This window comes from Anabrus simplex, chromosome 3 (genome assembly GCF_040414725.1).
Source record: "Anabrus simplex isolate iqAnaSimp1 chromosome 3, ASM4041472v1, whole genome shotgun sequence".
Lineage (NCBI taxonomy): Eukaryota > Metazoa > Arthropoda > Insecta > Orthoptera > Tettigoniidae > Anabrus > Anabrus simplex.
Genome location: NC_090267.1, coordinates 360,343,422 through 360,905,111, shown reverse-complemented (window position 1 = coordinate 360,905,111; position 561,690 = coordinate 360,343,422). Strand labels below are relative to the sequence as shown.

The window sequence follows — 561,690 nt, the reverse complement described above, 5'->3', positions numbered from 1 at the left end:
TCATCATTTCATTTTCATTACGACACGCAGGTCGCCTACGAGCGTCAAATAGAAAGACCTGCACCTGGTGAGCCGAACCCGTCCTGGGATATCCCAGCATTAAAAGCCATACGACATTTCATGGACATGCAGGGTTCGCCATACACAGCAGACATCCGACGATGAATTTCGCGTACTCCCAACATCCTCAGCCACCAGAAATCGAACCACACTTCGCTGCTCTTCTTTGCTTGCCTCCATTTTTGCAGCTGGACGAACACACTAGACCACTCCGCGCACCAACAAACACATAACCCAACAACTGAGTGCACCTGTGAGTTGTCACTATGCAGTTCTTCTACCACAGCGATGGCAGTATTAATACGTAACAACAGCGTTACCTCCATTCGTGCGGAATATGTGTTATGGCAAGTGTTCGACTTTCATTTGACTGCCCCTCACATTTTTTTCTTGTACCTGCAAGGAATGTATTCTGATAGTTTGCCCGTACACCTAAGTGTTTGATAGTTAAGATAATTATGTTTGTTACTTCAGATAAAGAATATTCACTAATTACTCGAAATCTACACACATTTTAAACATAATGGCATAATACATAGACACTCTATTTTCGTCGTTTTACTGTATTCTGCACATATAAGATATCATTGTTATTGTTCTTCAGAGCTCAGAACGTGGATTCCTCACTCGTAACTCCAGCTGGCTGGTGTGGAGCCACGAACCTCCCACCCACTCCTTGTCTCTTCGCTTGGACACGGACCTCACGTGGGCCATGCCACATTCTGGGATAGTGTCTCTGTTCGACATGTACCAGATCATTCATTTCCTGCCCCTCAACATCAGCCATGTGGGCTTCTGGAGTCCTCAGACAGGACTCAAGTATCGCGTTGGTCGCAGGACGCTTCAGGGAATCGTCCTTAATGCGGGCGTTGTGGTAAGATTAATATTAACTAGAACTGTGTAGTTTTGAAGGAATATATCATAAGCTATAATTGTGGAATATGTTACAGGTGACCAAGATGCCTTTTGACCACATCCATGAACGGCTGAGGAGTAGCCAAGACCGTCACCTGGACACCATCTCCAAGCAGAACTACGGCATCATTCTACACATGAGAGATATCCTCCACTTTAAGTAAGCAGCTAATGGCCAGGGCCACTCTGGGTGCATGCACTGTGCACTGTGCACGGTGCAAAAAACGATTTCGCTTGGTTGACCAGAGTGCAGAACCCCACTCCTCGATTTGGAGCAACAGCGCTGTCTCTCTCTTTCCCCACGCCTGTCTTGCTCGCTCCCCCCTGTCTCCCTCTTCCTCACTTGCTCCGTAGCGCTCCAAATCCGAGCTGAGTTGAGCCGAGTTGAGCCTAGTTTAGCCGAGCTTAACCGAGTAGCCCAGAGACGAAGCGTTGGTCCGAGCCGAGCCGAGCCAAGTGGGACCGATGCACTGTGCACAGGAACTCTGCGCCGCAGTTTGCACGCGTGAGATTTTGGGCGTTTCAGAGGCCCTGAGCTAATCTAAGGTTACTGGGTCCGTGAACGGCGCACATTTTACACCTGTGAACTCATCATTTCAAAATTATATTGCACGTACTTCCGTTTGCCAGGGGATTATGACGAAATTACTCGAAATTTACACACATTTTAAACACAATGGCATAATACATAGACACTCTATTTTCGTCGTTTTACTGTATTCTGCACATATAAGATATCATTGTTATTGTTCTTCAGAGCTCAGAACATTGTATTTTTCTTCATGGTGTGCCGTCCTACAACGAAGCATGGATAACTCCGCTGGCTGGGACGTCTCTAGATTCGAATTCGGCTGTCGTCTGTTTCCAGACAGAACTTTCGGTGTTCTCACAATTTTATTCTTCCTATTTTACTCTCTCTCTCTCTCGTACTCTGGTGAACATTGCCGTGTGATAGTTGCTGTTGCAGCGCGAAGTTTACGCACAAGGTCAGCCCTGCTTGCAGACAGTGTTGGATAAATTTAATCGCGGAAATAACACCAGGGTGCGAAATCGCGGGGAGGGGGGGGGAAGGGAGGGATTTCCCCCCACCGACGATTTTATCTCAAAGGTTCCCCCCCCCCCCCCCGCAATAAAATTGTCCGGGTGATCCTTTCATTATAAAATAATGAGGAAAATGTAGAACACGTATAGCTTATTACTGAAATTAATGATTTTTACTGTGTAATAAATCAAATGACTGCCAGACCTTGAGCAAGAAAACAACGCAGCAATGGCAATCCGCACCTGCAGTCTATTGTTCGTGTTTCATTCTGGCAAGTCCATCTGAAACGCGGGCAAAAATGTAAATTACTCGAAGCTCTCCTCCCTTGTCATTGCTGTAAGTAGCACGAGCTTACACCACTCCTGTTCTTCTTGGAGAGGGCATGTTTCCGATAGGTAACAATAGAACAATATTCACTTAAGGTGTGTACAAACCAACAAATTTGTTCTGTCAGCACATAGATGAAGGTTACACTAATAAAGCAATAAGTCAGGACAAATCACGCCTCGTCTGGCCTTTCATAAGAAAGGGACAGTCTATCATAAACATCTCAGCTGGTTGGAATAACTTTCTAATGTTTATCATTCTTGTTATCAGAACAAAATTCAAAGAAAAAGATCTACAATTTATTTTTTCCGAGGTAGGGGGTATTTTATTTACAGCGGAATTTTATACCCCCTCCTACTCCTGATACTACCTGAAATAAACACCAGTATTTAAGCCCTATGTTCCTTCTCCTCACCACCACTTTTTTCTGATTTCGCATCCTGAATAGCACCACAAATAAAACTTAATTTGGATTAAATCAGGTAATCATTTAAGTAACAATGTAATTGATGCTCAGGCGAGGAATTCTCTCAGAAAGATTTGAGACGGGTTTGGTCGTCCTGATGCAGGCACTGAGTTCCGTGCCGTTCCAGTGTTGACTATATTTAAGCGCCAGAGTTGTTTGTACACTGAGCAATAAACAACGTAATGTTTCAGCAAATAGAGCTGATGTCAATCTACTACTCTTGGAACATTCGGTAACTTACCCTGCTCTACCTTGTAGTGCGTAGCTGTTTTATGCATCACAATGAAAGTTCCTACAGCAGACCAGTTAGACTACCCATTCTACTGCGGAATATGTATCTGCAGCATCCAGTACGTAATTTTCTCCTGATTCTTCACCTGGATGTATGCGGACCGACTACATTCAACCGAATTTCTTCGATTTCATGAGAAAACCAATTTTACTTTATTCTACAGGACAGATATTTATCACAGAAATCTTACTTTTTATGCACTATATAGTCGTAATTTGTTTAAAATAGTCAAAGAAAATTTACAGTGTAACTTGTAGACTACATAAAGTAGAGATAGGTAATCGAAATGTCAATAATATTTTCAGGGTAAGGCCAATTATGAGTATAATTACCAATGAAAGGAAATCACAGCAACATGAGAACCTCAGGTGAACAAGGCTTTCTTAAAAGAGTCAGACATTTTACTTTAGTAAAGGTCTGAATTCAGCACAAGTTTTGGAAAAATGAAGTTTGAAATGCGTCCTGTAACACAAGAAAACATGTGAATTCAGGAAAGTTTGGAGGTGGACGTTGACTTTTTGTTTGTTTGTTTGTTTGTTTGTTTGTTTGTTTGTTTGTTTGTTTGTTTGTTTGTTTGTTTGTTTGTTTGTTTGTTTGTTTGGAAGAGGGGGCGGGGATTATGGTTTCATCGACAAACTTCAGTAAGCAGTTGGATGATGAAGTCTGCGAAGGATCAACAACTAAAGATAATGTATGTTAACCCATACAATGTGTATGTAAGAGGTAAAAATCTGTCGCCTACATCCCCACAAATCTGACCAATAATCTGTCCAGTTTATTTTTAGGTTATATGCACTATATACATGGAAGTCAAGCCATATGCAAACCATGCCGTCACAGTGATCACGTGGCACCTCAGTATCTGCAAATCATCTGTCTTGGCAGCAGCTGTCTTGGCAGGCAAGACCTTAATGGACTGTTACGCCACGTTCTTGTGTGTTTGAACCGCAGGTGCATTGACTACCATGCTATTTCTCTTCTTCTTATATTTAAATTGCAGTTTTGGACATTCATGCCCGGTTTTCAGAATCGTCCCTGTACCGGTACACACCTGGGGCTACCTGAAGAACGGCACATACGACGGTTTAATCGGCATGATGCAGACAGGAGACGTACAGATAGCCGTAACTTCATTTATCTTCAAGACAAACAGGATGGATGTCATTGATTACACTGGACCCACCTATCGTTACAGGTAAGGCCACAATTGATAAATGATGTAATTCTGTGCTGATTGTTTTAATGAAATGAAATGGCGTATGGCTTTTAGTACCGGGAGTGTCCCAGGACCAGCTGCAAGTCTTCTGATTTGACGACCGTATGCGACCTACGCGTCGTGATGAGGTCGAAATGATGATAAAGGTGACACATTCACCCAGCCCCCGTGCCAGTGGAATTAACCAATCATGGTTAAAATTCCCAACCCTGCTGCGAATCGAACACGGGACCCCTGTGATCGAAGGCTAGCACACTAACCATGTAGTCATGGAGCCGGACATTGTTTTAATGAGTCTTTACATTTTTTTGCTAGTTGTTTTACGTCGCACCGACACAGATAGGTCTTACTGCAACGATGGGACAGGAAAGGGCTAGGAGTGGGAAGGAAGCGGCCGTGGCCTTAATTAAGGTACAGCCCCAGCATTTGCCTGGTGTGAAAATGGGAAACCACGGAAAACCATTTTCAGGGCTGCCGACAGTGGGTTCGAACCTACTATCTCCGGAATACTGGATACTGGCCGCACTTAAGCGACTGCAGCTATCGAGCTCGGTAGTCTTTACAATTAACGTTTACATAGATGTTATCAGCCAAATGACCAAATAAGAAAAAAGGTCACGATTCATCGATAACAAGTCACCGAGTTGGCTATGCGTCACGGGTTTTGAAGGAATAAGCGTTTCTTCGGGAGATATTGGGTTTGAATCTTACCATCAGCACTCTTTCTCTGGATTCTCGTCTTCACACGAGACACCGGGCTGAACCGCATACTTCAACTACATACAACTCGCTAAGTCTGGTGACCTAGAGTAACAGGAGCTTCGGACGAATAGACTTTCAGCCCAAACTCTCGATGTTCGGCAACTCCTCTGCTTTACCTGTGTAGCGGGATGATATACTCTAAAGGTAATAATGTCCTTTGCTTTACGTCCCACTAACTACTTTGACGGTTTTCGGAGCCGCTAAGGCACCGGAATTTAGTCCCGCAGGAGTTCTTTAACATGCCAATAAATCTACCGACACGAGGCTGACGTATTTGAGCACCTTCAAATACCACCAAACTAAGCCAGGATCGAACCTGCCAAGCTAGAGTCAGAAGGCCACTGCCTCAACCGTCTGAACCATTCATCCGGGCACTCTAAAGGTGAAAACCTCTAGTAATGGAATGAAGAGAAACATAATAAAGAGTGCAATCATGTTGTTATTGTGTAGAACGATTTTATTTACATAATATGTTCAAAATACCCACCCTCTTGTTCCGCACAACACTTTGTACGCCTCATAACGCTTTCTTTCACCCTCAGCAGCATGAGGGGTGTAACACTTTCACTTAATGACCTCATCCTTCCCACAAAATCACCCCTGTCATCAGGTATTGTGGCATGCATTATGTCACAAACAAGCAATTGGAATATTTACAAATTCTCTACTGTGATCGAAATCATAACGTCAACAAATAACTCTCCCCTCATGCATTATGCTTGAAACCCCATCTAGTGAGTCATAGAAAGACTCGTTTACTTCTAATACGAACCTGCAGCCTTCGCTGTCCTACAACATGGGGGTTTGCCGCTGCATCGGGAGTTTGGACGGAAAATCTTCTTCCCCGGAGCACCTGTCACTTTAGGCCATCCATCTTACTGAGCTGTATTATCTGAAGCACGCGTCACATTAACGCCACTATTGCTCTCTTCTCAGTTCTCATTTTGCCGATACCTCTGCAAGTTACTGCGAAGTTAAACCACTATCAACCAATCATCGATATTGAGAATGACGAGCAAAGTTCATAAAATGTTTCCTTTCAGACTTTCAATGCTGTCTGGTTTGATTTAACACAACAACCTGAACTTTTCAGTAGGTCCATAGTTGATCAAAACTTTATATATATATATATATATATATATATATATATATATATATATATATATATATATTTTGCTAGATGCTTTACGTCGCACCGACACAGATAGGTCTTATAGCGACGATGGGAGAGGAAAGGCCTAGGAGTTGGAAGGAAGCGGCCGTGGCCTTAATTAAGGTACAGCCCCAGCATTTGCCTGGTGTGAAAATGGGAAACCACGGAAAACCATCTTCAGGGCTGCCGACAGTGGGACTCGAACCCACGATCTCCCGGATGCAAGCTCACAGCCGCGCGCCTCTACGCGCACGGCCAACTCGCCCGGTACTTTCATTTTGAATGTACAATCTCACATTAGGTAGAAATCTATATTAGAATAGAATAGAACACTCCCATCACCTAATACTGGACAGAAAGCATTCAGTTAGTGCAAATATTTTTTGTACATGTATTTGATTTTTGATACAGTTTAAAATAATATCTATTACTACATTAAATTATATTTAAATCCAGTTGCGTTCATTGCCTCTATTACTCATTAACACTTTTTTTATCCTTTAGTCCTAGATGTTAAACAATGTTATATATTCTAGGACAAACATTTATCCTACCCTTCATTGTTTCAGTTAGCTTCTGCTGAACTTCCCTCCATGCCGTAGGCAGTTGAAAAACTATAGTTTCGCACTGACCAAAACCTTACCAAGGTTTTGAGCCTTGGAGAGCCTCAGGATGTTTTCTGACTGAGAGCAGGCATTTCCTCCCACTCTTAATACGTATTTTTTTCCCCGCCAATACTCTTCTGGCTGATTGCAGTGGTTACCCAATGGGCGATGGGGTCACCACATCCCTACGCCATCTATTATTATTCTCCTGTAATTTTTCCTCACACCTAATGGGGTATCAGATGCGAACTATGTCGGAAATATGGATTTGGACCTGTTTGAAGACCGGATGCCATTTTTCAATGCCTTTTCGTTTGTCAGTTTTTTTAGGTGATGAAACGCTTCTGTACGGTTGCGAAAGCTGGACATTAGGAAAGTTGGGAAAAATAGAGTCAATAGAAATATCGATCTGGACAAGAATGCAGAGGATAAGTTGGACTGAAATGAAGAGCAATACCGAAGTGCTTAGAGAGATAGGAAAAAAACGGAGTCTGGTAACTGAAATTGAAAAGCAGGAAATAAAATTTATTTCTTACATTATGCGGCATAAGGAGATTCTTCCTAACATCACTGAAAGAAGAATTGCCAGAAAAAGAGTAAGAGGACGACCCAGAGGGTCTTATTTCAAGAACCTGCTTCTGAGGAAGAACTGCAAGACGTACACTGAGCTGAAAAGATTGGCTCAAGGTAGACAACTATAGCTGCTAAGACAAAGTTTAGCGTTTGGAATATGATGAAGTGTTGAAATACCGGAAGTCAAACTGTCTATCTCCTTGGTAAAGTGGTCAGCACAGAAGCCTTGGTTGAAAGGGTCTCGGGTTCGTTTCCCGTCCTGGACGAGGATTTTAGCCATATCTGTTAATTCATTTGAGTCTGGAACTGGTTTGTCATAACTCGTAATGCACACACTTCATCTACAGAAACACGAAATATGTCATCCATACCGGGTGAGTTGGCCGTGCGGTTAGGAACGCACGGGTGTGAGTTTGCATACGGGAGATAGTGGGTTCGATCCCCACTGTCAGCAGTCCTGAAGATGGTCTTCCGTGGTTTCCCCATTTTCACACCAGGCAAATGCTGGGACTGTACCTTAATTAAGGCGACGGCCGCTTCCTTCCCACCTTTCCTGTCCCACCGTCGCCATAAGACCTACCTGTGTCGGTACGATGTAAATCAAATTGTAAAAAAAAGGAATGCATAGGCCATCCGGAAGTAAAACTGGGCCGATCCCATATGTGCGACACAAATCGCATCCATGTGACCTCAGTAGGGTGTGGAAGAAAGTGACACAGAAAGAAGTACACTGAGTTCTTTCATAAGATGTACATTTGATACAATATTGTGTGTTGTATTCAATGTATGATAACACTAGATAAGCCCTAAGAGTGAAATCACCGGACATCATTTATCTCTATAACACTAGGGTTGTTGCTGTTGTTGCTACAGATCGTACCTGATGTTCCGACACCCACCAGCTCAAGGAGTCCCGGACGCCATGCTGAAGCCCTTCAGCCCCGGGACGTGGGTGAGTGCCTCCCTGCTCATGACACTTGTGGTGGTGCTGATGCGGATTATCACTCGCTGCGAGGGAAAATACACAGGAAAAGGGGTGGACACTTCGTGGGGAGCAGCCGCCATGTTCGCCATCAGCATGGCCACACTACAAGGTACCACCTCTTCTCTAGTTTGATTTGTTTCAAAACATTTCGGAGTAAGAGGTAATTTAAAGCAATATTCATCTGTCTCTGCGATTAGTTCAAATATTGAGAGATTATTTAAGGAAAATGGATGCAGAGGTCCCGGAAATCACGTGACAGGGAAATTGAATGTGACGTGCCAAAGTAACGTGAATGACTGTTTCTCAAATGTTCCGGTTATTGTGGTTGTTATTATTATTTTTCAGGAAGTTGAAACATTTTCATGTACATAAAAAATAGTTCACTGATTTACCTCTTCAATGTGATTTATTGCCATCATTAATTTAATGATTTAAACGTATTAAGAAGATACGTGAATAACTTAATTGAGGAATGACTGCTCAAAAGGTGCTAATTCCACTTAAGAAAGTTGTGTGAAAAGCACAGGAAACGTAAAATAAAAGACACATGGAGCGTAGTCAAGATCGTGTTTGGCACAGATTTTAAGGAATTACATCTTCCAGATCTGGATTGCTCATGGCAATCGATAATATTCATCTGCTATAATGCGAGTGGACGAAATACTGATTTATTGTTTGGAAGTGGAAAAAGCACCTTTTGAACAGACACACCTCAAATATGAAAATATGTAGCTTTTATGTGAAGGGTAGTGGCCGAAGCGAGCATCGCATCTGACATGTTGTTCGAATAGAAGAAAAACATAACCAGGCAGAGACAGTGGTTGGTAAGTAATGGTGTTGAAGGGCTATGGAAAAGCCCCATAAGTGGAAAATAGCAACTGCCGACAAGTAAAACCAGGCACAGCGTACATACAGTAGCACATGCAAAATGTGGGCTGAATGTTCCAGAGGTAATGTTATTTAGGGATATATATCATGCACAGGAAATGTCCGTTTGCATAGCGATATTTTGTGAGTAAGGGGAGCAGGCAATCGTGGCACTGTGCGGTTACAATGGCGTCCAGGCTCAGGGGCTATAGCACAGTCTCCCGTCCAGCAGCCAGTGGTCACTGGCGTGTAGAAGGGAGAATATAGGGACAAATCTGCGGGTTGCAGGAACTATCTTCTACCTGTCGATGTCCCAATATTTAGGGCTGTGACACTCTCATATCACTGTAGATAACTAGATAATAAAAATTGACACATATACAGTAAACCTTGTTGAGTGTGGGCTGTGGGTTACACTTTCATGTACCGGGCGAGTTGGCCGTGCGCGTAGAGGCGCGCGGCTGTGAGCTTGCATCCGGGAGATAGTAGGTTCGAATCCCACTATCGGCAGCCCTGAAAATGGTTTTCCGTGGTTTCCCATTTTCACACCAGGCAAATGCTGGGGCTGTACCTTAATTACGGCCACGGCCGCTTCCTTCCAACTCCTAGGCCTTTCCTATCCCATCGTCGCCATAAGACCTATCTGTGTCGGTGCGACGTAAAGCCCCTAGCAAAAAAAAAACACTTTCATGTCGATAGAACAAGCAAGAAACAACGAAACGACATACTAATGACATTAACATACTATAATTGTCTAAGAAAAGGGAATAAAATTAAATATATCAGGCTAAATGGATGAATAAGTTAGTGTAACACCAAATACTAAAACATTTCTAACAAGAAATTGGCCAAGAATCCCTCTCATTCTCAAAATAAAAAGGACATGTGAAACTATAGTCTCCCTCTTCAGAACTCACTTGGTGACACCAAATTCTATATTTGAAGCCTGCCCTCAAGTTGTATATCACATTTGTCAACTTTATAGTTATATAGCGGGGGTCTGGGTATAATTTCTTCTGTAAATAGAACTATACTTTGTCATAGAAGGATTACAGTGAGAAAACAGCAAACACCCTGAATGAAAGCTGTATATCACCAGACAGTTAGAACGTTTTAAATCACATCATGAGTTCTGTTGTACTTTAGTGTTTTAAATACATGGTACATCGAAATATGCACTGTTTCGTAAAAAAATACAGTATCAAGAAAGGAACATTTGTACTGTCGTAACTGAAATGGCTTCAAAATACAGCCATAATACTCCTTTCAAAAGCAATCTTTGGAGTTGTACACCCGGGCCTAAAGGGAAACAAACATTTTATCAATAAAATAGTTTGTTAAATAGTCCGTTTTATGCAGCAACACCTCTAGATCTTCTGTAAACTCGCATATAAAAGACAATACTGTATACTCATGGAAAAATCTTAGGGTTTTGATTCCCTCTCCTTGTAGTGTGACCTTCCCCAAACTTCATTTCCTTTGTCGTTTGTTCTATGCCCAAATTAAAAAGAGGAAACAAACTGAAAACTTTCTTCGTTATCTTCTGGATTGTTCCTTGTGTCGATAGATGCTTGTCTCGTCGTGGATATCATCTGGTAGATGACCTTTCTTTGTCTGTACTTGATTCCAATCACCTTCAGAATTCCAAAGATATTGGACCACATATATTTAACAAATTACATGCCAGAACCGCAAATATCAGTTACAGGGTTTTCTCTTCTCGGTCTTTTATTGTCAGACGTCTGTATCTGCCAATAACTGGGGCTAGAATTTGAAAGGATGCGCCCGGGACCAATGTGTCAGAAATCATCCCGCAATCTCCTTGTAGATGACATGGGAAAACATGAAAATAAATATGTAGTATGTTCGAGGTTAGGATTTTGAATGTATTTATCCAAGACTGAGATGAACCGTTCGATATCATCGAGCTAGTTTTCAATTCGTGACCCGACTAGGAACCAAACTCACCCAATCGGGAGGCAGTAACTACACTGCTGCAGCACTTCATCGTCCACCAGTGATAACTATGATTGTCCGGAGTCTCTAATACCATTATTACTTTATTTCCGCACGGAAACTAGTCCCAGTACATTACAGTGCTTAGGAGTTTTATTTGAAGTTGAACACCATTCCCGAGTCAAGCAGAACCCTGGGAGGTATGCAGTTGAGCGGAAGAAGGACGGGATAAGGATTGCTCCCAAACTTCGATAGGTGGGATGGAATGAAAATGAAAGTACTGTACATTGGCTAAAAGGCAGGGAGATGGACAACACCAATGAAGAACTATCGAAGGAAACAGAGATCTAAGGTTCCTTTTTATTAGTCGTTCCATTCGACTTTGAATCCTCTACAATATTTTTATTTTTTCTACATGGCTTAACGTCGCACCTAAAGGGGTAGGTTTTATGGCGACGATGGGATAGTAAAGGAGAGTGGAAACGGCCGTAGCCTTAATGAAGGTACAGCCCCAGCATTAAATTGGGAAACCGCGGAAAACCATCTCCAGGGCTACCGGCAGTGGGGCTAGAACCCATTACCTCCCGAATGAAAACTCACAGCTGAGTGCCCCTAACTCGCTCGGTCTACAGATTTTCATATCTTCGCCAGAAATAGGGTTCCAGGCTGGTAGGTCCTCTAAACGAATTCTTTTTGAGACTATGTATGCCACTCACAATATATTGGATCTCCACCTACACAAGTTCCTTTACAGAAAGCCAAAATTTTGCTGCCGTTACCCCAAACTCCTTCTGTCTCCGTGTTCCATTTGAAGTATGATGTGATGCTAACTCCTAATAATATGAAAGATTTAGCTGAACGCTAAAACCTGTTGTTCACCATGTCCGTAAGAAGTCGTGTAGTACGCATGCTGATATTTCATTGAAGGTTCTAATACCGTGTTGCAGGAATGGACGTGAAGGTGCACTGGCTGTCTGGACGCATGCTGATATTATCGGCCGCCATTTTGGCCGTGTTCGTGGACGCTTACTACGCAGGTGCTATCGTCAGCTCGCTGTTACTGCCACCTCCCATCACCATCAGGACCCTTAAAGATCTCATAGAGAGCCCTTTATCTGTAGGACTGGAAAATCTAGGATACAACTGGGACTACCTTGAGGTAAAAGAATTTCTTCTTCGGACAAGTTTATACCGTATTCCAGACAACATTTCCAATAGAGTTGTACCAGGGACTTGAATTGGTCCCACGTGGTACGTATGGTCTAGTCAGTAGGCTTATGGGTCTGAAACACTTGCACACAACATTGGTTCCTGCGAACTCGGTGGAACTCTGCGCATCGCTAGGCTTCATCAAATAAGAGCCACCATCGCCAGGCCCTGAGAAGAACCGGATTCCCCGTCCATGAAGAGATCCATGGTTTGGCAGAGAATGGAACCACTCGAAAGATCAATATAATTGCCTACAAAGACAACAATCTAGGATATACACTACCGCTCATTAATTTCAATAGACCCTGGTATTTCAGATTTAAAACACAAATCAAACGTTATTTCTCACAAAAGATAATTATATTAACTTACACATATATAATACAATCACAAAAAATATATTTTACTTTCATCAAAGTCTCCTCCTTTGGATTTAATGACTGCCTCACAAATTCGAGGCATGCGGTCAATCAGTTTTTGTAGGTATCGTAAATCTATATGATTCCACACATCCTTAACAATATTCCAGAGATGTTCCTTGCTGGATATATTAGCTTTCCTGATACGTCTGTCCACTTCATCCCAGACAATTTCAATGGGATTGCAATCGGGCCTTTGGGACGGCCAGTACTTTATGTTTTTCCTTTGATGCAATGTAGTTCGTACTGTATTCTGACCGATGTTTTGGGTCATTATCCTGTTGTCAGGTGAACCCTTTCCCTATTAAGCGCAATCCACTTGGTACTGCTTCTGATCCATACATCCTTCTATTTTCATAATGTCGCCAACTCTATCTCCGGCAAAACATCCCCAAACCATAATAGAACCTCCGCCGTGTTTAACTGTAGGTAGAACACACTACTGGGATACCCTTTCCCCTACAAATCGGCGAACAAATATTCTCCTTCTGGTTCCAAAAATTTCGAACTTCGATTAATCGGTGAATAACACCTTCGTCCACTTTTCCGATGTCCAATTACGATGTTTTCTAGCCCATTCAAGTCTCTTCTATTTATGTATGGGCCTTAGAAGAGGTTTTCTTCCTATGACATATCCTTTCAAGCCGGCTTCAATCAGTCTCCTTTTTACTGTTGCAACATATATTTTTGTCGTATTCATTTCTACCAATTCTTCACGAATTTGGGGCACTGTTTGGAATCTACTTCTCTTACTGGTAATTCTGATGTATTTATCATCACGTTTAGTTGTTTTACGAGGTCTTCCTGGTCGTGGTATGTCCTTATTGCTACCTGTTGTCTTCTGGCGGTGAAGGGTGTGTAGGGTGTATTGCACTCTCCTATAGACGCACTACACTGTTTCGCAATTTAGCAAATAGATAAACCTGCTTGGCTAATTGCTACAATTGTAGCACGTTTTTCTATGGATATATCCACTCGTGGAGCCATACTAGCGATGTGCACACTTCAACTGTCACGAAGGAACTGACATGCAGGAACCACATGTTATGTATCGTAGCAATGTTTGCCGTTCGCTGCAGATATCACATCACTACAGGGAACAACACAGATGCACCAAATGAGGCGTCCGTCGGCAAATAGGTAAACAAACATATCCGATAGGTACACAACGCTTATGTACACAACATTGGTTGTTGGGTACTATTGTATCTCGATAACCACAAACAAAAATCATGTCATGTGTACAACTGTTGTACTATTCCTTTGCTTCCTCAACCGTACCCACGGTATTAGACCTTATCTACAGAGAACGAGATGTCAATTATTGGGTGTATTGAAATTAATGAGCGGTAGTGTATAATTGATCCAACCGTTCGCTTCGAATTCTCCGGGAGTCAGGCTGACGATGCTGATCGTGAGAGGAAGGAAATATAGGAGCCCACAGTTCCGTTCTACATAAACAAGATCGAAGTCATAGGCTTGCTAATCGGGAGTAGGGGCAAGATACCTAGAAAATTCGTTGAGTTCTGTAAGACCGTTACGCTACGGACGTTGACTACTTTGGTGGTAAAGGTTTTGCAATGGATCTCTGGTAGAAACATCATGAAACTTCAGTAATGCTGTTTACTGCGTTTATAAGACAGGCTTCTTTGGCATAAGTACTTTAGTCGGCAATATTTACTACTACTCTCAACTTGTATTATTTGCAAAGTTAATGGCATGGACTACTGTGGAATTATCCACACCGTACTGCGGAGTTACCCGAACTGTTTCGGATTTAGCTGAAATATTATAGTTACAGAGTCTCTGTGGCTCAGGTGGCAATCTGCTAGGTTTCGTGGTTCAAATAGCGGTCCCTCCATGTGAGACTTTTGCTGGACTAAGCGGAGGCGGGACAGATTTTTCTCCGGATACTCCGGTTTTCCCTGTCATCCTTCATTCCAGCAACACTCTCCAATACCATTTCATCTGTCAGTCATTAATCATTGCCTCAGAGGAGTGAGACAAGCTTCGGCAGCCGGCACAATTCCTATCCTCACCTCTAGATGCGGGCTTCATTCACTCTATTTCTGACCCAGCCGAATGACTGGAAATAGGCTGAGGATTTAGTTAAAATTCAATGAATTTATTGAAGTAAATTATAATATTGTTTTGAAGTACAGTACAATTTTTCTACTATTTTCTTTACGTCGCATCGGCAGAGAAAGTTCTTATGGCGACGATAGACTAGGAGTGGGAAGGAAGCTGCCGTGGTCTCCATTAAAGTACAGACCCGGCATTTGACTGGTTGTAAAAATGAGAAACCACGAAAATTAATCTTCAGTGGGATTCGATCACGTTATTAAATAAACATAGAGCAGTTATTCCAGTGTATAAATATTATTTTGATAAACACACTCAAAATGTGTCATACTTCCAATTTTGCCTGAATATTACAGATTTAGCCATGTCTACACTAATTCGGTTGTAGATAATATTGTATGTGAGTTGTATAGGCTATATATGTTCAGTACTCAGCCCGAAGGCTGGCTGGATCCTCAAGATCTCCACCATTAGCTGTTATAGATGGCCCAGGCATCACTGAAGAGGCGTACTAAGGAAATGATGAGTGATGTAGTTTCCCGTTACTTTCCTCAATGTGTCAGAAGTTGCCATTACATATTACACATGTCTGCCAAGCCCACTGAAATGCATGCACCAACCGACCCTAAGAGCAACATTTTCACATCATTCATAGCAGGGACTGGCTGCATAAGGAATACCATTACTATCATCGCTCATACCTGAGTCACTTTCATATTGTCAAAGCCAAGGATAAGACAGAGACAGATCAATGAAAGTAACAAAATTGCTGTAGCCCATACTAGAAGACATAGTGCACTGTAAACACTAGGTCTCGCCAGCAAAGGCATATAAGTGAGTTATAACATGTAAGTTATTACAAAGGTGGAATTCAAAGGGGAAGCAAGAGTAATTTTACCTTCCAAGCATTAAAATAGTTTCTAATGGGAGAATTGCTGCACAGGAGTGAAAGCTGGATGGACTCAGATTCATAAATTAGAAGTAACAGACATGAAAGCAGCGAGAATAATTGCTGGTACAAACAGATGGGAACCATGAGGGTACTCGAAATGAGGAGATAAAGGCTACGTCAGGAATAAACTCGGTGGATGACGCTGTACGTACAAATCGGCTTCGGTGGTAGGGGAATGTAAGGCGAATGAAGGAATATAGGAGAATAATAGACTCGGCTGTAGAGGGTAAGAGGAGTAAAGATAGATCAAGGCGGTAATGCAAACCAAGCCCCATGACGCAACGGCCCCGAAGAGCCATGGCCTACCAAGCGACCGCTGTCGAGATGTCGTATGGTCAGCACGACGAATCCTCTCGGTCGTTATTTTTGGCTTTCTAGACCGGGGCCGCTACCTCACGGTCAGATAACTCCTCAATTCTAATCAGTAGGCTTAGTGAACCTCAAACCAGTCCTCGGGTTCAGGTAAAAATGCCTGACCTGGCCGGGAATGGAATCCGGTGTCTACGGATAAGAGGCAGGCACGTTACCCGTACACCGCGGTGATGGTTAGAATTAATTAATTAATGACAAGAGATGTGGCACTAGGTAAGGCCACATAGCAAGTTGGAAATAGAGGATTGTGAAGGCGTTTAGCTAATTCACAGAGGCTTGCAGATTGAGCGCTGAAAGGCATAACGGTGTATAATGAATGTGTGTGTGTGTGTATGTATGTATGTATGTATGTATGCATGTATGTATGCATGTATGTATGTATGTATGTATGTATGTATGTATGTATGTATGTATGTAATGTATGTAAGTGCAATGATTTGAGTCCATGTCTGAATGGTCAGCGCAACGGCCTTCGGTTCAGACAGTTCCAGATTTGTTTCAGACTTTTTATTTCACCGTGTTCAAATTTCAAACACTTAGAACATGCGTATGATAAATCTTTTCTTTGTTATTTGTCATTAGGAACCACTTTTGACATTGCCCTCATTTCTTTCGTTTCGTCTGTACTGCGGGTGTCCGATGCTTGTTGTTCGTATTAGAAACATGCGTTTCATCCTTCTTGCCCTGTGTGTTGCAGAAATCGACCGATCCAATAGTCGCCCGGTTGAAGAAGAAGAAGCCACCCAAGTCTTACCCACTGCTGGCGGGAGTAGAGAAGGTGGCGAAGGAGCGGTTCGCCTTCCAGTCCGAGATTGTGAGCATGTACCCACTGCTGGAGAAGGCTCTGGATGAGTCCGGCAAGTGTGCCCTCACTGGAGTCATCTTTCAACCACACTCTATGACCTTCAATGCCGTACCGAAAGAGTCACCCCTACGGGAGTTGTTCTTCTTCGGGTGAGTCCCTCTCACCCCTTTCTAATAAAACATCATATTGATTCTAGACCCTAATTCTATGAACATCGGAGTGAAAAGTGATAGTTACCCTACTGAATGGTGGTGGGTCCTATCTTTAATAGCATATTTTTTGTATCTCGCTGTATGTCCCAAGATCTGAACCTGGTCCCTTTACATGCACGTGTCTAATGACAGCAAATTCTTAAGAAAAGATAAACTTACCTAAGATAATCAGTATCGGACAAAAATTCGCACACAATCGTGTATATGACCGTAATGAAAAAACCTAACTTTTACAAGCATCAAGTTTTACCTTTTATATAAATCCACGGCCCTTGGGTCTTGCACATAAAAAGGCAATTTAAAAATTTGGAAAAGTCTTATAACTGATTGTATGCCGCGATCTTGAAGACCAGCAGGGATACGGCCTAAAACACCTAGGGCAGTTACACGCATGTCAAAAATGTTTTTCGTCGCCATAAGACCTATCTGTGTCGGTGCGACGTAAAGCCCCTAGCAAAAAAAAAAAAGTTTTGCATCACCTCGGACCAAAGAGTTACGAACTCTTTACAAAAAAACGAAAGAAAGGCATACAGAGGTACCATATCAGCCATATTTAGAGTCCAACAGAACAAGAAATGAGAGCCTCTACAACAATACAGCTTTGCTTTTTCAATTTGAGTCACTTAATACAGCACATACCAGTACCTTTCATACCACATAAACCGGGCGAGTTGTCCGTGCGGTTAGGGACGCGCAGCTGTGAGCTTGCATCCAGGAGATAGTTAGTTCGAACCCCACTGTCGGCAGCCCTGAAGATGGTTTTCCGTGGTTTCCCATTTTCATACCAGGCAAACACTGGGCTTTACCTTAATTAACGCCACGGCCGCTTCCTTTCCATTCCTAAACCTTTCCTATCCCATCGTCGCCATAAGATCTATCTGTGTCGGTGCGACGTAAAGCAAAATAGCATACCACACAGCACGTTTCTTTGCATTGCTACATGCCTGAATTCGTCTTGGCACACTGTCCACGAGTTCGTCAAGGTAATGTTGGTCCAAATTTTTCCACTTCTCATTGGCGTAGATTTCACAGAGTGGTTGGAGAGTCGTGACGTCATAAGCAGATTTCTTTAATTTATCTCAGGCAAGTTCGATAGGGTTCATGACCGGGAAACACGGCGGCCACTCTGTTCGAGTCATATCGCGATCACGAAGGAAGTCATTAACGAGAACCGCACGGTGGATGCTGGAGTGCAGTATCACTATGAGTCGGAGGATATCGTCCTGTATCGTACAGGCGTGACACTGTCCTGCAAGGCTAGATGTGGCGCGCGGTGTTCCCACATAATGTCACCCCAAACCTCCTTGCTGCACGTACTGGACAGTATGTCTGAGACGCGAAGCCTGATCAGATTGGCTCCAGACACGTTGCCGACTATTGTCAGAAGCAAGGTTTATGCGTCATTCAACACTGAAAAGACCATTCAGCATAATGTTGGGCCCATCAATACCGCACCCCATGATGTCTAGGTTCGAGAGTTGGGCCACGCCATAGGCATCGAAAAGCGAAGTTGTGCCTCTTGCAACCTGTTTCTCACAGTTTGAGTTGAAACGCGGTGACCTGTGGCTGCCCGAAGATGCAAGGTGGCATTGCGTTCAGGATTCCTCCGAGCTGATATTCGAAGGTAACCGTCATCGACTTCAGTCGTAGCTCTTTTTGGATGGTTTGATACAGCTCTCCATGCCACCCTATCCTGTGCCAACCTCTTCATTTCTGCATAACTATGTACTACATCCTACATCTGCTCTAATCGGCTTGTCATATTCGTATCTTGGTCTAATCCTACCGTTCTTACCATCTACACTTCCATCGAAAACCAACTGTACAAGTCCTGGGTGTCTTAAGATGTGCCCTATCATTCTATTTCTTCTGGTCAAATTTAGCCACATCGATCTCTTGTCACCAATTCGCTGACCAATCATCATTTAATGAAAAGTTGCCATCAGGACGACCCCTCGCACTGAAGGGAAGCAAGAACACCTTTGGTGCAGTTGGATACATAGCGGTAACCACACACTCGTATATGATAATGCCGAGAATTATGATGGATGGTACGCTGCTGTCCCATTTGTATGTCCTGGTCATTTTTTCGTAAATATTGTTTTCTATAAAAACTACGAATACGACTAAGAGTGATTTAAAAGTCTTGCTAAAACAAGCAATGTATCCAGATATACAGGCACGTTGACTCCTCGGTAGCCAATAGAGATGATGAAATACACAACCCTAGAGTTCATGAAGGCACATAATTCATCAAGAAGCTAATTCCAGTAAAGTTCACAAGCACTGTACAGCCTCCAACATTTTCTTATTTCTCCCGTACAATAATATTGTGAAATTGATCACAGATACAATTAGATTATCTTCTGACAATGGTATTAATATATGGCACAGAGACCACTTCTTACATCTTCAATCGTTGGTGCATTTCTAGTTCTCGACAACAATATTCTCTACTTTAATGAAATTTGCTCTTTTTTAATGCGGATACACCAAAGACGTCCCTGGTATATTTCAAACACCTGCTCTGCTCTGAAAAGTATTAAAGGAAGAGTTTCCCCACGAGAATTTTTTTTTTTGTCTGTGTTTGTGCAGTCAGGTCAGAAAACTCGGTTGTCGAGTGTTTTATGTCATATTATTTACTAATTTTCCAAAATAATCCATTTGTTCAATAATAATAATGCATATGTCGTCTCTATAGCCACTGTGATGACTGATATATCCAGTTGTAATAGTCCATAGTATCTCAAATTTATATACTTCATATACTCTTTTTCACTATTAACTGCACTTAATTGGTGTGACAACGTATCGTGACCCTTCCTGATTAGACTTTTTCCACTTATTTTTTTTGGAAGATGTATATTTTCAGGCAGCTGCTTCTTGTATAAATGAATCCAAAATACCGAAATAAAGATTGTTCGAGTTCCTTGGACAGATAATTTTTAAATATTTAGTTAGTTTAAAATAGATACATTAGTTCGGCGCTCCGTCCACGATATTCTGTACTGCCGTCCAAACAGTCACATTTCGAAAACATCTTCCTTTCTATGATTCGATGTTCATGTATCAGGTTTCCGAAACGCACGTGGCTATGGTAAATTAGTGTTCTTATAAGATTTAATTTACTACTGAAGGATTGAGAAAGCCTGGTGGTTGCATTTTGAGTTAGATTTATTTATCTTTTTCTCCATTTGTCACGAACCACTCCTTTCTTTTTGTTAAGAAGGAAGCCATACTTTCCAGTGTCGACTTAGTCAAATGTAACATAAAAGTGTTTCAGTCTGTCAAGCACACAAGTTCAATATAAATATTACACAATAACATACCTGTACAAAACACCTATTAAACAATGCTCATTATGAAACCTTCCATGCATTTTAAAAATAATTGTAATACGAGAAATAATAACGAGAGCAACAACAATGGCGATACTAAGGGAACACTAGGGGTAAAGCTCCTGAAGGAGAAGTGCAGCGTGTCATTGACCTGACCAGGGTGGGCGCGTGACGTAATGGAGGATCAGAGAACTGGTAGCCAGTTGTATTCGAGCCAATGAAAGAATAACGGTTCTCCAGCATTGTCTGCTGGAGTGGAGACAAAGCAGGACTTCATTAAGATAAGTTCCAAATTTGAAATTCCTGGGTGTCTGTACAAAAATAAACATAAGTATTTTTTTTTATAGTTACTTTACATCGCACCGACACAGATAGGTCTTATGGCGACGTTGGGACAGGGAAGTGCTAGGAGTGGGAAGGAAGCGGCCGTGGCCTTAATTAAGGTACAGCCCCAGCATTTGCCTGGTGTGAAAATGGGAAACCACGGAAAACCATTTTCAGGGCTGCCGACAGTGGGGTTCGAACCTACTATCTCCCGAATACTGGACACTGGCCGCACTTAAGCGACTGCAGCTATCGAGCTCGTTTACATAAGTATTTCTAAATACTGAGTGTGACTTGATAGAATCTGATTGTGTTATTTTAAGAAAGAAACATGCCATTCTTTGTTTAATAGTATTTTTGTTTATAGGTATGTTATAGAGTAATATTCATTTTGCACTTGTGTGTTCGGCAGACTGAAAAGCTTTTAAATTACACATACCACTTTGTTCGTGATTATTGACCCAAAGTTACAAATATTTGTTGATCCCCTCAAAGCCTATCTTTGCAAATAACGAATCAATAGTTGTAGTGAAATCACTCAAGTGAACTATTTCTAACATTTCTTTCATTATTGACTCATATTATTGGACATTGTATAATAGGGTACGCAGCAATAAAACCATGTTTATATTATATTTCTGCTTTCAAAATCTCGCCAACTTTAATCCGGTATATTCGAGTATACTGGCCTGGTGTCTCATCCGATGTCTGAAATGGCAAACTGGTAAAGATCATATTACCCCTGACACATAATATTTGAAAGGATGCTTTTCATTATAACTGAAGGGTCCATGGGAAGAACATGCTAAGTCCATTTCCCCCCCTATATTAATGCCATCTTGCAGCTCTAAGAATGTAGTTTCAGTCCTCTGTTCAATAAACGGAAGGAACCTGTTAAGTTCCTAGATATGAGCGGTTTAAAAAAAACCATGCACAGGGGAAGAACATGGTGTTAGAAAGTTTTAAGAAATATCAATCACGTCAACCTCGTTATATATTCAATATGTCTTGCAGAGCGCAAGCTGGCAAAATATTAGAAATATTACATACTAAGATTACATGGTTAACCTCGTTTATGTAAAATCATATTATACAGAATTAAATATATGATATTCCTTACGACGTAAATTAAAACAGCATTTCCTAAGAAAATGAAACATTCTCGTCTTTAGTCTAATAAACTGTCCAAGTACTAAATCTCATTTCACGATGTCATAACAAAATATAGGCTAAATTAAAAAGCTACACGTCGCCCGTAACCATTGCACACTTGCTAAGAGAATCCAGGAAATCTCATATAGTCTCAAAGAAGATACAGGATATGACAATGTATATGTGGATATTATACCAAAATAATTTTATTGTGAGTAAATTTCCCTTTGGGAAAATAAAATGTCTTTCAATAAAATGGGTGACGCGATGTTAGGTATCTAGTAACCGTGCAGGCTGTGATGTGCAGTGCTGATGGATGGCTATGGCATACAAACCCATGGCCTGTGCAGCTCGCAAGAATGGCGCATGGCCTCCGGAGAGATCTGGTGCATGTCTTTCGAGTTGACGCCGTATAGGCGACCTGCGCGTCTGTGAGGATGGGGCCCTACCTAGGATGATATTTGAAACAAACGCACACACCCATACCCCGAGCCATTGGAATTAACCAATTAAAGTTAGAATACCCGAGTCTGCCAGGAATCGAACCCGCGACCCCGTGGACAAAAGGCCAGCATGCTAACCAGTTAGCTATGTAGCCGAACTGTTGCTAGGTAACATCGCGTTATACATTTTGTTGAATAACACTATTTCGTTACACAAATATTTGGATGGACCCCCACATCTAAAATATATTTATATTAAAATGATATTCCAAATTTTCCCATCGGTTAATGAAAACCCTATCTTAATATTTCAAACAAATATGGACATATTAATCTCTCATGCTCTTAATGTCACCCGTTGTTACTCATTTTTGCTCTTGCTCCAATTGAAAGACCAAGAAACCATTGTATTGTATATTGGCCCACAAAAGGATTATTCAGGTCTTATGTCTTTTGTAGATTTGTCTCGTGATGGAGACAGGTTAGTACAGATAAAACAGGAGCAGCTCAGCTAGGATTTTGAATCTTCCACTTCTATTACTTGTGGATGAATACTTCTTTACCACCTCCATATACTCATACACATCACACCTAGTTTATAGATCGGAAATGACTCTACCAAAGCAAAATACTCAATTATTTTTTCATGTTATCCTCCACTGACATGAAAACCCTATTCCTGACTCTGGCAGCTGTAAGTTAATAATGATCTTCAGAAAGATATATAATCCCTTCTAAATCCACACTAAAGTAAACAGCGCAACTCAGTAGTCTCTTGTTCAATTAATGTTCATTACGTTGCTTCTTTTAAATACGATGTTTAAAGCCCCTAGCTTAATCCTCAGCCTACCGAGCGAGTTTGTCACACAGTACAAGTCATGAAACTATGAGCTTGCATTCGTAAAATTGTGGATTGGCAGCTTCGTAGATGGATTTTCGTAGTTTAACACGATCACACCTTACAAATATCTGGGCCGGCCGTTCCTTAATTAAGGTCACGGCCACTGTCGGATTTTAGCCATTTTCCAACCCACTGTCACCTAAAACCAGTATATATTAAATCAATAGCAAGAAAGCAATCAATCCTGTCTAAATAATCTTCAGTAAACCCCGTAATAACAGAAATGTTTGGATGGGAATACTAATTGCCATTTCTCGATGCATGCAATATTTTTCCATCTCTTTCTTGACATAAATCAGAACAAAATGTAGTCTCCATTGAAGTCTTGGCATCATTCATGGCTGTGACATCATGGAAGCTGCTGAGGTTTGACTGGTGCTGGGCAATGACATTCGGTGCACCGATAGTGCGTCTTACTGTTATCAAAACTGTTACTCAAGAGGATATTTCGTGCTGCAAATAGCAATTTCTGTCCCATTGAGGAAACTAATGGCTAACTAACTAACTAACTAACTAACTAACTAACTAACTAACTAACTAACTAACTAACTAACTAAATAACTAACTAACTAACTAACTCTCTCTCTCTCTCTCTCACTCGCTCGCTCGCTCGCTCTCTCGCTCTCTCTCCTCTTGCTTAGTAAACTTCATTTTGGCACTGTCATCGGTCTTTGCAGTTCCTCTATAACCGCATAACCTTCGGTGGTATTATTTGAGGATCCATTATGATGACCTAACAGACAGACAGACAGACAGACAGACAGACAGACAGACAGACAGACAGACAGATAGACAGACAGACAGACAGAGATGCTAGAAAGAAGTACCATCTCAACAGAAATACAGCGCCTGGATCAACTTGTGTGTTGCAGGTTGCGTCAGGTGTGGGAGACGGGGCTACTGCAGTACGAACAGAAGATGTGGACACCACAGCGGCCTTCCTGTTCTCAACACGTGGAGGGTGTCAGCCTGGGGCTTGAACCCTTATCCCCCGCCTTTCTATTGCTTCTAATCAGCATTGTGGGCTCTCTGATACTAGTAGCAGTGGAGAGATTGTGCTACCAAAATCAAGAAAGAAAGCGTCCTTCCAAAACTAGCTGTTTAGCATTAAAAAAACACATTTAGAAGTAGATATTGATTTCAGTTGTGAATGTGAAGATAAACAGCAAAAATATCAACGAAAATGATGGATTTATTACAGTAGATAGAGTAACCTTAACATGTGAGAAGCACGTCAATGACATTTGAACAAAATAGTTTCTAACTTCATAAACACGGAACATCAAACCAAAATATGCTATGGTTACTATATTGTCATTTAGTGAATGGTACTGAACTAAGAGGAGATACAGAATATAATCACATGGATAGGTCATTGAAAATACAGAAAAGGATAGTTAGATTCATATTTGGACAGAGAGTATAATGTAGGCATGCATTTTAGCAAAACAATATCTTAATGTTTTATAGATTGTACAAATTTAAAATTATCTTACCGGTAAGCAATAGTACACATCAGTAGCCAACCGTCACATGCACAATTATGAAACTAGAGGTCAGAACAACTATTTCAGTACGTTGAAATAAGCAGTATGTTGAACAAGAAGATTTAGAAAGTGAGTAATATTTTAAAATGAACTCCCCAAAGAAATGAAATTGTTGTTAGGCCCTGTATTTAAGCAGAAAGTTTTGTATTCCTTGGGTGAATTTTGACGGATTTAAAGAATAATAATGTTATTGTATTTTAAGTCCCACTAACTACTTTTACGGTTTGCGGAGACGCCAAGATGCCGGAATTTTGTCCCGCAGCAGTTCTTTTACGTGCCAATAAATCTTCTGACACGACGTTGACGTCTTTGAGCCCCTTCAAATACCACCAGACTGAGCCAGGATCGAACCTGCCAAGTTGGGGTCAGAAGGCCAGCGGCTCAACCGCCTGAGTCACTCAGCCCGGCGAGAGATTTCAAGAAATTATGCAGTTTTATGTTAAGAAAATGTAACGTATGATGTACAGGTCTTTTCAAGAAACACCCAGTTCTGTATACTGTACACTAAAGGTACTGAAAATAATATTTTGAAATTCGATTAATTTCACTCGAGATTTTCAATGGAGGATGATCACTTTTATTTAATTCTGTGTCGAATCTCATTATTTTTGTTCTTCTTTCACCGCTTTTCCCACGCCCTGGTAGAGTCTCAGGTGTGAACTGTGTCACACAAGTAAATTTGGCTCTACTTTGTAGCCGGATACTCTTCCTGATACCTTTTTTTTTTTTTTTTTGCTAGGGGCTTTACGTCGCACCGACACAGATAGGTCTTATGGCGACGATGGGATAGGGAAGGCCTAGGAGTTGGAAGGAAGCGGCCGTGGCCTTAATTAAAGTACAGCCCTAGCATTTGCCTGGTGTGAAAATGGGAAACCACGGAAAACCATCTTCAGGGCTGCCGATAGTGGGATTCGAACCTACTATCTCCCGGATGCAAGCTCACAGCCGCGCGCCTCTACGCGCACGGCCAACTCGCCCGGTCTTCCTGATACCAACCGTGTGTGGAGTGTCAGTGCCACGGACTTGCGAAACATTCACTGCTTCATCATGCACAACACTGCACTGCTATGGGATAACATAATACCACATAAAGCCAAAATATCCATCTTCCTCTCTTATTTTGTTACAATCCTCATCAAAGGATAAGAAACAAGTACCTATACAAGTGCAAGGACATCAGCAAAATCTAAGCAGCAGAGATGAAATTCATTAGAACTATGAATCGAAGAACCAGAGGAGATAAGACCAGAAACTACGTAAATAAGAAGGAAGCTGGCACTAAACTGTATATTACTGGTATCATAAGGAGTTGCAGACTTCATTATCATGGAATTCTAATGAGAATGGATACCTCTAGGAAAGAGACCAATGAGAAGGCCAAGGAGATGATGGATGGAGACTGTGAGTTCAGAGGTCGAGAAACTGGGAGTGAAGTGGGAGGATATGGAGGAACAAAAAGTATATAATGACAGGACCAAAATATGGTGAGTGCTTATGAATCACACCTGGGAAAATGGAGTTGGTGAATGATGTTAATTATTAGTATTAATTAAACCATATTCCGTTTAGCGTATGAAAATAACATTACGTAACAGATCACCTTTTATTTTTAATTTTTTACAATTTGCTTTACGTCGCACCGACACAGATAGGTTTTGTGGCGACACTGGGATAGGAAAGGGCGATTGCGAAGGAAGCGATCGTGGTCTTAATTGAGGTAAAGCCCCAGAATTTTCCCGGTGTGAAATTGGGAAACCACAGAAAACCATCCTCCCGGCTGTCGACAGTGGGGTTCGAACCCACTATCTTCTGTAGGTAAGCTAACAGCTATGTGACCCAAACCGCGCAGGCAATCGCTGGATTATTTTGTTTCGTAAGTGTAATTATAACTAATTATAATAATAATAACAAACGAAAACCGCTTAATATGTTGTGCATTAAAAATAATAATACTGATCCCTTCTATGTTAATACTGTAATTACGAGGGCTTTTTTCAACCTCCGTTCGGTCGCGAAATTTAAACCACAGTGAGAAGCCGATGAAGCCTTATTACGCAGATGTGTTGCGCAGTGTCTCTCGTATGCCCGTAGTACGCGTCTCGTCGCACTTGTCAGTTCTGAGTGCGTAGTGAGCACGTAAGCACGCCTAGAGCAATAGAGTCTCCCGCCAAGTGTGAAGTGCGAGCTGCCATTCGATTTCATCAAGCTGAGGGGTGCAATGCAATTTTCTTTAATTGCCTGATCAACTCGTTGAACAAGATTATCGGTGGACAGTTGACCGCGTGAATTATGAACGCCTGTACTTACTGCTTCAAGGTTCCTGCACCATTGCCGCACTGTGCTGTTACTCATCAAAGTTTCACCGTACAAATTACTCAGCATGAAGAAATCGAATGACAGCACGCACTTCACACTTGGCGGGAGACTCTATTGCTGTTGGTGTATTTACGTGCTCGCTGAGCACTCAGAACTGACAAGTGCGACAAGACGCGGTCGACGGACATACTAGAGACACTGCGCAACACATTTGTGAAAGGCTTCATCGGTTTCTCACTGTGGTTTTAATTTCTTCACCGATCGGAGGTTAAAAAAATAGCCCTCGTATTATTTCAATATACGAAGGTCGATCAAATATAAACGGAATTTTTGTTCCTGAACATCAACAATTGTTAGAACTGGCCCCGCGCTTCTGCTATGCTTAGGCGGGACCGTTAGGAGTGGGGAGATCGTGATCTTAGATATTTCCCGCCGTTTCGTCCGTAACGCTCACGATGTCGGAGCAAAAGGTGCACCCCTTCACTGCGCAACGCATAATTATAAAATGTCTTGCTCGCAAAGGAGTTACAACGGCGGAGATTTCCCTCAGATTGACTGCCCAGTTCGGTGATCAAACATTGTCAAGGACGCGTGTGTTTGCCTGGCATAAAAAGTTTAAGGAAGGACGAGAACGTGTGCAAAATCAGCAATATGATCGCCGGCCTCGGTCCAGCAATACAGACGAAAATATTCGTGCGGTTAAAGACATTATTGACGGCGATCGACGGGCATGAGCGACGCACAATCAATGCTGTTTACTACTGCGAGCTGTTGAACAAGGCAAGGGATGCATATCACCGCAAAAGACGAGACCAACCGATTCGACAGGTCATCCTCCTCCACGACAAGGCACGACCCCATACTGCAGCTCTAACTGTCTCCAAGCTACATCCTCCTTACAGCCCGGACTTATCGACCTGCGATTTCCATTTGTTTGGAACACTCAAAGGAGCTCTAGGAAGGCAACGATTTGAAGATGACGAGACTTCGTGCGCAACTGACAGATGAAACGAGCCTGTTCTTTTTACGATGAGGGCATCAAAAAACTGCCCATACGCTGGGACAAATGCAGTTCCAAAAACTGGAAACTATGTGAAAAATAAATTGTAATTGCCTTATGTTTTCAATACATGAATTTAAATAAAAAATAAAATCACATTTATATTTGAACCCCCCTCGTAATAAGAAAGAAAACACGTTTTCTTTGGTGCGTGAAATCGAATCATATCCATAGATTGAGACGCTGCTATTATCCACACAGTGCCAATCTCCACTTACTGCCGTCTTACAGCTGACATGGTGAGAGGTCTGAGCTTCAAGTTCTGGCCATAGTTCGTCACGAAACGAGAATGAAAATCACCAGTGGCCCTTTTTGATAACGTTGACCCGTCGTAATGCACATGCACACAAACTGATGCCACGACTGAGACACTCACGAGAAAATCTTGTGCCGGAAGAACAATACCCCCGTATTAAGCAGATCCGAAGTTGCGTAATCTCGTAATGAGCACGAATTTGTTTCAACAAAGATAACAATTATTTTTCTCATTTTACCATGTCTCATCCTCTTTGGGATATCGAGTAGGTGATGCATTTGCCGTTTAAAATGTATAGTGACTGAGCGGCGGATTTTGGTTAAAGCACCTACGAAATTATTTTTAATCCCTAAAGCCCACTTCATCTTATCAATGGCCGGCTCGTTGGATTTAGGTTCAGAGAGCCCCGGCTTCTATTTTCGGCTGAACCAGTGCTTTTAATCTTAAATGGTTAGTTTCCTTAGCTTAGAGACTGATTGCTCTGTACCCAGTATCTCAGCACTTTATACAACACACACAACACTATCCTCCACCACACCAGCACGCAATTCCTCATACACGGCAGATACCACCCACCCACCTTACAACCCATCCTTGTCGGAGGATCTGCCTTACAACGGCTGCATCAGGCTAACAATAGCCACACAAAATTATTATCAACATCTTCTTCTGTATGGAAGACGTTATTGAGAAAACGAATTATCATCTATGCTTCTTGTAGTACTGATGATTTAACGTCCCATTTAGCAGATTTTGTGCAAACTTGATGTCAGCGGAATTCTCAACACTACAATATAATAAATGATTACTGCTACTACTACTGCTACTACTACTTATTCTTAGTACATGTCCCACATTGTAGAGTCTGCTCTTCTTGATTGCTGTCTCCACCTTTCCAGATCATACACCTGGTAAGGCTCCAGATTCACTGACTTCATGCCAGATTTTTCTGCGTTCATCCACCGTTGTCTCGGTGTTCCTCGAGATCTTTTCCCATCAACTTCAACGTTGAAAGCTACTGCTGCTACGCTGGAAGGTTGGACACTATTTGCATGCTCATGCCATTGCAGTCGACTTTTTATCGTTTTGTCAGTAATGCTGTCATCATTTCTCTGATTTTGTCCATTCAAGTGACCATCACACCATTTTTACTTCCTTCATAAGAAACCGTTTTTCTGCCGTCCTAGTGACCGACCAGAATTAACATGCCTACAATGCTACTGGTTTTACAACTGTACAGTAAACATTGGACTTGAGTTTAAGTGGAAATTCTCTTATCACAGAAAACTCCAGCTAGATCTTCCCATTTCCAGGTTGCACACTCTCGTCTCTTAGCTCTTCATTTAAGCCTCCGTCAACCTCAATCTGTGATCTGAGATATTTGAAAGCCGGAACATTATTAATCTAAATTGTTTTTACTTCCGCTTCTGGTGCAAGATATTCCGTCTTCTTCATGTATAAACGTAGACCAACGCGTCCCAGTACGGTAGTAGTAGTAGTAGTAGTAGTAGTAGTAGTAGTAGTAGTAGTAGTAGTAGTAGTAGTAGTAGTAGTACATTTCTTGTATAATATCGTTAGTTTAGAGATAAAGTTCACTAAATGACATTTTCATGGTCCTGAGATAAGTGGAATTTTTGCTGGCCATAACTGAACCTGAAATGGGACGGAGCCTTCCTATGCATTTGATGACCTCTTCATGAACAGAAAAGGAATATTTTGCTCTGAAACCACATATAAATCAACTTCAGCCAAAAGTGCAATTAGTGACTTTTACCCGTTGCCTACGCTATAATACAAGGCCTTGAAATGCACTCATGGAAACGGGTAGCATCCTAGTTCACCATTCAGCCGCTAGGATCGCGTACTTGCCCCCTTGTATTCGCATGGCCGTATATGTCAATAAGTAAATTATATCCTAAATAAAAAAAACTGAATGTTTTTGCGAGTATTGACAGTACTTTATTTATAGAGCGGTGCTGCATTGGCTTGGATATGTCATTGAAATTTCAAAACTTTCCTTTTGAGGGGCTTCTTATCCAGTTTCAAAACTTTCCCTCTTTACTTGAGTGGCTCGAAGCAATGTTGTCTAATAGAGGTCTCAGAAATGTTCATTGTAGAAAAACAGCTGGTTTGTCGTGTTTACACATTCTACACTTAATTTCACTGTTGAAAATGTCTTTCGAAAAAAACCGTACACTTTTTAGTAACTCTCTTCGGGGCAAGTACTGTGTAGCGGAGGTGACAAATTCCGTCATTCACTGCAGAAGTGCCACAGACGATGATTTTCGGTATCTGAGGACTCCTCGATCTTGAAAACGAATAAGACCCAATGATGGACTTTGAATAGCTGGAGAAGAGATATGTTCTAAACAGCCCTTACAGTCTGTTTGTTCTTTCGCCACACGAACCATAATGTCATTGTATTCCGCTTGGCGTCTTAGGTAGCTGAAGAAGAGCTCGATGTCATCGCTTGTTAGGTTCCTCGTCAATCCATAATGCAAATGTATACTTATGAGGTATTTTACGCAGGTCACAGTGGATTGGGTAGTCAAGATCTATGCCTGATACATTTCCCTCATGAATCTTTGAATTTTCTTAATATAATGACAAACCAAAAAATCCCATGGCACTACAGCCCTTGAAGGGCCTTGGCCTACCAAGCGACCGCTGCTCAGCCCGAAGGCCTGCAGATTACGAGGTGTCGCGTGGTCAACACGACGAATCTTCTCTGCCGTTATTCTGGGCTTTCTAGTCGGGAGCCGCCATCTCACCGTCATATAGCTCCTCAAATTCATATCACGCAGGATGCGTGGACCTCGAACCAGCCCTTAGGTCCAAGTAAAAATCCCTGACCTGGCCGGGAATCGAACCCGGGTCCTCCGGGTAAGAGGCAGGCACGCTACCCCTACACTACGGGGCCGGCTCCTTAATATATGACAGGAAATCATTAATTAACCAACTGAGGCGTTCATCTTCAGTACTAAAAGATGCTTGTTTGTTCTCATTCCTGGAATATGCCCCATGTGAGGTGTTGCAGATGTCATGCGCATCGAACAATTCCTTAAAATGCTCCATAAAACAAATGATTTATTTTAAACTGTATTTAATGCTCTCGGGACAAACCATCTCCATACTTTTCAAACCAGAGTTTGTTTCGGGGGGAAATAAAATACGGTATTTTTAGCTCTTGCTACTTTCATTTTCTTCAAATTTGTTGGGCAAATTATTTTTCTGATTGGTTTCCTACTTTAAAATTTCTGAGTTTGAAGAGGCCTCTCAAATGATCGCCGGTCATGGTAGCAATGTTTACAAAGAAGTACAGTGACAAATTTTGGGATCGCCCGATTCTTATGACGTAACTCGGATCAAAACTTAGGAACCTAATTTCATCAGGTGGAAATCGTATCTCATGCGTAATACTTCCTCTGTATAATGTTTCAAACATTGACTGGAAACTTGTGAAACGAAATTCCACTACCTTTAATTTCTCGTGAATAAACCATGACTGGAACTGCGTTGCTTAACATCAGACGAATGCATAGTACATTCACAACCAACTCAGTTAATAAACACGTTTAAAGGCGCGAACCTGGTAGACAGGGGGCAAGAAAGCGACCCTAGCGGCCCGGTACTGAATTTCAGTGTGACCACTTCGATAGCGTTTTATGGACTCTATTTCCAGGCCTTGTATTATAACGTAGGCAACGCTTTTACCTCTAGACCAACGATATATACTACACCAAACTATGTTTTAGAATACCACCATGCATGCTGTAATTTAAATTAAATTCTCTATCATAACTAGAAAAACCAGACAAAGTTCTAAAATTATTTTAATAAACCTAGACAATTTTGACTGTCATTTATAGCCTATGCAACATTGAAGTTAATAGTAAACTTACACCTGTATAGCCTATATCTATGATCATGACGATGATGATGATCGTTATAAACGTTATTTCAGGGAGTCTAATATCGAGACCAACCGCCGACACTTCTAATTTATGAACGCGTTTGTATTATTTTTACGATAAAGTTCTGTTACAAAGTGCAGTTGACCTTGAATCGCTTACATCGTTACTTTCAGATGGAGAATATTGAACTGCTGCAACATCGTTACTGTAAGCGATGCTGTGATTCCTTCACATTAGCATATTAATAATGATAGTGTCAGATGTAATTCTTGCTTATACTTAAGTCTTTTGAGCATTAAAATGCAATAAATTTGTTTGTATTGGGTCAATACGTTTTACTTCACTAAGCAAAATGAAATTGATGTATTGTAACCGTACAACAGGGTTACAGATTCCATTCAGTATTTATTATTATTATTATTATTATTATTATTATTATTATTATTATTATTATTATTAACCCGATTCATGAGATTTTATATTCTGTTTCTCATCATTTAGACTGTAATAATTAGGTATCACGCATATTATTGTATTTAATCATAGGTTAAGTGAATTTTGCTTGTAGTTATTCTGTATTGTAATAAGTGAGATTTGTTGCAATTCTTGTAACTCTGGCCAGATGAGCTGGCGGAGTATTTTGCAATAGAGGCTAAGTTTAACTGAGAATGTAATGTGCAAGTAGGTTTCCCGGTGACGCATGCAGCATAGTCATCTGTAGTCGCTTGGGCACGCTTATAAGCCACATGACTGATGGCATCAGTGCGTGGGCACGTGATTGCGACCAAGTGTCTGTATTCGCCAGCTACTGCATGTTGAGGTGGAAGGGGTGTCCCGGGAGTAGGGAGACGAGTGGTCATCACGAGGTTATATAAGTCGATGCAACGGTGGTGAGAGGTATCAGATCATATGAATCAAATGGAAGAAGTGACGGAAGAGTGATGGTCAGTGGTTTTAGAGTAGTGGTCAGAGCTAAGAGTTGTGTTTGAAGAGGTTTTGGAATCATCGAGGAGGTCTGCAAGTGGTAGTTGGATCCGAGTAGAGACTGGTACTATGCTGATAGTGAAACATCATTTACTTGTGAGGATGGACTTTACAAGGTGTTTCAATAATATTTTCCAATTGCTTACGATCTATTGAGTGGACGTAATTACATTGGAGCTTCCTACACGCGTACATGGTATGTAGGTCAACTCCTTGTTACATAAGAAGATAACAGCAGACGGCTCCCGACTTCAGCTCATAGGCTTTTTCAGGAATTTCAAGTTCAACAGCGGTATATGCAGACATCAGGTAATTAAAGCATCAGACATGTTATGCATTCATAACATGAAGAAGAATGTAATCAGCGGCGATATCACATTTCACTTCAAGTTCATGCCAATAGCTTTCTTTGTTTAGATTAAATTTTCTTTGTAAATGTTACCGCAAATCTCACTATTTTTTTGTTAAATTAAAATACGTCAATGCTTGTTCACTGTGACGTAAATTATAGTCATAAACTCAGTTTTATTTTAATTATAATAAGTGATTCTATTTCCAAGTACAATCCTCAATAGTGGAAATGCAACCGTAATCTAATATTGTCCTGATACATATCCCTGTATATTGCCAGATGTGTGAGTTTATTACCTCACGCCTTGAGATAATTGATATAAGAGGTATGCTCTACCAAATTTTGTTGTTTTTTCTTAAAAAGCAACTGGCGTTCAAAGAAATGTTATGTATATTGTGTGAAGGAGATGAAAGTATAAAAGTAATGGTTGGAGTAGCCACAGTATAGTAACTATTAACGTAGAAGCAAAAAGGTAAGAGGAGAATGATTTGGTGAACACTCACAGCTTTTTCAAATGGTTTTGGAGTGAAGTGTATGGGTAATAATAATAGTCGTATATACTCAGCTAATGTGTGCAGGTATCTTAATTTGACGCCATTTAGGCTACCTGCACATCAGTTTCGACGTTCTGGCTTTACCCTACCAGGTGGAAGAGTAAACTAGATCTCTGTTGGACGCTCTGTCGCTGACTTTTAATTAAATTTGTCGGGTAATCATCAAATGTGTCACCAGAGATCTTTTGCATGCCGACATCGTATGGCATGGAGTATCGAATGGACTTTTTCCCGCCCTTCAAAGGTCTGACTACAGTACCTCTGCCGGGTTTGAACCCGCAATCTTGGGATCCAGAGGCCAATACTCCACCACTGAACCACGGACGGAGTTAAAATGGTGCAACGAAGTCAAGATATGAATATGACAAACAAACTAGGGTAGATGTATGATGCGCAGGTAGAAGTAACGTACAGAGGAAATGTTTGCCTTACGATGTGATGGTATGAAGAGTTGCATCAAACAATTCTACGCACCGACGCCCCATCAAAACATCACTTTAAAGTAGACCATAAGTTCACCTTAGCCACGTGGATCGACCGAGCTACTTGCTTGCGCGATTCGGGTCACATAACTGTGAGCTTACTTTCAGGAGATGGTGGGTTCGAAGCCCACCGCCGGCAGCCCTCAGGATGGTTACCCATTATTTCCCATGTTAAACCAGGTGAATACCCGGGATTTACCTTAATTAAAGTCACGGCCACTTCCTCCCCAAATCCTAACCTTTCCCCAACCTTGTGTAGCCAGAGGCCTTCCAGAAATATTTTACGTCCCGACATCGCACGACATGGAATGTGGAATAGCCTTTCATTCTGCCCTTTAAATATTTTACAACTTCTTGCGAGTTTGAATCCGCGAACTTGAAATCCAAAGATCACCGGCGCACACTGGGAGAATCAAAGTGAAGTAAAAACTCTGTAATGGCTTCGAGGCTAGTAAAATATAGCACAGGTAATGTCTCTGAAGGAGGATTCTAACTTCACTTACCATATAGAAGTCCCGGCGTGATTGTAGCGAGTAGCAAAAGTGATTATTGTTGTTTTAAGGGGCCTAAATTCTAGATCATTGGTCCCATGAGTAGCAAAATTAACGCAGAGAACTACTAGTCATAGTTAATTTTATGCAGTGAGAAGGAAATGAGTTCATAAATGAAATTACTTCTATAACACTGTTTTCAGGCCTATATGACTGTAGGAGAGTAAAACCTAGATACACTCACGATGTCTTAAACAAGTTGCTTCACGTCGCACCGACACAGATAGGTCTTATGGTGACGATGGGATAGGAAAGGGCTAGAAGTGGGAGGAAAGCAGCCGTGGCTTTAAGGTACAACCCCAGCATTTGCCAGCTGTGAAAATGAGAAACCACGCAAAGCCATCATCAGGGATCACGACGATGGTGTTCGAACCCACGATCTCCCGAATACAAGCTCACAGTACGGCCAACTCGCTCGGTGATATCTTAAACATTAGCTGCAGATAGTAGATATCAAAGTAGACAGAGTTATTACTGGCGCAATGAATGTACATGAAAACAACAGTACAAGGTTATCTTAATGAAGAGACCCTTTAATGTTAGAACAAACATTTTAGATGAACCCGTGTGTACGAACCGACTTCGGTGGTCGCATTGTGTCAGGCGAGTAAAGTTACGCAGGGGAATAATGGACTCGACATTGGAGGGGAAGAAAAGCAGAGGCAGGGCTAGAAACAATGGATATGCTCGGTTTTCAATGCTCTCGGTGTTTGAGGGACAGAAGCTGAACAGTTCACAGTTGCAAATAGAGTATTAAAGAAGTGCTTACAATAGTTTTATCACAAAGGTTTGCAGGCAAGTTTAACTATCTACAAGAAAAATGTACGTATGTTTTCGTTACTTAACTTCTTTTCCTTCACACAATCACATGGTTTTCAGGTACACAATGGTAGGAAAGAGCTGGGTTGGGAAGGCAGCGGTCATGGCCTTGATAAAGGAACAGCCCCAGCCTTCTTCTTATTATTCTCCTTCTGCTTTTTCCCACACGTGTGGGGTAGCGGGTGCGAACTGCGTCTACACATTAATTTGTGCCTGTTTTATGGCCAGATGCTCTTCTTGACGCCAACACTATATGGAGGGATGTAATATCTATTGCGTGTTTCTGTGGTGGTTGGTAGTGTGGTGTGTCATCTGAATATAAGAGAAGAGTGTTGAGACATACACAAACACCCAGTCCCCGAGCCAGAAGAATTCATCAGAAGGATTACAATTTCCGATCCAGCCGGGAATCGAACCCGAGACGCTCTGAACCGAAGGGCAATATGCTGACCATTCAGCCAACGAGTCGTATGTATGTAATTATGGAAGTAAAAATTGTAGTTTAGAAGAAAACTGGTAATACTTGAATTATTACACGTAAATTTAATAATGACGCATTGAACTAGGTGCGCACCGGGCGAGTTGGCCGTGCGGTTAGGGACGCGTAGCTTGCATCCGGGAGATAGTGGGTTCGAACCCCACTATTGGCATCCCTGATGATGGTTTTTCTTGGTTTCCTATTTTCACACCAGGGAAATGCTGGGCTTGTACCTTAATTCCGGTCACGGCCGCTTCCTTTCCATTCCTAGATCTGTCCAAACTCATTGTCGTCATAAGACCTATCTGAGTCAGTGCGACATTAAAAAATTATAAAAAAACTACGTGCAAGCTTTAATCGCGTGTGAGAAATAGTCAGTATAGAATACGTCCGGCGCGGTGAAGCCCGACTAGGTAGGTAGGCGTGTCTGTACAGGCGTGAGCCCAGCACGTAAGAATGCTATTAAAGTCATGCATACAATAATCTTCCTTGTTGAGGTTATTCTTGAATTATTGTTTACACCGCCTCAAACGTTACAAAGAATTGGTAATACCTGTTAAACTATTTGTTCTCAATAAAAGCACTGCCGATGAAGAAGAATTTTGATTTTCAGTGTAAATATACTAATATTATGCACTAAATATCCCATTGTAGGCGTATATTAATTTTCTGTTCCTAAAGCTACCTTCTTGACTACCAGGAAATATGGACGAAATCCACTCTAAAGTATTGAGTAAATAAGTCGATCTCGGTCCCATTAAGGCATTTACCTTTCTCTTTTCGGTAACGGAGGAACGCTGTGATTATGTACTGAATACGCACAAATGTAACTTTCCTGTTTATTTTCTACTTGATAAATTCATGATATCGATGTAATCAACGGTATAGTACACACCGCGATGCAAATGAAATATTCAACACAGCGTGAAAGAGTAAGCTTCATCATTCGCCTGTCATTGAATGTTCTTGATCATGTGTAGTTATATCCACTTTATTTCACGGTTTTTATATTAACAAAGGAAATGAAAAAAAATTGAAGATTTATTTTACTTCTGATTGCGAAGCTCTATAAATTCTCATCGTCCTGATATCAGACTGAGTAGCGCTCTTAGCAACTGATCGTGATGTCGGCCTTACTGAACGTGATATTGGTCACCGCACTGCTGTTCGATTGTTTGCATGGCCTACTGGATCAAGACACTGTACAGTTAGTGGATGACTATTTCCGCTATGTGCATATCCGTGTGGTGATCGTTGTTACCTGTACTTACTACGGTGAGTAAGACTGTCACTTGTACATTCCAAGAGTGTTTATGTTTCTGTTCAGCACACCAGCAGATGAAGCATACAATATCGCTCGTGGTCTGCAATAGTGGCACAGCTCAAAAAATAAGAAATTGGAGTTATTACAGACTCTAGTACTGTCCATAAATTTATTTCATTATTATAAACCGCAAACTTTCAAGATAGTACAACATAACCTAAACATTGCAGCAATAGTGACACATCTCGAAACATCTAGGTCGGGGATGGCGAACCTATGACACAGCGTGCCACGACTTCTGGCATTAGGGAAAGGAAGAAAACCAGTTGCAAAACGTAGTCACCTCAAACCAATATGAAGGGGAGCTCGAGAGGGTACATCACTCTCTACCCCCGATTTACAGTTAAAGTTTTATGAAATTATTACAAAAGCCGGCAGAAGTTACATTTACAGAAAAGTAAGTTACATAGTTAAGGTTTAGGACCTCTCCCTTGGGTTAAACTGCAAAGCTAGCAAGAAATAAAGATGTTAATTGGCCATTACCTTGCTGAAGAACTGCTGCCTGATGAAAGAGGCGCCTCCCGCCTCCCGCTTGACACACACACTAAGTTAGATGACGATCAAATGGCCAAGAGACGTGAAAATCCGCAGTTTATAAACCCTCAGGGAAAGTTCGAGACCTTTCATGAATAAACCAACCACACCCTCTCACTTTATTGGTTAACATCAAAAGTAACACTCAGAATCGAGGAAGAAGCCTGTGATAGGCGGAAAATTAATTACAGAAATTCATGATTGGCTAAATTCAAAACAGGCGTAAAGAAAAGATCAATATTGCCAACCCAAAAATGAATGAACATAATTTAGTAAGAAAAAAGAACTAAGGAATTCAAAACTTCTTCAAATCAAAGTTCTTCCACTTCGCACCAGGGTGTATGATCATAGTTTTTTAGCAGTGACCCCTGATGAAGAAAGTCCCAACTTCTTGATAAATGGTAAACAAAACACGTAGAATTTCATACAGTACATGAAACTTCAAAATAACAAAATTTCATTAAATTTCCGTAGTGACATCTTCTGAGTAACGGTTTAAGTAGGTGTAGTTTATGGTTCAAGATTTCTCCAGGAGAGGAGTTCTTTTAGGCCCAAGATTTAAATGTGCGGCGTAGAGGTGTACCTCCCGGTACAGACCTCCCCCCCCCCAATGTCCTTCCTTGGGATGACACAGAATAATTTTAAAAATAAATTCACTTTGAAGAAAATATTTTTTTTGAAGTACATAGTCTAAAACTAGTTAAACTCCAGTTTTAGAGTGTCCTTGTTGCCGTAGAATGTGAAATACATGTTGATAATTTTGACGGCAAGTACTGCCGCCACTGCCGATATCCAGTTGAGGTCGCCCGGACCCTTCAAGTACCCTCAGATACACCTCTCCCGCTGCTATGAGAGGTGTAGTCGTGGTGAAGGACGCCGCATATCAGAAGTGTATCTACAGTCCCCAGATGAGTTGGCGGTAGCGACGCCGCACTTCAGCTCTTGCCGGGAGATGGACTCCGGCACGCCGTACATAGGTAGACATCACGGGAGTGGAGTGGGCCCGTACCTCACCTCAGTGGTGGTACGCCGACGAAGGGCTGCGAGGGCACTGAAACAGTAAGATCTCGGCGACAGAAAAGAGTTGTTGGTGACTTGAGAATAGAGGGTACGATCTTTATTGGTGATGCCGAGGGGCGTGCGGCGTGGAAGGCTTTTGCCAATGGTGTGGATATGCAGGAGGCGGGGGCTTGGTAATGGCCACTCAGGAATGGACAGCAGAAACACCAGAGGGGAAGATCGTACATAATGTTTATATGGATCACAAAATACAATAATTTGGGGCAGAAGGCCTCCTCCAAAAAATATATAACCTTCAAACTGCTGCTAAACGTTGATGACAAAGTTAACAATGACATTAAACAGGTTAAACCTGGGAGATGTGGACCCTAAAGATCCTCTCGGTGGCTGGATTGCTCACCAATAATGTAACAGGAGCCAGAAAAACTAAAATGATGCACGGCCCATAAAATCTGGGGGCAAGCTTGCCCGCGGGAGCAAAGTTTCTTACCATGACTTGATCTCCTACTTTTAAATTGGAGGGCCTCCGTCCACGATCATATCCTACCCTAACCTTTTCATGAGAAACTTTAAGATTGGTCTTAGCCTTCTTCCATGGATCTCTAATTTTATCGGGATCTATTGTCTCTGGTAGAATATCATTAAGTGTCCAAAGGTGGGGCACAAATTTAAACATCAGAGAAGCAGGAGTGAATTTATGAGACTCATGAACTGACGAATTCAATGCAAAGGCCAACCAATGTAGGGACGTATCCCACATGGAATGATCTTCATGATGAAATGCAATGAGCGCTGATCTCAAATTACGATTGACCCGTTCAGCCAGAGATGGTTGAGGATATTACGCCGAAGTAGTTACATGAGAGATGGACAGATCAAAACAGAATTTACGGAAGAGATTGGAGGTAAAGTCTTTAGCATTATCAGAAACCAAACATTGACACGGACCAAAAGAGGCAAAGATGGAATTTAAACAAGAAATGATGGACTGAGCGGTAGCCAGCTTAGTCGAAAATAACCAGGAAAACCTAGTGAAACCATCTAAACACACGAGAATGAATTTGTTGGCGTTCCCCTTTGATTGGGCGAAGGGTCATACGTAATCGATATAGAGGCGTTCCATGGAGCGCGACGCTTGATGAGAAGATAGTAGACCTAGCTTAGTGGACGAGGTAGGCTTACTAAGCCAACAAGATTTACAAGCTTTTACTAATTCTCGAATTTCGCCGTCCATACCTTTCCAGATAAACATCTCTCGGATCTTTCCTCGAGTTTTGAAGATGCCTACATGCCCCCCTAATGGGGTCTCATGGTAGTACTTGAAGATCATAGGTACAAGAAGAGCTGGAACCACAACTTTCATCTTTTGATCACGCCTCGACGGGCAACATAAAACCCCATTCCTCAATACATAAGGGACAACATGTTCCCCAGAAGAAAGGATTTCCATAATAGGGGCCAGCACAGGATCTTGACGTTGATATTTTTCATTATCCCTAAACAACATGGGGGCATCAGTTACAATGGCATTTACAACAGAAGATATGGGCGCGGGAAGAGAAGAACTATCTTCCAATTCGGAGGTCTCCACATCATTAGCAAACATACGGCTTAGTCATCCGCCACAACATTTTCGGATCCTCTGATATGCCTAACGTCAAATTGGAAGGCCGAAACCAAGGAGACTGCGCTCCCAATTCGTTACAGCCTACTCAAGGTAATTTTACATAAAACCCTACAATCTCTGACCTCTCTAGGCACAACCTACAATTTACCATCTAGTTAATACAGGGGTATATAGTACCCATACTACTGGGCCTTCGTGGAAAAGAAGAACAGGTTAATTTACTGGCCCAAACTCAAAATGTATGGAGGCTTGCGCTCCTTGAAAACCAAGTATAAAACCCTAATTGGGCTTGCGACCCGATGATACAGAGGCTAATCTGAAGCTACTGAGGTGACTAGAATGAAAGGTTAATTTAATGCATTATAGGAAAAGAAACAGTTACAAAATAATAATAATGTTATTTGCTTTACGTCCCACTAACTACTTTTTAAGGTCTTCGGAGACGCCGAGGTGCCGGAATTTAGTCCCGCAGGAGTTCTTTTACGTGCCAGTAAATCTACCGACACGGGGCTGTCGTATTTGAGCACCTTCAAATACCACCGGACTGAGCCAGGATCGAACCTGCCAAGTTGGGGTTAGAAGGCCAGCGCCTTAACCGTCTGAGCCACTCAGCCCGGCAGTTACAAAATCGTAGTCATCTCAAGATAAATTGAAGGGGAACTCGAGAGGGTAAAGCACTCTCTATTCCCGATTTACAGTTTAAGACTTTATGAAATTTTACATGAAAAGGAAGAAGTTTACATTTTAGAGATCAAACGGTTACATAGTTAAACCTTAGGACGTTCCCCTCGGGCAAGTTTGCGGAGATAGCTACAGAGATAGAAAACTGGTGGCCATTAACTGGGCTGATGTTCTGCCCGCCTCCTGTCTTAACACACACACACTCAGTACTTCGACGATCAATAAGACAAGGTAGCTTGAAAAATCCAAAGTTTATATACCCAAGGGGATAGTTCGAGAAGGCTCTGGACTAAATCCGGACACACCCTCTCATTTTATTGGATAGTTTAAAAGTTACAAGAAGCCTATTATTGGCTGAAAAATAATTACAGAAAATTCCCCATTGGCCAGAGTCAAAGAGGCGGTACGAGAAGGAAGTGTTGCAAACCTTGAAATATCAAAATAAATTAAAGTTACTTTATTTGAGAAAACATAAGAACACAAAACTTCCTTAAATCACTAGTTCTTCCACCGTGCACCAGAGTGCATGACCACAGTTTTTGTAAGGACATCTATGGAGAAAAGTTCAAACTTCTTGCTGTACACCAAAACAAAAGAAAGAAAGCCAGTCAGTTTAGGAAACATTAAAATAACACAATACTCTGTTATTTATGAGTGGCATCTTCCGATTTAATGTCCCAACTTCATGCACTAGCTGTTTCAAGATGTGTATGAGAGATAGCGTTCTTTAAGGTGCTTCTTTTAAATGCGCGGGGTTGAGGTGTACCTCCCGGTACAATTATTATTATTATTATTATTATTATTATTATTATTATTATTATTATTATTATTATTATTATTATTATTATTATTATTATTATTATCTCCTTCGCTCCCTCGGGAATACTTCACCTTGTTAATTACACCATGCAACTAACCAATGCATTGCCAGCACTGTACCAATACAATTCGTTTTCGTTCGTAGACATCAAGTCAGTCGTGTGATCGCGACGATGTAACTGTGACTATTATACATTTTTATTAAGTACCAATGTGGAAATAATTCTCTTTAATGCAGTCTCTTGCCAAGTAGACAGAAATATGATTGTGGCATTAATCGTATGAACATAAACATGAAGAGCCTTAAGGCCACCACACACAGAAAGCTAAGCTAAGCTACGCTACGCTATGTTATACTAAGCAATGCCAATCTGTGGTGTGCTATGACACAAATATAAAGCTAAGTTAAACTATGCTAGGCATCAGTTTTATTGTCCCGCTGTTGTAAATAACCAATTACTCTCTCTGCACTACTGCTCGGTGGCATGTTTTTTTTTATTTTATCGAAGGGGTTCGACTGGCTGAGATTGTGCAAGTTTGGGGGGGGGGGGGCGGAACAGATGATGAATCAGATATACTTGTATGTGACAAGGAGTGTAGGTCTTCACATTCCGGACTCTCAGTCATCTGAGTGGCTATTTCAGTTATCTCTTGACCTTGATATGTTTCTTGCCTGTCAATATTTGAATGTGTGCTGTAAGGAAAATTAAGCTAGTAATACACATCCAAACATATATTAAGAAATGACACATGGAGATCTAGTTATGGAGGATGAGTATATTGAACTTCCCCAGTCCTTGTGCTTCAAACACAATTATTCATGTTGTTCATTTTATTAGTGAAATGTTTATAATGTCTTAGCTGCAAAATATAACAAATCGAGACGTTCTTATTTTCTTATAACCTCGAATGAATTACATGCGTTTTAAATTATAATATATTTAACATATACATTCACATATAAACTTCATCAATTTTTAATATTTTAAAAGTATTTTAAATATTAGTCACACTGCGTTAAAATGACAGCGCACCTTCTTGTAGAAATATAAGGCAGAAGGAATTCCATTTGTTTGTGGAATCTCCACTCCTTCATTTTTTCCCTTCCTGTCCACTTGTACTCTCTTTTTGTCTCTTTAGTGCCTCCGTAAAAGAGTATGTGAGTCTTTTCCATAAGTTTTTAAAGTTATTTACCTAAAACAATTATGTTATTATTTTACCTTTCACATTCTTAGTTAGGGGCCGATGACCTTAGATGTTAGGCCCCTTTAAACAACAAACATCTCAATCAACGTTTTAGTAACTGTTGATATACGGTATTTAAGAATATGGCGTACAGTTACAGAACCGGCGCTTCAACTTGCACCTGATAAATTGTAAATAATGTGCGTAAAGCCATGTGAAAAATGTATTCTTCTCAAACAAATAGGACTGTCAAAATTGTGATTATATAGTTAATTTATAAATGGTAGCCTACTTACAATCAATTTGAAGTACTGTATTTATTTCCTGCCAACAGTTTTCCTTTCTTGTCAAGTCTCTGTAATAATCTGGTGACTTATCATAAAGGCAGGAATATATTTTCACCTCCTCAATTAGTCGTTCTTCTTTTGACCTGTTATCCATTGTATTAAAATAACGTAGTAAAAGAAGAGACTCACACGACACGATTAAACACACACACGACAGTCCACCAGACCAACTACTTATAAATGAAAAGCGCATGCGCCAAGCCAGCTACAGCTAAGAAAATCGTCTGCCTAGCGATCTGTCTAGTTTAGCCTAGCTTAGCTTGGCATAGTATAGCTTCGCATAGTGGTCTGTGTGTGTCATCGTACTTAAATTCATTGGGAGCGATATTTTTCATAACACCGCGTAGCTTAGCTTAGCCTAGCTTTCTATGTGTGGTGGCCTTCAGTAAAATTTTTAACTTCACGCTAGGTAAAAAACCGGAAAATGTCAATGATGAAATAATTTCAATGAGGGAAACGGGACAAAATAAATGGCAATGCGAGCCGCATGTGGCTCACGGGCCGTATGGTGTGCAGACCTACCTTAGAGCATACTTCAGAGATGTGCTGTATGAATGAGCATGAACACAAAATACTGTATTACACGTGTAGTATACATACATGCTTTGGGATATCGCATTTGTAAATCTGTAGTATCAAGGGCTTGTAAATCGCGAAAGTATTGAGAGGATCATACCGTGACAGCACGCGATGTGACGAGTTTTCTGCATGCCGAATGTCTGGGATGAATGAGTGTGAAGTTACGGACTGCCGTACACAAACCAGTGTAATCACAGAGAGTGGAAAGGCATACGTGTTGCTCTTTGCCTTGAGGTATTCTGCCTGTAAAGTGAATGGCGTATGTTGTTATATTAACACAGTCTAGATTCAAAACCTCTTAAAGGCCATTTCTTTTTCAAGAATTGAGATATGCATATCAGTGCATTTCCAAGGATGAGTTCTATTAGTTTGTGTAATTTTTGGGTTTCACAACAGAAATAGCTTCTTTAAAATCACTGTTATTCTCAGCCAGTGTATGTTTCCCCTACAGCTCCCTACTCCGCTACCAGCCACGCACTAGCGGTCGTGAGTACTAAGATCGCATGCAGAGTAGGATTCTTTTGCCAGTGATTTAACGTCGCACTAACACTTCGAATGTATTCGGCAACGCACGAATGGGAAAGGACTAGGTTGGGAAGGTAGCGGCCGTAGCCTTAATTAAGGTACAGCCCCAGTATTTGACTGGTGTGAAAATGGAAAACCACAGTAAACCATCTTCATGGCTGCCGACGGTGGGATTCAACCCCCCCCCCCCCCCACATCTCCCGGACGCAAGTTCACAGCTACTCGACTCTAACCCTACGCCAGCTTGCTCGGTGCTCGGTCATTCTCACGGCCTGTAGCAGAAGTTTCTTAACACTGTCACAACCAAGTATTTCTTCAAAACGCTTCCCAGATATGCCTCTTGCACATTATGTCTCCTATTCCTGTATGTCATTGCATGATCGACTGTACGTGACAACTAAAACAGCATAAATATTGTGATTGCTTTCTCATCTATTGCAGATGCTGCCCGCTTGATGAAATCGTTAGATGTCTGGACATCGGCTGTCGGCCCTGACAGAGCGCTGTCAGGAGAACAACTCCAGACAACTTCGCTTAGAGTGGGAGTATTTGTAGATGGGAACTGTCCTTCTGGTAAGAGAGTTCTGCAGGACTCTGCTATGCAAAACCGGTTGAATCTCAACGCTAGTTGGTTGGTACTAAGCAGTGAGCCACCGTCAGCCTCTCTAGCAGTTCGTTTAGACACCGACCTCACTTGGGCCACACCGCAACAACCAGGGATTGTGTCGCTGTCAGATGTGTACCGGATCACAATCGACCAACCATTGAACGTGATTCCTGCAGGCCACTGGAGCCAACAAGGACTGCAGTACACTTTAGAGAAGCAGCAGTTTAATGGTCGTAGGACCCTGCAGGGAGCTGAATTGTATGCTGCAGTAGTGGTAAGAATCTTTCTATGTGTATGCTGATGAGATTGAGTTCCAAACCCTCTCAAATCAAGCCAGTGCGCAGAATATCCTGGCGCTACAGTTCTTGTAGGACCCTGGTCTCTCCTAGGACTGTTGTCCATTCTCCTTGTTAGCAGCGCACCTCCACTAATTTCGGATCCCCAGCACCTGCACGTCTTCTCAAATGCCGATCAATTATTAAGTCTATGATGGTTACTTCATACAAAAGACAACAGTGCTATCACTTACGTAGTATGCATTACTGACACCCTCTCTTAACTTGTTTCTAGCAGGTCATTTCTGAACAGTACACACGTTTCTGGAACAGTTCGAAACAGTTGTTTGCCGTGGAGATACACATATAGACATCACGCTTTACACTGCGAGTTTTGACTCAACTTTTCAATCGACAAATGTTTGGTTTGGCACCTGTTGACCTATCACAGCAACAGAAACAATAGAAACGCACTCTGAGATATCCGCACAACCATTGCAGTCCAGGTTGACGCGCAAAAGCGACTCATTCGCACGCCAATTTTTTAAAAAGTAACCACACGATCCAGTGGAAAGGAATACGTAAGTAAATCAGCAAACATGATCAAGCGAGATTTGAAAGTGTTCCTTGAACAGGTATTACGGTCAGATTTGTTGGGCAGAAATCTCATCCGTCTCTTAGTTTACTCCTGAGCATCAAACAAGGATGATGATATTTACAACGGGACGACTTCAGTAAGTGTATAGTTCTTTAAGAAGATCATTCCTGCAAAATATACCGGACTGGTGCAACCATTTGTTGATTTTTCATTTTGCCCATTCAAGAACATGGTATAGTTCATAAGCGGCACATCCAACCTTAATGTGTGGCATCGAGAAAATTTTCTTTCCCTTCAGTAAATTGTACATTTCCAGTTTTCGGCCAATAGATTCATAAACAAGTTCCGATTCGTTTTTGCCTTTTCCTAACGTGAGCATCCAATGCCATTTTAAACTCCTTCATATTACTGAATCGAAAGTGGAGTTGCAGGAAATAATGTGGCCAGTTTGCCTTCATCCGATATGCTGGTTCCGAGAAATGTTTATGTGTTGACCACTATCATTACTAACATTCATGTCTTCCGCTCTTAATCCTACAACGGGTAAGTGGTATCTTTTCATTCTATAACCATTACTGTAGTCATTTCTGTGTTTTTATAGATCATTATCAATAGCCACATCAAAAATGTAGGCAGAATTCATCCTCGTCTTTATAGGGGTACATTGATTCCATATGAATAAAAAAAACATAGGACAACAGCCCCGCAGAGCCTTGGCCTACTAAGCGAACGCTATTCAGCCAGGGGGCCTGCAAGTTACGAGAGGTCTTGTGGTCAGCACGACGAATCCTAGATCGGGGTGCTCTTTCACCGTCAGCGTCATCATCATACACGAAAGGCTAAGGCTCTTCACTGCAACCATTCTCCTCTCAATCCCGCTGTTCTCTTCATTCCTTGTAGTTTTTACTTCCCACCAATTTTCTCACATACTCGAAGTATGTTTTCCTTGGTCTTTCTTTCCTAGTATTTTTACTAGGAAGTCATTATGTCTTAGGATATGACCGACAAATTTTATCTTCATTCTTTACCTATCCTTTATCTCTCTCCGTTGTTCATTGATTTTCTTTAGAACATCTCGATTCGTCTTTATTTTCAGTCCAGCATGTTCTCGTCATTTTCCTCCAAATCCACATTTCAGTTGCTTTCATTTTTCCAACAGTCCAGCTCTCACAACCATAAATTAGTACACTCCAGACAAAGGATTTTACAAAAGCCTTTCTTGTTTATAAACTGACATGGGTATTCGTTAAAAGACTTATTTTATTTCGAAAGTCCTGTTTAGCAAGAGCTATTTTTATTTTTATTTCCTTGGTGCATTTATTGTCTTCAGTTATAATGCTTCCTAAGTAACAGAAATGGTTGCACTTGTTCTATTTTGGAATTTCACATTATTATGTTTGTATGAACTTCTCTGCCATCTGTGCTCACAACTAAAATTTTGGCTTACTAACTGATGATTTTAAGTTTGCAATGTTTTAATGTATCACCCAAAGCAGTCAACATTCTATTTAATTCCTTCTCAGAGTCTGTTACTATGTAAATGTCATAAAAAGATCTAATGTTATGGACTCCTTTCCCATTTATCTTCAATCCTTTAGTCCTTTCCTTTAAAACACATATTGGTACTTCAATAAACAAATTGAAAAGGTATGATGAGAGAGGACAACCCTGCCTCACTCATTTTTTTTAATTCTTGCCATTATTGTATATCCATTCACCACTACATTAGTACACTGGCTCTTGTAAATTTCGAGGTCCACTCAGCCTACATGACTAGAACTGAGGAGCTATCTGACTGTGAGATGGCGGCCCCGGTCTAGAAAGCCAAGAATAACGGCCGAGAGGATTTGTCGTGCTGCCCACACGGCACCTCGTAATCTGCAGGCCTTCGGGCTGAGTAGCGGTCGCTTGGTAGGCCAAGGCCCTTCAAGGGCTGTAGTGCCATAGGGTTTGGTTGTTCTTGTAAATTTTCTAGATGAGCCTCCTATCTTTCCATTCAATTCCTACTTTCTTCATACACTTAAACAATAGTTCCCAGTTTATCATGTCAAAAGCTTTTTCCAAGTCAAAGAATGCTGTAAACACCTTTCTGTTCATTTCTAACTTTCTTTCCAGTATCATTCTTAATACAAGGATTGCTTCTCTCGTTTCTTTGCTTTGCCTTGTCTTAAACCAAACTGATCATCATCTATGTACTGCTGTATCTTAAATTTTATCCTGTTCTTTATTATATTTAGGAGTTCTTTTGAGACATGCAATATATACTACATTCCATAGTATTTCCTCTTTTTGGGACAGTCATATGTCTGCTTTTACTAAAGTCGTCCAGGATCTCTCCTGTTTCGTAACACAATACAATTATATTAAAAAGATACGGTAACCCTTCAAGTCCGAACCAGCATTTTTCAAAAGCTCTGCAGTTATATTTCAGTACCTGCTGCCTTTATCTCTTTGACAGACATTTCTCAAATTCCTGCCTGGTTATTGGAGGACCCATTTTATCACTGTCCTCATATGTTATCCCTTCCAGTACTTCATTTATATCTCTGATTTCTTTATCACTGTACAGTTCTTCTATATATTCTCTCCAATGTTCACATACTTCTTGTTATCCACTATTAGGTTTCCATCCTTGTCCTTCAGCAGGTAGATTTTGTTTTAGGTTTGTACAGCAGGAATTTAATTTGATGATAGCCTGATCCTGTCTTCCATTTCTCGTATCATTTTCAGTTTCTTCAGCTACTTCTTTTGCCAACTCTTCTTTCTCCTCTCTACATTTACTTGTGATCAGATTTTCAATTCTTACATTGTCTTCCAATTAATTTTCTTTCCTCAGTTTATTCCTCTCTTCTATAAGATTTAATACCTCATCTGTCATTCAGTGTTTTCTTGGCTCCAGTTTCCTCTGACCTAAAAACCTCACATGCCAGCTCTACTATTCCATCCTTTATCTTGATCCATCCTCTTAATTCTTCTCGATGTCTTGCTATCACTTCATTGGTTTCTCTCTGAAGAGTTTCTTAGTTTCCTCATTATTCAGACCATCCATTTTGTCTTTCTGGTTTTCTGTATTCTTCTTAGGCGGATATTGCATTAGCTAGGACAAGATTCTGGTCACTGTCAACATCTGGACCTGGGTAACAGTGACTAGACTTGACTTGATTCCGGTAACGTTGTTTCACTATCTTCTTTTGTTATGCACTTCAAAGAGTGTCTTTTTAATTACCATTTCGTGTTGTTCGCAAAATTCTAGGAGTCTCACACCCCTCTAGTTCGATTCTCCTAAACCAAATTTTCCTGTGGTTTTCTTGTCATTGTGAGAGCCAATCACTGTACTGAAGTCACACACTAATAAGACATTGTCTTTGTCATTGGTCAGCTTGAGTGGATCATCGGTTTGCTCATACAATAGTCCTACCTCTTCATCATCATGGCGGATGTGGGAAAGTAGGGCTGGATGATAACTAAGTCTGTAAGTCGACTACTCATCTTTAAAAACTGTCACTGATGTGATAAGTGTTTATTACATTACGTGAGAACTTTGCACTTATGATTAGTGCTACTCCGTTCAATCCAGATACTTTTCCTCCGCTGTGAATAATTCTGATTTTCTCAGAGTAGAAGTCTCCATTACCCTGCCATCTTGTTTTGCATATTCCTAGATTATTGATATCATTCCTTCTCATCACATTTTTAACTCCTCTAATTGCCCCGCTCTCAAAATTGTCCTCACATTCCAAGAACCTACATTCATCAAGTTGGTGTGGCTTTTGTAGCAAGGATTTCGCACGCTAACGACCTAAGAGACCTTGCTGCTTGTTGGAATTCCTGTCCTGCCGGATCTTGGGTTCTGAAGCCCATGATCAGTAAAAATATATCCATCTTGACTTCTATCATTAGTTGCTTATCTTGGGAAACATGTTTATGCAGTGGTTTCCCGTTGCCTTCGGCATTTTTGTTCAGCCGTCCCTAACGTGGATAACAGACGTTGCATGATGGGTTTCAGTGTCATTTCCTACACTGAGGGACCATCACCCTCCTAAAGGGACTCATCCGCCCGAAGCTGTTGGTCTCTTTAGGTGGTCGAGTTATTTACCGAGACTCGGCGTTGAGACGCTGGCTGTACGGTCTACTCTATTACCGTAGCAGGGTGAACCTGGCCAGACCCAATTCACCATCAGATAGCTCCTGAATTGTAATCACGTAGTCTGATTGGAACTAAAAAGCAGCTTTCAGATCCAGGCAAAATACCCTGACCTGGTCGAGAATCGAACATCGGGCTTCCGGGGAAACGGCAGGCACGCTACCCCTACATCACGGGGCAATATCAATGGCCTCATCAAAATGTAGGCACATTCTTTCTTGGCCATGATACACCCATGTTCATAAAAAACAGAATACCTTGAAAGACATAGGAAGTTCATATTCACAGGACATGTTCAGTAGTATGCTCTGCAGAAACGATTAGCATTTCAGTCACCTAGGTTCAGCATGTGTCCTGTTGCCTAGTAGGCACTGGGTCCTCCATGGGCACTAGATAACTTGTTCCATGCGTGATGCCATCGACACGTATAAGGCGCGAATGGCGTCCTGGGGTAAAGCCTTCCATGCTGCAATCACCTGGTTCCACAGTTCATCTTTGATGGTTGCCATTAGGTCACAGCGCCGGGCCCATCGTTTCACCATATCTCACACATTTTCGTTTGGCGACAAATCCGGTGATCGGGAGGGGCAGGGTAACAGTCTGACATCCTGTGTCAACAAGAAGGCACGTGTTCGTGCAGCAACACATGGTCGCACCGGGCGAGTTGGCCGTGCGGTTACGGGCGCGCGGCTGTGAGCTTGCATCCGGGAGATAGTGGGTTCGAATCCCACTGTCGGCAGCCTTGAAGACGGTTTTCCTTGGTTTCCCATTTTCACACCAGGCAAATGCTGGGGCTGTACCTTAATTAAGGCCACGGCCGCTTCCTTCCAACTCCTAGGCCTTTCCTATCCCATCGTTGCCATAAGACCTATCTGTGTCAGTGCGATGTAAAGCCACTAGCAAAAAATTAATGTGGTCGCGCAATGTCCTGCTGAAATATGGCATCTGGGGTGTCGTGCAGAAAGGGTATGGCTACGAGACGCAGGATGTCATTCACATAGGTCAAACTGGTCACAGTGCCCTGGACACGCACCAACTGTGATTTGTGGTTGTGCCCAATAGCACCCCACACCATAAGGCCATGAGATGGTGTTGTACAGTATGTCTTGTGCGAATGCAGTCAATATGATGCCTCTCCCCTGTCTGCGGCGAACCGAAATGCGGCCGAAAACACTATCTGCTGCCATTTCTGTCTCCAGTGACGTCGTTCCATACACCATTGCAGTCTAGTGCACATTAGTCGAAGGTAGGCGGAGAATTGGACGTCGCGCCGGTAACTAAGACCGTAATAAAACGGCGACGGAGGCTCACACCTGATAGTGTACGATGTGTTACACTGTTCCACTGTTGCGCCAGAGCCGAGAAGGACACAGATCTGTCCTGCAATGCCATTCGGATGAGGTGTCGATCTTCTCGTAGGGTGGTCTGGGTGGTGCGACCAGATCCAATCTCGTCGTGTTCTACAGCCTTCTGTGAACCATTCTGTACACACCCTTTGCACTGCCGACACAAATTAGTCCCACACGAGCAGCAATTTTCCGAATGGATGCATCACGTTCTCTCATGCCAATAATGCGCACTTCTTCAAACTCACTCAGTTGACGGTACGGTTCTCGAATACGTCTGCGAGGCATCCTGCCCGTCTGCTCAAGGCACACTGATCCACTACCTTCGGTTTATAGCGACAACGAGAACCACAGGCATAATTTACCAGTCGGTGGCAGTGCACCGAGATATCGATATGAACCTTGAACCTGAGGGCCGACATGGTTCTAATGCTAGTCATTTCTTCAGAACATTCTAATGCATATGTCTTGTGAATACGAACTTCCTATCTCTAGTCTTTCAAGGTGTTCAGGTTTTTATGAACATGAGTGTACACTGATTCCATATTTTAAGGCTCATAGCTCCTGTGCTTATTTAACACGGCGATCATGAATTTTATGGTATGTATTTTTTGATACAGTCTGTCCAGCACAGTACACTGAAATCAGAAACGTATAACAACTAACTGGACCCTTTCCCTCGAAGGATAATTTGTGGGCTGGTGAACTAAGTATTTTTTTTTTGCTAGGGGCTTTACGTCGCACCGACACAGATAGGTCTTATGGCGACGATGGGATAGGAAAGGCCTAGGAGTTGGAAGGAAGCGGCCGTGGCCTTAATTAAGGTACAGCCCCAGCATTTGCTTGGTGTGAAAATGGGAAACCACGGAAAACCATTTTCAGGGCTGCCGATAGTGGGATTCGAACCTACTATCTCCCGGATGCAAGCTCTCAGCCGCGCGCCTCTACGCGCACGGCCAACTCTCCCGGTAACTAAGTATTTCGCACTAATATATATTAGCTTTATAACAGTAATTTAATTAAGATGATCAATCATATTTCCAGCCCCAAATTCTGGACACTTTTAAAAACGAATTTTGCAAAGGAATTATTCATTTTTAAAGCATATTACATCTTAATATATTACCTAACTTAAGGCCACGGCCGCTTCCTTCCCTCTTCCTTGCGTATCCCTCCCACTCTTCCCATTTCCCAATAAGGAAGTACTGGTCTTCCTCCGCAGTTGTATCCCCGACCCAAAGTCTCACGCTCCAGGACACTGACCTTAAGGCGGTAGAGGTGGTTCCCTCGCTAAGTCTGAGGGAAAAACCAGCTCCGGAGGGTAAAGGGATTAAGAAAGAGAGAAATTAAAGATTAACACATGGGTACTCACAGTTATCCTCGAGGTTCTTCTACCTCATCAACACAGTACTTATTTTGAATTGAGATCATGAATTAAAGTCAGCTGTACTAAATCTGAATTAAGTACGGTAACTATGGGACACTAAATCTGGTCACCGGACTGGGCAGCAGTTGCTTGAAAGGCCAAAGCCCTTAATGAACTGTACGTGCCAAAGCTTTATTTTTATACCTGAAGTAACTAAACTCCTTGAAATTTGTTTGTGATGATGAATGATTTATATCTGATACGTCCATTGTATGCACCTTATGCTACTGGAATACCGACTGTACCTAAAAGTAGATCTTCTATGCGTAGTCAGTAATGATACCAACCAACGATTAAAGATATACTGAGTTTGTTAACTGAGATGTAGTTGGTATTCTGCACATTTAAGTGATTAATTTTTAGGTGAACTTTCGTAGTTTAATGATGTACAAGTACAAACATTTAGTCTAATTCATCTTGAAACCAGCCTGGAATGGCAAATGATCGATTATATCTTTAAGTAGTCTCCATCGCAAAATCTGGATTCTAAACATAAAAATATATATGTGAACACAGCTCTTATTTCAGTGGTTGCGACTTTGCGATAAGAAGTCATGTTCATTTCCCATCTGAAAATTATTTCAGTCACAGGCAAAAAAAAAAAAAAAATCTAGCTAATATATGTTATTCTCTGTAGCTATTATGAAGTCTAGATCTCACTGTCGAGTTTGCCCATGCCGTAAAACTGTGCAGTAACCAATGACCGTCTCCTTTACACAAGAAATATTCTTCACACTCTACATCTATATATAAGATGTTGCTTGTTTTAATTAATGGCCATACCTGCAAGTGAATTTATATAAATTGTTGTTTTATTCTAGATCAATAACCTTCCTTTAGATAACCTGGCTGAGCGACTCTTAAGCCTGGATCAGAAAAATATTGATGCAATTTCAAGGTTTGGTTATGCCATCTTCCTCAATTTGGGACAAATTTACAATTTCACGTAAGTACCAACTTCATCATAATCGTAGTTTCTTCTGATATAAAAATTAGATCTCTAGAAATATGCTAATTATTTTTGTAGAGTGTAGGCGATATAGAGGATTTACGTCAGCGTGAAGAGAAGGTCTGGCCGGCGGTTTATTGTGCAGTGAATCCAATTGGTGGCAGCATCAAGAAACGTTAGTACTTACCCTGTTTAGTGTGTTTGGAAGACCGGCTTCTTTGATGCGAGTACTTCTACAACATGTATTACAACTTTCAAGTAGCAATACTTAGACCTACACTGTTATTGGCAATGAATTCACGGACCACTGCGGAATTAGCCATACCACACTGGGAAATTACCCATAACGCTGCGGATTCAGCCGAAGGAATACAATTACATGAATTAATTGAAAAGGTGTCCGGCTCAGTGGCTAAATGGTTAGCATCCTGGCCCGTTCGAGTCCCGGCCGGGTCGGAGATTTTAACCTTAATTGGTTAATTCCAATGGCTCGGGAGCTGGGTGTGTGTGTGTGCCGTCTTCAGTATTAGAATTCATCGTAGGCAGGACCCCATCCTCACAGACGTACAGGTCACTACAAGGCGCCAACTCGAAATACCTTATGGAGTCTCGGTTGTAGGCGGCTCCATATCGTTTCCATAAATAAATCAGCCCTCATGGATAACACAAACACCACATACAGTTTTACACTTTTGCATATAAAATACATTGATTATACCGAGACACAAAGAGACGTGATGCTCATGCTCATACGCACTCGACGCCGAATGACGCTAGTTCAAGAAGCTACACCCTGATGCAATGTTGCATCGTGCACAAGGGTGCGTTCTGTATATGGGGCGAGTTCATTCTTGCCGATGCCGCCACCTCACCCCCCTCCCCGGAGAAGGAAAGTTCACAAATCGAATGGACGGGCAAAGCGAACTCTTCGTCCTGATCGTGTTGTGTACTTTCTGGGTGGTGATGAATGAGAAGTGCTAGGTTGACTGGATGAAATGGGGTTAACAGATGTGTCAGGTGTGTTCGTACGGGTAGTCTATATCTTAGGCCTTAATTAGCAAAAAGAGAAAGAAAAGAAAATTGCACAAAAGATTGCTGGATTACGTACATCAATTTAATACCAACAATGTAATTGTGGTTAGAAAACTAGGTAGCCTACTGCCCATTGTATAGATTTCTTTGTAATGTTTGTACAACTTCACAACGAATTTATGTTGTGCTTGATTTTGCAATATTTCGGAACAAGTACAACATAGGTTATATACAGTACATACGAGTTTTTAGATTAAACTAGCCGATGTACCCGTGCTTCGCTGCGGGATTCTCAGAAAGACTGACTTGCTGGTTTTCCTAACTGAATTCAACATAGGTCATTACAAAAACGTCAGTAGGAATGTAGCGATTGAAAGCAATGTTATATAAAATACTCGATCAAATGAAAAATTGCGCACTTTCTCACTTTCAACGAACTGTACTACGTTGCCGATCCAACAGTCCAAATTTCCAGGGCTGGAATAACCAGGTCGCAGACTGCCGGGAACACTCCTCTGTCATTATTCTGTTAAATATGCACACTACTCATTCCAATCAGTGCCTCAGAGTAGAGATGAACCAGAGGAATGGCATGCTAAAGAAGAAAGTTATCTGACTCCCCAGGTACTTCCCGCCAATATACAGGCAGGCTGTTACACTCGGTACGACCAGGCGAGTTGGCCGTGTGGTTAGAGGCGCGCAGCTGTGAGCTTGCATCCGGGAGATAGTGGATTCGAACCCCACTGTCGGCATCCCTGAAGATGGTATTCCGTGGTTTCCCATTTTCACACCAATCACACCAGACTGTACCTTAATTAAAGCCTAGGCCACTTCCTTCACATCCCTATTCCTTTCCTGTCCCATCCTCGCCATAAGACTTCCTGTGTCGGTGAGACGTAAAGCAAATTTAAAAAAAAAACTCGGTACGCTGCAGTAATCCTATCTATCGGGGATGAGTGGAAACAGAAGACAAAAGGCACATCACAACACACAATGGTCAATGTAATGTTATTGTAGATAAAGTTTATGAGCTTTCTATATTGCAGGCCTTCACATTAGTTTTCTTTCGACTCTGTGATATTAGGGCGTCTTACAAAATTATTTATATCATAGACTGTAGTAAGTTTTTCTCAGATTTTACATACCTATTTTCACTAAATTCTGTTTACCAATTTTCTCGTGACTCGGCGCTGATATGAACTTAGTAACAAAAATACAAATTCATGAATATCTCTGGGATTATATGCGGGACGGTAACAATGTATAAGACATAAGTGATCGGAAACTTAATAACTTCTTACATTACTACTACTAACATACGACATAACTAAAAGTTATGTTAGTTATGTAATATTTATCGATATGACCACTAATAACATAAATGACTTATTTGAGAATTACATTTCAGGCCTTCCCTTAAACTACCATTTCACTCAGCGTGAATAAAATAATTTACAGCCTAGACTGTAGTGATTCATCACCCGACTTTACATTCCGATTTTCATTAAATCCTCTTCAGCCGTTTCCTCGTGATGCGTACTATACAGACAGACAGACAGACAGACAGAAATTATGGAAAAGTAAAAAATGCATTTCCTTGTTACTGTGGACATGACCGACACAGAAATACCATTCTTTTCAAATTCTGAGCAATGTACAGACAAAACTCGTATTTTATATATAAAAATGTATGAACCAAAGGAATGGCATGCTAAAGAAGAAGGTTTTCTGACTCCCCGACTATTTCCCGCCAATATTCAGTCAGGCTATTATACTCGGCAGTAATCCCATCTATCGGAGTTGAGAGGCAGTATAAGAGACAAAGAACATCACAACAAACAATGGTCAATTTAATGTTATTGTTGATCAATGTTATGCCCTTTCGATATTGTAGGCCTTCACATTCAGTTTTCACCGACTCTGAAATACCAGTCTTATCATAGTCGGTACGTTAAAACTGAATAAAACATAAATGATCGGAAATTGTATTCTCTATAACTTTTGTTGTGTAGTACTTTTCGACAGGACCAATAACATAGGTATTTAAAAATTACATTTTAGGCGCCTTCCCCTAAACTGCAGTTTCATCCAGGGTGAATAAAATTGTTTATAGCTTAGACTGTAGTTTGTTATTCTCCGACTCTATATACCGATTTTCATCAAATTCTGTTAACCCATTTTCTCGTTACTCGGCGTTGATATGGTCTTAGCAACAAAAAGCTCAAATATTTATATTATTAGTGGTCGTATCGATAAATACTACATAACCAAAGTTATATAGAATTACATTTCCGACCATTTATGTCTTATACATTTTTATCGTACCGGCTGTGGTAACACAGATATTCAATTTTAGGCCCTCCACTAAAATACAATTTCACTCAGGGTAAATTAAATGATTTATAGTCTAGATTGTAGTGGCTCATTCTCCGACTTCGCATACCAATTTCCAATGAGATGGGACCACTAATAATGTAAATATTTAAGAATTAAATTTTTAGGTCTTCCCCTAGACTACCATTTCGCTCAGCGTGAATGAAATTATTTATAGCCTACATTGTAGCGACTTATTCCCCAACTTTGCGTACCAATTGTTATTAAGATAGGACCACTAATAACATAAATAACTGAAAATTAACTTTCCGGCCTCCCCCTAAACTACCATTTCCATCAGTGTGAATAAAATTATTTATGGCCTAGATTGTAGCGACTTATTCCCCGACTTTGCATACCAATTTTCATTAAGTTCTCTTTAGCCGTTTTCTAGTGATGCGTGTGTGTACATACACTGACTGACTGACAGAGCAAATGCAACACCAAGAAGGAGTGGTCAGAACTTTATGCCAATTGCAGGGTAGACTGACGTCACTGAGGTATGCTCATGATGTGAAATGCGCCACTGTGCTGCGCACGTAGCGAACGATAAATGGGACACGGCGTTGGCGAATGGCCCACTTCGTACCGTGATTTCTCAGCCGACAGTCATTGTAGAACGTGTTGTCGTGTGCCACAGGACACGTGTATAGCTAAGAATGCCAGGCCGCCGTCAACGGAGGCATTTCCAGCAGACAGACGACTTTACGAGGGGTATGGTGATCGGGCTGAGAAGGGCAGGTTGGTCGCTTCGTCAAATCGCAGCCGATACCCATAGGGATGTGTCCACGGTGCAGCGCCTGTGGCGAAGATGGTTGGCGCAGGGACATGTGGCACGTGCGAGGGGTCCAGGCGCAGCCCGAGTGACGTCAGCACGCGAGGATCGGCGCATCCGCCGCCAAGCGGTGGCAGCCCCGCACGCCACGTCAACCGCCATTCTTCAGCATGTGCAAGACACCCTGGCTGTTCCAATATCGACCAGAACAATTTCCCGTCGATTGGTTGAAGGAGGCCTGCACTCCCGGCGTCCGCTCAGAAGACTACCATTGACTCCACAGCATAGACGTGCACGCCTGGCATGGTGCCGGGCTAGAGCGACTTGGATGAGGGAATAGCGGAACGTCGTGTTCTCCGATGAGTCACGCTTCTGTTCTGTCAGTGATAGTCACCGCAGACGAGTGTGGCGTCGGCGTGGAGAAAGGTCAAATCCGGCAGTAACTGTGGAGCGCCCTACCGCTAGACAACGCGGCATCATGGTTTGGGGCGCTATTGCGTATGATTCCACGTCACCTCTAGTGCGTATTCAAGGAACGTTAAATGCCCACCGCTACGTGCAGCATGTGCTGCGGCCGGTGGCACTCCCGTACCTTCAGGGGCTGCCCAATGCTCTGTTTCAGCAGGATAATGCCCGCCCACACACTGCTCGCATCTCCCAACAGGCTCTACGAGGTGTACAGATGCTTCCGTGGCCAGCGTACTCTCCGGATCTCTCACCAATCGAACACGTGTGGGATCTCATTGGACGCCGTTTGCAAACTCTGCCCCAGCCTCGTACGGACGACCAACTGTGGCAAATGGTTGACAGAGAATGGAGAACCATCCCTCAGGACACCATCCGCACTCTTATTGACTCTGTACCTCGACGTGTTTCTGCGTGCATCGCCGCTCGCGGTGGTCCTACATCCTACTGAGTCGATGCCGTGCGCATTGTGAAACCTGCATATCGGTTTGAAATAAACATCAATTATTCGTCCGTGCCGTCTCTGTTTTTTTCCCCAACTTTCATCCCTTTCGAACCACTCCTTCTTGGTGTTGCATTTGCTCTGTCAGTCAGTGTACATACATACATACAGACAGACAGACAGAAATTATGGAAAAGTAAAAAGTGCATTTCCTTTTTACTGTGGACATGACCGATACAGAAATACCATTCTTTTCAAATTCTGAGCAATGTACAGACAAAACTCTTATTTTATATATATAGATACAACTTTCTTCTAGGGAGTTTGTAGTTTTCTTACTGTAATCCTTCTATGATACCATTTACATGCAAATATATTATTTAACTAAGAAGGAGAAAGTGTTTCATTTACAGAAATAATTTAACCCATACCTCCGTTATATAAAGAACTACCTGTTTTTTTTTTTTTTCATTCCTGTAAAGTTGCCAAATGTGATACACAAAATTTAGTACAAGAACGTATGGTAGTCCCGACGTTTCATCGAAAACTCCGCTCGGCATTTTCAAGGGTTCCGTTGTCTTCGACTGCTACGAAGCTCTCTGACCGTAAAATAAATAACAAGTAAATTATAAATGAAATGGGGAGATGGAATTAGGACCTCTCTTCATAAATATGTAATGTGGAGTTATATCTGTTATTATTTAATCAGCGTGAAGGATGTTTCATTCTATTCAGTTATAATGTCATCATCTGGCTATATATAGAGAGGTAGCTTATAAAGTTATTTTTATGATCATGTAAGCTCTGACCCAATTTTCTAAACTACCAATTTTGCTACCTTAATTACATGTTTGAACATTTCGTTTATAACATTACATTTCCTGAGGATCATATAAGTTTGCTATTATGCAGTTTCATAGTAGATTACTGATAAAATAGGTCATACAGGATTTATATGCCCTTTCCTTATGTTAATTCCTCATATACAGTATAAATACCAATTTTATATTAACCTGTGTGCTGTTTCAGAATGAAGTTGGTACCAACGAAGTCCTGGGGATATATTCAGAAGGATGGCTCCTATGATGGTACAACGGGCATGCTCGGACGATGGGAAACGAACGTCACTGTGTCACCGTGCTATATAAATCCCGGCCGTATGGATGTTACTGATTTCACCGGACCATCCTGGATGTTCCAGTATGTACTTATGCATGCACTTAGTGCTCCCCTAGGCACTTAACGCCCTTTGAAAGGGCCTTGGCCTGCCCAGCGACCGCTGCTCAGCCCGAAAGCCTGCAGATTACGAGGGGTCGTGAGATTAGCACGACGCATCCTCTCGGCCGTTATTCTGGGCTTTCGAGACCGGAGCCGCCATCTCACCGTCAGATAGCTCCACAATTCTAATCACGTAGGCTGAATGGACCTCGAACCAGCCCTCAGGTCGAGAGAAAAACCCTGACCTGGCCGGGAATCGAACTCGGAGCCTCCGGGCGAGAGGCAGGCACGCTACCCCTACATCACGGGGCCGGCGTTACATGCACTTAATATGGGTACGGAAATTGGGATCTCTCTATATTTTTATGGCAAGAGGTTACATTACTAACATGTAATTTTTTAAAGTACCAAATATACACACACACATATATTATTATGTATTATAAGTATATTGTATATCTATGTATTAAAAGAGTTTACTAAAAACAGCTTTGGCACATCCGTCTGTCTGTTTTACTGGACCGATTTGCTTCATTATTGTTTTATTCTCTCTGGAGTTACCTGCCGGTGAATCATGAGACATTGATAGGTCTCTAAGTTGAGCTAACTCTGAGTAATCATAAAATCAAATCATTAAATGATCATTCCAATGATTGCAGGGGAAGGCTTACCCTAACCCGCATTACATTCTGTACTTAACATGTTGCTAAGCGATTCACACAGTCATTAATAGGCCTATTCTGATATATGCTATTTTCATCCTTAGCAATGTCATTGCAAGCAGCTATGTATGATTACTACCTGTCAAGCCAGAGAGTACGCATTTCCTCTGATCACGGAAGAATACAGTACTATTCCCTGCTAGATACTCTTTGATTCTCTGAACATTTCCTAGCTTCCAAATATATTGAACTAGGTCTCACGAACAAGGAAAGAATTAGCTGATATGACAGAAAGGCTTGTACAAATAGTTTTTCTTACATAATTCCTAGTTCCAGCTGGCTAAAGTGGAATGAAAATGTAATATTTACTCCACAAAGTGGGGTGGGGCGACTCTCTCTCCTCGCCCCACCCCTTAATCGCCGCTACTGTTTGTAAACACGCCAAAGATGCAGAAAAGGAAATCACGTGTACACATTCCACTCAATAAAGGAGTTGTTTGTATGGAATAAAACTAATACTGTTCGGCGAAATACGTGTGTAGAAGGCAAACGTCTGTTTGGAGCTTCGGCTACATTTCGACCAGGTGGTTCAGATTAAAATGATGTCTGTGTATTCGTCGCTGCTGAACACACTAGCCATTGCCGATATGCATACAGGAAATATAGTGCTGCTGTACCATACACCAGCATAGAACTATGCGGTAGAAAAAGAGGTTTACTAATGCAAGGGATGCATTAGACCGGTAGTGCTGAGTAACATGCTGCGAGCGACCGTCCGGTTGTTATCTCTTCGTATTCTAACGTAACCTGCCTGCTGGCAGTAGTGCCCCTGTGAAAATCAGTTGGTAGATATCCCATTCATCATTTGTGCATGCAAGACATTCATGAGTAGGAAGTACAGCTCTCGCGAACCGTCTGGTATATCGTATCTGACGCTCAAATAACCTTATTTCCATTTACTCGCAGTATCGGACCAATATCCTACCAAATAACGTTAACATGTTTTCAATCAGCCATTATCTCCATATTTAACGCATATCCTGATTTATTACGTTAATATATAACCTCTACGCACCGTAATATCACTTGGCATTGCGTATCGAAGATCCTAAAATTATCCCTCTTAGTAACATTTTACATATGTTACAGTATAACGTGGCTAATTGGGATTCTTTGTTTTCATTAGAAAACTATTAACACTTTATTACACGTCCTCCGTATATCCTACAATCACAGTCCAAGGCAAAGTTCTGAAGAACATAGCACATTTCCCATACCTTGGCAGCCATCTCTCAGCAAATGCAAATCTTGATGATGAGATTCATAACCGCCTCAAATGTGCTAGTATGGCTTGGTCGTCTTCGGGTAAGAGTCTTTGATAATCATAATATCAGCACTCAAACCAAGCTTTATGTGTACGAAGCTACCGTTACACCATCTCTTACATATGGATGCGAAACGTGGACTACCTACAGAAGGTACATACGATGCCTGGAAAAATACCATCAACGTTGCCTGAGAAGGATCATGAGGGTGAAATGGCAAGATCGACGCACTAACATCAGTGTTCTGGAAGAAGCTAACTCCACTAGCATTGAGGCCATGATTATCAAGCACCAACTTCGCTGGAGAGGCCACATCGTTCGCACGCCTGAATTCCGTCTCCCAAAACAAATTATGTACTCCCAGATAAAAGATGGCCATATAAAACTTGGAAGACCACAAAAACGTTACAAAGATGCGCTAAAAACCAACATGAAAAAATGCCAAATCAAAACTAATAACTGGGAAGCTATTGCACGTAACCGCACAGTCTGGCGTCGTAATGTCTGGTCACTTAAGATCTCATAAAAACTAAGTTATTCAGGAAGACAATCATACTCGTCTACGAGGGATAGCCCATCACACTTCCTAATTTAGGTTTGTCTTATATTTGGTGACAACTACCTATTCCCTTATATCATTGGCATAAATAATCACTCGAGAGAATATAATGTAATTTTAGTCATTCTGAAGACTCTTTAACTACAGACATCCTAAATTTGTTATTATTTATCTATACACATGATTGAATTATATTATTGGCTAACCTCTTTTGGAAAAACTTGTCTTTTTCCGTCGCTTTCCGGAATTATATTTATCATTTGGCCATCCTCTACAGCTCGGGATTCTGGTCATTCTGCTTGGCCGGCATCGTTGGTGTCATCGTGGACCAGGGGTCATCTCAGCAATGTTGGTCCAGTTCGGAATCATCCAGATAGTCGACTCTCAATCTTTTTAGTAAGCCGTAGTTTCCTTCAAAAACTCGAGTGAGAATACAGAATACAATGATGAGATCAGCTGTGACATTATAACAGTTTCAAAGCCTTCTAACATGAATTATATAATTGGGTTCCGCTTAATATAACTTCGAATAATAGCAATGTTTCTAATAGATCTCCAAAATGTCTGCAGATACTTCAATTTGTGCGGTATAGTGAATATTATTTCTTGAAATCACGACCTTGTCGTTGCTTTTCTTGTTTGCCGCTGCGAATCAGTTTATGTAGCGTACTTTATTATTTTACGCGTACTTGTTAAATCTTATAATATCTTCTTGTGCTATAGGCTTATATATGTCCTATAAACATTCTTTCTTATTTCCTTCAGTGATCTGAGAATTTGACGCGATTTTACTTCTTCTTCAGAATACGTCCATGTACTTGAGTTAGGCTTTCATTTGTATTGTTGAACAGTGTCGTCCTGCACAATTCGAATATATATTTTGTCTTGGTCACTGCCATCGCGATTTTATTCATTCCGACTTTGCGTTACTCTCATTTCCTTGATATCTTATATAATTTATTCATTGTGTCTAACTTCATTACTAGTAATCGCGTCCGTCTTAATTCAATTGAGCTTAATTGCTGGAATAGTGGAATGGCACAGTACATACAGTTTAAAAATATATTACACTTATTACACGCACACTATAGGCATAATACTAAACTGTACAAATAGTTATAAAGCACATTAAAGGAAAGAAAAAGAAACGCATATAAAACAACCAAGAATAAATAAAGTTATCCTAATGCGTCTATAAAAACAAATTTACCACAAAAATTAGTGAAACACAGAATGAAATAACAAAACAGAAATACAATTGACGCTCAGAATCCGTCCAAATACCATTGTCAAAATTTCTTTTCAAATACCGGTTCAGATAGGCTGTCACTTAGATCATTGGGTAACGAATTCCATGTTCGAATTGTACTGACAACAAAATTATTGTAGAGGATGGATCTATGATTTTGTATTTTGAGTATTAGGTTATCTGCTGCAGCTCTGTTCGGGATGTTATGAACGATTGAGAACACCTGGAAAGAATCTGTTAGATAAGAAGATGTCTGCTTTTTAACTACTTAATTCTCACATACGCTACCGATACATGGACTATAAGTGAGAGTGACCAGTGAATAATTTCTTCGTCTGAGGTGTGGTGCTACAGAAGGATGCTAGATCAGTCTAACCTAGTCAGCGTTCGGTGACAGCCGTGCTGAGTGAGGTGCCGGTAGAGCCGGTGTGGAGTGTGACCGGTGAGTGGAAAAGTAAGACGGGAGGGAAGAGGAAGATGATTGGTGTGGATCAATATCGTGCAGCTATTGGAAGATGGCAGGGGAGATGGAAAAAGGAAACAGTTAGAAATAAAGGAGGTAAAGTGGAAACAAGAATGATGGCCGAGATGATACTGGTGGCAGCGGTGATTATGGTACTGTTAGCCATAGGAGGTGTGGAGGTGAACCCCGGCCCGACTTCCAGTGGCAACATGAACTGGGAAGACGTGGAGGTCATAAGAAGAGTGGTGAAAGATGTGGTGGAAGAAGTATGTCCGTTTGAGCAGATTAAAAATATGATGAAAGAACAAATGAAGGAATTTGAACATATGAGGCGTTGGATACAGGGAAAAACAGACGAGACAATGAACAAAGTGGAAAACAGCGAGAGAGAAATGATATCACTAAAGGCAAAAATAAAGGAGATGGAGGAAGAGGTGCTGAAGCTGAAAGCAGAAATTGAAGACAGCAACCGAGAACGCAGGAAGAAATGCTTATTTATATATGGAGTGCCGGAAGACAAAGGGGAAGACAAAGTGCTGACAACCTACAAAGTTGTGGAAGTTATTCAGAAAATGATGAAAATTAACTTTAGTGAAGTTGATATTGATGATGTGGAAAGGATAGGTAGAAAACGGGGTGATAGGCCGATAAAACTGAAGTTGTTTTCCACCCTGATGGCGGAAGTAGTGATAAGAGGCGCAGATAATATACGTAGCACAAAAATTTGGATTAAAAGAGACATGGGAAGACAAGGGGTAAAGAATATAAACACCCTGAAAAACATTTAGTCAGGGCTAAAATACAAGGGTTAAGAGCCTACATTAAGAGTCAACAACTAGTAGTATCCAATGGACTATGGACCAGAGTGCGGACAGCGAGGAAATTACAGGAAATGGAAGAGAATAGGAAGAACGAAGGGGTAGTGGGGAAGAGAGTGGAAGAAAGGCAAGTCAGAGACAGTAAAGTGGGTGAAGACGGGCCTGGAGATAAAGAAAGAACCAAAGAAAATAAGACACTGGACCCAAGCTCGCAGCAAGAAGTAATTAACTTGACAGAAGAAGACATGAATGCTATTTACAAATCGACCGAAGAAGGAGCCAGAGAGATAACAGCTGAGATGAGGAGGGAAATAAGGAAGGAAACCAACGAGACCAGGGCATTAATTAAGGAGCTGAGGACGAAGGCCTGTGGGAGAGAAGAAAGGAAGATACAGGAAGTGATTGTGGGGGCGGAAACACAAGATGTGACAAGAGCACACAAAGCAAGTGAAAATACGGCTGGGAGGTAGGAAGAAGAAGCAAGAGGTACCCTGGCGAAAGGGAGAAGTTTGAGCCTAAGGGAGATATGGGGTAGGAAGAACAAATTGGACGAAGGCATAGTGACAAGAAGCAAAAAAGGCAATTTGCAGTAGAAATTAAATTGGTGTGCATGTGAGAATAGCGGAGTTTGTGTGTTATTCGTAACTATGACGAGAGTGATTAAATAGTTAAATTCGTAGGCGGTAAAGTATGCAGTGAATGAGGAAGAGTGTGATTGTAAATTGGATAGGTGTTAAGGATAAAGCTAATATGTGGAGATGGTTGGCTGAGGGCCCAAGTTAATGGTGAGTGAATATGGTTTCAGTTAAGGTGGTGATTTGTCTGGATTCTAAAGATAATAAATATAGTGAGACAATAGAGTTCAAATAGTGGTCAACAGCAACGAAACGTAAGGCGAAAAATTGCACACCGGCAATACAGTGGAGGAAATACGAAGCCAGGTTTGCAACTTAAGTAGAAAACCAGAGAGGTCAGTGTTCAAGAAAGAATTTGCTGAGTGCGAACCCGGCCGGAAGTGATATACTCGTTGTTTAAAGTGCAGATGCAAATCTGACACAACATCGTACTCTACATAGCAATATGTTACCAGTTTAGCTTCTCATTGCCATACTGTCATACTGTCTTGTTTAAAGTGCAGATGCAAATCTGACACAACATCGTACTCTACATAGCAATATGTTACCAGTTAGTAAGACTGGTGAAACTGTTATTGGAAACTATGGGATAGACGAGAGAAATGAGAGAGGGGAGAGATTGGTCCAGTTTGCCGAGTACACCAACATGCGTATAATGAACACATTCTTTAAGAAACACCCAGGGCGTAAATGGAACATGGAGAAGTCCCAATTTTGAATTCACCAATGAGATCGATTTTGTTCTCTGTAACATCCCTCAAATTATTAAAGATGTATCAGTCCTCAACAGATTCAATACTGGTAGTGACCACCGACTAGTAAGGGCTAGAGCCGAGTTAAACATTAGGGAACATCGACTTAAACTAGTGCGGGAGAAAAAGAAACAAATAAATCTTAAACACCTAGAAGAAAGTAAAGAGAAATTCCATCAAGTCCTTCAACAAAGCCTACATGACACAACTGGTGAAAATCTGGCAAAAATGCTAATGGATACGGCTGAAGTAATTGGAGGGTTGAAAAAGAATAACACTCGTGATAAGAAACTCAGTGACGATACCAGGAACCTGCTAAAGAGGAGGAGAGAAATGAAAATTCAGTCTGACTGTGACAAAATACAGTACTCTGAGCTGTGCAAAACCATAAGAAAGAGAATTAAAGCCGACTTAACGAAATTCAACGAAGATACTCTGAGAACTTGCTTATCTGAAAAAAAAAGTTTGAAGTCTGCTAAAAGGAAGCTACAGATCGGGAAGAAGCAATTAATTGCATTAGATGGGGGCAACGGACGAATTACTGATAGGGAAGAACTTCATCAGGAACTATTATAGCAAGTTGTACGAGAAGGCTGATGATAACCTGTCCTTGCCTGACTTATCCAACATCTCCCAAGTCCCGGAAGTTCTCCCATCTGAGATCAGACATGCTATAAACAGTATGAAAAAAGAATCAGTCGCAGGTAGCGACAACCTTTTAGTTAGCGTTCTCAAACTTGCTGGTGATGAAACTTTAAGCCACTTGGCAAAAATATTCACGTCTTGTCTACACAATGCATTCATCCCTCCATCTTGGAACAGAGCAATGATAATTCTCCTGCACAAAAAAGGGAACATACATGACACCAGAAACTATCGTCCCATTAGCTTGCTTTCTGTCCTTTACAAGGTTTTCACCAAGGTACTGACAAATAGAATCAGTTCAACGCTTGATTTTGCCCAACCAATTGAACAAGCAGGTTTCCGCCGAGGTTTTGGAACAATCGACCATATACTCACCCTTCGTGAAGTTATCAGCAGAAGTAATGAATATCAAATGCCGCTCTGTCTAGCCTTTGTGGACTTTGAAAAGGCTTTTGACTTGGTGAGCCACGCTGCTGTTATGCAAGCCTTATCTGAACACGGCGTCGATGCTGCCTACATAAGAGTTCTCCAGCATATCTACGAAACCTCTTCAGCCTTCGTGAACATCAATGTGCCAACCACGGATTTTCCCATTCAAAGAGGTGTTAAGCAAGGCGACCCCATATCTCCCAAGCTGTTCTCAGCCGTATTAGAAATGTCCATGTCAAAAATCAACTGGCAAAGCACAGGAATCAAAATCAATGGGAAAAGGCTGAACAATTTAAGGTTTGCAGACGACATTACACTTTTGGCCAACGACATCGATGAACTACAAACTCTAATAAATGATCTTGTCTCAGCCTGTCAAAAAGTGGGACTATCCATGAACCTTTCTAAAACCAAAGTAATGCTTAACAAATGGGCCCCAGCAGGAAAGCTGCATGTGGGAAACACCACATTACAACAGGTCAATGAATTTGTCTATCTTGGGCAACTTGTAAACATGAAAGGGGACTTAAGACCGGAAATCTTCCGACGTATCAAACTAGGATGGCAAGCCTACGGAAGAAATTCTTCAGTCTTCAAATCCAACATGCCACCCCACCTAAAGAAGATAGTCTTTGACCAGAGTGTTCTCCCCGTACTGACTTACGGTTGTGAAACCTGGACATTGAGCGTGTTTGTTAAGCAAAAACTCAGAACAACCCAAAGAGCTATGGAACGGTTCATGCTAGGCTTGACGAAGAAAGACAGGAAGAGAGCAGATTACATCAGGTCAGTCACAGAGGTCAGTGACATTTTAGGAAGGGTATTTACCCTAAAATGGCAGTGGGCAGGCCATGTTGCTCGGAGAACTGATGGTAGGTGGACAAAGCTTGTGCTTGAGTGGTGTCCGAAAGATCATCTCAGACCAAGGGGAAGACCACCGGACAGATGGGATAAAGACATCCGGAAGATTACTGGGATTAATTGGCAGAACATCGCTCAAGACCGTCCCAGATGGAGAGACCTCATGAAAACCTACCTTGTTTCGGACTTAAAGAGGCCACATCGTAAAAACGATTGAATATGGCTGATAGTGATAGTTTTTCATTGCCATACTGCCATACTGTCTTATACTAGGGACAACAGACCATTCTGCCTCGTTGCCATTTGATTATTATTATTTATATCAATATGGCTTTTTTTTCCTTGCTTTGGTGTCAGATATGTTTATTTTACAGGAATAATTATATGTGTATATTAGATTAAGCTGCCTAGGTTGGTCATTATTATTTTTCTCCTTAATAGATCAATAAAGCTTCAATGCTGTAGATCGGAGGAAAATAAAGGCATTTACTTACTAGAAGGATGCTACGCATTTCATGGATACTAAAGACTCTATACTGAAAGAACTCAGAGTTTCCAGCCCGTCTGATCGCTAGCACCGAGATTCTTCGGCCACGTTACGTGAGCTACAAGTTACTGTGGACTCTTCGGAAGGCTCACACACAAGGGATCACCCTCCGATGCGATAGATTACGCAGATTAATGGATTAACAATTCACATGACCAACCCGTGCCACACTTGGAGAAGATTGACTCATGAACTCATAGGACAAAAGGAATGAGGAGAAGGGGGGGGGGGGGGAGGAACACAGAATGTAATTTATTAAATACAATATAAATGTATTACATGAGTGTTAAAAAGCATGCAATAGAACTTGGGAAAATCTAGTCCATTTAAAAACTAACTTCGGGATAAAGGCTTGTTCCTTGGTTTCTGCCCAACTTTGTCACAGTATCAACGAATTCAGATTTCTCTTGCATTCTCTTGATGTGAACACTGAACATTCATAGTCCACTTAGGCTCCTGTCTCCCACTCCCAGTCTTCATACGCCGTAATGTACTAAATGTGCGTTCAGTAGTACATGTCACTGGAAGAGTCTGGACGATCTTTATGGCCTCAGCTACAACTGGGTAGAACGGTGCCACTTGACAAATTGACATACACAATGGATTCATTTGGGGTTCCTTCATATTTCCAGACATTATACCATTTGGCAGACTCGGCCATACAATTTATCTTACCGTTCTATCGACACATTTTTATGTCAGATTAACAAAAAAGTAAATAAATAAGTAAAAAGTTATTAAAAAGTAAAAGTAAATAAAATTGCTGAATTTTTATAATTGAAGAAAACATATTTTAGGTTGTTACTCTGCCGTTCTTTAGCATTTTAGCGTTGAAAACATATCATTCCGACTTCATTTTATTTTTTATTTTTTCGGACCCCCACTCTCCACTCTCACGAGACCTTTCGGAAATGCAACCTCTGCAAGTACTTCTGCCAGCTCACATAACACTAATGTATATAATTTGTATTGTTTCATGCATGCCTTGGATCATGTTCCGACATCCTCCGACTGTTGGTAAACATAACACCCTGTTGCTTCCATTCTCGACGGGAGTGTGGCTCTTCAGTGGCCTCCTCTTCTTGATAGCCATGGGGACTCTGCGACTCCAGCATTGGGCTGGACATCACTACAACCTGGACACTAAAACTGAAGATTCTTGGAGTTCTATCCTTGTGTTCTCCGTTGGCTCTGTTAGCCAGCAGGGTAAGTAGGCATGCACTTGTTCCTACCAGACTTGATGATGATGATGATAATGATGATGATGATGGTGATTGTTGTTTTTAAGGGGAAGCAAAACTGAGCACACACCCCTTATTAGCATTAATGAGAAAGGAAGAGGTCAGACACTTAGAAGAATGAAGATACCGGTAAGTGACAGGGAAGGGCCACGAAGGGGTAAAAATGAAAGACTCCCCAGGCATCGCAAAACTATATTTCCGGGGTCAAAAGATAACAAGAATTGACCAAGGAGGGTCGAAAAGAAAACTGAAGGTGAGGAGCCTGACATAAGTGAGTGTAAACAATGTGAGGCTCAGCTAGGGACCCCTGAGGTTGATAACGCACGCTGCCGAGATGAGAGCCCCTGAGTGTTCCCCCTTATAGTTGCCTCTTATGACAGGCAGGGGGCATTGTGTATTTACTGCATTCTACCGTCCCCGCCCTCAGGAGGATAAAATAATAATAATAATAATAATAATAATAATATGGACTGATTTACCATATGCAGGCACTTTTATTTAACGCCCTTCAGCATGCTTGCGTGCCATTTTCAACATAGATTCCCTTCGTTATCTCTGCCGTTTGTTTGCTCTCTGGAATGTTCTTGAGCTGGTTTTGCTGTGTCGTCAGCAGTCTTCCATCCTTGCGTCTCACTGGCCTGTTCCTAACGAAGCCTTTCTTTTAGAGATGCTGTATAGTTCGTTGGTATCCCCTTTTTTTCTGCAGTAATCTCTGCACTCTGAGCCTGTTCATCCATTCACTTCATGTTGTCACTCTTACACTTCTCTTTATTAAACGGTCAGTGGCTTGTGCTAGGGCTAGGGCTTTCGGCTGCCCACTTTCACTCATGATTAGTTAGACTTATATGTCCCTTTTGTGATTTATTAAATCCCATGTCGTTTCGGTCATCCAGTCTTTCTTCAGATAATTTTTAAAGCCAAGCACACATTCAATAGTTTTATAATAGATGTTCTTGACCCGGGTAATTTAGCCTCAAAAAGCATTTGCTGGAATACCACAAAGCGATACCTAAGTTATATGTGGAATTCTTCTAGTTTTCAGTTTCCTCGCGTCAAATTGTTCGTTTTGTTGTTGAAATTGTCTGTTGACAACCATGATCTTCAATCGAAATTCTGCACCAACAAGGTGATGGTCACTACTGATCCTTCTTGCTCTTTACATCCAAGAATGACCTTCGAAACTTTTGGTTCATTGCTACAGGGTCAATTTGGTTTTCGATAAAGTGATTGGGTGATACCCATGTGAACTTATGACAGTTTTTCTGAGGAAACATGGTATCTCCAATCACCAGATCATGATTGGCACAGAAATTAGTGAACATGTCCCCGTTCTCATTCAGTTCACCAATACCATGAATTCCCATGAACTGCTGTATACATCCACTATTGGTCCCTACCTTCGCGTCCAGGATACCCATAACAGTCGAGATGTCATTTCTAATTAATTTTCCATAACCTCGTTCAGCAAAGGATAGAAATAATTTTTCTGATCGATATCTGAATTCTACCAGGAAACTTAACACTGGATTACGGTGGCATTGCAAATTTTGTTCCTAGAACGTGCTGCCAATAATTTCTCCGAAATGAGTCACCAAACAATGAGGCTGCTTTTCGTAGATTTGGTAAACAAAAGTCTAACTCCATCTCTGTGACTTCCGATACCTGCAGGAGGTTCGGAGTACAAAAATATAGAACCACCTTGCGTTTGCAGATCTCCAAAACATGGCCATCTTACCTCACTAGTCCGGCTCCATGGCTAAATTGTTAGCGTGCTGGCCTTTGGTCCAGAGGGTCCCGGTTTGATTCCCGGCCGAGTCGGGTATTTTAACCTTCACTGATTAATTTCGATGGCTCGGGTGCTGGGTGCCTATGCTGTCTTCATCATTAAAATTCATCACAGGTAGGGCCCCATCCTCATTGACGTGCAGGTTGCCTATATGACGTTAGCTCGAAAGACTTGCATCAGGCTTCTTCGGAGGCCATACGCCATTATTATTATTATTATTATTATTATTATTATTATTATTATTATTATTATTATTATTTCCTCACTAAGCCTAAGAATGTACCTCGTCATCTCTCTTGACACTTGTCTCAACTTACTAGTCTTTCTCAAGATTTAAACATTCCAGAAGTCCATTTTCGTTTCCCTTTCATGCCAAAAGTCATCAATAAAAGATCCGTCCGGCTTCTGTAATCATAAAATCCAGGAGCCAGGGATTAGCCCACGACCTCTAGCCTAGTAGTAGGTTTGTTGTTTTGAAGCTTTCTAAGCAGGCTGTTTTCTGTAAGGATTGTCTCCTTGAGCCTTTGAAGATCCATCTTCTCCACAAAAGAGTAGTTTCCTTTTCACTAACCCGGAAAGGACGGGTTTCCTCATCCGCCAATTTCGCCGTACCAAAGATCTCCTTCCCCGCCGGAAACTCCATTGAAGACTTCACCAGACCCGCGTTAGCCGTCTCTTCTCACGGTTTCTATAGGGCCATTACAGTTATCATAGCGATCCATGAGCACACGGAGAATTCACTGTATTTCACTCTTCCAGGCAATCCCCTACTTCATGCCGTTGCTCATCTCCCATGAGGTAGTCTAATGGGAAACAATGTGTTGCTATGTATAAGTAATAATCGATTATCTTTACGATTAAAATTAGAAATCGAACAAGTTGTCTGCACAGTTTTGGCTCACGTATCTGTTGATTAGCATTCGGGGGATAGTCGGCTTGAGCTCCACCGTCGACAGTCCTGAAGACGATTTTCCACAGTTTCCCATTTTCACACGAGGAAAATGATGGGGACATACCTTAATTAATGATATGGTCGCGTTATTCCTCATACTAGCCCTATCCAATCCTATCGCCACCATAAGACCTGTCTGTATCGATGTGACGTAAAAAAAATAGCAAATAATAATGATAATAATTATTATGTAATATTTCATGATATGTTGCTATTGTTTTGTTCTCCTTCACAACAGAAAGTTTGCAGGCTCGAAGTTTTTACTACATATTTGTGCGTTTTATAGTGCGTATTTGCATGCATACGTTGGAAATTTTAGTGCATATAATATTCAACTGTAATGACAAGTACATACCGTGTCATGATTACTTGAAAACATTCTTGTTAAGTAAATACACTGACTGACAGAGCAAATGCAACACCAAGAAGGAGTGGTCAGAACTTTATGCCAATTGCAGGGTAGACTGACGTCACTGAGGTATGCTCATGATGTGAAATGCGCCGCTGTGCTGCGCACGTAGCGAACGATAAATGGGACACGGCGTTGGCGAATGGCCCACTTCGTACCGTGATTTCTCAGCCGACAGTCGTTGTAGAACGTGTTGTCGTGTGCGACAGGACACGTGTATAGCTAAGAATGCCAGGCCGCCGTCAACGGAGGCATTTCCAGCAGACAGACGACTTTACGAGGGGTATGGTGATCGGGCTGAGAAGGGCAGGTTGGTCGCTTCGTCAAATCGCAGCCGATACCCATAGGGATGTGTCCACGGTGCAGCGCCTGTGGCGAAGATGGTTGGCGCAGGGACATGTGGCACGTGCGAGGGGTCCAGGCGCAGCCCGAGTGACGTCAGCACGCGAGGATCGGCGCATCCGCCGCCAAGCGGTGGCAGCCCCGCACGCCACGTCAATCGCCATTCTTCAGCATGTGCAAGACACCCTGGCTGTTCCAATATCGACCAGAACAATTTCCCGTCGATTGGTTGAAGGAGGCCTGCACTCCCGGCGTCCGCTCAGAAGACTACCATTGACTCCACAGCATAGACGTGCACGCCTGGCATGGTGCCGGGCTAGAGCGACTTGGATGAGGGAATGGCGGAACGTCGTGTTCTCCGATGAGTCACGCTTCTGTTCTGTCAGTGATAGTCACCGCAGACGAGTGTGGCGTCGGCATGGAGAAAGGTCAAATCCGGTAGTAACTGAGGAGCGCCCTACCGCTAGACAACGCGGCATCATGGTTTGGGGCGCTATTGCGTATGATTCCACGTCACCTCTAGTGCGTATTCAAGGCACGTTAAATGCCCACCGCTACGTGCAGCATGTGCTGCGGCGGGTGGCACTCCCGTACCTTCAGGGGCTGCCCAATGCTCTGTTTCAGCAGGATAATGCCCGCCCACACACTGCTCGCATCTCCCAACAGGCTCTACGAGGTGTACAGATGCTTCCGTGGCCAGCGTACTCTCCGGATCTCTCACCAATCGAACACGTGTGGGATCTCATTGGACGCCGTTTGCAAACTCTGCCCCAGCCTCGTACGGACGACCAACTGTGGCAAATGGTTGACAGAGAATGGAGAACCATCCCTCAGGACACCATCCGCACTCTTATTGACTCTGTACCTCGACGTGTTTCTGCGTGCATCGCCGCTCGCGGTGGTCCTACATCCTACTGAGTCGATGCCATGCGCATTGTGTAACCTGCATATCGGTTTGAAATAAACATCAATTATTCGTCCGTGCCGTCTCTGTTTTTTCTCCAACTTTCATCCCTTTCGAACCACTCCTTCTTGGTGTTGCATTTGCTCTGTCAGTCAGTGTATAACGAATATTTGAACTACTTCTTCTTCTTGACTTCTTTTTCTAATTTACTGAGGACGGGCGGCACTTCACGTGGATTTGCTCCGGAATTCATTTCGAGCCCACTAACTTCGGAATGCAAGTTCTACATGACGCGAACCGCGCAGCCAGCTCACTCGGTATGAAAGACGAAATTTTGGCTCAAGTAAGCGGCAGTATTGAAAATCTCAGTTGTTACCTGTTGTCACCACATATTATGAGACCCTCAGGGGTTCTGTGTTTCTCCACAGTCCTCCAGACACACCACCTTCGAATTACCCAGTGGGTCATCTAAAATTCGAAAATTGCCGGGCTGAGTGGCTCAGATGGTTGAGGCGCTGGCCTTCTGACCCCAACTTGGCAGGCTCGATCCTGGCTCAGTCCGGTGGTACTTGAAGGTGCTCACATACGACAGCCTCGTGTCGGTAGATTTACTGGCACGTAAAAGAACTCCTGCGGGACTAAATTCCGGCACCTCGGCGTCTCCGAAAACTGTAAAAGAGTAGTTAGTGGGACGTAAAGCAATTAACATTATTATTATTAAAATTCGAAAATTGGAAAACTAGGCGTGATTTATTCACTTTTTGTATGTATCTAGATTCCTTTAGCTATTCTACTATGCTGTTTACAGGAACAGAGTACGATTCAAACCAGGTCTCGTGGAGAGTGATCATTCTGTTCATGTCTTGGATGGCTTTCATGCTCGACACATTTTACTCTGGTGCAGTCACTTTTTCGCTGTTACTACCTGCTCCAAGGACTATTCGCACCAAACGTGATCTCGTCGACAGTCCTCTGGAAGTGGGTGCAGAGGATATCGCCTACACCAGAGACTACTTTGAGGTAAGTAAAGATTGAATTATCTTAGATGTGATTCTTCCATGGTCTGTTAAATTATTATTACTTTTCCGGGTTGGGCCGTATTGTTATGTACAGTTTGTCAATGTTTCGAATACATTGCAGTCAAGACGAATGGTGCATCCCTACTCGATATGAGGTAATCGGTCTCCCCAGGCAGTTAAAATCACCTACGAAGGCAATCACTGTCGTCTCTCCAACCCCAGGTTCCCGTGAACCCCGAGGACATCTTTGAAACTCGCTCGGCAGTCAGAAGGGTGATTTCCGCAGTTGTTCTCTAACTTTCGGGATCATCCTATCTGATCCGCATACTGATAAAGTTGTGTATAGTAGGCATCCAAGAAATTGCTGATTTCGTCGCCTTCCTCTTAGTTCATATTCTTCGGGTGTTTCTTTAAGTCTTGATGCAAGTGTAATGGACTAGTATAACTTGGAAACAATTCTCTAACCCATGGGTAAATGATGGAAATATCGAACTTTTTTTTTTTTTGCTAGGGGCTTTACGTCGCGCCGACACAGATAGGTCTTATGGCGACGATGGGATAGGAAAGGCCTAGGATTTGGAAGGAAGCGGCCGTGGCCTTAATTAAGGTACAGCCCCAGCATTTGCCTGGTGTGAAAATGGGAAACCACGGAAAACCATTTTCAGGGCTGCCGATAGTGGGATTCGAACCTACTATCTCCCGGATGCAAGCTCACAGCCGCGCGCCTCTACGCGCACGGCCAACTCGTCCGGTAATATCGAACTCGATGACGATTATTATTAATATGACTTGTGAGGTGTGGCTATGAAGTTGTTTACATCTATTATTGTTAGTATCATTATTATTTATGTAGTTATGTCCAGACTTTATTTGATTATAAATCGTCGTCTTATTGTGAGGTTAGGTCATGAAACAGCTGCGGTATGTATATTAATATGAGTTTATTTAATGTAAAACACGCAATTAATAGTATATCATTTATTATTACCGGTATATATGATATATAAATCCATGCAATGTTGTGCAACTCACTTTAATAGTCCAGGACAACGTATCTTCGGGAACTAGAGAGTTACAGAAAAATTCCTTACATTGTAAATGGGCTATTGGAGATTTTCGAAATTACGAGAAAAAACATGTTGTGTCATATTCTTCTAGAAACCTGGCCAGGCAACGTATATAAAGAGGCAGTCTTCGGAGTTGAGTAGAGTTGCTTAACCAGAATTGGGAGTGCAAGTTGTTAATCGAGCATGTGAATTCATGTTGTGATTGGTAGTACGTTGACATGCTATTGTGGCAGTATTCTTATTATTATTCTTCGTGACCATGTTTTGTTCAAGAGCACAGTAGTCAAGTTTTCAGATGGCAGTTTATTAGTGCGTGTGTAAACAAAATAGTGTACACAATTGAAAGCTTTTTGTGTATGCGTCTTGGTGGTAACAACAGTCTATAGACTCGGATTTTTCTTTCAAGATTCCAGGGCAATGATACTAAAATCTTAGTTTCCTACAAGATAGTTGGTTTTTTTCGGTCTCTAGCGCGGCTCAGGCTCTAAAAGTCTGCTATTATGCAAAACCACATAATCACCTAAATAAACTGAATATATTGTGCACTATAACTATTTACATTTAAAAGTAAATTTAATTTTAAATTAACATAAAATGCAATTGATCGAAATTAAAATTAACATAAAACTGACATTGAAATTATTCAATAAATATAGTTTTTATGATTAAAAAGCTAAATTGTGATGAATTTAAAGTCTGGTGTTACTAGCCTTTCATTTATATAAACCCCCTCCCCCCATGGCACTACAGCTCTTGAAGGGCCTTGGCCTACCAAGCGACCGCTGTTCAGCCCGAAGGCCTGCAGATTGCGAGGTGTCGTGTGGTCAGCACGACGAATCCTCTGGGGCGTTATTCTTGGCTTTCGAGACCGGGGCCGCTATCTCACCGTCAGATAGCTCCTCAATTCTAATCACGTAGGCTGAGTATACCTCGAACCAGCTCTCAGGTCCAGGTAAAAATCCCTCACCTGGCTGGGAATCGAGGCAGACACGCTACCCCTACACCACAGGGCCGGCTTCATTTATATAATATTTATATAATATTTATATAATAATCTAACTTTTGAGGATGCATCGTAGCTTCTGTAAGCCCAATGTAGCCAGCGCTTCCTTCTGAATAGTTTTAGGTTACTTATGTCTCTAATTTTAGCCGGGGTAGAATTCCAGAAACGTGAAGTCCCCGTAAAAAATACGTTATTGTATGTACTTTTGCAATGAGTACGGATGGGCAGTAAGGATTGTGTCGATGACCTTGAGGGGTGTTCTACCTGAGGGGTAGAGGAAGTTAAATCTATTCTGAGGTAATCTAGTTTGCCTGTTTTTAATAATTTATGAAAACAAGAAACAGTATAATACTTCCCCTTATCGACTAATCTTAGCCAGGATAACGGATGAAGGAGTGGCCTGATGTGGGAATGGAGTGGAATATTTAGAATGAATCGAATGCAGGCATTAGGCGTCCGAGGGTTTCTCACTAATTATTGCAGTCACTGCGATTGCCCTTCTTGGGGGATCTTCACAATAACATCGTTCCGCCAATCGTCAGGCACGCAGCTTGCTTGCTTGAAAAATAGTTGTTTCCAACCCATGAACTGTTCATGCCACAGTATAAGATCAGGCGTTCGCCATTGTCGTTCGTTTTCAGTGACACGCCATACGGCCTAATGCAATGTTCGAAGCCATGTCTGTAATCATTGATATGGGTGTTCAGGTCCCTGATAAATAATTTAATATAATGCATGGAGATTTCGTTCAAGGTTTCTTGAAGCTGATCATAGCAAAAATGTTTATCAGATTCTTCGGCGTCTTCTGTTGGCGCGTAGACCTGAACAATGGTGGTTCTTGCGAGGTATGATCGGAAGCGGGCAGTGATGAAACGATAATTAACAATCAATGCACTTGCCTCTTCCTTTTTTGAGGATCAATCCAACACCAGAAATATGTTACTCTCGTGGCTAAAGTGTATAATGTTTTTCTATCACCAATCAGCCGATCTCGGCCAGTCCATCTCATTTCGCTTATGCCTATAATATCCAGGTGGTAGTTGTCGAATTCACATACCACTTACTCCAACTTACCAACTTCAGCCAGGGTTCGAACGTTCCATGTTCCAACCCATGTGATGGTTTTGGCACTCAACGTCAGACTCACCACGGGGTCGAGCACTGCCGAAGGTGGAACAATATCAGTACGACGGTTATCTTGAGATCGACGAAATCTGTGGCTTCTTTTTGCTGTTTCCATAGCGGTATAAGTTTTTATGGGATAGGGGTGCTAATGCTACGCTAAACTTGGGAACAACAACTCCAAGAAGTAATATACCATAATATGTAAACGCACCACTCAAAAACGGCTCAAATGCATATTACCGTATGTTAAAAATTAAATAACTGTGTCAAATAAAGGAATTATGGGTACTAAACGTTTGGAATGTATATAAAAAAATATCTATTAGGTGGCTACACACTTGCCAACTACATAACGAAATCACACGAGCACACTGCAGTAGTATTGACATCAGCAATGGACTCCAGTTATTAATATACCCTGTATATATTGAACTTTGCTTGGCAACCTTAGGCAGGTAAGTAAACAACTAATGCGTGTAATAATAACGAGAGACTTCAGCTTTAAAACCCTATGAAACCAATATAATTCAGTACTAAACACACATACAATACTGAAAAATATCCCATAAATTACAGCAAACCAAAAATTACGAATAGCACAGTTCAAAATCAAGGTTGGGATCTTAAAATATGAGAGTTTAAAGATTTACGTGTTACTTGAATTACAGCATCTCGATTCTATTTACTTAATATCCCCTTAATCCTGTCTGTCGTGTTTCTCATGTACGAAAGTATCGCTGCTCTTCGAACAGATCGATTCCTCCTCCCCTGTGTTTTCTTCCATGGTGGGCTTTACATTGCTCTATTTTCCTAAAAACACAATGAATGTTATGTAATGAGTACCCGTTTCTCCAGAGTGTTCCGGTGAGGTATTTTCTCTTTTTTTCGAGGTGTTTTACGTCAAATATCATTATGGCTCTATTAATTACTGTGTTCAGAACAGTTTGCTTTTGTGATGGTCAGTGGTGCAAGTAAGGCTACGCTTATACTGCAGCTTCGCTGCTGGCACTGCCTGCTGTCATTTCTTGATGGATACAGTACTTTTGCATCCATCTCTTGGCACAGGCCAGAGTAAAGTGTAGCTTCCACCTAAGTGCCAGTCAACATCCATGGCTGTGACAATATGGAAGTTGCTGGGGTATGGGTAGTGCTGAGTAATGACGTTCAGAGCATGACTAGTGCATCTGAGTGTTATGACAGGTGCTGCTCATAAGGTCAGTCGTACTGCAATAGTACTTTCTGACCCAGTGAGGAAAGCAATGGCAAACTACCTCACTCCTCATCTTGCCTAGTACGCCTCATTTTGGCGCTGCCATTGGTTTTTGAGGTTTCCTTATAACCGCATAACCTTTAGTGGTGCTATTTGAGGATCCAACCAGCCTCTGGGCTGATGACCTAACAGACAGGCTGCTGGCACATCGCCAAGCCTCGCTGCTTGATGTTAGGGATGTTAGGCGGTGATGAAACAAACCAATGGATCTCAATCGGTGCTTTTACCCTGGAGCCCGGCTTATAGCTGCGCTGTTGGCTGCTATCCTCGCCACATCTATAGTCTCAAACACGTTTGATTTTCGAACCTGGCACATCGCCGGCTATCCTGTAACTCGGATTGTGATTGGTTCTTTCAATGTTACCCGCTCTCCCACCCTTCCTCTCTTCGCACTCTATATACATGTTCCGTGATCACTAGCTCACTTGCTATCCTGTCTTCGAACGCAATGCGATTTGGAACCAACGACATGCGGATCGTCATAAGAGGTTCATATGGGATAAAAGGAGTGACGAGATGACAAGCGGCCAGTAGACCTCGTTCTCCGTTTTATGAGGGAGAGTGGCCTGTTTCATCGTGTTTAAAAGTGAAGTTTCTATTTGTTTTTAATTTTTATTTTATTGTCAACTACCTACTATTTTATTCTATTGACTATGTGTTTATCTATCTGTGTGTATTTTTAATTTGAATTAAATATATGATTTTATTTCTATCTCAGTGCCTTATTCAATTTTATTAAATTCCACTTTTTTAATTTTAGAGGAAAATAAGGCATTGCGAATTTAATCCACTGCTTATTTTAAATTCATAATAATTTTCCTCATCATTATCATTTTTGTAATCCTAGTCAGTGGGTTAATTATAACTTTTAATCCGTTTCGTCTCAAATCGTGCCATCAGGGGCCGATGACCTTGATGTTAGCCCACTTTAAACAACAAGCATCATCATCATCATCACCATTATCAAACTATGGAATTAAGTGGCAAAAGAATGCGGAACTATAACGTCAACTTTGTTCTTTTATTCTTGTTATTTAGGAGACCTCTATCATTACAAGCAGGTGATTTATATGAAGTACTCCGTTTCTCATGGAAAGTTCGACAGTTATTTTTTCAAACTGTATATACATTTAATGGGCGAGTTGGCCGAGCGGTTAGGGTCGCGCAGCTGTGAGCTTACATCCGGGAGATAGTGGGTTCGTACCCCATTGTCGGCAGCCCTGAAGATGGTATTCCGCGGTTTCCCATTTTCACACCAGGCAAATGGTGGGGCTATAACTTAATTAAGGCCACAGCGATTCCTTCCGACTCCTAGCCCTTTCCTGTCCCATCGTCGCCATAAGACCTATCTGTGTCGATGCGACGTAAAATAAGTTGTAAAAAAATAAGTAAATATATTTTGTTTAGCAGACCTAACTAAAGATAAAATGAGATACTCCATAACCCCTTATTTTATATCATTCAAAAGTACACTATTAAATTACGAAATGAAGCATTTGTAACTTCATTCTTCAATCAACTCCCGCAGTAGAAATGCACTGAAACATCCAGGCGAGGCATTTCACACTTTTTATTACACAACCAGTACCGGTACACCAAATTATTGTAAGATACACTCGCCAACAGAACTGCGACTCACTCGTTAAAAAATATCTGAATTTATTCCGCACTTCAAAAGCTTCAGCTGGAGCTGCGTTGTTTCTCCTCGGCGGAGTAGCTCTTGGAAGTACGTCTTCGTAGTATAAGTGTTCAGCCCCTCTATATCTATAATCAAATTATGCAAGATACAAACAGCCTTAACTATCAGTTCCGCTGTTTTGAATTTTCGACTATACCTGTGCACTGCCAGCAGCGTGCGCACGGGAAGCAGGGTAAAAGCTCCATGGCGAGCAGCATGTCTACTGCCAGCAGCGAGGTGCGAGGGCGAACATCCATGTGCCAGCAGCGAAAATGCAACATAAACGTGCCCTAATTCTCGGGTAAGTGGGCTTCTTCTATACCGCGTGACTCGGTATCAAATGGGGTTCCGTTTGATCAGGACATTCAGAGGTAGCGTTCCCTCTATCTCGTTTTCCACGAGGAAATGAATATTCACATGTATGGAATTGAGATGGCCCAGTAATAACTGAAGATTGAGGCCAGATCACACCACAAGTTTTTCCCTAAGTACATTTTTTGAGGTTTCCTTATATTGAAACGTGGACAGAGTCGTCTTGATAAAGAATACTGCAATGAATTCGAAACGTCAGCAACCTCTATATAAGGTATATTAAACAACAACACGGCCCTGCATGGAAATAGCACTTTAGGACTGAGTTGCCTTCTCAAGACAATGCTTAGATTTTACGAGCATGTAGGAAATGTAGTACATCAATCACTTCTTTTCTTTTGCAGAGAACCACGGAAGCTGTGGGCAAGGAACTATACCACAAAAAAATATTCCCTCCTGGAAAGCCTGCTCCTAACTATTTCACTCTAGAGGAAGGAGTGGAACGAATGCGTACACGGCCTTTTGCATACCACGCCGAGGATGTATCGATAATGCCAATTATTAGACGAACATTTGATAATCGAGCAATCTGTTCCATATCTCGCATGCCGCTGTTTCCACATCACATGACTTACCATAACATCGGCAAAAATTCACCGCTGAGGGAGATGATCACTCTCGGGTAAGTAGCCCACTCTTTCCTCGTGTTCCGGATAGTAGATCATATTTTCCCTAAGTATTTATAAGGGCTTTTCTATTGAAACCTGGACAGAATTGGCAACACTGCAAATAATTGACCAGACAGCTTTGAGGTGGCAACAGCGCACGGTTTGGTATTTGTAGTAACAACTTGGAACGTAGTCAGTCTGACATACACGTCCACCAAGTAGATGAAAAGTCGACGCAGCATTCGTGATTAATGGTTTCATCCAAAAGAATCCGTGGCATGTTTTGTGCTGGTGGTGGTGGTGGTGGTGGTGATTTTTTAAAGAGGATTTACATCTGGGCAATTATGACGCTGCTGTCCTAGCAACGAAGTATTTATTTATTTTATATAATAGTATGACATGGAAAGCTATGTAAAAGGGATCAAAAGAAGTATTGTCCTAGGTCGTGCTGCAATGGTTAAACTCACAAAGATCTGGCAGAATCGGGCAATATCAAAATCTACGAAGATGCGCTTGGTGGAATCACTAGTGTTCTCAGTCTCTTTGTACGGGTGTGAGACCTGGACCGTGAATACCAGAGACAAAAATAAAATGTATACGTTTGAGATGTGGTGTTGGCGGAGAATTCTATGTGTACCCTGGACGAAAAGAAGAACTAATGTTTCCATTATGAATGAGCTGAGAATCAAGAAACGTATATCATCCCGTGTGAGTGTTACCTCCACATTCCTTGGTCACATTTTCAGAAGAAAACTGGAAAAGACCATTTTGCAAGGCAAAGATTAATGCAGTAGACCACGAGGAAGAACAGAAAGTAGATGGTTATATCAGGCGAAGAAGATCACTGGCCTACCTTTTCAGATCATGTTAAGCAAAGCTGAAAACCGTTCTGGATTGAGGGATCTCGTCAAGGCTGCAACACAGAAAGGATAGAGTTATGAGGTCATGACGAGCGACGCTCAGCAATGAGCAAAACGACAAATGATGATAATAGTTTAATATAAGCAAATGCGAATTCATTGTCATGTTGTTTCTGCCATTGTGGTTCTCACAACAGAGAAGAAGGTGTTTATCGTGGAACATTTTTTACGGTCATACGGAGTGGGGCGTCAGAATGGGGAGAGTTTGCTTCGCGTAAATAACAGTAAGAGGAGGGATTTAACAAATAACAGAACAATGAGAGCTGTCCTTGACAAATTTCGTCATACGGGATCACACTTTTCAAGGATTTTTTCGGAGGTGTTAGGATTTGAGGGGGACGGGTGATTCCGAAAACAAAAGCTATACTTAGTAACAAATAATTTTTACTTTCAAACAATTTTACAGGAAGAAAAGTTTGGGTTTTGGAGCAGTACCTTTTACAACTCAACGGGTGAGGTAGAAAGGTAAATTCATAGCGGTCTGACGGGCAGAATACGCTTTAACACGTGCGACACAAAGATTTTTTTTTAAAAAATGGAGGTAACAATATCTTTCACTGTAAGTATTAAAACATTGAGAGGTTTGATTATTTTTTTTTAGATCTTCTAGTGGTTCGATAACATGAAAAAAATTATTGAAATCGATTTTTATGGTGCAAAGTGTGTTAAGAACATTAAAAAACTGTATATCTCACCAAAATTTAAATTTCCATTTATTTTTCAGTAAATTTCTTAGCTATATTCAAACAAAAACATTTAAAGACGGCACAGATTTAATAGACTAAATTCACTATCGGTAGTTTATTTTGCAAATGCTTATTTTTATAATATTTCTAATTTATTGTAGGTTATTTCAAAACCTGTATATGCTGTTTAAATTTGTCAAGTTCACTTTTATTTCGGTAAGGGTTTGAAACCCCTTAACCTCCCCCCCCCCCCCGTCTGTACGGCCTTCAGTCTTATGTCAACGAAAGGGGACAGCAGAGCGCCCAAGAACCGTCACCACAAACCATGAACGACTTCACAAACAAGTGTTACATGTCCGGTCATGCAATATTGGCCCCTACTTCGTCGAAGATGCTGCACAGAATCTAAAAGCAGTGGACCAGGTAGACTACATAGATCTCATTATTACCCCATTCGTGCGAGATTTCCGCCGTTCTTGTCGCGCCAACAAAAAGGGATGAAGCAAAATGAAGCTACAGCCCGCACCGCGGGGGAGTCACTTACTCTCCTATTACGACACTTCAGAGAGCGCCTAATTTCTCGTGGAACTCTATTCCCGTACCCTTCCTGCTCCTCAGATCTCACGGCCCCAGATGCCTTCATATGGTGCATGTTGAAAGAATCAGTCAGCTTTCAAAACAGATCAATCAATCAATCAATCAATCAATCAATCAATCAATCAATCAATCAATCAATCAATCAATCAATCAATCAATCAATCAATACTGATCAACATTTAGGGCAGTCGCCCAGATGGCAGATTCCCTATCTGTTGTTTCCTAGCCCTTTCTTAAATGATTTCAAAGAAATTGGAAATTTATTGATCATCTCCCTTAGTAAGTTATTTCAATCCCTAACCCCCCCTTCCTATAAACGAATATTTGCCTCAATTTGTGCTCTTGATTTCCAACTTTATTTTCAATTGTGACCGTTTTCGCAGTCAAAGCACCTTCATTACTCAAGAATTGAATTATGCCACGTTACCCTTTGTGGTTCAACTTACGTTCAGTGTTTTAGATATACCAAGAATTCTTAACTGGGGCTGATACCTTCACACTAGTACGTGATGTGGTTTGCCATAACGGGATATATATACGATTTTTCGCGATTTTACGCGAAGTGTTTAACATTCAAAGACCGAACGTTACTGCCTACTGGCCATGGGTTCGTATTGCAATGCGCAAGTATATTTGCACGACCGTAGGACGGTAATGTCTTTGAGGTTGAGCCAGAGGTACTCCTGAAGCCTGTGGTAATGTGATGGGGCTGGGCCCACGGAAAATAAACGGTGGTTGGGACGCGTGGACATTGACGAGGTGGAAGGGGGACCTTTAGTTGTAAGGCTGCGAATGGTTATCCGCGGATATTGTCAATATTTAACTACAGTATGTTCTTATATCACACCCAATGTACTGAAACGGATAGATCTCTTAACATAATACAATAGACCTGACACCTGGCACCAGAACCTCTACAGTCACAGGTTTATGAGGGATTTTCTCTTGCGACAAATATCAACGTGTTGACCTTTGTTCCTTCCTTCCATTAATTGCGGGTAGGAGCCAATTAGGCCTAGATCAGATTTACGGTTTTATGGTCTCAAGGCTTTTTTTTTTTTCTTTTTTGCTAGCTGCTTTACGTCGCACCGACACAGATAGGTCTTATGGCGACGATGGGACAGGGAAGGGCTAGGAGTGGGAAGGAAGCGGCCGTGGCCTTAATTAAGGTACAGCCCCAGCATTTGCCTGGTGTGAAAATGGGAAACCACGGAAAACCATCTCCCGGATGCAAGCTCACAGCCGCGCGCCTCTACACGCACGGCCAACTCGCCCGGTTCAAGGCTCTTAATATGTCACCATTCTCCCATGCCACTGTCAAGGGTCGCCTAACCACAAGCAAATATAAGAGTATACTTGAGTGAAAATCAATAAACGTCAGCATTTAGAAATTATTTCCCGCACTGTCATGCAGTTTGTATCCGGCAAGACACTAACTTCGCGGATATCCGTATCCGTGCGCTAAATCGCTAGATTATATCATATTTTAAGTTCCATGCTATTCGTTTGTCCAGTATATCCGTTAAGAATTTTGGTATACTTATTATAGGAAATGCGCACATAAGTGCAGAGAACAAATGCATGGAGTTATATGATCAAATATTATCGTTAACACAGAGCTTTGCATATTCATTCATGATTTTGTTCGTTTATTACACAGTTTAATACGATACCTTTCACACGTTTCCTCGCAGATTTCACATACGCGTGTAGTCACTGGGGTGTGATATGTCTTAATTGTGCTTAAGTGATGGTGAAAGCCATATAAAGACATCCTTGAAATTACGTGAGAGTGTCGGTGTAGGAAATGGCATCTATATATATATATAAACCTCTACCCGTGTATCACATTTTATGACCAGTTTTGTGAAATCTTTGACGACATAATTACTTCTACGACTCGTACGACTCATTAATGGGATTGGAGTTAATTTTCCAGAAAATATAGCTATATTGTATCAAATACAGTAGAGACAATACGCGACACTGCGAGATATCGAGGGACAGTGATTGGAGCTCGATTTAGCAGAGTAACCTAGAGTTAATGATTCTGTCATAAGAACACGTGTATTTGTTTGTGAAGTTTTTGGTGATATTTATACGTTTGAAGTAAGTTGACATAAATAAATAGTGGCGTGTGTTATTCCTTTATATCTCCTCTCAACATGAGTGGAAAGATACTATGTGCTGTGTTTGGCTGCAATAACTATGAAGTGCAGAAGGATTCGCGGCATTTCCTCCGTTTCCCTCGTGACAAGAAAATGTAAGTATATATTGTGTTTGCATATATATTCAAGTGACACGAGATGTTTATAGTACTTGCTAAACTTCTGACCTGCACGACCCATATTTTAACTGGTTTAAAATATAATAAGCTTATTTTATTGTACAGCGCAGCAGTTAACCTTCAGTACCGATGTGGTATTGTAGGTGCGGTATGTGGGTTTTGGTTTAATTCAGGAAAATGCATACGGTATGCATATGTGTGTGGCTGCTTGTGTTCCAAGTTACCCCATTTGGAATGCCGTAATGCGCTGTCAAGCACTGAAGAAAAAATATGGGTGACTTAACAAATTGATAATGCAAATTTGCTTTACCCTAATGTAATGGCAAGTATTGCTTATAGGCAAATATTTCGAATGTTTCTGAGGCCAAATTCATAGATTTTCTTTCTGTTAGTACCGTAGGCTTCAAGTTAAGAGGAAAATTGCCCAGCTCTTAAATATTAATTCATTGACTCATGTGTGTACGGAACATGGCGATATTTTTATTGACGAGTGTCTTAATGTGATGATACAATGTCTTTTAAATGAGAAGGAAAAACACAATCTAGCCGTAAAAGTTCAGGCAGGAATGCTAACGCTAAAAAATGTAATGCATAAATGAAAGATCAAGCCCTTTGAGCAGTTCATTTCACATCTTGATTATCTGTCTAATTTCAGTCTTTAAATAATAACCTGTTAAATAATTCTTAATTCGTTTATCCAGAATTGTTTTACCACCTTTGAAGTCAATATCTTAATAACACTTTCTTTATAGACGTAATTTATTCATTTCTGTACATGCATTTCCACTGATATTTGAATTTAGCGCGAATTTCCACGTCATGTCACTAGGAGCGCCACTTGCAAATTGTCTCCCATTTTAACAAGGCTAAATCCGAAAGTGTCGCGTATTGTCTCTACTGTATTTGATTGTATCATAGAGCAGAATGCAGGAAAGCACCGACCAAACGTTTTATCCTGTACCACTATATGACCATTGACCATATTCCTTGCTATTCTAAGTTAAATGGTTTTCGCTTGTTCAGTACATTATTCCTTGTTCAATACGTCAGCCTCGTGTCGGTAGATTTACTGGCACATAAACACGAACTACTGTGGGACAAAGTTCCGGCACCTCGGCGTCTCCGAAAACAGTAAAAGTAGTGGGACACAAATTAAATAACATTAATACTATTCCTTGTTATTTGAAGTTCCATGATTTTCGTGTGTCCAGTCTATTTCCTTACAAACTTTGGTTTCAAAAATGGCGTCAACGCATAAAACCTTCCAACCATATATCACATATTATGGCCATGGCCAATTTTATTTTATTAAATCTTTGACGATATAACTACCTAAACGATCCATCTGAGTGTCTCATGAGCCTTGGTGCAAATTTTAGTACTGATCAGCGGAGAAGTGTAAATTTGTATGACGAACAACCTTACTTTTGATTTTATAGATATAAATAGATATCGGAAGTGTTCATTCAAAGATACTCTTGTCCACCTTAACGTGAATTAAAAGTGTATGTGAAGATTCGAAATAAACACCATATTTATGTGAGGATAAAGGTTATTCTCTCTCTCTCTCTCTCTTTTGCGGTGCTATGAAAGAGCCTATTCAAATATACTTGACTGATTTCCTGCGAATTAAAATTAATTAAATTTTGAAAGCAATATCATTTTGAAGTGTTTAAAACGTGTTATACAGAAGGCTTGTCTGAAATAGAACAACATTAATATCATTTTTTATCTTCTTCATGATCTTCATCATCTTTGTCTTCTTCTTTGCCTTCTTTCTGGCATTTTCCCAGTTACCTGGATCGGCACTTTATAGGCACTTAGCCTATTTTTACGGCCGGATGCCTTTTATGATGCCAACCCTACGCGGAGCGATGTATTCCATACTGAGTGTTTGTGTGGTGGTTTGTACTGTGATGCATATATAAGATGTGCATTAAGATAAGTATAAACACCCAGTCCCCGAATTAAAGGAATTAACCATACGCGACTGAAATCCCCAGCCTGGCCGGGAATTGAAACAGGGGCCCTCTGAACAGAAGGCGAGTAAGCTGGTCAATCAGAGAACTAATATTACCTTTGATCACGGACGTATTAGGATGGAGTCTTCAAGAATGATAAGAAGTCATATAATTAAATATTTAACATTCACTATTTAAGAGATCCAAAACCATGAAAGCCCGGAAGGGAGGCGCCAGTTCTGTATGGCCGAGTATGAAGACAAAATAATATTACATGAAAACAGTATCACGCCCGGCTACAAGGGCAAACTATCGTACATTTCTCTGAAGCAGTGTTATACACCGATTTTGAGTGATCCGGCCGAGTCTGTTTATGTTCTGTCATTTCTGGCTGTATCAAACGCGTCTTTTCCCTTGTTTGCCGTATAATCACTCCATCACCAACATAGTCGTATGGCATTTGTTTCTGCTTTATTTGATGTAGGGGAAAGTGTGGCAAGATGGGGTAGCGGGACAGAACGGGGTATAGCTCTTATCTCCACGGTAAGTGGTGCAATCTGTTGGAATCTTTCAGAACATTTACATTAGGTGGTTACCTGCTACCACATGGCAGTTCACCACTATTCCTTGCATGTGTCTGTGCTATTTTGGCCACTGTCTAGTTTTCTGCCATTGCTTTGCAACTGGTCAGCATTCTTTCATCTCGAGTAAGTAAAAACGATCTGCATTCAGATAACACGTTATATTATTATTATTATTATTATTATTATTATTATTATTTGGAAGCGAGCCTTATGAGCTTCTTCTTCCATTATATTACTTAAAATATTTAAATTACTTTTGCTGTCTAGATCTCATAACAGTAAAAATGTGCTTGTGGGGCAAAACTTCGTCTTTGATCACATTTTATTTATTCTGATGGATTCCTTTTTCGGTTCTATGTTTCGGAATGGTAAGAACATATAAAAGGAAGACGGAAAGGCAACAGTGGCGCAGTGTATCCATGGAAGAAGCCGTTCAGTCTGCTGTGAATGGCTCTATGCAAGAAATGGGCCCATAATTCATGTGCAGGTGTTGATACAGACGACGAGGATGCCACATACATTTGTGCATTATGTGAAAAGAACTATTGTATTCAATTTACATTTTCTTGTAAGGTGTATTTGATATTGAACTCATAAAAGATAAACGTACCCCATTTTGCCCCACATAAGGGGCAGAACGGGGCAAAAGACACTTTTTTGATAATGTATTTATTTTACGAGTTGAAAGGGCTAGATGTTCGTTCTAGACATATTTTGTACTTCATGACAGGGTAATAAATGCATATATGTAATAGAAATAATACGTTTAGATTATTTGATGACAAATAACCACGTCCAAACATTAAATACCCCGTTATGCCCCACTTTCCCCTATGTACGTTGGATATTCAGCTCGAAGGCTGGTTGGATCTTCAACAGGTTCACCATTCTGTCATAGATGGCCTAGATGTCACTGAAGAGGCGTAGTAGGGAAATGAGGTAGTTTCCCGTTGCTTTCCTCACCGAGCCAGAAGTTGCAAATTGCACATCAGTCTGTCAAGCCCACTGAAATGCGTGCACCAACGGACCCTATGAGCGACATTTTCACACCATTCATATCAGGGACTGGCTGCATAAGGAATGGCATTACTAGCGTCACTCATGCCTCAACCACTTTCACATTGTCAAAGCCAATTAGTATAAGACTGAGACAGGTCAATGAAAGTAACAATTTTATTCTAGCCCATACCAGAAGACATAGTGCACTCTAAACACTACATCTTGCCAGCAAAGGCATATACGTGAGAAAATAATTTTGTTCAAATATTACAACTAGTCATTTATTAACGTAGGTTCATTTCTGTTAACACGAGAAAAAAAAAATGAAAATGCAAACAGCGCAGTCCACTCGGTTATAACATTAATCTTACAGTTATGAGTTACAAATCGCAAATGCTTATGTACACAATCTATACACCTCAAAAACAGTTTGTAATATTGTGAGATTAGGCACGTAATGTGGTAGGGCGTCTGTAGTCCTGTGTTGTATAACACTGTATGGTAGCCTATATACACAGGTAATTTTTGCCTGTTTAAAATGCAGCACCGAGTGAGTTGACCGTGCGGTTAGGGTCGCACAGCTGTGAGCTTGCATTCGGTAGATAGTGGGTTAGAACCCCATTGTCGACAGCCCTAAAGATGGTTTTCCGTGGTTTCCCATTTTCACACCAGGCAAATGCTGGGGCTGTACCTTAATTAACGTCACGGTCGCTTCCTTCTCACTCATAGTCCTTTCCTATCCCATTGTCGCCCTTAAAGACCTATCTGTGTCGGTGCGACGTAAAACAAATAGTAACAAAAAAGACGATCGATCTGTAGCTGCTGATTTATTTGCATCAGCTATTTGCATTAATCATTCACTATGTCAAAACAAAATGGCGTCCTGGTGCTATGGCTTTATTTGGGTAACTTGTTTTTTGGAATGTGTAAGATACTCATTGATGTGAAGAATTTTGAATATAATAATTATTTCATTACTTTGTTAATTATTATTGTACATTAACTCAATATTCATATCGTACTATCTTTATTTCATCTCTGTCCCTTTGCACCTGTAGACTGGAAGGTCTACACTATCAACATTTTGATTTCCAGGTTACGTACAGTATGGCAACTTGGACACTTGAAACGTCACGAACATGTTTGGCGACCCAGAGATCTAGAGTGCACTTCGGCTGGCGAGATTGTCGTCATAGGAATGGATGCTCTTCTTCCTGCTTTCGTGTTAGTTGCAGCTGGTGGAGTAGCAGCCTTTGGAATATTGTTTTCCGAGCGTAGGCTTATGCCTACCGGTAAATAATCTTTCAATATTCAGAGCCTCATAAGGGCGTACTCAGAGGGGTTGTTCGTGGGGTTTAAACCCCTCCGAAATATAAAGTACCGTAACTAGGCAAACAGCAAATACGGGTTTTTGAAAATTAAATCAAAATACTGTCTTCATACTTGTATTTAAATATTTCTATATGAATATAGCTAACAAATTTACTTTTTAAAAAATACATGAAAACTATACTTTGATGAAATTTTGCTTGTTTTTTTAAAATAAATGTTTCACTATCATTCAGTTATTTACACTCCAGACCAAGTTATTATTTTCTAAAATGTTTTGCTTCGGCCTTTTGTTAATGTCGTATACATACAGAAAACTGAAAATATCAAGTACATTGTCTTAATATTATAGTATGGCTGTAAGCCTAGAAACGTATGAGAGTCTTCACATTTTGACACATTTGTTATCAGTTCATGCGGATCATCTTTCAAGTATACCGTATTTAAGAGATTCTTCTACTTTCCTGACATTTTTCCAGTTGTCTGGGATCGGCAACAATTTGGATCAAGCCCTGTTTTACGGCCAGTTGCCCTTCCTGACGCCAAGGTTATGTGGAGGGATGTATTCACTATTGCGTGTTTCTGAGCTAGTTGGTAGTGTGATATGTTGTGTATACTAAGAGGATCACAAACACCCAGTCTCCGAGCTATACGAATTACCCAAATGTGGTTAAAATCCCCGACTCGACCTTTAAACGAACCCACGGCCCTACACCACTACGTTGACCGTTCATCCTGGGAACCGGCCTTTCAGATATACTTAAGAGGCTTAAATGAATGTTCTTAAGAGAATTATATATATTTTAAAGCAAACAATTCAGATCCCGTTAACCGATTCGTTTTTGTAAACAAAATATTCATTTTTGTCCCAGGTAGTATTTTTCGGTCTCAATTTTTTCATTATCATACTAGACTTCGTCCCGAATAGCTGTCGCTCATTCATACTTATATACAACAATTATTTTTAAACAGTTTGTGGTGGTAACTAAAATAATTTTGAATTTTCCTTAGAATAACTGCATTTGTAAAGCCCTTACCTGAGTCAGCCAATTAACAAAAAGGCGTATCGTTTACTCAGAAATACGAACATAAATGCTCGCAAAGGGAAACCATAGCCTGAGGAAATCCCAATAGATGTTTTAGAGATTGAAAAAACACAGAAATTGGAGGAAAAACCCAACAGATGTGGGCCACTATTTTCCTAGCATATATATTTTGTTTATTGATGGTGATTCGTTCGTCGGATGGGGACATTAAGCCTTGAGCAGGCCTCTCTCTTCCTACTACACCGAGCTCGATAGCTGCAGTCGCTTAAGTGTGGCCAGTGTCCAGTATGAGGGAGATAGTAAGTTCGAACCCCACAGCGCTAAAGATGGTTTTCCGTGGTTTCCCATTTTCACACCAGGCAAACGCTGGGGCTGTACCTTAATTAAGGCCACGGCTGCTTCCTTCCCACTCCTAGCCATAAGACCTATATGTGTCGGTGCGACGTAAAGCAACTAGCATTTTTATATCTTCCTACTACACAGTTCAAAAAATTAGGGGAACATGTATTGTAACGTCTGGTATGTGAACGCTAATTTGGTAAATGGGGTTCCAATGATCGTACAGCATACCTGGAGACCTTAGCTACTTAGGGTACCGGTATGTCAAATCGAAGTTATAGGCCTACTCCATCTGTAGGCATAGCCATGTATTAAACTGCCAGGTGACCCCTCAAAACAAAGTGAATAGCGGTGCGTCTGTGTGTCGTGAGGTACACAGACTACTGCGGTCATTTGAGCACATTGTACGTAAACCAGCACATCCCACGAGACATCTTAACGAGGTTCAAGTCGCAACGGCCGTCACTTTGATCCAGGAAGGATGGACTTTTCGTCGTGTTGCTGTAGATCTCAATGTCTCTCCGTCAGTTATTCACCGCTTGTGGAATCGCTACAATGAGACAGGCCAGCTCACAAGGAGGGTTGGACAAGGTCGTGGACGCATGACAACCCCACAGGATGGCCGATATCTGACCATCTGTGCGTTGCGGCGTCGTTCAGCAACTGCCAGAGAACTGTAACAAGACCTCAGGAGGGTCACTGGAGTCACGGTGTCTGACCAAACAGTAAGGAGCAGGTTAAGAGAAGTGTCCTTACGACCCAGACGTCCTGTTCGAGTGCCCTGTTTAACGCAGCAACATCGCGCAGCTCGCCTTCTGTTTGCCCGTACCCACGTCAACTGGCAACTTCGCCAATGGAGACCTGTGTTGTTCACAGACGAGTTCAGATTTTCCCTGACAGCGTGATGGACGTCAACGTGTATGGAGACGCCGTGGTGAGCAGTACATGCCAAATGTTGTCCAGGAAGGTGACCATTTCGGACAAGGTTCTGTGATGGTGTGGGGTGGCATCAGTATTGATGGCCGTACGGATCTTGTCGTCGTCCGTAGTAATCTTACCGCTGCGGGGTACATCGAGCAAATACTGCTACAGCATGGGTTGGTTGCCACATACGGTGTTGGCCCTTAATTCGTACCCAAGCACAACAATGCCAGGGCTCATGTAGCGCACACCACCAGATCTGTCTTGCGAGAACTGGACATTCAAGAGATGGAATGGCCAGCAGTGAGTCCCGACCTTAATCCCATTGAGCACGTGTGGGATAGGTTTGACAGAAGTGTTCGTGGGCGTCCTGTTCCTCCACAGACTCTCTAAGACCTCAAATAGGCTCTTACTGAAGAATGGGATCTGATACCGCAACGTGACCTCTGTCGACTTATACGAAGCATGCCACGTAGGTGCCAAGCTGTGATCAATTCTTGTAGAGGACATACACCATACTGAAGCTCTCCAACTGTGATAAAAATCCATCCTGGAGGACTGTTATCACTTTGTTTTCACCCCTATCTGGACATTTCTGTTTGTGTTCTGAAAATGAACCCGAATCCATTGTTGTTCTTTTGTATACTTCAATGGTAAAGAATAAAGGTTTAGTTGGTAATGTACCTGGGTGTGAGGTATTGTTTTGTGGAACATGCCATACGTTCAAAAACATGTTCCCCTAATTTTTTTGAACTGTGTATTATATATCATGTCATTCATTTAATCTCATTAATTCCTCTGATGAGATTGACATCAGGTTAAAAACTTTGTACGAAAATTCATCTCACTTCATACCCGACCCCATAAAGAAACGAGACAAGAGTTACACATACATACATACATACATACATACATACATACATACATACCTATAGCGAAAATATTATTAGGTGCTTAAACATGCGTCATTCCTGCCATAGCCCCCTTTGGTATTTCCCGGAAGGGATTAAAGAGTTAGACCAGGGTCCTCCCAGCTGGCCTCACCCTCTATTGTTCTCTTCATCTAGATTCCCCATGCACCTTCTAGAACATGAAGCAAGAACCTTCCCTCTCTAGTCACACTGTGAAATTTCCAGTACTTCATCATCCAAGATATGAATACAAGGCCACCATGAACAAGTTGTTGTTTTGAAGTGTTGAGAGAGTAGTTCGACTGGGGCGGCAGTGCTGGCTGTCATCAGTGTCCTACTGGAGTCTGAGTATCGTTGTAGGATGTAGCAACTTAGTTGGTAGACGTGCTGTATATGTGTTATAGCATGTATTGGAGTGTGCACAGTCGCTTTTGGAATACACTAACAATATTAATGGGGAACAGTTATCGTAATTCCTTTATTTCGTTTCATTTTTCTATATAGCAGAATATACAATTTAGTTCATTAATAGCTTAGGTAAGATGGTAAGCATGAAAAGAAAACTATCATTATAATAGCCAATAAATACTTTCTTGGAGGATACAGAAGGTTTATACCATACATTTTTTAGAGAACAGAGATCAAGAAATTGCAGATGAGTTACTGCACAGCTTGGATAACTCCAGAAGGAAAAAATAATTGATAAAACTGAAGAACCTTTGTATTTGAAACAATCAAGCAGGGTCTCTCCTTTGAAAACTTGGAGGAACAAATCCAGTAGTCTATGATAGCCCTGCAATGACTCCAAACAATGAATGCTCCACACATACTTAATATCTTACGAGCACCTCAAGACAAGGAGCAAACTCAATATATCAAGAAAAATCTAAGCACACTGAAAACCTCTAGAAAGTCTGACTCAATCTATTCCCATCCCTTCTAAGTAGAAAAAATTGATGCAGCACTGAAGGATGTCAAAGGTGGAAAAGCTCCAGGCTTTGATGGAATCCACCCAAAATTCTTCATCAAATGTGGAAAAAATGCTAAGCTTTGGCTGTTCAGCTTTACCACAGATCTGCCAAAACCCAGCAGATTATCTTGATTTATTCAAACAAACAAAAATCATTGCCATCTTGAAATCTGATAAATCTAGTGTCCGACCAGAGAGCTTTAGACTGGTTGCTATATTGAGTGTGTTACAAACTTGTGGAGAGACTCATCTTAAACAGAATTTCCACAGAACTGTTGAAGCACATCCCTAGGGAGCAAAATGGATTCAGACCTGGACATAGTTGCACAGATTAAGTAAGAATCCATGTTGAGGCAGAATTCCAACATTGCCTAAAAATTTCTGTAGCTTTCATTGACCTCAAAGCTGCATATGACACTGTGTGAAAAGAAGGTGTAATTTACAAACTCCTCCAAATAATCCCATGTTTCTTGGCAGAACATATCGGTAACAACATGCTGAATGGAAGATTTTTCAGAATTATAATGGGTAATAACATAAGTGTGTACAAGAAGCTTAACAATGGACTACCCCTAGGATCAGTACTGTCTCATCTTCTGGTTAGTTTATACAACTCAGACATGCCTGAAACCATTTCCAGGAAATCTGGATATGCTCATGACTGGACAATAGCTGCTCAGCCTATAAGGATAAAGGCTACAGAGGATATACTCACAAAGCACTTAACAATACTTGGAAACTATTTGCAACAGTGGAGGCTCCAACCAAACATGAACAAAAGTATTGTAATACATTTCTATCTTAGTATTAGACCAGCGAACAGAAACCTTGAAATGTACTTTAATAACAAATGTCCAGCAAACAGCAGGTATCCCAAATACCCAAATACATGCAACAGAACACTGTATTTTACACAGCATATTGACAATACTGTTGCAAATCTCAATAATCAAAACAGCATCCTCCAGAAACTGTGTGGAACAACATAGGGTTCCAGTGCTACAAGTCTTCGCTTCTCGGCCCTTAGACTTGTGTATTCTGCAGCCGAGTACTGTGCACTTGTTTGGTTAAATAGCCCTTATATGAAGAAGACTGACATCCATTTGAACAACTAGTGCACCCTCCCATACTAAGTCACATCGCTCCACTACATCTTTGCAGATGCAGTGCTCCTAATCAAGACAACTGTAAGGTACTTCACAATCGATTCTTCAAAAAATAAATAAAAAAAACAATGGCCACGAAGGTCATGAAAATGAAAGACTCATTAGGCTTTGTAAACCTAATACCGTGGGGATCAGAAAAATAACAAGGGTTGATTGAGGGAAGTTGGATATCCGTTTATCCTTCACCTCTGTTCGCTGCAAGAAAAGCATATGAAGAAATTCCAGTACATGCTGCAAATGATGTTCATTTGTTGACAGTCAAGGCCAGCTCAATTCATTGTGTATTATCCAAGGGGCAAAGCGATTTCATACTTCATTTGTTGACAGTCACGGCCATATCAATCTCACCATGTAAGTGCTATCCAACGGACAAAGCTATTTCGTACTTCATTTGTTTTGCGGTGTTGCAATGTCCAATTTTCAGAATTCCGAATACATTTGATCTACATATGTGTAAACCAAATTCAGTTTTGTACAATGCGACAAAGTCGTAATCTCAGCTCATTTTCTGAACTAGGTTTTAAATTGATATCCGGTCAGATGTCTTTATGCAACCAGGCATTAATAAACTAAATAAACATTCTAAGACATAATTGTAGAACCAACAGATCTGTAATTCACTTGCATCAGGGTCTTTATAATCAATGATATGTGTAAAGAAGTGGAATCAGAGATACGGCTTTTTGCAGATGATGTTATTCTGTACAGAGTAATAAATAAGTTACAAGATTGTGAGTAACTGCAAAATGACCTTGATAATGTTGTGAGATGGACAGTAGGCAATGGCATGATGATAAACGGGGTTAAAAGTCAGGTTGTGAGTTTCATAAATAAGAAAAGTCCCCTCAGTTTTAATTACTGCGTTGATGGGGTGAAAGTTCCCTTTGCGGATCACTGTAAGTATCTAGGTCTTAATATAAGGAAAGATCTTCATTGGGGTAATCACATAAATGGGATTGTTAATAAAGGGTACAAATCTCTGCACATGGTTATGTAGGTATTTAGGGGTTGCAGTAAGGATGTAAAGGAGAGGGATATAAGTCACTGGTAAGACCCCAACTAGAGTATGGTTCCAGTGTATGGGACCCTCACCAGGATTACTTGATTCAAGAACTGGAAAAAAATCCAAAGAAAAGCAGCTCGATTTGTTCTGGGTGATTTCCGACAAAAGAGTAGTGTTACAACAATGTTGCAAAGTTTAGGCTGGGAAGACTTCGGAGAAAGGAGGCAAGCTGCTTGACTAAGTGGTATGTTCCAAGCTGTCAGTGGAGAGATGGCATGGAATGACATCAGTAGACGAATAAGTTTGAGTGGTGTCTTTAAAAGTAGGAAATATTATAATATGAAGATAAAGTTGGAATTCAAGAGGGCAAATTGGGGCAAATATTCATTTATAGGAAGGGGAGTTAGGGGTTGGAATAACTTACCACGAGAGATGTTCAATAAATTTCCAATTTCTTTGAAATCGTTCAAGAAAAGGCTAGGAAAACAACAGATAGGGAATCTGCCATCTGGGTGACTGCCCTAAATGCATATCAGTAGTGATTGATTGATTGATTGATTGATTGATTGATTGATTGATTGATTGACAAGTCATTCATGCACTTTAATTTTCTTCTACCATAATTTTGTAATTATAACCACCCCTCCCCTATGACCGATCCTGGCTACGCTACTGCATAATATTATCAAGGTCATTTTGCAGTTTCTCACAATCTTGTAACTTATTTATTACTATGTACAGAATAACATCATCCGCAAAAAGCCTTATCTCTGATTCCAGTTCTTTACTCAGATCATTTATATACCGTATATAAAAAAACATAAATGTCCAATAATACTTCCTTGAGGAATTCTCCTCTTTAATGATTACAGGATCAGTTAAAGCTTCACCTACTCTAATTCTCTATTTTCTAGAAATGTAGCCACGCATTCAGTTACCCTTTTATCTAGTCCAATTACACTCATTGCCAGTAATCTCCCATGATCTTCCTTATCAAATGCCTTAGATTGGTCAATCGTGATGAATTCCATTTGACCTCCTGAATCCAAGATATCTGCTATATCTTGCTGGAATCCTACAACTTGAGCTTCAGTGGAATAACCTTTCCTAAAACCCAACTGCCTTCTATCAAACCAGTTATTCATTTATGCAAACAAGTCTTATTATTTATTATTATTTATTTACATATTTTACGCCCACATTGGAGCACTGAAATCAATACATTTGAGTTAATTTCTTCTTCTTCTTCTCCCAGAACTTTTTCATCCTCTCCGACCTGGAAGCCCTTTGTGTGTCCGATATAGTATATTGTTTCCGTTCAACTGCTTTTAGTTTGAGACTTATGCTTTTGTTCTTCAAAATCCTCTTCTCTTTTCTGTCTTTGATTTGTTGCCGAGTTATACCCAATTCTTCCAAATCGTCCTGAACTTCTTTGAACCAATTATTATTGATTTTATTCTTCAAAAAGTAATCGAATAGTTGTTTCAATATCCTGGTGTCTGCTAATCTTGATATGTGACAGAAAAAGGAAATTCTTCTTTTACGCATTGTAGATATTATTGATTCACATTCACGATAGACAATGTTGTTAGGCAACAATCTCCACTGTCCATCAACTTGGTGTTTTTTATTAATAATTGTTCTAAGAATTCTTCTCTCAGTTTTCTGTAATTTGTCTGTTGTAGATTTTACATTTAATTTGAATAAAGTTTCACTAGCATAGGTTGCCTCTGGTTTAACTATGGAATTATAGTGTTTCAGCTTAGCGTTTATCGAAAGAGATTTTTTTTTATAGGTTGGCCAGGTAAGTCTTTGTGCTTGTTTAAATTTAGTTGTTCTGTGTTCTATTGCTTCTTTTTCATTTGTGTTCCATGTTATTATTTCCCCAAGATATTTGAATTTCTGAACAATTTTAATCTCTTTATTACTGTTCAGCTGAATAACTGGTAAATCAACTTTAAAAGTTGGCATCATTTCTGTTTTTTCAAATGAAATTTGTAATCCCATTTTTTTAGCTATAATTTCTAGTTGTTCAATTTGAAATTTAGCCTCTTCTATTGTATTTGCAAGTAATGCTAAATCGTCCGCAAAAGCAAGGCAGTTGAGTTTAATATTTCTACCGATCTTGATAGTTGGTTGGCATTTCTTGTTCCATTCACGCATAACCTTCTCCAATGCACAATTAAATAACAATGGTGAAAGTCCGTCTCCTTGTCGAAGTCCAGTTCTTATAGTGAATGATTCTGATAATTCACCTCTAAATTTAACTTTTGCCTTCGTATTTTTAAAAGTCATATTAATGAGGTTAACAAGTTTTTGATGTAAGCCAAATTCTTTAAGGCTTTTTAATAATGAGTCACGATGAATACTGTCGTATGCTTTTTTAAAATCTACAAACGTGATGACCAGACCCTTACTTCGAACTCTTTGGTGCTTCATTATCCATTTTAAACTAATGATTTGATCTGGACAGCTTCTACCTGGTCGAAATCCTCCCTGATATTCTCCAAGTTCTTGGTCGAGTTGTTCTTGGATTCTTGTGTATATAATCTTGGATAAAATCTTGTATGTAATATCAAGTAAGGATATCCCCCGATAATTATTTGGATCGGAGCGATCACCTTTCTTGTGCAGCGGGTGGATTATCGCTGTATTCCATTCCTCAGGAAGCTTCTCCGTGTTCCAAATATCAATGATGTATTTATGTAGGTTTTGAATAGTCTGATCATTAGCATTCTTCCATATTTCTGCTACTATTTGATTCTCTCCTGCTGCTTTGTAGTTTTTAAGTGCATTAATTGCCGTTTTCACTTCATTGTAAACTGGTGGTATAATCTTTTGTAATGGAGTTTTATTTTTTGGGTTAGGATCAAATTCTAAATGTTCCACAGGATCCTCACAATTAAGTAACTCTTTAAAGTATTCTGCAAGAATGTTAGCATTATCCTGATTATTGTGTGCCATTTTACCATTATTATTTCTTAACATAAGTGTGGGAGGGGTAAATTTAGATTGATATTGCTTGAATGTTTTGTAATAGTCTCTTGTTTTATGCTGATTGAATGTTTCTTCTATAGTGCTAAGCATTTCCTTTTGATAATTCCTTTTAATTGTCCTAATTTCTTTAGCTGTTTGTCTTCTGGCATTAATTAGTTCTTCTCGAGATTTTTCCGTTTTCCTCTGTTGATCATTTATCCATGCCTTGTGTCTTGCTTGAATTGCTTTGTCACATTCCTCGTTCCACCACGCATGTTTCTTTCTCCTTTTGATTGGGGCAATTTCTTCAGCTATGGTTTTAAGTTTGTTGATCATTGTCTCTAATTTGTCATTTAAAGGTGTTTTGGATCTCTCTAAATATATTTTATTATTTATTAAGTAACTGCTTTCCCATAGCTTACATGCAATGCATGTCAAACTGACTGGCCTGTCATTTTCAGCTTTATGTCTATTACAGATGTTACACATTACACATGTAGGAAGATGTTAGGACGATTGGTTGAAATGTCTCCTAGTACACTCTTACCTACTATAATATGGTACCAATAAAACAAATACCTAACTTTCAAGTTGATATTTATATCACTTAGATATTTCCTACCCTGATATAACATGATTGAAAATGTCAGCCCAAACTGTACATAATCATATAACATTTATGGAAATCAAAAACTCGAAAAGACAAAATAATACAGGCAGTTGCAGTCATAACAAAAGAAAAAAGTCCATGAATATACGTCTACCTTTCTCAGTCCTGAAGAGGCCAAATTCCTTCCTATCACATGATGTATCCCTTCGAATCTCATTATTGTCACTATGTGATGAATCACTACTGCTCTGGTCACTATCAGTGATGATAAACCTTTCCATAACATCATCTGCTAGGCCATCCAAGCTGCCACATCTGCTCTTCCTCTTTCGTGGTGCGTCGAATGCAATCCTTCTAGTGATCTGCAATTGTTGATTTGCCTTTGTTAACTGTGTCTGCATGTTATGTACGAATTGGCCTATACACACACAATTCTGCACTTAGTTTCTCTATCTCTTTTACTGGTAAACCTGGATTCTATTCACTTAATTTATTGAGCACAGTCACAACCTATGATCATTTCTGAGTAGTTTTTCTCGTATGTGCCTCACAACACATGATGGTCCTACCTCTTTCTCCATTTCTCACTGACTGCCAATGCAGGATGAAACACCTTACCCTCATGCTGTACAGCTCAGGGCTTCCCAGCACTGCGAGGAGATTCCCTGTATTACACCGTGCCTTGTGCCTTCATTTCTTATTTAATTAATCCATTATAAACAAATGCAAATATATTTTTATTTCATATGGCAAAAGAATACACTGTTATGATAGTACCAATATGTGCAAATTAGTAGTAAATTTAAATATTTACAAATTATGACTGATCATTGACTAACTGCAGTACAATTAAAGCTGATAGGGAAGAACTTCTTGAGTTCATCAGGAACTTTTATAGCAAGTTGTACGAGAAGGCTGATGATAACCTGTCCTTGCCTGACTTATCCAACATTTCCCAAGTGCCGGAAGTTCTCCCATCTGAGATCAGACATGCTATAAACAGTATGAAAAAAGAATCAGTCGCAGGTAGCGATAACCTTTCAGTTAGCGTTCTCAAACTTGCTGGTGATGAAACTTTAAGCCACTTGGCAAAAATATTCACGTCTTGCCTACACAATGCATTCATCCCTCCATCTTGGAACAGAGCAATGATAATTCTCCTGCACAAAAAAGGGAATATACATGACATCAGAAACTATCGTCCTATTAGCTTGCTTTCTGTCCTTTACAAGGTTTTCACCAAGGTACTGACAAATAGAATCAGTTCAACGCTTGATTTTGCCCAACCAATTGAACAAGCAGGTTTCTGCCGAGGTTTTGGAACAATCGACCATATACTCACCCTTCGTGAAGTTATCAGCAGAAGTAATGAATATCAAATGCCGCTCTGTCTAGCCTTTGTGGACTTTGAAAAGGCTTTTGACTCGGTGAGCCAGGCTGCTGTTATGCAAGCCTTAGCTGAACACGGCGTCGATGCTGCCTACATAAGAGTTCTCCAGCATATCTACGAAACCTCTTCAGCCTTCGTGAACATCAATGTGCCAACCACGGATTTTCCCATTCAAAGAGGTGTTAAGCAAGGCGACCCCATATCTCCCAAGCTGTTCTCAGCCGTATTAGAAATGTCCATGTCAAAAATCAACTGGCAAAGCACAGGAATCAAAATCAATGGGAAAAGGCTGAACAATTTAAGGTTTGCAGACGACATTACACTTTTGGCCAACGACATCGATGAACTACAAACTCTAATAAATGATCTTGTCTCAGCCTGTCAAAAAGTGGGACTATCCATGAACCTTTCTAAAACCAAAGTAATGCTTAACAAATGGGCCCCAGCAGGAAAGCTGCATGTGGGAAACACCACATTACAACAGGTCAATGAATTTGTCTATCTTGGGCAACTTGTAAACATGAAAGGGGACTTAAGACCAGAAATCTTCCGACGTATCAAACTAGGATGGCAAGCCTACGGAAGAAATTCTTCAGTCTTCAAATCCAACATGCCACCCCACCTAAAGAAGATAGTCTTTGACCAGAGTGTTCTCCCCGTACTGACTTACGGTTGTGAAACCTGGACATTGAGCGAGTTTGTTAAGCAAAAACTCAGAACAACCCTAAGAGCTATGGAACGGTTCATGCTAGGCTTGACGAAGAAAGACAGGAAGAGAGCAGATTACATCAGGTCAGTCACAAAGGTCAGTGACATTTTAGAAAGGGTATTTACCTTAAAATGGCAGTGGGCAGGCCATGTTGCTCGGAGAACTGATGGTAGGTGGACAAAGCTTGTGCTTGAGTGGTGTCCGAAAGATCATCTCAGACCAAGGGGAAGACCACCGGACAGATGGGATAAAGACATCCGGAAGATTACTGGGATCAATTGGCAGAACATCGCTCAAGACCGTCCCAGATGGAGAGACCTCATGAAAACCTACCTTGCTTTGGACTTAAAGAGGCCACGTCGTAAAAACGATTGAATATGGCTGATAGTGATAGTGATAGCGATCCAGTTTTTTTAACCAATTCATAGCTTCATCGGTGGCTTCGTAGATATCCTTCATTGTGCCATTAAATTTACAGAGTGGACACTTTGTGATGATGTGATGGATGGTCTGAGGCACATCTGAACAGTAGCAGGTACAAATATATGTACATGTATATGGTAAACACATTTTAATTTATTACATAATCTTCCAGATTTTCTAAATGTAATAAAATAAATATTAATGCAATGTACTATTTTTCTTAGAGCTCACATACAGTTGAGTGAGTGATATGGTTGCTCAAACAATTAACTATGTTTATGTCCACATGCAAAGACAAGATGCTCCGCCTCATTGTTTACATCAGGATTACACTCTCATGAAAAAGAGCATAGCAAATAATCTTGATTCTTTCTGCCATCTACATAGGGTCTCAGTATTTGTTTTCTTCCTCTAAAGTCTCTTTCCACTTGTGTATTTACATCTCTTATTTTATCATTACTTCATTATTTTGCACAGGTTTCTCTACTTTTTTGCTGCAGATCATCTCCTCTATTTCACTTTTGTGTAAATAAAGAATACAACCTGGATCCCTCAACACAATGGTGATGGGCTCCAAACAGAGGCTGCTACACCCTATTAACCAGATAGTTCAAGAAAAATATTACACTGCTGCACTCTAACTACTGTCTCTAAACATATTCCAAGATATCAACCCCAAACATGGAACATATACTCACCAGGTTGCTTAGCACCGGTAGTTCTATAAGGTGTCATACCTATCAAATCAGTACCCTTTGCTTAGCACCGGTAGTTCTACAAGGTGTCATACCTATCAAATCAGTACCCTTTGTGGCTTCATTTGATAGTCTTTCTCAGCACGGTGTAGTAGGAAAGGTACTAATTTTCCCTCTCTATGCCTTCATGTACTTACTGTATTGAAGTATGCAGTACAGTCACCTCCCTATATATCGCCACCCTCAGTTTTCACCCATTATGAGCAATGAACAGATATTCCTTATGAAAGTAGTATAGTAACTACCTCAGTATAATGCCACCCCTGCCTACTGCCATCTGCAGCACAGCAACAGAAGTGTCATACAGTGATACAAGTGTACTCAATATATCACCAACTGTTGATATAAAACCATCGGCAGAAACCTGGAGAATTTATCTTCAAATGGAAACATGGCTTTTACCCAATCCTTTAGGAATGTAAACAGAGGCTGGATGCTATTGATCCTCATTAGTAGCTCATTACCTTGATTGGCATAGCTTTACTGAACCTGCTCTGCATTAACGATTCAGGCATATAATGGGAATTTCCTTATGGCTTATCACTGTGGACTGTTTCTGAGAATAGCTTTGGAGCCCTGCTTGAGGATAAAGAGTTTGGCAGTAGTTCACGTTGACATGTTACGAACCTCAGTCCTGTCTGGGTACCTGTATGTTCCACTGAAGTCATTTTTAAGACCTGAATAAATGTACTTTACTTTGCTTGTGATAACTGTACAAAATATGCACCTAAGATCTGTCATGGTATTGTACAAATACAAACAACTGACATAAACTAAAAGTTGAATAAATACTATTCTGGAAAATTGCTGTTCAGTACATCACTGCATAGCATAAGTCATTAAAATTAATGTTTTAAAACATCATCTCAATTTAACGCCACTTTCTTTACTGCGCCAACTACATGCAGAACAAACTATGTTATAGTGAGGAATAACTGTAGGTTTCTTTATGGTTATTTCCCGTTTAGTATGAGCTGTTCATCATTAGAAATATCAAATTCACTGTCACTCACAAAATCTGAAAACCGGTGTGCATATAATTCATCTCAAATATCGGTGTACATTAGCAACTCCATGTACACACAAATATCAATACAAACAATGAAGCTGATAGATTACAGTAACTTCATGTACTGTACCATGCTGACAGCCACACTGAAGCTCCAAGTTGTAGCTCTATATTTACAATATTATTTTGTTAACTACATGAAGGAAGATGCAGCAATAGCTGCCTTGCACTCTATCTTCTATGACTATACCATTTGAATCTTATAATCTCACCACCAGATTTTATCAGCAAACAAAGAAATACAAGGTGCATTAAAAAAAAAAAAATAGAGAATTCTCATAACCTGTCACTTACTGTCGGCTGAGAAACTATGATAATTCTCACGGCCCGTCATCCATATGTTAATTTCCTTGTAAACAGTTGCGAGGACTGCTATGAGACACTGAGACAGTGACTACCCTAAAAATCTCTAATATAACGTGCTTTGCACCTTAAAAAAATTATCTTTATCTATAACATATGTTATTATTTTTTTTTCTATTTCAACATCTCTTCAACTCATTGAAACAGCAATTGACACTTTGGAATCACCGACAGCGGCAACAGTGCCTCTAGCAGGCAGCCGCACTGTGCTGGTCGATGTTGGTGAGATATTTTCCTTAACAACACAGCCACAGGGTAGCAGCACTTCCATATCTCACAGTAAATTAGTAGCAGGGACATGTGTAAAAGCAGAAGCAATTAGAGAAAATAACAATGCATGAGATGTTTGAATCGCCTGGATTGTAGTGTTGTGTTGCTTAGTGTTAGCTGTTAGTACTATGATATTTTAGGTTTTCTTCCCGTTACATAATTCAGACTTAGAAATGAGTGATTTAAGCACACCTGACCTTAATGACAGTTATTAATTCAAGGGATATTTCAAATTAACATATGAAAAGAAATGTGAACTAAAGGATAAAAGATTTAATTCTAATATATAATTTTCTTTTAAATTAGCAAAAACGTAAAATAGGCAGTAAACCCAAATCTCAATGGTATTCAAAATACAACTGGTTGACAGGAAGCATCAAAAGAAACAAACTCAGATGCTATGTGTCTCTTCTTTTTGCAGCAAAGTTGAATGGAGCGAAGAGAGAGTTGTGAGTAAAATATTTGAAAAAAAATCATACAAACATCTGGCCTCACAAAGCATCTAAGGAACATGCCAGGCCAAGGTCAAATAGTGTGGTGCAATTGCAATAAAAATGCATTTCTAAGAACTTTAGAAAACAGTACATAGCATCACTGAAAGCTTTTGCCTTATTGTTGTTCAACATAATGTAAAAGTGGCTGTAAACAGAAAGATTATAGATCCTCTTGTCCATGTTATCACTTTTTTTGGTATCACTTTTTTTGGTAAACAGGAACCGTCCCTTCAAGGTCACCATGAGTAAGAAAATTCAACAAACAAGGAAAATTATCTGGAGCAATTGGATTCACTCACTCAAGAAGAATATGAACACAGAGTGCATTTACAAAACAATGGCTTATTTAGAGGGACATCTAGTACCATTCAGAATGACTTAATTGAATATGTCACACATGTATTGCAGGAAACAATAAAGATGGAGTTTGCAAAGTCTCAGTTTATTTCAGTTCAAGTGGATGACAACTGATGTTATGTGCAGGGTTCAAATGGGAATCATACTGTATTTCTATATGCAATAGATGATTGAGGAAAGAATTACAGTATTAGTTTTTTCCATGTTCCCACAAACAAAAGTGCAGCAAATATGCCACAAATTATGTTTAAAAGATTGGAAAATTGGGAAGTTGGGAACTAGTCTACTAGGCGTATGATAGTGCCTTGGCACTTGCAGGTGATCAAAATGGCATACAAGCTAACATAAATCAAAGTCATATCCAAGCACTGCTAATTCATTGCTACTCACACACAATGAATCTAGTGCTTCTTTATGGCTCAAAGCACATAAAGCAAGTTTTTTGATTAGTGACCTCACTTGCTTTTTAGTGTTACTAACAAAAGTGAGCTTCTCTAAGAACAAGGTACCAGGCTTCCTTATCACAGTGACACAAGGCTAAATTATCATTCTTGAGCTACATCAATAATAAAAATGCATTTTCAAGAATTTAAGAAAACAGAACAAAGAGTCACTGTAGATGAAGACTGCAAGTGGAATCCAGTTTCTACCAACTCTGCATATGGTTTTGCAAACAAATTAGGAGATTCAAATTTTCTTTTCTTGCTTACCTTTTTCAGCAGTGTTCCTATTCCCAGATAATCAATTCAAAGGCACATCTGACATAAACTGCTTAATAATGAAGCAAGGTCTGTACTGGAAAGCTTCAGGTATATGAGAAACATGCATGCTGCACAGAAGTCCATCAGTTAAACGACAAAATAACATAGAAAACAGAACTCACATACTATGCAGCCATTTATAGTGCAAACAGAACTTAAAATTCCACGACTTCGAGGAAACTGTGTTTGCAGAACATAAGGCTATCTTTCCTCAGAACAAACTTACGAAGCTGACAGAAATATACCTTTTCTTTGAGGAAGAACAGCAAATGGACTACTTATATTCTGACTCCTAAAAGCATATGCCACCTAAAGAGCTTCTGAAATTCATTGTCAGCAATGATTTTCAACAGAAACAGCTTACAAAGTTTCTACACCTTGTTTCACTCTTCCCTGTGACAACTGCATCTAGTTAACACACCGTGAGTGATTTAAAATGAGTAAAGACATTTCTGAGCAATTATATGAGTTGGCTGTTGAGAAGATGCTGCTTTACAAGTTGGAGAGTGACCTAAGCTTTAAGGAGTGCATCAGTGAAGATTTTGCAGAAAAAAAGGGATCAACTTATTGAATTGAAATACAAAAGGATTTAAGTGAGTTGAAACTATTTAGAATATACAAGAGCATGTCACAAGTTTGCCTGAAACACTTGGATTGTTTATATTGCGTTCCTTGCTTTGCTATTATAATTAGCAGAAGGAAATGTGTCATGTCTACCCTTGCATCAATTGCATGCCTTGCCACTGCTTGTTACACAATACTGGGTAAACCAAGTATTATTTCTCATCTTTCAGTTTTTCATCTTTCATTTACAAGTTTAACCCTGAACTTGTACAACTCTTAATGTATGGAAAACAAAAGAATATGGGCACGATAATTATGACTCAATCAATAGGCCTACTCATTTCACAGTCTGCAAATCTTTCAGGTACCAGTACCTAAAATCTCATCATCATTTATACTTAAACTATTATCTCAAATTCAAGACAACCTTTGGCTTTCAAAATAAATATCGGAAAAGAAATGGTAATAATTAATGTTTTTCATACTTTTGGACAGACCTAGCCATTACTTAATACAAGTATAATCATAGTGCTAGGCTAAACCTATTAAGTCAACATAAAAATGATTCTTACGTAAATTCTTTACACTTGGATACCATTTGCTAAATGAACCATGATTGCTTATGTTTAATGATGATGATGATGATGATGATGATGATGATGATGATGATGATGATGATGTATTGAGTTGGCTATATGATTCTGGTCATGTAACTATGAGCTTGCATTCAGAAGAGAGGGGGTTCAAATACCACTGTCGGCAGCCCTGAAGATAGTTTTCCATGGTTTCCTAATTCCATACCAGTCAAATACTGAATCTGTACCTTGGCTAAGGTCAAGGTTGTTTCCTTTCCTACCCTTGCATCACCAAAAACCTTCTGTGCATCAGTGCAATGTTAAAACATAAGCAAAAAAGGAGAACATTTTTAACATCACTTCGATAGCTATACACTTTAAGAGACACAAGGGAGTCAAAAATTTATCCTGCATGAGTTCTGTAATATGCCAGAAGTCAGTGACCAGGAGATGTCACATTTAAACATTCCCTAATGTGAGCAATTCCAGCTAGGACTGATCCTCATATCTTGGGAACACATGGACGACAATTAATCTACTGCACCACTGACATCGGGTTGCCTTTTCTTGCTATTCTAGTCATCTTTTTTCAAATTTTTCCAACCTCCAACCAATGGCTAATTTCATCAGAAATCTGTGAGGCCACGTGCACACCGAGCGCGCTTCGTATAGTGTGTCGCGTGTAGCATGAAATGCTATGCATAGCGCAAGGCGTGCTTGCTGTTCACACCGAAAACTCTACGCCGTGCTCTCAGCTTAGTTTGGCGCGAGGCGTTTTAGGGTCGTCACAAACTAATGCCGTTATCCAAGTACACTAGAAACAGTTTACTGATGGATAACAGTTACCTAAAATTAAAAATTAGAAAGAAGAATCGAAAGTGGATTCATGAATTTAATGAAGAACGAATTACTTTCGGAGAATTCCATCGTTTGTACAGAGATGCAAGACTTTATCGCGATAAATTTTATGATTACTTGCGAATGACAAAAAAAATACCTTTGACCTTCCAAACCCTACAACTGTAATGTGGCGACAAGTAGCAGAGAAATATTGGGAGAAATTCAATTTTCCCAATTGTCCAGGAGCACCGTGCAGCAAACACGTGGAAATTAAATTTCCGGCTAAATCACGCTCTTTGTATGATAATTATAATAGTATTTTACAATACTGTTACAATTAGCATACACAATTTAGGCTATCATCGTAACAAAAGTGAAGTAAATGTGTGACAAATATTATATTTACTTCCAAGCCCACTCCTAGCCTGCAGAGTGATATTCTTCATGTTACCACTCTCCATTTGCAAAATTATAGATTCTATCCACTTTGTCACAAAGTGTCCGGCTACATGGCTAAATGGTTACCGTACTGGCCTTTGGTCACCGGAGTCACGGGTTCGATTCCCGGCAGAGTCGGGAATTGTAATCATAATTAGTAAATTCCATTGGCACGGGGGCTGGGTGTATGTGTGTATTCATAATAATTTCATCCTCATCACAGTGCAGGTCACCTACGGGCGTCAATTCAAAAGACCTGCTGATACCGGGCGAGTTGGCCATGCGCGTAGAGGCACGCGGCTGTGAGCTTGCATCCGGGAGATAGTAGGTTAGAATCCCACTATCGGCAGCCCTGAAGATGGTTTTCCGTGGTTTCCCATTTTCACACCAGGCAAATGCTGGGGCTGTACCTTAATTAAGGCCACGGCCGCTTCCTTCCAACTCCTAGGCCTTTCCTATCCCATCGTCCCCATAAGACCTATCTGTGTCGGTGCGACATAAAGCCCCTAGCAAAAAAAAAAAAAGACCTGCACCTGGCAAGCCGAACTTCTCCTCGGACACTTCCGACACTAAAATCCATACGCAATTTCATCCTGTCACAATGTTAAGCCCAGTAAAGTGTGACAGTAGAAGTAATATTACTGTATATGTTTACTGTAGGAATGCGATAAAACTGTTGTAGATACGTAAGTCCACTTATTTTGCAAAACAGTTACATTTTTAAAGTTGTTGTGTCCTGGGTTCCATATTTCTTCTCTTTGAAACACTGCATGAATAATTTCTTCTTCCATAGCTTCAGAACAAGCTAGGTAACGCTAAGTAATTAACCAACACTGCGCGTTGTCTGGCGCTTCGCTTAGCTGTAAGGTAGGCGTTCAGCACAGCAGAGCGCGGACGGTGTGAACACCTGGCTTAGGAAGAAGGCACTGGTTATGCTTAGCGTTGAGCAACACGCGACACACTATGCGAAGCACGCTCGGTGTGCACGCAGCCTGAATGATAACACTGACCTGCGAATTCAAACTTTCCGATCACTGCATGAAGTTTACATAGGGATCTTTTATATTTTGGGTATGCTGATTCTGGAAATGGTCAGTTTTCCCCTATCACATCAGGATTTTATGCAAATTCAAAATGAAAATTTGATAAATATGCAGCACACACACATGCAAGATTACTATTATCACATGTAAAGAATGCTCCTTTCTTATTATTTTCACCCACCTGAACATTCTATCTTACACTGGTATGAACTTAGTATAAAGATATGTAGTGTATTGTGTTAACAGATCTGTAGAAAAACACAGCCAAATGGACCAAAATTTACTATGCATTAACCCTCTACTGCATACTGTTGCCTTTAGGCAACAAATAACTTTTCACCTGTATAAATGGATAAATATTGTAGACAGAGGTAGTTTTACGGCACACCTTCCACCCCGTCAACATTCACGCGAACCAACCACCATTTATTTTATGTGGGCCCTCCCCATCACATTACCACAGGCTTCAGGAGTACCTCTGGCTCAACCTCAAAGACATTACCGACCTACGGTTCTGCAAGTTGTACTTGCGCCTTGCAGTACGTACCCATGGCCAGTAGGTAGTAATGTTTGGTCTTTGAATGTTAAAAGCTTAGCGTCAAATCGTGAAAAATCGTATATATATTCAACAATCGCAATCCACATCACATATGAGTGTTAAGCTATTAGCCCCAGTTAAGAATTCCTGGTACATCTAATACACTGAGCGTATGTTGAACATTAAAGCTTGAAATTTTCTTCACCAAATGAAAACGAAAAATAATTCATGCAGTAGAGGGTTAAGCCTCATAACATACTGAGAATGGTAAGTCTACGGTTTCAATTTTACAATGTCCTACCTTAGTATAAGAAACGTCTTCACCTTGCTTTTCGTGTGTGAGGAGTAGTTGGACCTTCTCTCTTTAGTAACCAGCAGTAATCTACCAGCATATTTTTGTTCCATTTCCCTTGATATCTGCATTCCATTTCTTATAGATCCTGATGGAATCTTTCTCCCTGCTCTTCGCTCAGCATTCCTAGGTTCTCAGGGAAATAGTCCAGATGTGAATGTAAAGTGTGCACTTTCAAGCTCATTTTTCAGCCTAAATCTTGGAAAGAAACAAGCAATCTATCCACCATTTGTTTGTAGTCTGAATCCTTTGTGTTTCCAAGAAAGTTTTTGACCACATTCCGGAATGCTGTCCGTGCCGATCGCTCTGCAGCGCACATAACGTCTTCAAAATTAGCATCAGTAAGAAGTTTTCTGATATCTGGGCCTGTGAAAATACCCTCCTTGATTTTGGAATTACTGATGCATGGGAATCGATGACACAGGTAATGAAAGCATTCGCCTTCATTGTTTAGGGCCTTAACGAATTGCTTCATAGTTTGATATGAAGCGATGAAGCGGAGATAACAGTATTTTTCTCTTGTGAACAAATGTTTCTTGTTTTATGTTTTTTGACTCTACAATCCATTGTCTACGTGGCCATTCTTTTTGAGTCCAGTGATGTAACCTTGCTCGACTGTTCCACTCACACAGAAAGTAGGGGTGCTTTGTGTAATCTCCTTGTAAACCTAACAGAATACCTATCACTTTGAAATCACCACACACTTGCCACTTGTGTTCCTGGTACTTCAGTTTACACAACAGCATTTCGAGATTTCCATATGTTTCTTGCATAATAACTGAATGAGCAATGGGAATGGATGCAAGTTTGTTTTCATTGTGAAGAGGGACGCACTTTAAACTATGCTCGGAGGCGTTGATGAAAAGTCTCTAGTCAATAGGATCGTACTGTGGTGTTTCTAGTTTTAAGATAACCTCCGGAATGTTGTTGCAGTAAACCAAGGCTCCCTCTTCAGAAAGAATGGTGTAAATTCTTGTTCGCAATGTCTGTACCAATAGTACATCGTCCCTGATGCCAACATGTTCCTTTCACGAAGTCTAGACCCGAGTAACTTGGCAGATTCCTTTGCAAGACCAAGATCTCGAACGAAGTCATTTAATGCACTTTGCTTGAAGAGTCTTGGTTCTTTTTCAACAGATTCAGGGGAGAAATCACAGTCAGAGTTAGTGCCCACCATTTCTGCGTCAGATTCAGAAGAGGGACAATCCTGTAAATGTTCTGGAAGCTGTGGTACTTGCGTATCAGGACCATGAGAAACAGGTAAAATTGCAGATCGAATATTGCTTAGATACCTTTGTTGCTGCTGTTAAATCCCTTCACATTCACAGAACAGAAGTAGCAGTGAGTACTGTGGTCTGTGGCTTCTCGCCACACCATTGGAATACCGAATGGCAACGCAGTTCGCTAACCGTTCACCCATTGCCGTAACTGCTCTATACAGTTTCTGCAAGCCTTATGTGGTGCCCACGGCTTGTCTTGGTCTCCAAGTTTCAAGCCAAAGTAGGCCTTTCTCACAAACTCTGTTATATTGTGCCGCTGTCTCATCGGCATGAAACTTAGCAGAATGAATTTGGATTGTTCTTGCAGCCACGTCGTGGCATGTTGACAGATGTAAGTTTAATAAAAATATTAACACAGTACGTCACTCACATATAGAATGCTTATGGAGACAAAAATTATTTTCACTAGCAAGTGAAACACAACTCAGGCTATCACGGACGAAGCACAAAGAGAGAATGACACCACTCAGCCTAAACCGTGCGTTGCCGGCATGTTGTACATAGTTGCCGGCTCTACACTCTGAGGGTGATAATACAGGACTGGAGGACGTTGAATTAATAAAATAATAAAATAAATTAAGAACAGAATATGGAAATCTAAATTAAAGCAACATTCTTCCTAACAATGTAAGAAGTTCATTAGTGCAAGTGATGAAATAAACGTAATACAGGATTTTTGAGAAAATGTGATGTGATGGGGAAAAATTAACATTGGAAACTGATGCAGAAGTCATCCTAAAAAGCAATACAGGATGGCAGCAATGAAATCGCAGAACAGTGTAATTTTCACCCAAACTTGATAGAAAGAAAGTATAAAGAACAAATAATGTAATTTAGAACAGCTCTATGGATTAAGGGTGCATTTTAATTCAAATTTCAGAAGTTCATTTACATTATCATCATATACCTCACTATAATTAGTCATGGATAGAAAAAAGTCATTCACAAAAATGCACTAAATACAATACTCAAAAAAAGTTAAAAAGTTGGCATCTTACTAAGGAAGTCAGTAAAAATATACAAATTAACTACAACATCTGCAAACACAGCAATATGGTTTTACCTGCCCTGCACCACAACAAGTGTAGTGGTGCAATGAGAAGGTAAAATCAGTCAATCTCTTTCACCTAGCTGTTACAGTCCATAAAAAATGTTGACAAAATAGGATTAAGAACACGTTCTCGATACAATTTCTGACTTTGTACAGTGTTGAGCTAGCTATCCTTACACTCTTTTCTGTTTGTCTACCATTTTTGAAGAGTTCTGATAAGGGATATCACAATCAACCAGCAATATGACCTAGTGCTTCATAGAAAAAATATAGTCTATAATATTTCTTTCTTTCCCACTGATAAGATGTTTCACACCTATTCCTTAGCCTTCTAATATGAAAATGTAAAATAATTTTAAAGAAATAGACTATGCAAAAGTTAAATGATATAGATTTTATATGTTACAAATAAATCTCTTTCATAGGCAACAGGCAAGTAGTGAGCAAAAGTTTTCAGAAACATGAAAGGCTTAGGAATAAACTGTACCTAGGTATAATGACAAATGAGACTGTAAGGTCTTCATATATGTACAAATTAATGTATTTCATATAGATATTATTTACATACACATATATTCAAGAATCAGTATTTTCAATAAAGTACCATTATTAAAATTATAACAAGACTGAACTATATATATATATATATATATATATATATATATAAAGTTACAAATAAATATAAATAAATAATGCAAATAATATATTAAAATACAAATGCAAGACATCAAATTATAGATCTAAATTCTATTAAGTAATTCTACAATATTAACTCTCTTCAAATGCAGCAAGCAATTCATATTCTGAGTCTCATATGATATATTACTGTACAGGCCCTGGACATATTATTAGACACACCTGATTTGTTTTACAAGTCATTTGTTTCTGGGGTCTGGTTTTTTAAACTGCCTCACCTATCATTGTTTAATAATAATAATAATAATAATAATAATAATAATAATAATAATGGTGAGATTCTTTTTCTCGTAGACGGCCTAATAGGCGACCTGCATGTCTGTGAAGATGAAGGCCCTACCCAGGATGATTTCTAATGCTGAATACATCACACACACCCAGCCCCTGAGCCACTGGAATTAACCAATTAAGGCTAAAATTCTCGACCCAGCCAGGAATCAAACCCGGGACCCTCTGGACCAAAGGCCAGCAAGCTAACCATTTAGCCATGGAGCCGGACATTGTTTAATGAGCTGAATGTTGTAAAGCAGCGCCTACGTGCTGCTGCGCAAGATGGTATCAGCAGTTAAGTTGGCAGCATGGCTGCTAATGATTGTGTTAAAATAAAACAGTAAACTTTGTACTCACCACATCAATTCATAACAGTTGCTGGAAGTGTTAACCTTGTGTTCGGAGACTGACTTCAACACGTCTACACATATTGTCGAAGACTTTCACTAAGTGTCTTGCATAATGGACTGCACATAATTATATTCACTTTAAGTTCATCAATAATTTTTCGTCTGTTAAATCCGTAGGCCTGCCTGTTCCCGGTGTATTGTGAACTGAGCCGGTCACACGAAATTTACTTATCAAATCCCAAACGGTATCCCGGTTTGGACACTTTGAATTAGGAAACAGTGTCTGAAAGTTTAGATCGCCTTCGCAAAAAGTGCATTCCACCAAAAAAAGCTCTTTCTTCAATAATAAACATTACCGTTTGTATCCTGTTACACTATTCCAATAATCTATCTAAATGCTCGCTTAATGCAATACACACTGACAATTTCGAAAGCCCACAGCTCACACGTGGCCTTCCCTGTACAGTTATCCTGTTGACCTTGGCCTCTTGGCGAGCAAGGGTGACAAATATGACACTGTGCTGCCACCTAAACTGCTGATGCTCCCTCACGCACCAGCAGGTAGGCACTGCAGACAACATTTCCTGGCGCCCGTTATTATTGAATGAAAAGAGCTAATTTTTTGTACAGTATCATACGATCATAAGTTATTTGTTGACGTTTAACCAATCTCAAACTCTACATTATCAGTATCATTCTTGCGAGAATGTACCAGTTGCAGTCTTGAGAACAGCAGGAACTGATGTATTAACATCTAGTATTGTTGGTTTCATTGTTTATTTACAATCTGTAGCCTCTAATGATAAAAGTTTTCTGATTACTAAGAGATCTTAGATACAATATGATACAAAAAACAATGGGTAAAGTAAAGGATTTAATAGCTCGAAAGATTGCAGTGGTAAAAAGCACTGATTGGCACCAATATGTTCTCAAATTGGAAGATTTCTCGAAGACTGGGTATATCTGAATCATCCATGAGGTGTGTAAAGAAGAGCATTGGTTTTGGTGAGGAATTAGCCCTCAAAGGACGAACAGGTACGGCAGAAGACCAAAATTTTCACCAAGGTCCAAGCACTCCTTAAAGAAGATATGCCATAAGAACCGGTTTTCTTCTGCAAAAGAAATTAAAATGAAACTGGAACACAGTGGCGTCATTGTGTCTGAAAGAGCTGTAAGATACAAACTTTCACAGATGAACTTCAAGGCTCGCAGGTCTGCCCAAAAGCCGAAATGAACTGCTACTCTGATGTCAAAACATCTTGTATGGGCAAAGGAACACAAGCATCGAGATTTGGACTTCTGGAAATTGGCGAGTATCATTAAAATGTACAGTATTTGCCTACGTACAGTAGTGATAAATGTACTTTTTGAGTTCAAAACCATTCCTAAATCAAGTCTTAATGGCTTTTTCATTTTGTTTCAGGTTTGCTTTAGTGATGAGTCCACATTTGACATTTCAGCAAATAAATTTCAGTTTGTACAAAGGCTCGCTGGTAAAAAGTACCATCCCGATTGTGTAGTGCAGACTGTTAAACATCCCAACAAAGTAATGGTTTGGTCTGTCATTAGTGAGAAAGGCACTGGACATCTATATGTGGTTGATGGAACAGTGCAGCAAGACCAGTATAAGGAGGTATTAAAGAGGAGGCTCTTACCTCAAATAAAAGAATGATTTGGTTCCCTAATGGAGAACCATTTGTGTTTATGCAAAACAGAGTTCCATGCCACACAGCACATTCAGCAAAAACCTTTTCGCAGAAAAAAACATCCCTTTGCTATCCTAGCCAGGAAATTTGCCGGACTTGAACCTGATAAAAAATTTTTAGGGAGCTGGTGAAAAGGGAAGTGGTGGAAAAGGAAAAAATTTGTCTCACTGAAAAGATTATTCAAATCTAGTATCATTACCCACAGATGCAAGACACAGCACGTATTAACAGTATGCCAAGCTGAATCGCAGCACTGATAACAGATAAAGGCAGCTTGACAAGGTATTGAGATATTTCGCTTAGTTCTGCTGATTGAACATATTTTTTAAACAATAATAATTAATATTAAAACTGTGTGGTTTATCAGTTATTACTAATCTGTAATTTTTTAAGAAATTAAATCCCTTCATTTAGAAAGATCAAGATAATCTTAGTAGCTTTTTAAACCCCTTCAACTCGTATTATGTTAAAAATTCAAAGTGTGACTGATAATATGGCCAGGGACTGTATGTACAGGGAGTACAGTTCAAGACTTCTCACTTCTGTTCACAGGCCATGGGAATCCCCAAGCATGTGCCATATGTCTTGGGTCAATGATAAGAAGTATTGACAGCTGAGGCAGCAGGATGTTTAGCTCTGTTGCTCAGTTCGCTAGTAACGATTGGACTTTTAAAGGTGTGTTGTAAGATAATTATCGCGATGGTTAAGTACAATACAGCGCAGGGAATATTTTTGATCAGGTGTTATTTGCACAAGAAGAAGAAGAAACCAGTTAGAAAGTGCCTTTGAAAATTCCGTAGACAGTTTCCCAGTTCTACATTACCATCAATATGCAATGTGCATCAACTCGTTCACAAGTGGCGTAGTACTGGTTCCATAACTAATAAGAAAAACCAGTCAAGGAGAATAGATCTCACACAAGAGAGGTTAGAAGATATACAGGCAAGACTGCAAGTCAGTCCACATAAGTCGCTTCGGAGAGCAGCTCAGGAAACAGAATCAGCACATAATGCAACAAAATATAACATGCAGTCTACAGGTTTCATTGCTAGAACAAGATTTTGTAACTGGTTAATGAATAGTGTCCACAATGGTATTGTGGATCTGAACTGTCATTTTATGAGTAATGAAGCATGGTTTCATTTAAGTGGATGTGTCAATTCACAGAATAATAGGATCTGGGATACAGAGAAACCGCACATTTTACAACCAAGACCTCTGCATGACATGAAAGTGCATGTATGGTGTGCTATTAGTGCCCGACAAAGTATCGGTCTGATATTTTTCAGGACACAATTACTTCCGGCCGTTATATTCACAACAATCCCAAACCATTTTTTGCTGAACTGACTGAAGAAGAAAAAATGTACGGCTATTTCCAACAGGATAGTGCGACAGATCATATAGTGCACAGCTCTTTGCAACGGTTGCAGGAAGTGTTTGATGATAATCAGATCATCAGTAAAGGCTTACGGCCCCCTTATTCACCTGATTTAAGCACCTGTGACTTTCATCTATAGGGAAATCTCAAAGGAAAAGTTTACAGGAATAATCCTCGAACTGTAGAAGAATTAAAAATCAAAATTAGGAACACTGTGTGTTCCATCAGTGTCCATGTACTGCAAAGTGTGTTTTGAAATCTCATTACAAGATGTGAACCTTTCATTGCAGCTTAGGAAGATCACTTTCAACATCTTCTGTAAATACTGGTGAGTTCAGTTTGATTTACTAGTTGATTTATTTATTTATTTACTCCAAGTATGTATATAGCTGGCGAGTTCAGTTCCGTTTAGTTTCTATAAGCGTAATGATGCCTCTTCTTTGAGACGACTACGTCCGCTCGCTATTGTGAGCACCGCGCTCACTGTCACTGCTTCTCTGTGCCCTTATGCCTCAGTACTCCGCGATGAAGTCTTAAAATATACTTCCTGTATTATTTTATCACACATAACTCTTCATGAAGCCTTTCAGTAAGTTAAAATGATTGTATCACACCATATGTTTTGATTACCAAAGAGTGATGAACTACTATATAGGTGATGATGATGATGCTTGTTGTTTAAAGGGGCCTAACATCTAAGGTCATCGGCCCATGAACTATATAAACAGAGTGTATGATACACTGAGTTCAATTCCATATTGAGAAACTGTCAATGTCTCTGCAGGATACTGTTTTAATGCATGCTTACAAAACAGTGGTGGTGTTAAATTTCTTAATGGTACTTTAAGTATGTTTCGATCATTCTTAGAAAAGACAGTATATTAAAAATCAAACTTTATGGCAGTTAACAACTAAGCAAAACTCTTTAATACTTACAAAATGATGATTTCATGAAAAAATATAATTTGTTATTTCAAATAAAAGTTTAAATTAAAATTACCATCTATCTGTCAAAAATACAATAATTCGTTATAAAGATCTCTGTAATAAGTTTTAACGCTCACTTCATACATTTTCTGACTACAATTTTAAAACTAATTTAATATTTCCAAACCCTAGACAGATGATAGTTGAGGCAGCACTATTTACAGAAAGATGTCTCATAAAACATGGAATGGAAAACAGATTTTAAAACATCATGAAAATTTCTAATAAAGCTAACAGAGTAAGCCACAGCACACTGAATAACTTACTTCCTCTATCATGTGCCAGGTTATGAAACTCCTTCCTACATAATTAAATGATTATCGCATTCATTTCTTGTTTCGATATTCAAGAGTTTGATATTTTCAGTTCCTTTTCAGCTGTTGATATATAACATTACTACTAAATGAGAAAAATTGCACTATCTTGTTAGAATGGAATAAAACAACAAACCTAATGTGAAATTCAACCAGAAAGGAAACAATCAAAATAGTGATCAAAATTATCTAGCTCCAGGCTACTCGATCCTATTAAAATAGGTTTTTACACAAAACTCAACAAAGATTTGGAAAAAATTTAACAAAATGTTGAACATTTATTTTTAATTTTCCTAATCTAGACAAAGAAAATAAATGCTGAATATAATGGGATCAGGAAAGTTGCCCAGTTATGCAAGTTCAATGAAACTGATAGAACGGATTTCATTCAATTTTAGAAGCATTTTAAAATAATATTAGGAGTCCTAAACAGTGGCACATCATGAAAAACCATGGTTCTTTCTCAAGACCAAAGAAATAGTAATACCGAGCTCGATAGCTGCAGTCGCTTAAGTGCGGCCAGTATCCAGTATTCGGGAGATAGTAGGTTCGAACCCCACTGTCGGCAGCCCTGAAGATGGTTTTCCGTGGTTTCCCATTTTCACACCAGGCAAATGCTGGGGCTGTACCTTAATTAGGGCCACGGCCGCTTCCTTCCCACTTCTAGCCCTTCCCTGTCCCATCGTCGCCATAAGACCTATCTGTGTCGGTGCGACGTAAAGCAAAAAAAAAAAAAAAAAAAAAGAAATAGTAGTATTCTACGGTAAAGGAGCTTAGCAAAAATATGCAAAGGCAGTAAACTGCATCAGAATGCACAACAAATAGCTTAACTCTCTTAGGCTAATGAAGGAAAATAACTGCCAATTAAATACATTGATGCCTGCAGCTAATAAATACAGCATGCCAACACCACATGTAAATGGTCAAGGTTTGGAACATAACTTATTTGAGAAAATCTACTGTCCATTAGTACTAGTTAGAGGACACCTATTGTCCTATTAAAACAACTTGCGTGTTCTGACAGCTTGCAGCATATTAGTTCCAGTTGACAGTTACTAAGGCAACCAGTACATGCCTCCCATTTAAACCAATCCCAGGTAGTCGTGACCTCTCCCTTTCCCTAACCTCCCTATCTTAAAGCTCGCTGAGGTGGCCAGTTCGAGTTCCATGTTGCCAGTTCATGGGTTTTGGGTAACGAACAACAGCTGCTTTAAAGATAGTCAAGGATCATCACATCACGGGTTATCAGCACCAGGGAAAACTTGGAACTGTGCTTCAGATTTCAGTAAAAATAGGCCCCACGACTTATGATCACAAGATTAAAAGCGATGTAAAACGACAAGCTGAAGGACGGACTTTCACCGATCACAACTCTCATCTTAATTAGTGCCGATACCTATGGCACGGTCTGACTGATTTCATTTCTTTTATCCAAAGAAAAGTATACTCTTAGATACTTCTCCCATTCTCTCCTGAATCTGAACCCGGAATACTGAGCAGGTCAGTCTAATTATTATTGGTGAGAATATCAACGGATATTTCCACGATAATGTAAATATAAAGACAGGTTGTATTTTAAATGTGCCTTTCTGCTGCTGAAATCTATCTAAAAATTGAAACCAATCGTCTGAAGATCGACTGATCAAAGCCTGAGAGGAAGGGGAATGAGGAGTATATCTTATGATATTTGAGCCAACTGCTGAGCCACCTGGAATACAATTGACAGTACCGGTATTTAATATTATGATAACACTCTCATGATTCCTGTACAGTAAGAGGTTTTGATTGTGATGGTAGTAACATCAAGCAGAAACATGTGGCAACATGGTGCTCCGCACCTTTGCTTGGTGCCACATGCTGTGAGCTGTCAGAGCACTCACGTTGTTTTAATAGGATTGTAGTCATTATCATTTCTATAGGAAAAAGATTAACAGGACAAGAAAAGCAAATTGCTTATTCACAAACAAGATCATATTTTTCTCATTGTGTTCAAAAATACACAAACTAATTTGAGAAAATTGTTCAAAAGTTTCTAAAATGTCATTCAACACTTAAAAATCCGATATTCCAAAAAGTCACTACCCTAAAAGTTTACCTCAATCTCTCCTGAAATTAATTTATAACTAATTGAGCTATGTAACCTACCTTCTCACAAAAAATGTGGAAATTGCAAATATATCAAAATCCTTAATCATTCATTTCTTTGCCCCAATCTGATTCCAAGAGGACAGTTAGTACTCAAGTGTGATATGATCAAATAGGCCTATAAGGTAAATACAACATCAAAACTACATTATGCTATGGTTTTACATCCTGCTAACTATTGTCCCATACTGAGCCCACCTGGTGGCCATGATCGTTAAGGCATCAGGTCTATATGGTCTGACACTGTGGTTAGTCGGTTCGAGTCCTGTTGGTCAATCAGAACACTGGCCAGCAGGGTAGGAGAGGTTGTGGAATACGACTTCTAATCGCTAGATTGTGTACCAAAAGCCTGGATTCAATTCCAAACCTCTCTGCAGTGTTCATATGAAATGAGGGCATATGATGCCGTCGACGGTGATTCGTCCATCGCATGGGGATGTAAGGGTTTGAGCCTTGGTGTTCTTCGACAGGGGTAGGCTATGTGCCAACAATGTGTTTCACCCTCTCCCTACCTCATTATCATCATCGCCATCCCAATAATGAAACAACTATATTGGTATCCAACATCTAGACACATAGGTCGCCCATGGGCATCATATAGAATAACCTGCAACAGACACGCCAAACTTGTACTCGGACATATGTACTGAAAGCCATATGATAAGTGAGTCAGTCTCACAGTTCTTTTAGATGACAATAAATTTACTAATAGACTAAGCCAGGAAGGAACCTGATAACTTGGACTGATATAGCCAGCGTTCTATTATCTGAGCTGCTCAGCTTAGAAATACGAACACAAACAAAGCACAATTACCATTTTACTACTGAAGACAGTGAAATTTAAAACTTTTGTTGTATTTTATTGTATATCAGTTAGATATATAGCAAAAGCAAAGCAAAGTAATCTCCATACAGGCCATGAAGACCCTTGGAGGGGTGGAAGGTAAAGGCTTCCAAAATCCGTACCCTTGGCACTTGATGGGGTAGAGTAGTTAGCTCTATGCCCGGTCGCCTTTGCTCCCAGGAATTAACCAGGTACTTATTTCTGGTGTAGGCCGAGTGAACCCCAGGGCCATATGCAGACATATAGCACAATTTATAAATATAATGTTATATCTTGACTGCAAGGGCAGTGGACCGATCATAGAAGTCAAGCATTAGGCTGATGATGTCATCACACCGAATAGACATTCCAATGAGAGGTAGTCGACAGTGGCATATGCTGGGATCAAGACGTGGGCTACCACTAGACTTAAGTTACCCCTTTTCGATGGTTGGTTTAGTGAAGTCAAGTCTTCAGCATTTTCAGCTGCATCTGATAGCCAACGGAGAAACCTGCTGTATTGTCAAAGCTGCTTTACAAGCTACTGCCAATGCTCAACCCCTGATCAGTGGAGAAGGTAGCCTACAGTTTAGCAAATTAAAGTCTGGCTTTGTGGCTAAATGGATAGAATACTTGCCTTTGGTCCGATGGCCCTGGTTCAATTTTCAGAATCAACCCCCTCACACTGTTAATTCCCCTGGCTTGGGGACTGGGGTTTATGACGTCTTCGCCATTCATTTTATCCTAATTAGGTCACCACCAAGCCTATACAAATGCCATGCACCATTATTATTATTATTATTATTATTATTATTATTATTTTTACTGGTACTCATCATCATCATCATCATCATCATTTCCCTTTATCCAGCTGTAGCCGGGTAGGGGCAAATATGGTTCCTCTCCACTTTCTTCGGTCTTTCCACCACTCCTCCTCCAACACTGTGTCCCAGTCCAGGTTTCTTTCTATAATGCTGCGTTGGATGGTATCCTTCCATCTCAATCGTGGTCATCCATGGCCTCTCCTTCCTTGGATTTGCATTTCCATCACCTTTTTTGGCATTCTTTCGTCGCTCATTCGCTTTATGTGCCCAAACCATCTTAGTCGGCTCTTCTCTATTCTATCATTCATTTTTTCCACTCCAATTTCTTCCCGGATTTTCTCATTCCTTATTTTGTCTCGTCTACTCTTCTGTATCATACTCCTCAAGAATTTCATTTCGGCTGCCTGTATTCGACTCTCATCCTTCTTTGTCACTGTCCAAGTTTCTGCTCCGTAAGTTGTTATGGGTACGTAATACATCTTGTACATAGTATCCTTTGCTTCCATTGGCACATCTTTGTCCCATAACATATTTCTTACACTATGATAGAAACAACTTCCAGCTTGAATCCTTTTACTAATCTCAGCATCAGTCGAGCATTCTCCATTAATTCACTCCCCAGGTATTTAAACGTTTCCACTACTTCCAGGGGCTTGTCTGCAAGTCTAATCCGACCTTTCCCTTCTTTCTCCTCTCTAGTCATAACAAGAGTTTTACTCTTTTCTACACTTATTTTCAATCCACATTCTTCAATCTTCCCATTCACCACATTCAATTGTTCTTGAACCTTCCTGTCATCTTCTCCCCAAATCACAATATCATCTGCAAATAACATCATGTTCATTTCTCTTCCTCCATATGCTGCTTTTGCTGTTCTCATGATGTCATCCATTACTATTGTAAACATGATTGGTGATAGAATACTTCCCTGTCTCAGCCCACTAGTTATTTTGAACCAACTTGTCCTGCCAACTTGTGTTTGCACGCAACTACAACATTCCGTATACAATGCCATGATCATTTTTATTAATCCCTGTCCAATTCCTTTTTGCACCAGACTGTCCCAAACTTTCGTCCTAGGGACAATGTCATATGCCTTTTCAATATCAATGAATGTCATCACCATATCATTCCTGTACTCCCAATGCTTTTCCATTAGTTGTCTCATAATGAAAATGGGCTCTATTGTTGACCTTCCACTTCTGAAACCAAACTGATTTTCCTGTATCTGCTTCTCAACCCTCAACCTTATTCTACTTTCCAGTATCCTTTCCATAATCTTAGCAGTATCCTTTCCATTATCTTAGCTTACTGGTACTACTAAATAAAAATGTTGTATTTTTCTGCAGTTGTACCCATCGTTGACTGGTTAATTAGCTTCCTCGGGAGATCAGTGGTGGTGTCCGACCCATGATCACGGCTTCGATTCCAACGAACAAAAGAGAACACTAAACCTGAAAGACTGCATTTCATTTTAGGTGATCTACCAATAAAAAGAAAACTATATTGCAGCCCTGCAGTGTCTTCCTAAAAGGATGAAGAAGTAAACAGGAGTGAAATGCCAGCACTCTGTTATCTATGTAATTTAAGTCAGAAGTATGAGGTGAGGAAGTATATGAGATGAATAACGCATGGTTGATAGCAGTGGCGATCTCATGAACCGAAGTCTAGCACACCTCTTCTCCCCGATCACCGCTCCTATGTTATATACAGCAGCAAGCCATGACGGGTGAGGCGAGGGGAGAGGGGTGAAAGTCTGGGCTGCAATATCAGTTTCCGATGCCTTGCTCTCAGAAATACATGCAACGTTTTTTTTTCTCACTGCTTTGAAGTTTTTAAAATGGAACAATGTGTCAGATGCCTACATTATAATGTGCTTTAGACTCCCATCATTCTCAATTGAGGTTTGGACTTCACTGATAGCCTTGGTAGCCCTCAGTATAAGCCACTGGTAGTCGACCGCTCATGGAACTCAAGCAATAGGCTGAGGATGTCATCACACTGACCTATAGCAATTTCATTGCTTCATTAATTGACATTTGTTGTGATGTTTATTGCCTAAACAATTATCTCAAGGCACAAGTTAAAAATTGATAATTTAAATACCGGTAATATAATTCTGAATGTACTTTTATATAAGTTAATAAAATACTAGAATTAGGCAGCAACTTTATTAGAAGTTTTAACTGTGATACACCTGATGTCAGAAAAGTAAATATGTCCTCCCCTAAGAACAGTTATTCCTGCTTACTGAAGTATCCAAGCATATGCAGAGTTAGGAAGTAAAATGAGTAAAAGTAATCAAATAACTTGTTATGGACACTTTTTTTTCAGTAAATTTGATTTGTTATTGTTACATTCTAGTAATGGAGGCAAAAACGGGAAGTAATTAAATCATAATGAGGATAACTTTCTCAGTTCTTCTACAACTTACCAGTGCTTAGTGAGGTAATTTATCTTACAATATCCATCACTGTTGGAGATGTTCTTAAAATTAAACATAGGTATTCATTCAAGTGTCTTTGAAGAGCATCTTTCCAGCAAATGCAAAAATGTACTTTAACCTACGAGGTCGGGGCCCAGAGATGAGAACTTTAAGAGTCTATTATTTTGTATAGTAAATGTTAAATTGCTTGAAATGCTAAATTTTACAAGCTACAAAAAGAATTATGCGAAAAATTAATTTTGAAAGTTCCAAGGTACCATGTTTAGACTCTCCTAGTGATAATGGGCACTTAATCTCTCTATGCTACAAACAAAAGTTAGAAAACACAGAATGGAGTAATATCTTTTTCCTCGCAAACTTTGTTTTCATTCCAGCCCCATGCAGAAAAAGTCAGCATTTTCTTAAGACTGCAATATGTGTAATTGTACTAATTACTTGTTGAAAAAGCAACTTGTAACGGTAACTGAGTAAACTATTTTTTCAAGTTATGTAAATCCATCACTGTATAATAATAATAATAATAATAATAATAATAATAATAATAATAATAATAATAATAATAATAATAATAATAACAATAATAATAATTACAAAAACAGCTGTTGATTTAATTAATTAATAATCAATCAAACCAATTAATAAAAATCTGATTACTGATCAATGTGCTTTAGCCAATTAATCAAAACAATTAAAACTGTAGTGTGGTGAAGGAAAAATAACTGTTCTGCATGTTACAAAACCAGTGTATTGTATTATTATTTGCCATTTGATGTACTGGCCTCAGTTGTTGTATGACTGACAGGTCATTAAAACAAGCAGATGTTTGCATTATTTTTTTTTTTTTTTCAGAAAGCTAAAAGTAAAAGCACCTCCTTATTTTCTTTCTTTTAATTAACGGTGATGATCATTGACTTTAGAAACTATTGGAAAGGAAATAAAAGACAGCTATTTTAGTATATTTGCAGACCTTTACAAAACACAGTCAGGCAGCATAATGGGTAGGGGTGGGAAAGGTACTTGAAGGAAAAGAAGGAGGTGCAGATTGGAAAGAAATAGAAAAGGCTGTGGAAGGAGAAATTGAAGGAACTTACTAGGAAATTGAAGCTAGCAAAGAAGTCAACTAAGATAACATGATGGCAAGCATAACTGGCAATCATACAAATTTTAGTGAAAAATGGAAGGGTATGTATAAGAACTTTAAGGCAGAAACAGGTTCTAAGAAGGACATTCCAGGAATCATTAATGAACAAGGGGAGTGTGTATATGAGGATCTCCGAAAGGCAGAAGTATGTAACGTTCCTGTATCTGAAAAACTACTTGTTTATTATTGAAATTAAATACAATGTGTACATATGTGTTAAAGGTTACAATTTGTCATTATTTTCTTTTGGTACATCACTTCGTTTCTTTCTTTCTTTTTTTTTTTTTTTTACCAGTCCTTGGCAAGTGTGCTGATGCATTGTGTTTGTTGAGTACAGTTCATCAGGTGGTACCTAGGACAGGTCATTCCGCAGAGGCGGGAGATATATTCTTCGTTTGGGGTGTGAAATCTGGTGGTTAGGCATGGAATCCGTGGACACCGAAGCGTGTATACATGGCGGCGTAGTTTGTAGTTTGGGCCCTTCCATTCACTGTTCTTCATTACTTCTGTTTCGTAGAAACCTTCAGGTGTCTACTGGGCTTTCTGTCTCCTTTCTTCAAGGACGGCAGTCAATGGGGCGGTGTCTGGTAGCCCGAATGTTTGTTTGATGTCTTCCAGAAAGAATGTTTTGTCTACCATTATGGATGCCATTCGATTCTTTGTAAATTTTGAGATCTGTAGGATCCGTTTCAAGTACCTGGCCTTTATATTTTCAATTCTTTTCATGTTTGCAACAGTTAGTTTGTGCCATATTAATTGTCTCCCATTCGTAACTACCGGGGCCACTTTAAGCTTCAATAGTGCCAATGCAGTGTTCACTGAGAGGTCCTGCGGCTTGGGGATCTCGTACATTGTTTTGGTTGCTGCCGCTGCTTTTTCCTTTACGTGCAGTGTGAAGGTTGAGCCTGTGGTCTGCAGTGTGATACCCAGGTATTTAAATGATAACACAATCTCGAGTTGTTCATTTCCGTTACGGAAAATGTCATTTGTTGCCAGTTTTCCTCCTCTTCTAAATTTCATAACTTTTGTCTTAGCACTGTTGATGGTTAGCGACTTTTTATCCACCCATGCTCTGAGGTTATTGAATGCAATCTGTATATACGTGGGATCCCTGGATATCAGCGCCATGTCGTCTGCGTACATTATTCGTTTGACCCTTTCGATCTGCAGTATGTTTATGATGTCGGATGTCATCAGGTTAAATAGCATAGGGCTCATTGGGTCTCCTTGCAGGACTCCTCTCGTCTGGGTTAGGGCGGGCATGGTGGAGGTTCCATCGTAGATTTCCACCTGGTTTGCGTTAAATATGGCCTTTATTATCTCCCGTTCGTGATGTAAGTCGGGTAGTGCTTTCTCAAGTTTTTGTATGAGTATTTTTCTGTCAATGCTGTCAAATGTTTTTGCGTAGTCGATGAAAATGGTGTACAGTGGGCTGGCTGGTTGTGTTAGTGCGCTGTCTATTTCAACTATGATTTCTTCGATGGCCTGTAAGATCGATTTGCCTTCCATGAATCCGTTCTGGCTTGGTGGTATCTCTCTTGCTATTCTTGGTCGTATACGATGTAGTATGATCTTTGAGAAGAGCTTGAAGATATTACACTCCAGTGCTATCCCCTTATATGAACTGGGGTCGTTCTTGCTGCCTTTTCTTTTGTATAGCGTGATTACTTTTACCTTTCTCCATATGCTGGGTATTGTTTTTCTTTTCATGCATTCGTTGAATAGTAGAGTCAGTGGATCTATGATGTCTGTCAGTGTTGTCTTTAGGTGTTCGTTGTGAATCCCGTCCGGGGCTGCGGACTTTCTGGACTTGGAGTCCATTACACAGTTCTTCACTTCATCTGTTGTGATAGGTTGTAATGTGTGTATTGGTATGTCCTTTATTTCAAATTCATTCAATGTTTTATTTCCGAATAGTTCCTGGAAATGTTCCGTCCATTGCTGCGGAATTTTTAGGTGCAGTTATGTTTGATTTAAGTATCCTGTAGGGTTTTTCCTCTGCCTCTTCGATCAGCTATCTCTCTCCCTTTTGACTAGTCTTTTTTTTGTTCCATATTAGCTCTTTGTATTTCCTTCTTATTTCTGCATATTTCTGGAGGTAGTATTGGTTGTTTCTGGATCTGGCTTCATGTAGGGATTTCAGTGTCATTTGCCTTGCCTTGTAGCATTCACTATCGAACCATATTTTAGCTATTCTTTGGTTGTGTGGTTTGGTTGTTGATGACAAGAGAATGTTTTGTAGTGTAGTCATGGCTTCGTCTAGATTTCCTTGTTTGATTTTTTCCTTTATTTCCAGTATTGCTTCCTTTTCCACCTTCCAGAGCTCCTCGTCTATGTTCCTTGAATGTCTTACTTGTGTTTGCATATGTTCTATATGCTTTTCCGTATTCAGTTGGAAATGGGTTTGAACTGGCATATGCTTTCTGATCCCTTCGTTATTGATAAATACCAGGTCATTCATGCTCTTCCTGTTATGCGCAATGTATGCATACTCCAATTTCGAGATGACTAGTCTCAGGCTGTAGTCTGTTAGGAAATCAATTACGCTGTCCGTCTTTGTGCATCTTTTGTCGATTCAGCAGTTGAAGTCACCGGTTACCATTAAAGGTTTGTTGTCATTGAATGCTTCGATGGCTTCACCCAGGTTGTCGATTATATTTTCGGCACATGTGCTTGGGTTGAAGTAGGCTACTATTATATTGACGAGTTTAGTTGATATCGCCATTGTGGTCTGTGTTTGTTGTAGGTGCGGCTTCACAAAGCAGCTTACCCCTACTACTTGTGATACATACATGAAACTTTGTGAAATGTTTATTATATCTTACTGTCCTTACTGAAGCAGAATCATAACACAGGTTTCCATACACATGAAGTAAGGGGCGTCCGTCTACAATATTTTGTGTAAAAAAAATGGCATCTTTGAAAAAATTAATATATCTCGTTCTTTTGATTTCTATATTTTAATTCTGCTTCAGTCCACATAAATAATATAAAAATGTCAGCTGTAAAAATTCAGAGTCGTATCTTGATTGGTTCCAAAAATATAGGAACATAATCTTGGCTTACTGAATATTGGCAGGATAGGCCTTTCAAACTCCCCTTAAGTACAGCCTTGGAAGATGATACCGAAGATTACGTGACGATCTGTATCGACGACATCCAGCTCCATGACCAAGTGGTTAGCATGCTGGCCTTTGGTCACAGGAGTCCTGGGTTCGATTCCCGGCAGGGTCAGGAATTTTAACCTTAATTGGTTAAATTCGCTTGCATGGGGGCTGGGTGTATGTGTCGTCTTCATCATCAGTTCATCCTCATCACGACGCGCAGGTCACCTATGGGAGTCAAATCAAAAGACCTGCATCTGGCGAGTCAAACTTGTCCTTGGACACTCCCGGCACTAAAAGCCATACGCCATTTCATTATTATTTTTTTTTAATATTGGTTATTGCATCTAGTACTTTTGAAGAGCACTTGGACCACTTGGAGAGTTTTTTTTCTAAATTAGAGTATGCTGGTTTTACTCTGAAACTTGACAAGTGTGTTTTCAGTAGACGAGAGGTGACTTTTTTTGGGGCACCGTGTATCGGCAATTGGAGTGACACCTGAGAGCACATGAATTGAAAAAATATCGAATACTAGGACACCTAGAAATATTAAGGAGCTCAGATCGTATATTGGTGTATGTAATTTTTTCAGACGATTCGTAGTGAGATTTGCTAACTTACTAGAGCTATTTAGAGAACTATTGAAAGCTGGCAGTAAGTGGAATTGGACACAAGGTCATGATAAAGCTTTCCCGGAATTAAAAAAAGGATTCAGGCAGGTGGTTGTTTTGAGATACCCCATGGCCAATAGAAAGTACGTGTTGCTGACAGACGCATCTCATTGTGGTATTGCTAGTGCACTATGTCAAGTAGATGATGATGATGGTAATTTAGGGTTTGTGTCTTTAGCTTCTAGAGGTTTAAGTACTGCTGAAAAACGTTATTCTATAACGGAACTTGAATTCCTAGCTATCATATACTCTCTGAGTAAATTTAGGATGTATGTTTTAGGTACCGAATTTGAAATTAGGACAGATCATCATGCTCTTTCTTTTGTATCCAAGTGTAAATTATCATCTAACAGAGTTAGTAGATGGATACTTGCCCTACAAGAGTACGATTTTAAGGTAACTCACATTAAGGGAAAGAATCATCTCCTTGCTGAGCATTTAAATTTCTTGAAGACCAACATTTATCCTGTTATAAGTTCAATCATCAAATTGACGATAAATTTGAATCTTTATAGACTCTTATCCACAAGGGATAAATAACTTTTTTACCAGATCTCATTGCTAAGAAAATCCTCAAATTTAGCTCCTAAGATTGATCTTCACGTCTTTCTAGGATTTTGGACATGATATATATATATATATATTATTTATTTTATATCTTAGTACTCTCTCTTCCATAATTTTAATGTATCTTCCTATTAAGCACATGTAATTAAGCCATGTATACAAAGATTTTATATTTCTAATAGAATAAGTTTTAAGTTTGTCAAAAATGTTCTAATAGTTCTTAAGTCTTCATTTACTTAAATAACAATTATTTCAGATTCAGATTTGGCTGATGATGCTCTATAAGGGAGCGAAACATGTCCCATATATAACTTTTTAACTAATGAAGTTATTTTAAATGTAACAACATTTTAATGTATTGAACAGGTGGATTCATAAAAAAACTTTATTATTGTATATAGCTATTGTTGTCGAGATGATGATGGAGTTTGATGGACGCACATATAAAACAATGTAATTAATCTCGTGGAAAGAATGACCAAACAAATTTGTGTGGATTGTTTTCAGATTAACTAATTATGTAGTGAAATTATAATTGAGACAGTGAGCACATTGTAAATTAAATATTAATTTTGGTGTTTGAGAAATGCTGTGCTCACGCATTTATGTTACTACTTTGACTGAACCAAATGAACACAAGTATGTATCCTTTTTATTTTTTTTCTAATTGGTGGCTTCATTTTCTTTTTTTTGAAATATTATATTAATAAACCCTCATTTAAATTTAATTGGAATTTTATTGCTTGTAGTTAGTCCCATCCCTGTTGTGCATTGTTAATGAGGGACGTTTCCAGTTCAGGGCTGTGTTTTTGGCCTTTCCTAGTTGCGGTCCACGCCTTGAATCTTCCGATGTGCGTACTGTATTATGTCGTATATTATTGGCACGGGAGGGGTGTGGTTCACCATTAAACTCTATTTCTGCACCATAAACAGATAAGATGCTGGTAAATCACACGTATGATATTTATCGATATAGTGCCAAGTGTGAAAGTACATGGGCTTAGCAATGCAGCTGTTTTCTTACGATTAGCAGGAGGAGATGACACCAAAGCAGACCAAGGGCCTGTGGTGCTACACATCAGAATACCTGATGGAAGCTCTGATGCGAATAAAAGATGAAGGATGATCTGTTTATAGGACCGGCAAACACTTCAGCAGTACATGGAATATTCTGAAGGACTATGCGACCAACTTTTAGGTCATCCTGGTAGTGCAATATTAGCAAAAATTGGGAAACCTTTTGTTATGCCACCAGAACTGCCTGCGATGTTAGTTATTTACATCATTAGAATGCAAGAGACAGGTTTCAGATTATTCATAAACTAATCAGGAGAATATCATGCAGGGTTGCCGAGGCGAAGGATTCGATCACCCTTTGTCTACAAAATAAATTAAAACTGCCAGATTTTGCTGGTGGGTTAACTTTAATAAACTGCATAATCTTGCCATTAGAATATCAGAAAACTTCTTTCTTAATAGAGCTTTCATGGCAAACTGAGATACAATAAATTACAAGCCAATGTGATTCATATTGATGACACTTACGTTCAAGATATGAAAAAGAAAAACTGGTGGTGAGAGGATACAGGCCAATTTTGTAGCATTTGATACCATGCTAGTACTGAACAGAGTGTATTTGATGTGTGAAGGTTGTAATGTGTCTGATGATGGTGACTGGCTAGATCAAAACTGAAAAAGAAGTGAGAAATTACACTCGTTAGCTGTTCTTATTTAAAATTTATAACTATAGTAAAATTTTATATTTAAAAAAATCTGTTTTGCATAATGGACTGTTGCATTTTTACTCATTTCTATAACTGAATTTTCACATGTACAGTCGCTCAACAAAAGAATGAGCATGTGGTATTGTACAAATTCCTCACAGGTACAGAACTATAGATACAATGTTTCTTGTAGGTATCAACAAGGTGCGTTTCTATATGGGAGCTGAATAATATTTTGATAAATATTAAAATTGAGTCTGATAAAATATTAAATACAAAGAACATGCAATACCATGCACACATTCTCTTTTCAAGCTACTATACATCACAGAAGACCAGTGAAGTGATTATTTTATATAAAATTTCACACAGTAACCTGAATGCTATCATGAAGTACCGGTACCTTAAATATCATGGTGTACCTTCCCAAGCTATTTTGATTTTTTTCAAATCAGAACTAGAAATAATTTTAACAAATTGTTTTTATTGTGCAGTACCTCTTGACATTCCTCTGCCACAAGAAAAAGATTTCAGATTTTAACATTTAATGATGAGTAGTACCAAGATGTGAATATCTCTTCTGGAACTCTTCATGGGGCAGACAATTAGATAATGTGGGAAGATACAGTCTCCTGCAGGTTGAATGGAACTGCCACCAACAAAGAAATTTCAGCAGAACTATGAAACCATTTTGAGGAGCTCAAAAAACTACGAACAACTCTTCCTTCTATACTATACTATACTACCATCCTGCAAGAATACTATTTCGTATGCTAAGTATTTGAAAGGATCCACCTGTTCCAGTTTTGTAGTCCTAATCTGACATTCAATCTACAGAATACCATGAAATAAATGAAAATAATAATGTAATAAAATGAGTTACTTTAAGTTTTCTTCATCTTTACCATGTTTAAATACTGCAGCAAACACTCTACTTACTGCAAAAAAAAAGTATACCCAATAATGCAAAAACATGTCATATATTCAAAATGAAAAGAATTATAAATCTTCTGAATGTAAAAGGAAATCTTTCTGGAGATGACATGACCAAGCGAAAATGTAAGAACATCAAGAACCAAATGTAAACAGGATGGATCAAATGAGAATAACAAGAAAATGGGTAAAAAAGGAACTAGACGGCAAAAGACCTTGAGGCAGACCAAGGAAACGCTGGATCAGTCAAGTAAAGCAGGACCTGGAAGGAAGAGGAGTAGAATGACACCAAGTCGAGAAGGAAGAAATGTACCCGGATAGACAAAGATGGAGAGAGCTCTTGTACCACACCCAATGACTGGAGATGGTTAAGGGAGGAGGATGATGACAGATTTTATTCCTGCTACACATCAATTCTGATATCTATATTTTGCTGATTTTCTGCAAAGAAAGTTATGATTATATCTCACGAAAATCATGAAATGGTTTATTTTTTGTCATGAAAAATATTTGGAATGACTCATTTGGTGTTTTTCAGAAAAATGAAAAAATACAGGATTCTGTTTATAATTAATAAATAATACAGAATATTAGAAAGGGAAGGAAGAAGGTAACAAATAGTGTTTTGGGTAAATCAGGTGAAATAACAGACAGGTGGAAGAAATATCTTGAAAATCTTCTGAACGTAAAAGGAAATCTTTCTGGAGACGTGACCAACTGAGCTCATGGGGAGGAGGACAGTAGTGTTGCTGAAATTGCACTTGAGGAAGTGGAAAGGATTGTGAGTAAACTGCACTGTCATAGAGCAGCAGGAACAGATGAAATAAGACATGAAATGATGAAATATAGTGGGAAGACAAGGATGAAATGGCTTCACAGAGTAATAAGATTAGCATGGAATTTTAGTAAGGTACCATCTGATGGGACAAAAGATGTGTTGTTATTTGGGCCATCAATCTGCAGACTGGTTTGATGCAGCCCTCTATGCCATCCTAACCTGTGCTAAACTTTTCATTTTTATGTAACTACTACATCCTACAGCTACTTTAATCTATACTTTGGTCTACCCCTGCAGTTTTTAGCACCTACACTTCTCTCAAAAACTAACTGAATAGGTCCTGGGTGTCTTAAGATCTGTCCTATCACTCTCTCTCTTTTTCTAGTCAAGTTTTGCCAAATCGTTCTCCTCTCACCAATTCGATTCAGTATCTCTTCATTCATGATTCCATCTACCCATCTCACCTTCAGCATTCTTCTGTAACAGTAAATTTGAAAAGCTTCTACTCTTTCTGTTTCTCTTTAATACATTGCCATGCTCCAGATGAAAGTCTTCAGAAGTGTCTTTCTAATTCATATATCTGTGTTGGAAGTGAGCAATTTCCTTTTCTTAAGAAAGGCCTTTATTGCTTGTGCTGGTCAGCATTTGATGTCCTCTTTACTTCTGCCATCATTAGTAATTCTACTACCCAAATATCAATATTCATCTACTACCTCGAAGACTTACTTTGGTAACCCAATATTTTCTGCATCACTTGACTTCATTCCATTTTGTTTTGAATTTATTTATTTTCACTTTGTACTCCTTCTCCGAGACTCTACCTATATGTTTCAGCAATTTCTCCAGATCTTCTGTAGACTCAGATTAACAATATCATTGGCATGATAATTTCCGCTCCTCTGAAAAGTGGTGGCAAAAGGGGCTCTGGTTAAGACGCAGCAGGTCGTTATGCTACTTAGGTTCCAAAATGGGTAAAAAAAAAAAAAGTTTTAGTAAGTAAATAAATCCAATGTAAATTTTAATCTTATACCAGTTGCATCTATTATTTGAAGTAATTCAACATACTGTATCTGAGTTGACTACGTTTGTAAGTATAGGAGATATTATAAGTAGAATTTTGTAACCAATATAAATTTATTAAGAATGATCTGTTTGTTTAATAGAAAAATTGTTAGCGTAAATTGTATATTATTGTATTCTAGAAAAATGTTCTTCTTCTCTTGTTAATTTAAAATTTAGTGCTTGTCAATAATGTATTTCAGTGTACCATTTGCCACCGAGGTAGACACCTCATTTGCAAATAAAGAGATATTGATTTGATTTGATTTTACCAAAGTCCACTTCGATTTCCTTTCTGCCTGTTCTACATAATTATTGAAGAGGAAAGGGGACAAACTGCAGCCTTGCCTCACTCCTTTCTGGATTGCTGCAGCTTTTTCATAGCCTACAATTCTTATCACTGCAGAATGATTTTTGTACAGATTGTAGATAATTCTTCTTTCTCAGTATCAGATCCCGATAAACTTCAAATAACTTGGTCCGATCAACATTATCGAATGCCTTTTTCCATCTGAGCTCTTAATATTCTTTTCTCCAAAGGTTTCCTTGATTTTCTTGCATGCAGCATCTACCTTTCCTACAAGCATACAACCTTCAACATCCTTGCACTTCTCTTTCAGCCATTCTTCCTTAGCTGTCCTGCACTTTCTATCTACTTCATTCTTTAAATCACTTGTATTCTTTTCTGCCCACCTCATTTTTTGCATTTTCTCCGTTCGTCAGTCAGGTCAATATCTCCCAAATTATTCACTGTTTCTTACTTGAAATTACCTTTCTTCAACAGGCCTACTTCTCATTCTTCATGACTGTCAACTCTTGATCTATTATGTTTCCTTCAGCCTTTTCATTTAGTCCTTGTGCAACATGTTCTGTGAAACAATCCCTCACACTCTTTTCTCTCACCTTATCTAGATACCATGTTCTTGCATTCCTCCCTTTCTTCAACTTCAGACGACATTTCATAACCACCAAGTTGTGGTCAGAGTCAATGTTTGCTCCTGGGAATGTCTGCAATCCAACACCTGATTTCTGAATCTCTGCCTCGTCATAATGAAGTCTATTTGATACCTTCTTGTGTCTCCAGGTCTTGTCTATTCATACAGTTGTCATTTGTGGTGTTTGACCCAAGTATTAGCAAGGACTAAATGATGCAGAATTCAACTTGCTGACTACTTCTTTTATTCCTTCGTCCCAGTTCGAATTCTCCTACAGTATTGTATATCTCTTCCTTGACCTACAACTGCATTCCAGTCTCCCATCGCAATCTGATTCTTGTCTCCTTTTACATATTGTATTAAATCTTCTATCCCTCCATATATATTTTGATTCCATCATAATCTGATGAACTAGTAGGCTTATAGACCTGCACTATTGTCGTGGGCATTGGCTTGGTGTCTGTTTTGAAAACAATTCATACACTATGCTGGCCTATTTTCTTAATTATTAAACCAACTCCTGCATTTCTGACGTTTGATTTTGTGTTGATAATTCTTTAGTTAATCCTGCTCTTTCTGCCAGCGTACTTCACTTAAATAGACTACATCTAATTTCAATAATAATGTTATTTGTTTTACGTCCCACTAACTACTCTTTTATGGTTTTCGGAGACGCCGAGGTGCCGGAATTTAGTCCCGCAGGAGTTCTTTTACGTGCCAGTAAATCTACCGACACGAGGCTGACGTATTTGAGCACCTTCAAATACCACCGGACTGAGCCAGGATCGAACCTGCCAAGTTGGGGTCAGAAGGCCAGCGCCTTAACCGTCTGAGCCACTCAGCCCGGCCACATCTAATTTCAGTCCGTCCATATTCTTATTTGGATTCTCTAACCTACCAGAACGATTCACACATCTAACATTCCACACTCTGACTCGCAGAATGTCGGTATTCACCTTACTGATGATTGCCCTCTCCTGTGTAGTCCCTACCTGGAGATCCAAACGGGGGACTATTTTACCCCTGGGATAGTTTACCTGCGAGGAAGCCATCATCAGTACATCAATCATTCATATACAGAGAGCTGCTATGGCTGTAGTTTTCCGTTGCTTTCAGCCGTGTAGCAGTATCAACATAGCTAAGCCATGCTGAATAGTATTACAACGCCATATCAGTCAATCATCCAGACTGCTGCCCTTGAAACTTCTGAAAGGCTGCTACCCCACTTTCGATGGACCATTCTAGTCTCTTACCAGGCAAGGTGTACACTGTCATTTTGGCAAGGATGGTGCGATCAGTGGTTGAGCAAGTTGAATGAAAACAAGCACGGTTTCAGACCACAGAGGGGATGTCAGGATCAGATTTTCAGTATGGGCCAGGAAATTGAAAAATGCTATGAGAGGAATAGACGGTTATGCTTATGTTTTGTAGATCTAGAGAAGGCATATGACAGAGCAACAAGGGAAAAGATGGTCGCCATACTTGGAGACTATGGGATTACTGGCAGATTTTTAAAATTTATTTTACTTTACATTTTATGATCGTCATTGGTCCACTTTAGTCAATTATACGATGGATTTTTAAATTTTTTCTCAACCCATTATTTCTTCATTTCCCGGATCTTGATTTTCTCTCCTTGTCTGAAATCATTCTTTCCGTAGTATGTCTGTTGATCTTGGTCTGTAGTCTGGTGTCTATGTTTTTGAGTGTCTTGATTCAGAGGGTCTTGTTTTTTAAATCCTCTCATGTGATTTGTAGTTCCTTCATATCTTCTTTCAATTCTGTAATCAACTTAATATTACTCTTAGTGTTCCACAATTTTTCTATTATTAACCTGCTGATTCTATTTTCAGGTGTTATAATTAGGTGTCCAAAGAATGAGATTTGTTTTTTTCTGATAGTGCTCATTACTGGTTCTATTTCTTTGTAGACTGTTTCGTTAGAAACTAGTCTCCAGTGTCCATTTTCTTGGTATTTTTTGCTCATAAATATTATTATTCTTTCTATTTTGAGTATTCTGTCCAATGCAGAAGTATTAGTTGTTTTGAAAATGGTTTCACTAGCGTATGTTATTTCTGGTTGTATGACTGTTTTATAATGCTTTAATTTTGTGGCTATTGAGGGGTCATTTTTGTTGTGTGTTCTTGGTGACATATTGAGCTTTGGCTAATTTGTTTATTCTATTACCCCAGGTTTGCTTTTCATTACGGTTGTATGTTATAATTTCCTCTGAGTATTTAAATTTGTCTACGATTTTGATTTCCTGTTCTCTACATCGATTTTCTTTGCGAGTGTTGGATTGGTTAACATAATTTTTGTTTTCTCAAAGGATAATTTGAGGCCAATTTTATGTGCTATTTCCTGTAGTGATTTAATTTGTTGTAGAGTTTCCTGAACACTGTTAAATAGAAGAGCAAGGTCATCAGCAAAAAACAGACAATTTAAGGTTATGTTGATCTTCCAAAGTTGATGTTTTTTCGGTTGTTATTATTATACCATTATTATACACAGTTCAAAATAATTAGGGCAATATGTTTTCTAACGTCTGGTATGTGAATGTTAATTTGGTAGATGGGGTTCCAATGGTTGTACAGCATACCTTGAGATCTTAGCTACTCAGGGTATTTCAAATCAAAGTTTTACTCCATCTGCAGGCAAAAGCATGCATTAAACTGTCAAGTGACCCCTCGAAACAAAATGAATAGCGGTGCATCCGTATGTCGTGAGGTACACAGACTACTGCGGTCACTTGAGCACGTTGTACGTAAACCAGCACATCCCATGAGACATCTTAACGAGGTTCAAGTCGCAAGGGCAGTCACTTTGATGCAGGAAGGATGGACTTTTCGTCGTGTTGCTGTGGATCTCAATGTCTCTCCGTCAGTTGTTCACCGCTTGTGGAATCACTACAATGAGACAGGCCAGTTCACAAGGAGGGTCGGACAAGGTCGTGGATGCATGACAACCCCACAGGATGACCGATATCTGACCATCTGTGCATTGCAGCGTTGTTCAGTAACTGCCACAGAACTGCAACATGATCTCAGGAGGGTCACTGGAGCCACGGTGTCTGACCAGACAGTAAAGAACAGGTTCAGAGAAGTGTCCTTACGACCCAGACATCCTGTTCGAGTGCCCCATTTAACGCAGCAACATCGCGCAGCTCGCCTTCTGTTTGCCCATACCCACGTCAACTGGTAACTTCGCCGATGGAGAACTGTGTTGTTCACAGACGAGTTCAGATTTCCTCTGACACAGCGTAATGGACGTCAACATGTATGGAGATGCCAAGGTGAGCAGTACATGCCAAATGTTGTCCAGGAAGACGACCATTTCAGACAAGTTTCTGTGATGGTGTGGGGTGGCATCAGTATTGATGGCCGTACGGATCTTGTCGTCGTCCGTGATAATCTTACCGCTGCGGGGTACATCAAGCAGATACTGCTACAGCATGTGTTGGTTGCTACATACGGTGTTGGCCTTGAATTCGTACTCATGCACGACAATACCAGGACTCATGTAGCGCGCATCACCAGAGCTGTCTTGCGAGAACTGGACATTCAAGAAATGGAATGGCTAGCAGTGAGTCCCTACCTTAATCCCATCGAGCATGTGTGGGATAGGATTGACAGAAGTGTTTGTGGGCATCCCGTTCCACCACAAACTCTCCAAGACCTCGAACAGGCTCTCATTAAAGAATGGGACCTGATACTGCAACGTGACCTCCGTCGACTTACATGGAGCATGTCACATAGGTGCCAAGCTGTGACAAAATGCTCGTGGAGGACATACGCCATACTGAAGCTCTCCAACTGTGATAAAAATCCACCCTGGAGGACTGTTATCACTTTGTTTTCACCCCTATTTGGACATTTCTGTTTGTGTTCTGAAAATGAACGCAAATCCATCAATGTTCTTTTGTATACTTCAACGGTAAAGAATAGAGGTTTAGTTGGTAATATACCAGGATGTGAGGTATTGTTTTGCAGAGCATGGCATACGTTCAAAAACATGTTCCCCTAATTTTTTTTAACTGTGTATATTCCCAAACACAGTTCAATAGCAGTGGTGACAATCTCCCTGTCTTAAACCTGTTTTTATGAGGAATAGCTTAGAAAATTCCCCTCGGAACTTGACTTTTGATTGTGTGTTGGTTAAGGTGAGTTCAATCAGTTTGATTAGTTTTGGGTGCAGTCCAAAATTTCTTAATATTTTCAATATTGAAGGTCTATGAATACAGTCATATTCCTTCTTAAAGTCTACAAACATTATTGCGAGAGGTTTGTTTTGTTTTCTGTAATATGCCATAACTAATTTTAACATGATGATTTGTTCTGTACAGCTACTCCAAAGTCTGAAGCCTCCTTGGTATTCACCTAATTCTTGCACTAATTGTTCTTTAATTCTGCCATACAGGATTCCAGCAAATATTTTGTATGTACAGTCCAAAAGAGATATACCTCTGTAGTTATCTGGATTGCTCTTACCTCCTTTTTTTGTGAAGCAGGTGGATGATAGCTGGTGTCCAGATTATTAAAAACAAGGAAAGTTATTTATGTTGACAATTGGGCTGCAGTGAGAATTGATGGCAGAACAAGTTCTCGGTTCAAGGTACTTACAGCGGTTAGCCTAAGCTGTAATCTTTCACCTTTGCTTTTCATAGTTTACATGAATCATTTACTGGAAGGTATAGTGTGTCAGGGAAGGATGCTGTTAGGTGGAAATGTGGTAAGTAGTTTGGGCTATGGTTTTAATCGCAGATGTGCCGAAAAGTGATGTCAGTAGGTAAGAAACCTAAGAGAATTGAATGTCAGGTTGGGAGTACAAAGCTGGAACAAGTTATCGCAGTCACAGTTAAATTATGTAATAAAATATTGACAATAATATACACCAAGAATTAGGGAAGTGACTGGGGATTTCAGAGGCCTCCATGGTAGGTACAGGATAATAAGTAAGTAAAGAATAATATCAAGTACAACATTTATGTCAGAACACATATTTTAAAATTTGAAGTAACAACATTATGCTAAAGAAGGGAAAAGACACGAATTAACAACCATTTGAAAAAAGATTAACAGTGAGTAAGAAAAGACCAACAACTTTATCAAATGGAGTAACAACAACAACAACAACAACAACACGCGTTTTCAATGAGGAATTCAAGCCACATTTACAACTTTGAAAAAAGGTGATAAAACCCAGAAACACAGTATTCAAACTTTAAACTTTGCCTTACAAAGAAGATAAATACAATGACTCGCAGGTCTGAAATAATCCAACAAGACACAGAACCCTAACCAAAGAAGGAAAACAAGATGGAGACCAGGTGCATGACAGGAGGAATAGTCCAGCACAAAACTTCATTAGAAATGTTTGTAGAAAATATGAAGACTAGAGCCGTAGATAAATGACCTTAAAGTTCCTTGCATACTGGTACTGGCAAAGTTCAGATATAAAAAACAAGATTTAGAAAATGAACACCACACACTCACAAACAGTTCATTACCTAAGAGAATAGGCCCTAATGGACTCGATCATGGAGGGTAAGAGAAGTAGGAGGAGACCAAGACAATGATGGTTATAGACTCAGTTTCTAATGATTTAAAGATAAGAGGTATAGAACTAAATGAGGCCAGAGAACTAGTTGCAAGTAGAGGATTGTGGTGGCATTTAGTAAATACGTAGAGGGTTGCAGACTGAATGCTGAAAAGCGTAACAGTCTATATGTATGTAGTAATTTGTCGCAGCCATGTACTGTAACAGGAGCATGTAAAACATGTGACAAGCATAGGTTCCTCCACCACACTGGATCTGAAGCAGACTGAATTCTAGGTGGAGTAGACGGTTCTTTTATACAGACTGGCTGAGAAAAGATGAGAACATATTGAGAATCAAGTTTGTTCCAGAAGGTGACATCAAATTGATGTCAGAATCACGTGGCAAACAGCTGACAAGAGCTGAGTGTTCAGATGTGTAAAGGCAGCAGGGTGAGGCGGGTGGAAACAGAAATCCGGAGTGTCGAAAACTGAGGCAGGGTGGCATTTTCTTTAATTTTCTTGTGGATTAGGAGGAGAATATTACAAGGTAGATCATTTCAAGTCTTTAGGATGTCTATTCTCCAAGGATGGTAGTATAGTAAGCAAGATTGAATCAAGGTGCAGCAAAGCTAATGCAGTGAGCTTGCAGTTGAGATTATGTTCTCTAAGATGGAAGTCAGGTCCCGGACAAAACTATTTTTACACTGATCTGTTTTCAGACCAACTTTGCTTTACAGGATTGAAAGCTGGGTGGACTCAGGGTATCTTATTCACAAGTTAGAAGTAAGAGACATGAAAGTAGCAAGAACAAGCACTAGTACAAACAGGTGGGAACAATGGCAGGAGGGAACTCTGAATTTGGGGGGGGGGGGGCAATAAAGAACAAGTTAAGGATGAACATGATTGATGAAGCTGTATGCATAAACCAGCTTCAACAATGGGGTCATATGATATCATATGATATGATAGGTTACCTAAGAGGATAATGGACTGGATCATGGAGAGTAAGAGAAGTAGAGGGAGACCAAGACGACAATGGTTAGACTCAGTTTCTAATGATTTAAAGATAAGAGGTATAGAACTAAACGGGGCCACAGAACTACCTGTAGCTGCAAGTGGCATTTAGTAAATTTGTAGGGGGTTGCAGACTGAACGTTGAAAAGCGTAACAGTCTATATATATGTATGTATCAATTTGTTGCAGCTTATAACAATATGTAGTTATCAATTCTATTCTATACAATATAGCAGACATTAAAAATGTGATCATCTAATGATTTTAAGTGTTGTATTTGTGAAGACATCTTCTAAATTTCTTATAATGGTTAAGAGCAATAAATACTGTGTGTCATATTATGGAAAATGTCCCAAAAGATTCCAAAAATCAGGAGAAATACTGATGGAGGGAATACCAGGAAGTGAAAATAGCTGGATATATTTGTTAATTTTTGACTTTTTCTGTATTAAAAGATTCTTCCTCCTAATAAATATTTGCTGAATTGAAGATACAGGATTATGAAAATATATAGCTCATTCAGTCATTTTAGCAGTTCTCAGATGGAGCTAACAAATTAGGTCACCTTTGTAAAGCAGACTATTTAACCAAAAATCTAATTAAAAATAACAGTCAACCTTAAAGCATTAAAAATGAATTGGAAAGTGTCAAAAAATATTTGTCTTTAAATAGTAAAACCCATTCATAACAAATCATTATGAATGTGTATATGATTGTTTATTCTGCTGCCCCAACTGCCATTACTTATAAAGGGCAGTTCATTATTCTAAACAGCTGTATGTACCTACTTCTACATACATCTGCTAAGAGGTTAGAGCAAACTATATGAGAATCAATTTTAATAAATTGTTCAATTAACTTTGTACATCTTTTTTCCCTTTTATTATTTATTTTACATTATCTTTGTACAGATTGCTCTTTATGGAATGGAATGCTGATTATTGTAAGAAGACACTACTACTTTTTGCATTGTAATATGCAAAGCTTCAAAGTTCTTGTGCACCTTTTAATTAAATTTCAAGGATACCGAACAAATAAAAGACTGTCAACTTTGAGCACTGTAAATAAAATGTACATATCAATTGAAATACATGTTCCAATAAATTACAGGACTTAAAATAACTTAGAGCACCAGCAACTGTTAGTTCCTATTTATCTAGCCTGCAGAAACTGCTCCACATTTAGATCATAAACAATTAATATATTAATCACAACACCTACATACAAGGATCCTTTAGACAACATTGAGACAGCAGAAACAATGCAATGCTATCTCCAACAGAAGGTTAATTTGTGGATTTAAAAACTCTTCACTAAAACCTCATAAAATGAGAGAGAGAGAGAGAGAGAGAGAGAGAGAGAGAGAGAGAAAAACAACCACTAAACATTACTTCAGTCTTTACAGTAGTCATTGCCATCTACAGAAAGGTACAAATAAATTCCGATGAATTCTGACAAATGTGAAATTTAGCAAGCAATAAAAACATGAAATACAGAAAATACTTGATAAAGGATATACACATGAAACATAGGATGAAGGGTATGACAGAAATAACACACCAAATATATGCCAATCCAATACCATTCTTATTGTTCATTCTCTTACTGATGAACATGAAGAGTAAACAATAATTTAATATATCTTTTTATGTAAAAAAAGAACATTACAGAAACAAAAGTTTGTTCTCAGTACTAATTATTTACAAACCGTACCTTTCTAAAGATCAACAATGTACAAGAACTCAAATCAAAACACGGAGACCTCATACCGGTACTAAAATTCTGGAAAAAGTAATTACAATTACTCTAAATCTATGCATAGCCCAATAATAATACAAAAGGCTTTTGTTTCTGCATTAACTGAAAATTAAGACAAGAGGTTCTTGATTATCTCTTCAGAATCTCTACATAATCCTCCCATCGAATATTCGTAATGGTCCTTAGGTTTTGCTGGTGAAAGCATTGAAATTACAGGAACAGAAAATGCATAAGAAAAATTATATATATTAGCTGAGGCAAGACAGTGATAAGAGCCCTGCATATTTATCGATCTACTATACAAATGAAAATGGGTTCAGCCTATTGTTTAAAATGGCTATTTTTCACAGTCCACTCATAACAACATCACTCATAATTTTCTTTTATTTCTTTTCCTGGTTTGAGGTTCTAATTGCAGTTATTATCAAAAATTACCCATTCCACTACTTCACAGATTAGGGTTATGAATTACTGTAGAGAAGAGACTGCCAAGCATTATTACAAAGCATGGAAAACAATATTCATGAAGCAAGTTCCAAAATACTTTATGACAGAACAACAATTTAAATATAAAAATAACTATAGGGAAGAAAACAAATAAACTGTAAAGAATCAAAGTTTCTTAAAATATTTTTCCTGGCAAGATGTAACTTTAAAAAATTCTCTCAAAAGCGGTACATATGGTTAAAAGCCAATATGTTAAATTTTGAATATTTACACTATAATTTCAATCTTCCACACAATGCAATGAAGTTTAAAACTGGCACAAATACACATAACAGTAGCACTTTACATGATATACTGTGTGTTTATCAAATTCTATTCTACATCCTACGGCATGGAAAGAGGATTGGTAAGAAGCAAAGAAAACGCTTTAATCTTCAAATTCATCTCATAGTTATATACGGTACCTTGAAATCAAGCAATTTTCCTCAAATTGTGACATAAAGGTATGCTGGGGATAATGGGCCGTGCTATTACAAGCTAACACGTTTCAATCTTGCAACCAAGATCATCTTCAGAGCAATAAAAATGAATCTATTACTTGTCACTTCATAGTAAACATATTCAAGAGAGAAAGACCCTGTCACAAGTGTAGTTCATTTCAGGGCCCCAAGAGTCCAGGAGAAAGATGTTAAAGATTTAACTATGGAGGGCAGCCATGATTTACTCAGTATATAGCTATTACTTTTGTTAAAATTACTGAGGTGCCTACTCATTTCTGTTGCATCATGAATGATTCTTGGTGTAAAACATTTCTCCTTACAAGCGACAGATGTTTCGTCAAAAATTATTTGATGGCCATTTTGTATGGCATGCTCTGCCACAGCAGACTTCCCTGGCTGTCAAAGACGTAAGTGCCTGTGATGATCCTTAACCCTTGTTGTTACCTACTAACATGCTGGGCCAAGATAAACAGACAACAAACCATTTTTGACTAAACATCTGTCATTTGTAAGCAGAAACATTTTGCACCAAGAATCATTGGTGAGGTGACAGAAATTGCTAAACACACCAATAATTTTAACAAAGGGGAAGGCTATATACTGAGTAAATCATGGCTGCCTTCTGTAGTTAAGTCTTCAACATCTTTCTCCTCGACTCTGGGAGGGCCTGGAATGAACTGCACTTCCTTCCAGGGTCCTTCAATCTTGAGTCTGTTTTCTATGGAGTGACTATTGCCAGTGATGGGTTCATTGTTACTACTCTGAAGACGATTTTGGTTGCACGATTGAAACGAGTCAGCTTACATTTGTTTATAACAAAGCCAAATATCCCCAACATACCTTTATGTCATTTAGTGGTCATGAAAGTCATGTTTTAAGATTCCTCAAATTCTGTTTTAGTACGATAAAAATATCAAACATGCTCGCAGATAATTTAACCATCCAAATAGAAAAAAAAAAGTGCTCTCTTCACTGCTGGCAGCGGCTGTTATTCGTACCCAAGTGTACATTTTGCACCTGTTCCTTTTGTCCATGTATGATGGTGCTATTGATGAGTTAGTGGACCATTCCTTGCATAGAATGTGCGGTCACACATGTTGCACCTAATGGAGGGTGTGGCTGGATTCGGCAAAGTTTTCATCTTTCACGAGTTACTGTTTCTTCTCTTCGAGGTGCTACTTCAAATTTTATACCAGCTGAGATATTTGCACACCAGCAAGTAAGGTCTTCTGCCTGAGCATACCAGGTATTCAGATTTATTCCTGAGGTAGCCATGGTCTTCTTGAGCATATCTTTGTAGTGCTTCACTGTACAAAAATTGTCAAGATAGTCAGTTGTCATTCATATGTTAGATGTGACCAGTCCATCTGAACTGGTAGCAGATGAGGGAGGCTACAATGCTGTTCATCTGTGCTCTTTCAAAACCCAACAAAATGGTTAAATAATCCTCCCATCAAATGTTCGTAATGGTCCTTAGGTTTTGCTGGTGAAAGCATTCCAGTTTCTTGATGTCACAGCAACAAAGGGTCCACAATTTACATCCATACAGTAACGATGAAACGGCAAAAGCTTGATACACCATCAGCTTGGTGCATAACCTCAGATCTTTAATCAGGAAGACCAGATGGGAAAGAAGTCCAAACGCTGTTTGGGCAGCACGGATTCTCTTTTCTCCATCTTTTGCCGAAGTACACAATACTGACAGGATACTTCCATGACAGGAGAACTGTTCTACTTGTTTCCGAGACGTATTTGAGATGGTAATATTAAGATCTTGGAAAGTAGTTCCAGGGCAGGTTGTACAAGCACCTTACTTTTTTTCAGTGTTTATTGTCAGACCAAATCATTGATATCAATTCTTGAAGCAGATGACTGATAGTTGCAGCTCTAAGTGTATGAGCTGGAGTCTCTTTTTAAATGATTTACAATATTATCAAGACGTTTAATAATAATGTTGTTGGATTTAAATTTCTCCAACTATTTCAACGGTTTTCAGAGACAATGAATGCCAAAATTTTGTCCCGTAAGATTCTTCCTACGTTCCTGTAAATCTACTGACATATTTGGGTACCTACAAATACCACCGGACTGAGCCAGGATCGCACTTGCTAACTTAAGCTCAGATTGCCAGCACTCTACCATGTGAGCTACTCAGCCCAGCAATTAAGAGGTTTAAATTATACATCCCAGCCAACTGAAATAAAAAGGCTTGCTTGAAATAGAATATGAAAATTTACAGAAATGAGCACAGATCATGAGCAGTTCCCTTACACATCATTCACACAGATGAGAGTTAATCTCCAATACTATACTGCTTTCCAATAATAATAATAATAATAATAATAATAATAATAATAATAATAATAATAATAATAATAATAATAATAATAATAATAATAATAATAATAATAATAATAATAATAATAATTTGTTATCATCATAAAATCAGAAATCAATGAGTGAAGCACTGTTCATACACACCAAGATTATAATCAAGTTTTATAACGACTGGATACCACATGGGTCACTTTGAGTGTGGTTGTCAGCTGAAAGCACGTGACTAGAATACATAGTTTTAGATTAAAATGAAAATAATTTCTAGAAGAGTTCAAATAACGAACAATTTACTGTACACTAAACATTTCAAGAACATTTTTGAATTTGAAGTAAAAGGTTTCTCTTTGCATTTCACCTACAGAATAAAGAAAAGTGAAAATTATGAATTAATTGTTGTGACTGGCAATTCAATATGTACTGACTAACTCAAGGCAAGTATTGTCTGCAAAATAAATGAGCAAATTATTACTAGTTTAATAGACAAATAACTTCTTCTGTAATTGACGTATGTTAGTAGAAAGTAAACAGTTATGCATACGTATTACTGTAACACTAGCAATTTAAATGTTTTCTAATGAAATGTCCTAGTTTATAACATTATTTGTTAGCCAAACCATTAACATACAAAGTTCAAGTGGTGGCAGTGTTTTTTTGTTGTTGATTTTTTCAATCAATTTCAAATAAGCAGGGCTCTGCATCATAGAAATCCACCAGGTACAAAGATCTTCTCAAACAGAGACAACATAAATGGAAAGTTGTCATGGTCCAAACAGAATGTGCAACTGGACAACAAAAGTTAATAATTACATAGGGTCCAAAATTTATACTGAAAAGTTTCCACAGCTTTGTCTGAAACAAATCCTTACCATATTTCACAACTGGCACACAAGAAAACTAGAAAATGAGACATAAAAAAACAAAACAAATCTCTGAAAGCTTAATGTATTAAAAAATGTTTATGACTTAGCCCAACATTCGGATGAAATGCGGGATCCCCACAGCCAATCCAATAACGTGCAACCATAGAACTGTGCTATTCTGTCATCTATCTTTCTTTCAACACTGAACTGCTTGAGAAAATACGCTATTGTCTTCAGTCTTGATGCAGCATTACACTTGTCACTCATGGCATCCAGTAATTGTCCTACCACTACACAGGATTCTGGCTCCTGGGATTTTCAACTTCCACTACTAGACTGGGGCCGGGTCTCGAGGCCGGGTTGTTGTCAATGCTGGAACAGGATCCACTATGTTGTCTCAAGGCTCAAGGTTAACTAGGTACATACACCACAAAAAGCGGGTAACTACACAAGAAAACCTCAAAAACTACATATTTTCTGGAACCAAATTAAGATTGCATAATAAAGGTCTCAAATCAATACTTTCAGTAAAAGAATCATAGTGGGGGAAAAAACAGCGCTGCATTTTTTAAATGCCTCCTTTTGAATTATACCTCTGTAGAATGTTCCAATGATATCAACTTAAGATTACGAAACTAAACATTCTGAAACGGCTATCAATAAAGTAACTATTCTTCTCAGCTGATAATTTATTACTTTTAAAATGTTGTAATTTAGAATTTCTTTCTGAGATATATCTTCAAATCAAAACATTTGTAGTAGTTCATATTACAAAAGTGAGACATTCTTTAATAGCATTAAACAAAATTACTGCCTCACAAGGATCAACTCAAATCCATGAAACAGGTCTCTAAAGGGAAGATATCTGATACAATCTAACAGAATTTTAGTGTTTAACAGCCGATTTTTAAAAATATTCTATTATCCCAAGTTTATTAAGTGAAATATATTATTTTCACACTTTTTCTTTTAATCATCAACAATATGCTTCCTCTCCATATACAAGAGGAGGCAGGAAGATTTTGAGGTTCTCTTGCACAATAAGAAAAATGTTCATGTACAGAGCAATAATATCTGCTAATCCAAAAAGCAAACAATGAATCTTTCATTATAAACAACACAAAAGTGGCAGGTTTGGTTCCTATGCATGCAATATTATAGGCTAGATGAACAATGGTTGAAGGAGTGATAAATAAGTACCTCACTCAAAATATATAATAACCAACACCCAAATATATGGTTGCCTAGCTATATTTCCCCTTAAAACAATAATCACCATCACCACCATCTCACCCTCAAATGCCAACCAACTGCTTTAGAATTCATCTCTCAACCCTTAGTGCAGGAGATGAATACGTAACCAACTGAGCTATGAAACTGGTCAAGAAGGAAGAAATGTCACATTTAGTTTACATAATGTTCAGAGAAAAATTTAATTATTTTGTTGAAAGCCTGGATGCACCAATATATTTAAGAGAACAGCAATTCCCAAAAAAGTGCACAAAATATATAATATTAATAATCAGAATTTAAAATTTTATTATTACATTAATTGAGAATATACTGTTGTAGATTCATTTTAGGGATTTGGAGCCTGTTGCTGAGGCATCTGCAGAGGCCAAGTGTGGAAATTTTCTTTGGGTAAGCTGAACACAACGCAGACTTTCATGTAATGATGATCATATTGCCATCTTAGAAAACTCTAGAGAACAACGACAGAAAAAATCCTTAGAAGGTGGAAGCATTCTGGGACCAGTTAGAGAGCAAACTACAGAAAACTCCAAGCAACAATATAAAAATTATTATGGGTAATTTCGATGCACAAGTCGGAAGAGAACGACAGTTTCGAAAAATAGTTTGCTTCCACCCAGTTCAAAACAGAACAAACACAAATGGTAAAAGGCTTATTGAACTGTGTAAAACATTTGACCTTAAACTCATGTTCACTTACTTTAAGAGACTTCCAAGGAAAAAGAAAACTTGATGCTCTCTGCAAAAAGAGCTTGGTGAATATCAGTTGGACCATGTTGCCATCTTAGAATGAAATTCTAGAGAAATTATGAATGTAGAAGTTTCAAAAGGTGCCAATTTAGACTCGGATCACTTCTGGACACACAAAATTCAGGCCTCTTCCATTAAACAAGAAAAGACTGCATCTGAATAGGGTCATAAAGGTCGTTGTTGGCGGCCGTAACTTGTATCCAAGTGTGCGTTTTTCACCTGCAGTTCATGTTTAGTCTGCTTTGTGCAGATGACGTTGATGGCTCAACAGGCCAATCCTGGCATGGAATATGCGATCATATTTGGTACACCTGAGGGAGGGGTGTGGATGTGGTTGGGTTTGTCCGAGTTTTCTTCTAACACGAGCCTCTGCTTGCAATCTTCGATGCTCTGTTTTAAACTGCTGGAGAGCAGTGGAAGTTGCTGCACGCCAGCAAGGGCGACCTTCAGCAAGTGTGTACAAGTACTGGGGTTGATGTTTGTGCTCTCCACGATCCTTTGGAGCTGATCCTTGTAGCATTTTAGAGGGGCACCGCAAGTCCTCCTGCCAGAACTGAGTAAACCATGAAAAACTGCAAGATAATGGAAATGAGTTTCAAAGATTGCTGTGGGAGAGGAAAGTGAGACCCAGGAAGATATCTAGGAAAATATGGCAAATGCAGCTAAGAAAATTGCCCCATTACAACATTGCATACAGGCACCAACGGTGGATCGAAGACTATGATGAGCCAACTGACGGAAGAGCAGAGGCTTACAAAACGTGGTATGTGGACAAAACGAATGACAAATTCAAGACATACAAAGCGATGTGCAAACAGATGGCAGAGACCTTCACAGTTGCAATCAACAGTATTCTGTAAGAAGGAAGTAGGCTCCTGGATGAAACTATCTTTACACTATACAGATTTCACCCAGAGAACCAGTCGTGGTGTAAACATGAGCACGTGGTTGGGTTAACGTTTATTGGTTAGTGCTGCAGCGGGACACTTATGCAAAGACATGAAACTAGTTTGTTAGCCACATCACGACTAATGTGATCCTACATGCAAAATGTCCAAAATAGAATTCGTCAAATAATTTAAGTCAGAAAAATATACAAAAAAAACTATTAGTATTCATTGTTATTTAATATAAACAAGCATTTCAAATTAAAGAGCTCCAGGGACGCATGCACTCAGGCTTGACCTGCCATTTCTTAAGCTGTGAGCATGGGAAGCAAGCAGATACAGTGAGTGAGTGAGTGAGTGATTGTAACATTACTTGTTCTTGTGCAATATGGATCACCAAGTTGAGTTCGTTAAGCATCACTAAGGGAAACCTTTGAAAAGTGGCTAGAAGACAACTGTATTGAACGTGTTTCATAAATTTTGCGAGAAATACCCGACTTTAGCTTTAAAGGATAGTGTGAAGTTGACATCCGAGTTCACTGGTGTTTCGCAGTGGAGCATTAATTCCACGCACAGCGAACGACTGCAGAAAGGATTGGTAACAACATCTGGGAAATCAAAGAAGCACCAGAAACCTGTGTTAAAGATTCAGTGCGATGATTTTGTTAGAAGTGCTGTGTGGCATAGAGTACATCAGTTCTTCGAGAGAAACGAACAGCCAACAGTGGAAAAAAGGAATGGATTTTGTGAATGATGATCCCAAACTGCCCAATTTTAAAAGAACAACATTTTACAAGCTTCTTCAGGAAATAGGTTTCGAATTTGTTAAAAGAAATAGGAAAAATCTTATTTCTGATCGCAAAGACATACTGCTTTGGCGGAGGGATTATTTGAGGAAAATTCGTGCATTTAGCCAAGCTGGGCGAAAATTACTATTTGGATGAAACATGGGTAAACGAAGGACATACAACTTCCAGAGTGTGGGTACGTACAAACATAAAGAGTAAGAAACAGGTATTCAAAGCAGGATTAAGTGCAGGTCTAAAAAATCCGATAGGAAAGGGACGACTGATTTTACTGCACATAGGAAGTGAAGATGGGTTTTTAGAGGACGGAGAATTTATGATGGAATCGAAGAAAACAAATGATTTTCATGAGGAGATGACGAGCGAAGTTTTTATTGCATGGTTTAAGAAAATTTTACCTCTGCTTGAACCAAACTATGTGATTGTTATGGATAATGCGTCATATCACAGCGTTAAGTTAGATCGTATTCCCACCTGATCGTGGTGTAAGGATGACATTATCGCGTGGATGGAAGCAAAAGGTCTTACCTACGAGAAAGATATGGTGAAAGATAAACTACTCCGAGTGATAAAGACTCACAGTGTGACGAAAACGTATGGCACGTTTGTTATTGACACACTGGCAGAGGAAGCAGATCATACGGTGTTGAGATTTCCTCCTTATCTCTGCGTTTTGAACCCGATCGAGTTGGTGTGGAGCCAAGTGAAGCGGAATGTTGCACGCAATAATAAAGCCTTTACACTGGCAGAACTAAGGACATTAATTAATGAAGCTCTGGTGAACGTAGCCGCTGAAATGTGGCAAGCTTCTATTCACCACATGGTGGCGGAAGAGCAGACATTCTGGAAATGGGACGGTCTGTGCGATATAACTGTGAACCGTCTGGTCATTAATCTGAATGACACGAGCAGCAGTTATGAAGAGGCAAGAGAAGAATCTGACTTTGAAGGAGTTTGTCCTTTATCAGATTCTGATTAGGTAGAGCACTGCACTTTTTTATTGTTTTAATATTGCCCTTTCTATGTTATATGTTCCTCTCTAGAATTTTATTTTATTGAAATATTAAATGTGTGAAATTTTACTTATATGCGCTATTGTGATTGCTTGATTGCTTGATTTACGTTTCGGCCATAAATTCAAATCTACCTTTCTTTTCTGATATGTTAAATATTCAGATGTCATTTGCCATTCTATTGTTTATTTCTTGTGGACAATGAGTATAATCTGTCTCGTAATCCGCATCACATTTGCGTGTCAATCAGTGGTATCCGGCAACAGTCTATGTAGAGTTAACTCTGATGTAATCGCCGCAATCAAGCGAAGTAACGACAGTTCCAAGACAGCCCACGTGGTTCTTGCCATGTGCTTGGGAGTAGTCCAGTGATCCTCCAATCAGCGTTCAGACCGCGGATGGATGCATACGGATACACAATGTTCTTTGTTTACATCAGGTTCGGTTCTCTCTGTGACGGCAGAATAGTATGTATTCACAACAAATTTGCTTTTCGGCAGGGAAAGCTGGGTGGACTCAGGATATCTTATTCATAAGTAACAGATATGAAAGTAGCGAGAATGATTGCTGGTACAAATAGGTGGAAACAATGGCAGGAGGTTACTTAGAATGAGGAGATAAAGGCTGTTAGGAATGAACTTGATGGATGAAGCTGTACGCGTAAACCGGCTTTGGTGGTGGAGCCAGGTGAGGTGAATTGAGGAGGAGAGGTTACCTAGGAGAATAATGGATCTGATAATGAAAGGTAAGAGAAGTAGACACCGTGGGTTTCAATCAATGCCACAATAGTGTGCTTGCTATGGGCCGAGCCTATTAGCAGGGAGGGCCTCGTTCCAGTCCCTTCCCCGAAGCCTTTTATTTTTTCTATTGGCGCTCTCTAGCCAGTCATAAGCTACGTGCAGATTTAGCAACACCACTATGCAAAGCCCATTTGAAGTTGCTTGCAAATCAATCTGATTGGTTAACTTCAGCAGCTGATAAAATGACGTTGCAAGATATCTAATTAATTTTTTCGAACTATTTATCAGTATGATCAACCCTCTAACACTCATGTACCCGGTTCACGCTGTTTCCAACCACCCTGTACATTAATAAAATAATATGAAAGGGACAGTTTAATATGTATCACCTCTCAAAATATTTCATTTAAAGACAAATTCCTTTGAGGATCTGCAAGCAAATGAAAAATGCTATAGAAAAATAGACTACAATTTTCTGCAATACAGCTTATTCCGTAAGATACATGCTATGATAGTTCACAATGAAGATTTGTAGAGAGAGCAAATCTCATATGGAAGCTAAACAAAGGCACTATGTTCTATATAGAAAACCCAAATCTTTCATGGAAGACACCTTTTCTTTGTCATGTAAGTCTACCAATTCTAAATTATCTCAGGCAACAAACTTCTTGAAGATGCTATGAGAATCAGAGGGAACAAACTTTTCACCTTAGGCAATGACATTACAAATAATACCTACCAAAGTACCTGTTTCTTGGGCTTTTTCCCAATTTATTGAGGTCAGCACTAGATGTGGATTTGGTCCAGGTGCCCTTCCTGATGCCACCCTATGTGAATGGATGTATCAACAACTGGGTGTTTCTGTAGTGGTTGGTAGTGTGGTAGAAATGTTGTATGCAGATGAAGAGAAGTGTATTAAGTTGAACACCAACACCCAGCCTCCAAGCCCAAGAAATTTACCCCGGCCTGGCCAGGTGTCGAACCTGGGGTTCTCTGAACCAAAGGCCAAGTATACTGACCATTCAGGCAAGGAGTCACAGGACATACTGTTTAAATTATGTTAATGTACCAGATGACATAATAGTCTTCTTCAATTCAACAGCTTTGAAGAAAAAACTAAGCCACCAAATAATACTGTATGAACTCTTTTCTGGTGAAATGCTGTTTTGACAAACTGTTAAGATGAACTGAAACTGCTTTCCTTTCTGAATATCCTAAACTGCTGTTGTACATATACCATAACTCAAAAACAGACATCATGGAGAGCTGTCACATGCACATTTGCAGATTCTAGTTTCCGTTATACAGTCATACCTTTTTCAGCCATTGTTTGGCACTAACAGCAACTTGAAAAATTGAACTATGTGCGTAGTTACAATCACAATTCCAGATTCAAGTTACTCTTTGAGAGGGGTGACTGTTGTACACTTTTTGTCTTATAGGACAACCAAGAATGTGAGTTAAATGTATAGCCAATTAATGTTCTTCTAAACAATAAAGTAAATAAAATAAGGTAAAAAGTATTGATTAGGTGGATTTGGCCAATACAATTTCTTATTAAAGAAACTTTGTATTATTCTAATAGTAAGTCAATATGATGATCATGATGATGTTTGTTTATAGGGACTTAGCATCTAGGTTATTGGCCTTAAGTCAGTATGGAACCCAATAAGAAATATAGTAAGTGTGATTTTCTTTTGGAAAATTTTGATTAACCCACCTGCAGATAACTGGAAATCTACTGCACTTGATTAAGGTCTGCTTTACAAATCACTCCCAAGATATTCTCCAATTGATGACAAAATACAATTGAAATTTATTTATTTATTTATTTATTTATTTATTTATTTATTTATTTATTTATTTATTTATTTCAATACAGGATTGAGTGACGTTATGTGAACAACAGGAAACGGAAAGAAGAAATTGAGGAAGAGATACACTCTCTACTGGAGTGGAGGATATAAGGCAAAGAATGGAGTAGGGATAATAACCAACAAGATCTTAGATGAGTATGTAGATAACGTAGACTACGTAAGTGACAAAATAAGGTACTTTAAGGTAGAAACAGGTTCCAGGAGGATATTCCAGGAATCATTAATGAAGAAGGGGAGTGTGTATACGAGGATCTTCAAAAGGCAGAAAGATTTAGTCAGCAGTACGTAAAGATTGTTGGTTACAAGGATAATGTCCAGACAGAAGAGGTGACTAATACTACAGAAATATTAAAATTTACCTATGACAACAATGACATTTACAGTAAGATACAAAAGTTGAAAACCAGAAAAGCAGCTGGAATTGATAAGGTTTCACGGATGTACTAAAGACAATGGGTTGGGATATAGTACCATATCTGAAGTACTTATTTCATTATTGCTTGCATGAAGGAGCTATACCAAATGAATGGAGAGTTGCTATAGTAGCCCCTGTGTATAAAGGAAAGGGTCATAGACATAAAGCTGAGAATAATTACAGGCCAGTCAGTTTGACATGCATTGCATGTAAGCTTTGGAAAAGCATTCTTTCTGATTTTATTAGATATGTTTGCAAAATTAATAACTGGTTTGATAGAAGGCAGTTTGGGATTAGGAAGGTTATTCCACTGAAGCTCAAGTTGTAGGACTCCAGCAAAATATAGCAAATATCCTGGATTTAGGAGGTCAAATGGACTGTATTGTGATTGACCTATCTAAGGCATTTGATAGAGTAGATCATGGGAGACTACTGGCAAAAATGAGTGCAATTGGACTAGAAAAAAGAGTGACTGATTGGGTGGCTATATTTCTAGAAAACAGAACTCAGAGAATTAGAGTAGGCGAAGCTTTATCTGTCCCCATAATAATTAAGAGGGGAATTCCTCAAGGCAGTATTATTGGACCTTTATGTTTTCTTATATATATCAATGATATGTGTAAAGAAGTGAAGTGAAATCAGGTTCTCTTGCACAATAAGAAAAATGATGATGTACAGAGAAATAATATCTGCTAATCCAAAAAGCAAACAATGAATCTTTCATTATATACAACACAAAAGTGGCAGGTTTGGTTCCTATGCATGCAATATTATAGGCTAGATGAACAAAGGTTGATGGACTATGACAAGGAAGTGTACTATGACCAGTGTTGTTCATAATGGACATGGATGAAATTGTGAAAGAGACATAGGTAAAGTTTGGGGATAGGGAGCTGAAGGTAATGCTATTGTGATGTGGGAAGCAAACAGAAAGGAAATACAATGGCAACTTGACAAATTGAGAGAGATTATTGAGAATTATGGAATGAAAATCAGTGTGGAAAAGAGTAAGACAATGGTGTTGACTAGAGGAGAAAGGCAGGGGAAAGGACTGATAAAAGTAAAAGGGCAAACCTTGAAATTGTTGATAGCTTCAAGTAGTTGAGAAGCAATCTGATGCAGGTTGCAGGGCTGGACAGTGAGATCAGTAAAAGGATTCAACAGGGAAATGCATTGTACCGGACTGTGAGAAACCTGGTGAGAAGGAAAGAAGTACCAATGAAGTGTGAAGAAGTGATGTATAAGGTGGAGTACTGCCCGATACTGATATACGCAGCACAGACCTCGACACTGACAAAAAGACAGGAGAATAAAATACAGGCTAGGGAAATGAAATGTTTACGAAGTATGATATGAAAAACAAAGAAGGACAGAGTAAGAAATGAGGATCTCAGGAATGAAATCTGAGTGGAAAAGCTTCACGACAGAATGGATATAATAAGAGATGGGACTAGGGAAGGATGCTGAAGCGAATGATGAAGACTGAAATAGGAGGAGGGAGAGCAAGAGAGAGACTCAGACTAAGGTGGTTCAAAATGATCAAGAATAGTATAATTAGAAGAAACCTGATTGAAACACAGGTAAGCAGGAACAATGATGGTTGGATAGATAAAGGTGGAAAGGTGACAAACATCCCAACATGGCAGGTGCTGGACAAGGGAACTGCACGACGATGATTATTTAACATTACAAACTGCATAAAGAAACCGACTGCATGAACTTAGCTCCAAACATGAAGTGAGTAAAGGAGATGTACAAAAATTTAATTAATCATCATAAATCTAAGAGTAACAAAACAAACACCAGGTTTCAAGAGTGAAAAGCAAGCAAGTACTTATGGCCATTCATGTACTTTTATGATAAAAGGAGCACTTTTTTCCACATCTCTTATTATTACTGCCAAAACAGCTATACGTACTGCATGGAAATATTCATAAACCCAACTAGCATATTAGTACAAAAGCATTCTACAGCATTCTACTAAAGCAATGTGAGTGACCATGCAGAGACTGAAGTAAAATAGTGCAGATTTCAAACTGTTGTTATAGTATCAATACACAGGTAACCTCCCATGGACTGATATACAGTTATGACTGACTAAAGCTTCCAGAAAATAAGCTTTTTAAAATAATACTATGGAGTATTAAAGATTATACATAACCACAACTTGAAAATGAATGTAACTTCCAGAAAGCATTGTTTTATAGTGTACATATAAAATATAAATAAACTAAAAAAAGCTGTTTTAAATATAATTGTATACACACCATTTATCATAATCATGCCATCACAGAAATACAGACCAATCAGTTTGTCTCAAAGATGGCATTTGCAGAACAGAGAAACATGCATACAATAAGAGATTTAAATAAATAAAAAATGTTGATAACACAATAATAAAGAAATTGACATTGAGCAGTAACGAATGAATGAATGAATGAATTAATGAATGAATAAATACATGTTAGTCTTTAAAAGTGATATATAACATTCACATACAATTTCTTAAGCAAACAATAAACAGAAAAATATCAGTAATATGCATTTTGATACTACATTAAAATCATTTGATACACTGTATATTATAATATGGAATTACTATACCCCTTCTAATGATAGCTCGTAGAGCGGAATTTGAAACAATATTATGATTAACAATGTACAAATACTCATATTTTCTATAATCAAAACTTGTAACATACGAAAATCAAAATTATCGACAATACACAGGTGTATCTTTACCAAATAACCATCACATTAATAAATATACTATAAAACAATCACATTAACAAATATACTATACAAGATATAAATAACTATATGATAAGATATAAATTCTGTACAAATGTAATTAAAAACATTCATAAAGCATAAGCTTTAATGCAAGAAAAAAAATATGGAATGACCAAATAATTGTTATTCCATCAGAAAGACTATACAACAGAGTGTTAGGTAAATAATTATTTTTAAAGAAATATATATTTTTAAAACTGCAACTTTATAAAGACAGTTAAATACAAACGTGTTAAGGTACTGTCTAAGAGCAAGCTTTGTTTCCTTGAATCAGCTCTTGACAAAATATATCAATTGCATTTCCAAAATTCATAAATCAAAACACAGAAGTGAATGCTGCAAAAATGTTGTTATGTACACTATATGAGAAATTAAACAGTTCAAAAAATGTTCGAAGCACAATTTTAACCACATCATCTTATGAACAATATGCAAAAAATTGGTACCATTATTAGCCAGGAGAGTGTACGAGTGTGCATCTCATTCCAAAAATTCTTGTCTTCTTATAACATCTATAAAAGCAAATTAACAATCGTGATATTATCAAAAGAAAAACCGCTTAGACCCTAACTTCATGTCTGACTTCTTAAACAGTTATGCTGCTACATTATAGATAAGTTGCTCTTCTTATACATAAGGGTTAAAGGGTTGCTTTTTAAACAAAGAGTATGATGGAAGAAACTGTAATTACAATGATAAAAACAGATAATGACCAAGGATGAACACAGGAACAAAAAAAGGTGAAAGTCACAAATAATCAGTGTTTTACTACCAAAATTATGTAACTGTATATAAGGCATCAACTGAATGCTATCTTATTTTTTTACAAGCTGCTTTAGATCACACCAACACAGATAGGTCTTATGGGATACCAAAGAGCTAGGAGTGGGAAAGTAGCCGCCATGACCTTAATTAAGTACAGCCCCAGCATTTGCCTGGTCTGAAAATGGGAAAGCACAGAAAACCATCTTCAGGGCTGCCGACAGTGGGGTTCAAACCCATTATCTCCCGGATACAGCTGCTCGGCCCTAACCACATGGCCAACTCGCCCGGCGAGTGCTATCTGATAATAATAATAATAAGAAGAAGAAGATACCACAACCATGAACTATACACCAATGTGGAGAGGATAACAAGACACCATCCAGAAAAATTATCACCTTTTAGGGACACACGACATGAATGAGCCCACCAAGACCGGTCAATTTGATCATTAACTACTTTCAGGACAAGAAAACCAAAGGGGCCTTGTTCACTGAGGTAGAAAGAAATCAAAAATAACTGGACATCATACGTAATGACATCCTGGAACAAGTCCTACTCAAGGAGAAACTTTAAACATGTCAAGGTTTCCAAAAACAAAACAAAAAATCCGAAGCTAAAAACAGGAAAGGCATGGGCACAGAAGAGATAGGAACAACACTATGAACAAATGCAGAAGTAATGAGCAAATGTCAAAGGCTGACGAAGGAGACAATTTGAATGATATGGTCCGTAGTGGCCAAAATGAGATGAACAAATGAAGGATGATGGTCATGATTATAAATTATTAGTCAAATGAGAGATATTTACTTTTAATTTTTATATGTAAACTACTCTCTTGAATAATATATGTAAGTTAGTAAAATTAAGTTTCAACAAAATAGGTTTTCTCTGTATCAACTAAGTCATTGCTACCCATTTCTTAAACACATACACTATAAAGTGAGAAATTCCAGAGTTGTGAATTTTATTCCTATTATTTTACATAATTATTCAGTTATAATTTACAATAAATTTCATTTTTCTGGTTGACCATCTGAAAATCCTCACCCCTACAAAAAAAAAAAAAAAACACCTTATCTACATCCCCTTCTCTTAAGAATACCAAACTACTTCCGGTTTCTTCTATATTCTAAATAACTACATTAATGATACTGTACAGGCTTTTGGGCTTAAGCTGTGTCAAGAAAAGAAGGTGAAATTCCTTACATTTCGCAGAGAACTGTGCACTGCGTCATCAGAAGATGATCTCGACTGTCTACGAGAAAGACTTTTTAAACAATTCCTGGCTTGTGTCAATGTCATATGTTTCGTACACGTGTTATGTGACCCACTTAGACTGATTCCGATGGTTCAGTCAGCTTCCGCTTCGAACGCTAGCGCTGTGCCACGTCCGGAGAGCCATCTGGTGATGAATGAACATACCATTTCCACTCCTATTATAACGTCTAAATTTCAAAAAGTCATTGTTTAAGAAGCCTTTCTCGTGGACAGTCGAGATTTTCTTCTGATGATGCAGAGCACAGTTCTCTCCAAAACGTAAAGAATTTCACCTTATTTTCTTGACATGGCGTAAGCCCAAAAGCCTATACAGTATCATGTCTATAAGTATGGGCCATGAAAGCATCAATGGCAACTACACTAATGTCTTCTTCAATTTGCTTTATGTAGCATCGACACAGATAGGGGTTATGACGATGCTGGGATAGGAAAGGGCTAGGAGTGAAAAGGAAGTGAACATGGCCTTAAGGTACAACCCCAACATTTACATGGTGTGAAAATGGCAAACCACAGAAAACCATCTTCAGGGCTGCCAACAGTGGGAGTCGAACTGACTATCTTCTGAATGCAAGCTGATAACTACACAATTTAAACCACAAGGCCACTTGCTTGGTAATTACATTAAAGGGCAAGGTCAGTGAAGAATGAAAGTTCTGTAAGAATTTTGTCTCACATCTGAAAGCATTTCTGATATGATCTGAGCATTCACATGAAAGAAGTATTATGTTGAGTACTGACAATTTATATTCACAAACTGCATTACCATCATCTAGAGAGCACACACAAACACCTAGCAATGAAATACTTCCAACATACCAATAATTAAATTCCCTAATGAAAAAAGAAAATAAAAGAAAATATCACCATCATAACAGAACTTGTAACAACAGAACATGGCTATTATTGGTTTGGTTTTGGTTTGTCTTCCAAATTGCTGTTAGATTAGGAAGATTCCAGATCAGCCTTCAGACAGACTAAGTGAATAGACATATTTCTCCAATACCCCTTAACCATATATAAAAACAATAAGCAAGATATTCTTAATTCCTTTAATCAAATTTACCTTGCACAATACATACAAGAAACACAACAAATATACATATATACATAATCTAACAAAAGTTTGTGCATTGTTCTGCACTGAAAGAATGAACAAATTTAGGACAACAGATTGTATTATGAATATTACCAGAATATTAGAATTAAAAATAACAAGAAATATTTTGTTACCTGTGTTAAGTTACTTACAAAATTCAATGTAATTCAAAGTACAATTTGCATTTCAATATTGAATGCGAACTACCTGATGAATTTACAATTCATACAATAAATTCTGCTTCACAATAAGCATTGAAACTAGAACTGTCAATCGATTAAAAATTTTGATCGGTCTTTAATCGATTAATCAATCAAATTTTAATCGGGTTCACACCGTATAAGTTCAAGAAAAACACCTGGTTAGAATATATTTTAGAATTCAATATGCTATAAAGAAGAAGGCCGGCCCCGTGGTGTAGGGGAAGCGTGCCTGCCTGTTACCTGGAGGTCCCAGGTTCCATTTCCGGTCAGGTTAGGGATTTTTACCTGGATCTGAGGGCTGGTTCGAGGTCCACTCAGCGTACATGATTAGAATGGAGGAGCTACCTGATGGTGAGATAGTGGCCCCGGTCTAGAAAACCAAGAATAATGACCGAGAGGATTCGTCATGCTGACCATACGACACCTCGTAATCTACAGGCCATCAGGCTGAGCAGCGGTCGCTTCATAGGCCAAGGCCCTTTAGGGCTATAGTGCCATGGGGTTAGGTTAAGAAAGAAGAAGCCTTTTTTTAATATTTTAATTGTATTGGAAGCATGCAAGAAATAAAAACATTAAAAAGCAGTTAATATTTACAGTAAAATATATTTTAATATTGATGGTTTAATGATGAAACAGTTCGAAACTGTGATGTTGACCATTACTTACAGTCACAACTCTTTGCTCCAGGACTTCAGATATGTCAGTGCATTGACATGTTCAGAATTAAGGGCCGGCCTTCTCTTAGTAAATATATTTCCAGCATCACTGAAGACACACTCACGAGTGGCTAGAAAGCAAAGCAAATTTTTCATTGTGAATGAGAGATGTGGAAGCTGGACTGAATGTATTTTCCACCATTGCAAAAGGTCTGGGAAGTCATCTTCTAGTTACACCAATGAATTTTAGACTGCAATCTCCATCACAAGTGGTCCCAAACTCGAAACCACAATGGCATGACCAGAATCCTGTTCATTTTCATCAGTTTTAAAATTCAGTTTCCTCTTCTTTCTCCATGGTTTTACTCTAACTTTTACTCCGTCCAAGTTTCACTCCAAAATTCTTTTCCACATGGATTCTTGTCCTTTATTTTTTCAAAACATCTAAGATATTTAAATCTACAATCGAGAGCAGTATCTTCTTGATATGTCTTCAAATTACACCAGTCATTTATCCTGGCCATTGAATCTTCTACAAGGGTCCTTTTAAATCTAGCTATATAGCCAGGATCAACATCGGAGCAACGTAAAGATAATTTTAAGTGTGTTACTGCAGGCAATACAACACTACCTGCCACATATTTGCTAGCACCAAGGAGATCTGATATTTCTAAACATGGTTTAAGACAGACAATCATTTTTTAATCATCTCCCATTCAATAGTTATTAGAGATCTGATCTTAAAAGATTGGGTCGATAGGACATCTATAATACCCCTTTTAGTTTTCATAAGGCTCTCGAACGAAATATGTGCTATTCCATCGGGTAACTATGGCCAGTTTTAATTTACATGCATCAAGGCCTTGTTCTTTTAAGTTTTTTATCAAGCGGATTTCCTAGATAATGGCTGTATTCAAAATATCCCACTATTTTCTTTCACTCTGAAAGTAATGTTTTGATACAAGTATCCTTGATAGCTTTATTTAAACTTAATTGTAGAACGTAGGCTGTACACCGAAAACCTTCGCACTTTGCTCTTTGAAGTCCTAGAACAATATTTCTTGCATTGTCAGTGCGAACAGTGATGACTTTATCTTCTAACATCCCTTCATGAACTACATCTTCAAACTCTTCTGTGCAGTTAGCAGCATTGTGGTTTTTTTGTAGCATGTTTAACTTGTGATGTTGGATAACGATATTCCTAATTTGAATCAATCCAGTGAGCTGTAACTCCCAAGTAACAATGATTAGATATGGAGGACCAAAAATCTCCTGTGAGACTAATAAATGCTGCTTGTTTCAGTTCATCTAGTAATTTTGATTTTTCTACACAATAACTTGTCGTTTTTTTTTTTTTTTTTTTTTTTTTTTTTTTACCATCTCTCTAGAGGGAAGATAGTAAGTAAGTATGTGAATCGAGAGCTTCCTGTAAAACCTCTTCGAGACCATGATAAGAGACAATTTTGACCAGCCTACTATCCTGCAAAATCCACTTCACTAGTTTGTTCATAATTTCAGCTTTCTTATTAGAGGACACAAGCTTCATTCTTCCAGTAGGAGCTCCAATGGAAGATGAACTAATAGTGTCATTGATAGATAGAGATACACTTAGGAAAGGATAAATATGTTTAAGATGATACTGAAGACTACTTGTACTTCCAGTATAACTGAACAATTATCTGCATTTCTTACAAAACACTATTTTTCTGTCTGTCACTTTACCACAATTGTTCAGTTTAAATCCGAAACTTTCACAAAGTTTTCCTCGCATTGGTTCATAAACCATATTTCACAAACACTGAATATGAATATATACCGGTACTGTCTTCTGAATAACCACCACACACAAACTGAGACTTTATTTTTTTGCTAGTGGCTTTAAGTCACACAGATACAGATAGGTCTTATGGCCTAGGAAAGGCCTAGGAGTGTGAAGGAAGCGGCCGTGGCCTTAAGTAAGGTACAGCCCCAGCATTTGCCTGGTGTGAAAAATGGGAAACCACGAAGGTTTAAGTTGTTACTTTTTCTAGTGTGTCTTCCTAGTAATTGGTATCTATCCTTTTGCATATTACCTAGAAATTGCTGGAAATTCCTTAATGACAGTTCCTTCAAGTACCTTCTCCACCCCTATCCATTAAAATGCCCAACTACCTTTTGCAAAGGTCTGCAAATACAGTAAAATAGCCTGTCTGCTATTTGCTATCCAATAGTTTGGAAAGCAATGGTCATAATCATAACCCTCGTTTTAGCCTTTCTGAAAGAAAGGTATGAACATCTGCTTAGATTAATGACCCGCCGATCATACAATAGCTGAGGTTAGCACACCAAATGGCAAATATTAATAAAATACACAGGTTTTGTTCCATCACCATCCTACAGTTTTAATTGGTTCGATTAACGCCTACAGCACATTGACTGTTTAATCCTATTGTTAGATTAATCGGTTTGATTAACTGATTAAACTGACAGCTCTAATCAAAACTGTTAATGATCTTGAAATAACAGAATTTTTAACCTTTTATAATACCACAAAAACTTTACAACTCCTATTCTATGATATTCTAAAAAAATAATTCACTCCATATTTTACATTATTGTTTTAATAGCAGGCACTGTGACATCTCTACAAGAAGTCACCAAATATCTACCAAGTGAAGAGACTGGAAACTTGTGGAAGCATGTTGAATAAGATAAACATATTTTAAATAACCTGAGTTGGAAACATGACTAATACTATTTACTTCACTCTACTAAATTACATCACACAAACACATTCCTGAATAGAGATATATCGAAGGGAAGATGTTATTTCTGTACAGTTCATTTTTTAATCACAAGGGCTTTCTGAAAACGTACAGAGATTTAACATGTACTGTAGGTATTGAAAGGCTGAAAATCTCAGTAAACATTAATAAAGCATAAATGAAATATTCTGGGGAGTTCTGATTGTATAGAACGTTCCTGGGGGCTGAGAAAAATTAATGAATTGACACTCAATGTAGGTATACAGAGGTAAAATGAATTTACTACACATTTATAAAATGGCAAATGAAATACTACTTGAAGCATTTTCTACCATGCAACATGCATGGAGATTGTTCACATCAGCCTTAATAGATATGGCCTTTACTCTGAAGAACAGTATGAAATCCAAACACCCAGTATATCTCAAAACATGAAGATTATCAATAAATACATGTATTCCAAGTCTCAAACACAATCTGACCACCTTATTCGGAAATGTCTTTCTAACTGCAATGATTAAAATGGATATCTTGTACAACACACATTTTTTTCAGCTCTGAGAGTCAAGTGCTAAAGGGGATCATGTTTGCACAGAAAGGTAGATAATTTAGGTTAGGTAGTTTAAAGACATACAGTGAAGTCAGTTTAACTCTGAGTAATTTTACCACCATTATCTACTGGGAATTAACATTCAAGAACTTGCATAACTTTGCTCAGAAATACAGCATATTCCACGCAGTTCTGGAATTATTCAGCAACACACCTTGAAGAGTTTCAAATATCTTCAGAACGTCCACATTTTTACATCCATATCGTAAGGTTCTTTGTTTAAGCATGTAAGCTTAAGATAGGAGTCTTGTAAATGCTTCTTTTCACTATGGTTAGGGTAGTGGTAACATTCTGAAGCACATATCAAAAATATTGAAACAGGCTCGAAGTCAGTCAATGACATACATTTTCATACAGATGTTTATTTGTGTTGACAGAATAACAGGATCAAATGCCACCAATTAATTATAAACATCTTACTACTATGACATCATATACCGTACGGTAGTTCTCTTGAAGAGCCATGCCATTAATTTTTCTTTAAAAATTTAATTGATATCAATTTATTTTACATATTTATGTTGGACCACCCACCCAACTTATTGTTTTTCTTACATAGTAATAAATTTTGGTCCTTAAGTGTGACAGTGAGTGTTATTATAGTGAATTGCTCTATCCTTTAACTCCTTCTACCCTATGTTATGGTCACTGACCTATTGGTTTTGCCCAGGTTCCATCGCTTCCCTATCCTGTGTTTGTGTTTTTATCGAGGCCTTCCCTTAGTAGCTGGCGTGATTTCGTGCTGGGAGGCGCTTCTCATCTCTTTGGTGTTTGTGCGAGCAATCGAAGACCTGGGTTGCGGTGTTGGGCCGCCTGTCGTTTGATTTCCCCGTTCTTTGATTGTTGGTATGCCACAATTAAATATTCAAAATCCAATGGTTTCAGGCAGATGAAGTTTTTGTGATGACAACTAGATGTTTGCAATTTTAAATGTAAAAGTAAAGAGGAAGTACTTCTTTCATTGTATAAAATCTGCCTTCAGAACCTTCTTTGGCATTTGTTGTCATTATAATCATTATAAAATATCAAAGCCATCTTATTAACAGTGCCGATTGTAGTACTTATTATAATTAATCATATACAGTCGTATCAGCACACTAAATTTTATTTCAAAACCAGTTTTCAGACTCTAAGGTCCATCATCAGTGTTGAAATTAATTTAAATCATTTCATTTCACATGAGTGTGTTGTCACAATGACTTGAAATAAGTTTTAAACAGTTTAAATGGAGCCCTGTGGAGATCAACTGTAAAATAAGAAAAAGAAAAAACAAGTGTAAAAGTATGCACACAATACATATAAAACTTAATAATGATGTAAAAAATATTATATGACATACCGCACGAACGGCTGGCTTATTATCATGCTCAGGCTGTTGATCTAGTATTAGACAAACGTTGAGCTTTAAGTACGGGGCACGCTGGAAGCACATGACAATACGTCACCTCAAGGTTGCGAACAATATGTTGCTTTCGACTGTTTCATTAACATTTTTATCAGGTTCCATTATCTGCACCAGGAAAATCTCTAATGTTTTCGCAAGTATTTAGTTCAAATAATCCATAATTACCTTTAACATGTACTTTTCTATCCCTAAAAAGTTATGATTAATGTAATAAATGTATTCCACAAAAGCTGAATATTTGTTGTACTTTATTGCCTTGAAATGTTCTTGATGTCTTTGATTTACGGCTTGGCCAGTCCTTCCTATATAAAGCATTTTGCAGTTTTCACAAGTGAGCCTACAAACTCCCGAATTGGTGTAGACATATTTTTTGTTGAGACTATGTGCATTATATATATGTTCTGATATTTTATTTCTGGTTCTAAATGCTGCTTTGAGTTGAAATTTCTTAAATATGAGTATATTAGCGATTTTAAAAACTTGATTTCCGGTGTAAATGTTACAAATTGACTACATTCAGAGATTTCCTTTCTTCTCTCACGTTTTTTCTTTTCTTCTCCATTTTCTCTTTAACATATAATTTTGTCATCATTGCTTGACAGCAACATCAAATTCACTATGGAAAAAAGGAAACGATATAAAGTTAAATTTCTTAACAAAAAACAATAGGATAGATTTCGATATTTTTCGGAAACCCACAGATTCCATCACTACCATCAACAAAAACTCAACCACCCAACAACTCACAAACAAGCAGCTTACGACAGCTATATAAATAGATCATTAAAATTTCCCGTGTGTAATGAAAACAAACTGAAAGAAATTAGAATAATAAAACAAATTGCTAAAGCAAATGGCTACAACCCAGAAATGACAGACAAAATTATATGTAAAAAAGAAAATGGAGAAAAAAGAACCATGAGAGAAGAAAGGAAATCTCTGAACGTAGTCAATTTGTAACATTTACGGATTTTGGAAAATAAGTTTTTAAAAAGGCTAATATACTCACTCATATTTAAGAAATTGCAACTCAAAGCAGCATTTAGAACCAGAAATAAAATATCAGGACATTTATATAATGCACACAGTCTCAAAAAAAAACCTGTCTACACCAATTCAGGAGTATATAGGATCACTTGTGACGACTGCAAAATGTTTTATATAGGAAGGACTGGCTGAGCCTTAAATATAAGATATCAAGAACATTTCAAGGCAATAAAGTACAACAAATATTCAGCTTTTGTGGAACACATTTAAAACAATAATCATAACTTTTCAGGGATAGAAAAGTACATAAAATTAATTGTTAAAGGTAATTATGGATTTGGACTAAATACCCACGAAAACATCAGAGATTTCCTGGTGCAGATAATGGAACCTGATAAAAATGTTAATGAAACAGTCGCAAGCAACATGTTGTTCACAACCTTAAGGTGACGTATTGTTGTGCTTCTAGCGTGCCCCGTACTTAAAGCTGAACGTTTGCCTAATACTAGATCCTGAGCATGATCTTATGGTATGTCATATAATATTTTTTACATCATTATTATTTATATGTATTGTGTGCATACTTTAACACTTGTTTTTTTCTTTTCCTTATTTTACAGTTGATCCCCACAGGGCTCCATTTAATCTGTTTAAAGCTTATTTCAACTCATTGTGACAAAACACTCACGTGAAATCAAATGATTTAAAATAATTTCAACACTGATGATGGACCTTAGAGTCCGAAAAACGGTTTTGTAATAAAATTTAATGTGCTGATATGACTGTACATGATTAATTATTATAATAAGTATTCATTATCATTGTTAAGTTGTGTATTGAGATTCAAGAGATATAAAAGACGACCTGTCTCCACAGAGAACTTGCCACAAGGACTGAGGATCCAGTCACTCACAGCAGGACTATGAATATGGCGTCCATATAAAAGAGTGGTTACAGTAACTTATTGTTATATGTAACTGTTTGGTGACGAGTACCAACTTAGGCTTGCTTGATTTTTAACACAGAGCCTCTCATGCCATGGGATGAAAGTTGTCTATACTAGTATTGAAGGGCAGACATGTTCTTCAAACATTTTATGACAGATGAGGAGGTAATACACAACCTTTATTACATATGTCATATTGAGCTGAAAACAACTAAGTTTAAAAAAGAAAAAGTTATCTCCTGACACCTTGAAAAGAGGAAATTTTACTGAAACTCAGTTAAGTCAATTATTCAAACAGCTGTGCACAACCATCATTACTAAATTCATGAGTAATGTTCCTAAGCATCATGGCCATTGGATTTGATGAGCTCTCCAAGAAGTTTCAAAATTCTGTACGGAACATAAGTAATTATATCAAGTTAAAACAATTTTTTACTACAACATTTCTGCACAAATTCAAAATCAAGAGCGATTTCTTTTTCTCTCTGAAATATTTCTGTTTAAATTTGAATTTCAGAACAAAGTAGTATAGTAACTACATGGCCACAGCTACCGAGTTGCAAACCTGAAGTGGTGTCATATAAGCAGCCTGCCTATCGATTTCAATATTCTGATTGTACTGTTGTCTAGCGGTAAAAGTTGACTCTGGACGGTTCCTATGGCTGAGTTAATTTTTTCAAGTAATGCTGGGTGCACCACCAGAGATCTTTAATATGCTAACAACAATGACATTAAGTGTTAAGAACTTGATAGTCCTTCAAATATAGACTACCTTGGCCGAGATCAAATTTGTTTAATCTGCCACTGATCTTTTGTGTACCTTATATTTGAGTCAAAGCCTACATACTGTAAAATATCTTCAACAGCTCTTGCATGATGATGGAACAGGCATAACAAAATATATATTCTGCCACTTTTCTCCTTGATGGGTCTGAAAAGCATTTTGAAAAGCTCAGATTGTACTTATAAAAAACATTAAAAAAGAGACAGGAATACTATTCATAACTAGATGTTACCAATAGAGAAGCTGAGCTCATTAATACTGGAATGTAAGAATATTAAAGCAAGAAGCTAGGAAGGTTAGAAGTAGCAAAAAAGACAACATATAGGAAAATGCAAAAGGGCAAGGATGAAACTGAAGTCCACATCTTCACAGTTCTATTGCCTTCATAGTTAGGGTCATTCTCAGTTCAAGATCTTGTTTTTCTCAGCCCCGAACAAACATCAAAGACTCATCAAAAAGGGTGGTCAATGTTCAATGAAGGGCCCATGCTTGATGTAGAAAGTACAGCATAATGAGAAAGTTGGATAAATAGAACCAAAAAAAAAAAAAGAGGAGATAGAAAAGAGGCATACAGCATACAATAATGGGAGGCAATGAGGAACATACTACAAGGAAGGAGAAATACAGGGACCTTCAAAAATCGTGCCGGTTTTGTTATATTAAATTATGAACTTTATTTTTTCAAAACACATTAACAAAATACATAAACATGTTCACCATACGTTCCCATTTCAAGTATGGAAAGTGACGTCAGGCATATGACCTTCACTACTGTTCTGGCATGCAAGAACTCTGTCCATGAAAGTTGCTATGACTGCCTGACAAGATTCCACTTGGATTTTACCAACAACTCGTCGTATTTCCTCCTTTAACTCGTGGATATTTCGGGGTTTATTGACATACACCAATGATTTAGGATAACCATAAAAGAAAAACATTGCAAGGTGTTAAGTCATATGAACTTGGTGGCCGTTGTTGGTCACCATTACGTGAGATGAGGCAATCAAGAAACCGCTCATGGAGCAACTCAATTGTTTCGCAGGAAGTGTGACAGGTGGACACTACAGTGACTCCATATGTACAGTGTGGCCAAGGCCAGTCCAGCCGCCATGTTTTAGCCAAGTACTCAATCAGCTGATAGATGAAGGAGAGTGATATTATTATTACTTCAATAAAGAATAGACTAGGTCAATGTTTTAAGATGTTATTTATTTTGCTTATGCTGTATGTATATAGGCCTATCAGTATTTGTTATATTCAGACTCTGACTACCTGACGTAAGACTTCAAAATTTAGAGTTATACGTGGTATAGGCCTACAAGTCACAATTATTGAAGAGGTTAGAAATTCTGTGTTGGTAGCTAGGCCTATCATAACATTTATATTATAATACATGTGGCATAAAATAGTATAGTCATTGTCTTGAATAATGTATGTGATGACTGTAAAGTTAGCCTACATTAAATTTTTTTCTATTTGCTTCACGTCGCACCGATACAGATAGGTCTTATGGTGACGATGGGACAGGAAAGGCCTAGGAATGGCAAGGAAGTGGCCGTGGAGTACTTGCCTGGTGTGAAAATGGGAAACCACGGAAAACCATCTTCAGGGCTGCTGACAGTGGGGTTCGAACCCACTATCTCCTGGATGCAACCTCACATCTGTGCGCCCCTAACTCGCCCAGTCATTTAAATTTTTTAAAAAATTATAACATTACCATATATCAGGTTATATGGTTTTAACATATCAGAATAAACAACGCAGTATCATAAAACTATACGTAGAAATGTACTTTTTATATACGACTTATCGGTATCCGTATGTATACAATCTGAACACACGCAGAAGATAGATAATAATATGACTAGTTAACCGATGGGTAGACAAAACTGTATTACCTAGCTCCATATTTATGTTAACATAATACACTGTACCATTTTACCTGTGGTACTAATAGAAATAATAGCAAAAACCTGCTACTCTTCAGTGGCAAAAACAAGCAACCGCCATGGCCCCCGGGTTGTGTATAGTGCTCCTTTAATGATGGCTACGGTTTGATCCCCACAACTAGGAATTAAATATTAGTATCACTATACAACATGCTTGTCGTTTGAGAAAATACTACTTGTTGCTTGGTGAAAACAAGCAGTTTTCCTGGTCCCGGTGCACTTGTATTCAGGACTCAATTATCGACCACCCGCTGTTTGAATTCCGTGATGTGTGACTAATTCTGTGCCCCGGGTCAGTTAGTACTGGCAGATATGTGCTGTATTTTAAACATTCTATTTGCTACTATCAGTTTTGCTAATGCATTGTTATCACTGTTATCAATACCTCCTCCTTTTTCTACTGCTCTTCCCACAACTGTGGGGTTGTGGGTGGGAACTGTGTCACACATGTGGATTTGGTCCTGTTTAATGGCCGGATGCTATTCCTGACGCAAATCATATATGGAGGGATGTAATCACTATTGCGTGTTTCTGTGGTGATTGGTAGTGTAGTATGTTGTCTGAGTATGAGGAGGAGAGTGTTGGGACAAACGCAAACACCCAGTCCCCAAGCCCGAGCTATTAAAGTAACCCACCCGGCCGGGAATCAAACCCGGGACACTCTGAACCGAAGGGCAGTATGCTGACCATTCAACCAAGGAGTCAGACTAGTGTTGTTATCATTATAATGTATGGGAAAACTCAACTTGATGCTAGGCGGCACTTATAACCACGTTCTTTAATAGACGAATAGCCATAAAAGTTTGAATTCGAGAATATATCAATACGGTAAGAATGAATGAGACTACAGTGAATGATTGGGAGTGACCTATCCTGTAAGTTTTGTTAAGTGCAGGTTTCAGATAAAACAGATGTTTTCGGGGATACTTGAAAATATGTAAAAAAGAATATAATCGAGAAAATCTCTGTTATTTTCCTTACAAGGTAAAATCGCACAAAACGTAAAATGTCAGAAATTATATTCTAAACATCTTTCCTTATGTACAGGTTTTCGATACGGCGAATATTAACGGAGAAATCACAATTAGCATACAATAGTAAACTGCTCCATAGCTAGATAAACAATGAAGAAATGGGAGAAATTCAGACTGAAGCAACAATCAGAATGTTTATGGATAGCAACATTATATGCAACAGTCAGCAACAGAGAAACAAAAATATATTGCATAATTCAAAACCGGTATGCTGTTTGAAGGACCCTACACAACCTAACCATATCTGTACTGGGGAGGGACCAAATAAGTCAATAAATATAACGACACGTAGTTAGGAGAGGATAGGAACACACACAATGAAATGTGTATCTTATGAGTTGAACAAGGATGTAAAATCTTGAAAGTCTACAGATCCAGACTTTATCATACAACATACCTTAATGAAAGGTGTAGATACAGGAATGCCTTATCTTTTATCTATTGTTTTAATTCAAGTATAAAATCAAAACCATGTACAAAACTGGAAACAGTCTAGGTCTAGTATCTACACTGCTTGGCTTACCATGTAGAGAATGACAGCGATCTTCGCTTGAGAACACGAGTTAAGATCTAGTAATTAATAACAATTTGTAAGTAACAATATGTTACAAAAATAATATACACACTCCAAAGTATGGCATTACCTTATAATACCTTATAGTACTATTAACAGGTTAAAACAAACAGGAAATGTTAAAAATGTATGCATCTGCAACACACATGACAATATGAATTTGGGATTATTCACTTAAAGCAGTGGTCGCAAAATACCAAGAATTGGTGACTAATGAGAATACTGACCATGCAACACAAGGAGGGGAACAGTAAAGGGGTTTGTGCACTAATATACTGTAGTGGCACCACAGGGTAAACTTTAAACATCCCTCCTTACATTACTGTCAAGAAAGAAAGAAATCAATGCAGTTAATTTACTCTTTATAACATTTTCCTATAATTGCTCAGCAGTTCATTCAATTCTACAATTATTTTTTATTTGGAAAAATAATATTATCATCTTAAAATTAGAGGTTAAATTATAAGCAGTAACAATCAACTGAGCAAACAGACTGGCATCTGTTAAGCCATTTCTTTTTTAATGTGTCTGCTTTGAAAAAAAAAAAAAAAACACAATGTGGATATTTAGAGGGATAAATATTTATTATAAATACCTTAATACAAATTAATAATTTACATACAGTACATACATACATATATATGTCATTGGAAAATGGCCAGCACATAAGAGGATGAATAAAAATGGTCAATGATTGGTTGAATTATGCAAAAACTGCAATCTTATCTCAAAATCAACATATTTTAAAAGGAAACCGCACAAATTAAAAACTTGGAAACGTCCTGATCTCCAAAAAGGTGAATGGCAACTGGACCACGTTTGCACGGATAAATTTCACCATCGTGAAATCTACAATGTCAAAGTCCTAAGGGGGGAAGACTCAGGGCCAGATCACTATGTTGTTAAGATCAAAATAAAATTAACTCCATGGGTTAAAAAAAGACTTCCAAATAAAAATAGAAAAAATTCAACCCTACCATCTTAATAAATAATAGGGAGTATTATAGGAAAAAAGGTGAAGGATCTGTCAACACTAATACATTAGAAGAACTGACTACCAAACTAAAATTGATAGCAGAAGAATTAGCTCAAAAAAATCCTAGGAAAAAAGCATGAATGGTGGAATGAAGAATGTGACCAGGCAATTGAGAGAAGACACCACGCTTGGATAAATCACCAAGCCCAAAAGTCAAACAAATCAAATGCAAACATCTTAAAAATACCTTACAAAGGATAGAAGAGAGTTTTAACAAAAAAAAACAATTGCAAGATTATTATAAAACATTTGGCAAATACCTTAAAAAATATGAGCCCCCAATATTAATCTTGAGAGATAAATCATGAAGGTTTGCCCATAGCTATTAAGAAAATGCTTAGATCTTCGCAGAGATATTCAACAAACTATTAAATAGCGAGGACCCACTGGAAACGTTGGAAGTAAATACTGACACACCCCTTTTAACCACCCCAAATCTAATAGATCCTCTATCAATGAGAATTCGCAATTAAGGAACTAAAAAATTATAAAGCATGTGGTGAAGACCTAGTCTTTGCAGAGATCTGGAAAAACACGGGAAACAAGCAATCATAAATTTACATCAGCATCTAGTCAAAATGTGGATCACAGAGAAAATCCCAGAACACTGGACCTCAGACGTAATCCATCCATTATTCAAAAAAGGAGATAAAACTAATCCAGACAAGTACAAAGGAATAACCCTTTTGGAATGTACCTATAAAATTTTCTCCCACATAATTTACAACAGGATAAAAAACATTCTGAAACCACAACTTGGAGAATACCAAAGAGGATTTCACCCATACAAAAGTTGCCCAGACCAAAATCCCAGCGTGAAACTAATAATGGAATATTACAAATACAGAAATAAACAGCTGTTTATTTCACTCATAGATTTCAAAAAGGCTTATGATAGTATTCATAGACCCACTCATTTAAAAATCCTCCTCTTCATCCTAAATTAACAAAAATTACTGAACCAACTTTAACCAACACAATTTCAAAGGTAAAGTTCAGGGGAGAAATGTGAAATGCTTTTACAATAAATACAGGTCTCAGACAAGGTGCCAGATTATCCCCACTGCCCTTCAATGTGGCACTAGATTACATCATGAAAATTTAGCAAAATGAAAACCCACCTAAAATCAAAATTGGAGCAAAACCTTCAATAAGGACAAACTGTCTAGGGTTTGCAGATGATTTAGCTCTTTTAGCCCTCGACATGGAAGAAGTCTGTGCTCAGATCATCAGTATCCAGAAAATTGCATTAAAAATAGGATTACAAATATCCTTTGAGGAAAGTGAAATCATGCCAAAGAAACCCCCTGACATAAACAAAGTCATCATAAATGATCAAAAAATTAACATAGTCCTACAGTTTAATACCTTGGAGAAACCATTATGCACAACTGAAATGAGAAAGCTACATGGATAAATAGAACCAACAAAATGAAAAAAAAAAGAAAAAATACAATTTCTAACCTGGTCAACTTACAACAAAAAATGCTCCTACACTACAAAACTGTAACTTTTTCCGAAGCCATTTATGCTAGCGAAGTCTTGTTCCAAATTAAAAATGAAAGAAGAACTGATCAGCTCCTCAAAACTGAAAGAAGAATTATGAGAACTTGGATAAATAAAAAGTACCAGGCTGAAGGAGTCTGAAGAATCCTTCCCAATGCAACTATCAAGTAATTGACCCAGTTTCCAGCACAATGAAGATGGGAAGAATCTCTTTATTTCTTTCACATCTTACGATTACCAGAAAACAGGATTTTACAAAAACTAGTGATGAGAAATCTGGCAAAGAAGACAGGAGGGCATTGGATCAAAGAAATTCAAGAGGATCTCCAAACAGTTGGACTCGAAATTACAGATGCAGAGAACAAGAATAAAATTACCACCCCTCTTAAGAATCACAAATTTTCAACTGAAATGATGCACAGAAGACCTGTAGAGATTTCAGACAAATTAAGAACATTGTGATCAGAACGAATGAAGAAGTACTGGGCAGAAAAGAAGAATTAAACAGTACAACCTTCAAAGAAAAAGTGTACAAGGAAGACTCAAGTGGTCCAATGTGGCCAATAAAGTTAATAATAATGATAATAATAATAATGATAATAATAATAATAATAATAATAATAATAATAATAACAACAACAACATATATGTAAGTACGCCAGTTTATCACAAAGACGTTAAAATCACACGCAAAATCAAAGTATTATTGAACCTCCCTAATATTTTATAATATATTTAGCAATTAACATTTTCCCCTTGAGGACAAAATGAAATTCACATTTTTGTGGATTTCTTTTTTATTTGAGGGTTTTAAACAAACATTTCTAAGTGTTAACACAACACAATATTGAGTAAAAGTGAAGGTTAAATCCCCTGTTGCTACAGGCCGTATGTGTGGAAGGGGAGCTTATGAAGGAGATGGAGTTGCGATGTCTTCATTATGCCCCCAGGGTCAGGTACTCGCCAGTACACACAAATTTTGTAATCACTGACTTAAAGTACTGTTTAACCTATCTATCCTTACGTCATGTAACGTTAAGGGCAGTACTGCATCAGTTTTGCGGATGTTGTGTTAAGAAGTGTATGTTTTGTTTTTTGGTTTTTTTTTTGCTAGGGGCTTTACGTTGCACCGACACAGATAGGTCTTATGGCGACGATGGGATAGGAAATGCCTAGGAGTTGGAAGGAAGCGGCCGTGGCCTTAATTAAGGTACAGCCCCAGCATGTGCCTGGTGTGAAAATGGGAAACCACGGAAAACCATTTTCAGGGCTGCCGATAGTGGGATGTTTTTTAGGTTACTGTCTCACGTTATACATTCCTAAAATTAAAATATTTTTTTAATGGTAAGTGCCTTGAATGTTGTTTCATTTTTCAACTGAATAAATGATTTAACACTAGCCTGCAATGATTCCCTGGTTATGGTAAAAATAGGTTTTCATATGGAAAACGATGTACTGATTCTGAAAACACCAATTGTTTTGCCGAAACCCATACATTATTTTATGTAATTAGATATTTTATATAGATACTGATGTTCGATATTTAATGAATTTTAAGGAAATTTGAATTCGTTTCATTATGTTTCAAAATATTTTTACCAGGTATCAAAATACATTAACAACACTAATATTAGTGTGTAGAATTTGGTGAACAAGAAGCTTTATCATGTAGGCCTACTGTTTACAATTACCAATTTACAGAAATATGAAAATAATTTTATGACACACAAAAAAAAAATTGTCAGTCATAACAATTGGTGTAATACATAATATTACGACTTACTATCTTGAAAAAAAAAAAAACCTATGGGGGTAAGACACCCCTAGCACCGCTAAGTGAAAATAAAATACAACCTCAAAGTTCTATTGTATGCTTTGGAAACTTGATAGTGTACCAGGAAGGCATAGGCCCCGGCACATATAAATTATAAATTTTATTTTCTAGCATACAATTCAGTTCCGCTGCATGAACAGCTGTGTGAGAGAACGTTCCCGTACCTACTGCATGACACGAGGGAGAAGGCGAGTCAAGCAAGGTCAAGTGATGTCACCGCTGCCTGAAGCTTACTTCCCCTACTGAAGTTTTTCAATTATATTTTTACGAACTTTTTAATGCCTGGACCAATTAGCACGAGACCAATGCCGAATTATAGCTAATGTCCTGGAAGTAAAACCCTGCAAATTTGAAGTAAATCCGCCCAGTGGTTTCCGAGATATGACAATTTAAAGTTTGGGAGAAATACTCGCTGCTCATCACCTGATTCCAAGCGCTGCCCACCAGACGTGTATATACAGGCCACTGGGCCAAGACCATAGTCAGTGCAGTCCCGTGTACAGAGTCATGTGTGCACAGTGTGTGTAGAAAGTATGCTCCGTTGCGATTCGCGAGGACATAACAGTGGCTGTACTCAAACGCTGTTGTAATAGTAAAAGGACGTCGTACCGTACATGAAGTTTCCGCCGCGCCGCAACAACTGTAAGATTCTAGATGTTTTTTCAAGGTGAATTAGCGTGATATAATACTTGCAAATTTATTATAAAGGTGAAGCTATAATAGGAAGTAACAATTGAAGTGTCTAATATTTCACTGACTAAAATACAACACCGTGAACTGTAGTAATTCCACATAATTCTAAACTGTGCTAATATCATAAATCATTGCGTGTGGTAAACTGAAATCGTAATTTAAAACCACTTCTAAGACATATTTCCCTTACAGTGAACTGTGTGAGACTGTATTTACTCAACATTCATCCCATAACAGGGTAAAAATTAACTATTTTCATTGTGCACTGTCTTGATCTTTCGATCACTACGGTGAGAAATCCAGTGAACATCAAGGACATTATTCAATAATATTAAGTAGTACGGACTAGTGTGGTGTGAATACAACCATAAAACCGCCTTAATCTGTTAATATTTGTTCAGAGACTGTGATAGAAACTGTGATAGATCACGTTTTCAAGTGCTTATAAACTGTGCATATAAAAACTGTTTTCTCTACAGCATGGACTGTGAATGTTAATTCAACGCCGTTAAATCAATATAAAAATAGAACTGTGCATTACGATGCTGTGTAATATTAATATCCACAATATTTGTGAATTCAATAGTGCCAATTGAACTTTCCGTGTTCCGATATTACTTCCAAGAACAACGGAAATCTTGGCAAAAGTGCAACAAGATCCTGGTACATTAAACGTCGCTTCTAACTAGGGATTTACATGGTTTCTTCAGTTATGGTACCCATCGAGGGACGTCGACGAGGGAGATTGGCGTGGTATCATCACTGAACATCGCCGGTGCTGAGTTCGAGTCTTTGTCCACACTCCATGGAATGTTCCAGACACCGTACAGCACAACTCTAACATTAGTAAGCAGATCTTCTTGTAATCTGAGTGAGTAATCACAACTGACTGACTTTTTACCAAGCACTTTGTTCAGTACAGTGTTCTTACAAGTGCTGCGTGTGGATATTAATTCATAATTTCATCATCAGTTAAAAGTTCATATTTTGCTGTAAATTCCTTTCTAAGTCATTAATTGAAGTGCTTTATTCGCTTCATTTTTTCAATTTAAACAAACTGAAAGACATACTGCAAGAGTTCAAATATTTAATTTATCACACTTTTCATGACAAGTGTGTGTTTATTTTGTGTTTCAAAGTTTAGAAAGACTGTAGGTCAGCACCATAAATGATGAACTGACAATTTCTAAGGTGCTAAGTAATATGTGTGTGGTTTAACATTTAGAAAGACTGTAGGCTATTCATGATCTATAGAAGAACAATAATTATTTTTGAAATTCTCAAGCAAACAGACATCAAGAAAAACATAACATAAATCTTTTCTTTTACATTTTGGCAAATATTAACTACCAAATTGAGTTGCAAGTGCAGGGTGATATATCTGTGGTTATTATTAATAAATTTTATAGAAAAAAGAATTACCATCTATTATTCGCCCTGCGATACTATCCGTCTCTGTACCTGCTCCAAAAAAACACCGGACACTACCTGAGATCATTCCCATGCTCAAACCCCAAAATCATTTCCCGGTACAATAGATTATTACATAATAACAAATAGAAGAAAGTGAACCTATGCAGAGATTATTTTCGTGAAACTAAACACCCATTTCACTCTCAGTTCTTTATCTTTCGCCAGCCATGTGTTTAAAATTCTCAGAGGGTTGGGTGATTTGACAACACAAGACCAATACGGTGAAGGGAAGTAATAAATCTGTCAGCATTGATAGCACTGAAGAGAAGAGTGCCAAAACATCTTAGCTCATAAAAATAACTGAGGAAAGAAAAGTTAAGATAAGTACAGCTCTTAGATAAATGTAACTTAGCCTAGTAGCACCATAGTTTTCAGTTGGCTTTCTTTTCTTGTTGTCGGAGTGTAATATTCACTAGTTTTTTTTAAGTGTTCCTTAGTGATATGTTAATATAATATGGCTTCAGTCTCTGCAGCACCAAGAATGAAGTGCGTGATCAACCCGAATAAGTTCTGTTATGTATGTGGTTCATACTTGTTATGGAGGCAGAAACACAATATTACACCCTATTTCAAAGTTAAGCTTGGAGATCAAGTCAAAAAGTGACCCTGCATACTATGTAAAACATATTTTGAAGGACTACGGCAGTGGTTTAGTGGAAAACAGAAATCCATGCCATTTGGAATTCCTATGATTTGATATGAACCAAAAAGTCCTTATGTTGATTGCTACTTTTTGTATCGGGGTACAATAACGTTAATAAATCAAAAATAAAATATCCTGAAGACTTTGAATCAATTATTCGACCTGTGCCACACAGTCCAGATATTTTCATTCCAGTGCCACCAAAGCAACTACAGGATGTGCAGCAATCGACTTCATCTGAGTCTACAGAATGTTTAAAAGTGGATGAGGATTTCTCCCCACTCACTTCAGAAGACAAACCACAACTTTTTACTTGAGCAGAGCTGAGCGATTTTGCACGAGACTTAGGTCTTACCAAGGAAGAGAGCGATACTGTAGGATCAAGATTGAAAGAAAAGAAAATGCTGGCACCAGGAGTGGTCTTTAGTTGGTACAGGAACCGAGAGGAAGAATTCTGTTAGTTTTTCAGAATGGAAAAAGAGGTAGTTTACTGCTGCGACATCTCAGGTTTTCAGATTGGTGGTGAAAACTATAATAGTAATGACTGACGTTTATTTATCAATGCATCGAAGAGAAGCCTGAAAGCAGTGTTTACCAAGTTCGATAGCTGTAGTCACTTAAGTGCAGCCAGTATCCAGTATTCGGAAGATAGTGGGTTCGAACCCCACTGCCAGCAGCCCTGCGGATAGTTTTCTGTGGTTACCCATTTTCACACCAGGCAAATGCTGGGGCTGTACCTTAATTAAGGCCACGGACGCTTCCTTCCCATTCCTAGCCCTTTCCTATCCTATTGTCGCCATAAGACCTATCTGTGTTGATCGGTGCGACGTAAAGCAGCTTGCAAAAAAAAAGAGCAGTGTTACTGCATAATAGAAGCAAATTTCCTTCGATTTCTGCTGGGTATTTTTTATCAAAGAAATGTTTTTTTGGTTGATTCTATAAAAAATTAACTACCAGAAACATCGGTGGCTATTATGTGGAGACCTAAAGGTAACTGTTTATCTTGCTAGGCCAACAAGTAGGTTATACAAAATTTTCTTGCTTTTTGTGTCATTGGGATAGTAGAAGTACAGTAGAGATAAACATTGGACAATGAAGGAGTGGCCCAAGAGGGAAAGTTTAACTCCTGGAGAGAAAAATGAAATTCGTGCTAGTCTGGTTGATCCTAAGGAAATAATATTTCCCTCTTTGCATATCAAACTTGGAACCATTAAGCAATGTGTAAAAGCACTGGACAAAATAGTATTATTTAAACCAACAATTTCCAATCTTGTCAGAAGCTAAGATAAAAGAGGGAGTATTCGATGGACCGCAGTTAGGCGCCTTATGAAGGACACTGCACTTTTGGGTACTACGAATAATGTTGAACGTCAGGCATGGTGTGCTTTCAGAGAAGTAATCGATAAATTTTTGGGAAACCTAAAATATGTAAACTATAAGACAATTATGAAAAATATGTTGAAACAATTTCAAGTTCTCGGCTGCAACATGAGTTTAAAACTCCATTTCTCAAACAATCACACGGACTATTTTCCTGACAATTTGAGAGCCCTAAGTGATGACCAAGGTGAAAGATTCCACCAACAAATAAAAGAATTCGGAAAGAAGATACCCGGGACAGTGGAACATAGCGATGTTGGCTGATTACTACTGGTGCTTGAAGAGGGAAACTACGCAATAAAAGTCAGTCAACAAAACCCTCCTTCCCAGGCAAAGAAAAAGAGATTTTCTTCAAGTGGTGCTTTGTAAAGGTGTGTACAGTAGGTATTTTGTTTTATGTTTATTCTATTTTATAGATAACTTTAAACAATCATCTATAACATCTCAGACCTCAGAAAAAACTTTTTATTTTGCTGGCAGGTCATTTATTGTCACCTATTAAATATTATTTTTGCGATCTTAAAGAGGTTTCAAAATTTAGTGAAATTTAGTGAAATGTGATCAAAATCATGATATTAAAGGAAATAATGCAGCTGTTGTGAAAAATCCTCATGATATGAAAAGAACGGAAAGTACATTTGAAATCAGCACAAGAGATTTATGTTCATTTGTAGAATCTTTTTTTTTTTTTTCTTTTTTTTTTTTTCTTTGCACATCTTTGAAGGGTGTCAAAATTTAGTGAATTGTGATCAAAATTATGTTATTAAAGGAAAAGATGAGGCTACTGTGAAAATTCCTGAAGTGATATGACAAAAACAAAAAGCAGATTTGAACTCAGCACACCTAGGTTACGTAAGATCACCTATTAAACCTTCTACCGAGGTAAAAAATATTTTTGCAAGCTAGTGTAATTGATCTTACAAGGTACATATGTGATCCCATATTCTTGTACACAAATATACGCCTACAGTAAAACATAACCAGCAACCTACCAATATTATGCTACTGCAAAAATGAAATTTATGCATTGATCTGGCTGTTTCAGATAATTACAAGAAAGAAAATAATTTTAATAATTTTCACGATATTCAAAGTAATTAATGCTTTCTGGAAACTTCAAAAGAAGAAGTATAAACTTTAGGTCAACTAATTAAAACCTTCTAAATAGTAAAGTTGATTTAATTCATAATGCAGAAACAATAACAGCATGATTTGACAAACATTATAACAATAACAATGAAGTCATAGAGGAAAACATTGAACACAGCTGCCCATATGCAAATAAAACAAGAACAATTATTATAACTCAAGATACAATACCAGAGGCTGAATATGACCATAAACAGGAATAAGGCAACAGTGACAGAATGTAATGTAATTCAAAGACAACAAAATTTGAAAGCAGAGAACTCGAGTACAATGCTGCAGAAAGAGAAGAACCAAAACTGAAAAACAAAGTGGAACAAGATATGGACCTGAATAGAGCACAGTAGAGCAGAAAGTCTTAAGACAGATTACTAACAAAGGAGTCAATATTAACAATTTCGAGTTTCACAATCATTAAAACAGCAGATGGAAAATTCAAATATCCACATAAAATAAGATAGTAGTGCATGTGTCCTTATTTTATTCAAAAAGCACAGGAAATTATTAGGAATCTCTCAGCAATGTGTGTATGTTATGCAATATATGTATGACAGAAATTAAGACTTCTGTTTGGATGTGTATTGGGTGACAAAAGGTGCATACGCAAGGAGTTTGTGTGACTGAGCAAGAAGATGGACAGCTGCGCTTCCTATTGTATGAGATGATAAATGCAGGTAATATATGCCCATGATGTGATAAACCGCAGATTTGTTCGCACTGTTCTGAGGCACATAATGCCCATGAATGTTCAAAAATGAATACCGAATACATAAATTGCAAGTCTCAAAACGAGAGAAACCGCACAAGACGTCAGTATGAATGTCTTAACATTCAACACCCAGCAACATCTGTAGAGAGTCCTATCTACAAGAAGGTGTTTAATATAATCAAATCTAAAATTATGGCTGAACTTATAATATATCAACAAAATCTGCACAAGTCTCTTGTTCCAACGCAGGAACTTCTATCCAATTTCGAGCTAAAAGACAGAACAATCTTATGCATACAAGAACCAAACGTCAGGCACAATAAAGTTACGGGATTTGGACAAGGCTTTCATATTCATACATCAAGAAACACTACATCTTCGGAAAAAATCAGGGCGGCAATTGTTACAAAATCTCAGAATGTCTTGTTGTTGTCACAGTTCTGCTCAGCTGATAGAGTGGTTGTATGTACAACCATTGGCCAACATATGTAATCTTTACTTCGACTCTAAACGCAATATTTCTGAGGATATAAATGCTCTCCAACGAATACACGACGAGCTAAAAGGGAAGTCATTACTTATAACAGGAGATATTGTGAAACACGGGTCCTGGGGAAGCCTTTTCGACGACGCACGAGGCAAACTATTCCATGATTTCTGCTGTGCCGGCAACTTAATTTTGTTAAATACAGGCGATATACCTACATATATGCGCAGAAATTCTCAGAGCTTTTTAGACATTAGTGTGTGTAACTCCTCACTCCTTCCTTTTATATGCGACTGGAAAGGAAGCGACCTGCCAACTTTCTCCGACCACTCTCTAATTATAATAAGTATGATGTCTACGGCCAGTTCACCTGTGGTGAACGCCTCTCATTATTTAACCAGAAAATACAAGACCAAAAACATCAAATGGGCTCACTTTTAACAGGGTGCTAAAAGAAGTTTACTTAGAATATCAAAAGAAATAGAATTCTGAAATACCGCGGGAAACCTAGAAAAAGCTACAGACGAACTAACTCATGCCATAATAAAAATTTCTGAAGCAAATCTACCAAAAATCTCTCAGAAACCTCCTAAAACTTTCTGGTGGAACGAAGAGCTAACAGTCATGCGTAAACGTGTTCTTGCTTGTCACAGATGTTACAAACGAAGTCGTCGTCCTTTTCTCCGTCAGCGATACGAAGAAATATATCTGTTAGTTAAGGAAGAGTACAAGAATTTGATAATAAGAAGGAAATCAGAAAATGGAAAGAATTCTGCTCACTGCCTACGAAATGTAATCCTTGGGGAGTTGTTTATAAATTAACAAGAAAACCTGAAAACTTGAATAATACTATTTGCTCAATTGAATCAGACACCGGTTTTACAAAATCATTCTCCGACACTGCTGATGTTATCAACTCTTTCTTCTCCGAAGAAGATGACGATACAGAAACGCAAAAGGCCATTAGATTATTTTGCACTCTCCCTCCTAATACTGCAGATGATGTGCTTTTCACCCACCAGGAAGTTGAACGAATAATATTCTCACAAAATGACAAGAAAGCACCAGGTTGGGATGGACTATAAGCAAACATTATCAAAAATATCCACTTGTGTTTTCCTTCCCTGTTTGTCACCCTTTTAAATAAGTGCTTGGTGTTCAGCCTCTTCCCTACATCTTGGAAAATTGCAACTGTTAAAATAATTCCTAATGGCATTAGTTCAAGAATGTTTACTGCCAAATCTTTCAGGCCTATTTGCCTCCTTCCAGTTCTGGGGAAGATTTTTGAGAAGTTAATAATCGAATGTATAATATAACTATTTATAATAGTTTATTTAAATCCGCCTTGATCAATACACTCATTAAATGAAAGAAACATTAATTAAACCATACATGTTTCGGGAAATCTCAACCATTCCCTTCATCAGTGGTTAGATCAAAGAATAACACACTATGACACAATCTTTTGTTTTACAATTTGAAGGAGTATTGTGTCCCAATACATCATATCAAAGAGTAAAGAGAACTTATGAAATATTATAAAAATGATCAATACATACAATTTTGGTTGAACTGAATGAGAACACTATACAAATTTAGGATCTTCAAGTTTTTCTTCTTTTCTTCTTCTTTTTGTTCCTTAAATGATTATATGCTAGCCTAAACAGTGGGTTATCTTCTGTACTTTTCTCATTTAAACTAGATTCAGAATTACATTTTTGTGTAAGGTAAATTTCTAAATTTTCCAAAACATTCATCAGTTTTCCCTTTTTGGTCGAATGTAATAATTTCATGTCATTGGAAATGTCTGTAAATTTATGATTCATTTCAACCATATGTTCTCCCATTGCCGAATTGAAGATCCTAAATTTGTATAGTGTTCTCATTCAGTTCAACCAAAATTGTATGTATTGATCATTTTTATAATATTTCATAAGTTCTCTTTACTCTTTGATATGATGTATTGGGACACAATACTCCTTCAAATTGTAAAACAAAAGATTGTGTCATAGTGTGTTATTCTTTGATCTAACCACTGATGAAGGGAATGGTTGAGATTTCCCGAAACATGTATGGTTTAATTAATAATGTTTCTTTCATTTAATGAATGTATTGATCAAGGCGGTTTTAAATAAACTATTATAAATAGTTATATTATACATTCAGACCAGTCAATATGGACCAAACACAATATTAATCTATCATGGTTAAGTTTATTAAGTTAATAATCGATCGGGTCATGTACCACTTATATAGCAACAATCATTTAAGTCAATGCCAGTATGGATTTACTCCACAAAAATCAACAGAAGATGCTGTTCTTAGTGTAGTAGAATGGGCTAAGACTGTTTTCTCCATGCATGAAGTAACTATCCTAATATCACTGGATATCTCCAGTGCATTCGATAATGCCTGGTGGCCAAAAGTACTAACTCACTTGAAAAAGAAGCTCTGTCCCAAAAATTTATATAAATTAATACAATCTTATTTCCAAAATCGGAAAGTTAAACTTCAAGTCGGATCAGCAGTTTCTTCAAAGATCCTGAAAAGGGGTTGCCAACAAGGATCTAGTTGTAGTCCTGGTTTTTGGAACATTTTATACGATGACCTTCTAACTTTACGTCTTCCTGTTGGTTGTAAAGTTGTGGGCTACGCTGATGACGCCCTTCTTTTAATTAAAGCAAATAATGTGCAGAATCTGAGAGTAAGAGCAAATTTGTCTCTTGACATTTTATTTACTTGGGGTTGTGATAATAAATTACAATTTAATCCCCAGAAAACGAAGGCTATGCTTGTTACAAGGAGAAGGAAACTAAGAAAGTCTAAAATTAAAATGAATGGACAAAATATCACTATGGAAAATCATATTCTTTATCCAGGAGTTGTACTTGACAAGAAGTTAACCTTCAGGGCCCATTTCGACATACTACAACAGAAAGGCAGTAAGTTTATGCAAGGTTTAGCTATTGCCTGCAGACCTTCTTGTGGACTAAATTCAGAGGTACTAAGAATTGTTTATGATACAGTGTTTGTACCTCTGATATTGTATTGTGTTTCCTCTTTTCGAATGACACTTGAGAAGAAATGGGCTCAGCATAAACTGATGCAAATTCAGAGAGGATTTGCCCTTCGTATTTCCCGTGCTTACCGCACCACCTCTACTGATGCAGCTCTTCTTATTGCAGGCATTGAGCCATTATTTCTGACGGTGATAGCAAAAGCTGAACTCACTTTTTTGAAGAAAAACAAAGTGTCACCTATGCCCATTCTGAATACCACTCTAAAGCAACCTTGTCATTTTCTTCAGTCTGATCACCCAAGTCTCTTCAAAAACTTTATTTATGAAAATTGTTCAATTACCCATGACTGCTTTATTTACACAGATGGATCTCACATACCAAGCACAGATCAACAGGACAGAGTTGGATGTGCCTTTGTTGTTCATGAAAACAATTCTGAGGTGTTCTCATCCCAGTACAAACTCTCTTCCACATGCTCTTAACTTTCCAGGCTGAACTGTGGGTGATTAAGTCTGCAATCGAATGGTGCAAATCTAACAATAAGAAATCTCGGTTATTAAGTGATTCGCAAGCTGTGCTAAATGCGATAAATAATAAATATAATCTGAATCCAATAGCTATAGCTATTAGAACCACAGCTCAACGAAGTCCGCACATCTGTTTTGACTGGATTCACAGTTATTGTGGAATATCAGGAAACGAGAAAGCTGATCTTCTGGCGAAAGCAGCGGCTACATCTAATTTGGAAATTTCTTATGACAAAACGTCACCTAGCTACGCTAAAAAAAACATAAAGAAGCACGTAATCCATCAATGGAACAACATTTGGACTTCTTCCACTAGAGGCCAAGTCACCAGAGAAATATTTTTCCCAGAGGTTTTCAACCGCCTGCAAAGTAACGTGTTGGTGCCAAGCTTTGAAATTACTAAATTTTTGACTGATCATGGCAAATTTGGTTATTATTTTCACTGATTCAGAATCAATCGTCCTGATGGCTACATGTGTGTTTGCGGATCCTCACAAACAGTGGACCACCTACTATTTGAATGTGCTGCATTTGAAAGAAGAAGGCATGACTTGAACTCTCATTTGAATTATTGCAACACTGCATTATCAAAACCCCTGTATCATTTGTTTAAGAAGCCGTGCTGTTACAAATATTTTATTAACTTCATCCACTTCATTTTCCGTCGATTAGATACATGAATTCATTTTCATTGTAAAAGTGAATATGTATTTTAACTACAACCCTAGTATACTATGTAAAATAGGGTTCCAAGCTGCTTTGGATATTCAATAATAATAATAATAATAATAATAATAATAATAATAATAATAATAATAATAATAATAATAATAAATGCCCATGAATCTCCACAATTTCTTATGAGCACCCTGCATTTACCTTAATTACTGGTAAGAATATATTCCAAAATTTGGATATCAACATCTTATTCATGACCACAGTTTTCTGCTTTACTCAAATGACATTATTTTATAATGATGAATAAGGGATGAAGACAGAGAAGGATGATATATATTTTGCTTTATTATTAACATTTTTGTTCCCTCGATGGTATCTCCACCTTGATGATGAACGTTCCACATGTAGGTGAAGGAGCGTGTATGTTCAAATGATCCTGAGAGCTATGCCTGCTGGAGGTTAAGCTCCTGGCAGGGCCCTAACTGACCAGGTCAAAAGTAATGGGATACACTAGGAGAATTGTTGAGATTTTCCAGCTTTGCAGTTTTGACAGGGGGACTATCAAAGGCTAAGGGAGAAAACACTGACAGAAAACCCACAAAAAAAAAAAAGGTCCAGCAACCCAGCAACTGATTAATATGAAATTACTTTGAAAAAAAAAATAAGCACTGCCTTGGGATAGAAACAAACGAACCCACAATTAAGACGACCTTTTGCGCAAGGCTGCTACAAATTATGGTGATAGCGAAGTAAGTAAAGTGACATGTAACACAATAGCCTTGACCGCTAAATGTGAAGAGCTTATAGATTGCATGGGACAAAGAAGGATACAAGTCCTGGGACTAAACAAAGCAAAGTAAAACCTAAAATTAACAAAAATGTATGAGAATATAAATTTTATTTGAATGGAAACAAAAAAAGAAATGAGAAATGGAGTGGCTGTCATAGTTAACAAGAACATTTACCCATTTCCTCTCAGAAGTAGAATCCATAATCAATGGATTATCAAGCTACATCAGATTTAAAAAAAAGAGAGATTCTGACTCTTACAATGAGGTTAGGATAACAAGACAAAGTAGTTCACCACTGGTTTTGTCCGCCTCTGTAGCGTTATGGTTAGTGTTATTAACTGCCATCCTCGGGGGCCCTGGTTCGATTCCCGGTACTGCCAGAAATTTAAGAATGGCAAGAAGGCTGGTATGTGGTTGAAATGATACATACAGCTTACCTCTAATGGAAGTGTACCTGAGAAGAGCTGTACCACCTCGGAATGAGAATACGAGTTGGCATTTGCATTTTAGCACTGGTTTTGGGAACAAAAATAAAAAAGAGGAGTGTCTCTTCGACTTCTGTCACTAAACAGTATCATCATCAAGAACAACTGGCTCAAGAAACAGCTGGGTCACATGACTGCAATAGAGAGCAGAAATCTCTCACTGATTGTATCATATCAGAGATCACTGAGGCTGAGATTTCTATGAGGTGTTTATATTTTTCTTTCGGTCTCTTTTCGTGAACTCAATTTACATTAAACAAATTTCTATTTTTTTTTGTGAATATGAGAACACAGTTTTTATTTGGGCCCACAATGGCATACAGGATTTTTCTAACTTTTATCATTAAATCATACTGGACCAAAAGAATGGTAAAAAAGCATATTTTTCATTATTATTATAGTTTTAGTTGTTCTTCAAGTTTTATTCACATATTTTGTGCCAATAATGTCAAGTGATTTTGTTTGATTTTTATTATTTTGGATTTCCTACACAAGAACGTCGTTTATCCGGATTAAATGGGACCAAAACTGATCTGGATTATTGAAAATCCGGAAAAAACTAAAAAACAAATACAGTACACGTCTTATATATATATATAAAGACAGAAGGCTAATTATATAATATATTAATGCAAGTTGTACAGTAATGCCTTTTTTCAATTGTACAAAAAAAATATAAGAGAACTTTTCTCACATTCACGACTCTGTTTATGCACTAAAAGAATGTGTGAGCTTTTCCTGTTTTACATTTGTATACAGTAGAGTTTGCACGCAGCACGATCACAAAGGCATTTTACTAAGATCAGTTCTGCCAGTGTGGTTTCAGTCTGGAATTCTACATAGGCCATCAGTTTGTCCAGCTGCATTGTTGCATCTCCATGAGTCATTGTTTCTTCTGAAGGAACACTAGTTTCATTTTCGAATTCACCATCACTCTCGTCATTACCCGCAGAAGAACAAGAGGCAATAATTTATTCATCTGTCATTATGCCATAGCCTGAATTAAAGTCATTTACGTCGTTCAAATCTAAGTCCGAGCATCCGGGAATGCGTGCAAATGTGTCAAGGAACTCAGAAGAGTCCACGGTTTCCCATCCTCAATTCCAGGTGAATGCCGGGAATGTGGGAAGAAGTGGGAAGAACAGAAGAAGAAGAAGAAGAAAAACAGTAAGTTATCAAAATAAGACAAAGGAATATTAGAAATATGGCCAGTTTGCTGCTGGTCTACAAATCAAATTTTGAACAAATTTCTTGTGCAACATATTTTCAAGTTTTCTGTTATATTTTGGTAATTTCAAGGCATAAGTACATGCATTTTTCCAGAGCTATCAGATCATAGAAATCTCAGCCCTAGTGATCACAGGCTGCAACTACGTACCTTTTGGAAAACATAAAACATCAATGTTGATAACGCAGTCTGAAGATCCAAGTCTGGTTATAGAAAAATCCAGAAAAGAAGTGTGAATACCATACAACAACCAGTGACATTTACCCAAGAGAGAAGTAGGAACAGGAAAAGAAGAATGGAATATACTGTACTTAATAAAACTAGAGTTGATGCAGCCATCTAAGTGATAGAAAAGACAGATGGTAGAATTAAAGCTACTGGAGGAATGACACTATCAAAATAGCAATGGAAGAATGAAATGAGCTGAGGTCATATTATTATTATTATTATTATTATTATTATTATTATTATTATTATTATTGAATATCACTAAAATCCAGCATCTGTTTTCCTGAGCAGGGGCAGCCTCATTGAACTTGACAGGTATAAAATGCCTGTAGTAGTAGTAGTAGTAGTAGTAGTAGTAGTAGTAGTAGTAGTAGTAGTAGTAGTAGTAGTAGTAGTAGTAGTAGTATGGCCATTTAAAACAGGTGGAACCACAAAAAAAAATGCCAGAACGTAAACTTTGAAGGCAAGAGACTCGGGGGGGGGAAGGAAGACCAAGATAAAGTAGGCTGGACCAAATTAAACAAGACGAGGAAGAAAGAGGGCTGAAGTGGTAGTGGATCCAACAGCTAGAAACCTATTTAGATAGAAGTGAAGGGCACGTGTACTGTGATTATGATGATGATGAATTGCTTAAAATTAACATTTTTATCCAAAAGAAATGATTTGATTGTTAGAATATACTGAATGTATTTGCCCAAGGATGTTCCCAAAATGTTGCTGATAGGAACAACATGTTAGTTATATCATTTTTTTTGAAACTGATTATAATATATATTCTGGCTAACAACCAGAAAATTTTCACCCTTCGCCTTCATTACAAATTTTTTCACCGTTAATTCGATTGACGAAGTCATAGTGTTTCTACGTTTTTTGGTCGAATTTAAAGATCAGAGTGTAGTGTATTCCTTAAGTCGTGACAATTTCTTCCAAGTCTTATATCCACATGTATCTGGAGCTCTTTCTGAGCATGTCATAAGAGCCATTTCAGAAAAGTGGACAGTTGACCAATTTCATGCACATGTGCTTGAGTTTTTTATTCCTTTCCGTGCTTTGTCTTCTTTGGTTCAGAAGCATTATTTTAGAGTACAGTATTTGAATGAAACTTTGTCGGAATACATCCAGGACATTAAGTTCAATGCTCGGATCTTCATGCTAAACTATTCTGAGTCTCAAATGGTTGCTAGCATTATTGAGGGTCTTGCACCAAATTACCGGTCGTATCTTGCTCTGTCACCTCGACCCGCTACGTTCGCTCAGTTGGAAGCTATTACTGTTTCTGCTGAAGGCATTAGGTATGCCGACCAGTTACGAGTCGCCTTAGCTCCTCCTCCTGTGAGCATGTCTTCTCAGGTCACTAGTACCGTTTCTATTTCTTCCAGGCCACGTAATTTACATGCATGTTATAGTTGTGGTTCTACGGATCACTTCCAGAGGAATTGTCCTAAGATTGGGCCCTTAGGCAATTCAAAACCTGTCATGGGTGGTCATCTTCAAAATTTCCAAAGGAATTGTCCTAAGATTGAGCCCTTAGGCAATTCAAATCCGAATGAGAATAGAGTTTCTCCCTCCACTAGTTCTTGCAGATATTGTGGGTCAAATAGACACTTTTCAAGACAGTGTCCTCGCAATTCTTCCGGTTCTGGGCGTTCTGGTAATAGTAATCCCAGATGACTAGCCGCCGATCCTGGTGCCAAAACTTATAGTGTACCTTCATGTTTCGTCTGTTATCGCTATCAATTAGTTGATGATTTACCCGACCCTGTAGTCGATTATAAGGTTCAGTCTGACCCTAGTGTCAATTTTCCAAAATCTTGTGGTATTTCTGCTATTCCTCCATGTAAATTACCTTACATTTGCCTAGAAGTGAACAATGAACCAGTTTGTGCTTTAGTTGATTCTGGAAGTAGCCTCACCTTGATGAGTGAAAATTTGTATAACTCTGCAAAATCTGTTTGTAAGTTCCCTGCTTTAACACCTGTGTCTTTAACCTGCCATACGGCTAATTCTAATTCCTTGAATTTGATTGGAAGTCTGAATCTCAAAATTAGAATACGTAATTTCACATGGAAAATGCCCGTGGTAGTGGTGAAAGATTTATCTTGTCCTTTCATTCTCGGTGCAAATTTTATTGCCAAAACTGGTATGGTTTTGGATCTTCAATATAATAAATTCCAGTTTAAGTTTTCCATGAGGATCTTTAAATTGTGTAACCGTTCTCCTATCCTTCCTTATCATGTCAGTGCTGTGTCTGAGGACACAAGTGAACCAAAAGCTTTCGACTTTAATCATTTGCCTGATGACCAGGCCAACCAGCTTAGGAATCTTTGTGATAAATTTCCTGATGTGTTCACTGACAAGTTAGGTGTGACCAATGTTTTGGAATATAAAATTGAAGTAACTGACAATGTACCTGTTCGTTCTCCTCCGTACCGGTTGTCGCCTCCTAAGATGAAAGCCCTTAAGGCTATCATCGACCAAATGCTTGCTGATGGTGTAATACGTCCTTCTAAATCTGCGTATTCTTCTCCCATATTCTTAGTCCCTAAACCACAGGGTGGTTTTCGGCCTGTAATAGACTATCGAATGTTGAATAAGCGAGTTGTGCTTCAATCTGTTCCACTTCCTGACTTGCACTCTTGTTTCTCTTGGTTTGCTAATGCCAAAATTTTTACCACTTTTGATCTGAATCAGGCGTACTATCAGATACCTCTTGCTGAGGAATCCAAGCATCTTACAGCTTTTGCTACTGACTGGAACCTCTATGAATTTGAGCGCGTGCCGTTCGGACTGGCAACGGGAGCTGCTGTTTTGACTCGGCTGCTGGATAACGTGTTGTCAGACATTAAATTCAAATTCGTTTATAATTATCTTGATGATTTGGTAATTTTTAGCGAAACTTTTGAAGAACACCTTGCTCATATTAATGAAGTCCTTGAAAGGCTCCGTAAAGCAGGACTAACCCTTAAGGCTAGCAAAGTGACTTTCGCACAGCCTCAGATGTCCTTCCTAGGCCATATCGTGTCCGAGAAAGGCGTTTCGGTTGACCAATCTCGTACTGCAGCTATCCAAAATTTTCCTACTCCTAAAGATGTCAAAGCTGTCGCTAGGTTCGTTGGTATGGTCAATTTCTTCCGTAAATTTATCCCTAATTTCGCTGAAAGAGCAGCCCCATTAAATGCCTTGAGGAGAAAAGATGCTAAATTTGAGTGGGGTGATGCCCAACTTGAAGCTTTCTATGATCTGAAATCTGCTTTATGTAATGCTCCTGTGCTGGCGATGCCAGATTTTTCTAAACGTTTCATTCTCCAAACCGACGCCTCATCTACAGGTATATCTGGTGTTCTCCTTCAGGAATTTGAAGATGGACGTCGTCCTATCTCTTATGCTTCACGTAGTCTAAATCCTGCTGAACGCAACTATTCTATATATGAGTTAGAAGCCTTAGCTGTTGTTTTCTCCTTGGAGAAATTTAGAATGTATCTTGAACATCTACCTTTTGATCTTGAAACAGACAATCAGGCATTGAGTTGGGTACTGGCCAAGCCAAGAAGAACTGGTCGTCTTGCGCGTTGGGCAGTACGCATCTCAGCTTTTCAATTTGAAGCTCGTCACATTCGTGGAACTCAAAATGTCATTGCCGACACTCTTAGTAGAATGTTCTACCCTGGCAGTTCTGATCCTCAATTAGAATCCGCTGATCCCTCTCCTGAACAAGTTTCGGCCTTTGTTAATGTGGTTTTGACCAATTCCCCTGTCCTTTTCAAAGATATTTCTAAACATCAGGAAGACGATCCTGAATTGAAGGGTATTATTGACAGGATTAAATCTGGTGAACATGTCAAACCATATGCCCTCAAAAATGGTGTTCTGTGTTGTCCTGCTCGTGGGCGCAGAGACCCCAAAATTGTTGTACCTTCTAATCTAGTCCCTGCTCTTTTCAAATATTTCCATGAATCCCCTGTTGGCGGACACCTTGGTGTATTTAAAACCAGGGAGAAAATTCGTAAGCATTTCATTTGGAAATCCATGGATGGTGAAATTCGCACTATGGTTAAATCTTGCAAAACCTGTAACATCAGTAAACCCGCTCCTAATACCCGCCTTGGTCTGTTGTCATCTGAGCAAGCTTCTCGCCCAATGGAGAGACTATTTATCGACTACATTGGACCATTCCCGCGTTCACGGACCGGCCATCGTTTCATACTTGTGTGTGTTGATGCGTTCTCGCATTTTACATGGCTGTTCCCTACTCGCATGGCTAATGCTAGTACTACTATTTCTTGCTTAAAAGAGATCTTTGCTTCATTTGGACCCTGTCAATTTTTGGTGAGTGATAATGCTAGAGCTTTTACATCTGTGCAATTCCGTAATTTCTGTTTTGATCTATCTATCTCTCATGTGACTACCACACCGTATTATCCCAGGCCTAATTATGCTGAAAGAGTTAATCGGAACCTAAGATCTGCTCTTATTCCATGCCATTCTTCTGACCACTCAAAGTGGGATTCTTCACTTAATTGGCTATCATTTGCTTTCAATACTGCTGTTCATGAAAGTCACAAGCAAACTCCTGCTTCATTGATGCTAGCGTTCACCCCTAATTCTCCACTTTCTAATCTGTGGTCCATTAACGATCTCCTGCCTGATGTCGCTAATCCAGAAACGATCCGTGCTGCTTGGCATCGTGCGCGTAAAAATTTGAAGGTTTATTACGCTAAAGTTCAACGTAACTATAATCACGGGCGAAGACCGCACAATCTGTCTGTGGGTGACCAGGTCTATGTAAAGACTCATCCCATTAGTAGCGCTGCGGACCATGTAATTAGCAAGTTATCCCCCAGATTTCGAGGCCCCTGCACAATTTTGAAATTTTTAACCCCTGTGTCATTGTTAGTCAGTGATCCTGAAAGAAAGAGGATCAGCCGTGTGCATTTATCTCAGATTAAAATTCCCTAGTTATGAGATAATACTTTAGAAACTATTTTGTTTTGGGGTAGTGATAAGGAATTAGTTGTAAGCAAATTTTTAATTAATTAGTGCGCGCAATTTTTTGGGTATTATTGTTTATTATTTAGTTAAGTCTCTTTAGTTGTAATGGAAAGGTCATTTATGATCATATTAGATATAATTTAGTATGTATTGTGGGGTAGAATTAAGATCTTCGTAACTAGGGATTGTTGTCAAATTGTGAAATCAGGGTAAACTCCGGTAGAGTTTGAGTTTCTTCAATCTATTTCCTAAATTTCATCTTAAAGTATCCATAGTGCTTGCCTGAATGGGGGGGCTAAGATAGTCCCAAACCTGTGGGGGAAACTCCCAAATGAAGGTCGAGGAGACACCGGTTAGGTGCCTCCAAGCTTTGGTCCACCAGGGTGGCTTTAACTTTATATTCCCTGTCTGCTGCGGGTGAATTTCTGTTGCAGTGGCCGGAGGGGGATACCATCCCCATTTCTGCTGTCGTGCCTAGTGGAGAGGTACGTTATGTCTTGGGCCCTGCCGTTCTGCACTGCATTCCAGTGATCTGAGGTACAGATGACAATTACTGTTCCTGCCTGACAACTTGACGTCCCTAGTCCAAGAGGGAACCGTCTGCATGGTGGTGACCATCATCCCATGTCTTGATCCTGAATAGTTACCAGACATACACTGGCGTGGCCATTAGTGGCACGTGATATCACCTATACTTGGACATGTCAAATTACAGCGCTGTAACCAGATATGACAATGACGCCAGTCCTACTGGGCTGTGCGCAATCACCCAGTTTGAACTGTAATGTGGAGGCTGAAGACAATGGCCGCGTCGTCAGTCACATCAACAGCAAGAACTCGTGGTGCTACAATGTAAATAAAACAGAAAAACCAAGAACTCAATCCAAAAGATGTCTCTTATTTTGTGTTAAATTTTTTTTTCAGGGAAAGTTTCAATTTTGTAAAGAAAATAATTTCAGTGTGGTGTTTTACGAACATAAGAACAGAAAAAAGAAAATTTTTTAAAATCTCTTTAGTGTATATTTTATGTGCTTTCTGTTTCAATGAACATTGTTATATGTCCTTTATTTTCAGCGTTTTTTTTTAAGGTGTTTTGTTATTTTCTAAACTATGCAGGAATTGGACTGCTAAAATTGTGAATAAAATTTTTATTTTTGGAGCTGTGCTCCAAATTAAAGGGGGGGAGTATGTTGTGATTATTGGGATTTGATTATTTGGACTCGGAAGACGGCGATGAATTATGTATGTAAAGTATTTATTCAATTGTTTGTTTTGGTTTTCCTCAGTATGTGAATTTTGGAATTGTTTGATTGGTTTGAAGTTAATATGATTTTAAGATTATTTGTCATGGTAATTCTGGTGCATCCTGTACCACACGCGCCACATCGGCGTGGGAGATTTCCGGTTTCGTAAAGTTGCACCAATTTCGTAATTTTTCTAGAGGCTTCCTAAATGTTCCTTGTCAGCACTATTTTTTCTGCACTCCTATTGGAGAAAATAAAAGGAAATGTGATTGGTAGGTGAAGGAAATCATCGTACGCTCATTGGCCGTGGTAATATTTCATAATTTCCGGGGAGAAGCGTTGTCGCTGGAGCCTTGCTCTGCGAGGGCGTCTTTTCTGTTTGACCACTGAAGGGAACGGTCACCTTCCAAGGTACGGGTCTTCTTGGCCCCGCCATCCGGTAAGCACTGATTATTATTTTTTAACTTTTCTGGTATTCAGTTTCAGATGTAGTGTTTCATTTTATTTATCTTGCCGGAGCGTACCCGTGTTTCCTTCTGCTTCCAAATGTTATAATTATGACTTAGCCGTTTCGGTAAGTCGCCTCACTTTGTCAAGAGATAGTTCCCGTTTGTTGTTTTGTAAATTAATTGTTATACGCCTTTCGAAGTAATCCTTATCAGTAATATTTTTCTCGGGACTATCTCATTCATTCCGCTTCATCATGGAATATTCATCTTTAGGTCGGGTACCCTTTCTCAGAAGTGTTTTTGAGGGGGCTACCCACTGAAGATGCTCTGCTCCATGATTATACGTAAATTATTTTTCCTCCTTAGATGTATCTCTTCATTTTAGTATAACGTTACCTTCCTTTATTTATTTCGAACTGTTTTGGGTTTTTAAAAGTAACGCCACGACAGTGGAACGTCATGTGTGATGTTCCAGTGTAAAATAAATTTAATTACTAAATGCTACCCTCATGTAAATTGTAATGGTTGTTGAAATTATGCCGTCATTATTTTAATTGTATCTTGGTTATTGCTTTATATATGAAATCGAATCTAACTTGTTAAGTAAAGTTTAGGATTACATTGACTTCGCTTCTTCAGTGTTACCAATACCTTCCACCGCCTGGATATGGTTCCCAGCCGCTTCCCGGTTATCCTTCTTAAAAGTCATGTTGGTTAAACTGTTTGTTTATTTTCTGTGATTTATGTGCTTGCAAATCTAGTTTCGTACATGTTGACATGCCTAGTGTAGAGTACTTTTGGTGAATGTATTACGGTAGCAAACATTTTCTCTTCATTAAACCTATTAATTGTAACCTTACCCTTTGGAGAGGTTGCAGCCTTCATTACAAATTTTAATGAAACAACTGAAAATCTAAATGTTCATGTTTCTTTTACTGCAATTAAAGTGTGCAAAATTTCATCAACAAGAGCTACAAATGACATCGTAAGCATTCACAAGTAGTATTCTAAATATGGAGAATGACTATTCCAGTTTAAACTTGATACAATTTGCTACACACATAAAAAAATTCTCCCACATGTTTTATGTTACCCAATTGATCTATGTTTAATGATCTGTATACTTATATATTTGTAGAATTTGTGATTTCAGTATGCAACCCTTTTTGTATAATTAATAATCATATTTAATTATGTTTATGTTATGGTACTTATGATAATTAAAATAATTTAATTCAACATTTATTTTCAATTTTGGATATCATTATCAAGTAAATTGTAGAATCTGTGATTTCAGTATGCAACCCTTTTTGCATGATTAATGATCATAATTAACTATGTTTATGTTATGGTACTTATGATAATTAAAATAATTTAATTCAACATTTATTTTGAATTTTGGATATCATTATCAAATATATTAAAGCAACACATGCTGGAGATATGAATAAATACTTGTTAAAGTCAGTAATACAGGCTAAATAATGAAATTCATTTCTTGTAATATGTTTATGATGTGTGTGCCGTTCGCTCCATGCCGGGAAGGTCCCAGGAAAACACCCTCTGTCGGCGTTGCCACAGAGAGCAGTAGCGGCGGCTGAGAATTAGAAGTAGGGGGGCAAAAAATTTAAAGACAAAAAAGTACCCAAGTTTGTGGGATATAGCGGGGGTGGGAGAAGTATATATACATTATACATTAAAACTGGAAAAGAAAGCTACTAAATGGAATTTCGACAGAGAGGTGAAGATTCTCAGCCTAACAACTTAACTGTGTTGATAATATTTATTTAAGATTTTGATTCAACTTGCGAACCATGTGACCTTGCCGCGGTGGGGAGGCTTGCGTGTCCCAATGATGCAGATAGCCGAGCCGCAGGTGCAACCATATCGGATGGGTATCTGTTGAGAGACCAGACTAACGAATGGTTCATCGAAAGGGTGGTAGCAGCCTTTCGATAGTTGCAAGGGCGGCAGTCTAGATCATTGACTGATACGGCCTTGTAATAATACTCAGCATGGCTTAGCTGTGTTGATACTGCTACACGGCTGAAAGCAACGGGAAACTACAGCCGTACTAACTCCCGAGGACATGCAGCTCTCTCTGTATGAATGATGTACTGATGATGGCTTCCTCCCGGGTAAAATATTCCGGAGGTAAACTAGTCCCCCATTCGGATCTCCGGGTGGGGACTACACGAGAGGGGGCGATCATCAGGAAGATGGATACTGACATTCTGCAAGTCGGAGCGTGGAATGTTAGAAGTTTGAATCGTTGTGGTAGGGTAGAGACCCTGAAAAGGGAGATGGATAGGCTAAAGTTAGATGTAGTTGGTATAAGTGAAGTACGTTGGCAGGAAGAACAAGATTTTTGGTCAGGCGACTACCGAATTATCAACACAAAATCAAACAGGGGAAATGCAGGAGTTGGTTTAATAATGAATAAGAAAATAGGGCAGCAGGTAAGCTACTACGACCAGCATAGTGAAAGAATTATTGTCGTCAAGATAGACACCAAACCAATGCCCACCACAATAGTGCAGGTCTATATGCCTACTAGTTCAGCGGATGATGAAGAAATCGAAAGAATATATGAGGAGATAGATGATTTAATACAATATGTAAAAGGTGACGAGAATCTAATTCTGATGGGAGACTGGAATGCAGTGGTAGGCCAAGGAAGAGAAGGTAATACAGTAGGAGAATTTGGATTGGGACAAAGGAACGAAAGAGGAAGTCGGCTGGTTGAATTCTGCACTGATCATAATTTAGTCATTGCCAATACTTGGTTCAAACACCACAAACGACGGCTGTATACATGGACGAGACCTGGAGACACCGGAAGGTATCAAATAGACTTCATTATGATTAGGCAGAGATTCAGAAACCAGGTGTTGGACTGCAAAACTTTCCCAGGAGCAGACGTGGACTCTGACCATAACTTGTTGGTCATGAAATGCCATCTGAAGTTGAAGAAATTGAAGAAAGGAAAGAATGTAAAAAGATGGGATCTAGACAAGTTGAAAGAAAAGAGTGTGAGGGATTGTTTCAAGGAACATGTTGCACAAGGAATAAATGAAAAGGCTGAAGGAAACACTATAGAGGAAGAGTGGAGAGTCATGAAGAATGAAGTCAGTAGGGCTGCTGAAGAAATGTTAGGAAGGAAGAAAAGATCAACTAAGAATCAGTGGATAACTCAGGAGATACTAGACCTGATTGATGAACGACGAAACTACAAGAATGCTAGAAATGAAGAGGGCAGAAAAGAATACAGGCGATTAAAGAATGAAGTGGATAGAAAGTGCAAGGTAGCTAAGGAAGAATGGCTGAAGGAGAAGTGCAAGGATGTCGAAGGCTGTATGGTCCTGGGTAAGGTAGATGCTGCATACAGGAAAATAAAGGAAACCTTTGGAGAAAGGAAATCTAGGTGTATGAATATTAAGAGCTCAGATGGAAAGCCACTTCTAGGGAAAGAAGACAAAGCAGAAAGATGGCAGGAACATCGCCAACAGTTGTATCAAGGTAACGATGTAAATAATTTGGTTCTGGAACATGAAGAGGCTGTTGATGCTGATGAAATGGGAGACCCAATTTTGAGGTCAGAGTTTGACAGAGCTGTGAGTGACCTCAATAGGAACAAGGCACCTGGAATTGATGACTATTACTGACTGCCTTAGGAGAAACCAGCATGGCAAGGTTATTTCATTTAGTGTGCAAGATGTATGAGACAGGAGAAGTCCCATCCGATTTTCGGAAGAATGTTGTTATACCTATTCCCAAGAAAGCCGGTGCTGACAGGTGTTAAAACTACCGCACCATTAGTTTAGTATCTCATGCCTGCAAAATTTTAACACGTATTATTTATAGAAGAATGGAAAAACAAGTAGAAGCTGAGTTGGGAGAAGATCAATTTGGCTTCAGAAGAAATGTAGGCACACGTGAAGCAATACTGACTTTACGTCTGATCTTAGAGGATCGAATCAAGAAGGACAAGCCCACGTACATGGCATTTGTAGATCTAGAAAAGGCATTCGATAATGTTGATTGGACCAAGCTATTTATGATTCTGAAGATGATAGGGATCAGATACCGAGAACGAAGAATTATCTACAATCTGTATAAAAATCAGTCTGCAGTGATAAGAATCGAGGGCTTTGAAAAAGAAGCAGCAATCCAGAAAGGAGTGAGGCAAGGCTGCAGTTTGTCCCCTCTCCTTTTCAATGTTTACATAGAACAGGCAGTAAAGGAAATCAAAGAGAAATTTGGAAATGGAATCACAGTCCAAGGAGAGGAAATCAAAACCTTGAGATTTGCCGATGATACTGTTATTTTATCTGAGACTGCAGAAGATCTCGAGAAGTTGCTGAATGGTATGGATGAAGTCTTGGGTAAGGAGTACAAGATGAAAATAAATAAGTCCAAAACAAAAGTAATGGAGTGCAGTCGAACGAAGGCAAGTGATGTAGGAAATATTAGATTAGGAAATGAAGTCTTAAAGGAAGTAGATGAATATTGTTACTTGGGTAGTAAAATAACTAACGATGGCAGAAGTAAGGAGGACATAAAATGCAGACTAGCACAAGCAAGGAAGAACTTTCTTAAAAAAAGAAATTTGCTCACTTCAAACATTGATATCGGAATTAGAAAGATGTTTTTGAAGACTTTCGTGTGGAGCGTGGCATTGTATGGAAGTGAAACATGGACGATAACTAGCTCAGAAAGAAAGAGAATAGAAGCTTTTGAAATGTGGTGTTACAGAAGAATGCTGAAGGTGAGATGGATAGATCGAATCACGAATGAAGAGATACTGAATCGAATTGGTGAGAGGAGATCGATTTGGCTAAATTTGACGAGAAGAAGAGATAGAATGATAGGACACATCTTAAGACACCCAGGACTTGTTCAGTTGGTTTTTGAAGGAAGTGTAGGTGGTAAGAAGGTAGGGGCAGACCAAGGTATGAATATGACAAGCAGATTAGAGCAGATGTAGGATGCAATAGTTACGTAGAAATGAAAAGGTTAGCACAGGATAGAGTGGCATGGAGAGCTGCATCAAACCAGTCTATGGACTGATGACTCAAACAACAACAACAACACTATACAATAATACTTTCACGAGAGGAACAATATTACACATGTATTACAATTAAATAGACGTATGGCGTGATTATATAATTAAAAATCATTTAGTATTTGACTAAAAACTAAAAAAAAACTAACTGACAATAAAGAGACTGCCAGACTAACGAATGTGCGTGTACCCTTCCTCACAGCACATAAAAAGTCTCCACTGGCACTATACAAATCGGTTAACCGCGTGAACGACTTTGTTGCGTATTTCCGCTAATAATTTCATTATTAATTAATTAATTAAAGAAATAATTAGCTGATAAAACAATAGGGCTTGTACAAATTGCTTGTTTTAATAATTCCTATAATTCCTTGCTTCATCCAGCTAAAATGGAATACAAATGTAAAGTTTTCTCCACAAAGTAGGGGGACGACTGCCCCCCCCCCCCCTCGCCCCCCCTAATCGCCGCTACTGACAGAGAGCACGAAACTCTTGCCCCTGTCCTGGGAGCCTGTCCTCACGGGAAGGTATTGAGAAATTCCCGCCATCATACAATAAGACACATGATTGCGACCTCGCTGAGGGATCATGGTTTCACGGTGCACGAAGAGATCTCTGGCCTAGCTACCGACGGGAGTAACAGGCGTATTGACATGATAGCCTTTCAACCAGCTAGCAAGCAAGGACTAGTCTTAGATCCCACAATACGCTTAGAGTCGCACGTTGGCCAGGCCGAAGAGGTGGATGCCAAAAAGAAGTCAATTTACCAGCCAACTGTCAACTACTATAAAGATAAATATCACCTAGACAATATTTCCGTCCATGGACTCATGATCGGAGCTCAAGCCACAATCTCTAAAAAATTTTTACAGCTATGGGATTTTCTCGGTCTCAACCGGACACGACTACAGGACATCGCTATCGCCGCAATATGAGATTCAGTGACCATACTCTGCAATTATCTGTAAACATTTGAAGAACCACACATCATGCCATATCCCAAATTCATTGCAAATTTATTCCCGAGCCTTGTGGCGATTGTTCTTATCTGGCACACTAGCAAACTCAACAGTACCCATACCTGCCAACTTTTAGACATTAAAAATAGGAAGATTTCTTAATTCTTGGGTTTCATCCCATATAATGCGCCACGATCTTGGTGAAAAAATAGAACAAGATAAAAGGCATGCATATCTACAGTTGCAATGTGAAGTGACCACTAAGTTTAAAATCTTAAACCAAGAAAAGATAAAAATGGTTTCAAGAAAATGTGCCTAATCGTTCTCATTTATGACACATACGTACGAATGTATATCATACCGATACATGGAACGAAATGCATTATAGTTTCCTTTATTAGATTGTAAAATTAACGGAAATTCAATTTTATAGGTATTTCTGAACACTTGGAGGTAACGTTTGTTATGTTTTTTGGCCATAACGTAAAGAGAAAATACCAGGAACTGTCACCAACACAACTCTCTGAAATACATTCGAGTCATTAAAATTATGAAGTAAGAATGAACATAAATGCACTGAAACACGCGAAATATGACTCATCTATATATTTAAAAAAATTATGAAAACTAAAGTAGGTCCTTCATTTTTTTTTTTTTTTTAAACTGAAAGGTATTCATGCACATATTTGTCATCAGGTACTATAAATCACGTAACTTTTGCTTTCCTCAAATTATTTGATTTTTTTCAAATTTGGTCTCTTTGAAGCAATCATATCTTTGGTTCTAACTGAGGTGTGGAGTTCATTTTGGCCTAAGAACACTCAGTGGATCCAGCTCTTTCATTTCAGCTCTTAACTATTCAAATTAGTTGATTCTGAGGAAAGTTATGAGTGCACATTCAATTTGACGTCTCATTTCTTCAACATTTTTTCTCATTGAAGCAATAGTATCTTTCGTTCTAATTGAGGTACGCAGTTCGTTTTGGTCCAAAAACAATCAGTGGATCAAGCGCTTTCTTTTGAGGTAATAACTACTTAAATTGGTGGATTCTGAGAAAAGTTATGAGTACATTTGTCTCCGTGACGAAGATCTTTGAAGGACTTTTTAACAGTTCGGCGTGTAGTGTTGTTCCAAGGAACGTTTAATTCAATTTCTGTGTGTGATGTATTTTCAAGTGTTTTGCTGACATAATATTCCAACCACAGCAGATCATGTGCTTTATTTCATTAACTCGAAACTTTGCAAATACATCCATGAGGATAGTAACGAAAACCACCATACTTTGTACATTGCGGGCGGAGCCAGCTGGAAACTGCTAGTACATTATTAACATACGACTTCGACAGGAGGAAAAGCACAGAATCGCAAGAAAAAAAGCTCGTGCCTACAACTCCAACGAAAGTACGCACAGGAACGATGTTTACAGCGTGCAAACCGCACAATAACAAACTCATTCTTTTGTCCCGATTAACATAGTGGCTGGGCTCTCTTTCTTGCTTGTAGGACGATTGCCATCCCGAATTCCCAGCTTAACACTCCGGTGGTCACGTGAAGAAAAGTCATGTCAGTGGTCGCGCGGATCACAATTGTGATCCATTTTTCTTTGTGATAAACGGCTATTCTATACTATTTATTCAATGAATATGATTATGCATTGTGAAGAGAACTTTATTTTCTGTACATTATCATATAATTATGCATGCATTTATAAAAATACCAGAATAATTACCGGACAATGTGATTTGTCTCATTTACTCCCTCCATAATGTTTTTGAGGTACCTCACTGTCTGGTTCATTCAGCCATCGATTTATATCATCAATTTTGTACTTATATACCAATAATTAATATAAACTCATAAAACGGAGTAGATATATGCACATCAACTGAGATTAGACACCGTAATAAGAAAACAAACAAAGTCAAAATAAGTCACGCTAGTGGTCGCACAGATCACAGTTGTGATCCACAAGAATAAACTGTTCTATAACGCAATAACCATCAGTCCAGGTTAGCAGACTACTGCGTTATCAGAGAAGGGATGGGGCACGAGGAAGGTACGCAGATGCTGAAGGTCAACAATCATACCAAAAAACAGGAGCGATAAAATCTAAACGGCTGGATCACTATTGTCCTCCGCGCGACCCCTGGAGTGTTAAAGCGCACACGCTGCTGTAGTGAGCGGGAAGCACGATACACGTAGGGTGATGGACGATACACTCGCCAAATAAAACATCAAATAAATACGCTTGCAAGTGAGGTTGCGTAAATTATACAAGCACACAAGAATTTATCCCAGGGAAGAGTACTGACCGTCCTGGAGGTTATATTGGTCAAAAATAGGAAGAAATAAAAATAAATCAGAAAATCGGAAGACGAGTTATAAAAAAACGGAAGGTTTCCGGGTAAATCGGAAGGATTGGCAGGAATGAGTAACTTAGAAGGCAAAATACTGTGTAGTTGACATATTTTGTCCTTGTGGCAGCCTCAGCATGGGGGAAGTTGTATTAATAATACTCAAAAATAATAAATTAGCAATAATTTACAGTAATTATCAATAATAATGATTGAAATGAGCAATCCTCTACACAAATTTATACATGTTAAAATGTATTATTAATTTAGGTTTATAATATAAGTACTGTTAATTTATTATCATTATTATTATTATTATTATTATTATTATTATTATTATTATTATTATTATTATTATTATTATTATTATTATTATTATTATTATACAATCTTCCTGCAACAGCTTCAGGTTGAATTTTGGGTATCATTATCAAGTAAATTAAAGCAATGTACGCTGGAGATTTGAATGAATTTGTTTTTTGCTATAATGTTGCCATTTGGGAAGAGACAGAGCAGGAAGTACAGTGAAGGTTGGATCACTGGAGCAGCAAGTTTAAAGAATATACTGTAAGTTAACTGTGAGCAAGCAGAAGACAGTGGCAATGAAAATGAGTAACATTCACTCACTGTAACCTCACACTTAAGACAGAGAGAATTGAATGATAAAGAAACTTAATTCGTTTTGGAAGTGTTGTCTCCAATAACTATAACGTTAAACTACAAGTATAAAACAATTTGTCCAAAGGATCCAATTTCTTCTACCAAGTGCACAATCTAGTCTGGGACAAGGCAGTTCCATAAAGAGCAAAACAGACAATGTTCAAATCATACACTATGCCAATCATGAGATACACTTTGGAGAGTTGTGTATTAAATTCACAAGACATAAGTAAATTACAACCACAAGAAATTATGTTTCTATGATCAGATATGAAGAAGATGACAAGGGGCAGAATCAGGAATGATTACATCAGACGAGACATGCAGGTGAATTTGACAATGGAGGAAAAACAGAGGTGCACAGCTGAGATGGCTTACCCATGTAAAGTGAATGAAGAAGACGTGGATGCGCACGATGTACTTAGAGACTATACTTCCTTGAAAAAGACTAATACGATCTCCCAGAAGGAGGTGGTTGGACCAAATTGGATAAGAATTGATAAAGAAAGGGAAATACATTAGAAGATGTAGTAGTAGTAGTAGTAGTAGTAGTAGTAGTAGTAGTAGTAGTAGTAGTAGTAGTAGTAGTAGTAGTAGTAGTAGTAGTAGTAGTAGTAGTAGTAGTAGTAGTTTACAAAAACATACTGTAAACAGATGGAGACTTATCGTTCACACAAATCCTACCCAGCCTACTAGGGATTAACAGATGATTATGATGATGATTTTGAAGGAGAGAAAAATATTTGAAAGCTTCTTCTTGTAGTACCATTTTATTAGGATATTGGTGATCATTATGGCACGTGCATTTCTGTCCTGAGCCGTTTCTAATTAGCTATTGTAAATTAAGACCTTTCTACTATAGTATACAGGGAGCCAGGAAGTCCAGCCTTTTCCTCTCCTCTCGATCTCCATGCCCATGATGAGCTGAGGCAATTTCTTTTTATGCCTAAATATATGACCAAGATATGCTGTTTTTATTTTAATGCAGTGAAGCATTTGTTCCTACTCTGCATAGGATTTCTTGGTTGGTCATCCATGCTGTCCAAGGTATTTGCAGCATATGTTGTTGTACCCACATCTCAAATGCTTCGACTTTAATCTCCTTAGCTACTGTGAGAGTCTATGATTCTACTCCATATAAAAGGACAGACCAAACAGAGCACTTAACAAACAAATCTGTTGTAGATTTAAATTAAGCCACGGGTCACAGAATAACTGCTTTATTTTCATAAACCTGCTTCTCGCTACCTCAGTTCTTGTCTTCAATTATACATCCAGATTTGGTTGACGGTCAATACAGCAGCCAAGGTACTTGAATCTGATTCTTTCAAGTATTTTACCATTTATTTGATTCGTAATTGAACATTTTGACCCTTATTGAGAACCATAACCTTAGTCTTTTTGATGTTGATAGTCATACCATATTTCAAACTGGTTGTATTAACTCTAAAGATATGCTGTAGTCCTGGTTGGAATCTGCAAGAAGGGCTGTATCATCAGCATATCTGATGTTGTTGATCATTTCTCTGTTCACTTTAATGACAGCTCTTTCACTCTTGAGAGCTTTGAATATCAATTGTGAGTATATACTGAAGAGAAGTATCCTTGGTGTACAACTCTTTGGAAACGAATTTGATTTGACATGGATCCTTTAACTTGTAATCTTTCAGTCTTTAGCCAGTAGAGATTCTTCAAAAGCCCTATGTCTTTACCATCTAGGTTGACAAGAACTTTTATTAATGTATGATGTTGAACATAGCCAAAGACTTTTTCTAAGTCTATTTAATAGACGAATACATCCTCCTGTTGATCTCAAAACAAGTTAACTTTTATTAGCGTATGATGTTGGACACGGTCAAGTGATTTATAACCTGTGAGAAAACAGGGCTAATAAGGCTCCGCCTGTCAATACAATTACACAATTAGTATATGGTTATTACTAATTTAATTCATTTCATTACTAGTCATGATCATTTCTCTCCTTCAGTCAAAATCTCCAAGGAGATACTTAACATTACAATACATAAGACATTGTAAAATATCCAAACTAAAAAAACACACATTAAAATTTACAACAGTTCTGGTTCATGTCACTGTCTAAAACCTATCTTACCGGGCGAGTTGGCCATGCACGTAGAGGCGCGCATCCGAGAGATAGTGGGTTTGATCCCACTGTCGGCAGCCCTAAAGATGGTTTTCCGTGGTTTCCCATTTTCACACCAGGCAAATGCCGATGCTGTACCTTAATTAAGGCCACGGCCGCTTCCTTCCAACTCCTAGGCCTTTCCTATCGCATTGTCGCCATAAGACCTATCTATGACGGTGCGACGTAAACCCCCAAGCAAAAAAAAAAACCTATCTTATATTCTCTCTTGAGGAAAAATATTAAAAATCTTGTCGCATTGTGAAACCAGAATGCAGTCTGTCGAGTATATCATTCCAATTCTTGAACTGTAATGAATGTGTTATTCTAGAAGTACTGGTTGATGCATTCAAATTTATCCAAAAGCAAATAAGAAGTGCTTATATTTTGCTTGGGAAGTGGAACCCTTCCTCTTATTTAATGAAAATGATACGGTGAGGTTTAATGTTTGGTTTTTCTTCATAGGATAAGAAGATTCTTGGGGGCTGGCAAAACAAAACTGTTATGTCGGCACACCATACATACCTACACTACCAGGTCATCTTAATCATCTCAATATACCACGGTGTCAGTTAAAGAAATCTCAAAAATATTATATGGTGTTAAGTATAACCCTATATAATAAATAAGGTCAAGAATTCCGTTAACTCCGAATGAACATTTTCAAAGGACATCTTATCGTTCTCAATATGCGATTTTTCTTTTTTTCTTATGAAAGAAAAATATCACACGTGAACACGTTTATTTCTTTGTATAACAACTTTATTGTCACTACGATACGTATGCTGTTCTCTTCAATCGTCCTTTTTTCTCCTATTCTCGCACTTGCAAACTTTTTTATTCCCTAAAAAACAATTGCTCTTGTTTTACAAACAATCTACAAAGAATATATACATGTTCACACCAATGAGCTATTGGTGATGTTCCTTGGCACCATATTGGAAGTTTTTGTGTGTTAATACGTCCATTGTTATGTCTCAAGTCTTTAAAAATCCTGTCCACTGGTACCTTATTCATCGTCAAATGAGTATGCTAATTTATAAGGAGGATAAGTATATGGACATTATATGTCCAGGGACACAAAACTTAAACATATTAACAAAATTTATAGATCATTGTAACTCCTATTATTTATCTGTTATATTAAATATGATTATTGAAGGCTTTACCACAATTTGGATATCGGACCTACAACAGTCTTTATAAATGGATATTGATAAATCCATGGGACTCCATTGCCAAATGGACTGAAGAGGACTGGAGCTGTCTACACTAACTTCGAGTATTAATTTCTAGGTTTCTATATCTTCAGAAGGGGTGTCTCCCATCATATTGCTTAAATATAATGTATATTTAGCTATTTAAATGCGCTATGTATAACTCCATTCTTTGACAATATCTGCAATTTTTTTTTTCTTTCTCTGATTTCATTTGAATGGCCACAATGCATTGAACTAGATGAGAGTTCTCTGCCAGATGTTACCAGGATTCAAAACCGAGATGGACTGAGAGCATGGATGGACAACAGCATCACTGCATTGCCAATGGACCTTTTTTTACAACATTATAATTAATTAGTTGTTATTCTCATATCTGACAATTTACATGAGTAGAATTATGTAGCTTTTATAGAGCATAAATTTGTATTGGTACAGAAGTGTATCCAATGGCATGTAAGATATTTTGAGGTGTATATAGTTTTATTATTGGAATAAGCTTGTTTAGTTTATATGGAGAATATCTATATCTGTATATATTAATGTATTAAGACAAAGGCTATTGCACTTGTTTAATGCCAAATAAATTATTCAATTCAAAGAAAGTGACAATTCCAATGGGGTCAAGTACTACAGGAGGGGGAGCAGCATTGGCTACACCCACAGCTACAAGAATTTTCAACAGAGATATCCTTTACATGGGAGAGCTGAACTGCTAATCATAAAAAGTAGTAGTATACAGTATATATATACACACACATATCTCTTTCCTTTAACCATTTCATTTCATTTTCACTGTCTCCTTATTTCCATTAAAATCACAATAATGAACTACTACGCCACTAATCAATGACCTAGGAATATAAACAAGTTATTCTTGTTTAAGTTTCCAGTGTATGCAATGATCAAGCTCCAAAAATGACTGTGATGTCAATAAACACTGTGAATCACCAAGGTTTTCACTATAATCAATAACCATTGTGGATAATTTTATCTCATGAATACATGATCAATTTCCTAACTGTTGTTACAACATAGAAATAAGACCTTCCAAAACCTAAGCAAGTCTGCAGCAGGTTACTGATTTTTTTTTATTTTATTATTATATAGATGGAAGGAATTTCATATCATGACAGGATGAAATAAAGCTACAGGAAAGAATTTTCAGACACAACTACTACTACTACTACTACTACTACTACTACTACTGGTACATAAAAGACTTTATGATTTTCCTGTTCATTGACTTTTCTCAAAATAACACTTACCAGTCTATATGTAGATTTTCAAAAATAGCCTAGTATTTCTGAAATGAATTAATATATTTTAATGCATTTTGGAGCTAACATCAACTTCTACATTATGAAATTGTAGCTGAATAGGACATATCTGAATTATAAAGTGGATGGTTATGAAAGTATGCAGCTTACAACCTTTCTACATGTGAGGTATAGTTAAGTTCATAAATATCCAGATGAAGAACTTCACATTAATGTGTCAATGTAATCCTCTACAGTTGCTTTAAGAAAAGTATGTTCCTCACATTTTATCAGACTTAATTTTAATTATTATCAAAATTTAATTCACCTCCCATGCAGATACAAACCCTGTGGATATTCACAACAAATATATGTATAGGTTCATTGTTTGAGGAAAATATACCTGCAAGGAATTTGATCAACTGTACAACAGCAGAACCACATATTTACATACATTTTTAAGACAATGACAACAGCACACACAGAATGGCACACTGAGGGAAATGGTCACAAGAATGCCTTCATTTATTAATCTCCTATAACACAGGGGTCTCAAGAAATAAAAAAATTATGTTACCAAAAGATGATGCTATGTTTTCAACGTCTTATTAACAATTGTTGGTCTTAACAGATACGAGCTATATTAAATTCAATCACGCATACTCCACCACAGGGTGTCTATGCAACTAGTCAGCAAAAGGAGAAAACAGAAGTATAAATCTGTTTACAGTTGCAGAAAAAGTAACATTTCATTCTGAACATTTCCCATTCCCATCACAGGTTTTATGCTCAAGGTGACCTACATCTAAGTAGATTGCATACAAACCATTCACTCTAGAAAATCTAACTTTTCTGACGGCTAATAAAGGCTGTATTGTACATAGTAGGGTACAGCGATGTGATCTACCAAATCTGGGTAATTATACGGTTTTCTGATAAATTATCAACTTTTTGATCAATAGAAAGTGAGTGAAGTGGACTCAGGAAAGGAAAGCAACCCACAATGCAAAGATGAAGGAGTTCTGGGCTAAGAAGAAAGCTCACCACAGTTTGTGGTCCATGGGGCCTCAACGAAACAAGAAGGGGATGGGTAGGATACCATCAACACTCCATACTTATTTTTACTGGCTCACTTGAGTTCAAATGTTTTGGTAACAAAACAAGCTGAAGATTTATGTCTATTAAAAGGGTTCTATCGATGACTGAACTCCTGAAGAAGAGAAACAGGCAGAGCTAAGCTGTGATGTTTCTAATAAGCTCACCAACATTTCGGTGTATTGTATAAATTAATATCTTGCAGTGCTGCAAAATGTCAGAAAGCAGAGCTGCTATCTGCTTTGTGTGATATGGCCTTCAAATAGCCAGTAATAACTCGTAGACCATATTCTAAGAGTCAGGCTCTTCTATCTTCAGCTATTTTAAATTTTACAAAGAACCTGTTAATATGAAGTCTGTGTGTGAAGAGGTATACTCTAGTGAGTGCAAATTTTCTCAACAATTCTGAAGGGAAGTAAATGTAATTCCTTTTCAAATGCTACTTCCAACCTTAACTTTTGGAGTGGTTTCATAATTTTTCTTGTGAAAATCTAAAATATATAAATACACTGTTCAAAAGAATAAGCAGGGCATGTTCTTGAACAGCTGGTACATTACAGTACGACACAACTGGTGCCAGTGGCCTTATTGCATAGACTGAGACCCTGTGTATTGAAAACAGGAAATATCTGAGTCATACTGTCCTTATAGTCGTAGCTCTGTAGTGCAATGCCAGGAGACCCCTCAGAACAAAAGGAATGCTGAATATCGGCATGTTGTAGTGACGTAATCAGACTGAAGCTGTCATTTGTAGAGTTTATATATCTTTAAGCATGTAAAATGAGACATCCTAATGGTGCACATGTTGCAAGAGCAATCACTTTGATCCAGGAAGGGTGGACTTATCGCTACGTTGCTGAGGGCTTCAATGTCTCTCCATGTCATTTATCGGTCAGTTCATCAGGCGGGTTGGACAAGGTCGTTGGGACATCACAACAGAAAATGACGACTGATATCTGGTCATTTCCACTTTGTTTCGTCATACCACCAGTGTCAGAGAACTGCAATAAGGCCTCAAAATGACAACAGGTGTCACAGTATCCGTTAAGATTGTAAGGAACAGGTTACGCGACAGGAATTTACAACCCAAGCGATCTGTTTGAGCGGCTCACTTAACGCAGCAACATCCAAGCACCTCACCTTCTGTTCACCTGTAACCATGTCAACTGGCAACTTTGCCATTAGAGAACTGTGTAGTTCACAGACTAATCACAATTTCCACTCCAGCCAAAGTGTGTGGAGAGGCCCTGGTGAATGTTACTTGCCAAATATTCTACAATGAAAAGATTCAAACAAAGTTCTGTGATTGAGTGGAGTGGCATTAGTGTCGACTGCCATACAGATCATGTCGTTCATGGCCGCCTTACTGACAGGGGTGTATATCAACCAGATCTTTTTAGAACCTGTGCAATTGCTGCATTCAGTATTGGCTCTCAATTCCTTTTAATGAGTGACAATGCCATGGCACACGTAGTTGGCGACACCAGAGATGTCTTTAGAAGGCTTGACATTCAAGTGATGGAATGGCCAGCGAGTTCCTACCTGAATCCCATTGAGCTTATGTGGTACATGCTTGACAGATATGTTCGTGGTCATCCTGCATGATGAACCAGACTCTCCAGGAATTCTCATAGGCTCTCATTGAAGAATGCTATTTTTTTGCTAGCGGCTTTACGTCGCACTGACACAGATAGGTCTTACGGCAACGATGGGATAGGAAAGGCCTAGGAGTTGGAAGGAAGCGGCCGTGGACTTAATTAAGGTACAGCCCCAGCATTTGCCTGGTGTGAAAATGGGAAACCACGGAAAACTATTTTCAGGGCTGCCGATAGTGGGATTCGAACCTACTATCTCCCGGATGCAAGCTCACAGCCGCGCGCCTCTACGCACACAGCCAACTCGCCCGGTCATTGAAGAATGGAATGGATACTACAAGTGAGCTCTGTAGACTTGAACAGAGTATGCTATGTAGGTGTCACGCAGTGATAAATGCTTATGGAGGGCATACATGATACTAAAGCTCTCAAACTCGGGAGAAAACCAAACTGGATGACTGGATAACCTATTCCCACTTTGTTTTTGACACTGTTCAGACATTTAAGTTTGTTCTGTAAAAATGAATGAGAATCAGATGGTGTGTGTGTGTGTGTGTGTGTGTGTGTGTGTGTGTGTGTGTGTGTGTGTGTGTGTGTGTGTGTGTGTGTGTGTGTGTGTGTGTGTGTGTGTGTGTGTGTGTGTGTGTGTGTGTGTGTGTGTAATCTATATATCTACATATATAAGAGTTTTGTCTGTACATTGCTCAGAATTTGAAAAGAATGGTATTTCTGTATCGATCATGACCATAGTAACAAGGAAATGCACTTTTTACTTTTCCATAATTTCTGTCTGTCTGTCTGTCTGTCTATGTGTATGTACACACCTCACGAGAAAACGGCTGATGAGAATGTGATGAAAATTGGTATGTGAAGCCTGAGGATGAGCCACTACAATCTAGGTTATAAATCATTTTACTCACGCTGAGTAAAATGGTAGTTTAGGGGAAGACCTCAAATTTAATTCTAAAATATTTATGTTATTAGTGGTCCTATCGATAAATACTACATAACTAAAGTTATGTAGATTAGTTATGTAGAATTAAATTTCCTATCATTTATGTCATACATTGTTACCATACTGGCTTTGATAACACAGATATTCATGAATTTGTATTTTTGTCACCAAGTCCATATCAATGCTGAGCAACGAGAAAATGGGTTAACATAATTTAATGAAAATCAGTATATAAAGTTGGGAAGTAAGAAATTACAGTCTAAGTTATAAACAATTTTATTCGCCCTGTATGAAATTGTAGTTTAGAGGAAGGTGCCTAAAATTTATTTTTTAAATGCCTAGGCCTATGTTATTTGTCCTATTGAAAAGTTATAGAGAATACAATTTCCGACCATTTATAAACCAAAACCCCTTGGCACTACAGCCCTTGAAGGGCCTTGGCCTACCAAGCAACCGCTGCTCAGCCCGAAGGCCTGCAGATTACGAGGTGTCGTGTGGTCAGCACAATGAATCCTCTCAGCCGTTATTCTTGGCTTTCTGGACCGGGGCTGCTATCTCACCATCAGATAGCTCCTCAATTCTAATCATGTAAGCTGAGTGGACCTCGAACCAGCCCTCAGGTCCAGGTAAAAATGCCTGACCTGGCCGGGAATTGAACCTGGGGCCTCCGGGTAAGAGGCAGGCACGCTACCCCTACACCACGGGGCTGGCTCCGACCATTTATGTTTTATTCAATTTTACCGTACCGACTATGATAAGAGTGGTATTTCAAAGTCGGAAGAAAACTAAATGTGAAGCCCTACAATATTGAAAGCGCATAACATTGGTCAACAATAACAGTACATTGACCGTTGTTTGTGGTGATGTTCTTTGTCTCTTATGCCGCCGCTCAACTCCGATAGATGGGATTACTTCTGCGTACTGAGTATAGCAGCCTGACTAAATATTGGCGGGAAATAGCTGGGGAATTAGAAAAACTTTCTTATTTAGCATGCCATTCCTCTGGTTCATACATTTTCTGATACCGTACTGCTGGTACGTAACTCACTGGTTCATCATAGTATTCCAGCTATTCAATCCCTCCTCTGACGTGCTCTTTTGAATGAGAAGTGTGCACTCTTATGGCAGAGGCTCACTTAGTAGTAGTATGACCTGGTCTAGAATTACAATTTAGGCATATTCCAAATTAATACCACAATTTACTAAATAACTCAAAATTAAACCCTGAAAAGAGCTTTTTCCCCTTCACTTTTATTCAAAATTAGTAGTGAAGAGGGGGTTGCTCCTTTGGCTTGGAGAAATAGATAGATTTTTCTGCCGCCAACATAGTGAATTGAGATTTTCTGACTCATTGGGTACTCCTACGAATCAGATTAGTAAAAGGGCACAGTTTTTACCCTGAGACTCTCCACTATTCGACGACCCGCCCCCCGCGGAAAAGACTGAGTGTTCATGGATTACGGCTGTCTAGGGCCTGGTCATTCCAGCTCTGGAACTTTGGACTGTTAGATTGGCAGCGTAGTACTGTTGGTTAAAAGTGGGAAAATGTGTGCTTTTTTCATTTTATCGAGTATTTGTTGTGAAATCATTGCTTTTATTCGTGCCATTCCTACTGACGTCATTGTAATGACCTATGTTCATTTCAGTTTGGAAAACCACTAAGACAGTCTTTCTGAGGATGTAAAAATGCAGGTGGGGAGTGAGTGTCTGCCATTATAATGCAATTCCCCAAGCTGATTGTAACTGATGGTAGGCAAGCGGGCCTACCATTACAACGAAAATTCCCTAACACAGTCTTCATATGAGAAAAGATGTTTGGTGATTTCTTTGTCGCGTTTCTAGGGTAACGTTAAGAGCTATGCAATTTAATACAGTCTTGCTCACAGCGTGTACTCTACCTAATCTACAATTCTGTATACAATGTAGAATTCTACAGTGAAGCACGGGTACATCAGCTAGTTTATCTGTAAAGAAAACGGGTATATCTGGTAGCACTGCTAGTTGTCAATTATTGTTCTATGCAGTATGGCATATGTTCAAAAACATGTTTTGCTCATTCTTTTGGACAGTGTATTTTCTATTACGTAGTATCACAAATCAAATGAATGCTTTCCAGAAAAACCCACTACTGTAAACTAGCTAGCCCTGTTTACTTGTTTGTTTCTTGTACCCTGAGGAAATTACACTCTGTGCACTTCTTAAGTGAGTTCAACACATCCCAGTTGATACATAACATTTCTTATTATCAGGGGACAATAATAAAGCATGCCACAAAAACACACCAAGTTTATCGGGATCAACAAAGCTGAAATAACTGCAATAACTACAAAATGCATAATGACATAACCATAAATCAATCACTTAAGTAACATTAGCCAAAAAATATAAAATACAAAATCCATGACCATCACTCAAACCATTTTTCTTGGAAAGCAGCAAAATATTAAATTTAAAGGTAAAAAATAAGTCATATACAAGAAGTATCAAATACAAATCTAATACTGTATAAGGTATAAATTATAAAAATTAAAATAATTTTTCCTTATAAACTTCCTAATTTTTTTAATTGTCACATTATATCACAGAGAAACACAATAAATTAGAAAATGTATCAAATGAATTCCATTGAAAGCAGGGCCTTCCAACTTAAATGCATGTGGTAAAATGATTCTCTTTTACACATATAAACAATATATTACAACGCCATTCACTGATTATTTCAATATAACAGTATTTGGTGTTTTCTGAAGACAACTTACACAAACAATGTCCACTACTGAAGGGTACTGTAAAACTCACACTTATGTAAACTGCTAAGAAAATATCAGCATTTAATTTGCTACAAATTTTTCACTTCTCACATCTCTACATTCAAGTAAACTCTCAGAAATAAAGAACAATTCTAAGCTCTGATTCAAAAGCACTGATTAATTTTCACCATACCTTTACACTAATACACAACATGAAAAACAAAGAACAAAGGACTCAGAAATTATTATTTCTATGGCTTACTGTAGTGAACTGTACATTATTGTATGAAAACTGAATATCATGAGAGCAGCACACGTTTTATGTTTTCTGACACGTTCTCCTTTTGAACCATGCTACCACTAAAGCACTGCATGATGAAACATGCAGACTTGGAATGGATGGGATTAGCGCCACTGCTGCGTACCTGTGTGAGGAGAGGAGAAAGGGGGGGAGTCGAGCTCTGCTTCCTCCACCCACCGCTGCCGTGTGCCCAGCAATGTGTCAGTATCCTCGTCCACACACCGCTGAGGGAATGTCACCCCATCGCCCAGGCTGTAAGCACATGTTTGCTGCTATGTTCACTACTAGTTACTGACTCTTCACAACATTTTTGGTATGATTCATATTTAACAAAAGCTTTACATTATGCAATCGTAAAGATTCATTTCAAAATTGTATTTACTGTACTTCTCAAATTTGATAGCAGAAATAGAAAGGAAGGGGAAATATGTAATGTAACAATAAACAAAATTACAAACCATATCAGCTCACTTCATTTTGGGAATAGTAGATTCTTGAAGGACATTTAAATAAGTTTTGTTTTTGTTTTTACAAGGACATCCTGTCTGGCCAGGTTTTTACAGCTACAGCATTGAGTAGACTGTACAACCAGCATCTCAACACTGAAAAGGCCAATGGCTTTGGGCATAGGAGCCTGGGTGATGGTCTCTAAGGGGAGGAAATGTTTCTGAAATACATCAGATAGCATCTGTACAGGTTAACACTACAAAGATTGTATGACTCCCACTATCTGGAAATACGGAGGGGTCAAACATGAACCTCACTTGAGATAAAACTTTTAATTTCAGTTAGGAGTGAAAACAGGAATGGAGATAGGTTTTTACAATGAAAACAAGTTCCTATGCTCTTCTTGATCATTACAGACTTATTCTAAACTGTATAGTCATATTATAAATGCAGACATACAAGTTTTCAAACTAAATTTCACAGACAGATACGACATAGATGTTGATTCCCATAGGGAACTTAAAATATGTGTCCTGAATGAGTAAATTTATAATACCAATATAATGGTCTTGGGAGGTGTGCTAAGTACCAACTGAAGAGCCCAACTTAGCACACGAGGGCAAAACGCAGGCAACCAAGAATGAGTTAGCTGGAAAATTTATAATGTCCAATAACGGACCATTATATTGGTATTATAAATTTACTCATTCAGGACAAATATTTTAAGTTCCCTATGGGAATCAACATCTATATCATCTGATGGCCAGGCAGGCATCAATTTTTGGAAATGAGACATAGCTCTCATAGTGCATTGGCACTGCTGGTGGCTTCAAGTAGCCTATGCAGTCGCCTCCACGGTATGCACTAGCCTTGTGTCTTGGGAGGTGTGCTAAGTCCCAACTGACGAGCCCAACTCAACACATGAGGGCAAAACGCAAGCAACCAAGAATGAGTTAGCTGGAAAATTTATAATGTCCAATAACGGACCATTATATTGGTATTACAGACAGATATATCAATGTAGGTACAAACAATGAAAAATCACTGTTTTACTTTCTTATTAGTTCTTTGTACTTGAGTCCAACCCAGCGTATTCAATCATACTGATACACACTGGTATGAATAGCATGTGGTTAAGTTCAATATTGAGTGTGTGAATGAAGTATATCACCCTTGAAGTTCACAATTCCCAGACATGGTACACAGGTGACGACCATTTTATCTGTCCCAATTTATTTCTTACAGACAATCTTTCTGCATGTTTTACACACATCTACACCCTTTGTGTCCTCATTAATTTTTGCACACATGGCATTTCCTGTGTCTGTGGCAATTTTGAGGTTTACTGTTATCATCATCATCATCATCAACACCACCACCATCTGCAGTTTGGGTTCTTTTATTTCACTTATTCGTGTTTGCCATGGTGAGTTGTAGCAGAATATTTCACGTGAGATCTTGATATTTGTTACTTGCTTGTACAACATCCAAGTATTTATTCCTGCTGTCTAGAATTTTATTGAATGTGTGTAACTGCCACCTACGTGCAGCTGGTTTGACATTATACTTTCTGGACATTCAGTCCACAACGTCAATTCCATACTTAGTTTCACTGTAACATGTTACCATGTCTGGCTTCTTCATTCTGTCATTTTCCACCTGGACATCTGGGTGAAAACTGAGAACTAGTACGTTCTCACTAACCTTACTTTGATAAATAGTCTGTTATGTCTTCCATCTTTAGTATCTGGGTATCATATGGCAGGATATGTGAACTGACTTCCAATAGAAAACTGGTACCTGGGATTTTAGCTTCTCACCTAGCTGAAATGATGTGAAAAAACTGTTACACGTGACATTCCTTTATTCTCCAATTCAGACAGAGATAAGTTAGCTGGATAACTCTCTTCGTTCAGTGATTCAGGCAACGAATCTGAAGCAGGTCTGACTGGAATTGTCACCAGTTACTCCGTTGTTCGTCCTGCTCTCATCCCCAAGTCATCTTTGTTTACTTCTTGGAGGGTAGATATATCTTCCTGTAAAATATTCCTTCTGTGCTCTATATTTTACAAATCATTCTTAAAATAAATGCAACAAACTGCACAATAGTTACTGCCAATGGCTCATTTATATACTTTGCCTAAGACTCACACTGGTGCAGTGGGAACACTGGGTACCAGGTGACATGAAGTGTTGGAAGATGCAAATCATGAATAACATGCAAGGGAAAGAAAAGCAAAGCAAAATTACATAAATGGGAAGCATGTTTTTGTAAAATCCAATATGGGTCAGAAATGACCTATCCTAGATTAACAGAATTATGGGGGCTAAGCTGTTAGGGATGGACATCTAAATTTCAACAATGGTAAATAAAGCCTAAAAGATGAAAAGTCATGTAGCCTGAACAAAATCTAAGATAAATTACGGCAGCAACAGAGTGCTGAATTCATAAAAGGGTCAAATATGACCCCTCCAACTTTCTAGTGTTAAGGGTGGCTACAAGTGTGTCTGTTCACCAGGGTACGAATGGCCTTTTAGATTCCTTGGTGGATTGGTGACAGCAAGGGCTTTCAGTCGTAAAACTTTGCTCCAGAATCAGCAAGACACTCTGTGGAAGACTGGAAACTATTCAAGATTATGATGATATTGATTGTATTTTGTAAGCATTCAATGAAATAAGAAACTGAGAAAAGAAAAATCACTTCAAAATGAAGTGCACAAAAAGGTTATACATTACTTGTAGTAAATTCATCTAGGTATATTAGATAACACCAGCTTATAGGCTCTTACATGTCCTTATTCAAACTAAAAAGAATAACCTGAAAGTTGGATACTTTGCTGCTGACATTTTTACACACAAATAAGTACCGGTATTCAAATTTTGGTTCTGAGCAATACTCCTTCACTACCTTCTCAATGTCAGATCCAAACTACCTAACTTTGTTACTCAAATGTAATTAGCATAATAATATTTCTGAACAATATTGTTCAAAGCATAATTGTGGTTTTACAGAGATAGCATGTTTAGAAGAAAATTTAACTATGGCCTCCAGAGAAGTCTGGTGTGGGGGTCTTTCCAGTTGACACCCCTGGGTGACCTGCACATTTGAGTGGTGGTGGTGGTGGTGGTGGTGGTGGTGTTGTTGTTGTGGTGGTGGTTGTAAGGTAGGGAGAGGGGGAAACCTGATGTTGGCATATAGCCTACTGCATAAATCCTGATGATCTTGATATTACTGTTCCTTGAAAAGAATTAACAAGAAGCAGAATAATAATTAAACAGAAAAACCATTTTGAGTTGATAGATTTAGGATAAATTGTTACAAAGAAAAACATTTCTATCTCTGAAACGCTATTTCTTAACTGAACTACAAGCAAGTTACTTTTGCTTCAGTCTTGTTCACTTCACACCATTCCAATACAATAGTTTGTCATGCACAATTCATTATCCTGCAATGCTTTGCAAGAAAGACTGATATAACTCAGAACATAAACATGTAGTACATTGTGTAGTCTCACTGTCAGTCAAATGAGATCATGTGGTACCCTGACAAATACCTTTTTCAAATCAAGGAAATCCAAGTGAACTGTCTTCCTTTTATCGTGGTGTCTTTCCATCAATAGATAAAGTGCATGGATTGTGTCTGTTGTTCTGCTGTGTTTTTTTCTTCTTTTTTTCCACAAAGCCACACTGGTTAGATGTTTCATGATCTTGCATCAACAACACATTAAAAAATGTTCGAAATATGACATAAGAGGTGGACTGGCCTATAATTTGAGCAATCATGTATGTCTCATTTTTCTTTCCAAATTTAAATTGTGATACTGGTCTGCCAGGCCTCAGGTACTGCATCCTCAATAATCTTCTTGAAGTCAATAAGCCATACTACACCTTCTTCTTTTGTAGCAGGAGCCCATTTTTGTCTTTGATGTTAATAATACTTATATCTTATATTGCACGATCACGAGCGGAGGGAAGTTTGTATATTCTATTTGTGATACCAGGCTTCCAGTTGGTCATAGGTGACCTGGTAATATGTTACTTTTGCAGTTGCTACAGCTCATGTTGTAATGGACTTAAGAGCCTCATACCATTCTCAAACCTCCGTACTGCAAGTTTAGTGCCATGTCTTATAAGCAGCCTTCTTTGCCTGCAGCACACTGTCATTTCACCAACTAGTCTGCTTCTCAATAAGGCACTAATTTGGTTTGGTGACACCTAAGGTGGATGAGACACATGTCTTGATGGATTCAGACAGTGTATTCCAGCTATCTTCAACTGATGACATTTTAGAATTTGAAATGATTCTAATGCTGCTTTGAAGGAAGCTCAATATTCTACTAGTCTCCTCCATTTAATGCATTCAGTCTTCATGGTAGGACTCACAGATACATAATCTATATGGACTGTGGTATCTAGTACAAGTAATCTGATAATGATGATGCTGCTCGTTGTTTAAAGGGGCCTAACATCTAGGTCATCGGCCCCTAATGGTACGAAACGAGATGAAATGGTATGATTATTTAAAAATCCATAATCCTCCACTGACCAGAATTCAAAAACGTGAGGATGAAGAATGAATGGATGGATATGAAGTTAAAACAATCAGTGGATCCAACCCGCAATGCCCTACATTCCCAGAAACTTACCGTTAAACTACAGTATAACTGACCAAGGGACAGCTTCTAAAGCACAATACTGACTCGATGATACTTGTAGTTGAAACGGGTACAAAATTCAGGTCATCGGCCCCTCATAATGGTACTTATCGCTAGGAAAATAGAACCATGCTATGTGTCATGTTGCGGTACTAATCAAAAGTAGTGTAGACTCGCAATATTCCACATAGTATGGTACTATGCACAGGTAATGAAATTCGCACATGTAACACAGACCTATGGTGTTTCGCACACTGCGGTGCTACTTACAGGCAACACAAACCTATACAGGCAACGCAAACCCATGGCGTTCCTCATATAAGTGGACTAAACACAGGGACCCGCACTATCCCGTGGTGTTCCTCACAGAGTGGGTACTAAGCATAGGCAAGGCAGAACCATGGTGTCACTAATCCCATGGTGTTGCTCGTATAGAGGTATGAATCACAGGTACTGTAAAAGCCTCCAATGCACTCTACTGCTACTAATCACAAACCTATTGGGTGCCTAACATAGTGGTACTACGCGCGCAAGTATAAGCGACCCATGGTGTTCTCCGCATGGTGGTACTAATTACAAGTAGTATCATGGTTCTAATTTTACCATCCCTTGGTCGCCCCTTTTAGTCGCCTGTTACGACAGGCAGGGGATACCATGGGTGTATTCTTCGTCTGCATTCCCCACTCACAGGGGGGGTGTGTTTGGGCTGCGAGAGGTATTTTATTTCCCTCAAGTGCATCCTTGACCATCGCAAGGTCTCTTTGGCTCATCATCCAGTAGTTGATCTGGGACCTATGGCTTCTGTTATAGTATGCGCTAAGGTGTGAATTTCGCTTTCTAAAAATGGTGTTTGTTACAGACAGATCTCATGCTTCAGCAAATTCTAAGATTCAAATGCTGTCACTGTTTTGGCAACGACAGCCACGGGCTCCGTGGTTTCATTCTAAGCCATCCTTTGCATGATCGACATGTTGATGGCATGTCCTCTGTAGTGATAGTGGGAGCTCGGCCGTGAATGGGATTGACTGTAGGTAGTGATGGATGAGGGAACTCCACCAATGAAGAGAATTTCACTATCATCAACGGCTTGGATGTGTGATTTGAGGTCGTTCTGTCTTTCTCTTCATCAAGGCAGCCAGTTTACGGAGCGTGGCATGTCACAACTCAAATTAAATTGGTCACCAAGTTAACTGTTACTGAAATCAAGTGGTTGCTGATGCATGTTACTTCAGAGACGCTGTCGTGTATCCACTGGCTTACTGTCACACCGATACCATTTTCACTTTTCTTACTATCATAAATTAGCTTGTAGCCTTCTCCATATCTCTTGATTTGGTTTCTTAAATGCATGCAATATCCACATTCCGCTGCTTCAAAGAGGTGGCCAGTTCTCAGTTTTGACCTATCATCTCAATGTTGACAGCAGCTAGTCTATACTGATACCAATGACAACAACAACAACAACAACAACAACAACAATTGTAGAGCGTCAGCTACTGTATACAGCCATTTAATTGTATACCATTTAGGCTGCCTGCACCTCATTTCTGATAGTTCATTTTAATCTAAGATGGCAGAGTAAACCATCTCTCTCTTAAGCGATCTATAGCTGAGCTGTAATTTATTTTTATCAAGTGAACACCGAATGTATCACCAGTGGAACATTATGGACACCTGGCACCTTATAGATCCCATACATGTTAAAGGATATCTCCAAACTACTCCTTAATTTGATCTGCCTTCTTGTTGAACCTGTTATATTTCTTGGTACTGAGTTCCACTATTTATTTTTTCAATTTTCAATATGATCTGTCAATTTCTTTTTTACATTAAATTCATAAAAACTGATATAACTGATATAAATTTGTATTTCTCAAGAATCACTATCCTAACATTTTTTAAACTTTGGGGCCATTACAGACAAAGTTCTATGTAATGATGATGTTAACACTAAGTTTACAAAATGTTCTTTAACATCTCCAATTTTTCATCTGCTAAAAAGTGACCATTATTTACCTCACTTACGACTTTAAAAAAAAATCGTCATGTAGTATCCAACAAAAATCTTCAGATTGTACCCTACAGCAATAATTTAGTGCCTTCAGTGAAAATATTTGTTTTTAAATAACATACAAAATAGAATCTATATCCACCAACTGAATGTTAATCAAAAATGTAACTGCTAAATCTAGATAATCAAATTACATTAACATGATCCAAAGAAGAGGGGATATTGTTGAGACAAAACTGCTACGAGCAAAGAAAATGTTAGTCTTCAATAAATAACTGAAAAATCTGCAGGCAAATAGCTGACGTCCAAGCAACAGAAGATAACTTCTGATTGTTTGCCATTTAATACAAGAAGGTTTCTTTGTGTTACAAAGTTCATCCATACTTCAAAAATAATTTTCTGAATAATCATCATACTACTGCATTTGAAGATAAGCCGAAATTTCATGACAACTTGCCTACAGTAAATTACAAACCCAATACATGACGTAAAATATTAAATAGCCTCTCTTCAACTGGATGACATCATAAGAAATGCTGAAGACCCTTATATTCTTGACTATTATTCTAAATAAGCAATAGGTTTCAAAATCTTTCATCCAGTAAACAGTTTTTAATTTACAGGAAAAACTGTAAGTAGATTTATAACCGCACTACTACAGGTAATTTCTTCATAAGACTCGCCTTAAGAACATTATCCTCTAAAGTCACATTTAACTTGTTAGCAGCTTACTTGCAACAAATATGTACGTTACCTATGTACGTGAAGAAAGATCACAATCTCTAGTTATTTTCTGATCAACACCTATTGTATAACTGGATCTTTCTCCTCAGTAAGTACAGGTATTTCATGCATCAAGCAAAGTTGGCTCAATAACGATGGTTCTCGACATCTAGTGGGCAACTACATTCACTGGGGGACTACAAAATTATTCTTGCTTAATGGGAGAAACATATAATATGGAAAAAAGCCAGATACATATACCAAAATGAAGAAAATACCGAAGATTAGTCAAGGTAGTAGAAGGCAAGTAACAAAGGATACACATAGGAGAAAATGAACCCAATGGACCATATGTAATGGAAATGTAACAAACAAATGTATGAAGATACATCAAAGATAGGAAGCTAGGAAGATACGAACATACACAATGAAGAACGCAATGATGAGCTAGAGTGGGCAGAGGTAGCAATGGAAAAATGATATAATGAAAAACATGGAAATACAAAAGTACAAAGAAAAACTCCACAATATTTTCACAAACTGCCATAAACACAGATGAGGTTTTCCCTCATCACTGCCAGTTCCTAATAATAACACTGTTGGTTTTACATCCTACTGACTACTACTTTTTTAAAAGGGTTTTCAGAGATGCCAAGGTGCCAGAATTTTGTACCACATTCCTGACACAAGGCTTACATATTTGAGCACCTTCAAATATCAACAGACTGAACCAGAATCAAACCTGCCAACTTGGGCTCAGAAATCCAGCGTCTTAACCACCTGAGTCACTCAGCACGGCAATCCCAGTTTCAATCTATTCTCAATTTATATATTACTTCCCATCTTCATCACGAGCAGCCATCCACACTCACTGAGGGGGATATACTTTGGAACTGATTACCTGAACACCTCTACTCCAATGAAGTTGAAAAGCACAGAATTGATTATTTCATTTTATTAGATTATTCAATTATTCATCTGAATGAGTGAGACAATCAAATAGGCCTAGCGAATATTTTTCCATCAAATTATTTTTCAATTATTCATCCGAAACTCCATTCGAATGAATGAGGCAATCGAATAGAGAAAGTTTTTTCCATCCGATAATTCAAAACTCCATCTGAATCAAAGAGGCAATCGAATAGTGAATGCTTTTGAAATAATCGAATGAAAAGTAATGTTACTATAACAGCTAATTCGCTCATTTAGTTTCAACATCTGGAGATACGTTTGGAAAAAGGCAAAGTTCTGATTTTTGTAAGACTTCATCTATTTGCTTATTTCAATCGATTATCCATCTGACACACTTAAACCAAAAAATTGATTCATGACGGATCTGAATATTCTATGCAATACAACTGAATGATATTTGAAACTCATTTGATTTTTTATTCAATTATCTAAATAATCGGATAGAGGTTATTCGATAATTAAAAGTTTTTGATTATCTCATCACTAGCAGAACATCTGTAGTGGTTGATTCATCCTGCAGTTTCATATACAGCAGGGTGAGTGCCTGTTGATATTATTATGATAGCTATAGGTCCTCCAGGTTTAAATTTAATTTCAAAATCCCCACATGCACTTGCTGGGACTGGGACATGGACACCCTGGTAAGAAGCCAGCAACAATGCTACTTGGCTATCATGCCCTTGTTATAAACCAAACTGCTCACTGTTTCTAGTTCTGTAACTCCAACCCATCGATGACAACAAGGAGTCGTTTCAGCCTCATGTTGTAAGAAAATAACTCATGGAGGTGCCTTAAATTGAAATGAACTGTCATTTGTCAGCAGTCTGTCAACTAGTTCCATTTTACCTTGTGACTCAGTTAATAAGGGACATCAGATTATCTAGAATATACAGTAGTATGGTTTTAAATGGTAGTGTGGAGATATTACTTACACCAAGATTTCTGCAAAGATATTACCTTTCCACCTAGCTGAACTACTACAAAATTGTCACTTCACATCCCCTTCATTGAATATTTGATTTGTATCCTCAATGACAAAATAGTTGCCAAGTTTCAAAGTTTTTCGAGAGGGCTTCACACAGTGCTATGAGTATTTCAACAGCTAACAATAAAATATCTACTCCACTGTTATCAACAACCAGTAGAGAGTATAGTTAATATTTCCCTTTTACTCCTGCATACCTGTTGGCTTAGCCTTATCCATTAAAATAGGTAATCCAGTATATACTGCACGTGTGATAATTCACCATAACAATGAATGCTTGTATTGTTTCTGGGTTGATTAGATATAAGGTGTGTCTAAAAAGTATGGTGAATGGACCAATATTGCAATGGTAACATGTGGTAACACTGCGTGCATGCACATATAAATAGATAGACATCTTGAGAGCGCCACGTAGCATTAAGCACATGGAGCTGCAGTAGGTTAGTCTACTGTGGCTATTCAAACGTAGAGCATGTGAAGACTCATGTCATAATGCAATGGAGCAGTGCATAAATATAAAGTTTTGTTACAAATTTGGAATAATGATGCATTGTTGGTGTAAGTGTATGGAACAGAAGCCGTAAGGAGAACATGTGTTTACAACTGTTTCAAACACTTTTAGGATGGATTAGGAAACTCCTGATGATGCGCCACGTCCGAGTCGACCATTGACAAGCAGAAGTACAGAAGACACCGAGCAAGTGCGAGAGATACTGGCACAAAATCAGCGACTGTCTCTGAGAAGAAGGATATCAGAGGAATGAGGGATTAGCAACAGTTGTGAACACCATCATTCACAACAATCTGAGTAACCAGAAGATTTGTTCTGCATCTGTACCACGCACATCGACTGATAAGCAGGAGGCATGGATAGAAATTGCTGGAGATTTCATTGACACGTGTTACCGAGATCCATCTTTTCTGAAAAGCATCATCACAGGCAATAAGAGTTGATGCTACGAGTTTGATCTGGAGACCAAGCAACAATCACTGAGACTGTGTTCACCGGTTTCACCACATTCCAAAAAGAGTTGCCTCTAAATGTCCAGGATCAAGACACTGTCAATAGCCTTTTTCAACAATGGCATGATTCCCCAGGAATTCGTAACGGAGGGTCGAACTGTCAACGCCACATTTTGAAATGGTTGCTGCTTTGCATCCGACGTGTTCGGCTGGAAAATGGAGTCTCCTCTACGACAATGCCCACCCACACACTGCAATACGTGTGCACAACTTATTGGCTAAGTGGCATGTAACTGTTCTCGAACAGATCTGGCGCCTGCAGACTTCGTTTTGTTCCCCTGCCTCAAGGTAATCCTGAAATGCACACCTTGTGCTGACATACCAATCATCCAAAGACATGTGGCATTAGTGCTTCAATCGATTCCAAAAGATGCCTTTGTTGCCAGTTTCCATCAGCTGTACACACGTTATCAAAAGTGTATTGTGGCCAATGAAAAGTACTTCGAAAGTGAATAAAGGTGTTTTTTTTTTTTTTTTTTTGGTAACTTCTGTTGTCTTTTGTGTTATGGAACTTTTTAGACACACCTCTCACACGCACTTCAGATAGGTTGTAAAATCACATGTCATGAATGAAATTAGCTCTTCCTCTTTTTTTAAATTTATTGACATGCCTACAAAGTCATTTCAGATAATAAAATAGTTCATAAACATCACTTCAATGATCAGTTATCTATAGTCCTGTGTGCCTTTATTGGTGAGACTTAGTGTTTACAGTGCACCATGGTATAGGCTAGATCAAACTTGTTACTTTCATTAACTTGTCTCAGTCTCATCCTTGGCTTTGAGATTATAAAAGTGACTAAGGTACAAGTGAAGCTAGTAATGCCATTATCCATGCAGCTGTCCCTGTTATGAATGGTATGAAAATTTCGCATATAGGGTCAGTGGGCTTGACAGACTGATATGCAATAACAATGGCTGGCTCAGTGAGGAGACCAACATGAAACTACCTCACTCCTCATTCCCTAGGATGCCTCTTCAGTGATATCTTGGCCATCTATGACAGCTAATAGCGGATATGTTAAGGATCAAGACAGCCTTCAGGCTGAATACTCAACAATATAGAACTGTATACAGCAAGTTTACCACTGGCACATCAGCATCACAAGAATGTATTAAATAACTCCTAATTTACATGTGAAATATTTTATTAGCTACTAAAGAGAAACTTTAAATATTATAAGTTTAAAAAATAAAACACTAGTCTTTACCCCACAAATATATAAGAACTTTAATCAAAACTTAAAAATAATACAAAAACTATACCATTTATTAAAAATCATGTGTTACGAAGAAATCACGGAACAATAATACACATTATTCAACAAACTTCTATTATTTGAAGAACCATGCAGGACCATACAATAGGAAGACACTGAACAGGTCTTTTTCAGCACTTGCGATTAATGGTGTCTAGTACTTATTGCAACCTGCTTTTTAAACTCCATCTCATTCTCTTTTGGGCTGACTGTCTTGTCAACATCTTGACTACAAAGAGCTCGAAGAAGAAGAAGAAGGAGATGATGAATCACTGGAAAGGGAGCAATTGAAGTTCCTAAAATATTTCAGCACATGAAAGTAACAAGAGCAATGTTTACCATACAATCTGATTTCTCTTCCATGATATCCTTAAACCGCTTTTATCATCCAGTCTTCAGAAATGAGTAAGAAACTTGTTGGTTAAGGATAGGAATGGCTTAATCTGAGTCTGAAATACAAATAATCATGCTTCATCAATCATCATATTATTCTTCCAAAGGTAATAACTACAGGGGAGTTATTACATCAAAGCAATTATTTAAAGAAAACATCCCAAGTTCAAAAGCAGCAAAAAGTTGTTCAAAAACTTAATCACCCATTCTTGTTCTCACTACAATAGAAAGGTTACTTTTATCAGTTTTTAGTTTGTTATAAAGCATGGGTCTTCTATCACTCACTAAATGGTAGGAGTTTTAAATGCAGAAAAAATACTTGCTGAAATACTCTGTTTTATTTTCCAATTTAGAATGAAACCTTAATTTTGTACATAGTGTCCTTGTATTTATTTTCTCTTAAAATTAAATGACTACTCCATGTAATTTAGTTACAGCTCATTATCTCTGGTACCATGTTGCTCATACTGACGATTTATTGCTATTAAGAAGAAATATTCCTTCAATATTAATCCATATTTTACTCAAATACAAAGTGTATAGTAATACAATGGATAAAGGAACTATGTGTATACATAAAATATATTTCAAGACACCATTAACTTCTAATATAGATGTTTTGTATCTTACAAGAAATGAAAGTAACATTCATTCCACTGCTGCAGAGAACATGAATGGACAGCATACAACTGAAAACTTTACTCACTGCTTCATTGTGAGACTAATTGTTTTCCAAGGATGCGGTTAGTAATCAGTGAACATAAAATTAACATTTTACCAGTACTACTTGCATAATCTGCAATCTGGGCAAGTCAGGTTAATTATACAAAACTAGGAAGGTGCTGTTATACACCATGTTAGATGTTTAGTGAAATGAAAACAAGCAAAGAAAGGAAATGCTAAGCAAAGCAAGACAATGCAAGGCAAGCAGATGGACAAGCATACGAGTTGAACAGCAGCATCAGGCAAGCAAATGACTATCTGACCTGGTCTGCGTGCTGCCCATCGAGTTGTAGGAGCTTGGCTGGTGCTGGGCACGCACCGGAAATATCACACCATCCCCCAGACTAGAACAGAAGTAAGGCCCCAGTGTAACTAAAGGGTCCTCCATGTGACACAGTGAGAAGTTTGTTAAGTCTTCCACTCTTGCTAAGAATCTTTGGACGTAATTCTAACACATTCGAATAGAACTAATACGACAATTCAACCAACGGAGTTAAAACAAGGCATTTATTTTCGTGGATTTACATTAAATGCCACGATAAACTGGTCCATTTACTCAGAAACTGAAACTGTGAAGTTGGCATTAACGCAATCTAATTTAGTAAGTTACTGCTATTTTTCAACCCAATATATGTAACGTCTTCAATTTCAATCACAAGGGTTTTTTTTAAGTCTGGAGAAGTTATTCAAGTAAAGTAAAATGAACTTGATATGAATTCTTCAAGAAATATTTACTTGAAATGAGACCAATAGCTACAGCATATACACTGTAGGTCTTACCATAAAGGCAATTTGATTATCTGAAAACTAAGACTAGCGGTCTAGTAGATGCCTTCATTGAATTCACTAAATAAATATATGTAATGCAATATTATGCCCAGATAATAACATGACAAAGGTAACATTACATATAGCCCAGAAATATTTTGATATACAAATATCCCAATGCCAAGATCCCCGTACAACTATATCTTCTAAATAGGTGTAACTAAAAAGCTGCCACAACTACTGTGCACTTCAAGAACTACAGGAGTAGTTCACTGAGAATTTACAAAAAACAAAAACAAAAAAAGACCTCTTACTCAAAACAAGTATTTTCAGTAGACTTGAAGTGAAATGATGTATAAAGTTCATCATAACCTTCTGTTAAAGAATCAATATCTATACCTGTGCATGCCAAACAATATACTGGAAACTTCTGCATAAAAATGATGGGATGAAAAGAAATGCCTCTTCACTGGGTATAGTACATGATAAATAGAGCATATATGCAATAATATGTAAATAAGTATCTATAACAGCATTGTGCAGTATGTGATAAGAAATCTGAGACAAGCAAATCAAATTATTCAACAGGGTTCAGAGGAGAAACACATGGGATACAAGAAGTATATCCTTGACTCTGTGTGAAAATGTGATGGTAAAGAAGTCCATTGCAGTATTTTAATATTCCCAAAGCTATTGAATTGTATTCCTCTCTGATCTGATATTCTCAAGGCTAAATACCCTCAATTGTATTGGACATAATTGCTGTAGTGGGGAAATGGCACTGTGCTCAGCCTAGTGAATGCAATAGGAGAGTATGGCAGGTAACAGTGAGGACGTCAGACCTCGTGGGCTGTATGAGTAACAAGCTGACTATAGGATGGGATCTGATTATGGCTGGATTGTACATGCCAGACATATGGGCCACCCCAATTCTGAAGTCGTGCAGGCACTGGGCTTTCCAAGGGCCACCGTATCAAGAGTGCATCATGAGTACGTGGATTCAAGCAAAACTGTGGTCACCAGGGTAAAATGTTGTGATATATGATGCATTGATAACAACAGTTGGCAGCGGCAGCTAGCTCGGATTGTATAAGCGGATAGATGGGCCACAGTGCAGCAGATCACTTATCAATTCAATGCTGGACAACAACATGTGAGGAGCATACCATCCAGAACCATCATCTTGCCATGGGGTACAGAAGCAAGTGTCCCAGGAGAGTATCTCTGCTCAACACTTGTCACAAGGCACAACTGACATGGGCAAAGGAACACTGCCATTGGATGCTCAAAGCATGGAAAAATGTCGCCTGGACAGGCGAGTCGAGATACCAGTTGGTATCTACGAAAACACTTTTCCGCCTTGTCAAAACCACATTTTATTATATTACCTCCCCACCATGATAAAAATAATCTATACCAGTCGGTACACGCTGATGGCTAGGCAGGGGTGCGTCATAACCACATGAGGCAATAGATCCTTTTTGCCAGCAGGGTACAATTTAGGCTAATGGTAGTGGTATCCTCGTATAGGGACATGGGATGAAATATGACCCCTAGTACAGTACATCTGACAACAGCCCCTACTGGCAAACACTACCAGAACCTGCTGACACATCATGTTCACTCCCTCTGTTCACCTCCGGCACCCTGCAGGCGACCGTACCTATAGCAAGATAATGTTCCAGCTGATCACTCCTGAAATGTGGCTCACAGGTTCAATGAGCACTCCATGAATGTGAAAATGCTTGCCGGGCCCCCACGGAGCCCTGATCTCAATTCCGCTGAGCATATCTGGAATGCTGTTGAGAGAGATGTGAATGCCCCTGACCCTGCTCCGACCAATCTCTGTTGATTCGTAGATAACAGAAGGCTGAGCGGCGATTTGGATCAGTATGGCTCCCCAACAATGTCAGTGTCTTGTGGACTCCATGCCACGCTGTGTTGCCGCCATCATGAAAAGGGGTGCTACATGCTACTAACCAGGTATCTCTAATTCAATTGCTCATGACTGTACTGTATACTGACACTATTTCTTTCCTTCCGGAAACCACTAATTGTGAAAATGAAGTTTTTAGACAGAAAAATATCACTGACACTATGCCACAAGCGCTGATTTGCAACATGTCCTTCCATGGGAAATTATGGAGCGAGCGTATCGAACGGGGTTCGATCCGTGACCTCCCAGTTAGAAATCCCTAATAATCATGAGTAATTTAGGTGTAACATATAAAGAGAAGATACAGCAAAAACAGTGGAAGTGAGTGATTAAGTGTGAATAAAATGTCAGTGCAGTGAATAAGTACAGAATTACAATTATAATTAAAAGCATTTCTTAAAGCTAGTCTCAACTTGGAACATTTCAGTGAGCTGAGAGTGAGGCAAACTTGTGCAATCAGAATATTTGTCAGAGAATCAAGTAAACAGACTAGAAGGTCATAGAGCCTCTTATTGAGTGGACGAGGAAAAGCAAACCTGTTGTTAGTCACGTAGCAAAGTGCCCTGTAAAATAAGAACACACATTGTGGTGCAATCATTCTTTCCAGAAGGAATCTGGGTAAGGTCACCAGTCACATGTTGATGCATGAGACAAGTGGGACCACACTTGAAGTAACCAATAGGAAGCTAACAGATCAGTATGTGAGGGAGCATAGTAGTAGGGGATGATTTGTTCTAGAAATTCGGAGAAATGATAAAGGGCAGTGACAAGGCAGACTCTTGGTCATTCTTGGTCGTCATTCTGGTGGTGATTCTAACCGGGCATTCTGGTCAGGCAGTTATTCTGTTAACTTGGAAAGGGGCATTTTCTCGGGAAGGGACAGTCACTAGGACACTTGGCAGAGAACAGACTTTGTAGAATAAAGTCAGTGAAGATAGCAGTATATGGAGTTAGACAGATCAGGCAGTAATTAAGCCTGCCATCAGTTAGTGAAGAAAGCAGTATAAGAAGTTATTCAAATTAGGCAAAAATTAAGACTGTCAAGCAGTAGAACTGGGTAGCAGTGTCCCACAGGGTAAAGTCCAGAGACAGTACAAAGAGAACTCACTGAGTGTTCGAAGGAGACAGTAGCTTCAGTTCACGTTCACCTTAGAGTTCTATGTTCGAGTCCTGAAACCGTCAGGGAAGATTCAGAGGAATCCTACAGCGAGGATTCAAGAAAGAAGCAAGGAGAGAGAAGCTTTAAAACCTGAGATAAGTATTAACTAGTTAAGAGACTTTAAAGACTGAAGGGAATTTATAATTATATAGTGAATTGTAGAAGTGTGTGTAATTTCCAAAGAAGTCAGAGACTGATAAACTGATTAATTTAAAAGTAATATTGAGAGAAGAATAATTACAGGTGTGCTGTAGTATTATTGAAAGGGTATATTTGATAATCTGTTTTAAATAAATTATATTACGAATTGAATGGTCTCTAAGCGTTTTCTATCAAGGTCAGTCTGATGTTTGAACCCCAGTGCCCAGCTTGTCTATTCTCTAGGATACAACTAATATACCTTTAAATAATATGATGATCATATAAAGGCAGAATGTGAGGAATAAATTAGGTTAGATAAGAGGGAAAAATAGAAACAAACTTATATAAGAAAAGGAGAAAATACTGACTATAGTGATACAAAAAAAGAGAAAATAATTCAACTAGACTAGACATTCTTACCAGTGAGACAGGAAGACAAGTGTGAGTAATACTCTAGACTGAAAAGGATTGGTGGAATACCAATGTGTGGGTAGTGAGTGATAAGGTCAAAACAGGTGGTCCGGGATGGACAGAGAAATGTTGAAGCCAGATCAGCCCTGTATGTGGAAGGGAACTGGGATATAATCATGGGAACACAGTACATTAGTATAGGAAAAGAGATCAGGATGACTTCAGTAACAAGACATTTGTCATATGAAGCAATGTGCAAACAATCATGCAAGTATGGAAATGAGGCAGTGGTGTTGTGTGCATAGGCAAGAATATTTTAATTCCTTCCTTTACTGTCTCAACTTATTGTTGGGTCAATTACCTAGATGTTAGACTCTGTAAAACACCGTCCGGCTCCATGGCTAAATGGTTAGCATGCTGGCCTTTGGCCACAGGGGTCTCAGGTTCGATTCCCGGCAAGGTCGGGAATTTTAACTATAATTGGTTAATTTCGCTGGCATGGGGGCTGGGTGTATGTGCCGTCTTCTTCATCATTTCATCCTCATCACGACGCTCAGGTCGCCTACGGGTGTCTAATCAAAAGACCTGCAATTGGCGAGCCGAACATGTCCTCGGACACTCCCAGCACTAAAAGCCATACGCCATTTCATTTCATTCTGTAAAACACCAATCATCACCATCATCATCATCATCATCATGATCATCAACTCGTTTACTGTCCGGCTTCATGGCTGAATGGTTAGCGTGTTGACCTTTGGTCACAAGGGTCCCACGTTTGATTCCCGGCATGGTCAGGAATTTTAACCAAAATTGGTTAATTCCCCTGGCACGGGAACTGGTTGTATGTGTTGTCTTCATCATCATTTGTTCCTCATCACAACACACAAGTCACCTACGGGGGTCAAATCAAAAGACCTGCACCAGGCCTCTCCGGAAGCCACACACCATTATTATTATTATTATTATTATTATTATTATTATTATTATTATTATTATTAACTCGTTTATTATAAATCAAGCTCCTGGATGTTGTTCTCTCTCTACATATGAGTCCCATTTAAACTTTAATATACATCCAGCCCACCAATCATCAACAAAATCTTTAAGTTATCAGTTTGCACTCATATCTTGCAAATCAGTCCCTATTAGGCAACCCAATGAATGTCAGTGGTGAGCTGGTCGATTCTCCTTTGCCATATACCAAGCCACAGTTGCATTTAATAATTTACTGCACCATCACAGCAAGACGTTTGAAGAAACATGTATGCGACAGGTATTTACACAACGAAACAAACTGTCATAAGGTTATGGAAAAAGTACGTTCCAATTATAAATTTTTGATTGGATATGAAATTAATGCTAACACTGATGGCATACTGATAGAAAACGTGTGAGTCTCTGATGTGTGAAGTAGTTTTAAACCCAGTACGCTTTCTGATAAGCTCGAGGCAACAGTCAACATGGTGTTATGGACTAAGTACATATATGGTAGCGCATCTGTTTTCGGAGTGTAGGTTCGAAACTCACTGTACCCTAATCAGTTTATTCGTATCTTGAGCTTGAAGGATCAAACACAAGGCCAATTGTGCATGCAATGTTCGCAAAGAAAGAAAGACATGCAACATTAGACCCTCCTGATGTGTATCAGGGCGGAGGGCATGGAGAACAACATTCCTTGAACTCAAGTGGTCTCATACCATGGATTGCGGCGTAGTACTTGTATTACTCCTGAATAGATGTGATAACCCAAAGCTAATGAACACAAATTGTTTGCTAATATCAAATTAGGTGTACTTATCAGCAAACTGGATACAATAACATCCACTGACCACAAGCCATGCAATCGGTTAGCATAGCTAGAATGGGCACGGACCAATATGCCAAGCTACGAGATTAACGCTTAAGAGTGTACTGATAGGAAGTGTGAATGAATTAGAGAAGTGGAAGTACATGGACATCCAGTACGCTTAACAGGGAAAGCGTGGGAGTGTTACCATGGTGCCATGGATCTGTTGACGCATGTGCCGTTGGTAAGTGGGTTCAAATCCCACGAGCTCTAAATATTTTTATTCACATTTTACGCTTTGAGGATCAAATACAAGGCCATTCGTGCTACATTTCAACAAATAGCATGCAGCATGCATGTTCAATATGTTCTGGCTTGACACTCGGTGAAGCTTAGCAGTGGTGGTCATTTCTTTGCTATGTATTCAAGAGATGAGTATGTTGACATGCTCCTCATCTGCGGTGAAGCAAGACAGTATACACAGGACGCACAGCGCCTGTACCACGAAAGATTTCCACACAGATGACAACCAATCCCAAATACGTTTACGAGGATGTAGCGACATTTGCATGTAACTTTGTCACCTTCCCAAACAGTTCTTGTTAAAGAAGTACCAGTTACGTCCAGTGATACTGCTGAGATGGTTTTGGACACTTTCCAAGGGAATCCTCACATGAGTACCCGGGCAGTAGCACAACAGGTCAACATCAACCAGTCATCTCTTGTACAGATCTTGCGCGCCAGTTTGTTTCATCCGTATCACCTGCAGCAACATCAAGAGCTCTCCAAATGAGATTTCAAAACTCATGTTGATTTACATGCGTGGATACTGATGCAAGTGGCAAATGATCACAAGTCTGTACCTCACATTTTATTCTCAGATGAGTCACGATTTCATAATAATGGCTCTATGTATGGTCATAATATGCACTACTGGAGTGTTGAAAATCGCCACTGGTAAGGCAGGCAGCATTTCAGGCATGATGGGGAGTAAATGTCTGGTGTGGTATATGTGGTATACTAGGTGATCACCTAATTGGACCATATTTCTTTGAGGATCGCTTGACAGGAGCCTGGTACCTACAGTTTCTTTAGGACCAACAACCACTGCTGCTGGAGGATGTGCCTCAAGGTGAACATGTAACCATTGGTATCACTACAATGGAGCTCCCTCTCACATGTCAGCAGATGTTCGCTGCAATCTGAATGCTAGCCTGCTAGATTGCCCAATTTGACTCCACTGGACTTCTTCCTATGGGACTATTGGAAGGATGTAGTGTATGCTCAGCAGCCGGAAGATCCAGAAAGCCTTCGAAACCTTATTATGGAAGTCTGAATCCATAACATCTACAATGAGCTCAAATGTCAATTCAATGGCATGCTGAAACTTGCATTTCCACAGAAGGCCATCCATTTGAACACTTACTGCATTAACAAGCTATTGCTCAGTCAAGTGGATTCGAACCACCAACCATTTTTGTCCTCCTCCAGCCCTGCTTATAAAACATCTATATAAGCAGCCCTGATGGCCTAAAACAGTGGCAAATAAATAAATAAATAAATAAATAAATAAATAAATAAATAAATAAATAAATAAATAAATAAATAAATAAATAAATAAATAAATAAATAAATAAATAAATAAATAAATAAATAAATAAATAAATAAATAAATAAATAAATAAATAAATAAATAAATAAATAAATAAATAAATAAATAAATAAATAAATAAATAAATAAATAAATAAATAAATAAATAAATAAATAAATAAATAAATAAATAAATAAATAAATAAATAAATAAATAAATAAATAAATAAATAAATAAATAAATAAATAAATAAATAAATAAATAAATAAATAAATAAATAAATAAATAAATAAATAAATAAATAAATAAATAAATAAATAAATAAATAAATAAATAAATAAATAAATAAATAAATAAATAAATAAATAAATAAATAAATAAATAAATAAATAAATAAATAAATAAATAAATAAATAAATAAATAAATAAATAAATAAATAAATAAATAAATAAATAAATAAATAAATAAATAAATAAATAAATAAATAAATAAATAAATAAATAAATAAATAAATAAATAAATAAATAAATAAATAAATAAATAAATAAATAAATAAATAAATAAATAAATAAATAAATAAATAAATAAATAAATAAATAAATAAATAAATAAATAAATAAATAAATAAATAAATAAATAAATAAATAAATAAATAAATAAATAAATAAATAAATAAATAAATAAATAAATAAATAAATAAATAAATAAATAAATAAATAAATAAATAAATAAATAAATAAATAAATAAATAAATAAATAAATAAATAAATAAATAAATAAATAAATAAATAAATAAATAAATAAATAAATAAATAAATAAATAAATAAATAAATAAATAAATAAATAAATAAATAAATAAATAAATAAATAAATAAATAAAACTTATTTTACATGTTGCTTTACATCGCACCAACAAAGATAGGTCTTATGGCGATAATGGGATAGGAAAGGGCTAGGAGTGAAAAGAAGCGGCCATGGCCTTAATAAAGGCACAGCTCCAGCTAAATAAATAAATAAATAAATAAATAAATAAATAAATAAATTTAAAAAAATAAACCACAACGGTCCCAGGAATCAACCTGGGAGGAGTCCATGTGGCTTTTGTCTTCACATGGCTCTGGGCAAATGGGAGTGAAATGCGTCATTGCTTGTCATCTGCAACCAACTCCAACTCCAGCATGTAACCTACAAGAGGTGTCCCTGTTAAACCGAGCAACCCAGTGGAAGGTTGAGCAACTAATTCCAGCGGGAAACTGGGTCGGTGAGCTGATCAGTGCTGGTAGCTTCAAGGATTACAACCTTGATAGTTAAAAACCCGTTACCTTTTAGGTAACCACCATTACGACTCTCGTAATACTCGAAACATGGAGACAAAGAATATTCAGAAATGTACCCCAGGTGGTAAACAATCCAGCCCCACACAGTCTGGGGCAAGCAGGTCATCGGATTCTGGGGAACCTGAACCTTCATGCTTCCCACTTCTATCTAATTCTGCTAAACGACAACCAAAGAGAAACATAGAGTACTTTGCTACAGTAAACATTAATTCCCTACTGAAGGTAGGCAAGCTCAAACAAACGGTTGACGTGCTGGAAAAATACAAGGTTATGATAGCAGCGCTACAAGAGACTCGGTTTAGCAATGAGGATGCAATAGAGTCCGGAGTGTACAGAATCTACAAGGGGAAACCTGGTGAAAGAGTTATCAAGACACTTCCACAATTTGGTACTGGGTTTGCAGTACACCATAAGATGGTTGACTATATTTTAGATTTCACAACACCTAATGGAAGGACCACCTCGTTATCCTTCAGGTCTCGTAATAGAGCATACACAATCGTAAATTTCCACTCACCCACAAATGACACAAACCGTTCAAACCTGGAAAATGTAGAACAATGCTGGGGCACCTTAGAAGAAACTCTAGATAAGATACCTTCCCACCATTCCATCATACCCATGGGAGACTTCAATGCACAAGTCAGTAAGAGATGGAAGTACCGGAAGATAGTAGGCCATTATTCAGCCCATAAGAGAACAAACAGAAATGGAAAACGTCTCACTTAACTCTGTGACAAGTACAACTTAGTCCTCAAATCAACAGCCTTCAAACGTCTACCTAGAAAGGCCAAAACCTGGAAGAGTCCAAAACCTATGCTTGGTGAATTCCAGTTAGACCATGTTGCTATAGCACGGCAACATCATACAGACATACAGAACGTCAAGGTATTACGAGGAGCCAACATAGATTCTGATCACTACCTTTCACTTGTCAAGATTAACATGCAACCCGTTAGAAAAACACCAACTCCCCAAAGTAGTCATAAGATACCCAGGTTCAACACTCTGTGACTGTAAGATGAGGATTGTGATTTTCAGGATACCCTCAGGAAGAACACAGAGAAAGAAGGATGACCTGCCTTACAAAAGGCCTTGCTGCATGCCGTTCAAGAAACTATCCCTGCCTCATCAACCAAAGGCAAACACCCATGGTGGAGTTCAAAGTGTGATGAGGTTATAGAAGAAAGGCGTAAAGCCTGGACTAGGTGGAACCAACATAAAATTGAAGCCAATTATGAAGCCTTCCTCATGCAAAGAAAAGCTACAGCTAACACCATCCGCAGTGCCTAGAGAAATTACCTCAGGAGCCTAATGCAACAGGCTGAAAATAATTTTCAAGGAAACAACTCAAGAGACCTGTACAAAGGACTTAAAAAGCAAACGACCCAGTACACAGCTCCTACCCTCATCTTCCACGTGCCCGATGGAAAACTTCAACTGAACAATAAAGACTGCACCAAAACTCTTGGAGATTATTTCCAGAAGCTACTAAACGCAGAGGAACCTAAAGAAAAGCTCATTTTCCATGAGCCTTCACACAGGAACCCTGATTCTCAACCACCTACGAGAGAAGAAATAAAGGACATCATCGGTGGTCTTAAGAACAACAAGGCTTCAGGTGAAGACGGCATAGTTGCTGAGACGTGGAAACGTGCAGATGACCAGTCTTTGCAGAGCATCCATCAAATCATAAAGGACATATGGACAACAGAGTCCCTACCCGAAGGATGGACGTCTGCCGTGATTCATCCCCTCCACAAGAAGGGAAGTAAGACAGACCTCAACAATTATAAAGCTATTTCCTTGTTACAAATTACCTACAAGATCCTCACTGTAGCCCTGCTCAATAGAGTCACCACACAGCTAGACTCACAGTTAGAAGAATACCAAGCTGGTTTCCGTAAGACTAGATCTTATCCAGAACAGATACACAATCTGAAGACAGTTCTCAATTACAAAAGCCGAGATGGACATCCCTGGGTGGTGATCCTAGTAGATTTTCAGAAAGCTTATGACTCTGAGGACAGAGACACCCTTTTCTCCATACCACTTACTTGGGAACTTGGTCTGGATGGGAAGACCCTACGATTGGTTCAAGCCACTCTGAGGAACACGATGTCCAAGGTCAGGTTCAGAGGTGAACTATCCGAAAGCTTTCCAATCAGAACAGGAGTTAGACAGGGTGATGGTCTCTCCTGCATTCTCTTCAACTGTGTTCTGGAAAAGATCATTAGGGAATGGAGAACGATGCTACCACCGGGAGCTGGACTGAAGCTTGGGTACAAGAGAGACAACCTCAGTCCCGTGCCCAGCCTTTGCCGATGACCTCATTCTACTGGCAAACAATATAGAGGAGGCTACCTACAATTTACAGAGTCTTCAAAGTGTAGCAGTAAAGACTGGTCTGAAGATTAGCATCCAGAAGACTGAATTTATGACCAATACCAAGGAGGCCCCTTCTACAATTCCTCTCACAAACGCTACCATACGAAAAGTACCTGCAAGTACTTGGGAGAATGGATCTCTGCGAATCAGAGCAAGAACCTAGCCATAGATGCCAGATGTACCAAGTTTGAAAGGGCTTATCACTCGTGTCGTAGTATTTATTCATCTAAGTGCCTCTCCAAGAACCTCAAACTCAGACACTACAACTCGGTCGTCAAACCATCTGTTCTGTATGCTTCCGAGTGCCTTGTAATGGCTAGGAAGGGCCCACTCAGAATGTTGGAGTTAAGAGAGAGGAAGATCCTGAGGAGGATATTAGGACCAATCAGAGAGGAAGGAGGCACTTACAGAATCCGCCATAATGATGAACTGTATGAACACCAGGAGGACATCGTCACGTCTATAAGGAATAGGCGCCTGACCTTTTATGGACACTTGGCCCATCTGGATTCCAAAAGACTCACCAACAGGATATTCACAGTGACAGGAAGAGGCAAGACTTATAAGAACAAATGGATCACGTCAGTTAAGTCGGATATGGAACAACTAGATATCCCACTGGGACAAACTCATGACTGACTACTGTTCCGTCGACCCATCCGACAGAGAATTTTCCCAATGTCCCTTACAAGTAAAAAGACTACAGGAACTAAGTGGACAGAGGAGAGAAAGCTGGCTCATAGTCAGCAAATGAAGGAGTATTGGAAGAAGAAGAAAGCAACAACTTTACCGAAGAGTAGATACGAGCCCCATGGTCCTCAGTAGGCCTAAACGACAAAGAAGAAATAAACCACAACATGATGGTATTCAGATACATTGGCTTTGTGGATGATTCTCGAAGTACAAAATGTGAATAAAATTATTTGGCTTAAGTGGGATTCAAACCTACCTACCAATCGCAGTTGTATTAGCAGCATTCCACTTAACATATCACACCACGGCAACTCCAGCCAGCAGTTTGCCGCAAAGCATACTAGATGGACAATTACTTCCGCTTCTCAAATGCACACGTTTTCTATCAGTATGCCATCGCTTTTAGCATTCATTTCAAACCCTCCTGAAAGCTAATAATTGGCAATATTTTTTACATAACCGTATGACAGTTTAATGCACTGTACAAATACTTGGCACATATATGTTTTTGCGAAGGTCTTGCTGTGATGGTGCAGTAAGTGGTTAAAGGCGACTGTGGCTTGGTGTATGGCAAAGGAGAATTGACCATCACACCACCACTGACGTTCACTGGGAAGCCTAACAACAGAAAACGTCAGGTGCAGCGAACTCGCCTGGTATAATAGAATCAACCTCATCATACGTCCTAGCGACTGTTTAACTATATTATCTACAAAATTCCATGCAAGAGCCTTCTAAGTTGTACTGGCTTCCATATTTGTGCAAATGCATGCACATGCAAACAACAAAATATCTCCTCATCCACAGGCATGTCTGACCTCAGAGCACTTCTTTTGACAAATGTGCTCAGTCTTCTTTCCTTCCTAGGGAAACTCCAAGATTGCACTGCAGTTAATTTTCAAATCCAGAGCAGTTCTAGTATTGAACATTAGATAACACCTTTTGACACTTCTTTCCATGTTCCCTTCTACTACCCGTTCTGCCTTCTGTTATCTGTGCATCCCTTCTGGAGAGCAAGTCAGACTCCAGCATTACCTCATACAGAATTCTCCTTCCTCTGGCGTATCAAAAAAAATTGCTAAAGTAGTTAGTGGGATGTAAAAGCAGTAACATTATCATGTTCCTCTCTAGTCAGTGACGATATATTTTGTGTTTTAAGTATATCACCTTAGCAATCTAGTTTGATTTAAATGTATTAATCCACAAAACATTTTATTCCTAATATAAAGTTAACTTCCAGTTTCTTTTCTTGTGTTCTGTTTCAGAACTACTTAGGCCTGGTGCATACACAATAGCTGAGGTTCAATATGCTAGTCATAAGACATACCAATGCAAACTGTGATTTCAAGAAAGTAGAGTACTTTCTCAATAACGCATGTAATGAAGGAGAAATGCAAATGCAAGTAAATTTCTGGCACCAGGTAATAGAACATTTTATTAAAATTACTATTTTAAAAAAAAGCCAAGAATTTGATCATAACAAGAGAAAAAACTGGCAAAGGGAAGAGAATGATAAAAAATAATCCTCAATAAATGGAAGATTGGTCAAAGAATTTAACGAATTGAGCAAGTAATGAGATTTTACCAGTGTGTTAGAGATGTTATGTGGAACAAAAATGTACCAGAGATATAAAGAAGAACTCTGGTTTCAACTTACTTTGTACCAATATTGATGTTTCAGCAGCCTGAACCTTAATTGAGAAAAACAAGAGCAGGATTCAAGTAGATAAGTTCCTAAGGAGCATACAAGGAAAGACCAAATGAACCAGAATTCGAGATGAGGAGAATGGTAATTAAGAAGTGTACGTAAATTGCAAGAAAGAATTGACAGACAGGTAGTCTGTGCACGCGATGCAAATGCAGAACAAGAGGATTCTGAAGAAAGTTTTGAAGAAAATGATCAGTGGAAAGACACTTTACTCTAGAAAACACTGCAGCAAGAGGCATAAAAAAACAACATAGCAGTCAAAGATGAATGGTGGAAAAATGGAATAAAGTGAAGGACTTAGGTATATTACCCTATCCAGTGTCTGAAAGTGGGAATACATGAAGAAAATAATGGTAATTACCATTTAATGCAAACAAAAACTAACTGGCACAGAATGTTGCAGTATGAGAAATGAAGTAAAGACTTTCACTTATTATTATTATATCTTTCAGCACTCTTATTTAATTTTGAACATTTGTTTTCAACTATTCTGAGTCCTTTCTTGACTGTTACATCCATTTGCAGTCAGTGTATATCATAAGACATTTTGAGTAAGAAAAAAATTACTAAATGAATAAAGTTGTCATTAACCACGTGTCCAGCTCCTTTGCTAACTGGTCAGCATGCTCGTCTTTGGTCCATGGGATCCCACGTTTAATTCTTGACTGGGTCAAGCATTCTAAACTTAAATGAAATTCCTCCGACTCAGGGGCTCTTCTCCCGCCCCCTCTCTCCCATCATCTTCAACATTAAAATTCATCCTAAGTCAGACCCTATCCTCAGATTTGCAGGTCATCCATGGGCCTCGGCTTGAAAGATCTGCTGCACCAGGCCTCTCTGAAGGTCACATGCCATTATTACGGATATCACGCGCATATCTGCAAAGGCCCAGACAGAAGTAAGCTTTGCTTCAAGTGTGGAGAAACTGGACACAACGCAGCAGGCTGCAAATCAAATCCACGATGTATAATTTGTACAGACAGGGGCGTAGGAGACAAACAAAATCACGTACCTGGCTCAGGTGCTTGTGTTGTATTTTGTCAAGCTCTTTAGGAGCTTAAAATCAAAAACAAATAATACGAATCATTCAGGCAAATGTGCACAGAAGTCGGACAGCAAACGATCTTTTGACTCAGCTGACCTTTGAGGAAGGAGCAGATCTACTATTACTCAGTGAACAGTATCATAACAGGGATCACCCAGGATGGTTCGCAGACAACCTTGGGACAGCTGCAATTTGGATACCAGATCTGAGAAAATTTACGGTTAGAGATTATGGGTGTGGAGACGGATTTGTTTGGGTCCTGACTGACAGAATAACATTTGTGACCTGTTACTTTACTCCGAATGAGCCTGTGAGTGTCTTTCAGACAAAACTGGATGGTCTTGAAGATGCACTACAAGGAATAGACAACAAATTAGTGGTTGCTGAAGATCTCAACGCCCAAGCGTTAGAATGGGGCATGCCACATACGGACTCTAGAAGACGACATATACTGGAGATGGCTGCTAGGAAAGGCTTGATAGTCATCAACATCGGAAACGTGCCAACCTTCCAACGACCAGGCTGTAGGGGAACAATATCTGACGTTACATTTGCAACAGAAGACACTTCATCCAGGATCACTGAATGGCGAGTCACAGAGGACTAAATGGGAAGTGATCACCAATACATCATTTTTTATGTGCTCCAAGAAAAACTACAGCTAAGGACTATGTCGCGCAATCCACCGAACCAACAATGGAATACAGCCAGTATAGATAAAGAGAAATTTCTTGGTACACTACATAGAGAAATGGAGGACATATCAAGAAAATGCTCTGATTACACAGGAAATGAAATGGCTGACATACGTGTCGAACTCACCAGGCGGCTCCTTCAACAAGCTTGTGATGCATCTATGACTAGAAGGAAACCGCAAAACTGTAAACGTCCAGCGTACTGGTGGACTGAAGAAATTGCGGAGCTGAGAAAACATTGTCTACGACTGAGGCGCAGAGCACAGAGAGCTAGAGGTAGCCAGGAAGATGTCTCACTCATGACAGAATATAAATCAGCAAGGAAAGAACTCCGAAATACAATCAAGAGAAGCAAAACTGACAGATGGTGGGCAATGGCCAAGGAGGTAGATGACGACCCATGGGGACTGGGCTATAAGGTCGTCTTGAAGAAACTTGGGGCGCTATCAAATCCAACCATGGATCCGCACACCATGAAAGAAATAGTGGATAATTTGTTCCCTGATCATCCAGAGAGGATTGCTGATGAAGATGTAAGGCAACCAATCGACATACCACTTTTCACCACAGAAGAACTACAAAGAGCCATTAGTTCTCTCAGAAACAAGAAAGCCCCAGGGCCAGATGGTATACCAGCTGAAGTACTGAAGATAATGGCAGAATTCTGTCCACAGTTGCTGCTGGAAATGTACAATTGCCTCATGGCAGGTATTTTTAGCAACCAATGGAAAAAGGCACAATTAGTTTTAATCAGCAAAGGGAAATCGGGGGAAGGTCTAGAGAAGCTCCTACAGCCCAGCCCAGCAGTTCAGCAAGCTGGGGACTTGTCACCTCGTCAGCATGGCATTCGGAGAGGACGTTCGACAGTTGAAGCAGTGCTAGAAGTAGTGAACACTGCTAAAAGAGCACAAACGGGCAATCACTATTCTCGTAAAGTGGCGCTTCTTGTGACCCTGGATGTGAAGAATGCTTTTAACTCAGCAAGATGGACAGACATGTTGGAAGGACTTCAAGAAACATTCAAGCTTCCAGAGTATCTCATGAAAATATTGAAAGACTATCTGAAGAATCGCTTACTGCTGTATAATACAGAGGGTGAGCAAAAGACTAAACGGATTACAGCCGGCGCAGCACAAGGATCCATTCTTGGCGCAGACCTCTGGAATATTACTTATGATGGCTTACTGCGACTAGAGATGCCTGAAGACACAACACTTATAGGTTATGCCGACGATGTGGCTGTCTTGATAGTGACCTGTGATCTGGAATTGGCGCAACTTGAACTGAATCAAGCGATGCAACAGGGGTAAAGGGATGGATGAACAACCACAGACTAACACTTGCTGATCACAAAACGGAAATTGTTCTTTTGACAAGAAAAAGAATTGAGACCATTGCGCCATTTCAAGTTGGAGAGATAGCCATTGAACAACTAAGAGTGTGAAATATTTAAGCATTACGCTGGATACCAAACTCTCAATTCTGGCATTATATCCGGAGGGTGACAGAAAGGGCAGCGAAATATATGACCGAACTTAGTCGACTAATGGGCAATATCAAAGGCCCGAGATCCAGCAAACGACGACTTCTGATGTCAACAGTCCAATAAGTACTTCTGTATGGCTCTGAGGTATGGGCTGAATCACTAAAGATAGGAAAGTATAGGAGAATGATGATTGCGGTACAACGAAGAGCAGCGTTGCGAATAGCATGCGCATATCGTATGGTATCTGAACCTGCAATCCTCACCATAGCTGGAATAGTGCCTACTGATTTACTTGCTCTTGAACGACAGGAAATCTGGCGTACTCAAGGAGAACTCTGACAGAAATGCGCAAAGAAGTCAGCCCATAGCCGCCGAATGGAGCGCTGGAAAAAGAGATGAGAAAGTGATCCTCAAGGGAAATGGTCAAAGCGAATAATACCATGTCTAAATGATTGGATTGAACAGACTCATGGTGAGGTAAATTACTATATTACTCAGCTTCTAACAGGGCACGGATACTTCCGTAAATTTTTGCACAAACTGAATATAGCCAGCAGCCCAAAATGCATTTACTGTCGTGATATAGATGACGTCCTACATACTTTCTTCGTGTGTGATCACTGGTTGACAGAAAGAAGTATTGTGGAAGCCGAACTCGAAGTATTGACTCCAGATAATATTATACTTGTGATGCTGAGAAGTCAGGAATCATGGGATAGGGTGACAGAATATGTGGAAAGTATCCTGCGCCAGAAGAAGAGGGATCTAGATGCTTTTGAACATCAGTGAAAGATGAACGAAGGAAGAAGAAGTCTGAATGACTAAAAGCACGATACTACCCTGAAGTAATGCGAGAGCGGTTCCGAGGAAGAAACAAACATCGTGGGGAAAATGGGTGTGTGGTTTTTAGTGGGTAAGAATCCCACACACTCGTGGAGTGCGGACCCTTCACGAGCGTCTCGGTGTGTGGTTTTTAGTGGGTAAGAATCCCACACACTCGTGGAGTGCGGACCCTTCACGAGCGTCTCATGTAAGACTTTCCACAATCCCTCAAAAAATAATAATAATAATAATAATAATAATAATAATAATAATAATAATAATAATAATTATTATTATTATTAACCATCGGTGACTAAATAAGAAAGAGAGAACTCTTCTACCAATCCACTGAGACATTAAGGATGCTTGCAGACGAAATCTGAAATCCTGTCACCTGCCAATAAGAATAGCTGAGGAACTTGAAGAGAAAGTCTTTTAAGCCTTCTGAATAATGGAAACATCAGTGGACATACTTAGCTTCAGAATAATTTAAACTCTGTGATCCAAATCCCATCCTAGGAGTTATGAACTACCATGTAGGACTCGAGACACGTTTGAATCGACTTTGCACGGAACAGAGAAGAAGAGCAGATCTACTACACAAGTGAAGCTTTCATAGTTCACCTACCTGTGACTGCAGAGTGACATATCAGACAACAGGATATATCGTATTTGACTGCCCTTGCTCATACCAAGGACCACTGACATAATAAATAGATTTGCTAATTAGTTTAATTCAGTGGTTTAATGATCTCGATATCCAGTTATGACTGGTTATGATGTCTCTTCTGTAAACATTATCTCGCTGGTAATAGATTCATCAATCTTATTTTTTATGTATGTATATATCCAAATTCTGTTACAGTTTCAATCTCCACCAACCTGAGTTTAGGGCAGTCACCCAGTGGCAGATTTCCTATCAGTTTTTTACCTGGTCTTTTCTTAAATAATTTCAAAGATTTTGGAAAATTATCTAACATCTCCCTTGGAAAATTACTCCAATGCCTAACTCCTCTTCCTATAAATGAATATTTGCCACAATTTATCCTCTTCAATTCCAACTCTATCTTCATACTGTGATCTTTTCTACTTTAAAAAGCACCCCTCAAACTTATTCATCAACTAATGTTATTCCAGGTCATCTCCCCACTGGCAGTTTGGAACATACACCGACTTAGCAAATGTCATGGGATAGTAACCTAATAGCGTGTGGAGCCTCCTCTGGCCCTGCAAACTGCAGTGAGACGCCGTGGAAGTGAGTCGACAAGTCGCTGGTAGTCCTCTGGACGCAGCTGACACCAAATCGTTTGCAGAGCGGCCACCAATGCTGGTCTGTTCGTGGGTGCAGGATACGTGGCACGGAGCCTGCGTTCCAGGACATCCCAGATATGCTTGATAGGGTTCATATTAGGGCTCCTGGGTGGCCATGGCAGTCGTTGGACCTCCGCTGCATATTCCTGGAACCATTCCCGGGCTACGTGGGAGCGATGTGGCGGCACGTTATCATCTTGAAACACCGCAGAACCGTCTGGGCGGTGGAAGGCCAAAAATGGGTGGAGATGGTCTTCGAACAGCTCAACATACCGTGTACCATTCAAAGTCTCTTCCAGAACAAATAGGGGGCCCATTCCATACCAGGAAAATGCACTCCCGAGCATAACAGACACCAGCGCCCTGGACCACACCTTCGAGGCAGGCGGGATCCATCACTTCATGTGGTCTACGCCATACACGGTGCCTCCCATTGGCATGGTGCAGTTGAAATCGTGATTCGGTCAACCATATCACGTTACGCCTATGTTCCAGTGTCCATCCCTGGTGACTGGCTACAAATACGCGTCGTTGTGCCCGATGATGCTGGGTTAACAGTGGCACCCGTGTGCGGCGCCGGTTCCCATACCCCCATAGAACCCATGTTCCTACGGACTGTCCACTGGGAGACGTGTCTAGCACTGCCTGTGTTGAACTGAGCCGTGATTTGTTGCACGGTTACCCGTATGTCACTATTGACAATCCGTCTCAGATGTCACCAGTCACGGTCATCGAGGGTGGCTGGATGGCCGGTCGTTCGTCTGTTGTGAATGGTGACACCCGCATTCAACCATTCACGATACACCCTGGACACGGTCGATCGTATGAAGCCAAATTCCCACACCAATTCCGAAATCGCACTTCCCATCCGTCAGGCACCGACCACCATACCCCGTTCGAACGGTGTCAGCTCCCGACAATGTTCCATGTTACACCTGTCACATGCACAGCCACTGCTCACAAGGTCTCCTATACAACTGCCGCTGGCACAGGAGACGTGTGGTGCACAGACAATACACCTGTGCATCAGTGCTCTGCTATGCCATGACATTTGCTCAGTCAGTGTACCTCTTAACTGAGCAACTTGTCTCCTTTCTCCCAAGTCTTCCCAGCCCAAAGATTGCAACATTTCATGACAATACTCCTTTCTCGGAAATCACCGAGAACAGATTGTACTGCTGTTTTTGGAATTTTTTCTACTTCTCGAATCAAGCAATCTTGGTAAGGTCGATCGTATACACTGGAACAATACTCTAATTGGGGTCTTACCAGAGACTTATATGCGCTCTCCTTTACATACTTATTACAACCCCTAAATACTATCGTAACCATATGAAGAGATCTGTAACCTTCATTTACAACCTTGTTAAATTCGTTACCCCAATGGAGATTTTTCCTCATATTAACTCCCATGCCTTTGGTCACAGGGGTCCCAGATTCGATTCCCGGTTGGGTCAGGAATTTTAACCATCACTGGTTAATTTCGCTGGCACGGAGGCTGGGTGTATGTGTCATCTTCATTATCATTTCATCCTCATCACGATGCGCAAGTCGCTTATGGGTGAGCCAAACATGTCCTCGGGCACTCCCGGCACTAAAAGCCATACGTCATTTCACCCCATCAACACAGTAATTAGAGCTGAGAGGACTTTTCCTCTTGGTGAAATTCACAAGCTCACTTTTCACCCCACTTACCACTTCACAACATCGATGAGATCTTATTGCAGTCGTTCACAATCCTGTAACTTAATTATTACTCTATAGAGTACATCATCATCCGTAAAAAGCTTTATCTTTGATTCCAGTTCTTTACTCAGATCTTTATCATTTACATATAAGAAGTCCAGCACCATGCTAAATGGTTAGCATGATCACCTTTGGTCACAGGGGTACTGGATTCGATTCCCGGCAGGGTCGGGAATTTTAACCAGCACTGGTTAATTTCGCTGGCACGGAGGCTGGGTGTATGTGTCGTCTTCATCATCATTTTATCCTCATCACGATGCGCAAGTCGCTTATGGGCGAGCCAAACATGTCCTCGGACACTCCCGGCACTAAAAGCCATAAGCCATTTCATTTCATATTTAAGAAAACAAGGTCCAATAATACTGTCTTGAGGAATTCCTCTCATAATCATTACAGGATCAGATAATGCTTCATTCACTCTAATTCTCAGTTCTATTTTTCTAGAAATGTAGCCACCATTCAGTCACACTTTTATCTAATCAAATTGTACTCATTTTCGTGATTAGTCTATCATGGCCCACCCCAGGGCACGGCAAAACCCAGGCGCCAGGTCGCCATGGGAACTGAAATTCTTCCTTTGGCACCTTCCTTTTCACCTTCTTTCCCCCTTTTATAAATTTGATTCCTGGTTTGGTGTCTCTGAACTACTGCAAAGCACATGTAATAATACAGAACTCCTTGACACTCCATACAATTTATCGAACTTGGTTGAACAAGAGAATGAGGTTAGGTAATGGCAGGGATCTTGGTAAGTATGGGCGATTTCTGCATTGATGTTAATGCTATTACCATTTTAAATGATAACCAAGGCCGCATTATATGAGCAATAGAAGAAAAATCAACATTAAGTATGTACATTTGGGTGTCGAGAAAACCTCTCTTAAAAAGAAAGTATTACCGATATAGAAATAACTAAAATATACAGTACTTCTCATGTAAATGACACAAATAATATCCTGCGATGCTCCTTTACTATCAAAATAGAATCTCTTTTGCTATTAAATTTATTATTTTAACAGTCCTGTTATTGTAAAGTGAAATAGAACATACTCTTGTGGAATTTTCTGTATGTTGACAGCATACGAAGCTCGTAGGCATGTGCATGGACACAAAAGGCACAATAACGATGTCCTGTAAAGTATGGGTTGTTCCTTTTTTTTTTTTTTTTTTTTTTTTTGCTAGGGGCTTTACGTCGCACCGACACAGATAGGTCTTATGGCGACGATGGGATAGGAAAGGCCTAGGAATTGGAAGGAAGCGGCCGTGGCCTTAATTAAGGTACAGCCCCAGCATTTGCCTGGTGTGAAAATGGGAAACCACGGAAAATCATTTTCAGGGCTGCCGATAGTGGGATTCGAACCTACTATCTCCCGGATGCAAGCTCACAGCCGCGCGCCTCTACGCGCACGGCCAACTCGCCCGGTGGGGTTGTTCCTTGTAGCATACTTTGTTTTAGATAGGTAGAGAGATGATGTTTAAGCTTTAAGTTATTAATCCTTTAACGTGTCAGACTAATACAAGAACTGTACAATTTGGTGTTGCTGACAACAATATTCACTTTGTTATTTACATTTTACAAGTTTCTTAGAACAATATCAAAATATAAGTATGCAATAATTGGCTAGTTTCATAAATTTGTACATATAGTGGCATATCTTATTTAGTTCAGTGTCCTGCTGTCTTTACAATTTGTGGTAATCTGTTATCATCATCATCATCATCATCATCATCATTTCCCTTTATCCACCTGTAGCCGGGTAGGGGCAAATATGGTTCCTCTCCACTTTCTTCGGTCTTTCCACCACTCCTCCTCCAACACTGTGTCCCAGTCCAGGTTTCTTTCTATAATGCTGCGTTGGATGGTATCCTTCCATCTCAATCGTGGTCGTCCACAGCCTCTCCTTCCTTGGATTTGCATTTCCATCACCTTTTTTGGCATTCTTTCGTCGCTCATTCGCTTTATGTGCCCGAACCATCTTAGTCAGCTCTTCTCTATTCTATCATTCATTTTTTCCACTCCAATTTCTTCCCGGATTTTCTCATTCCTTATTTTCTCTCTTCTACTCTTCTGTATCATACTCCTCAAGAACTTCATTTCGGCTGACTGTATTCGACTCTCATCCTTCTTTGTCATTGTCCAAGTTTCTGATCCGTAAGTTGTTATGAGTACGTAATACATCTTGTACATAGTATCCTTTGCTTCCGTTGGCACATCTTTGTCCCATAACATGTTTCTTACACTATGATAGAAACAACTTCCAGCTTGAATCCTTTTACTAATCTCAGCATCCAGTCGAGCATTCTCCATTAATTCACTCCCCAGGTATTTAAACGTTTCCACTACTTCCAGGGGCTTGTCTGCAAGTCTAATCTGACCTTTCCCTTCTTTCTCCCCTCTAGTCATAACAAGAGTTTTACTCTTTTCTACACTTATTTTCAATCCACATTCTTCGATGTTCCCGTTCACCACATTCAACTGTTCTTGAACCTTCTTGTCGTCTTCTCCCCAAATCACAATATCATCTGCAAATAACATAATGTTCATTTCTCTTCCTCCATATGCTGCTTTTGCTGTTCTCATGATGTCATCCATTACTATTGTAAACAGGATTGGTGATAGAACACTTCCCTGTCTCAGCCCATTAGTTACAATGCCATGATCATTTTTATTAATCCCTGTCCAATTCCTTTTTGCACCAGACTGTCCCGAACTTTCGTCCTGGGGACACTGTCATATGCCTTTTCAATGCCAATGAATGTCATCACCATATCATTCCCGTACTCCCAATGCTTCTCCATTAGTTGTCTCATAATGAAAATGGGCTCTATTGTTGACCTTCCACTTCTGAAACCAAACTGATTTTCCTGTATCTGCTTCTCAACCCTCAACCTTATTCTATTTTCCAGTATCCTTTCCATAATTTTAGCAACATGGGATATTAGAGTAATTCCCCTGTAGTTCTTCAAAACTTTCTTATCACCTTTCTTGAAAATTGGGATGATTATTCCTTTTTGCCAATCCTCAGGGACCTCCTTATTCTCCCAGACATTCCTGAGAACCCGATATGTCCACTGCAGGCCTACAGCTCCAGCTACCTTTAGGTAATCTGTTGTATTGTATTTTTAAAAAACTGTTGTATTATAAAAAAATATATATATATAAAATCACAATACCTATTGCTATTACTACCATGTTTTATTTTCAGAAGACTAGACACTAGTATGTTAACCATGCGAGTACTAGAAAAATGACTTGGCTCCTAGGTTTGAGTGCTGGCCCCTAGATTTATAAACATCTGTCATACCCCGATCTACCCTATCAATAGTCTTAGAGAGGAAAATAGCAATACAGTCCATTTGACCTTCTGAATATAAAATATCTGATATACCTAGCTGGAATCCTGCAAGTTGAGCTTCAGTGGAATAACTTTCCCTAGACTCAAACTGCCTTCTAATCAAACCAGTTCATAATTTTGCAAACATGCCTAGTATAATCAGAAAGAATGCTTTTTCAAAGCTTACATGCAACACATGTCAAGCTAACTGCCCTGCAGTTATCTGCTTTATGTTTATCACCCTTTCCTTTGTACATTTCCACAGCCTGAAGTTTGATGATATCTCTGTTGGTTGGTGTGCAGGTTTCTATGATGCATGTGGTGGCGCAGAGAAGCTCTTGTATACTAATTCTGACCTTAAAGGGACTTCCTTACTAGGTAGCAAAACCGTGTAATCTACTGGTGATTTCCACACATGATCTGCCATTACCACACTACCAAGGTAATGGAACTGTTTTAACTTCTTCCAGTTTTATTCCAACCTGAGTGATGTTGGTGTGAATGCTTTGTTGACTGAGTGGCAACCGTACTGTTTTAGACTGACTTAGTTCAAGGTCAAACTGCTTAAATACTGCATTCCACTCACTAAGCCTCTGCTGGACTTCAGCTTCATTTTCAACACATACACTACATCATCTGCAAAGGCATTGAACTCAAGAGCTGTCCTTGAGTCATTTAACTCTCTTTATTTGTTGAAGTGAAAACCATTTTTATTTTAGTTTTGACTAGTTCATATATACAGTAACCTTGAGGTTTTCCAATCTGTCAAAACTAATGCAAGATTAAGAAATACATGTGGGGGAGGAAACAACAGGTTGACACGTTTCGTTCCTGAAAAGACCATCATTCGATTACATCAAATCGCTTTTATTATACGTACATAATTTGCTTTCTTTTCTTTTTGATTAAGAATGGCTGATTATTATGAACAAATATAAACTACTTAAAGTAAAAATTCTGTGTTCAGAGCCTTAATAAATATGGAAATGTTTCTGGACTTATCCTATTGCAGTCCATCTATTGCACATCCTCTCTTCTGAAAAAAAGAATTATATCCAGATAATAAAAGTGATTTTGAGTTGTTTGCCATGCAAAAAATATTTTATGTATTTACAACTCGATAGATGTACTTTCTAATTTATGTACATTAATTTTGTGGTTCATTCCACAATTTTAATGCATCATGAATTATTTACCCTGTGGATATTTTAATTCCCATTGTTCTTTAATAATCTAAATGTAATAATGGTTTAGTACTTATGTAGCTGAAAATGTCCACTAGGTGGATGAAACATGTACTTATAATTTCTATCAAGCGATGTCTTTTATCTGATTAAATAGTGTATTGAATTGGTAGATCATTAACAATTAATTTAAGTATGTTTAAAACATCTTTATATACGGGTTACTGAAGGATGCCAAAGAACATCTAGTAGCTGAAGTACTAGATCTGCTGAACTACAGAGTGGAACATGGAATATTATTTAAAAAACCGGAGGGAATAGGATTGGACATAAGGGTTATATGTTGGATAAGGACGTTTCTAAATTCAAGGGTTCAAAAAGTCAAAGTAGGAAATCATGTATCACAGGAAGAGAAAGTTTGGGAGGGAATTCCACAGGGTAGTATAACCGGCCCATTAATATTCTTAATATATGCAAATGATTTAGAGAACAGTATAACATCAAAGATAAGATTGTATGCAATGATATACTGTAATTGTTTATAGGGAAATAAATAACATAAAGGATTGTACAGAATTACAAAAGGACCTTGACAGTATCCAACAGTGGGTTGAAGAGAATAATATGAAGATTAATGGGGCAAATCAATTGTCACAACATTTACAAACAGGAGCTTAAAAACTGAATTTAAATATATTTTGGATGAGGTAATTGTCCCAAAAGATGGCAAGTGCAAATACTTAGGTGTGAAATTTGAAAGTAATTTGCACTGGAAGGGTGACGATGACACTGTTGGGAAAGCATACAGATCATTTCATGTCATGAGGCTACTTAAAGGATGCAACAAAGAATTAATAGCGAAAAGTTACCTAAGTATGGTTCGTCCATTGTTGGAATATGCAAACAGTGTTTGGGATCCTCACCAGGAATACCTAATAAAAGAAACAGATGGTGTGCGGAGGAAATCAGCAAGATTTGTAACAGGAGATCAGGAGAAAAAGTAATGTATCAGAAATGTTAGAGAAACGTGGGTGGGAAGCTTTAAGTAAGAGAAAGGAGAAAACTAGACTTATAGGATTATATAGAGCCTATTACAGGAGAGGAAGCATGGGGGGAAATCCACGAGAGGCTTCAGTTGGAAAATAATTATATCGGCAGGGCTGATCACAAGTATAAAATTTGACGGGATTTTAACACAAATAATTGGGGTAAATTTTCATTCATTGGGAAGGGCATGAAGGAGTGTAACAGTTGACCTGGGGAAGTGTTTGATCCTTTTCCAAAATCTGTACAGATTTTCAAGAAAAAATAAACAGCAACAGAGAAAATAAATGTTAGAGGGCATTCGATCTGCGTAGGTTTTTGTAAATAAAGAATTTTTGTGAATAAATTAATTCCACCCCCTTGTCTAGGGAGACTGGACAGCTGAAATAGGGGACTCCTGTAGGGGTGAAGTACAGTGGGGACTTTGACGGCCCTGGGACCGCTGCGGTAGCTGTGAAGGCCCTTCAGGAACTCTGAAAAGCAGTGGCAAAAGGGGCTCTGGTTAAGACGCAGCAGGTCATTATGCACGTTAGGTACCAAAATGGGTTAAAAAAGAAAAGCAATGTACATTTAAATCTTATAGCAATTGTATAGTACTTTTTGAAGTGATTCCACATACTGTATATGAGTTGATTATGTGTGTAAGTACAGAAGATATGAGTAGAATTCTGTAACTAATACACATTTATTAAGGATGAGCTGTTAATAGAAAAAATGTTAATGTAAATTGTATAATACTATATTTTACAAAAAAAATCTTTTCTTTTAAATTTAAAATTTGTTGTTGAGAACAATGTATTTTTGTGTATCATTTGCCACTGACGTAGACACCTCATTTGCAAATGAAGTATTTTGATTTGATTTGATTTGAAAATAAATGAAAATTTGAAAATCAGCTGCAGGGAAGCAGATATCAATGAGATTCAGCAGATGGGGAAGGCAATAGGTGAGAGTCCAGTGAAAGTGAGACTCATTTCAGCCATAATAGCAAAGATGATTTTGGCAAGTACACACCACTTGAAAGGTTGAAGAATATGAATTAAACAGGAGAGAGGGAGAGGTCTTTAGGAATCAGAAAACACTTCGATTCCATCTGGGAAAGGCTAGGTGCTATGGACTCGTCACCTACATAAAGGGAAGGCAATTAGTGGTGGGTGATAAGCAGTGGAGACAAACATGGTTGGTGGATCAAATGGAGCAGATGAGCAGTGCAGAGAGGACTTTGGCCAATGAAGAATGAGGACGTACAGCATAAGCTGGCTGAGCTCAGCAGGGGAATCAGCTGGAAGTGTGAGGCATGAGGAAGTGAGTGGAAGGAGTGAGTGAGAAAAATTCGGACTTGGAGGCCGACAACAGAGAGTGCACTGCAATTTAAGAATCTCCTATTTGGGTTGTTCCATACTGACTTGACAGCAATGAAAAATATGTACCTGTTATGTGACTTAAAGTTTCCTTTAAGACACATTATTGTATTGGCCTGGGTGGAATAATGATATATTTTTCTTTAACAGCCAGTGCAGTTGTGAGGATCTTCAGTTAGAGGCAAGTACTCATATTATGAGGAGCGACTCTACTCCCAGATGCAGGCGCTTGAGCTTGAAGGACTTCTGGCAGAAGAAGGGTAATTCAATTGAGGAAGGTTATCATAGGGAAAGTGTTAACCAACTAGATGAGAGCTCCGTTGAATTGGGAGTAACTAGAATTACGAGAGCAAGGCTGGTAGTCAGAGTGAAATGCAGGGGGTGGGAGAACTTCTTTTTTACTACAGATGACAATAGGGTGTATTAATTTTGAAGGTTTTATAAGTAAATTAGGAAACAAATCTTTTAAAGAGTGGATAGGAAGCTTGAATGCCCCTGCTTGTGTAAAGAACTGGATGGCACGAGAAAGTAAGATACAAGTAGAAGAATTTACAGTCTATTCCAAGGCAAAAGAAAGGAGAGTGCATAGAGGTAGATATCCAGGTGACCTACAGTGACGGAGAAAGTGGAGGATACAACTGAACACACTGAATCGGTAATAGAAGAAATGATTTGATTAATAACATTTTATGAGGAGAGTGAGGGAGATCTATGTACTACAAAGAAAAAGAAGTTTTCAATGAGTTAGCACTAGAAATTAATCAAGTTTTGTTTTTGAGGAGATAGGCATTGTGCTGATGAGGATTTCAATGCAAGGGTTGCAGACTAGAAAAGATTGTATGACAAAGATACAGAGGAAATAAATATTCAAAACAGACTAAGTCAATAAGGGATGTAATAAAAATGGTGAAAAATTGTTAGCGATTTGTGGTACTGAAGAACTATATATTTTGAATGGGTGATGCTATGGGGATGAAATGGGGGAACCGGACATACATAATGAAGACAGGGGTTAGTGTTACAGATTTGGTATTGTGTTCAAAGAACACATTTCCTATGATTAAGAGTATGAAATTTGAGGACTGGTGGGAGTCACATCATTTACCAATTACAGTATTATCAGAATAGAATATAGAGAGAGTAGTGACTTAACAAACTGCATGAGTAAATTCAAAGAAAGATCAGTTGTTAAATACAGGTGGAAAGAATTTGTGAATTAATATGAAGGAGAAACATACCAATAACAAAAACTGAAATAGACTCAATGATTGAGAATGATCAAATGGATGGGTCAGAAAAATTATTAAAAACACTATTAAAGTGGCAAAGAAGAAGATGAGGGTAAAGAAGGTGAAGAGGATAATAAGCAAGAGATGGTACAATGATGACTGCAGACATAAAAAGTGCAAAGTAATGAAAGCATTACAGATGTACAGGAAACATGGAGGAGAAAATCAAAGAATTGACTTTTGCACCAGAAGAAACAAATATAGAGAACTGTTATAGACATGATACTGTATAGGCTTTTGAGCTTATGCCGTGTCAAGAAAATAAGGTGAAATTCTTTACGTTTTGCAGAGAACTGTGCTCTGCGTCATCAGAAGAAATCTCGACTGTCCACGAGAAACTACTTTTTAAATTTAGACGTTATAACAGAAGTGAAAATGGTACGTTCATTCGCCACCAGATGGCTCCCAGGACGTGCCGCAGCGCTAGCGTTCGAAGCGTGAAGCTGACCGAACCATCAAAATCAGTCTAAGATGTTCACTTAACATGTGTACTTAACGTATGACATTGACAGGTGGATGATATTGACACAAGCCTGGAATGAAACATCTGGCGATGAGGAACGTACGAATTTGGAAAACACCGAGACGAAATTACAATAGTGAAGGGACAGGGAAGGGAACTACCTATGTAAATTCTTAATGGCTGGCAAGCAGTTATTGCTTAAATTGATAGTCTGTGTCCCTGTTGAAATTGTTAGGATTTCTACGTATTTCCACAGCTTCCCATATAATCCTGGACCTGTAGTGTCTAGTGTGGGTAAGACCTCGAACATCTTAGAACATGACATCACGACCCAACGATAGAGCGTGCTCAGCTATTGCTGATTTGTCTGGCTGGTTGAGACGAATATTACGTTCATGTTCCTTGATACGGGTACCAATGGACCGGCATGTTTGGCCAATGTATACCTTACCGCAAGTACAGGGAATTTCGTATACCCCAGGATGTAAATGTGGGGACAATTTTTCCTTGGTTTTACTCAGACTGTGAGCAATTTTAGTGACAGTGCCAAACACGGTTTTTATATTGTGTTCGCGGAGGACCTTGGCAATTTGATCTGTTGTGTTGTGAATGTAAGGCAAGTAGGCAATTCCCTTCACTTCATCCATCTGTGAGCTTTGCTTGGTCGTTTCTCTGGGATGTAGGGCTCTATGAATCTGCAAATCGCTGTAACCATTACCCTTGAACGCGACTTTGAGCATGTCCATCTCCACCTGGATATTTGATGGCTCACAAATTCGTTTCGCTCTCTTGGAGAGTCGTGAGAATGCCTTGTTTTTGTGCTGGATGGTGGTGATAATCTGTATGAAGATAGCGATTTGTGTGGTTAGGCCTATTGTAAGTCCTTTTCAGTCTCCTTATTTAATTTCTTAAGTTCCCTCACCTCATTCGTTAACACAACCAACAAATTATAAACTTCCTCTACATTTGGTGTTTTGTCAGCAGTAATCTTATCTGACTCATTCATGCTTCTCCTTCGTGACACCGAACAAGAACGACAGTGCCAATGCTGAGATGATTTAAAATATTTAATATCCTCTTCTTTTAAATTAACACAATTATTATGAAACCAGTTATTACAAATATTACACAGAATTTTTACATTAATATCTGCCCTTGGAACAGATTTATTACACTCAAAAAAACACTCATTTTACTGAAGTCATGGAGCTCCTAATTCAATGAGGATAACAATATCGCTTGTGTTGTTAGTAGAGATTGGTAGCACTGTATAAACAAAACCTCACTTTATTTTTAGTCTCTACAACCAAAACAATGATTTCAACATATAATGAGCATCATAGACGGATGCAAGATATACAATACTTGCACGGCTTCAAAAGTACTCACTGCTTTAATCAAACATTGCTCCAAGCCTCAAAACAACCTCAGGCCACAAGAAATTAAGGTAAATACGGAGCTCCCGTCACATCACACGCGCTCACACTGCCATTTAAATCATATCATTGTATTTTAATTTCACCTCATTGGTATTTTTAATTTGTTTGTGTAATGTAATAAGGGGCTGCCTGGCCGAGGCGGTAAAGGTGTGCTCGGTTCACCCGGAAGGACGTGGGTTCGAATCCCCGTCAGGAAGTCGTAAAATTTAAGAAACGAGATTTCCACTTCCAGAGGTGCATATGGCCCTGAGGATCACTCAGCCTACACCAAAAATGAGTACCAGGTTAATTCCTGGGGGCAAAGGCAGCCGGGCGTAGAGCTAACCATTCTATCCCATCACGTGCCGAGGTTAACATTGGTGGAAGCCTTTACCTTCCACTCCTCCAAGGGCCTTCATGGCCTGTACGGAGGTGACTGTGCTTTGCTTTGTGTAATGTAATAGTTGAACTTCTACTAAGGATGGCCTTTAGATTAGGCCGAAACATGCATAGATATTGTCTAATCTAATATAGATGGATTGTTTTGTAATGAAAAGGAGGATCTTATAAACTCTTTATTTGTAAAGTAAAGTTTGGGCTTTTTTTTTTTTTTTTGCAAGCTGCGTGGGAAGGAAGCGGCCGTGGCAAATGGGAAACTACGGGAAACCATTTTCAGGGCTGCCGACAGTGGGGTTTGAATCCTCTATCTCCCGAATACTGGATGCTGCCTGCAACTAAACGACTGCAGCTATCGAGCTCGGTTTACAATCTACTGAGATTAGAAATTGTATACCACCACCCCTCTCCTACCCTGTCTTCCAACATTCTGACTGTGAATTTTTTTTTCACCAATGGGACTCAAACCGGCTAACCACGGTGTCAGACCATATAGACTTGACTACTTACTAATAACAGCCACCACGCGGGCTACAAACGACAGAGACATAAGATCATTTCAAAAGTAAGTGAAAGACTGTCGAAGACAGGTTAGTGGAACACATTTTTTTAGAGAGGTCCACCTTTTCAATATTATACAATATATTCACTCAATTCAACTAAATATACAGTTATAAAACAAACAGTACATATTTTGTCCTTACTTTAGGGCATCCTCAGCTATAAAAACATCAGGACAAAATTCCAACACGTTAAAAGATATACATTTGAAGGTTTAAAATAGTTATTTTGAAAATATTGTCATCAATGGTTAAAAATTGTTCTCTTGAAAATATTGTCTATAATAACTATGCTATTGTGCTTGGAAGTCTTCAAAGATGAGACATTTAATGTTGTGAAATAAAAGTCAAAATGCCTGTGAAAAGAAACTACAGTATACTGCTGTTATCTCAAAACATGCACTTAATTACAAACTATTCACACAATAAAAATTATAAGCCTTTAACTGTTTAATAACTGTATATTCCTTTGAAGTGAGTAAATATATTATACAGTAGTGAAAAGATGAACCCCTCTCAAAAATAAGGTACAATATTTTACTTGTTCATCGTCAACACGGATTTTTCAATCATGAAATTTGTTACATGCAGCAGGTTAGTGTCTAAATAGCTGCCCTTGAAGAGCAGCTTCTGGAGCGCATTAAAAGAATGCAAACATATATAAGAAGGCCATCAATGAATATGATAAGACACCTGGTATGTTTGAAGGAGTGTGGGATTCAAGACAAAGCCTGCATGCTTGCATTCAAACCACAGGTGATCATTCTGAATAACTCCTGTAATGGCAAGCATCCCTAACTTCACTGCAAAAGAACTGGAATAATGACTCAGAAAATGCAGTATAACAGGATGAATATTTGCTTTGAAGTTTTCTACCTGCTGCTGACATGGGTCCCACATATTATGATACACCCAGCATATATATATAAGACCTCAAACATACCCACAAGTGGCAGCTACCAGATCAAAACAAATCGCTCAGTGAAATACTTCTAGACATTATCATAGAATCTAGTAAAGTGATACTGTATTTTGAAAATAATGGTGAAAGTGCCGAGAACATCAACAGCTATACGTGCAAGTAAAGAAAATGATTTTCTAACAAAAAGATTAAAACTACAAGGTAACTAAGCAATTTAATTTCATGATTCACAAAACACTGAATGAAGAGTAACTACTATGAAGTAACATGTGCACAAGCTCCTAATACTAGCAACTGTGGTGAGAAAATACTGAACCTGAAAGTACACATCCAATCAGAAGCACTGCTACCATCAGAGTGGAAATAGTAAAAGAAGTGATTATTACAGTGAAGTTTCATTATTGCAGAAAACCCAACACCTTCAGACTTCCAGTTTAACTATCAGTCGGAAGAAAATATAATAAAATATATCAAACCTACTGCATGATCATTGTTCATCATTAACAGCACCTGTTCTCATTATCTAGGTCTGTACTGATGGTTGCTATAGAGATGTTCAAGAATCATATCAATTGCAAAATGCATGTTACTCTTTGTCAAGTACCATGCTTCAAAACTGGAAAATCAGAAGAATCTCTCCTTTTTTTAAATTTCAATAATGGCCAAATAAGCAGGTTGATGTTGCTCACGTCCGTAGGTTTAACCTCAAAATACCCTACACGTGACCCCTGGGTGGTGCTAAGCGAGCAACAACATATTTGGGAGCCAGTCAATCACTGCGATCTCCTGGCAATTACACACAATGACATATCAAACATGTCACAACAGCTCTTTTAAGAGCTCCCTAATAAGAAACATTGGACCAACCATTCGGCTCCTCCAACTACATGTCGAAAGTATCAGCAAAGCAAAGTGCGACTATCTATCTAAACTTTTATTGGACAACAATACTGATATTGTCCCCATTCAGGGAAATGCATGTTTCTAATGCAGATCAGTTTCGAAGCAGAGATTGTATCCCTGGTTATACTGCCCTCAGAGTGACATATCATGATGTGTACGGAATAGCCACCTACATCCATAACAACACAAATGAAGCCTCGCTTATTTCTGAAAATACGGATGGAAATATACATACAGTTGTCACACAGATACATGGCATTACTATAACAAATGTCTATAAACCATATAACATTCCCTGGCCTGAACATGTCTTACATACTGCAAAGCATCCTGCAATTTTTGTTGGGGATTTTAACAGTCACCATGGACTCTGGAAGTACTCAAAAAATGACAAAAATGGTAGAATGCTCGTGAAATGGGCAGAGGAAAATGACGTCCATTTAATTTTTGATGCTAAAGACAAGGGCACATTTAGATCAGCTGCATGGAACAATGATACAAATCCAGACCTCTGTTTTGTAAGCTCTAATGAAAGTGGTTTTCCTAAAAACATCACGAGAAAAGTGATTGGTAAATTTCCATATAGCTACATAAGCCCACCCTAATTTAAATTGGTATCACAATCCCTGTAATTAGATCAACACCACATTCTCGTTGGAATTTTCGTAGGGCTGACTGGACCAATTTCATAGCACAACTTGATAAGTGCATAGAGATGCAAAATGGATTCCTCCTAAATCTAACAACTATTGGTGTTTTGCTGGTGCAGTTATAGGAACAGCTAAGAAGTTCATTCCAAGAGGTTACTGCAAAGAATATATCCCTGGATGGAATGAAGAAAGTGAAGCACTATATCAAGACTTTCAACAATGTGGAGATCCTAACACAGCAACCGAGCTTCTGTTCAGTCTGGACTCATCTCGAAAGCATAAGTGGATAGAAACAGTTGAGAGGATAAATTTTACTTGATCTAGTAGAGAAGCTTGGAGTCTTCTCAGAAAATTAGGAGGAAGCCCACCAGTATGCAAAGAACAGGCTGAAGTTACATCAGATCAAATTGCCTCTCACATCACTGGAACGTCATGAGTTCAAGGTGACAAGAAAAACACCAAATTTATTAGACGACAACTTCAAATCTTGAAGTCAACAGCATCTCAGATTGATACAGTACTGAAAGATCTAAAACCATTTAAAGCTCCTGGCTTCAATGGAATTCATCCCGAGTTCTTGATCAATCTGGGAAAAAATGCGAAGAAATGGCTGGCAACATTTTTTACAGACATTTTACTAACTGGACACTTGCCATTGGAGTTCAAAAAGGCTAAGATAATTGCAATATTAAAACCTGGCAAACCCAAAAACAAGCCAGAAAATTATCGCCCCACAGGTCTCCTTAGCTGTTGCTACAAACTTTTTGAAAGACTTATATTTAACAGAATAAGCAGTGATATTTTACAGAACATTCCCATAGATTAGGCAGGATCAAGTTTTGGCACTTACAACATTCGTAGAAATGGGGTTCCAAAGAAAATTGAAAACATCTGTTGCTTTTGTTGATCTCACTGCTGCATTTGATACCATGTGGAGGGAAGGTATTGTCTATAAACTTCTCCGGGTCATACCATGCAGAAAGTTAGCAAGACTTTTTAACAATATGCTGAGTGATAGGAGGCTTCAGGTTATCATCAGGAACAATGTGAGCAAGGAGAGGAAACTTAAAAATGGTTTGCCTCAAGGATCAGTCCTATCGCCACTCTTGTTCAGCTTATATATATCTGATCTTCCTGAAGTTACATCACGGAAATTCTGTTATGCTGATGATATAGCATTAGCTGTGCAACACAAAGAACTCAAGAAAACTGAAGAGATGTTAACAAGGGATTTATCCATTTTGGAAACTTACTTCAGGAACTGGAGACTCAAGCCCAGCACCAATAAAATGGAGGTGTCTTGTTTTCATGTAAACAATCACTTAGCAAATACTAAATTGAATGTGAGTTTCTGTGGCAGGATACTTCACCACAACTGTAACCCAAAATATATTGGAGTAACCTTGGATCGAACACTAACCTACAAGCAACATCTGCTGAACACCACACAGAAACTGAAAACATGTAAAAACATCATTCATAAGCTTTGTGGAACTACCTAGGGTTCTTTGGCAAGCGTTTTACGGTCTTCAGCTTTAGGCTTCATGTATTCAAGTGCTGAGTACTGTGCTCCAGTATGGATGAACAGTCATCACACAAGACTTACTGATACTGAATTGAATTCCACCATGCGCATAATAACTGGCACAATTTGATCTACGCCAACTCAATGGCTCCCGCTTTTATCTGGAATAATGCCATCTGATTTACACAGATCCACTGCTCTCATCAAGGAATTTAATAAAATCTTAAGGAACCCCAATCTACCTGTACATGAAGATCTACGAACTATAAACCAAAACAGATTACGTTCACGCCATCCAACTTTACGTAACGCCTTAGACATGGTTGCTAGAGGCTACAACCCAACTACAGAGTGGAAAAGACAGTGGGAAACAGCAAAGGAGATCCACCTGCACAGTATGTTCTCAAATACCAAACTTCCAAATGGATTCCAGCTACCACATAAAACATGATCTGCTCTGAACAGAATAAGAACAGGCCATGGCAGATGCGGAGACATGCTGTTTAAATGGAACAAGTTGCCGACACCCGCATGTGACTGCGGAGCTGCATGACAAACCATACACCATATTGTCAGAGAGTGTGAAACACGGGCATACACAGGAAGCAAAGTGGATTTTCTGATGGCAACTCCAGAAGCAATACAGTGGATCAATGATCTTAACATTCAGTTGTAAGGAGTCTTTTCTTGTTCATTGTTTTCTTGTATGTAAATATGTATACAATTTATTTCTGTACTAAACTTGATTGTATGGGCCATACGCTAAATAAATAAGCAGGAAATTCAAACAATGGAACATCTCACCAACAAGGATCAACTTACCACCCCAGTGCCAAATAATCCACTTGCCAATCACTATCTCTCCACTTTCTAAGAGACATTTTTCTCAACCAATTAGTGTTTGAAGCAGCCTGCATTATTCAAAATACCTGTTCTACATCAGACCAGTTCCGAACTAACTCCTCATCCCCATTCGGTTCCTTGACATAATTACTGGATTTTGTGATCACCAAACTATATGTACAACTCTGATCTACAGAAACCCCTCTGATCTACAGAAACTCTAAAACAATACATTATTTTTCCCACACTAACTGGAATGTTCCTTCCTCATTTCTATTAGAACATCATACTACCCCCCTCGTGTCCTTCACTGGTGATATAAATATCAATGAAATCTGGTGAAACTGGAAAAAAAAAATCTTCAAATGCATTAATCAAGCAGTGCCAAAAGTTATCTCTAATAAGCAGAAAAAAGAATCATGAAAGAGCATCTGATATCCAAAAGAAGAAGAATTTATACAGAAAATAGAAGGAAAACCCAAATGACAGTACGTAGGAAAGAGCAGACAGACTATGAACAAAACCAGATCATTAATCTGCGATGCGTACAGTTCATATACCCACAGCCTTAGTTTAAATACTAAAGAGCTAACAGTTTAATCAAAAACAGAAGTGCAATAGTGTCCCATCCGTTTTCAAGTACAATGGACTCTCAGTTTTCCCCTCCCCAAGAAATAGCCAACACATTTCACTGTAAATTTAAAAATAACTTTCTTATAGCTGACAAGGATAAAGACATGTTTACCACAAGGACGCCCCCTCCTCTCACTCCCTTAACCAGTCTCTACCACTAATGAAGTCTGAGAAAGCATTCGGAAAACCAGGTTCCTTGCAGCAAATGACCCAGATGACGTACCAGCAAGAATCCTCCACTGCTGTCCAGATGCAGTGGCACCTTCCCTTTCTGTGATATTTAACATTTCAATGAACACTGGGACTGGGCCAGATGAATGGAAGATAGCTAACATTGTTCCCATGTTCAAAGATAGCAACATAGAAAATGTAAGACAACTATACCCAGTCTCTGTAACATCTAGTATCTATGAATGTATGGGGCACTTAATTGGTAAACATGTGCTGGGTTTTCTTCATGACAGATGTGTTTTACAACAATCAACATGGATGATTCCCTGGAAAATCCTGTACTACACTTTTAACAGAAGTAACTGATGAGTGGCAGTATTCCTTAGACCAAACTAATATCTCCCAAGTGGACTACGTAGCTCTTGACTGGAGTAAGGCCTTTCACCAAGTACCTCATCAATGACTCTCGTAAAAACTTAGTAAGCTGCTGCATGATTGAGATCATTCCTGGTGGGCTGAGCGCAATGTGTTATATTCAGTAGAGCCAGATCAGGTTAAACTTTGGTCACTTCAGGTGTGATCCAAGGTAATATGATAGGACTGCTTCCGATACAATTTTTATGCTGGATCTACCATGTTTTTTTATTGTCCACTATGGTCCATTATACTAATGATACCATCATTTACAGAGCCTTTAGAAATGAGAACATTGTGGAGTGATTCCAATCAAACCTTGACAATGTGGCCCTGTGATGCAATATACAGAGAATGTCTTTGAATGTAAACATATTTAAGTGTAAACATATTCGATTAACTAGATCCAAACACCACTATCACATGAAATTTCACTGTGTGGTAAAAAATGATGCCTTGCACCTCAATAAAACTGCTTGGTATCCATATCTGCAGTAATTTAAAATGAAACAAGCACGCGGAGGAGATAAGGTGCAAAGTACAGAGAGAGTATATATCCATAGATCTCTACTGGGTGCTAGAAATAAAACAAAGCAAATAGAACTGCCTATTTGACACTAGTATGGCCAATATTGTATCGACTTCCCTCCTAGCATCCCAATCCAGTAGAGAACATAGCAGGGCCGATGACCTTGTTAGGCCCCTTTAAACAACAAGCATCATCACCATCATCATCATCATCATCATCATCATCATCATCATCAGAGAACATAGCAAAAGTAAAGGGAGTTCAATGCCGAGCAGAACAATCAGTTGCCTGATACTGTCACTTAAACACGGCCACATCACTGCTTCCCACAGCCACTCTCTGTAAACAAATACGAAGGTTGATCAAATATAAACAGGATTTTTTGTTCTAAACATCAACAGTTGGTAGGACTACCCCCACACTTCTGCTATGCTTAGGTAGGACTGTTAAGAGTGGGGAGAGTGTGCTGTTAGATATTTCCCGCCGTTTCGTCAGTAACACTCACGATGTCTGAGCAACAGGTGCACCCCGCCACTGCCCAACACATAATTATAAAATTTCTTGCTCATAAAGGAGTTACAGTGGTTGAAAATTGCCTGAGATTGACTGCAAAGTTCGGTGATCAAACATGTCAAGGATGCGTGTGTTTGCCTGGCATAAATAGTTCAAGGAAGGGCGAGAACGCATGGAAAATCAGCAACACGATCGCCGGCCTCGGACCAGCATTAGACGAAAACATTAGTGTGATTTAAGACATTATTGACGATGATCGACAGGCAAGAGTGTCAGAAATTGCAAAACAAGTCTGAATCAGTTAAGAGAGCCGTCAAGCAATCTTCAAAAATGACCTACAGTTCCGTGAAGTGTGTTCCAGATGGGTTCCTTGCCCTTTGACCAAAAATCTGAAGTTGAGACATTTGGAGGTCTGTCAGAGGCTTACAGCAAGGTTTTCAGAAGAAGGTGATGCAGTTTTGAGCTGGATCGTCACCTGCGACGAAACATGGGTCCACTACTACACTCCTAAATCCAAACAAGCCAACTGCCAACTGAGGAAAGGGGAGGCAGCACCAGTGAAAGCCAAGACTCGACTGTCAGCTGGCAAGGTTCTTGCAACCTTTTTTTCCGATCGGCAAGGCATTTTGCCGATTGATTTTTTGCATGAGTGACCCACAATCAATGCTGCTTACTACTGCGAGCTGTTGAATAAGGCGAGGGTTGCATATCACCGTAAAAGATGAGATCAACCAATTCGACAATGCGCGGCCCCATACTGCAGCTCCAACTGTTTCCAAGCTACAAGAAATGTAATGGACTACACTTGATCATCCTCCTTACAGCCCGGACTTATCGTCCTGTGATTTCCATTTGTTCAGACCGCTTTAAAGAAGCTCTAGAAGGGCAACGTTTGAAGATGATGAGAGTGTGGAAACTTCGTGCGCAACTGGCTGGTGATACAACCCTGTTCTTTTTACGATGAGGGCATCAAAAAGCTGCCCATACACTGGGACAAATGCATTTCCAAAGCAGGAAACTACGTGGAAATTTAAATTGTAATTGCCTTGTGTTTTTCAATTAATGAATTTAAATAAAAAATAAAATCCTGTTTATATTTGATCCCCCCCTCATAGATATTGTTATCCTGCAAACATCCCTCATGGGGAACACTCAAGTCAGCCCTTCAAACCACTTACAGATGAACTATCATTCTGTCCAAAGAGGTTGACGAGTGTCCCTTTTCTCTCCACTTGCAGGAACAACAGCTTATCAAAGCAGCTTCTTTATTCATTTTGCTCAGCTGTGGAATGAGCTCACACCACAGGAAAAATAAATCCTTATTTCCAAATTTGGTAAAGAAGTCAAAAAAAGATTGTATATATAATTTCCATTTATTTTGGAAAGACCTCCTGTATGCATGTATGAGTGGATGGATTTTCATGTAATTCTGAGTGTGAGAGAGTTTAAGTGAGAAGGAAAGCGTCGGCCTGGCTAGAGTATATGTGGGAACCACATGTATGTAAGTAGAATTAAATTGATGATAATTGAGGCAGACATGGGAAAGCATATAAGTCACACACAAAATTAAAAATCGGGTTTTTCATGGATACGATAGTAAGAACCAATGAATGCCCAAGGCATCGTAAAACCAGTGAGTCACTAGCAGAAAATGTTTAGTTTAAGTAGCATCTCAAAGATGGCCTTAGCGTTATGTATGAGGGCTTCAGCACAGAGACAACACTAAATCTACGTTACATCTAGATTGTTGCTCTGTGTGTCACATGACAACAGGCTGGTTAAGTGTAACCTCAAGTTTCATGTATGTCACACTTGCAACAGATTTGCCTAAGTGGGCAGGATTTCTTTCAAACCGGTAAGTAGGCATGTTTTAGTGTTATCCATCATTATATATCTCTTCACATTTTGCTCATTATCAAAGCCTCATTATTGTGTGTTATCATCCCATCAGGTCAGCTGCAAGTGTGTCTGCAAGTGCTGAGATATCACAGAAGCAGATGGACATCAACTGCATCATGAGTTTTGGAAACAAACATTGGAAAATCATGGGAATTTTCTCTTTGGGCTAATACACCTTGTGAGAATCAAATGGAGGCAGCTGTGTGGTGACAATCATGAACTACAAACATCTAGGAAACAGGTGTCAGTGAACTATACTTCACCTAGGCCTCATGGTCATGTGCAGGTATGGGGTCAGCCACTTAAAAATATGCTAGGCCTTTCTGGCAATCACATAACCATCACCATGAAGAAAAAGGAGAGAGGTTACATCATGTATCAAAACCTCCGAGGCATGAACCCAGAGTCCCATCACCACAAGTTAAAATTAATCGAAGCTCATACTGTCTCATTCCCAACAGCCGAAAGTCACTATACACAACACATACAGACTAAGCTTTGCTCGAGTCCTGACTTAAATATCCACAGAATGTACCGCGTATTTAAAGTAGCTCACATTGCAAATAACACTGACCAACGATTCTACTGACAGGTTTTCACACACCACTTCAAGAAATTTTCATTTCACCGGTCCCATTCACATACTTGCACAAGGTGCATTTTGGTCAACAAAGTAAAAGTAGCTGTGGGATCAGAGAAGCTGAAAATGATTATTTAAAAAAAAAAATAAGAAGGCAAAGTTACATGTTTGTGGCACAAGGGCACAGCAGGACTGGGGAGGAATGAGGTCATGTCTCGTCAACTAGACGTTAGCGCATCACCTGGATTTACTCATTAAAAAATACCTACAGATTAGCTTGACAACTGCGTGTGCACAATAAGAACCACTTGGTTCTTATGGCACTTATCTGGGTTGTAGCTAAAAAGTACTTCGAAACAGTTAACTTGAAATTCCTTGTGTCTGGACACACGTATATGTCTTCTGACAGACTTTGGCATAAGAAAAGGAAGAAGGCATGTACAAAATATTGTGCTAGAAAAGGCTGCAGATATGAAGAGCTGCAAAGCATGTGCAACCATTCAATCTCCATGGAGCCTGAAGATTTCAGTGACATGGCAAAGACGAGTGACCAATACCGGAGTACAACCACTCTGAAAATCAGCACCCTCTCTTAGATCAGGGTATCAAAAGCAGATTTACCTTTCATAAAGGTACACCTTACATTCAATGGAAACATGGAAGGAGAACAAGATTACCAAGAGATATCATACGTTTTACACAGAACTTTGCTCTTGAACTTAGCAACATTTTTAAAAAGCACAATGTCTGCATCTCGTTCAGTTAATAAAAACACAAACTTTTTCTACAATCAGCATACAGTCAATAATATCAATAATAAATTTCATAAATCAGGGGTTTACAAACTAAAATGTAGCCAATATCTAGTTGGTTACATGGGTCAATCTGGACACAAACTTTTTTGTTTGATATAAAGAACATGCTAACGCCTCAAAATACAACAAATTTTCTGCAACTCTTAGCACAACCTGACATCCTTCTTGTGCATTTCAAATAAAAAACTCTGTCTGTTCATTGTCCTACATCAAGGCGAAGCAAACGATTTGCACTAATCTTTTGTGTTTGATACATGAAGAACTTGTCCAACAGCCAGACGTTCAACTAAACTTTTGTATGCTACTGATATTTGTACAAACAGTTTTAGTTTAATAGGCTGTGCTATTTTAGGATCTACAATTTTGATGTTCCCTTCGACATTTCTTTGAAGATGTCGTATTTTATATTGACACATGTGGAATCCAAATCATATTTTAATTTTTAATGTGTTTATAATGTCCTTGTTATATTTTTAATTTATCTTGTGTAAAATTGACTGAAGATGTATACAATAATGGACAAAACATGTCTCAATAATTATTAATGTTGACTTAAATAACAACAAAATATCGATATTGTAAAGGAGGAGTTTTTGATTGAGAATTTCACAAGATTATACATAAACAGTTATGTAAAACTATAAGGCTACTTGTTGTACATGACTTGACACAGGGTAAAGACACATCTAGTCTAGAACACCTTTGCATATCCATTCAGATTCATCACAGGTATGATTTTTCAAAGAATCATACACCAATCATAAACAGCTCTCACATCAGCCAACTGCAGGAACTGCACCAACTTGCTATTGGAGCACAAAGTGCCTGCAATTTCAAAATGGTATTCCATTAGATTGTCAATCTACCAATGCAACATCATCAGCAAAGAGTATGGGATCTAGATGTGTGAGATATCTGCTGACTGGGATTGATCCATACCTTTCATGCATCCATTCCTGCATTATGTTGTTCATCACTAACATATTAAGAAGTCTGTTCCTGTTAACTAGCAAAGGCTTTCTTAAAATCAACAAATGCTATGCGAGTTTCCAAGTTAAATTCCTTGCGTTTTTCTACTAAGATTTTCAAGATAAAGTAAGCATCAGCACATGAGTGCCCCTTTCGAAATGCACGTTCTTCATTTCCAATCACATTTTCATAATACATGAATAATTTTTCTTTGACAATATTAGAGTAAATTTTGTAACCTGAATTGAGTATACTTATCCCTCTGCAATTTCCACAATTTTTCACACTGCCATTCTTATGAAGAGGAATAACTATAACTTTTTGCCAATTCTCTGGTGGTCTGTTGCCATTCCAAATTGAGTTGATGAATTTGAGAAATCTTTGCTTGAAGATATCACTGGAGTACTTGAACAGTTCTACATTTATTGAGTCTTGTCCAGATGCTTTTCCATTTCTAAGTTTTCTGAGTACTAGCTCCGGTTCTTCGAGTGTAATGGTTTCAGAAGACTTGTTACGAGATGTTGGCAGAAGAAATGGCCCAATATTTGAACAACTCCAAAGCTTCCGAAAATAAATGAGCCACTCCGTTAGAGGTATTACATTAATGTATATGTCTTTTACATCATTATTCAGTTTCTTGAGTATTTTATAGGTATGTGGTTGTGGTCTTTTTATATCAGTCTCCAAGTGTGAAACAAAGTTTTCCCAACTCTCTCTGTGCTTTTTCCACACTTCCCTTTTTTGCTATTGCTCCCTTGTGGTGGTACTCTATTTTATCTTCTAATTTACTGGTAATAACCATTATGTCATAAAATCAATGGTAGTGTTATAATTAATTGCCCAAAAATACCTGGGCAGCTAGGAGCAGTGAACTTATGATTACACAGAATAATCTTGCATATGCATTGTAGAAATATACAGATATTTCTACTTTAAAGCTACGTAAAACAAAAACACTTTATACTGAAAAGGAAATGTTGATAAAAGAAACAGCATTTCATGCTCTACAAATCTATTTTAGCAACATGTACGGTACATGAATATATCACAAGATTAGGGTTTTAATATTCCTGTATTGTTTATAATGAAATTTAAAACATATTATGGTTGTCTGATGAGAAGCTGCATGATTGCAGGGTAAGGGTTGCGAGGGATAAATATGGCTGCCATGCATGCGCCGATCTCAGGTCTCAAGGCCTCTCAAACATCTGTTCCATCCGCGGTTATTCCTAGAAATGAGGTGCTGTTCTGAAACTTCAAAGTGGCAGTGCAATTGTGCTTCAGTTACACATTTACTGCAAGTACTGCATATGAACAAGTTAACAGTGAACATGCATCTGTTTCAGAGAGTTTGCATTGTCTGTCACGATGAATGTTTGTAGCTTAGAGTGTAGTATCTGTTACTCATGCCATACCCACAAGCCGCCACGACTTCTTGTGAGACGCATATAGTAGTTGCGTGTAGGTGGGGTAGATAAATGAACACAAACTGGTAGTGTTCAACTTCTAAGCCTCATTATCTAATTACTTAATCTACAGGCATACCAGGATCACCACTCGCAGGTCACAGTACAGATCACACAATTACACAGTTCGCACTCTCAATTCTCTCTGTTCATTCACAGTAATTCACATTGGGTCTTCGTGCAATAGCACTCACAGCCTCGCTCAGTCACACAGTTGATCTCATTGCCGCTGTCACAGCCTGCCAGTTCAGGATTACCTACACTGCCCGTTCACTCCAGTAGAACCTCCGTTCCCTGTCTCCATCCGATATCCAGTGTTCTCTTCCACGCCGCTTTCAGCACTCAACATTCACTGTACAGTGACTGGCCCAAGAGACTCCACACAGCGACAGACAAGCAGAACGAATACTCTACAGGCTGACAACTCACTCTCAGACTGTCTGCACTCAACTAACTCACAGCGAACTCACAACACAAACCGAATCAAACTCGCAGGTCTCACGTGATTTACATACCTGGGCCAGTCATTCCAGAACAGTCTGGAAGCTGGACACATCCAGAAACCTTGCAAGGTACAAGAGTCCAGGTTAATCGTTCTCGTAATTTCCATTTGGCTGCCACACCGCCATGCGTGACCATGAGTAGTGTGGCTTGGAAGGAGCAGACTAGCCAGATGGTGACATCACTACTTCACGTCCTGGTCCCGTCCAAATTCAGAGACTGAAATTGTGGACGTGAAGACCACTCACGTTGCACTGCTCCACTCCTTGAAATGGCGTCAGATGATTTGATTGGGCAGCCATCGCCTTCTCATGGGTATCCGCTGGGTCCGGTCAGTGAAGTCCTTGTTCCTGGTGATGACAACCTGAAGGTCCTTGCATGGCAGCCAAAACTCCAGTGACTTCTCTTCAACCACAACTCTGTTGTTTCAAGGGCCCAAGTGCCTTCACAGTCCACCGGCACATCAAACGTGACTCTCTCACGTCTCAGGCGCGGCCCTGCTGAGTCTCTTCTTATTCTGCTGTGTCAAACTCTGTACTCTTACTGCCACACAGATTCATGCCGGGTGAGTGTCCTGGTCAGGTGGCACCCTTGTTCGTTGGTCGTATGTTTGGGCCCCATTAGCACGCCATCTCCTACTGGGGATCCCCCGCCATGCCGTTACCATCACTGCCTCCATCATTTCCGGGGCCATCATCACAGCTCCCTCGAGGTACTACTTCCCACCAAGTATTGTCCCTGGACGGATTTCAAAATTGGATTCCCGCGGCGCTCAAACGACATGCTGAGCCTTCTCCTGTAACTGGATAAGGTAGGCAACATTCGGCTGGTGGTCACTGCAGAGCCCACTGAGTACTCTTCGTAGGTCGAACATTGCAGGGGGCTGAGTCATACCTCCATCTTCTGCCCACATAGTAACAGCGATCGTATTTTCCGCTCCCTCCTCTAACACTGATCTGGTCTTGAACTGGGTTCGGTATGTTTCCCAGAAAGTGGTCCCATAGTACCATGGGGTTTCCACATTCATGGCGCTGGAGCCACCAGTACTGCTAGTACGTATTATTCGTGTCTTCACGGCCGTCATATTCTCACGTAAAGCACACGCTTCCTCCCCTGGGCCACGAACTCCGGACTCCATAACTGCAAGCATAACTTAAATCAATCAGTCACTACTGATCTGCATTTAGGGCAGTTGCCCAGGAGGTAGATTCCCTATCTGTTCTTTTCCTACCCTTTTCTTAAATGATTCCAAAGAAAAGTTCGGAACATACCACTTAATGCATGCAACTATTCTCATGTTCAGAACCGTATTGAAACTTGCTATAATTTGCATAAGATTTTTATCTTTGTTTTCCACCTGTTCATACATAACTGTTTTTTGTCACTAGAAAATCATTTTACTACAATACTATATTAACAGGGACATGTTTCGCTCGACTTCAGAGCATCCTCAGCCTTTGTAACTTTTCTCAAGGTTAAGACATAACATTATTAACTTTACTTATAACTAATTTGTACTTAATTATAATCTTAATATTAAGTAGTAAAATATATTAACAAGAAGACATCTGCAAACACAATGAACAGATTAACATTTAAAATAACAGTGTTAAAATTGGAATAGCCTTTGGTAAATCCCAAAAACAATGAAAAGATTTGACTAAATTTTTTCTTTGTTTTTACTAACTAAATAGCTATTGTATTATGCTGCTTAAAAATTGAGTCATAAACCTTGTTAAAATTCAATAGTATCTAAAGCTTAAAAGTCTTAACGTACGTGTTGAAATAGTGAGAAACATTCTACGCCTCGTAGAACAAGAACAAAAAAAAAAAAAAATGGTTAATATGAACCCAAAAATACCTAAAGCAAAGGCACTACCCAAAATACACAAAATTAACACACCCATTCGACCAATTATAAACAGTAGGAACAGCCCCACCTACAAAATATACAAATTTATACACCAATTCCTTAAAAAACACTAAGTTTAACAATACTTCTTCAGTCAAAAACTCGAAAGAATTCTGCGAAAAACTAAAAAAGTTTACCTTACAACCTCACCATAGAATGAGCTTGTTTGACATTACTAATATGTATTCAAACCACCCTAATAATGAAACTGTTGAAATCATTAAAACAAACCTCTCCAAACACAGCAACATAAGCAAACTAGAGATAGATGAATTTAATAAACTACTTAAATTTGTTTTAAATAACAAGTACTCGGCCTTCAATAACAAAATCTACCACCAATCAAGTTTGGCTACGGGAGACCCCAGCTCAGGCATATTGGCTGATATTTACATGGATAACATGGAACATAGTAAAATTAAACCAAATATAGAAGGGATCTGCCTCTGGCTAAGATTTGTAGATGATACGTTTGTCATAATAGATAACCAGAAAAATAACAGTGAAAATATCTTAGAATTTTTAAATAATATAGACTGTTGCATCAAATTTACTAAAGAAGATGAAAAAGATAGATCATTAAACTTCTTGGACATTAATGTAACATGCACAGATTCAAAATTCGATTTTCAAATATTCAGAAAACCGACAAACACTTTAGTAACAATAAGAAATGATTCACTTCACCCAAAATCCGACAAACAGGCAAACCTTTTTAGCATGGTTCACAGAGCCTTCAAAACACCCCTATCAACCGTTAATTTAACGAAGGAAATCAAATTCATTAAAAAACTAGCACTAGTTAATGGGTACAAAATAGAGAAGGTGAATTGAATCATTAACAAAGTAAAACTCAAATTAGCCACAAATCTTACTCCGGAAAATACTAAAAAATCAAAATATGCATCCTTTACTTACACCAATCTTGCTATCCACCAAATCGCAAACCCAATGAAAAAACGAAACATACAAATAGCTTTCAAGACACACAACACCAACAAAAACTTTTTTTAACCACAATATAGCAAACTCCAATAATAATAAATATCTGGATCTGGGATAATATATAGACTATCATGCGCACAGTGTAATTTTTCATACGTTGGGCAAACTGGCCGCAGCTTTCTTGCTAGATACATGGAACACTTTAATGCTTTAAAGCACAACAAATATTCTGCAATGAGCAATCACATGAAAGAACCTGGCCATCAATATACCACAACGGACAGAGAACTAAAAAATAATCAAAAGGATTAAAAAAGGGAAGTTAATGAATGAGTTTGAGAATATTTATATCCACTTGGATCAATAATTCAATAAAGAAAAAAAACCTGAATGATGAGATCGAAATAAAGAGTTCGTTAATAGAGCAATTGCCAATACTACTACACACTTACAAATCAGAAAAAAGTAAATTCATTAACCTACTTAATCTAAAAATCTCCCGCCACAAAAACAGACACAACCCCTACTTTGACAACGCATAAAGATGCCCCTCCACACACTACGCCAACGCCCAACGCCCTGCCTACTGTTCCTTCCCCTATGTCTCCTACTCGCCCAGCACAACAGCTTCTTAATACGTATAACACAAGAAGCAGAAACACGAAAGCAAGCAGTCACTGTGCTGCAACAAGCACCGTGAGACATCATAGCAGCAGTCAAAGGGGTAAGTGAAGCACATCAATACGATCACTGGACGGCATAACAACAAACAACACTCTCACGCATATTCTTTTGTTACAGCACCAACATATAAAGGTTGTCATAAAGGATAATACATCAACATCCAGTTTCTCAGATTTGAAGTCCCTTTTGACCAAGCTCCTAAAAAGAAAACGAACAAATTCCAAGCATCATGTCAACTCGTCAATTCAAGACTAGTTCAGGAAAATACCAACAAGATATACCTAGCCGTTCATAATAAATTATTGCAGCAAGCATCAAATTAATACGCGACGTAGAACGTTTCTCACTATTTCAACACGTACATTAAGACTTTTAAGCTTTAGATACTATTGAATTTTAACAAGGTTTATGACTCAAATTTTAAGCAGCACAATACAATAGCTCATTAACTACCGAGTTAGTAAAAAAAAAAGAAAAATTTTAGCCAAATCCTTTCATTTTTTGGGGATTTACCATGTTTTGAACATCAGTGTTAATAGAATTAATGTCTATTCCAATTTTAACACTGTTATTTTAAATGTTAATCTGTTCATTGTGTTTGCAAATGTCTTTCTGCTAATGTAATTTACTCTTAATATTACGATTATAATTAAGTACAAATTAGTTATAAGTTAATTATGTTATGTCTTAATCTTGAGAAAAGTTACAAAACTGAGGATGCTCGGAAGGCAAGCGAAACATGTTCCTGTTAATATAGTATTGTAGTAAAATGATTTTCTAGTGACAAAAAAAAAATTACGCATTGAATAGGTGGAAAAAGAAATCTTATACAAATTACATACCACATAGTCGAGCAGCTCGTCTCCTTTCTCCCAACTCTTCCTAGCCCAAACTTTGCAACACTTCTGTAACGTTACTCTTTTGTCGTAAATCACCTAGAACAAATCAAGCTGCTTTTCTTTGGATTTTTTCCAATTCCTGAATCAAGTAATCCTGGTGAGAGTCCCATACACTCGAACCATACTTTAGTTGGGGTCTTACCAGAGACTTATATGCCCTCTCCTTTACATCCTTACTACAACCCCTAAATACCCTCATAACCATGTACCCTTTATTTACAATCATATTTAAGTGATTATCCCCAATGAAGATCTTTCCTTATATTAAGACCTAGGTACATACAATGACCCCCAAAGGGAACATTAACCCCATCAACATAGTAATTAAAACTGAGAGGACTTTGCCTATTTGTGATATGCACAACCTGACTTTTAACCCCGTATATCATCATATCATTGCCTACTGTCCATTTCACAACATTATGAAGGTCATTTTGCAGTTGCTCACAATCTTGTAACTTATTACTCTGTACAGAATAACATCATTTGAAAAAAGCCTTATCTCTGATTCCACTTCTATACACATATCATTGATATATATATAAAAAAAATAAAGGTCCAATAATACTGCCTTGAGGAATTCCCCTCAGTCCTCTCAGTTTTAATTACTATGTTGATGGGGTTAATGTTCCCTTTGGGGGTCATTGTAAGTACCTAGGTCTTAATATAAGGAAAGATCTTCATTGGGGATAATCACATAAATATGATTGTAAATAAAAGGTACATGGTTATGAGGGACAGGTAAAGCTTTGCCTATGCTAATTCTCTGAGTTCTATTTTCTAGAAACATAGCCACACATTCAGTCATTCTTTTGTCAAGTCCAATCACACTCATTTTTGCCAGTAGTCTCCCATGATCTACCCGATCAAATACCTAAGATAGGTCAATCACGATGCAGTCCAATTGACCTCCTGAATCCAAGATATCTGCTATATCTTGCTGGAATACTACAAGTTGAGCTTCAGTGGAATAACCTTTCCTAAAACCAAACAAAAGTTGAAAACTAGAAAAGCAGCTGGAATTGATAAGGTTTTGGGGGATAAACTAAAGACAATGGGTTGGGATATAGTACCATTTCTGAAGTACTTATTTGATTAATGTTTGCATGAAGGAGCTATACCAAATGAATGGACAGTTGCTATAGTAGCCCCTGTGTATAAAGGAAAGGGTGATAGACATAAAGCTGAAAATTACAGGCTAGTCAGCTTGACATGCATTGCAGGTAAGCTTTGGGAAAGCATTCTTTCTGATTATATTAGACACGTTTGCAAAATTAATAACTGGTTTGATAGAAGGCAGTTAGGGTTTAGGAAAGGTTATTCCACTGAAGCTCAACTTGTAGGATTCCAGCAAGATATAGTACATATCCCAGATTCAGGAGTCAAACGGTCTATATCGGGATAGACCAATCTAAGGCATTTGATAGGGTAGATCAAGGGAGACTACTGGCAGAAATGAGTGCAAATGGACTTGACAAAAGAGTGACTGAATGGGTGGCTAGGTTATAGAACTCAGATAAATAGAGTAGGCAAAGCTTTATCTGTCCCTGTAATAATTAAGAGGGGAATTCTTCAAGGCAGTATTATTGGACCTTTATGTTTTCTTATATATACTGTATATCAATGATGTGTGTAAAGAAGCGGAATCAGAGATAAGGCTTTTTGCAGATGATGTTATTCTGTACAGAGTAATAAATAAGTTACAAGATTGTGAGCAACTGCAAAATTACCTCGATAATGTTGTGAGATGGACAGTAGGCAATGGTATGAGGATACACGGGGTTAAAAGTCAGGTTGTGAGTTTCACAAATAGGAAAATTCCTCTCAGGTTTAATTACTACATTGATGGGGTGAAAGTTCCCTTTGGGGATCATTGTAAGTACCTAACTCTCAACACCAGGAAAGATCTTCATTGGGGTAATCACATAAATATGATTGTAAATAAAGGGTACAGATCTCTGCACATGGTTATGAGGGTATTTAGGGGCTGTAGTAAGGATGTAAAGGAGAGGGCATATAAGTCTCTGGTAAGACCCCAACTAGAGTATGATTCCAGTGTATGGGAGCCTCACCAGGATTACTTGATTCAAGAACTGGAGAAAAAAAAAAAGCAGCTCAATTTGTTTCGGATGATTTCCGACAAAAGAGTAGCGTTACAAAAATTTTGCAAAGTTTGGGCTGGGAAGACTTGGGAGAAAGGAAACGAGCTGCTCAGCTATGAGGTATGTTCTGAGCTGTCAGTGGAGAGATGGCGTGGAATTGACATCAGTAGACTAAGTTTGAATGGTGTCTTTAAAAAAAGGAAAAATCACAATATGAAGATAAAGTTCGAATTCAAGACGACAAATTGGGGCAAATATTAGTTTATAGGAAGGGGAGTTAGGGATTGGAATAACTTACCAAAGGAGATATTCAATAAATTTCCTTTTCTTTGCAATCATTTAAGAAAAGGCTAGGAAAACAACAGATATGGAATCTGCCTAAATACAGATCAGTAGTGACTGATTGAGTGAATGAACTGCTTTCTTTCAAACCAGTTATTAATTTTGCAAACATGTCTAATATAATCAGAAAGAATGCCTTCCCAAAGCTTACATGCAATGCATATCAAACTGACTGGCCTGTAATTTTCAGCTTTATGTCTATCACTCTTTTCTTTATACACAGGGGCTACTATAGCAACTCTCCATTCATTTGGTACAGCTCCTTCATGCAAACAATATTCAGATAAGTACTTCAGATATGGTACTATACCCCAACCCATTATCTTTAGTATATCCCTCGAAACCTTATCAATTCCAGCTGCATTTCAAGTTTTCAACTTTTGTATCTTACTGTAAATGTCATTGTTGTCATAGGTGAATTTTAATACTTCTTTAGCATTAGTCGCCTCCTTTATCTGGACATTATCCTTGTAATCAACAATCTTTACATACTGCTGACTGAATACTTCTGCCTTTTGAAGATCCTCGCATACGCACTCCCCTTATTCATCAATGATTCCTGGAATATCCTTCTTGGAACCTGTTTCTGCCTTAAAGTACCTATACACTCTAACATTTTTCACTAACATTTGTACGACCGCAAATTATGCTTGCCATTATGTTATCCTTAGCAGACTTCTTTGCTAGATTCAATTTCCTGGCAAGTTCCTTCAATTTCTCCTTACTTCCACAGTTCCACAGCCATTTCGGACTGTTGAGTATATACTGAGTGCTGAAGCGGCGTGGAAGAGAACACTACATATCGGCAGGGGGACTGGGAACAGAGGGTCTACTAGAGTGAATGGGCAGCATCCGTCATCCTGATCTGGGAGACTGACATGACAGGCTGTGAACTGAGGACTGTGACAGCAGTTCAGACTGATTCTCATTCAGTTCGTTCATGATGTCACTGTTCACCTCAGTTTCGAGAGAGAACATGCTTAGTTTTCTAACTTAACTGTTCGCCCTTCAGTTCACTCAATTCAACTTTAAGTTTGCACATAATCTTACATCTTAGTTAGCCACAGGTGGAAGGTAATTTACTTTCCATTTCATCCAGTTTATTTAGAAGAGCCTGGAACTGTTCCACATGAATTTTGTGACTCACTGGAGAATTCTGCAAGTTCCGAAATACGCTACTTACTTCTCGAGTTTCTGACACCAAATTTATCCTACTAGTTTATCACACTTGTTCGTCCTATTTCTGATGCCAGATGTTATGTGCTGGCAAGGTAGATAAATGAACACAGAAACTGGTAGCATTAAACTTCTTAGATTTATTATCTAATTACTTAATCTAAACATTAACACACACACGCATACAACGACCACTATTCACAGGTCATAGTACAAATCACATAATTACTCTCCCTCAATTCTCTCCGTTCATTCACACTAATTCACATTGGGTCTTCGTCCACTAGCACTCAGTCTCGCTCAGTCACACAGTTGATCTCATTGCCTCTGTCACAGTCCTCAGTTCACAGCCTGCCACGTCAGTCTACCAGATCAGGATGACGTATGCTGCCCGTTCACTCTAGTAGACCCTCTGTTCTCAGTCCCCCTGCCGATATCTAGTGTTCTCTTCCACGCCGCTTCAGCACTCAACATTCACTACACAGTGACTGGCCCAAGAGACCAACACGGTGACAGACAAGCAGAACACATACTCTACAGGCTGACAACTTACTCACAGATTGCCAGCACTCAACTAACTCGCACTGAAACCATAATACCAACTGAACCGAACTCGCAGGTCTCACCTGACATACATCTGGACCAGTCCTTCCGGAACAGTCCAGAGGCTGGAGACATCCAGAAACCTCACAAAGTAGAAGAGTCCAGGTTAATCGTTCTCGAAATTTCCATCTGGCCGCCGCGCCACCACAGGCAAATAGAGAGGGGACCAGCTTTTGACCTAGACTCGACCATGATGATGATGATGATGCTGACGTCACTATTTCATGCGCTCGTCCCGCGCAAAGTCGGAGATTGAAATGGCAGGCATGAAGGCCGCTCACATTGCAATATTATGTCAAGTAAAATCTTGGTTATCTATATGTATCTTTCTTGTAATACCTGAAGCCATCTCTTTTCAGTTTTTTCAACTTAGTTAATTTATGACTGTTAGGCTCTTCAGTTTGCCGAAACTAATTCTGAGTAAATAAATCTATAAACTTCCTTAAAAAAAGAAAACATTTAAAAAAAAAAAGAAAACATATGGTAACAGTATTATACCAAGAATTACAGTAAGTTGATTCTTAAAAGTTTAAATTTATTTACTCTAAATTAGTTTTGGCAGACTGAAGAGCCTATCAGCAGAGCCCTGCGTGGATATACAAAATAATATCCATATCCACTCTGCACTTCCTTCATCCACACCAGCATCTGCACCCGCGAATGGTTATCCACAAACTATTATCTGCAAATATTGTAAATATTTAACTACAGTATATTATACCCAAGGTATTGAAATGGATAGATCTGTTAACATAATACAATAGGCCTGACACCTGGCACCAAAATCTCTACAGTCACAGGTTTATGTGGAATTTTCTCTTGTGACAACTACCGATGTATTGACCTTCATTCCTTCCTTCCATTAATTGCAGATAGGAGCCAGTTAAGCTTAGGTCAGATTTACAGCATTACGGTCTCAAGGCTCTTTATATATAACCGTTCTCCCATGCCAATGTCAAGAGTCGCCTAACCCCAAGCAAAAACACAAGTATACCTCAGTGAAAATCAATAAACATCATTATTTAGAAATTATCAGCAAAATTATCCGCACTGCCATACAGTTTGCATCCACCATCGCAGATATCCACGGATAAACCTGCAGATATCCTCATCCGTGCAGGGCTCTAGCTATTAGTTATATTATCTATATATAAATGTGTATGCTATTAATATCTTTATTAGCACAAATGGGGAAACTTCAGGATTCTTGTTCAGAATCAGTCAGTTTATCAGGCTGTGAGCAGCTTATGTAACAATGGTGGGTGTGCAGCAATGTTGTATTGTCTTCAATGATTATCTTACCAAGTTTCATTGCAACTGATATCATATTATAACCTTCATTACATCATGTTCCATTTAAAACTGCAACAACAAATTACTTTAAGTACATAAATATTATTTTACAGCAGACTGACAACATTATGTTTATGATGCTTTAAATTGATCATCCTACCAAGTTTCATTGCAATCAGTCAAACCAATTAGATCTGTCGTGCTTCCACCATAGGGAGAGGGTGAAACCCAGCGTCAAGCATAGCTTACTCCTGTTGAATAAAACCAAGGTATCTGCTCACGAATTAAAACCCCATCTAACGGTCAAATCACCATTAACAACATTGTAGACCCTAACTCTACAAGAGCACTGAGGAGAGGTTTGGTATTGAACCCAGGCTTTTGGCACACAATCTAGTGATTAGAAATTATGTATTACTGCCCCTCCTACTCTGTAGCCAACATTCATGTGGTGATTTTTTATCCCACCAATCGTACTCCAACCAGCTAGCAACGTTGTCGGACCATACGGACTTGACGACTCAACAATCATGGCCATAACATGGACTTTCGGTCTCATCTAACCCGAACAGTTCCCTTATAAGTGTACAGCAACATGTGTCTGAACGCAGTGCCAAAATCTGCCTGAGTACAAGGGACTGGAATATCATTTGTTTTCCCACAACAATGTCTACAGCCACCACATATTTGTATATTGTGACTACTACCTGACATTCACCTTCTTTCATTGGTCCTTTTTATTCGTTTATTAGCTTGGAAAAGATGTCCGACCTGCACATCCAAACTGCACAGTTGAGACATCAGATCCAAAAGAATGTAACTCATCTACAGTACTTTCCTCTCATGCTGTTAAGTGTTAGGGTGAAAAAGTATTGTTACATAATAGATTCAAACACTTAAGTTGTAATAATTCCTTCCTTTTTCTTGTTCTACTCCTCCAAATACGTTCTATTCTTCCTCCTACTAAGAACATAAATACAAATTTTAGGTTTGTTTTGCTGGTCATTTATTTGGCATTCTGCTGTCAAATGTGTGATTTTATCAAAATCAATGCCATATCTTACAGCATGCAACTATTCCAGTGTGCCACCATTGGTTGGATCATGCATAACCTTTCCCTGACCCCGGGGTTTCCACAGGCCTTCCCTTCAGCAGATACTAGCAAGGAGTATGGCCAACCAACTGTTGCATGTGAACCTTCATACACATCATTTTGAATGCTTCATACCAGAATTAAATATGAACAACAAGTGTAAGGTTCAGTCATCTCCTGCACCTGAAGCCATGCCACTCCACCAACTTACATTAAACCTGGAAAGATCAAGTGTGTGAATGATGCCAACTTTTACAATAAATTTAGTGTAACCATTACAGCTACAAACCTTGAACACCTACAGACTCTACATTCCACAACATCACTTTAGTTTATGCCAGGTTCCAACATCTTGATGGTTCATTAGTGACAACAATTTGCAATCATAATGTTGAAACTTCACAGCAGTACTGCTTGTAGCCTGCAAAAACTGAAAATACCACATGCACATGGACAAATTCTCTTCAGCAAATGGTTACCGGTAAATACTGAAATGACTACCATAATTACAACACGAGTAGAAACCACGTGATGTACACTACTCTAGATTCCAAAAACAAACGTAGGTCATCTAATTTATCCATTGAAGCTCTTCAACAGATTGCGAACAAGGGTACAAGTTCTACCAAACAATACAGGGTGTCCCAGGAGGAATGGTCAATATTCAGGGATATGACAGGAATGATCATTTGAAGCAAAAATCTTCTGATGAACATATGCCCTATTCCAAATGGTTTCCACCTGTAGCCAGGTAGGGGCAAATATTGTTCCTCTCCACTTTCTTCGGTCTTTCCACCGCTCTTCCTCCAACACTGTGTCCCAGTCCAGGTTTCTTTTTCTAATACTGCATTGGATTGTGTCCTTCCATCTCAATCGTGGTTGTCTGCGGGCTTTCACTCCTTCCATTTGCATTTCCATCACCTTTTTTTGGCATTCTTTCATCATTCATTCGCTTTATGTGCCCAAACCATCTTAATCGGCTTTTCTTTATTCTATCAATCATTTTTTCCATTCCAATTTCTTCCTGGATTTTCTCATTCCTTATTTTGTCTCTTCTACTCTTCCGTATCATGCTTCTCAAGAACTTCATTTCAGCTACCTGTATTTGATTCTCATCCTTCTTTGTCATTCTCCAAGTTTCTGCTCCATAAGGTGTTGAGGGTACATAATACACCTTGTACATAGTATCCTTTGCTTCCGTTGGCACATCTTTGTCCCATAACATGTTTCTTACACAATGATAGAAACAGCTTCTAGCTTGAAACTTTTTACTAATTTCAGCATCCAGTCGAGCATTCCCCATTAATTCACTCCCCAGGTATTTGAACGTCTCCGCTACTTCCAGAGGCTTGTCTGCAAGACTGATCTGACCTTTCTCTTCTTTTTCCCCTCTAGTCATAACAAGAATTTTACTCTTTTCTACACTTATTTTCAATCCACATTCTTCAATCTTCCCATTCACTACATCCAACTGTTCTTGAACATTCATGTCCTCTTCTCCCCAAATCACAATATCATCTGCAAATAACAACATGTTCATTTCCCTTCCTCCATATGCTGCTTTTGTTGTTCTCATGTGGTCATACATTACTATTGTAAACAGGACTGGCAATAGAACACTTCCCTGTCTCAGCCCACTAGTTATTTTGAACCAACTTGTCCTGCCAACTTGTGATTGCATGCAACTACAACATTCATTGCACACTGCCATGCTCATTTTTATTAATCCCTGTCCAATCCCTTTTTGCACTAGACTGTCCCAAACTTTAGTCCTGGGGACACTGTCATATGCCTTTCCAATGCCAATGAATGTCATCACCATATCATTCCCATACATCCATTGATTTTCCATTAGTTTCCTCATAATGAAAATGGGCTCTCTTGTTGACCTTATTAATTGTATTCACTGCATTACCAGTAAAAGGCAATGTGGACAGTACACAATTCTTTACTAAATATATATTAGGCCTACTTCATATTTTTAGGTCATTTTCTTGCTCTTTTAAGTAATTTTTTTAGGATATTTAGGTCATTATAGAGGTTATTTTTTGGCATTTATCAGGCCATCAAAATCCGGGCCCTTATCATGATGAAGATGGTACTGAAATTTTGAAAATTTCTTTGAAATCAATTTACACACCTTTCTTTATACAGACGACTCAGTATTCAGTGTGCAGGAACTCGGCGACTGAACTACATACCTCCATAATACTTCATTAAAAACTAGCACAAAGGCCTCATTTGCTTCTATGCCACTCTGGAAACTACAGTATTAAACACCAAGTCTAATCATAGTCTCTTATGTGTTCCTCTGTTTATCTCACCCTCCACAGCTGAGTCAATTATTCTCCAAGGTAATCTATTCTGCTCAATTTCTGTTTACATAATCCTACCATCAACGATACTTCATACGTACAGCATTATCCAAACAAGCTTATTTAAAACTTCTCCCACAAATACAAATTCCCTCTTGTCATTTCTCCCAACTATCTGTCCTAGCAATAATACTAAGCCTGCCTTGTAACTATGATTGATGGTGTTATGCATCACTTGACTGAGCACCAAAAATCAATTTTGAGATGTTTACACAAACGCAAACTCCTTTGTATTAATTCATCTTTCCTGTGAAATGTAATATATTATGTAGCAAAATGAATGTTCCTGTTAATGTATCAAAATTAGTGATATTTTAAATATACTGTCATAATCTGAGATAATGGTGCTTGGTCATTTGATGCTTTATTGTGGTTCCTTTAGTTTACTGTCTATTTAAGTACAGGATTACATTCTGTCAAATGCCACATCGTGTGTTATATTGATCATATTCTTCTACAGACCTCTTTCACAAATGCCTGAATTTTACGACTGAACAGAACGGAAAATTCTAAAAATTAGAATGACACCATAAATTGCTCGTATCAAATGTTCCAAAACAATATTCTATAAATAACTGTACACAACAGGAAGTAGTGTAACTCAGACTCAGAAATGATGGTTAGTCACTTGATGCAAAACTTTAATTTAATGACCGACGAGTTGGCATTTAGTCAAAATTTATTTTCCTTGAAACCATGTTGAAAACAAAAGTACAAACAATAAACTACATAAAGTTCACACCTTTAGCTTTTGATGGAGCAATAATCTTTAAAAAAAAAAAAAAAAAAAATCAATTTTGGAAATTGGTCAAGGATGCATAACACCATCCAATTTTTAAAGCTTCAAAGTCTTCATAGTCTGACACTGTGGTTAGCCGGTTTGAGTTCTGTTGACGGGGGGATCTTCACCATCTGAATGTTGGCCAGCACAGAAGGTGAGGCAGTGGTATATAATTTCTAATAATAGACCGAGTCCAAAGCTGGGGTTCAATTCCAAAATCTCTCCATAGTATTCATATGGAGCGAGGGCATATGACGCTGTTGATCATGATTCATCCTTTGGATGGGGATGCTGAGCATTGACAAGACCCCTGATGTTATTCGACAGGAGTAGGCCACCGGTTTTCACCCTCTCCCTACATCATCATCATCATCATCATCACCACCACCACCGCCGCCGCCATATTCACAGGTCGCCCATGGAGGTTGACTAGAAAGACCTGCACCAGGCCTACCCAGAGGCCACACAACATCACACAGTATTTTCATGTCCATTACCTTTAGCTTACATAACATAAACTGTATCACAAATCCACAGCTCTTGCTTTCTCTACAACAAAGTCAACCTGAAAACAGTGATGCAAGTATAATGTCATCTATTAACAACAAAATACCTTCTGATAAATTACTATTGATCGCAACTGCAAGTGCTAATTCATTGCATCTTTGCAACTTTGATTAAATTTCTCTCACAATATTACCCAACTAGGGAAAATCCACATTCAAAGTACAAGAAAGGAATATTTCAGCTATAATTTCTATTCCCTACCTGACCTTAATTTCCTTAGCATTCTTCCCTTTGAATTATTATTTTTATTATTTATTTTTATTTATATATATATTTACATTTATTTTTATGTCATACATGTTGCAGTTTCAACAAGGTCCAAAATATCACATCAATACAGTCTGCAAGTAAGCCCAAGGCATCGGCATAAGACGAACAGCTTACCATTTCTTCAATCAAATTAATTTTACTCGGCTATTTTGTACCTTTTAGTGAAAGATCCACGCAAACTACGGACTATAAGAGCCTTGTCTATAATTACTGCAAACCACAAACCCAAACTAGTATCTAATCTCGTTGCAGTCTGATAAGGGATCACAAATTTTATAGAAGTATTCAAGCTCTTTAGGCTTTTAATCATGAAATTACCAGAATACCGCCCTACTGTGGCATTAGGTTTATCATTGGATTGCTACACCTCTTGAAGACAGATGGCTGTGCACTGTTGAGACACCTCTCCAACTCTCCAAGCCTCCTTTCAAAGCACATGCAGTGACAGTGCACTTCAGGAGATACGAACCTTCACTTTGCCTTTTATATTTAAAAAATGCCCAGAAAATAAATACAATTTAATTTCAATAACTGAATATTATAAAAGTATTCAATCCGTTAGAGACCACACTTGGGCAAAACATGGGTAACTTTACAATTAAAAAGTCTAAAGAACATGAATACTTCTATACGCATAATTGTTTATTCTTATAACACTATAGAGCGGTTCCAACCTTAAATTGCAGTACAGCGTAGATGGAGCACGCTGTTGCGAAATCGACTTGTGAAGATCACGCTCGAGTGTGACTCAAACAGGGCGTCACAGTTCCACATTTTTCGTTTGTAATTTTGTAATTTTAAGTTCATTCATTCATAAATTAATATTTGTAGGATGGTAAAATAAATACAACATACCTTAATCACTGACGTTGCTCTCAGACATTGGACGTACACATTCTAACATATCTGCAAGGCCTGATGTTCCCGCTTTGGATGAAACAGGTTCGGGAGATGAACTTGAGGATGATCCGGACGATGAAGAAAGTCGTATTAAAAACTTGTCATCGTCGACATCGTCCTATAATTCGTCTGCTTTCCACAAAACTCTCTAATCTTTCTTTACTTCGTTCACGTAATTTCCCCAATTGTCTTATGTTTTTATGGCATAAAAATTTTAGTTCAGCATTTAGAACAAAACCATGTTCATTACCCGCGTGGACTAAGGCAAATCACGGTCCTCGGCTTTTCGGTGGTCTAAGTCCCGAACTCACCCCTTCAATGGCGGTCTGCCGTGCACTTTTCACTGTCCTATCCTTCCATTCTTTTGTCACTGTCTGCCCAATATTTACCCACGATTCATCTGTGTAAATTATAGCTTTATTTTGTGCCCTCAAACGTTTTATCTCCCTGAGATATCTGTGCCTCCAATTAATAATTTCATCGGTTTCATTGAAAGCTGCTTTATTACCCCGTCTTAAATAACGGAAGCCTATATTATGTAAGAAGCGATACAACGTAGTTTTGGAAAATCGTGGCAAAGAATCTTCTCCATTTACGCGACTCAAAATCACGTTCAATGTCGGTGGTATTTAGCAAATAAAAGAGAGTGAACTACCCGACACACTCCACTTCTAAAAATTTTATCATATTTAATTTTTCTGTCGTCCTTTTTTTTTTTTTGCGAGAGTTCGCAAAGGACCATGTGTGTGTTCCTTCCTTATAGCATAGATTGTTCTTTCGGAACAACCTGTAGCTTTAGCTGTTTCACTGATTGCGCTGCTCATATTCATAGCCTTTAAAAAATAATCGAGGACACTCATTATAATATTGCGTTCTTTTCCCCTGAGTTTACCTACGGAACGTTTCTTTTTAATTTGACGATCCATTATACATCCTTCTGCGCTTTTTCTTCGGACTAAGCACTATACATACGAGCACGAACTGACAACTACACAGACTACACAAACACAATCCACTTGTCCTCAAGAACTATACATTTATCACTGATCTTGTCCGGCTCCATGGCTAAATGGTTAGCATGCTGGCCTTTGGTCCAGAGGGCCCCGGATTTGATTCCCGGCCGGGTGGGGGATTTTGACCTTCATTGGTTAATTCCAATAGCTCGGAGGCTGGGTGTGTGTGTGCCGCCTTCAGCATTATTATTCATCACAAGGTAGGGCCCCATTCTTATAGACGCGCAGGTCGCCTATGCGACGTCAACACTGGAAAGACCTGCACTCGGCCTCTTCGGAGGCCACAGGCCATTAAATATTATATATATCACTGATCTTTATTTAATCAATCTTATAATACTGATTAAATGAACACCACTGCACACGGCTGTCAGTATATTGAAAAGCTCAGCCAGCCGAGTCACTCGTGAAACGTAAACAAACGAGACGTTCTCCCTGCCATAAATTAAAGAGATAACGAGATAGGGACTTGAGGTATGATTTAAAAGTAACTTCCATATTCGAAGAGCGTTTGCTTTGCTTTAACCATGCCATGATCCTTCTGCACATTTCCTTCGAAATTAGATCCCCACGCACGAGCACGAACTCACGAACCACACAAACGAAATACACTTTCCCCCAAGAATTGTACATACGTCACTGATATGTATTTAATCACTATTATACATACTACTGACGAAATGAGCACTGCACTGCATGCGACTGTCTGGAAATGTTAAAAGCGCATGTTTAGGAGATCACTACCGGCACTTCAGCCAGCCAGACAAACAGCCAGCCGAGTCACGCGCGAAACCAAAATTCAAGGAGATATTCTTCCTGTCACAAATTAATAACTAAGCAAGATAGGAACTTCGGGATTGTTTTAAAAATAACTTCCATATCTGAAGACCATTTGCCTCGCTTTGACCCCCCATGCGAATTCAATAGGAAAGACGCTGGCCAGCGACTGACTTTTTCGTGCCTACACATAAAATTCCCTGAACATGACTGAAAATAAACGCATATACTGCATTTTGTTATCATTTAAATTTAAAAATAAACTTATCTACATCGAGCTGAAATGTTTATTTACCAGCAGTGAAAAAATTAGGAAAATAATTAATATAAAATAGGAGTTAAGGCATGATAAGTTCTATGCAATGAAGATTTTGTATTTGGCGAAACTTTCCATTATATTACCATTTTTACACTACATAATTTGTTTCCATTTTTTTTGTTAACGGCATCTAATGCGCCTTGAAATTCTGTACATAACACGATATTCACTCATTTTAACCGATAACATGCTGATTCACGGATATTTGGCAAACCCGCTGCCTTAGAGTAGGACAGCGCTACCCGCAAAACATGGGAGAAGGAAAGACACGGAATTATCCCATTACTGCTGTACTGCAATTTAAGGTTGGAACGCTCTATAGATGCAAATTGCAGATCTGTGTCTGAGAGCTCTTTTGTGGTCTGAAACTGCGTCTAATAGTCTATGCCACTCTCTACCAATTATTAACAAATAAAGATGATAAACTAAAATATATAGGGTATACTGATCAAATACACTAGTGTCCAAAAGTTAAGCATAAGTTACGAGTAAGCAGGGCAACAAGAAATAGACCACAAATCGCACGACGTGCCTGCGCCCCATATTCCCTCAGCCGTCTTTGCCCTGTTATAGTGTGCGTAGTGTAGCCTCGTGGTGAACATGACAACATAATGGCACAACAACACCATTTGGACCCCGTTTTGCAGGGTAGAATACTCAGACGCCTGGAAGCAGCCCAAATACAGACCAAAGTCGCCGTATCCTTGAATGTGCCACAAAGTGTCATTTCCAGGCTTTGGAGAGGATTTCAAGACACAGGAGATGTTAGTCGTAGGCCAGTACCAGGTTGACCAAGGGTAACCACCCCACACCAGGACCGATATCTTGCCTTAACTGCCCGACGAAATCTGAGTGCACCTGCAAGACAATTGTCGGCGGAGCTTGCAGCCATCTCAGGGGTTGCTGTTTCCCAGCAAACTGTGTACCAGAGGCTCAGAACAGCAGGGCTGTTTGCCCAACGTCCAGCGGTGTGAGCCCCGCACACTCCAGAACAGAGACGGGCCTGTTTACTGTGGAGTCGTCAACATCGAAACTGTGCCATGAATGAATGGAGGCATGTGATCTTCACAGATGAATCGCGCTTCAGTTTCCAGCACAATTCCCATCGCACATTAATCTGCCGAGAACCAGGTAGAAGATACAACCACAGGAACATCGTGGAACGGAACCAGTATGGTAGGGGTGGCGTCATGGTGTGGAGCGGCATCATGTTGAATGGCCGTACGGACCTGGACATCTTCATGGGTGGTCCAATGAACACTTAACGCTCGGAGACACAGGGATGAGGTACTGAGACTACATGTTCGACTCTTCAGAGGTGCGGTTGGTCCAGACTTCCTCTTAATGGACGATAATGTCCGACCGCACCGCGCTGCTCTGGTGGATGAATTTCTGGCTGGGGAAGACATTCATCGCATGGACTGGCCAGAGAGGTCTGCGGATCTGAATCCTATAGAACATGCCTGGGATACATTGGGGAGGCAAGGGGCCTCCAACAAGGACCCTCCAAGACCTTTGCATTGCCCTTTCGGAGGAATGGGATCAACTGCCACAAGAGCTCTTGGACCATCTGATAGAGAGCATACCACATCGCTGCGAAGCATGTTTGGCCGTTAGGGGTAAACATACACCCTATTAACAGCATATTTTGTTGTGGAAGACATTGCCAAGTTTTGTTAGTTATCAAAGGTGTACCTTAGCTATCAGAATCTTTCTGACACTGTTTTTTGGACAAGTTGTGTGATATATGGTGTGTGAGTCAGCTTCCGTTTTGTTCAACAATCCGTCTGGCATTCCTATCAGGCAGTTTGGCCTCGTTTAATGATTATGCTTAACTTTTGGACACTAGCGTAAATATGTGCAATTTCTGCCTTCAATTAATCAGAAGGTACCAAGTAAAAAATCTCATTTAAAATCATCCAGTAACTACAGAACCAGTTCACTTAATAATTGCATTGATGATGACCTCCAGAATATCCCAAAGAAGTTCCTATACTTCATTTCCATTTCATGTGTATTATACACTTACCTTGAAAAAATGGGTAAAAACCATATCTTTTTATTATCTCCGAATACTTCTTGGAAATTATTGTATTTTCCTAAGCTAAATCCGTCTTTATCTGGGCCGGTTTGAAAAATAGGAGCCCTGAATGCCTCTGTAACATATAAAAATACTTTTCTTACAAATTCTGCATGAGAGTTAGTTCCTTTTTTAGTACACAGACAAAAATAGAATTACATATAAAAGATGAAAGTGATATGTATACAACTGTTATAAGAATGTTTCCAAATCAAGTACAAGTGGCATAAAAGTAAGTTTCCCATTTCTCCATAATTAATAGGGACACAAGATATGTTCATATTAAGGTTTAATTCAATAATAATACACTGCTATGGAAAACTTAAGGACGAGATAAGCAATCTAACATATCAACTATTCGGTGGAAATAAATGAAAGTGCGGTAACATGTTGCCAGAGGTCTCCCACACGTGCATAGAAGCCTGGTGCAAGGTCAGCGCGACTATAGCGCCAAATGGGTCTGCTCCACAAAACGAGGCAGTAGAAGGAACAGGACAAGACAGTGCGAGTCAATCAGCGAGCTGTTATAGTGCACTGTGGTGGTGTTATCCATTACAACACAACCCGGAGACATCTGGATGACTTCACACGGGGAAGAATCATTGGGAAACTGAAAGGACGAAGTGACAAGTGCAGCCCAGGAGTTTGGTATTGCTCACAGCATTGTTTCACATGCATGGAGAGCATTCCAAACCACAGGCACTGCTGCCCAAAGGAGAGGAGATGGTCGACCCCAATCAACCACAGCAGCAGATGACCACTTCATTGTGCTACAGGCAAAAAGAAACTCACGTCGAATGGCAAGTGCAATTGGAACCACACGTAACAGGACTGTAAGGCATGCTATCTCACGCTCTACAGTGGGGCGGCGACTGCATGGAGGTGGTGTGTTTGCCTGACAATCATTACATTATGTCCCGTTGACACCCGCACATCGGTGGCACCGTTTGTGGTGGTGCCAAGAGCATTAGGTCTGGACTGACGAGGAGTGGGGTCGCGTGCTCCTCACAGATGAGAGCAGATTCAGTCTGTGTAGTGATTCTAGATGTACCCTCATCTAGCGAGAGGTGGGAAAATGTAATGCACCTAGGAACTTTGTCGATCGTGATCAGTTTGGTGGTCCAAATGTTATGGTGTGGGGGGCATAAAGTAACATGGGCATACCGACCTCCAAATTTCTGAATTGGGTACACTCATCGGTCAACGCTATTGTGACAGTGTAGGCCTACTCTTTCCCCATGTGCGTCTTTTCAGTGGGTGCATTCGGCTCCGACTTCATTTTTATGGATGACAATGCACGACTGCATTGAAAAGCGAAGGTGGGGTGGAACGGTCACCGTGAGATCATTCATTGGCCACCGCGATCTTGTGATTTAATGCCATGTAATTTTAGTCTATGGGGGACTGTGAAAAATACGGTGTTTTCCGTAACGGCAAAAGAATTAGATAAACCAAGAATGTCCAGTGAAAATGTATTTCATGCCATAAATGAAGGTAAAACTTTTATTGTCTCATATTTGTGAATCAGTTGTGATTGCATGAAATGTATTGTACAAGGAGGCGAACACTTTGAACAATCTTTGTCTTAATGGCTGTGTAGTATGTTATGGGAAACTGCCTCCTGTGCCACCCTGTATATTAACTATTCTGGCAAACATCTGGCATATGCATACGTACCCCACCCCATATCAGGAAACAGGACTAAGGGGTAGACATACATCTGGCATACATATATATTTTGCTAAAGATAAGAGCTGAGATTCTTCTACAAGTTTTCATGAATGAACTCAAAAACAGACATGTTGGGAAATTCGGAATGAATGATGAAAAAATCCCTAAAATAAACTGATTTGAAAGATAATGAAAGTAAACAAATTCCCCAGTTGAAGAGATACTTATGTGGTTAGAAGGCACTTTTGTACTATCATATTGTGCATGTGATTTCAGTCTATCCACTTGAAATACTGATGGAGAGCGAGCGAGAGAGAAGTGTGAAGGGCATATCTCTTAGAGTTGATCTAAACAATTTTCATGAATGCACTGAAGTCTCCATATTCATACCCTATATCTAGTATATGGCCACCAGATGGAGATAATTAATATATGAACGTTCTGATGTGTTGGGTGTAGCTCATTTAAATTTCAACCAATTAGAGGTACAATTTGAGGTTCACTGAATTACAGTTTTGAAGATGAGGTATGCATATCAGTGTGCTAGATACTCATATTTCAAAGGTGAATTCTGTGAAGAGTTCAGTTCTTTGTTCTAAATACTGTTTTGTACCCTAATTCTCTGAATTTTTGACCATCGCATAGTGTTTTTAAATTTTGTTGGATTCTTATTATGGGGTCTTTACTGACTATTGTGTCTCATTTGTGAAAAATTCTTCCATTTTTTCAATGTGATCTTTCTTATCTATTAAGAACAGTAGTCCCTCCTTCATCGGCTTTAGTTACTATTATGTTATCTTTTATTTTGCTTTTTACTTCTTTTAATTAATTTTGAATGATTGAGAAGAGCACTTTTATTTAAACCTTCAATTAGTGTCGGATGTTTCTTTTTTATGTCTTATCTAGTGTCATTTTGTAATTCCAGAGGGAGTTTTGAAATATTCGTCTCGACTTCTGCTATGGTGGTGATAACATCGTTTTCTTTTTGTATACTAGGCCAATTGTGTTTTAAACTTTTACCTCAAAGTTCAATTTCTTTTTCTGAGAAACTTGTGTTCATCAAGTTAACTATGGCAGGAGAGTTGTTGAAAGAAGGAACCCTTTTTTCTAAGTGTATGCTGGGTGCTTGCAGTTCATTTTCTTTTAAGTGAGCCAGTTTTTTATCTAATGTGAACTGTTTCCTGCTTAGTATATCATTTAATTTATAATCAACATGTAATTGAAATTAATTCCATTCTATAGGGTTCACATACTGAGACACCGACAAGTGTAGTTTGAACTTGTGTTTCGTAAACAAACTTTGAGAACATAGAAACTTTCAGAGTGTCATATTTGAACTTTTGTTTCGCGACAAGCTGTGAGAACATAGAACTTTTCTTGTGAGTGTTGTAATTTTCCAAGTACCACATTGAACTGGTGTCTTGCAACAAACTGTGGAAACTTAGAGTATTTCCGAATATTACGTTTGAACTTGTGTTTCAAAAACGAATTGTTGGAACATAGAATATTTCTGGGTGCCACATCTGAACTTGTGTTTAAACTTGTGTCTTCATAACAGACTGTGGAGACATAGAATACTCCTGCCATATTAGAATTTGTGTTTTCCTCTCGGGAGGTTCCGAAAGAACATAGAATTTTTCAGTGCCATATTTGAACTTCTAACTTCTACTTCACAATCATTATTCACGAACAGTGTTAGACTCTTTTCAAGTGCTGTTTAATTTTAATAATTATTTAAAGACAGCGCTGAGCAAGTCTTCAAGTGCACATAATTTTGACAATTATTCAGAGATGGAATAGCATTTCTGAGAGCAATTAAATTTGATGATGATGATGATGATGATGATGATGATGATGATGATGATGATGATGATGATGCTTGTTGTTTTAAGGGGCCTAACATCGAAGGTCATCGGCCCCTAATGGAACGAAATGAACGACATGAGATATGAAGTTAAAATTTAAAAAGTATCCCCTGACTAGAGTTTTAAAAAAATGAATATGAAGAAAAATGTGGGTGAGATTAAAACATTCAGTGGATCTAATACGCAATGCCTTATTTTCTAATAAAATAAGAGAAAATACAGGAAAACGAAGGAATAAGGCATTGCCCAATAGTACAGATATTAACACATAATTGAGGTTACAAGTTAAAATAACACATTAAAATGCGCAACACACACTAAAATGAAGTCAATGGGATAAAAGCGCAACTGACACAAACAACACTAGGACAAAGGATATCATCACACACGATAAAACAGACCGCTATCCCTCATAAAGCGGATGACGAGGTCTGCTGACTGCTCGTCATCTCGCAAGATAAGGGGGATTGTACTCGGAAGGTTAAGACTACGGCGCAGATCGACCAGGTCCACACACTCCGTAAGGATGTGTACCACGGTAAGGTGGTCCCCGCAGGTTCACACCGGAGGGGGTTCTCCTTTCAGTAGATGGGAGTGCATCAAGATACCATGGCCGATCCGAAGGCGACATAATACCACGGCTTCCCTCCGCGAAGCCCGAAGGGAAGTCCTCCATACCTTCGTTGTTCCTTTTATTGCTCTCAGCTTATTAGGAAGTGGCATGGCCTGCCACTCCATCTCCCAATAGGACATAACCAGATGTCTCAGCTGAGAGCGAATATCACTTGCTGGAACCTTGAAAGGCAACGGGGGCAGTGTAACTGCCTCCTTGGCAGCCTGATCTGCTAACTCATTTCCCTCTATGCCCATGTGGCTGGGGAGCAACACAAACGTGATTCTGGTGCCGCCATCCAAACACTCTGCCAGCAGGTCCTGGATCTGCTGCACCAGAGGGTGCCGAAGGAAACAGGTATCAATAGACTGGAGCGAGCTCAAGGAGTCAGTACACACAAGAAAGTGTCAGCGCTCACTGTACAGTGTGTACCGCAGAGCTCCACAGATAGCATAAAGCTCTCCTGTGTACACACTACAGGTTTCCAGGAGAGCAAAAAGGAACCTATCATTTCCGACAACGAACGCACAGCCCACCTTTGTATCTGTCATTGAACCATCCGTGTAGACGACGACTGAACCTGGATAGCGGCCAACAACAGACAGGTAGAGCCTCCGATAAATCGAAGGGTCCGTGTCTCCTTTCGGGCCAGTGAGCAAATCCAGGACGATTTCAGGTCGTAGTACAACCAACGGAGATACCCCACTTGGTTGTCTGACAAGGCAAGGAACCGAAGATACGTCAAACAATTCATAACTGCTATCCAAGCGTATCCCAACCGGCGCTTTGCACGAGGACAAGCAGCGTACAACAAACGGTTGCCATTGTTGAACACACAAGGATAGCTTGGATGAAGTGGCATCTGTCGCAAATTTGCAGCATAGGAAAGAAGCACTTGCTGGCGCCTCAGGTGTAAAGGCGGCACACCAGACTCAGCAAGGAGGCTGGCAATGGGGCTTGTACGAAAAGCACCCGTCGCCAACCTAACCCCGCCGTGGTGGATGCTGTTAAGCTTCGCAAGAACGCTTGGCCTTGCTGAGCCATATGCTGCACTGCCGTAGTCTAGCCGAGATAAAATATGTGCCCTATAGAATCGTAGGAGCACCGTGCGGTCAGCCCCCCAAGAAGTGCTGCTAAGAAACTTCATGATATTAAGTTTGTTAGTGCATTGCACTTTTAACTGCCGCACATGTGGCTCCCACGATAATTTATTATCAAAAAGGAGCACAAGAAATCGGTGTCAACTACAGGGATAGCTACATTTCCTAAATAAAGTTCAGGAGGAGGGTGAAGAGAACGTTGGCGACAAAAGTGGACAACACAGGTCTTTGTGGTGGAAATACGAAAGCCATGTTCTAAGGTCCACTGCTCCACCCTCCTAATAGCTTGCTGTAACTGTCGCTCTGCGACTGCCATACTGCACGAGCTATAGTGCAGAGCAAAATCGTCCACATATAGGGACGGTATTACAGCTGGACCAGCAGGAGCGAAAATACCGTTTATGGCAATCGCGAACAGAGTGATACTAAGGACCGATCCCTGTGAGACTCCATTGAACGTGGTATTGCGAATATGTCCTCCCTACTCGGACACGGAATAGACGGAGGGACAAAAAATTCGTAATAAATACCGGCAAGTTACCTCGGAATCTCCATTGATGCAGGACTGAAAGGATGCCATATCGCCAGGTGGTGTCGTAGGCCTTTTCCAAGTCAAAGAAGACAGCTACCAAGTGCTGTTTGCGGAGAAACGCATCCTGGATAGAGCTCTCCAGGCGTACCAAGTTGTCTGTGGTGGATCGAGCGGCTCGAAAACCACATTGGTACTCGGACAAGAGTCCTTGTTTCTCCAGACACCACACGAGTCGGCGATTTACCATCCTCTTACATAGCTTACACAGACAGTTTGTAAGACAAATCGGTCTGCAACTTCCTGCATACTTAGGATCTTTGTCAGGCTTGAGGACAGGGATGACTATGCCCTCTCGCCACTGAGACGGAAAATCACCCTCTATCCAGATTTGGTTGAACACACGAAGGAGATATATTAGGTTATCATCACTAAGGTGTTTCAACATCTGGTTATGGATGTTGTCAGGTCCAGGAGACGTGTACTTGCAAAACGCTAAGGCAGTACGGAGTTCCCACTCCGTAAAGGGCACGTTGTAGTCCTCTGAAGCCGGGGTGGCAAAACTAAGGTGATGACGCTCTGCTTCCCGCTTCAGAGCGAGGAAATCAGGATGGTAATTCCCGGAGCCAGATACATCCGCGAAATTACCAGCTAGATGGTTAGCAATCGCGAGAGGGTCAGTGGCGACGCTGCCTGCAATGGAAATTCCCGGTACAGGAGATGATCCGTGGATACCCGAAATCCGTCGAAGCTTAGTCCACACTTGAGATGATGGAGTATGTGAAATCATTGACGACACATATCTCTCCCATGAAGCCTTCTTACTTTGTCGAATAAGAACTCGCGCCTGAGCGCGGAGTTTCTTAAATATTACCAAGTTGGCCACAGGAGGCTGTCTACGGTAACGCTTATGAGCGCGACGGCATTCTTTGATGGCTGCTGCTATTGCATTGTTCCACCAAGGAACGAGTTTTTGGCGAGGAGTCCCCGAGAAGAACGGAATGGACTCCTCAGCAACAGCAAGAATAACTTGGGTGACGTAAGTTATTTCCTCGCCGACACACCGCCTGATATCATCATTAAAGACAGCTAGTGATGTGTACTTTGGCCAATCAGCATGTTTAAGCATCCATTGAGGGGGAGCCTCAACGGATTTATGTTTCAACAAAGTAAGGATGATGGGAAAATGGTCACTGTCACAGAGATCATCGTGTGTATGCCACCAAAACAGTGGAACCAACGTTCGGCTGCACAGACTTATGTCTCTGCGAGAATATTGCCGTAATGCACACTAAAGTGAGTTGGTTCCCCCGTGTTCAAAATACATAAAACCAGCTCTGTTACTAATGTTTCCAGCTCTCCCCCCCTGGGGCAAGGTGTCTCAGAGCCCCATATGGGGTGATGGACGTTAAAATCACCCAATAAGAGGAAGGGAGGTGGAAGTTGATCTATAAGATCAGTGACATAAGTTATGTTAAGAGCTTGACCTGGTAGAAAATAAACATTACACACTGTTGTTATGACAGGCAGCGGAACGCGAACAGCTACAGCCTCTTCGCTGTAGGTATCAGAACATACAAAAATGCCAACACCACCGGAAGCCCGGTGAGCATAGTACCGTTCTGTCGAGTATAGTCTGAAATTTCTCAAGACCGTATGATGATCAGGTCTGAAGTTGGTCTCCTGAATACAGACTATACTCGCTGCATACTCACTAATGAGCTGACGTAACTCAGCAAGATGCCTGTCATAACTGTTACAACTCCACTGTAACAGTTGTAACGTTCCAGACGTTACAGTGTAATTACGTTAATTTTATTATGTGTAATTAATTCAGGAAGTTAACGTCATGATATTTATTTTGGTATGTAATTGTATTATAATTCATGTTTAATCATTTGCTCACTATCATTTCATTACTTTGTAACTACGACTTGTAAACGAGGGCTGAATATCCTCATATTCACTTAGATTCTTGCGACAGTCGGTTAAAATTAACTTGCAGTAGATTTCCTCTATCTTGCCACATCACCGAGGAGGAAGGAAGGACAAATTTAGACATCAAGTTCTGAGAAAAGCGAGCACGTGTTCAAGCGTGGTAACGTAAGCTACCGTATTTCGACCAGAATTATTCGAACGGATCACCGCCTATATTTTAAAAGGAGCGTCATGTTGCCATGGATACTGAGTGAAAGGACGAATAGAAGAACAGTTGATATCTTGGTTATGGCCCGTCAACTCTAATATCTGGAGTGGGGAGAGACGTATCATCTGATTGGACCACGTGTAGCGACCTGTAATTAGCGCGAGAGAAGGTTATAAAAGGGCGTGTTGGAGCTCGTGGCTTCATCTTCTGATATTCTACGTATTCATTCGCTACTTGATCTTCTACGTGATAATCTACTTGATTCTTCGTCTCGATACTTAGAAATTCTGAATGAGGGGTGTATAGCCACTCTCATCAGGAATTACGTACAGCACGGCTACAAGACCGGTTTGAACCAGTCTAAGTCAATAGATAGTTTTAATCTAGATAGAAATGAAACTTCAGAGAACATTTTCAGTAAAGTTGGAAGGATTCTTAATTGAGTATCCTCTCTATATAACCCAAGGTGGTTCTTCTAACTATGACTTAGGGCTTATCTCCAATATATGGGATAAAGCATAATAGGGAGTGTTAGTTTTGAAGTCATCTTCCAATTAGTGGTGGGTGCAATTTGCAAGGCAGGACTGGTACTTAGCTGCAGATGAAGAGATCTCAAAGACGACCGATGATGTTCCCGCTACAAGGATGGAAGCTTACCCAGGACCAGCAGAACAAGACAACATGGTGAGCAAGCGAGTTAAAGATATTGCAAGTTTTCGCGAAGTAGAGTCATTCAATTTTTTGTTAAATTCATTTTCTATTTTTAATTCAGTTCTCGTTAAACCGTCGTCATTTATATTAAATATAATAAATAGTATTTTTCTAGTTCACTTTAATCAATCTGCCTTAATTAGCCTTTTGATTTCTAATTCTCCTGCTTAATGATTAGTGCACTATCACCCCACCCCTGTGATAAGAGTCTGTCCAAGCTTGATTATAAATTTTATCTTTAAGTCCTCAACTTAAAGATTGGCGCCCTTTGCTTGCTTGGTTGCATTTCTCGTTTGATGATTGTTCTCCGAGAGGGGAAGTCACACAGTGCCATAGTGTGGACTATAAAAGGAGTGTTAGGTTATGAGCGACAAAATGCTCGTAAGCCTAAACACTATCTACTTCTACATCTGTAGATGTAGAGGACAGCGCGACATCCATCCCGTTATCAAAAGATAGCAGGGGTGCCGCCCATAACTTTGACGCTTTTCGGGGGCGAGTAGGTTTCCTACGAGGAGAGCGCGCAGGTTTGGGAGCAGGAGTGCCTCCTGGCACAGACTCATATCCCCCAGATGGGGGGCATGACTTCTCCTTCGCAGGGGAAGTCTGAGAGCGCTCAGCACGGGCGCTCTTCTTCGCCTTCTTTTCTAGTTTAGACGGGCTGGGAGATGGTTTCCCAGCCCTGGTCGACGATGCCGCCTCCGCCGGCTGGGGCACGGCTTTCGCCGACCTCCTAGGGGGGGGGGGGGAGACTTAGTCTTCCCCCCTTGCTATGCCGGCTGGGAACTACCAGCCTGCACACACTTCTAGTTGGTTGAAGGTGGGGTAGTCTCCCCCTTCGAGCTTTTACTCTTTGGGACGTTGCTCTGAGGAGCAACAGTCGCCTTGGGCGCAGCGATCAGCACAGGTGACGATGTCGAAAATGACCACCCTGGAAGACTCTGAGCTATCATGCTGTAGTCGAGTGGTCGGGCAGGTGTATTTGTGGAATTAAACTTACGGCGCGCTTCCTAGTAGGAAAGACCATCCAGGGTCTTGATCTCCTGGATCTTCTTCTCACTCAGATATGTCGGACAATTCCGATCCCGAGGAGAATGAAAACTGGAGCAGTTAGTGCACTTGTATGGAGTTGTGCACTCCTCCGCGCTGTGAGCTACTTGTCCACATGTACCACATACAGCCTGATTCGAACGGCGAGATACCGTATGTCCGAATCACTGGCATTGATAGCATCGCATAGGAGGCGGGATGTACAGCCTCACATCGCAACAATAAGTTGTTACCTTGACTTTCCCTGGTAACACTGACAACTTGAAAGAGACAATGGAGGCACCAGTGGCAACGTCTTCACCGTTGACCTTGTGCGTAATGCGCCAGACGTGTGTCACTCCATAATTCTTCATGTCTTCCATCAACTCGTCGTCAGTGTTCAAAATAAGGTTGCGGTGAAAGATGACTCCGCGAACCAGGTTCAAGGACTTATGCTCCTCCACTTTGATGGGGATTTCGCCAAAGTGCTCGCACTTAAGCAACTGATCAGCTTGCAGTGCTGTACGAGTCTTCATGAGCAAACTTCCGTTGCGCATTTTCTTGAGATCCTCAAGTTCACCGTATACACCTTCGATGTGTTGACTAAAAAGGATAGACTTCACCAGCTTAAAATCATGCTCATCGGTTCTGGTAGCGACCAGAAACCTAGGGAAGCTGGATCCCATTCCTTCACGCTGCACCTGTTCCCAGGGAGTTGAACCTCTCAGGGAAGCAAAAGTTAAAGACTTAAGTGGGGGACCATCTTGAGAGAGCAGACTTCGTTTGGAAGCCATGCCCGAAAGCTTCCTCCCTGAATGCCACCCACTCCGATCAGGGGTCTCTGTAGCCGAACCAAGCAGCCAAGGCAATACCCACTTGGTCGTAGCAGGTACTGCCTGGGGTCCGATGTTGGACGATGCCTAATACGGGATGACTGAGGCAATGAGCACTAGGACTCCCTTCCTCCAGTCACCCGCAATAGCATGTACCCCATAGCGTGTAGAGAGCACTAAAAATAAGAAAAAAAGAAATAAAAATAATTAATAATAATATGTCCTTCTCACATTCGGCTGTGCGGGGACCTGCGTTGTCAGGCGGATACTACTGCCCGGCTACATGACACTCCCACCCGCCGCGTCCTGGGTGGTTGCTGGCACGGGCTTTCGAGCGTAGTTGCACACATATGAGCTCCATCACCAAGCAACACGCACATCAATAACTTAGAATGGTCTACATCCAACCCTCAAAAAACAATAATAAAATAAAGAGGGGACCATGGCCTCATGACCCTTTAAGTCGCCTTCTACGACAGGCAGGGATTACCTATGGATGTATTCAGCCTTTCCCATCCACAGGAGGTCCAACACATTATACCAAACCGCAATCAATGTCCGCGTCAAGGTCGCCCCTTGTTGTCGCCTCTTACGACAGGCAGGGGATACCGCGGGTGTATTCTACATGTACGTCCCCCACCCGCAGGGGGTAGTGTGTTTGGTCCGCGAGAGGTATTTGTTTCACTCAAGTCCGCCGGCAAGCCGGTTAGGGCCCCCCTATCCGCCACCTGGGACGTGCCACGTGGGAGTATCACCCTGCTACGATAGCGTAGTAGGTTCGTGGGCAATTAAATTTATTTAATTTATCATGAACATGCTAATATGTCTTGAACTCACACGGACTGCGAGTATTGCGCTCAATATTGTGTTCTGATCATAAATTGACGAAATCAGTAAGTTAGGAACTGTGATGATAAAGATTAGTGATCTAATAGAACATTCCAGTCTGTAATGCCAATATTAGCGGACTTACGTCATGAACTTGTCGTTATAAATTGTACATAATTTTAGCAAGTATCAATTTGGCTGACAACATGTGGTCAGATATTCAGTTTAATTGTCTTACTTTCAAGTGATAATTTATGAACCTTTGCGATTCAACGAGGTGTCTGAATCAAGATTCAAGTGTCAATTTCATTAACATTTGACATTTCCCACTTGCAATGAATGAATGCAATATTTAAAGGTCAATGTTAATTTATTTAACAGTGCTACAAGTGAGTAGAATGCCATACGGGGGACTTGTGTGCGCGTCACCTCTCAGTATTATTGTGTGAGATCGAACCCCGCAACATGTGCACCTAGAAATTCGAGAACTCCCAGATCCTCTAGAATTTCGAGAAATTCTAGAACGTTGAGAACTTCACATCCAGGACGGGTGTGGTTCCTGTCCAGACCGTGCCCAGTAACCGTCCCGGAGTCCGGAGATTCTAGCCTGCTGCAATGCTTCAACTCAACTTATATGAAAGGTGATATGAATTTGTTTCCAATGAACAATAAAACCAAATTTTCAAAGAAACGTAAGTTCAATGAACTAATACCCTGCTCTGTACCAACTCCAATATTTACGTACCACACCCTTAGAAATATTCCATCCTCTTCAAGCTGTGTCAGCAGCCCCAAAGACAGACATTCTTTTTCCCGGTACAGTATGTATGTATGTATGTATGTATGCATGCATGTCTACACCTTAGTCCCACTTCCCAGTGTTGGCTATGATGAGAGATAAAATTATACGGCATATTTTTACGCTGGTTGCCCTACCTGTTGCCAACCTTAATCGAGGGGCTAATGAGGATGAAATGAATTAGGAACAAAACTGGGTAAAGAGGTGGAAGGAATTGGCTGTGGGCTATGCATAGGAATTGTCCTGGCATTTGCATATAAGCAACTCAATGATGATAGAAAATATATATATATTTAATTTTTCTTTCGCTTTTACTTTGCTTCTCAGATTGAACCAAACAACGGTCCCATCTGCACGAGATGCATGTAACCACTTAACAGACTCAATGTTCTTTAGTTGGTATTTTCTGCTAACATCGAAATCAAACCACATTTCAATGCAAATAAAACATTTCCTGACAACAGTGTCATATTTAGTGCTTTCTGCAATTCCGCATGTTCAACAAGTTATGAGCCCAGAGGTGCAACAACAAAAGCAGCATACCGTGTCACACACACAGATGAAGCAAAGTCGAGATGTTACATTTCCTTGACAAAGCAATAACTTGCAAAAATGGCTACACTGGTGAAAAAAAAGAAAAAAGTAAGAGGTTATGTGACCGGGACGAAAGTTAAGTCTAAACCTGAGGACAACACCACCAATGTTGCCACGACTGCCGAATAGGAGAAGGGCAGTGAGGCGCTCCCGGACACAATTTTGGCGATCCACCTTCCGCACTGCAGCAAGCCAAAGACTGAGTTATTGCACACAGGTTGTGGCAATGGCTAGAAACAATCTATCAGTCTACAGGTAGAGTATGCAAAGCTAACTTGCTAAAGCAAACTATGCTTTCTTGAGTGAATGAAGGTGATAATGTGTGTAAGCAATCTAGTGGATGAACTTGGAGACATGGAAGTGATGATAAATGATGACTTATTGTCGATTTTGCTATTGTAAAATTTTCCTAGTAATTGGGAATATTTTCAGTCATCAACTGAGTTTTGTGAAGTCTTTCTGAAAACTGATGCGCTACTTGTGTAAATCATCTCAATGGCTGGAGCAGGAGCAGCAAATAGAGGCAGTAACACCACATAGCATCATGTCCACTAAAAGAAAACCCAGAAATCAAAACTGGAAGAAACCTCCAACATGGGCAAAAACAACAAGAAGGACAATGATTCTATCAGCATGCCAACCTACTACTGCAATAAGAAACCATGCCACATGGCAGAGAACTGTCATACAGGTCATAAAAATAACCAAAACAGTGAGCACATCCTTGTATGCTACATTGAATTTTACAAAGGATTTAATTTCATTCAAGTTTGCTAAATCAACAGATCATGACAGCGGTAGCTCATTATGCAGATGTAAAAACAAGTGAATTATGACTTTTTTTGATTCTTTGAGACAACTCTTTTTTTCCTTCTAATTTTCTATTTTACAAGTTGTTTTATGTGATACAAATACTTATAATTTTATTAAATATCACCTATTCACTTATATAAAATTATAAGTATTTGTATCACAAGTAGATCTTCAATATGGACAAAAAATGAAATTTATAACCTGCAACAAAGTTGTTTTTATGTCGCACCGACACAGATAGGTCTTGTGGCAATGATGGGATAGGAAAGAGCTAGGAGTGGGAAGGAACCAGCCGTGGACTTAATTAAGGTACAGCCCCAGCATTTGCGTGGTGTGAAAATGGGAAACCACGGAAAACCATCTTCAGGCTGCCGACAGTGGGGTTCGAACCCACTACCTCCTGAATACTCAATACTGGCCATACTTAAGCGACTGCAGCTATAGAGCTCGGACTTCTAATTGCTTAACATCGTACTAACACATAGAAGATTTTTGTACTGAAGGATGGGAGAGGGCTAGGATCGGGAAGATAGTGACTGTGGCCTTAATTACGGTACAGACCCAGCATTTGCATGGTGTAAAAATGGGGAAACCCTGGAAAATCATCTTCAGGGCTGCTGACGGTGGGATTCAAACCCAGTATCTCCCGCATGCAAGCTCAAGCTCACAGCCGTGCAACCCTAACAGCATGGCCTACTCGCTCGGTACAGACAAATCTTCAACAACAGTAAGTGCAAAAGGTGTCATGCTGTTTACCATGTGCGTCGATGGTGGTGAAAAAACTTATGATCTACATGACGCTATGTACATGCCAGACTTGATTACAAACCTCCTGTCTGTTGGCAAAATAGTAGACAAAAGTCGTCACATTACTTCTGACAAGCCATGTATGATTGTTTTGGACACACAGAACAACACGTTTGTTGCAGAACAATTATATGGTCATAGCAGCGTCAAAGAGTGGTGTTTTGGAGAAGTTGAACGTGGAAGAGTCGCTCAAACCAATAATTCGTTTAAAAAAATGGTCTCTTCTGGAATGGCACATGTGACTGCACCATCTGAATGTCAAGAGTCTGCAGGAAGCACTGATGAAGGAGCCACATGAAGGCTTGATGTTACTAATATTGAAGCTGACTTTGAATGAGACTTGCCTCCTGGGGAAGATGGTATACAACTCATTTCCAAAGAACAATGACAGAAATACGCTACCAGGAGTGTTCATCCACTCTGATATCTGTAGCCTTATGTGAGCCCCTCAAACGGAATCGCATGCTATTTGGTCGCTATGAACGACGACGCAACCAGGTGGTGTGAGGTGTGATTCACCAGGCAGAAGACTAAGGTGATCAACAAGTTCCAGGACTTTAAGAAAATGTTATAGACATACTGTAGAAGGACACAAGAGTGAAAGTATTGCAGTCCAACAACAAAATGGAGTATCTGAATTCCCATTTCAACCCATTGTTGAAGGACTCCAGAATTTAACATCATCTCACCATTCCTAACTATCTGGAACAAAAAGGAGTAGCAATGAAGAAGAACCACATGCCACTCTCATTCATCCTTTTGGGTGGAAGTCATATCCACGGTAAACTACAGTACGCGAACCTTCTCTTGATACCAAGTTTTACGGGGGTAAGGAGTAAGGAGGGACCTCTCCCAGTTCCGGGTATACTGCTAAATGAAAATAAAAACTGTTTTTCCAGTCTTTGACCGGGTCAGGGATGTAATGAATGAACCAGATATAGGTTATTATTACAATGGGGTCGCCACTCCCAAGGTGATATTCATGACTGATAAATGATATGAAATGATAATGGAGAGTGTTGCTGGAATGAAAGACGACAGGGAAAACCGGAGTACCCGGAGAAAAACCTGTCCCGCCTCCGCTTTGTCCAGCACAAATCTCACATGGAGTGACCGGGATTTGAACAACAACAACAAAGAGTGTTCGCGGCTGTCTGCGGCCTGGTTATTCTAGCTCTGGAACTTTGGACTGTTAGATCAGCACTGTAGTACTGTTCTTTAAAAGTGAGAAACACGGTTTTTCACTTAATCGAGTCTCATATGTCAGCATTACTTTTAAACGCAATATTCCAACTGACGTCACTGTAATGACCTATGATGGCTTCAGTTGGGAAAACTATAAAAACAGTCTTTTTGGGGATGTAAAAAAGGCAGCTGGAGAGTGAGTGTCTGCCATTATAATGAAAACTCCTGAACTTGATTGTGACTGATGGTAGGCAAGAGGTCTCACAATTACAATGAAAATTCACTAACCCAGTCTTCACACACAAGAAAAAAGACATTAGGTGACTTTCTGTCGCATTTCTAGAGTAACATTAAGAACTATGCAGTTTATTACAATCTTCCTCACATCGTGTATACTATCTATCCTAGAATGCTGTATACAATGTAGAATTCCGTAGCGAAGCATGGGTACAGCAGTTAGTTGTAAATAAATTTGACACTAGCAGCTCAGTGTTAAAAAAAAAAAAAAAAAAAAAACATGCATGCATACAAACAGTTTTAACAGAGGAAAAGCTAGACGACATTGGTGTGAATCTTGAAAGGTCACTCAATAAATCACTCATAAAATTAGCACAGCAATTAGGGGTTTTGGTTTCTTCTGCACACAGAGTTAAAAAACTGTACACATCAAACCATACAGGTTTACACGGGCCAATTGTTTAAAACCTGCTGATCCAGCCACACAAGTAATATACTGTGAGTGGGATCTTGCATCACTGAACGATCGTTTATTCAACCCACAGCTTATGTTCTTTCCGGATGAGGCCTGGTTTTATCTTAATGGTTGTGTGAACAGTCGTAACTCTCGCTATTGGTGTGCAGAAAATCCAAATGGTATTTATGAAGTCCCTCATTATGATAGGAAGATTGGTGTTTGTGTGTTGTTAGTGCAAGATGAATAACTGGACATGTTTTTTGTAATCTCACTAAATAATAATAATAATATTAATAATAATAATAATAATAATAATAATAATAATAATAATAATAATAATAATTAATAACCACTGCAATATGATTAAAATAATCAATTATGAATAAAATAAAAGTAAAACAAAAAGAAGTTCAGAATGATTTAGAAGAGCTGAATATTACAATGAAGCAAATTGAAAATAGAGAAGAAAAAAGGATTCTCAAGAACAAACAAATAAGATTGTCATTAAAAACTGTACAACACAATATGTCATATCTGATGAAGAAAGGGCAGCCAGGTCAGCCAGAACGAAGAGGTTTAGGGAAAGGAAGAAGATGATGCAAGCTAAATCTTCAGTTAATTCTTTGTTAACATAAATGTATTTGGGTTTGATATAAGTGCTCCAATGTGGGCGTAAACTATGTAAATAAATAATAAATAAATTTTTAAAAAATAATCGCCTCACACTCGGGCGTCAATTGTAATCTAATTCAAAATATATGAATAAATAACTGAATAAATTAATAAAATAAATTAATAAAAATAATGAATCGAAATGTCCATCATATGAGCGCCAGAGTTCACCAGAATGGATCCCTCATATCTGATAAGAGCATGATAATTCTCTCTCTCCCAGGGCATGTACATAAAGCTGTGCACTCGTACATCTGCTTCAGGCCTTACCTAACCTTCTGAAAGCTACTAAGTAGGTAGGATGCACCTAGATTCATCAATAACTCCACTGATTTTTAAATAACTATTAACACCATTCCTTAAGCAGCCAGCCCCTGATGTGAATGGTTTGGAAATATCACTCATAGGGTCAGTTGGTGCGTGCACATCAGTGGGCTTGGCAGACTGATAGTGAGCAACTTCTGGCTCGGTGAGGAAAGCAACGGGAAACTACCTCACTCCTTGTTTCCCTAGTACACCTCTTCAGTGATGTCTAGGCCATCTATGACAGCTGAGGATCAAACCAGCCTTCGGACTGAATACCCAACATACATTCTGACTAATATCCGTGCATGGGCACCTCATCAACACACCAAAATATACATAAAATACACTCACAAAATACCACTGGAAGACTCCATATTTACACAATTATCAACAACAACAAAAACAGTGGGAAACCAAAAGCGAGGACCAAGTTACCATTTGTAGTCAGACCGATGAAGATTAATTACAAAGCATTTATATATGAGGCGGTCCATTCCAAAACTCGTCTTATCCATCATAAGTGATTTTTCAGGAAAAGCGAAAAACCTGTAATTTTTGTAATATAAGTCTCACTTGTTTAAATGTATTACGACGCGTTCAAGTCCAATGTCATAGGGTCGTCTTACTGAAGAATTATAAATATAATTAGTAGAACGTCAATAAATTACATTTGTATTTTGGATAAGACGAGTTTTGGAGCACCCAAAAAAATTCAAAATATATTACCTCACACAACTTATTTTTAAATAAGAAAAATGAAAGGATTGAGAATATAATGTTGTAATATAACTCACCACTACACTCATGTACCTTTTTGCTATCAGTATAATGATATTCACAAATAAATTAAACACAGCAGTGTGATTTATCATATTTACATCCTATCCATAGTATTTGGAGAGAATTCTTCCTTTATAGGCTACATTGCACTCGCAATAGAAGTAACTTGAACAATAAAACATCACTTTGTTGTTAATCAAACTCTCAAATCTGTTCCCTCCTCTTGAGGTCCATCATAAAGAATTTCTGTTTCTACAACAAGATTGTTTTCGTCTACAGAAATTGAGGTGAACAGATTCTTATAAAAAGAAAGCAACACATTCCTATCCCAATCCATTCTAAAATGCTTTTCAAGCAAACGTTTTACGTCCTTTACTTTGGCGGGATTCAAGTTTACTCCCGGCAATAATTCAGGTGGCATTAGCATATCTCGTCAGGCGTTTTCCCTTTTTCATTAGCGATTTTCCTAAACCGATGTCTGAGTTGTAAGGAGGTTCTCCTCTAAGGGTGGCATTTCCCAGCGAGTCTTTGCTAATAACAAATCGTTTCACTGAAGAAAATTCACAGTGCCAAGATGCAGGCATTTTCATTATATTTTCAGAAACCATTTTCCAATTGTTCACCGAGGAGTCTCTGCCAAACTTGAAGACTTCAGCATGTTTGCTAAAGATGTCTTCATATTCTGCTGGATTACAGATTATAGAGCATTTCCATATCTCTCTCTCTCGACTTGAGTAAATACCCTGTCAGAGGGCAGAAATGAGTGGCCTGTCATAGGAAAGACCAATTCAACACTTTCTATATTAGGCGGAGCTGTGTGTGTCAAGAAATATGAGCACATTGCAATCATTGTAGATTTGCGGTTCTCGCACGAATTCGTATAGTACTGAAGTTTGAGAAATCAGTTTGTGATAATCGATGGTAAACTGCAGATGTCGTTTCATTAGACCCCTTGTTGAATTCATGCTCCATCCATGTGTATGTAAAAACATTCTCCTTTGTCAACTTGGCATGTGAGGTACCCCTCACAATGGTAAAATTATAGGTGTACAATTGGCGACTGTAATAGGCAACCTGATCTGGAACTTTTGGATTCACAAGATTCTTTTGGCAGTCAAATGAAAATATTGCCATGCTATCCCTTTATTCTTGGAGCATTCTGAAAAAAGCTGCAGCCCTTAGTTAGAAGTTCCAAGATTAAATCATTCTTCAGTGCTACGTTAGAACTTTCAAGTTTAATTTTCTCCTCGAATTCTAAGCACTTTGAGCAAGCGTCAGTAACTGGTGTTCCGAATCCTATGTTGTAGCAACGCGTAAAAATTTCACGGAAGAACCACCGCTTCACCCTGAGTTCTTCAGGCGACTTGTTGTTATACATTTTGTAAAGCCTAGCGATGCTTAAATTTCCAGGTAGATACTGTCTGACCGGTGACTTTCCGCAGCAATAGCGACTTTCACAACACTGCAAACTTTCAATGAAACGTTTCACGGAGTGCTCCTTTTCAGTGTACTCTGGTTTTATCCTAGCTCCTCCCCTCTTTTCTGTTGGAAGTTTCCCTGTCGTGAAGGGATTTCTGGCAATCCTCTGAACCCGATCTTTCCTGACATGCAATACATTCAAGAATGTCTTTTGGCAGACCTCAATGTGAAACTGTTCTGTATTAGCAAGTTTTATATACCTTCCACAACAAGAGCAATATTTTCGGTCATCTTAATACACTCTATTCACAGCACAAAACTGCATGAAAGACTAACACAGTCCAAGAACAAGTCAAAGAGGGGAAAGACTGGCATAAAACGCGGGTAAATTGTAGCGTGAGTCACGTGCTGAAATTATCCATTCCTATTTGTTGATTGTATATGGCGAGTTTTGGAACGACAAGCGCCGTGGATAAGGCGAGTTATGGAACAATAGCCTAAGTTTGGTGACAGATTTCTATGGGAAAAGGCGCGTTTTGGTGCTTAATTTTGTGTTAGGACTATCACAAACATCACCAAGAAGGCAATGCTACCTCTAACTCATTTTTTTAAAAAAATGGATAAGACAAGTTTTGGAACGGACCGCCTCATATGTAGATGAATACTCTTCACTGTTTCTGTGTATCAACATAACTTGCATATTCTCATCATTGGCACTTGTTATATCACACAGATACTGTACCTTATAATACTGTGTTCACTGACTCTTAACACTTGGTTTAAAGATACATTCACTCGACCAACACGCGCTTGCTGTTCCAGAATATAAATTGTGGAAAATCTGAAATACAGCACCTCATAGCTCTCACCAACATATAAGAAACCAAGTTGCCACAAGTGATAAAATACCAAGTGCCTAAGCACTCCATAGTTTGTAGGTCAACCACGTTCCACAAACGTTACATCTCCTCTTACTACCAAAGCTTTCATTCCCAGTCTCCGCTGTTTTCTCACATGCCTATATAGACCTCAGCTTCCCTCGACTCGTTCATGATGCGTCTAGATTGATGTTGGCCATCCAATCACGAGTGGAAGGTCTTCTTGTCATTCCAAGAACACGCCCCAAACCACTTACAGATCCCAAGACAATAACAACATCAACGGACTCTGGGCTGTTCCACATGACTCATACAAAACTTCTGAGTTGTAAATAACATTGTTTTCCCATCCGTTTGTACAAAACAAGTTACTCATATCCCATACAGAGACCTTCCAGCTTAAATTTATTAAGAATAAATATACAAACAACAACAACAACAATCACAATAATAATAATAATAATAATAATAATAATAATAATAATAATAATAATAATAATAATAATAATAATAATAATCATCACCATCATTGGACTGGGAGGTACGCCTCAACCCTGCACATTTAAAAGAAGCGCCTTAAGGTACTCTATCTATCGAACAAAACATCAAACTGCTAATACATAAAGTTGGGGCAATGTTCAGAAGATGTCACTACTGAATAACTGAGTAATATGTTATTTCAAAGTTTCCTAAACTGACTGAATTTCTTTTTCTTTGTTTTGGTGTACATCAAGAAGTCTGAACTTTTCTCCATAGATGTGTCTACTATAAAAACTGAGGTTTTGTGTTTATAGGTTTTTGCAACTGACTTTCATTTATTTTGATACTTAAAGGATTGCAACACTTCCTTCTCATCCCGCCAGTTTTTGAGTCTGGCCAATAAGAAATGTTCTGTATTTATTATTCAGCCAATCAAAGGCTTCTTGTAGCTTTTTATTCTGCCAATAAAAATGAGAGGGTGTGTTCGGATTTAGTCCAGAGCCTTCTCGAACCCTCCTCTCGGGTATAAAAGCTGTGGCTTTTTCAAGCTACCTTGTCTTATTGATAGTAGAAGTTCTGAGTCTGTGTGATAAGACAGGAGGCGGGGTGCCTCATTCTTCAGCAGGCAGAACATCAGCCCAGGTAATGGCCACCAGTTTTATATCTCTGTAGCTATCTCCGCAAACTTACCCGAGGGGAAGGTTCTGATCTTTAACTATGTAACCATCTGTTTTCTAAAATGTAAACTTTCTTTCAGCTAATGTAAAATTTCATAAAGACTTAAACTGTAAATTCAGGGATAGAGAGTGCGTTGCCCTCTCGAGTTCCCCTTCAATTTGTCTTGAGGTGACTACGATTTTGTAACTGTTTTTCTTCCCATAAAGCATTAATTAACTTTCCTTCTAGTCACCTCAGTAGCTTGGGATTAGCCTTTCTATCATTGGGCTGCAAGCCCAAGTAGGGTTTTAAAACTTGGTTTTTAAGAAGCACAAGTGTACGCCTCCATACATTTTGAGTTTGGGCTAGTAATGTTAACCTGTTATTCTTTTTCACGAAGGTCCAGTAGTATGGGTACTAGATACCCATCATCATCATCATCATCATCATCTGCAGTTTCCAGTTGTTGGCCGGGTCTGCTTTAGACACCCCTGTATTAACTAAATTGTAAGTGGTAGACTGTGCTTAGAGAGGCCAGAGATTGTAAGGTTTTGTATAAAGTTGCCTTGTGTAGGCTGTAAGAAATTGAGAGCCAGTCGCCTTTGTTGAGTTCAGAGAGGATGTAAACTATTTTCTGATTTTAGTGTAATATTGAGTGGTGCCTTTGGAAGGCCTCAAATTGTATCTGTTGGAGCAACGTGCTGTGAAATTTTGTGTCTAATTAAACGCCACTTTGGCGACATTGTAAACTTGAAGCCCAAATCTGTTAAATTCCCTATTTTGGGGTTTTCTATTCTGGTACCAAATTGTCATTGTACCTGATACATTGGTTTTCCTAAGTGAAGAATTTTGTTAAGTTTTGAGATCTGAAAAGAAATATAACCTTTATTTAAAGTTCTTAATTAATTTTTGATATCGTAGTTAGACCCATTCAAGCCCACACCTTCTTTCACCTCTCTGCCTTCCATGGATAACCCCGGAATAATAATAATAATAATAATAATAATAATAATAATAATAATAATAATAATAATAATAATAATAATAATCATAATAATAATAATAATAATAATAATAATAATAATAATAATAATAATAATAATAATAACAACAACAACAACAACAACAACAACAACAACAACCCCTACATCTGAATACAATGCGAGGGTGTGAAATATGTGCTATCACATTTTTTTCATGACGACAGTAAATGCAGAGGGGTACCAAGATGACATGTTGATACCGTTCTTACATCAGTTAACGGAAGAAGATAACTCACGTGGGTGGTTTCAACAAGATTCAACCCCTGTTCATACAGCAGAAGATTTCCTTTCTTACAATCTTGGAAGTGTTTGCAGACAGAGTGATCAGTGCTGATCTATTTCCCCCACATTCTCCAGATTTAACAGTGTGTGATTTTACTCGTGGGATAAACTGAAAGAAAAAGTGTATCAAACAAATTGTTGTGATTATTGGGATCCTATTATTTGGACTCGGAAAATGGCAATGAAATTGTATACATGTAATGTATTTGTTCATTTGTTTTCCCTTTTGTTTCTTCTCGGTATGTGAATTTTGGAATTGTTTAATTTGTTTGATGTTAATATGATTTTAAAATTATTCAATTGTCATGGTAATTCTGGTGCATACTGTACCACACGCGCCACATCGGCGTGGGAGATCTCCGGTTTCGTAAAGTTGCATCAATTTCGTAATTTCTCGAGGATTCCCAAATGTTCTTGGTCAGCACTAATTTCTGTGCTCCAATTGGAGAAAATAAAAGTGAATGTGATTGGTAGGTGAAGGAAAACCCTTTAGGTCTGGTACCCTTTCTCAGAAGTGTTTTTGAGGGGGCTACCCACTGAAGGCGCTCTGCTCCATGATTATATTTTAAACGTTATTTCCTTACATGTACATCTTCACTTTAATGTAAATTTAACTTTCTCTTAATTCTTTCAAACTGCTTTGGTTTTTAAAAGTATCGCCACAAACAGTGGAACATCATGTGCAGTGTTCCGGTGAAAATTTACATAACTTATATCTAAACTCATGGTATACTGTAATAACAGCTGTAATAATGTCGTCAAATTTTAATGGTGTATTTGTTATTGTTTTATATTTGAATTTGCATCGAAATTGTTAAGTAAAGTTTAGGATTACATTGACTTCTCTTCTTCAGTACTACCAATACCTTCCACTTCCTGGATATGGTTCCCAGCCGCTTCCCGGTTATCCTTTCGTAAATACAAAGTATGTTGCAAGTGTTTATTTATATATCCACCTATTCAATACAAAGAGATCTTTTTAGAAATTAAATATTATTATAAATGTTAAGGGACATGTTTCGCCCATATTAAGGGCATCATCAGCCTCAAATTCAAACCTGTATGGTGAAAAATCAGGATCCTGATTGCTCTTACAAGCCATAAGAAGAGGATATCATTATAAGTGTCAGTCTAAACATACAAAATATTAGAATGTCCTTGGCTAAATTTGCAGTATCAAGCTGCATGTCATAAGTTCACAAGAATATACTTTCCGGAGCGTTGAAAAACTTGTTGGGGTAGGGCAGTAAACAGCTCAGTCTTTATAATGAAACAGAAATGAGCCTCCTTGAAGATGATAAGAAAAAGCAAAGCTGATACACTGTTACAGATGTCAATATCGTATGTTGTGATAAGACAACAGATCTCTTAAACGGCTGTTCAGCTGCCTATAGTCTATTTAACTGGCTGAAGGAGTGAAAGTCGAATGTGTTATGATAATAAGAGAACAGTCTTCCTTACGTAATTGTGGGAGCAAGGAAAAAGCATTTGGTTGTCTATAGATGTATTTATCTTATTTGAAGGACGAAAGTCGAAGGTTTATCGACGTTGATAGAGCTCTTTGGTGTGAAGTCTGTAACAAGAGGAGAGTGAATGCCCAGGAAGGTATTTTTGAAGAGAATGTGGGTTTAAAGAAAGATAAAACATGGAAAATGTATAAAAACACTTACCCTTTCGTCTGTGAAGATGTAAATCAGTTGTGGAAAGGTTAGTTGAAGAAAAATAACGTTATGTGTAGGTTCATTTATTTCTTTGACTGTTAATGCAGTTGCTATGGTAGCGTTGAATGACTGACACTTGTACTTCTGGTATTGTATCGATGTGAGATTGGCGGAGGAGGGTGTGGTTGAGGGGAGGGGCTAGGCGGAGCGTTAAGTTTATGTGTTGTTGGTTGCGAGAGATTTACATGGTCGGACAGGGAGGGAGTCGTGTTGGGTTGCGGGAGAATTGTGAGGGCGGGCAAGAAGGGAGTCAAGTTAGTTAAAGTAGTGGAGGTTCTAGAAGATGTTAACTTAAGATTTTTAAGAATGTAGTTATGTTTTGAATTTAGAGTTTGCAATAATTTGGGTAAACTTTCGAATAATGGATTCTTGACTTCAATTAAATCATTGAGGTTTAGATTTTTGTTGTAGTGTTGGTCCAAAAATATATAGATGGTTTCAAGTTCATTCATCAACTTTCCTTTGTCTACTCTTTTAATAATTGTGAGGTCTCTTTCTATTGTTGTGAAGTGATGTCCTGTTTCTTTCATATGGGAGCTCATTGCTGAAAATTTATTGTGCTTAATGGCATTATAGTGTTCTAAGTACCTAGTTTGAAAACTCCGGCCTGTTTGACCAATATAAGAGGCGTTGCATTGCGTGCATGTGAGCCTGTATATGCCTGATCCTGAGTAAATGTTTTTGCTTGAATTGACTGTGTTGTGATTAAAAAATAATTTTTGGTTAGTGTTTGTTGTTCTAAAAGCTATACTGGTATTTTTGTTTTTTATTGGGTTCAAGATCTGGTGAACATTTGGATTGTTGTAGGTGAAGGTAACGAATCTGGATTTTTTGGGTTTGTCAGGGATGAGGTTTGTTGTTAATTTGAATTTGACCTTATTTATTAAACGGTTAATCATTTCAGGTTTATATCCATTGATTTTTGCTAAATCCTTTATATAATTTAGTTCTGTTTGAAGGTTCTTGGGTGTTAGAGGGATTTTTAAAGCTCTGTAAAATAAACTGTGAAATGTGGCCAATTTATGGGAGTTAGGACGTAAAGAAGTATTTTTGATTGTTAATGGGGTGTGAGTAGGTTTTCTGTAAATTTTAAAATCGTTTTAGTTTCTGTGGTTAAAGTGTTTATAATTTAATTTCGTACATGTTGATATGCCTTGTGTAGTGTACATATTTGGTAAATGCACAACGGTAGCAAATATTTTCTCCTTATTATTTCTGTAATTTGTAACCCCAAGGGGAGGTTACACAAATCCTCATTGGAGGAATTGAAAGAAAACAATAAGAATGAAATCGGAAACATTACAGTGCCAGAACTCACTCGCGTCAGCCAGAATGTGGTTATCAGATACAATGCCTGTATAACCCAGGAAGGACGACACTTCCAGCATCTTTTACAAGGTAAGATTTCATACAGGATTGTATACACACTTAAAGCAGGGCGGCCGCGTGTGATATAAGTTCGGCTGAGGCAACTGCCGTTGTGCTGAATAAAAACACCATGCACCCAGTCTTAGTTTATATGGGAGACCCTGTCAAGTATTCAGAAGACTTTAAGAAGAAGATACTATTTTTTGTGTAATTGAAAATATTTTGACAATTTATGTTGTTTTAATTTTTAACACATTGGAGAGCATGTCTTAAGGTGGCATATGAGCAGGCAGACCGCCATATTTTGAAGGTTTTTAAAAAATTGTAGAAAATAGTAGGTAGGTTGCAATTGTAACACGTATATATCATCAAAAAATTAAAAGTGTCTATTCTACAGATTAAAAGGTTGCATTAAGATCTACTGGATACTTTTCACATTACACATTTTCTAACGCTATGCCTTTTGCAACAACAACAAAAAGTCTGACAACAAAGTCTTAGAAATAATGAGCTTGAGTGCAGAATAGTTTGAAGCATTCAGGGACACAAAGTGCTACAAAACACATTGGATACCACCAGTATATCTCTTTCCTCGTTACTTTCCCATTTTCCGCTTTTCCTTTATCTGCGCGGGCTTTGCAAGTGCATCCAAATCACCAAAAATACCCGGTGAATGTGATTCAGTCCCTGCCTTTGAGTTATCATCGCTTGTGTCACTTCGTTCTAAATGAAAATCCAGTCATCTGAAGATCATGAAACATTAGCTAAATAAACTACAAAGTTAAAAATCACAGCTGGGTGGAATATGATAGATTAGGTTATAAATACCTTCATCACTAACACGAAGTTCGAAATCAGGGTCTAAATCTGAATCATCTATCTCTTATTCTGAACCACTGTCATCAAAAATCTCTTCTAAAATCTCTACAATTCCACGTTCATTCAATGATACAATCATTATAGCAGAAACAAAACGCAGTCTAAACACTTCGCACGATGTAAACAAAAGTCTGAAAGCGCGCGCCTTGAGCAACTGAACGCAAGACTGGAAGCATGGAGTGTAGAAGCGAATTCGAGCAAAAATAAGGTGCTATAAGTTCGAGAAAACAACGACAGAGGACATGAACGCACGGTATAGCTGTTATAAAAGTTCTTTAAAGTGGTATGTATACTTTCCGAGCGATTCTTGTCCTGGCTGTGTTGACAATATAACAAACACAGGGGCCCGAGTTAGACTCAGGCGCGGTCAGTCTAAGCTGTTACCCCACCCCGATACACACTCGGGCTCGGTCTCCAATGTGTTAAATTGTTTGATAGTATACTGTTAGTATGTAAATGAATCAAGTCCGCAGATTATTTGGTGAATATTTGGTCGCTGATAAAGAGAATGAATGCAATTCTTGAAACATGGATGATAGCTTAATTAAAAACAATGAAATAGTATTTTAATAGTATTGACAAAGCACACACATTACCAGTGATTTCTCAGTGTTGCTATTAGATAAAAGATAAACACAGACCAAAGTAAACCATAATGGTTAAAATAATATATTACATTCCAATATATCACATGGCATAAATATGTTATATTATTATCGTTATGTTTCTATATGCAGTACTGTACAGTTTTAAAATAATAAAAATAAAATTAGGTAAAAATAAATGTTTTCCTTTCATCTGCAGACAAGTGTAATTATTGAGTCAAATATTGTAAATTCATTGCACGAAAAAAATGTGCACCACGAAGGAGCTATTGTAGGGGTACCGTAGGTACAGGACACATTAGCACAAAGAAAACATCGAAATATTGTACTACAACAAGCATTTAGTGCAGGGTAACAAACACTTGCAAGATAGTGCCACTATTCTCCAGACTCAAATTCAGCAGTTGTATGTATCCAGGCAGAACCATGAACACCACTTGTTACCAATCCGTAATATGCCATACCGCTCATTCCTGGCAGAAGTTCAAACATACTTAGCATTACTCAGGATGTAATGGTTGACGCTGCCAGCGAAGCCACAATGACAGATCCTGCTCTGCTAGCCACCTGGATATGGTACTAACGGACATAGTCAAATCCCCAGCTGCCATGAAATGTCTCTGGATGGTGCTCAGCGATACCATTTTTTTTTTAACAATTGGCTTTACATAGCACCAACACAGATAGGTCTTATGGCAACAATGGGATAGGAGAGGGCTAGGAATGGGAAGGAAGCGGTCGTGGCCTTAACTAAGGTACAGCCCCAGCATTTGCCTGGTGTGAAAATTGGAACCAATGGAAAACCCTTTTCAGGGCTGCTGCCAGTGGGGTTCGAACCCACTATCCCCCAAATGCAAGCTCACAGCTGCGTGCCCCTAATGCACGGACAACTCACTTGGTCACCGATACGAATAGAGTACTTACAGCTTGTTGCAAGATGAAACGATCCTCCCTGCTGGTGGCCCACCAAGATCGACCCAAACCTTCTCTATGTATGTGTGCACCCTCGTATTACCACTACATCCAACATCGATGTGAAGTGTAGTCAGAATGGTTCAAGTGGTGAGCAATGCACGTCCTTTCTACCCCTCTTAGTCCAACGATGCGGTCTGTCTCAAACTAATCTAGCTGGTCAAAAGCTTGTCAAATGTGTCATAGGGGCAAGCTGCATGTTCACTCAACTTAGCTCTGTGGCTCACATTGCTACTAAGGCCTTATTCAATGTTTTGTATCTGTGGATGTGGGAGCGACATATATGCTATCTAGTAGCACTTCAAAGCAAGCAATCAGCTTTAAACGCAAAGGGGACACATCAGTCTATGACGATTGTACGTGGCAACCTTCGTTGTACTCAATTCATGGTGTCCATTTATTGATTGATTGATTTATTTATTTATTTATTTATTTATTTATTTATTTATTTATTTATTTATTTATTTTTTATTTTTTATTTATTTATTTATTTATTTATTTATTTATTTATTTATTTATTTATTTATTTATTTATTTATTTATTTATTTATTTATTTATTTATTTATTTTTTTGAAAATGAGTGAAATCTTAAACCATATAATATTCATGTTAACAATGTCAATAATGGATACAATTTTATATTTTGAGAAACATGTCTACCACATAGTATAAAATTGTGATTTACAAATTAATAACTGTAACTAGTTTAAGGTAAAGTAATGGAAAGAAACAAATGACAATTTATACAGAGAAAGATATGAACAACAATAAGAATATATAATAGTGTAAACACAATGATTGGTCAGCATCGGAAAAGAGAGCAACAAAAAAAAAAAAAAAGATACAAGGACAATCTCCACATTTTCTCATACTGCCTTCTCCTGGTAGAAATGGATCTGATAATGAGAGCATCAATCTAGATGTGGAGATTGTCCCTCTCCTAATAAGTTACCATGTTTGTCCTTATCTCCTTTCCTACTGCTCACTCTTCCCATGCTCGCCTGTCATTGGTTTTATGCTATTATGTCATTCAATCTTTCGAACAAGGTACAGAATCTAGTGTCTCTAACCAATAACAAAAATAAGTCAGTGAATATAGAACATTACCTAAAGTCGACCTGTTGTGAAGAACGAGGTAGCAGTGGTAGACGAAGAGAGACACAAGACTGACAGCAAACATCACTGCCACAAAAAACAGAAACAAGATATGGAAACGACCCATATCCTTGTTTAAGTCTCCCTGAAACATTAAATATTTGCTTCCATGACATATACATTACAGCAAATGATAAATGGTGTGATTCTCAAAAGTTAATTCAGGTTGACAGCATATCAGGAAAAAGTTTATGTCAGTGATTCTCACACAACTTCGTAAGTCAGAAGAGAGTAAGTGTTTTTTCCATTTTCACTCGCTATCCACCACATAATTTAGAAAATACACACTAAAGTTTTTATCTGAAGTCTCAGATTCCTTAGTGTTCATGATTCTCATCTTACATTTGTGCATATTTTCTTTCAATAAAATTATTAAATCTCACCACCAGCAAGAACAATTTACTCGTAGAACTTTTTTTAAACAGTTGAGCAGGTTCTTATTCTCTTCATCACTAGACAAAAACTTTTATTTTCATGAACAATTAAAACTGTTACCAGCCACAATTTTTAAATGTTGTCTAGACTCCATCATCAGGTTGTGAAATGATGACATTTAATTGTTGCTGTACATGATACAAAATTGTTTTCAAAGAATATTTAAAACTATTTCATTTAAGAGTAAGGGCTATGTACGTTATAAATTTATAACATCTATGTTGGATCAATTATGTGTGTGTTGTCTCAGAAATATACAGTTGCTGCTAAAGTTTAATATTAATTTAAATATTAATTTTTAATGAAATTTATCACTCAGCATGTGTTGGGGATCTATAAAATTGATATCTATAAATTTCTAGAGTTCCTAAAATATTTTATTTTATCCGTTTTGGATATGTGTGTAAAATGGTGAGAGAATTTAGTATATATGACACTTCATATCCTGGGTCATGCTCATGTGCAGCAACTGCTGATTTTTCATGCTGCAAGTTCTTGAAATCTGATGTAAAATTCTCTTCCAGTTTATCCAATGTAAAAACATTCACAGTTTTTACAGGTAATTTTATATACATCGGTCTGCCTGCATTTATCTGGTGCATTGACTGGGTGTGGTAGAATCTGGAGTACACAATTTAATAAAAATTGTGATTGGTAACAGTTTTTATTTTTCATAAATAATTAATTCACAGTCACAAGCAAAGCCTGCATAAAACACGTTATGTTTAAAGAAATTTTGTGGCTTAGATGATGATGATGATTATTATTACTTTTAAAACAGCATGTAAGAGCAATTAAATGGTTTAAAAAATTAGTAAATTATAATTAATAATATTTTCCATTCAGTCAGCCAGGTTCTAATGAAAAAATTTTCTAAAAGACACCGTAATAGCTTAGGATTATTATGTACACATTTCTCAAATTGCAGTATCCAGAGTGTGACACACAAGTGTTCACCATTTCCTCTTAATAATTCTTTATCTTTGAAAGTCTTATCACACAAAGCATCTTCCCTTCATCTTTGATCTCACCACCTCCGTCCAACGTTTTCTTGATATTGTTCATTCTCTCCCTCTTTTCACCTCTCAGTATTTTCACACTTTTTTAGTGTCATTTATTTGAATCACATGCCCATAATACTAAAATCTGCATTATCTTATATTACAAACAATCAAAAATACCTTGATATCTACTTCTTTCCTATTTTACTTAATTTCTGATCTTAATTTTGTAGCCTGTGCAATGGCTTCTACATTCACTAGCCATGCGTCTTAGTAGGTGTGTTACCTGTAGTTCTCAAATGATGAGCCCAAACTAGCACACTGAGGCAAAATGCTGGCAACCAAGAATGAGTTAACTGGAAATCTTATCATTTCCAATAATGGAGCAATTATATTGGAATTATGAATTTACTCATTCAGGACAAATATTTCAAGTTCCCAACAGAAATTGATATCTACACAGTGTTGATAAACTTGACCATAATGGATGCTGTATTTATTCATGTATTGATGTGTCTAAACCTATTAAAAACTATTTAAAATAGTATATACTTGAATCCACCTTGTCAACACACTTTTATCAATGAAAACTATTTATTCATTGAACATGTTTCAGAAACATAATACATTCCTTTCATCAGTGATTATTTAAGTCCAACTTATTTACAAATATCAAAGAACAAAAACAATATAACACTTTCTGTTGTTTAGTCCAGAATGTGCTCTCCAAATGGTTGAAATTTACTGACATTTCTAATGATATAGAATTAAGTTTAGAAATTTATCTTGCTCAAAAAAAACTTTGAATCAAGTTCGAATCAAAGAATAACACATAAGAACCTGTTGTATAAACTAGTATTTAATCATTTAAGGAAGAAAATGAAAAAAGGAAAAAAAGACAAGAATTGAAGATCTTAAATTTATTTAGGAAGTGATTCTCACTCAATATCATCTAAATATTACAAATTTTGTAATAATAATTTTCCTAACATAGCATTAAAATTTGTTTATTCATTGATATAGTGAAATATGATATAATAGTTCTTTAAATTTTGCCCATGCTATATGTGTCCAAATGCACAGAAGTTCCAGCAATGCTTCTTTAATACTTTTGCTAGGAATGACACTGTGAGATCCAGAGGTCAACTATTCGGTATAAAAGCAGCAAAGACGGTTCTTGAAAGGTATGTTAATGGACACGTCCACCAGCTGTAACATTTTTAACAGACTCAACAAGGTGGCTATGAAAACTGGCCAGTATTAACTTGGCCTTCCTCCGTAATAAAGCTCCAGGACACTGACCCCTCACTACTCGAATTCAGTCCTCCATTAAGTAAGATACTATCCATCCATTTTCTTGAATATGGATATGAATTCCTGGAGGGAACTGTACTTTGGGTATGTTTTCCTCTTGAAATATCACATACAGAAGAAGTTCTTTTTTCCATCTGCAGTAAGAGCCAGCAACATTGTGCAGCAGAGTTTTTTCCCTCCTGTTGTCTTAATTACGATATTAAATGTGCCATTTCATTTACCATAATATTCCGCACCATGTCGAAAAATACCCGTGTTTGATCAGCATTTCAATCTGTGAAAGCAGAAATCCAGATTGCTGCCAATCACATATAATAAATCAATGAAATTCCACAACTTTGACCAAATGGTCTTTCGGGAGTTGGTGAGAAAGAGTTGTTCTTCGTAGGCTCAGTCCATGACACCTCATAAAATGAGTAGTCCATCCTCTGTTGGCTTTAAATTTCTGAATGGAAATTCCATGTCTTTCTGCAACATCCTGCATCTTCACCTGTATCATTTCATGGCTTCCAACCATTCCATTGTTTTTTAACTTGATGATGTGGTCCAGCACTTCTGACTCATGTCTTGAAACTTTCCATATTTAGGTCCATGAAACAATTGATTAGTCACTGGAGCTTTCAATAATTTTTCTTTTGATTGTGTAAATAAACGATCAATCTGGTATCGACATTAAATTGTTGCCCTGCTGCACGAACACTATCTCTCTCTGTGGAAGGAATCACTTTAAGTTTGAACCCAGCTAGTTGCATAACTACTATATTTCCCCAGCATTATCATTTCTCATCGACTGATATGTTTAGAACAAGACATACTACAAGCTGGGTCAGAAATAACCAAGCAGGGTTGTTACATGCAGAGACAAGCTGGTCAAGTAGACTTTTAGTCTTGATTCAATGGAATTAGAAAGTAGAATTTCCTAGTTACTACTATTCTAAGTGCAAGGTCGACAAGGGTGAATGAAATCATGAACAACTGTAACTTATGACATGGATTTTTATAAAAGCCAAATCCATCCATGAAAATCATAGACAGAGAAATTACACAAGGATATTGAATTTCTGGAAAAGTTACTTTGGAATAGGGGGTAAATATGCAATTTTAAGACCTCACTAAGGTTAACAGATATGAATTTCATATTGATTGGTCTGTATTGAACTGTGATTACATAGAAAATTAAAAGTTTTAGTTTAACAGTTACACCTTTTCAATACAAAACTCATTAAGGTTTCTTACTTGACTGTAAAAGAATTTCTACCGGGCGAGTAGGCCGTGCAATTAGGGGCACGCTGCTGTGAGCTTGCATCTAGAAGATAGTGGGTTTGAATCCCACTGTTGGCAGCCCTGAAGATGGTTTTCCGTGGTTTCCCATTTTCACACCAGGCAAATGCTGGGGGCTGTACCTTAATTAAGGTCATGATCACTTCCAACTCCTAGGCCTTTCCTATCCCATTTCTTATACTGTGGTTGAAGAGTAATGTCCTTTAAGATGATGATTCCAAGGTATTTTAAGTTAGAAAGTGGTTCTAATCAATTTCCTCTAAATGATATCTGAACTTGCAATTCCTTTCCAGTTGACTGTCATTTTCATTGTTTAGATTTTGGTGATACTCGCCTGACATTTTTTGAACCTGTTGTTCCCAAGAACTTGATATATTTTTTCTCCATATCAACATATTATTTGTAAATACAGTACTTGTTTATTTCTTACTAACAGTTTCACTGAAACACATTACAATTCATAATATCCGTGTGATGAATAAGAATGGTGATAAGATACCTCGATTCTAGATTCCTCCCTTTGTGTAGAACCATTCACGTTTCATTCCCGAATTTAATACAACTGTGAAACTTCTTGTAACGACTTTCACAATATCAATCAGAAAGACATTTACAAACTCAGACCACTTCAAGATCACCTTCCTCAGAACACTATTGTAGGCCTTACTGAAAATGCAAGATTCTTCCCACATTCCCATTAGCTCATCAGGATTCTCACAGAAAATTTAAGACTTATAGTCCATCAGCCTTTTCTAATCTGAAAAGTTACATCCTTGAGCCATCATAACAAACAAGCAATACATTTTCACATGTTGAGTATTGAATTAATTTTTGATGAAAAAAGTCAAAAACCCCCAAATCTCCACCTCAGTACTTTTGGCAAAAGGCTGAGTAGCACTATCAGTTGCAATGTATATTTAAATACTATTGAGGAAAGGCTGTATAGCAGGGTCAGATACTTTTTTTTAATTTGACAAACGATTGTGTGGGAGTGTTATTTTAAATACTTCTAAGAGTGGTCTAATATAATCATTTACATTTATTTAAACACATTTGAATAAAAGTGGTCTAGTAGTATCAGTTACATTTTTTATTAAATACTTCTGAATAAAAGCGGTGCAGTATCATCAATTACATTGCTTATTTACATACGAAGTGATGGGTGGTTTAAAAAAACATTTTTGTGCATACTACATTGATTCTTGAGGTTTTTGCTTTAAACTCATTGAAACTATGAAAATTAAGTTCTGTGAAGTACGCAAGTGATGCCACCAGCCCATACATTACATTACATTTCACAGGTATTATGGCCTCCCAGGTCACCTGTGGATGTTAATTTGAGGAACATGTAGTTAGAATTTCTGCCTGACTACCGCACAAGCTAACTGCAGCCTATGGTTTGAAAGGGGTTACATAGTCCTTTAATTTACTTTATATGAAGAGCCTATAAAGCACAGCTTGAAGAGGAGCAGTATGGTTTTAGAAGGAATAGGGCAATAACAAATTAATATTTTTTGTAAGGATGATCATTGGGATGCACAGGGAAAAAGGAAAGATGTCATCTTCACTTTTCTAGTTATCGAAAAGGCTTAAGACAGTGTAGAGACAAAAAATCTGGGAATTTCTTGAGAATAAATCAATACCATATGCTTTAATTAATAAAGTCAAAAGGCTGTATAAACATTGCCAGAGTTTTGTCCATACAGGCAAACAGATATTCATAGTAGTTTGAATGAGACCGAAGTACAAGAGAAGCTGAATGGCTGGAATGCTATATTCAAGCAATTTGGTCTCAAAATATGCAAGTCCAAAACTGTAGTATAGCCTGTTAGTTGGCAGAATATCTGAACATCATTTTTTTTTGCTAGTTGCTTTACGTCGCACCAACACAGATAGGTCTTATGGCGATGATGGGACAGGGAAGGGCTAGGATTGGGAAGGAAGCGGCCGTGGCCTTAATTAAGGTACAGCCCCAGCATTTGCCTGGTGTGAAAATGGGAAACCACGGAAAACCATTTTCATGGCTGCCAACAGTGGGGTTCGAACCTACTATCTCCCGAATACTGGATACTGACCGCACTTAAGCGACTGTAGCTATCGAGCTCGGTATATATCTGAACATCACTCTAGACACATCAAAGTTGGAACAAGTACACCGGTTCCATTATTATGGCAGTGTAGTAACAACAGAGTACAGAATGGAGCACAGCTTGACCAACTTGTGAAGATTTCTTTGGGATAAGCAAATTCCATTAAGATCAAAATTAATACTCTACAGAAGCTTCTTTGTACCAGCTGCCACTTACAGTCTAGAAACCTGCATCTAAACCAACAGAAATATCAGCAGTGGAAATGATGTTCTTAAGAACTACGATTCAGAAAACAAGGAGGAGCAAAATAAGAAACCATGAGATATGCCATCTTGTTCAAGTGAAACAACCCCTTCGTGAGATCTGTGTCGAAACCAGGCTGAAATGGTTTGGTCATCTCAAAAGAATGGACCCACAAAGAACAGCCAAAGTGTGGTTTGAGAAGGAACTCTAAGGCAAAAGATTAAGAGATCGGCCAAGGAAGAGATGAATTGATCAGATTAGAAACGATCTAGCTGGGCGAGGTCTAGATTTGCAGCAATATTGGATGGAAGAAGACACCTACATGAACAGAAATAATAGGGTCATCTGATGAGAAGTTGTGTGGACGCACGGAAAGGGGTACGAGGGATAAGCATGGTTGCCATGCATGTGCCTGTCTCAAGTCTCAAGGCGCGGCAATAAACAACTGTTCTGGCTGTGGTGACTCTTGCGAATTGAGGAGCTATTGTGAAGTCTCAAAGTGGTAATGCAACTGTGCTTTATTCACACACTTACGATAATTATATATACTGCATAACAAACGGTTTAAAAATGAACATGCATCTATTTCTTCTTCTTCTTCTTCAATTAATGTTGATAATTAGTGTAGTAATTTGTTACTCATGCTGTACCTACAAGCTGCCGTGACTTCTGGTCAGACGCAGATAGTAAGTGGAGAATGCTCATTCACCGCACCCAGGAAATGAGCTGGTTCATGATGATGATTACAGGAAGAGCCTTGTGCAGCAAATTTGATCCCTTATGCATGCTGGATAGGATCCATCATCATCTAAAGTTTCAATCTTGGATGCGCTTTAATTCACTGCAAAGTTTTGGAAAGCTGTGAAGCAGACTACCATCTCAAACTGTTTCTTGAAAGTAGGATTATTGAAGAATCATCCTGACTCTCAGCTGCCAGGACGAGGAGGTGGAGGAGGGGGTGGAGGAGCAGCAGCAAGCCTGCTTCTTCATGTACGGAGAATGTTGCAGGCAAACTGCACTACTGAAGACTTACTTCAGGTGGATGATGCCATGATAACTGCAGAGGAAGGAAATGTGGAGGAGTTGGTTGCAAAACAAACAGCAGCCACATCTTCCACCAGTGACAATGAAGAAGATGAGCATAGTGAAGTGGTGCTACCAGTGCTCAGGCAAGTGCAGCAGTGGACAATGTACATAGATATCTATCATCGGTAACCTTTATCAACTTGAAAAACAAATAGAGAACATCAGAAAAAAAGAAGTGTAAACAGAGATCAATTCTGGACTATTTCCGTAGAAGCAATGATTGTGTAGCCTTCCATCTGGAATAAATGTTCCATCCAGAGAAAGAACCTTTACTGCATCCTAGATAATTCTATGGCTATACTAAGAAAGATAACCAGATTAAAACAATACTAGCTGAAACCCATCAGGATATAACGGTCAATGGGATAAATATTTATTGAAGGATTTCCTGACATTCCTTGTTACTTTTTTAGCCAGGCTGAGTGTCTCAGACGATTGAGGCGCTGGCCTTCTGACCCCAAATTGGCAGGTTTGATCCTGGCCCAGCCCGATGGTATTTGAAGGTGCTCAAATCCGTCAGCCTCGATATGGCAGAGTTACTGGCATGTAAAAGAACTCCTGCAGGACAAAATTCTGACACCTCGACGTCATCGAAAACGGTAAAAGTAGTTAGTGGAACGTAAAGCAAAATAACATTACAATGTAACATTATTACTTTACAGTTTTCTTTATGTCACACCAACACATATAAGTCTTACGGCGACGATGGGATGAGAAATGGCTAGAAGTGGGAAAAAGTGACCATGATCTTCATTAAGGTACAGCTCCAGCATTTGCCTGGTGTGAAAATAGGAAACCACGAAAAACCCTCTTCCAGGCTGCCAACAGTGGGGTTCGAACCCACTATCTCCCAAATGCACGTTGATAGCTACGTGACCCAAACCATGCAGTCACTTGCTCCTTGTACCTTTCTGCACTATTGCAGCTTTAAAATATCGCTCTATTGACATTGTAACATTTAACTGGCCATGGGTGAAAACTGGCTGAGGTAAACAGAAACCTTCACTTACCTTGAGGTTTACTGATCATAATACAAAATGCCAAGTGAATTGAAAACGGATGCCTCTTGAAAGACAATGTAAGTGTTCTATCGAATATTGTTAAGTCAATTTGAGGGATTAGAGCTCTATGTCCAGCTTTATCTCCACTTATGATTTCCAAATCCGAACGATTTTCTTACATACTTCTTTAGAATTAGACCCAAATCAGGTTCCGTTTAGAAGCTGTTAGGAAACGTTCCGATTTCGAAGGAGTATAACTAAGCCTATGACTCCAACTTTTAGAATATGTGGAGGCAAACCACTAATTCCAAGGAATTCAAGAATTACGAAGGAAATTGACACAGCTAGCTTTCATCTCCAGAATTAATCTGTTTACACTAGCGCATGGTTTTGAACTACTGGATGTAAGTCCAATGACTTCTCAAATTAATAAATAAATTAATTATTAATTTATTTATTTACTAATTTATTAAGAAGGGCAACTTTCAAGAAAAATGCTGGCATCTTTCACAGAAGTGAATGTTTTGCTATAAATTTCAATCACGATATCATCATGTGCTAAATGTACTAAATTCTGGCAGGTAGTTCGATAACATTTGATCCATCAACTACAGGCAAAGAGCTGGGACAAATACATGCAACCGTTTCGTGAACACAACCATTGTTGAATGAAACTGTTGCAAGGAAGTAACAGTTTGCAGTTGCAGTGCCGCTCAGCTGTTGAGTTCTTCACCAGCACCATTCCACAGTTTCACAACCAGTACGTATACAAAACCATCATATTGTGACAAGAAGATGATAACCTTAATTTTTGTTATTATATATATATTTTAACGTTATAATTATTCCTACAACATTGTCTTTGTCTGGTATACATAGGTTTTAGTTATCACATAATTTGTTTAATTTTTATTTGGCTGAATATGGCCACTAAGTGGCTAAAACTAGTCCCAAGACTTAATGTAATATAATTTACTTGATATATTGTATTGAAAAGGTAGACCCTCTTGTCAATTTATTCTTACAATTGCAGTTCAATACGGAACAAAAATGAGATTTATAGCTCATAATGAGTTACTTGGTCAGATATGTTTTGGCTTGTTTCAAGCCATCATCAGCTGACAAAGCATGGTTAGGAATAATCATTCTCTTATAGACTAAAAGACATACATAAAATATATGAACATTCATGAGTAGAGTCTGGATTATTAGGTACTAATAGGTTAGAATGCAAACTTACTTATGCCAGTAACAAGTGTACCCTACACTGTACAACAGTTATGATATGAGATTTGCATAGATATTACGGGTAAAGCCTATAGAACTACTTGAATTTATGCTACTCTTCCTACATTATGGTATAATGAGTTGCATGACACTTCCTACAAACCAAATTATTTTGCAATCTAACCTATTCCACCTACAAATCTGAGGTATATTCATGAGTATGACTTAAAAGTAGTAATATTAAAATCAATGTACATAAAATAACTGAACCTTCATAGGAATTCTTAAAATTGTCATGTTAAAAAACTACGCATGAATTTGGTGATGAATGCATAATGCCTCTGTTGTAATAAAAGCACTTGTTCGATCAATTAACATAACTGGAAGAGTGGATTTTTGCATTTTCATGCAGTCTGAAGTTAAAGAATGTCTGCTGTTCATGGAAAGGTGCTAAAAATATATTAAACACTGAACATCCTAGGAAATTTTTCAAAATTAGTGCTTCTTGATGAAGAGAATATCTTCTTTGAAATGCTATGGGTTTTTAAATATATATATATAAACAGGTATATAACTGTTAGGCTCTTCAGTTTGCCAAAACTAACTTTGAGTAAATATTAAACTACTGAAAGAGAAAACATATAGTAACAGTATTACACCTACAAAAGAAACAACTTAATTAAATTAAGTGGGAAGCCAGAATATAACAAAAACCATTCTAATGCTAGTCAATGTACTTAACACTAATAACAGACTTACCTTCCAGAAACTAATAAAATATGACAATGTTGTAAAGGCTATAAAAAGGCAATAGAGAAGTGCATATCCCAGGAAGAGAATGAAGAACTTGTAGTTGAGGAAAGACACACAGTTGTTGACCCATGGGCAATGATGGTCCATCTTCAAAACACATTCACCACATACACTACAGTGGTGAGCTCGGTCAGGCTTCACATGCTGGCACTTGTCACAGTAGCGGATGGCTATAAAAAAAATTTAAAAATTTTTTTAATTATACACAAAGCTAAGATTAAACACCACATCACATATATCACACACTGAAAGCAGTATCTTGAGATAATAATCTTAGATGGCTTTATGATCAAATAGCTATCGCAGCAGACTTCAAAGTATCAGCTATGTAAGTGGATCAGGCAACTGGAGAAAAGCAATCTGGTTTATGCTTTGAGTGGAAGTATGAATATGGCAGTCTGGATGCAAAAAGATAAGGTCCTTAGTAAACTATTAAACTAAAAGTGAGAGTAGTGTAAAGACGTGAAATATGTTGTGGGTGCAACAGAGTAATTTTGAAATTTGTTCTTAGTGGTAGGGACCTTTTTTTTTTTTCCTCTATTGGTATAAACAATGTTTTGCACCTAATCACAGAGTGCATGAATAAAACCTTACTCGAGCGCAAGCAACATACAACTGGCCATGTGAGAAACAATCTAAATTTCCAAGCTTGAAGTACGTACGCCATCCTACACATAACCTCTTGTAAAACCTTCAATTATTATGTTTAATACATTTTAATTACCTTTTATTAAATGCTAAGTGTATTGTAAATTTGCATACCCTCAAATACGTATTGTGAATATGTCTAATCTCAAAATCTGTGTAGTCGAAAAATGTAGAAAACTGTAATATTTGTACACTGGGTATAATCCACTATTATTCTGATACATGTGGAAGTTTTCAGAAACTTACTGTAATGTTTTATTATCCAGATAGGTGTAGAAGCTTTAGGAATGTTGTATGTTTGTAAACTTAACTGAACATTTGAGTTTGATCTACTCCAATCAAGAGGCTAGTCGATCCATTGTTCCTTGTATGTTCGGATGTGTTCCATTTAAAGTGTCGCAAAACATTTCCAGAAGTTGATATTTCTAGACTGTTTTTCGAACGGTATATACTGAAACGGGAATGCCCTGCGAGCATTCGCGTTCATGTATTTCCTGAGAGAAACTCACTAACACCCGGCTGTATGCATTCAAAACAAGCGCCGAGCGCGCAGGCATTGTGGGGGACAGCATGCAAGCAAGCGCTGCTCCAGAGTGCCAGCCAAGGCCAAGTGACGTCACACCGAAAGTTCTTTTCGATTCTATGGCATTTCATCACGAACGGAAGGTTAAATCATAATTTCGAGAACGTCACCTTGTAGGCCTGGACATTAAATGCTACTACCCAAAATTTCATTAAAATCGGCGGAAGGATGGCCGAGATATGAATTTTTTAAGATGCTCACATTGACAGTCTCGCCGTCCGACCTTGGGCAATAAAAGGTCGCCAGCCTTGAGTAAGTCAGTGTGTCACTGAATGTGTCAGTGTGTGTGCGAGCGAGCATATCGTCGTGAACCAGTTGCCTCGCTATGTAATACGGTTCAGTACTCTGTCCGGCTGAGGACCGGGGTTCGAAAGTACGTAATACTAGTGTTCAAAGCCTTCTCTGTGGACTCTAACTTCGTGTGTAAGCGAAAGCTTATTCTTGTTAATATCAGTCTGTCAGATTGGTGATACAAAGCTAGAACAGGTCGATAATTTCAGGTATTTAGGTTGTGTGTTCTCCCAGGATGGTAATATAGTGAGATTGAATCAAGGTGTAGTAAAGCTAATGCAGTGAGCTCGCAGTTGCGATCAGCAGTATTCTGTAAGAAGGAAGTCAGCTCCCAGACGAAACTATCTTTACATCGGTCTGTTTTCAGACCAACTTTGCTTTATGGGAGCGAAAGCTGGGTTGACTCAGGATATCTTATTCATAAGTTAGAAGTAACAGACATGAAAGTAGCAAGAATTATTGTTGGTACAAACAGGTGGGAACTATGGCAGGAGGGAACTCGGAATGAGGAGATAAAGGCTAATTTAGGAATGAACTCGATGGATGAAGCTGTACGCATAAACCGGCTTCGGTGGTGGGGTCATGTGAGGTGAATGGAGGAGGATAGGTTACCTAGGAGAATAATGGACTCTGTTATGGAGGGTAAGAGAAGTAGAGGGAGACCAAGACGACGATGGTTACACTCTGTTTCTAACCATTTAAAGATAAGTGGTATAGAACTAAATGAGGCCACAACACTAGTTGCAAATCGAGGATTGTGGCGACGTTTAGTAAATTCTCAGAGGCTTGCAGACTGAACGCTGAAAGGCATAACAGTCTATAATGATAATGTATGTATGTATGTATGTATGTATGTATGTATGTACTGTGTGTATGTATGTGTCTCTTGAATTTTGTTTATTATGGGATCCTCTGAAGCTGATTGCTGTCTTGTTGTTATTATGAAAAAAGCTTTCCCAAAATCTTTTTAATGTCGGCAACCTACTGTGTCCTTGGAGGGATCTAGCAGCAACCGACGCAGCTTTCCATCTAGTGATGTAATGTAGCTGAAGATGCTCCCAAGGAACTAAACACATACCACAATCAATCAATTTGCTCCAAGCAAACTTATAGTATCAAAGAGGAGGAAATTCACTTTTGCTGATTTAATGCAAGAAAGATTTGATATGGGAAATGAAGCTGATCTCTTGCAAACACTACTCCTTAGTCAGATATCACCTAGAACCAACCGTGCTGCTTTCCTTTGAATCTTTTCCAGTTCTTCTATCAAGCAGTCCTGGTGTGGGTCCCATACACTGAAACCATACTCCAATTGGGATCTTACCAGAGATTTATATGCGTTCTCCTTTACATCCTTACTACAACCCATAAATACCGTTATAACCATGTGAAGAGATCTGCAACCTTTCTCAACAACCTCGTTAATATGATTACCCCAATGAAGATCATTCCTTATATTCACATCTAGATACTTACAGTGTTCGTCATGAGGAACTATCACCCCTTCAACACAGTAATTAAAACTGAAAGGACTTTCCCTCTTGGTGAAACTTACACTTGACTTTTAAGACAATTTAACCATCATACCATTATCCGCTCTCCATCTCACAACATTGCCTAGGTCCCCCTGCAGTCTCTTACGATCCTGCAACACAATTTACTACTCTGTACACTATAACACAATCTTGCAAAGAGCCTTATATGTGGTTCCAGTTCTTTACTCATAGCATTTATATATACAAGAAAACACAAAGGTCCAGTAATAATGCCATGCAGGACCCTCTCTTAGTCATTACATGATCAGATTTAACACTACACCTGCCTTAATTCTCAGAGTTCTATTTTCTAAAAATTTAGAAACTCATCAACCACTCTTTTGTCTAGTCCAATAGCCCTCATTTTCATCAATAATTTCCCATGATCTACCCTATCAAAAGCCTTTGATAGGTTAATAGCAATACAATCCATCTGAACTCCTGACTTTAAAATAACTGCTATTTCTTGGTGGAATCCTACTAGTTGAGCTTCACTGAAATAACCTTTCTTAAACCTGAACTGACTTCTATCAAACCAGTTAGTAATTTCACAAACATATATAATACACTCCGAGAAACTGAAAAAAGAACACCATGAATTTGTCGACCTAGCAGAGGGAAATTTTATAGACACACTCTTGAGGATGTATACAACACACGATCACACCGAAACAGACATAAACATCTGAGTACAGTCGACAGGGCATGTGCAATGTCAGCGCAAGTACTGTGTACACCCACCTTTTGCAGCAATGCAGGCTGCAATTCTCCCATGGAGACGATCGCAGAGATAACTAATGTAGTCTTGTGGAATAGCCTGCCATGCAATTTCCAACTGGTGCCTCAAATGGGCCATATTTCCTGCTGGTCATGCAGACCGTACAAGATGATGTTTGATCCGGTCCCAAACATGTTCAATGGGGAACAAATCTGGGGGTTGTGTTGGCCAGGGTAGTTGACATACACCTTGGAGAGCACGTTGGGTGACACGGGATACATGTGGATGTGCAATGTCCACTTGGAAAAGCACATCACCTTGTTGGTGCATCAACGGTAGCACGACAGGTTGAATGATGTAAAGATAAAAACTTCATTGTTCCGTATTGAAATTATTAATGTTAAAAATTAAATAATTGAAAAGGAGGTTCAACCTATTCAATACTTAAAAGAAGGAAATGCAGTAATCACATTCCTATTTAAATGGGACCGGTTTCGACCTTAGTCCAGGTCATCATCAGCCATAAAAAGATGTACAATGTTTATGAATATTGGAGGTCAGTTTCACACTTTGATAGGCACAAAGACACGACACCACATTCTGTATGCACAAAGTCACAACACTATCAATTAATATACGAAGTTCAAAAATAACTAGAAGTCGCAGACGAATAGATTTGTAGTAGAAAGCCGCCAGCTCCTGGTGATCAGCGCGACCTTGAATTTATAATTAAAATATACACTGACTGACAGAGCAAATGCAACACCAAGAAGGAGTGGTTCGAAAGGGATGAAAGTTGGGGAAAAAACAGAGACGGCACGGACGAATAATTGATGTTTATTTCAAACCGATATGCAGGTTACACAATGCGCACGGCATCGACTCAGTAGGATCACCGCGAGCGGCGATGCACGCAGAAACACGTCGAGGTACAGAGTCAATAAGAGTGCGGATGGTGTCCTGAGGGACGGTTCTCCATTCTCTGTCAACCATTTGCCACAGTTGGTCGTCCGTACGAGGCTGGGGCAGAGTTTGCAAACGGCGTCCAATGAGATCCCACACGTGTTCGATTGGTGAGAGATCCGGAGAGTATGCTGGCCACAGAAGCATCTGTACACCTCGCAGAGCCTGTTGGGAGATGCGAGCAGTGTGTGGGCGAGCATTATCCTGCTGAAACAGAGCATTGGGCAGCCCCTGAAGGTACGGGAGTGCCACCGGCCGCAGCACATGCTGCACGTAGCAGTGGGCATTTAACGTGCCTTGAATACGCACTAGAGGTGACGTGGAATCATACGCAATAGCGCCCCAAACCATGATGCCGCGTTGTCTAGCGGTAGGGCGCTCCACAGTTACTGCCGGATTTGACCTTTCTCCACACCGATGCCACACTCGTCTGCGGTGACTATCACTGACAGAACAGAAGCGTGACTCATCGGAGAACACGACGTTCCGCCATTCCCTCATCCAAGTCGCTCTAGCCCGGCACCATGCCAGGCGTGCACGTCTATGCTGTGGAGTCAATGGTAGTCTTCTGAGCGGACGCCGGGAGTGCAGGCCTCCTTCAACCAATCGACGGGAAATTGTTCTGGTCAATATTGGAACAGCCAGGGTGTCTTGCACATGCTGAAGAATGGCGGCTGACGTGGCGTGCGGGGCTGCCACCGCTTGGCGGCGGATGCGCCGATCCTCGCGTGCTGACGTCACTCGGGCTGCGCCTGGACCCCTCGCACGTGCCACATGTCCCTGCGCCAACCATCTTCGCCACAGGCGCTGCACCGTGGACACATCCCTATGGGTATCGGCTGCGATTTGACGAAGCGACCAACCTGCCCTTCACAATGAAGTATTTATTTATTTTCCACCTAGTCGATACAATGATTGCCTAAGGCAATTTTTATTGGTCAAAAGTGGTACATGTTTCGTATATTAACAACATCTTCAGCCACATAACAATGTTTAGATGAAAAATATAAAATAGACAAAGTAATGCTTTAGAGGAAGTGTCGACTAGGTGGAAAATAAATAAATACTTCATTGTGAATCTATTGAAGTGCGATACGGACCATGAAGCTGATTTTATGCAACCTGCCCTTCTCAGCTCGATCACCATACCCCTCGTAAAGTCGTCTGTCTGCTGGAAATGCCTCCGTTGACGGCGGCCTGGCATTCTTAGCTATACACGTGTCCTGTGGCACACGACAACACGTTCTACAATGACTGTCGGCTGAGAAATCACGATACGAAGTGGGCCAGTCGCCAACGCCGTGTCCCATTTATCGTTCCCTACGTGCGCAGCACAGCGGCGCATTTCACATCATGAGCATACCTCAGTGACATCAGTCTACCCTGCAATTGGCATAAAGTTCTGACCACTCCTTCTTGGTGTTGCATTTGCTCTGTCAGTCAGTGTATTAAACATAATAATCGAAGGTTTTACATCAGTTACGATGTCGTACCTATGACACTCTCATTACTGAAGACGACACGTCTCCATTCGTCCTTCCATAAGCACCTATCACAACTCCACTGAAGGTGGACTGCACAATGTTGCGGCACAAGTAGAAGACGCCCTAATGGCATATACAATTGATCAACGGAGACTGTCACGAATGGTCCTTGCTCATATCCCCGGAGCAACGGTGTCTCTAATTTATTGTGAAGTCACAGTGTGGTCCAATATGGCACTTCGTAAGATGCGACGGTCTTGGCGTGCATCCGTTCGTTGCCGCTGTCCGGACCCAGGCCGACGGGCATGCGAACCTTCTGCTGACCACTGGCAACAACATTAATGCACTGTGGAGACCTCTTGCCCCACGTGTTGCGCAATTCTGCATTACAACCACCCGACCATCCACAGGCCCACTATACGCCCTCACTCAAACTCTGGTAATTGCACAAATGGTTCATGTACTTGCTGTTGTGGCATGCTAACAATGCTGTAAACACAACAGGGTTCCGTATTCCAAAGCAAACTGGCTGCCATCAGCTCTGGCGGTGACCAACTGTTGCGCAGTTTGCAACATTCCACGGTTGATAACACAGTTCATGGTGGGTCTGCAGCGTTGCGCGTTTGATCATCGCATGCAGCTGCTCTCTCGCAGTGTTCCATGCAAGTATGGCAGACCTTATTCACTTGCGTCAAGGTGTTCTTTTTCCAGTTTCTGGGAGTGTATAATCAAAAAAGAATGTTTTCCCAGAGCTTACAAACAACATGTCAAGCTGACTGGCCTGTAATTATCCTCTCTATGTTGTCACCCTTTCCCTTGAACACCGGGGCTTCTATTACTTACTTGCTTACTGGTTGGTGCTCCTGGGTCTTCCTCTCCTTCCTTCCGGTTTTTTTTTTTTTTTTTTTTTTTTTTTACAAAGACTATTTTAGGCAGTACTGGTTTCTGCCATTCTCTGAACATACACTAGGGTATGCTGACCAGACATTATCATCCCTTGACCTTAACATCTTAGTTCCTGCAATGCTGCTACCTTCACTCCATACTTATCCAGTTCATTCCATAATTCCTTCAACTTGTCTCTTTAAAGTCCTTATATTCCACGCTGCTACTATGATATAATTTTTCCTTCTCTTAAGCCGTTTTTCTTGCCATGTCGTCACCAAGTTATCCGTTTTCCCTGTAGTATGTCTTAAGGTATCCGTAACATTTGCCTTTTTACGAGGTAAGGGAGTTAACCCTATGCCCAACCCCCAACCTGGAGGACCAGGGTATCACTCTTAATCTGGATCATCACCTCAGACCTGTCCAGCTTGGGTGGCCCTACCAGGAGCATGTGCTCTCACCAGCATAGTTTTAAGGATTATTTGAACATCCATTACATTACCCTTACCATCTTAGTTCCTGCACTGCTGCTATCTGCACTCCATACTTATCCAGTTGATGTATTTTGCCTTCATCAAGATGGTGATACATTCGGGAGGGGGGGCTTCTATTAGAACTCTCCATTCTTTCGCTATTGCTCCTTCATGCCAACAGTAATACAAAAGTATTTCAGATATAGTTCTATATCCCAACCCATTCTTCTTCTTTGTCATTTAGGCCTACTGAGGACCACGGGGCTCGTATCTACTATTCGGTGAAGTTGTTGCTTTCTTCTTCTTCTTCCAATACTCCTTCATTTGCCGACTATGAGCCAGCTTTCTCTCCTCTGTCCACTTAGTTCCTGTAGTCTTCTTACTTGTAAGGGACGTTGGGAAAACTCTGTGTCAGATAGCTTGCCGGAACAGTAGTCGGTCATCGGAACAGTAGTCGGTCATGAGTTTGTCCCAGTGGGATATCTAATTGTTCCATATCCGACTTAACTGATGTAATCCATTAGTATATCCCCAGGAATCTTATCAATTCCAGCTGCTTTTCAGTTTTCAAATTTTGAATCTTATTGTAAATATCTTTGGTATCATAGGTAAATTTCAATACTTCGTTAATATTAGTCGCTTCCTCTATCTGGACATCTCATTCAACTACCTTTACATACTGCTGGCGGAATACTTCCACCTTCTGTAAGTCCTCACATATATACTCCCCTTGTTTATTAATGATCCCTGGAATGTTCTTCCTGGAACCTGTAACTGCCTTAAAGTATCTATACATATCTTTCCATTGCTCCCTGAAATTCATATGAGGCAATTATGTTTGCCATCATATCATACTTAGATGACTTTTTTGCTAAATTCAATTTTCCAGTAAGCTCCATCAATATCTCCTTATTCCTGCAACCGTTCCTAACTCTATTCCTTTCTAATCTGCACCTTCTTCTTAACCCTAGTACACTAACCCTTCGTAAATTTTATGACGGTAGGTAGCAGAACGGTATAGTTTATTGCCTTCCGCGCATGCGTACCTGCCGCCATTCTGTGTAGCTGATTTTTTCGAGCAGTTATTGAGTGTGGCATGTGCGATTGTTGCTATCTTTGTTCATTCCTGTAATAATTGGGTGGGTGTCGTCATATTGACGAACGGTTAGTGATAGTGTGAACTTAAAAGTATAATGTGTCTTCATGCCTTTTTTTTACATTTATACTTATTTTATTTATTTTCTTGGTAGTTTTGGTTTCTTTGTGATGTAAATAACACACATTCATAATTTTAAGGGTTTATTTGAATATGCTGTGTTATAAAATTCATTTCTTATAAAACGTGTTCATTTAATATTTTTTGTGTGTCAAGTTTTCTATATTTAATAAATAATCATATAAAATTATTTAATATCTATGTATATTGATTCATGTTACATTTACGACACTTTAGGAACTCTAAATATCCAAAATCTTGCCAAATATAAGCTGTTACGTAGAAAATATAACAATTATAAATTGGAGTAGTCAAATTTACGAAGGGTTAGTAATAATGTGTGATGAAATAGGGTTAGTGTTCTAGGGTTAATCTCTTTATTTCCCTGTTATATAATGGGTCCTTACCACTGTTAAAGGCACATATCTGTTATCACACTACTCAACAATTTACTGCTTTAAACCTATTGCACAGGCTGTTTACATTTTTATTTACCATTTACCATTGACCATACCTGCATTTTTTTTCTAATTTGACCATGTCTCTCTGTCTTGTCAACCATATGGTATTGCCTAAGGGTCCTACTTGTATGACATCCCTTTCTATGACATTTATTTTTAACTATGAGAAAAAAGCTTCATGATCACTTATACCACCTATCACTTCAGTTCCTCTATAGAGCTCATCAGGTTTTATCAGCACCACATCAAGAATACTTTTCCCTCTTGTTGGTTTCATCACTTTCTGATTCAGCTGTCCTTCCCATATGAACTTATTCACCATTTGTTGGTCATGCTTTCTGTCATTTGCAGCATTCCCTTCCCAGTTTGCATTTGGTAATTTCAGATCACAAGCTACAGTAACAAGATAACAACAAATTACTGTAATACTATCTTTACAGTTAAGTCTTACACCTAAAATTTCATGTTCCTCATCCTCAACTTTTTCGTAACTTTCAAATTCTTCTTTCACCAGTACGAATAGTCTCCCTCCTGTAGTTTCTAACCTGTCTCTACGATAACCACTCCAGTTCCATGAGAAAATTTCTGCATCAATAATATCACTTCTCAACCATGACTCAATTCCCATTACAATATTCGATACACATATATCTATCAAATGACCTAATCCTATTCCTTTCTTTACACTTTAACACTAATAATTTTAAGTCATCCTTAGTTGACCTCATGTTTTCTATACTGGCATCATCACTCCCTAGCCTACTCTGCTTCCCTGAATGTACCTCCCAATAATTCTTCTAAAGAAATCCCTAACTTATTGCAGTTCAAGTGAAGGCCATCTGAGAATAGATCCTTATCTCCTACCCACCCATTAGGATCTACAAACCTTACTTCCAATTTCCCCCATACCCACTCCATAGTCTCATTTAAATCCCCAATTACCCTCCAGTCAGTATCCCTCCTACACAGTATCCCACAGTTAATCTCTTCCTTAAACTTCTTCCGCGCTGCCGTAACCAGATCCCGCACATTTCCAGCTATGTTAGTACCTATTCCTGCTTGCCTTCGCGTTATTGATACCAACGTAGAAAAATACCAGCTCCTTACCCTCCTCCCTCCCTTCTATTTTCCTCAACATCTGCCTTAACCTGTCAGCGTGTAGTGAAGTGACGAGCGATGCTCGCACAATACACGCACATACTGTACTGCAATCTAGCGGTTACGATCGAAGCTGTTTGTGTTTTAACTAATTTCTCCTTCAAGCGGAAGGTTTGAACTTCCGAACGATATACCTTGATCCCTATTTCGATAGTGCTTTGTCACTGATCTTCAAGTGATATTTCAAGGAATGTTTATCTCTGCCACCAGGGACAAGCACTGTTTTTGTCTGCTATCTGGTGACTACTATGCAAACTTCTTGCATTATACCTTCATTTCCTCTTGGGTAAGAACCTGACTGGCAACATAATTATAAATTTTATCTATTCAGGGCTCTCGAGACTGTTTTTTCCTGTCCTTTTTCCTTACCACACGCAGTCTTGGATTCCATCGGTCGTGACTGGAGACGGCTTCTATAAGTAAGTGTGGGTTATCGAGTGTGGAAAAACTCGATTCTGTCTACACCAATTTTTGGGCCTGTTATTTCAATGGATAGATTTGAATCAATTAGTAATTTTATGCATTTCAACAACAATGAGGCAACTGATACATATCGGGGATGCTCCAAACTATTCAATCTTTATCCGATTATGCCCTACCTAAAAAATTTCCAGAATTATTGAAATCTGTAAAATAGTACCACAGTTGTATTGCTTTGAATAAAGCCTTGCATGAATCTGAGAACGTTTTTAAACACCGCGTTCAGAACTCCTCCCGCAGCACAGAGACGACCGGGCATTTAAATCCACCACGTTGAGGGGTTAAACTAATTCCTGGATAATACTCTACCCTGGTACCCTTTCCTCCACACACTTTTCCCACATGTCTGACAAGTGTGTAACCCATGACCAGAGCCTCAACCTCGCCCTCCTAATTTGATTCCCTCCTCTCCTGGTTTCCCTTAACTTCCCTACATCTGCACAACTCACTTCCTCCTTCCTTTGCTCCCTCTCATAACCATGTTATACCTCCCTCTACCTATCCTCTACTCTACATTTCCCTGTCCTTCTGCTGTAAAACTTCCCTGAACTCCATCTTCCCTCTGCTGATCTACCTGCAGTGACTTATACTGATTCCTCACTGATACACCTACTGGGCCCACCCTTCATCAGGCAAAGACTACTCAACCCAAAAAATCTCTGCAGTTATAACAACATGTGCTGAAGACACAGCCAAACTCATAAACAAGAATACAGTGCCAATTCAGGTAACTTCAAGCCAAGTTCAAGACCTAGTTCAAAAAGGCAAAGAATAAAAGTGCCAGCACCTGGTCCAAATCAAATATACATGGAATATATTAAAAGTTCACAACACTTACTGATACTGCTTTGGACAGACATTCTCAGGAGTGATGCCGGATTGTTGGAGAATATCCAGAATATAAGTACTTTTTGAACAGAAAGATTATACGGCAGCCGTGGCCTTAATTACGGTACAGCCCCAGCATTTGCCTGGTGTGAAAATGGGAAACCACAGAAAACCATCTTCAGGGCTGCCGACAGTGGGGTTTGAAACCACTATCTCCCGGATGCGAGCTCACAGCTGCGTGCTCCTAACCGCACAGCAAATTCGCCCGGTAGTTATCTATCAGTTACTTAATAAAATGTTAATTACGGTCAACATATCAATACTTTTATTACTCGTGATGAGTTACAATTGGTCATTACATGATTTGGCTTGTTTCCAGCCATCATCAGCCGACAAAGCATGGTAAAGAATAATCATTCTCTTGTAGAGTAAAAGACAGACATAAAATATACATTAAAAACATATGAACCTTGATGAGGATGACTTAAAATTAGTAATGTTAAAATAATCGATCATTCTTAGGATTTCTTTAAAATTAATGTAATGTTCAAAATTCACATGAATCTGGTGATGAGTGCGTGAATCCTCAGTTGTATTTTAGCCCCATTCAATGAACAACAAACATTCTTCAAATTAAAACAGCATGAAAATGCACACCTCCCTTTATGATACAGTAACTGATCTAACAAGTGCTTTTATGTACTGTAAGTCCTGTAGTCTACTATAAGAGAATGATTATTCTTTACAATGCTTTGTCAGCTGATGATAGCTTGAAACAAGCCAATATATGTACTAACGCATTATAACTCATCATGAGTAATGCACGTATTGATTGTGTTGGCCTAAACTAACATTTTATTTTGTAACCAACGCCTCATAACCCACAAAAATGCCAAATAAAGATTTTTGGTTGGCCTTCCCTCCTACAAAACCTCGTAAGACTCTAAAGCATTACATTTCTGGTATAACGTACGCCACATGCCAATGTACAGCTAAACATGTGCACTGCAATTCCTCATATCCCAATGAGGATAGGTTACGAGTTGTGGCCAACTGAGTTTTGCCATGATCAGGTAAGAATCTCTCGAGAGAACCTTGTAATCATTATTATTGCAATAGGTGATAGTGTGGTTTTATACGTAGGGAGATCTTTTACTGTGTTCCTGAGCATTCTGTGCAACAGATATTTAAAAGGGAACATGCCAGGGACTTGTGTTTAACAAGGTAAGGATGTACATCATCTTTGATTTATTAGCATGTGTTGAAGCATTAGAGAAATTTGCTCTTTTATGCAGAGAGTTTGTTAACTACTGAAATCAAAGTGCGATTTAAAACACTGAGAGATTATTCAAACTCACAATTATGATGTTCATCTGTTAGTTCTAAAGCCACAGAACCATAGGTTTTTTCCTTGTGTTTATTCAATATGAGCACCTTTTTAAATTCGAGTGCACGTAAGTTTCTACTTCTAGGTACCGATTGATATTGTAATCTGAATATGAATTCAGAAGTATGGCCTAGTGATAATACAGTTAGTGACGAAGAAAATGAACAGCTATTCCAGTAGTTTTGTGAGCAAAGTCTGTATTTTCAAAATAAATGCAGGAAACTGGACAAGGTTCCCCTCAATCAGACTCTAGACGCTGCGTCGTGAAGACCTCTTTATCAAAACCACGTGTGGAAGAGACAGGATTTAATGAAGCGATGAGATTATTTCCTAAACAGCTATCAACCCCAGTTGAAGGATGCATGGTTACTAACAATGATTATTTCACCGAGCTCGATAGCTGCAGTCCCTTAAGTGCGGCCAGTATCCAGTATTCGGGAGATAGTGGGTTTGAACCCCACTGTCGGCAGCCCTGAAGATGGTTTTCCGTGGTTTCCCATTTTCACACCACGCGAACGCTGGGGCTGTACCTTAATTAAGGCCATGGCCGCATCCTTCCCATTCCTAGCCCTTTCCTACCATAAGATATATCTGTGTCGGTGCGACGTAAAGCCAACAGCAATAAAACAATTATTATTTCAGGAATGTTATAGCTGAAATTTCAAATGGAAGCAGGTTTTCAGGTGGTGATGATCAGAATAAGGAAATTAGTCCAAGGACTTTGGGCAAGAGGGAGGGAGAAAAAAAAAAACAATGGATGTAGGGTCAACCCTATGTTGAATATTCTCACCCATGAGGATGTAAAAATGCTGCCAAAATGTAAACCAGCCTGAGAGGGAACAAAATGCATGGTGTCAGTCTGAGTACTGTAGAAAATTGCCAGTCCCAAATGTCACAGAAATTCTGATGAAACTAGGGAACTCATTTTTTGTAAATTCTGTTCTGATATATGGCAACAGAGAAAGGTTTACATTTTTACATTGCGAGTAATGTGCAGCATACTGAACCAAAAATAAGATATAGAAAGACCATATCCAGAAGAAATAATACCCTTTTCGTATCACCTAACTGATGATTGTAAGTTCATTCCGGTGTGCGAAACAATGTTCCTCACCACTCTTGGACAGCGTGAATTGTCAGTCCTCGACTGGGTGAAAAAGGGTCAGAGTGGTAGGCGTGACTCTATATACAGACTCAGAACCAGGCATGGAAAACTTCTTTCCCCAAGATTGGAGCTAGAAACTGAATATTAAGTGACCTTTTCTATTCTTTGCCGAAGTTACCATCAAAAGCTTTAAATTATACTTGGAACAAAATGTCATCCACTTAGCCAGCCAGCCAGCTCTACAGTATGCATTGCCTGAAATGTGAAACATCTGGGGAGAAGCGTTTAAGAAGGAAGAAATTTTTATCAATATTTAATTAAAAACCCTCTTGCTTCACAATTATTATTATTATTTTCTTTTTTCTTTACGTCGCACCGACACAGATACGTCTTATGGCGACGATGGGACGGGAAAGGGCTAGGAGTGTGAAGGAAGCGGCCGTGGCCTTAATTAAGGTACAGCCCCAGCATTTGCCTGGTGTGAAAATGGGAAACCACGGAAAACCATTTTCAGGGCTGCTGACAGTGGGGTTCTAACCTACTATCTCCCGAATACTGGATACTGGCCGCACTTAAGCGACTTCAGCTATCGAGCTTGGTGCTTCACAAATTTAAGGATAAATGTAATGAATATGTTAAGTAGGAAGTCTGAAATTTGAATGAATGTGGCTGGATGGAGCACGTCATAAGGAAAAACAGAGCACGGCAGGAGTAGGAATGTGACAAGGGAATGGCTACAGAAAACCATACAGTTGTGGAGACTATGGATATGAAGGCTGTGAAATTGAAATTGAAAGGAAGTTGAAAAATCAAGCGATGCATCTCCCCAGCAAAGCCAGAAGAAAGCCCTTCCGTTATGAAGCCAAATGCATGGACTACTCAAAATTCCAACATTTCTCAGCAAAAGCCCAACAACGGTAGGCAAAAATATTTACACTCTCGTGTAGGAAATGTTATTATTCTTAAATCTCAAGTTCCTTTCTTTTGGCTAGTTTCTTGATATCGATGTACCGTGCCTATTTTTCAGGTACGGTACCACAACATTTGACCAGGAAAGGATAAAGTGACAAGGATCAGGTCTCTCATGTACCATCCCTCCGTTGCATTATATTTCACACTCGGTTTCAATGATGACTGAACTATTCTTCTCCAAAGAATTACATTTGTTGTGCTGCATTTCGTTGTATTGTTTAGAATTATGTTATTCAACTGTGACACAGGTGTACAATATATTGGAAGTGGAAAGTGTTTATATAAGTTTTTATTTGTAAACCTTGTTAAGTAGTACTTACTGTATGATCTGAAGTGTGGTGATAGAATGTTTTATTTGCATTCCATGTAACAACCTAACCTGTACACTGTAAATATTTTGGTAACATATTGTATGTGCATGTATGCATGTTCAGTCCATCAGCGATTCCGCTGGTGGGATCCTCAACAGCTCTGGCATCAGCTGTCGTAGACGGCCTAGGCATCACTGAAGAGGCGTACTAGGGAAATGAGGAGTGAGGTAGTTTCCCGTTGCTTTCCTCACATTGTATGTGTAACTAGTAGGTTTCATTTCTATATTTACTGGAACTGTCCAGAAAGTTGTCACATGAATTTTGGAACAGGGTGTGTTGCCTTTTGTTAGTTATGTATTCTAGAAAGTATTTTCTGACTATTCTGGAAATGGAAGATTCGCGTTCGTATGTATTCGAGAAAGTTATTTAAACATCATGACTGAAGTAAGTGTTGTGATTGGTCAATCCGGGCAAGCTCCTGTGTTCTGATTGGCTGCTCCTAGGCCAGGGTTCCCTTTATAAGAAGCTAGGCACCTTTTCGAAGGTGGTCTGAAGTCTGAGGTCTTATGTCTCTGTGCCTTCTTGGTCCTGACCTGCCGAGCCTCCCGAAGTTCTTGACATCGTGAACATCTCCTCGGTACCAGCATGGCCTGCCTTGGGGTAAGCGCTGTTTCTTTCTGTCCGGTTCTAAGTTCCATTTAGTTTTCGTTTGGTGTATCACAGGAGTTTGCCCTAATCGCCACTATTTGTTCAGATGTGAAAAGCAAGTTTTGATTTCACTCTAAAATGTTTTGTGCTTCCTCTTACCTTCAATACTGTATTTGTCGAATTTGATTTGTACTGAGATACACTTGGTTAACTCTTTGAACTGAAGGAAAAGCTCTTGTCTAAGAACATCTATACTGTAGTTTGTCAAAGAACATACATAATGTGTAGTGTGTATCTAGATTTGGTGTACAGCTGAATTTGTTCCGGAAGTTAATTTGTACTGACGATTTTGTAAATAATATTTTGAAAACCAAAGATCACTGTTGGCTTTTCGGAATCCGCAACCTTTGCCCCTCCATGGCCCTTCGTAAGGTTTCTCAGTCACCTTTCTACGTTCCTGGTTAATTATGATCAAGATGCCCCTACTGATTTTTACTTTCAGGCTCATGCTACTAATCGTTACTGACCTGTACTTAAAACATATATCAGAATATCAGAAATGCACTGGCATAAATAATGAAATGGGAAAGTTCTTTAAGTCTCCTCTAAAACTCCATTACTGGGTTTAAGAGTTGTCACATGCACACCATCAATATATTCAACACATTCGCAAAACTTCTGACAGACATCCTCGAAAAAGGAACGGAACGTATGGTACCTGAATGCCTGTTTGGATTTAAGGGAGATAGGAGCACGATACAAGCCGACGCTTACCTTCTATATGAAATTGAGGAAACCGGCAGAGAAACATTATGCAGTCTTTATTAATTGTAAGAACATATTTGATAATAAACAGGGAAATATAATTAACAAAATCAAAAACTATATTGACGAAACAACCCCTTACCAAGAGATTAGAAAATATACTAATATACAGCATAACTGAAATCGATAAAGGTTTTACATCTGACATCATGGTCATATTCAAAAGTTCACCAAAACTACAACAATTTATGTATGCAGATGACATGGTCCTGGGACTAAGGAATAAGAAACAGCTATAGGAAGCCTTACAAGAACTAGGAATATGGGTGGACAGAAATGATCTACACATCAATGAAGAACAGTTCAAATGACTTCCAGGAAAGGCCTCTATAAATGACATATTATCACTTAACCAGGAGCCTTTGAAAACCGTTAACAAATTTAAACTTCCTGGAATTACATTACAAACTACAGCATTTTCATTCAGCTACCACATATATGAGAAAACTACAGAATCTAACAGGGCAATATATAACATACAAAACTTACGACAACTACCTTTAGGCACAGCAATGGCACTCTTTGAATCCACAATATCTCCTATAGTAGGCTAACGCATGGTCTATAACTCATCTGGGAAAAATTTACAGCTAGTGATATTGAGAGGATACAAAAAGTGAAAACACATTCCCTGAATTAAGCATTGACAACTGGCTTTACGTCACACCGGCACAGATAGGTTTTATGGTGACGAGGAGATAGGAAAAGGCTAGGAGTGGGAAGGAAACGGGCATGGCCTTAATTAAGGTACAGCATTTGTCTGGTGTGAAAATGGGCAAAGCAAAGCCATCTCCGTACACACCATAAAGGCCCTTGGAGGAGTTGAAGGTAAAGGCTTCCACCATCTATAACCTCGGCACTTGGTGGGGTAGTGGTTAGCTCTATCCCCCCCTTTGCCCCCAGGAATTAACTCTGTACTCATTTTTGGTGTAGGCTGAGTGAACCTCACAAACATCTAGTGGTGGAAATCTTGTTTCTTAAATTTTACAACTTCCTGATGGGGAATAAAACCCACGTCCTTCCGGGTGAACCAAGCTCGCCTTTACCACCTTGGCCAAGAGGCCAGGCAACTCACTCGGTAATATGCATTGAGAGTGGGAAGAACAGCTTTGTCAAAACTTGTCTATGAACTAGCCAAGGAAATATTCTACTGTATATTGACGACTTATACCTCAGATTACTGCTACCATCTAACTGGTCCGTCTAAGAAACTTCTATGCAGAAGAAAGATGAAAAGGATGGCAACAGAAGACGACTTTAATAGTTTGAGTGCCAAGCTCGAAAGGAAGCGGACAGAAGAGATTCAAGACCATAGACATGTTGTTACGAGATATTCTCTTCATGATTTAACCACAAAATTTGTAGAAATAAACACTTTCAATATAGATGCATGTGTGAATTGTGTGAAAAAATATGCAGAAGATATCATTAATCAGATTGTACAAGGAAGACTAAATCTCTAGAGTACAGCAAACTTAAGAACTGAGAGATGGTGATCGTAAAAACAGTCTTGAGCTGGAGGTCGCTCTTGGCGCTGACCAAAGAATCAAGATACTTGAACTGTTCTACTTAATTGAGATCTTGGCCATCTATCTGAGTGGTTCCATCCATCTGCGGACCACTATCCATGTACTCTGTTTTCTAGGTATTCAGTCAAAGTCCATTTGCTGTTAGTCTTTCATTCCACTCCTGAAATGTTCTTTAATCTGTTGATGCTCCTCAGCGTCCAGTAGCACATCGTAAGCATAGAAGAGTGACCATGGGAGTGATATCAGAGGTGACTGTGTCTATACACAATATGAAGAGAAGTGGTGACAGGGCCGATTCCTGGTGAACACTAAAACAAATGGGGAATGGTGGTGAAATTCCAGCAGGGCATCTGCTGGTAGAGGTTTGATAGATGTAGACATGACCAACACAGGCCCCATTTAAAAAATTTTAAATTCTGATTAAAGTAGAGACAAAACTCTTAAAGATTACTTTTGCTAATGTAAGCTACAATTCATTAACTTGTGATAATCAGAATACTAGAGGTTATGGATGAACTTAAAAATACCATAATTTTTAAATGATCCATATCAGAGAACTGCTGTAACATACTCATCCACTGATGAGCAAAAAAAAAAAGAGAGAACAACAGAACAACACTTTGACTTTTTTGAGAAATCCAAATTTAATGCACTAAAATGGTACTCAGAATTTTTGAAGCTTTCATCAATACACCTTAGTTAAGGCAACACGCTTAATGTTTACGAAAAGAAGACAAGTTAAACCCTTATAAGAACAGAAGTCCTACATCGCGTCCTTTTGCCACAACTTCGTATGAAGGAGCTTACAATCTTTCAATGACCCTATTGTTTACTATTGTTGAGCTTGCGCCTGGCAGTCTTCGAACACATTCTGTGTTTTCATTTATGTGGCCATGAGGAAAAGACGAAAAAAATTTATTTGTTGTTTCAAAAAATCATTTTGCTTATAATGTTGTATAAAATATCTCCTTCAAGGAAATGGACATTCGACTTATTGATTGGAAAATTTTGATTATGATGATGTATAAGATACTGTTTGTAGAACTATGAAGAAAAGAAATTATGAACCTTAATGAAGAATAACCATATTGAAAATTCTTTTTTTGTACAAAATTGTTATTATTAATATGTGAAAGTTTTGTTGTAAATGGTATCAGCAAGCTTCAAAATTTTACTTGTGAAACAGACTGTACTGCCACATGCCGATTTTAGGAGTATATTTCTAGTTGCTTCCTATTATGTAAAAAGAAAGATCTCGAAGAGCACTCTCATTGGTAAGAATAAGAGATGTTATTGGTGAATGTCAAAGTCGGGAGTAAATTTGATTGCCTGATTGGTTACCTCCATAGCTGCACCATTTCCAGCGTCTCGCTCCTTTGTGGAAGCAAAGCTTGCTTGAGTGTCTTTCACTTCTGACCAGCCTACAGGGCAGACATGCTCCTGCTTCTGTCCCATCATGGGATACCTGTCCGGGGCAAACACTATTTCTTGTTTCTTGGACTTGACTAAATTTAAATGTTAATTTTTCCTTTGCGTAGGAGTTTACCCTCGATATTCACATTCGTCATTCAATCATTGAAATGACTTAGCTTTTCAGCTAGGCATTAACACTTAGTATTTGGAGGTAATTCCCTTTTCTTTTGTTTAAGAAAATTATAAGCAACATGTAACTTACTGTACATTTCCCTTAGGGTTACCCCCGTAGTGTCATGTCACTTAATTCACACCAGTTAAAGCTATGCTCCCTTTTAGAAGTGTTTTTAAAATTGTAGCAACTTAACTGGCCTCTGCGTTAAGTTTTTTTTTTTAATCTCACCCTTCCTTTTCTGTGTTAATATCTTTACATGTTCCTTTCTGCTATCTCATTTCATTACAATGGATTAGGCCTTTTATAAACCATATAATGTTACGTCTATTTTCCTTTCTCAAATGTAATTTGAAATTGCCATCGCATGTAACAAATATATGCAAATTTACCTTTGTTTGTAAATGAGTTTATTTCCATTATTCTTGTTTTGCTTTGATTTTGTTCATCCCTTTTAATCTCAGTTTGATTAGTTCATTTTGAGGGTGATTTACCACCTACATTTTTTTCACACAACGCACAAGTAACCATCCACCTCTTAGGGTTCCTAGCCGTTTCCCACGTCATTTCTTAGCCGTCAAGTTTGTCAGTTTGTTTAAGTTTTAAGTAGCTTTGAGTCTGCGAACTTTGCGAGTTTTCGAATGCCTTTTTATTAATTCATAAGAGACAGAGAGAGAGAGAGAGAGAGAGAGAGAGAGAGAGTGTGAGTGTGTGTGTGTGTGTGTGTGTGTGTGTGTAACCTGTAACGAGATTACAATTGATGATGGACACAGTTTCCATTATGCTGCTGTGAACGTCCTGGGAACATCACTCAAAAGTGTGCATCAAGCTGTAAGAGGTTACTGAGAACACAACACTTTTTATAGATGGCCTGGATCAGGTCATGCAAGGTCTACAGTAACCAGCAAAGATCAATTTTTAACTCTAGAAGCATTAAGAGATGCCATGTTATAGCCATAAGTACAAACTAGGAGATGTCTAGAAGTGGCGTGCAACATCAATAGTAGTGAGTGGACAGTGGGAAGAAGATTAAGAGAGGGATGTCTATCCTCAAGAAGACCTCTTACTGGCCCCTAGTTGACATGCCACCAACAGTTAGCCCGTCTTCAGTTTGCTAGAAAACATCAGAATTGAACACAGAAACAATGTCCTCTTCACTAATACTAGGTTCAACCTCAGCTCTGCACAGGGAAGGGAAAGGGTGTGGAAGAGACCTGACGGGAGTTACGACACCCTACAGAGGAAGTTCTGTCATGGTATTGGGGGTCCACACTTATCACTGAAAACGGAGGTCGTAATACACACCGGTACAAGCAGGAGATTCTTCTTAAACGTGTCACACATTTTCCTCCCTATATCGGCAAAAACTTTGCTTTAATGCGTGCAACAATGCCTGTCCCACACTGTGTATTAACATTTCCTGCATGGGACAGAAAACACTTTGAACTGGCCAGCACAAATCTCCAACCTAACCCTCTTGATCATATGCGAGACCAACTTGGGTGTCAAGTCCACTGACAAGATTTTCATACTCTGGCCAAGCTTCAGGCTTCAAGAATGGGATGCTATACCACAAAATGTTTCAACATCTTAATTCGCAGCATGCCAAACAGTATGCCAGCTGTTACTGCTTCAAATGGTAGCAAAGCCTGTTATTGGGTATTCAGAGATGTTTTCAAATGGTTGTGCACTTTGTTAGTGGCCACTAAAGAAGAAATAAGTGGGAGTCCTTGTTGTACATGAAGTTCACGTCTCAAATACTACCCTGAAAGATTTATGAATTGAAGAAAAAATGCTAAAAAATGGGGACTTCCAAAAAAGTGATAGGTGAATGTGTCATAATAACCTATGAATTCAACAGTAAAAGCGAAAGCATTTCTAAGGAAAGGAACGGAAAGAAATACGGTATTATCTCATATGAAGTCCATTTTCATTTGGTGTGTCTATGAACAAGCATATTAACTTCTGTGTATCTTTGCTGTTTTAAAAGGAAAAGTAACAAAATTGATGTATGGAGAAGAATTTTTAAAAAAAACACACACAGGGTAACTTTATCAAGTGATGCGATATCGTATGGCCTCCGGAAAGACCTGGTGCAGGTGTTTCTAGCTGACTACACATAGGTGACCTGCACATGTAGGTAAGTGGTGGTGGTGTGCATACAGCCTACTCTTGCTGAATAAAATCAAGAGTCAAGGCTCAACATCTCCATCTGACCGACAAATCACCTTCAACAGTGTCATATGCCCTCACTCCATACAAACACTGTGGAAAAGTTTGGAATTGCACCCAGGCTTTTGGCACACACTCCAGTGATCTGAAATTGTATACTACCACCTCCCCTACCCTGCAGGATAACGTTGACAGCAAAAATTTCTTCCACCAACGGGATCTAAACCAGCTCACTACAATGTCAGGCCATAAAATAAAGATGTCTTCACAATCATAGCTCCCAGCAGGCTACATTGCCAAATTAAAGAAAAAGATGGGCCATGGAAAGCAAAATAATGAATTCATCAACACCATCACCAATCTAGCTCCAGTTTCCCAAGTGTGATGTATAAGCGCTCACCACTTCTTCCTGTCAGAATATAGTTTCAGTTCTATGTCCTCCCACTTGACATTCCTCTTGTTGACCTACAATTTCACTCTGTCTATCTGTCGGTTCCTCTGCATCCCTATTGATCTCTTCTGTCTCACTTCTGTCAAAGTAATTCCTTACTGTTCTCCTGTCCATCCTCATTACATGTCCAAACCATTATAACCTGCATCTTCCTTAAAGCTCAGTAACAGGTGTTTTGATGCAAGCCTCCTTCCTGTTTGCTTCATTTCTTATCTTGTCTTTTGGTTCATTGTTCTGATACATTCCATTTCTGTTGACTGGATTTTACCATTAGCCTTATTGTGTAGGATACATGTTTCAAGTCCATAGGAAAATAATGAATTATTAGATTATACACTGAGCGGCACGAAAAAAACAACACCAATGAATGATGTATAATTATTGTGCAACTATCTATTTAGCCAAAGTGAAGCACTTCAACCGATTTTTTAAGACGGAGTATATTATTGGCGTTGCTTTGCAAGCAAACAATGAAATGTTGATTGTTTATTGCACTAGCCTCAATTGTCTTTTTCCCCGCGCAACCTGAAAAACACATCGCTGGATGTGAGCCAATGATGTTTCGCCGCTCCTGTCGTGCTTATTGTTGTACCTTTAATTGTTCCCCTTTCAGTCACATGTGTTTGTACTATCTTCCTGTGATTGTCTTAATCAGCTTGCTAGAGTAGGCCTAAACATGTCGTTAAACCCTGAACAAGCTTGAAAGCTGTTGCTTTTGTAGAAGATGGTCGCAACATGCATTGCGTAGCAGACGTTGAGGACTACACCTTCCACGATTTTCAGAACCGTACGAAGGTACAGCGAAACTGGTGACCAGGATCAGGCCCGAGAAGAGCAACATCAGAGAGAGATGACCGCTGTTTACAACTTCAAGTTCTCCGCAAACGTCATACCACCGCCGTTGAAGCAGGAAATAGACTCCATCAAGTTTGAGAGGTTAATGTTCAAGGGTTATGAATTTCATGTTGTTGGTCCGTATTGAACTGAGAATAACATATGAATAGTAACACAGTAAAGGTTTCCACCTATTCAATACTAATATGTATTTACAAGATTATAAATTACATGGAACTAGTTTCGACCCACCTAGGGGTCATCATCAGCCATATTAAAGCATACATAAGTTTTTTGTCGAATCCTAAAATATGTTATTTTTAATTGTAATGATTTATAAAGTGAAGTGTGGTAATGAGATGAGAAATGTTAGTATGGTACAGGTGAGTTAGTAATTAATAATAATACGAGAAATATATATACAAAGAAGTTAAGAACAAAGTACAAGTGGTGTAAAAATATAAACTCATGGATATCAGTAGTCCTCGTACTAAAGAATACAATGTAAAATAATACATATAAACATATATACAAGTATGTACAAAGTCTGGAGAGTAAAAAGTGATACTCTTTTAATGCCGAGTCGGCTTGACACTGATCAGCTTAAGCATAGAATTAGGCATTTGGTGTATTAAAGCTGTGTTGACCAGCTGCGTTGTTGTTGTTGGACGTGAAGTTATTTTTGAATTTCTGGTTAAGAAGAAGGTGGATACTGCACGTGAATGTATTAATTCTCAGTTCTTACCAGAAACCAAATGGGACCTGTTAAAATGGAGAAAGCCGGTAAAAACAAAAAAACAAAAAACGGAGATAGGAAAAGGTTAACATAAAGTGAAAGGACACTTACCTCACGTTGCGGTGTGTGTAGTGGGCAGAGAGGAGGGCAGGCGCGTGCGGGTGCGTGGTGAGAGAACCGTTCGAAGAAGACAGGAAGAAGCCAATTTTAAGTCCAAAAGACCTGCTACAGATCCGGACCTAACCACTACGTTTCGCAAGGGAACATCTTGGCTGGACAGTAGAACAATGGGATCAAGTGTTGTTCACAAACGAGTTACAATTTGGAATCCGATCACCTGATGAAAGGGACAGACTCTGGAGAAGGCCAGTGAAAGGTATCCCCTTGCACATTCTCATTCAGGACGCATTTTCAGGTTGGTTCTGTGATGGTGTGGGCTAGAGCCCTGCGGATATCCGCTAAGTTAGTGTCTTGGCGGATACAAACTGTATGGCAGTGCGGATAATTTTGCTGATAATTCCTAAATAATGATGTTTATCGATTTTCACTCAGGTATAATCTTGTTTTTGCTCGTGGTTAGGTGACCCTTGACTTTGGTATAGGAGAATAGCGATATATAAAGAGCCTTGAGACCATAACGCCGTAAATCTGACCTAAGCCTAACTGGCTCCTGCTGGCAATTAATGAAAGGAAGGAACAAAGTTCAGTACGTTGGTAATTGTCGCAAGAGAAAATCCCTCATAAACCTGTGACTGTGGGGGTTCTGGTGCCAGGTGTCAGGCCTATTGTATCATGTTAACAGATCTATCTGTTTCAATATATTGGGTGTAATATACTGTACTGTAGTTAAATATTTAAATTATCTGCAGATAACCATTTTGCGGATGCAGATAACCATTCACGGATGCAGATGAAGGAAGCGAGGATGAAGGAAGTGCGGATGCGGATATTATTTTGTACATATGCACAGGGGTCTAGTGTGGGCAGAAATAATTTTTTTTGCTGAATTGTTTTACGTCGCACCGACACAGGTAGGTCTTATGGTGATGATGGGACAGGAAAGGCCTAGGAATACGAAGGAGGCGGCCGTGGCCTTTATTAAGGTACAGCCCCAGCATTTGCCTGGTGTGAAAATGGGAAACCATGGAAAACCATCTTCAGGGCTGCCGACAGTGGAGTTCGAACCCACTATCTCCCGGTTGCGAGCTCACAGCTGCACACTCCTAACCGCACGGCCAACTCGCCCGGTGGGCAGGAATCAATACAGCTGCAAGGACGGATTTGGTCTTTGTGGAGAATGGGACCCTTATCGCACATCGGTATGGAGAGGAAGTCCTTCTGGAGCATGTTGAGCCTATTCAATACAAATAAATAAATGTAGTGTTACATTCCTTATTTATTTGTATTGAATAGGTTGAACTACCTTATTTATTATTTCAATTTAACTGTGATACAGTTCAATATGGAACATCATGAAATTTTTATCTTTAAATGTTGAGCCTATCGCTCCACTTATTGGTGATGATTTTACACTAATACACGACAATGCATGCCCACATGTTGCAAGAATTGGATGAAACAGAGATTCGTGCTATGGCTTGGCCTATTGAGCACGTTTGGGATCAGCTGGGGAGAAGAGCCCATCAGCACTATCTAGAGACCCTACTGAACCTATGGAACACCCTCCAGGAAGAATGGGAGAGGATTCCTCAACGGGACATTACCACATTAATCAGGAGCATGCCTGAAAGGTTGAATGCCGTCATTGGTGCAAGAGGTGGCAATACACGCTTTTGAAGATGTGAACAGAGGTCCCAGAGATTGTCTCCGAGGTTTGTGAAGTGTATAACATCAAAACAGAAGTGCATTACTTTTATGAGCTTACTCAATATTTCCTTGAAATGTGCATCTCTGGCTTAATTTGTTCAATTTGTTTACAATTGTTCTTTCTTTTCAATGTTAGGCACTTAGATGGAATCGTATCACAATATTCTATCATAAAGTAGTGGATTAGTGTCAAATTTAAAATAAATTTCAGATTTGAAACAAAGTGAAGTGTTGCGTTCTTCTTGCCGCTCAGTGTATTTTCAACATTCTTTCAATTACTACACAGCTTTGAAGGGAGTCAAGAGTACCCCCCCCCCCCACCTTTTTTTTTTCTTCTCTAAAAGTAGGTCTTTAATATGCCTTTGAATCTACTGACACATGTGTCTACATTTAAGCAATGCCAGATATAGAAAGATTTTGTTATTACCACACACATCTCAAACTGTAAGACCATGGGAAAGAAGTATTTCTGCTTGTGTGTTTAACATCACACTCACTCATTTTATAGGTTTTTGACAGGTTACTAATCTGTGTGATTTCTGACAAAAGAGTGGCATTACAAAAATATTACAAACTTCGGAGTGGGAAGACTTGAGAGTAAGGAGTTGCTTGACTAAGTAGCATGTACTGAGCTGACAATGGAAAAATGGTGTGAAATGACAGTAGATAAATAAGCTTGAATGAAGTTTTCAAAAGTAGAAAAGAGTAATCTATATATATAAAATAACTTGTCCTGACTGATTCATCATCACCGAACCAAAACTACTGGACATAAAGAAATGAAATTTTGGGGATACATTCATATTAACATGTAGGTGCTTGCTAAGGGAGAATTTTTGGATATTACGTCGCTAAGGGGGTGAACTTTTGAAATGAGGATATCTATATCTCAAAAACTTAAAAGTTTACAGACGTAAAAATTGGTGTTTGGAATATCCTTTAAAAATAAAGAAACACGTATTTATTTTTGTTTTTGGAAAATCCCATTAAGCAGGGTGCAAAAAGGGGGAAAAGAGGTTGAAAACTTTTTATGAGGAGACTTATATCTCAAAAACTGTAGATGTTACATACATGAAAATTGAAATTTGGAATCTCCTTTGAAAATAAAGAAACACATGTTTTTGTGTTTTTGGATAATCCGATGAATAGAGGGTGAAAAGGAGTGACAAAGGAGTGAACTTTTAAAAAGACAACAATTGAAAATTATCTCAAACACGTAGCATATTACAGATTTGAAAACTGGTATTTGGAATTTCCTGTAAAAGTAAAGAAACATAAATATATTTTTACGCAAAATCCAATTAAAGGGAACTGAAAAAGGGGGTGAATTTTTAAAATTAGCATATCCACAGTATATCTCAAAAACTTAACATGTTGCAGACGTGAAAATTGGTATTTGGAATCTCCATTAAAAATAAGGAGACACGTATTCTTTGGTTTTCCGAAAAACCCTTAATGGGGGGAGGGGCTGTAAGAATTAAAAGATTAATTGTTGTATGATGATGTATGTATATATACCAAAAAATCTAAAGATATTACAAACATTAAAACTGGTATTTGGAATCTCCTTTAAAAATAGGAAACACGCATTTGGGGGGAGGGGATCAAATTGGTAGGGGGGATGAAAACGGAGATGAATTCCTTTTACAAGGATACATATATCTCAAAAACTGAAGATGTTACAGTCGTGATAATTGGTATTTGGAAGCTCTTTTAAAGAAATGGTTACTGTTTGTTTTGGAAAATTCACTTGAGTGGGGAGTGTGTTAATAATAATAATAATAATAATAATAATAATAATAATAATAATAATAATAATAATAATAATAATATTTGCTTTATGTCCCACTAATGACTCTTTTACGGTTTTCAGAGATGCCGAGGTGCCAGAATTTTGTCCCGCATGAGTTCTTTTACGTGCCAGTAAATCTACCGACATGAGGCTGATGTATTTGAGCACCTTCAAATACCACCTGACTGAGCCAGGATCGAACCTGCCAAGTTGGGGTCAGAAGGCCAGCGTCTCAACTGTCTGAGCCACTCAGCCCGGCAAGTGGGGAGTGTGAAAGGAAGTGAAAAAATTGAATTCTTTTTCTGGAGAAACTTATATCTCAAAACTGAAGGTTACAGACGTGGAAATTGGTGTTTGGAATCTCCTTTAATAATAAAGAAACGCGCAATTTTTGGGTGGGGGGGGGAAACCAACTTAATCGGGCGGTGGTGGAGTGAACAAGGAGTTGAATACTTTTCATGAGGATACTTCTATCTCAAAAACTGAAGATATTACAGACATGAAAATCTGCATTTGGAATTTTCTTTCAAAGTAAAGAAACCCGTTATCCTTTGTCTTAGGAAAATCCACTTAAGGGGGGTGAATTAATAGAAAAATTAGATGAATACTTCGTATGAGGATACTTAAAAATAAAGAAACTAGCCCTTTTCAGGAGGGGGTAATCAACAAAGCGGGTAGGATATTTGGGAGGGGGGCGTGAAAAAGGAGTTGAATAACTTTTATGAGTATCTCAAAAACTGAAGATGTTACAGACGTGAAAATTAGTATTTGGAATCTCCTTTTAAAAATGAGGAAACACACTTTTTTTTTTTTTTTTTTAATCGATGTAAGGTTGAAAATAAGTAAATAAGGAGTTGAAATATGTTTATGAGGATACTCTATCTTAAAAACTGAAGCTGTTACAGACGTGAAAGCTGGTATTTTGAATTTCCTTTCAAAATAAAGAAACACGTATTTTTTGTTTTCAGAAAGTCCACTTAAGCCGGGAAAGGGGTGGAAAGAAGTGAAGAAGAAGAAGTTGAATTACTCTTATGAGTATATATTTATCTCAAAAACTGAAGGTGTTACAGACGTACAAGCATGAAAACTAGTATTTGGAACCTCCTTTAAAAATAATGAAACACGTATTTTTTGGTTTTGGAAAATCCAGTTGAATGGCTGAAAAGACCTGGAAAAGCAGCTGAATTTTTAAAATGAATACTGGTGTATCTATATTATATGTCAAAAACTTAGCATGTTAGAGACAAGAAACTTGGTATTTGGAAAGTCCTTTAAAAATACACCTTCAGTTTTCGGAGAAGGCACTTAACAGGGAGTGAAAAGAAGTGAAAATAGTTGAACTACTTTTAGTGAGGATACTTAAATACTGAAGATGTTACAGACGTGAAAATTGGTATTTGGAAACGCCTTTAAAAAGAAACATGTAGTTTTGTTTTCGGAAAATACACTTAGATGGGGGTGGGGGTAGGGGAAGAACTGATCAACGGTTTGAATTCTTTTCATGGGGATACTTATGTATATCTCAAAAACTGAAGATGTTACAGATGTGGGAATAGGTATTTGGAATCTCCTTTAAAAATAAATAAACATGTATTTACTTTTTCAACTTGAGAGGAGACTGTTTCTCAGATGTACAGTTCTATGTCGCAGGGTCATCTTAGCCCCAAAAGGTTATACCACAAACAGGGTCTGCAAAGAATTTTTGGGGTAAATGAAACTCAATTTTTGGGTGAGTTTTTAAACTTCAGGAATTTTCAGATAATGTCTTAGTACAATGCCAAAGAACAATTACTTTGATCAAATTACGAAATCCACGCGAGTGAAGTCGCGGGAAATTGCTAGTATAGTGATAAAGTTCAAATTCCAAGGACAAACTGGGGCAAATATTTGTTTATACAAAGAGGAATTTGGGACTGGAATAATTTACCAAGGGGGATGGTTGATAAGCTTCTAACTTCTTTGAAATCACCTAAGAAAGGACTAGATAAACAACTGATAGGGAATCTGCCACCTGACTGACAGCCCTAAATGTAGATCAGTGGTGACACGATGATGATGATGATGATGATGATGATGATGATGATGATGATGATGATGATGGGCTTAAGGTATAGCTCTGGCATTTGTCTAAGGTTAAAATGAGAAACTATCGAAAATCATTTTCAGGCTACTGGGCTGCTGATGGGATGTAATCAAAACCAACATTCTTCCAATTATAAGTTTACAGGTACATAACCTGTAACTTTCATGTAGCCAACTCTTTCGAATGGGAATAAGCTACTTTATTCCCTTGATTGATGAATAACCATAATAAAAATATAATGGTGTTATACACTGGTTTTTTTTTTTTTTTAAAATAGAGAATAAGAGATCCAACATTAACTCCTTTATTTGCTAGGTGCATTTTGTAGTTCCTGAAATTACTCTTGCATTGGCAGATCAACCCAAAAGAATGGAGGACCCTTTTTTTTATTTAGGCACCAGTGCACTGAAAATTTGCCCTGAAAGGTACCAAAACTTTTGAACATCTTGAACTTCTGAAAATATATTCCATAAAATAATAAATAAGTTCTTGAAATATTAACTATCAGGAGAAGAGTTTGAGAATTTTTTTTAAATACATAAATGTGAACGTAAAACTTACCTCCTGTAACAGTACGATTTGTAACTGGAAGGTTCAGAGCAAATCGTTCCAAGATTTGACGCTGGGATTCTTCATTAGCAGCCTGTTCCAGTTTTTCTAATTCTGCTGCAGGCATTTTGAACTGTGAAAGGAAAACAAATTTGCAAAGAAAAACAAATTTACAGAGAATTTTAACAAATACTAATGATATTCAAGTACAACAACTGAGAATACTTCAAGAGACCACCGAACTTACAATATTTTTATTTAGCCTTTTACCATTCAAACATATATTGATTGTGCATTTTTTTAATGCTATGTTAACAATACTAAAATGATTATTATCTGACAGTTACACATAGATTCATGTTTTGTACAGCACTAAGCTGAGAAATGTTCAACACACAACAGAGAAACTTTTTTCCTATATAGCCCTAAAGGTTTAATTAAATATTATACATCCTTTATTGTTGAATATTGACCACAGGAAGCAATGTCTAGGCAAATGAATAAAACAGTTGTGAATGTTTGTGTACTGTAATTCATTACATACTCTCTTATATTAGAAATTGAAAACTAATAGCTGTGGTACAATCATATTTGTTGATGCTTAGGAACTAAGTCATTTCATCATATCCCAGGTTATCCCTCTTCACTGCCATCATACGGAACAGAAATCCCAAGTTTACCCATCCATCTACATAGTAAGTACAAAGGGCAATAAATCTGTTATCCTTGTATAACAGGTGACAGGCAGCTGACCTAAGTTTCCTTCACATGACTATATATGGATATTTCTGCTCAGAATATCTAGTTTCACTGTTCTCTTTTTATGTTCTTACTGCTCCAGAGATTCAAAGGCATCTACATCTCCCATCCTCAAAACATAACAATCCAACAATTGTTTAAAAACTTCTCTCCCAACTCTCTATAACAATATTAATAACACAAGGTTCACATATCATCAAGTTTATTCCAGGAAAAGGAAAACAAATTAATTAATGAATTAATTTTATTTATTTTTTAATTCATTTATTTATAGTACAGCAAGATTATGTACATACTTTTACAGGTATTTACACAAACATATGATAAGGAGGGCTTATAGCCTCAGATCTAATGTACTGATCCACTCTTCAGGTGCAGATGTTGCCAGCTGAATATCAGACAAGTCCCCCTGAAATGCCCTTGTCTTGCATTTGGACACAATGTGCTGAACTAATCGTATGGGAGCACCACAGTCACACTGAGGAGATGGAATTTTACCCCACTAACAAAGAGATATAGCGCATATTCCACAATTGGTCCAAATCCTGTTAAGAGCAGTCCAAGTTTAGCTTTACTTGGTGGACTCATACTAGAAGCAGGGTTGTTAACCCTTATGCCTGGCGTTCAGCCTTCATTCTTGTCTCCACTGGGCATCAGCATCAAAATATCTCTCTGTTAATCTCTGGGCATAACACATTGGTGGATATTTGGACGATAGCCAGCTCTCATTGAGGGAAGGTATGTCTTCATGAATAGGCAGATCCGGGTTTTCTACAATTTTGAGTTGTCGAATCAGAGTAGCTTTTCTGCACGGAGGAGGAGGCATGATAATGCTCAGAAGACAATAGGCGGGAGTTGGTCTGATTAAGCCAGTGATTAATCTCGTAGAAATGTTAGCTGGGTGTTGACTAACTTAATATGTGGGTTGTTCATCAACCAAACTGGAGCAGTGTTCAGCTGTAGAGAAGACTAGGTCTTAGCAAAACACTCAAAGTTATTGCAGAAGCTCCCCAAGTAGTAGCACAAAGCTTCTCCAATATGTTATTGCAGCTTCTAATTTTGGCAGCTGTGTTTTTGAGATCTTTCTTGAAAGACACTGTTTGGTCCAGTGTTACTTCTAAATACTTAGGGAATTTATAATACCTAAGAACCAATCCTAATAAGAAATAAATTGACCAGAGGGTTCACCTTTTCAATACAATACATCAAGTAAATAATATTACATCACTCTTGGGATTAGATTCAGCCATTTAGTGGCCATCTTCAGCCAAATAAGAATTAAACAGATTATGTGATTGAGTGAGTGATTAACTGATTGATTGATCAATCGATTGATTGATGTTTAAAGGGGCCTAACATTGAGGTCATCGGGCCCCTAATGGTACAAAATGAGATGAAATGAAATGACAACAAAAATTCCAAAATCCTCCACTGACCAGAATTCAAATCATGAGGACGAACAATGAATGGATGGACGGATATGAATTTAAAACGATCAGTGGATCCGACCCACAGTGCCTCACATGCACAGAAGCTGGCACAAAACAATAGTATTACTGGGCCAGATTTGTCGATGACACATTAGTAATTTTAAATGAAGAATCAACCAACGCAACCTCTACACTTCATCTCAACAACATAGACTCTAGCATTAAATTCACCCTCGAATCACAACACAACCAAACTCTCAATTTTCTAGACTTAACTATCACTAGACATCCTTCTTCTTTATCTTACAAAATATTCAGAAAACCGACCCAAACAGCAACCACAATACGACAAGATTCATCGCACCCTCAAGCACATAAACGCGCTACTTATAACAGCTTAATTTTTCGTGCCTTCAACACCCCTATGTCTAAAAAAGATTTAAATAATGAATTAAACACCATCCGTAACATCGCTAAATTCAATGGCTTTAACAACTCCTTCATAAACCGTAGCATCAACAAATTCGAACACCATCCTAAAACCACGCTATCTAAAGACATAACAAAACCAACTGCATTTTCCACTTTCACTTAAGATGCTTATAAAATAACTAATGTTTTTAAAAAACACAACATGAAAATTTCTTTTAGAACTAACAATAGAAATTTTGGTATTTTACACAACTCTAAATCACTAAATAAATCTAATGCTTTTTCTAAATCTGGAGTATACAGATTCAAATGTAACAACTGCAGCTCCTCCTACATCGGACAAACTGGCCGCAACTTCAATATCAGATACTCCGAACATATCAACGCCATTAAATACAACAGATTCTCCGCCATAGGACAAATACAAAACTCCAAGCATAATTTCACCAATATTGAAAAAGACATGAAAATACTTAAAATCATTAACAAAGGCCCCCTCTTAAACACTACTGAAAATTGCTTTATTCACCTTGACCAATACTTCAACCCTAATTTCAATTTAAACAACATTTCTGAAAAATCCAACATCCTTTTCGACTTCCTAATTCTTCTTCTCAAAAATTCTAAATTTCAAAACCCCAATTCTATTTTCCATGCCTTACAAAGTTCCTACCCACATTTTCTACCTCCAATAACCCACCCTAAACTACCCCTCCATCTTCATATCTTATCCTTCCTCAACACTGTTTAACTTCAATCTCTTTTATTCTTCTCTTATTCCACTATTCCTCTTCCTCTATTAATTTCTCCTATCTTTTCTTTTCACCTCAAAAAAAAAAAAAATGAAGAACTGCCACCTTCATTTCGGTTCTTCTCATTCAAATTTAACTCTTGACTTGCGCCGACTTCGACTACTTCAATCACGACCTGAATTTTTTACATTTTAAAAAATAGCGCACTGTGCATATATGTTTTAATTTGTTTCCGGTATTGCACTTTTTACTATATTTTTTTCTCTTCACAATTGTTTTTTCACGTCAACTGTTCCAAAAATTCTACAGCATCACAATTACTTATTCAATTATATTGAATTTAATTACATGTATCTATATATACCTACATTCCCACAACCGAAGCAAATACTGGATCTTTAAGCTATTCTTCATTTTACGTTGGCGTTTGAAAGCACATTGCCTGATGTTGAATATATCATGCTGATCACCGGGAGCTGGCAAGTTACTTCAATTGATCTACTCATCTTCAGCTTCAGCATGACTATATGGATCTTTATATGTGTTCGATTGTGCTATGACTTTGTGCCTAACAGTGTATACAAGCTAGCTCATTTAACCGTTCTCCGCTTTTCATAAACATTATAAGACTTTGCCTAACACTGCGTGTGTCATACTGCCGCTCAGAAAATTACACACCGTTTCTTTTAAGTGACTTACATTTTACTTCTTCTGAATTTTACAGTGTCTACCCCCGTCATTTTTTATATCGCCTCTTCTACTGATCCGGAGTGAACTTGATCTTTTATTTTCTTTTTCCTATGCATTGTTTTTCATGTTTTAATCGGCTGATGATGGATGACCTGGACTAGGGTCGAAACCGGTACCACTTCTACTTATTATTAAATAAGAACGTAATCTTTGCATTTAATATTCTTTGGTATTGAATAGGTTGAAACTCTTTATTTATTATTTCAATGTTAACACATTATGGTACTATTCACAGGTAGTGTAATACGCACATGTAACACAAACCTATGGTGTATCGCACATTGCAGCGCTATTTGCAGGCAACGCAAACCTATGGCGTTCCTCACATACGTGGACTAACCACAGGGACTCGTACTATCCCATGGAATTCCCCGCATAGTGGGAACTGAGCATAGGTAAGGCAGAACCATGGTGTCGCTAATCTCATGGTGTCGCTCATATAGGGGTACGAATCACAGGTACTGTAGGACCCACCTCCAGATTCACACACTGTCGCTACTAATCACAAACCTATTGCGTACCTAACATAGTGATACTACACGCAAGTAAATGCAACCCCTGGTGTTCCCTGCGTGATGGTTCCAAATACAGTAGAGACATTATGCGACACTTCCGGATTTAGCCGTGTTAAAATGGGAGACAAGTCGCAAGTGGTGCTCCTAGTGGCTTGACCTGAAAATTCACGCTAAATTCAAATATCAATGGAAATGTATATACGGAAATGGATAAATTACGTCTAGAAAGAAAGATATTAACTTCGAAGTTGCTAAAGCAATTCTGGATAAATGAGTCAAGAATTATTTAACAGGTTATTATTAAAGACTGAAATTAGACATATAATCAAGATGTGAAATGGACTGCTGTGAAAGGGCTTGATCTTTCATTTATGCATTACTTTTTTAGCTTTAGAATTTCTGCCTGAACATTCACAGCCAGATTTTTCTTTTTTCTCATTTAAAAGCATTGTATGATACTAAAACACTTGTCAACAAAAATATCGGCACATTCCTTACATTGATGGTTATGAATTTCATGTTTTTGGTCCGTATTGAACTGAGAATAATATATAAGTAATAATAATAACAACGTAAACGTTTCCACCTTTTCAATACTACAATATATTCACAAAATTACAAATTACACGGTACTAGTTTCGACCCATCTAGGGGTCATCATCAGCCGTATTGGAGCAAAGATCATTTGTGGCGAAATCCTTTTAGGATTGAAAAGGTGGAAACGTTTACGTTGTTATTATTATTACTTATATAACATTCCTTACACACATGATTCAATGAATTTACATTTAAGGGCTGGACAATTTTCCTTTTAACTTGAAGCCTACTAACAGAAAGAAAATCTATAAATTTAGCCTCAAAAACATATGCATACGTATTTTCCTGAATTAAATCACACCCACAGATCACACCTACAACAACACATCGGTACTGAAGGTTAACTGCTGCACTATACAAAAAAATATGCGTATTATATTTTAAGCCAGTTAAAATATGGTTCAAGCACGTCAGAAGATTATGAAGTACTATAAAAATCTCTGTCACTGGAAGAATATATAGCCTATATGCAAACACAATATTACTTACAATTTCTTGTCACGAGGGAAATGGAAGAAAGACCATGCATTCTACTCTACTTAATAGTTACTGCAGCCAAATACAGCACATACCTTTCCCCTCATGTTGAGAGGAGGTATCAAGGAATGACACACGCTACTATTTAATTATGTCAACTCACTGAAAACGCATAAATAACACCAAACTCTTCACACATAAATACACATGCTCTTATGACAAAATCAGTAGTTCTCGGGTCAATCCGCTGCAGAGAGCTCTAATAGCTGTCCCTCGATATCTCGCTGAGTTTCGCACATTGTCTCTACTGTATTTGATGGTACTAATTACAAGTAGTTTCATGGTTCTAATTGGATCACCCCTTGGTCACCCCTCTTAGTCGCCTCTTACGACAGGCAGCGAATAACGTGGGTGAATTCATAGTCTGCCTCCCCCACCCACAGGGTGTGTGTATGTTTGTTTGGTCCACGAGAGGTATTTTATTACCCTCAAAGCCGCCGGCAAGCCGGTTAGGACCCCCCTATCCGCCACCTGGGATGCACCACGTGGGAGTATCACCTCTCCCCCTGGTCTATCCCTGTGGAACAGATTATGTGATAACTAAAACATATGTATACCAGACAAAGACAATGCTGTCCGCCTCCGTAGCGTAACGGTTAGTGTTATTAGCTGCCGTCCTCGGGGGCCCGGGTTCGATTCCCGGTACTGCCAGGAATTTAAAATCGGCAGGAGGGCTGGTATGTGGTTGAAATGGTACATGCAGCTCACCACCAATGGGGGTGTGCCTGAAAAGAGCTGCACCACCTCAGGATGAGGACACAAGTTTACTTACTTAAAGACAATGCTGCAGGAATAATTATAACATTAAAATACATATAACAAAAATTATGGTTATGATCTTCTTGTCAAAATATGATGTCTTTAAGTTGACTTAGGACCTCAGGCAAGGAAGTCATTCTGTAAATGATAGCCAAAATTAGGAATGAATAAACAAACAAAAAAGAAATGTACATTTCACTATAGAGGTGTCTCATAAATAATTTTTCTCCTTTTTAAATTTATTTTCTGTATGCTTATTCATTCCTAATTGGATGGAGTTATGCATGAATAGACCAAGCGCCATTTGACGAAAATTGAGATTTTAGCACTATCTTGTAGAGGAAAGCAAGAACTACTTATAATAAATTCCCCATTGTCTTACAAGAGGGCATTAGTTGTCAGTAAACGGAAAACCTAAGCGACATAGCAGGAATCAATTAAACTGTAAATTGTATCAGTAGACTATGCGACATTCCATTTTGCATCATTAGACCAAGCGCCTTATTCCTCACATTGCGTCATGGATGACAGCGAGGGAACCCGCGTTTTCGATAGTGCTAATTTATTGACATGGTGATACATTGAGTGGTTTACCAACTGACGAAGTTCAGCGATGTATCAAGTACTTCCAAAAGTAAGGGGAAGGACAATGCTACTAATGCAGCTTGCTAAAATGGTTACGTCGGAGAACCATTCTCTAGAAGAACTTTCTAAAGTTAGTATCAAAATGAGATTGTTGTATGGTATCTAATAAGGTAGTCTGCAATATAAGTAATATTTCTATACTGATATATTTATTTGAAGAAGCTGCAAGGGCTTCACTGTAACAGTATTTTAACAGAGGACTACATAAACATAATGAGGAACTGCAGGCGGAAAAACTCTATGGTTGTTCGCCGGATGGAATACACGTTGTTCTTCAGTTCAGCAGAACTTGAAAAACTGATCGTGAATCGGGAAACTGATGTCCATGGTTGCAAGATAAACTGGCAAAAACTAAAAGAAATCTAGTTCTTGAAATCACAGCCGTTCAGTATGTACGTCAAAACTACATTCGATGGTGAAGATATGGAAGTAAATCTAAATACATCGACAGAAACACATAATAGTATAAATAAATTGATATTTCACTAACTCTAGTCAGGAATCTTATGAAACAAGAGAACACTAAAGAAGAAGAAATAAGTGGGAGTCCTTGTTGTACATGAAGTTCACGTTTCAAATACTACCCTGAAAGATTTATGAATTGAAGAAAAAATGCTAAAAAATGGGGACTTCCAAAAAAGTGATAGGTGAATGTGTCATAATAACCTATGAATTCAACAGTAAAAGCGAAAGCATTTCTAAGGAAAGGAATGGAAAGAAATACGGTATTATCTCATATGAAGTCCACTTTCATTTGGTGTGTCTATGAACAAGCATATTAACTTCCGTGTATCTTTGCTGTTTTAAAAGGAAAAGTAACAAAATTGATGTATGGAGAAGAATTTTAAAAAAAACACACACACAGGGTAACTTTATCAAGTGATGCGATATCGTATGGCCTCCGGAGAGACCTGGTGCAGGTGTTTCTAGCTGACTACACATAGGTGACCTGCACATGTAGGTAAGTGGTGGTGGTGTGCATACAGCCTACTCTTGCTGAATAAAATCAAGAGTCAAGGCTCAACATCTCCATCTGACCGACAAATCACCTTCAACAGTGTCATATGCCCTCACTCCATACAAACACTGTGGAAAAGTTTGGAATTGCACCCAGGCTTTTGGCACACACTCCAGTGATCTGAAATTGTATACTACCACCTCCCCTACCCTGCAGGATAACGTTGACAGCAAAAATTTCTTCCACCAACGGGATCTAAACCAGCTCACTACAATGTCAGGCCATAAAATAAAGATGTCTTCACAATCATAGCTCCCAGCAGGCTACATTGCCAAATTAAAGAAAAAGATGGGCCATGGAAAGCAAAATAATGAATTCATCAACACCATCACCAATCTAGCTCCAGTTTCCCAAGTGTGATGTATAAGCGCTCACCACTTCTTCCTGTCAGAATATAGTTTCAGTTCTATGTCCTCCCACTTGACATTCCTCTTGCTGACCTACAATTTCACTCTGTCTATCTGTCGGTTCCTCTGCATCCCTATTGATCTCTTCTGTCTCACTTCTGTCAAAGTAATTCCTTACTGTTCTCCTGTCCATCCTCATTACATGTCCAAACCATTATAACCTGCATCTTCCTTAAAGCTCAGTAACAGGTGTTTTGATGCAAGCCTCCTTCCTGTTTGCTTCATTTCTTATCTTGTCTTTTGGTTCATTGTTCTGATACATTCCATTTCTGTTGACTGGATTTTACCATTAGCCTTATTGTGTAGGATACATGTTTCAAGTCCATAGGAAAATAATGAATTATTAGATTATACACTGAGCGGCACGAAAAAAACAACACCAATGAATGATGTATAATTATTGTGCAACTATCTATTTAACCAAAGTGAATTCCTTATCTCAGTCAAAAAAAAACAGGAACAGAAGATGTGATTAAAAAATATTTGTTCCCATAATTTCACACAAAACACTGGACAGGTAATAAGACAGTCTCAGTTCATTCAATCTCGAAATCAAGATCCCCATCGAATCCATCTATGCCGTCTACGATACCTATTGTCATGTTCAAAGTCTTGCTTTCCACAGCACTATTCTTCATTCTAAAATCTCTTACCTCCTCTTTCAATAAATAAATCTACTTGTATCTGCCTCTTCATTCAAATTACAATGTCATCAGCAAATAGCATAGATTTTACTTGCTCTGGCATCATCATCTCTTTGATATTACCATTTGTAGAATTCTATCCATGTTCCTATCTTTGTATATATGGCTTGGTTTGCACTTGTTTGTTCTTTTCCATTCCTTATACACCAAAAGCAGGAAGATATTGCTTAAGAGATGGGGAATCTGATTCAGTAAGAAGAATCAGTTCAATACGGAAACAAAACTGAAGTTACATCTTTGAATTTTGCCTTTCTAGTTTCTATGGTTGTGGTAAGGAGCAGGAATAGACTAAGGTACCATTAGAATTATGACAAAATACAGAACTATAATTATCAAATTCTGGAACGAATCAGTAGTAGATAACGATGTAGTATTTTGCAACTGTAACCTCCAAAAAAAGGATGTTATGCTTCTTAACAATGCCAACAATTTCTTTTATCAGCTATTGTAACTTGTAGAGCAGTACCAGTTGAGGACTCATTCATCAAAATCCATGGTTCCGCTTTCCGTTCTCAATCACGTGGTAATCGAATGAAAGAATAAAAATGAACGAGTCAAATGAACTAGACAAATGAAAAGGACAAACAAAAGAATCATTTTGGTGTATCATTTCAAATGTCAGAATCGCCTTGAAGTTTCTTGTAAAATTGTTTGGCTTCTGCAAGTATTAGGTGCAACAGCGACTTAAGGTCTCCAAGTTTGGCTTCAGAGATAGGTTTTCCATTTGCCCACAAAGGTATTAATGCCTGATTAAAAGGAACTCTAAGTTTCCTACGGTCGTCTCAACTCTGAAACATTTAGTTTGACCTACTTTGGAACCGTTCAATTTGACCTGACAGCTTTCACAGTTCTGATATAATGCTCTTACCATTTCATTGTTTCAATCCCAATCTGTGCCTTAGTCAATGTTTTCTATACAACAGCGCATTCAGGATTCAATGTAATAGCAGGCTGATGCACGCAAAATTGCTAACGGGAAATTTTGAACATTTCATGTAAAAATGAGTTTTATGTGGTACGCTGGTACATTATGTTCTAGTGTGTTTCCCATGATTTATGCACTATGTAGAGTTGTAGAAAATTAGTTCTAACATGAAAATAAAAGTGTTTCCTGAATCATATCCATATAACATTTTTTTTTCTTCTACATATGAGGAATGTGTCCTGAAAGTTTGGCCGTACCTTACTGTTCCACTCTGTATATCTTGAAAAGTCATCACCAAGTCCTTTCCATATTCCTAATACTTTTCCATCATCTGATGTAATGTAAATATTGGGTCAAATTCTTAATTCATGCTGGTGTTCTGCAAGTTTTCCTTCTACTCCGTCTCTTATTCATTTATCAAAGATCCTTTCGAGGAACTTAGCTGTATGAGGGACCAGTGTCACTCCTCTGTAGTTTTCACACCACTTCCTGTCTTAAAGATCGTTGCTTTATGTACATGTCTTTCTGCAACCAGTTGATTCTTACATTGCAGAACTTGCATAATTATAATTTGTCTCATCTTATCAGAAACAAAACTCCTTGAACTCACTTCTGCATACATAAATCAACTTCACTTTCGGCATAATATCACCAATCAATACAGATCACTGCAAAATAAGGATAAAACCATATGGTGTCTTAACTGGCAAAGCTGGGCAAACTAAAGGAACACCAAGAAGCAACAAGGTCAGAAAAATGAGTCCTCTTGGAAGATCAAGTACAGTTGTGGGTGTAATCAGCAGTCTATGATTAACATCACCTGCAAGTCAATGGTGGTATTACAAAGTAGCCCAGCTTCCAAAACTTTAACCAACTGATTCCATCAAAAGTTTGTTCACATCTTTTCAAAACAGTATTATTTCAAGATTTCGCAAAAAAAAAAAAAAAAAAAAAAAACAGCATTATTTCGTGCCCCAATTTTAGAAAATGTCCAACTTCAGTAAACACTTAATCAGTAACTAGAAATAAGTCAACTGATTCAATTACAATGCATTTAGCAAATGAACATCTCGCAAAATGTTGCCTATTAATCATATATTTCAACCTACTCCATAAAAATAATATTGGAATTCCAAATTCTCAGGAATATGTTTCTTCAGAACAGGAATGTATGCCTATAGAAATGTAACTGAGAAAATAACACTGAAACATGATCACAGAAGAAAAGATCTACACTAAAATATTATCTACATTCCCATATAATGATGGCAGTAGCAAATATGGTTTTTAGAGCGATTTACAAAAATAATCACCCCCTTTTAACTTATAATTAAATAAGGTGAGGGAGGGGGAATCAGGTCCAATTCTTCAAAGAATAAAAAAGGCACAAAAATGGACTCCCTAGGTCTTACATGCCTAACATCATGTGGGTTGGAACAGAAAAATTGTCCAAGGAAGGTTAGATAGGAAAGTGACGAGACTGATATAAGTAGGCAGAACCAATGCCCAGATCAGCTAGGGGTCACAATCCCCACTTCACACTCTGAAGCTCAGAACTCCTGGGGTGTTCTTACAATGGTAACAGATAAAAAGGACTTAAAATAGCAATTCAGAATGTATTAATATAAAACTCACCTGGGTAGGAACTCTCCCAATGTCCGTGAAGATGGTTTGCCAGTAAGCCCAGACAAAAATAGCAAACAGTATGTGGTAGCCAATCAGGTATAAAACTGCAATAAAAATTACATCATTACTAATATAGCAATAAAGCAACCATAAGACATATGAAAATGCGCATTTAATTTTCAGGAACAAATACTGGTTATTTGAAAAAAAAAAAACCAAAACTATTCAATTTCATACAAAAAAAAAACAAGTATCAAAAATGTGTCAACGAGATCTAAATCTTAAAAGAAACATATAGCACTGTAGCATGACCTGTGTTTCGAACACAATGTGGTAAGGAATTGTAAACCATTTCTCTTAAAATCCTATTTTGAAATGATGTCATATCACCAAGGTTTCTAGGCACGACATATCAGTGTCTGGTACACATGTCATCATCATTATCATCATAGGCATTCATTCATTGATGAGTATAATGTTATATTAACGTTGCGCTGATCATGGGCTCTTACAACACTGAAGAAAAATTCTACAATCAAGCCCTGTCGCAATTCAAAACTTCCCATGCTCCTTGTTGCAGAACCTAGTGGTCATTTTATTCTCTGGTTTTTGTGTTCTTTTTATGTGATCTCCTTTTTCAGGCTTGTGCCTTCATCACTGTCATTTAACATATTGCCATGTCAGCCAATCGGTTGTTATTTTCCCAGTTGCCAATGTCAATTTGGCAATTCTTCATATCAGACTTTAGAACATGCATGAATCAATTTTGCTGTCCTCCCTGATTATATTATTCATGTAAAAACACGATAAAAGTAGGGAAGATCATAATATGAAGATAAAGATAAAATTCAAGAGCACAAATCGGGGGGTAAATATTTATAGGAAGAAGAATTACAGATTGAAATAATTTACCGAGACAAATTTCCAACTTATTTGAACTCATTTAAGAAATGACTAAATAATTTTTAGGAAATCTGCTACCTAGCCTGCAGCCCTAAATGCAGATCAGTGGTGATTGATTGAAACTAAGTTTTCCACTTACCAAATTGTTCGAAAATAAATGCCGAAATATACAATGTCCAGTTTTAAACATCTCTGTCTCTTTGTCATACAGGACCAATCAACAGAATCGTAAATAATACCTATATAGAACAGACCTGTCCAACTCAGCACCCTTCAAACACAGATTTAATTATACCAACTTTAATCATAGGTAAAAGTTTAGGATTACCTTTTTAACATACAAATAATGGTTAAATCTTTCCCTGGCATCCCCACAATTGTGATTCACCTCTTTCTCTTCTTAGTTTTAGCTGCAGTCATTCCACAGACCGCACCCTCTGATATTCTCAGGCGCTCTGTGCTTTTGAAGTACTGTAACAGCTCTGTACATTTTAATCCCTGCTTCCTGTTGAGTGTCTGGCATTGTAAGAGAGGGGCTGAGGGGTGAAGTGTAAAAGCTGACACAACATTGATCGCATTGTGAATGTTTCATAAATCCTTCCTTTACAACATTCTTACAAAGCATCTGCTGTTCCCAGCCGTGGAACAGACAAGTCTTCTGAAGTCCTTGGTTGAATTTGGATTGGATTGTGACAAGAACCAGTGTGCAGAGAACACGCAGTGTCATATTTCACACTAATTATATATGATTATTTTTAAATACAGTAGAGTCCTGCTCAACTGATCTTCGCTTATCTGACATTTTGTGTTATCCAACAATGATAGACTTCATTTGAACTTTTGGAGAAGAAATTGAAAAATGGTACTCTGCCAGAGCAACAAGTGATGCACTAAAAATTAGAAAAACAAAGAAAAAAATGTGAGTTTGAAAAAGTAAGTGAAGAACGATTTCTTTGGTTCACTCAAATCAAATCAAAATCTCTTTATTTGCAAATGAGGTGTCTACCTCGGTGGCAAATGGTACACTAAAATACATTATTGTCAAGCACTAAATTTTAAATTAACATGAGACAAAGAAAATTTTCCTAGAATACAATATTATACAATTTACGCTAATAATTTATTCTATTAAACACACACATCATCCTTAATAAATTTATATTGTTTACAAAATTCTACTTATAATATCTTACAAACATAGTCAACTCATATACAGTATGTGAAATTACTTCTAATAATAATATACAACTGGTGTAAGATTAAAATTAACATTGAATTTATTTACATATTTATATTTTACCCATTTCGGAACTTAAGTAGCATAACGACCTGCTGCATCTTAACCAGAGCCCCTTTTGCCACCACTTTTCAGAGTTCCTGAAGGGCCTTCACAGCTACCGTAGCGGTCCCAGGGCCCTCGAAGTCCCCACTGTACTTCACCCCTACAGGCAGTCCCCTACTTGTCTTGCCTAAGCCACGAACGAAGGAGGTCGCAGTGAGCTGTGGGTCCCGGGAGGGGAGTGGAGTTTGAGAGTGTGGAGTGTTGGAAGGTCGCCGAGAAGTGGGTCGACAATGATTGGGATAGAACAGTACAGAGTGGCGATAGGAAGATGGCAGAGGAAAATGAAGAAAGAAGAAAAGAAGCCAGGTGGGTGTAAAATGGATATGGAGAGGAAAGGAGAACTATTGTTATCGGCAGCAGTGATTATAATTTTACTATGTATTGGGGGGGGTCGAGTTGAACCCAGACCCGTCATCTAGTAGAGGTGAGGAAAGGGAAAATATGGACGCTATCAAAAGAGCTGTAAGAGAGGTGCTGACAGAAGTTTGCCCTTTCGGGCAAATAAAGGAGATGATTGAAGAACAAACCAGTAAGATTGAAAAAATGGAAGTATGGATAAGAGAAAAAACGGACGACATGGATGCACAGGCGAGAAATAACACCGAGGAAGTGGTAGCATTAAGGGAAAAAGTAGGACGACTTGAAGAGGAGAATTGCAGGCTGAAAGCAGAAGTGGAAACAAATACTTTATACAGAAGGAAGAAGTGCTTGTTTATTTATGGAGTGCCTGAGGAGTCGAGAGAAAGCAAAGTACTTACTACTTATAAAGTAGTGGATCTAATACAGAGAAAAATGAAAATAAACTTTAGTGAAGTAGATATTGATGATGTGCAGAGAGTGGGGAGAACTAGAGGCAACAGGCCTATAAAGCTACAATTGTTTTCAACGTTGATGGCGGATGTTGTGTTAACAAATGCGGGAAATGTACAGAGGGAGAAAATATGGATAAAGAGAGACGTAGGAAGTGACGCGATCAAAAACGAGAGGATACTCAGAAAACACAGGATACTGGCTGTAAAACAGGGGCTGAAGGCAACTATTAGAGGTCAAAATCTAGTGGTGTCAGACAGAAGCTGGAAGAGGATCTGGTCTGTGGATAGATTGATGGATTTAGAATTGAAGTTAAAACAAGATGAGGAAAAGGAGAGTAGTGCAATAAACTGTAGGCAAATGAGGAGAAATACAAATAACAGTGTGCTGAGGATGGACGTAGGGATGAAGTCAAAGCAGGCCGAAGAAAAAGAGAGTAGTGCAGCGATTAGTGGAGATGATAGGCAAAATACCAGAAGTATCAGTGTACCGTGTGAAGAGAGGCAGGGAGAAGTGCCAAGTGCTAAAGTGACCAATAGCAGTGTTCGGAGTGAAGAAGTGCTGGTAGAGAGGCGAAGTGAGAATATGGCTATTTGCAGTGAAGAGGGAAGTAAAGGAAGTGTATGCAGTGAAGTAAGGGAAACGCAAGGTAAAAAGGTAACGGCAAGGTTAAACTTGGGGAGCCTAGACCAGAGTAGGGCCAGATACAGGAACAGAGATCTGACAGAAATGTGGGGTACAAGTGGATATGAGAGGGGGGTAGTTACTAGAAGTAAAAAACAGTAGTAGGTGGTTTGGTTACTGAAAGTAGAGATGAGAAGCGAGAATGGTTGGTAAGGTCTGGACATTGGTATATAGAGTACTTGTGTAGGGTAAGATGTCTTTTAATTATAGTGTATTTCAGAGAAGGAGTGCATAGGGACCTATATGTACATGTGAGAGTGGAATAGGTATTATGGGGTGCTCCGGGATCGCATATGGGATATTTTAAGTTTATTATTTACTGTAAGTAAGGCAAACGGTTCATAGAGGGAATCTACCGTTGGCCAGTTGATTATTAATATTATTATTATTATTATTATTGTTATTGTTATTGTTATTATTATTATTATTATTATTATTATTATTATTATTATTATTATTATTATTATTATTGATATCATTATTATTTTATATGTGGGTAGGGGGTATTGTATATTTAGTTATTTATTTATTTATTCATCTAATTATTTATTTGACGTGATAGTGTGAGAGAGATGAGTTTATTATCATTTTGTAAATTTTGGTTTGTTTGTATGGAGAGGAGAAAGAAATATGAGGTTGGAGAGGTGTTGGTATATGAGTGATTGGTATTTGTGTTGTTTGCAGTATTGATTAGGTGTAGGTCAGTAACAATAAAGTGACGAAAGCGCAGAACGAAATAAGGACACTTGATGAGCAAGCTTGAATATTGAGTAAGAGACTGCTACAGCAAATGACTGTTACGAATAATACTCTTATACATAGATTATTATTATTACTATTATTATTACTTTCATTATTATTATTATTATTACTATGTTTCTCTTTTTTAGTTTTACTCTACGATAATTTTCGCTTCTTTTTCTTTTTTTTGGTGAACTGAGTGGTTTATTATTATTATTATTATTATTATTATTATTATTATTATTATTATTATTATTATTATATTTATGTGTGGAGGCTGGTGTCTGGTATGAGTATTTAATTTTTGGAGCTGGAGAGAGGTGAGTTTACTAACATTTTGTAAATTTTGGTTTGTTTGTATGGAGAGGAGGAAGAAATAATACTCTGATATATAGATTATTATTATTACTATTATTATTACTTTCATTATTATTATTACTATGATTCTCTTTTTTTTAGTTCTACTCTATTGATTCTGGGGGGTTAATTCTAATTTTGTTTCTTCTTTTTCTTCTTCTTTCTTTTTTTTGTGATCTGAGTGGTTTATTATTATTATTATTATTATTATTATTATTATTATTATTATTATTATTATTATTATTAGGGTATTTATTTGTGGAGGCTGAAATGTTGTGATGATGGGGTTTTCATTGTTAAAATGTGGTGAGAGTAGAAGTATGTCTGTTAACTAGATGGTAATTAGAGAAGTGGCATAGCGGTCTATGTGTATGTGTGAGAGTAAGCAAAATCTGAAAGATGGCTGGTTTGGTATGCAATAGTGTAATGTTGCTGTTGTAGCTTATTTTGGAGTAGGTCAGGGAACAATAAAGGTGATGAAAATGCTGAAGCATGAAGGTTTGCGTGATGTGTGGGTACGTGTGAATGATAACAAGCAGAGAGTTGCAACACCAGCAATAGAATGTAAATATAGGCCCGGCGGAGGAGGTCTGGTCTATAACTGTAGCGTTAGGTCTTTTTGTTTTATTGTTCATTTTATTTTGTATATGGTGGAGAGGGGTGGCTTAGGTTGGACTTCGTTTATTAATTTTAATAGTTATTGATGTTTTATGTGTGAATTTAGAATTAGACAGGGGAGTAGCTGGACGTGGCATGAAGAGACGGAAGATGACTACCGTGGTGACTTAACTTTTGAGGTCACGTTTCCGGAGTATCTGACAGGCTTCATGGCACGGCCAAGGTGTACAGTAGCAGTATTTAGTATTTATTTATATATTATTATTGTGAACATGTACTCGGGGCTGAACACCTGTTTTGTTCATTAATAAACATAAACAGTCCCCTACTTGGGCTGTCCAAACTCCATAGACCAGGGGATGGAATTAATTTAATCACACACATTTTTTATTTACAATATCCTGCACTGGTCGAATGCCCTCTAACATTTCATTTATTTTCTCTGTTGTTGTTTATTCTCTTCTTGAATATCTGTACAGATTTTGGAAAAGGATCAAACACTACCCCTGGTAAACTGTTCCACTCCTTCACGCCCTTCCCAATAAATGAAAATTTACCCCAATCGCTTCTGCTAAAATTCCTTCTAATTTTGTAATTGTGGTCAGTTCTACCAATATAATTATTTTCCAACTGAAGCCTCTCACGAATATCTCTCCATGCTTCTTCTCTTGTATAGGCTCTATATAATCCTATAAGTCTAGTTTTCTCCCTTCTCTTACTTAAAGTTTCCAACCAAGTTCCTTTAACATTTCTGATACACTACTCTTTCTCCTGAAATCCCCTGTTACAAACCTTGCTGCTTTCCTCTGCACACCATCTAGTTCTTTTATTAGGTATTCTTGGTGAGGATCCCAAACACTGTTTGCATATTCCAATAATGGACGAACCATACTTAAGTAACTTTTTTCTTTTAATTCTTTGTTGCATCCTTTAAGTAGCCTCATTATGACATGTAACGATCTGTATGCTTTCCCAACAATGTCATCAACATGACCCTTCCAGTGCAAATTACTTTCAAATCTCACACCTAAGTATTTGCACTTGCCATCTTTTGGGATAACTACCTCATCCAAAGTATATTCAAATTCAGTTTTAAAGCTCCTGTTTGTAAATGTTGTAACAGTTGATTTGCCTCCATTAATCTTCATATTATTTTCTTCAACCCATTCTTGGATACTCTCAAGGTCCCTTTGTAATTCTGAGCAATCCTCAATGTTATTTATTTCCCTATAAACAATTATGTCATCTGCATACAATCTTATTTTTGATGTTATATTGTTCCCTAAATCTTTTGCGTATATTAAGAAAAGTAACGGACCGATTATACTACCCTGTGCAATTCCCTTCCAAACTTTCTCTTCCTGTGATATATTATTTCCTACTTTGACTTTCTGAACCCTTGAATTTAGAAATGTTCTTATCCAATGTATAACCCTTATGTCCAATCCTATTCCCTCCAATTTCTTCAATAATATTCCATGTTCCACTCTATCAAAGGCTTCCAATACTTGGCCCATCCTGCAAGAAAAGGCTGTGTATTTCCAGGAAGAGTAGAAAGAAGGGGGCCCTAATTTTACCGCTAGTGCTGGGTGGCTTGATCGGCGGGAGGAATGGTACGGCATTAGGCAGCTTGGTATCTATGGAGCAAAAGTGTCAGCTAAATCCGATGAGGTTGTAAAATTTATAAAGGAATTTCAAGCAATAATTCTTGCTGAAGGATTAACCAGTGATCAGATTTTTAACAGTGATGAGCCTGGGCTCAATTTCAAGATGCTGCCATCTAAAACTCTTGCAGCCCAAGCTGAGACATCTGCACCTGGCTACAAGCGTAGTACGGAAGGAGTTACAGTTCTTGCCTGAAGTAATGTTACTGGGAACTTGAAAGCAAAATTGTTTATGATCGGTAAAGCAAAGAAGCCTAGAGCATTTAAAAACATTTCTGTTAACGCTCTACCAGTCCACTACACAAATCAGAAGGCTGCCTAGATGTCTGCTGACATCTTTAAAAACTCTTTTTTTTTTTACACAAAATGGTGCACATGTAGAAAAGTATCTAGCTTCAAATATTCTCCCAAGAAAAGCCCTTCTTCTACTAGACAACACTCTATCACACCTGAATAATAAAGGACAACTTAGAAACGGTGACATCAATGTCATGTTCCTCCCTCCTAACATGATGTCATTATGCCAGCCAATGGATAAAGGTTGCCGGAAACAATGAAGAGAAAATATCGGCAGAAACTCCTTCATCTCTGACAAACGAAATGGACAATGGCAATGACATGATAGAAAAGTTCAAATGAATCAACACAGCATACTAGATAGCGCAGACTTGGGAAAAAGTTGAAACGACGACATTAGCAAACTCTTGGAACATACTGTTAAGTGAGGCTGAACATCAAGAGGAGGTGGTACAGGAAGACATGGATGACATTGTTCTCTTACCGAATTGCATTCCTGGCTGTGAGAATGCTACGACTCAAGATGTAAGTGGTGCGCACAAGATCAGCTGTTTGAACTAACTGACCCTGATAATATTGATTTCGTGAATGCTAATGAAAATGAGGATGATGAAGAAGAAGAAGAAGAATGGAGCATTGCAGAATAAAAGGAGAAAACGATGGTTCACAGTGAAGGATTAAGTGCACTGAACAGAGCATTAACGTAAGTGGAGCAACAGCCGGAAGCAAGTGCAGCAGAGGTGTTGATTTTTCGTTGATGGCAAGGTCTCGCAACAAAATGTGAATCAGCAGGTACATATATCTATATAAATGCATTTATGGTTTGAAATCCTATTATAATTGTTAGTTTTGTGTTTGTTAAGTGGTTTTAGATGATACTAAAAAATTTAGCTGGTGCCTTGCTATGGAATTCTACATTGTATACAGAATTGTAGGTGAAGTACTGTAAACATTATGGGTAAAATTTTGTTAAATTGCATAATTCTCAGTGTTACCCCAGAAATACGAATGGGATGTCACCATACATCATTTCTAGTGTGAAGACCGGGTTAGAGAGTTTACAGTGTAATGCCAGGCCCTCCTGCCTATTGCCAGTCACAATCAAGTTGGGGAGTTTTCATTATGATAGTACCCACTGAAATTCCTAATCAAGTTGGGCAGTTTTTATTATAATGCCAAGCCCCCTTACCTACTGCCAGTCACAACTGAGTTAGGGAGTTTCCATTATCATGGCAGGCCCCTTGTCTACTGTCAGTCACAATCAAATTGAGCAGTTTTCGTTATAATGGCAGACACTCACTCTCCACCTGCCTTTTTATATCATCAGAATGACATGTATCTGTGGTTTTCCAAAAGTCTTAAACGATCTTCCAATGGACAGAAAACCACCATAACAGCAATATCAATGTAATGAAGAGGTCTTTTTAAATAGGTACCTGTGTAAGTACAAATTCAAAGGAAAAATTATTAATAGTAATGTTTTATTATTAGAATATACACTGCTGTGTAAAACTTAAGGACAAAAGTAACCTTCGCATGTTGTGTCGCTGCCAAGTAACATAGTTCGATGAAACTTGAACCATACATAGGAAGAACTGTTACAATATGGTACGGTAGGCAACTGAAAGGAATATGCGATGGGACGAACAGAAACAACACTTTTATACAGAGACGATAAATTACACGTAAGTCACTGAGACTCATGATGGTCCCCTGAACATCACAAAAGAAGGGAAATGGTTTTTAAAAGGGTGTGTGATCACCACGGACAGCGAGCATGTCTGCAACATGTTCTATGCTGGCCACAACAGTGATAAGGAGTTGTTGTGGTAGGGCATTCCATTCCTCCACGAGCGCGAATGACAACTGCTGGTCGTTGGTGCATGTGGACATGCTGTAATACGTCTGCCCAACATGTCCCACATGTGCTAGATGGGATTTAAGTCAGGGAAACGGCCAGGCTAGTCCACTCGCCAAATATCGTCTCATTCAAAAAGCTCCTCCCCTTGCGCTGTTCAACACGGTTGTACATTGTTAATACCAATATAAATGGTCCGTTATTGGACATGATAAATTTTCCAGCTAACTCATTCCTGGCTGCCAGCATTTCACCCCAGTGTGCTAAGTTGGGCTCATCAGTTGGTAAATAGCACGCCCACCAAGACGCATGGCTAGTGCATACAGTGGAGGTCACAGAGTAGGCTACTTGGAGCCACCGGCAGTGCCAATGCACTGTGAGAGACTTTGTCACATTCCCAAAAATTGATGCCTGCCTGGCCATCAAATATAGATGTTAATTCCCATAGGGAACCTTAAATATTTGTCTCAAATGAGTAAATTTATAATACCAATATACAGAGTCCGTTATTGGACATTATAAATTTTCCTGCTAACACAGTCCTGGTTGCCAGCATTTCACCCCAGTGTGCTAAGTTGGGTTCATCGGTTTGTAAATAGCACACCCACCAAGACGCATGGCTAGTGCATACCGTGGAGGCCACTGCGTAGGCTACTTGGAGCCACCGGCAGTACCAATGCACTACTCAGACTGAATCTGCAGTCATCTGAGAAGAGCACATGACCCCACTCCTTGTTGGTCCAAACCTGATGCCCTTGGTACCATTGCAAACGGCGCCACCAATGTGCGGGTGTCGAAGGAACACAACATAATGGTCATTGCGTAAAGAGACTACCCCCATGCAGTCGCTGTACCACTGCGGAGTGTGCGATTGGGTGCCTTGCAGTCCTATTAAATGTGGTTGCAACTGCACCGTTGTTTGACGTGAGTCTCTTCTTGCCTGTTGCACAATGTAGCAGTCATCTGCTGCTGTAGTCGACCGTGGTCGATCCCCTCCTCTTCTTCGGGCAGCAGTGCTTGTGGTTCAGAATGCTCTCCGTGCAGTGAAACAATGCTGTGAGCAATAGCAAACTTCTGGGCTACACTCGTAACACTTGGTCCTTCTCCAGTTTCCCGATGATTCTTCCCTGTGTGAAGTCATCCAAATGTCTCCGAGCCATGCTTTGGGGTGTACCTCCCGGTACAATTAGTATTATTATTATTTTTAACGAAATTTTACTGGCTCCATAGGTACGTCCCAGGATTATCTTCCATGTTGCAGAGATTCAGCAAGGGCAGAGATGAACACTGCATTGGATGGGAAGCCCATTGCAGTAATCGCAGACAAGTCGTCGGACAGCCGAGGCAGATGTGCCTTTGCTGTTATATTCAGGACGATCATGCCAACTACAGAACAACAAATTCATTTGGCAAGCTGTTCATTTTTGGATGTTGCCAACGGGACAACATACAGCCGAGCCATCACTGGTGCTTTCAAAGAATATAATATTGATTATGAAAACGTGCTGGGTTTAGTGTCAGACTCTGCCAGATACATGGGTACATGTTTCCAGGCATTGTATGTTTAGTCCTCAGCCCGAAGGCTGGTTGGATCCTCAACAGCTCTGCCATCAGCTGTCATAGATGGCCTAGGCATCAGTGAAGAGGCATACTAGGGAAATGAGGAGTGAGGTAGTTTCCCGTTGCTTTCCTCACCAAGCCAGAAGTTGCTATTACATATCAGTCTGCCAAGCCCACTGAAATGTATGCACCAACCAACCCTATGAGCAATATTTTCACACCATTCATAGCAGGGACTGGCTGCATAAGAAATGGCATAACTAGCATCACTCATATCTCAGTCACTTTCATTTTGTCAAAGCCAAGGATAAAGCTGAGACAGATCAATGAAAGCCCAAACCAGAAGACATAGTGCACTGTAAACACTAGGTCCTGCCAGCAAAGGCACTTCCAGGCATTACAGATGATAATTGGAGACCATCTTCTTCACTTCCAATGCTTTGCACATAAGTTACATCTTGTGGGGGATGTTATTCTCAAGGAACTGTCACAGTTGAATAATTTGGTTTCAAAACTTTAGATGGCTTTTCTCCACTGCAGGAAGTTGAAGAACTTCCATCTAAATTTTTGCAAGATAATTTCCCTTACTTGAATGCACTATTTTTCCCAGCTCCTGTCATCACCCGATGGCACTCTTGGTATCGCTCAGTCCAGTAACCTGATGACTATTTCATACCCCTCGTAGAACTCTTTAGATCTCTTGATGAGAATTTCCTACATAGCAATGGCCATTCAGTGTAGGATATGTTTACAGATCAGGATGTGCTTCTCTTATGGAAAATTCAGATAAAGTTTGTTTCACAGATATCTGTGAAAAATAATGCAGCATTCACAGTACTGGAGGGACCGTCCTAGCCATATGCTCCATTATTTGTGAAGAATTGCAGAGGTGTTCTAACAAATGGTTTCCACTGGAAACAAGTGTCCTGCTGGAGAGTTGCAGAAACAATATGAAGAAAAAGGAAATTAAGGTGCAATTTAAGAGCAAAACAATGCTCTGGAACCCCAAATCACTTGTGTCTTTGAAACATAAGTCGCAGATTTTTAGAAGTGTCATTGTTGATCAGTTTGTCGAGGGCTGTGGGACATATCGCCAACAGATGCTGCTGAAATTTAAATTTAAAAAAAAACACTGACACTCTCCAAATATTGATGGCATTTAAGTTAAAATTTCCTTCCTCTGCCTTGACAGCACTACAGTGCATTTTGGCCCCACCAAGTGTCGAATCAGAGATTTTTTAGCAAGTACAACATGATTGTAACTGATAGGCAGTCTCAAATGAAGCAGGACATCATTCAAAGAACTGCCATATTGTACTCTATCATTGAAATTATTCCTCTTCCTGGTAGTTCTGTGGTAATGTGATAAACGAATACATTCAGAATAGTATTTACCACTTTGAAACTGTGTTTGTAAATTCGTATTTAAAAAAAAAAAAAAGAGAGAGAGGTTTTTTAAATACTTCTTGCAGTCATATGTTGATGTTTGTCTTATTTCCCATAGCGTATTCAAAACTGCATGACGAGCAATGTGTGATTAAACAGTATGATTTTACTCACAACTGTTGTGTGTGCAATTTTGTTAATTATCCCTATTTTAACCAATTTGCTACAAAACTCTAAATTTGAGAAGTATAGATGCTACAAAGTGCTAAATTTGAAAATCAAAATGCTAAATCTCTGATTCTTAAATGCTATAAACCACGGACTCTACTCATAGGGGACTTAAATGCTCAATTGGGTAAGGAAAAGAAGTATTGAGATGTAGTAGGAAAGTGGGCTCCTCATAAATATACTAATCAAAATGGCCAAAGACTCCTAGAAATTTGCAGAACCCATGGACTAATCTCCAAATCTGTGTATTTTAAAAGAAAACCACACAAACTTAAAACTTGGAAACATCCTGATTGGACAAAAGGGGAATGGCAGCTAGATCACATATGTATGGACAAATTCTTTCACAAAGAAATCCACAATGTCGAAGTTCTAAGAGGAATGGACACTGGTTCAGATTATTACTGAATTAAAATCAAGATTACATCTACACCATTAAGAAGATAAAGACAAAATGGAGTTAATCCAGAATGCCCAGCATTGGCAAAGAACAGGAACTACAACACTAACAGATAATTTAGATGAGCTAATACCAATGATTGGGCTCTGGCAGTACAAGATAAATTCATGGAAAACACTGAAGAAACACTGACAGCTGATCTTACCACCTTGGGACATTATTTTTGCAAATGGAGATTACAACCAAATCCAAATAAAAGTGAAGTTACATGTTTACACCTTAGCAACAAAATGGCCAATCATGAACTGAAGGTTCAGTTTGAGAACACTTGTCTTGCCCACAACAGATATCTACAATATCTAGGGATTACTCTTGACAGAACTCTGTCCTTCAAGAAACATCTTCAGAATACGGCTGCTAAGTTACGATCAAGAAACATCATCTTACAGAAGCTGTGTGGAACCACCTGGGGATCATTAGTATCTACCCTACGGTCTTCAGCTCTTGGTCTTGTGTACTCTGCTGCAGAATACTGCTCATCGATATGGCTGAACAGCAGTCACACCAAATTAATTGACACTCAGCTGAATCACACTATGCATATATCAGGGACAATTAGATCTACTCCCACTTTCTGGCTACCTGTTCTATCCCATATTCCACCACCTCACCTCCGTCGAGAAAATGCTCTCCTACGAGATTGTAAGAAAATAACTAACAACAGTCAGTTGCCAATCCATGGTGACATGAATGATGCTCTTATTAACAGACTAAAATCTAGACACTCACCTGTTAGAACAGCCAGAAACCTAGCAGACGCAAACTTTAATCTGCTTCAGGCCTGGAAGCAAGTATGGATATCCAGTGCTCCATCAGAATATCACTATCTACCATGGCTGAAAAACAAACCAGAGGGTTTTGATCTTCCAAGGAAGACCTGGATAACTATCAACAGGATTCGCACTGGCCACGGCAGATGTGGCGACTCCCTCCATAAATGGGGAATACTTAATTCGGCAGCGTGCAGTTGTGGTGTTGTGAAGCAAACAGTTCAGCACATTGTGGAGCAGTGTTCTCTCACTGCCTACCGGAGAAACCCAAGAGACTTTTTTCTGCTCTCACCCTTGTGTGCTGACTATGTAAATAATTTGAACCTGTAAGTACTTCAAACTGTAAATATTATGTATTACTGTTGTATTTACATGTAATGTGACGTGTTAGCCATACGCTAAATAAATAACCAATTCTTAAACAGAATCCAGAAGATCTAGCTCCATTAAATCCAAGGAAAAGGCATGCCTGGTGGACCTCTGATTGTGATAGAATGCATGAAGAAAGACATCAACCTTGGTTGAAATTTCAAGCCCACAAAACAGAAGAAAATGCCATTAACCTCAAGAATGTCAGAAAATAATTCACCCAAACTATTAGAAGAATTAAGAGAATATATCAAAAAGATTTAAACTCTATTGAGGAAAATTATTACAAAACCAATTCTAGAGATTATTACAAAGCCTTTGGTAAACAATTCCAAAAATAGACCCCCCCCCCACATTACCATTGAACAATAAAGATGAAAAATAGCACATAACAATAAGGAAAGCACAGACATCATGGCGGAAGCATTTAACAAGCTCTTGAACAGTGATGAACCTGAAAAGCTCTTATTAACTGATACACATACCCCGATAAAAACTAAACCAGAAAATATAAACCCACCTACAGCAAAAGAAGTTGAAACAGTGCTTAAGAAAATGAAGAACTACAAAGCGTGTGGAGAAGACCTGCTTTTTGCAGAGATGTGGAAATACGCTGGCAGTGCAACTCAGATATCCCTCCACCATCATCATCAATGCCCCACTCCAGTCGCCCGGGTGTGGTTACATCCCTCCATATGATATCACAAAAAATTTGGATATCAGATAAATTCCCAGAACAATGGGCAATAGCTATAATTAATTTAATTCATACGAAAGGTGAAAGAAGTAATCCAGACAACTATAGAGGTACAGTATTTCCATCCTTGACTGCACGTATATGATTTTCTCTACGATACTATATAATCGGATTAAAGAACAGCTTGATCAAGAGATAGGTGAATACCAGGGAGGCTTCAGACCTTGGAGAAGCTGTTCTGAACAAATAATAACTTCGAAGCTAGTCATGGCATATTACAGAAAATGAAACAAGCCCCTTTCAAAAACGTTTCTAGATTTCAAGAAAGCCTACGACCCCATCCACAGACCATCATTATTGAAAATTTTAAGACATTTCGGACTTCACCCAAAGCTAATCAAATTGACTGAACTTACTCTAATACAATTTCTAAAATTAAGTTCAGAGGAGAACTTTCTGAACCATTCTTGGTAACAACTGGTTTAAGACAGGGTGACGGATTGTCAAGTCTTCTTTTTAACTGTACGCTAGAATACGTTAAGAGGAAATGGTACAAGAACTCAAAAAATATAAAAATTAGAACCCAGAAAGTTAACATACATTTGAACTGTCTAGGATTTGCTGCTGATCTAGCTCTTCTGGCCAATGATATTCAGACAACAAAACAACAAATAAAATCTTTACAGGAAATAGCTCAAAATATTGGTTTGAAAATTTCATTTGATAAAACAGAAATTAAGCTAGGAGACCAAGAAATAAAAATTGTAGAAAAATTTAAATATTTAGGTGAAATAACACATACAACCTGAACGAGAAACCAGCATGGCAAAATAGAATAGATAAACTAGTTACAGCACAGCATGTTAACAAGAATACATATAATAAAAAGTCTCTCAATAGCAACCAAATTGAAACACTACAAAACAGTCACCCAGCCACAAATTACATATGCATGTGAAACATTATTCAAAACAACAAACACAGTTGCAATAGATAGAGTACTCAAGTTAGAAAGGAGGAATAGTGTAAGCCTGTTTAAACAAAAATATAAACAGAGTCTGGAGACAAGCTTCTAATGAAACAGTTTATAAAAAAATAGAACCTGTAACTAGCACAATGAAAAAGTAATGAATATCATTCTTAGAGCATCTAATATGGTCACCAGAAAATAGAATCAGTAGAAAAATAATAGAAAAATAATGGAAGAATAATAATAATATTAGATGGATCACAGAACTTAAAAGACAACATGAGAGAGTTACATATTACATCAGAAGATTTAAAATGCAAAACAAATACACTCAAGACATTGAGAGATAAACACACTAGACTACAGACGAAAATCAACACAAGCAGAGAATAGGAAGAGTGATTCCAGAAGCAGAAAGAAAATTACGTTCAGAAAGGAAGAAACAGTATTGGGCTGACAAAAAGAAAAAAAAACCTGCAATAAACCTCACTAAAGTAGTCCCATGTTGGCTAAAAATTAAAATAAGCTAAAATTCAAAACTTCACTCAGGTACAATATCCTAATAATACATTCACTCCCATACATGCCTTAAGGCATTTAAGAGCAGCCTACGTGCGAGTTAAAGTGTTTAAGGTCGCGTGATGTAAACGTTGTTTCGAATTTAGCGCTAAATTCGTATGAAGTCTTAGTTCGCGTTAAAAACCATAGAAGGCATATAAATGAACAATCCCTCACCCTGACTACCTGAACAGAGGACACATTCAAATGCTTTCTTTCTTTTTTTCCTTTGAGTAAACATGGGCCTAAGCCAGTCGTGGTATTCTTATGATGGTGTGAAGTGAGTTATTGCGTCGTGATAACATGACGAGTTACAAACACAGTATATGAAAAGAGGAAACTGAAGTCATACTACTGAATGATGATCCTGGTGATGAATTCATCCCTGATCTCAGTGATAGCGAAAGCAATTCCGATGATGCTGTACCAGACTCTGGGTAAAGTGAAATTCAGTACATTCCAAATCGATACACATCTGTCTTATTGCCCGCCTGCAATCAAGTTCACTGGCTGAGTAGGATTAAATGTTGACATCGAAACTAGCAAAGAAATTATGTATTTTGTCAATTTATTTGTAAATGACAATATCCTTGAATATGTAAACCATCAGACAAACCTTTACACAGAACAAGTTTTTTTCCTTGCTTTACGTCGCATCAACACAGATAGGTCTTATGGCGACGATGGGACAGGAAAAGGCCAGAAGTGGGAAGGAAGCGGCCGTAGCCTTAATTAAAGTACAGCCCCAACATTTGCCTGGTGTGAAAATGGGAAACCATGGAAAACCATTTTCAGGGCTCCCGACAGTGGGGTTCAAACCCACTATCTCCCGAATACTGGATACTGGCCGCGCTTAAGCGACTGCAGCTATCGAGCACAAGCTAACCAAGCTAAACAAAAAGCCTTCTCTTACATGGGCCTTAAGATCAAGATCGCTAAATTAGGAAAAGACATCGACTTCCTGAAACAATGCATATTCTACAATCTTACCCCCAAATTTCTTCAAAACTGTACCAGAAAAAACATTTCTTCTCCTCACATGTTAAAAACCCAAAAAATAACCAACAAAATTTGGTTAAAAAACGAAATTCGTTTCTTATACAAGAAAAAATCATTTTTAAACAACAGATTATACGAAACACATCTAGAAATTGCTAATCTTCTCCCGAGTGCACAATGGAACCTCTTCCTAACTCAAGTAGACAATAAATTATTTCATGTACTGTCAATCAAACAACAAACCCTAGAGAAAAAACTCAAAATTCTTAAGAACAACTCTTCTTCACATAAATTCCAGTTTAAGAACCGTAACACATCCTCCAAAACTATTGAACAATTCCACCCTCCCATCGTAAATCTATCTAAAACAACTCTGAGTGATGATGAAAACTCAATTCTTTCGAAGGGCTTCAAACACAATTGGCCCAATCTCAACACTTTCAATGTAGCCACCAATTTAATTACTGAATCTGAAATAGCCATTAACAAAATGCCAACAGATGAACAAGATGAAATCAGATATGAAGTAAAAAGGAAACTTGAAAAAATCTTCATTAACAATAACAAAAACACTTCTCTTATTAATAATAATAATAATAATAATAATAATAATAATAATAATAATAATAATAATAATAATAATAATAATTAAAGATAATAAAACCATTTCAGATCTTAAAAAGAAAATCAATGACAATACCCTCATTATCACCAAATCTGATAAAGGCAACACTACTGTCATAATGGATAAAACTGACTACTTAGATAAAACCAAAAACTTTTTCAGTGACCCTTCTTTTTCTATAATAAAAAAAGACCCAACCACAAAAATCCAACGCCTACTCAAACATACTTTAAAAAAATGCTTCCTTTCTCCTCACAGATCAAGAAAAAACTAAACTAATAAACATGAACCCTGGACTACCCACTGCCAAAGCCCTCCCTAAAATTCACAAAACTAACATTCCTATCCGTCCAATTATCAATTACAGACCCAGTCCCCTATACAACACTTCTAAATTCATCCAAACATTTTTACTAAAAAATTATCGATTTTTATCCAACAAATCTATCAAAAACACTTCTGATCTAATCAACAAATTAAAGAATTTTGAAATCCAACCAAATTTTTCTCTCCATTCTTTTGACATTGTCAACGTGTACCCTAGTATTCCAATTCCAAAATTATTCCCCATTATAAACAACAACCTAAACAAATTCAGTAACCTAAGTAAACTTGAAATTCAAGACTTCATGTCTATTTTAAAATTAGTTCTTAACAATAATTATTTTACCTTTGACAACACCATTTATCAACAAGATGGCTTGGCTATGGGCTCACCTGCTTCTGGCATTCTTGCTGAAATTTACCTCGACTTCTTAGAAAACACAAGAATTAATAATAATAATAATAATAATAATAATAATAATAATAATAATAATAATAATAATAATAATTTCTCCAACATCCTCTTTTGGGCGAGATATGTCGATGACACCTTAGTAATATTAAATGAGAAATCAACCAACGCAGCCTCTACACTTCTTCATCTCAACAACTTAGACTCTAACATTAAATTCACCCTCGAATCAGAACACAACCAAACTCTTAATTTTCTAGACCTAACTATTACTAGACATCCTTCTTCTTTATCTTACAAAATTTTCAGAAAACCAACCCAAACAGCAACTACAATAAGACAAGATTCTTCGCACCCCCAAGCTCATAAACGTGCTACTTATAACAGCTTAATTTTTCGTGCTTTCAACACCCCTATGTCCAAAAAAGGTTTTAAATTATGAATTAAACACCATCCGCAACATTGCTAAATTTAATGGCTTTAACAACTCCTTCATTAACCGCATCATCAACAAATTCAAACACCGTCCAAAAACCACTTTATCTAAAGACACAATTAAACCAACTGCTTTTTCCACCTTCACTTTCACTCAGGATGCTTATAAAATAACTAATATTTTTAAAAAACATAATATGAAAATTTATTTTAGAACTAACAATAGAAGTCTTGATATCTTACACAACTCTAAATCTCTAAATAAGTCTAATGCTTTTTCTAAATCTGGTGTATACAGATTTAAATGCAACAACTGCAATTCCTCCTACGTCGGACAAACTGGCCGCAACTTCAATATCAGGTACTCTGAACATGTCAACGCCATTAAATACAACAGATTCTCTGCCATAGGACAGCACATACAAGACTCCAAGCATAGTTTCACCAGTATTGACAATGACTTAAATATACTTAAAATCATTAACAAAGGCCCCCTCTTAAACATTACTGAAAATTGCTTTATCCACCTTGACCAGTACTTCAACCCTAATTTCAATTTAAACGACATTTCTGAAAAACCCAACATCCTTTTTGACTTCCTAATTCTTCTTCTCAAAAATTCCAAATTCCAAAACCCCAATTCTATTTTCCATGCCTTACATAGTTCCCACCCACATTTTCTACCTCCAATAACCCACCCTCCTAACCCACCCTAAACTACCCCTCCTTTATTTCCCTATCTTATCCTTCCTCATTACCATCTAACTTCAATTTCTTTTATTCTTTCTCTTATTTCACTATCACTCTTCCTCGCTTAATTTATTCTTCCTTCTCTATTTAAAAAAAAAAAAAAAAACGACCATTTCGGTTCTCCTCTTTCAAATTTTAACTCTTGTCTTGCACCAACTTTGACTACTTCAATCATAACCTAAAAATTTTTCATTTAAAAATAGCGCACTGTGCATATAAGTTTTCTTTTGTTTTCCGATATTGCGCTTTTTACTACATTTTTTCTTCTCTCTACAATTGTTTTTTTCAATGTCAACTGTTTTCCAAGAACTTAGCAGGAGTACAAGTACTCACTCAATTATTCTGATTTGCGTCGTATATTTTTATATACGTACTTAACTTCCCGCAACCGTGACAAATTCTAGACCTTCAAAAACATTCTCCACTCTACTTTGGCGTTCGACCTTGAATGTGCCGCGCTGATCACCAGGAGCTGGCGGCTTTCTACTACAAATCTATTCGTCTGCGACTTCTAGTTATTTTTGAACTTCGTATATTAATTGATAGTGTTGTGACTTTGTGCATACAGAATGTGGTGTCGTGTCTTTGTGCCTATCAAAGTGTGAAACTGACCTCCAATATTCATAAACATTGTACATCTTTTTATGGCTGATGATGACCTGGACTAAGGTCGAAACCGGTCCCATTTAAATAGGAATGTGATTACTGCATTTCCTTCTTTTAAGTATTGAATAGGTTGAACCTCCTTTTCAATTATTTAATTTTTAACATGAACAATTTATTAGCGCAGCACCACGTCCATTCACTAAATACGCCTATTTTGTTTTTCAGACGTGTAAACCAGTCGACATAAATGAGATGAAAAAAAAGTTTTAGGACTAATATTTGCAGCCAGAATAATTAAAAAACCAGATCTGAGAATGTATTGAACAGAGGACACTATTTTCGTCTCGCCGATTTTTTGGAAAACCATGCACGAACCCGGTTTAAAACATTGTCATTCTTGCACTTTAACAACAACAGTCATTATGAGGGGAATCCAGAAAAGCTATACAAAATTAGGCTGATTCTCGAAAGGCTCAGCAACCAGTTTCCGTACAGTAATATTTAATGCTAAGTAGTGCACTATAGAGATGAGGGGATTTAAAAAGGCTGGGCTGGAGGTTTAGATCACCCGCTGAGGAACTGGTAGTGAACGTGTCACAGGTTGAGAGAGTAGAATTGCAGTTAAAACTAAATTCTTAGGTTACTACTATTATTATCATCATCATTATTATTATTCTACTACACCCTAACAGTTATTAGTAATTCCCTAAATTGCTAAAATATCAACAGTAATGGGAAGATGTATAAAATAGTGACTCAATACTAATTTTTTCAAAACTATGCTGGTGACTTGAACTACACATATTGAAATATACGAATCAGTTGATTTACTCAACAATATGCCAACAGCAGAATATATGAATATGAAAAGCAGCAATATTCACCAAAAATGTGCAAAGAATTACATGTGACAAACTTCACGATCTCATCTTTATTGACTTACACAATAGTTGAACAAAATTTCTTATAAAGAAATTACCAAAACTCAATCCACCTATTCAATACATTCCAAAACACCCAGCAGTTAAATTTTATGAGATACGGCGGAGAAAAAAGTTACTGAATAATCAGCGAAAATTTTCGCAATCAAGCAATCCGGAAAGGGCAACCAAGAGAGATAGAGTAAAATGCCGTGAGAAGTATGAATACCAAAAAACTCAATTCTTATACTACAACCAGAGATGAAAAGCAGTACGTGCGGCAATCAGTGACACCAAAGAGGTCTGTAAGGTAGATATAAATAAAATACACAACTACTTTTCCTCTCGTGCCTCAATCCCTAATGATTCGGAAAGACCAACATACACTTCACATACATCTGAAGCAGAATATGTAGAATTAGAGGATACAATGAATACGGTCATTTCTAAACAAGAAGTAGAGTATGCAATCAACAAATAGCCGTCGACACATCCCCTGGCCCAGACCATATATTGATGAGGGCACTTAAACATGACACGTGCTATGAAATTATAGCATTGATTGCAACAACCATGTTAAAAAGAACTCTGGTGCCCGAGATTCTTAAGAGAGCTAGAACCGTGCTTATCCATAAGGGAGGAGACCACATGGATCTAGATAGCTGGAGACCAATAACCATCTATTCACTAGTGAGAAGAGTAACAGAGCGCATATTAGATTCACGACTACGTACCTATGTGAGTTTTAATGAAAATCAATGTGGTTTCACAAACTCTGCCGGCACTCATATCAACACTTCCATCCTGGAATCTATTCTGACATCAGCCAAACACCAAAAGGTCGACTGTAACCTGGCTTTCCTGGATATCACTAAGGCCTTTGACAACGTACGGCATAAACACTTGAAGAATGCCCTCTCCTCCCTCGCCATACCGTCAAAACTATCTGATCTAATAATGGCACTACAAACTAATAATACTACTCAAATTGAATCCCATCACAAGAAGACCAAACCAATTGTTCTCAATAAAGGTATAATGCAGGGTTCTCCCTTATCGCCAGCGCTTTACAACATTGCAACTGACCACATTTTAGAAGAACTTTCATCAACAGAGTTCCAGGAAGAACATGGATATTGTATAATGCCGGGCCTTCCTAACGTAACTATTCTAGGCTTTGCTGATGATACGTTGATTGTAGCAAAAAACGAGACTTCAGCTAGAAAGATCACTGAAATGGCTATCAAGAGATGTGAAGAAATTGGCCTAACGATCAATGTCAACAAATCTAAATCCATTTCCATAGTAAAAGGAAGTCCTAACTACAAATCTCTAACATTGGATGGTTACAATGAAATTGCATCTATAACTCCTGCAGAGATAATCCACTACCTTGGAGTAAACTATCACAGTGCTACCATATTTGATGCTAAATTAACGATGGAAAGACTTAAGACTAAACTAGACGCATTAGCATCAACTCCACTATTGCAACCACACCAGAAATTTAATGTGCTATCAACCTACATATGCCCATCTTTGATCTACAAATTCCACACTACACCTTTACATCGTATACCTGCGAGTTTCCTAACTGATACTGACCAACTTATCAAAAGCACTTTGAAAGAAGTTTTTCAACTTCCAATAGATACACCAGACAGCATGTTATACTCCGACAAAAAGTATAAAGGACTCGGGCTTTTCAAGTGTGGTTGGGAGGCTTATCTACAGCACATAAATGCATGCCAAGTTCTCCATCGATCCAACAATATACACATCAATCATACTAGAGACCTCCATACAGAAACAAAGAAGTGCTTCGAGAAACTTGGCCTACTCCTGAATACTGAACGTGAATCCGCCAAAGTCTCGCTCCTGCGACAACAACTTCGTGAGAAAGAATTCGAAGCCTGGTGTGCCTTACCACAAAAAGGTAAGGGTGTTATAATGTATAAGGAATACACTCCAGCCAATCAGTGGGTAAGAAAGCCCGAAGGTCTAACCAGCAGCGACTGGAGAAATACCATAAAACTGACAGCAAATGTAGTTACAGTTCATGCATTACTTGGCAGGTCCAAAGACAATAACCACTGTCGGCGTTGCCACAGTGAGATTGAAACACTTGGTCACGTCTTGGGTTCCTGTCCATTTAGTGACACCCTGCGGAATTCACGACATCATCGAATAAGATCTATGATTGCTGAAGCCCTGAGAGAAAAGCACTATACAGTGCACGAGGAGGTACATGGATTGTCTTAGACAGGGTCAAACCGGCGGATTGACATGATAGCTATATCACCGGGCTCAAGTAAAGGGTTCATAATAGACCCCACAATTAGAACCGAAGCATCATCCACTCAACCACATGATGTACACAAGGAGAAATGTGATATATATGAACCCACAATTCCATACTATGCCAAGAAATATCATCTGGACTCCATAGATGTTTTAGGATTGATGATAGGAGCAAGAGGCACCACTACTCACACATTTCACAAATTTTGCAAGAAATTTAATTTGCATAACCAATTCATTAAGGACATTGGGTTAGCAGCCCTGAAAGGATCGTTAGCTATAGTAAAAAATCATTTATACTCCTAACTATATCTTTGTCCTATGAGGAATTTATCATGGATTTCATAACTATTGACTGATACAATGTTTATTATTTAGGCTTTACTGTAGTATATCTATTTATAGACACATTTTAAACGGCCCTTGCAATTACTAATCAAAATTTTTATGTAAGCTTTGTCTTTTTGGCAGCCTCCGAATGGGGGAAGCAGAAATAAATGCATTTCAATCTCTCAAACATTCAATAATAGTACATGTTTCAAACCCAAATTGGGCCTTCTTCAGCTAAATAATCAAGACAGAGTCAGTAGCTAAAACAAGATATTAAAACAAGACAATCATTTAAAACAAGCATATTCAAATCTTGGTCAACGTCCAAGTATAAACATCAAGAACCTACAATGACATATTTAAATACATATTATAAAACAGGACAATGCATTATTTTTTATACATCCAGTATAAAACACCTCAATTATGGATCTTTAAAAATGTGCCAACCTTAAAAAATTCTTATTACAACACTGGACACAAAGAGACTAAATGTAATTTAAAACATAATCCACAAGCAATAATATCATCATGAAGACCTAATATGACTGAAATGTTTATCCTGAATTATGTAACTTATTTTTGTATAGGCCTATTTTACCTTTTGTAAGAAGTAAAATATCCGATTATTCAAGTAAGCAAATAAACATATTACCTTTGCCTTCCTCAAGGAAAGAGAATAAGTTAATAATTCCTTAAATTACTTGGACATTGTAATGATTAGAAATGAGGATCAATTCTCCTTCAATATTTTTAGAAAATGATGATTTGATCTCAAATCATACAGCACAAAAGTGAATGTGTCACATCAATATTTCACAGGCTGGTGAAAAAAAAAAACATATGTTGAAGTTCTGCAACATCTATCACAATGCAAATTATTTTCATTATCTGTATTGTTAAAAAGTTATAGATCTATCTATATGAAGGCATTTCTGAAAATATCCTAACGAAGGGTAAAATTTAAAAAATTGTAACTGAAAACGAAAAGCGATAGAGATCTGAAGTTAATTTGAATAAAAACCTTGTTCACAATACCATCAGACATGATTAAAATACACGCACACACACACACACGTGCGCGCGCGCTTTCTCTTCATCTTTGATTTGGAAAAATTAAAACAGAAAATTTGTAACTTTTTGCTAACTTCAAAAATGTGTTTTGAATATATGAATAATCATAGGATGTTAACTGAAATAACCTGGAAACTCGACCGTCAGCATTCACGTTAATGCCTAAAATTCCTTAAACTATCAAAATATTTCTTCATAAAAAATGATAGAATATGAAATTTGTTTATTATTTAGAAATTATATTCTCTAAAACCCCCATCCCAAATATTCTGAAATTTGAAAGGGATATCATTTGGTCATTGTACTTATGGAAGGTACAATCAGAGTGGGCAATATTTTTCTGTGCAAAATGAGACCTATCTACACTCATGGTCTAAAAATCCTACACACTTAAATATTTAAAACCTTTGCTGACATTGACTAAATGCAATGCAAAATTAGTATTTCTCAGTCGAAATAACTGTTTTACAATACTATAAGTGAGTGAGAAAACAATTTTTGATTTTGTTCAAGCATTATAAAACAGAATTAGATTAGAAAATGCAGATTAGCTTTATGCATTTTTCTGTTTCTGATATTTATCACAAACTTTTACCCTCTTCTGCTTGGATTTTAGTTCTTTATGACATTCCTTGAATTGGAATTGCCTACACTGGTTCAGGGTTTGAAATGTAAGGCAAAGAGTCAGTAAATAATAATAATAATAATAATAATAATAATAATAATAATAATAATAATAATAATAATAATAATAATAATAATAGCAATAATAATAATAATAATAATAATAATAATAATAATAATAATAATAATAATAATAATAATAGCAATAATAATAATAATAATAATAATAGCAATAATAATAGCAATAATAATAATAAGAAGAAGAAGAAGAAGAAGAAGAAGAAGAAGAAACGCAGAGGTGCCGGAATTTAGTCCTGCAGGAGTTCTTTTATGTGCCAGTAAATCTACAAACACGAGGCTGACATATTTGAACACCTTCAAATACCACCGGACTAAGCCAGAATCAAAATTACCAATTTGGGGTCAGAAGGCCAGCACCTCAACCGTATGAGACACTCAGCCCGGCTGTAAACTTTACTAGGCAATTAACTGATTGTCCAGGAATTTTTTTTCCCCCCTCAGCTTATATTTCAACTACTCTATAAGAAGTCTGCTAAAAGAGCCTCCCACTGTAACAATCAACACTGCATTGCTGAAGAGAGTTCATTTGTTTGTTTGTTTTTTTATCTGCTCCTCACTGAACTTGCGCAGCTGGGACGAATTTCTGCATGGACAAGGATGATCCAACAAGAGCAACACTTGGGAAATGAAAAAATGCACACTGATCAACTGATGATGGCCATTTGAAAGCATTTGCTGGACCATGAGGTGTCTTAAAGGAGCTCCTGAGACACACTAGTTATTTGTCCCTCCAACCACTGATTGTTAGACTCACATGAAATGAAGTTACTCACAACAAAGTCTTCTAAGGTATACTGAGGTCCTTGCATTTCACACACAGTAACAAGCTGCACTGCGTGGAGAACTGTTCTTGCAATGCATGTGCCACTTGAGGATGCAACCCAACAGTGACTTGACTGAATTCCTACTACTGCCTCCACAGAAGACCACTAGTCTCTTTCGTAAACCCCTCTACCGCACTTTTATTTAGAAAAGTTTAATGTTTTGTAGTAATTCTGATGTGGTCTGTACAAATCCAATACCATCTCTTGTACAGTAGCATCAACAGCTTCGTGCTGCAAGTTAAATTTTGTTGCTGGGGCTGTACCTTAATTAAGACCACAGCCGCTTCATTCCCATTCCCACTCCTTTTCTATCCCATCGTCACCATAAGACCTATCTGTGTCGGTGTGACCTACAGCAAGTTGTAAAAATATTTTTTTTTTTTTTTTTTTCAAGATGTTTACAGAGACCTCCTACCCTATCACATGCACTTTTACCATACCCTGTTGCTGAAAATAGCCATTTTCTTGTCTTATTTTCTGTACAGTGTTTTCCAAGCTCAGGAAGTTGAAACCAGATTTTGAAATAGAGATGCAGTTTGTGAATTTCTACCAAAATTAAATGCTAAACATGCAGAATGTTGACAAATTTCTAACACTTTACACACAATAAATTGCCCACTCTAATTGCACCACCTACCAGTATTTAACACAATAACCAAAACATATATATTGTGCAATTCTCATAAGTTTTGTGATGGGGGTTTTTGAGTAAATAATTTGTAAAAACTCAAAAATGTTATTTTTTAATTGTTATTAATAAATATTTATATAACATATAATATAGATACGAGGAGGAGAGAAGACATTGTTAATAGCTAGACCAGTTAGCATTCTGCGAATTTCCAAATTTAAAAAATGAACATAAAAAAACAAATTTTTTGTATTTTCTTCTTAAATTTGTATGTTAAAAAAAGCCCAAAATGTGTGTGTTTCAACTAAGTTTGAACATAGTAAGAGAGAGCTTTAAAGCAAAATATCTGCCAAATCTACAATACTTTTAGTTTTTGGTTTATAGTTCTCTACTGTATTAACAGTTATTTACAAAAGATACATTTTTTCACAGAACTGTACCATTTTAAAAAAAAAATCAAGAAAAATTGAAAATATTTCATTTTTGAACATACGATATAAAAGTCTAATATCTTTATTTTTTCCAGAGAAATTCATGATGATGAATTGACATGCACTGTATGATCTGAGATGAAATCGCCCAAAACTTCCTTTTTTCATACATCAAAAGACAGGATTCCTTGAGCCCAGGCACTCACAAAAAAGCTAATTCTACAGTTTAACTAACAGAGCCATGAAAATCCCCCTTCCTACCAAAAATTATAAAACAGAAATTAAAACGGTCCATAACATAGAGAAAAAGAATGGTTATAGCAAAAATTAGGTTAACAGAAATATAAATAACACATAAATCCTGTACTGCTTTAGAGAAAGAACAAAAAGAGGAAACAATATGTGTTATTTACATTTAACAGTAACTAGAAGACCCATGCTGCTCTGCAGCATTTGCTATCAATAGGTCATATAACTCGTCTTGATATGTCTGTCGTATTAAGGAGTGATGGTAACTGTTTCCACCTATTCAATACTACAACAGTGTGACGTCATTAATACATCACATATTTATTAGATTTCAACATAGGGACTGGTTTCGGCATTTGTATTTGCCATCATCAGCCAAAGGAAAATTGTTACAAGGCTTTATACAAATCTATATATATACAAATTGAACCATACTCTTAAACTATTTTGGAAGGCAGTTCCTCTCCAGCTTTACTCTTGACAACTTGGTGCTTGAGGCGAGTTTCTACTTACAAACAAAAGTGTTTTCCTTATCTCAGGTTCTGTTACGCTAATACATAATATATTCCTTCTTTTAAGTCCATCTTGGATCGAGGTATTTCTAGAAACCTCCTTTGAACGTAATGTTTTCAAGAAATCCGGTTCACCGGTCTACTATTATCAAGTCTATCCATAATTAAGGACACTACAATCAAAACATAGACTATTACGCACATTAATATTATTCAACAGCAATGTATTTACAAAGGATTGTCATTTACTTCACATTCTACCAAGACAGAGTGAACCCTTTTTATAGTTTGCTAACATTCATTTTATGAGGAACTATTTTTCACTAAAGACCTTTATTACAATGGACCTTCATACCACACATAAAAATGTTTAATGTTTCAAAATGACATCAGCCGAATTTATTTTAATGCATGTATAATAAATACATACATAATAAATATTTACTAAATTGTATAATTGCCCAAGAAACACTGAATACCCTTAATGTCAAAAGCAGCTGTAATTTTTACGAGATAGATTTTACCAAAGACTTGTACTGCAATGAATCTCCATACCAAGTACAAATATATTTAATGTTCCAAATATGATATTAGGCGAATTTATTTTAATGTATGTTAGTAACTAGAATGTATAATTGGCCAAGAAAAACTGTAGGCCTAAGGCCCTTAAGGTCTAAGCAGCTGTAAAGAACTTTTTAAGAGATTGATTTTAACTGAACTAGAGGCTAAATCAGCATTTTGCAACAACTACAAGGACTTGACAACGTTTGAACTATTTATATCCAAAAGATTGTACCGAGTTAACAAATTATAATATATCGCACAAGAAATATGCTAGTAATTTCAATAAAAAGTTTTATGGGGTACACCTAATATACAAAATAGTTTAAAAGAATGGTTCAACTTGTATACAAATATTTTAAAATTATGTTAATATAGATTTGTATAAAGCCTTGTAACAATTTTCCTTTGGCAGATGATGGCAAATACAAATGCCAAAACCAGTCCCTATGTTGAAATCTAACAAAAATGTGATGTATTAATGACATCACACTGTTGTAGTATTGAATAGGTGGAAACAATTACCCTCACTCCTTAATGTAAATCTAAATTCAAAATGGACTAAAAATGAAGTTTTTGACATTAAATGTCTGTCGTAGTAATATTATTTTGCCAGCCCTTTTCAATGGTTTTATGAAATTTAATAAGAAGGGTGTTATGGTATGTTGCAGTTCGTAGTCAGAATTCATCCTTTCTGACGTCCTCAGGCCCGTATATTTGGCCAACATTTATCCAAAGATTTGCTTTTTTATCCTGCATTTCTTGATCTAAAGCTTGGTAATGTGTCATAGAAGGCAACGGGATTTTTAATTGCAGTTCTTCCATACAGAACAGCTGTCTTGTGAGCTCATAGGTTAGTCTCAAAGGAGCAGTTTTTGCCAGGAACAGAACTTTTTTAAGATACATGGCCTATACTCTTTCTAGTGTAGCTAGGTTATCCTTCGATAGGTGTTCCCAGATAATGTCTAAGGCGTATGTCATGATGGGGTCTGTTTGTATGCAGACATTTTTCTTTTAGCAGAATTTAAGTTATTAGGAACACTCTGCGATCTGTTGAATATATCTGGAAGCTGGTAAAGGTTAGAGAAACAAAGAGTATCTAGCAGAGAATAATATTCTTCCATGCTCAGAGGAAGTGTATACTCTCTCACTTGACAGTAATGAAACATAGCTGCATGCAATGACATTACTGATGAACAGCACACATACCAGAATATTAATGAAAGTGTTAGTTGCATAGCAACCTGTTAAGTACAGAATGTATTGCAAGTCAGGGTAAGCCTTCGCCTGCAATTATTGGAGTGATCATTTAATGATCTGATTTTAAGTTTACTGAAAGTTGGCTAAACTTAGAGACCTATCATTGTCCCATGTTTCACCGGCAGGTAATTCCGGAGAGAATGCAACAAACATGAAGCAAATAGGTCCTGTAGAACGGACAGACGGATTTGCCAAAGCTGTTTTTAGTTAACTCTTAATATACAGATAGCATATACAAAATTACTAAATGTTTTTAAAAGTAAAAAATTTGATATAGCATACAATACTACAAACACCAACTCAAACACTTTTTACAATACTCATACTGTTAATACACTTAATAAATACTTGAATTTAAGGGATTATAAATTAAAATATGAGGGATGCTATGCTAGTTACATATGTCAGATGGGCAAAAGTTTTCAGATAAGGTATCAGGTGCATATTAACACTATAAAGCAGAGGAAATGTCAGCAATGAGTGAACATATGGCAGATTTTCATAACTCGTATACTTCCGTGTGAAATTATACACCCTTGTACAATGTCGTCCACTCCCCCCCTTTGTTCTCTTTCTCTTTTATTTATATTTTCAGTACTACCAATGAACAGGGCTTTCATTTCATATGACAGCAAGTTCCAAAACATAAACAAAAAATTCCTACCCTCTATCTTAACTTTTTCATACTGCGGTTAGCCTTGCAATGAAAGTCTCCGAATTCTTTGGGCCGTTCTACATTTCCTCGTTGATTGACATCTCATTTAGTTGGCGTTTTCGTTTCCAGTTATTCCTACTTTGAGATTGGAATTTTCCTTTCCATCCCTTCTTAGGTCTTCCTACTACTTCAGTGCTTACGTTTGGTGTATTATCATACTAGGCAATTTGCGAGGATTTAACCTCGATATGTCTTTCTAGGTTTGCTGTTTCATAGTTGGGGGCTTAAGTCATATCACGTGTGTGGCCTACATTCTCTAATAAGCCATCTCTAATTATACTGTTCAGCTCATTTGAAATATTATGATCAGGTGCTCAAGACATGCAGTTATCCTAGCTTCCGCAATAATATAAACAACAGTCTTTACGTTAAAAGATTTCAGCACCTCTACCACACCATTCTCTACCAGTTGACTTACCATTTGCCTTTTGTACACTTTTTATTTTTTCTAGAACTCTTTGGTCCACCGGTTGAACAAGAGAAGTTACATTAGGTAGTAAAAATGTCACTGAAATATCATCTTTGACTAGTTCATTGACAGACAGAGCGAAGGTGCATTGTCAATCAGCAAAACCGCCTTGTTGGGAAGGCCACACTTCAAATATATTTTTACTGACAGCACAAAATTCTGGAAAAACCATTGTTTGAAAATGTCACTAACCATCTAAGCACTTTTTTGTGAGCTGTAAACGACAGGCAATAAATCTCATTTCACATTTTTCAATGCACGGGGGTTTTCAGACTTCCTTATTATAAGGAGGGGGGTGCTTTCCTGATGCATTACTGCAAGCCATTATGGTGAGGTGGTCTTTCCCTTTTTTTAATACCCTTTCGCTGAATCTTCTACTTTTGAGGCTAGCGTTTTACTCTGTAACATCCGGTAAAATAAACCAGATTCATCGACATTGTAAACTTGATCTGTCATTAATTATTCCTTTTTTATAAAGTCTTCAAACTATTTTTTAAATTTTTCTGCCACTTCAACATCACCTGACTAGCTTTTCCCAGTGATTGTAAGTTGACGCACTCCATACTGTTTTTTTCCACCTGTCCAACCATCGCTGGCTAGCTGTAAAACTTGGATCTCCATGGGGCAACTGTTTGTTCAAACTCAATGCTTTCTGTTGGATGATGGGACCAGAAATCGACAAACCACGTTCTCTTTCAGCTCAAAACAAGGCAAACAATGCTTCATCCAGAGTTTCTAGTTTAGCAGTTTTTGCTTTACACAGATTAAGAAAATGTTCTTAGAAATAATCTTGAAACAGAAGTCTTCAATGTGTTCTCTGTTCTTTTTTCAATCAGATATGGTCGATGTTCCTATTCCAAACTCAGCAGCAATGTTCTTTAACGATTCTCCCTCATCAATTCTTGTCAATGATTCCATCCTTTTTTCCATAGTCACAACAATGTTTCTATGTTCCGTCGCCATTGCGTACAACGAGCAAACAAACCAGCAAAACGATACTGTACCTCGACCATGACGCTAGAAAAACTCGTGAACACTACCAAGATTGCAGCGTAACTGAGGAACGTTGTTTCTTGGTCAATGTCAAGTGCGAGGCGCGGGTGGAGGAAGGAGAGGGTTGTGTCACAATTCTGCTGTGTAGTAACAGCAGATGGGGTGAGTGCGATGAACTTGCCCGCTGGCAAGAGAATTCGAGTACTGTACCTACTGAGAATAACAATTTATCATCTGTAAAACAGGTCTTCATTTACTACGCTAAATAACATTATTTCTTTTTCAAAACGCGTCGGGTTAGCAAGGTTTTACTGTATATAATCATGTCTATAATTTTTTGAGTTCTGCTTGTCATTCTGAGTAAGATATATAGAAAATGCACAGGTAACAATGTAAGGTTTTGACACAATATTGGATACATGATTTAGATCACCGTGTTAAACAGCAACTACAAAACTCCTGAAAGTAATAAACTTTTCTTTGATTGTCAGTTATGAATCAACAATGTAGAGCAGAAATATGTCACTTACCCGTTTGATGCAGAACTAAGCTGGGCATCTACAAAGATCTATCATCACAGCTGTTTGTTGCAGAATATAAATCTTGGATTTGGACAATGGCACTTACGTTTTCCTAGATCAATAAGGCTTAAAGAAAAGGGACCAAAACCCTGCATATGTTTAGTTCACTGTCCTATGCAATACGTGGCATCAAAATCTCATTTTTTAAAAAAATTGGTATTTAGCCGTTTGATGCATAACACTGTCCAATTAAGGTATTTTATACTGGATATATAAAAATTCATTGTCCCATTTTCTAATATATATTTAAATATGTCGTTTTAGGATCTTGATTTGTGTATATTCAGACCTGTTGACCAATATTTTAATATGCTGGTTATAAATTATTACAGTAATTCTGTCTATTTTTAATATCTTGTTTTAGTTATTAACTCTGCCTTGATTATTTAGCTGAAGAAGGCCCAATCATTAGGGTTTGAAACGTGTACTATTATTAAATGTTTATATGTACTGCACTGAATACCTGAGCTTTTGTAATTTCTTAATATGAAAGTTTGTCTAACTAAAAGTGAAAAGACCGTGTGAAATACTGTGTTAAGAAGGAAGCCATACTTTCCAGTGTTGACTAAGTTAAATGTAACATAGTATTTTTCCAGTCTGTCAAACGCATAATTTCAATATCAATTATAATGCTATAACATACCTATAAAAAATGCTCACTATTACACCAAGAATGACATGTTTTGTTCTACAAGAACATACTCAGATTCTATCAAATCACTTAAATCATGCATATACATGTACAGTATCGTTCATGTTGCGTAAACATGTCAGTAATAGAGTTTGCTGACAATATGAACAAGTATTAACAAATAATGATTGTTGCCATTGATGCTTTCACAGCCCATACTTACAGATATGATATAGGCTTTTGGGTTTATGCCGTGTCAAGAAAATAAGGTGAAATTCTTTATGTTTCACAGAGAATTTTGCTCTGCGTCTTCAGAAGAAAATCTCAACTGTCCACGAGAAAGGCTTCTCAAACAATGAGGTCTGAATTTAGGCATTATAATAGAAGTGGAAGAGGTACATTCACTCATCACCAGATGGCTCCCCGGGCGCAGTACAGCGCTAGCGTTCGAAGCAGAAGCTGACGGAACCATCACAATCAGTCTGAGAGGGTCACATAACAGGTGTATGCACATATGAGAGTATGACATTCACGAATCAAGAATCTTTATTTGCCATAATAATTTAGTACTTAAGACTAAATGAACACACACCTTTTATTAAAACTTAATACTATCATCATGCATTTCTAAGAATTCAGAGGTATTATAAAATGGATTTTCTATTAACCAATCATACATTTTTGTTTTAAAATTACTTAAAGGAGTGGACCATGCAGAATGTGGTAATTTATTAAATAATCTTAAACAACTGATTTTATGAGAGTGAGCAGTTTTTGACAGCATATGAACAGGAATGTCAGTGTCTGCTTTGCCCTGAGTACCGGTATCATGAAGGTGAATGTTTTCCCTAGTACTGAATTTGTTTGTTGTTTTTAACATATGTCAAAAGTATACAAATATACAAATCTATAATTGTCAGTATTTTAAGCTTAATGAAGAGAGGTCGACAATGGTCAATTGCACCAGCCCTAAACCTTGTTCAGACAACCTTTTTCTGTTTTAGAAGAATATTATATACATAAGAAGAATGCCCCCATAATAACAGTCCATAAGTAATATGTGACTGGAAGAGACCAAAACATGCCATCCTAAGGTAGTCACTGCTAACCAAATCCCTCAATTTCCATATCAAATAGGCCACTCATGATATTTTTTTACAAACATGATCAATGTGTGTTTCCCAGTTCAATTTGGCATCAATATGAAAATATGGTACGTTAGAGAATCTGAAAAGGGAGATGGATAAAGTTAGATGTAGTTGGTATAAGTGAAGTACATTGGCAGGTAGAACAGGATTTTTGGTCAGGCAACTACCGAATTATCAACACAAAATCAAACACGGGAAATGCAGGAGTTGGTTTAATAAGGAATAAGAAAATAGGGCAGCGGGTAAGCTACTACGACCAGCATAGTGAAAGAATTATTGTCGTCAAGATAGACACCAAACCAATGCCCACCACAATAGTGCAGGTTTATATGCCTACTAGTTCAGCAGATGAGGAAATCGAAAGAATATATGAAGAGATAGAAGATTTAATACAATATGTAAAAGGTGACGAGAATCTAATTGTGATGGGAGACTGAAATGCAGTGGTAGACCAAGGAAGAGAAGGTAATACAGTAGGAGAATTCGGATTGGGTCAAAGGAACGAAAGAGGAAGTCTGCTGGTTGAATTCTGTACTGATCATAATTTAGTCCTTGCCAACACTTGGTGCAAACACAACAAACGACAGCTGTATACGTGGAGGAGACCTGGGGACACTGCAAGGTATCAAACAGATTCCATTATGATTAGGCAGAGATTCAGAAACCAGGTGTTGGATTGCAAAACTTTCCCAGGAGCAGACATGGACTCTGACCACAACTTTTTGGTCATGAAATGTCGTCTGAAGGTGAAAAAATTGAAGAAAGGAAGGAATGCAAGGAGATAGGATCTAGACAAGTTGAAAGAAAAGAGTATCAGGGACTGTTTCAAGGAACATGTTGCACAAGGACTAAATGAAAAGGCTGAAGGAAACACAATAGAGGAAGAGTGGATAGTCATGAAAAATGAAGTCAGTAGGGCTGCTGAAGAAACGTTAAGGAGGAGGAAAAGATCAACTAAGAATCAATGGATAACTCAGGAGATACTAGACCTGGATTGATGAACGACGAAAATACAAGATGCTAGAAAAGAAGAGGGCAGAAAACAATACAGACGATTAAAGAATGAAGTGGATAGAAAGTGCAAGGTAGCTAAGGAAGAATGGGTGAAGGAGAAGTGCAAGGATGTCAAAGGTTGTATGGTCCTAGCAAAGGTAGATGCTGCACACAGGAAAATCAAGGAAACCTTTGGAGAAAGGAAATCTAGGTGTATGAATATTAAGAGCTCAGATGGAAAGCCACTTATAGGGAAAGAAGACAAAGCAGAAAGATGGCAGGAACATATTCAAAAGTTGTATCAAGGTAAAGATGTAGATGATTTGGTTCTGGAACAAGAAGAGGATGTTGATGCTGATGAAATGGGAGACCCAATTTTGAGGTCAGAGTTTGATAGAGCTGTGAGAGACCTAAATAGGAACAAGGCACCTGGAATTGATGACATTCCCTCTGAATTACTGACTGCTTTAGGAGAAACAAGCATGGCAAGGTTATTCCATTTAGTGTGTAAGATGTATAAGACAGAAGAAGTGCCATCTGATTTTTGGCAGAATGTTGTTATACCTATTCCCAAGAAAGCCGATGCTGACAAGTGTGAAAACTACTGCACCATTAGTTTAGTATCTCATGCCTGCAAAATTTTAACACATATTATTTACAAAAGAATGGAAAGACAAGTTGAAGCTGAGTTGGGAGAAAATCAATTTGGCTTCAGAAGAAATGTATGAACACGTGAAGCAATCCTGACTTTACATCTGATCCTAGAGGATCGAATTAAGAAGGAATAGCCCACGTACATGGCGTTCATAGATCTAGAAAAGGCATTCAATAACATTGATTGTACCAAGCTATTTAAGATTCTGAAGGCGATTGGGATCAGATACCGAGAAAGAAGAAATATCTACAATCAGTATAAAAATCAGTCTGCAGTCATAAGAATTGAGGGCTTTGAAAAAGAAGGAGCAATCCAGAAAGGAGTGAGGCAAGGCTGCAGTTTGTCCCCCCTCATTTTCAATGTTTACATAGAATAGGCAGTAAAGGAAATCAAAGAGGAGATTGGAAAGCGAATCACAATCCAAGGAGAGGAAATCAAGACCTTGAGATTTGCCGATGATATTGTTATTGTATCTGAGACTGCAGGAGATCTCAAGAAGGTGCTGAATGATATGGAAGAAGTCTTGGGTAAGGAGTACAAAATGAAAATAAATAAGTCTGAAACAAAAGTAATGAAGTGCAGTCGAAAAGGCAGGTGATGCAGGAAATATTAGATTACGAAATGAAATCTTAAAGGAAGTAGTTGAATATTGTTACATGGTTAGTAAAATAACTAACGATGGCAGAAGTAAGGACGACATAAAATGCAGACTAGCAAAGCAAGGAAGAGCTTTCTTAAGAAAAGAAATTTGCTCACTCATTGATATAGGAATTAGAAGGATGTTTCTGGAGACTTTCATCTGGAGCCTGGCATTGTATGGAAGTGAAACATGGACGACAACTAGCTCGGAAAGAAAGAGAATAGAAGCTTTTGAAATGTGGTGTTACAGAAGAATGCTGAAGGTGAGATGGATAGATCGAATCACGAATGAAGAGAGATTGAATCGAATCGGTAAGAGATCGAATTGGCTATATTTGATGAGAAGAAGAGATAGAATGATAGGGCACATCATAAGACATCCAGGACTTGTTCAGTTGGTTTTTGAAGGAAGTGTAGGCGGCAAGAACGGTAGGTATGAATATGACAAGCAGATTAGAGCAGATGTAGGATGCAATAGTTACGTCGAAATGAAAAGGTTAGCACAGGATAGGGTGGCCTGGAGGGCTGCACTAAACCAGACTATGGACTGATGACTCAAACAACACATAAAAACCCAAAAGTTTGACTGAATGACTTTCAATATCTTTGGATAATCCTAGAGTGAGAAATTGAGTTTTATCCTGATTGCACAACAACCTATCGGATGAAAACCAATGCACTGCAGTTGCAAGAGCTTCCTGCAACATATGATGCAAACCTGAGATGCTCTGGTGTTTTGTAATTAACGTTGTATCATCTGCATAGGATATAAGAGCATGAGCTGTGAAATTTTGTGGTAAATCATTGACTGCCAGATTGAATAAAAATGGACCGAGGACAAAGCCCTGTGGCTCACTAGTTGTCACTTTCTTCAAATTGGAATACCTGTTTTTAAGTGAGACAAACTGATATCTTATTTAAGTATGACTCAATTATGTTCATTGTGGGATACTCGACACCATACATCTCAAGCTTTGGAAGTAAAATTTCATGATTAATACAATCAAAAGCTTTACTTAGATCACGTAACATCAAAGAGATGGCCTGCTTGTTTTCAAAAGCTGTTAATATCTTATTAACAATTTCAAGAACAGCAGTAGTAGTACATTTACCTTGTTGAAAGCCAAACTGACTGTCCGATAGGAGATTGTAAGTTTCAAAATAGTTGCCGAGTTGACTGTACAAAAGTGATTCAAATATTTTAGAAATTTTTGGAACAATTGAGACTGCACAATAGTTCTGAAGAAATTCTTTGCCCTCACTTTTAAAGACTGGAATAACTTTAGAAATTTTAACTAAATCAGGAAAAACTCCAAACTCTAAACACTTATTAAAAATAAAAGCTAGAGGTTCAGAAATCAAATGTATTATTCTTTTGATGGTGTAATTAGATAACCAATGACAATCCATCCTCTTATTAGAGTTTGCGAATTTTAAACTAACTTTAATTACTTCTTCAGATGTGATTTCAACCCAATGGAAAGTGTTTTGGCAGGGGGGTTGATTGTGAAGAAAGTCACTGTACCTGTTGCCTTACTTTGATCTCCGATTTCTTTTACAGAGTTTAAGAAATAAATATTCAGTTCTTCAGGTTCGAGAAATGTGTCTTGAGTACGAGGAGGGATGTTTTCTTGTACTATAACATCCCATGCCGCCTTGCATTTGTTGGGTGCATTCTCAATATATTTTTCACAATCTAAAGTTTTGGCACGGATAAGTTTTCTTTTATATAACTTTTTACAATTAAGATAAGCTTTATAGACGCCATTCTGCTCGGTTCTTCCTTGACATAAGAGTTTATAAATTATATACAGATAAAGCATTCTTTCTCTATACTGAGTCAATTCATCAGTATACCAGTTCAACTTCTTGCTTTTAAGTTTACCATTACGACTAATTTTTGCCAGTGGTGAACATAAATGCCACAATTCAACCAATTTATCTAAAAAGTTTCCAAGTACAGTTTCAATATAATTTTCTCCCATTTGAAATTCAAATACAAAGCCCCAGTTAATTTGTTTCAAATTTTCAATAAATATGTTAACACACTTAAGAAAATGGAAAATGCAACACCATGAAGGCATTGGTCGTTTGTGTTGATTTTCAAGATATGAAACGATGCCATGTAGGTATGTAAACGATCAGTTTCAGACCCATTGGATTGTTGCTATAGGTCTCCCCACGTGATTGGTTGCGGTGGAATCAACTCCAGTATGCGGACTCCGGTGTAGCGTAGTTGACTTGCAGTCTGTGCAGTGAAGTGTTCCCCGTCAAACATGCCTCGACGACAGAGAAGAGCACGCTATCAACAACTGGTGCCGTTTGAGAGGGCTCAGATTATTGGGCTGTGTGAGGCTGGATTATAGTTAAGGACTGTCGCTGCACGTGTTGGCCAACAGGCATCTACGGTACAACGTGTATGGCAGCAGTGGTCAAATGAAGGTACCCACACTCGTAGACCTGGCACAAGCCCAGCGCGACAGAAAACTGTGAGAGAGGATCGCCGCATCATTCGGATGGCCCGGATTGAACCCCATGCAACAACAGCGCAAATTCGAGCAGCTGTGGCACCCCACGTTACACAACAAACAGTTGGTAATCGCCTGCGTGCAGCTGGCTTACGAGCCCGTGTCCCTGCAGAAAGTGTTCCATTGACCCCACAACAGCGACGTGTAAGGCTGGCCTGGAGTCGAGAAAGATAGACGTGGGTCGACGAATGGCATAGGGTCATCTTTAGTGATGAATTGTGCTTCTGTCTTGCCCGCAGTGATCGCCGGAATCGTGTGCGCCGACGTACCGGGGAGAGGGGCCGTCCAGATCTTATTGTCGAGAGGCACACAGGGCCAACACCAAGCATTATGGTCTGGGGAGCTATTCGCTTTAATGTGAAATCACAATTAGTGCTTGTTGAAGGCACTATGACTGCTCGACAGTACGTTGATAGGATACTCAATCCAGTGGTTGTCCCTATGGTGGCGAACATTGCTAATGGGATGCTTCAGCAGGATAATGCCCGGGTTCACACTGCATGCATCTCCAGAGAAGCTCTTCACGACATCACAACCTTAGAATGGCCCGCCAGATCCCCGGCCCTCAGTCCTATTGAGCATGTGTGGGACATGATGGGTCTACAACTGGCCAACCGTCCTCAGCCACCCACAACTCTGGAACAACTGACCCGTGCAGTGCAGCAAGCATGGGCAACAATTCCTCAGGAAGCGATCCAGGGCCTTAATGACTCCATGCCTCGACGAATTCATCAATGTATTGCAGCTCGTGGTGGGCACATCCTGTATTGATTGTTGTCCAAACTTGCGGTCAGCGGGACCTGAAAGTGTAATCATCGAATCACAACCGAACACTTGTCCTGCATGTTAAATTGCAGCAATGTAGCACCACTCCTTCTGGTTGTTGCAATTTCCATTTTCTTCAGTGTATAATCATCACCCTGGCTTTTTCCCCTCATCACAACAGATTCATCATTGTAAATTATGTCAAGCTGATTAAGATATAAGCAAGGGGTCATGATCTGCAAAACCCCCACCAACATTTCAAAATCCTTAAGAAATACATAAGCATCTGCATTTGGAGATCTAAATGAAATTGAAATAATAAATAAGGAAGTTCAACCTATTCAATACAAATAAATAGGTTGAACTTCCTTATTTATTATTTCAATTTCATTGTTATACATTCCAATACGGAACATTATGAAATTTTTATCTTTTGGAGATCTATATAAACTAACAATTATCAAAATCTGATCAACCAGTTTCACACAACTAAATTCTCCCTCTAATTCCACACAATATTGATTTAAATCAATCTTTACAAATTTAAAACTCTTGAACTAAAATCCCAGCTCCCCCATTTTTCTTTTTACTCCTACAAAATATATCTGCAACAGTATATCCATGGGGCACAAAATATTCTACTTGATATTCAGAAAGCCGATGCTCCGATACGCAGATCACATCACCTTTCTCGGTTTGGCAAAAGTGTTCTAATTCTAACAATCTATTTCTAATGCACTGGATATTCACTTGCAATAAATTGAGAGATTTACCCTTGCTATCCTTTTGGATACCATTTACTTCTCACAACTACTTTTTGTAACACTCATTACTTTAAACGTTAAGAATTTCGTACTTAGGTTCCGTATTGAAACAAGATTTACATCAAGGAAAGGACAATAATTTCCACCTTTTCAATACTATATATTGTGTGAAAGTTTTACATAACAGTTAAAACATCACAACTTTTGTACATTCGGTACCGGTTTCGACAGATTCCCTGTCATCATCAGCCAAGAATAATTAAACAAAGACAAGTACAGATCATGACTCTTATGGTGTGATTACAATGGTGGATTAAAAATATACATTATATGTTTAAAATAGTATATACATACACAAATTGAGGTCAGTAAAATAGGCATATATCTATAAGGTGTACACCTTAACATTTCTAATTAAAAGGTTAGCTTGTTGATGTAATATATAGTAAATTTGATTGTAGGCTTAAATCTGTAATATTTTAACTTTTTGACCAGTCGATTCGTTGAAGTCATGTAGCCATGTTTGACACATTAAAGAGGTAAACAAACATTTTGTCAAATGGTGTTCCACATAAAAGATGTACAATAAAATTCGATTGGAGCTTCAACTTGGACTCAAGAAAGGAAGAATTATATTAAATGTTCAATGCAAGCAGAAATAGATGAGTTAATTTTTCACTACGTATTGATGTTGATAGTTAGAATGTCCATTGAAGAGTTCAATATGTCGACTTGTATTCTGGAATGTTGGTTTACATTATTTTGAGGAAATAGTGATTGAGGTTCTTGCTAAGGTGGTACTTGAAGATCTTGTGTTGTAAGTTGTGAATGCATAAATAGTTTGGAAAGATCCTGATCCAAGTCGGAACCTATAAGAAATAAAACGCGATTTAAAGTTATATGAGAATCGGAAAGAGTTAAAATTCGCGAAATATCAGCGAAATGAAGGACTCACCTCAGGTGCCAAGTTGATGGTAGCTATATCGAAGTGGAACTAACAGGCTGAATGTGAAGAGACGGACCTCTGAAGGAAGCAAGGAGGGGCGGAGTTACTGAGTAAGGGGAAGAGGAGGCGCGGTGGAGGCGGGACTATAATCGGATGGGCACGGACGGCGGTAGGGGTAATATGTAAGCGTGTTATGGATTGTTTTGAAGATAGATCGATTTTTGGGTATTTTAAGATTGTTCAATATTTTGATAAACGTATCAAATAAAATCGTAGGTTTGTCGGATAAATCATTGAGATTAAAATTTGAATTATGATACTGATCAAGTGAGATGTAAAATTGTTCAGTGAAATCAAGTATAGGACCTTTATTTATTATTTCAATGATGTCTGTGCCATAAAATTTGTGTCTATAGTCGTGTGTATGTTGGCCTACTGCGGAAAATTTTCTGTATTTAATTGCATTTACGTGTTCTGTATATCTAATTTTGAACGATCTACCGGTCTGTCCGAGGTAGGTACTGAGACAGTCGTTGCAATGAAATCTATAGACACATGACTTTTCAAAAGGGTTGGAAGGGTTGATTGAGTTAGAGTTGTTTAGAATGTCTAGGTTTCTATTATTAGTTCTGAAGGAAATGTTAATATTTTGCTTCTTAACACGTTGGGTGCCACGTGCCGCCATATGGCGTCACGGTGGTCTACAAGTTTGAGATGGCGTGACTCCATATGGCGGCACACCGTTCTTGAAATCAGAGTTGGCGTGACGCCATATGGCGGCACAGTTGAGTTTCAGGCGATGCGCCGTAGATAATCAGCTGTGACATCTATGCGCGTAAAATTGGTACTACGTGAAGGGCGAACTTCAGGGTCTATTCCAGCTATGTATTTTTACTGTATGCCACCATGTGGCACCACAGTATTCTTCCGAAGCCACTGACTGGCCAGTGGTCTTTGTCACAGGTGAAAGCGCGCCAGGCTTTGTTTATTCCTCGTTTACGTACGTATTATCACTCAGTTTATATAGTTGTGCAAAAATATTAAAAAAATGGAAGATATTGGTAATAATCTTACGAGGGAACACATACATGTGTTACACTCGGATTCGGTTGAAATTTGGTAGGAATATTCGTGGGAGGCAGTAGAATGCTAAGGTGAAAACTGCATGTACCCAGCGCAAGTTTAAACGCCAAAATTGAGCAAACAAATAGTCATAAAATTAGAAGTATCACGGGAGTATCGGGGTGTGGCGGAGAGGTAGGGAGGAGCGAAGCATCGGACGTGAACCAACCGGGCTGCGTCGAGCTGCGCCAGCAGCCAGGTAGCGTACAGTTAGCGCGTTTCCCTTAACTTCCCGATCAGATGTGCAAAACGTAAATATGAAAACAGCACATGAAACAAGTGTACAAAGGACGATGTTTGAACAACGATGCCAATAAGGTTTGAAAAATTACAACGAGTAACAAGAACTCAGGCATGCCAAGACGCATATTTTCATTGTTTAGAGTTATCAGAAAACTGTTCACAACAATATGTAATGCAATATAAGTACTTGTTTTGCATTTTACTAGGTTTTCATAAATATTGCGTTAATTTGAATTAGGAAATAAATATCCCGTACTGGAAATTCGTATTGAACATTCCATGTCAAAAAATTCTGTGACACCATATGGCATCACGCTATATTTTATCTTTCCTAAAAATTGATGTGACACCATATGGCGTCACGCATGACCATGGTATGGTGAGATAAAATTTACTTAGTACATCATATAAATACATCCCAAGATTATATAAACAGTCCACAACACGTACAATTGCTTTGGCACCAGCGGAATGCAATTCAAAAACATGCCTGGCACCAGTGGAATAGTGTGCTACAATCGGCTCGGCACTCAACGTGTTAAATATATTTGTAATATTATGGATATTGCGGTTATAGGTAAAAGTTGAAAAAGTTTTTGATTTAGTAATTTGTTTTATTAGGTTCGATTTTGGGCGATGTCTGAATTTGTTGATTATATTTTCTATAAAATTCTTATTGTAGCCATTATGAAATGCGATATTGCGTATGATGTTTAATTCTTTATTAAGGTCCGATTTCGACATAGGAATATTGAATGCTCGGTGTACTAGGCTATTGTAGGTAGCCCGTTTATGATTAGGGGGATGAGTAGAGTCCTGTTGTATTGTCGTAGCAGTATGTGTGGGTTTTCTATAAACTTTATATTTAATGGAAGATGGGAGCCTGGTGATAGCGAGATCTAGAAAATTGATGGTATTGTTGACTTCGGATTCTAGTGTGAATTTAATGTCTGTGTCGATAGTGTTAAGATGTGTTAGAGTGGTAGCTGCGTCTGTAGTACGTTGGTCCATAATAATAAATACATCATCGATGTACCTGGACCAGAGATGTATGTTGTTAAATGTTGCGTTATTGTCTATTTTTGTATGTTCTAAAAATCTAGATATATTTCTGCTAAAATGCCGGAGGCTGGTGAACCCATGGCTAGGCCGTCCTGCTTGTATATTATTTTATCGAATGTGAAGTAGTTGTTATTGATTAAAAGCTTCAAGATAGACATAAAGTCAGCTATCTCAAGTTGACTAAGTTGGCTATGGTTGTGTAGATTTTGAGGGATAATATGAAGGAAGTTTTTCTCGTTTGATACTAGTGTACACATTAGTGACGTCAAACGAGTGTAAAGAGTGATATGGTTGAAGTGTAAAGTCATCTAGTTGTTTAATAAGTTGAAGTGTATTCTTTATAGATTTCTTGGACTGAAAGGTGTAGTGTTTTTTAAGGAATTGTTGAATGAATTGTGCTGCTTTATACAAAGGACTAGGTCTATAGTTTACAATAGGACGTATTGGGACATTAGTCTTATGTATTTTAGGTTGTGCTTTGACAGTGGGATGTCCTGGGTTCATATGGATTAGTTTACTTTCAACAAAAGACACTCATACCATCGTTACGAAGGCAGATAAAGGAAACACCACTGTAATAACGAACCAAACAGAATACGTATCCAAAACTAAAGATTTTTTTCACAGACAGCACTTTTACAATAATTAACAAAGATCCAACACAAGCCATCCAACGGCAGTCAAAACAGACACTTAAAAATACATCCTTTCTCTTAACCGACAGTGAAAAAAGTAAACTTATCCATATGAACCCAGGACTTCCCACTGTCAAAGCACAACCTAAAATACATAAGACTAATGTCCCAATACGTCCTATTGTAAACTATAGACTTAGTCCTTTGTATAAAGCAGCACAATTCATTCAACAATTCCTTAAAAAACACAACACCTTTCAGTCCAAGAAATCTATAAAGAATACACTTCAACTTATTAAACAACTAGATGACATTACACTTCAACCATATCACTCTTTACACTCGTTTGATGTATTTATTATTATGGACCAACGTACTACAGACGCAGCTACCACTCTAACACATCTTAACACTATCGACACAGACATTAAATTCACACTAGAATCCGAAGTCAACAATACCATCAATTTTCTAGATCTCGCTATCACCAGGCTCCCATCTTCCATTAAATATAAAGTTTATAGAAAACCCACACATACTGCTACGACAATACAACAGGACTCTACTCATCCCCCTAATCATAAACGGGCTACCTACAATAGCCTAGTACACCGAGCATTCAATATTCCTATGTCGAAATCGGACCTTAATAAAGAATTAAACATCATACGCAATATCGCATTTCATAATGGCTACAATAAGAATTTTATAGAAAATATAATCAACAAATTCAGACATCGCCCAAAATCGAACCTAATAAAACAAACTACTAAATCAAAAACTTCTTCAACTTTTACCTATAACCGCACTATCCATAATATTACAAATATATTTAAGAAGCAAAATATTAACATTTCCTACAGAACTAATAATAGAAACCTAGACATTCTAAACAACTCTAACTCAATCAACCCTTCCAACCCTTTTGAAAAGTCAGGTGTCTATAGATTTCATTGCAACGACTGTCTCAGTACCTACCTCGGACAGACCGGTAGATCGTTCAAAATTAGACATACAGAACACGTAAATGCAATTAAATACAGAAAATTTTACACGACTATAGACACAAATTTTATGGCACAGACATCATTGAAATAATAAATAAAGGTCCTATACTTGATTTCACTGAACAATTTTACATCTCACTTGATCAGTATCATAATTCAAATTTTAATCTCAATGATTTATCCGACAAACCTACGATTTTATTTGATACGTTTATCAAAATATTGAACAATCTTAAAATACCCAAAAATCGATCTATCTTCAAAACAATCCATAACACGCTTACATATTACCCCTGCCGCCGTCCGCGCCCATCCGATTATAGTCCCGCCTCCACCGCGCCTCCTCTTCCCCTTACTCAGTAACTCCGCCCCTCCTTGCTTCTTTCAGAGGTCCGTCTCTTCACATTCAGCCTGTTAGTTCCACTTCGATATAGCTACCATCAACTTGGCACCTGAGGTGAGTCCTTCATTTCGCTAATATTTCGCGAATTTTAACTCCTTCCAATTCTCATATAACTTTAAATCGTGTTTTATTTCTTATAGGTTCCGACTTGGATCAGGATCTTTCCAAACTATTTATGCATTCACAACTTACAACACAAGATCTTCAAGTACCACCTTAGCAAGAACCTCAATCACTATTTCCTCAATCACAACACACTACCAACCACCACAGAAGCACGCAATAGTGATTACATCCCTTCATATATAGGGTTGGAGTCGGGTAAGCATCCGGCCGTAAAACAGGGCCATATCCAAATATGCAACACAGTTCGCACTCTCGACCCCACATGTGTGGGGAAAAAGCGGTAGGAAAAGAAGCAGCAGAAGAAGAATCAAAAGGCTGTAAGTGCTAATTTAAAGAGTACATGTTAACCAGAAAACAATAACCACAACAAACTTGCTATAATTTTCACCCTAGATTAATTAATTAACTGCCTTTTCAAAGAATAAAATAAACCTGCAAGAGAAGGGACTCAAATTCAATTGCCAGGAACGTCATAACGAAAATAACATAAAACAGATAATCACTGACGTAGAATTTGCTTGTGACAAAATCCCCTTACTGCAACGAGAAATAATAAAAAATGTAGCTACCAACGAAGCCCTGAAAATAAACACACAAGAAAATTCCACCAAACAACCGAATTGTGCCACTCAATACACGGCATTAAAAACAGTTAAGAACAAAATAAAAAACGACAACCTAATCGTCACAAAAACAGATAAAAGGAACACAACAGTCATAATGAAGAAAGATTAGTACATAGAAAAATAATAGAATTCATCAATAACAATGGAATCCAAGACCTACAATGCGACCCAACAAATCAATTTTGAAATGAAATAAAACAAGCTATCAAGGAAACAGACTTCATTCTCACAAAACAAGACAAAGAAAGCCTTATCATCAAAAATCCCAAACTCCCCATACTAAAAGCTCTCCCCAAAATACACAAAAACCCATGTCCCATTAGACCAATATTTTTTTTTATAGATGCCCCAAGTTACAATTTAAGAAAACAGCCCTAGAACTAATTAAAGAACTAAATAATCCAAAAATAGCACAGCATATGTATGATATCCCTTGACATCACCAACATGTACACCAATATACCAATAGATGAATCCATTAAAATTATAAAAAACCTTCTAAAAGAAAACACTTCACTACAGGAAACCAAAGAAATTAACCTTCTTAGAACAAAGGTTTTAAAAAATGGTTTTACATTCAACGACAAAATCTAGTCATTAGTCAATGGCTCACCATTATCAGGTATAGTAGCAAACATTTTTCTAAATAATTTTGAAAACATTTTCTTAACCGGCCAGCATTCTAAAGGAATCTTACACTGGATCAGATACGTGGACGACTTATTATGTATATACTGTCCCCTTCAAAAGTGGTAATATTTTATTAGAAATAAAATGATTTATTTCATCAGTGTGTTGGGACATTATTTTAATCGGCAAGAGGGTGAGATTCCGTATTTCGTGCCAGTACGAGCTAGTCACTTCGCGAACCGGTTTTCCCGACCTACAGAGAGCACGAGGGAGCAGGCTGGAATTCCTGTTATATGGCCTTCAGACACATATGTGCGTACCACGTGACACGGCGAGCAGGCAGATCTCAATCGATCAATAAATGGAAAGTCAAGTGACGTAAAACTGGAGCAGCCAATAAAAGTGACAACCTTCACTGGAATTCAACAAATCCACCAATTAGATGTAATTAAGAGACACACCTATGTATTACGACAGGAAATTAATGGTAATTCCAGAGGAAAATTTGGTAGAGGGTTTTATACTTCTGAACGCTAAATTTGAGCATTACTCTGACTGCAGCAACTGAAGAGACTGGACGTCGTTTGCTTCATCGGAAGACTTTACATTGGAGAAGGCATCGAGGACTATATAAACAGCAATTCAGACACTCGAAAAATTTCACTACGATTAATTTAGGGTTGTTCTAAGATAAGTGTCTTCAGCCAGATTATAAAGCATCGAGAGTGAATCCTGGGCTATTTCTAAGACTTTTTGTTAGTTTCAGCTTTCTACAAGAACTTGGAAGAAGAAAGGTCCTGAGTTCGAGTTTACGGCAAGATGGTTATCCAGCTCCACGAAGAATACTGCAAGTTCCTGTACATCGTCAACGCCTCCATGAGTCACTAAACATGTAAGACATCGGACATGGGCGAGACTTCGTTCGATGGAAGGTGATGTGACCACGTGCTAGGTCATCAGCCGCAATCCAGTTCACACCAGTCACATGAGTATTCTTTAAGAATTCAATTGCTTTCTATCTTTGTAAATATCTGTAAACGTAGCCTTACTTATTCCTTTGGATTTCTATTAGTTTTGCAGTAGTTTGATTTTTCATTCTTCTTTCTTTGGTGAGAGGTAGTTAGAACCCTTGGAATGAGTGTGTGTTTGCTCTATTAGTTAGAAATGAATGTGAGTCATCGAGAGAGACCTTAACTGTCCTAAGAATTTAGAAGACAGGTGAGATAAAAATTAAATGAACCCCGCGTTAATTTTGATTAGTTTTGAAATAATTTGAAAGTTATTTAAAACAAATTAGGACAGTGTTCTAGTGTTTTTCTTCGTGTAGAATTTCATTCTATGATTGTACGACATGTTTATGGGTTCGAATTTATTTAGAGTCATCCGAATAACTTCACACGACAACTTTACGAATGAGATTATGCACGGTCAGGAATATAATAATAATAATAATAATAATGAGTAAAAATAATTAAAGCTAATTACGGGCTAAAATGATTTAATAAGGTCATGAGTTTAATGTTAGTTATTTTTGGAAAGTATTATCGTGTGCTCACTTTATGTAAAGTAAGCCTGGAACATGGCAAATTCTCCGGACGGAGTATCGACGAATTATAGGTATATTTCTGCGCTATGAATTTGAGTATGACTTGCAGATGGGCATTATATTTTGAGTAATAATTTATGCACCCATTAGAGTCAATTTTGGGAAGAGATGTGTCCCTGGACATGATTTCTTCGAGCTTCAGTGCAGAATAATTGAGAGCCACGACATTATGATGAATAAAAATAAATGCCGCAACTCATGTACCGTTAGCGCGTATTCTATTATTTTGACCTGTGTTACAATTATTCTATTCGCTAAATTAGGATGATTTCTGTTTAAAATACTCCTTGAACATCGTTGTATAGTTAATTTCTTTGTATAAGTGATAACCTTAATTCTATCACACTCTGAATTGATACCTGGGATGTGTGTGATAGTGTCATCTGGAGAATGATTTCCCTAATTCGCAGTAAAATCCTAAAATTAATAATAATGGGTTAGTGTTCGTGTAAATAATGTTATAATAACGCCGTGTACCCCTGTGTGAATGTGTGATGTGAGATTTGATCCTATTCTGTGTTTTTTGGAATATTTCATGTACGATTTTGTGAAGGTAATTTTCATTATGTGCGTCAAAGTTTTGACCGACTTGTATTATTTCGCGTGTCCGTAATTGGATCAATTTTGAATCTTTAGAAGATTTTATCGTAATTTAAGGTTGATTAGGGCCTAATTTACTAACTCAAAGTGAATAAGAGAAGGCAACGTCCGTGGACTGATGTCACGAGATTTAATTGTTAGATGTTGTACAGTCACTTTCTGCATAAAATTGAGCAAAAGTTAAGGTGATATAAGTTCAAGTAAAAGTTATTAGAAGAAGTTTATTCAATCAATAATTATATAAACGAAGTAATTGTTGAAAGGAAAGTCTAGGGAAGACTTGCTAATCATAAATTAATGAATTAAATAATTTTCAATAATTTAAATAAGGAGGAGAAAATAGTCATTTTCTTGGAAAATAATTGAAACCCAGGAGGGAAGATTTTAATTTTAATAATTGGATTATCATCATAAGAGAAGGATATTAGATATTATTTTGTTTTCCAATCAATTTTTCAGTAAGTTAATGGTTTCTATATTTATTATTGCAGAAAAGAACAATCATTGAAAATTTATTTGAGCGAGATCCCTCACGAATGAAAGCACGAGGAGAAGATGTTTTTCAAGAATCCAACCCAGATTTTGTTAATTTAATTGTTTTCTTTAAAAGAGTGTTAGTTTAATAAATGTGTAAACCTAACTTAGTCTCCTTTCATTTGTCGCTAGTCCTTCATCTATCCCTGCCTTTAAAATTTTCTGCGCAGCCGATAGCGAACGGTCCACCACTGAGACCCTCGCTCTCCGGCGAGCTGAGCCCGGCATAAAGGGGGCAATACGATAATGACGTCACAAATGCCCACCAGTTATTAAACACACTACCGGTAAATTCTTTCCAGAGGTCGATCAGGTTCACAATGGAACCAGAAACTAACAAGAAAATAAAATATCTAGACATCGCAATCAGTAGCAGTAATGACAAACTATCATACAAAGTATACAAAGTATACATAAAGTCCACTCAGACGTATTCCTATTGACAATGAATCGAACCACCCACAAATACACAAAGTAGTAGGATTGAATACAATGATACACAGAGCTATTTCCATACCAATGAACACAACAGATTTCAACAAAGAGATATAAATAATAGAACAAATCGCGAATGGAAATAACCACACTCCTGCACAGTAGATAAACTATTAAATAAACGTGAGAAAAAGGCCCAGGAAGCCATCACATGACAGAGAAAAATATGTGGTTCTCAACAACGTTAACAAGAACACATACAAAGTAGCTGACATTTTCAAAGACAAGGTCTAAAAGTAGCCTTTAGAACGAACACCACACTGCAGACACATATCAGCAAATGCAACCTAAACAAAAAAGACCCTTTCTGCAAGTCTGCAGTCTGTGAACTTAAGTGCCAAGAACCTAACTGCAATGCCACATATATAGGCCAAACAATAGGTAGTTTCCACACAAGATACAATGAACACGAAAACGTGATCAGATACAATCGGCATTCAGCATTCGGAGAGCACATACAGTGGCGGTCACAATAATAGAGCCACCTCTATTGACAGGATTAAGAACTAGGATATCTATTAGTTTGCAAAATCTCCATGAGTGCCGTGTTGTCAGTCCTTTTTAGACAAGATCAGGGAAGACATCGCTGCTATCTGTAGTCGTGCGAAAAGAAACGTTTGAGCTAGACGTGCGAAAAGAGGCATAAAGGTAAGAATCTTATGGGTCAAAATAAGAGAGCCGTTTTACAGAAGTCCCGTTCAAATTGATGTTTTGCAGTTGTTTTGGGGGCTAGCGATATTATTTGTCAAGAAACCTCCACTCAATATTATTTTGTATGTAAACGGACGTTTGGTTTTGTTTACATTCTTCTAGCTGGGCAGAGCAAAGCATACAAGTGATAATGAGCGTATAGTAATGTTCCGGATGTTCAAAAGTGGGATGTCCATGAATCAAATAGCCAAAGATTTACACGTTTTGCAAAAACGAGTCCAGAACGCCATTAGACTGGCTAAACAAAGCCACAGGTGGAGAACAGGGGGCGGCCTTGTGTAACTAGTCCTTGCATAGACAGACTCATCACTAGGGAAGTAAAGAAAGACCCATTTTTGTCAACACCACGACTGAAAGCCATTTTGTTTAGCGACAAGAATGATGTTCAACCATCAACCTTAACAATTCAAAGACGACCGAGATCCGCAAAATTGAATGGGCGCATTGCGAGATAGAAGCCACATGTTTCAAAAGCTAATGTTCGAAAAAGTTTGGCCTTCGCCCGGAGAAATGAACAAAAACCTAATATAAAATGAACAAAAACCTAATATTTGGTGGAGGAACATCCTTTGGTCCAATGAATCCAAGTATAATAGGTTTGCCTCAGACGGAAAAGTCTATGTGCGCCGCCCACCAAACCAGGAAATTAATCCCAAGTACAATTTAAAAACTGTGAAATACGGTGGCGGAAGTGTTACGGTATGTGGGTGTTTTTCATGGTATGGCATTGGTCCAATACACCGTATCAATGGCATTATGAACGCAGAAATGTACAAAGACATCTTGGCAAATGTGATGCTGCCTTATGCTGAAGAGGAAATGCCGCCAAAATGGAAATTTCAGCACGATAACGATCCAAAGCATACTGCAAGGATCATAAGGCAGTTTTTTCAAGATCACCATATCGAAGTATTAGAGTGGCCACCTCAATCCCCTGACGCATCACCCATTGAGAACTTATGGGAGATCGTAGACAAGAGAATTGACCGCTCAAAAGCTACATCTTTAGATAAACTTTGGGAAGAAATCCAGAGAGCCTGGTATGCGATCAGCAGCGACGAATGCAGGTGTTTAGTTGACTCTATGGGTAAGAGGTGCAGGGCATCCTCAAAAATAAGAGTTACCCCACGAAGTACTAGTACAAACGTGTCTAGTAATAAATTTGCACTTTATTCCAAACCTTTGCCAGGTGGCTCTATTATTTTGACCACCACTGTATATGACAGTTCACCCCATTTCACAGATATCAACACAGATCTAAAAATTTTACACATAAAAAATAAAAGTAGCCTAAATCATTGAATATTAAGGAAGCAATTGAAATTTACATTCCAAAAAAAGCTAAAAAAACAAATCTAAATAATCATGCACATTTTAAAAATGCCTCCCTCATCTCTCTACTTAACAACTGGTTGACATTTACTCTTTAAATTAGTGCTTGACAGCCTTTAGATTATGTTTTATCATTTTAAATATTATCTTAATAGATACTCTCTAATTCAATTCCGTTCTTTGTTTAACCCAAATCATTAACTAGCATTTGTCTATAATACTTAAAATACATTATAACATGAAGGTAAATTACCTTCTCTCCCATCTCCAACAGACAGATGAAAGGATCCACAATGCTCCCCTCGCTCTTCCTCTACTTCCCCTCCCCTCTCTGTAGAACAGTATGCTAGTTTGTAAAACGAAGAAGGAATTAACCTTCTCTCTCCTCTCCAATAGAAAGGATCCACAACGTTCCCCTCGCTCCTCCCCTGCTTCCCCTCCCCACTCCTGAGAATAGTATGCTATGCCTAAAAAGCTTTCCACTTGCCTCTCTATGACCACACTCCTGAAACAGTGTTTGGAAACAATGGACTACACTTCGACACACTATATAAGTACCAAAGTTTTTCATTCAGTTAATACAGTGAAGGCTGAATAATAATACAATCATTATTTGTTAATACTTGTTCATAATATCGCCAAACTTTCTATCAGTGACAAGTTTACACAACATAAACAATACTGTATATATATATATATATGCATGATTTAAGTGATTTGATAGAATATGAGTATGTTCTTGTAGAATGAAACATGTCATTCTTTGTATAATATTGAGCATTTTTATAGGTATGTTATAGTGTTACAATTTATATTGAAATTGTGCGCTTGACAAACGAAAGATTTTATGTTGCATTGAAATACTGTATATTCATTTGAAATATTTTTATTTTCTTCAAGTAAATTTACGGTCTTATCACACTGTTTATTTAAAGAAATTATTTCCAACATGACAGGTGCAATGGATTTTAAGGCGCTATACAAAATATCATGTGTAAATGAAAATGTGGAATGTACCACTCTGTCTTATAATCTGTCTTACAAGTATCTTACAAACAAAACTGCAGACATTTAAACAAAAACTGGAATATAAATTCCTATATCTCCCAACCCAAATATGAAGAGATTGGTAAAATCCCTATTAATGGAGACTTGGAATACTGCTGATTCCAACAAATCAGCACACTTGAAGTGGAAGAGTATGAGCCATTATACATCACACTTCCCTCGCACATAAGTGGAAGCCATGTTGAAATTCCTTAGAACTCAGTACCGGTTAGAAATTATCTACAACTCACTGGTTGTGAATACCTTGGGTTTATGTATAATGAATTAAAAACATCAGAACACACTAAATGAAAAGTTAGTTAAAAAGTTTTTTTTAAAGCATGATGAAAGTTAAAAACTGTGAAATGTTGATCGTTAAAACAGTCTTGAGTTGGAGGTCTTTCTGTTTAAATGTTTTTGTTGTCCCTAGGTGTGGTTCAACTAGTATCTGTATACTGTTGGCTTACGACATGGGCTGATATATATAAGCATTAGCCAAGTTGAACCGGCTAACTGGACTCCGTAGTCAGAGAACACGAGTGATACAAGCGGGCCACGTAACACTAAAATTATAGTATTTACTAGGAGGATTAAAATAGTTTTGTACAATTTTGTAAGAAGTTCAACCGTCAATATGGATTTAACATGAGATTCATAGTCCATAAAGGTATATTCATGGAACTGAACTTACAGCGCGCTTCCTGGTAGGAAAGACCAACCAGGTACTTGATCTCCTGGATCTTCTTCTCACTCATATGTTGGACAGTTCTGATCTCAAGGAGTGTGAAGACCAGAACAGTTAGTGCACCTGTATGGAGTTGTGCACTTTTCTGTGCCATGAGCTGCTCTTCCACATGTACCAGACAGACCAATTCGAAAAAGATTCCGTATGTCCGAATCTCTAGCACTGATAGCATCGCACAGAAGGCGGAATATACGGCCTCACAATCGCAACGATAAGTTGTTACCTTAACTTTTCTGGTAACACTGACAACTTGAAAGGGACAATGAAGGCTCCAGTAACAACATCTTTACCGTTGACTTCGCGCGTATGTGTCATGCCACGGTTCTTCATGTCTTCCATCAACTCATTGTGAGTATTCAAAATAAGGCCGCGATGGAAGATGACTCCACGAACCAGATTCAAGGATTGTGCTCCTCCACTTTGACGAGGATTTCACCAAAGTTGTCGCACTTAAGTAACTGATCGGCCTGCAGTGTTGTACGAGTCTTCAAAAGCAAACTACCGATGCGCATTATCTTGAGATCCTCAAGTTTGCCGTAGACACCTTCAATGTGTCTACTAAAAAGGATCGATTTTACCAGCTTAAAATCATGCCCATCGGTTCTGGTAGCAACCAGAAACCTGGGGAAGCTGGATCTCATTCCTGCACACTGTACATATTCTCAGGGGATTGAACCCCTCAAGGAATCAAAAGTTAAAGACCTCGTTGGGGGACCACCTTGGGCAAGTCGATACATTTTGAAGACATGCCCAAAATCATCCTCCCCGAATGCCACCCACTCCGATCAGGGGCCTATGTAGCCGAACCAAGCAGCCAAGGCAATACCCACTTGGTCGAAGTCGGTACTGCCCGGGGACCAATGTTGGACAATGCCTAATACAGAATGACCGAGGCAATGGGCACTAGGATTCCCTTCCTCCAATCACCCGCAATAGCATGTACCCCCTAGCGTGTACAGAGTAATAAATATAGAGAAAAAAATAAAAACAGTTAATAATAATATGTCCTAACATTCTGCTGTGCGGGGACCTGTGTTGTCAGGTGGGTATTACTGCACGGGTACAAGGCGCTCCCACCTGCACACTTCCTGGGGAGGTCACAAGCGAGCTTTCGAGTGTAATCGCACATGTAAGAGGTTCTTCTCCGAGCGGCATGCACATCAAGAATTTTGAATCGGTCTACAACTAACCCTAAAAAATATATATATATTAAAGAGGGGACTGATGGCCACATGACCCTTTTAGTCGCCTTCTACGATAGGCAGGGATTACCTGAGAATGTATTCAGCCCCTCTCATCCAAAGGGGGTCCAACAGAGGATACTAAACCGCGAATCATAACTGCGCCTAGGTCGCCTCTTTTAGTCGCCTCTTAACACGCAGTGGATACCGTGGGTGTATTTTTCATCTGCATCCCCCACCCACAGGGGGTATGATCATCTTGAAAATATGATCCAACCTAGTGTCATCATCAATGCATGTAACCTGTATCTCAAACAATACAACTGAATTTAACTACTACCTGATATTTCAGCTTATCCACTTACCTTTTTCTATTTTATTTGTGACTGTCACTGCAATAAAAAAGAAGAGACATACAGTTAGATAAATTTTAAAATGAGCAAATTATGATTGTAACATCATAAAATTTAATTATAACACTAAATTTTTACTGCATCTACTTCATTCTTAGTATGAGCTGCAGATGCTTGAAAAAGTAGAAGAAAAGATTGTAGAAATGTACTCCAATATCATATAGTGATTCCCTTCATGGGTAAGGCTGGTGATGGCGCAGGCCCCTCATATGAAGCGCCAACTTTACCACATCTTTTGACATACAAGGGCCTAAGATATCTGAAGCCTCTCACATGAAAGTATAACTCAGCCACAATCAGGAACTAAGAATGAAACATTCTATACATATAGCATTACAACACTGAAAATTACCAAAGACAGTCTTTGGATAACACAGCCTGAAAAAGAAACAAACAAGCAAACAAATACGTATTGACGGTGCGCAGACAACATCTCGTATCGCACATTACACTTCCAATCTATTATCCACCTTAAGAATAGTCACGCCTCCCAAACACACATAGATATGCAGTCCATCAGAACAACGTTCACTGTGTTAAGTTTTCTGTGCTAACGTGTAAAGGAAAATGAACCTTAAATGCATTATACAATAGGAGTGCATAAATTCTTCATGAAAATATACATTCCTACACTACGGTACAATAAGGTTCATTTTCCTTTTACACAGTGGCAAAGGAAAATTGATGCAGCGAACACTGTTATGATGGACTGCATATCCGCGTGTGGCTGGGAGGCGTGAGAAGTCTTGAAGGAAATAATGGATAGGGAGAGCAATGCAGGATACAAGGTATCGCTCGCACACCGTCGATATATAGATATATTCGAAAATTAATTTCAATTTCAACTTACATAAAGCTGAAAAACAATGTAATACTTTGTCTGGTGTTTAACTTTTCATCTGCAAGAAAGTGAAAATAACTACCGTACTAAATTGGCAGCCATCTCCCTGTTCATAATTCCATTTTCTCTTTCTAGCATATTTCAATCAGCACAAACATCTGAATGTCTCTGTTATTTGCAAGAAGTTACAACCTTACACAATCTTCCCACAAGGTAGCAGATAACACTAGAATGGCTGAGAATCTTACATTCCTAGAACAGCGGTAAGAAATGATTGAAAACGTTCAAATTAGAACTCGGTAAGAGATGTATTTTCTTCTACTGTGTTTCCACAAATTTATTTTACACACGAAGACCTGAATTTCGTGTTTGGACCTTTTATATTACTGATGGACACATGAATAATCACAAACAGCCGCATTAAGTTTCTCGAAGGAGTTTTCATAAAATTAACCAATTGAACTCCTTTTGTTAATTAGTCATCAATATTGCAACAATTATACATTTTCATAAATACTGTAAGAAAATTAAACAACCTAAACACATTTTGCACACACAAATTCTACTTTTCATGCATATTTTCTGCATACAGTTTTGAAGCACTGCAGGCATTGCTAGACTTGCTGTCTTTACACAGACCAACTTGGCACTTCTTCCGCTTTTTAGATGGTCAAGGTCCCACAACCTATACTTATTGTTGTTGTTGCTGCTGTTGTCCTCATTCTGACTTGTAGAAAGTTACAGTTTCTGGCTTCTTCTTTTGTTCTGTGCTCATTATTACCTGAGCATGCCATGTGCTAAGAATAAAAATGTTCTTGTTCTTCTTCCCTTGGCACACTATCAAGGTGCACTGTGTGATCCCAGTCTGTCGCAAGATGGTTGTAGAGGGATTTCAAAATTAATAGGCTTGACTGTTCCCACCAACGATCTTCTTGTCTTCGAGCTTCTTAGCAAAATGGAGGGATGTGAAGAAGCTGTCTGTCACCATGTTTCTCCCTTGGTGAAGCAGACGTACTCTCCCATTGGCTGCTCATCCGGACGCGAGTCGACCTTACCAAAGTATGGAATGGCATTGCGGATGTATTTGTGGCCACACCTGCAGCAATCCAGAATTTGAATTTATACGTGTCCGGCTTGTTTGTCATAAACTGGGTAAATCTGTACCTGGTTTTGCTGTGAAGTTTCACTTAGGCGGTAACAGTGAAGGCAATTTTCTACAAATTTGCCTCAGATTTCAGAGACAAAAGCAAACCTGTTAGCTGGCAGGCACCCAGCTCAGGATGAATGAATCTGAGAAGATCTCAAAATCTATCTCTTGACATTGTGTCCTTTATGACTTGCTGTCCAAGAAAACGTGACCGTAAATCATCCATAGTCACACCTTTCGAACACAGAACATCCTGGGCAAACATGATGGCAATCATAGCCTCCAACTTCTTGAGTGGCACGGTACAGTCCATTTTCTTAAGTTCTTTCTGAACAACTGATTCTGTGTGTCGTTTTATTATTAGACAAAGCATTGATTATTCAAAGAAGAGAAGAAAGGCAATAATGACAGAGTCATCAACTCTGTGGTAAGCATATGCTGTGGGATCTCCCCACTCTTTCAGGACGTTCACTGCAGCCCAGCCTTCCAGATGAAGACTTCGAATCCAAGTCCTCCCACTTGGTTCATTCTCGAGTGATCATCCTCACTGTTGAAACACCTAACTGAGATTGAAACATTTGAGGTGAGTTCGTAGGCAGGTTAGATTAGCACTTTCAACTTCTCCTGCTGATAATTAATCCTCTGTCTCATTATGATCTTCGCCCTCACTAGTCTCACTTGTCTCTAGCAAAATACTGTCATCTGAAATGGATAGTTCACTTTCACATTCAACATCTGAATGTTCTAGCATACGAGACACCTCGTCATTAGAAAGACAATCGTAACACAACATGTCTATAAGAAGAACACTTTCTAAATGATGGGATAAATACAATAATCCCACTAACTGGAACATTAATTTGACAGTAAGAGCTCCACAATACTAATAATCCAGGCTGGGTACATACTGTTGTCTGATGATGCAAACTGCTGTGGTTGGTAATAGGGAATTGTACAGGTGTCAAAGTGACCCTTTCCGCTGTCCAGGGTATGTCATATCAAAAATCTATAAAAATGTAAATATTTTGCTGGGTGCGGTACATCACCGTAAACAGGACAAAAAACAATGAAAAGTTGAGATATTTGAAGAGGAATGATATAAGAGTGCGCACATTATTAAAGAAAAATTGAAGGTGGGTGTCAATTTGATCCCTTCCGCCGTTCTAGTGTTAAACATACCAATCATATTTCAATCCCTCTGTCTTGCAACACAGTTATCACAAAGAGGGATTTGTAATGCACTACTGTCAAAGTTAGTAGAAGTTCAACTTCCCTTCGTATTTCTTTCATAAACCCCATCAAAGTCCACACTGTTATAGGTATGATACTTGTAAATACTTCCTGACCTTTTTCATAATTATATTCAACATTCCATGTGGATTAAGCACTGTTTTATGGCTGGATGCTTTTCCAAATGTCAACACTAGGTGGAAGGATGTACTTACTTACTATTGTGGGGTTTCAGTGGGGGAAAGTAGTGTGATGTGTTGCAAAGTATGTTGACTACTCAGCCCGAAGGCTTGTTGGATCCTCACCAGATTCACCATCAGGTATCATAGGTAGCTTAGGCATCAGTGAAGAGGTGTACTAGAAAAATGAGGTAGCTTTCCATTGCCTTCCTCAACAAACCACAAGGCGCCATTACACATAAGTCCATCCAGCCCACCGAAATGCACACTTCAACTGACCCTACAAGCAACACTTCCACACCATTTATAACAGGGACTGACTGCATAACTAATGATATTACTAGTAATACTCAAAACTCAGTGACTTTCATATCGTCAAAGCCAAGAATGAGACTGGGACAGACAGAAAAAGGAAAGCAAACAAACTTGATCTAGCCCATACCATGAGAGACAGTGATCTCAGCACACTGTATCTCACTAGAAACAAATATGAGCAGAATATGTGAATGAAGATGAGTGTATTAAGACAAACACAAACACCCACACCCAGAGCCAGGAGACCTAATTAGATGCAGAAATAGCTGGTCTGGTCAGGAACAAACCTGAGGCCCACTGAATTGTAATGATAATTCAGCCAAGGAGCTGGACTAAATCAGTTTACCAATGCTAAAGGTAAATTAGGTTTCATTTGCAATACTGTATTTATAGGAAAATTAATTAATATAAATGTTCATTCCTCAACTCTAATAGAAAAATCCTTCAACATTTTATCCAAAAAACAAGGTATTATTGACATTTTCATGATTTATTTCCCCGAAACCTTCCATGCCAATATTTACGACAAAAGTGGCAGTTGATGTTGGCACATAAAATAAACTGCATCTTTCGTTTCTTTAACTCCAAGTTAATAACATAAGGTTTCAGTCATAACTAAGAACACACTGAGTTATATGACAACTGTGAAATCACTATAGCGACAAACTTTTTCTGTAGGGTGTTCAATGTATTAGCTTTCATTTAATATAGCATAGTTTCTGTATGAATACGAAAGTTATCATGTTGAATGAGTGATGTATACAGTTGAACAGCATGTGTTTACTGCGTTGTGCTATGCAAAGGATTTTTCTGTTCGAGAGTGCTGGTTATTTGCAAATGTCCTGGCTTCCTTCCTCCCCACAGGAATACGATACATAATTTAGCGAAGAAGTTCCAAACCACCGGGTCCATTCTTAGCAAGAAAACATGCAGGAGAGAAAATATCTGATAATGATGATGTTGCTTGTTGTTTTAAGGGGCCTAACATCGAAGGTCATCGGCCCGAGAAAATATTTTACCAGAGGTAAAGTTTGATGAAATAGGAGCTATCTTGGAAAGAACCCCAACAAAACCACTCGAGTCACACCGTAAAAGCTAATGTGCCATTATCTTCAGCCCACAAAGCAACAAAAACTGTTAAAAGCTAAACCGTACAAACTAACCGCTGCCCAACATTAAGAGGAGCTGACAATTTTGCTAGGGTTCGGTATTGCAACTGGTTGCTTCAGTCAGTTCACGATGGGTATGTTGACCCAGAAATATTATTTTTAGTGCACTTAAATGGTTACATAATTAGTCAAAACAATCTCTACAGAAGTGCAGAAAATCCACGTCAGCTGCATGTCCATCCACTTCACACAATGTAAAGATAGGACTTTGGTACGCAATAAGTGCTTGCAGAATTACAGGACCTGTATTTTCCCACAAAACAATAAATGCTGAGGAGAACCATGTTCCTCGGACATATCGACTGACCTGGGAAGACTGATCAATCAGACATCAAGATATTTTGAGATCAGGAAAACTACAGTGCACTGGTACCAGGAGGTGAAGAGGGACCTGGAAGAAATGGGAATACAAAGAATGGAAATCAGCAACAGGGATGCATACAAGTCGAGGATCAAGGCCACAAAAAGGTTTCAAGAAAAAGTTAGAACCCGTACCCAAGTGCCATAAACAGAAGAAAGGAGGAGATTGCAGAGTGAAAAGATGAAGGAATACTGGACGAGGATTAACACGTTGAGTGCCGAGCCGATTGTAGCACACTATTCCACTGGTGCCAGGCATGTTTTTGATTGCATTCCGCTGGTGCCAAAGCAATTGTACACGTTGTAATCTGTTTATATAATCTTGGGATGTATTTATATGATGTACTAAGTTAATTTTATCTCACCATACCATGCTCATGTGTGACGCCATATGGTGTCACATCAATTTTTAGGAAAGATAAAATATAGTGTGACGTCATATGGCGTCACAGAATTTTTTGTCATGGAATGTGCAATACGAATTTCAAATACGGGATATTTATTTGCTAATTCAAATTAACGCAATATTTATGAAAACCTAGTAAAATGCAAAACAAGTACTTATATTACATTACATATTGTTGTGAACAGTTTTCTGATAACTCTAAACATTGAAAATATGTGTCTCGGCATGCCCGAGTTCTTGTTACTCGTAATTTTTCAAACCTTATTGGCATCGTTGTTCTAACATCGTCCATTGTACACTTGTTTCATGTGCTATTTTCATATTTACGTTTTGCACATCTGATCGGGAAGTTAAGGGGAACGCGCTAACTATACGCTACCTGGCTGCTAGCGCAGCACGACGCAGCCCAGTTGGTTCACGTCCGCTGCTCCGTTCCTCCCTACCTCTCCGCCATACCCCGATACTCCCGCGGCACTTCTAATTTTATGACTATTTATTTGTTCAATTTTGGCGTTTAAACTTGCGCTGGGTACATGCAGTTTTCACCTTAGCATTCTACTGCCTCCCACGAATATTCCTACCAAATTACAACCGAATCCGAGTGTAACACATGTACAGCGTCGAAACTAGTTCCAAGTGTAAATATATGTTGTAAATAAACTATAACATTTATTTGTATTGAAAAGGTGGACCCTTTTAAGTTTCCTATCTTCCATTCTCAGTTCAATACGGACAAAAATGAAATTCTTAGATTTAAATGTATGTGTTCCCTCGTAAGATTATTACCAATATCTTCCATTTTTTATATTTTTGCACAACTATATAAAGTGAGTGATAATACGTATGTAAACGAGGAATAAACAATGCCTGGCGCGCTTTCACCTGTGACAATGACCACTGGCCAGTCAGTGGCTTCGGAAGAATACTATGGCGCCACATGGTGGCATAGAGTAAAAATACATAGGTGGAATAGAACCTGAAGTTCGCCCTTTCACGTAGTACCAATTTTACGCGCATAGATGTCACAGCTGATTATCTATGGTGGATCGCCTGAAACTCAACTGTGCCGCCATATGGCGTCACGCTAACTCTGATTTCAAGAACGGTGTGCCGCCATATGGCGTCACGCCATCTCAAATTTGAAGACCACCGTGACACCATATGGCGGCATGTTGCACCCAACGTGTTAAAGCCCAGAAACAGGTCAGGTTGAATTCAAAGTAATGTAGTGCATAGTCGGCCTCAGCAAAATAATAATAAGAAGAAATACTGAACAACATATAAACGTCATTCTCAGGTCATTCTTAGAAGAGATGACAGAAGAAGAAAAAAATAATGGTTACTTCATGCAAGATAATGCAGCGGCACATACTGCTAATCGGTCTATAGAAATAACACGGGAAGTTTTCGAAAATAGTGTGATTAATTATCGCCAATACATCTCCCGATTAAATCCCTGTATCCAGTATTCGGGAGATAGTAGGTTCGAACCCCACTGTCGGCAGCCCTGAAAATGGTTTTCCGTGGTTTTCCATTTTCACACCAGGCAAATGCTGGGGCTGTACCTTAATTAAGGCCACGGCCGCTTCCTTTCCACTCCTAGCCCTTTCCTGTCCCATCGTCGCCCTAAGACCTATCTGTGTCGGTGCGACATAAAGCAACTAGCAAAAAAAAAAAAAAAAATTCCCTGTTATTATTACCTGTGGGGGATGTTGAAGGGAAAAGTGTATGTTAACAACCTTCATACAAGAGATCATTGCATAAGTTATTTTGAACATCGCAGGGGCTGAGATTAGCCGAATGTCTGCAAACCTATTTACGAGATGCCACAAGTGTTTGTTTGACAGCTGAGGGACAACATCTTGAACATCACATGCAATGCCTGTAGGTTTTAGACTAATAATTTCAGTAGAAATAGTGTTCTATACGTGTGCTTGTGCTAGTCTGAATTTTATGTCCTCCTTACTTATACCATCATTAGTTATTTTACTACCCAAGTAACAATATTCATCTACTTCCTTTAGGACCTCATTTTTTAATCTACTATTTCCTGCATCACCTGCCTTCGTTTGACTGCACTCCATTACTTTTGTTTTGGACTTATTTATTTTCATCTTGTACTCCTTACCTTAGCAATTTCTAGATATCTTCTGCAGTCTCAAATAAAATAACAATATCATCAGCAAATCCCAGGGTTTTGATTTCCTCTCCTTGGATTGTGATTCCCTTCCAAAATTCCTCTCTGATTTCCTTTAGTGCCTGTTCTATACAAACACTGAAAAGGAGGTGAGACAAACTGCACCTTGCCTCACTCCTTTCTGGATTGCTGCCTCTTTTTCAAGGCCCTCGATTCTTATCACTACAGACTGATTTTTATACCGGCTGTAGATCATTCTTCATTCTCGGTACCTGATCCCGATCACCCTCAGAATCTCAAATAGTTTGGTCCAATCAATATTATCAAATGCCCTTTCAAGATCTACGAACGCCATGTATGTGGGCTTGTCCTTCTTAATTAGATCCTCTAAGATTAGATGTGAAGTCAAGATTGCTTCACGTGTTCCAACATTTCTTCTAAAGCCAAATTGATCTTTTCCCAACTCAGTTTCAACCTGTCTTTCCATTCTTCTGTAAATAACATGTGTTAAAATTTTGCAGACATGAGATATTAAACTACAGTAATGGTGTGGTAGTTTTCACACTTGTCTACACCAGCTTTCTTGGGAATAGGTATAACAACATTCTGCCAAAAATCTGATGGCATTTCCCCAGTCTTACACATCTTACACACTAAATGGAATAATCTCGCCATGCTGGTTTCTCCTAAGGCAGTCAATAATTCACAGCGAATGTCATCGATTCAAGGTGCCTTCTTCCTATTTAGGTCTCTCAAAGCTCTGTCAAATTCTGACCTCAAAATTTGGTCTATTTCACCAGCATCAACAGCCTATTCTTGTTCCAGAACAATATCATCTATGTCTTTACCTTGATACAACTTTAGGATATGTTCCTGCCATCTTTCTGCCTTGTCTTCTTTCCCTAGAAATGGTTTTCATCTGAGCTCTCAATATTCATACAAAATGTTTTCCTTTCTCCAAACGTTTCCTTGATTTTCCAGCATGCAGCATCTACTTTTCCTAGGACCATACAACCTTCAACATCCTTGCACTTCTCCTTCACCCATTCTTCCTTAGCTGTTCTGCACTTTCTATCCAGTTCATTCTTTAATCACCTGTATTCCTTTCTACCCTCTTCATTTTTTGCTTTCTAGTACTTTCATCGTTCATCAATCAAGTCAAGTATCTCCTGAGTTATCCATTAATTCTTAGTTGATCTTTCCTTTCTTCAACAGCACAACTGACCTTGTTCTTCACGACTGTCCATTCTTCCTCTACTGTGTTTCTTTAAGCCTTTTCATTTAGACCTTGTGCAACATGTTCCTTGTAAGAGTCCCTCACACTCTCTTTTCTTTCAGCTTGTCTAGGTCCCATCTCCTTACCTTCCTACCTTTCTTGAATTTCTTCAACATCAAACGGCATTTCATGGCCAACAAGTTGTGGTCAGAGTCCACGTCTGCTCCTGGGAAAGTTTTGCAGTCCAACACCTGGTTTCTGAATCTCTGCCTAATCATAATGAAGTCTATTTGATACCTTCCAGTATCTTCAGGTCTTGTCCACCTATACAGCCGTCATTTGTGGTGTTTGAACGAAGTATTAGCAAGGACTAAATTATGATTGGTGCAGAATTCAACCAGCTGTCTTCCTCTTTCATTCCGCTGTCAAAATCCGAATTCTCTTACTGTATTACCTTCTCTTCCTTGGCCTACCACTGCATTCCAGTCTCCCGTCACAATCAGATTCCAGTCATCTTTTACATATTGTATTAAATCTTCTATCTCTTCATACATCCTTTCAATTTCTTCAACATCTGCTGAACTAGTACGCATATAGACCTGCGCTATTGTGGTGGGCATTGGTATAGTGTCAATCTTGACAATAATAATATAATCACTACGCTGGTCCTAGTAGCTAACTCGCTGCCGTATTTTCTTTTTCATTACTAAACCAACTTCTGCATTTCCCCCATTTGATTTTATGTTCCAAATTCTGTAGTCGCCTGACCAAAAATCCTGCTCTTCCTGCCAACATACTTCACTTACATGAACTACATCTAACTTTAGTCTATCCATCTCCCTTTTCAGATTCTCTAACCTACCACAACGATTCAAATTTCTAACATTCCATGCTCCAACTCGCAGAATGCAAGTATCCACCTTCCTGATGATTGCCCCCTCTCGTGTAGTCCCCACCTGGAGATCCAAATGGGAGACTATTTTACCTACGAAATATTTTACCCAGGAGGAAGCCATCATCAGTACATAATTCATACAGAGAAAGCTCCATGTCCTCGGGAGTTAGTTACGGTTGCAGTTCCCTGTTGCTTTCAACTATGTAGCAGTATCAACACATCTAAGCCATGTTGAGTATTATTATAAGGCCATATTAGTCAATCATCCAGACTGCCCGTCTTGCAACTTCCAAAAGGCTGCTATCCCCCTTTCGATGAACTATTAGTTAGTCTGGTCTCTCGACAGATACCCATCCGATATGGTTGCACCTGCGCTTGGCTATATGCTTCATTGGGACATGTAAGCCTCCCCACCACGGCAAGGTCACATGGTTCGCAGGATAGTATCCCACTGATAATCTCTGCTTCCTTAACCCATTCCGGTCTGGGCCTGAAATCCCCCAACAAAGGTTCTGGATTGGACATTTTCAAGGGTTTTTAAAAAATTCTCTTTATAGCTATAGGAGATATGTGTCTGAGCATCTAGTAATGAAAAATGTTCATCTCATGTCAGCTAGCACTTGAGATTTTAAAATTGTTTATATGTTATACCATGGTTGGGCAAATCAGAAATAATTCTAGGAGCCAGTAGAATTTCTTAGGTGCCAGACATATAATACAAAAATCATTTGCTTACCTATATAATATTAACCACTTTGATCTCTCACTTCATCTTATTCTTAAATCACATTCACTACTCTAGGCGCTTCTTTTAATGGACTCAAACAAATATATTAAACCCCAAGCAGTGCTTATTACATAGTAGTGCAGTTCACAAAGAGCAAAACAGAGAAAATCTGGCACCAAGACCAGCAAAAAGCGAAGAGTTAAGTAGTCAATGTAACGGTTGCGAGTGAACACGAGATGTATCAAAAGCTCATATCGATTCAAGTCAATGTTCAGGTGTAACCGATGCTGATAACCTATTCTGAACCTTATAATCTCCGTATTAATTTTAGATAAGTTAGAGAGATGACAGTAACAACAACAACAAAAGAAACAAAACACCTTAGGAATGAATTTTTCTATCGAGTTCTTTACAATACCATCAAATTAATTTTTTATACATTGCTATTTTCAGAGTGGAAATAAATTCCAAAAGTGTTATGTTCCTCAGACTAGAATTTTGCAGTTACAATTTGAAAATGTTAGGTGCATACACATTTCTGAGATTTGTCCAGCCCTGTACTACACCGCATTTTGGGAATTTAAAAAAATTTGACTGTATATTAAGTAAGTGCAGTTTTTTGAAATACTATTTATATTTACCCTACTTTGATCAAATAAAATGTGCACTGCAATTAAACAACAATAATTTAAAATGATGTAAAAAATAATAGTAATAACAAAAATGGGAGCTCTTATGAAATTTTATTTATATATTTTTATATGAAAACAATGGCTCGAAAGGTGATGTTAATGAAGATACTCAGAGTAAAGATGATATTCAAGGTACGTAATTATAATTTTATGCAAAAATAGAAATATTATTGAAATCCGAATATGAATTCAAAACACCTTTTTACATTTCATTATGACTGGAATTTGTTCTACACCTAACGCAAGTTCCCGCACTTTTCATATTTGTGTAAATACATAAGAATGTCTACACATTAGCAGTTTTCTGTTGGTTTTTTCCTAGATATGAGGGACTACAATTACATAAAATATCAAGGATATCACTTTCATGAAGCACTTGTTTGCTGCAAGAAGCCGTATTTTAAAGCACATTGAATGACAACATCTACTAATGCACACTCAAAAACAATATTGTCAGTTCTCTGACTTAGATAATAATGCCATCTGTTGAAATAATCTTGTAACTAATACCTAGTATTGTCATAAATACCATTACAAACTTCTCAGCTGTACTGTACACGCATGCACAGAAATGGTGTCACGACAATCAATACTCCCCCACACCAGTACTGAAAAGGATGGGAGGGAGTGAAGGGGTAGTGGTGATGGCCTCTCCAGCACTCAAAAGCAGGGGAAGGGAGTGAATGGGTAGAGATGAAGGCACAGTGTGTGTAATGCTATACATCCACCACTGTGTCTATTTCAATCACAACAGTCCTGTAGCAAGCTGTCTACTTGCAGCAATGCATTACGCGAGAAGGTGCGGGGACATCATGCTTTGTTTATATCGGGACATCATTTCTGTGCATGTATGTACAACTGGTTTTTATTGCGATCATTTCCTTTCCCTTTCAAGAGTCACCCTTGGCAATGAGGGTCCAGGCATAGAAGCGAGAGATTGTTTTCCTGAAGTGTTTATGATGGAGTGAGGAGACTATGAGAATCATATGACTGTAATAGCTCTTCACAGGGTAGAGAGATCGGCATCCGATATGTTCAAGACATTAAAAACATCGATAATTTGTGGAATGTTCATGTACCGCACTATCAAGTGATCGCAAGAGACAATTCTCATGGTCAGTCCGTATTGAAACTGACTATAAGCAAATTATCACAAAATAATTTGTTCTATCATACCACCTATTCAATACATGCCACATGCTACATGGATGAAATTTACATAATACTATGTACACTTCTTAGGAACATGTTTCGCCCCTTGTTAATGGCATTATCAGCCCGCAGGTAACCTTAAGTTCAAAAGTCAGAATCATCAACCAATCATACAAGGCAATGAAAATATGTTATACTTTAAGATCATCTTAAGTTAACATGCTATAATTATAACACTATTTATTCTCAATACTCTTAGTTTGTAACAGACATTTTTCTATATTATAATTGTAGCATGTTACCTTAAGATGTTTTAAAGTGTAACTTATTATTTTCAGTAAACTCGTATAATTGGTTAATGATTCTGACTTTTGACCTTAAGGTTACCAATAGGCTGATGATGCCCTGAACAAGGGGCGAAATATATTCCTAAGAAGTGTACATAGTGTTATGTAAATTTCACCCACGTAGCACATGGCATATATTGAATAGGTGGTACGATAGAATAAATTATTTTGTGATAAATTGCTTATACTATCAAGTGATTCCGCAGGACCGGGACTCTTGAAGACTGGGCTAGACCAGGAAGACCACCGTCCATCAGGACTACAGCATTTGTGAAAGCAGTGGCGGCTCGTATTCGCAGAAATGCAGTGCAGAGACAGTCGATCATGGCTTGTGAGCTAAATGTCTAAAAAAAAAAAATAATAATAAAAAAAAAAACTATGCACCACGTGTTACGTAGTGACCTTGGATTGAAAGCTTACCAGCAAAGCAGAGGATACTTACTCACAGCCCAGCTGAAGACGCAGAGGAAGCTAAAATCAAAATGCCTACTGCAGAGGTATGCTTGAGACAAGCATAGGAGAATTCTTTTTACAGAAAATATTTTCACTGTTGAAGATATTTTAATGTCCAAAACGACCAAGTGTATGCCTTCTTGTGAAGCCCATGCAGCAGGAGCTCCAAGGATCTGACAAGGCCATCATCCTGCTTCAGTAATTGTTTGGTGGAGTATGAGCTATTCTGAAACCACTGAACTCCATTTCCGCGAGCAAGGGGTGTAATCTTCAGCGAAGGTCTACAACGAGACAGTATTAGAGCCAGTAATAAAGCTCTTAAGCAACACACTCCTTAAAAATCAAGAATGGAATTTCCAGCAAGATTCAGCACAAGCACAAAAAGCCAAGATTCCAAGGTGCCAGAATTTAGTCCAGCAGGAGTTCTTTTACGTGCCAGTAAATCTACCAATACGAGGCTGATGATTTGAGCACGTTCAAAAAACACCGAGCTGAGCCAGGATCAAACCGTGGGCATTTTCTTACCTGTTCCTCCATCGGGCACGTCCCAGGTGGCGGATAGGGGGGGCCCTCCGGACTTGTCTGGAGGGTCTGAGGGAAATACCCTCTCGCAGACCAAAAACATGTTTTGCCAGAAAACGTCCTGAGGCATTGCGATTGTTACCAGCCCAAGTCAAGGCTTGGAAGTAAAGATCTCGCCCACACATGCCAGAGGGGCATCTATGGTTCCTCCACATGGGTGATACGGTGGTTCAGGTGAAGAGGGGCTGGTAACTGAGGTGAAGGCTCACTGCGGAGTGCTGGAACCAACACATAACTTTGCTCTACGTAGCCTGGATGAGCCACGGGTTGGGAAAGGGGCAATCCTAACTTAGGGGGATAGTCATGGCTGTGAACTGTCATAATAATGCCACGTGGAGACCACTTGAGTAGGCCTATTGAAGAGGAAACAAACCTGGCTAGGTTCGAACCAGCGGCTGACCACTGGATGGACGACTGAGGGGCGTGCCCTCTGCTACAGAGAGCCTGAGTTGCAGGAGGACAATGTCTGGATGTATACCTCACCACGGATGGTGAGAACGAGGCTCAGGACCCTAGAAGGGGGCAAAAACCCTATGATTGATTGAAATATGGATGCTTATAAAGAACCAATTTCAAAAACTTCGACATCAAGGGAAGCCATTGAAGCTCCAGTAGAGTAGATTCAAAAGCAAGCCCAAGATGAAAAATGGATATAGAAGTCCCAATTGGACAGGCTGTCACTGACTCAAAACAAGAAATAGCAACAGAAGCTCCAGTAGAGCAGACTGCTACCACAAGCAAACCAGGAACGTCCGCAGAGACAGACCTGAAGACTTCTGCATCGAAAATCAACAGATTTCATATCGACAGACCACCTCGCAACAGTGCATATTACAAGGAAAGGAGGGAAGCCAAAATAGTGGCTGGAACTTGGACGGAGAAGAAGCCAAGGAACAGGGATCGGCAAGAGGCTGTCCCTCCGACAACGCCTAAAAGGCCAAGGTCGGGGGAAAGTACGCCATCAAGTTTGGCTACAAAACTGCCCGCCAAGAAACAGAAAGAAGAGACGGTCATGTCCTTTTCGGAAAGATTAACTTCAATCAAGGTAGCAATAATACCTAAAACCTTTCCAGATAGGAAACTGAAGGAGGAAGAGGTGAAGGAACTTTCATCTGCTCTGATAGCGCAAATGAAACCGCTGTCAGGCGGATGCCTTCCAGGCTTCCTCGAGTCTCCAAGGCTGGAAAGTGGAGCAATGGTACTGATCTGTGCAAATACAGAAATTAAAAGCTGGCTGGAACAGACAGTGGCCAATTACAACTCTTGGAAAAGGGAGAATTTGGAGGTGGTAGAAGCTAAGAAGGTGTTGAATACTACAAAGGTCATCACCAAATTTCCTCCTCCATTTGACAAGATGAAGGTTGATGATGTGCTTGTCAGGAGACATCACCATGACACCAAACTACCGACAAAAGAGTGGAGAGTGCTGAAAGCAACAACTACAGATGACACAGGAAGGACAATTGTTTTGGCCCTTAATGAAAAAGATTTTGAAGAGCTCAAGAAGAGAGGCCTTAATGCCAAGCTTGGACTTGGGCAGATCAAATTTCAAGTAATTAAGGGAAAAACAAAATCAATCGTTGGCAAGGATGGTACTGAAAGGTCTACAGGCCAACCTACAATATAAAAAATAAGCTGTGGCCATTTTCGTCAGGAAGTTCAAGTTCGAGGCTATCGATGTGGCTCTTATACAACAGCCATGGGTAGTTAAGTGCAGAGTAGCAGGACTGGCGGAATCTGGAGATAAGGTAAAGTACAAAACTACATCAAATATACCTAGAACATGTTTACTTGTGAGCAGGAAACTAAAATGCCTTCTGTTGCAGGAACATTGTTCAAAGGACTTAGTGGCGGAGAAGATAAAACTTGGAAATTGAGAAGGTCCCAGAGAAATAACCATAGGCTCTGCATACCCACCATATAACTTAACTAATCCGCCCCCATCAGAAGTTGAGAACCTTTTTAGCAGTGCAAAGAGGAAAGACAAACACCTAGTCCTTGGAGCAGATGCAAATTCACACCACACGGCATGGGGCAGCACAAACTACAATGCAAGAGGTGAGTTTTTACTAGAGTATTTTATTGGAACTGAGTTGACGATACTAAACCTAGGAAACAAGCCTACATTTATAAATAAAAATCGTAGGGAGGTAATTAGACATTACACTAAGCACGATGCATATTGCAATATTAAAAACTGGAAGGTGCTGGAGGAACCATCACTGGCAGACCACCAGCACATCCAATTTGCAATAGACGCGAGACTATGTGGGACTGAGATATACAGAGACCCAAAAAGAACTAACTGGGATAGATACAGAGAAGTTCCAGGGAAGGCTGTAAAAAAGATTCCAACTAATGTGAGAGGACAGAAAGAATTGGATGAGGCAGTGAAATTATTAGAAGAGGCCATTATACACTCATTCTATGACACCTGTCCTCTCAAAAAAAAAGAAAAACACCAAAGAAGTAAGGTGGTGGAACAACAAACTAGCCAAAATGAGAAAAGAGGTTAGGATGTTGTATAGAATACCATCTAGAAATGGTATGTGGGACGTATATAATAGGAAACTCACCGCGTATAACCTAGAGATACAGAAAGCAAAAATAAAATCTTGGAAACTGTTCTGTGAGAAAGTGGAATCACACACTGATACAGCAAGACTCCAGAAGGTTCTGAAAGGAACCCATATAAATCAGGTTGGAACACTGGAAAAACCAGATGGGTCGCTTACTCAGGCGAGTAAGGACATGCTGGAGATGCTAATGGCGTGTCACTTTCCTGAGGCTGAGTAGATGGCAGAAGAAGAAATGGTTGGAACAGAGACTGGAGCTCGAAGAGCAGACTGGAACTGTGCCGACAGAATAATAAAACACAACCGTGTAAAATGGGCAATCAACATGTTTCACCCTATAAAGGCTCCGGGGCCAGATGAGATACTTCCTATAATCCTACAGGAAGGACAGGAGATACTCGCCAATGCCCAGACGGACCTCTTCAGAGCTAGTCTAGTTTTAGGGTATGTGCTGTAATCATGGTTTGAAGCTAAAGCAGTATTCATACCTAATCCTGGAAGGGCAAACTATGCCCAAGCCAAACCATACAGACCATTATGTTTAACCTCCTTCATGCTGAAAGCAATGGAGAAAATTCTGGATGAATATATCAGAAGAACAGTGCAAATGAACTAAACGTTACATGAAAATCAGTTTGCATATAGACCCGGCAGATCCACTGAAGTAGCACTCCACCAGTTGGTTTGTAAACTAGACGAAATCCTAAATATAAAGGAATTGCACTGGCAGCATTTCTAGATGTAGAAGGAGCCTTCAGCAATACAACCTATGACTCTATGATCAAAGCATTGGAAAAAAGCATAGTGAGTAAAACCGTCGTCAAATGGATTAAAACCATGTTAGACGGAAGGAAGATAAAAGTAACCCTGTTTGAAGAAATGCTGATGGTTAGGGCCACCCAAGGCTGTGCTCAGGGAGGAGTTCTTTCATCTCTGCAGTGGAACCTCGTGGTGAACAAAATCATAGCTATGCTCAACGAACAGGGTTTCTATACACAAGGATACGCAGAGACCTAGTGATTGTGGTACAAGGTAAAGTGATATTTGTTATCCAGGACCTCATGCAAAGATCACTCAGCCTTATTGAGAACTGGTGTCGGGAAGAACAACTCTCAGTCAACCCAAACAAGATAACACTGGTCCCTTTTACAAGAAGGAGAAAATTAGAGGGAAAGAGATCACTGAAGCTTTTTGGGCAAGATATATATATGGAAGAACAGGCACTGCACAAAGGTGTAGTTTTAGATAAAAATCTAACCTGGAATCCACATATAGAAAGGAACATAACCCGGGCCAAGAACTTGCTGTATGCATGTAAAAGAGCCGTCGGGAAGACATGGGGCCTAAGACCATCAATGGTAATGTGGATATATACAATGATCATTAGACCATTGATGGCCTATGCTGCAATCATCTGGTGGCAGAAAGTAAGCCAAGGAAAAGTCAGTAGTTGATTGGATAGCCTACAGAGAATGGCATGCATAGCCATAACTGGGGCTATGAGAACTACGGCAACAGAAGCCTTGAATAATTTACTAGACCTCCCATCACTATGCAATTTCATAAAAGGACAGGCTAGAATGAGTTCATAAAGACTGGCACAATCAGAGTGCTGGAATGCTGAAGACCCAATCTAGGACTCTATTCCCTTTTACAAGGAGAAAATTAAGAGGAAAAGAGATCACTGAAGCTCTTTGGGCAAGTTTTACACATGCCTTCTGATCATATGATACCAAAGTACAACTTTGAAAAAGCGTTTGACTGGGATATTGGAATACTGAAAAAGAAGATACAGTGTGGTGGAGTGATGGCTCAAAGACTGGGGATGGCACAGGAGGAGGGATCAATGGGAGAAGACCTGAGAGACCAATCCAGCAAGCTGAAATAATAGCTATCACATGTCTTCAGAAAATCTGAAAATGAACTATAGGAATAAGAATATTTTCATTTTTACGAACAACCAAGCAGCCATTAAGGCACTAGAGGCAGTCTGGATAATATCCAGAATTGTCTGGTACTGCCACTCACTTCTCCTGAAGCTCTCAAAGTACAACATTGTCAAAATAATATGGGTACTAGGGCATGCAGGTATAGAAGGAAATGAAAAGGCAAATAAACTGGCTAGGAAAGGGGTAGAAACACATTTTGTAGGCCCAGAACCTGTATGCGGGATTTCCTATGGACAAGCCCGACACTACATAGGAAAATGGGTACAAAAGAAACAAATAGAGAAGTGGAAAAGTACTCCAAGATGCAGGCTTGCAAAGGAACTGATAAAGGACCAAACAAGAAGCATACTAAAGAACTGTTGAAACCCAGCAGAGAAAATATAAGATGGGTAGTAGGACTGTTGAGAGGACACTGCCATCTGAAAAAAAACACCTACATAGAATTGGAGTAATAAGAGACAACATGTGTAGGAAATGCAAAAAAAAAAAAAGCAGAGGAATCAGCTGAACACATACTTTTCGAATGTGAAGCGCTGGGTAGAATCAGACTCTCCACACTAGGACTACCAGGTGAAAAGAGAGGAAAAATCCAAGACGACCCAACAAGAACAACCTGCAGCTTTGTGAAGGGAGCAAGTATATTTAGGTGGGAATGAAGGAAAAACATGGTTGCAAGAGATCTTAGAGATCGACGCTAATTAGGAACTAATATTTAGAGGCCCAATGGAGAAAAGAAGAAGAATAAGAAGAAGAGCCAGGATCGAACCTGCCTCGTTGGAGTCAGAAGGCCTTTGCCTCAACCATCTAGCCACTCAGTGCTCCCTGGTGAAGGTGGTGGTGGATTTCCCTTTGTAGAGCATGCGTGCTGCCATAGATGACCGACTTATGACATTTGCCACCAGTGTAAAGGCAAACGGCAACCATGATCGGTGCTATGCATTCATAACAGGTGTAATAAGAAAGAGAAAGTTAGGATTTGTTGGACATCTCATGAGGATGGATGACAGTAGGATAGGTCTTATGGCGATGATGGGATAGGAAAGGCCTAGGAGTTGGAAGGAAGCGGCCGTGGCCTTAATTAAGATACAGCCCCAGCATTTGCCTGGTGAAAAATGGGAAACCACGGAAAACCATCTTCAGGGCTGCCGATAGTGGGATTCGAACCTACTATCTCCCGGATGCAAGCTCACAGCCGCGCGCCTCTACGCGCACGGCCAACTTGCCCGGTTGGGAGACTATTAGCATAAAGGAAAAATATCCACTGATGACAGTACAGGATAGGTCCACATTCAAAAAGCTCGTGGAAGGTCACAGATGGACAGACACCAGGATCCAGATTCAGATCCTGGAAGCAGAGAGAAAGAGGAGGAGTGAGAGAATGAAGAGGTATTGGGAAGAAAGAGGACGTGCCAAACAAGTCACTCGTGATCCTCGGGGATCGTAACGAACCGAATAGAATATTACAAGGAGAATAAAACATCTTTAACTGTATTTGTTTTTCTTTAAAAACCTTGTAACAGTATTTACGATAAGACCAGGTACATGAGGAAACACTATGTAGCCACCAGAGGATAACCCTTAGCCCTCATTTTCCTTTCCCTTAAATTATTAGCCCACCTGTCTTCCACAACTGTTCTTCTTCCTCCCCTGTCCTCTTGCCAGCCAACTGCATCCTGTACCTGGATTGAGGGAGACCTACCTCATTTCCTGTCCTCGTTACAAGCCTAATTATCTCCTTCAAACTAGCTATATCTTCCCTGATCTTCCTTAATTTCCACTCACATCCACAATCCCTACATTTGCCACCTTCATCCCTCCCTTTATCTTTATATTTTCAAAGAAATGTGAAATATGTAAAAGTCAACCTTGCTAACAGTAGATCAAAAATTCATTGTTTTAAACAAAACAGTCAGCCCTATTCTTGTATATGCAGAGGTTCCAAATTTGAAGTGGATTATCAGTAATCGCCCTCCGCCCCCGAGAAAAAGTTTGTGTCAAGTCCAAAGCATGCTCCTTCCTTCTTGATAATGACATCCCTTTTGCCCTTCCCTCTAGCATCTATCTAAAAGTATATCATATTACACAATAACATTTGCACGCAAACTGTTGGTTCTGTGATAAAACATTCCTTATAGCTTGTTTCTCACACAGCAGCTGTTTTTCAGTGTAGTTTTTCTTGAAGCATCCTTCCGACTGTGATGACATTTTAGTTTTCTGAACCACAAGCGATACCAGTGCAGATGTGCTTAATGTAGACCTCACTCTCAATCTTTCTGTCAACTGTCAGGTAGGGTAGGGAGGGGTAAGTATGAGACACACACAAGGTGGGGCAAATAAAAGACAAGCTTATTATGAGCACCATTTACTAGGATAAAAAGATGTATTTGATTCACAGCATTCTTTAATATGCATAGAAGCATATCTTACAGTGAAATCATTTAAAATAGATTTAATAAATTTGCACCAAATTAAATTTTGTATGCATGAAAATTTTGGCAGGAAAACTTTCAAATGTGTTTGCCAAACTTTTCCTATTATTTTGTATTTGCATAGTTGGCTACTCTGTTTTCATGCTGAAAGGCATCTATATTGGAATGCTACCGAGTTAATGGTGAAAAGTGCTGTTTCTAGATTTCCCATTCAGTTTAAAAAGTTTATAATCAAGAGGGGGTTAAAAAAAGACAGTTCAGGTAAGAGTCAGTGCAGATATTCGGAACTAGTGAAACTATTGAAGAGCAATATTGTTTTCCACAGCCTGTTTCCAGTCATTCAACCGGGTCAAGAATGAAATAAATGAACCCCCCATCTAGCAGCAAGGATAGGAATTGTGCCAGCTTCCGAAGCCATTTGCACTCCTCAGGGGGCGATGATTAATGAATGACAGATGAAATGAAATGATATTGGAGAGTGTTGCTGGAATGAAGTATGACAGAGAAAACCGGAGTGCCCGGAGAAAAATCTGTCCCGCTTCCGCTTTCTCAAGCACAAATTTTACATGGAGTGACCGGGATTTGAACCACGGAACCCAGCGGTGAGAGGCAGGCGACTTCAGCCTGTGCCACGGAGGCTCTCTCAGCCTGTTGATGTATTTGAAAAATAATGTCTGTAGGTTATCTACAATGTTTGTTTTCAATATTTTCTTCAACAGTCAATTGTCATAAATTAGTGCCTAAAACACATCAGCCAATTATTTACATCTTGTAAAAATTGACTTTTATTGGAGAAATTTTTTTTAGCACATTATACTAAAAGAAATATGCTGGGTCTCATTTTTTCCACTCCTATTGCTCTAGCTCTTTTTTTAACAAAGTACATACACTAGAGCAAAACTGCTTTTAAAATTGAATTCAGCATGCCATTTAACATCATTTTAATCACTTACAAGAATTTAAATATATTTTTTTTGTATTCCAAAAAATGAAAGTTTTGATTTTGTCTCACATTTACCCCTCCCTACCCTACACTTAACACAGCAAATACAACATTACTGAAGGATTTGTAGTGGAGAAGAGCAGCACCTGAGCTCCTTCATTCACAATGAATTTTACAACGCTTATCGGTAGCAAAAGGAAGTCACGATCGAATAAGTATCATTGCCAACTCACAAGCATTGAAATAAGGACGATTTAGGAGAAAGGCTGGCAAGGACTGAACATTTTTTCCTTTTCTTTTGTTTCCGTCGAAAATGATTTTTTCGTGATAATGTCAGCTTTTCCGTAATAATTTCCCCTTTGACCGTAACTCCGTAATCGTGAGGTGAAATCCGTAATAATTACGGACAATCCGTAATAGTTGGCACCTCTGTATATGCTTTTCAGACTGCTAAAACAAGACAGGTACTGGTTAAATTCCTGAGAGCGGCTGACAAAATTATAAAAAGCTCCCAGAAAAAATTTTGCAGTTACCTATGGATACACCTGATAGTGCTCTATATTCTGACTTATGATTCTAAGGCCTCAGACTTTTTAAAGCAACCTGGGAAGTGCATTTGCAACCAATAAGCACATGCAATGCTCTTCACCGAGCCAGTAACTGCTATGTTTTAAAGATGCGTGATCTGTCATCGAAAACGACATGTTTACAGGACCTCAACATCACAGATATTAAGAGATTCTCCAATAAATACAGCGACATTCCAAATCCAAGAAAAATCTGCCGAGAGCAAAGAAATTGTGAAATGACAATTTGATGTTCTTTGCAACAGGTAAGGGATCAGTGTAGAGCTCTATAAAGATTAAACCCTGGCTAACAACTGGATTAGGCATCACCAAAGGTTCTTGCCCAAACGGCGAAGTACTACTGAGAAACTCATGTCACCACAAGGTAAGATAATTGATTGCAGAAGAACTCTGCAGTAAAAATTGCTGTGTACAACAAGAAGTCGTCCATGGTTTGTCAACAACTGGCAGTACAAGATGAAATGACATAATTGCCCAAGAAGATAATGACAAGAAAGACTTCATTAGCAACCATCTGATTCAAGCACTATGTCGGCCAGTCTACTAAAGTCCACCACAAGAAGCAAAACATTTACGCGCCCACCATAACGTTCCACACAATTAATACCAGCTGAATTAAACAGAGATTATCGGCCTAATGGTTGGAGCTCGTGGCACTATACTTGCCTTGTTCATGGAATTCTGGAAGAAGTTCGAGCTGCCTATGAAGAGCATTGAAAGCATGGTTACCACCACCGTACATGCGACTCCAAATGGGAGAGAAACACGTATTCATCAAGAGAATCCGACTAGCCTCTTTGGCTCCAACTCCAAAATGTAACCTACAGGAGGTGTTCCTGTTAAGCCAAGCAACTCCATGGAAGGTTGGGTAACAAATCCTGGCAGAAAGCTGGGTCAGCGAGTCAATCAGTGTTGATTGAAATAATAACAATAAGTTAATTTATTAATTTGTCCACTTAATCAATACAATAAATCTTGTCTTTGTTGAATTACAATGACATGTTAATTAAAATGGTACATGTTTCGCCTTACATATAGGCATCATCAGCCATGTGTTTAACCTTGAAATAAAATCAGGCACCTGATTTACATGTGAATAAGATAAAACTAATTTATGAAAAGCCTTGAAGAGACTTGAAAGAACTGGAAGACTATTATTATGAGTAAAATGAATAAACCAACAGTTTGTTATAGACAAGTGGTAAAACTGCTGTAAAATGATGTTGACCGACTAGCGGTTGGAACTAGATAATAATGAGAATGACGATCGGAATCGTGTTTTAAAACATAATGTTGAATAAAATAAAGCTGAGAGATGGTCAAGTGATAATTTGTTTACGTAAGTTAAAAGTCAAAAGTCAATAGCATATGGTGATGTTGTGGTTCACTTTGATAAAGAAGTATTGGAAGAAACACAAAGATTTTCGACAGACTCAATGGCGGATGAGAAATGTGAATCCTAACAGTGAAGAGGTGGAAATATAAATCCACACGGCTGTTTGAATATGCTACATATCTTACCAATCTGATTCCAACTATGGTAGGGCCTTCAAGTTGTGCCCCAACGTGAATAGATACAAACTACTGTGATGGGAAAGTCTGCATCGGAAATTACACCAGCCAGTCGAATCCAGGGCCAGAGAAGTCTGGTCTAAGCAAGTCAGTGTATTCTGGGGGCCCTGCACCATCATGTGGGGATCAGTCGGAGGATACTTAACCCTGCAAGATCAGAACTGAGAGGAAACACTGCTACAGAACATTGATTATCAACTGGGGACAGCAGCTGCTACTTGTTTCCAAGTATACAAATTCTCCTGCTTACAATCCACTAGCACTCAGTGCAGTTTGTACTTGTACTTCTGATAACTGAACAAGCCAATTCTAGTGTGAAACATGCATCTACACAGATTGCACTCGATAGATGGGGGAGGACAAAATTTCATCTGTCAGAGTATGCATAACTGTCATTTAACCACTTCATACCTGTGATGCTTCTGTTCAAACAGTTCAACAGCAGTAGAGGTGGTTTTCCACCAAAGTGAGCGATCCTTGGCAAGTGTGTTCCAGGTTTCCATGTTTGAGGGTTGATGTTTGTTACCTTCATGTTTTGTTTTAGATGGTCTTTATAACGCTTCAAAGGGGTATCACAGGCGAGGAAGCCTGGTGTTGCTCATACGACACACATGCCCAGTCCACCAAAGCCAATGGTAAAGGCTTCTACACTGTTCATGCACACTTTCTCATGAACCGAAACATTGGAGACATGGTTCATCCATTTGATATTTAAGACTGAACAAAGTTTCTGCTGATGAAAACGTTCAAGTTTCTTGATGTCACCGCAGTACAGGGTCCAGGTTTCACATCCTAGAGCAACGCAGTGATAACTCCTTTATACACTATGAGTTTGGTATTAAAGACCTGCCTGGATAGCCAACCTAATGCCAAATGAGCAGTACAAAGGTTTTTTTTTCTTTCCCACATCCTCTTCTGAGGAGGTAGATCATTTAGACAAGATGTTCCCAAGGTATGACAAGTGATCTACCAGTTCCAGAATGACGTCCGAGACACACACATTGAACTCAGCAAGGCTAGTCCCAGGGGCAGGCTGGGCAAGGATCATGGTCTTTTCTGCAATGATGGCGAGACCAAAACAATCATATGCAATCTTGAAGCTATTGACTGACTGCTGCAGGTCCTCAGGCATAACAGCAGGTGACGCAGTATCATCAGCATACTGCAATTCAGTTATTCTGATCACATGAGTTAAGTGACGTGAACAAGTCTCACCAAGTTGAAGAAACTTCCATCAATATGATACTTTAGACATTAGATTAATGCCAGAAGTGTTGCTACACGACAAATCACAAAGTTTAGTAGCTATGTATAGAGCAAATAGTGTTGGGGAAGTACACACCCTTGCTTCAGACCATCTATGATAGGAAAAGCATCAGAAATATTTTTCTGATGGAGAATCTGACCAGAGATACCATCATGGAGTGCTCGACCAAGGCCAACAAAGTGGTAAGGGCAATCAACACACCTAAACACTGCCCACATAGCAGGCCTCGGGATAGAGTCAAAGGCCTTTTCCAGATCATAACACACTAAGCAGACAGGTTGCTGTTCTCTGCATTTTTCTAGCAGTTGCCTTGCACAGAAGATCATGTCAATTTGAGGCAAGGAAACCACACTGAGACCCGGGAAGAAACTTCTGGAAGACCGCCTGGAGATGGCTAAGTAGAATTCTTGCAAGAAGTTTGCCAGCTATGGACAGCAGGAATATACTGCAATAGTTGCCACACATACTGCACCTTTTTTCTTGCTTTCTTTTGGACTCACGCCAGCAACAGAGTACTGGTACTGTATTACACCAACTTGCATTCTATGCTTGAGTTGAGATAAGTGAGGGCTTCATTAAGATAAATTCCAAATTTCAAGTTTTTAAGGATTTATACAGAAATAAACATGAATGTTTATACATTTCTAAATACTTTTGAGTGGGATTTGATACAATCTGATGATGTTCTTTTAAGAAAACATATAATTCCATTTTAATAAAGTTCTTTCTTTTCAGGTATAATTCTGCTACCATAATGTTTTCTTTTTCACGTAATTTATGAATGTATTTATTCAAAATTAGTTTCAGCAGATAGGTCACCAGTGGGCAGCTTTTGCCATACATACAAAACTGCCTGTTACTGTGGTGGAGGATAGTGCTATGTGCAGTCTCTGAGTTGCAGAAATGTTTGGGACAGCAGAAACGCCCAAGCCACAAGCCAAAGGAACTGACTATTCACGATTAAAATTCTACAACCTGGCACCCGAGACCGTGAGGACCAAAGGTCAAGATGCTGACTACAGTAGTCAGTCATAGAATAAGACCATACTAGAAATACTAAAGTACGTCTAGAAACAACACTCTATGAATGCAAAAGGAAAAAAATGTATATCCTAAAAGGGTGGCACAGGAAGTGTTAACATGTAAAACTAGATATCTGGGAATGTCAGGTGGCACAAAAGCCTTTCTGGACTGTGAAGAAATTTTAGAGGCGACTGCAAAAGTTAAACGAGCAGTATTTTGGACGAGGTGGAATCATTCTGATCCAAATGAAGCACTGATTAATTGGAAGGAATAGTGTGAAATATGCTCACTATAAAAAAATTTAAAAACTTTCCTACAATATCTAAAACGTCAGAATTCAGGGAGAATGGGGATGGAAACCAAATCATGCCTAAGAAATGGGGAAGATCCACCATATTGCCCCGATATGATTTCCTCCAACTTTGACTTGTTCACCAAACCACTGAGAGGACAGTGTTTCCACATTGGATTTGCTATCCTGCTACAAGCAGGGCACTACTCCATGAACAACAACAATAACAACAAAAAACGCAGCTACTGGTGATTGGCGTCTTCCAGAAGTGTGACAGGGAATGACAAATATGGTAGGGGATTACACTGAAGGAATATAATGAACATACAGATTCTAACATAAATGACTTGTTACTCATGAATGTTGCCAGCCCTCATATAGGCTGCTTGTGCTGCTAATGAGGCAACTGAGCAATACTGCCTATGAAGATAAAAGCAAATTAAATATTCTAAACCCTTGGTTTAAAATACTCTGGCAAACAATAATTATGTTAATGGTTTTACATCACACTAACATTTTTTAATTTCACTACTCAACAAGGTTTTCATAACATGGACAAGAATAACTATTCTTAGGTAATTTGTATGTCCTGATTACGAATATGGCCTCGGAAAACTGCCTACACATCACATTTTTTTATAAACCCATATTTTTATTTAGCAAATCATATAAAAATATGTTAAAACCTACCCACATTGAAAGATGTTCTGCTTTTTAACAAAGATCTTTTACACAAATACATATAATTTCTGTTCTTATAAAGTACCATTTGAAACATACTTTCTCTTTTGTGGTTTGGATGAGTGTTACCCTTTGCAGTGGTTTATTGTTTTATTACCCTTATTATGTGTCTGCACGGAGGGTAGGCAAATCCGGTTATAAATGACTAATGGAAAGAAAAAATGGTTGCTTGTCATTGTATTGTGAAAATACGGTTGCTTGCTGTTGTATTGTGAGACAAATGTTTAGTTCTAATTGTGGATGTGGTGTGAGTGGTACTAGTTACTCTGCAATAGTGTTAAATGGATCGCAATCTTCATTCATGTAAAAATTCTCCAAATAGTTTCTGCTATGTTTGTGGGGAACAAACTTTGAAATCACGTCGATCAAATACAGACAATGTAAAAAAAAGCATATCACTTGTATTTTGGCTGTAAAGTAGGTAATCAAGATAAAAGTTGGGCACCACACGTGTGTGGTATAATGTGTTACATGAAGTAAACAGAGTGGTTGCAGGGGAAAAATAATAATATGCCTTTGGCTGTTCCAATGATTTTGTGACAACCTACCAGTCATCTGGAAAATTGTTACTTCTGTATTACTAAAACAGAGGGATTTTCAAGGAAAACTAAAGGTAACATTGTGTATCCTAATCTGTCATCAGCCACAAGACCCATGCCACATTGTCCAGAGCTTCCCGTCTGAATCTCCCCTCCAGTGGGGAAGATTATGTCATTCCAGAGGAACACGAACAATCAGAATCCTCAGACTACCCTTCAAGTTTCGCTGATCATATCTACATTCCCGAACATCATAAAACATCTCATCTGATACGACAGGCAGAACTTAAAGATCTAGTTAGGGATTCCAAGAAACATGCTGAACTATTAGGTTCCAGATTACAAGAATGCAGCTTATTACCAAGAAATACCAAGATTTCAGTGTTCAGAAAACTAAATAAGCTAAATAAATGGAAAATTTTGTTTGTGCATGCAAAAATGTGATCGAGCTGATGGATTAATTACATATTGAATACAATCCAGAAGAATGGAGACATAGATTCATCAAAACTAAGCTTAAAAGCAGTTTTATTACATAATGTCAATATAAAAACTTCCATTCCAGTGGCTCATTCAGTCGCTATGAAAGAAACTTATGACAAGTCACTAATTTTGAATGCAGTAAATTATAATGAACATTGCCGGGCAATTTTTGGTGATTTGAAAGTAACAGCTTTGTTGCTTGGATTACAAGGAGGGTTTACGAAGTTTTGTTGTTTTTTATGTTTGTGGGACAGTCGAGCAACAGCACAGCATTATATGGTGAAGGATTAGCCTATAGAAAAGTTTATATTCCTGATGAATATTAAATATCCTCCACTAGCGCTACGTGAAAAAGTACTTCTTCCACCTCTGCATGTAAAACTAGGGCTAATTAAAAATTTTGTGACAGCTCTAGATAAGAGTGGGGAAGCCTTTCAATACTTAAAAGACTCTGTTCCCTAAAATCAGTGATGCTAAATTAAAAGAAGGCATATTTGTCGGTCCACAAATTAGAAAACTTTTGAAGGACAGCATTTTTGAGAGAAAAAAATTCCGAGCATGGAAATCTTTTGCATCTGTTGTCAGAGGATTTTTAGGAAATCGCAAGGAAGAAAATTATCATCAATTAATAAGAGACATTTTTAGTAATGTAAAGTAATGTTTAGTAATGTTTAGTAAACTACAAAGAAATGGGCTGCCGTATGTCACTGAAGATCCACTTCTTACATTCACGTTTGGACTTCTTTCCTGACAACTTGGGGGCTGTAAATGGTGAGCAGGGAGAGTGATTTCACGAAGACATTGCTATAATGGAGCAACTGTATCAAGGAAGATGGGATCATCTGATGATGGGCGATTGCTGGTTTTTACAAAGGGAAGATTCGAGTTCACATAAGAGAAAATTAAGGTAGTTTTCTCTATTTTATTGCATAAATAGTAGTTTTTATAAGTCTTAATAGCTGATCAGTTATTAATATACTAGTTATATCTAAGCTACTCTTGAAAATGTTCATACAAAAATGAGAACAAAGTCATTTTTAATAGATCAAAAATTCTGATTTATTCAATCTATCAAATAAATTCTATAACACAAAAACAGGGCATGTTACAAACTTTTCACTGTCATTTTCGTGTTCAGTGCATGCAAATTACTTAAGATCAGCCTATTTTATTGATGTTATGGGGAAAAAAGTTCAAATTTGTTGAGTAGTGTTTTTGGAGAAGCCAAGGTGGCAGAATTTGGTCTCACAGGAGTTCTTTTACATGCCAGTAAACCTAATGACACGAGGCTGATGTATTTAGCACCTTCAAATACCACCAGACTGAGGCAGGATTGAACCTGCCAACTTAACTTGAGAATAAAATAGTTAACACTAGAAATAATTTGAGAAACAACACATCTCACAAGAATTTGCAAATGTTTATTGCATTCCATAACATATTTAATATCAGAATACAGCAGCTTCCAACAAAGATGAAGTGTTGTCACATTTTGTTGCAGCAGTAAGTATAAAGAGCAAAGATTCATTATTCCATTATATAGTATACACACTGCCAAGTTAAAAACCAATGGAACAAAACTGTACAGAACCTATGCGTACATTACCCAGAACATAATAAAAACATAGACGATGGAACGTCCGAGTTACATATCCAAAACTTACGAAGATACTTCCATTCAAAGAGAGATCAAAATCTATTCACAACTGTCTGTTGTGCTGATGATAAGTTTACTCCACTCAATCTTAAAGGCATGCTATCAATGAAAATCTCTCATATATATAAAACACTAGACATTAACGAGCAATACCCTTCCCAATACAATATGTGCAGAAACTTCAGCACAACAGAATTTGATTAGCCACAGAAAAATATATATATGCTGTCTGTCATGAACATTTTTATATACGGAATACCACAAAGAACAAAAATTATTTACCACTAAAGTAATGATGAGAGTATTACTGCACAAACATTCCACAAATAAAATATAGGATATCATTCCACCTAACCAATTTTCTTCACGTCATTTCATTTCTTACTTCACAGTAAACGAACTGTTACTGAAAATATTTTGAACAAAATAAAACAGCAGTCATCTAAAATGCTACATTCCTTCAATGAAAGATTTATAATGCTATTGCTTGATAAATATATATTCTGACCAATAATTAACTCTATTTTCACCAATATACCAATAATTATGTATATCTCTACGAGATCAGGTAAAAAGTGAGATAAAACTTCATAGCCCCAATATTACGAAAATTGTTTTGTTTGTCCAACCCTTGTCCCATTTCTCTATGTGGTCGGGTATGAGGCGAGATGAATCTGTCGTGGCGGGTTTTTATGACCGGATGCCCTTCCTGACAACAACCTCATCAGAGGACTCAATGAGATGAAATGAAGGACGTGGTATCTGATAGTAAGAAGGGAGAGGGTAAACCCGGTGCCGGCACATAGCCTACTCCTGTCAAAGAGCACGAAAGGGTCTGCTCAAGGCTTAACATCCCGATCCGATGGATGAATCACCATATCATATGGCCTCACTCTGCACGAGTACTGTAGAGAGGTTTGGAATTTAATCCAGGCTTTTGGCACGCATTCTAGTGATTAGAAATTGTATACCATCACCTCTGGTACTCAGCCAGCCAACATCACATGGTGAACATTTTTTCGACCAATGGGACTCGAACCAGCTAACTACCATGTCAGACCGTTTAGACTTCAATCCCTTAACAATAATAGCAATCTCAACCACAGGAAAATATGTCACGAACTGACAGAAAACTTACAAAGATACTTCCATTCAAAGAGGGATCAAAATCTATTCGCAACTGTCTACTGTGCTGATGATAAGTTTACTCCTCTCAAACTTAAAGCCATGTCAAAATTTACCAATACAGAACAACTACAGCAAGACTGGAAGCAGAAAGAACTCCATACTTCATATCCTCACCATCTACATCAACCATCTGTTGACAGACTAAAATCCACTCTCTGGCTGAAACACTGCTACCTCCACAGAGAAACAGAAGGGTTGTTAATAATAATAATAATAATAATAATAATAATAATAATAATAATAATAATAATAATAATAATAATGGCTTTATTTTCCACTAACTACTTTTACAGCTTTCTGAATTTAGTCCCGCAGGAGTTCTTTAACGTGCCAATAATTCTACCAACACGAGGCTGCTGTATTTGAGCACCTTCAAATGCCACAGGACTGTGCCAGGATCAAACCTGCCAAGTTGGGGTACGGAAGGCCAGCACCTCAACCGCCTGAGCCACTCAGCATGGCAGAAGAATTCTTGATAGCAGTCATAAACACCCGTAACTACACAAATATATCTTAAAGGAAGAAGTAAATGACAGATGCAGGAGATGCGGAGAAACAGCTCAGACTGTGGAGCATATTGTGGGTGCACGTAAGCCCATGGCAGGTAACGAAAATTGTGCACCACGAGGTGAGAATCACGTTGGCACTTACAGATCAGAAAATCCCATATTGCGAGTACAGACCATCTGATGTGCTCGACAATGAAAGGTTCAAGCTGTATTGGAATCAATCTCTGAAGACAGACAAGATCATAAGATCAAACAGGCTAGATCTCCTTAATAACAAAGAGCTCAGGAAAACTGATCTTTAGGATGTAACGGTCCCTTCAGATCACAATATCTAGAAGATTGGAAAGTACACTTACCTTGCAGCAGAAGTTCGAAAACAGTGGGAAATGGACCTAACAACGGTGAGACCTGTAGTCATTTACATTAAAGGACTCGGGTACCATAAGCTGCAACAACATCTGCAGGATCTGGACATTGCCTATACACTTCAACAAATGCAGAAGGCTGTCATTCTAAACACCTGGCGCATGACTAGAACCTTCCTATCACAGCAGTAGAGGTCGAGAGAATTTGACAAATGCCCGTCTCCTGATCGGTGAACTGCCACGGTGAGTGAAATGTGAATAATTTTATGCAGTCAATGCTAGTCGGGTGGAACCCTTGTAAGGCACAACATCTAACAAGGGAGCGTGGCACCTGCCATGTATGGGATACTGAGTGTTATTGTAGTGAAAGACAGTGTTATGTGGTGCATAAGTTGTAGGGATGTTGAGGATAGCACAAACACCCAATCCACGAGCCAAGGGAATTAGCCATTTAAGATTAAAATCCCCAAACATTTTGCTAGTGCTTTATATCGCACTGGCACAGATAGGTCAAAATCCCCAAACAGACCAGGTATAGAACCCAAGGCCCTTTGCATCACAGGCCACTAAACTGACCATTCAGCTAAGCAGCCAGAACAATTTAGCAATAAGAATTATGCATGATATAATTAGGCGTCCACTGTCACACGTGTTCATAGGAAATTATCATAAGGACAATTCTCCGAGTGATGAACAGGACATTCGCAGGCAATCATAGCATACAAAATACATTCTGATTTTATGTTTAGCATTTGTACTTGGAAACTACAAAAAACAAAATGCACTAATGTATTTTTGTTAGAATACACCAAGGTAAACAGTAAACATATCACAACAATGACATAGTTGAACCTCCATTGTTCTTAATAATTGAATAACTGAAGTCCACTCCATTCAAAATGCAGTTTCCAGCTCAGCCACAGTTGCAAACTCCATTGTGATAAACATGTATTGCTAGTATCCCCCATGAATTCCCTATTGGATTTAACTCTGGAGTACTTGATGGCCAGCTCATAAGTGTAATTCCTTTATCTTGAAACCACTTCTTTGTCCTGGCAGATCTGTAAATCCCAGCATGATCTTGTTGGAAAATTATCAATTCAAATTCCAGCATTTCTGTATAATCATCAGATTTCATTTTGGGGTACAGTCATGCTATTTTAGAAGTGCTTTTAGCACAGAATGCTGTCCAAATCATAACACTGCCAGTACCAAAATTTCTACTCATCCAAACTTGTTCATCTTTATGGAGGTCATGTCAATAATACTGAAAACCATCTGGCCCAACCAAATTAAACTTCTTCTCATCACTGAATATTACTTTGTTCTATTCTAAAGTCCATGACGTATTGTACCGGTTACGACCTGTACATAAGTATTTTTTGAGCATAAGTTACGTTTATTTACCACGCGTAATGTTTCGAGCGCGTCTGGTTTGTCTACCAACAGCGAGGACCAGCTAGCGAAGTGTATGACGACTGTGAGCTGTGACATAGCCACAGGGGCTAGCTAGGCCGCCCGCTCGTCTCAACACGTGTTACCAGCCTTGACTGGTATTTTCTGGATTCCACGTCACTTGTTCTAGTGAGTTCGATGGAGAAAATTTTGAAATTTCCATAATAATTGTGCTAGCGAGTCGAGCGATATGTCATCTTGTTTGGGATCACCTAAACGTCCCAATGCTCGAGTTTCAAGCAAATCCATCGAGGGATTCGGGAGATATTCAATCAAACCGTATTATGACGTAGACATCCCGGACTGAATAAAAAGGAGACCTACTGTAGCCTATTCACACAGTCTCAGCTGAGTAGTCAGCGAGGACACTCTTGCTGCTACTATCATCGTGGAACTTTGTCATTATACAAGTGTAGGAAGACGATTCTTCCAAGTTTTATAAAGTGGACTCATAAGACTTCAAGTGTGGTAGAAATTTTTCTAAGTCTTCGTAATTGAACTTGGAATATTTATAAGTGTTCATTGAAGGGACTTACATTATTTACGCGTCTTCGAAGTTGGAATTTTTCTAAGTGTTCACTAAATGGACTTGTGTTATTTACGCGTCTTCGAAGCTGGCATTTTCTAAGTGTTCACTGAATGGACTTGTATTATTTTCATGTGTCTTCGAAGCTGGAATTTTCTAAGTGTTCACTGAATGGACTTGTATTATTTTCATGTGTTCGAGATCAGAACTTTTCTACGTGATCATTGAATGGACTTGTGTTTTTTACGTGGAATATTTGCAACTGTTGAGGAACTCATTCTTCTAATAGACAGTGATTGATTAACATTGCCAGTGATGAACTTTAACTTTCCAACGGCTTTGAACAAAGTTAGGATTTCACTTGCATTTACTCAAAGACTTTTACATTTGCCAGTGTTGGTCTAAAAGACTTATAAATTTCGTCAGTGAATTTATTTATGCGAATGGACTTGTGTTTTCGTCAGTGGTCACTCAAAGACTTTATGAATTTCACCAGTGATTAACTTTAACTATATTCAGACTTCCAAGTGAATGGACTTGTGTTTTTTCGTTCGAGTTTAGGCAAAGACTTGCACCTTCGCCAGTAATGAACTTTGAGTTTAACTATAATTTCGCAAGAAGGGACTTGTATTTTTCGTTGCCTAACGTTATTCAGAGACGAAGATTTTCCTAGTGATGAACTCTAAAATTATTAATACCACTCATATCATTTTAGGAGTGTTGGAAGTCTTGATGTACAATTATCAAGATCTCTGCTTATAAGTTGATCATCCAAGGTGCTCATGGACTCAGTGCTACTAGTGACCTTGGGAACATCAATCCTCTCAGTCTCATTGGGCTGAGGTAGTACATGACTATCTACAACATCACCTGGATCATCGGGGTTCAACCCGGGCCTCAGAGTTCGAGACATCTCTACTCGCCGTCAATCCAGACAGTCCAGCTGCCTCTGTCTGGAGTCCCTGGAATCCCTGGAGTCTTCTGGAACGTGCTTCAACCAGCTTGGCTTGGTGAGCTGGAGAACCCAAGCCATACTATTGGAATACGAGGAAGACAGTCCATTTCTACTTAGAGGTGATGTGCAAACTCATGACTTATTTGAATAAACTCTTATACAATCAGAGTCAAAGTTTTCTGTAGATAGGACCCTACCTCCTGTACCGAGCCCTAGCTACGATTAATCCAGTTTTTTGCCCTGAGATCTCTATTTCATGCCACTATCAAATTTAATCTGAGAGTCGGGCTCTTTTTCTGGTACAGTATGTTCTTCAGCAAACTTCAATCTAGCCTCCTTATGAGCATTGTGGCTTATGGGGTCAAGTCTTGAATGCAAGATTCTCATCTTCAGTCAGGATTTGTCTAACGCACCTGGAAGTGACTGGTAACTGCAAATCAGCCACAATTTGAGAGGAACACAAGCTGCTGACTTTTACTTTATGGAGAATCAAGCGTTTCTCCGATGCTAACAATTTTCCTGTATTACCATATTTGCCATTTTGTCCATACTGTGCACCCTATTTGACAAAATTATCAGTAACTTGAACGCCCTAATTTCTTAGCATTTTTGACAATTGGACAGATCCACTACTTTGTAAACCAAAATACTTGCTCGCTCTTCACCAAAGAGACTTTCCACGTGGTATTATTACTACTGCTGTATGTGTGAAATGTACAATATTTGTAGACATACCTCCAACTATAAATGTTTACATTTATCACCGATGAAAGTCAAACAGTGAACCTGCCTTTATACCAACTACCACCCCCACGACCTGCATTCTTCTTTCATTTAATTAGTCGCATCACAGGATTTTCTCCCGGGTCCTATTTGTTTTTCGCAGACTCTACCGATCTGAGGTGGAGGTGGGGTGGGTGACCCAACAGCTCTCCCCCCTACCCTTCCGCAACTTTCACTTCTGTTTTTGTCAGTGTTCGGAAGGAGGCATGCTTGTCGACGATTTTCTTAATGACCTGGTCTGATCTTCCGAGCACGACTAAGTGCGTGTGTACTTTTTTTAGATAATATCGTTTAGTTTGTGTAATTTTGGGTGTGTTTTACTTCATAATGGATCCTAGAGAAGAAAGTAGAATTAATGCTCTGTTATTGGAGCCAATGGCAGAGGAAGATGACATCTTTTCTGACGGTCGTGAGGTTGAAGACAATTTAGGAGTTTCTGACCACAACACGGGCAGCCAATCCCTATTTTTGATGTAAATAGAAACACAAACTTTATTTTGAATAAAGACAAACTAACTCGCTGGTATTTGTGTAGCCCACCTATTTCTAAGAATGCCAGACGTAGACCCCCCAACATTCTGAGAGTGCATCTACCTGGCCCACGAAGAGATGCTAGAGAAGCTCGTACAGTCTTGGATTGTTGAAGTTTGTTTTTTAAAGACCCCATGATAGATACAATTGTCTGCTACACAAATGACCAAATTACTGTAAACTGATAACAGTACAGAAGAGAAAGAGATGCAAAGGATATAGACAGTATTGAAATCAAAGCTATGTTAGGGTTAATATATATACTGGGAATACTGAAATTGTCTTATGACTAATATGCAAATTATTTTACTGGTCCGGAATTCTTCTGATCTACATTGTCTTTGAAAAGATAGAGGTTTCTACTGAGCAGTCTGCGATTCGATGATGCTAATACAAAACAAGAAAGGCGACAGCTTGACAAACTTGCTCCCCTGCAAGAAATATTTGAAGTCTTCAATGAAAACTGCGTCAACAACTACACCGTTGGGGAAAACGTCACTACAGACAAAATGCTAGAACCTTTTAGAGGCCGGTGCCTGTTTAGGCAGTATATGAAAACAAAACCTGCTAAATACGGCATAAAAGTATATGCCCTGACTTATTCTAAGACATTTTATGCCAGCAAAATGGAAGTTTACTGTGGGAAGCAACAACAAGGACCATTCAATGTAAGCAACAGAGCAAAGGATGTTGTGCTTAGATTAACATGGCCTATTTACCAGTCGGGCAAGAATGTGACTGCACCGATGTACCTGATAATCACACATGCCATAAGATTTTAGAAATCATTAAACTTGAATTTCAATTGAAACCTAATTTAAAAATATGTTTAAACGATCACAGTACATGACATTTTCATGAAGAGCAGTACATAAGTTTTCCAATAAAAGACTATATTCATAGAAACATGTAATAATAAAATCTCTACAACATAGTCACTAAGACAACTTGCTTCAATGATAAATATAACATTTCCAGTATTTTATCCAACAGATTAAACATATGGAATAAAAATGTCAAGAGTAAAACTGTATTTAAATCAATTTTGTAAAATATTGGTTGAATTTATACAATTCTTTCAAACATGCATGGCTATATTTTCATTTTTGAACACTGATGACCACTGTGTAGTGATGATAGTAAATATTTCATTCTTAAACACTGATGTACATTACATAGTGATGGTAAAAAGGTGAAATTACACAGACAATAATGAAAAAAAAATTATCCGGGAGTACTTCCCGCTATGAATGTGGCCATATGTCTTTTAGGATACTCGTGTCTAAATGAGAATATGTTCCAACAAGGTCCCATTCAAGAGAGAAAATTCTTACTAAGATGACACTGACTGTAAAATATGTACTGAAGTCTGAGTAATTAACTGTATATACGGTAGACACCCTCTTAACTGGTCAACTCAACAATGGACCCTTGGTCAGGTCACGAAATGGCTAGTTAAACAATATCCCCATCTAGCAATTTGTAGTAATGTATTATAATTCGACATTTCATGATGTTTTAAACAATATCTAAAAACAGAATTATAAAGTTTATATAATTACAGTAATCTATACACCATATTACAAATTTAACATGGGAAAAAATACAAGAATACGAAGGCTACATACAAATGCGATTGTCTCCATAACATTAGATTCAGTTTATGGCCCAACAGCTGTACTTTTCACTTCACAACAGAATCACTTATTGACTAAAATAAACCTTTGAAAAAATTTAGATTTGATAATTGTCTGTCTACCCCTTAGTCCTGTTTTTTGTTATGGGGTCGAGGATGAGGCGAGACGAATTAATCTGACATGTTCTTCACGGCCAGATGTCTTTCTGATGTCAACCTCAATTGAGGAGCTAATGAAGATGATATGATGCTGAATGCAATAGGGTACAGTAATGGAAGGAATCGGCTGTGGCCTATAAACTGGAACTGTCATGGTATTTGCCTGGAAGTGAAAATGTGAAACCAAAGAAAACCATCTGCTTAAATCTAACAAAAATATGTTTGCTTTAAAAAAATCTCTTAAATATAACTTAGGTGTCAATAACAGTCTACAATTTATTTAAATTGTCTGTGTTACTGTAGACAAATTACTTCTGCTCTATACCGCTCTGTGATCTGTGATTAATTAGCAAGTGACCAGCAGCTCTCTCTTGTCGGAACCAAGTGTAAAAACAAGACTGAATTACCACCAATAGTACAAGAGCATACTAATCAATCAGTAAACAGTAGTTTGTTTTTTACGGTCATGACAAAACTCTTTCTTAAAAAGCAAAGAAAAATAAAGTTGTCTTGGGATTCAAACCCATGCATCTCCCGAATGCAGAGCGTAGCCGTAACGTGTTAACACTCATGACCACTCCGCTCGACAATTACATTCTATCATTAAACTATTAAAAAGTATAATACTAATTAATTGAATTTAACTTACCATGTGAAACTGAATTTACGTAAAGTAATCTGTAAAGGTTTTTTGTGTCCAATGAGTTTTTTTTTACGGCAAAGTCACACGCCGTGGGAGGAAGCGTGGGTACTCACAATCGTGGGAAATCAAAAGAAACCTTATTTACTGGATAGGATAGTTAATTCAATGGCTGATTAAAACGGCATCCACTGTATTGCTATTTATGATCACCATACTATTCTAAACACTGCTAAACTCACATAATCTTTGCCTTCAACATCATCATTTTTACAGTTCCAGTTTCCCAGGTACTGCTGGCAAGCCTCTTCCATTCTGTCTTACTGAGATACGTTCTGTTGTTAATGACGTCCTCCAGTGTCCTTCCCCGATTTGCAATGTCCATCTTTACGATGTCCATCCAGTGGGTTCTTAGTCTTCCCGCCATCCGTTTCCCTGCCACATGTTGCTCGCTCCAAGTTAACACATGCTGTCCTTGTTGGCTCCATCCTGATTACATGCCCAAATCACCTCAGTCTGGACATGCTGATCCAATCTAACAATAATATAACAATCCCAGCCTCCTTCCTATTCACGTCATTCCTCAACTTGTCCAGTTTGGTTTTTTGAATTGTGGACCTAAGGAACTTCATCTCGGATGCCTGCAACCTTGATGAGTCTTCCTTAATGATGGTGAAGGTTTCAATACCATACGTCAAGACTGGTATGAAGTACTGATTGAACATCACCAGCTTTGATTTTGTTGGTACTTTGGAATCCCAGAGGAGTGTTCGTACTTGCTGGTAAAAGTGAGAGCTCTTCTGCACTCTATTTGCCACCTCCTTTGTGGCTAGTGTATCTCGAGATATTACACTGCCGAGGTATGTAAAGCTTTCCACACTTCCTAGTGGATGGTTTCCTAGCATGATATTCACTGATCGTCCCTCTCTGTTTATTGCCATAACTACTGTTTTGAGTTCGCTTATCTTGAGATTGAACTCCTACGACTTAACCTTCCATTCATTGAGTCTCGACTGTACTTGTTCCTCACTTTCTCCCCAGATCATAAGATCATCAGCAAAGGCCATTGCATTTAGTTCACCAGAGGTTTTCTTGATGTTCTTCATTATGACATCCATGATGGTGGTAAAAAACACAAACTAATCACAATCACAAGATTGTGTGCCAAAGGTATGGATTCAATTCCAAACCTCTCTGCAGTGTTCATATGGAGTGAGGGCTTATTATGTTGTTAAAGGTGATTCGTCTGTAGGATGGCGATGTTAAGCCTTGAGCAGACCCCTTGGTGCTATTCGACAAGAATAGGCTATGTGTCAGCACAAGGTTTCACCCTCTCCCTTCCTACTATCATCTATCACGTTATTTATTTCATCTCATTAACTCGTCTAATGAGGCTGTCATCAGGAAGGGTATCCGGTCGTGAAAACTCACCATGAAGATTCATTTCACCTCATACCAACCCTGTAGAGTCATGAAAAGGGGTGAACACACACCATAAAAAAAAATAGTAATTCATCTGCAGTTTAATGTCATTATGATTAACATTATATTTAGACAGGTTCTAGTACTACTAACAGTCTGACTATGAACAATATGACAAGCCAACTATGAATTAATTTTTTTAATGAATTTGCCACTATCTTATGGCTTTTGGTGTGCTGAATCCAAATATGACCCCCAAAAAAGCTGTAGCTTCCACCATTTTTTTTACATTTCAAAACTAAATATTAAAGGAAATTAACTTTGTAGAAAATTCGAAGGTATTTTATACACTAATTAAATTATGTGAATGGGACAGTAAGACAAGAGATCAACATTGGTCTAGAAAAAACTGGCCTGCAAGAAACGTTTTAAAGCCTAGAGAGAAGACCACTGTGCGCAAGAATCTCATGGATCCGAAACACTTTCTGCTGCCACCTCTACACATCAAATTATGCCTAATGAAATAGTTCGTAAAAGCCTTACCCTAAGATGTTTCAAATATCTCTGCAAGAAGTTTCCTCATTTATCAGAAGCAAAAGAAGGCAGGTTCATTGGACCTGTTATCCGAAAAGTGATGTTCGACTCCAACTTTGAGTCAAAAATGAAAGTCAATGAGAAGGAAACTTGGGTATATGCCAAGTAGGTTGTTACCACGTTCTTGGGCAACAAGAAAGACCCACATTATATTTCTATTGTAGCCTACATGCTGGATACGTTCAAAAGTAAAGGATATTTGATGTGCCTGAAGATTCACCTTCTGAACAGTCACCATGATTTTTTCCCAGGCAATTTGGGGAATGTGAGGTGAGAAGCAAGGTGAGAGTTTCCATCAAGATATCAAGGTGATGGAAAGAAGGTATCCGGGCCACTGGAATACCAGTATGATGGGAGACTAGTGCTGGTCACTTCACCAAGAATTTCAGCAACATATTCAGAGGAGAAAAAGCTATACTAAAAGCTTTAAGGAGAAGAGGGAAAGGAAGTATAAGAAAATGGACACACAACCCTGCGGTATGTAAGAGATATTCTCATGTTTGGACTTAAATAAAAGCTTTGTACACATGGTAACATTAATTTAGTTTTAATTCCTATACTATGTTCTCTTTTCTATACTATTTCTGGTTTGTAATCAAGTCACACTGTGATGAAACAATGGGTGATAGAAAACAATTAAGGTCAGATCTGGAATCAGTAACAACACAATCATAAAAATCTCATATTAACATTTAAAACATTTCCAAGAAGTTTTTTTGTTGGTCTGTGATATCTAAAATGTTCCTAAACTACTTCTGACATGACTATGCTTCTCAAATTAAACTATTCTTGATAAGATCATATAAACAAATAAAGACAAATACTTTTGATGTCACATGATTTTTCAACTGGAAGAAAAAGTATTACCAAAATAGTTCACCTTCGTAGTAAACTCAACAGAAGGAATTTTAAAATACACTTCCACAACATTCAATAAAAACGTTTCTTAACAACCACTTTCATGATCAATTTTCAATTAATTCACTTTTATACCGTATAATTTTTAGTAATATCTGCAATTACTTCATATAGCCCATCTTAGTATAACACTATTCCAACAGAGTACCTCAGATACTGCATTTAGTATACCCAATCCAATTTTGAAACAACAATCGATACATTAACAAGTATACTGCCAAGGCCATAAATCTCACCTCTCTTCCTAAAATCCAGTTCAACAATGAATAAAAGTGATAAAGGAACACTATAAAGAGCACTGCTTATCAGCATAACCTTCATTATTTTACTACTGTCAAGAACATTCTGAAGTTGTCTATGGATTAAAGCACGTTAAGAAAACCTCTCTTTCTAGTCTCAAAAGCAAGTTGCTAATTCACTCCACCCAAAACAACTATATATTATCAGAAACTACTAAGCATGAATTCTTTCAATATTCTTCACACAGTTAATACTACATATTTTGAAGAACATTCTGGTACACCCGGTTACAGTTTCAGCTCACTGTTACCTTCTACAATCTCAACTTTTACACTGGACATTAACCGAGAAGCTTCGTCTTGCACTGGACTGCTCACTATTTCTTGAATTTCAGAAGATGGTAAAACCCTCTGCATAGTCAGTCCAATATTTTGAAAAAACTCTTTAGAGACATCTGCCACCACTTCCTCACTGGGTATCTCTCTTCGCTCACTGGACACACACGAATTGCACGCACGAGATTCCATCAACTTTTTAGCCCTCCTGACACGAGTTCGCTCAGCATTGACTCTCCTGATTTCTGCAAGTTGTGCCTCACTCAATGAAGCTCGTCTAATGCGTGCTCGCTCTGCATTCCGCTGGCGCATTCTAGACAGGGCATCAAGAGACAGCTTAGCTCGTCGCTCACGCTGGTATTTTGCATTCCTCTCCAGCCATTTTGATCGTTCTTCTTCAGGTAAATTATGACGCCTCCTTCGAGTTAGGTCTGAAGCACGATGTGCTGCCTCAGCCTTGGCTTCTGGTGATAAATTTGCCCGTCTTTCTCGAGCTCTCTGAGAATTTAGGATGCGATCCATCATTACCTGTGCAGGTGTTCTCTTTGCTCGTTCCAGCCTTCTCCTTTCTCGTGAATCCCGTCTTCTAACAACGTCACTTTTTCGTTTCAATTTTGGCATGTTACATTTGTCAAAAACTTTCTATAGTCTGATTTATTCAGAGAAGGTTATCTCTACCAGCTGGATACGAGCCCACAAGTTCGTCAGGACCTGCAAGATACGCCAGTATAACAAGTCAGTCACTCTCCTTGGAAGATAAGTTTCACATACAGTTGATAAAATTAAAAGTAACAATGATGAAAGGTTTCAGTATATTATGGCCTCAGTTATGGATTATAAAAGGGTACGTGATCTATTAGGCTACAATGCAAAATAAATCAAGTTATTTCATACACCGGAAACCAAAGTACAGCATGCTGCCACCTCCAATTATTGATATGAAAACCTTGCCTGGCCAAGTGTTAAATGAAGGGAGTAATAGTACCATAGAGTTTTTCGAGGAGAAATACAACTAGATAACCATCCTCTCTTAACTCTAATCAGAGGAAAATAAAGAGACAGCCAACCCTTCAAATAAGGAAAGTATCATAATTTATAAGTTTCATTTCCGTATTGATTGTAGCTACAACATGAGATTTATTCTGAAGCCTCCACCTTATCAATACATTTGTTTACATACTATCATTCACAGTACCGGTTTCGACCCTTCAAGGGTCATCCTCAGCTGACAATTACAAATATAGTTCTTAAAAAAGCATCACATTGGGAAATATTGTACAGTCGTGACAATTGTCCAATTCAACAGACCATCTAACACAAATGATACAATTAAAATAATAAAATAAGTCCTCTTTTCTTGGATTATAAAAGTATTACGTAGTATAAAAAGACATGTCATTTGCAAATGTTTTTGTTATTTTGGTCAGCGTAAAAATTGGAACTTGCAATGTTATGTATGCACTGATAGTAGTATTCTTGAAGTGTCCACTATTTTTGCGTTAAAACTTATGGCTAATTGATTAAAACATTTTGGATGTTTATTCTTGCAATAACTATATTGTTTATTTCACCGTGTTCCTCTGTTGGTAGTATGAGTGTCTTGGAATGACTTGGACACTCTTTTTGAGGAATTGGGTAGTTGTCTAGTGTTCAGTTCGAGGCATTGTCAATATATATGTACAAGATTCATAATATATACTAATGCTGAGTTGATAGTAAAATGTGTTTTTAAGAATAATTTTGTTTTTTGTGACGTGCTTCTTAATTTGATGTTGTATAATTTTGTCAAGTGTCAACTTGTTTTACAATACGTGAAGTCTTGAATTTTGAAAGATAGCGTGAAGGCTTCTTCCTTTTATGTTGTAGGTCGTATTTACAATAGATGTTGACACTGTTGTGCATTACACGGCAGCACGTCGAGTACTCAACTCAGCCATAAGTTTTAACGCAAAAATAGTGGACACTTCAAGAATACTACTATCAGTGCATACATAACATTGCAAGTTCCAATTTTTACACTGACCAAAATAACAAAAACATTTGCAAATGACATGTCTTTTTATACTACGTAATACTTTTATAATCCAAGAAAAGAGGACTTATTTTATTATTTTAATTGTATCATTTGTTTTAGATGGTCAGCTGAACTGGACAATTGTCACGACTGTACAATATTTCCCATTGTGATGCTTTTTTAAGAACTATATTTGCAACTGTCAGCTGAGGATGACCCTTGAAGGGTCGAAACCGGTACTGTGAATGATAGCATGTAAACAAATGTACTGATAAGGTGGAGGCTTCAGAAAAAATCTCATGTTGTAAGGAAAGTATCGGCAAAAGAAAGAGAACGGCCATAAAGGACAGAAAAATGAGAAAAGGTGGTGGTGGTGGTGATTATCGTTTTAAGAGGAAGTACAACTCGGCAACAATCCTTTATTAACATTGATCAGAGAGAAAAAAGTGGAAGGCATCTGGCACTTCGAAAAATGAAAGTATCAGGCAAAGAAGCACAAGGGCCACAAATGGCGTGAAAATGAAAGACTCCCTAGGCCTCCATATGTAATACCACCAGGGTCAGAAAAGAACAAGAGTTTGAAAAGGATTGAGGAAAGTGAGGAGGCTGACAAGTGGAACCAATGCCAGGACTCAGCTAAAGGGGCTGTGGTTGCCTACCCACACTCCCAAGTTATGAGCTCCTAGGGCCCCTTCCAGTTGCCTTTTATGACAAGCAGGGGATACCGTGGGTGTTATTCTGCTGCCCCCACCCACAGGGGGAGAAAACAGAGACACTCCCTGGACCACCCAAAACCTAATACCATCGGGGTCATAAAAAAAGAGTTGATCACGAGAGGTCTGACAATAAAGATGAAAGTGAGAGCCTAGTAAAAGTATTGCCTGACACATCTATAGGCCCCATGGTTGCCAATCCATGCTCTCATTCAGAGAGCCACTACAGCTTTGATGGAAGGAAGGAAACTCAATCAAAATCATAGGTGGATGTAAGGTCCTTGACACAAAAACTGATCTATTCCACTCACTGTGCAACTGTCACACTCTTACAGGAGAGGGGACAAAAGTTGAGTTATGATCTGTTTCTTGGACCTCGCGTTAGTTTCTTGTTGCCTTCAATAACAATGGACCTTGTAAAAATTAAAGCAAAGTAAAGTAGCATTATAAAAAGTTGACCGAAAAGTCACATATTCCGAATTATTGAAGACCAAAATAAGAAAGGTTTTCTGTATTACAAAAGCAGTCAAGTAGTCAACACAGTTGATAGCATCAGACAAAGAAAGCACTTTGTAGAACTATCTGAAAATGGAATGCAATGAATGAATACGTTTTATTCCTTAAATGACTATTCAAAAATTTTGCATAAATTACTACAAATTCACTGTCAAATGTCTCTTGAATGTTGATTTGTTAAGCTCCAATTATAATCACATACTTAACTGTTCCTCTCACTCTATTTTGCACCGAGCAAGTTGGCTGGGCAGTTAGGGGCACGCAGGTGTGAGCTTGCATTCGGCAGATAGTGGGTTCGAACCCCACTGTCGGCAGCCCTGAAGATGATTTTCCGTGGTTTCCCACTTTCACACCAGGCAAATGCTGGGGCTGTACCTTAATTAAGGGCACAACACCTTCTGTCCACTCCTAGCTCTTTCCTATCTCATCGTCGCCTTACGACCTACCTGTGTTGGTGCAACGTAAAACCGAATATATTTTAAAAATATGAAGTGTATTTTGTATGCACAATATGGACCAAAATGGTTATCAAAATCCGAGATGATTTTTTCAATTTTTGACGAGTAGGAGAAGGAAAATGTTTTACCAACGATTGTGCTATGAGGAGGATAATCAGCTTTTTATACAAGAAGTATTTCTTTGTCAGAGAATCTCTCATCTTGGCACTGTGCAGCATGGATATTACCACTTAGATAAAGATTAGTGGATTTTTGAGGTATTTTTTTCGTCAGGTCCAGAACACTGCATTTTAATGTCAAGTATTGGGCAACAGGAAATAACCTGACCCTCAAGGAAGTCAATGGCTTTAGGTTAATGAGCTCCCTTAATACAGTGATAGACTCCCAGAGGAAGAAATGGGACTGTAATCTATCAGTGTCTGCACTCTATGCTAGCAGTGGCTACCCAAAGGTGCCTGTTCCCTGTGTTACAGGCAGCCTCCCTAGATATGCAGTTCAACTATACTACCGGAAAATGTTCTGCATCACACAGAAGCCTTGCCTTTGTTTACATATTTAGCCATGTACTGTATATTAATTACTTTGTTGTTACATTTGAAACAGGGAAACTCCTAAGGGACTGCCAATTAACAGTCATTACAGGCGATAGTCGCACAAACTGGTCTTTTTTGTTGTTGCTAAAAATGATGTTTCTGTAAGTTTTAGGTTAATTAACACAATATAGTTAAAACTTCAAAAAACATATGTGAAATAAGTCCTGTTTTTTCAATACAGTATTTGTGAACTGGGGCTGAGAGGAATTTTTCTGCTGATATTTACACAGTACATACAGCTCCCCATTTTCTAATTGGCATATTCTGTATGATTTATCTTCAATATTAAACACTTTCCCTTTCTTTTGCGACATCTTCACGTGATGCTTGCCTTGACTATTTAACAGACAGACTTATCTGAAATCTACACTATTGAAAACAAGAGTTTGAAAATAAGCTTTACATTGTTGTCAATTTCCAAATACGTAACAAATATATATCAACATTGGACATTACAGCTGAAATATTTATCTGAAAAATGTGGTAAAAGTACATTGTTTTATATGATATGTCATAATAAGTGATTTTTTAAATAAACTGTTCATAAAGGAATTAAGACGGGGCTGTTAGATTTTGCCGTTATATCCAATATGTCATTACAACCGATTATAAAAATTGTAACTGAAAACAATAAGTTAAACCACCTCTCCAATACTTATCAATCCTTATATTTAGAATACAATCATTACAACTGGTGTTATAAGTTGGGACATGTTTTGCCTAACTGTCGTAAGCATCTTCAGCCACAATAAACTTAACCTAAAGTTTGGTCAGGACCCCGAACCTAGTGATCTCAAAGTATAGTAGTTCTGTAAAATCTGATGTTCACATTAGTGAAGATCAATAACCATAAAACTAGTGTGTAAGCTTATAACAATTTCAAATAATTAAGATAATGAACTAAAACATACTAGTTTTATGGTTATTGATCTTCACTAATGTGAACTACTATACTTTGAGATCACTAGGTTTGGGGCCCTGACCAAACTTTAGGTTAAGTTTATTGTGGCTGAAGATGCTTACGACAGTTAAGCGAAACATGTCCCAACTTACACCAGTTGTAATGATTGTATCTATATATATAAAATAAGAGTTTTGTCTGTACATTGCTCAGAATTTGAAAAGAACGGTATTTCTGTATCAGTCATGTCCACAGTAACAAGGAAATGCATTTTTTACTTTTCCGTAATTTCTGTCTGTCTGTACACGCATCACGAGAAAACTGCTGAAGAGAATTTAATGAAAATCGGAATGTAAAGTTGGGTGATGAACCACTACAATCTAGGCTATAAATTATTTTATTAACGCTGAGAGAAATGGTAGTTTAGGGGAAGGCCTGACATTTAATTCTCAAATATTTGTCTCAAATATTTATGTTATTAGTGGTCGTGTCTTAATGAAAATCGGTACGCAAAGTCAGGGTAATAGGTCGATATAATCTAGACCATAAATAATTATATTCACGCTGAGTGAAATGGCAGTTTAGGGGAATGCCTAAAATTTAATTTTCAAATATTTATATTATTAGTGGTCGTATTTTAATGGAAATCGGTAGACAAAGATGGGAAATAAGTCGCTACAATATAGGCTATACATAATTGTATTCACGCTGAGAAAAATTGTAGTTTTGGGGAAGGCCTAAATTTGAATTCTCAAATATGAATTATATTAGTGTTGGTTTTTTTTTTTTTGCTACTTGTTTTACGTCGCACTGACACAGATAGGTCTTACGGCGACGATGAGACAGGAAAGGGCTAGGAGTGGGAAGGAAGCGGCCGTGGCCTTAATTACGGTACAGCCCCAGCATTTACCTGGTGTGAAAATGGGGAACCACGGAAAACCATTTTCAGGGCTGCCGACAGTGGGGTTCGAACCTACTATCTCCCGAATACTGGATACTGGCCGCACTTAAGCGACTGCAGCTATCGAGCTCGGTATTAATGGTCGTATCTTCACGAAAATTGGTATGCAAAGTCAGGGAATAAGTTGCTATAATCTAGGCCATCAATAATTTTATTAACACTGAGTGAAACGGTAGCTTAGGGGAAGGCCTGAAATGTAATCTATATATATAAAATAAGAGTTTGTCTGTACATTGCTCAGAATTTGAAAAGAATGGTATTTCTGTATCAGTCATGTCCACAGTAACAAGGAAATGCATTTTTTACTTTTCCGTAATTTATGTCTGTCTGTATGTATATACACGCATCACGAGAAAACGGCTGAAGAGAATTTAATGAAAATCGGTATGTAAAGTCGGGTGATGAACCACTACAATCGAGGCTATAAATTATTTTACGCACGCCGAGTGAAATGGTAGTTTAGGGGAAGGCCTGAAATGTAATTCTCAAATAATATAGATGTTGATTCCCATAGGGAATCTGAAATATTTGTCCTGAATGAGCAAATTTATAATACCAATATAAATGGTCCGTTATTGGACATTATAAATTTTCCAGCTAGCTCATTCTTGGTTGCCAGCGTTTCGCCCTCGTGTGTTAGGGTGGGCTCGTCAGTTGGTACCTAGCACACCTACCAATACGCTGGCTAGTGCATACCGTGGAGGCCACTGCGTAGGCTAACTGGAGCCACCGGCAGTGCCAATGCACTAAGAGACTTTGTCTCATCACTAAAAATTGATGCCTGCTTGGCCATCAGATGATATAGATGTTGATTCCCATAGGGAATCTGAAATATTTGTCCTGAATGAGCAAATTTATAATACCAATATAAATGGTCCGTTATTGGACATTATAAATTTTCCAGCTAGCTCATTCTTGGTTGCCAGCATTTCGCCCTCGTGTGCTAGGGTGGGCTCGTCAGTTGGTACCTAGCACACCTACCAATACGCTGGCTAGTGCATACCGTGGAGGCCACTGCGTAGGCTAACTGGAGCCACCGGCAGTGCCAATGCACTAAGAGACTTTGTCTCATCACTAAAAATTGATGCCTGCTTGGCCATCAGATGATATAGATGTTGATTCCCATAGGGAATCTGAAATATTTGTCCTGAATGAGCAAGCTGGAAAATTTATAATGTCCAATAACGGACCATTTATATTGGTATTATAAATTTGCTCATTCAGGACAAATATTTCAGATTCCCTATGGGAATCAACATCTATATCATCTGATGGCCAAGCAGGCACCAATTTTTAGTGATGAGACAAAGTCTCTTAGTGCACTGGCACTGCCGGTGGCTCCAGTTAGCCTACGCAGTGGCCTCCACGGTATGCACTAGCCAGCGTATTGGTAGGTGTGCTAGGTACCAACTGACGAGCCCACCCTAGCACACGAGGGCGAAACGCTGGCAACCAAGAATGAGCTAGCTGGAAAATTTATAATGTCCAATAACGGACCATTTATATTGGTATTATTCTCAAATAAGTTATTTATGTTATTAGTGGTCGTATCGATAAATACTACATAACTAAACTTTAGTTATGCCGTAAGTTAGTAGTAGTTATGTAAGAAGATATTAAATTTCCGATCACTTGAGTCTTATACATTGTTACCGTACCGCATATTATTACAGAGATATTCATGAATTTGGATTTTTGTTACCAAGTCCATATCAGCGCCGAGTCACGAGAAGATGGGTAAACAGAATTTAGTGAAAATAGGTATGTAAAGTCTGAGAATAAGGAACTACAGTCTACTATATAAATAATTTTGTAAGACGCCCTAATATCACAGAGTCGAAAGAAAACTAATGTAAAGCCCTGCAATATAGAAAGCTCATAAACTTTATCAACAATAACATTACATTGACCATTGTTTATTGTGATGTGCTTTGTGTCTTCTGTTTCCACTCATCTCCGATAGACAGGATTACTGCTGCGTACCGAGTATTTTTTTAAAATTTTCTTTATGTCGCACCGACACAGGTAGGTCTTATGGCGACGATGGGATAGGAAAGGAATAGGAGTGTGAAGGAAATGGCCTAGGCTTCAATTAAGGTACAGCCTGATGTGACTGGTGTGAATATGGGAAACCACGGAATACTATCTTCAGGGATGCCGGCAGTGGGATTTGAATCCACTATCTCCAGGATGCAAGCTCACAGCCGCGTGCCTCTAACCACACAGCCAACTCGCCTGGTCATACCGAGTGTAACAGCCTGCCTGTATATTGGCGGGAAGTAGCTGGGAAGTTAGGTAACTTTCTTCTTTAGCATGCCATTCCTCTGGTTCATACATTTTCTGATATTACTGGTACGTGACACACTACTTCATCATAGCATTCGAGCTACTCAATCCCTACTCTGAGGCACTGATTGGAATGTGTAGTCTGCATATTTAACAGAATAATGACAGAGGAGTGATCACGGCAGTCTGCGACCTGGTTATTCCAGCTCTGGGACTTTGGACTGTTAGATCGTCACCGTAGTACTGTTCATTGAAAGTGAGAAGGTGTGCGGTTTTTCATTTGATTGAGTATTTTATATGATAACATTGCTTTCAATCGCTACATTCCTACTGACGTTTTTGTAATGACCTATGTTGAATTCAGTTAGGAAAACCACCAAGTCAGTCGTTCTGAGAATCCCGTAGCGAAGCATGGGTACATCAGCTAGTCCTACATATAAGGATTGATAAGTATTGTTACTGTTTTCAATTACAATTTTTTATAATCTGATATCCAACACGGTCGCAATGAGATGTATAACGTAATTAAAAGCGATGTTGCAAGAAACAGTTTCAACTGTACTTTACATCTGAGTGAATATCTTCTTAAAAGTGATACGTGCTGAATAAGCAAATAAGAAGCATACATCGGAAACACTCAACTCAGCTTTTGTAATGGTTTTCAGTACCAGAGTGGCATTGCTGGAAATGCAGGTTTTTGTGCATTGATTCCAGGATATGTCTGTTAATGATGACACTTATTTTACAGACCATGAGAAAGCACTAGATCATGTAAGACATGAAGCATATCTGCATATTCTTATTAGTAGGGCCCGGATGTTAATGCAGTAATAGGTTAGAATGCAAACTAATTTGTTTAGCAGGCAGTGTCGGCCACCCGCTCTTCCATAGTGTAGCAACAGTAACAAATTATAGGGGTTCTGATGGGCGGTACCCCTAAAATTTATGCAAACCCCATAGCATAATCGTTGTGAAGGTAGACTCTACTTGTCACTCGCTTCAGTAAGTTTGCAATCTAACCTATTACTGCATAAACATACGGGCCTTACTTATTAGTACTGAACTAGATGGTAGACACTAGACAACAGAATTCACCAGGCTAAGTGGTTCAGACAGTTTAAGCACTGTATTTCTGAGCCCAAGTTGGAAGGTTCGATCCTTGGTTAGTCCAGTGGTATCTGAAGGAGCTTGAATATGTCAGCTTTGTGTCGGTAGTAGTGATGGGACATTAGATTCATTTTACTGAATCGATTCATTTGATTCCGTTCACGTTACTGAATCGATACAATGATCCGATTCACGGCACATTAGTCACCGCTCCTACTGCATCTGTGTAGTATGTGCTGGTAAGACAGCAGCAACAGCATTCAATGCTCGCAGCTGCCATCTGGTCTTCATACTATGAACTCCTTCCTTAGAAAAAAAAAATGCTAGTCACTAATACATCGAAGGTTTCCGGCGACGCAGGGTAGGAAAGGTTAGGATTAGGAAGGTAGGAGCCATGGCCTGAATTAAGGTACAGTCCCAGCATTTCCTGGTGTGAAAATGGGGAAACTACGGAAAACCATCTTAACGGCTGCCGACGGTGGGATTCGGACCCACCATCCCCCGAATGCAAACGCATAACTACACGATACTAACCGCACGACAACTCGCTCAGTCATTTTTTAAAATATGTATTTTTCTAATCAGCTGAGGATATTGTTAAATCGTCATATTTTGTATAGGCTACCCGAGATGTACAGTAGTCCGCTGGTTTTCTGATTCATCATACTGTTGGTTAAGTTATTGCGTCTGTCCACATATGATTGAAGTCTTGTGCAACGATGTGACATATGAACTGAGAGAATACTGAGCCGTTCTTCCCAATATAAAACTTTTTTTTTTTTTTCTTGCTAGGGGCTTTACGTCGCACCGACACAGATAGGTCTTATGGCGACGATGGGATAGGAAAGGTCTAGGAGTTGGAAGGAAGCGGCCGTGGCCTTAATATAAAACAGGTACTTTTGAGTGGTCATGAGCATGACTCATAGTCATAGGGCAGGCTAGAGTTGAGTTTAATTGTCAAATGTCAACTAAGTTATTATACTAAGACTCATTAAACTATTAAATAGTATAACCTAATAGCCTACCTACTTACTAGCTACTTCAGAATTATGTTTTGACTACCTTCTTAACACTGCAAATAAATCCATCTATTATTTAAACCTCCCTGTAAGAAGAGGACAGTGAATGCAAATGGGTATTATTTTCAAATGAGCCGAGCTCGAGAGTCCATTATAGCATACGATTCTTTAGGTGAACCATGGCTCGCTGTATGTCTCGCTGCAGCGGAAGCTCGGCTCTCCGCGTGTCCAGTGAGCCGATAAAGAGCCATGTGTATCTTGTGTCTCACTGAGCCGTGCTCGTTCACGATTCTTTCGGTATACCATGGCTCACTGTAAGTCTTGCTGCAGCGAAAGCTCAGCTCTCCGCGTGTCCAGTGAGCCGAAGAGGAGCCGTGTGTATCTTGTGTCTCACTGAGCCACGCTTGTTCACGATTCTTTCGATGTGCCATGATTCACTGTCTCGCTGCAGCGGAAGCTCGGCTCCCCGTCAACGTCCAGCGAGTGCGCCACTCAGCACTGTCCGCTGGGAGTAAGCTGAATCGTGTGCCGTGAGCTCGCCGGTCCTGTGAATCGATTCACTCGGACACTTGAATGAATCGATACACTGCTTCGAATCATGCATTCAGTAGCCAACACTAGTCGGTAGGTCTACTAAGATCCTCAAGTAGAGGATAGGGGGCCATAGAAATATGGGCTGCTTCCAACACCTCAGAAATGAACCCCTGGACCAACAGCCAGCCAACTCCTGGGGGCTTTATAATACCAGAACACCAACTCTCCAGGGGTCATAAATATAGAGGGCCTATCTCAGGGTAATGAGCGAAGACCAGAACAGCAGTTACAGTGAAGAAAATGGACTTTGGTACAGTGTAACTGGCAGAAGAGGCAGCCCAGTGCTCGGGATAATTAAAGGTGTCTGTTCCAGGTCTGGGGCATGAATTAGATGGGATGGAGATTGTCCCGCAGTTGAAGGAAGTACCACTGAAACCTAACTTGATGGAGGGCAGGTAGAGTGCGTACTGAGCTGACCATTGCAGTTATTTCAGCATGTCTCTCCATTCAAAAGATGACAGTTGCAGTTCACCCACCCATGAGATGGTGATCAGGAGCAAGATGATAATCCAGACTGGAATAAACTAGAGGCAGAAGACTTGGACAAAGATTCAGCTGAATGTGAATGTAATTCCTTTCAAAAGTTTCCTGAAGACAGGGATAATCAAATCTCAGATCAAAGAAAAGACTCAATGAGAGCTAGTAATAAGCAATGACGAATAGAAGAGTCACCTCAGTTTCTGCAGATCCAGAGGTTAGGTTACTGTAACTTTTTTACAAGTCACTTTACATCGTGACACAGATATGTCTTATGGCGACGATGGGATAGGAAAGGGCCAGGAGTTGGAAGGAAGCATCCATGGCCTTAATTAAGGTACAGCCCCAGCATTTGCCTGGTGTGCAAATGGTGGGAAACCACGGAAAACCATCTTCAGGGCTGCCGACAATGGGGCTCAAACCCACTATCTCCCAGATGCAAGCTCACAGTTGCGCGTCCCTAAGCGCATGGCCAACTCGCCCGGTGAGGTTACTGTTATCCAAGATGTGAATAGAGAACCATGTAGGATGAAGGATTCATGTCTTCTCTGAATCGTGCAAAAAAAAAAAAAAAAAAAAAATCCAAGGTCAGAAAGTGTGATTTGTTTCTAGAGCCTGAAAGAAATAATATATTTGACAGGTTCTGGAGCAATATCACATGGGATCAGAGAAAAGTCTACACAGCAAATTTAGTTGATCTAACCCCTACAAAGAGAAACTAAAATTTCACTTTCCCCCATAAAACATCAGAACAGCCTTCACTACCACCTGTGTACCAGTCTGTAAGAAAATGTTCTTGAACACTCTTGCCCTACGAGAAAAGTCTGTAGCAAACTGGGTTACATCTTCTCAAGGAATGCACAACAGTCAGTTAAGGAAAATTCAAATTCTCATTAGGTCAGTGCCTCTTAAACAAAGGATTTTCTCTCTTTGAAACATTTTCTGGAATCTCTCAATAAACTGTGATCACAGAAACAATACCTTGAACAACAATTTTCTTCTTTGTCTGATCTGTTCAAACCCTATCTCCAGAAATGTAAAGAAGGAAATAAGTCACCAGTGTCAAAGAATAACTTACTTTAATTTCCATGTTCAATTTAATGAACCTAGCACTGTTTCACCCTCGGAAGGATGCAGTGATATGTGCTGTTCTTATACAGCTGGAAATACTAAAGAGTTAATCCGGAAAAAGCCTTGTGAAAGAAAGGACCGTGCAAGGGTTGAAAAATCTAAAGAAAAAGACCTTGCCTTCTGATAGTACATGTGACGTTAACTGTGGACCTCCAAGCAGTTAAGACTGTACCATGTTTGAATGCTAGTGCACTGTACTACAAAACCAAACTCGCCCTGCATAATTTCACTGTTTACAATCTAACCACTAAACATGTTATATTATATTGGTTTGATGAAACTCAAGGGGACCTGTCAGCTTCAACTTCACTAGTTTCATTATCAACTACATGTAATGCCATTTAAGTGAGACTGATGGTCCTATAACGATATACATTGATGGTTGCACCTTTCAAAATAGGAAGAACATTATGTCCAATGCCCTTCTATGTTGTGCAATCAGACATAAAAGGGTAGTTGTACAAACATTTCTCGAAAAGGGGCAGATGCAGATCAAGTGAGATAGCATTCATGCAGCTAATGAAACAAATCCTTGCCAGGAAGACTTGTATCTACCTTCCGATTTGTTGAAAGTCACAAAGGAGGCTCAAACAAAGCCATTTCCTCATGACATTAAGGATGTGAGATACATGTTCTTCAAGAATTACTCTGAAGTCAGACAAATGCGTTATCCCTCTATTTGTACTGGAAATTGTGTAAGTAATCCAGAAGTAATAGATCTGCTAGGTTTGAATTCTGAACCTGATGGCACTATCAAGTATGCCACAGATTTTGATTTGGAATGGCAGAATCTTCCCAGAAGACCAAACGTAATCCAGGATGATGAAATTACCTCAGCTGAAAAGAAAGATTGAAGATTACAATGAAGGAATATGATCTTCAGAAGATGAAGCCAGCGCTTCCCAGCTCACGCTGGCAGTTCTATGAATACATTCCTTTTAAAGTGGAATGAAGACAGGAATAATCTCACATGAAATGAAGTTCCTGCATTGTGTTCATTTTCATTGCTTTAATAGCTAAACAATATTTCCATTTCTGTGCTATTGTAAATATCTCAGTTTGCTTTAATACAATGTCAAAGGTTCTCCATTAGACCCTTTTAATTACATAGTATTGTAAGTAAATACCTCGTATCTGCAAAATTAGACAAAGCAATACCTCGTATCTACATTAACTTCCATTCAAAAAATATATTTGCCGTTTTAACAGTGATGTAAAATAAAACACACATTTTAGTCTCTCTGAACTGAATTTGAAAGATAAACATCCCAACAATAAGGAATAAAATATTTTTTTGCTTTTCCTGGAAAATGAGAATTTTATAGATATGAGGTATACATTGACACTGTCGATATGTTGGGTTCAGTTTAATTTTCGTCTGTTTGTATGTTACAGCATTACAGGAGAACAGATTGATGGACTTTCATGAAACATGGTATTTAAGTTTAGGTTAAAGGCAAGCAGGATCTTAGCTATAATTCATTCAAAAAAAAATTCAGCAGGAGGGGGTCATCACAGAGAGCCTTAAACATAAAACCTGATGCACCACTTTTACAACTGATTTTACAGAAGAATGACAAAATCCATGTACAATGTACAAACTTTGTTCTAACTTTTACCAATAAAGTGAAAAATGAGGGAAAAACAGTGCTGGCCATATGAAAGTTTAAGTCTCCAAGAGCCGTTAACTAACTCCACAGAGAGCAGAGAGTTACTATGGATATAATCCTGGCAACATTTAAACGTTTTGTACGTCTGTCTGCAGTCTACTTTCATAACTCAATGGCATACTTTGCTGCCTGCCAGGCGGCCGCACGTGCAGTGACCTTTCAAGCACAGACGCCTGACAGGTGGTCTACTGAGAGGTAAGCTTTCTGCAACGAGTTTAAGCCTTCTGACCATAGATGGCATGACATGCAGTATACCGTCTGAAAGCTGAGAATCTGCTCTCGCCCTTGAAGTTGGAACGAACATCATAGATTGCATCACACAGCAGGCAATCGCTCTCCAAGTAGGGTGATTGCCCGCTTGATAATCAGCAGAAATGGCCAGCCCTAGTAAACACTGTATTACCAGGAAAAACAGCGAACGTATATTATGGGACAGTCAGAGTGAACTGGGCAGTGATGTAGTTTTAGAAAATTAAACAATTTTATTTACCCCCCAAAACCACACGGCACTTCACGCCCTTGAAAGGGCCTTAGCCTGCCGTCGGCACGACGCATCCTCTCGGTCATTGTTCTGGGCTTTCGAGACCGGGAATTTTATTTACTAGTAGTGAAAATTATAGCAGCATGCCAAAAAATTTCACGAGAGTGATGACGCATTTGGAAGTGACGACGATAATGAAGTCCATCCTGCCTACAAAAAGACAAAGGAAGATTGCTGGGAATGGAATAAGACAAGTTATAAAAGCAAAGCAAAGTCATCTCTGTACAGGCCATGAAGGCCCTTGGAGGTATGGAAGGTAAAGGCTTCCACTAACGGTAACCTCGGCACTTGAAGGGGTACAGTGGTTAGCTCTAAGCCCGGCCGCCTTTGTTCCCAGGAATTAACCTGGTACTAATTTTTGGTGTAGGCTGAGTGAACCTCAGGGCCATGTGAACCTCCGGAATTGGAAATCTCGTTTCTTAAATTTTACGACTTCCTGATGGGGATACGAACCCACGTCCTTCCGGGCAGACCGAGCACGCCTTTACCACCTCGGCCAGGCAGCCCCTATAAAACAGGTAACAAACCATCCAAATATGATTTTATATGAAATTCTGGAATAAAACCCATCATAAACAGGACCCTCCCTCCAGATGCCTCCCCTCTACACATTTCTCAACGTATGATTCACAACTCTTAATGGGATGAGATAGCTAACGAAAGAAACAGTTTTGCCGATCAGTTATTCACAGAAAACATTCCTAACTCACCCTATACGAGTTCACTGGGAACTTCCACAAGGCTTATAATCCTAAACCATGCTGTAACTGTGTTGAAAGCAAGAAAAGTGTAATGAGATACGAATGAAAGTATTTGGTGGCTTTGCATTCACCAGAGTGTTTTAGGGTGTTTCACAGCATTAAAACTTCACAAAAATTGTTCTTCTAGGTGCTGCACTTCATCACATCAAACAAGGGTATGATTAAAATTCAGTATGTTGTGGATTACATGTATAAATTGTAGTAGTGTAAAAATGTATCTTATGAATGAAAAAAATGGTATACATGCACATGTTCAGTACATTAAAATGAGTATGTTAATAGGTTAATATTAACCTGATACTTGGCTTTTATACTGGAAGGAAAACAAACATCAAGAACAGCAATAATGTTAAAAAGATGCAACTGTGAAGGGCCTTAAAAAGCCAGGAAGCCAGAATAAACCACTGACAGCCTCATGTCCACCTATCCGCCTAAGAACCACAGGTCAACAAACTGTAACATGTTAAGCGACCCTCCCGTTATCAATTACTTTTCCTTTAATCAAAAAAGAGATACTTGTGTGACAATTCTGAGGAATCTCTTGCAGCTAATGAATTTGCTTCAATTATTTGCTCTTTTATTAGTAATGAGTAAGTGTGAAACTGCAAATTTCTTTTTTTGCTAAATTTTCTGATGACCATGACCGTCAAGACATGAAATCTATGTGGCCTGACATCGTGGTTAGCTGGTTCGAGTACAGTTGGTCGAAAAATTTTCACCATTAGAAAGTTGACCGGCAGAATAGGACAGGTGGTGGTATACAATTTCTAATAACTACATTGCATGCCAAAAGCCTGGATTCAATTCCAAACCTCTCCGTAGTGTTCATATGGAGTGAGGGCACGTGACACTGTTGATGCTGATTCATCCGTCGGATGACGACGTACAGCCTTGAGCAGACCCCTTGGTGCTATTCAACAGGAGTAGGCTACGTGCCAGCACTGGGTTTCACACTCTCCCTTCCTAGTATCATATATCACATCATTCATTTCATCTCATGAACTCCTCTCAGAAGGTTGACGCCAGGAAGGGCATCCAGTCGTAAAAACTCGCTACAAAGATTCATCTCGCTTCATACCCGACCACGTAGAGAAACGGGGCAAGGATTGGACATAAATACATTCACCTTTAAGCAAAATCATTAATTTTTTTTTTTTTTTTTTTTTTTTTTGCTACTTGCTTTACGTCGCACCGACACAGATACGTCTTATGGCGACGATGGGACAGGAAAGAGCTAGGAGTGGGAAGGAAGCGGCCGTGGCCTTAATTAAGGTACAGCCCCAGCATTTGCCTGGTGTGAAAATGGGAAACCACGGAAAACCATTTTCAGGGCTGCCGACAGTGGGACTCGAACCTACTATCTCCCGAATACTGGATACTGGCCGCACTTAAGCGACTGCAGCTATCAAGCTCGGTAAATCATTAAATAATTGATGAAATTATGTGGAATCACTCTTTGATACAAGAAGCATAACGAAAGGTGATTTAGCAAATGATGGAGTCTGACATCTAATAAAGCAAAACTTTCAAGATCAGAATATCTTGCACCATACACAGCATTTAGGGATCTAGTTGGTAGCTCATGTACAGCAGGTCAAGATACTGATGTGATCGCCATTCTTCTTTCTCTGAAATCAGGATATGGGCAGTTTATGGAAGCTTCAGTGAAGGCTTGATAGATCCCAGTCAGTAATGTTGATAGTCAGAGGTAATTTTCACGTACTGTAATATAATCTTTGACAGAACAGCTATGACTCCCATTAACATGGAACTAATGGCATCTGTCTTTTTTCAACTGATGTGTAAATGATGTAAGTATGCTGGGCCATGCTTAGATATATGTAATAAGTATTTTCAGCAGAAATACTACTACTACTACTACTACTACAAGTTTTTCAGAAGCATAATGCTCATGTTTCATGTACATATGTAAAAATAAAATATGAAGACTTACTGCAAATATGATATAACCTAGCTTTTGGTTTACTTTTTATTGCTGCAAAGAGAAAATACAATTTTGCAAAATGATAAAAAGTAAAATAGCAAAAATAATGCAAAGTTAACTTTTAAAAAATGAGTAAATTAGGCAAATCTTTTCCTGTGGGGGTTTTCTTACCTGATCCCCTATCGGGTGCGTCACAAGTGGCAGATAGGGGGCCCTCCGGACTTGTCTGGAGGGTCTGAGGGAAATAAAATACCCTCTCGCAGACCAAAAACAGGTATTGCCAGAAAACATTTTGAAACATTGTGATTCTAGCCCAAGTCAAGTCATGGAAGTGGAGGCCTCACCCACACATGCTAGAGAGGCATCCATGGTTCCTCCACATGGGTGATACGGTGGTACAGGTGAAGTGGGACTGGTGATTGAGGTGAAGGCTCACTGCGGGGTGCTGGAACCAACACATCACTTTGCTCTAAGCAGCCTGGACGAGCCACGGGTTGGGAAAAGGGCGATCTCAACCTAGTGGGAAAGTCATGGCTGTGAACTCAGTCACAATAATGCCAAGTGGAGACCATGTGAGTAGGCCTACTGAAGGGGGAACAAACCTGGCTAGGTTCGGGCCAGGGACGGACGACTGAGGGGCGTGGTCTCTGCTACGGAGAGCCTGAGTTGTGGGAGGGCAATGTCTGGCTGTATGCCTCACCATGGATGATGAGAACGAGGCTCAGGACCCTAGAAGGGGCAACAACCCTATGATTGATTGAAATATGGATGCTTATAAAGAACCAATTTCAAAAACTGCAACATCAAGGGAAGCCATGGAAGCTCCAATAGAGCAGATCCGGGAGCAAGCCCAAGATGAAAAAATGGAGACAGAACTCCCAATTGGAAAGGCTGTCGCCGACTCAAAACAAGAAATGGCAACAGAAGCTCCATTAGATCAGACTGCTATCACAAGCAAACAAGGAACGTCTGTAGAGACAGAACTGAAGATTTCTACATTGAAAATCAACAGATTTCATATCGACAGACCATCTCGCAACAGTGCATATTACGAGGAAAGGAAGAGAGCAAGGACGAAGCCAAAATAGTGGCTAGAACTTGGAAGGATAAAAAGCAGCCAAGGAACAGGGATCGGCGAGAGGCTATCCCTCCAAAAACGCCCAAAAGGCCAAGGTCAGAAGATAGTACGCCATCAAGTTCGACTACAAAACTGCCCGCCAAGAAACAGAAAGAAGAGCTGGTCATGTCCTTTTCGGAAAGACTAACTTCAATCTAGGTAGCAATAATACCTAAAACCTTTACAGACAGGAAACTGAAGGAGGAAGACATGAAGGAACTTTCATCTGCTCTGGTAACGCAAATGACACCGCTGTCAGGCGGATGCCTTCCAGGCTTCCTCGAATCTCCAAGACTGGAAAGTGGAGCAATGGTACTGAACAGTGCAAATCCAGAAACTAAAAGCTGGCTGGAACAGACAGTGGCCAATTGCAACCCTTGGAAAGGGGAGAATTTGGAGATGGCAGAAGCCAAGAAAGTGCTGAATACTACAAAGGTCATCACAAAGTTTCCCCCTTCATTTGACAAGATGAAGGTTGTTATGTGCTTGTCAGGACACAATGGTACTGAAAGATCTACAGGCCAACCTACAACATAAAAAATCAGCTGTGGCCTATTTCATCAGGAAGTTCAAGTCCGAGGCTATCGATGTGGCTCTTATACAACAGCCATTGGTAGTTATGGGCAGAGTAGCAGGACTGGCGGAATCTGGGGGAAAGCTAATGTACGATACTACATCGAATATGCCGAGAACATGTTTATTTGTAAGCAAAAAACTAAAATGCCTTCTGCTGCAGGAACATTGTTAAAAGGACTTAGTGGCGGTCAAGATAAAACTTGGAAATTGGGAGGGTGGCAGAGAAATAACAACAGGCTCTCCATACCTTAAATATAACTCACCTAATCAACCCCCACCAGAAGAAGTAGAGAACCTAATTTGCAACGCAAAGAGGAAAGGCAAACACCTAGTCCTTGGAGCAAATGCAAATTCACACAACACGGCATGGGGCAGCACAAACTGCAATGCAAGAGGTGAGTCTTTACTAGAGTTTATTATTGGAACTGATTTGACAATACTAAACCAAGGAAACAGCCCATATTTATAAATAAAAATCGTAGGGACGTAATAGACATTACACTAAGCACTACGCATATTGCAAAACCACCAGCACATCCAATTTGCAACAGATGCGAGACTATGTGGGATTGAGATACACAGAGACCCAAAAAGAACTGAGATAGATACAGAGAAGTTCTAGGGAAGGCTGTACAAAAAATTCCAACTAACGTGACAAGACAGAAAGACTTAGATGAGGCAGTGGAACTATTAGAAGAGGCCATTATAGACTCATTCCATGACAACTGTCCTCTCAAAGAAAAGAAAAACACCAAAAAAGTAAGGTGGTGGAACAACAAACTACCACAATGAAAAAAGAGGTTAGGATGTTATACGGAATATCATCTAGAAATGGTATGTGGGACGTATATCATAGGAAACTCACTGAGCATAACCGAGATATACAGAAAGCAAAAATAAAATTTTGGAAACTGTTCTCCGAGAAAGGGGAATCACGCACAGAAACAGCAAGGCTCCAGAAGGTTCTTAAAGTAACCCATATAAATCAGGTGGGGACATGGGAGAAACCAGATGGGTCATTTACTCAGGTGGGGAAGGACACGCTGGAGATGCTAATCACTTTACAAATAAAAGTATTTATAAAATCCTAGCAATGGAGATGCTAATGGCGTGTCACTTTCCGAGGCTGAGTAGATGACAGAAGAAGAAACGGTTGGAACAGGGACCGGAGCTCGAATAGCAGACTGGAACTGTGCCAACAGAATAATAAAACACAACCATGTAAAATGGGCTATCGACACGTTTCACCCTATAAAGGCTCCGGGGCCAGATGAGATACTTCCAATACTCCAACAGGAAGAACGGGAGATACTAGTCAATGCCCTGACGGACCTCTTCAAAGCTAGTCTAGCTTTAGGGTATGTGATGAAATCATACAGACCATTATGTTTAACCTCCTTCATGCTGAAAGCAATGGAGAAAATTCTGGATAAATATATCAGAAGAACAGTGCAAATGAACTCAACGTTACATGAAAATCAGTTTGCATATAGACCTGGAAGATCCACTGAAGTAGCACTCCACCAGTTGGTTTGTAAACTAGAGGAAGGCCTAGAATATAAAGAAATTGCACTGGGGGCATTTCTAGATATATAAGGAGCCTTCAGCAATACAACCTATGACTCTATGATCAGAGCATTGGAAAAGAGCAAGGTGAGTAAAACCGTCGTCAAATGGATTAAATCCATGTTAGACAGAAAGAAGATAAAAGCAACCATGTTTGAAGAAACGCTGACGATTAGGGCTACCCGAGGCTGTGCTCAGGAAGGAATTCTTTCGTCTCTGCTGTAGAACCTTGTGGTGAACAAAATCATAGCTATGCTCAACGAACAGGGTTTCTATACACAAGGATACGCAGATGACCTAGTGATTTCGGTACGAGGTAAGGTGATGAGTGTTATCCAGGACCTCATGCAAAAATCCCTCAACCTTGTGGAGAACTGGTGTCAGGAAGAACAATTCAGTCAACCCAAACAAGATAACTCTGGTCCCTTGTACAAGAAGGAGAAAAACAGAGGGAAAGAGATCAATGAAGCTCTTTGGGCAAGATATATACCGTATATGGAAAAACAGGCACTGCACCTAGGTGTAGTGGTAGATAAAATTCTAACCTGGAATCCAAATATAGAAAGGAATATAACCTGGGCCAAAAACTTGCTGTATGCATGTAAAAGAGCTGTTTCTGAAGACATGGGGACTAAGACCATCTATAACATGGATATACACAATGCTTTTTTTTTTTTTTTTTTTTTGCTAGTTGCCTTACGTCACACCGACACAGATAGGTCTTATGGTGACGGTGGGACAGGGAAAGGCTCAGAGTGGGAAGGAAGCGGCCATGGCCTTAAGGTACAGCCCCAGCATTTGGCTGGTGTGAAAATGGGAAACCATGGAAGAACATCTGGTGGCAGAAAGTAAGTCAAGGAAAAGTTGGCAGTAGATTAGATAGCCTACAGAGAATAGCATGCATAGCCATAACTAGAACTATGAGAACTACGCCGACAGAAGCCTTGAATACTTTACTAGGCCTCCCATCACTATGCAAATTCATAAAAGGACAGGCTAGAATGAGTTCATATAGACTGGCACAATCAGAGTGCTGGAATGCACAAAGACCCAATGTAGGACACTGTAAAATGAACAGAGTAATAACAGAGGACGTTCTACACATGCCTTCTGATCATATGATAAAGTACAACTTTGAAAAACCATTTAAGACCCAGATAATAAAAAAAGAAGACTGGGATATCAACAAATGGAATAATGAAAAAGAAGATGTAATGTGGTGGCCTGATGGCTCAAAGACTGTGGATGCCTCAGGAAGAGGAATCAACGGGGAAAGACCTGAGAGATCAATCCAGACAAGCCTGGACAGACACACTACAGTCTTTCCAGCTGAAATGATAGCTATTCAATGTCTTGAAGAAAATCTGAAAATGAACTATAGGAATAAGAACATTTTCATTTTTAGGGACAGCCAAGCGGCCATTAAGGCACTAGAGGCAGTCTGGATAATATCCAGAATTGTTTGGCATTGCCACTCACTTCTGAAGCTCTCAAAGTACAACATTGTCAAAATAATATGGGCACCAGGGCATGCAGGTATAGAAGGAAATGAAAAGACAGATAAACTGACCAGGAAAGGGGCAGAAACACATCTTGTAGGCCCAGAACCTGTATGTGGGATTTCCTATGGACAAGCCCGATACTACATAGGAAAAATGGTACAAAAGAAACAAATGGAAAGCTGGAAAAATACTCCAGGATGCAGGCTTGCAAAGGAACTGATAAAAGGCCCAAACAAGAGGCATACTGAAGAACTGTTGAATCTCAGCAGAAAAATATAAGATGGGTAGTAGGACTGTTGACAGGACACTGCCATCTGAAAAAACACCTGCATAGAATTGGAGTAATAAGAGACGCCATGTGTAGGAAATGCAATGAAGCAGAGGAATCAGCTGATCATATACTTTTCGAATGTGAGGCGCTGGCTAGAATCAGACCCTCAACTCTAGGACTACCAAGTGAAGAGGGAGAAAAAAATCCAAGAAGACATAACAACCTGCAGCTTTGTAAAGGGACCAGGTATATCTAGGTGGGAGTGAAGGAAAAACATGGTAGCAAAAGATCTTAGAGGTCGACACTAATTAGAAACTAACATTTAGAGGCCCCATGTAGAAAAGAAGAAGAAGAAGGCAAATCTTTTCACCAAGAAAAGGTGCCTCTCTTAATGAGGTATCATTTGAATATGGTGATGAAATAATTTTTTACAATGATTGATGATGTCATCAGAACAGAAATATTACACTATCCAATGCTTTACCACCCTTCTTTGCATTTCATTACAATTACTCAAAAATATTTAGAAAACGGACACAAGCAAACTGAGTTTACAATTAACATCATCAGTTTTCAATAACAATAAATCTTTCATTTTTCCATAGGCTTAATCATTCCTAACGTAACTCTAAAACAGGAGATTCAATCGTACCAAATTTAAGATCCATATGCTACAACGTCAATAAAGCCACTGAAAGATAACTGAACCACTCTGAAATTTCTTCCCCAGGAGAAACAAACAAATGCCAGAAACTGTGAAGAGGACATGATTCCACCACTGAATAGCAAAAGCTCTAAATTACCAAGGAGAAATAGAACCACCAGCAGCACCTAAAACAGGTACCCGATCATGAATATCACCATTTCTTTGACTCCATGTAAGTTATTTATAAGGTTCAACCTATTCAATACAAATTGTGTGTTGTGTAGATGTTATTTACAACATTTATTTAATATGGGGCCAGTTTTGACATTTTAAATGTCATCATTAGCCATAAACACATTAATCACAAACAAAAGAGCAAGGACACAATAATTAAAACTGGCATAGTGACACATTGGAATATGTACATGGTTTTTACCATTCAAATATGAAAAGAAGGTTTTGATATGTTACCAAAGTACAAAAGTCTTAATACGCCCATTCACACCTGGTGTTAATGAAATAACAAGAACTTATAGCAATAATTAGAAATGGCGTAGTGACACACTGAGATATGTACATGGTTTTCTTACCAATCAAAGATTAATACAAGGTTCTGACATATTATCAAAGCTCAAAAGTCTTTAACACGCCTATTTACACCATGTGTCAAATAAAACGTCAAGAACTTATAGAAAGCACTTGGTACACAGCTCTGGCTGGTCCGTCCATGTGCCAATGCACGACAAGCCATAGTAATGGTTGCATCGAATCCCTGCACAACAATCTGTCAGTCCACTAAGACACTGACAACATTCGAAACAATAATGTCTTATTGAAAATATTTTGTATGTGAGTGAGATTCCCCTGTAGTTATTAGGGTCAGTTTTGTCTCCTTTTTTGGGCAGTGGGTGAATGAGGGCTGTTGTCCAGTCTTCTGGCAGTTCTTCTTTAATCCAGATAGAGACAAGATCTTGGAGGGCAACTATTGCTGATCTTCCTGCATATTTCCAGATTTCCGCAAAGGTCTGATCTTCTCCTGGCGCTTTGTACTTTTTTAATTTATGCAGTGCTTGGTAGACTTCATCCGGCCCCGCGGTGAAGGGATAGCATGCCTGCCTCTTACCAGGAGACCCCGGGTTCGATTCCCGGCCAGGTCAGGGATTTTTACCTGGATCTGAGGGCTGGTTCGAGGTCCACTCAGCCTAAGTGATTAGAATTGAGGAGCTATCTGACAGCGAGATAGCAGCCCCAGTCTAGAAAGCCAAGAAGAACGGCAGAGAGAATTTGTCGTGCTGACCAAACAACACCTCATAATCTACAGGCCTTCAAGCTGAGCAGCGGTCACTTGGTAGGCCAATGCCCTTCAAGGGCTGTAGTGCCATGGGGTTTCGTTTGGTTTGGTAGACTTCCTTTATTGTGGGAGAATTGATGTTTTCTGGTGGTGTTTTCATTCGGGTGTTGGTGTCCAAATGAAGGAGTACTGTAGGTTCCTTACAATTTAGAAGCTTGTTGAAATATTTAGCCAGAATTTCTGCATTGTCTTTATTGTTATGAGCAAGCTTACCATTTTCATCCTTCATCAGTAGGGTTGAGGGGTTCATATTTTTGGAGCTGTTTTCTGAAGGTTTTGTAGTAGTCCCTTGATTGAGTTTTATTGAATTCTTCTTCAATTAATTGTAGTGTGCCCTTATGATGCTGTCTTTTTATTCTTCTTAAGATTTGGGTAGTTTCTTTTCTCTATTTTACTAGATTTTGATAAGATTTTTCAGATTTTTGGGACTGATGTAATAGCCATGCATGATGTCTTTTTCCCACTGTTTCAGAACATTCACCATTGCTGTTTTTACATCCATACCTGCCAAGTTTTAGAAATCAAAAATAGGAAGATATTTTAATTCCTGGATTTGATCACGTATACAGCGCCAGAGTCTCAGTGAAAAAGAGACAAGATAAAAGGCATACACATCTACAGTTACAATACGAATTGACCATTAAATTTAAAATCATATACTTAGAAAACATAAAAATGTTTACAAGAAAACGTAATGGTCACGGAAGAAAATGCTTAATAGTTCCTTTTATTTGACTGTAAAATGAAAGGAAATTCAATTTCATAGGTTTTTGGCCATATTGTGGAGAGAAAATACCAGAATCTGTCACTGAGACAACTCTCTGAAATACATTCAAGTCATTAAAATTATGAACTAAATATGAACACAAATGCAGTGAAATATGCGAAACTACCACATACAAAACAGATCAAAATGCCTCATACATTATTAACATACGACTTCGACAGGGGGAAAAGCACAGAACCGTAAGAAAAAACATGTGGACTACAACTCTAGAGAAACTGTGTTAACACTGCGCGAACCACACAGTAACAAAGTAACAAACTCATTCTTTCGTCCCGATTAACAGAGTCGCTAGCGCATGCTAGCCTCTCTCGCTTGTAGGACGATTTCCGTCCAGAATTCCCAGCTGTAAAGTACACACACTGCTGTAGTGAACGGGGAAGCATGATACAATCGCCAAATAAACCATCAAATAAATACGCTTGAAAATTACACAAGCACATAAGAATTATCCTAGGGGAAGAGTATTGACCGTAACGGAGGATATATTGGTCAAAAATAAGACGAAGTAAAAATAAATCGGAAGACGAGTTAAAAAACGGAAAGTTCCCGGGCAAATCGAAAGGGTTGGAAGGTATGTACGTTGTTTAATTGGAGCCAGGTCTTTTGCAATTTGTTCAAGGTTGTGTATTAAGTCTTCAAGTTTATCTGCGATTTTTATTTTTTCAGTTGCTTTTTGGTCATTTTCATTGTTGATTAGCTGGGTAGGATCTATTTTTCTTTTAGTTTTAGGGGCTTGCTTTTGTCTCCTCTCGGGAGTGAGCTTAATTTTTAACTACGTACTGATCTGAACCTGTGTCTATTCCTCGGAAGACATTGAAAATATAGATCTCTTCGTGGTGGTGTTTGTCCATGCAGATGTGATCTAGTTGCCATTCTCCTTTAGTGTAGTCAGGGCGTTTCCATGTTTTGAGTTTTTCAGGTTTTCTCTTAAAACAATTAGATTTTGAGATTAAATTCTGGTTTCTACACAGGTCAACTAGTCGCTCTCCATTTTTATTTGTTTTCTTGTGTACTGGCCATTTTCCAATGATGTCACGGTATTTTCTTTCTCTGCCTAGTTGAGCGCTGAAGTTGCCTATTAATAATTTTACATGGCGTTTAGGGATGTTATCTATGGTCTGGTCCAATAGGTTCCAAAATTCTTCTGTTTCCTCACAGTCTTTTGAGGAGTTGTTTTACTAAGTGGGAGCATGGGCATTTATTATACTGTAGTATAGATTTTATTAGACGCCTTTAAGGTGAGCGTTGAGTCATAGAGACTGTGATTTGAATTCTTGAACTAAGTTTTTTATTTTAAGGCTGACCAAAAATTCTGTTCCAAATTGTGGGACATCCTTCACCACTCTCTTCTCGGGTATACCTTTATAAAGTCTGTACCCTTGAGATTCCAAGGCATCCTGGTCAGTGTTTTTAATTTCTTGTAATCCCATGATAAGAATTTTGTGTTGGTCCATTATGTTGGTAATCACTTTTAGTTTACTGGTTTGCATGAGTGAGTTTATATTGTGTGTAGAGAAGTAGTTTATCTGCTTTGGTTTGATTCTTGACTTCGTCTCGTTCGTGTATGTGGTACTGGGGTATTTCCGTGCCTCCGACTTCACGGTATCTTTTTTTAAGTGGCAGCCCACCGTATCCAAATGCTGCCTTCTCTGAACTCTTGATTCAGCCGATGGAATATTTCAAAAGACCTTCCATGGTTGACTGTCAAGGTGTCCGTCACCTGTGTGGGACTAGGTCCCGAATTACAACTCTGGATGTGATCCAGTGAGGTGATAATGAGGCCGCTCCTCTGGAGTACAGGCTCCTTGTGCAGCCGGCCCTAACCTGGAGAAAAGATGCTGCATAATGGATTCCAGTGGCATTTCCTCCACTGTGGGGACCATTACCCCACCTAAAAGGGCTCATTCGCCCAAAGCCGTGGACCCCCTTAGGGAGTCAGGTTATTTCCCGCCGCCCAACACTCGGTGTTGACAGTTTTACAGCTGTGTGCCAGACCAGGTAACCCTCCTCCTTTCTCATTCCGGACTTGGGACCGGACAATGGCAGAGTACACTGTACATTTATTTATCACAAACGACCGAAAATCTTCAAATTCATATATCAAGCTCACAACCAGGCAACATTAAAGAGTAACAACAATGATTCATAGTACAATACTCTTAATAAAATAATGACCTTAGACTACTAATCTAACCTCAGTCTCAGGTATTGAAATTGGTGAGAGCCAGTTCCTTGTACCGCAGTATAGGGGGTAACATGTCTGCATCTTACCCGGAGGCCCCCGGTTCGATTCCCGGCCAGTTCAGGGATTTTTACCTGGATCTGAGGGCTTGTTCGAGGTCCACTCCGCCTACGTGACTACAACTGAGGAGCTATCTGATGGGTGAGATAGCGGTCCCGGTCTATAATGACAAGAATAACGGCCGAGAGGATTCGTCACGCTGACCACCCGTCACCTCGTAATCTGCAGGCCTTCAGCGGTTGCTTGGTAGGCCATGGCCCTTCGGGCCTGTTGCACCATCGAGAGGGGGAGCGGAGGGAAGAGAGCTAATTCTTTTTTAAATGCCATTCTGATTCTTCTACGAGATACAAGGAGAAAATTTGAGAAGTTCAACAGAAATCATGTTAAACATCAATAAACTGAAGGCGTATACTAAAACCTAGGAAGGCAACCTCATCTTGAAACCATAAACACACAATTTCAAAAAATGGAGAAGTTGAATTAAATTTGTGTCACCTTCATACTGTTTGCCATATTTTATAATCTGAAAGGTGATTACAAATCTCTCAAATCACAAAGCTTGAGCTATTTATGTATCAATATGTCACCCAAAAAATTAACCACACCTCTATAGATGTAGCATACACAAACTATCTGATGACAGGTCATATGTTTCCTATCAGAAATAGAGTCACTAAAGATAACTGTGAGGATAGCTAAAGCCACGACACGTACAGAAATCACACAAACGTTCAAGCACATCCTAATCTTTATGTAAACGATCACAATATAACCCCCAAACTCATACTGAATCAGGAATGTTTTCAGTGGTACTATACATAAAAAACAGCTGCAGGGATTAATACGGTTTTCAAAACTACCCGACATATTAAACGAATCAAAGCTTCGTACATAACACACTATAAATTATCGAAATATCTATTAAAATACTCACGGAAACAAAGCTGAATTACATAGGCATAGTAGGACCACACCACTATTGTGACAATAAATAAAACTGGTATCCACTTGACAGCATTAACGCACCACATGCACCTTCCCCTTGCTCTGGGACGTTTATTTTTCTCGGGACCCGATGCCATTATTTCGTATATAACAAAAAGTCATGTCTAAAATAATTTTGAATTTCATACACCACTTCCACTTCGTTCCGTCATTTCTGTCTATCACACCCTCCTAGATCACAAAACACAAAAGCCAGATAGCTATCCGCACGGCCAATTCGATACGTCACGTAGCAAGCGCAGCGAAAGATCCAGTCGGCCGTGCTATCAGACAGGCTGCGCAACACCAAATCGTTGCCTACGCTATGATACAAGGCCTTGAAATGAACTCGTGGAAAAGGGTTGCTTCCAAGTTCACCATTCAGCCGCTAGGATCGCGGTATTGCCCCCTTGTATTCGCATGGCCGTGTATGTCAATAAGTATATCCTAAATAAAAGGCAATGAATGTTTTTGTGAGTATTGACAGTACTTTATTTATAGAGCGGTGCTGCATTGGCTTGGATATGTCATTGAAGTTTCAAAACTTTCCTTCTGAGGGGCTTCTTATCAAGTTTCAAAACTTTCTCTCTTCTAATTGTGTGGCTGAAAGCAATGTTGTCTAAAAGAGGTCTCAGAAATGTTCATAGTAGAAAAAGAGGTGGTTTGTCGCCTTTACACTTTCCACACTTAATTTCACTGTTGAACATGTCTTTCGAAAAAATAAAGGTACACCTTTTAGTAACTCTCTTCAGGACAAGTACTGCGTAGCGGAAGTGACAAATTCCGTCGTTCACTGCAGAAGTGCCACTGACGATGATTTTCGGTATCTGAGGGCTCCTCGATCTTGAAAACGAATAAGACACAATGTTGGACTTTGAGTAGCTGGAGATCAGATATGTTCTAAACAGCCTTTACAGTCTGTTTTTTCTTTTGCCACACGAACCATAATGTCATTGTATTCCGCTTAGCGTCTTATGTAGCTGAAGAAGACCTCGATGTCATAGCTCGTTAGGTTCCTCGTCAGTGCATAATGAAAATGGATACTTATGAGGTTTTTTACGCAGGCCACAGTGGACTGGGTAGTCAAGATCTATGCCTGATACATTTCTCAATGATTCTTTTTTACTTTCTCTGAACGCATTTTAAGTTTCTTAATATATGACAGGAAATCATTAATTAACCAACTGAGGAGTTCATCTTCAGTAATAAAAGATGCTTTTTTTTTTTGCTAGTGACTTTACATCGCACCGACACAGATGGGTACAATGGCGACGATTGGATGGGAAAGGCCTAGGAGTTGGAAGGAAGCGGCCATGGTCTTAATTAAGGTACAGCCCCAGAATTTGCATGGTGTCAAAATGGGAAACCACGGAAAACCATCCTCAGGGCTGCCGACAGTGGGATTCGAACCCACAATCTCCCGGATGCAAGCTCACAGCCGCGCGCCCCTAACCGTACGACCAACTCGCCCGGTTAAAAGATGCTCATTTGTTCTCGTTCCTGAATATGTCCCGTGTGCGGTGTTGCAGACGTTAAGCGCATTGAACAATTTAATAAAATGCTCCATAAAACAAATGACCTATTTTAAACTGTATTTTATGCTCTCGGAACAAAACCACCTCCATACTTTTCAAACCAGAGATTGTTTCAGGGGGAAATACAATATTTTTAGCTCTTGCTACATTCATTTTCGTGAAATTTGTCGGGCAAATTACTTTCGTCGTTGGTTTCCTAATAATTTAAGATTTCTGAGTTTGAAGATACCTCTCAAATGTTTGCCGGTCACGGCAGCATAGTTTTAAAAAAGTCCAGTGACAAATTTTGGGATCGCCCGATTCTTATGTCGTAACTCGGATCAAACCTTAGAAACAGAGGCCTACTTCGATCAGCATGAAGTCGTATCTCATGCGTAATACTTCCTCTGTATAATGTTTCCAACATTGAACATTCACTGGAAACCTGTGAAACGAAATTCCACTACATTTTTCTCGTGAATAAACCATGACTGGAACTGCGAATGGTTAACATCAGACAAATACATAATACATTCAAAACCAAGGGAGGCCGGATATGATAGATGAAAGTGAGGAGCCTGACACTTTTTGTAAATAAGTTACTTAATTTTTTTAATTTATAATTTTTCCCCCGTAAAGAATGGCTAAGGAGCGCGAGTGTACTTATTGTGGGTGTGGTGAGGCATTGAGGGGTATGAGGGAGGAGTTGGAAAGTTTGAGGGAGATAATTAGGATTCTCACAGAAGACAGGAAGGAAGATAGGACTCCCTCAAACAATGTACAGGTTACAGTAGGTGTACAAGAGGGAGGGGAACGAAAGGGAGGAGTTGTAGAACACAGGTGGTCTAATGTTCTAAGGGGAAGGAGATTGCAGGCCAAGGGCTCTATTCAGGATCAGAATTCAGGACAGGTGTCTGTGCGAAATCGGTACGAGTCACTCCAGGTAGAACAAGAGAGGGAAGATGAGGGACAGGGAACTGTTGCTGAGATGCGTGGAAGTAGGAGGAAGGGAAAAGGTAGGAAAGGGAAATGTAGAGTAGAGGATAGGAAAAGACAGGTGGAACAGGGTCATGGGAAGGAGAAAAGGGAGGAGGAAGTAGCTTCTGCAGCTATCAGGAAAGATAGGGCTGACCAGGAGGGGAGGGGATCAAATGAGGTGGGTAGGGTTGAGGCTCTGGTCACGGGGGATTCCATCGTTAGACACGTGGGGAAAGTGTGCGGAGGAAAGGGAACCAGGGTAGAATGTTATCCAGGAATTAGGTTGAGGCAGATGTTGAAGAAAGTAGAAGAGAGGGAGGAGGGTAAGGAGAAGGTGGTAGTGTTTCACGTTGGTACCAACAACGTAAGGCAAGCTGATATAAGTACCAACATAGTTGGAGATGTGTGGGATCTGGTAAATGCAGCACGGGTGAAGTTTAAGAAAGCGGAGATTGTCATTAGTGGAATACTGTGTAGGAAGAATACTGACTGGAGGGTGATTGGGGATTTAAATGAGACTATGGAGTGGGTATGTGGGAAACTGGGAGTGAAATTTCTAGATCCTAATGGGTGGGTAGGAGATAGGGATCTGCGCTCGGATGGCCTTCATTTAAACCGCAGTGGTACGTATAAGTTAGGAAATTTGTTTGGAAGGGTAATAGGGAGGTACATTCAGGGAAACGGGATGGCCTAGGGAGCGGTGATAAGGGAACAGGGAACTGGAAATCAAGTAGGGATGACATAAAATTGTTAGTGCTGAACTGTAGAAGTATTGTAAAGAAAGGAATAGAATTAAGTAATTTAATAGATATATATTTACCAGATATTGTAATAGGAGTTGAATCATGGCTGAGAAATGATATAATGGATGCAGAAATTTTCTCACGGCACTGGAGTGTGCATCGTAGAGATAGGATAGGAAAGGTGGGAGGGGGAGTTTTCATTCTGGTGAAAGAAGAATTTGTAAGCTACGAAAAAGTTAAAGATGAGACACATGAAATTCTAGGTGTAAGGCTCATTTCTAACTTGATATATTTGGAGTGTACAGATCGGGAAAGGGTAGCACTGATGCGGATTCGGAATTATTTGATAGGATAGTCAGCTATGTGGGTAACGACATGGAAAGAAATGTGATTGTAGCGGTAGATCTGAATTTGCCAGATGTAAATTGGGAAGGAAATGCGAACGACAGGAAGCATGACCAACAAATGGCAAATAAGTTAATATGGGAAGGACAGCTGATTCAGAAAATGATGGAACCAACCAGAGGGAAAAATATCCTGGATGTGGTGCTGATAAAACCAGATGAGCTCTATAGGGAAACTGAAGTAATAGATGGTATTAGTGATCATGAAGCTGTTTTTGTGGTAGTTAAAAATAAATGCGATAGAAAGGAAGGTCTTAAAAGTAGGACTGTTAGGCAGTACCATATGACTGATAAAGCAGGCATGAGGCAGTTTCTAAAAAGTAACTATGATGGGTGGAAAACGGTAAATAAAAATGTAAACAGACTCTGGGATGGGTTTAAAGAAATTGTTGAGGAATGCGAAAACAGGTTTGTACCTTTAAGGGTGGTAAGGAATGGTAAAGACCCACCTTATTATAATAGAGAAATAAAGAGACTAAGAAGGAGGTGCAGACTGGAAAGAAATAGAGTTAGAAATGGCTGTGGAAGTAAGGAGAAATTGAAGGAACTTACTAGAAAATTGAATCTAGCAAAGAAGGCCGCTAAGGATAACATGATGGCAAGCATAATTGGCAGTTATACAAATGTTAGTGAATAATGGAAGGGTATGTATAGGTATTTTAAGGCAGAAACAGGTTCCAAGAAGGACATTCCAGGAATAATTAATGAACAAGGGGAGTGTGTATGTGAGGATCTTCAAAAGGCAGAAGTATTCAGTCAGCAGTATGTAAAGATTGTTGGTTACAAGGATAATGTCGAGATAGAGGAAGAGACTAAGGCCAAAGAAGTAATAAAATTTACATATGATAACAATGACATTTACAATAAGATACAAAAGTTGAAAACTAGAAAAGCGGCTGGAATTGATCAGATTTCTGCGGATATACTAAAGACAATGGGTTGGAATGTAGTACCGTATCTGAAGTACTTATTTGATTATTGTTTGGTCGAAGGAGCTATACCAGATGAATGGAGAGTTGCTATAGTAGCCCCTGTGTATAAAGGAAAGGGTGATAGACATAAAGCTGAAAATTACAGGCCAGTAAGTTTGACATGCATTGTATGTAAGCTTTGGGAAGGCATTCTTTCTGATTATATTAGACATGTTTGTGAAATTAATAACTGGTTCGATAGAAGGCAGTTCGGTTTTAGGAAAAGTTATTCCACTGAAGCTCAGCTTGTAGGATTCCAGCAAGATATAGCAGATATCTTGGTTTCTGGAGGTCAAATGGTCTGTATCACGATTGACCTGTCTAAAGAATTTGATAGGGTGGATCATGGGAGACTACTGGCAAAAATGAGTGCAATTGGACTAGACAAAAGAGTGACTGAATGGGTTGCTATATTTCTAGAAAATAGATCTCAGAGAGTTAGAGTAGGTGAAGCTTTATCTGACCCTGTAATAGTTGAGAGGGGAGTTCCTCAGGGCAGTGTTATCGGAACTTTATGTTTTCTTATATATAAAAATGATATGAGTAAAGGAGTGGAATCGGAGGTAAGGCTTTTTGCGGATGATGTTATTCTCTATAGAGTGATAAATAAGTTACAAGATTGTGAGCAACTGCAACGTGACCTCGAAAATGTTGTGAGATGGACAGCAGGCAATGGTATGTTCATAAACAGGGTTAAAAGTCAGGTTGTGAGTTTTACAAATAGGAAAAGTCCTCTCAGTTTTAATTACTGCGTTGATGGGGTGAAAGTTCCTTTTGGGGATCATTGTAAGTATCTAGGTGTTAATATAAGGAAAGATCTTCACTGGGGTAATCACATAAATGGGATTGTAAATAAAGGGTACCGATCTCTGCACATGGTTATGAGGGTGTTTAGGGGTTGTAGTAAGGATGTAAAGGAGAGTGCATATAAGTCTCTGGTAAGACCCCAACTAGAGTATGGTTCCAGTGTATGGGACCCTCACCAGGATTACCTGATTCAAGAACTGGAAAAAATCCAAAGAAAAGCAGCTCGATTTGTTCTGGGTGATTTCCGACAAAAGAGTAGCGTTACAAAAATGTTGCAAAGTTTGGGTTGGGAAGAATTGAGAGAAAGAAGAAGAGCTGCTCGACTAAGTGGTATGTTCCGAGCTGTCAGCGGAGAGATGGCGTGGAATGACATTAGTAGACGAATAGGTTTGAATGGCGTTTATAAAAGTAGGAAAGATCACGATATGAAGATAAAGTTGGAATTCAAGAGGACAAACTGGGGCAAATATTCATTTATAGGAAGGGGAGTTAGGGATTGGAATAACTTACCAAGGGAGATGTTCAATAAATTTCCAATTTCTTTGAAATCATTTCGGAAAAGGCTAGGAAAGCAACAGATAGGGAATCTGCCACCTGGGCGACTGCCCTAAATGCAGATCAGTATTGATTGATTGATTGCTGATCATGTGTTAATATCGAAGGAATATGGAACAAAATAGGTGACGAAGACTTTAAACAGCTACTGTAAGAAATGGATATTTTTGGACTTTTAGAAACTTGGGCTGATTACAAGAAATACTTAAAGATATAAGGGTGTATTGTATGGAGTCTATATGGATCAAGGAGATCCAATAGAGGAAGGATGTCGGGAGGGATTTCGGTGGTAATCAAAAACAACTTAAAAGATAGGATACAGCTTTTAAAATCTGAGTTTACGGAATTAATCTGGATAAGAATATTAGATAGGGTCAATAGGAGGAATGAAATATGTATAGCTTTTATATATAATCCACCTTTGAGCCCCCAATTTTCGCAGAATGACTTTTTTGAGAATTTAGCGACAGAAATTAGACGAATGAGAAGTACGTATGTTCCGGAAAGCATTATTATTATTATTATGGGTGATCTTAACGCGATGATTGGGACAGGAAGCCACTTTATAGTCAACATGAGGACGAGGTATTAGTAGTTAATAGAAATAGCCAATATAAAGAATGTAACAGAAATGGAGAAAAACTACTAGAATTATGCGCGGTAGAGGAGCTTTAAATGTTGAATGGATGGTGGTTCGGTGTTGAGAGGGGAAAAGTAAACTACACTGACTGACAGAGCAAATGCAACACCAAGAAGGAGTGGTCAGAACTTTATGCCAATTGCAGGGTAGACTGACGTCACTGAGGTATGCTCATGATGTGAAATGCGCCGCTGTGCTGCGCACGTAGCGAACGATAAATGGGACACGGCGTTGGCGAATGGCCCACTTCGTACCGTGATTTCTCAGCCGACAGTCATTGTAGAACGTGTTGTCGTGTGCCACAGGACACATGTATAGCTAAGAATGCCAGGCCGCCGTCAACGGAGGCATTTCCAGCAGACAGACGACTTTACGAGGGGTATGGTGATCGGGCTGAGAAGGGCAGGTTGGTCGCTTCGTCAAATCGCAGCCGATACCCATAGGGATGTATCCACGGTGCAGCGCCTGTGGCGAAGATGGTTGGCGCAGGGACATGTGGCACGTGCGAGGGGTCCAGGCGCAGCCCGAGTGACGTCAGCACGCGAGGATCGGCGCATCCGCCGCCAAGCGGTGGCAGCCCCGCACGCCACGTCAACCGCCATTCTTCAGTATGTGCAAGACACCCTGGCTGTTCCAATATCGACCAGAACAATTTCCCGTCGATTGGTTGAAGGAGGCCTGCACTCCCGGCGTCTGCTCAGAAGACTACCATTGACTCCACAGCATAGACGTGCACGCCTGGCATGGTGCCGGGCTAGAGCGACTTGGATGAGGGAATGGCGGAACGTCGTGTTCTCCGATGAGTCACGCTTCTGTTCTGTCAGTGATAGTCACCGCAGACGAGTGTGGCGTCGGCGTGGAGAAAGGTCAAATCCGGCAGTAACTGTGGAGCGCCCTACCACTAGACAACGCGGCATCATGGTTTGGGGCGCTATTGCGTATGATTCCACGTCACCTCTAGTGCGTATTCAAGGCACGTTAAATGCCCACCGCTACGTGCAGCATGTGCTGCGGCCGGTGGCACTCCCGTACCTTCAGGGGCTGCCCAATGCTCTGTTTCAGCAGGATAATGCCCGCCCACACACTGCTCGCATTTCCCAACAGGCTCTACGAGGTGTACAGATGCTTCCGTGGCCAGCGTACTCTCCGGATCTCTCACCAATCGAACACGTGTGGGATCTCATTGGACGCCGTTTGCAAACTCTTCCCCAGCCTCGTACGGACGACCAACTGTGGCAAATGGTTGACAGAGAATGGAGAACCATCCCTCAGGACACTATCCGCACTCTTATTGACTCTGTACCTCGACGTGTTTCTGCGTGCATCGCCGCTCGCGGTGGTCCTACATCCTACTGAGTCGATGCCGTGCGCATTGTGTAACCTGCATATCGGTTTGAAATAAACATCAATTATTCGTCCGTGCCGTCTCTGTTTTTTCCCCAACTTTCATCCCTTTCGAACCACTCCTTCTTGGTGTTGCATTTGCTCTGTCAGTCAGTGTATATAGTAGAAAATGGGGGCAGTACAGTTGACCTAGTAGTAGGCTGTAGGAATAGTTTGCGAGTTATCAACCTGTCTCAATCTAGTAACGATTGCCCCCCCCCCCTGTTCACAGTATCAAATCCTTTTTCTAAATCTATTGATGTTAAATAGAGATTTCCTCCATTTTTCTTTACATATTTGTCAATAAGCGTTCTCACTACAAAACATTATCTAGTGTTCTTCTCCCTTTTCGAAATCCACTTTGAAATCTCGACAGGATTGAATGTCTCTCCGCCCAGTTCCTTAGTCTATTTGTTAGTATACCAGTATATACTTTCCCCAATGTATCCAGTAATTCACCTATAGTTTCCAGGATTCGATCTATCTCCTTTTTTGTATATAGAGCTATAGAATAGATGTATGCTGAAGTACTGTGAGAGTGGAAGAAGGTGTAGTAGTAGGAGAGATTATCTCCAAAATGGGTCTGAAACAGGGGTGTAAATTATCACCGATTTTATTCCTATTGTTCATTAACGGTATACTAGAATTTGACGTTGAGGAAGGATTTGCACTGTCATGTTTAGAAAATCAGGATATTCCTGGCCTTGTCTTTGCTGGAGACATACTCCTGTTCACACTAACGCCAGTTACAGTACAAAGAATTACTGACGGTATTGAGAAGTACTGTAAAGAATGGAATATGAAAATTAACGCACAGAAAACTAGAGTAATGGTGTGCAAAAAGGGAACAAGTTAGCAAAAAAAAGAAAAATGGTATTTGGAAGGAGTAAAACTGGAAGTAGTTAACAAGTTAGAATATTTTGGAATTATAATGTCAGGAAATAGAAATTGGTCTGAACACATCAAGAGAGCAAAAATGATTGGTGCAGCAGCCCTAGCTAGTATTCGAATATTAGATAACAGGATGCCTAATATTGATTTTAGGGTACAAAGAAATGTATTCAATGCTGTGATCAAATCTACAATTTTATACGGTGCAGAAGCATGGGGCAGAGAGAGAAAAGGAAATCGCAATGCTTATTTCAGTTACTAGTAGATTTATTAAAATAATTACAGGTTTACCAATATGTACAGCGAATAGTGGAGCTAGATTACTGTGTACAGACATTAATATAAAAGTGCATATAATTAAGAGAGTAATAAAATATTGGTTTACGTTAAAAAGAGGAGGAGGGGGGAAATTTTATATTTAGCTTACATGCACCAGATGAGGTACCAGAATGGGTTCTGGGCGGGCAACTTAAAGAAAGTACTAGAAGAAACTGGGGTGGGGAACTATTGGGACAAAGATTTAGAAGAAAGAAAAGTCTGTAGGGAAGTGGCACAGAGCGTAGCAGATATAGAAATACAAATGTTAAGAGTTGAGGGTAATAATAGGAAAACTCTGGAGGAAATCATGAATGTATATCCAGGTATGAATAAGAGAATACAGGAGATTGATATGGTGGCTGATGGGAGTTTATAAATATAAGGCTTTTACAGAAGTGGCAAATACATGTTTATTGTGTGAGAAAGAGTTAGGAAATGGTCATTTCTTGAGACAGTGGGAAGGTATAACAGCATTATGGGTTAAATACTTGGAAGCGGAAGAGATAAATAAGATGGAAAGAGAATCTGAATGTTATACTCTTGTCAGATTAATGAACAGGGAATGGAGAAGGCCAGAGAAACTATCGAAATTATTGACAATTGTAAAAAGCTTGTGGGAGAAAAAATAAAAGTGGTGAATGAGGGAAAGGTAAATGCTGATGAAAGTGATGAAAGAGGGGCACACAGATAGGGAACATTACAGAGTTCGAGTCAGTAATAATAAGAGCGACAATAATTATAATTTTAGTATTATGTCCCGTTTATATATATATGTTCAGTTTTGTTCTGTTGCTCCTTACGTATTGTATATTTTATAATTAGTAGTATTTTAGTTCATTGATAAGTAAGTCGTATTGTATTCCTTCTAATCAGGTTGTTTGTGGTTGTTGGTAAGTCGTTTTGTCTGCCTGTTGGTTTCTTTGTTAGATACGGTAGTGTTTGGCTGGTGGCGTAGAGATGGAAGAGGAGGAAATAAGCCTGACCTATCTCAAGCTAAGTGCTGATGCAGTACGTCTGCACGTGTAGAGTAGAGTACGGTAGGGATTAGTATTAGGTTAGAGGAAGTAAGTTGTCAATGAGACAGCGAAAGATGAGTTGAGTTATACACCGTCTCGGCCGAAGAATACAGACGTGACGGCCTACATGTAGAGCTGGCATCCGCACACATGTGGGGTGTTACATGAAGGAGTGATGAGGAATAACATTGACAACTTAAGGAGCCGGTGAGGTTTCGGTTTCGGAGTCTCATGAGGCATGTCTGGTCGTGACATCCCAGGGAAGAGTGGTTGCAATTCCTCATCAGGGGGTGTCACGGCCGGACAGATTTAGGATAGAATTAGAATAGATTTACTGTAGTAAGTAGTTAGTTATAGGCTTAATTTAGATGTAGGGGGTGCCCTAGCATGTGAGCTGGTCATCCGTCAATGTTAGAGGCATCTTAGTAGATTTAGTTTGGAGTGGAGCCCTGCATGGTGTCTGGTATCCCGCCCGTGTGGGGGCCCACCAAGTTAGTTGTAAGATTAGAGGGTTGTAAGTTTGGCCATTACACGTGGACTGGTCATCCCCCTGTGTAATAGGCCACGTAGTAATTTAATTGGTGTATTTTTAGTTATGTCCATAACTGTTCAGTTTCACTGGGTTTAAGGGTTCTTTGTTTAATATAATTTAATTGTGAACGTCTATCTGGGCTAAATGCCTCGACTGACTGACTGACTGACTGACTCTATACATTATAACATCATCCGCAAATAGCCTTATCTGCGATTCCAGTTCTTAACTCATACCATGCATATGTGTAAGAAAACATAAAGGTCCAATGATACTACCCTGTGGGAACCCCCTTAATCACTAAGGAATCAGAAAACGCCTCACTTAATATAATTCTCTGAGTTATATTTTCTAGAAATGAAGACATCCATTTAACCACTCTTTTGTCTAGTTCCATAGACGTGATGTACCTAGCGTCCAATAGCCCTCATCTTCATCAGTAATCTCCCATAGTCTTTCCTATCAAAAGTCTCGGATAGGCCAATAGAGTTTCAGACCATTTCACCTCCTGAATCTAAAATATCTGCTATATCTTCGTGTAATCCTACAAGTTGAGCTTCTGAGTTATATTTTCTAGAAATGAAGACATCCATTTAACCACTCTTTTGTCTAGTTCCATAGACGTGATGTACCTAGCGTCCAATAGCCCTCATCTTCATCAGTAATCTCCCATAGTCTTTCCTATCAAAAGTCTCGGATAGGCCAATAGAGTTTCAGACCATTTCACCTCCTGAATCTAAAATATCTGCTATATCTTCGTGTAATCCTACAAGTTGAGCTTCATTGGAATAACATTTCCTAAACCCGTACTGCCTTCTATCAAACCAGTTAGTAATTTCGCAAACGTGTCTAATATAATCAGATATAATACTTCCGACGATCTTACAAACATCAGTGGTGGCGCGTGAACCTTATCAAAGTGTTAGCACACTAGTTTGTAGAAACATGGATAAAAACAAGTTATGGTATTAAAGCTCAAATAGAATCGTTCATTTTTTAAACTTACACATATCTATCCTCTCCATATATCTTACATATACCATATCCTCTAACACAGCTCTATCCGGCGATTTTTGCAACAAAAATGTCTATAACAGATTCGTGGAATCCCGGACTCTTCCTACAGTTTTTCAGGAGGTTCTTCTCAATTGAACTTAATGACACTTTTAATCATCTTTCTTGTGCTTGTGTGCTCCTTAAGTAGTTTTTATCCGCTTCATTGCCGCGAAATATCGTTCAACAGAGGCACTAGTAGCAGGAATATTCAAAATTAAAGAACAGAGTTTGGTCACTTCAGGTAATGCCACATTTAATCCTGAACATTTTAAATAATTATTAAGTTCTACTATGCAGGACTTCTTAAATTCTGTTGATAGGTAGATGTCCGACAACTCGGTTTTGAGTACCAGGACGTTGAAGTAGCTACCATATGATTTAACCAGGGACACGAATGACCGTGCAGAAAACGAGCCCATGTGTGTTTCAAACAAGTCAAAATCTAAAAGAGAAATATTCCAGCTTATTCAGTTCGGAAAAACCAGTACGATATACGTCGAACCATTGTATCAAGTACCGGTACTTCACAATGCAGTCTACAGTTTTTCAATTTCCAAATAAAAAATTCGCTGCCTTTTCACTTTAATTTTATTTTTATCTAGCGAAACTTATGAACGTTCGTCTGCACACTGCTTTCAAAACAAATAAAACTCATCAAGTTTGTCATTCTAAAATCCATGAATTCTTCGACCTTAGCAGCACAGTATCGTATGTCGTTAATTTTGGTTTTTAAAATGTTGAATAAGATTTTTACTTGAGATATTACAGATGAGAATAAATTTAAAAAAAGTATATTCCAAATTTTGTAGAGTGGCAAAATTCTCAGACAGGTTCTTGTTTCACCGTCCCATTCTTCCACGCTGCTTATGACTGACTTGAAGAAAACTTTATTAATATGTAGATATTCTTACGTATTCACGCAGTTATGAAACGCGTGGGAACATACGGTAAACTGTAAAATGAATTCAAATCATAATGAAATGCAAGATGTTGATTCGAATTCCTATTTAAATGTCAATATTTCCATTTGTAAATAAAGTTACAATTACATGCCTTCAATGTCATCTTCGGTAACATCACCTTCCGAGCCAGTATCGTCACAAACATTTACAAATAAAATTTCATAAGAGCTCCCATTTTCGTTGTTAGTAATAATAATTTCGTGTGGCTATTTCTAGACGATTGCAGCCCTTGTAATGCATACCCTCCGATGAGGGTGGGCGGCATCTGCCATGTTCAGGTAACTGCGTGTTATTGTGGTGGATGATAGTGTTATGTGTGGTGTGTGAGTTGCAGAGATGTTGGGAACAGCACAAATACCCAGCCCCCGGACCACTGGAATTAACCAACGAAGGTTAAAATCCCCGACCCGGCCGGGAATCGAACCCGGGACCCTCTGAACCGAAGGCCTGTACGCTGACCATTCAGAAAAATAATATTTTCGTTGTTGTTATTTTTGTTGTTATTATCATTGAACAGTTATTACTTTATATAATTTTCATTATTGTTGTTGTTTTGTAATTCCAATGCACATCTTACATGATCAATCTAGGGAAAATATAGCAATATTTCAGAAAACTGCACTTACTTAATAATCCGTCAGATCGTTTTCATTCCAAAATATGATATAATATGTAAACAATTTTTAAAATCTCCAGTGATAGCTGACGTGAAACAAACAACATTTTTATAAACTAGATGCTCAAGCACGCGCAAAGAAAAAGAAACATGCAAATATCTCCTACAGGTACAGAGATACAATCTTTTCCAGATCTTTAGAAATGTCCCGTCTAGAACGTTTGTTAGGGATATTCCTGTATATTTCTCATTTATATAAATGATGTTTCTCCATGTAATCTAAGGGGCTATATAACACCAAATGCTGATGACACCAATATCTTCTATAGGGCAAAAGTAAGGACACAGTTTTAGAAAACATGCAGCAGGATATACTCCCTTACACTGGTACCAATGTAACAAACTGAAAATGAATCTTCAGAAAACTAAATACATAATTATTTCAAAACAGAAAATCCTTCACTCAAATAGTGACACATTACTCATAAATTATACGGACATAGAAAAAGTAAATAAAGTGAAATATCATGGATTAATTATTGATAACTTGACCTGGAATGATCATGTTGAATACATAACTAAGAAAATAGCCCCAGTTGCTGGGTTACTAAGTAGACTTCGATATATAATCCCTAAACACTTCCTCCTACAAATTTACTATTCCCTAGTAATTTGGTCACATAGTATAAAGTCTTCCTTGGATGAACTAATGGTGATACAAAACAGGGCAATAAGGAACATATTTAACTTACCGTTATACACCCCAGTAAAAGACCTGCACATTCAAACAAAAATTCTACCTCTCAGCATAATTACAGAGCTTAATTCTGTCATACTAATATATAAAATATAAATAAACATAATATTTCACAATACGGCTTTAATTGCCAATTCAGACAACCACAGGTATCAAACTAGACCTGCAGATGATTTGGCCTTGTATCACATCCACTCTTCAAAATATGGGAAGAATAGTTGTAAATTCTCAGCAATTCAAGCATACAACAAAAGGTCCTGCTGACATAAAAATTGCCCCTACTTTAATAAATTTCAAACGAAAGGTAAAGGTAAACCTATGAAATAGATACATCATAGGTCAATGCATATATGAATGAATGAATTTATTGAACTGAACATAACAGGCTTTCGCCAAGTTACAATGTTCCAAATATGCAATTCAAAATAAACACTTACAGACTATTTATAGCTAAGCACTAACTACTTCTTAACTACCTCTAAATCTACTATGTAGCATCCTGCACATGGGCGGATCGCCAGCTCCACATGCAACACGCTACCTCTACTTATAACTAAACTAAATACTTTACTACATTAAATATGTACTAACTCTATCCTAAATCTGTCTGGCCGCGACATCACCCCTGGTGAGGAACTGCTACCACCCTTCCCTGGGATGTCACGACCAGACATGTCTCATGAGGCTCGAAAACCGATACGTCATTAACCCCTTAAGCTGTCAATGTTATTTCCTCACCACACCTTTATGTAACAGCCCATATGTGTGCAGATTTCCCAGCTCTACATGTAGGCTGACTCGCCTGTAATCTTCTGCCGTGACGGATTCCATAACTCGGCTCATCTTTCGCTGTCTCATTGACAAACTTACTTCTTCTAACCTAACACAATTCGCAATCATACTCGATTCTACACGTGCAGACGTACCGAATCAACACTTGAGCTTGAGATAGGTCAGGCCTATCTCACCCTCTTCCAGCTCTACTGTACGTCAGCAGGCAAAGCAAACTGACAATACCCAAAGGCAAAAAACAACAGCCAGACAAACAACAAACAACCTCATTAGAAGGAATACAGTACGGATTACATACAAATGAACTGAATCTACTAATTAGAAATATATAATACATAAGGAACCAAGGAACAAAACTGCACAAATATAAAAACGAAACATAATACTAAAATTATAATTATTGTCGCCCTTACTTATTAGTGACTTGAACTCTATAATGTTCCATATCTGTGTATCAAAGTTGTTTTATATACATACATGGTTACAAAACCTCGTTATTATTAACCCATATAGAGATGATACTTCAGAGATAAATACTTTCCGTATGTTTTCTTCTACTCAACTATAATCAATTTAAACTGCTTATTCAGTGTACGGGTAACTGATCTATTTGGAATCTCCCTCTTCCAACTTTGGTTGTCCGAGGTAGGAGAGCCGAGACTTGGTTCATCCTCAAATACTGTGGCTCATTCCACGTTAAGAAAACAGTATTGCTCTTACGGACCTACAACGAGTGAACATACACCCTCTGAGACACCCATAATTTCTCGTGATTAAGGGATAGTATACTGTACTTTTTAATGTATTATGAAAGATAGATAAAAAGGATGAGGCATTTTTGCCCGTGAGATATTAAAATAACTATATAACATATTATTTTTATAAATACATTTGTAGGGAGGAAGTACAATGGCGGGAACAGCCACCGCTTCATTGCTTCGCTTCATTCGCCTTCTATGTTGCTCTGGTACAAGCATCTGTGAACCGCGGGCAGATCACTTCTGTAGTTAAGTTCTTTATTGCATGTGTGTTTTTAGGCTGTAAATCAGTGCGTACTTGTCTTGTGTGCCTATTTGTGTGATCTCTTTCTTTTAACATTAACACCGTGATATATTTTGTAGAGATGTCGTTTACGGTACTTATTTGTTGCGTGTGTTTTTCAGCCTTTATATCAGTTTAGAGGCATAATCGTATTCTTTTGAGTGAGTGTTAAGTGATTAGCCCACGTGTGTGATTTCTTTCTTTTAACATTAATAATGATCATTAATAGTGATTTATTTGCGTTATGGGTGAGAACGTCCATAAAAATAAACAGGAAGAGGTACTGAGGAAGAAAAAAACTGTGCTTAACGTACTTAATCACCTTTCTTGAAAGAATCCAGATAAAAGTCTCAGATGGGTGGTTAAAGAAACTGCTGAAGCAACAGGCATTTATGAGAGGACTGTTTATAACGTGCGATCAGCAGCCACTAGAGGACCTTTGGCTTCTACGATTAAAACAAGAGAACTTAAAGCACCACGGAAAGACAGCAGGTCAGTCAAGTTCAATGATTTTCGATTTCAATGATTTTGTTCGCAGTGGTATAAGGCGTAAGGTGCACGAGTTTTTCCTTAAAAACCAACCTCCAACCTTGCAGCAAGTCCTACAGTCTGTGAAGAATGATAAAGACCTTCCCGAGATCAAAAGAACATCTTTGTATCGTTTGTTGAGAGACATAGGTTTCCAGTACGAAAGGAAAGGAAATTCTGCTAGTTTGACGGAAGGAGAGGACATTATTTTACACTGATGAGTCGTGGGTTAACACAGGGCACACTGTTGAGAAAGAATGGAAAGATAAGACCATTTCAACTCCACGGGATGCTTTTCTGACAGGACTATCTTGCGGTCTAGAGTCACCTACAGGTCGTGGTCCACGGTCCGCGTTAGTTCATGCCGGCAACGAGAATGGGTTCGTGCCAGGGGCGAAGTACGTGTTTCAGTACAAGAAGTATACCGCAGATGCTCACGACGAAATGGACGGTGATTGTTCTGTCTGTCTGTTACGTCATCAGCCCAGAGGCTGGTTGGATCCTCAAATAGCACCACCAAAATTTATGCGGTTATAAGGAAACCGCAATAACCAATGGCAGCACCAAAATGAGGCGTACTAGGCAAGACAAGGAGTGAGGTAGTTTGCCACTGCTTTCCTCACTGGGTCAGAAAGTGCTATTGCAGCACGACCGACCCTATGAGCAACACCTTTCATACCACTCAGATGCACTAGTCGTGCTCTGAATGTCATTACTCAGCACCACCCATACCCCAGCAGCTTCCATATTGTCACAGCCATGGATGAGACTGGGACTTCGGTGAAAGCTACACTTTACTCTGGCCTGTGCCAAGAGATGGATACAAAAGTACTGTATCCATCAAGAAATGGCAGCAGGCAACGGTGATTGTTATGAGGAGTATTTTAAAGAACGTAAACTACCGAACCTGCCGCCAAACTCTGTTATTGTTCTTGACAATGACTCCTATCATAGCCGCAAGAAAGAAGGTCTGCCTACGAAGGCATGGAAAAAATAGGACCTGCGGTCATGGCTTCGAGATCGTGGTGTAGTGTATGATGAGAACATGCTGAAAACAGACTTGAATGCCCTAGTAAACAGTGTGCAATGGAAATACGATCGCCAAAGAATCGATGAAATGGCACGAGAAAGTGGTGTCACGGTTCTTCGTTTACCACCATACCATTGTGAGCTGAATCCTATTGAACTTGTTTGGACGCATGTGAAACACTATGTTGCTATGAACAACACCACGTTCAAAGCAAGGGAGATGGAAAGAGTCATCGATGAAGGTTTCCTACGCGTGTCTACTGAAAACTGGGCGAACTACGTGAAACACGTGAAAAATATTGAAGCGTACATGTGGAAATCTGATTTGATCCAGGACAAAATGGAGCCCTTCATCATTGCTGTCGGCAGTGAATCTTCGTCCGATTCAGACTGATAGAGGATTTCAGCCTGCAGCGGCAAGGAAGTAACATTCGGTGAGTACCATAAAGTTGTTGTCTAATGGCAGATATTTTACTTTGGTTGTATATTGCATAGTATTTGTGTGTGTTCTGTTATTTTCGTACTGTACAGAAGTTGTTACTGAAGATTTTGATGCTATGGTGTGCAGTGAAATGTCATGGCATAACTTGTACCGATACAAAAATTTGGCATGTGTTTTGTTTGTACTTGCTTTTGTTATTTAGCTGTTCTTTCTTAAGCGCATTTAATTTACCGCTGTTTTATTTGAGACCGCTTTTAATTTTTAATATTGTCTTTTGTTAAGCGATACGACAGCACAGTAGAACCCCGCGTTGCCTGGGAAATTTAATAATAATTGCTGCTTTACGTCCCATTAACTACTTTTACGGATTTTGGAAACGCGGACGTGCCGGAATTTAGTCCCGCAGGAGTTCTTTTAGGTGCCAGTAAATCTACCGATACGGGGCTAACGTATTTGAGCACATTCAATTACCACCGGACTGAGCCCTGATCGAACCTGCCTGGTTGGAGTCAGAAGGCCAGCGCGTCAACAGTCTGAGCCACTCAGCCCGTCTGGGGAAATTTATTAAATGCAATTAAATCTATCATTCACCCTTCGAGCCCATAAAATATCATTTTTATGTTTTCTCCACCGGTTCACCTCACACTTCAATACTAAGGTTTCTTATGTGCCGTAGGTAACCTCTTTTTCTGTCAAACCAAAAATAGCCCCTGTAAACTCACCGTCCCCTTTACTTCATACAAAAAAATTTCAACATAGTTCATTCCGCTTGTTATCTTGAAGTTAAATATTGAATTTCACATATGTATATGCCGCCGTTACCCCGTGATAGTGTTGCGCAGAGCAATTCGATATGGGAAACCTGTTGTCATAAGAGCAATACTGTTTTCTTAACGTGGAATGAACCATAGCATGCATTCCTGTATGTGTAGTTTAAGTGTCCCATAATATCCTTTTAACCATGTGTACTCGTGCTGATTTCGCTGTTTCATTTTCTTCATCAGCATGTACCATTCCCTCTTTTACAACTTTCATTTTTTCATACTTTCATCAGCATCTGCCTCTTCTCTCATTCACCACTTTCATTTTTTCCTCCCACAAGCTTTTTACAATTGTCAATCATTTCGATAGTTTCGATAGGAGATGGGAAAGAAAGATACTTAAGAAAGTTTATGGATCAATAAAGGAAGGTGGACTCTGGTGAATCAGAAATGATAAGGAAATCAGAGAGCTGTATAATAAACCAGGTATAGTAGCAGTTATAAAGAGTAGTACACTGTCATGGTTGGGACATGTAGAAAGAATGACAGGACAGGAAAGTAAAGAAAGTCTTCGATGAGAAACCAGAAGGACGTCGTATGAGGGTGTGCCATTGCACTATTCCAGAAATTAAGCTTAATCGAATTAAGATGAATGCGTTTACTAGTATGTGTATTTATTTATTCATGAACATAACAGACGTTCAGTCCCAAATACATGTTCACAATCCAACCTAAGCCCCACGTTCAACAATAAATAAAATAATCGTATAACACAAAAGAAAATAATAATAACTTAAAAACCAACTGGCCTACGGTTGATTCCCTCGAGGAACCGTTAGCCTTATCACATAAAAATATAAAATACCACTTTTCTTGACCCAATTCCTCATTGCTGGTCCATACTACCCTACATAGAAAGGGAAAAGAAAAATCATACAATCAAGTCTCAACCCTGGTCTCCCTCCCACTTAACTTAAATACCACTTTTCTTTCAACGCATTCATACCGCTCGTATTGCAACTTATCCTTATTTACTCATGCTTGATCTCATTTAAAACCCAAGCCACACTCAGCATCAGGGGCGAATGCTGGTCATGAAAGTCAGGCTTGCTCTTCCATTCGTGAAAGTTGGTGGGGTGGGACATGCATAGTTCTGAATGAATAAAATGTATAAACCCAATAATCGCTAAATCACATGAACATTTTAATCATCGGTTACATGAACATGCATTCAAACTGGTTACGTCACACCTTCAAGAATGGCCAAAAGAATAACAATCAGACACATTTTATAATTATTAACAAATCATGACAAGCCAGTGATTATATAATTTAAACAAGTAAACGTCAAACTATGTGCACATAAAAATTGCAACTATTTATTAGATCTTCCTACTTGAAAACAAACTCTACTCTGCGGCTTCTCTTTACAAAATCATCAATAACTTCATCATAGAAAGAGGACTGTACTCTAATTTTTGCAAGCAATCCTTTTTCAATCGACAACGTAGCTAATGATGAAAGCCTCTCCTGACCTTGAGTCGATCTGCAATATGTATTAATGCGTCTCAGTGTTGAAAAAGAACGTTCTGCAGAGGATGTAGTAGCAGGAATTGTTGCTACAAGTTTGATGAGCTTGAAAATTTCTGGCATACCCATGTACAATTTATTAGTATGCATAAACTGCATTAACCTTTTGTAATGTAAGGTACGAAATTACAAATATTTGGGAATAACACTACAGACAACGGCGGCGTCCTTTGGTATACATATTCAAGAAAGAACGGCAGCAGCAATCAGAGCCTCATACAGCATCCAAAACATTTCAAACCTTTCAATCAGCACGGCGATGAGACTTTTCAAGACGACAGTAGCGCAAGTGATAACATATGGAATTGAGATCGTGTGGGAAAAGCTGAAGATCGGAGACCTGATGAGAATAGAAAGAATAAAAGCAATGTTCATGAAGAGGATTACCCGAGTCGGAAAGACAGCGCCATCCCGGATGGTATACGAAATGCTGCGGGAGACGTATTTCATAGAAGACATACGATCACAGTTCTACCTACAATCAACGGAAGCAAGCAGGGCACTACTAAACATCAGGGAAAGGAAGAAAAGTGAAATCGATCTCGACTTCTACGCCTCACCAGCGATGACGGACGATAGATGGACTAGAGAGTGCAACACACAACGCCACGTGATAACACGACTCTCCATACATGGGTTTCACCACAAGGTATGCGTAAACCAGAAGTTCCATGAGCCAGACGAAGCTTGTAAGTGCATTTTGTGTGGACAGAAGTGTAGTAGATATCACATCATAACATGCACGAAAAGAACCAGGACAATTACAGACTATAGCAAAGACTGAAATGTGAAATTTATTTAATGCTCAAACTTGAGTCTACATTTCTCTATTAATTAATAAACTGCATTAAGTCTGAAACACTTTTCTCTTTAAAATCAGAAGATGATTACATCACACTTAATTCGGTATTCTTTTGCCACACGAACCATAATGTCATTGTATTCCGCTTAGCGTCTTATGTAGCTGAAGAAGACCTCGATGTCATAGCTCGTTAGGTTCCTCGTCAATGCATAATGAAAATGGATACTAATGAGGTATTTTACGCAGGCCACAGTGGACTGGGTAGTCAAGATCTATGCCTGATACATTTCTCTCATGATTCTTTTTTACTTTCTCTGAATACATTTTAAGTTTCTTAATATATGACAGGAAATCATTAATTAACCAACTGAGGAGTTCATCTTCAGTACTAAAAGATGCTTTTTTTTGCTAGTGACTTTACATCGCACCGACACAGATGGGTACAATGGCGACGATTGGATGGGAAAGGCCTAGGAGTTGGAAGGAAGCGGCCATGGTCTTAATTAAGGTACAGCCCCAGAATTTGCATGGTGTCAAAATGGGAAACCACGGAAAACCATCCTCAGGGCTGCCGACAGTGGGATTCGAACCCACAATCTCCCGGATGCAAGCTCACAGCCGCACATGACCGGCTAAGACAGCAGCACCGGCATATGTTTGAGCCACAATCTTTTCCTCACAACTGAACTCTTTCCAAATAGCACGAACATGATTTAAGAGGACTCCAGCAGTGCGATCTTTACTAACGTCAGCAAAACCAAGAAACCTCTCTTGAATTTTACCACTTTCATCTACAAAACGGAGTAAAGTAGAGAGTTGTGACTTATTAATAATATCGGACGTTTCGTCCAACATTATTGCCACAAAAGTTGCTTGTTTGAGCTCCTCCTTTATTCTTCTGACGATTACTGAACTTATTTCTGCTATTAAATCATTTTGGATTGCAGACGACGTCCCTCTAAAAATGGTTGAGTCTTTCAGATGAGCTGCCAGAAGAGGATCATATTAACTTATAATTTGTAGAAGTTCGGTGTAATTCCCTCTGTTTACGGAAGTTGCAGACTCGTCATGTCCGCGAAATGGTAGTTCCTGTTTTGCTAAAAAAACACACTGCATCGATCAGTCGTATAAGTATGTCACGATTTTTCTTTACCTTTTCATTATGAAGTTGGTCACTGATGCGTTTCTGTTCATCCAGCTGGTGGTCGATCCTTGTACGCCCAAAGCTATTTAACTGCATGAAACACTTCATATGGTTTGCAGATTTCTCATGTCTTGTAATGGACAGTGTCAGGGTGTTCAAATTGTCAAAGCCACTTTTACACCATACACCGTTATCAGCAGAAACTAGTAAACACGGCCAGCAAAACAGTCTATTCAGTTTCTTGGACCCTGTCAACCAGTGCGTATTATTATATTGAGATACAGAGAACGAACGTACATATTCTCTATTTTTCTCCCTGCGCTGTGTCTTTAAATCTGGCATCGCCGGACAGGGCCTGCCATTCTTAATAATGTCTGTTTTCTCTTGGATAGTCCTCCGAGAAAATGGATTTGATAACAAGCTGTCAATAATGCACGGTTCGGAACCCATTGCAGCACGCCAAATCATTCGGAATAGATGATCAAGAACTTACAGTACACTACTCACTGACACAACACACTAGCTATGTAGCTCTCAGACCAGAGCTTCCAACTACACATTACAAACGTAACAGCTTGCAACCGGCCTTGGAGAGAAGAAATCTGCGCGCGCATACATTTCTCGCTGTGTCGACAGCTCCGCTGAAGCTCTTAAGACACGAGCAAGCCTCGCTGGACTCGCCAAGATATATGCAACATGCGATTTGTATAATGCAGATCTATTACAGATACGGTACATATTGTAATTTTTTTAACTCGCCTGCTTTAGACAAATATTGCGTTTGCGCAGCAAGCGTAGCATGCTCGGAGAAATCGCCCCTGCTCAGCATTAAATTTGCTATCGCAACCATCACTCATTACGTGTCCCTGTGCATTCAGCACATACGTCATCTTCAGTGTTCTCTAGCTTACTCACTGTCCAAACCATAACAACCAACATTCCGCAATTGCATTCCAATCCACCATACACTACATTTACAAACCCGCATTTACTCTTACAAAATCCACCTACTATACCGAAAAGGTATAGAAAAATAATACAACACACGCCACCAAACCAAAATTTACAAAATGACGCAACTCCAAAAATTTTAGCACTCATACCAAACACAAAGGCAATAATACCACCTCCCAGCTCCAAAAATTTCAGCAATAAATAAAACCATCTCAATACCAAACCATCTTCGTCTACAAAGACCCAACACTCGTATACAAACACCACATTTCATTTCAATAGATAATAAAATCACCTCTACAACTCCAAACATTCATCAATACAACTACCGTTTAATACCAACACATTACCTCATATACCACCTCTCACTCTCCCTAATTCAGTAATCAATGATCCGATTACATCAACTTACTAATACCGAACACAAATACAATAATACCACTTCCCAACTCTTAAATAATTCAGCAATAAATAAACCATCTACATACCAACTCCCGGATTTAGATACCACCTCTTACCCACAATTTCCATCTCAGATCCACCTCATATACCTTCCCCAAAACACCGCCAAGTCAAAATTTACAAAATCAAAAATTTTAAAAATAACACCACTTCTCACCCCATTTCAACAACCACGAACCTGCTACGCAGGCGTAGCAGGGGGAGAGGTGATACTCCCACGTGGCGCGTCCCAGGTGGCGGATAGGGGGGTCCTAACCGGCTTGCCGGCGGACTTGAGGGAAATAAAATACCTCTCGCGGACCAAACACACACCCCCTGTGGGTGGGGGAGGCTGACGAATAATACACCCACGGTATCCCCTGCCTGTCGTGCGAGGCGACTAAAAGGGGCGACCAAGGGATGAATTAATTAGAACCATGAAACTACTCTTGATTCGTACCATCATGCGGGGAACACCATGGGTTGCATGTACTTGCGAGTTGTCTCACTAACATGGTACGAAATACGTTTGTGATTCGTTGCAGTAAAAAGCCTGGCCTGGTGGATTCCAGTACCCGTGCGTTGTACCCATGTGGGCAACACCGCGGGTCTGGGCGTAGCCTGTGAGTTGTACCACTATATGAGCGACACCGTGGGTCTGCGTTGCCTGTGATTAGTACTCACTATGTGCGGAACACCCCGGGGCCATTGGGACCGGCACCCGTGACTAGTACCCTAGGTGAGGAAACTCATCGGTTTGCGTTGGCTGTAAGTGGCGCCATTGTGTGCGAAACACCATAGGTCTGCGTTACCTGTACGAAGTACAGTACTTGTGAGTAGTACCATCTTTTGTGGAACACCGTGAGTCTTCGCTACTTCTGATTAATACCCCAACATGACACATACCATGGTTCTATTTTACTCGCGACATGTACCATTCTGTGGGGCCTTAGACATGGATTTTGCACCCCCTTTAGACACCAAGCATCTTTGTGCTTTATAAGTGGTTCCTTGGTCGGTAATAATGTTATTTTCGTTCTCTATTGAATCCGATCCACTGGTTTTTTGTTTTTGTTTGTTTGTTTTGTGTTTTTGTTGGGTTCCTGTCCATCCATTCATTCTTCATGACATTTTTTAATTTTTATTTTGGTCAGTGGATGCCTTTGCAATTTTTGTTCTTTCATTTCGTACCATTAGGGGCCGATGACCTTCGATGTTAGGCCCCTTAAAACAACAAGCATCATCATCATCATCATCACCATTTCAACAATGGTCCTCAGTAACTTCAACCATTATATACCGCCACCTCTCCAACACCTCATTTCAGTAACATGACACATCATAACTTAATCATAACCCATAATCATAAATACCAAGCCCTCAATATCTCTACATATCAGTTCTCCATTACCACATCTCAACCATCTTATACCACCACTTCTCCAATACCACATTTCAGCAATATAGCACCAGGCCACCTCATATAAAACCTCTCCATCAAAAAAATCAGGAATAAATAATCAGATTAAATACCAAACCGTCTTCACTTACAACTTACTCATGAATACACCACCACTTCTCCATACTTCTCCAACACCACATTTCAACATAAACCACCTCTACTTCTTCGACACAAACACTCACCTTCTGCCATCCACCATATTATATCACCACTTCTCCAATACCACATTTCAACCATATAACACCTTCTAACTTAATCATAACACATAATCATAAATACCAAGCCCTCAATAACTTCCAACACCACATTTCAGCAATTTAACACCAACTCCCCCCATATACCACCTCTACTTCTTCGACCATTACACTCACCTTCTGCCATCCACCATCTTATACCACCACTTCTCCAACACCACATTCCAGCCCTATAACACATCATAACTTACATACCACTTCTCCATCACCACATTTCAGCCTTCACAAATAAATACCATCATAACTTCCAACTCCACAAACACCACCTCCATCTCTTACTTTTTCGACAATCATGCCCTTAATTACTTACTTACTCACTTTATTATTGTTTATACCAACTACCACTCAATACATATAACACTCAAAATACCAAACACTCATATACCCTCCCTTCACCAACACCACATTTCAACCTCCACCATCCAAAACTCTGCTCCCTCTCAGCACTTACTTATTTAGCATTAAATACACATCGTACCAAACACAAAAGCTATTACAACTACCATTCTATACCAACACCTCGCTTCATATACCACCTCTCAATCTCATACCACACACAAATACTATTGCCTCCACATATTTACCAAATAACACCTCTACTCAACACTACATTCTTACATCTAACAATCTCTATCTTCACTACTCACTAAACTATTGTTTTTTACTTCTAGTGACTACACCCCTCTCATTTCTACCTGTACCCCACATGTCAGTCAGATTTCTATACCTTCCTGCTTCTCTACCACCTCTCTTAGCCGCCAATTCATCACTATCTTCACTCTGTTGTGTACCTTTGCCTCCAACTTCAGCTCTCATCATTTCCGTAAATTTTCTGCCCTTGCCTCTTTCCCAACTCAGATTGAGACACCCCACGGTTGCCTCTGACGTAACATTTTTACCGTGTCTTGCCCTGCCCTGCCCTGCCCTGCCCTTACTTCACTGCTTTCACTCCCCTGCCTTTCTTCTTCACTTCTCATGGTCACCTTCTCACTTGTCATCTCTTCCTGACCCTCTGCACACTGCACACTGTTACTGATATCTCGCCTCACTTCCCCACCTTTCGTTGCACTACTCACTTTTTCTTCGTCTTCTTTTATCTTCCTGTCTAAGTCAAATCAATCTATTTACAGTCCAGATTCTCTTCCAATTTATGCCTGCTACCACTAGTTCTTGCCCTTTAATAGTCGCTCTCAACCCCTGATTTATTGCACGAATCTTGTGCTTTCTGAGTATTTTCTCGTTCCTAATCGCCTCCCATCCCACGTCTCTCTTGATCCATATTTTCTCTCTCTGCACATTACTCACATTTCTTATCACAGCATCAGCCATCAACGTAGAAAACAGTTCTAGTTTGATAGGCCTGTTGCCCCTAATTTTTCCCACCCTCTGCACATCGTCTATATCTACTTCACTAAACTTAAGTTTCAATTTCCCCTGTAATAAGTCCACTACTTTATAAGTTGTAAGTACTTTGTCTTCTCTCAACTCCTCAGTCACACCATATGTAAATAAGAACTTCTTTCTTCGATATAAAGTATTGGCTTCCACTTCTACTTTCAGCCTCAAGTTCTCCTCTTCTAATCGTCCTATTTTTCTCTTAATGTTACAACTTCTTCGGTGTTATGTCTCACTTGTGCTGTTATATCTTCCGTTTTTTCTCTTAACCATACCTCCATTTTTCCAAACTCCCTGGTTTGTTCTTTAATCATATTTTTAATTTGCTCAAAAGGGCCAACTTCTTCCACCACCTCTTTTACGGCTCTTTTGAACGCGTCCATATTTTCCCTTTCCTCATTTCTACTAGAGGTCGGGCCTGGGTTCAGCTCGACCCCCCCAATACATAGCAAAATTATAATCACCGCCGCTGATAGCAGTAATTCACCTTTTCTCTCCAAATCCATTTTGCACCCTCCTAATTTCATTTCTTCTTTCTTCATTTTTCCCTGCCATCTTCCTACCGTTGCCCTGTACTGCTCTACACTAATCATTGTCGGCACACTTCTCCACAACCTTCCTGCACTTGGTACTTTCACCCACACCTCCCACTCCCGGGACCCTCCACTCAATGCGACCTCACTCGTCCGTGGCTTAGGCAAGACTGAATGCGTTTGCTAGTAATGAAGTTAGATACATTGAATAAATTAGATACAATGTCAAGGAGGTTGAGAGTAACACAAAGTAGGAAGGAATAAGATCGTGGCGGTAGTGGCCGAAGCAAAATAGATATTCGAATTGTTAAGACCAACAGTCTAAAAATCACAAATGAAACTCTAACTCAAGGGAGTGGACGTGTTACGAGCGAGAAGATATACTGTAGCGTTATTAACAAATACGCTACTTGTGATATATATATATATATATATTTTCTGCCCGTTTAAGCCACGACTAGCATTTGGAGGCACGCGACCCTCTCAGGGGTGCTCAGTAAGGGATTGACATGTTCCATGATAAAATGGTGTGGATCAAGGAGATGGGCAGATATTCGTAAATAATGAACCATCAAATCCAAATAAATGGTGGATGATTTATTCCAAAAGTAATAATTCCTTCCTTAAAAAGTATGAAATTGGATTCAAAGAAAGCTATCCGTATCGTTAACACAGCATTAATATGTCAGATGAGCCTGTTGCCTCGTGTGAAATATAGCAAACACTTTTGGGCAAAATATATGAGAACTACATTTCGAAGAATGAAAATATCACGCTTACACAATCCTCAATATCATAGTAACCGAATAGAAATGTAAAATTCCTTAAAGGTTAGTAGATGGCTGATATTTAAATCAGATACATGTCCGATGACATTACTATTGGAAACCCGCATGGCCGATGATGTTGACACCCTGTCATCATCCACCTTAAAATCACGTAGTAAGTGAAACTGCAAATCCAACATCGAATAATGCAAGAAACTAACATGGTAAAGATACTAAAAAGCTACTCAAACTACTGTACAATTAATAATCCCTTCAAGAAGAAAGTTAACTACATATTACAGCTACATAGAACAGATAATACCCAGTATAAATGAAATGTCGACTTAACTTGGATGTCTTGATGACCATGGTGTTCTTCTAGGCAGGATTCAAGGCATTAGGACGCCGTTGGCGTCGGTTCTGTGTTTTTAGTGCTGCATCATGATCCAAGCGATGTCTCCAAGGCACACGAACTTCACACTGCAGGCTTCCATTTCCTTGGCCGGTATCGAACTCGTATTACTCGTAGTACGCTGAAACTTTCACAAAAATATTAACACAAATGCATCGAACTCGTGGTTTCCCAATTAGCAAAGGATGATACGTGCCTTCTTTCCTAACACTATTGACGTCTGTTAAGATGTTGAAATGATCTGCTAAAGCCGCACTGAAATAACACTGCTTCCCTCGTAGAGCGAATGACAGCTGTCCAGGCTTGTACGAGACCTTCTGTAGTAGCTTCCCGAGCAATCACGCAGTCAGCAGAGAACAGCAGCGAAACAGACTTGAGAGAATGAATGAATATTCCAGTACTAGCTCGCCACCGATGTTCCGAGCTCTGACGTCACACCTCGTGGTTCAATTGACATCCTGAATTCCTCGGTGTTGTAATTGAAATGTCCGTTAATTTCTTGTTAAATAATTATATAATTAATTCCCTAATTAACTTAATTTTCAATTATTACTATTCGTGCCTTCCTGAAGTCTGGTATCATGGTTTTATGCATACTTGTTGGTGAGTGACTATTAGGATGTCCGATCTGACGTGGTAATCTGACGAAAGATTTTAAATGTAATACTTGTCGTGGGTGAAAGGTTCGGCTGTATTAAAAATTTTCTCGTCCTCTCTCGTGGTAATAACATGGTCTTTCACTCCTCAGCAGGTTACACCAAAGATAAACCAAAAAAAATCACCCCTTTGTATTTCCCTGTCGGCACACCGCGCGAGACACCTGGGGTACAGTCCGGTCTTATAAAATTCACGGCCGATCACAGTAGACCAAAATGTCACATCATAGATGTGAACAATCTACTGTCTACGCGACATATATATTTATATGGTGTCTCTCATCGGAACTGGTATTTTGGTAAATTAACTAATTCCTCTACGGACATTATGTTCACGGGCTGAGTACTGTACTGAGCCGTGATTTTCCCGTTCATATGGAACTGTTATTCAACTCTATGGAAAGACTAAAACCTTGAGTCTGGTAGACTTGGTTATTTTAATGCATGAGCGCTCTGAACTGCTGGAATATTTGTCATATTTTCTGTCTAAACGTGGCAGTTGTGACTTTTCGGAACATTGTTTATTGCTTGGTAATACTTCTACGAGGTATTATTACATAGTGGAACGATACATGGACTCCTACGCCATCTGTGAGAGTGGCTAGCAACTTATCTTGGTGGTTCGGCGGTCTCCGCCAGAGCGTGTAGCGGGGTTGAGACTGTGTCGCGCCTAGTGACAATGTGTGAAAGGCGCTTTTTAGCAGTTGGACCAGGGGGGGTGACACTTCATAGGGAACGTCCGAAGCAGTTCTGAGATGGGCCAATCGATCTCCGCCAACTAATGAAAACTAAAATTCTCTTTTAGAGGGTTAATTTAGAGGGCAGAGGTTGGCATTACACATTCAGTTGCGTGGTACAGCAAATTCAAAACACAACACCGTTATCGTTGCGCGCGAAGGGACCTTGGTTGTACGGTATGTAATAGTACTTGTTAGACGAAAATTTGTTGAGATCCTTTCGCATTGAACGAGATTTTTGATCCAGTTTTCTGAGAGTATGGTGTGAAATTATAATTATGCGCGTTCTTATTGTGAAGAAATAGTATTATGATCATGAACGTACTTCACATTGAACTACCTAGCTGTTGCGAGTAAACGTCTGTGTGATTGTGCTTCTTACCTGCTGTTTGGAATAAATAAATTCAAAATATAAACTGTGTGCATTATTCTGTGTTTTACTTTCATCCTTTCCTTCTCGTGTTTTCCATTCCCATACATAAAAGTCGTGGGAAGTGTTCAACGAACGAACGTAAGAATGAGGTTATGTTAGATCGTGATTTAGGCAAGTATGGGCGTTTTGGGGTTTTATATGAATTGCATTAACATTTTCAGTAATCAATGTTGCATTTATCACTTAATAGATGTAAATTTACAGTAAAATGCGAACGGTGAAACAACGATACAAGCTAGCGTTATAACAGTATTGCCAACATACAAATACGGTAATTGCAGTTTAATTTTCAAGTAAAAGGCACGAGAGAAGCTTTAGATACAACTTTCCTACCGAAATACAATCATTATCTCTATTACAATTAAAATTTTAACAAAGTAACAATTATCATCATCGTGTTTACTACGAGGTACTATCGTGGGATTTATTTCCTTATGTTGGCAGAGAGAGAGTGGCCACTCTAGCTTCCATGACCTGTTTTCTCAGCCAACTTTATTATACAGGAGTAACGGATCTATTTCTCTTATATGATCCTTGAGTTGGACGCGCTCGTGACTGGAAGCTAAGCCATGTCTAACGGCTAAGCTGTTACTCAAATAATTATGATTATGGAAGCTGTGGGAATTGGGTGATAAAGGAGAGTATACCTCGCCTAGCGAGGAAGAATAAATTGGGTTGTACAGTATTTAAGTATATTTGTGTTTAGTATGTAAGTCATTCTTAAAAAGTTCTTATTTGTGAAGTGCCGTAGTAGTTGGTTATAGCACGAGGTTGTTACCTGGGCATTACTGATCACCACAAAAGTTCGCCTTTAGGTCTTATTACTGTGTATATATATTTTTGCTGTAGATTTCAGTATTCTATGAGTGTATTTATTGTAAGTGAAGTTAAGCTACTCCTTGGTGATGGTGTTCATATTTGAAGTGTGTGCTGCGTAACGGCGAAGTGCAGTGTTTGCTCTAGGTAACAGTCAAAATTCGTTCCTGCCTTTTCTAAATTTTGTGATCCCCTTTGTTAATTCTTGTTTCTGGTGTATCTACATGTGTTTTCGTGAATTATTTGATTCGTGTGCTGTTTCTTTTGATAAATTGCATCTTGATATTAAGGGGAAAATAAGGGGACTTTACACTACAACCGACCAATATGAAAACACATATCGTACAGTAGTTCAAATAAAATCAACACTAATAAATTATATATAAAATCACTCCACATAGTAGATGAGGTAATTAGCAACAACACGACCTGAAATGCACAATTTAATGAGGCGGAACCCACATTACAAGATAGAAAAACACACGATCTTGCCTCAATACCGCAAAACAAAACATCATAATAATTACAGCGGCACACAACAGCGGATGCGAATGCCCACAAAACAATAAAGACCCATTACAGTCGCGTAACTGCCACACGACGATAAGATAAGATAAGCAACAATAATGAGAAGAGTAGATAATCCTCAAGCAACAACCACTCCATACTAGGGGTGCCCAAAACCCTCAATTAAATCTTCAAAATTTTACATTGTTAATGAATTTCATCGTTGTAATAAATGTAGGTATCCTCATATCATTAGGCAATAATAAAACAAAACCACCCGCAGAAATGCAAGAAATATACAATCCTATTCCCTAGTCATACGTATGAATCAAATAAGAATCTATAAAAAATCCAACTATTAATACAGTGATTGATCATATTATTAGGGCCACTAGGCGAATGTTGTCATTTTCAAACTTGGTAAGACATATACAATTAAACTTCACTGAAATATATTTAATTAATCTAAAATTGACTTTTGACAAACATATTGCACAATTTTACATTTGAAATATTAATAAAAATCAAGAAAACTAAGGAAACTAGGAAAATCTAATATTTTGTAACACCTCCCTTCGCAGCAATTACCGCTTGGACTCTATCTGGCATACTACAAATGCATCTGAGGCAGCTATTTTTAATTTCATCATCGTGATGCTACACATCGATTAGTCTTTATATCAGTTGGATCTTATTCGTGACATTATGAGCACAAATTTTCCTCTTCATTAGCCCCCAAAGGTTATCGGTCGGGTTGAGGTCAGGAGAATTGCTAAGCCACTCCAAAACCTTCACTTTGTTGTCCATAAGAAACTTTGTCACAGTTTTATCCTTGTCACAAGGTGCAGAGTCATGAATAAACACAAATTTGCCATCTGGGAACTATTCCCGAACTTGTGGAAGTAGCCGTTTCTCTAGAACCTTGCCAACTTGCCAATCTGAGATCAGAGGGCCAGCGCGTTAACCGTCTGAGCTAATTAGCCCAAGTACACCCGAAATAATTGCGTTAACCCAGTGAACGGCTCTGGTAATGCTAACATAATGTTAACATATGGCATAGCAGTACTTCACACAATGATGGTAACCTTATTAATGAAACGTTCAAACACTAAAGATATAATAGGTTTTTACCCACTAAAGAAAATGAGTGCCAAATCTCTATTGACTGTAAAAATTGATATTTAACCAAATGGACGAGCTTCAATTCGGTGCAGTCTGCTTGATAACAGCAAATACAGTAGAGACAATACGGGACACATCGGGATTTAGCCTCGTTAAAATGGCAGACAAGTCGCAAGTGGCGCTACTAGTGGCTTGACCTGAAAATTCGCGCTAAATTCAAATATCAATGGAAATGTATATACGGAATTGGATAAATAAATTACGTCTAGAAAGAAAGTGTTACTAAGATCTTAACTTCAATGTTGCTAAAGCAATACTGGATAAATAAATGAAGAATTATTTAACAGGTTATTATTTAAAGACTGAAATTGGACATATAATCAAGATGTGAAATGGACTGCTGTGAAAGGGCTTGATCTTTCATTTATGCAATACTTTTTTAGCTTTATAATTCCTGCTTGAACGTTCACGGCTAGATTTTTCTCTTTTCTCATTTACAAACACTGTATCATCATTTTAAAACACTTGTCAATAAAAATATCGGCATATTCCTTACACACATGATTCAATGAATTTACATTTAAGGGCTGGACACGTAAGAAATAAAATAATAAATAAATTCTATAAATTTAGCCTCAAAAACATTCAAACTTTCCCTATAAGCAATACTTGCCATAATGCCATTACATCAGGGTAAAGCAAATTTCCATCAACTGCTCCACTATACAATAAAATATGCGTGTTATATTTTAAGCCAGTTAAAATATGGGTCGAGCACGTCAGAAGATTATGAAGTAATATAAAAATCTCTGTCACTGGAAGAATATATATGCAAACACAATATTACATTTTCTTGTCACGAGGGAAACTGAAGACGCGCATTCTTCTCTACTTCATACTTACTGCAGCCAAACACAGCACATACCTTTCCCCTCATGTTGAGAGGAGATATCAAGGAATGACACACGCTACTATTTAATTATGTCAACTCACTGAAAACGCATAATTAACACCAAAAACTTCACACACCAATACACGCGCTCTTATGACAGAATCAGTAGTTCTCAGGTCAATCCGCTAGAGAGAGAGCTCTAATAGCTGTCCCTCGATAACTCACTGAGTGTCGCGTATTTTCTCTACTGCATTTGATAACAGATAACCACAGCATTAATCAGTGTGTTGATAGTGTAAAACCCTGCGTTACAAACCCAGCAAATCCATCCAAGTCATTGTTTCTTCTGTCTAACAGCATACAGATTGTTCCAACTGTCACACTTATAACGTTTGTTATACTCCAAGATCCAGCCAAACATTTCCGCAGGCGAGCAAGATTATTGTAAAATACACTTGCATCTAAATCGCCTGACATTTTGAAGCACATTGACACTGACGGAATATCACAGTATCAATTATATTCCATCTAAGTAAATAATTTTCGAGGAAGACGAATAGGTTCACCGTTTGGAATTAGAGAAATGACTATCCTAACCTCAGACTTATTCTCAAAATAATATATGCACACTAGAGTTTTCTCACCGATTTCAAAATAATCACGATGTATATTCTTAATCAATTTCTCTCTTAATGTATTATTCCGTAGAAAAGAATAGTTGTATGAAAGGCAATGCCATAGTTTCACTTACACTTTCACACTTATATTCTACAAAGAAACTAACATTTATCGTCAACTTTCAGGAAATTACACCGACTACAGTACATACGATAACAACAAACTGAAACAAGCCCCCATTTCTGACATGTCCGGCTACTCGATTCGCCATCTTTGAACGATCGAGAGTAGCATTAAGATCTGAGGATTTGAGTCTGTCTTGAACGGAGATTATACGAAGCAATATTAAGCGGAATCAAGTAGTTAAATTATGATAGACGGCTTTGAAAACGTTAATATGTCACAGCTGATTTCATCAATGTGCTTTGTATTTTCAATCGAGCTTTTGAAGGAAACCATGCTTTGCTAAGAAGATTTGAGGTCGACTATCTGGATGATTCCGAGCTGGACCGACACGGTTGAGATGAACCCTGGTTCCCGATGACATCACGATGACCGGCCAGGCAGAATGACCAGAATCCAGAGCTGCAGAGGATGACCTAATGACAGATATCATTCCGAAAAGCGACGGAAAAAGATGTTTCTTTAGTAAAAGTTATATATCAGTAAATAATAACAAGGTTAGCACTTTTGTAGTTAAAGCCCACTGTAATAGATATGTGTTTAGTGTCTTCAGAATGAAAAAAATTATATTCAGTTCTCGCGAGTGATTATTTTTTGCCAATGATATAAGGGAATAGGTAGTCTTCATCAGAAATAAGACAAACCCTAGTTAGGGAATGTAATAAAGTGATGATAATATTTCAATGAAAGAGCCTGCGTGGCTCAGACGGCAGCGCGTCGGCTTTTCACCGCTGGATACCGTGGTTCGAATCCCGGTCACTCCATGTGAGATTTGTGCTAGACAAAGCGGAGGCGGGACAGGTTTTTCTCCGGGTACTCCGGTTTTTCCTATCATCTTTCATTCCAGCAACACTCTCCATTCTCAGTTCATAGCATATATCAGTCATTAATAATTCACTTTGGGAGTAGCGACCCCATCGTACTAATAGCCTACCGTATATGTGATTCATTCATTACATCCCTGACTCGGCCAATGACTGGACAACAGGTTGTAAGTTTTCATTTTTAAATAGTTCAATGAGAGCAAAGAATCCCAATTAACCATGTTATACTGTATCATATGTGAAGTGTTTTTAAGACGAATAATTTTAGGATCTTCGATACGCAATGCCAAGTGATATTATGATATGTAGAGGTTAATGTTACCATAATAAATGAGAATATATGTTAGATATAGATATGATGGCAGACTAAAGACATGTGAATGTTATTTGAGAAGGTATTGATCCGATTATAATAATTTCGTGTGGCTATTTCTAGCAGAGTGCAGCCCTTGTAAGGCAGACCCTCCGATGAGGGTGGGCGGCATCTGCCATGTGTAGGTAACTGCGTGTTATTGTGGTGGAGGATAGTGCTATGTGTGGTGTGTGAGTTGCAGGGATGTTGGGGACAGCACAAACACCCAGCCCCGGACCACTGGAATTAACCAATGAAGGTTAAAATCCCCGACACGGCCGGGAATCGAACCCGGGACCCTCTGAACCGAAGGCCAGTACGTTGACCATTCAGACGAGTCGGAAATTGATCCGATATGACAAATATTTAAACATAAGTTTATTTGAGCGTTAGATAAGATGCACATGCGAAATGAATGAAAGAATATGAAAAGATATGAGATAAAATGAGTTATGATGAAGACATGGGCGCCTCCAGGAGTTTTTTCAAGGGGGGCTCATTAACAATTTTCTTGAAAAACCAATATAACATCAGCAACATTAAATTGTTTACAGTAATTTCCGGTTATAACAGATGCGAGATGACTGTCAGCAAGTTCAGTTTACGAAATAATATGGTATGATATTAAACAATTGAACATCAACGTTTTTAGAATTCCAAGGGGGAATGAAGATGTTATATGAAGAGAATGAAGAATGTATTGAAGGAATATGCACAGTATTGCTACGATGAAATCCGAGATGTGAATGATTTATTTGAAGTGTTAGGAAAGAAATATTGACACACAGTAAGATCATATAGGTTCAGTATGCAGTGGCAATGTATTATTCGAGAATCCATATGATATGTTGATGGCGACGTGGTAAACTTGTTTGAAAGAGAACGCCGCAGACATCAAGAGGCAAGCGACAAGCAAGAAAACTCCGTTAATTAAAACGCCACCCTCCTCCATCCATTCAGTGTGATTTGTGTGGACGTATGTCTTATGCCAGGATTGGTGTGTTTAGTTATCGTAAACACATCCATAAACTGAGTTGAACTGGTCAAAGTATGCAGGAAGAAGTTATATATACTCGGATCGAGTTACAGCCGACGACACATACATGAAATGTTATGGTAGATTAAGATCATCAAAAGGAATCCTTATAATATTGATTGATTATTCACTTGGGTATTTTAACTTGATACTTCTACTTCGAAATCACTTTTTCCCAAAATAATGATGGCATACGTAGGTTAACATGGACAATTATTAGCATATTGTACAATAAGTATAACTGAGAGTAGGTATTACATAGTGTCTTCAAAGATGATTTTTCCTAGGCAGGCTATTTAGAATAACTTACACATTAGATCGTTTATTGATGTATTCGGGCATATTTGAGAATCTTATTACCTTGTTATATACGTCCAATGATGATTTGCGTATAAAAGCGAATTAATATGTGATGGTTAATACAATAATTTGATTTGAATAGAAGCAGATTTGTGCTGTCGAGTGAGAAACTTATCTTTCCAGAAGCTTATCTTGAAATGCTTCGAAATCAAAGTAATATTTTCCGAACAAATCTTCTAATTAAAATGAACGAAAACTGATGTATAGAATGATCCGTCAGATCAATGTAACCAATGACTCATTTCAATTGTGATAATAGTATGATCAATGCAAATAATATGATTATAGATGACTATTACTTACCAGAAAATAAATCAATTAATTTCCAAACTTATTTTCACAATTGTATTTTTTATCTGCGTAATTATTTCTTGAAAAAATGATAATAATTAAGGTTTATATGATGTGTTATTTGAAGTTTTCTGTTATACCGAAGGTCAACTTAGATTTAAGTCGTTGAATGACCGGTTTTCTTACAATTTAATGATACGTCTGATGGAGGTTTATATGATCTGTTATTAGAAGTTTTCTGTTATAACGAAGGTCAACTTAGATTTAAGTCGTTGAATGACCGGTTTTCTTACAATTTAATGGTACGTCTGATGGAGACGTCCATCAGTCCTGATGAGAAATAGAACAATATAACGTATCAACGTTGTCTGGATCCCAAGTTTAAAAAAGTATTTATGAAGATAGAAATATTGAACCCTGAGATCTGGTCGGGAATTCTTTACGTCACCTATCCTGGACGCGGGAAAGGTGCAAAGGGAAGACAGAGGATTTTGAGAAGCATGGCAGTTAGAAGATGCAGAAACAGAGCAGTCAACAGAGGAGTGGGTGGAGATTGTCCAGGAGGCCAAGTTCTTACAGGGGTTGTAGGCCAAGGAGTAAGTAAATACGTAATAATTTTACAAGCCCTGTTGTCTTATCAGCTAATTCTTTCCTTTATTTTCTTTAATTATTAACAACATTATTAGCAGAAATACGCACAAAATGGCGTTCGTCCCGGCTAACGATTTGTATAGTGCTACAGCAGATAGTGGAGACTTTGCACGTGTTCTGAGGAAGGGTAACAGAGGTGTATATATAGGCTAGTGATGGGCAGTCTGAGACGAGTTCTCGAGACTAGAGCAGGCATTATTTCTCGCGAGAAATTTCGAGAGCGTTGTCCCCACATTATGCGGCGAGCACGTGTCGTAGGCCTCCAGGTAGTCGAAGCTGAATGTTATTTGTGCCGAGTATGCGAATAGCCAACCACGGGCCTTCTCAATTTCGTAAATACGTGTCAAAAAGCGACTAGAGCGTTAATTTTACCTAGGTCTATTTTGACGCAGAATAACATAATTATAATGGATACACATTCGGGCATTGTATGCACTGGTAGGTACACGAATGAGGGGTAACCTGATGGCTACTGTAGGTACACGTAACTGGATACTAGATGCGTGCAATATTCGAACTCGAGACGAGGCAAGATGCGCCCTGCTGCATACGCAATCACCATTACGCATGAGTGGAATGTGCAATCTAAACTGCTTCAGTTTGCTCCAATTCTTCCGACAGGCAGGTGTACATCGTTATTAGACCCCGCATTCAATAACATATGACCACTGGTTGTGTTTACCGATATTTTGGTGACGAAGGAAATAATTCCTTACAATGTAATAGAGTATTCGCGTCATAATTAGGTAGGTACTTCGATATATGACGGTGCAATGTGAAACTGTGTCTAATTGTTAGCGACAACTTGAAGACGATGTCCGAAACGCAACGTAAGTCGTGGATGTCGGTTATTTTTGAGAGATGTCACATAGCATAGTAAAATACATCGGCAGAAATACTTCTGGGATGATCCGACAACAAACGCATAATATCAATGAAGAGGAATCGTCACAGAAGACCTCCGGCCCGGTCTGAATCACAAGAAACTACCCTGCCGACAACGATGAGGCATCCAGGTTTACATCCTAATAACAGTTATTGACAAATTATACAGGTTATTCAGCTAATAAGTCCACCTGACATAACTTGCGAGCAGTTTAAGATACTGGCATTCTGTATTTACTTTCGTTAATGGTATTAAGGGGTTCATAGTTGAACATGCAGTACTTTTCCAGGCTTTTGACAAATTTGACACATTTTCATATGAGAACGTTATTTCACGCAATAACTGCCAATGATATACTATCAAGTTTACAGTCGTAGTTACTGGTACGTCGCACAACTCGCAGCACACGAGAATCGGTCTCGAGAGCGTTGCCCATCACCCCTGCTGAAAGAATTTGAGCAAAGTCGGGCATTTTAGATTACACGTTCCACTCATGTGTAATGGGGGCTGCGTATGTAGCAAAACACATCTTCCCCGTCTCAGATTCGAATAATGCACGCCTTCAGTATCGAAGTAGGTGCACATCCTATCTGCAGCTATTCACAAATTATGCTTAGTTATTCACCTACGATGTCCACCCTCAATAAGTCGCGAACAGTTTAAGATACTGACATTCTGTTTTCACTTTCGTTAATGGTATTAAGGGGTTCATAGTTGAACATGCAGTACCTTTCCAGGTTTTTGACAAAATGTATTGACTCACGTTTTCATATGAGAACGTTATTTTACGCAATAACTGCCAATGATATACTATCAAGTTTACAGTCGTAGTTACTGGTACGTCGCACCGCTTACACTACATGAGAATCGGTCTCGAGATTTTCGAGATCTGTGACATCAGTCTCGATAGTCTCGAGTGTTGCCCATCACTATTATAGGCTATATATATATATATATACTAGGTGATGTACCCGTGCTTCGCTGCGGGATTCTTAGAAAGACTGTCTTTCTGGTTTTCCTAACTGAAGTCAACTTAGGCCATTACAAAAACGGCAGTAGAAATGCAGCGATTAAAAGATTATCCGCGGGCAGAGTGAAAACTATATCTACCATTTCCAAAAGATGAGAGGAAAGTATTGAATGGTGTGAACAACCATGAGAGAACAAATATAAAAACCTTTTCCGCTGGGGCTTATAATTGCACTGAATGGTGTAAAAAACACCAAACTACAAATATGAAAACATGTGCCTGGGGCCCAATAAAAATAAAAGTATTATTGCAGATCACACTCTTCCTAAAACAAATGTTAGTAGAAGCCTTTTATTTCAGAGCAGTGGGTTATTAAACATTACTGTATTTTCTGGTCACACACTTAAGACAATGAATTTGAGGTTACACTCGACCATGTGCGACCGGAAGGAATTACTTTGGCCGCCATTATGAATAAAATTAGATCAACTCAAGTGATCGAATCGAAACTCAGTGGTGAGAGTTCAATATTCATGACCTCTGTGCATTTTTAAGATGTGAAGACCAGTCCACTTTCTGACAGATTTTTAATTTTGTGTTCATTAGTTGTGGCATCATACACAACCATTAACCTGGCTCAAGGGAGGTAGGGTCACCTTCCCTATCCTTCACTTGAGTAATTCTTGTCTGGCGCATCCACATTGCGGGGGTGGGTATCTTCTACATCAGTAGGCCAGTGTGAAGGACAACTAAGTTCAGGCAGGGACCCAGTCTCACGGGGTATAACGTGAAACCCATGTACAGGGTTACGGGTGAAGACCTTAACAGCATCTTAGGCAGAGAAGGAGACCTTTGGAATGGCAAAGATGGTGGATGAGGCAACCCACCCTCTCTGGGAAAAATTAGAAGAGGAAACCACTACCTTGTGGAGAAGAGGGATCTTCAAAGGCTAAGGGAGTAAACCCCGAAAGAAAAACCTCAGATGCGTTAGGCTTAGGTCAGCAGATGAGTAAATTTGTACTTGCTTTCAACTATAATACAAGCCTCGGAAGGAAGTTTAAAAATGGAAATGGAATTGACAAGTCTCGGCTACAGTTGCACAGCATGATGGTAATGCTGATGTTCATGCAAGTGTTAGATCAGAGAACAAAACCAGATTTGGAACAAATATTTTAACAAGGAAGGAAAATGAACTAACTGACCTAATGGAGAGACGAAAACTGGACATCCTGGGATTAAGTGAAGCAAAATGGAAAGCGAAAGGTATGAAGAAACTAAGAAAGGGATACAGCTTGTATTGGATGGGTAACAGTAAAGAGAAAAGAAATGGAGTGGGATTTATAGTGAATCAGAATGTTGAACCAATAGCTGAAGTTGAGTATGTAAAAGAAAGAATTATAAAAATGCACATACCTGTAAACAAGGAACTACTGAAGATAGTACAGGTGTATGCTCCAGAGACAGGGTGTAGCATGGAAGAAAAAGATTTCCTCAATGAACTGGAAACGAGTGGTAGCAGGTAGGGACCCTCTTCGGAGGCAGCCCTGCCCAGGGATTGGCGCCCCTGCCTATGTGAGTCCCAGAGCACACTGACCTGGTGTGTAACATCTGGTAAGGGTCCCAGCTCAGGGTTACGAGCAAAGACCTCAACGGAATCTACAGCGGAGAAGATGGACTTCGGAACGGTGGAGATTGCGGAAGAGGCAGCCCAGTACTCGGGGAATAGTACGAGTACACTATCCAACAGCAGCGTCTGTTTCCCAGGTGAGGGGTGGCTGCAAGGGCGTCTGTTCCCCATGTAAGGGGCAGCCTAGAACAAACTCTGGGGCTTACAACCTCAGTTTTAGCTCTGAGGAGCAGGCTGTTCCTGCCCTCCCACCTAACTTCAACTTAAAGCATGATGGAAACGTCTTCAGGAAAAACTACTCCAGGGGGTTCCCAGAAATGGAAATCCCCCCACTGCCAAGAGCAGTGCAACCAGGCCGTCGAATTCTGGAGAGCCTGGAACATCATGTAGAGAAGAGTCAGAGCTTCCCAGAACTTCAATGCAGAAGATTCGACCCAAGAAAAAACACCTTTTGGGAACAGTGAACATTAACACTCTTCTACAGGCCGGGAAATTAAAACAACTTACCAGTATTATAAAGGAATGGGATATCTGCATATTAGCGGTACAAGAGACTAGATTTCTGGACGAAAATTCATTCGAGTCAGACGGTTTCAGAATCTATAAAGGAAAACCTGCAATAAGAAACAGCTCTAACATACCAATTCTTGGAACGGCTTTTGTAGTATAAAGAAGCGTTACTGACTCCGTCATAAACTTCACGTCACCAACAGAGAGGCTCCCAATTCTCTCCTTTAGATCTGGCAACAAAGCTTACACAATCATCAATGCACATGCCCCTATAAATGATAACAGGAAACGTCCAGAAAAGGTGGATGAATTTCGGGAAACTCTGGAAGATATAACTTCCAAAATTCCACAACATCATGTAAAGGTTTTGGTCGGAGACTTCAACGCTCAGATAGGCAAAGAAAAGAAACATAGAAAAGTCGAGGGAGATTACCTAGCACACAGAAGAACGAACAGAAATGGCGAAAGACTGATCGACTACTGTAGACAATTCAACCTGAAACTCATGTCCACATATTTCAAAGCTCTCCCAAAAAAGAAGAAAACCTGGGTTTTTCCTAATACAATGTTGGGTTGAATTTCAGATTGACCATATTGCAATAACAGCATGAAACCAGAAAGAAATCATAAATGTCAAAGGAAAAGCCTGAACATTGATTCGGATCACTCTCTCTCTGAGATAAAAGTAAGATTCCAGCCGAATAGATCTAAACCTAGACAGCAAAGGAAGCCCAGGATCAATATGGAGACTCTGGAGCAGAATAAATTGGAATACCAACAGGACCTCTCCAAACTAAGGATGACCAACTGGGATGAAATCAGAGATTCCATGAACAAAGCTGCTGAAGGTTTGGGGAATCCTCCAAGAAAGCGGAAACATAGATGGTGGAACGAAAAATGTGGCGATGCATTAGAAAGTAGACTAAGGCGTGGAAGAGATGGCATTCGAATAGCAACAGCGAGAACTTTGAAGACTTCAAGGATGCAAGGAAGAGAACAGCTAGGATCATAAGAACAGAGAAGAGAAAATATGACAGGAATAGGATAGAGAAGATAGAAGAGGAATTTAAAAGGAACAACATCAGGGAGTTCTACAAAACCTTCAAAGAAGACCTAAAGGGATACACATCACCAAATCTGTACTTCAGACGAACAGACGGTAGCATAGCAACAAACGATAAAGAAAACTGCCAGCTCTTGGCTGACTACTTCCAAACGCTGCTCAACTGTGAAGAACCGCATGAAAGATTGCCTGTCCTGAAACTATCCAATGAGAATCCAAATTCCAAACCACCAAGTCTAGATGAGATAAAATGTATAATCAGAGAGCTTAAAAACAACAAAACACCAGGGGAAGATGGCATTGTGGCAGAAATGTGGAAGATTGGAGAAGAAGTGGCTGCAGAAAGAATACATCACCTCATAAAAGAGATTTGGAAAACTGAAAGGATTCCGAACGATTGGAAATGTGCACTTATCCACCCACTCCACAAGAAAGGTAGCCGAATGGATATTAATAACTACAGAGGTACCTCTTTACTTTCAGTTGCGTACAAAATTTTCTCCAAAGTGCTACTGAACAGGGTCGAAGAACAAATAGACTCCCTCATTGGAGAATACCAAGCTTGTTTCAGGAAAGGGAGGTCATGTACAGAACAGATATTCAACCTCAAGAGTATTCTAAGGACTAGAGCACTGAGGGGCCGGAACACAGTGGTAATCTTTGTTGATTTTCAAAAAGCATATGACTCAATTGATAGACATTATTTAATGTCCTAGAAGAGTTTGGAATCAACAGGAAAACGAAAGAAATAATAAAACAAACCCTGACAGATACCATCTCAAAAATTAAATTTACTGGAGAAATCTCTGATCCATTCCAAATAAAGACAGGAGTCAGACAAGGGGATGGATTATCACCCATCGTGTTTAACATTGTATTGGAGAAAGTCATAAGAACCTGGGAAAACTCTCTGAAATTAGAAGGCATGTTAAAAATTAAATAATTGAAAAGGAGGTTCAACCTATTCAATACTTAAAAGAAAGAAATGTAGTAATTACATTCTTATTTAAATGGGACCGGTTTCGACCTTAGTCCAGGTCATCATCAGCCGTAAAAACATGTACAATGTTTATGAATATTGGAGGTCAGTTTCACACTCTGATAGGCACAAAGACACGACACCACATTCTGTCATGCACAAAGTCACAACACTATCAACTAATATACGAAGATCAAAAATAAATTGAAGTCGCAGACGAATAGATTTGTAGTAGAAAGCCGCCAGCTCCTGGAATTCATCTTGGGCGCAAGGGACAAAACTTGGAAATTAAATGTCTGGCTTTTGCCGATGATCTTGCTCTCTTAGCTCAAAACAGAGAGGATGCCCAAAGGATGCTGGAGCTTCTTCATGACATTGCGAAGAAAACAGGTCTCAAAGTCTCCTACGAAAAGACGAAGTACATGGAGTTCCGTCATCAGGGAGAGAAAAGCATGGAAGTGAAGTGCGGAAAGGTTAGAAAAGTTTAAGTATTTGGGAGAACTGATCCAACCCAATGGACTAGACAAGGAGGCAAACAAGGAAAGAGCTAGAAAATTGGAAGTGGCCTACAGACTGACACAGAACAGGTACAATAAACGGGCAATATCCTACAAAGCCAAAATTAAATACTACAATGCTGTTGTAAAACCAGAGGGGCTGTACAGTTCAGAATGCCTTATATTAAATAAAAAAGGGGAACTTAAAGAAATTGAGAAGAAGGTAAGAAAAATTCTGAGGAAAATTATTGGACCTCAGAAAACGACGGATGGTACATGGAGGAAAAGGAGAAATGAGGATCTCTACAAGTATTCCGAAAAGATCACGGACACAATGCGAAAACGAAGACTGAAATTTCACGGACATCTCATCAGAATGAATGACAACCGCCTGACTAAAAGGATATTTAAATATATAATTGGATTGAGGAGAACAATGAAATGGGTGGAGGAGGTTAAGAAGGATGCAGAAGAAATTAAAATAACACCAGAATTGATCCTCAACAGAAAGAAATTCAGAACTCGAGTTGATTACCACAAATTTCATGAAGAGCAGCAGAAGAGCAGGCCCAAATGTGTAATATATGAGGAGCAGAGAAAAATAAGGAGTGAAAGAATGAAGTTCTGGGAAGAGAAAAGAAGAAGACTGGCCAGAAAGCATTAAGTTTCACGCGGTCCACAGATGGCCAAATTCGGAAGCAAGAAGAACTGGAAACACATATTGTTGCAGATGGGATCATGATAATGGGAGATCTGAATGCCCATGTGGGAACTGACAGAATGGGGTAAGAGAATGTTCTGGGCCCACATGAGTATGGCAATAGAAATGAAGATGGAGAGAAACTGTTGGACTTTTGTATCAGAAATAACCTGACAATAAAGAACAATAGTTTATGAAGAGGAATAGTCATAAGATCAGCCTCATTGATTTCATAATAACAGACCGAGAATGGGGAATATATGCCATGAATACGAAGATAATCCCCAGTGAAAGTATGGAAGGTGATCATAGATGATTAACTGTAGAATTAAAATAAGTAAAAACACCTAAAATTGTACTGAAGAAGAAACTTAAGATCAGGATTTGGGAATCAGGAGGAGGATAAAAGAATGGTATTCCAAGATTGGTAAAAAGGAAGTTGCCCAACACGGAAATACGAAGTGGAGAAGATGAGTGGGACAATTGAAAACAGACATTTGTGGAAGCAGCAATTGAGGTATGCAGGAAATCAAAAGCAAAGGTTAAGGGAAAGGAGACAGGGTGCTGGACAGAAAAAATAAAAGAGAAATTAGAGAAAGGAACAAGGTGAAAAAAGAAATTGATAAGGAAAAAGCAAAAAATGTATCAGAGGGATGAAAATAAGATAGAAAGGTTACATGTGGAATACAAAAGATTGAAACTACAAGTAAAGAGTATCAAGGAAGAAAAGGAGAAATTTTGGGGGAGTTTACAAACAAAATTAAGCAAGATAGTCAAGGAAATCAGAAACTATTATACAGAGTAATAAAATCGAAAAGAAAAAACCAAGGCATTAGAGAGAAGATGGATCCATAGTACATCACAAAAAGGTTCTTAGACAGCGATGGCAAAATCTTTTGAAAAACTTTATAACGAGGATGACTGCTCGGAGCAAGGAGATAAGAAAATGGAAATAATAGATACGAGAAAAAGAAGAGAACCCGATAACATGGTTGGAACTTGAAAGGGCAGTGAAAGCAATGACCAAAGGTAAAGCAAGTGGAAAAGACTAATTCAATGCTGATATGATTAAGGCAGCAGGAAGCATTGAACTACAGTGGCTATACCGAGCCTTCAATGCTGAATGGAAGGATGAAAGGATACCTGAAGATTGGCAACAAGGAAGCATTGTACCATTGTTCAAAAAAGGAAATATGAAGAAATGTGAAAATTATAGAGGTATAACCAATCATCTTCGTATTTTGGGATTTGGAAAAAGCTTATGATACAGTTAAAAGAAAACATGTCCGACTCATTGGCTGAATGGTCAGTGTTGAGGCCTTCGGTTCAGAGGGTCCTGGGTTCGATTCCCGGTTGGGTCGGGGATTTTAATTGCCTCGGATTAATTCTTCTGGCCTGAGGACTGGGTGTTTGTGTTTGTCCCAATTTCCTCTCCATACTCACACACTACACTACCAACCACCACAGAAACACGCAATAGTGATTACATCCCTCCATACAGGGTTGGCGCCAGGAAGGGTATATGGCCGTAAAACAGGGCCAAATCCACACGTGCGACAGTTCGCACCCGCGACTCCATGGGTGTAAACAACCCGGTAGAATAAAGAAGACCGTTAAAAGAAAACATGTATAGGAATGCCTACGGAAAAGGAATGTATCAAAATCATTAACAAGATAAAAATGTTTTATCATGAGAGTAAAAGCAGTGTACAAGTGGGGAGTGGTGACTCTCAAACATTTCATACAAAAAAAAAGGTCACAAGCAAGGAAGTGCAGTCGCCATTATTGTTTATTATATTGATGGATGACATCATAAAACGTGTAAAACAGAGTATCAGTAGTGATGAAGTGAATGCTATGGTATTTGCAGATGATGATGTGATTTGAGGAAAGGGAGAAAAGGAAGTACAAAGCAGACTGGACATTTGGAATGAAAATCTGAAGGAGTCTGGAATGGTAATTAGTAAAAAGAAAACTGTAGTCATGCATTGTGGAAAAGAGAAAAAGAGAAGCCAAGTGAACATAGACTGGGAACGGTTAGAGAATGTAGAACAGTTTACATATCTGGGTACTATTAATGGAAGTAATGAAACCAACCCTGAACTTAATAGCAGACTAAGTAAAGGAACAACATTTTATCATCAAGTCAGAGAGCTTTTTTTTTTTTTTTTGCTATTTGCTTTACGTCGCACTGACACAGATATGTCTTATGGTGACGATGGGAGAGGAAAGGCCTAGGAATTGGAAGGAAGCAGCCGTGGCCTTAATTAAGGTACAGCCCCGGCATTTGCCTGGTGTGAAAATGGGAAACCACGGAAAACCATCTTCAGGGCTGCCGACAGTGGGGCTCGAACCCACTATCTCCCGATTACTGGATACTGCAGAGAGCTTTTATGGGATGACAAAGTACCCAAGAGAACGAAATTAACATAAAACAGTATTTCATACTAATTGTTACATACGGACTAGAAACACTAGTAACTAATAAGAGACAAGATAGTAAGATCCAAGCAGTAGAAATGAAACTTTTAACACATTGAACAGTGGCATATTTGTAACCTGTTAACTGCTGTATTCTGAGCATTTTAGCCATACTTTGAGACTATAATTTCAACACTTGTTGAGATAAATTAATTATTCCTGTTGTATTTGAAACTATAATCACCTGTCTTGGCACTGATCTCATTTAATTTTTTGCACCGGAATATGAAAGGGCGGCCAAAATATTTATGGCATTTTAAAAACTTTCTCTCTTTTTAAATTTAAATTCATGTTTGTAATACTTTTTCATATTTACATTTAACATTTTTACATTAGTACATTATTACTATGCTTATATGAGAGAAAAAAGGATGTTATTTGTTAATATAATCTTTTCTTACAGTCCCAAATAGCAAAATTTTGACTTTGTGAGATAAAGTTCAAAACATTTAGGTAAACAGAGAGGCGTATTGCAGCTTTCACAATACCATCGCATCTCTTTCCTAGACCGTTTTCCAGTCTCTTTTAGTGATGTTTCTGAGCACACTTTGCACACTCTTGTAGGTCTTGCCTTATGTTCTGCTGATGGTATTTTCGTTGGAAAATGGCAAGCTGCGAGATGGTTGATAGAAGATGGTGGCGACGGCAGATCTTTCTGAAATTCCTCTCCTTTCTCCGCAAATACAGCTGAAAGAGCCTTCACGTTGTCATTCAGATGACAAATCTTATTGTTCTCTCGATTTCTTGTTCAGAAAGAAGGAATTGACCACTGCCATGGTGAAGAGATGAAAAAATTCTTTCTTCCATCACTTCAAAGTTTTTCTACCAAATGGATAGTAAGCTAGTAGCTGGTCGTTGTGGTCCACACCAGGTTTGTTTTCATTGTAATCTAAGACAACATCTGGCTTCAATTTTTCCGTTGTACCAAATCTAGATTTCACCTTGAATATTGAGCCCAAAACACTATGTGCTGTCGATAACATGTACACATCACGCGTATCCCTCCACTTCAAACAAAACAAGTGATCACTTCTACGGAATGAAAATTCTCCTTTCTTCAGTGGGAAATTCATGAGATCTTCTGGAAGCCCCCCCCTTCTATTTTTCATTACGGTACCCACCGCAAGGGTTTTTCCTTCCATAGCTCATAAAATAATGCCGGGCTTGTGTAAAATCTGTCCATATAAATCACATGACCTTGCCCTAATAGATTGCTGCAAAGTTCACGAACCAATGTTGTGAGGGAATTGTCCTCGTTCCCGGCCCTTCCCGAGTACATTTTTATGTTCACTACATAACCGGATTTGGCGTCAGCAACCATGCAAAATTTAATCCCGTGTTTATGCAGTTTGTTTTTCATATACACATGAAACGAAATTCTGCCTCAAAATGGACACAGGCCTTCATCAATTGCCAAGTTACGTTTTGGGTAGAATGATGTTCGGCATTTTGCAACTGAAATATCGTAAAATGGGCGTATTTTATGCAATGGATCATGACCAGACTTATTTCTGGGTATAAAAGTGTCATTGTTTACGTGCAGCATATTTAGAATTTGAAAGAATCGATCCCTGCTCAGTAACTTTCTAGAGAAAGAGGTTTGAATTTCAGGATGATTACTCCAGTAATCACTTAGTTTTGGCAATTTCACAATACACATATGAAGAACTATGCCAAAAAAATAATACAGTTCAAATAATTTCACTGTGGTCCAATTATTCCAGGTCGAACTCTGCTTCAACGTTCCAGTCTTGATTTATTAGTTTCATTTTCCATATGCCACCTTATCAATACAATATCAATACTTGTATTGATAAGGTGGAACCTTTCTTATCTATAATATATTCAATGTTCCAGCTCACCACATTTCTGCAATACTCACAGCAGCATATCTGTTAGTTTCAGTTTTTATAGATTTTATTACGTCTGCACCAAATTACACAGAAAAGTAATCGAACACAGAACTCTCACTATTTATATTAGCGCTCACACCACTACATCCTTGAAAATCGGGAAGAGATTGTTTGCTATCTTCCTCCGTCCAGTTGTAAGCAGGTACAGACTGCCGAAATGGCCTGACGAACTGCTCAGCGAAATCCTGAACCTCATAATCATTATCTTCATTACCTGAAAAATAACAAGTACCGTATACCAAAATATATCGAAACCGTAAGTCGGAATTCAGTTACAAGCTAGCTGATGAACAGAATATATGCCACTGATGGATTTCTGTTTATATTTTGATAGTGTCATTATAACTGTGTATGTATCTTTACCTGAATAACTGACGGATCCTTCATCATCATCATCATCATCATCATCATCATCACTGCCATCCAGTTTGTATCCTGAATTACAGTTTATTAGGGTTTCTATAGCACTATCGCTGAGCGAGTCAACACAATGTTACGCCATTGTAGCAATGAGCGGGAAAGCAAAGAGCGCGGAATACATTCTCGCTACTCTTCAAAACAAGCATTCATATTCTATCCAGTGAAGATCAGTGCTCCCATTTAGCAGCAGTATGCGGTACTGTAATGTTGTCATTCATGTTTACGGGAAGAGAAATGGACGTATTTCCAACAAGTGATTATTTATTAGTTAAGAAACCAAGCCCGACCGCCGCTCAGGCACTGTATATGGCAGTAAATGACGGAGCCTGAGCAACGCTCGGGCACCGTGTTCAATGTGTTAAGAACATCAGTTAAAAAGACAAGAAGAGATAGAATCCAAAATAGTAAGAGATGAGCTAAATATAGAACCGTTAGTACAGAACATACAGAAAACAAGACAGATGGTTCGGACATGTAAAAAGAATGGGAAAGAAACGGGTAACAAGCAGGGAATTGGAAAGAGAAGTTAAGGGAAAGAGACCTGTTGGAAGACTGAGAAGAAGGTAGATAGAACAGATTTGGAAGGGCATTAGAGAAGCTGGATTGGTGTGGCAGAAGTAATGGAGCAGAAAAAGTGGAAGGACAGAAAGGAGTGGAGGAGGTTTGTTAACCACACCCGGGCGACTGGAGTGGGACATTGATGATGACGATAGTAAGGATTTGCACGACTTTCTCCGTATCCGTAACTAGGCTATCTGAAGACATATGCCCCACGCTAGTCAATTCACATGATTATGTTCCTAGTCTAGATATAGGCTACCGAATCCAGTGACAAAATATTCGCTACGCTTCACTATACCACTCAACACAATACAAATTTCTAACTTCTGAATGGAATGCAAAATACAAGCTCAAATAAGCTCACTGTGTTATTCAGCAATCTCGCTTCTAACCGACAAGCGAAACTGAACATTCCTGAGGTTAACAGCTAGCTGCCTGAAGGTGCAACTTATCCTCTGAAGTTCAGGAATTTAAGGCCATTTTCTGTAATCATGCAACTGTGGCAATGGCTCT

At 38.8% G+C, this 561,690-nt stretch overlaps 1 protein-coding gene across 8 annotated transcripts; it reads right to left on the bottom strand.

The window, feature by feature from the left end:
• Positions 1-146,061: 146,061 nt before the first annotated feature.
• LOC136866373 (palmitoyltransferase ZDHHC2) lies at positions 146,062-510,791 on the bottom strand. 8 transcript variants are annotated; one of them, XM_067143256.2, is made up of 10 exons: positions 510,553-510,791; positions 439,664-439,690; positions 383,155-383,249; positions 371,302-371,422; positions 340,707-340,930; positions 330,222-330,354; positions 300,784-300,910; positions 235,558-235,638; positions 222,227-222,354; positions 146,062-152,009 (listed from the first exon to the last, which is right to left on the bottom strand). In XM_067143256.2, the coding sequence occupies exons 1-10, from the start codon at positions 510,698-510,700 to the stop codon at positions 151,969-151,971; spliced, it is 1,125 nt and encodes a 374-aa protein (XP_066999357.1). In that variant the 5' UTR covers positions 510,701-510,791; the 3' UTR covers positions 146,062-151,968. The 8 variants fall into 8 exon arrangements, with proteins under 8 accessions (XP_066999357.1, XP_066999358.1, XP_066999359.1 ...); XM_067143257.2 differs by lacking the exon at positions 235,558-235,638; XM_067143258.2 differs by lacking the exon at positions 222,227-222,354 and having other exon boundaries at positions 146,063-152,009.
• Positions 510,792-561,690: the final 50,899 nt, after the last annotated feature.

Bases quoted from the DNA above. Each gene is read 5' to 3' on its own strand.
- LOC136866373 (XM_067143256.2), bottom strand. From the start codon at position 510,700: ATGGCATCGGGTCCCGAGAAAAATAAACGTCCCAGAGCAAGGGGAAGG. The intron at 340,931-371,301 runs GTAAGTTTTACG...TTTTTTTTATAG, and splicing joins AAATCGTACTGTTACAGGAG to CCATCCGCTACTGTGACAAG. The intron at 235,639-300,783 runs GTAAGTGTATAA...CTTCTGTTCTAG, and splicing joins TTTTTACCCATTTTTTCAAG to TCTGGGGGATGGTGTGATAT.